General features: G+C 47.6%; 8 protein-coding genes and 1 long non-coding RNA gene across 26 annotated transcripts; 5 read left to right on the top strand and 4 right to left on the bottom strand.

Annotated features, from left to right (window-relative positions):
• Positions 1 to 25392: 25392 nt before the first annotated feature.
• RMI2 (RecQ mediated genome instability 2) lies at positions 25393 to 34723 on the bottom strand. Its single transcript, XM_023557278.2, has 2 exons — positions 34323 to 34723; positions 25393 to 27746 (listed from the first exon to the last, which is right to left on the bottom strand). Exons 1-2 carry the CDS (start codon positions 34609 to 34611, stop codon positions 27598 to 27600), a joined length of 438 nt encoding a protein of 145 aa, XP_023413046.2. The 5' UTR covers positions 34612 to 34723; the 3' UTR covers positions 25393 to 27597.
• Positions 34724 to 76548: 41825 nt separating this feature from the next.
• PRM2 (protamine 2) lies at positions 76549 to 77068 on the top strand. The gene is given in 3 exon segments (XM_010597480.1): positions 76549 to 76819; positions 77003 to 77040; positions 77042 to 77068. Coding segments are annotated over 3 exon segments (336 nt in total).
• Positions 77069 to 84374: 7306 nt separating this feature from the next.
• Positions 84375 to 84711, top strand: PRM3 (protamine 3). The gene has a single exon (XM_003417621.3). It carries the CDS (start codon positions 84375 to 84377, stop codon positions 84651 to 84653), a length of 279 nt encoding a protein of 92 aa, XP_003417669.1. The 3' UTR covers positions 84654 to 84711.
• A 3869-nt stretch (positions 84712 to 88580) lies between these two features.
• TNP2 (transition protein 2) lies at positions 88581 to 91523 on the top strand. The gene has a single exon (XM_023557269.2). The coding sequence runs from the start codon at positions 88581 to 88583 to the stop codon at positions 89133 to 89135; it is 555 nt and encodes a 184-aa protein (XP_023413037.1). The 3' UTR covers positions 89136 to 91523.
• A 12774-nt stretch (positions 91524 to 104297) lies between these two features.
• On the top strand, positions 104298 to 112284 carry SOCS1 (suppressor of cytokine signaling 1). Its single transcript, XM_064295582.1, has one exon. It carries the CDS (start codon positions 104933 to 104935, stop codon positions 105587 to 105589), a length of 657 nt encoding a protein of 218 aa, XP_064151652.1. The 5' UTR covers positions 104298 to 104932; the 3' UTR covers positions 105590 to 112284.
• A 33628-nt stretch (positions 112285 to 145912) lies between these two features.
• CLEC16A (C-type lectin domain containing 16A) lies at positions 145913 to 396310 on the bottom strand. Of its 7 annotated transcripts, none has more exons than XM_064295580.1 (23): positions 379995 to 380094; positions 379042 to 379133; positions 373971 to 374104; positions 369728 to 369876; positions 365502 to 365607; positions 363568 to 363691; positions 359868 to 360042; positions 357938 to 357991; positions 354388 to 354501; positions 318176 to 318407; positions 299738 to 299873; positions 295495 to 295595; positions 280763 to 280885; positions 277837 to 277946; positions 276783 to 276827; positions 274057 to 274107; positions 271054 to 271182; positions 262740 to 262860; positions 209103 to 209254; positions 203935 to 204139; positions 201875 to 202042; positions 166662 to 166826; positions 145913 to 157114 (listed from the first exon to the last, which is right to left on the bottom strand). In XM_064295580.1, exons 2-23 carry the CDS (start codon positions 379044 to 379046, stop codon positions 156777 to 156779), a joined length of 2937 nt encoding a protein of 978 aa, XP_064151650.1. In that variant the 5' UTR covers positions 379047 to 379133; positions 379995 to 380094; the 3' UTR covers positions 145913 to 156776. The 7 variants fall into 7 exon arrangements, with proteins under 7 accessions (XP_064151650.1, XP_064151649.1, XP_064151647.1 ...); XM_064295577.1 differs by lacking the exon at positions 379042 to 379133 and adding an exon at positions 396039 to 396310 and having other exon boundaries at positions 145915 to 157114; positions 379995 to 380123; XM_064295578.1 differs by lacking the exon at positions 379042 to 379133 and adding an exon at positions 396039 to 396309 and having other exon boundaries at positions 145915 to 157114; positions 318224 to 318407; positions 379995 to 380123.
• Positions 396311 to 398704: 2394 nt separating this feature from the next.
• DEXI (Dexi homolog) lies at positions 398705 to 410176 on the top strand. Of its 4 annotated transcripts, none has more exons than XM_064295576.1 (2): positions 398705 to 399524; positions 409490 to 410176. In XM_064295576.1, exon 1 carries the CDS (start codon positions 399086 to 399088, stop codon positions 399371 to 399373), a length of 288 nt encoding a protein of 95 aa, XP_064151646.1. In that variant the 5' UTR covers positions 398705 to 399085; the 3' UTR covers positions 399374 to 399524; positions 409490 to 410176. The 4 variants fall into 4 exon arrangements, 2 of the variants coding, with proteins under 2 accessions (XP_064151646.1, XP_010595613.2); XR_010323628.1 differs by having other exon boundaries at positions 399373 to 399546; XR_002787588.2 differs by having other exon boundaries at positions 399373 to 407112.
• Positions 410177 to 412484: 2308 nt separating this feature from the next.
• CIITA (class II major histocompatibility complex transactivator) lies at positions 412485 to 474980 on the bottom strand. 9 transcript variants are annotated; one of them, XM_023557373.2, is made up of 20 exons: positions 474214 to 474977; positions 444146 to 444292; positions 443817 to 443912; positions 438598 to 438660; positions 438356 to 438433; positions 436027 to 436071; positions 434632 to 434784; positions 434080 to 434223; positions 432959 to 433123; positions 431776 to 431844; positions 427779 to 429423; positions 426526 to 426684; positions 425347 to 425418; positions 421262 to 421342; positions 420623 to 420715; positions 418159 to 418245; positions 415099 to 415182; positions 414847 to 414930; positions 414009 to 414106; positions 412490 to 413480 (listed from the first exon to the last, which is right to left on the bottom strand). In XM_023557373.2, exons 1-19 carry the CDS (start codon positions 474494 to 474496, stop codon positions 414031 to 414033), a joined length of 3624 nt encoding a protein of 1207 aa, XP_023413141.2. In that variant the 5' UTR covers positions 474497 to 474977; the 3' UTR covers positions 412490 to 413480; positions 414009 to 414030. The 9 variants fall into 9 exon arrangements, with proteins under 9 accessions (XP_023413148.1, XP_023413143.2, XP_064151645.1 ...); XM_023557372.2 differs by having other exon boundaries at positions 438356 to 438436; positions 474214 to 474976; XM_023557379.2 differs by lacking the exon at positions 474214 to 474977 and adding an exon at positions 463589 to 464035 and having other exon boundaries at positions 438356 to 438436.
• A 3589-nt stretch (positions 474981 to 478569) lies between these two features.
• On the bottom strand, positions 478570 to 499235 carry LOC111752708 (uncharacterized). The gene is made up of 3 exons (XR_010323629.1): positions 489275 to 499235; positions 482765 to 482901; positions 478570 to 482187 (listed from the first exon to the last, which is right to left on the bottom strand). It is a non-coding gene; the product is annotated as an uncharacterized LOC111752708 (long non-coding RNA).
• Between the last annotated feature and the right edge of the window lie 21218 nt (positions 499236 to 520453).

Below are 520453 nucleotides of genomic sequence, written 5' to 3'. Positions count from 1 at the left end.
GGAAAATCCAAGAGAGGCAACCTAAAAATACAGCAAACAGAGATTTCACCAAGGGGTTGGCTGCAAAATTAACATCCCAAGACAAATAGTGTTTTAAGAAAAATCATCTACAGGAGACCAAATGGCCAAAAATTACTCTGAAGTGAAGATGAGACGGTAAAGGGGTGGGAACATTAGAGAAATAGAAATGGTACAACCAGAATGGAATGAATGTGAATAATGGCGCATTGGGAAAAATGTAACCAATATCAGTGAACAGTTTGTGTAGAAACTGTTACATGGGAACCTAATTTGCTGTGTAAACTTTTACCTTAAATGCAATATTAATTTCAAAAAAATTAATATCTTTCTACATGAATAAAATTTCCCTGAAAAAAAAAAAACACATAGCCTCCCTCTGAATAAACAGCAAGCAGTTAGAAAATTTATCAGAAGACAATATCCCATTGACAATAGCACTCAAGAATGCAACAAGAACAACAAAACGCCTCCCAGAAATAAATGCACTAAAACGTGTTTAAATTCTACACGAAGAAATGTTTAAAAGCTTCCACGAGATAGAAAACAGTTCAAATGCACAGAAAGCCATACTGCCCGTGTTCATAAGTATAAAGGTTCAACATAAAAAGATGCAATTACTAGTGCCAAGTGTCGGCGAGGATGTGGAACTGCGGCTCTCACACTTGCTCATGAGAATGTCATATGGTGTGGCTAGTTTAAACAGTTTGGCAGCTTCTTAAAAAGTTTAACATAACTAATGAACCACAATTACTACAGCCTCCATCAGGCTGAGGCCAGCCCAACTAGATGGTGCCCGGCTACCACCACCGACTGCACTGATAGGGATCGCAATAGAGAGTCCCAGACAGAGCTGGAGAAAAATGTAGAACAAAATTCTAACTCACAAAAGGAAAAGACCAGACTTACTGGTCTGACAGAGACTGGAGAAGCCTCAAGAGTATGGCCCCAAGACCCTTTTAACTCAACACTGAAGTCACTCCTGAGGTTCACCATTTAGCCAAAGATCAGACAGGCCCATAAAACAAAACAAGACTAAATGAGCACACCAGCTCAGGGGCAACGATAAGAAGACAGGAGGGGACAGGAAAGCTGGTAACGGGGAACCCAAGGTCGAGAAGGGGAGATTGATGACATGTTGTGGGGGTGGCAACCAATATCACAAAACCATATTGTGTTGTTTAATGAGAAACTAATTTGCTCTGTAAACCTTCAGCAAAAGCATACACACACAAAGTTTAAAATAATTTACCATAAACCCGATGACTTCGAGTTAATTCTGACTCATAACGACCCTACAGGACAAAGCGGAACTGCCCCATAGAGTTTCCAAGGCTGTAATATCTGTGGAAGCAGACTGCTACATCTTTCTCCCACGGAGCGGCTGGTGGGTTCGAACCACCAATCTTTCACTTAGCAGGCGAGCACTTAACCATTGTGCCACCAGGGCTCCTTAAATTTACCATATGATCTAACAATTCCACTCCTAGGTATCTACCCAAGAGAAATAAAAATACATGCTCACACAAAGACTTGTACACAAATGCCCCTGAACTGATGAATGAGTAAACAAATTGTGGTACGTCCACACTACGGCATACTACTTAGCAATAGGTAGGAATGATGTTCTGATACATATTACAACATGGCTGAATCTCAAAAATAGTGTGCAAAGTGAAAGAAGCAGTTGCAAAAGACTGCACATTGCATGATTCCATTTATATAAAATATCCAAAGCAGTTGCCATCGAGTCAATTCCAACTCATAGCCACTCTAGAGGACAGAGTAGAACTGCCCCATAGGGTTTCCAAGGAGTGACTGGTGGATTTGAACTGCCAATCTTTTGGTTAGCAGCCATAGCTCTTAGCCACTGTGCCAACAGGGCTCCATAAACTACCCAGAAAAGAAAAATCGATAGAAACAGAAAGTAGATTTGTGGTTGCCTGGGGTTGAGGGTAGGAACAGGAGTGACTGCAAATGGGCACCAGGAATCTTTTAGGGGGGCAGAAATATTGTAAGGCTGAATTGTAGTAATGGTGGCACAACTCTGTAAATTTACTAAAAAATTTTGAATTGTACACTTAAAATGGTTTAAGGTATGTAAATAAGGCCATTAAAAAAAGTAACTTCTTCTTAAACTTAACCTATAAATAAGGTGATCTTAATAAAAATATGAGTGCGTGTATGTGCATGCATAATGTTTAACTAGACACACTGATTCTAAAGTTCATAAACTTAAAACAAGAACCAACCAGGAAATTTTTTTTAAAAAGAATAACAAAAAGCAACTAATACAACTAGATACTATATTGTATTAAGCTACAATGCCACAAGAATTAGGACAATTTGGTACTGACGTATGTATGTATGTATGTATATGTACATAAAATGGATCAAGGACACAGAAGATAAGACCCGGAAATAGATATAACATATTCAAGAAGTTAGTATATAACTAAAAAAAGACTTCATTTCAAAACAGTGGAAAATACTCCCTAGTTATTGGTATTAGAACAACTGGGTAGCATCTAGGAAAAAAATTGTTAAATTCCTCTACTTTATTCCTTCCATCAAAATGAATTCTAGATTGGTCAAAGATTTAAGCATAAAAAAAGAAACTGTAAAAACACTAGCAGAACCCCCCCCCCAAAAAAATTTTAACCATCTCTTGCAGGAAAAGCCTTTCTAAGCATGACTCAAAATCCAGAAATTTAGAAGAAAATTTCAGTTTTTACAACATGTCATCGACAGTCCAATCCAAAATGAGTAGCTATATGAAACAGGAAAATACAGTTAATATAATGTGCGTGTGTGTGTGTGTATTTGTGTCCCTGGGTGGCACAAACAGCTAAATGCTCAACTACTAGCCGAAAGGTTGGCAGCTTGAACCCACCCAGAGGCACCTCAGAAGAAAGGGATGGTGATTTCCTTCCAAAAGGTGACAGCTTTGAAAACCCTATGGAGCAGTTCTACTCTTCACACATGGGGTTGTCATGAGCTGGAATCAACTTGACAGCAACTAACAACCATGTATATATTTATGTGTGTGTCCTAATAAAAAGTTTTAAAAGTCTGCATGGCCAGCCACAGTAAAGTAGCTATATTAAACTTACCCACCCCCATTATAAACAACTCTAGAACTAGACAAAATACATAAAGCAATTGTTTGCATGAGCTAAATAGTGCAGCACAGCGCTGCAATCCTTGAGAAAAGGGAAGTACATGAGCGAAGTCCACATTCTTCATGGCTTTCTGCTTAGGAACATTTTTCTTTCCTTTTTTAATTGTGCTTTAAGTGAAAGTTTACAATTCAAGTCAGTTTCTCATACAAAAACTTATACACACATTGTTATGTGACACTAGTTGCTCTCTCTGCTCAGCCCACTCCTCTCTCCACCCTGTATTTCCTGTGTCCATTCAACCAGCTCCTGTTCCCCCCTCTGCCTTCTCATCCGGCCTCCAGATAGGAGCTGCCCACATAGTCTCATGTGTTTACTTGAGTTAAGAAGCACACTCCTCATCAGTATCATTTTATGTCTTATAGTCCAGTCTAATCTTTGTTTGAAGAGCTGGCTTTGGGAATGGTTTTAGTTTTGGGCTAACAGAGAGTCCACAGGCCATGTCCTTTGGGTTCCCTACAGTCTCAGTCAGTCCATTAGGTCTGGTCTTTTTAGTAGAATTTGAGATCTACGTCCCACTTTTCTCTTGCTCCATCAGGGATTCTCTGTTGTGTTCCCTGTCAGGGCAGTCATTGGTGGTAGCCAGGCACCATCTAGTTCTTCTGGTCTCAGGCTGATGGAGTCTCTGGTTTATGTGGCCCTTTCTGTCTCTTAGGCTCATATTTTCCTTGTGTCTTTGGTGTTCTTCAACCTAGGAGCAGCTTTTTAAATGCTGAGCAGGGAAGTACAGCCCAAGCAGAGAGCAGCAGCAGTCTTGCTGGGTGGGGGAACAGGATTCAGAGCCCAAGGATGTTAGGATACCTGGAACTTGCAGGTCAGGGCACAGAAGAGGAAGGAGCCACAGAAAAGAAGAAATCTCGTAGCAGTTCCCCTCAGACCCTTGGTTAAATTCTAAACTCTGCATGTGCAGGGGGAGACTCTGAGACCTACTGGAAAACAGCTGCTGAACGCGTGGTTGAGAATGGAACAGAAATGTTAGAGGTAAACAGTTCCAACCCAGCTTAAGAGGAAAGACCCTGATGAACATCCTAGGCATTCAGTTGACAGCCCAAGAAGGTCAAGCCTTACTCGTATGGACCATGCCGTAGGAGGAAGGGCTACACCCTAGATCTGAGGGGAAAAATACTAAAATAGACCCACCCTAATAAAGCTGAAAAATCAAGCCTCAATATGTTCAAGGTGATCAGTCAATAATTTAACTGTCTGCCAGAACAAAACTCAACATTCTCTAAAGGAAGATAATGCAGCTTTTACAAGATATCATTGACAATACAATCCAAAATGACTAGTTACGTGAAACAGGAAAATACAGTTAATAAAAGCAGATCCACAGATGACCCAGGTGTTAGAATTAGCAAAGACTTTAAAATATGTTAAATTATTTAGAGTCAAAAAGGGACAAATGGATGAAGAGATGGAAAACTAACAGAAAAATAGAAACTCTAAAAAAAGAACCAAACGAGAATTTTAGAATTAAAAAGTACAATATCTGAAATTAAAAATCTGGACTTAACAGCTGACTGGACACAGCACAAGAAAGAATCGGTGAATCTGAAGACAGGTCAGTAGTAATTATGCAAATTGAAACACATGAAAAAACAAGAAGGAAGAGAAGAAGGACAAGCAGAAAGTCTAAGACCTGTGGGACAGTATCAAATCATCTAACATACATGTAATTGGAGTTATAGAAGGAGAAGAGAGAGGGAATAGGGCAGAAGAATATCTTAAAAGATAATAGCCTGTGGAAACAACCAAAATGTCCATCAACAGATGAATGGATAAACAAAACATGGTACATACATACAATGGAATATTATGCAGCCATGAATTCTGATGCATGCTACCACATGGATGAACCTTGAAAAAACTATGCTCAGTGAAAGAAGCCAGTCACAAAAGGACAAATATTTCAGGATCCCACTTATATGAAATAAATATATAGAAGCCAAACATCATTAATGGTTACCAGGGGTAGGAGGGAGGGGGAAGAGGGAGTTTTTATTTCGGAGCATTGAGTTTGTGTTAATGGTGGTAGAGTATTTTGGAAAAGGATAGCGAGAATGGTTGTACAACATGAAAAATATAATCAATGTCTTTGAATTGTTAGTGTGGAAGTTGTATTGGCAAATGTTTTGATGTGTATATTTTCACTATAATAAAAAGAGTGATAATAGGCAATAATTTATTGGAATTGATAAAAGGCATCAACCTACAGACCCAAGAAGATCAGCAAATCCCAAACAGGATTAATAACAAAGAAGACCACACTAAGGCATAGTCATAGTCAAACTAATAAAAACCAAAATGAAAAGCCCAAAAACAGCCAGAGAATAGAGAGACATTACATTCAGGGGAACAACAGTAATAATGATGGCTGAATTCTCATCAGAAACAGTGGAAGCCAGAAGAAAATGGAATGACAGGGGAAAAAAACCTATCTACCAGAATTCTATACCCAACAAAAACATCCTTCAAAAATGACAGCAAGATAAAAGTCATTTTCAGGCAAAGATGAGAGACTTTGTCACCAGCAGGCCAACAGTGCAAGAGATACTACAAGAAGTTCAAACGATCCTAAATAGAAGCCCAAGTCTGGAGGAAGGGACGAGGAACCCTCAAAATAGCAAAATATGTAGGCAAGTATAAGACCTCTTAATTTTTAAGAGGCTATTGATAATTTAAAGCAAACACCGTAACAACTCATGGTTGGGTTTATAGTGTGTTCAAATATATGACAGCAAGAGAACAATGATTCCAACCAAACCCATTGCCGTCGAGTGGATTCCAACTCACAGCAACCCCATAGGACTGAGTGGAACTGCCCCCATGGGTTTCCAAGGAGCCCCTGGTGGATTCGAACTGTTAACCTTTTGTTTAGCAGCCATAGCCCTAACCACTATGCCACCAGGGTTTCCAGAACAATGATTAGGAGGCAGTAAATGAAATTATACTGTTGGAAGTTTCTTACATTACATGTAAAGTAGTACAATATTTTTATTGACATATAATTCCCATACCATACAATTCACCCATTTAAAGTATACAATGCAATGGCTATTAGAGATTCACAGAGTTGGGCACCCATCACTATAATCAATTTTCATTACCCCAAATAAGAAAGCCACTACCCTTAGCCATTACCCGCACCCCTCTCTTCCACCCCACTAATCTACTTTCTGTCTCTACAGAGTTGCCTATTCTGCACATTTTGTATAAATGGAATCATACAATATGTGGTCCTTTGTGACTGGCTTCCTTCACTTAGCATAACATTTTCAAGGTTCATCCTTGTTGCAGCATGTATCGGTACTTAATTTCTTTTTATTGCCTTACTGCCAAAGCAGTACAATATTAACTCTAAGTATACTATGATAAATCCGGGATGTGTGTTGTAATCCCTAAAGCAACCAATAAAGAAAATGTAATAATTTTAATAAATATAAAAAATATAAAGAGGTACAAGCAGTCCCCGGATTACAAACAAGTTCTGTTCCTAAGTCTATCTTTAAGTTGAATTTGCACGTAAGTCACAACAGTTATGTATGGTTTATATCTATGTTTGTCCTAGTATATAGTGTACCTTTCTATACACAGAAAACATTAAAGAAACACTTCCAGATACACTAAAACATCTTTAACAGAATAATACTGTAATAATAATAATAATGTTTTCATTGGCTAAGTAGTGCCCATTTGTTATTACGAACCACTGTATGTACCTTGAATTTTTAATATAATAGGCTTTACGGGAATTGGTTCATAACTATGCGATGTACGTTCATAACCTGGGGACTGCCTGTATACCTAAAAACCAATTAAAAAAAAAAAATAGAGGAGATGAAATGAAATATTAAAAAAAAAAAAAATCACTCCATTAATCCAAAAGAAGGTAAGAAAGGAACAAATAGAAAACAAACAACAACCATGTTAGTAATTCCACTGACTGTAAGTGAACTAAACACTCCAATTGAAAAAGAGGGGCTATTGGACTAAATTAAAAAATCATGACCCAACTATATGCTGTGTAGAAGACATAAATTTTAAATGTAAAAACACAAGAGAGATGGTATAGAAAAAGATATACCATGTAAGCAGTAATTATAAGAATGTTATATTAACATCAAAGTAGATAAATAATATGTGGACTTAGTACTTTTTGATGCCACAACTAGAAACTGAGAAAATGGTTGTTTTCATGAGAAATGCTATATACTGCACTCCTTTTTCCTAACTTCCAGTTAAGTCTTTCCCAGACACAGGCCCAGCTCCAAGACTCCTGCAGTTCCACTAGGTGTCAAGAAGTCCCTTTTGCCACAAAGTAGAAGCAGCCCAAATGTCTATCTACTGGTAAGTGGATAAACAAAAGGTTGTATATCCATACAATGAAATATTTTTTCAGAATGGGTGAATCTTGAAAACATTATGCTAGGGGGAAAAAAAAAAAACAACCAACCCAACCAAAAGATGGGAAAAAGTCCTGAATAGACATTTATACAAATGGCCAATACTTGTCATTGAGTCGATTTCGACTCACAGCATCCCTATAAGTTAGAGTAGAACTGCCCCATAGGGTTTCCAAGCTGTAATCTTTAGGGAAGCAGATTGCCACATCTTTCTTCTGTGGAGCAGCTGGTGGGTTCAAACCACCAACCTTTCAATTAGCAGCCAAGCACTTAAGCACTGTACCACCAGGGCTCCTAAATGGTTGATAAACACATGAAAAGATATTCCTTGTCATTAGTTATTAAGGAAATGCAAATGAAAACCACAATGAGATGCCACTTCACACCCCTCTAGGATGGCTATTATCAAAAAATCAAAAAACAACAAGTGTTGGTGAGGATGTGAAGAAATTGGAACCATTGTTCACTGTTGATGGGGTGTAGCTGCTGTGGAAAACAGTTTGGCGGCTCCTGAAAAAGTTAAACATAGAATTATCATATGACACAGTCCAAAAAATTGAAAGCAAGGATTCAAAGATACTCGTATGCCAGTGTTCACAGCAGCATTAATCATAATAGCCAAAAAGTGGAAATAGCCTAAATGCTCACCATTAACACTTGAATACACAAAATGTGATACATACCTACAATACTATACCACTCCGCCATAACAAGAAATGAAGTCCTAAAATGACATGGATGAACCTCGAAAATATTATACTGAGTGAAATAAGCCAGACACAAAGGACAAATATTGTATGATCCCATTTATATGAAAAATCTAGAACAGCCAAATGCATAGAGACAGAAAGTAGATTAGAGGTTACCAGGGGCTGGACGGAGGGAGGAATGGAGAATTATTGCTCAAGGGGACTGAGTTTCTGTTTGGGGCCATTAAAAAGTTTTAGATGGTGGTGATGGTTGCACAACATGGTGGATATAATTAACACCACTGAACTGTACACTTAAAAATGGTTCAAATGACACATTTTATGCTTCATGTATTTTACCACAATACAATAAAGATTTGAAAAACAAAAACATTATGCTAAGTGAAAGACTCCAGACACAAAAAAAGCCCACATATTGTATGATGCCATTTATATGAAATGTCCAAATCCACGGAGACAGAAAGTAGATTAGTGGTTGCCAGAGGCTTGGGGGCAGGGGAAATGAGGAGTGAAGTAATGGGTATGGGTTTCTGTTTGGGGACATGAAAATGTTCTAGAATTAAACAGTGGTGACGGTTGCACAACCTTGTGAATATATTAAAGCCATTAAATTGCACATGTTAAAATGGTGAATTTTGTTATGCAATTTATATCGCAATTAAAAAAAAAAAGACTAATAGGCAAGAGAAAGCATTGCAAATGATGTTTTGATTTCAAAATTAAACAAGAGGCTTTTTTCCAAAAAAAAGAACAAATCTTTTTCAGTTTCTGCAGACTTCTTCCGTCAGTTCCCCACCCAGAGAATCTTCTGTCTCCTCCCATCCAGTTAGACCAAAGGCCTTTGTTTGCCTTTTACTTTTCACCCTCTCAGGTAAATTAGGAAGGGGCCCGAAGTCAAGAGGGAGAGGAGTCTCATAAGCCCCAGGCCAGCTGCGGCCGAGCGCGCCCATGACTCACTTTACCCAGCATTTACCCAGCAAAGGGCGTCCCTTCCTGTTTACCATCTGGGAGAAGGGATAAAATGGCACTTGTTTTTCTTATTCACCAATAACTTAAAAAAGCCAAACTTTGCAAATAATGGTTTCCTTGACAACCTCTAGCCTACCCTCTTCAGAGACAAATTGCTCCCTGTAACTGGGAACCACATCTTTTTCCAGCCAACACAGTTCGCTTTGAAATCTCACTTAAAACAGAAAAGTGAAGGTTTTCACTAAGGTTTCCCTGGGGAGAGTGTGTGAGGCATTTATGGAAACCTGGAACGCATGGGGCTGGAGGCCAAAGGCGGAGAAAACAAGGAACAAATCCTTTTGCAGTGTTTTGGGGTAGACTTCTACCCCCCGAGTTTAGTAAGGTTGCATGACAGTGACAGATCTGTGTTTGAAGTTCATCCATTTGGTCTGCTTTCTCAAATAGAATAATAAAAGATGCACAATCCAAAATCATGGATACAGCACATCTCCCTTCCCCCCCAGAAAACAAAGTTTTGGAGAACAGCTGACTTGTAGGGAGTTGCAATTTGAATGCACCGTTGCCTGATCTTCTGGGTTTAACTTTGGGCCCTGTGACAGATGGCCAGGTCAGGGGTCCAAGCTCAGGGGACCTCCTGATCCAGAGAAGAGACGCTGCCTGGAGAACCCCCCTCTGTCACTGTATCCCACACACTCAGCCTAGGCTACAGCAAGCTCTGCCGGTTTCGCTAGCCTCCCCAGACCGACAGCCTCCAAAAGATGCTAGTCCGTTCACCCAGAGGGTAGGGTGACCCACAGCTGCATGTGCAGATGACTGCCCACCTTGTTCTCTGTGTGGACCAGGGCCAGCCTCCCAGGCACATAACCTGTGCAGTTACACGTGCCCCGTACTCACAAGGGCCCCACGCTTGCTTGAATGTTCTGCTGTCACTCTTAGGAATTACTTAATTTTTGAACGAGGGGTTCCACATTTTCATTTTGCACTGGGCCCTGCAGATGACATAGCCAGACCTACTACAGAGCCACTTAAAGTAGCTTCTCAGGTGGCTGGAGCAGGTCAGGGTTCCCACAGAACGAGGAGCCGTCAGCCACAAGACTCTCAAAAGGGAAACCCATTCTGAGGTCTAGAATGACCATACTAGGGCCACTGCCTAGCCAAACCTTAGACAGCATGGTGCCATGTGCCTGGACCACTTTCTTGACTGGCAGGCAACCCACCTCCTCCAGACCCAGTCCATTTCACACAGCTGCACAATGACCATAAAACCTGGAAAAGCTGGAGCCTGTGTAAGGCGGGAACCTGTCAGAGACGGAAAACTCAGCGCTAAAATGTGGTAGGATTCTTAATAGTGACAGTAAGCACCCTGTTAAAGGCAGAAAATTTGTGAGACTCAGAAGAACGAGGTAGTCCCATAGAGTTCCGGCTGTCACAGGCTTTACTGTGATAGTAACGAGAGGGGCAGTGAGCGCCCAGGGGCTGGGGCCTGTATACGCATGTTGTGCTAAAGACCTCTGGAGGCCAGAGGACATCTGTCCCTACAGTGGAACTGTGTTGTTGTTGTTAGGTGCCATCCAGTCGGTCCACTGCCGTCTAGTAGCATAGCGACCCCATAAAACAGAGTAGAACTGCCCCGTAGGGTTTACGGGGTGGCTGGTGGATTTCAATTGTCGACTTTTTGGTTAGCAGCCGAGCTCTTAACCCCTACATCACCAGGGCTCCACAGTGTGGCTATAGGTCACTATAAGGTGGCCTGTCCTGAGCAGGATAAGACCTGAAAAGCCCTTTGGTCAATGCTGAAATGGCTTCTGAGGAGGAACAAAGATCAACGTCTGCAGAATGGCCAGCAGTGCTCAGGAGCTGGCCAGCTGTGCCTCAGTGGCCCTGGCCGTTCAAACTCATAGGCCAGCCCAGCCGCCCAAGCTCCAACCAGCTTGGCTAACTAACTGGGGACAGCCATTCCTGGCTGCGCTCTGGGATCTGAAAGGTCCTTCTTTTTCCCGCAAAGCCTCTTTTGGGGTTTCAGGAAGGAAGTGGAGACAGTGAGAGGAAACCACAAACCCATAGAACTCTTAATTGCAGTATCACCTCCCAGTCCCACCCTGACTGTGTCTCCCCCTTGAAGAGAGGCAGGGTGGGGGTGGGGAGCTCCACAGGCTGCATTCCATCTTGAAACCCCTGTGTATGGGGAGGGTGTTACTCTCCCATCTTGTAAACGATGCCACAGCAGCCCAACACTTGCCTGGCCACTTTGAAACAGAGGTCTTTATTGTTATTATTGTTAGCTGCTGTCAAGTTGATTCCAACTCATGGCGACCCCATGTGTGCCCAGTAGAACTGCTCCCGTGGTTTTCAAGGGTGTGACCTTTCAGAAGCAGATCACTAGGCCTGTCGCCTGAGGCGCCTCTGGGTGGGTTTGAACTGCCAGAATTTCAGCTAGTAGTTGAGCACTTAACCGTTTGCACCACCCAGGGACTCCTTACAAAGGTCTTAGGGCTGCTGTTTGTTTCTGCAGCGCTCGGACCAGGGCTGAGCTTCACTGTTGACGAGAGGTGACCCTCTTAAGGGCACAGGAGGGGCTGGAGCAAAGCCAGATGGTCTGTCTCAGACACGTTCTCTTATAGAGGGACCCAGTGAGGAAGAGAAACCTGGGACTATCAGCTTCTGAGTCTCTGAAAATAACTTTGCAGAAGGATGGAACTGGCCCAAGCCCTGTGCTTAAATCAAAGAGTGAGGGATTCCTCAGCCTCTGAGGACTCCAGAGCTGTTTCCTCTTCCTGTCTGGGCCCCAAACACTGCCTCCAGAAACGTTAGTTGCAAAACCTAAATGTTAAGCCAGAACTAATCCCTCTCTCTGCTGTCGCTGAAGTCGTCTCATTGCCCCAGCCAGGAAGGCTGGTGACAGAAAGGGACCTTGCTCTCCCGGTTGGAGCTGGCAGCAGCTGAAGGGCCCTCAGACGCAGACATGTGCTCTTGGCTCCATTTGTCACTGCGGTGGCCACCCTGGGAGCCAGTTACGCCTCCTCACACCTTCTGGGAGCATTTATGGCCCAGGCATTGCACAAAGCATTAAATCGGCGGAGAAGAGACACGTTTTTTCACTTAGTTATAAACCACCCATGTTGGAACGTTTGCAGAACTGGCTGGTTGCTTCATATTACCCAAGAGTCCTTGTTCTTTCTCTCTCCATAAATAATTTCAAAAGGTTTTCAAGCAAATTTGTTACTAAAGGCCCATAACCATGGAATAAACAGGATGTTCATGGCGAAATGCCTCCACAAGAATATCAAAGCCAGAAAGGTCGCCGTCCATAAGCCACGCAGGGAGGGAGTAGATGGAAATTAACTTCTACTGACAAACACCCCAAGCTCGGGCTCATCAACACTTGCCCACATGTGCAATGACGTTTGTGTTTGAATTGGATATACATTTTACTATGTACGTGTATTTTTTTTAAAGATTTTTCCCACTGATCTTTCTCTCCCATGTCATGTCTGGGCCAGCCCAGCCAGAGAGGTGAGGAATGTGGAAAGGCAGGGAAGGCTCCACTCTCACGCCTAGGAAAACAGAGCTGGGCTCGCAGTGAGCAGGGCCACTCTAGGAGCAAGCAACCAAGAATAGCAGGAACAAGCATCGTTATACCAGTTGTGTCAGACACAGGCCATACGACTCATTGAACAAGGCCATTCTTCTGCCCATTTTACAGATGAGGAAACAAGAGGTTCAGAGAGGATGTGTCCCAGGTCACACATTGAGTGCTGATGGTGCTGGAATTTCAAACCACGTTGCCTAGCTCGAAAATTCACTCGCTCTACTGTTTATGCTAAATTCCATCTGGCAACCCCTTGTGGTGGACAGAATTCTTTGAGATGCCGCCCAAGATTCCTAGCCCCGGTATACACACAAGGAGTCCTGGTAGCGCAGTGGTTAAATGCTTGGCTGCTAACTGAAAGATCAGAGGTTCAAACCCACCATCCGCTCCGCAGGAGAAAGATGTGGCAGTCTGCTTCCGTAAACATTAACAGCCTTGGAAACCCTATGGAGCGGTTGTACACCCATCTCCTTCCAGTTATTCAATCAACACTAACATAGGTGTTTCTGTAAAGGGATTTTGTAGGTTTAATTAAGGTCTCAAATCAGTTGACCCTGAGATAGGGAGACTCCCTGGGCGGGCCTGATCTGGTCACAGGAGCCCTTGAAGTCTAGGTCTAGAGGGCAGAAGAGGAAGTCAGAGATTCTAAGCACGATGTATTTGTTTCCTGTGGCTGTTTTAACCAAGTACCACAAACTCAACAGTTCTGGAGGCTACAGGTCCGAAATCAAGGTGTTGGCAGGGCCATGCTCCCTCTAAAGGCTCAGGGGGAGGATCCTTCCCTGCCTCCCCCTAGCTTCTGGCTCCTGGCAATCCTTAACTTGTGGCAGCATCATTCCAGTCTGTGCCTCCGTCTTCACCTGGGCTTCTTCTCTGTGCCTGTCTTCTCTCTGCCTGTGTGGCTCTCTCTGTCCTCTCCTCTTCTTATAAGGGTACCAGGCATTAGACTGCACTACACCTAGGATGTTTTCACCTTGAGATCCTTAATGACATCTTCAAAGACACTATTTCCAAATAAGTTCACATTCTGAGGCTCTAGGTGGATGTGAATTTCTGGGGGATGCTATTCAACCTCGTACACATGAGAATGATTCATTACATCATTGCTAGAACGAGCTCATCTGGATGAGCTTGGAAGTGGATTCTTCCCAGAGCCTCCTGAAAAGACCTCAGTAGCCAACACTTTGGTTTAGGCCTTATGAGACCTTGAGCAGCGAACCCAACCACACCGTGTCAGAATCCTGACTCACAGAAAAAAAAACGGTTGCTGTCAAGTCAACTCCGATTCGCGGTAACCCCATGAGTCTCAGAAAAGAACTGCGTTCATCGGGTTTTCAATGGCTGGTTTTTCACAAGTAGATCACCAGGCCTTTCTTCTGAGGTGCCTCTGGGTGGACTCAGATGTCCAGCTTTTGGTTTGCAGCCAAGTGCATTAACTGTTTGCACCTGCCAGAGTCTCAAAAAACTGTGAAATAATACACTTGTGTTGTTTTAAGCCCCTAATTTAGTTTGTGGTAATTTGTTACACAGTAGTGCAGTCAGTCCCTAACCAGTCCAGTCTGTCACACCTACCAAGGACTCCATGTCTTCCAGTTCTTCTCCAGGTCTCCAAGGGGCCCAACACTGCCACATGGGGCTCCTGCAGGCCCCTAGGGCACTGTTTCTACTCTATAGGGCCAAGGTCAAGTGCAGTGAGAAGATGACTGGCCTTGGAATGAGAATATTCCGAACAAGTCTCAACCTCTCAGGGCCTAAGCTATTTTACCTGTTTTCTTAACTGCTGACCTTGGGGCAAGCTGGATAGCTCTAAACCCATGCTGCCCAATATGGTAGCCACTAGCCACATCTGGCCATTTAAGTTTAAACTAATTAAAGCTAAATAAAATTAAAATTTAGTTCTATGAGCAGGGTTGCCAGATAAAATACAGGATGCCTAGTTAAATTTGAATTTCTGCTTAACAACTAATTATTTTTTAATATAACTAAGTTCCAAAGACTGCATGGGATATACTCATATAAAAAATTATTCGTTATTTACCCGAAATTCAAATTTAACTGGGTGGCCTGTATTTTTTTTAATTAATAAATCTAATTTTTGTTGGCAAATACAACTGGTATGTCTGGAGGGCATTATGCTGAGTGAAATAAGTCAATCACAAAAGGACAAATACTATATGAGACCACTATTATAAAAACTCACGAAAAGGTCTACAAACAGAAAGAAACAATCTTTGATGGTTACTAGGGAGGGGAGGGTTGGGGAGGGATAAGTGGTAGATAAGTGGTAACTTTGGTGAAGGGTAAGACAGTACACAATACTGGGGAAGTCAGTACAACTTGACCAAGGCAAATTCATGGAAGCTTCACAGACATATCCAACAACCCTGAAGGACCGAATTACTCGATTAAGGGATGGGGACCATGGTCTCAGGGGACATCTAGCTTAATTAATAAAACATAGTTCATAAAGAAAATGTTCTACATTCTACTTTGGTGAGTAGCATCTGGAATCTTAAAAGCTTGTAAGCGGCCATCTGAGATACTCCACTGGTTCCACCTCGTCTGGAACGAGGGAGAATGAATGAAGAAAACCAAAGACACAAGGGAAAGATTAGTCCAAAGGTCTAATGAACCACAACTACCACAGCCTCCACCAGACTGAGTCCAGCACAACTAGATGGTGCTTGGCTACCACCATTGACTGCTCTGACAGGAATCACAATAAAGGGTCCCTGACAGAGCTGAAGAAACATGTAGAACAAAATTCTAATTCACAAAAAAAGACCAGACTTACTGGTCTGACAGAGGCTGGAGAAACCCCAAGAGTATGGCCCCGGACACCCTTTTAACTCAGTGCTGAAGTCACTCCTGAGGTTCACCCTTCAGCCAAAGATTAGACAGGCCCATAAAATAAAATCAGATTAAATGAGCATATCAGCCCAGGGACAAGGACAAGAAGGCAGGAAGGGGCAGGAAAGCTGACAATGGGGAACCCAAAGTTGAGAAGGGGAGAGTGTGGACATGTTGTGGAGTTGGCAACCAATGTTACAAAACAATATGTGTGCTAATGTTTAATGAGAAACTAATTTGCTCTCTATAAACCTTCATCTAAAGTACAATAAAAAAAAAAAAAAAAGGAACCCTATGCTCACAACAGAATATTGTCTGATGTAGTGCTAGAAGATGAGCCCCCTAAGTTGGAAGCCACTCAAAACACACAGTGGCCACAACAATGGACTTAGGTATATCAGTGATCATGAAGATGGTGCAGGGTTGGGCAATATTTCATTCTGTTTTACACTGGGTCGCCATGACTCAAAGCCAACATATCTAAGAACATATCTAATCAACAAGAAAAGGAAAGCAACCAAATAGAAAACTGGGCAAAAGATATAAACAAGTTCATATCAGGAGAAATACAAATAGCTGAAGACACTGTAAAGAACTTTTAACCTCACCTAAAATCAAATAAATGTTTATTTTAAACTAAAAAAAGAAATACAACTGGTATGTCCTTCATGCTTTACAATGACAAAAGCATAGGAAAAAAAGAAAAATTATATCTATAATAAGATAAATTTAGATTACAAGGTAGCCAAGGTATAAAGCTATAATTAATGATAACAATATAAGTGGGGGGGAGGGATTGGCATACATACAGAGTTTTTTATATGTTACTGAAGTTAAGCTGGTATTAATACAAATTAGGTTGTTATAAATGTCAGATGTTAAATGTAATCCTCACGGTAACCACAAAGATAGTAAATAGTATGCACGAAAATAAAGAAGGGAAATAAAAAGATTCAGCAAAAAAAAAATGTGGAGGAGAAGAAGAAGAAGAGAAAATCTATACACAAAAGAAGTCAGAACAGGCGAAAAGCGGAATAAAGAAATTATTAACCAAAATCAAACCCATTGCCTTCAAGTCAATTCCCACTCATAACGACCCTATAGTACAGAGTAGAACTGCCTCATAGGATTTCCAAGGCTGTAATCTTTACAGAAGCAGACTGCCACAACTTTCTCCTGCAGAGCAGCTGGTGGTCAGTTAGTAGCCAAATGCTTAACCACTGAGCCACCAAGGCTCCTTAAAGAAGGTATAAGTCATACAGAAAATGAGTAACAAAATGGCAGAAGTAAGTCCCACTTTATTAGTAATTACTATAAACGTTAATGGATTAAACACTTCAGTTAAGAGGCAGATAGTGGGAGAAAGGATTAAAAACCACGATCCATCTATATGCTGTCTACCAGAGACACACACCTTAGGGACAAAGACACAAATGGGTTGAAAGTGAAAGGATGGAAAAAAAATTTTCATGCAAATAGCAATCAAAAGAGAGGAGGCATCGCAATTTTAACATCAGACAAAACAGATTTTACATCAAAATCTATTGCAAGAGACAAAGGACGCTATATAATGATAAAAGGGTCAATTTATAAAGAAGATATAAAAATTATAACTATTTATGCACCTAACCTAACAGCCCCAAAATTTATAAAGCAAACACTGACAATTGAAGGGAGAAATAGGTCTACAGTAAAAGTTGGAGACTTTAATAGTTCACTTTCAATACTCAATTGAACAACTAGAAAGAAGATCCGTAAAGTAAAAGACTTGAACAACACTGTTAACCAACTAGACCTAACAGGCGTCTATAGAACGCTCTACCCAACGACAGCACAATATACATTATTCTCCAGTGCACACAGATCATTCTCCAGGATAGACCATACTTGGGACATAAAGCAAGTCTCAAATTTAAAAAGTTTGAAATTATAGAAGGCATCTTTTCCAATCACAGTGGAATGAAACTAGAAATTCTAACAGAAAGAAAATGGGTAACTGCACAAACATGTGGAAACTAAATAACATGTTACTAAGCAACCAGTGGGTCAAAGAAGTCAAGAAAGAAAAAAAATACTGTGAGACCAACAAAAATGAAAACACAACATACCAAACCTATGGGATGCAGCGAAGGCAGTATTCAGAAGGCAATTTATAGCAACAAATACTTACATTTAAAAAAAAAAGAAAAATCCTGAATCACTTGCCCAACACTACAACTTGAGGCTTTAGAAAAAGAAGAGCAAACTAAGCCCAAAGCTACCAGAAGAAAGGAAATAATGAAGATCAGAGCAGAGATACAGAAATGGAGAAAAGAAAAACAATAGAATCAATTAAACCAGACACTGACTTTTTTTAAATGGTCAGTAAAATCGACAAACCTCTGGCCAGACTGAGAGAGAAGACACAAATATCTAAAACTAGAAACAAAGTGGGGCCATTACAACTAACCTCACAAAAATAAAAAGGATTATAAGAAAATACTATGAACAGTTGTATGCCAACAAATTTAATAGCTTAGAGGAAATGGACAAATTCCTTGAAACACATGAACTCCCTACGCTGACTCAAGAAGATACAGTGGATCTCAACAGACTCCCTCGGAAGTGGAGAGATTTAATCTATAATCAAAAACCTCTCCACAAAGAAAAGTCCTCAGCCAGATGCTGTCACTGGGGAGTTGAATCAAACATTTATAGAAGAAGTGACTCCAATCCTACTTTAACCTTTCCAAAAATAGAAGAGGAGAATACTGTATGACCCCATTTATATGAAATATGTAGAATAGCCAAGTGCATAGAAACCGAAGTTTATTAGTGGTTACGGGGGTGGGCTAGAGGGAGAGGAAATGGAGGACTTGATGCTTAGGGGGCACTGAGCTTCTGTTAAGGGTGATGGAAAAATCCAGAAACAATTAACTGTGGGTGATGGTTAAACAACCTGACAAACATAATTAATGTCACTGAATTGTACACATGATGAATGTTGAAACGGCAAATGTTTTGTTACATATATAGTTACCACAATAAAAAAAAATCCACAATGAGATACCATTTCACACCCACTAGGATGGCTATAGAAGCCCTAGTGGCACAGTGGTTAAAGTGCTTGGCTGCTAACCAGAAGGTCAGTGGTTTGAATCCACCAGCTGCCTTGTAGGAGAAAGATGAGGCAGTCTGCTTCTATAAAGATTACAGACTTGGAAATCCTATGGGGCAATTCTACCCTGTCCTGTAGGGTCACTCTGAGTCAGAAACAACTAGACAGCAATGGGTTTATGGGTAGGATGGCTATGATAAACAAACAAACAAACAAACAAACAAACAGAGAACAACAAGTGTTGGCAAGAATGTGGAGAAATTGGAACCTTCGTCTATTGATGGTAGAAATGCAAAATAGTACAGCTGCTGTGGAAAACAGTTTGACAGTTCCTCAAAAAAGTAAACACAGAACTACCATATATCCCAGCAATCCCAAACTTAAGTATATATCCAAGGGAACTGAAAGCAGGAAACCAAACACAAACACCCACGTTCATTACAGCCAAAAGGTAGAAATAACCTAAAGGTCCATCAACAGATGAACGGATAAACAAAATGTTATATACATACAATGGAATATTACTCAGCCAAAAAGAGAAATGAAGTCCTGACACATGCTATGACATAAACGAACCTTGAAAACACTTTACTGATTGAAATAAGTCAGTCACAGGAGAATAAATACTATATGACCCCACTTATATGAAGCATCTAGTGTAGGCAAATGCATAAAGATCAAAGCTTATTAGTGGTTACCAAGGCTGGGAGGGGGAAAGAGGAAGTCATTGGTTAGGGGGTGCAGAGTTTCTGTTAATGGTGATGGAATAATCTGGAAAAGGAAAATGGTGACGGTTACACAACATGAGGAATGTAATTAACGTCACTGAATTGTGCATGTAAAAAAAAATGTTGAATTGGCAGATGTTTTTGTTTTGTGTATTTTTACCACAATAAAATAAACAAAAAGCTGGCTCGTGACTGCGGATGTTAACGTTGATCACCTGGCTAGGGAGTACTCGTCAGGCTTCCCCTTTCCCCATACTGTGAGCTCTTTGCTCTTTGGACAGAAGCCCACACTGGGCAGGTGCCCTGTATTTCTGTTTGCTAAACCTGGCCACCTTGTCAGTCACACTAGCCACATTTCCAGTGCTCAGTAGCTGTGTGAGGATAGTGGCCCTCGTATCAGACAGAACAGTGCACTCCAGAACACCAAATAAAAGCCAACAGTCAGCAGAAGGGTTTCCCCAACGTTCGTTATTCACATACACCTGTGCTAGTGTTTACTTGAGATTTTCTTCAAGGAGTTTCAGTTTGGAGTCCGGCTTTCAGTTCCCGTGGATGTATACCTAGGATGGGGATTGCTGAGTTATGTCAGAAAGCCAACATCCTTACCTTGTGACGCCCTTAGCAGAAGTCCAGCACTGACATCTGCACGTCCAAGGGCAGCCCGTCAGTGGATGAGCCATGTCCTCTGCTGTGGGTTTGTCTACCCTGTTTCTTCTCCTCCTCAGAGAACCAAACGGGTGTGTGGCCCCTAGGTCCTGGTCTTATGGGCTCCGGAGTTCTTCATTCACCCTCTGGCTAAGGCCCAAGGTTCCCCAGAGGCCTCAGGCAGCACTAACCAGGCAGCTCTGCCCACCCTGCCCCCTTCTGCCAGGTCTCACCAGGCCAGGCAGCATAGATCTACGGCTGCCAAACCTTACGAGAATCAGCTGGAGAGCTTTTTGAAAACTTAGGTTTCCCTGAGCCATACCCACAAGATTCTAATTCTAATAATACATGTAGTGGATAACAGAGGTCAGAAGCAGCCCAGGTCGGGTGGATAATCAGCCCAAAAGGCATCCTGTGCCTTAGACAACCTCCACAGAAAGAGGCAGCCCAGGGCACAATCGCGACCCCAGAGCTGGGGCTGAGTCTGACTCACTTTCTAAAACAGGCACTACTGATTTGATGGAACGTTTTGGTTCTGCTTTTTCCTTATTTCACGGGACACAGAGTTAGGTGCTGACAGACCCTTTTGTAGGGCCGGATTACCCAATACACCAGAATACCCAATAAGGTATGCACAGGTTTACCTGTTTGAATTTACTAATCTGTAGTGAACAATTTCACCTATTTTTCGCCACAGACCCACATGAAATTGTTCACTACACATTAGTAAATAAACACAGGTAAGCCCGCACGTCCCTGGCTTACTGGTTATCAGCCCCTACGTTTGAAAAGCCCCTTTCCTTTCCCTATTTGAGCAGATGGGAAGGAGCTTAGGAGTCTGGGATTTCTGGGGCCAGTCTCACTGTTTCTTATCTTCCATGCCCATATCCCATTGCTGGTCCCTTGGATAGGAACTAGACTGCAACCCATCTAGGTGGCTGCCCATGGTATTTTGGGGAAAGATAACTTGTTTCTTGAGCCTTGAGTGATCGTGGAGAGGAAAGGGTGGATTATATCCAGAGCCTCCCCATACCAGATTCAGATGATGAGATTTAGTCGAGATCTGGGACTGGGAGTTGATGCTATAATGGGAAGGAGACCTTTGGGGACCTTGGGGTAGGGTGGATGTATTTTTGCATTTGGGAAGGACGTGCATCTCTAGGGGCCAGAGAGCAGGCTCGGCAGCAGAATGATGTTCAAAAATGTCCACGTCCTAATCCCAGAACTTGTGAATATGTTCTATAGCAAAAAGGACTTTGCAGATGTGACGAAAGTTAAGGACCTTGAGCTGGAAGAGCGTCCCAGATGACCCAGCTGAGTCCAATCGAAACACTTGTTAGTTGCTTGTGTAAAACAGAACGAAACATTGCCCGGTCCTGAGCCATCTTCAGGGTCGTTGGTATGTTTGAGTCCATTACAGAGAATTTTCTCTAGCTGTAGGCAGGAGAGGCTTGCGGCAGGAGACGCCCTGGAAGGCACGAGCTTTGTGTGTTTTGTTCACTGTGTGAGTTGCCAGAGCCTGGGACCCCTGGAGATGCTCAGTAAGTGGTTGGTAACAGAGAGACCAGGGGCATGAGCATTTTTGAGCACCTGCTAAGGCTGCCTGGATCCCAATTATAGCCATGTGGACAAGCTACTTAACCTCTCTGCCCTCTAATTATCCCTTTTCTACAGATGATGGCAATAATGCTCAGAAAGGGGAAGTCACTCCCCAAGGTCACCCGTTTAGTAGACAGCAGGGCTGGGATTCAAAAGCAGGCCCATTGGAACTCATCTGAAGATGGCTTGGCCAACGCAGGAAAACTTCTGAAAGGGGTGGCTGCAAAGTTTTCATGGCCCTGACTTGTTCCTTTGCCTCATCCTGCAGCTTTCCATTCTGGTCACTGGCTGTCATCCCATTTCGGAGGCCACAGGAAGCCCAGCTGCTCTGACAGACCAGCAGGGGGTGCTAGCACTCAACTGTGGAGACACTGAGCTTCCACAGAGGGGGTCTAAGGAGTGAACGCCCTGGCCACAAACTAAATCACATGCTGAGGAACGGTGTCCCTAACAATGTCTCTAACAACGTGGAACATCAACTGGTTTGCGACAGTCTTTGCCTTGGCCTGCTGGCCGGATGACCTTGGGCAAATGACCTCATCACTGGGGCTGCAGTTTTCACAACTGTAAAATGGGGGAGGGGTGCACCTCACAGGGAAAAGCTTCTATGGCCCGCAACTCTTAGTTGAATTTGTATTCTTTATCAAGAGACGTTTAATGATTTTTTTTAAATTTTTATTGCGCTTTAAGTGAAAGTTTACAAATCAAGTCAGTCTCTCACGCAAAAACTTATATACACCTTGCTACACACCCCCATTTGCTCTCCCCGCAATAAGACAGCCTGCTCCCTCCCTCCACTCTCTCTTTTCGTGTCCATTTTGCCAACTTCTAACCCCCTCTACCCTCTCATCTCCCCTCCAGGGAGGAGATGCCGACATAGAATAGACGTTTAATGATTCTCGAAGGACTGTAATTTCAAATTCTGCCCAAACCAGGTAAATCCTTTTTTTGGACTCAGCTGCCTTGCTTCTTTTCCTCCAGCCTTTTATGTCTTTATCAGGAGTCTCCCCTATCTGTACTCAGCATTCCTGATCCTTCGAGCAAGCACCCTCAGACCATTTATAAAGTACACTAGAGCTTGACAGGGGCCCTGGTGGCACAGTGGTTAAGAGCTCAACTGCCAACCAGAAGATAGGCAGTTCGAATCCACCACACTCCTTGGAAACCCCGTTGAGGCAGTTCTATTCTGTCCTATAAAGGTCACTATGAGTCGGAATCGATGGCAACTGGTTTTTGGAGCTTGACTAAACAGGCCCCTTCAGTCAGGCCTGTAAGGGGTCCTTTCATTTGGAAACTTGTGAGCCAAGTGTAAAGTCAAGAACATTGTGCATTTGCTATATATTTCCTGTCTTCTGACCTCAAAGGAGTCCCTGGGTGGTGCAAAGGTTAACACGCTTGGCTGTTAACTGAGAAGTTGAGGTTCTAGTCCACCCAGAGACACCTCCGAAGAAAGGCCTGGGATTCTAATTCCCTAAAAATCAGCCTTTGAAAACCCTATGGAGCAATTCTACTCTGACACACATAGGGCACCATGAATTGGGATCAACTCCATGGCAAATGGTACTTATTACTACTGGTCCAACCTCCCCATGCATGTCCAGCAAGGCCCTGTGCTAGGGTAAAAAAAAAACACAGATAAATAAGACAAATTGAAGCCCTGCAGGCCCCTCCAATGGGGACAGAGATACTGAGAGATGATTTCACAACAGTCTATGTGCATATGTACAGAGATCCAAAAAGGGTAGGGGAGGGGCACCTAATCAGCGTTCCAACAACCTACCAGGCACCAGGCTTTACAGGCAGTATCTCTACTCCTCAGAACCACCTTGCAAAGGAAGAATTATCTCCACTTTACAGAATGACCTCCAAGCCTGGGGTCGGACAGGAAAGGGCGGGACCAGGGCTGGAAGCAGGTGTGGCTAACAGAAGAAAACAGGGTCTATGACAAGCATTAAAATTACGTCCCTCTGGGGCGTAAGAGGCACCCACAGCCCATCTTTAAGTTGCACACCCCCCTCCCCAATTTTAAGATGAAGAGACGTGGGTGGCAGCATCAGCTGGAGCTCCTTCCCCCTTCTCGTCCGGCTGCCTCACTCAGGCGCCTTTCATATCTGTGGTACCTCGGAAAGTCATTTCACGCTTCATCTGGCGCCCCTCTGAACTTGTGCCCAGGGATAAGTGTACCCCTCTGCCCCGCCCCATGTCTCTATGTCTAACACGCTTGAGGAAGGACGTTCGGCTTTAGCAGGTTATTAGACACTGCTCAGTGGCACCCCCTTTGACTGAGCTGTTGTATCCACTACCCTAAGCAGGCAGTGCCCCCTAAAGATGTCCTTTTGCACAGGCTCCAAGACCACTGCTTAAAAGTAGGTTACTATGGCTGAAAACACGTTTTCCCCCTTATCCTTGCAAATAAGCAGCTGCTCGGGGAGTCTGGACCACAGCCTGATGTTTAACAACACCAGCCCGGGCCCACTTGGTGGCCCAACAGATGGGCTGAGACCATTGGGATTTGAAGGCACACACAACATCCCTTCCAAGTTCTTTTTCTCAACCGTTAAGTCGGACACAAAGCGACCAGAAGACAAAATTCTTTTATGTGGTCATTTCTTCCCCCTCCTCTTCACCTGATGGATAAGAAGTTTGCAGTAAACTCTAGCTTTACAAGAATATGCAACAGAAAGAATTAGGGAACTCAGTGATCAAAACCAGCTGAGGGTTTTTTTTTTTCTTCTTCTAATGTAAAGCAGTTCCAAGAAAAGTGAAGTCATGGCCTAGGTTGCTTATTTTCAGTTCTTAGAAAAGAGCCAATTTCAAAAGGGAAGCGACGCTGCCTAAGCACACAGCCTGCCGTTGTCTGCCATGGGTGCTTGCTGATAAACCAACTTTGATTTGGCACCAGAAAAACGAAACTTCGCCCCCCTCCCAAATGCGTTTTCACTGGGTGATGTCAAGGAAGAAACACTAGTCGAAGCAGTAAAAGTTATTAATATTCAGAGAAACCACAGCAGTCCAGCTAACAGACTGAGACGGCCCGCTTCCAGAACAGAGCTGCTGGCAGTCTGTGAGGACTTGGGAAAAACACACAGACCGCTTTTTCCAACCCCCATCTTCCTAAGACACTTTACTAGCCAGGCAGCAGTGTTACTCAATGAGCACTTTTCAGTCAGGTACTAGCCGCCAGACACTTAGGGGAGGACAAGCCGGGCAGGATATGGTCACCGAGGTTCTCGGTAGCCTGGGTCAGTGTGCGAACAGAAATGCCGGTTTCAGATAAGAGAGAGCTGCAGCTGGGCAAACTTCAGCTTAAGACCTTACAGCATCTGCCACAGACCCAGCTCAAGGGGCTACTACTGGGCACCCCACGGGAGTCTTTTTGGGGGTAATAAAGTTTTAACCTAAGAGTCCTATAAACAGAGATCCCATGGACCGTACCAAAAATTAAATTTCAATGTAAAATTCAAAGCAACCCAGAAAGTGTCCCAGCCAAGAGCCTAAGGAGACATGACAACTAAATGTAACATGGTGTCCTGGATGCAATCCTGAAGACAGAAAAAAGACATCAGGCGAAAACGAAGGGGGTCTGAATAAAGCATGGACTTCAGTTAATAGTAACACATCAATGTTGGTTTATTAGCTGTAACAAACGTACCAGGTTAATATAAGATGCTAATGATAGGGGAAACTGGGTGGGGGGTGTATGGGAACTCTCTGTATAATCTTTGCAACTCTTCTACAAATTTAAAACTGTTCTAAAACACACATTTTTTTTTAAGGCAACTGAAAAATCTAAGCAAGATGTTAACTCCTCCTCCCAGCAACAATGATTTGGTGCCTACCACGTGCCAGATACTATGTAAAAGTGACTTACACGAGTCTTCATTTTTCCCTCACACAAGTGCTATGAGCAGGGTATAATCTCAGAGAGGTTAGGTAACTTCGTTGTGGTCACAAAGCAAGTTTAGTGACAGATGAAAGGCTCAAATTCAGGTCTGTGGGGCTGCAAAGCTCCCCGTTAAAGCTCAGCAGTACGGCCTGAAAAACCCCAAACTGTAAATGCAAAACAACTTGGAACAAGCTCCAAACTTCCAACAAGCTCAGATCCATAATAAAAGCAATACATACTTCCCAATTTGCCCGCCTTTAAAAGAAAATTTCTATCGTTTAAAAATAAACAGTATCTAAAAATATTTATTACTGAGAACATGCAAAAATGTAAGACACAAAAAAAATACAAAAACTTTTATCATGACACCATAAAATATGAAATGCCACCAAACCCTACAGGAATGCTAGAACACGACTCCGTTCTAATGTCTGCATCTAAAGAAAAATGAGGCACGGGCAGCACGCAGACAGCAGAAACCCAACATCCAGTACAGGCACATCAAAAATCGTTCCACGAGAATCCAGACTTTCTGGAGTCATTGAGCCTGGATGAACCCCTGAAACTACTGCCCTGAGATCTTTAAACCTAAAAATATCCCCTGAATTTTCTTTAAACCAAATAATAGTTTAGCTTAATTAGTAAAGAATGCCTGCCTTGGGCATTATGCTCTTCTGAGGAACTATCTATATGAGATCAAAATGACAACAGCATACAAAGGTCAGATAGGAAGCTTAGGGGGCAGTGAGTTTATGTTAATGGTGGAGGAACAGTTCAGAAAAGGAGGGTAAGAATGGCTGCACAACTTGAAGAATGTGATTAATGTCACTGAACTGTACATGTAGAAATTGTCAAATCGGTGTATGTTCTACTATGTATACTTTCAACAATAAAAAAAGAATAATAGACAACAACAAAAAATACAAGCCAGAAAAAACAAACACATCTAGCTATATTAAAATTATTTACTTCTGTTTATCATGATACTATAAATTTGCGATGCTACCAAAGTCTACCGTTATGCTGGAACGTGACCCCTTTAATGTTTACAATATAAATAAAAACGAGGCATGGGCAGTAAGCAAAGAGCAGAAAACCAACATTCGGTACAAGCAAAACGAAAAGTCGTTCCAAGCAAAAAGATGTCAGAATCCGGGAGCAGGGGGCTGTGTGGTTTCTCACTAAAGGTGATGAGGCAGAAGTTTAGATAGGGCCTGAAAGCGGTTCACAATCGTGATCTTCATTCCACTCTAGATCCTCCTTCATGTTACAAATTTTGAGCACAGTTCAACCTCTCTAAGTGAAGGGGGCCAGGCAGGTATCCACATCTACGGGGAAATGGACATTAACTGGCTGAGTGGTGTCTATGGTGGAAGCGAGGTGGGCCGTGTGTCAGGGAGGGCCGCTGTGCCCTGCAGTTGGAAAATGCCATTTGACTTGCAGACAGGTATGGAGGCCGTGGATGGAGAAGACATGGGCATGATGTCAGTCCTTTCTGACGCAGGCTGTTTTCCTGCCTGGTACCATCACCTCGGGCAATGACCAAGATTCAAAATTTTGCATCGTAAAAACAGGGTGGCAGGAGTAATGGAAAAAGTATCATCGCTTGTTAAATCTGGAAAACATAACATGAGATTTCTGTGTGCTTTAGAGAAAGAATTAACACACACAAACCCCTCCCTCCCAAAATATAACACAACATCTGCTTTTCATCAGCAAACATATTCAAGGCAAGGGGCAGCGCAGGCTGAGTTAAGTATCCTCGCATAAAAAATTCCTACATCCAGACTCCTTGATCAACCAAAGCTCTCTGAGAAACTGTGGAGAAACAGACACTGAACGAGGTGGATGAAGTCCACATGGCATAAGAAGCTCAACAGCTCCAGGCTTTCCATGTCCGCTTTAACTACTGTTCCAGCATCGTCTAAGGAACGTTCCTGTGTAAGTCTTCTACTTCCAGTTCCCACATGCTTTCATGGATGGGGTTATCAGAAAGATCTGTCATCTTCACAGCCTGAAGGCACGGCTCAGGGCTGCACGACTGAACCACTCCCATAACCATCACGTACTTGCCTAGAAGAAGAAAAGCCCATCTTAATATTCACAGTAATAGAAGGAAAAAAAAAAAAAAAAAAGATGCAGCAAATGGACCCAGTCCAGAGAGCCCAACTTTATCAGAGAAGCAACAACAGAGAAAGAAGAAAACTCAGATGAGTTATTAAATGTCCAGGTAGTCAGTTTTATGTACACACAGACACAGACACACACACACACACAGAGTTGTTGCTGTCGAGTAGATTCCGACTCATAGTGACCCCATGTGACAGAAATCTGCCCCCACAGGGTTTTCTTGGCTGTGATCTTTATGGAAGCAGATTACCAGATCTTTCTCCCACAGAGGCACTAAAACCAAAAACCAAACCCAGTGCCATCCAGTCAATTCCAACTCATAGCGACCCTATAGGACAGAGTAGAACTGCCTCACAGAGTTTCCAAGGAGTGCCTGGCGGATTCGAACTGCTGACCCTTTGGTTAGCAGCCGTAGCACTTAACCACTACACCACCAGGGTTTCCACAGAGCCACTGGGCAGGTTCAAATCACTAGCCTTTTGGTTAGCAGCCAAGTGCTTAAGCAGTGTGCCACCAGGGCTCATATATATGTATTCACATAAACCAAAAAACCCAAACCCACTGCCGTCAAGTCAATTCCAGCTCATAGCAACCCCATAAGACACAGGAGGACTAACCCATAAGGAGTAGCTGGTGGATTTGAACTGCTGACCTTTTGGTTAGCAGCCAACCTTTAACCACTGTGCCACCAGAGTTTCCATATATTACATACATATACATATATACACACAATAAGTCAAACATTGAACTTGGAAGATGACATTTGTTATCTTTTCTGGTTTCTTGTTTTAAAATGTTCAACGAACTCGCAGCAAGCTACCGTCATGCACAAAACAATCACATCCTAGGAATGGGGAGACCCTCACATCAGAGCATGACATATAATCAGACAGGTTGCAGTAGGGCAGAGGCAGGAAATCCAGGCTTTTCTCTACTTGTCGCTTGTTCAACGCCAGTATATGTGACTGGTTTCTGTGCACACGATGGGCCCTCTTTGCAAAGATACTCTGTGACAGCCCCAAAGCAAATCCAATCTTCCCCAATGTTGCCAAGCCAGGCAGATGACAGCGTCTCTTCCCCCCCGCCCCCCCGCCCACTCCAACTGCACAGGACCCACACCTGCCACCACCTCTGTATCCTGACCACTGGCTGAGCACACACAGGCAAATCAACAAGAGGGCTGGCTGCCATAGGAATGATCTAATGACATATTAACCGTGACTCTCTTCCTATTCCCTCGGGGAAGTGGCTCTCCTTGAAAGCAAAACTTGGCCAGTCTTAACCACACAAAACTCAATTGTGTTAAAAACCCCAAAGAAAGCAGGAAGAACAGGTACCCTGCTAGTCCCCACCTTGTGCCCCGCGAGGCTGCTGTACTCACACCTCACGCTGCCTCTATCCAGCAGGGCTGGACTTGCACTTCCTGTGGGTGAAGGAAGCCAGGCAGGCTGATCCCTGAGCTCTATGGTTTTTAACCAGTGGCAGGGTATCTTTAGGCTACGCTGAACCTACCTCACGATTCTCCTTGAGTAAGTAATTAAGGTCAGATCTCTCACTGACTGACCTGTGAATGGCCCTAAAGTGCTGGTTGAGACAGAACCCTCAGAAAAAGAATGACCCCAACCAGAGAAAGTAAACAACTGTAGACCTGTACGAAACACAGATGAGCTCACTGGCTTCAGCTGGTGCCTCTTTCCTCGGAGATTAGACAACCTGGTTACTAAACCAGTTGACATCAGGTCCACTTCGGCTCAATGGCAACCCCATGTGTGTCAGAATAGAACTGTGCTCCATAGGGTTTTCAATAGCTGCCTTTTCGGAAGTAGATCGCCAAGGTGGGCTCGAGCCTCCAACATTTCAATTAGCAGCTGAGCATGTGAACCGTTTGCACCGCCCAGGGGCAACTGGTCATGCACACACAACCAGGAACTGGTAACTCCAAATCCAAACCTGTTGCTGTCAGGTGGATTTAGCAACCCTAAAGGACAGAGGACAACTGCCCCATAGGGTTTCCAAGAAGTAGCTGGTGGATGCCAACTGCCGATCTTTTGGTGAGCAACCTCTCTTAGATATGTAGTGCTGCTGTTAACAGAAACACCACAAGTGAATGGCTTTAACAGTCTCTCACAGTTTAGGAGGTTAGCAGTCCGAATTCAGGACACCAGCTTCAAGGGAAGGCTTTCTCTGTCGGTTCTAGGGGAAGGTCCCTGTCATCAGTCTTCCTTCCCCTGGTCTAGGAGCTTCTCAATGCACGGACCCTGGGTCCAAAGGACACACTCTACTCTCAGCACTACTTTCTTAGTGGTATGAGGTCCCCCTGTCTCTCTGCTCACTTCTCTTTTATATCTAAAAAGAGATTGATTTAAAACACAACCTAATCTTGTAGATTGAATCCTGCCTCATTAACATAACTGCAGCTAATCCCACCTCATTAACATCATAGAGGTAGGATTTACAACATATAGGAAAATCACATCAGATGACAAAATGGTGGACAATCACATTACTAGGAATCATGGACTAGCCAAGCTGATACATTTTTTGGGGCGACACAATTCAATTCATAACACACCCGTAGCTCTTAACCACTTCGCCACCAGGACTGCAACTGATTTTATTAATTCTACCTACCCTCCCACCCCCATCAAGCCTTCATCCTCTCTTGCCTTGACTACTTCAAAAGTCTTCTTCCCTCGTAAAAAGACCAGACTTAATGGTCTGACTGAGACTAGAAGGACCCCGGAGGTCATGGTCCCCAGACCTGTTAGCCCAAGACTGGAATCATTCCCAAAGCCAACTCTTCAGATAGGGATTGGACTAGATAGATAGTAGATAAATGATACTGGTGAGGAGTGAGCATCTTGGATCAAGCAGACACATGAGACTATGTGGGCAGCTCCTGTCTGGAGGGGAGATATGAAGGCCGAGGGGGTCAAAAGGTGGGTGAATGGACATGGAAATACAGGGTGGAAAGGAGTGCGCTGTCTCATTAAGGGGAGAGGAATAGGGAATACACAGCAGGGTGTATACAAATTTTTGTATGAGAGACTGACTTGATTTGTAACCTTTCACTTAAAGCACTATTAAAAAAAAAAAAAGGCTCCTTCCAGCTTCCAATCTCTCCCTCTTCACAGCCATGCCCCACTCTGCTTCTGCGGTGACCTTTCTCAGCAGTACGCCAACCTCCAGAACCACGCTGACCACAGCACATTCTAGGTGATTTGTCTCCTGTTTCTTCCTGCAGACTGGGAGCAACTCGAGGGCAGGGAGCACCTGACTCAGCTCTGCACCTTCAGCACCTGATGTTTATAGAGAAAAACTGCTGGATGCTCCAGAGACGGCACAGCAGAGGTTCAGCAGGTGCAGTGACATCAGCTAAAGGCCACCTTAAGGCTGGCAGTTTCCACAAACAGTATGGAGGCTGCCCCACATTCTGCTCCAGGCTCCCCAAAGACACTGAGCTTTCTGTCACCTCCAAGCCTTTCCACATGCTGCTCTTTGGACCTGGACAATCTCCTGCCACTGCACATGGACACAGGGTGATGGATTGTCCTACGTTCCAGGAACCCTTCAGTTCCAGGCCACCTAGGATGGTTGGTCAACCTACAAACTCCAGCACTGCTTCAGGCCTACCTCCTCCAGGAAGACTTCCCTGATCCTCAAGGCTGCCTCAGTTGAACCTGCTCTGTGCGCACAGTACATATATATATACACAAACCATTGCCATCGAGTCAATTCTGACTTATAGCAACCCTGTAGGACAGAGCAGAGCTGCCCCATGTGGTTTCCAAGGCTGAAATCTTTATACAAGCAGACAGTGGCTGGTGGGTTCAAACCACTGACCTTTCAGTTAGCAGCCAAGCACTTAATTACTGCGCCACCAGGGTTCCTTGCACCCACGGTACCCCATGCTCCCGCCTGTAATATCACTGCTGCACTTTAGATACCTGTTTACTCTCCTGGCTCCCACCTGAAGGAACTGAGTTGGCTGTCAGCTGAGACTTGGTAAAGCAATGCAGGGATTAATTCCTCAGAGGGAATAGCACTAGCCCTGCCCACAGGCACTCAAGCCAGTGGTAAGTCACACAGGTTCACCAGTGCTCATTCGGCAAACACTACCTACCTACCCAGGCCAGGCCTTATGCCAGAGCTGGGGCCCAGACACAGAGATGCCCCACTGCCTTCAAGGGGCTTTGCCTGGAAGCCACGACACAAGGCAGCCCGGATTAAGGATAGACCAAGGGTTAGCACACTTTCTCTGTGCGGAACCAGACAGTAAATACTTGAGCTTTGCAGGCCATGGTGGTATAGTGGTTAAGAGCTACAGCTGCTAACCAAAAGATCGGCAGTTGAATCCACCAGGTGCTCCTTGGAAACCAATGGGGCAGTTCTACTCTGTCCTATACAGTCACTATGAGTGGGAATCAACTTGCCGGTTTTGGGTTTTGGTTTGCAGGCCATATGGTCTCTGTCGTAACTACTCAACTCTGCTGCCGTAGCGAGAAAACAGCCCTAAACAATATGTAAGCAAATCTGTTCCAACAAAACTTCACTTATGGACACTGATATTTAAATTTCATAGACTTTTCACATGCCAGGAAATAGTATCTTTATTTTGTTTTTCGGCTATTTACAAACCCTAAAACCATTCCCGAAGCCAACTCTTCAGACGAAGACTAGACTGGACTATAAGATGATACTCATGAAGAGAGTGCTTCTTAGCTCAAGTAGATACATGAGACTAAATGGGCAGCTCCTGTCAGGAGGCAGGATGAGAAGGCAGAAAGGGATAGGAGCTGGTTGAATGGACATGGGAAATCCGGGGTGGAAAGGAAGAGTGTACTGACATAGAGATAGCAACTAGTGTCACATAACAATGTGTGTATAAATTTTTGTATGAGAAACTAACTTGAGCTGTAAACTTTCACTTAAAGCACTATATATATATACATGTGTGCCATTTTTAACTTGTGGACTGTAGGAAAAGAGGCTGCCAGTCAATCCCTGTGCCACAATAGCACTGGAGCGGAGGGCAGGAGAGAGGGAAGGTGGACAGACAGGGCAGGGAGTGGGGTGGGAATCAGTATATAACCACAGTCACACTTTTTGAACCTTCACTGTAAGCCAGGCACTGTGCTAAGGCCATTTTTAACTCATTTTTGCTTCATTACATTCCTACTTATTAATTCACACAACAGGCAAGACTTCCTACTCCCTTTTTACAGAGGGAATCCAGGTCCAGAAAGGTTAAGAAAGTGCTACAGGCAGCTCAGCTGCCTAGGGGCTGAGCCAGGAATTCAACCCAGGACTGTCTGAGTCTTAGGCAGCCCTGACCAGATCACTGACTCCAGTTCGAATCCACGACAATCTGGGAGGAAGGTCTCTCAGGGGACAAGGGGTCTACTCATCCTTCAGATTCCTCAGCTTATACCTCACACGCTCCAGGAAACTCTCCAACCAATCACTCCAACAACCAGCACCTCCTCCTGGCTCCACTGGGATCAGCGATTCTCTGGAAGATTTGTCCCTGTCCTGTGCCCACCGCCTGTCCTCAAAGCAGATTAGTCATGTCCATCTTGATTTCTGCTGCAGCCCAGTGCTTCCCTCACGAGGTCCTGGCACACAGCAGGTGCCACATAAACATCCCAGGGACTGAATGAGGTGAGTGTTCAATGCCTGTCACTCTGAGAAATGCTGTTTCCTCAGGGCGCCTATGGGTGAGGCGCTGGGGACACAGCGCAGACTCTGGAAGGGAGGTTCTCAAGGTGGTCCCTGGATCAGCAGCACCAGCAGCACTGGTTAGAAAGGCCAGGTATGGGCCTCCAGACCTGCAGACTCAGAAGAAAACCAAAAAAACCAAACTCATAGCGACCCTATAGGACAGAGTAGAACTGCCCCACAGAGTTTCCAAGGAGCACCTGGCAGATTCGAACTGCCGACCCTTTGGTTAGCAGCCAAAGCACTTAACCACTACGCCACCAAGGTTTCAGCAGCTCTAGGTTAAAGTCTAGCTATGTGGGTTTTAACAAGCTGGCAGGGTGGGTCCAAGCCCTCTGGGTAAGTCTGACCATGCTCAAGTTTGAGCACCACTACATTTACAGAGGAGGCAAACATTAGTCAACCAGCCTTAGGCAGTTCCATGCTGGAGGTACAGGAGGGTCACCATTCCTCGGGGTCTGGGAGGGGTTCCCTGAGGAATGTCACCTGGTTGAGACATTAGGAATAAACAGAATTTTCTTACAAATGCAGATGCCGAGGCCCCTTGGAGGCGTTCCAGGAACACGTATACCTTAAATAGGCTGCAGCTGAGGTTCATCATCGGATAAACTCAGATAACGGGGGCTGGGGGAGGGACAGCAAGAAGGGATACACAGGCGAAGGAACTGCAAGAGCAAGGGCCGGGAGATGGTATAGCCAGGCCCGGCCTCTGGCAGTACAGCCAGGGTCAGCCCCGGGTTCGGATCCGACCTCGGCCCAGGAGTGTGCCCCGCACCCGGACCCCGCCCGGTCGCCCGTTACCTGGCGCGAGGCAGGGCCGCCCGCGCGGTACCCGCTCCAGGCCGCGCACCTCGAAGGACCCGCTCGGGTCCCGCAGCCGCGCCTCGCCGCCGCCCGCCTCCACCACCGTGCCCTGCATCCACACAGCCGCCAGCTCCAGCGGCTCGCGGCCGGCCCGCAGCAGCCGCCAAGCGCCCGGCACGCCTTCCGCGTCCTGTCGCAGCTGCTCCGCCAGTACCTTAAGGGGCGGCGCACGCGGCAGCCTTACGGCCGCTGGGCCCCGGACGGACAACGAAGAGTCTGCCGCCATTCGACTCCGCTGCCGCCGCAGCTTTCCCGCCAACGTTGACGGGCTACGAGGCCCGGCCCGCGGCCACTATTGCGGAAAGAGCTGATGGAGCCGGCCAATGGCCGGCGGAAGGGGCGGGGCCTCCAGTCCGCGGTCCCGCCTCCCCGCCCCCGCGCAAGCCGCCAGGAGTGCGCATGCGTACGTCAGTAACTCCACGCCTCCAAGCTAGGAACGAACGGATGCGCTGCGTTAATAAAGGATAAATAAAGGGAGAGAGGTAAAGACTCCCTCTTGTCAAAGCTTCTCAAAATTTGGCGTGCATGCAAATCACTTGGGGATGTGATTACTCATCTTCATAACCTTGCCAGTATTTTGTACCCAGTAAATGCTCAGTAAATGGTAGTGGAGCTGAAATGAACAGTAGTGTCATAATTCAGTGTTTATTGAGAGTGATCAAGGACGTCCAATCCATTCAGGAGATAAGGGTGGAAGGAGACGGAGACAGCTACTAAAATTTCTCTTTATTTTATTATTTTATTTATATTTAATGAGTTTTATTTATTATATTTTAATGTACTTAATCATTTTGAGACGTGCCACATCAGCAAATGAAGGTCCCGAAAGCTTGACTCCATCCACATCATTAAGGTTGACTCTACTTTGAGGAGGTAGCTCTTCCCTAGTCATCTTTTGAATGCCTTCCAACCTGAGGGGCTCATCTTCCGGTACTGTATCATACAATGTTCTGCTGCTATTTATAAGGTTTTCACTGGCTAATTTTTGTTGAGAAGTAGACTGCCAGGTCCTTCTTCTAGTCTGTGTTAGTCCGGAAGCTCAGCTGAAACCTGTCCACCATTGCTGACCCTGCTGGTATTTGAATATCAGTGGCAAAGCTTCCAGCATCACAGCAACATGCAAGCCCCCACAGTACCACAAACTGACAGATATGTGGGGGAGGGAAAATGAGAAGAAACAGCTGCAAATATCCATTAATAATCAGAATGTGGAATGTACAAAGTATCAATCTAGGAAACTGGATATCGTAAAAAATGAAATGGAATGCATAAACATTGATATCCTAGGCATTAGTGAGCTGCAGTGGACTGGTATTGGTCATTCTGAATCAGACAATCATATAGTCTACTATGCCAGTAATGACAACTTGAAGAGGAATGGCATCGCATATATCGTCAAAAAGAACTTCTCAAGATCTACCCTGAAGTATAACACTGTCAGTGATAGGATAATATCCATACGCCTACAAAGAAGACCAGTTAATTCGACTATTATTCAAATTTACGCACTAACCACTAAGGCCAAAGATGAAGAAATTGAAGATTTTTACCAACTTCTGCAGTCTGAAATTGACCAAACATGCAATCAGGATGCATTGATAATTACTGATGATTGGAATGCGAAGGTTGGAAACAAAGGAGGATTAGTAGTTGGAAAATATGGCCTTGATGACAGAAATGATGCCAGAGATCACATGATAGAATTTTGCAAGACCAATAACTTCTTCATTGCAAATACTTTTTTTCAAGAACATAAACGGTGACTATATACATGGGCCTCGCCAGATGGGATACACAGGAATCAGATTGACTACATCTGTGGAAAGAGATGATGCAAAAGCTCAATATCATCAGTCAGAACAAGGCCAGGGGCCAACTGCGGAATAGATCATCAATTACTCATATGCAAGTTCAAAAAAAAAAAAAGTGGAAGCTGAAGAAAATAAGAACAAGTCCATGGGACTAAAGTACGACCTTGAGTATATTGTACCTGAATTTAGAGACAATCTCAAGAATAGACTTGGTGTGTCGAACAGTAATGACCAAAGACCAGATGAGTTGTGGAATGATATCAAGGACATCATACATGAAGAAAACAAGAAGTCATTTAAAAAGACAGGAAAAAAGGAAAAGACCAAAATGGATGTCAGAAGAGACTCTGAAACTTGTCCTTGAATGTCAAGTAGCTAAAGTGAATGGAAGAAATGATGAAGTAAAAGAGATAAACAGAAGATTTCAATGGCGGCTACAGAAGACAAAGTAAAGTATTATAATGAAATGTGCAAAGATCTGGAGTTAGAAAACCAAAAGGGAAGAACACACTTGGCATTTCTCAAACTGAAAGAACTGAAGAAAAAATTCAAGCCTCGAGTTGCAACAGTGAAGGATTCTATGGGCAAAATACTGAACGACACAGGAAGCATCAAAAGAAGATGGAAGGAATACACTGAGTCACTATACCAAAAAGAATTGATCGATATTCAATGATTTTAGGAGGTAGCATACAATCAAGAGCCGATGGTACTCAGGAAAGAAGTCCAAGCTGCACCAAAGGCACTGGTGAAAAACAAGTCTCTGGGGACTGACAGAATACCAACTGAGATGTTTCAACAAACAGATGCAGCATCGGACATGCTCACTAGTCTATGCCAAGAAATTTGGAAGATAGCTACTTGGCCAACCGACTAGAAGAGATCCATATTTATGCCCATTCCAAAGAAAAGTGATCCAACCAAATGCGGAAATTATCAAACAATGTTAATATCACGCTCAGGTAAAATTTTGCTTAAGATCATTCAAGAGTGGTTGTAGCAGTACATCAACAGGAAACTGCCAGAAATTGAAGCTGGATTCAGAAGATGTGGAACCAGGGATGTTTGTTGTTCTTAGGTGCCGTCGAGTCGGTTCCGACTCATAGCGACCCTATGCACAACAGAACGAAACACTGCCTGGTCCTGAGCCATCCTTACAATCGTTGCTATGCGTGAGCTCATTGTTGCAGCCACTGGGTCAATCCACCTCGTTGAGGGTCTTTCTCTTTTCCGCTGACCCTGTACTCTGCCAAGCATGATGTCCTTCTTCAGGGACTCATCCCTCCTGACAACATGTCCAAAGTATGTAAGACGCAGTCTCGCCATCCTTGCTTCTAAGGAGCATTCTGGCTGCACTTCTTCCAAGACAGATTTGTTTGTTCTTTTGGCAGTCCATGGTATATTCAATATTCCTCACCAACACCACAATTCAAAGGCATCAGTTCTCCTTCGGTCTTATTCATTGTCCAGCTTTCACATGCATATGATGTGATTGAAAATACCGTGGCTTGGGTCAGGCGCACCTTAGTCTTCAAGGTGACGTCTTTGCTCTTCAATACTTTAAAGAGGTCCTTTGCAGCAGATTTACCCAACGCAATGCATCTTTTGATTTCTTGACTGCTGCTTCCATGGCTGTTGATTGTGGATCCAAGTAAAATGAAATCCTTGACAACTTCAATCTTTTCTTCACTTATAATGTTGCTCAATTGGTCCAGTTGAGGATTTTTATTTTCTTTATGTTGAGATGCAATCCATACTGGAGGCTGTGGTCTTTGATCTTCATTAGTAAGTGCTTCAAGTCCTCTTCATTTTCAGCAAGCAAGGTTGTGTCATCTGCATAACGCAGGTTAATGAGTCTTCCTCCAATCCTGATGCCCTGTTGTTCTTCATATAGTCCAGCTTCTCGTATTACTTGCTCAGCATACAGATTGAGTACGTATGGCGAAAGAATACAACCCTGACACACACCCTTCCTGACTTTAAACCAATCAGTATCCCCTTGCTTTGTCTGAACAACTGCCTCTTGATCTACGTAAAGGTTCCTCACGAGCACAATTAAGTGTTCTGTAATTCCCATTCTTTGCAATGTTATCCATAATTTGTTATGATCCACACAGTTGAATGCCTTTGCATAGTCAATAAAACACAGGTAAACATCCTTCTGGTATTCTCTGCTTTCAGCCAGGGTCCATCTGACATCAGCAAGGATATCCCTGGTTCCACGTCCTCTTCTGAAACCGGCCTGAATTTCTGGCAGTTCCCTGTCAATATACTGCTGCAGCTGTTTTTGAATGATCTTCAGCAAAATTTTGCTTGCATGTGATATTAATGATATCATTCTATAATTTCCAAATTTGGTTGGATCACCTTTCTCGAATTGATGAAGTAAAAGAACTGAACAGAAGATTTCAAAGGATGTCTTGAGAAGGCAAAGTGTTATAATGACAAGTGCTAAGAGCTGGAGATAGAAAACCAAAAGGGAAGAACACGCTCGGCGTTTCTCAAGCTGAAAGAACTGAAGAAAAAATTCAAGCCTCGAGTTGCAATAGTAAGGATTCTATGGGGAAAATATTAAATGACGCAGGAAGCATCAAAAGAAGATGGAAGGACATCCCCGAAGACAAATCATCAGGAATGAAAAGGACTGGTCAGTGGCGGGGAGAGAGATGCTGATGAAGAGTGAGCTAATTAAATCAGGTGGACACGGGAGAGTGTGTAGGCAGCTCTTGACTGGAGGGGGGATGGGAAGATAGAGAGAGAGGGAAGATGGCAAAATTGGCACGAAATGAGAGACTGTAAGGGCTGACTCAATAGGGGGAGAGCAAGTGGGAGAAGGGAGTAAGATGTATGTAAACCTAGATGTGACAGACTGATTGGAATGGTAAATGTTCACTTGAAGCTTAATAAAAATTAAAAAAAAAAAAAAGAAGATGGAAGGAATACCCAGAGTCATCATACCAAAAAGAATTAGTCGATGTTCAACCATTTCAAGAGGTGGCATGTGATCAGGAACCAATGGTACTGAAGGAAGAAGTCCAAGCTGCTCTGAAGGCATTGGTGAAACACAAGGCTCCAGGAATTGATGGGATATCAATTGAGATATTTCAACAAACAGATGCAGCGCTGGAGGTGCTCACTTGTCTACACCAAGAAATATGGAAGACAGCTTCCTGGCCAACTGACTGGAAGAGATCCATATTTATGCCTATTCCCAAGAAGGGTGATCCAACCAAATGTGGAACCAGGGATATCATTGCTTATGTCAGATGGATCCTGGCTGAAAGCAGTTTACCAGAAAGATGTTTACCTGTGTTTTATTGACTATGCAAAGGCATTCGACTGTGTGGGTCATAACAAATAATGGATAATATTGCAAAGAATGGGAATTCCAGAACAGTTTATTGTTTTCATGAGGAACTTGTACACAGATTAAAAGGTAGTCAATCGAAAAGAACAAGCGGATACTGCATGATTTAAAGTCAGGAAAGGTATGCTTCAGGGTTGTATCCTCTCACCATACGTATTCAACCTGTAATGATGAGCACATAATCCAAGAAGCTGGACCGTATGAAGAAGAACACCGCATCAGGATTGGAGGAAGACTCATTGACAGTCTGCGTTATGCAGATGACACTACCTTGCTTGCTGAAAGCGAAGAGGACTTGAAGCACTTCCTGATGAAGATCAAAGACGACAACCTTCAGTATAGATTACCCCTCAACATAAAGAAAACAAAAATCCTCACAACCGGACCGATAAGCAATGTCACGATAAATGGAGAAAAGATTGAAATTGTCAAGGATTTCATTTTACTTGGATCCACAGTCAACACCCTTGGAAGCAGCACTCAAGAAATCAGACAATACATTGCATTGGGCAAATCTGCTGCAGAAGACGTTGTGAAAGTGTTAAAAAGCAAAGATGTCACTTTGAGGACTAAGGTGTACCTGACCCAAGCCATATTTTTAATCACCTCATATACATGGGAAAGCTGGACAATGAATAATGAAGACCAAAGAAGAATTGATGCCTTTCAGTTATGGTGCTGATGAAGAATATTGAATATACCACGGACTGCCAGAAGAATGAACAAATCGGTCTTGGAAGAAATACAGCCACAGTGTTCCTTGGAAGCAAGGATGATGAGACTTCGTCTCATGCACTTTGGACTTGTTATCAGGAGGGACCAGCCCCCTGGAGAAGGACATCATGCTTGGTAGAGTGTTAGAGAAAAAGAGGAAGACCCTTGATGAGATGGATTGACACAGCGGCTGCAACAATGGGCTCAAACATAGCAATGATTGTGAGAATGGCACAGGACTGGGCAGTGTTTCGTTCTGTTGTACACAGGGTCACTATAAGTTGGAGCGAGCTCAATGGCACCTAACAACAACAACATATTTTAATAACACTATAAGATGAAGTTAATATAATATATCACTATTTTCCACAAAGGAATCTGTTGCTGTCGAGTCGATTCCAACTCATAGCGACCCTATGGGACAGAGTAGAACTGCCCCATAGGGTTTCCTAGGCTTTAATCTTACAGACGCTGACTGCCTCGTCTTCCTCCTGCAGAGATGGCTGGTGGGTTCAAACTGACAACCTTCTGGTTAGCAGCCGAACGTGTAACCATTGTAGCACCAGGACTTCCTACAAAGAAATGCACAACAAAAATTCATTCTAGAAAATTTCAAAAAGAAAATTTTAGAATAAGAAAATGGAAGAAAATTTGTAAATATCACTCAGAGTTAACCACTCTTAATGTTTGAGAGTATTAGCTTCCAGGTCATGCAATGTATCTGGTTTTTACATGCAAATTACTGCTCTGTAATCTGTCTTTTTTCACTTAATAATGAACATCTTTCCATGTTAACAAGTATTCTCTGTTTCCTCTTGAATGACTACATAATACTGTATTTGTCCCATCAGATATTTAACCAATATCCTACAGTTGGACATTAAAGCTGTCTTCAATTTTTTCACTTTATAAGTATCACCACTGTGAACCTACTTGGAGCTAAATCTTTGTGCATATCTTTCAGGTAAATTCCTGGAAATGAAACTGCTGTCTAAAAATGGGATGTCCTCTATCAGTAAAATTCACAAATCCTAAACCAGGCATCCATTAAAGTCAGGGCTGGTTTTTAGGAAGTCTTTGTGTTCCCAGGGCCTCCTGCCATGCACAGAGGTATTCAGTAAGAGCTTGATTTTCATAAAGCAGTTAAGACACTGTGCTAAGAGCTTTGTAGGAGTATCCTATGGAGCACCATACCCTGTAAAGACCCTGTTCTACACAGGTGAGGAAACTGGGGCTTGCAGAATCTAGGTGGCTTGCCCATGGCCGCTCTGGAACTAGTCTCTGTGGCATCCAGGCCTCTACACTTCAACCCTGAGCTGAAGAGCAACCAGGCTACTGGGCTGATGTGGGAGCAGCGCATTCACCAAGAGAGGAGCCAACCCCTTTGTGCTGGTTGGCCCCCAGGAACCTTCCTCAAGGCACTTGAAGGTCTACAAGAGTGATGGGGGAGGGGAGTGGGGTGAAAGCAAAAGCTCCCAGGCCTCTTGTCCATCTTGGGAATTCCTTGCCTTCTCTTGGCCTCCAGATTTGCCCTCCACTCCTCTTAAGCCCCACGCCATGTTGCTGGCTAACTGATCTTTCCCAAACACAAGTCTGATGCCTCCCAGTTTACAACCTCTGGATGGTGTAATCCACCTGCCCTGGAATGTGAGCATTCCAGGCAGAGGGCACTGCACGTGCATGGGCCAGAGGGGAGAGAGGGCAGGAAGCCTGCAGCAAACTACCAGTATTTCAGGATGGCTGGGACACCGAGTACTAGTGGAGGAGGGGGGACAGAGTGGGTGGCTGTACCTTCATAACCTCATTTGTTATCCCCATTTTACAGGTGAGGAAAATGAGGTTTAGGCCAGTGATCAGCCTAAGACCATGTAGCTAGTGAGTGGTCTGGCCAGGACTCAAACCCAAGTCCATCTGACCCAAACTTCATGCCCCTTGAGCTATACATACCATCTCCCTGTCCACCTATTGCCTACCTCTCCCCATCAAAGATGCCTTCCCACCTTTGCTCAGGCTCTTCTCTTCCTGAGATGCCCCCCACGCCTCCAGTCTCTCCTAGCTGAAACCCTGCTCAATCATCAAGTCCTGCCTGCCACCAAGACCTCTTCTCTCCAGGGAGCCATTCTTCAGCTCTCCAAGTGCAATTAATCCTCCCTCCCACACCAGTCTGTGAGTCTCTGGGTAATGCAAACAGTTAACTCACTCAGCTGCTAACCAGAAGGTTGGAGGTACAAGTCTACCCAGAGGCACCACAGAAGAAAGGCCTGGCAATCAGTTTCCAAAAAACCAACCATCGAAAACCCCATGGAGTACAGTTCTACTCTGACATATATGAGGTCACCATATGTCAACTTGATGGCAACTGGTTTGGTTTTATTCGTTTCTCAACCTCAACACTGTTGACATTTGGGGGTGGATCCTTCTTTGTTGTGGGGGCCTGTCCTGTGCCCTGTAGGGTGTTTAGCAGCATCCTTGCACTCTATCCATAGATGCCTGTAGCACTCCTCTCCCAAGTCATGACAACCAAAAAAGTCTCCAGACACTGGCAAATGTCCCCTGCAGAGCAAGACGGCCCCAGGTGAGACTCACTGGACCACGTTGTTCATAGCAGTCCGTCTTGAACCATAAATACTCGAGTCTGTGTCCATCTCACCAGCTGAATCAGGGGTCTCAAACTCAGATGCCATCAGCCACCAGGCTCATAACACTGGTGTGACAGTGACAAACTGGACTTTGTCCATCCCAATTAAAGGGGCTGACGACACTCAGCCAACTGTCACCACGAGGTAATGCAGGCTCAGTACCACCAGATCTGACTTCCAACACACTTTAATGTAAAATTGTCAGATTTGTTTAAACAGGTTGAACAACACCCTGAAAGTGACAGAGGTACCTGGGAGCTCTGGCCAGCTGTTTCTCCTCTGCCATGGAGAACCTCAGATCAGTGAGGTGTGGCTTCACAGAGTCCAGTCAAGAATTCCGTTTCCCAGGAAAGGCGTGACTGTATTGAAAAGAAAATTCATCCAGGGGTGGACCAAGAAACCTGGGCTAATGTACTTGTAACAAAGTCCCTTTCTCGAAACGATCACAATTCTGTGAAAGTGGAACAGTGGTAGAAAATTGAAACTGAGCCTCACAGTGCATGGCTGCACAGAAAGGAGCCATTCCAGTGACACGGATATCTTATTTCATGAGAAAGAAGGGAAAGTGGGAGACCTGAGACATTGAAATGGCCCTCCGAGGGCAGCAAGGGGCATTTTTCTGAGTGGGTTTGGGATGAGTTTAGGGGGGAGGCAGGGGGGTGGGCAAGATCACCCCTGAAGCTTCAAAGCAGTTTCTCCAAACCAGAACGCCCCAACTGCCTACTAATAAGGAGTAGTTTCCCAATTGTCCTGGAGCTGAAGTTTTTGGGGGCCAACACTCTCATTATGGGTTCACAGAAGCCCTACCACATACAGCCCCCCTGCCCAAGCCCTCACCTCTGAAGAAACCAAACCTCAGCCTTGCAAACCAGAGGCACTCTTGAGTGAACCCAGCTGGGAACAAAGGAAGTGTGAGTCAGCCCGAAAAGTTTTTAAAAGGCTGTATTGAGGGTGCCGCAGCTGCTGGGTTGGGGGATAGAGTTTGCATGAGCCCTGGCTGGGCTCTGTGTGCCAAACACTGGGTGTCCTAAGGGACCTGTGGGCAGAGGCCAGCTGCAGGGGGGCTGGGCAGCGCGCCAGCCCCAGGAACTTGCAGGACAGCTCTCTGCTCAGGCACTTGCTGCCAGGGCAGGGGCTTAGGGGAGCTGGAGAGGGCAAGGGGCGAGGAGGGATGGCCAAGTGAGCCTTTGGACATCGGAGAGACAAAGTAGCCCTCCTGCATGCAAGTATTACCTCTGAGACACACCGCCACCCTGTGTGGGAGGTTTAGTTTGGCCCCATTTTACAGAGAGAAAGACAAAGCCTGATTTCTTTATCGTTCAATCACTGATAAGTATTCAAAGAATACTAGCTATGTGGGAGGCACTGGGAGGCAGTGATGAACACAAAAAACAGGGGCCTGATTTTAAGAAGCTTACAGTCTGGTGGAGGGAGGGGCGCTGGCAGAACGATAATAAACAGACCCAGATATTACCCATGATCGGTCCATGCATGTGAAGGAAAGGAGCCGGGAGGGGTGGAGAGAGGGTCTTTATCTGGGAAGGGCTCTGAACTGGCGACGCTTAGTCTGAGATCTGAATGACAGAGGAGCCTGTGATCTGGCGAAGGGCGTTATGGCAGAGGGACCGGCTGGTGCAAAGGTCCTGAGGCGTGTCTGAGGCACACAAAGGCTGGCGTGGGTGGGAGTCATGAGAGAAGGGGAGTAGTAGGCAGGGAGGTCGTGGGGTAGGGGGATCAGGCCAGGTCTCACGGACTATGTAAGAAATTTGGATTTTGTTCTCAATGCAACAGGGATTTCCCGGCAGATGGAGAGAGAGAGGTGTGATCCAGTTTTCATTTTTAGTAGAGCCCCTGGCTGCCGTGTGGAAAATGGACTGTGAGAGGCAGGGAAGTCAGGCAGGAGAGTACAGTAATCAGAGATGGAGGTGGTAGCGTAGAGATGGGGGAAGCAGCTGGTTTCAGGATTCCCTGATGGCCTGATAAAACCTGGTTCCAACTCATAGTGACTCTATACGACAAAGAAGAGCTGCCCCATAGAGCTTCCAAGGCTGTTAATCTTTTACGGAAGCAGACTGTCACATCTTTCTCCCACAGAGCGGCTGGTAGGTTCGAACCACTGACTTTTCAGTTAGCAGCCAATGGCCTGATGCGGGCAGAGTGACAAAGAGAGGAGTCAAAGGTGGTACCACAGTTTGGGGCTTAAGCGCTGGGTGGGTGCAGGTGCCCTTGACTGAGACAAGGACTAGCCCTCTGCCCCCCATTACTCACTGGAAACAGCTCCCAGCACCCCCTAAGGAGAGCCCAGGCTGTTCTACACTCCCACCTCTCCATCCCGACCTCATGCTGCCCCTCAGCCACAGAGCTCTTCCCACCCTGTACCAACATGCATGCTCAGTCCCACCTCCACACTGTGCATCTGCCAAGCAGAAGCCCCACCCCCACTAAGGAGGCCTCTGAAGGGCTGTATAGGCAGCAGCTCTAAGGCCAGTTGTTGTTGTTAGTTATCATCGAGTCAATTCCAACTCAAGGCAACCTTTTGTGTGTAGAGTAGAACTGCTCCATAGGGTTTTCAAGGCTGTGACCTTTTGGAAGCAGATAGCCAGGTCTTTCTTCTGAGGCACCTCAAACTGCCAACCATTTAGCTAGTATTGTGGCTAGCAGCCAAGCACTTAACCATTTGTGCCTCCCAGGGACTCCTCTACAGCCAGAACCTGTTGGGATCCGAATTCCAGCACGACTACTTCCTAGCATGCAACCCTGAGAACGTTCCTTAATGGGATCCAATTTCTTCATCTGTAAAATGGGATCGAAAATATGAGTACGGGCTTCATGGGGGAGTTGCAGTGTTAAAGAATGAGCACTCATTTAGCTCTTGGAACATAAGAAACATCAACGGTGAGCTGGTATTGTACCTGAATGGACCAGAAATGGCGTGGGGAAGCCACCACTCTGACATTTCCTCAGTTCAGCATAATGGCTTTATTGGACAGAACGTGCTGCTGGGAGGTCTGTCACATTCATGGCTGAGACCACTGGACGCAAGGGCAAATGCATGCTCCCTGCACCTCTCTGCAAGGGAGGACTACCTACCATACTTTTACAGGAGGGGAAACTGAGGCCCAGGACCTCATGACTGGACATTTGGGCTTCCTTCAAGTCTTTCTCTGTGACCAGGTACACCCTGGTGACCCCCGAGATGGGTCTCCAGGATGTACCCACATTCCCAGGCGGCTCTGCGCCATCTTGTCCTTACCAGCCCTGGCAGTGCCTGACTTCCCACAGGCTCCTGCCCTTGTCCTCACACCGCAGACACCACAGTTGGGGAGGCCTGAAGCTGACAGCAAGGCCAGATATCCTACCGTCATTTATATCCCCAGACTCTGCAGCCGGAGGGGAAGCCACAAGGCAGACCAAACCTGGGCCACAGCACCACCAGTGCTGTGTAATTAATCCCTGCTGGGAACTAGACCGTGGGGTTTATAGGAACCGGGGCCTCTGAGCAGCACTGAATGTGAAAGCAAAACTCACACAAATGTGCACTCAGGGACACACAGGCACACATGTCCACGTACACAGGCACACATGCATGTACACATACACATACACATACACACACAGGTGCACACACAGGCATACACACGGGCACACATGCACACATATATTCAGGCATATACACAGACACACACGTACACACAAGGCACCCAAGCCCATATAGGCACACATGTGTGGGCATACGTACACAGAGGCACAAAGGCTCCCAGGACCCCCGTCACACATGGTTACTCCCAGCCACAGGCTCCGTCTCTCTGGGCCTCAGGGCCCACTCACACTCCCAGCTCCACCCACACACACCCGCACACAGATGGATCCATTTGTTGTCAGTGGAAATACTTGCAAACCCACCCACAATCCCAGACCAATGACCCTGAAGTAGCCCTGAATGTGCAATGGAGCTGCCTTTGTGAGGGCACCATCTCACATGCCCCCAAGTCTCACACACACAGGTGGAGTTCACAGAGGCCAGCCTCAGAAACAAGACAACAGCTTGCCCATCCACTCCAACTCCAACCACAGCGGGACTTTCCTGGCCCCTGGCAGCCTCAGGCTCATTTGGCACCAAAGTTTATAGATGCGGGCTGGGCTCAAGCCGTGCCTCCACCTGAACACTTCTGCCTGCTCCTTTCCGCCCTGCAAAACTGCTCCCATCCAGAACGGCCAATTCTCTCTCCTCCATCTACTCAGAAGCTCCCCCAGCCCACCCCAGCTGTCCCAAAGGTGGAGGGGTCCCAGCTTTACCAATTGCTAGCTTGATGCCATTCAGTAAGGGACTTAACCCCTCTAGACCTCAATTTCGCTCATTATTGAAGTCAAGGTCATCGTAATCATAGTAACAACCCCACTCCCTGAAAGGGGTCACACGAGCAACCAGGCATGTAGTAGGTGCTCATTAAATGAATGAAACCAATGCCCACAATGGACTGAGGCCCTGCTATGCTTACAGGTGAAATCTAGTGAATCCTAGTATTAACGCAAGGAGGTAAGAGGGGGTCTCATTTTACAGAAGAGGAAACTGAGGCACAGAGGGTGACAGTGTCTTGTCTGAATGGAGCCCAGATCCAGGCACAAGCCCCACTGGCCCCACCCAAGGCTGTCCTAGGAGACTCCCAGCCACCCTACACTCCCCACAGGCCCTGAAAGGAGGTCCCTGGCCAACTGGTGTCAGGAGCCAGTGAGATGGGACTGGCAGCTGCACCCAAATCCCCTGCTCCTGGAGGCTGAACCCAGGACACAGTGGAGAGGGGGTTTTCTTGGCTGTAGTCTTTACAGAAGGAGATCATCAGGCCTTTCTTCCGCAGCGCCACTAGGTAGATTTGAACTGAACATTTTGGTCACTAGTTGAGTGAAATCTGTTTGCACTACCCAGCACTTTCCCCTGGTGAATAGTAGGTGCTGAATTAATCAAACTCACTGGCTCTGCCTCCTTCTGTAGACATTCGATGACAGCTCTCTTTCCCAATCTAGCTGTGGTCCCCACCCATGTCCTCCATCCTCCCCACCTGCCAAGGCTTCCTTTCTGCCAGAGGTGCAGAGCCAAAGGTGCCTCAGATTCACTGCCCACCGCAAGGTTGGGGGGCGTGTCCCCGGGGCTCCCCACCCCACCTGATGCCCAAGCAGGCTGTCCACCCAGCAAAGCAGTCCAGGACTCGTGACCCAGAGACTGAATGGCGGACTGACCTGAGTCTGTTACACAGCCTCACAGGCCTCAGCTTCTCCATCTGCAAAATGGCTCCAACATTCCTGGCCTGGGAATCTTGAAATTCTGTTGTTGTTGTTAGATGTGGTTGTGTCAGTTCCAACTCATAGAGACCCTATATACAACAGAATGAAACACTGCCTGGTCCTGCACCATCCTCACAGGTGTTGTTATGCTTGAGTCCATTGTTGCAGCCACTGTATCAATCCATCTCGTCCAGGGTCTTCTTTTTTTTTTTGCTGACCTTCTATTTTTCCAAGAATGATGTCCTTCTCCAGGGACTGGTCCCTCCTGATAACATGTCCAAAGATGTGAGATGCAGTCTCTCCATCCTCACTTCTAAGCAGCATTCTGGCTGCACTTCTTCCAAGACAGATTTGTTCCTTCTGTCGGCAGTCCATGGTATATTCAATATCCTTTGCCAATACCTTAATTCAAAGGCATCGTGTGGCAAGGACAAGAATTTTGGGGGCCAAAGGGTGGAATGTTATGGATTGAATTGTGTCCCCCAAAAATGTGTATCAACTTGGCTAGGCCATGATTCCCAGTATTGTGTTGCTGTCCACCATTTTGGAATTTTAGGAAGCGGCAAAGGCAGCAACACCCAGTTCCATTGTTGTCCTCGGCTCTGGCTAGTGTCCCAGGAAGTGCAGTGGAGGAATCAGAGGGTGTGAGTGGGCGGGAGGCTCCAGGGAATAGGAAATCCTTGTCCCACTTGCTGCTGGCCTCTGTGGCCTCAGTGGCCAGTGTCGGGAAGGTAGGAGTAGGGTGGCGGGGACAAGTCAGTCCCTGCGCAGAGGGGCATGTGGCCAGCCATGGGTGGTTAGTGAGCTCCACTATGCGTACAGGATCTGCCTGTGTGGGCACACTGCATCCTCACCAACAACCCTATGGGGCTGGTCTTGACAGTAAGGAGACCGAGGTACAGGGTCACAGAGCTGGCCAGCGTGGAGCCAAATTCTGACCTAACTCCCTGGCTCCAGAGCCCACATGGTGCCACTCAGTGTGTGGGCCAGAGAAGGGAAACAAAGGTAGGAGTGAGGGAGAGAAGGAGTCAGTGATGGACCAAGGACACAGGGGAGAGGGTGAGGCAGTGAGAGTGAGTAGGAGTTGAGGGGCAGCAGGCAGCAGGAGGGCTGGGCAAGGAAGGCAGAGGCCACTGGAAAAGGCCCCAGGGTCACCATCAGCTGGGGAGGGTGCAGAAACTGTGGAGAGGCGCTCCTGCTCCGCTGCAGAACCAGCCCTGTCTGGGCCATACTGAGCCTGGAGGGAGTTCCCCAGGGTTCCTTCCGGGAAGAAGACAGCGCAGCAGCTACCAGGCGCCTTACCGCCATGCACTGTCTTTGGAGTAGTAATCTCACTTCTTGGAAACTCTCCTAAGGGATTCTCCCTTTCCTCCTCCCAGGGGCTGAACAACAAAGCGGGTGGCTTTGTCTCCTAGCAGCGGGACCACACGCATTTCCTGAGAAAGGCGTGGCTGGCTGGGCTGAGTCTCCCATCCCTCCCAGCACCTGGTGGGAGCTGCATATGGGAGGGGCTATGTGGACAGCATGAGGTGGCGGGGGGTGAGGGGGTGGGGGGCGCGTCGTGGGTGGCCAGGCCCAGGGGATGGGTCCCCAGGGTGGTCCCAGTCTCAAAACAAAGGTTCATTAACCACCATTCTGAGTTCCTCTTGAGACCATTCTTGGGCCGGATTTTTTTTTAATGTTATTTGATGTGTTTAATCCCTATCCATGTGCCACCCCCAGTCATCTCTTGGTGTGTGTATGTGTGGTATGTGTGTGTATGTGTGTGTCGGTAATCTTTTTTATTGAGCTTTAACCTACATACAGTGAAGTGCACTAACCTGAACTCTCACAGATGTGTACACAGGAGTAGCCACCACTCCGATCAATTTGCAGACCCCGGTCACTCAAAGTGTGGTCCTAGCACCAGCAGCATCAGCCAGACCAGGAGCATGCTGGGAATGCAGAACCGTAGGCCCAACCGGTACTCACCAGTCGCCATCAGGTCCATTTCAACTCAAGGTGACCCCTGTGTGTCAGAATATATGCCACACACGGTTTTCAACAGCTCAGGTTTTGGAAGTAGACCGCCAGGCCTATCTTCCAAGGTGCCTCTGAGCGGATTCACAACTCCAACTTTTTGGTTAGCAGCTGGGCATGTGAACCATTTACACCACTTAGGGATGCCTCACCAGCACCTAATGGGTCAGGGTCTGTTTTTACTTAAGACACCCCCAGGGGATTGGTGAGCTGGGGAAAGCCAGGCTGGGGTGCACTGGTGCAGAACATGGCGGGTGCTCTGAAGCCTGTGAGCGGATGCCTCATCCCTGGGCCTGCGCCTCTACTTCACTCTGTCACCCCAGAGCATGTGCTGGGAGCCCCACATTCCATGACACCTCAGAGAGTCTTTCCAACCCCTTCATTTCCCTTACAAGGGGAACAGACCCTTCCACGGTCACATAGCAAGTGAATAACAGTCCAGGGCACCAGGTGCCCCAACCAGGCCTCTTGCCTTGGACTTTGCTACTTTGTGCCTCAACTTACCTTTCTGCAAATAGGCATAAAGATTTCTGCTGACCTGCCTCCCACAGCAGTGGGAAGTCTCATATGTATACAGGCGGCTTGACCATCACCGTCTCAAGCATGTCTGTCCTCTAACACAAACAGTAAGCCTCTAAGGCAGGACCTATTATTATCATAATCACACTGTGCCACTTTACAGGTCAGAAAACCAGGGCTCTGAGAGGTTATGGGACTTGACCAAGATGGCTAGAAATTGGGTCAGCCAGGATTTGGACCTACACCGTCTGACCCCGAAGTACTAAAGAGTTCTAACCTAAATCACTATGGAGTGAGCAACATAGGATGTTCCTCTGGCAAGCTAGTTGAAGAAAGAAACCTTTTTTCTGTTCTTCCTCCCTTGGAAAAAACAACAACAATAATAATATATATGTATGATTTGAACAAAAATTCAAACCTCCCAAAGGCTCCTCAGAGAAAAGTCAGCTTCCCCCTACCTGCTCGCCAGCCCCCAGCTGTCCTCCCTGGAGGCACCGGTAGAATCAATGTTTTGTGTGCCTTTTCAAAACGTGCTCTTCATAACCTGCACCCCAGTGTTCACGGCAGCACTATTCACAACAGCCAAAAGGTGGAAATAATCCAAGTCCCCATCCACAGACGAATAGATAAACACAACGTGGTACATACACACAATGGAATATTACTCAGCCATAAAGAGAAATGAAGTCCTGACACATTCAACAACATGGACGAACCTTGAAAACATTATCTGAAGGGACCCAGAGACAAAGGGGCAAATATTGCATAGTCTCACTGATACGAAAATCTAGAAAAGGCAAACGCATAGAGAGAAATGGTTATTAGTGGTTCCCAGGAGCTGGGGGAGGAGGGAAAGGGTGAGTCATTGCTTAAGGGACACTGAGCTTCTGTTAAGGGTGATGGAAAAATCTGGGAACTGATAGTGGCCATAGTTGCACAACATGATGATGTAATTAATGTCACTGAGTTGTACATGTAAAAAATGTTGAAATTTTTTGTTATATACATATTTACCCAAACCCAAACCAAGCCTGCTGCCACTGAGTCGATTCTGACTCATAACAACCCTATAGGACCGAGTAGAACTGTCCCAAAGGGTTTCAAAGGAGAGCCTGGTGGATTTGAACTGTCGGACCTTTTGGTTAGTAGGCTAGCTCTTAACCACTGTGCCATCAGGACTCCATATATTTACCAAAAAAAAAAATGCTCTGCATATAAAAGCATATGGTGCACATATTCTTCCCCATTTACACAAATGAGAGCATAGTCTACGTATAGATCTGCCCCTTGCTTATAAAAAAAAATTAGTGTTAAAATATAAGTATCATAAAATTTGCCATTTTAACCTTTTTTTGTCTTTTTTTTATTGTGCTCTAAGTGGAAGTTTACAATTTAAGTCACTTTCTCATACAAAAACTTATACACACATTATTATGTGACCGTAGTTGCTCTCCCTACAATGTGAGTCCATTCAACCAGCTCCTGTCCCTCTCTACCTTCTCATCTCTCCTCCAGACAGGAGCTGCCCACACAGTCTCATGTGTCTACTTGAGCTAAGAAGTGCACTCTTCACCAGTATCATTTATGTCTTATAGTCCAGTCTAATCTTGGCCTGAAGAGTTGGCTTCAGGAATGGTTTTAGTTCTGGGCTAACAGACAGTCCGGGGGCCATGACCTCTGGGTTCCCTACAGTCTCAGTCAGACAATAGTCTGCTCTTTTCACTAGAATTTGAGGTCTGCATCCTACTTTTCTCCTGCTCTATCAGGGATTCTCTGTTGTGTTCCCTGTCAGGGCTGTCATTGGTAGTAGCCGGGCACTCACCAAAAGTGGGATGCAGAACACATCTTAACCATTTTTAAGTGTACACTTAAATGTACACAAATAGTCACAAAGATCCTGTGAAGTAGATACCATTATTATTCCCATTTTAAGAGGAGAAAACTGAGGCCAGACAGGTCAAACACGGGGCCCCAGGTCACACAACTAGTGAAAGACAGAGGCGTTCTTTACCACTAAGTGATGGGCGGTCGTTGTCACATGTGGGCATGCCTTAGTATGCCCTGTAGGACTTATTAAAACTCCCAGTGCTGGGTCCCACCCCCAGAGCCTCTGGGGTGTCCTGGGATTCTGCATTTCTAACAAGCTCCAGGTAATGTTGGAGACCCAGTCGGGCACTAGCTGTGTGACCTTCGGCCAGGCACTTCCACTCTCTGAGCCTCCATGTCCTTATCTCTATCCTGTGAATGCTTTCAGTGCCCTCCTTATGGGATGCTGAGATGATGTATGGAGAGCACTTAGCATGGGGCCTGGCATAGAGTGGGGGTTCAATCATTATTAGCTAGTGTTATTCTTATCAATTCCTCTTCCCCACCACCCATCTGTTGTACTGTGGTGGCTTGTGTGTAGCTACCATGCTGGAAGCTATAACCCCAAAACACCAAACCCCCTGCTGTCGAGTCCATTATGATTTATAGTGACCCTATAGGATAGAGTAGAATTGCCCCAGAGGGTGACTGGTGGGTTCGAGCCACGGACCTTTCGGTTAGCAGCTGAGCACTTTACCACTGCACCACCGGGGCTCACTGCTGGAAGCTATACCACTGATATTTCAAACTCCAGCAGGATCATCCATGGTGGACAGGTTTCGGCAGAGCTTCCAGACTAAGACAGACTAGGAAGGAAGGCCTGGCAATCCACTTTTGGAAACCAGCCAACAAAAACCCTATGGATCACAACAGGCTATTGTATAATATAGGGCTGGAAGACGAGCCACCTAGGTGTGAAGGCACTCAAAATACACAGTGGCTACAACGATGGACTTGAGCATACCAATGATCATGAAGATGGTGCAGGACTGGGCAACTTTTCATTCTCTTGTACATGGGGTCCCCATGAGTTGGGGTAACTCAATCACAACCAACAGAGACCGTCTCCTCCACACAACCTGTGCACTCAGTTCCCTAGCCCCAGAGAGGTCCTAACCTCACTGGGGCAGTCCTTGTCACAGAGTGGGGCAGCGGCCATGAGGATCCCAAGAGTCCCAACAGGATTCTACAAGGCAAGGCTAGCACTATCTTTTCCAAAGGTGAATGCCACTCGATTCCATGATCTAACCATTTTTAAAGAGGGTGAAGGACCCTAACTAGGAACTGAGTTATTGAAGGCCATTGAATATGGGATAGCTTTAGCTTATTTAAGGAGCCATGGTGATGCAGGGCTGCTAACCAAAAGGTCACTGGCTCAAACCCACCAGCCACTCTTTGAGGGAAAGACGTGGCAGCCTGCTTCTGTGAAGATTTACAGCCTCGGAAACCCTACGGAACAGTTCTACTCTGTCCTACACGGTCACTATGAGTCCGAATCGACTTAGTGGCAACGCATTTGGTTTGGTTTTGTTTGTTTATTCCCCTTCAGTTCATTCTTGCCACCAAGCTGAGTTCTAACAGGGTGGGGAACCAGGAGGAAGCTGTGCCTCAGGCTTGACTCAGAGGCTTTGTTACATGCAAGCTGCTCATCCAGCGCGTCCCACATTCCCCCTGAAATCTCAGCAGAATGCAGCTTGCCATTTTCTGGGCAGAGGGTCCGCAGAACTCAGTAGTCTGTCCAGGAGGCTTGTTAACAATCCACATTCCCACCTCCCATTCTCCACAGCATCTGATTCAGCAGGGCAGAGTGGGCCCTGGGAATCTGCATTTTAACTTGACTGCGGGAGGGGCCCAGTCCACAACGAAACACCCTGGAGTGTCCACATTACCCCCAGCTTCCTCTGACGCTGGGGGCCTCCAGGTGCCAGGCACATATGTTCATCGGCTCCGCCCTGTGGTCCTCAGCTGGCAGGGTACACATGGGAATTAACCTGGGGAGCTTTTTTTTTGATAACAGCATTATGAAGACATAATTCACATACCATACACTTCACCCACTTAAAGTACATGTGTTAATGGTTTTTAGTATATTCACAAAGTTGTGCAACCATCACCACAATCAATTTCGGAACATTTCCATCACCCCAAAAAGACAGCCCATACATTAGCAGTTACTCCTCAATCCCCTACCCCCACCCCCAGCCCTATAACACGAAGCTCCTTTCAGCCTCTACGGGTTTGCTCGTTCTGAACGTTCCATATAAATGGAATCATACAGTATGTAGTCCTTTGTGACTGGCCTCCTTCACTCAGCATCATGTTTTTAGGTCCACCCATGTGGTAGCATGCATCAGTACTTCCTCTCTTTTTATTGCCAAACAATATTCCATTGTATACCTGGGGAACTTTTAAAATATACTGAACATTGGCACCCCACCCCAGAGAAGTTGATCCAATTAGTCTGAGGGTAGGGCAACACTGTTGGTAAAAGCTCCTCAGAGCTGATAAATTCTACCCTGCATTGAGAACTGAGGCTGTAACCTCTTCAAGATTCCAGGGCAGGTTTCGTAAGGCACCAGTTTTATAGACCAGGAAATGGAAGATCAGAGAGTGAAAGTTACCAGCCCAGACAGAGCAGCTGAAGTGGGACCTGACTTCCTTCCTCCATTTGGCCAGCATGAGGCACTAACCGTATGGCTGGCACCGTGAACCCCCAATGGACAAGACTCTTTATGCTGTTTGTGTCCTCCACTGATCGAGAGGCCCTGTCTCTGTTTAATAACAAACAGAATGAAATGGGAATCCCTAGGTGGTGCACATGGTTATGCACTCAGCTGCTAACCGAAAGGTTGGATATCTGAGTCCACCCAGACATCATGCTTGGTACAGGGTCGGCGAAAAGGAGGAAGACCTTCAACAAGATGTATTGATGCAGTGGCTGCAACAACGGGATCAAGCATAGCAAGGATTGTGAGGATGGCACAGGACCGGGCAGTGTTTTGCTATGAGTCAGAACCAACTCGACGGCACCTAACAACAACAAAGAGGCACCTTGGGAGAAAGTCTTGGTGATCTACCTGAAAATCAGCCACTGGAAACGCTATGGAGCACAGCTCTACTCTGACACACACAGGGTCACCCTGAGTAGGAATAACTCGATGGCAACTGGAAAAAAATGAAAAGAAAATGGAAAGGCAGAGTGACTGCAGGATTGGGTGGTATTTTATTATTATTTTTAAATAAAGCAATGGTTCTTAGTTTTTGGGAAGCACTGACCCCACTTAGACTCCGACGGACACAATGGGACCCTCCTCTCCAGCAAAGACTTTCACACGCACCGTACTATACCTCCAAGTTTAGGGGATTCTCCATCATGTGAAATCCCTCCATTTAACCATTGGTGAAAGCCTTTGTCTTAAAGAGAGAGAACCATGTATTTGTACTTTGGCAAAGTTTGAATACATTATTTTCTGAGCGCCTACCGCGTGCTAGGTGCTGGGGATGCAGCTGTAAGAAAGACAGTGTCCTTGCTCTCAAGGATATGGTCATCTGGGGGAGAGGGCAGATAAACAAAAAAAGGGGCAGAACCAGTGCAGACAGTGGTTGGTGTGGGCAGAGAATGTAATGACGGCTCAGGAAAGGCAGTGCCTGGGACATTTTGCAAGGATCTGGGTGATAAAAAGGAGCCAGCCTGGGGAAGCATTTCAGGCAGAGGGAACAGCTGGTCAGAAACACGCTTTAGTATATTCACAGGGGGCTGAAGCATAATGGGTGAGGAGGAGGTAGGAGGAGATGGAATCAGAGAGGTGGGCAGGGGCAGGATGAGAGGTCTCTAATTATTTTTCAACAAGTGTTTTTGCGTGGGCTCCACTTCTAGGCACCGGGACACTGCAACAAAGTGAACAGACTTGGGCCCAGTTCTCTTGGAGCTGGGGGTGGACAGGTTGAGGACATATTTTACAAAACACATCTGGACAGGTGAAAGGGCGAGGGCGTGAGGCACCCAGGCCAAGGGAGGCAGGAGGAGAGCCGGGAGGCTGGGAAAACAAAAAGCCCTGTTTGCAGGTAAAGCGTCACATGAAAGCAGGCTTGCACAGGCCTGAACCAGCCACAGGCACGTGGCTGTTTGCCAAACAGAAAACCAGACTAAAGGTTTTTCAACAACGATGGGGTGCCAGCTGTAGTCAGCCTTGCTGGTTGGCATTTGTTAAAACTTCTAAATGGAGCAAATCTGGAGCATCCAAACCTGCTCTCCCAGAAACGTTTGAGAATTTTGCATACATAAATGTACGTGTGGCTATTTTTTGAGCACCTACCATTTGCCAGGCTCTGGGCCCCATACTAAGATACTGCTGTTATTCATATTTTTGTTGCCAGTTCACAGATAAAGAAACTAAGGTTCAGAGAGCCTAAGTAACCTGCCTGAGTCTGCTTGGTAGACAGTGCCCAGGCTAGAATTGAACCCCAGGTGTGTCTGGCTGCCGTGTCCACATTGAAAACCTGTTGCACCTGCTGAATAGAAAAAAAAAAAAAAAAAAGCCACTGTAAAAACACATAAAATGGAAAAAGACACCAATGATACAGTGTTATTAAATTCTACCTAGTGGCTATACCTCCCCAGGCTCTAAGGCCTGGCCCTTTCTGTCTGGTACAGACAGAGCACAGGAAGTATCAGACCAGGGTCCCTCAGCCTCACACTAGTGACATGTGGCTCCAGACAATTTCTCTGTTGTAGCGGGCTGTCTTTTGCGTTGTAGGATGTTTAGTAGCATCCTGGCCTCAAGCTACTAGATACTAGTAGCACCCCCCACCCAAATTGTGACAACCAAAAATGACTCTGGGTATGGCTAAGTGTCCCTGGGGGGGCATGATCCGCCTGATTGAGAACCACTGGGATAGAGAGGTATTAAAGACAGGCCAGCTCTCTACTGAGACTTTCTCCTTGACACCTTGGGAAAAACTGAAGGAGAAACGAAACTGTCTCAGGGGCACTGAATGCCAAGCCTTGGGGACCACCTGGGGTACTCATCATGCACTTGGGAAAATGCTAACCTAAATCCACCCACCTCACTTCAAGGGTGGGAGAAATGAAGCTAAGCTAGGGGAAGCAACTTGGCACAGCGGAAGGCAAGTCACAACTGTTCTACAACCCCCCTGGCATAGCCATCCCTCTGAGCCTGAGGAGGGCTGTACCACTCATCAGGGAAAGGGCAGAACATTTCCAGGGTAAGGAGATCGAAGGAGAGAGGTAGAGAGGCCTGGGTGTGAATACTGGTTCAGATACTTTTAAGTGATGAGATGCTGGGTAGGTGATTTCATCACTCAAACCCCAGTATCCACATCCAAAACTGGGGACACTGGTATCTACCTTGTAGCATCATCACAAAGATTAGAAATAGCTCAACAGAGTGTCCTAGGCCCTGTGCGTGGCAAATGGGCATCGTTATTCTCCTAATACCTGACATACCCAGGTTGTTTGGCCTGTCGGCAAAACTCTAAGCCTCAGTTTCTCCATCAATTCCAGAGGTTTTCAACCAAGAACCAACAACAAATTTTTTGGTTGTCACAACCAGAGTGGTGATAGTGCTACTGGCATCTAGTGTGTAGAAACCAGGGATGCTGTTACACACCCAACAATGCACAGGCAGCTCCCCCACTCTGCCCCTGACAAAGAATTATGAAACCCAAATGTCCATGGTGCCAAGGGGGAGTGCTGGTAGTAGTTTGGCCTCCTCAAGGGTAAGCATGAGGATGCAGGGATATGAGAAGCACTCTGTCAACTCTGAGGTGACAGAGAAAGAGGAAGGGAGGAAATGCTGCTAGGGCATAAGAGCAGAGATCAACAAAGCCAGATGGGCTGGCCTCAGAGAAGGCGAGGTGGTCCCCTGGGGCCAGGTGACCGCATTAGAGCTTCCAGTTACAGGTATTTTCTTCTCATCCTTTCATTTTCCTATTTTGTTAGTATGGTGTTAGGTGCACATACAGATGTAGTGGGTTGGACGGTACCCTCCAAAAAGACATGTCCACATCCTAACCCTCAAAAACTGTGCATGGAACCTGATTTGGAAAAAGTCTTTGCAGATGTAATTACGTTCAGGGCCTTGAGATCCTGGATTAGGGTGAGGCCTAAATCCAATGACAAGAGTCCTTACAGGGGAAGAACGCCATGCAGAGATACACAGAGGAGAAGGCCATGGGAAGACGGAGGCAGAGGTTGGAGGGACATGTCTACAAGCCAAGGACTGCAGGCACCCACCAGAAGCTAGGAGAGGCAAGGAAAGATTCTCCCCTAGAGCCTTCAGAGGGGAGCATGGCCCTGCCGACACCCTGATTTCCAACTTCTGGATTCCAGAGTTGTGAAAGAACAAATGTCTGAGTGTGTTGTAATTTGTTACAGCAACCTTAGGAAAATCATACGATGTATATAAGTTATTCTTTAATTCACATACATTGGAGTTCTTTGTTATTTTATATTGATATGCAGAAGGTGGTCAAGAATTTTGGAGACCTCTGGCTTAGCCTGCTTGATTTTGCATCTACCACTCACTAGGTAGCCACAGATACGTTTGTTAACTTCTCTGGGCTTTGGTTTCCTCAGCTGTCCAACAAGAAGACAATCAGTTTATATGAAACGCCGAATGTGTCCAAGAGGGCACCCGCTGCTCCCTGCCCCCATCCCTATTCCCTCCTCCTCTCCCCTCTCCCCATGGGCCACCATTGATGCCAGCAGCTATGACTTCTATCGTCAGGGCTATGGCTTTGTGATTAGTCCAGTTGCTTCAGCAGGCCCGTGGGGCCTCCCATGTCCTCCCTTTAGGAAAGGAAGGAGCTTCAGGGCAATGGGGTAAAGGTTCAAGCGAGCTTCCCCAGAGGGAACATGGCTCTTTGGAAAATTCTGAGCCAGGTTTCCAGTCCAGCAATAGAGGCTTCCTGAGAAGAGCTAGAGTAATTTATGACCTGGAACAGCGAGACCAGGGCCAACTTCTCCATTAGGCAAGGCAGGCACAGTGCCTGGGGGCCCATAGGAATGCTTTAATTTAAAATCAGAAGAAAAAAATGAATGTGATAACAATGAATATATAATAATGAATCCAGCTAGGATTATATTAATCTTTATGCCACCACAATCATAAAGTATAATTTAAATTTTTTTCTTTTCCTTTTTTTTTTTTTTAATGGAGGAAGGTACCCACAAAAGCCATAATGTGGCCCTGGACAAACCACCCAAGAGAGGGACGGAAGCTGAGAACCAAGAGGGCCAGCCAGCCCGAGCAAAGAGTTTCAAAATTCAGACCAGCAAGGGACAGAGGCCCAACTTAGAAAGCAGCCCTGGCCAGGCCGGTGCGCCCTGCTCCACTTGTCACTGAGCCACCATTCTGCAACAGCAAACCGAGCGCCTGCTGTGTCGGCACTGTCTTGGGGCTTTGCAGGTAATAATGTATTGAATCCTCCCAACAACCCTACGAAGCAGGAACTGTTATTACTCCCATTTGACAGATGGGGAAACAGGCTGAGAGAGCCCCTGCACAGTGCTTGCCACACGGCAGGTGCTCAGTAAATACCTGCTGAGTGTGAACTGAATGAATAGAAGGGAGGTTAAAAAAAATTTAAAAAAAAAAAAAATTTTTTTTTTTTTTTTAAGTCCTGTGCCCAAGATCATGAGGTTTGTGCCCAAGTTGCCCCACTCCAGACTCTGGCTGAAACCCACCCTCTGCTGCCCTCAAGCACACAAGCCAGGCCCTCCACTGGTGGTGTTTCTAATTCAAACACAGCACCTATGAGGTCAATCTTACCAGCCCCATTTCAGGCGAGGAAACTGATGCTCTGAGAGATGAACGCACGTGTCCACCGTCCACCTGACTCCATGGCTGGCTTCCTCTCCCTCCCTCTGCAGAGTCCTTTGCTCCAAAACACGGGTTTGGGACTAGGGGGCCTGGAAGGAGCACATCAACAGTGCATGCTCAGGCAGCCCAGAACTTTGGTGCTAACTTGGCGCCCTGCCCTACCTGAGGTTAACCGGCCCCTTGACCATTATCCCTAGCCTGGAAACCAAGGGATGACCTCCCACAGGCCCAGCAGCTGAAAGGTCACCATCTGAGTTTCAGGCCTGGTCTTCCCAGGCTTCGGGTCTGAGAGAAATCAGAAAGCAGGTCTTATAGAAATCAGGCTGCGGGAAAAGACAGAGGGGTCTGGATGAGGCAATCAGGTCCCTCAGGGGGAATGGAAAAAATCTCAGACCCGAGTTTCTCCAGTTGGTCCTCACCTTGGACAAGTCATTCATCTTCCTCAGCCTCAGTTGACCCATCTGTAAAGCAGATCCCAAGGGTTTCTCACGGAGACCAGACGTGTAGGGGAGGGCAATAAGCTGTCTTTTCCCTCTCATTTCCTTTGTTTTTTTAATCGCAAAGTGACCCACAAGTGCTGCAACAAGTCACCCAGAACAAAGCTAGGCATGTTAAAGTGCTCATTCTCTCCCTCTTCCTTCCTTTAATCCAACCTCCTGAGAGAAACACTGTTAAAAATTCGGTGTGTAATTTTTCACATTTTTCTCTATTTTCAGACAAACATATTTGGACATATTTGGGTTTCCTTCTTCTAGTTTTATTTTTTATTCTAATTGCAAAATAGGGGTTTATGCCACCCATGTTTTCTGTATTCTTTTTTTGACAGCCCCCCCCACCCCCCCGCCATTCATTGAGGGCAAACACATGCTATAAATACCTCTGTCCCTACACTGGAAGTTGGGGTTTTAATCCCCTTTTATAGATGGGGAATCTGAGGCCCAAGCCTGGAGTGAGCCTGGGCACTGGGGCTACCACCGAGAAAGAGAACTGGACAGCTGGGCCAGTGATCGTTGGCTGCAGGGCTGTGCCCAGTATAAGGCACTGGTGCCTGCTGCCCTCGCTCCCCAGGGAGGACATGTGCAAGGGGTTGGCTGAGTGTCTGCCACCAGCCTCATGTGCCTGCTGCCCCTGCCCAGGCAACCGTGGCTTCAGGTCCCCCAGTCACATGACCAGATACACAGCCAAATCAACAGCAGGCTGGGCGGAGAAAGTGAAAACGAACCCCAGTTGGCTGCTGAGTTTCTCTTTCCCGTCAGACAAGGGCAAGGGTAGGGAGGAGGGAGGAGTGAGTGCTGGGCTGTTTTTATTTTACTGAGGCGTAATATTTACATAATGAAGTGTATGAAGTATGGCAACCTCAAGAGTCCAACTTGATGACTTTTTTATACACGTAATCACCACCTAGATCAAGATCAAGGGCATTCCCAGCCTTCCAGGAGGTTCCCTCACGCCCCTTCCTAGTCAATAACTTCTCTACTCTCCCTACCCTCCCACCCCATCCCCCACCCCCAGCAGAGGTAACCGTTGATTTGCCTTCTATAAATATCACTTATATTTGCCTGGTCTTGAACTTCCTATAAATGCAATCGGTCACACAGTACAACTCTTTCTTGTCTGGCTTCTTTTGCCCAAGATAACTTGTGTGAGATTCATGCATGATATTGTGTGTATCAAGAGTTTACTCCTTTTTACTGTTGGACAGTGTCCCATATGTACCTCAATTTGTTTATCTATTCTCCTGCTGATGGATATTTGGGGTATTTCCAGTTTGGCTACTGGGAACAAAGTTTCAATGAACATTTGTATACAAGTCTTCCTGTGGGCGTATGCTTAATTTCTCTTGGGTTATTACCTAGGAGTGAGATTGCTGGGTCATAGGGTAGGTGTCCGTTTATAAGAAGCTGCCTAATGGTTTTCCTCCGGGGTTGTACAGAGCTGTTTTGAGCCTGTGGAGGCCCTGACAGGATTGTCTGGGGAGGCCCCACTCCTCATCATAACAAACCTACCACATTAAACATATACTTTTCTGGTGTAAAAATACCTTTTTGAGAGCCTTTTTCTAACTTTTTGGAATTATTTGGTCCCGAGTAACTCATCTGCTCTGTGGCTCTGCTGGGGTTTCTCAGCAGTCACATTTGGGCAGAGAGAGAAAAGCAAACACACAAACTTTAATTTGCAGTGAAATTTTTATGAATAACACATTCAGCACCTTAATGGAGATCCTTCCCCACCTCACTGGCCTGGTGAACTCCTATTCACCCCTCAAGGCCCCACTCAAAAGCCCACACCTCCATGAAGCCCTTTTAGTCACAGGTAACTGCAGTTCTCCTCACCTCCCCGCCCCCATGCCAAGAGCCTGATACGTGACCCTGAGGTCACACTCCCTTGGAGGAGAGCACTGGGCACTGTCAGAGTGAGTGCATTTGAGGAGCCTGAGCCCTGGGAACAGGGCCTGCCTCACTCCAACTCTCCTTTCTGGCCAATTGCGCAGTTTATCTCCATCTCATAAGTGGGAAAATTGAGTCCCAGCAGCAGCCATTAGAGCCAACACAGAAAAGATCATATTTCCCTTTTCAATGTGGCTACCAGGAAGCTCAAATCAAAGTGTCCAATCGTTGTTAATTGGCTTAATATTCTGACACCTAATCTTCCCCACCTCTACCCCAGCATAAGGCTGAGCACTGAGGCTTACCTGGAATCATTCGCTGAATGATTGGCTGAATAAGTGAGTTGTCTACCTGGCAAACTCCTATTCAAACTTCAAAGTCCAGCTCAAATGGCCACTTGAGGGAGGGTTGCTTATTAGCGGAATAAGGGAAGGAGGGAAGGATGGCCCTCCCTCCTGCACAGGTGGTCCATACTAGATATTCAATATATGTTTGTTCATCTGATTTCTCCAGAATTCTTTGTATGTCAGGTGCCCTTACCCAGAATGGCAGAGCCAGACGCAGAGGAGCCGCTACTGCCCTAATGTGCACATGTGTCCTCAGAGTGCCATTCAAAGCTGCCCATGATGAGGTACCCCCCTACCTCTACAACCTCGTCTCCTACCAACCCCCAACTCCCCTTGTTCCACCCATACTGAAGATGTACCCCCACCTCAGGGCCTTTGCACTGGCCATTTCCTCTGCCCCCGATATATCCGCATGACTCACTCACTGCCTTCAGGACTTTGCTCAAATGTCACCATCTCAACAAGGCTGCCCTGACAACTCTGAATTGCCTCTTGCCCCAGCCACTCCAGCATACCCAGTTGTCCTTACCCCACCCTCCTTTTTCTGTTTCCCTTTCAACATACTGTATAATTTACTTATTTATCATGTGTATTGCCTTTTCTGTCTCCTTAATTAGAGCGTAAGCTCCAAGAGGGCAGTGGCCTTTGTTTTGGTTACTGTGCTTAGAACAGTGTGTAGCACACAGGGTATTCGATACATATTGACTGAATGAATGAATGAAAAGGTATCAAGAGTAAGGGTTAACAATTCAGAAACAACTACACATGGATATTGGAACTGAACGATTAAGTAAATGGGTGGCAGATGGTGGGAGCTAGGTTTCTCCCTGTTTCTCCCTCTCCCTGGTAGGCTACAGAGAAGGCGAGAAAAGGAGCCATGTGGTCATGGATTAGAGTTGGAGACATCAGTATGAATTCATATTTAGCTTAATATAGACACAGTTACCTATATAGAAATACATATGTTGTTGTTTGGTGCTGTCAAACCGGCTCCGACTCATAGCGACCCTATATACAACAGAGCAAAACACTGCCCGGTCCTGCACCACCCTCACAGTCGCTGCTCTGCTCAAGCCCACCATTGCAGCCACTGTGTCAATCTATCCAGATACGCGTATACAAGTGGGTAGGTACGCACACATATATTTCCTTGCTGTGTCAGCTGAGTGGCTGTAGAAGCAAGGAGCACACCTAGTGCCCAGATCTCAGTTTGTAATCCCATTCTCCAATAAAAGGAACCAGGTTCCTTGGAGAAGGAAGTATATAAGATGAGTCTGGGACATTCTGAAGAGCAAGAAACCAAGGAAGTGCTCCCCAAAGCCCACAGTGAAAGGGCCACAGGAGCCAAATGAAAAAGCTCCCAACGGCCAAAACTGGGACAATTTGAGCAACAAAATTAATCAAGCAGTATTGGATTATAACCCAAAGTAGAAAATAATATCTATGAGTCCATACTGACATAATAAATGAATGAATAAATAAATAAATGCGGGAGAAGAGATATATCTTACCTGCAGAATAACTCCAAATAACTATGTAGATAGTTTGCCTTCAAGGACGTGGAACATAGCTTGCACTTGTTGTGTGTGGGTGGCACATAGTGACTTCCTTCCAAAGACTACATTATGGAAAGGAGGCAAAAAACAGACAAACTCTGCAGTGGGGAAGCCTCTCAGACACTGCATCAGCCAGGTGATCAAGGTCGACATTAACAGGGAGAAGTCATCTAGACAGCATGTGCCCTTGATATAAAGTGATGATAATGGTATTTCACCTTTGTGGTCTTCCTCCCAAAAACATACAACCCCAGTCTAATCTTGAGAAAAACATCAGACAAATTCCAAAGGAGGAACATTCTACAAAACACCTGACCAGTACTCCTCAAAACTGTGAAGGTCATCAAAAATAAGGAAAGTCCGAGAAACTGTCCCAGCCAAAAGGAGCCTAAGAAGACATGACGAGTAAACGTAATGCGGTGTCCTGGATGGGAATGTGGAACAGAAAAAGGGCGTTACGTAAAAACTAAAGAAATCTGAATAAAACATAGACTTAATAACAATGCACCAATTTTGGTTCATTTATTGTAACAAACGTACCAGATTCCTGTAGGGGAAACTGGACATGGTCTCCTGGACTGGATCCTAGAATAGAAAATGGGCAAATTGATGAAATCCAAATCCAAATAAAGCCTAGAGTTTGGTTTACAGTAATTTACCAATGTTGGTTTCTGAGTTACGACGAATACATTCTGGTGATGTAATATAACAATGAGGGTAACTGGGTATCTTTACCTATCTAGTGCTGCCATACCAGAAATGCTATAAGTGGATGGCTTTAACAAACAAAAATTTATTCTCTCACGGTTTAGGAGGTTAGAAGTCCAAATTCAGGATGCCAGCTCCAGGAGAAGGCTTTCTCTCTCTGTTGGCTCTGGCGGAAGGTCCTTGTCATCAATCTTCCCTGGTCTAGGAGCTTCTCAGCACAGGGACCCCAGGTCCAAAGGGCACGTTCCACTCCTGGCTCTTCTTGCTAGCTTGATTCAAGATACAACCTAGTCCTGTAAATTTTGTCCTTCCTCATTAACATAACTGCCTCTAATACTGCTTTGTGACCATCACAATACTAGCCCAGTTGATACGCATTTTGGGGGGACACAAATCAGTCCATAACACCGGGTGAGGGGTACACAGGAACTATCTTTGCAACTCTTAGTAAAGAAGATGATCTCACAAACAGGATCATGACATACAGCAAGTGCTCAGTAGTGGGTATTATTTCCCACTACTTTTTTCTGATCACAGAAATAACTCATTCAACATTTGGTCTCTTGCAGTTAAAAAACTCATAAAAAAATGAATAGAAAGTGAAACTTTTTCATAATTCCACTCCCCAATGTTAAGTCAACACATTACATTCTGGACTTTTCCCTATCCACATATGTTTAATAATTAACCTTAAACTTTTTACAAAAATGGAATGGTACCACATCTTAGTTGGCTTGGTATCAATAGATTGTGGACTTCCTTCCACATCAGCTTATCACTCTAGTGTTGTTTTGTGAGTTATTCCACAACACGGATGCAACGATTGATTTACCATTTCCCATTTTCCCCACAAAAAAACACTGCAATGACCATCCTTATGCACACCTTTATGAACACGTACGAGAGTTTCTTTGGGACAAATTTCTAGCCATGGAATTGTGGGTGCACTGGCACACATAAAATGTTGTCATCTTTTTTCTTTTAATTTTTATTGTGCTTTAAGTGAAAGTTTACAAATCAAGTCAGCCTCTCATACAAAACCTTATGTACACCTTGCTATATATTCCTAGTTGCTCTCCCCCTAATGAGACAGTGCATTCCTTCTCTCTACCCTGTGTTTCCGTGTCCATTCAGCCAGCTTCTGTCCCCCTCCGCCTTCACATCTCCCCTGCAGACAGGAGCTGCCCAGATAGTCTCATCTGTCCACTTGATCCAAGAAGCCCACTCCTTATCAGTATCATTTTCTGTCTTATAGTCCAGTCCAATCCCTGTCTGAAGGAAACATTTTCATCTTGCTGCCAAATTGACCTCAATTATTCTGAGAATAAGCTGCCTGCCTTCAACCTTTCCAAAGGCAAGGGGAGCACATATCCTCTCACCCTACCTTCACGTCTTCGATGGCATCTCTCCTTGATCAAGCTGCAGTGGGTGACCATTGTGACATTACAGATGTGGGGGTGGGGGAGGGACAAGACTGTGAATGACCCACCAGGACCTCAGGGGACAGACCTGGACATCATTTTGAGATTCACAGTGTGTTTGAGATGGCAGGAGTCTTGGCGATTAGGGCTGTGTTTCTCAGTCTGAGGTCACACCCCACAGAATTGGGGCTGCGGTCAGGAAGAAGGTGTGTGACTTTTAAAAATCATAATCCAATACCATGATTGTATATTTGGGAAATGATGGTAAAAACTGTACTATACAAAGCACTCATTTGTTCATTCAACAAATATTTGAGTTCTTTCTCTGTATGCTATTATTCCCAGTACTTGGATTGTCACATGAAGAAAATAAAGTTCTTGATCGTCAAATTCCATTCTACTCGAGGGAGACAAGTAATAAACACAATAAATAGTATTAGGTAGTGGTAAGTGTTGTCCTGTTTTGGATAACAGCCAGCTGCTGTAACAACAAACCCCAACATTTCAAATAGTGACTGAACCGTTCAGGACCCCAGACTAGGTCAAATGCCCCAATCCGAGGGCCTCTTCTTCCCAGTACTTGAACTTATTTCTGTGATTATTTGATTAATGTGTGTCTCCTCCACTAACCTGCAAGGTCAAGACTTGTTTTGTCCTCTACAGCCATGGGGATCTTTAGGTCCAAGTTTTTCCTGTTCCCAGCCCTTGCACATGCTCCTTCCCTTCCCCCACCCCCAGCCTAGTCTTCAAACAATGTACCACTCTCACCATCCAGGTCTCAGCTCACATATCCCCTCCTCCGAAAGGCCTTCCCAGGCCACCTTGTAGGTGTCGGTCTCCTGCCAGGTATTCTGTCCATCACCGGTCTTGTGTTCCCCTCAGCACTATAGCAGAGCGTGAGATGTATACCAGAGATTCACAGTCCCCTCCACAGTGCACCACAGCCCACTAGAGACCTGATTTCCCAGCCTTCCTTGAGTCTTGTGGAGTCATGTAACTAGCTCACCAATGAGGTAGTAGCAGAACGGAGTGTCACTTCCAGGCCAAGGCAGTTGAGAAGTAGAGGGGCCTGCACTACTCTCTCTGCCTCCACCCAATGACTGCAGGAGGCTCTCTAGGACACAGGGGAAGCCAGGTGTCCAAGAAGGCAGAGCCGTGGTTGGCCTGGGTCCCTGAGCGACTGCTTGGAGCACAGCCGCTCGCTCCCTCCCCACTGGAACACCTACATTGGACACATCTTGGCACAGCTGGACCCTTATACCCAGCTCTCAGCTCAAATGTCACATCCTCAAAAAGGTCTCTCCCAAGCACCCTAAAGTAACCCACCAGTCATTCTGTCACATTAACCAATTTTATTTGTATTTGTAACAACCCTGAAACTATCTTGTTCATTTCTTTGCTCATTTGAATACTGCCTGCCTTAACTAGAACATAAACTTCTTTGGGGGCAGGTATCTCTCACCTGTCTTCTCACACTGGATTTCTAGTGCCAAGAATAGTGCCTGGCACATAGTAGGTGCTGAATAAAAACCTGAATGAATGATCCAGCTCATCTGTCTCAAATTCTTCGTTTACAAGATAGGGTGACTATCAATCTCTCCATCCCATGGAAGTCCTCTGAGACCATGTGGGTTATCTTTAAAAAGTACTAAGTGTTATATGCTTGGGAGTAAAGAGTTTAAGTCAATCTAGACGGGAGCCAATGAATGAAAATGTATTGCTAACCTACTATGTGCTAGGTGCAGTCTTTTTGGTGACTTAGTGGCCTTCAGCTTCAAATGTGTGCTTGCCCCACCTTGCTGTGAGTTGGGGGGCTGCTGGAAGCCTCTGGCTGTACCCCTTTGGTGCAGAGAGCTAGCTGCCTACCCAGTGCCCATTGTCCCCTCCCTCCTCCCTAAGGAGCCCCAGCTCTATCCCGTGGGTAGTGTGTTCTTGCTGTCTGGCAAGTGAGCAGAAGTAGGAATTGTTGATCGGGTGTCCGGAAGCTCTTTACAGGGCAATGACACTTTTGTCCTCCTCCTCTTCCTCCTTTCTGCTTGCTCAGTGGATATGCCTGAATTTCCAGCAGTCGAGGTTAGCCCTTAAGGGCTAATATTATGGACTGAAATGTGTTCTTCAAAAATATGTGTTAGAATCCTAAACCCTATACCAGGGGATGTGAGCCCATTTGGGAATAAGGTTTTCTTTGTTATGTTAATAAAGCCAAATCCGTGTAGGCTGTGTCTTAAACCTAATCACTTTTGAGATAAGAAAAGGAGCAGATTAGGCACAGAAGCAAGCAAGCAAGAATGGGGAAAGATACATGTCACATGGAAATCTCCAAGGAGCCCTGGTAGCACAGTGGTTAAGCGTTTGGCTGACAACCAAAAGGTTAGCAATCTGAACTCACCCAGCAGCTCCTCCAGACTGCACAAGTAAAGATTACAGCCTTAGAAACCCTATGGGGCAGTTCTACTCTGTCCAATAAGGTGACTATGAGTCGAAATCGACTTGACGGAAAGAGGTTTGGTTTGGTTTGGTTTGGTTTGGTTTGGAGATTGCCAAGGAACTGAGGAGCACTGGGGCTAGAGAAGCTGAGACAAGAATCTTCCATAGAGAGGCCAGGGAGAGAGCCTTCCACTAGAGCAGTGCCCTGAATCTGGAGTTTAGTCTCTCAAACTGTAAGAAAATTAATTTCTGTAAGAAAATAAATTTCTGTTCATTAAGGTCATCCACTTGTGGTATTTCTGTTACAGCAGCACTAAGAAACTAAGACATGTGCCTTTATTCAAGTTAGAAAAAGACCTCCGCTGTGGGGGATCGAAAAAAAAAAAGATGGCTCCCATAGGCAGAAGCATCGGTATGAGGGTTGGGGCTGGCTTGGCAAGCAGAGCACAAGCTGGATTTCAGTCCCTACTCAGGGCCTGGCCTGGGAACTTTGAGCAGTACACAACGTGTGCAACCATCCTGGGCGGCCTTGATCCTCAGGAGCCATCTTGGACTATGAGGCAACCTTGAGGATGGAAGCCATTTGCTGGACATGGCAGAGCCAAAAGATCAAAGCAGCTGGGGTCCTTCATAAATTTAGAGCCATCACAGCAGCCCTGAACAGCCTTCCTCACAATTTCTTTTTCTTTTCTTTATAATAATTTTATTTTGAAAAAACTTTAAACTTACAGAAAAGCCCAAGAACCTCACAAATAACTCCCTTTCACCCAGATTGGCCAATTGTTAACATTTTGCCACATTTGCTCCACTACCTCTCTCCTGTCTCACTTTCCCTCTTTCTCTATAGATACCAGTTTCCATGGAGTTGATTCCGGCTCACGGCGACCCCATGTGTGTCAGAGCAAAACTATGCTCCATGGGGTTTTTAATGGCTGATTTTCCAGAAGCAGATTGCCAGGCCTGTCTTCCGATGTGCCTCCAAGAGGACTTGAACATCCAACCTTTCAGTTAGCAACCAAGCACATTAATTGCTGGTACCAGCCAGGGGTTTCTCTATAGATATTGTTGTTGTGTGTCATCTAGTCAATTCCAATTCCTAGCAACACTATAGGACAGAGTAGAACTGCCCCATAGGGTTTCCTAGGCTGTAATCTTTATGGGAGCTGATCAACAGGTCTTTTCTACCAGAGCTGCTTGCTGGTGGCTTCGAAACACCAACCTCTTGGTTAGCAGCTGAGTGCTTAATTTTTGCACCACCAGGGCTCCTTTCTCTCTAGATATGTACTCACAATTACTGTGCTTTTTCTGAACTGTTTGAGAGCAACTGGCAAATATGAAGCCCCATAGCTCCTAAATGCTCCAGGGTGTATATCCCCAAAACAAGGATGCCCTTGCACCTTAAACAGGCATCTAAACCACCCTCTGACTTCTTAAGTGAAACATCAAACTTGTATCCTTAAATCATTCACATGGTTTTCTAAGCAGACAATCCTCACTCTAACTGCTAACCTCTTTATCCCTCCGATTCACGGGGGATGTCGGCAAGACCACACAAAGCTCAGTGTGGTCTTGTCCATCTGCCCACGCTCGCCGACGCTCATTGCTCCGACCACTGCGGTCTCCCTTCCCAGTCTCAGAACTGGTTTCTTATTAAGGGGAAATTCACCTAACATAACATTAAATCATCTTAAATACTTCAGTGGCATTTACTTCATTCACAGCATTGTGCAACCACCACCTGTATCTAGTTCCGAATGCTTCCATTGCCTCAAATAAAACCCTGAACCCATTAGCAGTCAGTCTTCCTTCCCCTCTCCCCAGCCCCTGGCACCCACCAGCCCAACCTATGTTTCCATGGGTTTATCTATTGTGGACATTGCATACAAACGGAACGAGACACTGCGTGCTGCCTCAGAACTTCTGCCCAGGCTGCTTCCTCTTCCTAGATGCTTGTCCCCACCTGCTCTGACTTTAGGAATTCATGTCACCATCACGTTCTTGGGGCTTTCCCTAAAGCCTCATAGGAGCTCAAGTACCTTCCACAAATACCCTAAAAGCCTGAGGTTTCCCCCAGCAGCATTTTCCATAGCTGTAACTGCTCTATGTGATTATCCCACTTGTGTCACCCATGTGAGATTATAAAGTCTATGAGGCGGGAATGCGTCTCTTATTTATCACTGCCTGCCAGGGCTTAGCCAGCATCTGGCACACAGTAGGTGCTCAACGATGGAATGAATGACTGAAGGAGTGAACGGCGCCCTACAGAGATGCCATCATATCTCCCCTTGGCCAGTGACACGGGAGGCCCCAGTGAAGCATGGCCCCCCCAAAGTGCTCCCACCTGCCCATATATGGACGTAATCCTGGAGAGCACTGACTGGGGTCTGTGAGGTCAGGCCCCCTGCCACCTCACAATGCCCAGGATGCCTCCGGTTTCTATAAGAGGGCGAGGAGCCAGCCCCTGGCTCACAGCCCACAAAGTTCCACCTGCTCACAGGTTGGCTGGCTCAACCAAAGTGGTGCCCCCTGCTCTGAGCGCCCAGGCCAAGTCCATCGGGCACCATGGCCAGATACAGATGCTGCCGCAGCCGCAGCCGAAGCAGATGCCGCAGTCGGAGACGACGCAGATCCCATAGACGAAGGAGGCGATGTGCTCGGAGGCGGAGGAGAACAAGAAGAGGTGAGGAGGGTGCATGGCTGGTTCGTGGGGGAGTAAAAGGCTCTGAGGACGCTGAGGCTCTTAACCCTTTTTTGTTCCTCCCAGGGTGCCGCCGCAGATACAGTCTGAGGCGTAGAAGATACTAAATGCACAAAATAGCAAAGTCCACCGAAACTCCTGCCTGAGAATTTTTCCAGACTTCAAGACCCTCTTGCCACATCTTGAAAGTGCCACCATTCCAATGAGATAAACAGGAGCCTGCTGACAAACAATGCCGCCTGTCAATAAATGTTGAAAACCATTCTAGTCTGATCTCTCTGCTCTGAGGTGGAGCTCAGGAGGGAGTGGGGGTTAGAAGCTGGGGGAGAAGACCTGGGGATCAGAAATCAGTTTGGATTAGAAGTTGAGAGTTGAGGACTAAAGTTGGGGAGTGGGCTGAGGACTAGAAGTTGGGGAGAGAGCTTGGGACTTAGTACTTGGAGAAGACTTGGGGATTAGATGTCTTAGGGCTGGGGACTAGAAGTTGGGGAGAGGGCTGGGGACTTGAAGGGGAAAAGGTGCTGTGAAGAGGGGCATGATGGCTGTTACACTGGATCTTGTCCCAAACCCTTAACAGCACACGTAGTCAGAGCCAGAATCCACCTCCCCAAACCATCCCTCTATGGATCCCAGCCCACGAGGGCGCTGGGGCCAGGCTGAGTGTGCACATCAACTCCCAATCTCGCATTCAGTGACTTCATGTTGGCAACTTGAAGTAGGCCACAGTGGGAGTATTAACACCACACTACAAATCAGGGCCACCCACCAGCCCCGAGAGCCAGTTAAAACATTTACCAGCTCATCACTCCTCCGCCTATATCACTGCTCTACCTATATCACTGCACAGCCTGTATCACACCTGTCCCTGAAGTTCCCATTTTAACTTTAATGGAAACCCACTCTTCAAAAGTTCCTTGTTATAAATCAAGTCAGTCACCATCAGGAAATTAAGTTTAATCCTAAGATGTTCACAGCATCCTATATCAGATTTACACCCCCCCCCCTTTTTTTTTCTTTTTTTGGGTACAAGGATGTTAGCTTGCCCAGGCAGCGGCCGAGGTAAGCTTTCACATTTCTCTCTAGCTCTAGCCCCTCTAACTCTAGTCTGCACTCCACCCATGACACACTGCCTACACCAAGTTTCCAAGGCAAAGGACCTTAACCACCCCTACTGAGATGTGGAGATGGTCCACCGGATAGTTGGAAACAGACGACAACCCAAACACAGGAAAGCCTGTTGGAGATTGGTCTTTGGCATAGTCTAGAAAAGTCTGATATTCACATCCTTTGACTTGGTGGCAGAGCAAAGCCTAGGGCACTTCGTCAGTGACTGTGAGCTTTGAGACCCAGTTCCTTAAAGTGACAGGGCCTCCCAAGTACCCCAGAAATGTCGATGCCATGACTTCTGCTTATCAAACACCCAAGAGTGCCACATACTTGGCCGACATCACCTCTAGTCCTCACACCAACCTTGCAAGGAGGTATCAATACCCTCCTCCCATTTTTTCAGGAGAAGACACTAAGGTTTCCACAGCCCCCACTCCTAGAGCAATAGCTTCCCATATCCAGACTGAGGATGACGCCGGGCCAGTTGAAAACAGACGTCCCAGCTTATGTGCAGGTTCAGTTACCCGAGCCAACTGCAGTCCAAAATACAGCACAGAAGATATTTTGAGACAGACCACATTCATATAACTTTTACTACTGTACACTGTTACAATTGTTCTATTTTATTATTAGTTGTTTATAAATTAGGCACAGTGAGAGATTAACATCTTTATAAGATTTATAAATTAAATTAAACTTTACCATAGGTATGTATATACAGGAAAAAACATAGTATATATAGGGTTTGATACTGTCTGCGGTTTCAGACATCCACTGGGCGGTATTAGAACATATGCCCGTGGATAAGGGGGAACTACTGTAGCATTAAAAATACATCTTCAAGCACTAGCCACAGAGGTTCTGATTTAGCAGGGCCTGGAATAAGGTCTGGGCATTGTATTTTTAGCACTAATAAAGTACCTTCTTACACAAAAAGCCACCACCTGTCTTTCAGTTTGTGTAGTGTACTGTGGTGTTTGCATGTTACTAAGACGCTGGCAGCTATGCCACCAGTATTTCAAATGCCATCAGGGTCACCCACAGCAGTCAGGTTTCAGCAGAGCTTCCAGACTAAGTCAGCCTAGGAAGAAAGGCCTGGTAATCTACCACATTTTTATACAAATAACACACACGTTAATATGTTTTTGCCAACCACAAAAGCCCATGCATTATTTTCACAGGCATGTTATTCACGTGGGCACATTATTTGGAAAAAACTATGGTACTTTTGAAAATTAGCCAATGAACACATTATGGATAAAAATAGAATACTCTCTGACTCTCTTGCTTTGGACATGCCATCAGGAGGGATCAATCGCTAGAGGAAGACATCATGTTTGGGGTAGAGGGTCAGCTAGGACAAGGGAGACCTCAGGGAGATGGATCGGAACAATAGCCACCATGATGGACTCGAACATGCCCATGACTGAGGATGACAGCAACATTTCTTTCTGTTGTACATAAGGTCACCATGAGTCAGAGTTGATTCGACAGCATCCATCCATCTATCCATCTGTACCCAAAACGAAGGCAGTATATGAACACCAGTGGAATGTGGCCCCTCGCTTCCTGGGATGGTTGGAAGATTAAACCCTCTGTATAAGGAGCCCTGATGATGCAGTGGTTAAGGGCTCAGCTGCTAACTGATAGGTTGGCGGTTTGAACCCACCAGCCGCTCCGAGGGAGAAAGGTGTGGCAGTCTGCTTTAGTAAAGATTATAGCCTTGGAAACCCTGTGGGGCAGTCCCCTGTCCTATAGGATCACTATGAGTCGGAACCAACACTACGGCAATGGGTTTGGTTTTTGGTTTATTAGGTTCTTAAGGATCCCTGGTGGTGCAATGGTTAAGTGCTCAGCTGCTAACTGAAAGGTTGGCAGGTGGAACTCGTCAGCAGCTCCCCAGGAGAAAAGACCTGGCCATCTGCTCCCACAAAGGTTGCAGCCTAGGAAACCCCATGAGACAGCTCTACTATGTCCTATAAAGTTGCTATGAGTTGGGACTGGCTTGATGGCACAAAACAACAATAATATTAGGTTCTTAACTGTGGCCGTAACAAATTAACATAAACAGTAGTTTAAAACAAGACACATTTATTATCTTATAGTCCTGGAAGTCAGAATTTCAACATGTGTCTCCCTGGACTAAAATCAAGGTGTCATCAGGGCTGCATTCCTTGTGAAATTTCTAGGGGAGAATCCATTTCTTGCCTTTCCCCGCTTCTAGAAGCCACCTGCATTCTTTGGCTCATGGTTCCTTCCTCCATTCTCAAAGCCAGCAGCAGGGCATCTTTGGATCTCTCTCTCTCTCTGGTTCTCCTGCCTACCTCTTCCACTTATAAGGACCCCTGTGGTAACATTGGGGCTACTTGGATACTCCAGGATCATCTCCCCATCTCAAAATCCTTATCTTAAATCACATTTGCAAAGTCTCTTTTGTCACGTAAGGTGACATATTCACAAGTTCTGGGGACTAGGACATGGACACTTATTTAGGGAGGGCATTACTCTGTCTACCACACCCTCCTTGCCCTCCATGAAAGAGATACTGGTTTTTCAGGTGCTATGGTTCTGATTCTGGACTTTAATGGGATCATCAAAGAATTATGAGTGTCTCAGGGGAAGGTCAGAGTTGGAGGGAAAAAGACACTATGCTGGAGGTGGGAAGAATCCCCCCGGGCTGGGAAGGGGTGGAGAGTTAAGGACATGGACTCTGAAGCCACATGGCCTTCATCTCAGTCTTGGCTCTGCCCCTTATTAGGTGGTGACCTTGAGCAAGTCACATACCGTCTTCTGGACCTCAGTTTCCACCACAGAAAATGGAGATAACAGTAAGTGAATGAATGTATGGAAAGTAAATGAGTAAATTCTGGCCCATAGTAACCACTGGCTATCCCTTTGCTATTACAGTTACTACTATTACCATTTCAACAGTCAATGTGTGGATAACCAGTAACAGCGGCCCCTCCCATACACGTTGCCGCTGTATTCAGCCCCAGATGATGGCACAGCCCCAGAGGAGAGAGGGAGGTGGGGAAACTTCAGGGAAGACTATGTGGGCCTTCCGGCAGCTGGACAGGATGAGGACTTGGGTTTGGAAAATAAAAAGCTGATATTCTTTCTTGTGGCCCAAGAGTCCCACCTGCTCAAAGGGACCAGAGACATGCCTTACAGGCAAGGTAAGGGAGCCGCCAGCCTGGGTCCCTGGGCCGCTGGCTGTCCCCCACCCTGCAATGCCCTCTGTTGCCATCACAGAGGGTGCTGGGCAGGGCGGGGACAGTGATGCAACAGGGCCGCCAGGTCATAATGGGGGGCCCTCTTTATATATGAGCCCCTGGGGAGCCCCAAGAACCAGACCAACATTAACACCAAGAGCAGGTGGGCAGGCCTCAGCCCTCCTCCTCCCCCAAGGCCAGCTGCAGCCTCTACCAACAAGTGGCCTAATCTCTGAACAAGATGGTCCGATACCGCGTGAGGAGCCCAAGCGAGCGTCGGTATCAGGTGTACAGGCAGCAGGGCCCCGGGCAGCAGCAAGGATGTGAGGACCAAGAGCCCGAGCAGGGGCTGAGCCCGGAGCGTGTCCAGGTCTACGGAACGACCCACAGAGGCCGCTATCACTACAGGCGCAGGCGCTGCTCCCGGAGGAGGCTATACCGCATCCACAGACGGCGGCGACGTTCCTGCCGCAGTCGCCGGAGACGGTGCTGCAGGCGCAGGCATCGCAGAGGTGGGTTCACCTGGGTCCCCCACCCCACCTGGCCCCTCTCCCGTTCCCTGTGGCACCATTGCACGCAGGGCAAGCGAGGGACCACAACCCTATGTGACAGCCGCCAAGAACCCAAGCTCCCTCACCACCCCGGCTCCCTAGATCACCCCTTAACCAGAACGTGTCTTTCCCAACAGGCTGCAGAAGGATGAGGAGGAGGAGAAGATGCAGAAGGTACTAAACCTTCCCGGGCCCATCACCCCTGGCTAGGAGTTAACGACAAGTCATCTGCCAAAGAACCACCACGCGAGGCTGTAGCCATCCCCCCACGCTGGATGCCCAAACCCTGAGTTGCCAAGGAGCCCACAAGATCTGAGTAAAATGCGCACAAGTCACCTGCCAAATAAAGCTTGACAAGAACTTGCTGGCCTGCCAGAGTCTCCTTTGCGCACCTGGGGCACCTGGCTTTCCAGAGGGGGCGAGATGCCTTGTGCTTACGGCGCCAGGGAGGGGGTGGCGAGATGGGGACACCACGCACACTGTCGGTGTGCTCAGTCACTATAAGCCAGGCCTTGATGCTGGGCCTTTAACGCCAAAGGCCACACTGTCCTCGATGACCTTCCCATTCCCTTGTCCCCTCTCCGGAGGTTTTTAGCCAAGGCCAGGCTCAACCTGAACCTTTCCCTGCTCCAAGAAAGAGGGGCAAACTTCTCACAGGTGTCCAAAAAAGTCCCCTTGTGGCCGTCTTGACAGAGCTCACTGTGTGCCAAGCACGGTTTTAAAGCACTGGAGAGCTAACGGCAATGAACAAGTCCCCGCCTTATGGGGCAACGAGGGCACAAAGCAGGATGGCAGTGCTTGGTGTTGGGTGGCTGGGAGACCATGTCAGGGAGGCATGTGGGCAGATATGAAGACCCTGGCTTGTGGGAGAATCTTGTGTCAGCAGAGGGAACAGCAAGAGCGAAGGCCTTGAGATGGGAAGCAGGTGGGGTGTGCTCCAGGAAGAGCAAGGAGGTCAGTGTGGTTGGAGCAGAAGCAAAAAGGACGAGGGGCAGGAGGAGTCGGAACATGAGGCCTTGTCGGCGGCTGGAATGGTCTGAGGTGGGATGCTGCATTAGTTTCCTATGACCATGAACTTGGCTTGAACTATGACACATGAACTTGGCTTAGATTTATTCTGACAGTTCTGGAGCCGCAAGTTTGAAATCAGTATCATGGGCCAAAAACCAGGTGTTGGCAGGGCCTTGCTCTGGAGGCTCTAGGGGAAAATCTATTTCTTGCCTCTTCCAGCTTCTGGTGGCTGCTGGCGTTCCTGGGCTGTGGCCACATCTTGTTCCCATCTCTGCCTCTGTGGTCACATTGCCTTCTCTGTCAAATCTCTCTGCGTCTCCCTTTCAAGGATAATTGTGATTGTATCGGGCCCAGCTGGGTAATCCAACTCAGGATCCTGAGTCACATCTGCAAAGTCTTTGCCTTACAAGGTTCCCAGGTTCCAAGGTTCCAGGCTCAGACCCAGGTTCCAGACATTGTTGTAGAGTCAGTCCCAACTCATATTGACCCCATGTACAACAGAATGAAACAGTGCCTGGTCCTGCCCCATCCTCATAATCTTTGCTATGCTTGAGCCCATTGTTGCAGCCACTGTGTCCATCTTGTTGAAGATCTTCCTCTTTTCACTGATCCTCCACTTTACCAAGCATGATGTCCTTCTCCAAGGACTGGAGTATGCGTCCAAAGTACGTGAGCCTAAGTCTCATCATCCTCACTTCCAAGGAGCATTCTGGTTGTATTTCTTCCAAGACATATTTGTTCGTTCTTCTGGCAGTCCACGGTACATTCAATATTCTTCGCAAACAATTCAAAGGCATCAATTCTTCAGTCTTCCTTATTCATTGCCCAGCTTTTGCATGCGTATGAGGTGATTGAACATACTATGGCTTGGGCTGGGTGCATCTTTGTCCTCAAAGCTTTTCAACACTTGAAAGAGATATTTTGCAGCCAATTTACCCAAAGCAATACATCATCTGATTTCTTGACTGTTGCTTCCCTGGGCATTGATTGCGGATCCAAGGAAAATGAAATCCTTGACAACTTCAGTTTTTTCTCCATTTATCATGGTGTTGCTTACTGGCTGTCTTAGTCATCTAGTGCTGCTGTAACAGAAATACCACAAGTGGATGGCTTTAACAAAGAGAAATTTTTCTCTATCTAGTAGGCTTTTTTAGTAGGCTACGAGTCCAAATTCAGGGTGTCAGCTCCAGGGGAAGGCCTTCTCTCTCTGTTGGCTCTGGAGGAAGGTCCTTGTCATCAGTGTTCCCTTGGTCTGGGAGCATCTCAGCACAGGAACCTCAGGTCCAAAGGGTGCACCTTGCTCCCGGCGCTGCTTTCTTGGTGGCATGAGGTTCCTTTGTCTCTCCACTTGCTTCTCTTATATCTCAAGAGAGATTGGCTTAAGATACTATCCAATCTTGTAGACCTCATCAATATAACTGCCACTAACCCATCTTATTATATCATAGTGATAGGATTCACAACACATAGGAAAATCACATCAGAAGATAAAACGGTAAACAATCACATAATCAATCAAGGGAATCATGACCTAGCCAAGTTGACAGATATTTTGGGGGGACACCATTTAATCCATGACACTGGTCCAGTTGTGAAGATTTCTGTTTTCTTTATGTTGAAGTGCAACCCATACTGAAGGCTGTGGTCTTTGATCTTTATCAGTGTAAATGCTTCAAGTCTTCTTCACTTTCAGCAAGCAAGGTGGTGTCATCTGCATAACGCAGGTTGTTAATGAGTCGTCCTCCAATCCTGATGCTGCATTCTTCTTCATACAGTTCAGCTTCTGGGATTATGTCCTCAGCATTACAGATTGAATAAGCATGGTAAAAGGGTACAACCCTGATGTACACCCTTCCTGACTAAACCATGGAGAATCCCCTTCTTCTGTCTGAATGACTGCCTCTCTCTCAGTCTATGTACAGGTTCCACGTGAGCACAATTAAGTGTTCTGGAATTCCCGTTCTTCGCAATGTTATCCATAATTTATTATGATCCACACAGTCAAATGTCTTTGCATAGTCAATAAAACACAGGTAAACATCTTTCTGGTATTCTCTGCTTTCAGCCAAGATCCATCTGACATCAGCAATAATGTCCTTCATTCCACATCCTCTTCTGAATCCGGCTTGAACTTCTGGCAGTTCCCTGTCCATGTACTGCTGCAACCGTTTCTGTTGGATCATCTTTCTTCGGAATGGGCACAAATATGGTCTTCCAGTTGGTTGGCCAGGAAGCTGTCTCCCAAATTTCTTGGCATAGATGAGTTAGGACTTCCAGTACTGCATCCGTTTGTTGAAACATCTCAATTGGTATTACATCAATTCCTGGAACTGTGTTTTTCATCACTCCTTTCAATGCAGCTTGGACTTCTTCCCTCAGGAGTATGCTAGCTCCTGAAATGGGTGAACATCGATCATTTCTTTTTGCTACAGTGACTCTGTATATTCACCATCTTATTTTTATATACAGCATTTTTTTTTATATATACAGCATTTTATTTTACAATTTTTTGTTATTTTCATAGAATACATTTCACATTAGAGATGCCCAACGTAAGAAAATGACAGTTGGTTACATCATAGTTTTCTATTTGTAGGCAGACTATTTAAGGACATTTGAAGGCTAAGTCTCAGTTTAGAATCTGTAATATTATAATACATCTACAAGGGGACCTCTTCTCTACATGGAACTTCTGTATATTAAAAAAATTCTCCAAGCTCTTCCTCCTATGACTTAGAAACTAGTAATGAGAGATATCAGCATTTTCTTATTTTAAAAGTATCCCTAGGACATGTAACTACCAGCAGCTGGCATCGACTGCACAGAGGCAGAAGTTTTCAAAAATTTTCTGCAAAATCTTTATTTAAAGAGTTAACAGTCTTTCCCCTTGTCCATCATTCCCAGAACAAATGTGCAGGAGGTTTGGTCATAATGTGCTGGTAGTAATAAACTGAATTCCTGTTAAGAGATTGGTAAATTAAAATGCTAAAGGTCCTACATGACGTTCAGTTACACTGTGAGTCTCGTAAGAAGTTAGGAGGCAATCCCAGTGTCTCACCAGAATACGGAACTCAGTCTCACTATTTTGTGAATATAATTCCTCTCAAACCTTTTCCTCAAAGATTAAATTCTGAATTTAACCATGTGACTAGGAGAAGAGGGTTTCTCACCAATGGACGTATCTGTTATTTCCTCCTTACGGTCAGCTGAATGGCATGACAGAGGAGAGGCAAACAGGTGGACAATCATTTTTTAAGGCATTAGGTCAAAAAAGTCAGAGCATCCGCAGCATGGCAACAGCTTTGGGGATGCCCACATCGTGATAGTTGAAATAACAAAGGCCAGCAGAGGTTAAAGCCGAGAGTGCCAGGGGGCCTGCCATGGCAGTTTTCTGTGATGCATCCCCAATGGGCACAGACAGACAGTAACAACTTGTCCCATACCCCAGCGACTATGGAGAGTGAGGGCTGCAGCCAGGGAGTAGTCCATCGCAGAGCAACGATTCAAACAAGCAGTTGGGAGCAAGCCCAGGAGCAAAACACTGAGAACCCTCTCACCAGTCCAGTGGAGAGATGCAGCCTTGGAACCAGAATGGTGGCTGGGGGACAGGCGAATGTGCTGCACTCCTGGGATTGGCTGGCCCTAGAGAAATTTTGAGACATGGGCAGGTCTGACGACTGGGGTTTGCAGGAACCGCAGAAGACACTCAGCCTCCAGAGCACCACCAACTTGGTCCTTATGGCTCTTCCTTCCGTCTTCTTTTGATGTTTCCTGTAATGTTTGATACGTTTCCCGTAGAATTCTTCAATATTGCAAATCGAGGCTTGAATTTTTTCTTCAGTTTTTCAGCTTGAGAAATGCCAAGCGTGTTCTTCCTTTATGGTTTTCTAACTTCAGGTCTTTGTGCATTTCATTTTAATATTTTAGTTCATCTTCTCGAGCCACCCTTTGAAATCTTCTGTTCAGCTCTTTTATTTCATCATTGCTTTCACTCACTTTAGCTACTTGACATTCAAGAGCAAGTTTCAGAGTCTCTTCTGACATCCATTTGGGTCTTTATTTTCTCCCCTGTCTTTTCAATGACCTCTTGCTTTCTTCATGTATGATGTCCTTGATGTCATTCCACAATTTGTCTGCTCTTCGGTCATTAGTGTTCAATGAGTCAAAGCTATTCCTGAGATGATCTCTCAATTCAGGTGGAATATACTCAAGGTTGTATTTTGGCTCTCGTGGACTTGCTCTAATTCTCTTCAGCTTCCACTTGAACCTGCATATGAGTAACTGATGGTCTGTTCTGCAGTTGGTCCCTGGCCTTGTTCTGACTTATCATACTGAGTTTCTCTGTCGTCTTTTTCCACAGATATATACAGTCAGTTTGATTCCTGTGCATTCCATCTGGCGAAGTCTATGTGTATAGTCGCCGTCTACGTTGTTGAAAGGAAACCCTGGTCGCCTAGTGGTTAAGCGTTACAGCTGCTAACCAAAGGGTCAGCAGTTTGAATCCGCCAGGCGCTCCTTGGAAACTCTAGGGGGCAGTTCTACTCTGTCCTATAGGGTCTCTATGAGTTGGAATCGACTCGACGGCACTGGGTTATGTTGTTGAAAAAGTATTTACAATTAAGAAGTTGTTGGTCTTGCAAAATTCTATTATGTGATGTACTGTGTTTTTTGTGTCACCAAGGCCATATCTTTCAACTACCAACCCTTCTTTGTTTCCAACTTCCGCATTCCAATCACCAATAATTATCAATACATCTTGATTGTATGTTTGATCAATTTCAGACTACAGAAGTTAGTAAAAATCTTCAATTTCTTCATCTTTGGCATTAGTGGTTGGTGCATAAATTTGAATAATGGTGGTATTAACCGGTCTTCCTTGTAGGCATATGGATATTATCCCATCACTGACAGCACTGTACTTCGGGACTGATCTTGACATGTTCTTTTTGACGATGAATGTGATGCCATTTCTCTTCAATTTGTCATTTCCGGGATAGTAGACCATAAGATTGTCCAATTCAAAATGGCTAATACCAGTCCATTTCAGCTCACTAATGCCTAGGCTATCAATCTTTATGCGGTCCATGTCATTTCTGACGGCTTCCAATTTTCCTAGACTCATACTTCACACATTCCAGGTTCCAACTATGAATGGATCTTTGATGCTTTTTCTTCTCAGTTTGAGCATACCTTCTCAGCAAATGAAGGTCTCGAAAGCTTTACTCCCTCCATGTCATTGAAGTCAACTCTACTTTGAGGAGGCAGCTTTTCACTAGTCATATTTTGAGTGCCCTCCAACCTGAGGGGCTCATCTTCCAGCAGTGTATCGGACAATGTGCCGTTGTTATTCATAAGGTTTTCACTGGCCAATTTTTTTAGAAGTAGGCTGCTAGGTCCTTCTTCCTAGTCTGTCTTAGTCTGGAAGCTCTGGTGAAACCTGGTCACCATGGGTGACCCTGCTGGTATTTGAAATACTGGTGGCATAGCTTCCAGCATCACAGCAACACATAAGCCACCACAGTATGACAAACTGATAGACATGTGGGGTTTAGAGATTAGGACGAGGATATTTTAGGGGGCCTGAGAATAGCCTACCACAGACACCACTGGGGATTTAGGACAGGAAATTGGCAAGATCTGACTCACATGTTAGAAAATGGATTCCTAGTGCTCAGAAATGGCCAAATCCCCTTAAAATCATAGCCCTTAACCACCCCCCCCATGCTGAAATTGTGTTGTATGAGCACACGTAGCCTTGCAAAGGGGCAGTGTCATCATGTCATCCGAGAGATCTGTGGCCCCCAAAACGCTTAGGAGCTGCTGCTTTCTGAAGGGTGATTTTAGAGGACCACATTTTTCAAGTCCCTGAAGGAGTTACAAGGGTTTTGTTTTTTTTGTCCTTTTCCAGTTTTATTATATAAGTGTGTAGCTGGATGTACTATTCCCTATGATGACACCCATGTAAGCATTGCTCAGATCAAGCAACAAAGCATTTCCAGCTCCTAGCAGGCTCCCTTGTGTCCCACCTGAAGATAACTTCCACTCTGACCCCATTGTCACAGATTGTTAACAGTTTCCCTCCTGTTTCCAACTCTCATCCCAGCTAAAAAGAGGATTTTGTATTTTTCATTTGGAATTTGAATTTTTTTTTTAAATCAAGGTGAAATTCATGTAACAAAATCAACCATTTTAAAGTGTACAATTTAGTGATGTTTAACACATTCACAATGTTGTGTGACCATCACAAAATTTGGACTTTCACCAGGGCAAAGGGAGACAGAGGGAGGAAGCACCCTGGTGGGCAAGGCATGGAGGGACCTGGCGTCGGCCTCCCTGCCCTGCTGGTGGCCAAGGTTTCAGTCAGGTGTCGGTCCAGGCTCAGGTGCTGGGGGGAGGGCTCCAGGAGCCCCTTTGTGATGTCAGCACTCTGTCTGCCACCCTCGTGGGCCCTGCATCCCCTCCCAGCTGCCTCCCCCACAGTCCAGAGAGGCAGCCAGCACAGGCAATGGGTTCACGCTGTGCCAAGCTCAGCACGGGCCAGAGCCGGGGCCATGAATCCTCCATGAAGAAGCTCGTGGCCTGCGTGAGTCAGGACAACTTCTCCCTGTCATCAGAGTGTGAGGAAGAGGAGGAGGAGGAGGAGGAGGAAGAGGAAGAGGAGGAGGAGGAAGAGATCCCGGTGCAGGGCAAGCTGCTGCTGATGGAGCCTGAGCAGCAGGAGGAGGGCACCCAGGAGAGGCCCATGGCCCAGCAGAGCCCCAAGCCCAAGACGGTGCACTCCTAACCTGCGAAGACGGACCAGGAAGGGGTGCCCATCACTGCTCCAGAGCCAAGAACTTTCAGAGAAGAGTCAATAAAGAATCTCCAAGGAATTCTCCTCTTCGTGTGTGTGTGTGTGCGTGTGTGTGTGTGTGTGTGTGTGTGTGTGGTGTGGGGGGGGGAGGTGTGTGTGTGTGATCTCACCAGCCGCTGGGGGTTAAAGATCAGTAGTCAGTGACCCTGCTCCTCATGTTCAGCCGGAGGTTCTCACTAAGGCCTCTCAAAAGGAGGTGACAAATATGGTGGCCAGGGCTGAAAAGACACTTCAGCCAGGCCTGCCCCAGGTGGAGGAACTTCTGAGTCTCTGCAGACTTGGGCTGAGAGTACCTGGGGGGACAGGTGATCTCCCCAGCAAGCCCCCTGGATAGTCTCTTCCTTAAGAGCTGGCTTGTGAGTTCAGCAGGCCTGGCTTCAAATTTCTTTTCTGCTAGTTGTATTTAAGGATGAGGCTAATCAATACCCCACGGGTCGGTGAGGGGAACAAACTGAAATGCTGGGTGGGACCAGGCCTGACATATTAAAAAAAAAAAAAAAAAAAAATTTTTTTTTTTTTTTATAGAGTCTAATTAAAAGTACCCTTTTTTTTTTTTTTTTTAAATTAAAAGGGTACTATTACTGGGATCATGGTGGAGGGTCTCTTTCCCTCGCTGGCCCTGGTTTTGGGGCCAGAGTGTGTGGAGGAATCTGGTTCCTTGTCAGCAACTGATTCTTCTGCCACCCTCCGAAAGGCACCCCCCACTCTGGGTGGCTACCTGTGCCCCCACCAGGAGCTCACTCCTGCCTTTATTAAGGGGTCTAGCTCCAGAGGCAGAGCCAATGCACCATGAGAGCGATGGGCCAAGGAAGCCCCAACAGGCTGCTGGAGGCAGATGGATGCAGGCCCCATGTCCTCTGACTCCCAGCTCGGTGCTCCTTCTGCAACAAGCTTCAAAGTGTCTGCCACCCATCTTGCTCCTGGCTCCCTGAGCCCTTTTCTTTCCAAAAGAAATGACAAATGTGACCTCTGCCCTGATCTGCTCTCTCAGCAGTCCCCCAAGCATCACCCATCTGGGGCCCAGAAGGATCTTGAGCAGGGCTTCTGGGGGTACCAGGACTCTGGGAAGCCTCCGTTTCCTTGGATGCTAAGTGCCTCGAGTCTGAGGGGTACCCAAGGGTGAGGCCACCTCAAAGCCTGCAGATGGCAGAGGGCAACGGGGAGGGAAAAAGAAGGTACCTGCTGTTCTGTGACTCCCACCCCCACCCCTGCAACAGTATCTTGGTCTCCAGCTTTGTCCTTGTATAAGCCTCATAGACCCAGCCACCCATCCATTCACTAAGCAAGCAGCCCCTGCTATATACCCAGGCCCCAGAATTAATAAAAGGTACTCTACCCTGAGGCCCAGCTCACAGTGACAGGGAGGGGCAGGTGAGGTGTTGGGAGGGTCTGTACAGGAAAGGTCAGGAGGGCTATATGGAGGAGAGGTTGGCCCCAACAGTGGACCCCAATCTCCATGCTACACCCACAAGTGTGGGGTTGTGGGAACCAGCAGTAATGGAGTGGGGGTGGAGAGAGGGTCCAGACCTGGAAAGCCTTCATACAGTGGCCCAGCACCCCTCCACAACCAGACCCACTGAGCCCCCTCACGAGGCCGGACCCTTAGAACTGAGCCGGCCATGTGGCCCTGTGATCCCCCACAGACCCGTGAATGATCGTAAGGCTGGACTAGAGAGGGCCAGGCCTGGGTTTGCATCCCAGCTCTGCACTATTAGCTGTGGACCTCTGGGCTGGTTACTCAACCTCTCTGAGCTGTTCTCCTCTTTCTAAAGTGTAATGATCGTACCAGCCTCACAGGGTATGTTAGTCTCCCATGGCTGCCATGACAAATTACCACAAACAGGGTGACTTAAAAACAACAGAAATTTATTCTCCTATAGTTCTTGAGGCCAGATGTCCAAAATCAAAGCATTGTCAGGGCTATACTCTCTCTGGAGCGAGACTCCTTCCTCGCCCTTCCAGCTTCTGGTGGCCCCGGGCATTCCTTGGCTTGTGGCTGCATTGCTCCAATCTCTGCCCCTGTCTTCATGTGGTCTTTTCCTCCTTCTCCTTGTGAGTCTTCTCTTCTGACTCTTATAAGACACTTGTCATTAGATTTAGGGTGCCCCGGATAATCCAGGATGGCCTCATCCTGAGATCCCTAAAAACATCTTCAAAGACCCATTTCCAAATAAGGTCACATTTACAGGTCCTAGGGGTTAGGATGTGGACATGTTTTGGGGGGCCGCCATTGTGAGGTCCAAGGGCAATGATGCCTGTGAAGGGTGGGGCCCAGAACTGGGCCCCTGGACATATTCAGTAAATGAGGGCCTTGTGTGCAATCTGACATGTTTATTAACAACCGCAATAAAAGTGGATAACGGCAACCGCTCACAAGAGGCAGAGTTGCATGTGGCAGTAGCAAATGAGATGTACACTTGGGCTGGGGCGTGCTGAGGGAGGAGAGAGACAGGGAGTTCCACAGGGAGAGCTGAGAAAGTACAGACCCCGAGTGCCAAGGGTTGAGCCCAACGGCACTGGCCAAGCTGTGGGCGGGTGGGGTGAGCATCAAGATACCCAAAGACCAGGTCAGGGATGTGGGGGGACTCAAACGAGAGACAGAGGTCTGGGCTTTCGTCTTGAGGTACCGGGGTATCTGAGAAGGGGACGGCGTCATTAGTACTGTGTAGTGTGGCACAGGACTGGGCCGCATTTCGTTCCATTCTGCATGTGGTCGTGGGTGGGGGGAGGCCAGCTCAACAGCAACAGTAACAGTGAGGCTTGGACACAGAGAGGGGAGGAGAGGCAGGAGGTGGGAACTGAAGGGAGGGACACCTTTTTCCAAAGGCCTCCCGTGGCTTAACAGGCATTTCCGGGTGGCAAGGAACGATGCCACTTTGTCAGATAAGGAAACTAAGCCTCGAAAACCAAAATGACCTACCCAAGATCACACATCTGTGCAAACTAGCATTTGAACCTGGTTCTCAAGGGGGAGGTAGGCTTGCCAGGCAGACCCCAGAGCCAACCATCAGTCCATTCAGTTAACCAATCAATTCATTCTCCACCAATCTCTCCATCCCCTCACCAATCATCTATCTGATCCAGCATCCACCTGCCTAAAAAAAAAACTTGCTGTCAAATCGACGCTGACTCATGGTCACCCCGTGCATATCAGAGTAGAACTATGCTCCATAGGGTTTTCAATGACTTTTCAGAAGTGGCTTGCCAGGCCTTTCTTCCGCCGTGCCTCTGGGTGGACTTGAACCTCCAACCTTTCGGTTAGCTGATGAGTGTGTTCATAGTTTGCACCATTCAGGAACTCCTTCAACCACCCAGCCAGACATTTACTGGGGTTGGAACTGTGCTCCTGGCATCCAAGCAGCCCAGGTAGAATAAAAAAAGAGTGCTGATACTGCTACTAGACAGCGTTTACTGAGCTCTTACTGTGTGCTGGCCCTGAGCTAACTGCTTGTCGTAGGTTCTCATTTAATTCTCTCCACATCCCTATAAGGTGGGTACTACTATTGTCCGCATTCTACGAAGACAGGGAAATTGGGACCTGGAGAGGTGAAGGCCCAGGTCTGACCATGAGGGAGGAGCAGATCTGGGTGGAGATCCAGCTCAATCTAGCCCAAGGGCCCCTACTCTTAACCAACAGATGGGACTACGCTGAGTGCCTCTGAGAGCTGCCCCGCCCTGGGGGTAGGGGTAAGGGGCAGGGGGCCTTGCCTGGTCAGGCCACATCTGTTGCACCCTCTGTGGCCTGTGCCATCACAATCAGCCCCGACTATAAAACCAGGGGCTGCAGCGTCGCTGTAAAGCTGGGCCTGCTGGCAGAGGAGGAGGAGGAGGCCTTTGCCCCTCCAAGTGTGGCCTCCCATGGACACCAAGACGCAGAGCCTTCCCATCACCCAACCCCAGCCCCATAGCAACTCTCGGTCCCAAAGTCACATCCGCAGCCAGGGCAGCTGCAGCCACCACTGTCAGGCCTGCAGCCAGGACTGCCGTCGGAGCCAGAGTTGCAGCCAGAGCTGGAGCTCCAGCCAGAGCCCGCCCAGCCACCGCAGCCTGGGCCACCAAAGCCAGAGCCCAAACCCTCGCCTGCCACCGAGGCACCCCAAAAAGACCATGTACTCCCACCACTCTCCCACGCGGTCCACTGTCCCTTGCAGCAGCTACTCCAAGAACAGAAAGACTCGGGGAGGAAAGGTGAACAAGAGGAAGGTCAAGAGGAACCGGCAGGCGTACAAAACGAAGAGGCGGAGCTCAGGCCTTCATGCAGGTGGGCAAGGGCCACAGGGCCCCACAGATGAGGGGAGCAGCCCAGTTGGGCCTTGGAGGGGCAGTGAAGTGAAGGCTCTGCCTCAAAGCCAGGTCACAGAGGAACCAGGCAAGGGCAAGGAGGGGGAAAAAGAACAGCAGTGGGCTAGTTGAATGTGTGATGTGTTGATGGACCGGTTCTTCAGATAAACTGGGTCCATGACTTGGGGGATGGTAGACTGGACAGACAGAAGGTGAGGTAGATGGAAGTATGGATGGGTGGGTGGTGGCTGGGGGATGACTGGGTAGAGAAATTTTTAGAAGATGGTTAGGTAGATGGATTATAGAAAGGTTAAGATGGTGTTCCAGGTGGGTGGATAACACATATTAGTTGGATGAGTAGAAAGTTGAATGGATATATGATTGGTTGGCTGGATGCATAAATGAATTGGATTTGATGTAAGCTGGCTAGAGGAATTGGTTGATTGGGTAAATCGTTGACTGGATGATTAATGGGATAGATACGGTTGGAAAGGATGTTGGTTGGTTGAATGGATGGTGAATTGGACATGCAACTGTACAGGTGGATGTAACTGTATGAGAAGAGATGCTTGTTTGGCCTGGAGTGGATGGGATAATAGTTGAATTGAATGCTGGATAAATGGATGGAATGAGTGAATTAATGGATGGCTGAATGATGAATGTGACAAATAGATGGATAAATGGATGGATTCACATAGGTCAAAAGGACCTTGAGGACTTACTCCCACGTCCCAAATTCGATTACAAATGAGCACTCCAAGACCCAAAAAACCGGGTTAAGTAACTTCATGAAGCACTCAGCTATAAAAGGACCCTTTTCCATTCCTCTTAGGGCGGAAATACAACTGATGAAATGGTACCCCAAGCCTGTTCCTGTGTCAGGTTCATCCAAATGAGAAATGCCACCACATGTGGAATGCTAGAAGTCAATCTTACTGCAGGAACATGTTACTATGGTGATTTCTATGCAACATGGATTAAAGCTTGTACACTGGAAGACTAACCTTCCTTTTGTGTCGGCATTTTGATTTCACTAATAAAGGTGTTACGTATTTAGGGGCCCAGTTTGGAAGCAAAGGAAGCAGAGTTTAAGGGGCAGGGACATGCCTAGTGACGAGACCTCATGAAAGTGTACGGAGCCAATGCCAGCACAGGGGCAGAAACGCACGGGGAGGGGTGGATGGAGATGACAAGAAGCCTTCAAAGCGGACAGGCAACACTGCTTGTGTGGGGTCCTCTTTGCCCAAATGCTCCCATCTGCATACACACACATACACACACACACACAGGATGCCCATATGCTATTTATGTGGTCCATATTCAACAGCAAGCCCAAGAGCATGGCAGCAGCTTCTATTCTCTAGATGGGCAGAAAGAAGGGTTAGAAATGTGCATTTTGCAGCCCAGGATCAGTTTCCTTGCTATGTGACCTTGGGGTGGTGATCAACCTCTCTGAGCCTCATTTGTTCCTTCTGTAAATTAGTAGTATTTTACATCAAAGCTGCTATTTCCACAAATCTTTAAGAGGCTAAGTGTGTTCTCAAAGTTGTGCAGGGCTCTGGGGACAGACATAAATAGGACATGCAGGACCCTGCCCTCACGGAGCTTGCAGTCCAGAGAAAAAACATGAGAAACTCCACAAACTCGTAAACACAAGGCTTTTGGCTCACACTGAGTCCCAGCAAGGGAGCAGGCGGGGCTGGGGAGGGAGATCAGAGAAGGCCCTGTGGAGAGCTAAGGGTAGAATGCTCCAGACAGAAGGATCAGCATGTGCAAAAGAGCCAAGGAGGGAAAAAGCTTGAGGTGCTCCAGGAGATGGCCAGAGTAGCCAGAACAGGGTAGGTGGGTGCAGCACACAGGGTGGAAGAGGCAGGTGCCAGATCACACATACGGGAGGAGCTTGGACATTAATCTGGGTGTGATGAGAAGCCACTTGGGAGTGAAATGATCTGGCATGTATTTTTAAAGACAGCACTGGCTGCTGTGTGGCGAGTGGGTTGTAGGGGATGGGAAGGGGCAGGAGGAACAGTTAGCAGGCCATGGCCACAAGAGAACAGTGGCCTAGACTGGGAGTGGGGTGGCACTGGAAAGCCTCTGAGACAGATGGGCCAGAGCGAGCGAATTCTTCCCAAGATTATGCCCAGAGCCCTGCCTTCCTCATTCCTCCTTCAGCAAACAATTACCAAGCATCACCTTGCACAGGCACTGGGCTCAGGCCCAGGAGGGAAGACAAAGGTGAGCTTCCCAGGGAGTTAGACAGATGCATACATAAATAACTCTGTGTTAAATTTAGTCAAAAACACACCTCAGCTTTCTCATCTGTGAAGTGGCGTGCTCACTGGCTGGCTGGGAGGGTACAATGGCATCATAATGTACACTGTCATCTAGTCCCGGTGCTATGCATATAGTAGGACAAGATGAACCTTTGCTGTTACAGATTGAATTATGCCCCCCAAAATGTGCTGTCTTAGTCATCTAGTGCTGCTGTAACAGAAATGCCCACAAGTGGATGGCTTCAACAAAAAGAAATTTATTTCCTCACAGTAAAGTATTCCAAATTCTAGGCATCAGCTCCAGGCGAAGGCTTTCTCTCTGTCAGCTCTGGAGGAAGGTCCTCATCCTCAGTCTTCCCCCGGCCGAGGAGCTTCTCAGGTGCAGGGACCCCAGGTTCAAAGGACGTGCCCTTCTCCCGGTGCTGCTTTCTTGGTGGTATGAGGTCCCCTTGTCTGCTTGCTTCTATCCTTTACATCTCAAGAGATTGCCTCAAGACAACAGTCCAATCCTGTAGGTTGAGTCCTCACTAACACAACTGCCGCCCATCCTCCCTCAGAAGCAGGATTTACAACATATTGGGAAATCACACAATACCAGGGGAATCATGGCCCAGTCCAATTGATACACACATTTTTGGGGGGACATAATTCAATCCATTACAGTGTTGTAAATTCTAATCCCTATATCTACGGTTATAATCCTATTTGGGAATGGATTTTCTTTGTTACGTTTAAAGAGGCGACGTTCAGTGTAGGCTGTGTTTTAAGCCAACCGCCTTTGAGATATAAAACGAGCAGATTAGCAGGGAGGAGCAAACAGATGGGAGAAGATAGCACCATTGTCACATGAAGATCAAAACCAAAAGCTAAACTGTTGCCATTGAGTCAATTCCGGCTCATCCACCAGGGCTCTATAAATCACCAAGGAGCAAAAGAATAAGCACCTTCCCCCAGAGCCAAAAGAGATGCCTTTCCCTAGAGCTAGCACCCTGATTTTGGACATCTAGCCTCCTAAACTGTAAGAGAATAAATTTCTGTGTGCTAAAGCCACCCATGTGTGATGCGGCTTTAGCACACATTAGGTAACTAAGACATTTGCTACAGGGAATGGTCAGAGTCCCATGTACATTAGCTTCTGACCTTCAAACCCCATCAGTGTGGGCTTTAAGGCCCAACTCAAGTTCACACTGGCTGCCATACTCCTTGGCTGGGGCACCTTGGACTAATCAGGTCTACTCACTTGCCTCATCCATCTCATGGGGTAATAAAGGGCTCGACAGCTGATGTGTGTGAAGGTGCCTAGCAGAGTCCTAGGCATGTGGTCACGGTTATTTCCTTTATTATTTCATCTGGGACTTGGGCTGAAGGATTGGGGTCCAGCTGGTGGAGATGGTAGATGGGGACCAAGTGGAGGGGAAAGGGACTGCTCAAGTGAGCCTTGGGAGAAGGCCTAGAAGAAATCTGAGTTTTGCAGGACTTTGGAGCCTACCCCAGGCAGTAGTGTGGAATGGAAAGTCCTCTTTCAGATCTCGGCTCTGTGGCCCTGAGGAAGTCACTTTCCTCTCTGTGTCCCACTCTCCTCCACTGTCAATTGGGAGGCTAAAAGTGCCTACCCTGAGGGGACACTGTGGGGGCTCGCTGAGATAAGCGTCCAGAAGAGGGCCTCAGTAAATGTCAGTTCCCTTTCCCTTGGTCCTTTTGCCCCCCGCCCCCCGCAGCCAGGAAATGCACACAGTTCAGGCTGTTACCATGTACCTCGTGAGAGGGCTGAGGAGGGGCCCAAGCAGGCCAGGAAATTACCATCCACACCTACTCCTCACTTATAGGCTATCTTGTTACCCCACACTTCGCATTTACAACAACAGTAAAAAATCTATTCTACTATTTTGCGCATTAACAACGTCTGGCTGGCAGTAATGAACGCCAGCTCTGCGGAGCCCTGGGTGGCAGGACAGCACTTGGGTCAGAGGTGCTGGCGGTGGGATCCCATGGTCCCTGCTGCCCGCTTGTGCCCGCCCCTCCCAGGGCCACAAGGCACTGCTGCTTCCTCCCTTGGCCTCCCACTCACTCATCGAGGTCATCCATGGTGTCACGCTCGCTGCCTGTCATAGGGCCGTTCCTCTCCACCTCACAACTTTTCTGTTGTGAGCCTCGGCCTGAAACGTGGTTATATACTGATACAGTCATCCTCCATTTTATGATCTGATGTGGTCATCCTCCATTTTTGCATAACACTGATTTTTGTGTAACAACCTGGTCTTTGGAACCTAACCATGTGGATAAGTGAGGAGTGGGTGTATTGAGCATATACAGTGTGCCAGATACTGGGATATTAACTGCTTTACTGCATTATTGCTCCCACTTTATTGCATCATTGCTCCCACTTTACAGATGAAGAAGCTGAGACTTAGGGGTGGAATGACTTGATCAAGGTCTTACAGTAGACAGGTCTGTGATGGATGGAGTCAGATTTTGCCCAGGACCTACTGGTCGCCTATTAAATATGAAAGACCACATTATGCCCTGATAGTCACTTACACTCAGCGGCATGAAAAGCACTTGGGAGGCCCTTCTGCGCAGCACATTTTGAGAGACAAGGTAGAGGCAGAAGGTCAGAGGATGAGGACAGGGACTCTGACTCACTGAAGGACCTCCCCACTCTTTTATTATAGAGATGCAGTCTGTGCTTTGTAGAGAACAGAAGTGAGCTGGGAAGCAGATGGACTGGGTAATGTGTGTGGTTTATGGACCTATCCTTAACTCCACGTTTCACTGAAGTCAAAACTCAGGAAGATGCACAAACACACACAGATACCCAGTCACGTAAAATACAAAGAAACGGCCATTCAAACCCACTCAGGCAGACTTGTGGACTCCAAATACATATGCCTCCCCCGCACACAGGTCCTTACAGGTCTCCCCTCCCACACACCCCACACAGAAACACGCACACAAGCAAGCACTTTCAGGCTTGCTTGACACAAGGTGACAAGAAGAAAAATAATCAAACCACAGGCTTGTTCTTTCACTTGCTTGGTTTAGGGCGGGGCGACAGTAGGCTGGGGGCAGGCCGGCTGGAAACCCAAGTTCAGGAAACAAAGAAACAGATGGTAAATTCAGCCACTGAGTGGGTAAGTGGATTCTACAGGCGACCTATCTTGCCTCTCCAGTAGAGAGATTTAATTGAAGCGGGACACGTAGGGTGAAGTGAGGGCTGGGAAATACTCAAACACAGCCTGGCCTGTGGTAGGGCTTCCCATCATCTGCCTAGGGCGCTTGTCACTGGGAGGGGCGGCAGCAGGAAGATGACACAGACTCTGGGTTGAGGCGTCCATTTGATTTACAATTCAGGAAGAAAAATGCCACAAACTAGGCAACCACACAGGCCCAGATTCAATTCCTTGCTGGGTGACCCTAGGCCTGTCTCTTAACTTCTCTAAGCCATATTTGCCAAATGGGAAGAAGACACCCACCTCTCCTTTGTGGAGAGGACCAAGGGGCTATGTTGTTCTGATTGCTGTAGCTCGGCTATAGTAGAAGCTCAATAAATGTGTTAATAAATTAAAGAATGAGCAGGCATTAAAGCAACAATGAGATACTGCACACATACCCATCAAATGAACAATCGGAAAAGGTTGGATAGTGAAGTATTGGCAAGGGCATGGGAATGGATATCATCAAATTCCACGGCCAAGTACATACACATGGTATGTTGCAGAAAACTGGGTGGTGTCATTAACATTAAATGGGCAAACTGTTTCTCACACATGTGCAGAGGATCTACATGGATTTCAGGGCCACACTGTTTGCAAGAGCAAAGAACCAGAAACAACCTACCTGTCTGTCAACAAGGGACGGCTAAATGAACGTAGAAGGTTCACCTGGAGGAACAGCATGCAGTTATTAAACAGAATGAGGTTTATCTACACGTGCTAATAACAAAGACAAACGGCCAGGGCAGGCTGTTGGGTGGAAAGGGCTAGATGCATTTAAACTTGTTATCATCCAGTGGATCCCAGATTCATGGCAACCCCATGAGTGTCAATGGCTGAGTTTTCTTCCTGGCAGCCAAGCATGTTTGCACTAATGTATTTTTTGTATTTTTGGAGAAAAAAACTCTACACAAAGCAACATATATATAGATATAAGTGAAAGTTTATAAATCAAGTCAGTCTCTCATTCAGAAGTTTATATACACCTTGCTATATACTCCTGGAAACCCTGGTGGTATAGTGGTTAAGTGCTACGGCTGCTAACCAAAGGGTCGGCAGTTCAAATCTCCAGGCGCTCCTTGGAAACTCTATGGGGCAGTTCTACTCTGTCCTATAGGGTCGCTATGAGTTGGAATCGACTCGATGGCACTGGGTTTGGTTTGGGTTGGTATATACTCCTAGTTGCTCTCCCCATAATGAGGCAGCATACTCGTTTTCTCCGCCCTGTATTTCCGTGTCCATTCAGCCAGCTTCTGTCCCCCTCTGCTTTCTCATCTCCCCTCCAGACAGGAGCTGCCCACATAGTCTCATGTGTCTACTTGATCCAAGAAGCTCACTCCTCACCAGTATCATTTTCTATTTTATAGTCCAGTCCAATCTCTGTCTGAAGAGCTGCCTTTGGGAATGGTTCCCGTCTTGGGCTAACAGAAGTTCCTTCTAGTCTCAGTCAGACCATTAAGTCTCATCTTTTTAAGAGAATCTGAGGTCTGCATCCCACTGCTCTCCTGCTCCTTCAGGGATTCTCTGTAGTGTTCCCTGTCTGGGCAGTCATCGGTTGTGGCCGGGCACCATCTAGTTCTTCCAGTCTCAGGCTGATGTAGTCTCTGATTTATGTGGCCCTTTCTGTTTCTTGGAAACCCTGGTGGCGTAGTGGTTAAGTGCTATGGCTGCTAACCAAAAGGTCAGCAGTTCATATCCACCAGGAACTCCTTGGAAATCCTATGGGGCAGTTCTACTCTGTCCTATAGGATCGCTATGAGTCAGAATTGACTCGACAGCAATGGGTTTGGTTTTTGGTTTCTGTTTCTTGGGCTCATAATTACCTGGTTCTTCATTCTGTTTTGCTCCATGTAGGTTGAGACCAATTGATACATCTTAGATGGCCACTAGCTAGCGTTTAAGACCCCAGACGCCACTCTCCAAAGTGGGATGCAGAATGTTTCCTTAATAAATTTTATTATGCCAGTTGACCTAGATGTCCCCTGAAACCATGGTCCCCAAACCCCTGCCCCTGCTACACTGGCCTTCGAAGCGTCCAGCTTATTCAGGAAACTTCTTTGCTTTTGGTTTTGTCCGGTGGTGCTGACCTCTCCTGTATTGTATATTGTCTTTCCCTTCACCTAAACTAGTTCTTGTCTACTATCTAATTAGTGAATACCCTTTTCCCTCCCTCCCTCCTTGCTCTCGTAACCATCAAAGAATATTTTCTTCTCTGTTTAAATTATTTCTCGAGTTCTTAAATATGGTCTCATACAATATTTGTCTTCTGCAACTAATTTCACTCAGCATAATGCCTTCCAGATTCCTCCAGCAACATATATTTTTCTGGGCAAAAATACATTGGTGCAAACATGCTTGGCTTCCAGGAAGAAAAATCAGCCATTGACACACATGGGGTTGCCATGAATATGGGATCCACTGGATGACAACAAGTTTAAATGCACAGATAAAAATCTGGAAGGACACAGACCAAACTGGTGACTGGGGGTACCCTTAATTATTTTATTAGGGACAATGAAAAATAATTAAAGAGAAAAGAGGAATGCGCATCAGTGAAGGTCTCTAGTAGGTACTCAGCAAAGCTCTGTTAAAGCTGAAAATAGATAGTGCAGGCACTTTGAATGTAAATTCTGTGATAGCAAAGTGTTGTTATCTTCTCTCTGGCACCAGTGACATCAGCCATTTTCAGGGCTTGCTGGTCTGGGCAAGGTGACCCAGAAGGCTCTCTGCTAGGGGCTCCTTGCCCCGGGGCAGGGAGAAGCCACACCAAGCTGCTGTCTTCCTTAGCAAGCCTCCTCCTACAGACCTTTAGGGGCATTTGGGGTCTATCTTGTGTACCTTCAGCATCCTCTCCAGTAACTCTTCCACTCGGCTCCCTAAGCCCCCGTTTCCAGCCTTTGTGTATGTCGTGATCTTTGTCAGGGGTCTCCCTTCTCTGCTCTTGGCTAAGTCCCACTTGTTCTTTGAAACTCAGGTCAAGGATCCCCTCCTCCCAGAGCCTGCACTGGGCCCTGCAGGCTTGGCTGGGTGCCTCTTCTTGCACCCACAAACATGGGCGTCCCACATCTTGACCACATGTGCCTGCCCTGGAGTAAGATGCCTCCTCACACAGAGAGAACTGGGCCAGGTGCAACCTTCTGTCACAGTCTAAGTCATTCTCAACAGCTTTACCACAGCGAGGGGCCACTGAGGCGAGACGTCGTCCTCCCCCAACTCTGAATGTCCCTTCCTGCTGTATGCCCTAGCGCTTAGTTGTTAACCGAAAGGTTGGTGGTTTGAGCCCACCAGCCACTCCATGGAAGAAAGATGTTGCCATCTGCTTTCATAAAGATGACAGCCTTGGAAACCCTATGGGGCAGTTCTACTCTGTCCTATAGGGTCGCTAGGGGTCAGAATTGATTCGATGGCAATAGTTTTTTTTTTGTTTTTTTTTTTGCTGTATGCTAGTTTTTGTGTCTATTCTCATAGCTTTTGGAAATTCTTTTCTCCTCTCTATGGCAGCTGCCAAAGGTAACTGCTGTTGTTTGTTACCAGCGGCTGCCACCTAGTTTGCTACTTAAGAGATAGGGGTAAAGTGGATGGGAACCAAATCAGCTTATTACAATAGCATGTAAATGCAGAATCAATAGGCTTTGAGATCCTGAAAGATCTGCTGATGGAAACAGCTGGGCCTGCCCTGCTTAGGCTTTGTGACAGTTCTTTGGGACACTCAGATTAAGTCAACTCCCTGAAGCCACACAGTTGGTGGGGGGTGGGCTGGGGAGCCGGGACTAGAATCTAGGCATGTCTGGACTCACACTGGTGCTCTCCTGAATCCACTGTCCTGCCTCACCTATTCTGAGGTTGTTAACATTAATACTAGTGACTGCTTTCTGAAGGCTGGTTAAGTGTGATTTCACACAGTCTCTGGTTTCATCTCTCCTTTGTTCTCCTGTCTCAGGGGAATAATGGAAAGAACAGGACTCCCGTCAAGTCTCCTGAGGACTGCTACACCACAGGCTCTGCCTGTCATTTCTTTGGAGTCCGAAAACACCGAAACACGCAAAGAATCTTTCCAGCTGACAAAATGGGTTGGGATCTGGTTTTATTTCACGCAAGAAAGCAACCTCTCTGGACAGAGGCCTCCAAGCCATGCTCAGCCAACCCCAAGGCTCCCCCAAAAGGCCCCTCTGCAAGTTCCACTAGCTCCCTGAGCTATGCTTCCATCATTGTCATCTAGTAAATGGCCACAGATAACTCCCTGCTCACAGACTCACGTGATCAATTAACAAGATAATAGACTAAAAACTGTCACTTGCCCCAGAGCAGGGGTTCATCAAATGTGTCCTTTCCTAGAGTCTCCCGGGGACTAAGGGTGACCCTAGACCTCAGGCCTTGGACTCCCCACACAGTGCTCTCTCCTACAAAGTAGGAACGTCCCAGCTCTCCTGAAAGAGCATCTTTGCACCCATTTCAAAGACTGGTGTGGTGACACCTGAGGGGGCCAGGGCAGTTAGTGAGTCATGAGGTGTGACTCAAGGCCTCTACCACAGCTCATCTTGGCTAAAGTACCAGCTGTTCAAAAGGTCAGCAGCCAGAGGCTCTTACAAACCCAATCACATCATGCCTCCTTGGTTTGTACTCAGGGTACAATCCAAATACCTCCCGCTGCCCAACAAGGCCCTGTCTGATCAGCCCCTACCAACCCCTTTGCCTCACCTTTAAATTCACCCCTTTGTGTTCTAAGTTAACTGCACCCACTCCTTCCTGATCCTCAAGCATGCTAATTGGGCCTTGCCACAGGGCCTTTGCACTGGCTGTTCTCTCTACCTGGGGTCCTCTTCATTCCCCTTTTGGAAATGCAAGCTCCTCTCATTCTTCGGGCCTCAACTCCATAGTGACCACCTCCAGGAGCCTTCCCTGACTATTTTATCTAAAGCACTCCCTCCACTCCTCTAGTTGCTCCCTTTCTTCCAGTTTACTTCCACGGCACTTGGCATGATCTGAAATAATCCTGTGAATTCATTGTCTGTCTCCCCTCTAACTGCCCCACAGTGCCTGGCATACAGCAGGCACTCAACAAACACCTACAGATTAAATGCTGAAAGAGTGAACTAGATATGTTATGACCCCATCTTATAGATGAAGAAACTGAAGCAGAAGAAAGCTAAAAAGCTTGCAGCTTGTTCCAGGACACACACTCATAAAGCCACAGAGACTTAAACCCAGGCCAGGTTAACACAGAATCTACCCTCTGAGCCCCACAGCGAGGGGCTCCCCAGGGCACTGCCGCCCATGGAACTTGGCCGTCCCATGTGCTGGAAGACAGGGAGGGCTGAGGCGCGCTGGGGCAGAGGACAGTTTCAGGATGATGAGCTCTGTCCCTGACTGGGGGTTGCTTTTCCCAGCAGGATACTACCAGAGCTAGAACGAGAAAGTGAAAAACTCAAACTCTGGGTCTGGATTCGTACTGCTGGCTAGGCCCCTCACTTCTAGGCTGCCAGGGTCTGCCAAGTGGGGGAGATGCCCTGTGGCCTGGGCAAGCTGTGGACACAAGGCTGTCCCATCTGCCGTGGGACCAGAAGTCATTCGGCTTTGCACTTGGCGTGCATCACTGCTCTGTGAGATACAAAACTCCCAGGGCCCATTTCGTTGATGGGGCAACTGAGGCCCAAAGAGGACAAGTTGCTTGTCCAAGGTCACACAGCTGGGAAGTTGCAGACCTGGAGTCCAGACCTGGCTCAGTCTCCCTGTGGAGTCTGTGCTCTTAAGGGCTCCCACGATGCCTGGCTTCCCGAAAGACCAGTGTCCAGCCCTCCAGGGAGAAGGACGTAGGAGCAGATGCCTGTCAATCAGCATATTTCTTTTTCCTTTTCAGCACCTGGATTTGGTTTCGTTTTGAACTCAGGACTACAGAAAATGAAACCAAAGCTGTATAACTAACTGTCACTGCTGGTGGTGAGGAAAACCATGTGTACCGTACCCAGTAACTGGGGCCTGACTCACCCTAGCCTTCACAACTAGGACCTGGTCAGGGTGGGAGAGGGGACCAGGCCCATCGTACAGGTGAGGCAACTGAGGCTCAGAAGGGCCCAAAGCCACCTGGAGGGAAGCCAGCAGACCTGTCTCCCTCCTCCCCAGGCCAGCTCAGGATACAGATGGAACTCTGTGATTTCTTGGGCATCTACTGTTTTTCCAGGAGACAGACCAAGGTGGCAGACCATGAGGAATGGGGAGAAAGGGGCATTACAGCACAGTGGACAAGGGTGAAGGCTTATTCTGGGTATGACTCCTGCCTTTGCTCCTTCTGAGCTACATGCCTCTTAGAGGGGGGGAAGCATCCTCAGTCTCCCCATCTGTAAAATGGGTAGATTGGATTGCTGTGCCAATCCAAAGTTCTAACAACCATAAAGCATCCAGCACACGGTCAGTTTAAGCCAATGCATCCCCCAAAAACAAATAAACCCTTTGCTGTCGAGTTGATTCTCATAGCCACCCTATACGACAGAGCAGAACCGTCCTATAGGATTTCCAAGGAACAGCTGGTAGATTTGAACTGCTAACCTTTTGGTTAGTAGTCTCAGCTCTTAACCACTGTGTCACCAGGGCTCCTATGCATCACAGGGGTCATTAAATGAAGAAAGGAAGAGGCTAGGAAGGAGTCTGGCAGCAAGGGGGAGGCCTAGAGAAGGAGGGCCCAGTGTGGGGGCAGGGGAATGGCTCTCCCAAGCAGCCCTGTAGGCCGCCAATGAGGGGTGGGGTGCGCAAGGGTCATCAGTTATTTATAGAACCTTCCTCTGCCCAGAGGCCTGTCAAGGAGACATGATGGCTGGAGGACAAGTTATGCAGGAGCCAACCAGCCTGGCTGCCCCCTCTGGGCCAGGACATCTGCCCCAGCTTGAGAGAGGAGGGGTGCTGCTCCCAGCCACCCTGCCAACACCTAGAGGCCTGGCTTATCCCCCAAGAAAGTCTCCTCCTTCTCCACTGCCCATGCCTTCTGTGGCCTGTGCTCCTTCTAAAATGGCCACAAGGGATGAAGCCATGTGTCCTGGGGGCAGCAGCCCGCTGCCACATCCACAGGTACTCCAAGATGAGAACAACAACAGCAACAGCAGCAGACACCTAAGGAACGCTCACTAGGCTCCAAGGACTAGTCTAACCACTGGACCCATAACCACTCATAACCATGACAACGCAAGGGGGAAGGTACTATCATTATCCCCATTTCACAGATGAAGATACCAAGGCAAGAGAGGCTAATTATATGCCCAAATCCACACGGCTAGGAAGTTACAGAGTTCTAATTAGAACCCAGGTAGTCTAACTCCATAGTCCAGCTCTCAACCACTACTTTATATTTTATACATCTTTCACACACGCACACACACACAGACTAACCCACAGCAACACCTGCACAGGCACACTCAGAAACCCCAGGCCCACCTTTAGAGGCCTACCTTGACACACCTGCACATAACCCTGGGCCTACCCTCTCTCCTGCTTTCAACACTTAACACATGCTGTCCCCCAGCAGGCCACACATTCCCCAGATGATGGCATCTCTCTTGTCCCTTCAGGGGTCCCCAGTAGATGCTCAATCAGCAACCTTGGAATGACCACCCCTGGCATGGTTCCACATCTTCTCTCCCCCTCCCCATGTATGCGCAGACACACATGACCTAGGACAGCCAACCCAGGACCACCACCAGCCCCTGCCACACAGGCATTCAGGTACCCAATGGGGCCCTAAGATAGGCTGGTTCTGGGCCACCCTCTTGTCTGGGGAAACTGAGGCACTATGGGGCCAGGAAGGGAAACCGACAGGCAGGAAACAGCCTGGTACCAAAAGGTTTCCCGGAAAAGCCGGCAGCTGCGGCCCAGAGCGGTCTGTAGAGGGCAGTGTGTGCCAGCGCCAGTCCAACCGCAAGCCCCAAGTCTGCTGCGACTTCTGTGACCCCATCGGACTCAGGGACTGCCCACCCGGCAAGCCCCAGCTCTCATTTTTCTTTCTTTCAAAAATACATCAACCAGGCGCCTACACCATGGCCCAAGACGCCGTGCGGGAGCCCCCGCCCCCTGCTCAACAGATAGGATCACACACAAACGTACATATGAGTCTTGCCGAGCGGCTTACAAACGGCGGGGGCGGGGCGCGGGACGACCACGTATCCCAGCGAGGCGAGGCTTCTGAGCTAGTGCTCCCACCGCCAAGCCCCCACCACCCCAAGACGGGGGCGGGGGGAGGAGCAGACGCTCAATTGAGGAGCAGCAGGGGAATCCAGAGGGTGGCCCGCGTGGCCTTGGACTCTAGGCTGTTTGCGGTGGGAAGAGGTAGGGTTCAGAGCAGCTAGAAAGCTCCAAGTCGGTTTATGGAATCATCACATCCGAACCATTTTTCAATATGCTCCAAAGTCTTGTAGCGTGTTTGGAGCTGCCCAGCTAATCCTCTACCACAAATAAAAAAGGGACCAGCGTCAGCCGGGTAGTGCCGGCCCGTCTCAGCCACAGCAATCATAGCTGCCGCGCAGTGGGAGCGCCGGGAACGCGAGCCGAGGCCGTGGTGGCCCCGGCCCCGCCTGGTTTCCGAGTAACTCGCGCCTGCAGCTGAAGCGTTCCTCCAAAGCCTGCGGTCTGGCCGCGGCTTCCTGGGAAGCCCAAACCAAGACTCGCCCGGGAGGGGTGCGGGGGCAGCCCGAGGCTCCGGGACTGCGGCGACGGCGGGGGCAGTCCCCAGGGGCCCGGGGCCGCGGCCCACGAGAGACTGAGGTGGGGGTCCTCCAGGTCGTACGGTCTTTGGAGGGGACAGATCCCAGGGTCGTGACGCTCCCGGGGCTTCCCGGAGGAGTCTGGATGGGGGAAAATAGAGGGCAGGAATCTGCCGGACGGGGACTGAGACACCTGGAGAGGCAGAGAGGAGACTCAGGGTCAGTCCAGAGCATCCTAGAGCACCTGGCTCTAGACGTCTGGGATGGGGTCGCAGTGGTTGTTAAATGCTGTGGGTTCCAACTCATAGCGACCTCCTGTACAAAAGGACAAAACGCTACCCGGTCCTGCCCCATTCGCACAATCGTTGTCACTATGTCAATCCATTTCACTGAGGGTCTTCCTCTATTTCGCTGACCCTCTACCAAGCGTGGTGTCCTCCTCCAGGGACCGGTCCCTCCGGATAACGCAGCCACAGGAAGTGAAACAAGTCTCACCATCATAGTTTCTAAGGAGCACTCTGGCTGTACTTCTTCCAAGACAGATTTGTTCGTTCTTCCGGCAGTAAATTCAAAGGCATCAATTCTTCTTCAGTCTTCCTTATTATCCAGCTTTCACATGAATCAGAGGCGACTGAAAATACCATGGCTTAGACCTGGTGCACCTTAGTCCCCAAGGGACATCTTTGCTTTTTAACACTTTAAAGGGGGCGTGGGGGGCAAAAGGCGCGCCAGGTCCCAAGGCGGCGGCCCAGAGGTGGCCGGAAGACTCAGGGACGGGCCACAGACACGCAGTGGAGGGGTCCTAGCCCAGGAGCAAGGCTAGGCCGGGTTGGGGGGGCGGCCCCGGCTGTGCGGAGAAGTCGGGACAGTGCGTTTCGGCCGGCGTCTGCTCGACCCGCGCCACCGCGGAAAGAGAAACTGAAACTGGCGCGGGGGGAGCGGGCCCCATGGGGGTGGAGCCAGGAGGGGCGGGACCTCCCACCGCCCCCCGCCCCGCCTCCGCGGCTCGGTTAAAAGCATGGGTGGCCCGGCGGGCGCGGAGCAGAGCGAGCTGCGGCCGTGGCAGCTGCACGGCTCCTCGCCCCGGAGCATGCGCGAGAGCCGCCCCGGAGCCCCCCCGCCGCCCCGCCCGCGGCGCCCAGCGCCCCGCCGCCAGGTGAGCCGGCCACTGGGCAGGAGGAGGGAGAGGGGAGGAAAGGAGCACAGCTGGTCGGCCAGCCAACTGGGCGGCCGCGGAGGCTACTAGCTGGGGTCGCGGCGACCACGCCCCCAGCCCCCGGGCCGCACCCAGGCCGACCTCCGCGTGCGGGGTACCCGCAGCGTGGTCTTTCTCCTGCCTTTGCCCAAATCCCCGGAACGAGGCGCTGGTCCCCGCCCTGGCCAGCAGGCGGCGAACCGAGGGCCGGGCGGCCAGAGTCGGGCAGGCTTCTCCCGGGCACTCTCTCCACGCCCCCTTCTGCGACCCAAACCCCGTGCGACCTGGAGCCTGGGCTCCGCCCTCGCTGAGCCACCACCCGCCTGGAACTGTTCCGCGGACGGGAAGCCCATTTTACTGAAGAGCCCACTGAGGCTCAAGAGAGCCGTGCGGACTTGGAACCTACTTCGGCCCCTTAGGGTCGATTCGGCCTGGAGCCCTACCCCTTCCCAGGTGCCTCGCGGCCCCTCACCTGCCCAGCCGCACCCGCTCACTGCCTCTGTCTCCCCCATCAGCGCACCCCCGGACGCTATGGCCCACCCCTTCGGCTGGCCCCGCGTGTAGGATGGTAGCACACAACCAGGTGGCAGCCGACAATGCAATCTCCACGGCAGCAGAACCCCGACGGTGGCCAGAGCCTTCCTCCTCCTCCTCCGCACCCGTGGCCCCGGCGCGCCCGCGGCCCTGCCCGGCGGCCCCGGCCCCGGCCCCGGCCCCGGCCCTGGCACCGGCCCCGGGCGACACACACTTCCGCACGTTCCGCTCGCACGCTGAGTACCGGCTCATCACGCGCGCCAGCGCCCTCCTCGACGCCTGCGGCTTCTACTGGGGACCCCTGAGCGTGCACGGGGCGCACGAGCGGCTGCGCTCGGAACCCGTGGGCACCTTTCTGGTGCGCGACAGCCGCCAACGGAACTGCTTCTTCGCCCTCAGCGTGAAGATGGCCTCGGGCCCCACTAGCATCCGCGTGCACTTCCAGGCCGGCCGCTTCCACCTGGACGGCAGCCGCGAGAGCTTCGACTGCCTCTTCGAGCTGCTGGAGCACTACGTGGCGGCGCCGCGCCGCTTGTTGGGGGCCCCGCTGCGCCAGCGCCGCGTGCGGCCACTGCAGGAGCTGTGCCGTCAGCGTATCGTGGCCACCGTGGGCCGTGAGAACCTGGCGCGCATCCCCCTCAACCCTGTCCTCCGGGACTACCTGAGCTCCTTCCCCTTCCAGATCTAACTGGCCGCGCCCGCCCAGCACGCAGCATTAACTGGGGCGCTTTGTCATTATTTTTCTATTATTAATTATTATTATTTGCCTGGAACTACATGGGTGCCCTCCCCGCCTGGGCTGGAGGGAGCGGGTGTGGGGGGCGAGGCACCACCCGCTCTCTGCTGGAGTTGAGGCCACAGCCCCCTCCCCACCTGTTGGGGGGCGCGCCCCTCCTGGTGCTCCCTCTGGGTCCCCCTGGTTGTTGTAGCAACTTAACTTAACTGTATATGGGGCCAGGACCTGAACTCGATCCTCCTACCTCTTCATGTTTACATATACCCAGTATCTTTGCACAAACCAGGGGTTGGGGAGGGTCTCTGGCTTGATTTTTCTGCTGTGCAGAATCCTATTTTATATTTTTTACAACCAGTAATAAACTTTATTATGAAAGTTTTTTTTTTTTAAGGAAAAAAGGTTTCTAGAGCGTGTGCTTTGGTCCCAGGTTTTCTTTGTTCTGGAAGGACTTGGGGGGCAAAGGGTCCTAAGACTGACCTGCTGAGCTGGAGGTGGAGGTGGCTCGTGTTTTGTGGCTCTGAGCCTTGCTGGGTTCCACACACAACCTGGGGGACAAGGCAGTGGTCTCCTTTTGGTGCCTTGGTGGTGTGTGTGTCTGGTGAAGTAGCAGCTCATGTTGGAGCACTTCGCATGCCAGGCCCTGTTCTGTGCTTTACATGCTTAAGATTACTTAACCCCGTTACAGAAGAGAAAACTGAGGCACGGGTAAATTTGCCTGTGGTCACCCTTGTGTCAAAGAAGGCACTTGGGCTTTTCTGGCTGTTCACCAAGAAATCTGTTTGAAATGGATGACAGAGAGGAAACTACTTTCTTTCTATGGCCCCAACAACTTCCAGGAAGAGGGTGGGGGTTTGATGAGTTTTTGGAAGGAGTCACACATTCTGAAGCTCCTGCATCAAGGGAGACATTTCAGATGGGATGGGGATGCAGGGTTGGGTCTGACTTCCTCCTTCCCACCCTGTTCTGTCTTGTGTACTTTTTGGTGAATGTAAAACTTGCAGTGAGAAAGAGGCTCTGTGGTCTGTGGTGGTAGGAGGGTGCTGCTGGTGGCTTTGGGCAATTCCCTTTGCCTTTCTGGGCCTCAGCTTCTACCTCAAAAATGGGCTGCCTGGAGGAGGTGGTGCATGGTGGAGGAGGTGACGTTCTCAGGAGTTGGGGAAGGCCGCTCCAAGATGCTGGTGGAGCTGGCCTAGAGCGCCAGAAAGTGCCCGGGACACAGGTTTTACAGCGGCCCGCCTGACAGATGGGCAGTGCTGGGAACTTGGAGGCTGCACTGCCTCACACGGTGAATTGAATCATTTTCAGGTTTGGGGTTAAGCAGCCTGGAGGACACTTCACGCTTCATTTTTAAAAGTTAAAATGGCTCTCTGCAGCCTTGGACACGCTTATAATTGAGTGTCCTAATACTTAATAACACCTTTCAGACTTGAAAGTGCAGCATAAAATTAATTTGATGCTGGAGAGCTGGAGCGCCAGGTTTTCCTTGGGGATTAAATAGGCTCCATTCCTCAAGGTTAAGGATTTAAGAGATTTAGGATCTCAGAGAGCTTCAGCCATTTCATCCTTGCATAAGGTAGGGCTGGAGGGAAGGAGGTTATGTCTTGTCTCTGTGGCTCCAAGGAGATGCTGTTTTTTTCTTTTCTTTTTTCAAATCGCCCCCCTGCCCTTTGTTCTGTGCTGTCCTGGTAAGAATTAAATCCTGTCCTTGTTCTGACTTTCCTGTCTCCTACGCCCTTGGGCAGTGCCCAGAGACATGGAGCAATCCCAGAAGGCAATGCTTGGGGATCTGGTTATAATGATAATTAACAGCCACACTGTGTGATTTTACAGATGGGAAAACAGAGGCTCAGAGAGGCTCAAAGCAAGTTTGGCTCAAAGCAAGTGGCAGAGTCAGATTTTTAAACCCAGACATTATCAATGCAGAGCCTGTGTGCCACTAGGCAACACAACCTCCCACGAGAGCCCAACAGTTGCAATAATACCAGCAGCAGCTAACATTTATGTAACACTTCCCAGTGCCCTAAACCCATTGCTGTTGAGTCGATTCCAACTCATAGCTACCCTACAGGACAGAGTAGAACTATCCCATAGGGTTTCCCAGGCTGTAAACCTTTACAGTGGCAGACCCACATTTTTCTCCCATGGAGTGGCCAGTGGATTCAAACCACCAACCGTTCAGTTTGCAGCCAGATGCTCAACCACTGTACCACCAGAGCTCTCTCCAAGTGCCCTAGTTACCTATCTTAACCACCCGAGCCCTATGGTTTAAGTCCTGTCAACATCCTCATTTTACAGATGAGGAAACATGGCCTCATCTAAAAAAGGATGAATTTGCCAAGGAAAAGGCACAGTAGGTAGTTTACAGTATACTAAAGGTTTTTTTTTTTCCTCCTTTTAAAAGTTATATTTTCGTTCCACAAGTGTTAGATACACAAGCCCATTCCCCTTATAAAACCCGGAGAAAGGCCCTTCCGACCACGTTTCCCAGAGTTGGCCCCTTCTCCCTCCATGTATTCTTTTTTAAAAGTCTATACTAACATTGGAAACCCTGGTGGTGTAGTGGTTAAGAGCTCCAGCTGCTAACCAAAAGGTTGGCAGTTCAGATCCACCAGGCACTCAGTTCTACTTTGTCCTATAGGGTCACTATGAGTTGGAATCGACCCTACGGCAGCGGGTCAGGTTTTTTATACTAACATACCTACGGTGACCTAAAAGTCCCCGAGTGCACTCCAGGTGCCTGGGGGGCTGAAGTCTTCTGTACGGCCCAGCGCAGGCACCATTGCAGAGGAAAAGGCTGGGCTGGGGGTGGCATGTGGCTTCCCGGGGTGTGCAGATTCTCTATCTCTCTCAAACCTCAGCTTCATGATTCAGCAGTGCTGACGTCAATTTACAAGAATGAAAAGTGAGAGGAGGGTTTGTGTGTGTGAGGGCTGGAGTGGGGGCCCAGGTGCAGCCGGGGCATCCCCCCTGTAGGAGCGGGGGAGCCGGGGCCGCGCAGGGTGTGCAGAATGAGGAGGAGGTCTGTGTGCCAGGTGTGGGGATAGGCTCTGACAGGATCACAGTGGCCCCTGAACTGGGGACTCTGATCCCCATTTCGCAGATGAGGAGATAGAAGCTCAGAGAAGTGCAGTCACTTGCTCAAGGTCACACAACCCAAAAGCGACGGCCAGGATTCCCACCAGGGCCATCTCACTCTATACGCCAGGCCAGGGTTCCTCCAAGTGGGGGAATCTTGTGAAAACGCATATTCCCAGGCCTCACACCTCCCTTGATTCTCCCAACCTTGTGGGTAGGTACTGTTATCCCACAGCCAGGGAGTGGAGAGCTGGAATTGGAACTTGCAACCTGGCCTTAGAGCCTCTTCTATGAGGTAATGAAGGTAAAATACCTGCAAGACCCTGGTCTGCAGCAGGTGCTCAATGCATGTCTGAATAATGAGGTGCTGAATAGATGACAGTGGGCTCACGTAAACATTGACTGAGTACCTACTATGTTCCAGGCACTATTTAAGGCCAAGAGATACAGGAATGAACCAAATAGAGGGAGTCCGGAGTTCACGTTCAGGGCCTCAGACAATTAAATAGTAAATTGAAGGAACACTACTGGCAGTGACAGAGCTCAGTGAAAATGCAATGGGGTGGTTCGACAGTGGGTGGGGCCATTTCAGAAGGAAAGGCGAGGAAGGCTCCCCTGAAGTGACACAGGCTGCTGTGCCTGGAGTGACAGGAAGGGGAAGAGGGAGGCGTTTATTACAGGCAGAGGGGACAGCAGGCACAAAAGCCCTCAGCTGGGAGCAAGTTCAGCCCATTCGCTGGGGAGTGAAGGTGGAGTGGCTGGAGATGAGATGGAAGGGTGGGCAGGGCCACAGCAGACCCTGTACGCCATGGTGAGGAGTGTGGATCTGAAGTGTGATGGGAGCCCTGGGGAGGGGAAACTGCACTGTGATGAGATCCCTCTGGCTGCTGGGTGGAGAAGAACTGAGGCAGGGAGAACTGGTGAGGTGGGCTTTGGTTTTCCTGCCTTATTACATGTTTATTTGAAGATGGGGGGCGTGAAGTGGTTCATTCCAGCCAATCAGGCCAATGGCAAGGGAGGGACAGGCACAGGACCTGCCTGGTGGAATGCAGGGACCGAGTGTGGTCCAGGCCTGGAATGGCCAGCCTTGGTGCAAGCATTTATCAGAAACCCCAAGTATGACTAGATGCAAGCTTGGGTTGAACGGGGTCCTAGGGTATGGCCCACAGGCCCCAGGGAGGAGCTTCCTGGGACAATGGTCACCTATACAGGGCAGAGAGAAGGTGAGGAAGAGCACACAGGATCTAAAAGGAGGTGGATGTAGTCAGTGACACCTGATGCCTGCTTTGCATCCTCCTGATCTGCCCCTCCTGCCCCCTACCTGCCCTCCCACTGCCATCACCCAGGGATCTCCAGGGGCTAGGCTTCCAGGGGGAATAACATGGTGGGCGTGGCTTGATTTTGGGAGTCTCAAGTTTCCTCAGAGAGGAGTGCGTTTTTTCACCAAAGCAAATTCCAGCGGGACCAATGGGTCCAAAGTTGGTCTTCAGACTGCTCCTCCTACCCTGGTCATGACCCTGGGACTTAATAGAGAACCATCAAGGAAAGCTGGGATTCCAGGTTCTCCAAGTGCCTGGTCCCAATACAAGCCCCCCCCCCCCACCCGGGTCGGGCATCGCGAAGCCCCAGCCTTTCAATGACACCCTACTTCTCTCAGAAGGCCCACCTCCCAACGGGTCCCACGAGGCCTTCAAGTGGCCTCTGCCCACGGGTCTGGCCTTAGAACTCACCACTCCCCTTCCAGCCACTGGGCCTTTGCGCGCGCTGTCCTCTCGCTTCATGCCTCCTCTTTGGTGATTCCCAGCCGGTTGCAGGGCAGTGTGCCAGTTCTAGTGGAGTCTGGGTCAGGGGCCCCACCGAGAGGCCGTCGCCCCCGCCCGAGAGTCCCCACCGCTCCGGTCCTCCAGCACCACGTGCCGCGCTCTGATGACGCCATGGCGCCACCCTCCCCAGCAGCCACCACCGACCCTCTGGAAGTGAGCTCAGTTCCTGGGTTTTTGTCGCCCCCGCAGGGTCCTAACACCGCCAAATGCGTGCTGCCCCTTGTCTTATCTGCGGACTCTCCGGGAGTCTTCAAAGTCTCCGAGGCCCAAGGAGGGCGTGTCGCGTGGGCATGCCAGTTGAAGACCATCACAGCGGATCTCCCTCCACCTGCTGAGTTCTCAGAGAGCAAAAAGCGTTCCCATCCCCTTCTAGTCCACCACACAGAGCCCTGCCTGACCCCCAACTCACAGCCCTTAGGTCCTGAGCCTCTTTTCTTCCTCTGGAAGTGGGGCACAAACCACATGGGCGAAGATCTCGTGGAAGAACGCCCATAAAATACTTAATACGGGATCCAAAAAAAAAAAAAAAAACCCAAACCCGTTGCTGTCCAGTCAATCCCGACTCATGGCAGCCCCATGTGTTACAGAGTACACTGAGCTCTATAGGGTTTTCTTGGCTATAATCTTTATGAAGGCAGATCTCCAGGCCTTTCTTCCTCGATGCTGCTGGGTGGTTCGAACTGCCAATCTTTCAGTTAGTAGCTGAGAGCAAACCACTTGCACCACCCAGGAACCTTAATATGGGATAGATGTCCAGTAATTGGCATTGCCCTCTCTGCTTCTTGATGACTCTGGCATTGCTGCTGTTTTAAAATAATGGTACTTATTGCACACCTAATGGGCACTAGATACTTTGCCTAGGTTACCTTGTGAGGAAACTAAGGCTCAGAAAGGTGAGGAATTGACTCCATTGCATTCTGTAAATAGCAGAAACAGAGTTTGACCCTGGGTACGACTGACAGCCAAGCTCACGCTCTTACACACTGCAGTGCCAGCTTAAGGGTTCACGGGTTTGTTTGTTTCTGACACCAAAGACCACCTAAAGGATGTGTGAAGCCACAGAATCAGCCAGGTCCTTTCTCCACAGGACAGCCTGGGAAGCTGAGAGAGGCCCTGGGCTTATCTGAAAGACTGTTTTAGAACGCAGTCTTGCAGAGCACCCAGGGCTGCTTGGTCAGAAGGGACCCTGGAGAAGTGGCTCTGGGGCAGCCAGGAGCCCTGGCAGCTGGTGGGGGGCTGTGAATGCAAATGAGGATGGGTAGGGACACGGATGGTATGAGCCAGAAAGCTGGATCCTGTGCAAGAGCAGGGCTGGGAGGGTGACATTCAGGGGTGGCCCCACCTGGGGACCTACAGGGACCTGTGCCTTGAGACAGACTCCCTCCTCTCACATGTGGATCCACCTGGGAGGGGCAGCCAGAGGCAGGATGAACAAGGGGAGGGGGACAAGACCTGGACAAATCAGCCTTGGAGGGCCCTTCCCTACCGACATTTCACTCTGGGTAGCAGCATGCAGGAGGAGAAAGAGCTGGAATCTGGTACGTGGGTTCAAGCCTCACTGCAACAATGCAGCCTTAGTGGTTTCATTCATAAAACAGGGATTATACTCAATTATAGAGCCCTGGTGGTGCAGTGGTTAACAGTTCAGCTGCTAACCAAAAAGTCAGCAGTTCGAATTCACCAGCCACTCCTTGGAAACCCTATGGGGCAGTTCTACTCTGTCCTACAGGGTTGCTAGGAGCCAGAATGGACTCCACAGCAACAGGTTTGGTTTTTGGTTTATACTCAATTATGCCTATTCTCCCCTGCTTCAGAGAGGTGTCTGGATGATCAAATGATTTAATGTAAGTGGAAAGAAACTGATCACCACCCAAATGAAAGAACTATAGTAATTATCATTATGCATCACACAGGCTGCCCAGATGTATTTAAATCAGCATAGCCATGAAGGCAGGTGGACTTAGTCCCATTCTCAGCTGGCCACTTGATAATAACAGTGGTGGCTACCAGCTTACCCATGTCAAATGCTCACCAGAAGCCAGAAACTGTTCTAAGTAATTCATGCATCCACCACCACAACCAGCTGCCATTGACTTATGGTGACCCCGTGTGTGTCCAAGCAGAACTGTGCTCCATAGGGATTTCAATGTCTGACTTTTCAGAAGTAGATCACTAAGCCTTTCTTCCAAAGTACCTTTGGGTGGACTCAAACCACCAATCTTTTGGTTAGCAGCCAAATGCTTTAATTGTTCGCACCACCCAGGGACTCCAATTCATGCATGCTATCTTGTTTAGGCCTCACAAGAACTATGTGAAATAGTGATAATTGTTATTATTCTCATTTTACGGATGAGAAAACTGGGGCAGAGAGAGATTGAACAGAATTTCCAGGGCCACACAGCAAGTTTAGGGCAGAAGGGGGCCAGGATTTGAACATGGGCAGCCTACCTGTTGTGTCACTCCTTTATTTTAAACTCTAGGTTGAAGCTGGCAAACTGTCAGTCACCTGAGCTCCACTTTTAAGGTTTTTGCCAGATCTATCCAAATTCCAGCTGTTCTGATCGTCAATATTTTCTTCAAATCAAGTTACTTGGTTTCCTTATGTAAGTTTCTTTTAAGGGGAAACTCACCATTACCATACATGGAAAGTCAGAATCGCCTGCCACAAAGAGGTAACTCTTAAAAAATGCAATGAAAGCCAAACAGTGGTATTAAGTTCTAGCTTAGATATTGGTGTCCTGCTGTGCTCTGAGCAGAAGTTTGTTCTGTGTTTGGTAGAGAGAGAGAGATTAGCAAGTGTTAGAGAGACGTTTAAGACACAATAGCACCAATAAGATTTTCTCCTTGACTTAAGCAGAAAGATGACAAAAAATAGAAATAGGAGATCACTGGGGTAGGTGGTAGGGGCTCCTGTTTTATAAAAATCCTGAGGCTGTGTCCCACCTAGAACTACCTGAAGACTCTCCAGGGCACCTATTCCACACTTGGGGAAGCACTACCCAGCTTGGCTGCCAGCTGTGTGGCTGTGGGCAAGTAGTCCCTTCCCTGACTCTGAGCCTCAGTGTCCTCATCTGCGAAATGGGGTAAGCATCCAGAGCTCACAGGGCATGGAAGATTAAAAGATGTGATTATACACTGTTAACGCACAGAGTAAGAGGTATGCACGGTGTCCTCAGGGTGGGCTGGGCCCCATGTCAGGGAGCCCCGCGCTGTCCCCCCACCTCCAGCTTGGACCACTGAAAATGAAACCGTGACACAGCTGATCTGGCTCCATTCGGGCTCCTCAGTGCCATTCATCTCACCTTTGGCCAAGTGCCCTCCACACAAGCCGAGTGACAGGAAGGGCCACAGTTCCCCGAAAGTGGGTCAAAGTGAAACTACCACAGGTTGGTCGGGGGGGGGTCTACGGGCTCCCCCGATGCAGGAGGGCAGGGTTTTGGGGGCAGGGGGAGAATGCACACTTGAGCCTGAATGTAGCACCCCCTCTCCTGGATTCCATATGGGTAACTTGAGGTCTGGAGATGGGGACTCCAACCCCCTTTGCAGACACTAGGAGAGAACTGGGTATGATCTCCCCAAATCACAACCTGATCACCTCACACCCCCTGGTCACACACACCCCTTAGCTCCCACTGCAAATGATCATTACCATCAGCTCTCAGCATTTCTAGGTAGGTACCATTATTGCCCCATTTTACAGTTGAGGAAACTAAGGCCAAGAAAGGTTAAGTTCCTTGTCCATGGTGTCACAGCTAGTAAAAGTAGGCGAAATAGGATTCGAACCAAGCAAGGTGGCTCCAGAGTGTTCCAGCAGCTCTCAACTGCTAGATGCTAAACTACGACCTCTTTTCCCTGGGATTTGAGGTGTTTCACCATCTGGCCCCAACAGCTACTTCCAGACCCACATCATCCCCTTCACATTCCCCTTCTGCTCTGGTCATCCCCAATTTCTTATCATTCCCTTGGCCTTTTAAGCTCCACCCCACCCTAGGGAAATCCTCTGATGCTTCCCTTGCTTCCTCTTCACTTGGCAAACTCCTACTCAATCATCAAAGCCCAGCTCAGCCCTTGCCTCCTCTAGGAAGCCATCCCTGACTTCGCTGCTGGGCCTTCCCTGTGTCTGTCTGAGGCTCTGTTAGAGCTGCCATCACAGAGTCCCAGAGCTTTGCTCTGTCTTCTAGACTGTGAGCACCAGGAGGGCAGAAACCATATTGTTAGCTGCATGATACAGGCAAGTCAAGTAGTTGCTCTGTGCCTCACTTTACCTGTTAAGTGTGACGTATTACTGTCACTATTTCCCAGGACTGTTGTTGTGCACCGTGAAGTTGATTCCGACTCCCGGCGACCCTACAGAACAGAGTAGAACTAACTGCCCCATAAGGTTTTCTAGGCTGTAATCTTTAGGGGAGCAGATTGCCAGGCCTTCTCCCCAGCAGAGCCAGTGGGTAGGTTCGAACTGCTGACCTTTCAGTTAGAAGCTGAGTGCTTAACCACTGTACCACCAGGGCTGTTAGAGGGACTAAATGTGTTAATACCAGCATAGTGCCTAGAAAGATGTCTGGTATAAAGAAAGCGCTCAAAAAATGGGATAACGATCCCCCAGCGAGTACTGATGAGGCTAAATGGAGGTGCAATTGGAGGAACATAAAAGGCTTTCCCCAGGGGCTTGAAAGGCCAAGAGAATGATGGTAAATGATGAAAAAGATGCACACACCGGGATTGCTGGTGAAGGAGACATTTCCCACTCAACCCTCCCACGTAGCCGGCCACCCCAGTGCCCGTGGCTATGTTAGCCATAAGCCCAGCAAACATTCTCTTAAAGGTTATGTATTTATTTTCATGTGTATTAGGGGGAAAATGATTATATCAAACCTGATTTGTTCTGGCATTATTGCCTGGAGCAAAACTGAAGTAGGTATTCAGAATTTTTAAGAAGTTTGGGGGGTAGTTGATTTAAAAAATTGGTAAAAATTGTCATAGATGAATGATGGAGTTTGAGGAATGGCAGATGAATGAAAGAAAAGAGAGTGAGAGAGAGATAGAAAGAGACTGAGAGATGGAGAGGGAGGAGAAAGCCAGAGATGGCGAGAGGAGGGAAGGGAAGGGTAGAGGAAACAGGAGAAGAAGGAAAGAGAAAACAGAGAACCTAAGAACAAAAGAAAGGACACATGAAGGGATGGGGGAATAAATGAATGAGTGAGTGAAGGAGTGGATGAACCAAGGCATGTATGAAAGAAAGGGCAAGTGAAGGAAGGGGAAGCAGTGGTGGCTGAGCCGGATCCCTGCCCAGGAAGCCCTCTGGCCTGGGAGCCCCCTGTATGGTTGTATGGTTGGGCCACATGGGGCAGCTCTGGGCTCAAGGCCTAGTCCATGCCTCAGGTGGTGGCTTCATCCTCGACCAAGGGAGCCTGTGCCTGCAACACCCTCGCCCCAACAGCCAAGAACCCAGGGTGCCTACTCTGTTCCAGCCCCAGAAAACTGAAAGCAAAAGCCATAAGCATCCCTTGGCCCAGCCTTCCTGTCCCTCAGCTGGTTTCTTAGAAATCAGCTGCCTGGGTTTGCACCTGCAGCCTGGACTTCCTCCCCAACCCAACGGCCACCTCCTCCAGGTGGGCACCAGGCTGCCAGCAGAGACACGGCCAGAGGTCCAGGTCCACGGGGGTGGTGGCCGAGGTCCTAGAGAAACCTGGAGAGGCATGGGCTAGAGTTGGGCGACCCCCAGAAAGCTTGGAGGTCGCACATTCATTCCACAAACATTTTTCCAGTGCCCCTTGTGTGCTGGGGCCTGGGGCAGTGGATGAATCTGAGCCATGCACAGTGTTAGGAGAAAAAGGACTTAGGCATGGTGACCCTATCAACTGTTCCAGCCTTGACAGGGGGCTGGCTGGAGCATTGGTGCGGGCCACAGAGGAAAGAATAACTAATTAGGGCTAGGGAGTTGTGGGTCGGAGGATGCTGGTGTGGAGGCAGGCTCCCTGGAGGAATGGTTGGTTATCTGAGTCTCGAAGTATGAGTAAGAAGGAAGGAAGAGCATCTCAGGCAGAGGGAACAGAATATGCTAAGGCCTAGAGGCATGAAATAACTGCAGCAGGAGCTCTGGAAATTGACCTGTGTTATCTCCCGTAATCCATGTAACTACGCCTTGAAGTAGGCATGTTTCTCTCTTTCTCCAAGGTGTAGAAAATGAGGCTTGGAGCAGTGTAGTGGTTTACATGCCCAAGAACTCACAGCTAGAGGGGAGATCCAAACACAGCCTGTGTGCCTAACCTCTCCCAAATGGGACACCAGCAACCAGATCTTCATCACTGCTGGCACAGCTGGAGAGCCTACCACCTGCACCAGGCCCGGAGCCCCACTCACCTGCAGTGTCCTGTTTAAATCCACTTCATTGGGAAGAGATGCTGTTGGGAAGAAAAATAGGGCTCAGAGAGGCATCGTGACTTGCCTAGGTCACACAGCCTGGCGGGGGCAGAGCTAGGATTCACACTCAGGTTTGTCGGACCCCAAAGTGCCCGCTTTTTTCTCTGCATGAGGTGTCCAGGCCCTGAAAACACAGACCTGAGCTGACTGAGTCTAAGGACATGGAGGGGAGAGCAAGTGCAAAGCCTCAGTGGCCAGAGAGCAGAACCCAGGTATGGTGCTGGGAAACTGGAGCTTTGCCTGCCTCATGTGCTTTCTCAGGTCCCTTCCGCAGGGCAAAGAGCCCTGGTGACCCAGGGGTTAAGTGCTCAGCTGCTAACCGAAAGGTCAGCGGTTCAAGCCCACCAGCGCTTCTTGGGAGAAAGATGTGGCAGTCTGCTTCTGTAAAGATTACAGCCTTGGAAACCCTATGGGGCAATTTGTTTTTATAGGGTCAGAATCGACTCGATGGCACTGGGTTTGGTTTTTTGGTTTTTATAGTATAAAAAAAAAAAAAAAAAATTTTTTTTATAGTGTCACCATGGGTCGGAATTGACTCAGTGGCAACAGGTTTGGGCTTAGGGCTGTGCAGGGCAACATCCTGCTTTGCTCTAGGGAACTGTCCCAACCCAGTTCTGTATGGCCCTGAAGCGGTTGTTAATCACAGTGCCCTGGCGGTAGGCGAGCATGGATCAGACCTGGCCAATCACAGTCCCCTACGTTACAGTTCAGGGCAGGTACATGGCCTATCCTGGACCCATCAGAGACCTTCCTGGGACTTTTCTACCCGAGCTAACAGAAGGCTGACTCCTTCCTCTAAGCTGGGACAGGCTGGCAGCCATTGTGCCCAGAGAGTTGTAGAAAGAAGCACAAGACAGCCCAGATGCACTGTGGGAGCCCCTGAATCCAGCCAAGCCTGGAATCCACCTCAGGTCTTCCCTGTTAACATGTACTACAGGTTTCCTTTTTTTTCCTTATGCCTGTCTGAGTTGTGTTTCTGTCACTTGCAACCCAAAGAGTCCTGGGCATTCAGCATTTGAAAAGCAGCAGGGCTCAGGTTGGGCTGGAATGAAGGGCAAGCCAAGTGAAATGGAACCGTGAGTCTTAAGAAGAGATGAAAAATCCCCTGGTCTGGAAGAGCCAAGGCCTAGTTTTGCTAGGAGCGGGGGCCCACTGTGATCTCCTCCCTTGGCAGGATGTGAAGGGGCCCCTAGACAGCCCCCATGAAGCCAGGGGCTCTGGGAGCCTTGTCCCTGAGGGACAGCCTTGCTTCACCCTTGCCTTGGCCAAATTGCTGCCCTTGGGGACACTCCACTGCCTAACTTTGCGAGATCCGTCTAGCGTGGGAAAGCCACAGGTCTACGGCATGAGCACATGCTAAGTGTTTACTGGGTATTGGGATTGCCAACAGCACTACATATATGGCCTTGGTTAATCCTTCCTATGAGTCCACGGGGCAGACCTGTTATTATCCCCATTTTTCAGATGAGGAAACTGAGGGTCAGAGAGATGATGATTTACCTGGGGTCACATAGCTAACTGTGGCAAAGCCAAAATTAGACCTCAGTGAGGTCTGAAGCCCAACAGAAGCATCAATACCCAGGCTCCAGTTTCTGACTTTGAAACTGTTAACTCTGTTCACGCCAACCAGCTGGGCGGTCCTGCATGGTGTGCCACAGGGCTCGGGCCTCAGTTCCGTCCTTCCTTCCATCTTCCCCGATTCTTTCATGAGAAGCCAGACAACCTGCTTATTGCAAGGGCAGTGAGCCGTCTGGGCAAGAGTCAGGATACCAAATGACTTCTGAGTTAGGACATTGAGCAGGTGCAGAGGCGAACTGTAACACATTAATGTAAAGTCCTACATTGGGGTTCAAATAATTGCCTCAGTGCAGGATTACTTCCAGCCTCAGTAGGATAGATGGGTATAAGCTCAAAATTATCCATGAGCATGGTGTGGCTTGAGCATGTTAAAGTAGCAACTGGACTTTCCCAACAAGAATGCTCAGAACAAGCCCAGACCCAAAATGAGACACGGTTGGCTTCTGTGCCTTGTGTACACAAATGTCTAGCACCTCCCCCCAGGCCTACACACGGCAGGTGCTCAGGAATCACAGCTGATGTTGGGTGTGGGTACTTGAATGCAGAATGCTTACACCTATCCAGAGCACACGGTAGTTGTTAGCTGCCGTCAAGTCAGCCCCCAAGTCATGGCGACCCCATACACAATGGAATGAAAAGCTGCCCAGTTCTGCACCATCCCCACAATCGGTTGCAGATTGGATGGTTGTGACCCATAGGGTTTTCACTGGCTGATTTTTGGAAGTAGATCACAGGCCTTTCTTCCAAGTCTGCTTAGTCTGGAAGCTCCACTGAAACCTGTTCAGCATCATAGCAACACGCAGGCCTCCACTGACGGGGGGTGATGGCTGCACATGAGGTGCACTGGCCGGGAATCCAACCCAGGTCTCCTGCATGGAAGGTGAGAATTCCCCCACTGAGCCACCACTGCTGCACACAGTACATGCTCAATAAAGGGAAGTTGCTCTGAGAACCATGAAAGAACTGGTAATACTTCATATGGTTATTATCACTGGTGTAAATTGTTAGATATGATATATAAAATATGTATTATTATAACATAAGGGCCATTCTGTATTGAGCACTTATTGTGCACAAGCACTGTGCTGGGCTAAGCACTTCACAGAATCCCACTGAATTCTTAGAACAATCTTATGAGTCGATCCTGTTAGCCTGAACCATATGAAATCGCCGTTCTTGACGGTCACAAACACTAAAGCATCGGCAATTTCATATAGTTCAGCCCATAGCATCTCCATTTTACAGATAACGAAACTGAGGCCCACAAAGGGTCACATGCCAGGTTTTTCCTTCCCAGACGCCGGTTAGGAAAACCCCATTGGCAAAGTCTTCTCAGAGGATTCGCATTTTGTGCTGGGTTCCTTTTCTTCGCCCACCCTCTTTTCTTAGCTGCCGTGGGCCCAGGCCCCACCCATTGTGGCGGGGTCTATATTTACGCCCCGGTTTCTGTGAACTGAGGAATCGAGGAAGTGACTTATTCCAGAGAGTCGTCACCAACGCTCAGAGATGATGGCATCCAAGAACCCTGAGTTTCTGGACGAACCCCTCACCAAAAAAAAAAAAAAAAAAGTGAAACAAACAAACAAAACCACCACCAACAAAACCCAAAAACAAATAAACAAAAATACGGGATTTTTTTCCCCCTCTATGGATTTCCAGGGTCCAGCCCAGCAAGAGAGAAATCCGTGCCCACCTGCCACGTGGCCCTGTCTGGTGGGCCAGATGTGACAGGGTGGAAGATATGTGTCCATTTTTCTGGGAGTAACACCGAGGAGATCTGTGCCAAGCTCAAGTCCACCACCGAGCATCCCAGAGGCAGGTGGAAGGGCCATGGCCTCAGTGCCAGCCTGTCTAGCGGTTCCTGGGGTTGCCGACAGCCGGCGGAAGGGGCCGGGGCCGGAGGGCGGAGCGTTTCCAGGTAGTCAGACTGAGCTAGACTGTGGCAGCTGCGGGGGGCGGCGGAGGAGGAGAGGGGCAGCCTGGTCCCCGCAGCGCACAGCCCGCCTGCCAGGCACAGCCGGTCTTCGGGGAAGTCGCCGAGTCGGAGTTCCAGGAAGCGATAACGCTTGTTGAAACCTCTTTCTTGTGGCCTGGTCTCATCACATGGCTCGGTGGGGACCAACGTCAGGCAGGGCCACAGGTCCGGGCCGACTTGCACCCGGCAGCTGCCGCCACCCCCTGCTTCCCCGCAAGAAGCTGAAGAGGGATGAGGGGGCTGGGACAGGAAGGTGGCCATTTGTGCCTTCCCCCTCCCAGATGCCTGACACAGGCCGAGGGCAGCCATGTCCCCTGTTTTCCTATCGTATCACCCCCTGCAGTTGGCACAGACTCTGACTCCCCATCCAGCAAATGGGGTGAGAATCCCTAGGAGCCCTGGTGGGGCAACGATTACGCTTTCTGTTGGTAACTGAAAGGTTGGCAGTTCGAACCAACCCAGCAGCTTCTTGGGAGAAAGACCCGGTGATCTGTTCCCATAAAGCTTACAGCCTAGACAGCCCTATGGGCCAATTCTACTTTATCACATGGAGTCGCTATGAATCAAAATCAAAAGGGAGATGAAGGCAAAGAGCTTAGTGCTCCCCCTGGTACCTAGTAGGTGCTGAGGAAACAGAAATTCTTTTCTCATTTCCCGTGAAGTCAGGAAAACATGTCTTCTAAAGCAGGGTTTCTCAGCCTCAGCACTGTTGACACCTGGGTTGGATTGTTCTCTGTTCTGGAGGCTGTCCTATGTGTTATAGGATGTTCAGCTGCATCCTTGGCCTCCACCCATTAGTTGCCAGTAGCACACGCCCCCCAGCCCCATTGAGACAACCAAAATTGTCTCCAGACATCACTAAACGCTGCCTCCCATGTGGGGGCAAAGTCACCCCTGGTTGAGAACCATTGATGTAGACTTAGCGCCTGGCACATAGTAGGTGCTCAGTAATTAGTAGGTCTTCAACCTTAATGGCAGAGCATGTCTGGTGCATCTTTATACCCCACCACCTAGCATTATGGTGGTGCCAGAGGATGATTTGGGGAACCTTTAGTCCTTCAAAGGAGCCCTGGTGGAGTTGTGGTTGAAGTGCTCCTCTGCTAACTGAAAAGTGGGTGGTTCGAGCCCACCAGCCACTCCATCAGAGAAAGATGTGGCAGTGTGCTTCTGTAAAGATTTACAGCCTTGGAAATCCCCTGAGGCTGTTCTACTCTGCCCTATGTGTCAGAGTCTTTATGTGTCAGAATTGACTTGATGGCAGTGGGTTGGGTTTTCAGTATGGAAGCTCATGGCCTTCAGGTTTAGGAATTTCTTTGGTTTTCATTTGAGGGTGTCCGTCAAATACCCTCCCCCAGCCACCAGTCATGAACATATGCTATAAATTAAAATAGTGCTTTGAGGCCTTGAACTTGAGGGTGGCAGGGTGAAATGAAGGAGAGGTCAGGCCTGAAAGAAGAGATGCCTGTCAGTAAGACGCCCCAGTCCATAGTCTCCCTGCGTAGCCCCAGAAGCTAGCAGCCCTGCTTTCCCCCCAGGCAGGAGGATGGGGGGGGCGTGGTCTACTCCTGCCCAGGAGTAGTAAGCACCTCAGACCTTGACCCTGGGATGCTGTAATGACAGCCAGATCCCCACATGGTTGCCAGAATGAGACTCACCTGTCTGCATGTCCTGCCTACAGGGTTGGAGCAACCACTCATCCTTTTTAGTTCCTTGCTCTTGGATATGAACTCACTGCCAAGAATCACTGGACACTTGAGGAAAGCTTGTAAACGGAAAGTCAGAGATCAAAACCAACAGACAAGAAGAACTCCAAGAAAACAGAGAGCAAGAAAAATCTTCAAAAGTGAAAGAATCCTCAGAAAAATAGGAGCTATTGCATCCATAAAACAAGAACAAGATGCTACAAAAAGGAACATTCAGACAATAAGAAAGAGCTAAAAAGATGACAGCAGAAATAAAGACTGATGCATGCACTGTATGAGAAGGTTGAGGAAACCTTCCAGAAAAACAAAAAGATAGAAACTAGGAGAGAAAAGATGAGAAAATTTGAGGATTAGCCCACAACACTCAACTCATAGGAGTTAAAGAGAGAATGGAGAAAATGGAGGGAAAACATGATCAAATACAGACTACAAAAAGAAATTCCTAAAACTGAAGGCCATGAGCTTCCACACTGGAAACTCAACCCACTGTCATCAAGCTAATTCCGACTCATAGCGACCCTATAGGACAGAGTAGAACTGCCCCATAAGGTTCCCAAGGCTGTAAATCATTACGGAAGCAGACTGCCACATCTTTCTCCCGCAGAGCAGCTGGTGGGCTTGAACCACCCACCTTTTGGTTAGTAGCCAAGTACTTTAACCACTGCACCACCAGGACTCCTGCCATATTGGGAAAGCTCACCAAATATCACATTAGTTATCCATTGCTGTGTAACAAATTACCTTAACGCTTAGTGGCTGTGGTAGGCAGAATTCTAAGACGGTCCCAAAGGTTCCCTGCCACCACACTTAATCCCTGGGATTGTGAATCTGATGCATTTTACTCCTGTCGTTAGGTTACATTCTGTGGCACAGTTGCCTTTAAAGAAAGGTAGATGAGCCATGTGGTCCAACCCTTATCACAAGAGCCCTTTAAAATCAGAGAATTTTCTCTGGCTAGTACCGGAACAGGAAGTCAAAGATTTGAAGCACGAGAAAGATGACGTACCATTGCTGGCTTGAAAATGGAGGGGACGCATGTCAAGGAATGTGAGTGGCCTCTAAAACTGACAGCGGCTCTTGGCTGACATTCAGCAAAGACATGGGGGACCTTAGTTCTACAAGTGCCGGAACTGAATTTTGTCATGATCAAGAATGAGCTTGGAAGTGGATTTTTTCCCCCAGAGCCTCCACATGAAAACTGTAGCCCCAGCCAACACCTGATGTTAGTCCAGGGATACCCTGAGCAGAGAGAGAGTCCAGACAAACTTCTGACCTGCAGAAACTGTGAGATAATAAATTTGTGTTGTTGCAAGCTGCTAACACAGCAATAAAAAACTAATACATCAGCTTAAAGCAGCAAATGTTTATTGTCTCACATAGCTTCTGTGGCTCAGGAATTTGGGAGTATCTTAGCTGGGTGGCTCTGGCTTGGTGTCTTACAGGAGGTTGCAGTCAAAATGTTGACTGGGGCTACAGTCACGTGTGACTGGGACTGCAAGATCCGTTTCCACAATGGCTTACTCATATGGCTGTTGGCAGTATGCATCGGTTTCTTGACACATGAACCTCTCCGTAGGGCTGCTTGAGTGTCCTCCCAACATGGCCGCTGGCTTCCCCCAGTGATCCAATAGAGAGCAAGGTGGAGGCTGCAGTTTCTTTTATGACCTAGCCTCAGAAGTCACATTATTATTATTATCATTGTCATCAACCCAGATAAATTCCTTCCTAGCTAAGTGACCTTGGGAAGGTCTCTTAACCTCTTGAAGCCTCAGTGCCTCAGTTTCCACATCTGTGAAATGAGGAGCCACTGCTTACTGGCAGGATCACAATAGGGCTGAAGTGAATAACAGCCCTTGAAGGAGTCAACACAGGTCTGTCAGGTCTGATTTTGTCCCCAACTCTGATTCTAATACCTGGGTCTGAAACATCCCCAGAATCCCAGTGACCAGCCAAGAGAGCTCAGGCAGGGTCTGTGGGCCTGCATTGAGCCATCAAGGAGACCCCCCTCTGACCCCTGAGCTGCAAGGTTTGCTGACCTCTAGGGCTGGCCCAGTCCCCTGGGGCTTGCTCCTATTACCTCCTTTCTCCTTGGAAAGACCTTTGTTCACTGTGGTGTTCCCTGGTCCTGCTCCAAGCCCTGTGGCTTTCACCGCCACATGCTGCCATCAGAAAACACATGAGACTCTGCAGAGGCCCTGACAGGGAGGGCAGGCTGGAGTCTAGCCCTGCACAAGGCCTCATCCTGCAGATTCAGGAGCAGAGCTGTGAAGGGAAAGGGGGGATCCGCAGCAGGTGCTGGGCTTTGAGGCTCTGCCCTGCAGTCTCGGGCCTGGAATCTGCCAGCTCCGAGTTAGAGTGCTATCATGATTCCTTCTGATGTGTGACCTGGGGCAAGTTCCCTTCCCTGAACTCATGCTTCCCAGCTAGAAAATGGGAACAATATTGCCATTTTCTTTACAGGGATATCTGTTCACTCATATACTCAACAAATATTTATTGAGCACCTACTATATGCTAGGCATTTTTCTTAGCACTGGCTTCCAGCAGTAAACAAAACTGACCAAGTCCCCTGCCCTCAAGGAGCTTATGAGGGAGAGAGACAGACCACAACCAGTAAACATAATAAATCGTATGTCAGATGGAAGTTGGTGCTATGGAGAAACATAAAGCAGGCAGGAGTGTCAGGGGTGCCAGGGGTGAGTTGCTATTTTACTTGGATGGACAGTGGAGGCCCCTCTGAGGATAAGAGGGCTAACTGGGGTAAATCAGCTAACATTTGCATCTGGAAAGAGCATTCTAGGCAGAGGAAATAGCAGCTGCAAAGACCCATTTGCTGACTACAGAGATACAAGAGCAAGCCTAGCCTAGGTTGGCCTAGCCCTGCCCAGAACAGAAGAACCACTCAGCTGACCCATAGACTCATGAGCAATAATAAATGCTTATTGTTTTAAACCACTCGTTCCAGAGTGATTTGTTACACAGCAACAGCTAACTGATACAGAGAGTCAACAACAATGATCACCTCATGCAGTCAGCCACTTGTTAGGGGCTAGGCCCTTTGGAGGGGCAGGAAGTACCATTCATTCATCCATCCATCCATCCACCATCCATCCATCATCCATCGAACCACCATCCATCCTCCATCCATCCATTGTTCATCCAACCACCATCCATCCTCCATCCATTCATTCTCCATCCACCCATCCTCCATCCATCCATCCACACATCCATCTATCCATCATCATCCACCCATCTACCAACCTTCCTCCATCCACCCACCCACCCATTCATCTCTCCATCCATCCATCCATCCATCCACCCATCCATCCTCTATCCATCCATCATCCATCTATCCATTGAATACATCCCCTTGCCCACTCTGTGCAGCTGTTGTGCTAGACATGGGAAACTAGAAGACTGATAAGAAAGCTCCCAGTCTGGATGGAAGCTTACAGCCCTCCGTGGCTTCCCCCTGCCCATGGAGCAGGATCTGACCCAGGTTTAGCAGGCCTGTGTGGTTGGCTCCTGCAGACCAGCCTCATTCCTTCCTCCTCCCAGTCCCTCTGCCCTTCACCAAGCCCCACACTCTCTACCTCCCAGCCTTTGCACCTGCTGATTTCTCCATCTAGGTGGCTCTGGCCCACCTCCCATGACTTAAGAACACTCTTTCTCCTTTGAGACTCACTCAGTTTTTCCCTCCCCCAAGGAAACGCCTCCAGGACCATCCCCCCGCCCCCGCCCAGGCTGGGTTAGGAGCCTCTTCTGGGCTCCCATGGCCCCCCGGGCTTCCTCTAGCCCAGCCTTCATCACTCTGTATTGTGACTGCTTATCTTTCAGTCCAGCTGCCTCACTTCACAGATGTGGAAACTGAGGCCCAGAGAGGGAAAGTGACTTGTCCAAGGTCACTCAGTGGCCTCGCCTGCACTCAACTGCCCCACCTACAGCGCCTCAGCACAGGGTGTGGCCATCCAATGGGGGAGAGAGGATACCTGTCCTCTTGCTATGTGCTGGGCCCTGTGCTTGGATGAGACTCCTGGGAGGGCCTCCTGGGAGCCTCCACTGGGACCACTCATCCTCCCAAAGGTCTTACAAGGTGGGCACAAGCAGCATCCCCCTTTCCAGCTGGGGACACTGAGACTCAGAGGGAAGAGCCTTGCCAAGTCACAAGGCCAGGAAGGGACAGAGGAGGATTAGAACCCAGACCTCACTATGCCCTGCATCTGGTCTCCATGAGCTTTTGGGCAAAGACAGGGCCAGCCATGGTGAGATAGGGGCAGAGAGAGAGAGTTCGGAAGGCAAAGGGGGCAGGGCACAGTCTTGGGGGTGGGTAGGGGATGTCGGGGAACCACCAAGGCAGGAAGAGGCAGGGCAGAAAGTGAAAGGGGCCAGAGGCTGAGAATAGCTGCGGGTGACAGAAGTCAGGGGCTAAAGATGCTGCCAGAAAGAGAAACTGGGCTGGGCCCCCTGCAGGGATGGGGTGGGATGGGGGGGTGGGGACAGGGTAGAGGAGGCCAGGGCCCACTCTGGGGGAGGAGAGTGGGAGTGGATGGCCCCTGAGCCTAGGGGAGCTGGCGAGACCTGCAGCCAGGGTCTTGCTAACCCAAGCAGCTCCTACCTGGCCTTGTTCCCATTTCTCCTTCTTGGCAGGTTCAGGTGGATGCCTCAAACTGTGGGAATGGATTTGGGGGCTGAAGGCAGTGTCTGGGGGCAGAAGGGTTTCACTACTGACTTTATACCAACTTCTGCATCACTTGAATCTATTATGCGAGATTACAGGATCTGGGGACTGGGAAAACCCATCAAGACAAAAAAGCCTGTGACACAGGAGCCTGTGTCATGAAGAGGAATCGATGTACCAGTGTCTCCAAAATTGGCTGTCGCTGTCTCTAGCAGCACTTCGGTGCAGCTGTTAAGCACACAGACTCTGCAGCTGGCGGCCCGGATTCCAATCCTGCCCTGTCACTTGCTGGCTGTGTGATCTTGGGCAGGTCACTTAATCTCTCTGGGCCTCTAGACCTGCTTTGTGGGAGTGTCACGGTGAGCTGAGCCGAGTGACTAAAGCATATGGGAGAGTGTCTGGCCCAGAGTAAGTACGTAGTAAACACCTTTGATGCTTTTATTATCAATCATCTACATACATGGTTACAAACACACATACAGGGAGGTCCCTCTGGAGTATAAATGGCACAGGAACAGGAATTTTGTTTTGTTTATGGCTATGTCCCTAGAGCCTAGGTCAGTACCTGGCACACAGCAGATGCTTAATGTTTGCAGAAGGAAGAAGGGAAGGAGGGAGGAAGGAAGAGAAGGAGAGAGGGAAGCAGGGAGGAGGATGGCAATCCATGCCCTTTCCAGGTGTGGGACATTCCTTCTGTCTCTGCATTTTAAGCCTTTGTCACATTGCCTTTGATGACTTACTTGGGTTAATAAGAAAAAAAAAAAAACAAAACTTGTTTTCAGAGAGGGTCCAGTGGGGAGATGGATTGTAAGCTGTCAGGGCCATTGAGGCCTGATGGCCCCAAGGGCCTCCCTCCCCGTGGGGAGCCCCAGAGACCAGCCTCTCCTGGGCCCGGGGCTGGTGGGACACTGTGCAGCCTGCGGGCAGCAAGGGGAGGCAACAGGAAACTCGAGGACAGGCTGTTTCAAGCCTACCAAGAACTGCCAGCAGAGAGGACGCAGTGTTCAGGGCTGCGGCCTCATGTCCCCAGCCCCGCCCGCCTACGGGGGCGGGAAGTGTTGCCTGCGTCCAGGGTGGGGACCTCAGCTCTGGCCTGGGGAATGTGGGGCTCCTCTGATCTCTACGAGGAACTCAGCTAGTCTGCTTTCCAGGAACACTTTCTGAACCCGCGGCAGATGTGCACTGCCCAGGCCCGGGGAGCCCACAATGCTGTGTGACCTTGGGTGCGTCATTCACCTCTCTGAGCCTCAGCTTCCTCACCTGCAAAACTGGGAAAACCGAGCAGCACACGTGGGGTTATTGTGAGGATTAAGAGCGAAGTTTGAGTTTTTGGTTTTACCGTCAATTACTTTTAAAAAAAAATTATAGTAAAATAATTTTAGTGAATCATATAAAGTTCACCACTTTAACCATCCCAAAATGTGCGCGACTCAGTGGCATTTAGTGCACTCACACTGGTGTTCAACCACTGCTTCTATCTAGATCCAGAACACTTTCATCAACCCCAAAAAGAAACCCTATACCCATCGGCAGTTGCTCCCCATCCTCCCACCTGACTGACCTCCAGCCCTGGGCAACCACTAATCTGCTTTCTAGTTACAGCCTTGGGAACCCTATGGGGGCAGTTCTACTCTGTCCTGTAGGGTTACTATGAGTTGGAATTGACTCAATGGCAACAGGTTTTTATGGTAAATATAAGGATCCCTGGTGATGCAATGGTTAAGCACTCAGCTGCTAACTGAAAAGGCGGTGGTTGGAACCCACTGACCACTCGGCAGGAGAAAAATGTGGCGGTCTGCTTCTGTAAAGATTATGGGGAAACTTATGGGGCAGTTCTATCCTGTCCTGTAGGGTCGCTATGAGTCTAAACCGACTTGATGGCAGTGGGAGTATACTAACAATGAGCCCTGGTGACGAAATGGTTAAGCGCTCAGCGGCTTGCCAAAAGGTCATGAATTTGATCCCACCAGGTGCTCTGTGGGAGAAAAATGTGGCAATCTGCTCCTGTAAAGATTACAGCCTAGGAAACCCTGTGGGGCAGTTCTACTCTGTTCTATAGGGTCGCTATGAGTTGAAATCAACTCAACAGGCCCACAACAACAATAATAGTATACTAACATTTGAGTGAATGCATTAAGTACCTCTGGAAGGAAATAGAAAAAACTGGTATCAAGGAGGAACTAGATGGCTGAGGGATAGAAAAGAGAGACAGGGAGCCCTTTTGCATTTTGAAACATCTTTTCAAAAAGATCGACCAAATGAAAATAAAAACGAATAAAGTGCTTGGCACAAATTAGCTGGACCTCAATGACTGCCATCAAGGTGGGTCCAACTCATAGCGATGCTATGTACAACAGAACAAAACGCGGCCAAGTCCTGTGCCATCCTCACAATCATTGCTATGTTTGAGCCCATTGTGTGGCCATTGTGTCAATCCTTCTCATTGAGGGTCTTTCTCTTTTTCACTGATTACTTTACCAAGCATGATGTTCTTCTCCAGGGACTGGTCCCTCCTGATAACATGTCCAAAGTATGTGAGACGAAGTCTCGTCCTCCTCGTTTCTAAGGAGCATTCTGGCTGTGCTTCCTCCAAGACAGATTGGTTTGTTCTTCTGACAGTCCATGGTATATTCAATGTTCTTCTCCAAATGCATCAATTCTCAAGTACCAGCCATGATTATTCATTCCACAAATACTTCACAAGCGTCCAGAAGCACCCCTTGAGGAGCATGGCTCCTTCCCCGCCTGCTGTGCTGGGAAGGGGTGTTGGGATGGCTAGCACCCACACGCCATGATGACCCTGTGTGTGACTACGTCTGCAACATGCATTTAGGAAAACTAGGGAGAGCTGGGGCTTGAGAATCACACAGGAGCTCCACCATGTACTAGCTGTGTGCCTGGGGGCAGGTTGCTGAGCCTCTCTGAGCCTCAGTTTCCTTACTGAAAAATGAGGATTATCAGTACAATGATGTGGGCCAAATGTCTAGCTGAAGACAAGGCATAGGGTAAACGCTTAATAAATTTGGCTGTTATTATTAATAAGATTAAAAGATCCTGCCCTGGGCAAGGAGAAGGGGGGAATCCCTTCTTGAGCCCCTGGTCTTGAGCCCTTGAGGCAGGCTGGGGGATGTGGCCTCAGGGGACCAGCAAGCCAACCTCCCAGGGTAGATGCTGGGTAAGGGGGTTATGAAGGCAGGGGGCCACCGGAGAGCAAGAAACCCACTCTAGGACAACCTGCTCCCCCAGGCCTCCATCCTTCCCTATACGGGGGGGAGGGGATCAGCCCTGACTGCTGACTGCTCCCCAACACAGGCCTGGGGGCAAGTCAAAGTAGGACATGGCTTGTGTTGCACACCCTCCCCCTGGGCCCTGGGATGGGCCAGGGGCTTTATGTCCCAGGGACATGCAGCCAGGAAGGGGCAGGGCAGGGGCCTCACTGCAGCTCTGATGGACCGAGTGCCCACCAACCACAAGGCATCACTTGGAGGTGTGGGAGGGGCTGAAGGGCCCCTGAGGTCAGGGTGCCAGGGCTCAGAGTGCCCAGAGCTCCTCTCACCCCTGGTGGGATGACTGGCACCCACACGCCTGATGACTCCGTGGGGTGCGGGGCGGGCACGGGACTTCCCTTGTGGGAAACCTGGCCATTGCCCTGGTGGGGCCAGAGGGTGTCAGGAAGGACGGGCTGAGGTTGTGTCAATGTGTGGCCTCGGCAAGTCACTTCTCTTTCTGGGCATGGCTTTCCCATCTGTTAAATGAGCACGTTGCCTGGCCCTGGGGGTTTACGGGCTATCGAGGAGCAAGGCAGATGCGGGGTGGGGCGGGGGGGTGCCCATCCCTGTCCTGACCCTGGGGATGCCAGGGGATGGTGCCCTTTGGGACAAGCCCAGGGGAGGCATGCCCGCCTGGCCTAGGGGAAAGGCTTGGTTAGGGTTGGTTTGCTCATGACTCACTGTTTCTGGGACCAGACTTGTCCCCTGGGAGCCACTTGCCAGGAAGGCCGGGGTCGGGCTCTCTCTGGCTCATGCAGACCTCAGGGAGGGGGCGCTTTTTACTGGATGGTCAATCGTGGCTGCACCGGTGCCCAGTCACTGCCCCATTGTGTTGACCTAACGCTGAAATCCCACATTCCCCCCTGCTTACCCCCGTAGGGGCTGCCCGCCCAGTGCACCCATCTCAGGACCCACCACCCTGGCACACACAAAATCTGGACTCTTGTCTCCCTCCTCCTCTCCTGTTAGCCCCCAAATCAGACCATTCACTGACGTCCAGGGGGCTGCCCAGAGTAGACCCCTGAGGCAATGATTCATGTGAACTGGATACCTGAGGCAGGGTCCCCCAGGAAGGAGCGGGGCGGTTGCTAAGCAAGGATATAAGACTAGGCAAGGTCCCAGGACAGCGAGGGCCACCTTTGAGGGTCCTTACCAAGGCAAGGAGCTGGAGTTTTTATGTCCCCATGCCCTGGTAGTGCAGTTGTTAAGTGCTTGGCTGCTAACCAAAAGTTTGGCAGTTCGAACCTACTGGCTGCTCTGTGGGAGAAAAGACCTGGCAATCTGCTCCCATAAAGATTACAGCCTTGGAAACCCTATAGGGCAGTTCTACTCTGTCCTTTAGGGTTGCTACAAGTTGGAATCTACTAGATGGCAATGGGTTTTGGGTTTTTTTGTCCATGGTGGGTAAGGGAAGCACCCTGGACATGGAGCTGGGGGCCTGGTTCTCCACAGGTGCAGGCACAGCTCATTGTTGCAGCCCAAAGACAGTGTACAGAAGGGTGTGTGCTGGTTTGAGAGCCCCTAGAGGAGGCAAAGGGATTGGGGTGACATAGGCTGGTCCCGGTAGTGCCTGCTGCAATCCCCAGATGCTCTCGATTTGACATCTAGTTATTTCTGGGAAACGTGTGCTTCTTCTGGTCCCCACAGTCTCTCACCAGTGCGCCCTGGAGCCAGAGGGAGAGTCCCAAGGACATGTCTGAGCCCGAGAGAACTTCCTGATCCTGTGGGGCGGGGGGTGGGGTGGGGGTGGGGTGGGGTGGGGTGGGGCTCAGCTGCCTCCAGGGCAGGAAAGGTGGTGCAATGCATGGTAAGGGTGGCCTGTAAGAGACCACAGCCCTCTCCAGGTGCGCCGTGGGATGGAGATGGGGTTGAGATGTGCTCACCTCTGAGAAGACAAGGCACTGGCCCTCTGCTCGGTGTGGATGGAACAGGCTGTGGGGGAGTGGAGGGCTCAGGTGGGGCCCAAACAGGGCAGGCCTTGCTAGGTACCAACTAACAGTTGTATAGGGCCAAGGGATGGCGTGCGCGAAGGTCCTGGAGCAGGACGTTTGGAAGGGAAAGGTGAGCTGGGGACCTGGGGTGAGCAGGAGGGGTTCAGGCCCTGGCCCATCTATGAGGGCAGATATGTCCCACACATGTTCTGGGACGCTGGGGGGAGGGGGAAGAGGTAAAAATCTGGAAAGCCCTCCAAGATCCAAGAAGGGACAAGGTCCCTAAAACAGCTCCTCTCCACATTCAGGAATAGGTTTTCGCCCTCCTGTCCTCCCCTGTAAGGTGGCCGGCCCAAGGTCACCCAGCTGGGAAAGGGGTGGAGCCAGGATTCCAATGCATGTGCGACCCCTCCCATCCCCCTGCTGCTCTTGTCAAGCTGCCACCAGATGTCACCTGTCCCAGAACCACTTCCCTTCTGGCTTCCACAAGCCCTGCCTGGAGCCAGGACCTGCCTTTCTGCGTGGTTCTTTTCCTTGTCTTTTTCTCCAGCAGGGCTTGGTTCTGATGGTCAAAATGCAATTGCTTGCTCCTTGGCGATCTGTTTTCCCCAGGGACGCTGGGTGCCCTCAGGGGCTCTCTGGCTGGGGTTGGGGGAGGGACTCTAGAGGGGCTTCCCATGGACTCACGGGTTGTCTGCTGAAGGCCCTATACATTCCATCTGGTTCAAGCAGGCCACTGTTACCATCCTCATCCTCCAGAGAAGGAAACTGAGGCACAGCAAGGCTAAGGGGCTGGCACAGAGGGAGAACCTACGAAGGTTCTAGGGCCCCCACTTGACCTTTAAATTGTGTTATTTGGGGAAAGAGAAAAAATAAAGTACCTTATACAACTCTGTGTCCCAGGTTTTCATGTGTAAAATAGGAAACCAAACCATCTGTTGTCAATGAGTCGATTCCAGCTCATAGTGACCCTACGGGACAGAGGAGAACTGCCCTATAGGGTTTCTGAGGACCAGCTGGTGGATTTGAATTGCTGACTTTCTGGTTAGCAGCTGAGCTCTTAAACAACTGTGCTACCAGGGCTCCAAAACAGGAGAAGAAGCCTCCAATGTTCTCCCCCACCCTGAGGCACCAGGCAGTACTATCTGGGGTTAAGGGGGGTGAAACTTCCAGGGCTACATGCTGACCCTGGGCTGGGTCTCCCTCTCGCTACTCTCTGACCCAGAGATTTCACCACCCTCATCCAGCTCCTGCCCTGCTGGCCCAGCCATGAACTCCTGGGCTGGCAGGGGCAGCTGGGTGCCCTGTATCCCTCCTGACCTCTTTGGCCTTTCCTCACATATCCCTGGACCCCAGCCGCCCCGTCTGAATCCCTCTTTCTGGACAGGGGTGGCCCTCTGGCTGTGTCCTTCCTTCCAGACCAGGGGGTAAGGGGCATGTGGCATGCAGTTCACAGACCTGTCTTCCGTTCCTAAATTGGGTGTGAAGGTCTGGCACCTGTTTGGCTAGGAGGCAGCCAGCTCAGAGTGATCCCCAGGTTCGGAGACTCTGAGAAGCAATGAGGGCTGACCGAGGGCGAGACTCTCAGAACCTGTGTCCAGGCAGCCACAGAGTTCAAACCCATCTTTCTTATGGTCATCAAATCACTCAGACCTTCAATGGCTCCCCATTGCCAGCCACACCAAATCCCAGCTCTGCCCTTGCCCATTCCCGCCACCTCCATCTTCTCTCTGGCCTCTAGGACTATCTGCTTGGGCTGGTGCAGCAGTCTCTTGCCTGGTCTCCTGCTCTTCCAGTCTTGCCCTATCTGATCTAGCTTCCCCCTGGCAGCAGAGGGTTAAAAAAGACAAACCTGATTGAGTCACACCTCCAGTTAAATCATGTCATTAGCTACCCACTGTCTGCCAGATAAAGTCCAACCTTGCCGTTGGCCTGCCATGAAGGGCTATCTGGGACCTGTCCCAGCCAACCTAGGACCCCATCTTCCACCCTAGCCCCACACTTTGACCCCGACGAGTTGTTGTCTCCAGCATTCCCTGCATTCTCTCTATAACCTGACCTTGACTTTGCTCAGTGACCCCTGTAACCCAAATGAGCTTCCTGTCCTTCCCATGGACACAGACTCTTTCTTTCACAGTTGGTCCTGGGGTGCCTGCTCAGGAGAGACTTCTGTATCCTCCAGGTCTCTTGGAGGCAAACGACAGAACCAACTGCTGCTGATTTAAAAACAGATATTGGGGTGCTTTCAGAAGTGCCAGGAGGGCAGGAGGCCCACGTGAAGAAGCAGGCAGAATGGGGCATGCAAGACTCCGACCCCAGTCCTGCTGCAGAGCCAGCCTGGTGACATCTCACTTCTCTGCAGCCGTCCCAGGAACTCGATGGTGCTAAGACTCCCTCCGGCAAGTTCTCCTTGAGCCTTTCTTTGCAGAACCAGCGCCTAATTCAAATTTCAGAGCAGGTGCCTCTGACTGGCTAAGCCCAGGTCACGTGGCCACACCCTGGCTGCAGGGGAGGCCAGGAAAGTGAGTGTGGGCTATTTGAGGCTCCTCCAGTGGGAGGTGGGCTACACCTGGCACCAAGGCTCATATGGTGGGAAATTCCCTAAATGTGGGAAGCAGGTTTGGATGGTGGGGGTCTTAAAATATTACCAAAGCTTCCTGACCCCAACATCCCCCATTGTGGGATAGGCACATGGAGCATCTGGTTACTCTGTCCTTCCCACCTCCCTCTGCCTCATTCCCATGTCTGGCCCTGCATCGACCTTTGTAGGCTGAACTCCTTAAACATGTCTTAGGTCCATTTGTGTTTCTGCAACCCCACCACCTTCTCTGTGCCAGCTCCTCAACAAGCCCCCAGTCCAGTGGAAGTGACAGATACACTGGACAATGACAGCCCAGCATGGTACTATTGTAGTGGAAGGGTGTGTAGGGAGCTGGGCGGGGGCCCAGAGGAGGCACCCAGTTCAGCTGGGAGCATCCAGGAAGCCTTCCTGGAGGTGGCAATTCTGAGTCTTGAAGGATGAATAGGTGTTGGAGAGACAAAGGTGAGAGGAAACAGCAGCATAAGCAAGGCCACGGAGTGTGAGTGGACGAGGTACAAGGGGAGCCTCTGAGGTAACATATGAGGCAGGGGTGCCAGGAGATGATGTTATCCAGGGTGCAAGGGGCCTGGGGTTGACTTGGGCTTGACATCAGGGCAATGCAATGACCGGGGCTGGTGACCAGCTGGGGCATGGCCTGAGGCCCGAGGGGTCAGGCTTGGGTTGAGACTGGGCCTGATGAAGCAGTAGAGACCAGATAAGGAATTCAGAGATTCCGATCTGGTCAGGTGGCAAGCAGGAGAGACCAGATGTACTTGTTTGGGCGACTGGGAGAAAGGCGAGCCCTGGGTGAGTCCCTGTCCCCCATGGTGTCCTCAGTTTCCTTGTTTGTGAGTGGAGGGGCCTGGGTGTAGTGATCTCTGGGATGATGAGCAAGAGCCTGTGGGCCACTTCTGCTTCCTGCTCCCGTTTCAGGATCTGGTGCTGAGAGATGCTCAGGAAAGAGAGGGATCTTGATCCATTTACATATACACTCACCCCAGAGGGGCCTGCTGGGGCCAGGTGTCTCAGGAATAAGGATGCCAGCATTCCAGGAAGCCTGCCCCAGGAGAGGCCCTGATTTCCTCCCATTTGCATAGCTTCGGTAACAGGAAACAGGAAGCATGGCTTCATCAGCATGGGCTGGGGCTCAGCTCCATGACCTTGCCCAGGTGCTATCAGGGAACCTGGCAGAGCCCCAGGTGGGCGACCTGTCTGCTGGCTGGGCAGGTGGCCAGATAGGCTGATGCTGTCCCTGGGCCCACAGGGATGTTAGACATGAAGACTCAAAGCAGGCTGGCTGTGCCCCCCGGGAAGGAAGGAGCTTGGTCAACAGTGACAGCTGGGCCCACCGCAAGGGTCAAAGCACGCTATCGCTGAGCTATCAGTTCCGGTTCCTAGAAATGACGGGACAGACCTTCCTCCTGCAGGAAGCTCACCGTCCGCTACCTAATCCCCTAGCCAGTTCTGGAAAGTGAGGGTTTGAGCAGGAAGCCTTTGCTCAGATGCCCCTCACCAGATGCTGGGTGGGGCTCAACCAGGAGTTCTGGAAGCAGGCCAGGGTTCCAGGTGGCCTTGGAGCCCTGGACCCTCCGGGCCTCAGTCTTCCTGTCTCTACGATGGGGACACACGTGCCTACCTCTCCAGGTTGACAGGAGGGGAAACTCTGCGAGCATAGAAATGCTAGTCACTACAAGTCTAGAGCCCAACTCTGCCTTAGTCCATGGCAGCTATTGAAAGAGAAAACTGATTTTAACTCTCTATAAAGATGCTGTATGGCCAGTGGAACATCAGTACCCTCTGAGACACCCTTGTAGATAGACAGGGCCTCACCCAGGTTTGGATCCTGGCTCTGCCACTTGCTGGCCTTATGACTTAGGGAAAGCTCCTTGACCTCTCTGAGCCTGTTTTTGCTTCTGTGAGATGGGAGTGAATAGTGAGTGTACCTTCTCCTTAGGCTTGTGTGAGGATTAAAAGTGATAATGCAGGAAAAAGGCTGGTGAGAGGAGAGATACGAGAGGTGACCAGGAGCCCCCCAAGTGGTAGTGAAGCTCAACTTTTCAGCAGCCCCTCATGGGAGGGGCTGGGGTTACAGAAATAAATCCCCCGTGCCTGTGCCCATGGACCTCAGAGAGGTCAGAGTTGAGGGGGAGAGTCTGAAAGCACTAAGTCCTGCACAAGGAGTCCAGAGAAGGGCTGAGAAAGGCACATGCCTGGCTAGGACATCTAGGGAGGCTTCCTGGAGAAGGGGGTGTCTGAGCTAGTGTCAAGGACCAACATGTATGGTAACAAGGGTGGAAGAGGAGGCATCCCAGGCAGAAGAGTCAGCACGGGCAAAGGCCATGGCCATCGCCATGGTATCCACTGTGCCTTCCCCAAGACCCTCTCACCCACCCCGCAGAGCCCCTGCACCTTACCACCTGGGGCCCCCCCATTCTCTCCCTCACTCAACGGTCTTTAGACCCCCATCAGCCGGCATGCTCCTTCCCCAGGACATGTGGGCCACCATCAAGGACAGGGCACTGGTGGAATCAAGCCTGGTGGGCGGGCCCATGGGACCCTGCTCCTCTCCTGCTGGGAAGTCAGAGCCGAGGGCAGTTCAACAAGGTTTTCTATACTTAAAAATAAAAATGAAACCCTAAATGAAAAACAAACAAAACAGCTTGCACCACACACATTACTTTAGGAAAAAAAAAAAATCCGAGTCCTGGGTCTGGGGAGTGGAGGGTTCATGTGTGACCACAGATGGAAGCAGAGGGGGAAGGTACTCTGAGGCCCCACCTCCTCTCCCCACCCCCTTTCTACAGGAAGCGTCAGAATCACTTCATGGTTCCTGGTCTCCCAATTCCCAGAACCAGGGTGCTCTGCCCCAGGAGTCACAGAATTCTAGAAAAGCAACCCCCTTTCTGGGGGGAGAAAGCCATACTTAGTTATGCCTGAGACACCATCTTCACAAACCTCTTCCTTTGGTTCAGCATCACTCCCTCCCTGGCTTACCCTTTTTATATGTAAATGACACCCCAGGAGGCTCTGCAGACTGCTCTGGTAAGGTTCCCCACTGGGGACAGAGGGACTCCCTGGACGGTCAGTCAGATGGATGGAAGCACAACTACCCACTCCAAAAGGGCCCCCTTCAAGAGGACAACAAAACCCCTACCTAGCCTTCAACTGCAGAAAATCCCCAAGGACCAAATTCCCCCAGCCCGGGGATCACCAGGGACACAGCCCTCCATCACCAATGTCATTGTCAGCATGTTATGTCTGCCCCACCTCCCTTCCACAGGTCAGGGACAGAGGAGCTCGGCCCTGGGGTGTTTACCTGCATCCCTGCCCCCACTCACTGGGGCAGGCAGAGCAAATGGGGAGAACCATACTCAGGCTGAACTCTTTGAGGCTGTCACTTCTGCAGGTCAAAATACTGGCAATTTCATCCTGCTCCATCTGACACCTACCCCCTGGGGCTGTTATTGGAGCTGAACGAGAAGCCCATGGCATCTTGCCAGGCTCAGTGAATGTTTATCGTTATTACTATTATTGTGGTGGGCAGAGCCAGGGTCAGATTAACCAGTAAGCAGAATATGCATGGGCTTACACGAAGCAAGGTATGCACGGGTTTACGTGCGTTTATTTACTAATCTGTAGTGTGCAATTTCACATGAGTTTCACTACATTTTTGATGTGGTGAAAAACAGGTGAAATTGTGCACTGGATTAGTAAGTAAGCACAAGCAAGAGTGTGCATACGTCACTCACTGGGTAATCCATTCTGGGCGGGCAGACGGGGCAGTGGGGCCACCCCCACCCCACCCCAGGGATCTCCCAGCCCTGTTCCATGGGCAGGGGTCCACTTGTCCCATGGCAAGTTCCCCTCTGTGAGCAGGGAAGTGCCAGGAGACCCTCCCCCAGCCTGGCTACAACCCCTGACGCACCATGCTGGACACTCCTTGCTGAGTCCTTCGATTCTCATTTCCCCTGAAAATCCCTGATTCATGGTGGCCAGGTCTGGGGAGGAAGTATGAGCAGCAGTGCCTGGGAGCTGGCCTGCAGGAAGGGTGACTCAGGGGAATCCTGCTGGGTCCCTGACACGACTTCGATGTCAGCGAGTGATTAAGAGGGGTGCAGTGGGGGAGCCATCACCTGACCTCTGACCTTTCCCTGAGCTGGGGCTGTCAGGAGCCAACTCGGGGCGACCCTCTCCTTCCCTCTCTTCCCCTCTCCGGTGCTGTGCCCCGTCTCTGCAGTGCTGGGAGGCAGGCAGCTAAACAGGCAGCTAAGCATTTCATTCATTGCTCCATTTCTGTTACTGGCTCAAGTAACATTTATCCATTCATCTCGCTGGATCAGTCACTGGTGGCTCACTCCTATGACTCATCAGCTGGTCCATCCTTTCATTCATTAGTAACGAGCTCAGCAACCATTAGCTGGACTCCTTGCCCCCTGCTGTGCCACCTGCATTTTCTCATTCAATCCTTTCAACACCCAGGAGGAAGGGATATAATTATCCCCATTCTACAGAGAAGGAAACTGAGGCACAGGAAAACAGGATTCGAATCAAGACCTGCTATTATCTCTAGAAAAAAATGCCAGCCTTCAACTCCCAGAAGCACCGTGTGTTTCAAGCTGTGCCCCCCTCCCCTGCTGGGTTGGACACCCCTCCTCTGACCTCCTGTAACAGCCCAGGGTACCCCACGACACCTTGACCACCAGGTGGTAAGGTATCTGTTACCTAGACGATCAATATTCATTAAAGCAGCAGTCAAGAAATCAAACCACACTGCATTGGACAAATCTGCTACAAAAAACCTCTTTAGTTTTGAAAGGAGCCCTGGTGGTGCAATAGGCTTACATTAGCTTGTTAGCTTGGCTGCTAACCGAAAGTTTGGTGGTTTGTAACCCACCCAGTGGCCCTGAGGGAGAAAGACCTGGCAATCTGCTCCTGTAAAGATTATAGCGTAGGAAACCCTCTGGGGCAGTTCTATTCTGTCACATAGGGTTGCTGTAGTCAAAATCATATCCATGGCACTTAACAACAAAGCATTAAAAAGCAAAGATGTTACTTCGATGACTAAGTGCATCTGACCCAAGCTCTGATCTTTTCAATTACTTCATACGCTGGCTAGCAGAAAAAGGAAGACTGAAGGACTGATGCATTTAAACTGTGGTGTTGGCGAAGATACTGAATATACCACGGACTACTAGAAGAATGAACAAATTAGGCCTACAAGAAATACAGCCACAATGACCCTTAGAAGTGAGAGTCATGCTAGAAAAGGACATCATGTTAGGTAGAGGGTCAGTGAAAACCAGCCAGAATGACCCTTAGAAGTGAGAGTCATGCTAGAAAAGGGCATCATGTTAGGTAGAGGGTCAGTGAAAACCAGGGAAACCCTCAGTGAGGTGGGTTGATACAATACCCACAACAATGGACTCAAAGATACCCATGATCATGCAGATGGCACAAGACTGGGTAATGTTTCACTCTGTTATACAGAAGGTCACCCTGAGTCAGAGCCAACACGATGCCAACTAACAACAGCAAACCTTGATCAATCTTGCCCCCTAACTTCGACTCATGAGGACAGGGACCTTGCCTGACCACCTGTGTCCCTGTGCCCAGCACAGTTAGCTCACCCTTGGCTCTTGGAGATTTGTCTCATGAGGGTCAACCATCTTACAGAGATGTGGGTTGAGGCCCCCAGCCCTCTGAGTCCATGTAAGATCCCCTAAGCCTCTATTATACCCGCTGTGAAAGACCAACGCTCTCCAATCAGACCTCAGAGAATTTCCAGGGACTCACAGCCTCTCCACCCAGGCTCTGGAATCCTCTGAACTAGACCAGTTTTTGGATATCTCTCTGTTCCTCATCTTGCAGGCCCAGGTGAAAAACTCTGCCCTTCCATGAATTCCTCAAAACAAAACCCATGCTCCCACAGGTACTTGTGAGAAGCTCAATCAAGTTTCTAAAGATTTGGCAGTGCAGACGAGGAGGGTATCTTAGGCTGGGTTCTCTAGAGAAGCAAAACCAGTAAAGTGTACAAATATATACAGAGATTTTTATCAAGGAAATAGCTCACATGATTGTAGAGGCTGGAACGTCCCAAGCCCATGGATCAGGATAGAGGCTTCTGTCGATTTATGTAGCCTCTGGGGCTGGTGAACCCAAGATCGGCAGGTCAGGGAGCAGGGCTCTTGCTCAGACTGTGAAGATAGACCAATTCCAAGATTGGCAGGCAAGACGGCAAGGCTTCTCCTGATTCATGTAGCTGCAGGGGCTGGCGAACCCAAGATTGGTAGGTTGGAGGGCAGGGCTCTTGTCCGTAGGCTGTGAAGATCGCTGAACCCCAAGCTCAGCAAATAAGCTGATAGAACTGGAGGTCAGACGAACAGGAGGCAGCTGCAGGACCCAGAGCAAGCAAAAAGCCAGAACATCTGCCTACATTCAGATGCAGGCCACATCCCCAAGGAAAATCCCCTTCAACTGACTGGCTACTCACAGCAGATTTCATCATGGGAGTGATCACATATAAACACTGAGAATCATGGCCCAGCCAAGCTGACACACAATCTTAACCAACACAGAGGGGTTCTGAAGCTGGAGTGCCAGCGATTTCAGGTTGACACCTGCAGTGCTGTTAAAAGCGCTGCTATAGACCACCCAGGCACACATGCTCCACCTGCCTCATGTAGTGTCTGCGGCCTCTCCCTCATATTGGCATTTCTCTGGTGGTTTGTAAGTTGTTACTGTGAGGTCATCTGCAGCAGGGAGATGTGGACTTAGGATGTCACAGTTGTGTTTGCTCTGGCTGATGTTCCAGGGGCTTCACCAGCTGGGGACCAGTTTTCATAGTGATATCTTGGCTTGAGATTCCAGCAACTCAGACCTCAGATGATTCCTCCAACCCTTTCCCCACACACAGAGGCAGGCTTGGGCTTTCAATGTCTCATGAGCAACTTCTTCCCCTACCTAGCTCTCTTGGCAGGGACAGGTGTTCATCCTGACCCTGGGTTGGTGGGTAGAGCTAAGTCCCCTTTCATGGAAGGTGCAGCCCTTTAGGGTCCCGCCTTCATAATGGGTTCTCGACTCCTGTTCCCCTCCATGCTCCAGTCCAAGGCCAGGTCTCCTGGCTACAGGTGAGCAGAAAGTTCCAGCCCCACCTCAGGGTCACATCCAGTCTGATAATATTCATGCCTCTTGGTCTGGGCCTCTCTCACTTACTGATCTGGATAAGTTAGTTCCGTTTTTATTGCTGGCCCCCAGGGATTTGATTTTCTTTTTTTTGAGCTTACCAAGATGTACTGCTAGAAATTTAGTTCTATTTATTATATCCTGTACCCCTAAAAACTCCACCAGGGCTTCCCACTGCTCTCAGGATAAAGTTCAGACTCTTTGGAAACAGGTCTGCAGGCCCTACATGTGATTTCATTTAATTTACACAACTCCAGCTTGCGCTTTGCTATGATGCTGAATATAGCAGCTTCTAGGCTAACACAAACTAGGAAGAAAGGCCTGGTGATCTACTTCCAAACATTAGCCAACGAAAACCATATGGATCACAACAATCTGATCTGAAACCAATCATGGGAATGGTGTGGGACTGGGCAGTGTTTTGTTCCTTTGTGCATAGGGTCGCCATGAGTTGGGGCCAACTCGGTGGCAGCTAACAACATTGTATTGTGGCCCTGATACAGATGGAGAAACTGAGGCTCCGAGTGGGGCTGTGTTGCTCAGGATAGGTGGAAGCAGCCCTGCCTGGTGTCGAGGTACGAGGGCGGGGCGGGGGGGCAGGCCTCTTTTTCGCTTACCCCCAGGGCCTGTCCCCGCACTGGAGTGCTGCAGCCAGGGAGGCTGGACCCACAAGAGCTCCAGCCTGAAGCTGCCTTACCACTCCCTCCTTCCCTGGAAGTGGACACGTGGCCACAGGTGCCATCTGGCCACTGGCACTGTGCCTGCAGGTAAACACCGGGTGTGGCGCTTCCTTCTAGGAACCAGGATACCTGTAGATTTCCTTCAAAGAATTGGGCAAGGCAACTTCCTGGCTCAGGTTGAGGACTTGTGCCCTTGGCACTGCACGATCACACACACACACACTCCATTATCGAGCCCTCATGTGCCAGGGCTGTGAGATGACATTGCTGAGACCCTGGTTCTTCAGCTGAGGTGGACGTGGCCATGCTCCGTGGATGATACCACTGTCCCCACACCTCAAGGCTGCTGCCCCTTGCCTGTCCTCTGTGGGGGCAGTGTGGGAAGAGTACTTGGGCCAGTCACTGGCTCTTCCCTGCCTTAGCTGCCCCCTCTGGGAAATGGGCCAAGGAGAAGAGCATCACGGCAGATGTGGATGGGGCCAGGTATCAGTCAAGGGCAGGGCCTGTGTGTGAAGCCCGCCTACCAGGCCCAGGCTGCCGCCAGGGCTTCCCTGCTGGGCTGGAGGCAAGGAAGGAGGGAGGCAAGCCCAGGAGGGATGGGGGCCAGGTCAGGTTGGCTCTCAGCCTCCACCCAGGGCTGCCTCTAGGGCTCCGGATGCAGGCTAGGGAGCCAGGCTGTCTGGGTGGCAATCAGTCCCACACCATTTCCTAGCTCTATGACCTTGGGCAAGTCACATAACCTTTCTGTGGCTCTGTTTCCTCATCTGGACAATGGAGGAAATAATAGTATCCACCTCACAGGGTTATTGAGAGGATAAAATGAGATTGTTGTTGTGGGTGCTGTCAAGTTGATTTTCAACTCATAGCGACTCCACGTGACAAAGTAGAACCGCTCCATAGAGTTTTCAAGGCTGTGATCTTTGGAAGCAGATCACCAGGCCTGTCTTCTAAGGCGCCAGTGGGTGGGCTAGTAGTCAAGCGCCTACTGTTTGCACCACCCAGGGACTCCTAGGAAAAAGACCTGTTGTTATTGTTAGGTGCTGTTGAGTTTATTCCAACTCATGGTAACCCCATGTGACAGGGTAGAACTGCCCCATAGGATCTTCTAGGCTGTAATCTTTATGGAAGCAGATCGCCAGGCCTTTCTCCTGCAGAGCTTGCCCCCCCACCCCCCAGCTTCCCTCCAGCCACACCAGCCTCTCACAGTTTCTCCAACAGACCCCAAGGCGTTTGTAGTGGCTGTTCCCTCTGCCTGGGATACTCTTCTCCACACATCTGCCAGGCTCCCTCCCTTGCCTCCTTCAGTCTCTGCTCAAATGTTCTTTCTCAGCGTGACCTTCCCTGACGTCCCTGTTTAAAACTGCAGTCCCTTTCTTCTCCTTGCAGACCCCTGTGCCTCCCTTTCCCAGCTCAAATTTTATTTTCTCTTGCCCTCAGCACTTTCTAACCCATTATACCAAAACCCAAACCCATTGCCCTTGACTCACAGCAACACTATAGGACAGAACAGAACTACCCCATAGGGTTTCCAAGGCTGTAATCTTTATAGGAGCAGACTGCCATGTCTTTTTCCCATGGAGCCACTGGTAGGTTCAAACTCCCAACCTTTTGGTTAGCAGCTGAGTGCTTAACCACTGTGCCACCAGCGCTGCCTTAACTCATTATAGAATTTACTTACGTATTTTGTTTAGTGTCTCCCTCCCCTTCTAGGACACCAGCTCCAGGAGGGCTGACTTGTTTCCTGCCAAACCTCCAGGGCTTGGAATAGTGCCGGGGATACACTAGGTGCTTGATAAGTGTTCGCTGAATAAATGCTTGAATCACTGGGGAAGCAAGACCCTCCCCATCCACTGAGGCATCCCAGGGAGGGGTAGGGGAGGCTCTGCGCCCAGGCAGGGATAAAGGTTTGGCTTCCAATGCTTTTTGGCAGTGGCTGCCCCACAAGGCCTGTTGGCTCCCAGGCAGATTGGCAGGAAAAGGCCAGAGTCGATAAAGTAGGGAGATAAGCAGGTTTAGGTGAAGACTGCGATAGGGTGAGCTCCAAGCAGTTCCTGAGAATTCTCTGGGAGGGTGTGCGGGGAGGGACCCTGCCAGGGCAGCTGGAGCCCAAGTTCAAGTGCCTCTGTTCTTTGCCGCCCTGGCCTTGCTCCCTGAGGGCAAAGGGCGTAAGGCCTGGAGCCCGGAATCAGGAGCCTCAGACTAGGCTAGAGGCCAGTCAGGCCTGGGACTTCAGAGTTCATGCCTTGGCTCTGCATTTCTGAGCTGGGTGTCCCTGGGTCACTGGTTGCTCAGCTATAAGGTGGGGATAATAGTACCCACCTGGAAGGGCTGCTGGGAGGAGGAACTGAGATCAGGCATGTCCATCACTTAGCACAGGGCCTGGCACATAGAAAGTGCTTGGCAAACGGTTCGTTTTTTTTTTTTTAATAATTTTTATTGTGCTTTAAGTGAAAGTTTACAAATTAAGTCAGTCTCTCACTCAAAAACTTACATACACCTTGCTACCTACTCCCATTTACTCTCCCCCCTAATGAGACAGCCCGCTCCCTCCTTCCACTCTCTCTTTTCGTATCCATTTCGCCACCTTCTAATCCCTTCTACCCTCTCATCTCCCTTCCAGACAGGAGATACCAACATAGTCTCAAGTGTCCACCTGATCCGAGGAGCTCACTCCTCACCAGCATCCCTCTCCAACCTGTTGTCCAGTCCAATCCACGTCTGAAGAGTTGGCTTCGGGAATGGTTCCTGTCCCGGGCTAACAGAAGGTCTGGGGGCCGTGACCACCGGGGTCCTTTCAGTCTCAGTCAGACCATTAAATCTCGTCTTATGAGAATTTGGGGTCTGTATCCTACTGCTTTCCTGCTCCCTCAGGGGTTCTCTGTTGTGTTCCCTGTCAGGGCAGTCATCGGTTGTAGCTGGGCACCATCTAATCCTTCTGGTCTCAGGATGATGTAGTCTCTGGTTCACATGGCCCTTTCTGTCTCTTGGGCTCGTAATTACCTTGTGTCCTTGGTGTTCTTCATTCTCCTTTGATCCAGGTGGGTTGAGACTCATTGAAACATCTGAGATGGCCGGTTGCTAGCGTTTAAGACCCCAGACACCACTCTTCAAAGTGGGATGCAGAATGTTTTCTTAAATAGATTTTATTATGTCAATTGACTTAGATGTTCCCTGAAACCACGGTCCCCAGACCCCTGCCCCTGCTATGCTGGCCTTCGAAGCATTCAGTTTATTCAGGAAACTGCTTTTGGTTTAGTCCCGTTGTGCTGACCTCTCCTGTATTGTGTGTTGTCTTTCCCTTCACCTAAAGTAGTTCTCATCTACTATCTAATTAGTGGCTACTCATCTCCCACCCTCCCTCCCTCCCCCGTCTCATAACCACAAAAGAGTGTTTTCTTCTCAGTTTAAACTATTTCTCTTGGTCTTATACAGTATTTGTCCTTTTGCAACTGACTAATTTCACTCAGCATAATGCCTTTCAGGTTCCTCCATGTTATGAAATATTTCACAGATTTCTCACTGTTCTTTGTCGACGCGTAGTATTCCATTGTGTGAATATACCATAATTTATTTACCCATTCATCCGTTGATGGGCACCTTGGTTGCTTCCATCTTTTTGCCATTGTAAACAGTGCTGCAATAAACATGGGTGTGCATATATCTGTTTGTGTAAAGACTCTTATTTCTCTAGGATATATTCCAAGTAGTGGGATGCTGGGTCGTATGGTAGTTCTATTTCTAGCTTTTTAAGGAAGCACCAAATCAATTACCAAAGTGGTTGTACCACTTTGCATTCCCACCAGCAGTGTAGAAGTGTTCCAATCTCTCCACAGCCTCTCCAACATTTATTGTGTTTTTTGGATTAATGCCAGCCTTGTTGGAGTGAGATGAAATCTCATTGTAGTTTTGATTTGCATTTCTCTAATGGCTGATGATTGTGAGCATTTCCTCATGTATCTGTTAGCTACCTGCATGTCTTCTTTAGTGAAATGTTTTATTCATATCGTTTGCCCATTTTTTAATAGAGTTATTTGTCTTTTTGTAGTTGAGTTTTTGCAGTATCATGTAGATTTACAGATTAGGCACTGATCGGAAATGTCATAGCTAAAAACTTTTTCCCAGTCTGTAGGCAGTCTTTTTACTCTTTTGATGAAGTCTTTGGATGAGCCTAGGTGTTTGATTTTTAGGAGCTCCCAGTTATCTAGTTTTTCTTCTGCATTCTTAATAGTGTTTCGTATACTGTTTATGCCATGTATTAGGGTTCCTAACGTTGTCCCTATTTTTTCTTCCATGATCTTTATCGTTTTAGATTTTAGTCTTTGATCCATTTTGAGCTTGTTTTTGTGCATGGAGTGAGGTATGGGTCCTGTTTCATTTTTTTGCAGATGGATATCCAGTTATGCCAGCACCATTTGTTAAAAAGACTGTCTTTTCCCCACTTAACTGTTTTGGGGCCTTTGTCAAATATCAACTGCTCATATGTGGATGGATTTATGTCTGGATTCTTAATTCTGTTCCATTGGTCTATGTATCTGTTGTTGTACAAGTACCAGGCTGTTTTGACTACTGTGGCGGTATAATAGGTTCTAAAATCAGGTAAAGTAAGGCCTCCCACTTTTTCTTTTTCAGTAATGCCTTACTTATCTGGGGCCTCTTTCCCTTCCATATGAAGTTGATGATTTGTTTCTCCATCTCATTAAAGAATGTCGTTGGAATTTGGATCGGAATTGCATTATATCTATAGATGGCTTTTGGTAGAATAGACGTTTTTATAATGTTAAGTCTTCCTATCCATGAGCAAGGTATGTTGTTCCACTTATGTAGGTCTCTTTTGGTTTCCTGCAGAAGTGTACTGTAGTTTTCTTTGTATAAGTCTTTTACATCTCTGGTAAGATTTATTCCTAAGTATTTTATCTTCTTGGGGCTACTGTAAATGGTATTGATTTGGTGAATTCCTCTTCGATGTTCTTTTTGTTGGTGTAGAGAAATCCAACTGATTTTTGTATGTTTATTTTGTATCCTGATACTCTGCTGAACTATTAGTTTCAGTAGTTTTCTGGAGGATTCCTTAGGGTTTTCTGTATATAAGATCATGTCATCAGCAAACAGAGATACTTTCACTTCTTCCTTCCCAATCTGGATGCCCTTTCTTTCTTTGTCTAGCCTAACTGCTCTGGCTAGGACCTCCAACAATGTCGAATAAGAGCGGTGATAAAGGGCATCCTTGTCTGGTTCCTGTTCTCAATGGGAATGCTTTCAGCTTCTCTCCATTTAGGATGATGTTGGCTGTTGGCTTTGTATAAATGTCCTTTATTATGTTGAGGAATTTTCCTTCTATTCCTATTTTGCTGAGAGTTTTTATCATGAATGGGTGTTGAACTTTGTCAAATGCCTTTTCCGCATCAATTGATAAAATCATGTGATTCTCGTCTTTTGTTTCATTTATGTGATGGATTATATTGTTTTTCTAATGTTGACGCATCCCTGCATACCTGGTATGAATCCCACTTGGTCCTGGTGAATTATTTTTTTCATAGTTGTTGAATTCTATTGGCTAGAATTCTGTTGAGGATTTTTGCATCTACATTCATGAGGGATATAGGTCTATAATTTTCTTTTCTTGTGGTGTCTCTACCTGGTTTTGGTATTAGGGATATGGTGGCTTCATAGAATGAGTTTGGAAGTATTCGTCCTTTTCTATGCTCTGAAATACCTTTAGTAGTAGTGGTGTTAACTCTTCTCTCAAAGTTTGGTAGAAGTCTGCAGTGAAGCCGTCTGGACCAGGACTTTTTGTTGGGAGTTTTTTGATTACCTTTTCAATCTCTTCTTTTGTTATGGGCCTATTTAGTTGTTCTACCTCTGTTTGTGTTAGCTTACGTAGTAGATAGTGTGTTAAACGGTTTATTCTTGTTCTAGCCTAGCTTCGCTGCTTAGCAGCAGCTGACTTCAGGCAAGTCACTTGACCTCTCTGAGCTGGGTCTCGGTTCCCAGTAGGCTCTGACTCATGGTGGCCCTGTGTACGACAGAATGAAACGTTGCCCGGTCCTGCACCACATTCACGGTTGTTGGTATGCTTGAGCTCACTGCTGCAGCCACTCTGTCAAGCCATCTCATTGGTGGTTTCCTTCACCTTTGCTGGTACTCCACTTTACCAAACATGATGTCCTTCTCCAGCAGTCGGTCCCTCCTGATGATGCATCCAAAGTAAGTCAAGTCTCGGGCAATACAGTTGTCCCTCGATATCCAAGGGGGATCGGTTCTATGACCTCCCGCGGATACCAAAATCTGAGGATACTCAAGTCCCTTACATAAAATGACATAGTATTTGCATATAACCTACACGCATTCTCCTGTATACTTTAAATCATCTCTAGATGACTTATAATACCTCATACGATGTAAGTGCTATGTAAATAGTTGTCTCCTCACAATCGAAGACTTGCTCTGGAAGGCAGCCTTTCTCTTCTAGGAGTTTTTGAAACTCTCCTGGGGACGCTGATGCTGCCTGGGCAGCAGCGATGCTGATTCACCTGTGATCTTGAAGCTCTTGAGGCTGTAGTGCTTTCCATAGTTAGCCAGCCATCTTTACTAGCCTGACACTCCTTCCTCTCGCTCTCCTCTGCCCCCTCACACTTAGCATTTGAGGGACTGCTCTGACCACCTCATTGCTTTTTAGGAGCCATTTTTTCAAAGAAACAAAGTGTGCACACAAGTAGTGAACGAACAAGATGGAGGGAGACTGAGGATCTGTGAAACGGCGGGAGGCTACAGCAGGGTATGCTACACATCATTTCACTTGCATGGTTTCAGTGATGTGGCATGCTTGGCTTGTGGCAAATTCATGTTTGCTTTTTGGAACCTTTTTTTTTCAAAGATTTTTGATTGGCAGTCGGTTGAATCTATGAATGCGGAACCTGGGGATACAGAGGGCCAACAGTATTCTATTGTGACCCATAGTGTTTTCATTGGTTAATTTTCAGATTACCAGGCCTTTCTTCCTAGTCTATCTTAGTCTGGAAGTTCTGCTGAAACCTGTCCCTCATGGGTGACCCTGCTGGTATTTGAAATACTGGTAGCAAAGCTTCCAGCATCACAACAATATGCAAGCCAACACAGTATGACAAACTGAGAGTGACAATAACATGGGAAACGCTCAGACAGGATGTCAAGTGTCAAAAGCAGGACATGAAATGACATCCACTGTATATTTCAATTGCTAAAATGCATAGAAAAATGACTGGAAAGAAATCCGCCAGTATGTCAATAGGGGTGGTCCCTTGATAGTGGGATTGTGGGAAATACTTTTTTCTATTCTTTGCCAAAGCCCTACCAGAACTATGCAATATTTCAGCAACCAGTGGAAAAAACTAGAATAAGAGATAAATTAAATGCATCAAAGAAGACAGGGATGGGGAGAGGAGTGGATGGGCCACTTGGATGAATGGTGGGTGCAGGCTCTCTGTCAGGCGCTTGTTCAAAAACTAGAGGAGCTAGTGGGAACGCAAAATAGCGCAGCTGCTGTGCCAACCAGTTTGACTGCTCCTCATGAACATACACATAGAATTACCATGCTGTTGGCAGGTGCCGTGGAGTTGATTCCGACTCATAGCCACCCTATGTTGTCGTTGTTCTTAGGGGCTGTCGAGTCGGCTCCCACTCAGAGTGACCCTATGTACAACAGGACAAAACGCTGCCCGGTCCTGCACCATCCTCACAATCAGTGCTATGTTTGAGCCCACTGTAGCAGCCACTGTTTCAATCCATCTCACTAAGGGTCTTCCTCTTTTTCGCCAACCCTCTACTTTAGAATGCTCCCTAGAAGTGAGGATGGTGAGACTTCAACCCACTTACTCTGGACATATTATTGGGAGGGATCGATCCCTGGAGAAGGGCATCAGGCTTGGTAAAGTACAGCAGTAAAATAGAATTACCAAAAACAAAACAAAGCAAAACCAAAACAACAACAAAAAATCCAAACCCATTATTGTTGACTCATAGCATATATACCCCAAAAGAACTGCAAACAAGTGTTCAAACAAAAATTTGCATGCTGTGCTTACTAGGTGGATCACAGTAAGCAAGGTATACACGGGTTTGTGTTTACTTACTAATCTGTAGTGCACAACATGTGAAATTGTGCACCACAGATTAGAAAGTAAACACAATTAAGCCTCTTTGTACCTTGCTTATCGGGTAATCCATTCCTATAAACACACGTTCACTACAGCACTGTTCCCAATAACCAGAAGGTAGAAACAGCCCAAATGCTCACCACCAGATGAATGGATAAACAAAATATGGTCTATCCATACACTGGAATATCACTTAGCCATAAAAGGGAATGAAGTAATGATACATGCTATGACGTGGATGAACCCTGAAAACATTATGCTGAGTGAAAGAAGCCAGACACAAAAGGGTCCATATTGTATGATCCCACTTATATGACATGCCCAGAACAGGAAAATCCATAGAGAGAGAACACAGATTGGTGGTTGCCAGAGACTTGAAGAGGGGGTTGGGGGCTGGTTGCTAACGGGTGCAGGCTTTTACTTTGCAGTGAAGGAAATGTTTTGGAAGCAGAGGCGGCGGTTGCGCAACCCGTAAATGCACTAAAGCCACGGAATTGCGTACTTTAAAATCATAACTTTTTGCTAAGTGAATGTCACCTCAATAAAGTATGTTTAACAACCACCAATAGCTAAAGGAAGGACCACGGTTCCTGAAGCTCCTTCCGTGATCCAGGCTGTGCTGTGGGCACCCTGCTGGATGCCCCTGCCTGCTCCTTTCAAGATGTCTCGGTTTACAGGGCTACACAGGGGTTAAGGGCTGAGTAGCGGGGAAGCAGGCATGCCAGGGCTGCACTGGCCTGCCCCCTGTCCGGCCCTGAAAGCTGGTGCCTGCCTCTGGGCGAAAGGGGATTCTTCGCACACAGCCCAGTGACCGTTCCTTGATACATGTTCACATTTTTGATGTCACTTTACTTTTTTTGGTGTCAGCCCTGGGGGAAGGGAGTCCCCGAGTAGTGCAAACAGTTAACACAATCAGCTGCTAACTGAAAGGTTGGAGGTTTGAGTCCACCCAGAGGTGCCTTGGAAGAAAGGCCTGGTGATCTACTTCCATAAAATCAGCCACTGAAATGGGACCTGGTTAGAATTTAATTATATGGATTTACCTTTATTGTATTTCTTTTAATGGTACCTTTAATTTAGGGCAAGTGTACTGGTTTTCCATTTCACTGTCGGCAGAGTTCCTCTTTTAAATAAATAGAATTTAAAAGGTAAAAGAGTCAAGTAAGTAATTCAGCGTTGAACAGCGTGAGTTGGGGTGGTTGCTGATTGGGTACTGCCATTCCAGAAGGAAACCAAACTGGGCTGGGTGTCTGGAGCAAATGGGAGAGGATGGGCATCGGCCAGCCTAGCCAGGTTTTAGGAGGAGGTAGGGGCACCGTTGCACCCTTCGAAGCGGATTCCTGGGAAGCCCCGCATGTTCCCGGCTTGGTGATTCAGAACCGATTTTGCTTTGGAGAAAAGCACTTCAGATGTGGCGGGTTTTTTCCCACTGCCCTGAAGAGCCACGAGGAGGCAGGGCAGGAGGGAAGGGAGTTTCCAGCAGTTGGTTGGGGAAGCAGTTCCCCTTGAGTGCAGCAACTTGAGGCCAGTCCACAGCAGGACTGCTGCCTTCTGCGAGCCAGCAGGGGACACACAGACAGGCCTGCCAGACACACCCACCAGGGCAGACACTGGGCAGCATCAGCAGCAGCTGTGGCCCACAACGAGCTGGGCAGGGCTCACACATGCTCTGGTTGAAGCCTCAAACCCCGCGAGGCCAGCTCCCAGCCCTAGTCTCCAGACGAGGAACCAGAGATCTGAAGAGGCTGCCAAACAAGCAAATGGCGAGTTCCAGGTCTGAATCTGGCTGGGACAGCAGGTGGGGTTGCTGTCGCCGAGTGGGTAGTGCTATCCAGGGCCTGGCTCTTGCAGCCCCTGTCCTGGGCTGAGCACTTTGCATGAGGGCAGGGCCCTGAACCCTAACTACAGTGGGGTGGGCCTACTGCCTTCTTCGTGTTGCTGAGGATGAATCCCAGCACAGAGGGGTAACTTGTCACACAGCTGGAGCTTGGCAGAGCAGAACTTTGGTGCCTGGCTCTGGCTAAGGGCTCTCAGCCTGTTGTCATCTCGGGGGCCTAAATCTGAGGGGGGCATGGTTCTGGATTTTGGACTAGTGTTCCAGATGATTCCAACACCCATTCCAGGCTGGAGACCACTGCTTTACCTCCTTTTTCCTGTCAATGACTCTAGGGCGTGTGAACAGCAATCTGGAGTTCCAGCTGGCACAGGCCTGGGTTCCTGTTTGGGGGTCCTTGGGAAAGTTGCTGAACCCTACTGAGCCTCAGTTTCCTTACCTGGGCTGCGCTGTAGGAGACCTCTTGCAGGTGTCTGCCCTGTGTTCCCTCACTGGAGGGGAGGCCCCTGACCCTGGGTTGTCTGATTTTCTTGAGACAATCTGTGGACTCATGGGTAGAGCTGCTGCCCTGCTTCTGTCCTCCCTGAGGCCCGAGTTCCACCTTCTCCCTGGACATCCTCCCAGCAAGTCCCTTGTTTGAGACTCAAGTCAGAGAGGGATGGGTGGGGGATGCAGGTGAGCCCTGGACCAGAGCCAGGGTATCCGGTGACATGCCCTAGGTGACCAGGCCACAGTGCAGAGCAGGATTCCAACCCCCCACTCAAGGGATCCGGGCTCCTTCCAGGGCTGGGCCTCGAGTTATGCTGGCAGGTAGCTGGTCAGAGCTTGGGTGCCCAAGGCGGAGTGAGCATGCAGAAGTGGCCATCCGCCTTCAGTCAGCATCCCCTTGATCCTGGTGTGAGGGGATTCCAGTTTTATCATTTGGGCCAAACTTGGGCTCTACTTCGACGGCCCAGGTGTGGCAGAGCTCCTCATCTGGTGTGGCTCTGGGCCATCCGGTACTTGGCTATTTCAGGGCCAGACTTAAGCCAGAGTGTCACGAGTTTCCAAAGAACCTCTGCCCCAGTGTCCAGGGATTTCCAGGACTCAGGTGGGTGCATGTTTGTGTGCTCTGGAACTGGGCCCGATGAGCACTGACGTCACCCCACCTCTGTCTCTGGGGAAGCCCTTCATTTTTCCGAGCCCCTCTCTCTGGACACCACACTCCCTAGACCCCTACCCAGCAGCAGTAACACTGCTGCCCCTGGGGCCCTTGGTGTGCTGGGCTCTGTAGCCACCTCCACAGATGCAGAGCCTGAGGCTCAGGTAGGGGAACCACCCACCCAAAAAGTGACTGATGCAAAACATGGACCTAGCACACTGAACTGGACGGGGTGCGGCACTTCCGGAATGGAGCCACCGGCACCTGGTAGTTTATTCCTAGCCTGGGAAGTAGGCTTGCTCCGTAGCCCTCTTAGGAAACGAAGACAAGACCTGGCTCGGCGGGCCGGGGAAAGGCTGTGGCAGGCTGAGGGGTTGGCAGCTGAGCACCTAACCTGCTGGACAGAGGCGCCACCACCTCTACAAGGAATGGCACACCACATTCTTGGGAACTTTCTTCTCTTTTATTGCCAGTTCAAATTTACAAGGAAGTTCCAGTTTTCATTTCCACCCTTGTTCAGTACCCAGGAAGCATGAGTCATGCTGGCAAAAGCAGGTACTTCCCTAGAATGGTCCCTCAGCTCAGCATGAGGTTTCCCAGTGCCCCACCCACCCTCCCTGGGACAAGGATTATTTACACACTTTCAGCTCAAAGAACATAAGGAACTCTTGCAGTTTGTGCCAAATTCCGATAGGACTACATTAAGTATCTCACATTTATTGCATCATGAAAAGATCAGAACTCAGTTTGCCCGGCTCAGGACCTCAGAGAAATGTGGCGCGCGTCAGATTTAAAGGGTGTGTTTCTTCACTTATCCCCTTGGTTGCTTTAGACTTAGGTCATAGGCTTCAGCAAGTGTGGTGGAGAGAGGCTGCCTTCTACGTGGAGAAGCCAACAAGCAGGACAGGCTAAGCAGAGGTTACGGGCACAGGGACGGGGCCTGCACATGGCAGGGAGGACCCTTCACCCGGAGGCCACGCCTGCCCCCTGGCTCCTCCTTCCCTCCCACTCCAGGCTCATCTGACCTGCCCTCACCAGCATGCTGTGGTGTGGTGGGCTCCCAACCAGGATGAGACATTCACTTCTCCACAGCGACTTTCAAAGCTGATCTTTGGGGATTCATGTGGCTGCCCTGCTCCCGGGCTTTGGAGCACCCAACGGTGGACTTGCGGGGAGTGGACCAGGGCACCGAGTGCTTGGGATTCAGCTCCAGCATGACTCTACAGAGATGTAGCAATGGTGGGTTGGTGAGTTTCTGCGGCTGACCCCAGGTCAGAGGCACCAGGCCCCCAGCTCTGGGCTCTCCCAAAGGTTCCCCCTCCACCCCACACTGCCAGCTGTTACATTTGCTGGCTGCTCCCGAAGACCCTCAGTTGCACCTCGGGCTGCCAAAATGGCCCAGACCTGGGTAACTGGGGCCCCATATTAGAGCCAAGGCCGCTGCCTGCCTCCTCTGGCCCCCAGACAAGGACATGCGCTCCCCTCCTCACCAGCAAGGGTGCTTGGGGGTTGTGGCGAAGCTCCTGGGCCAGCCCTGGCTAAATGGCTTCCTTTCCAGGCTGGGTCTTTAAGCAAAGGCCCAGGTGCCTGTGGCCATGGTATGAGTGGACACACCTTCTCGGGAAGGCCTCTGACAACTGGGGAGGCTGCACCCACAGGCACTGACCCCTCTCCCATGAAGATGAAATTCTGTGTCCTCTATCAAACAGGTCACAAGCTCTCAGCCATGTCCTGAGACCCGTCCCACCGCCAGGCCCACACTGACACTGACCCTGGGGTGTGCATCCACTTCCCAGGGACACATTTGTGGCCTGGAGGGCGGTCGTATAAGGTTTCACCACTGATCAGAGAGGAGTAGTCATTCTGTGTCTGGCCACCGAGCCAGCTGAGTAGAAAGCAACGTCTTGGGGGCGGTATTTGATACCTCCCCGAATAGACTCAATCCAAATAGAGAAGGGAGCCATGGGGCTTTCCTTTTACAAACAAGCTTGCATCTTTGCAGCAGCAGTAGCAGCAACAGCAGCAGCAGCAGGGAGGAGGAATGGCACCCTCAGGATGACTACAAATGTCCGGACGTCATGGACTTGCAGCTGGGGTGGGATCTGGCTCTTGGTCTCTGCACACGGACATGCACATGCCATCAGTGCACAGGAGGATGTTGACCATCGCTTCCCTTCCTTGTAGTTCCACTACAGCCTCTGGGTCCAAGGCATCCAAAGTTCCAGGTGTTTCTTTCTTAGACAAAGATGGCAATGACGGAAAATGAGGCTTGAAAACTATCCTGGGTTGGTTATTGTGAGAGAGAGCTGAGAAACGCAGCCCGAGGTGGGGAGCAGACGGCACCCTCCCCTGGCCATGACATCTCATTTGGGTCATGCAAGGCCTCTTGGCTACAGCAGAGAAGCTTCCGGCCCTCTTAGCTCTCTGTGTACCTGAGAAAACGTGTATCTCCCTTATTTTTCTTTGAAAAATAATCCAAACTTTCCAGAAAGGGACTTTATCATTCCACAGGCTGGCAGAGTTAGTGACTAATAGGGAAATAAGAATCATTTAAGAAAATGGAGAAAACCATACCACGAACTCAAAAATAAAACACTGGGAAGTTCAAGGGAAAACAAAAATGAAATCTTAACAGTAATATTACACTTTTAACATGACTTCAAACCTCAGGGTGGAGGATTTTTTGGACTTTTTAAATAGAAGCTTTTTAAATAAGTACTTTCATCTGCTGCCCAAAGAGGAAATAAATATCAGAAGCGGATGTCTATCTAAATTTGCTCTTCTACATGTTTCTTCCCAAAGTGGCCCTGCCCATTTCTTCTGGGCACACCGTGGATGGTGACAGAGGACCGAGGAGGCCACAGTGGGGCGTGGCAGGAGCCCACTCTGGGTTGTCGGCCTCAGAGACAAGAAGCTGACATCTTCCCTGATGGGCACACCTGCCCTGTCATCTGTGGTTGCAGAATGTCTCTGCTGGTCCAGCCTGCCGGTAACGAGGTGCAAAGAGTGCTCGTCTTCCATTTCAAGGGAGCACAGGAGTGGCTGCGATGGATTGCTGGGGGCCACTGCGGTGCCTCCCCACGTGTCCTTTGAGTCACCTCCACTGGGTCCCCTCCAGCAGGGCCCTCAGTGCTGGCTCAGTGCTCGCTGGGGCCTGCTGGCTCTGGGGGGGCAGCTTCCTGTTCTGGGGTGGCTGTGGGAGGTGGGGGGATGGTGGCGAGGGTGCGGAGGTGGTGGGGGTCCACGGGAGGGACGAGGGTCAGTGACTCCACACTCAGCGTGTCGGCAGTGTCCTCATAGAGCAGGGAGATGGTAGGCTGCGGGGCTGGGATGAGGCTAGGGGACAGGGTGGCTGTTTCTGTGTCCGCATTCCTCCCCAGGCTCTTGCTAGGCTTGGGGTCTGCTTCCGTTTTGTGGACGATCACCACCTGGTCGGGAAGGTGAGGCTGGGGCTGTTCGGGAGTCATGGGGTCATCTGGGTGGGAGGAGAGAAAACACAGGTGTGCTTAGCTCTTTGCGCTCTGCCCACACTGGCACCTGTCCTGAATGGAGTCCTCGACGGTGTACGTCCCGGGGGATCCGGGTGGGAAGTGGCTAGCGTTGGGGGCCCAGCTTGTCTCCTCTGAGTCCTTCTAGGGAAGCAGATGCTGGTAGATCCAGTCTTACCAAGTGGCCCGGGGAACCTGCCAGGGCCCAGGGTCACCCTGACTTGTGATGAGGGAAGAATCAGGGGCTCATGCAAGATCAGTGACTGGGTTATGAAAGCAGAGGAAAGCCTGGGAAGGCTTTCTGGAGGGTGAGTCTTGTTCCACCAGCATGCTGATAAACACAGGCTCAGGGAGGATCATAACTTCAGGCCATTTCCAGAGTCTAAATTTGGTGACATTTACCCAAGAGGGAACCCACTGCAATTGAAAAAAAAAAAAACAGAAACAAGGAATTCTGGAGAACTTTTCAGCTTGCAAACCAAAACAAAACCTAGGACTGTGGTTTGCCTCGCCCTTCCCTAAGCGCTGACTTGGCATCCAGAAAGGGGCTGGAATCGCCCAGGGCCACCGCTCTCCTAAACTTCCCCACAGGGCTAGGCAGGGGGAAGGCGGGCCAGGCTCCACCTGAGGCAGTTATTTTTGGAGAAGCGGTTTCTTTTTTCAGTGCTTTTCAGAGTTCTTGATTAGATTACACACAAACTGCCGATTCGCTTTCCAGTGATGAGTCTGCCTGGGCAGGAACGCCAGATGAGACTGGAGTTCATTGAGAAAAACATCTTCTGGAATTCAGATGTGGTAATTTAAGAACATGGATAAGAGGGCTGTGGGCAACCCGCTTGGAAAGCAAAGTCTTACTTGTACAGATCGTGGGCTGAAAGGCTACCGGTGGAAGGCGCTGACTACATTCCGTTTGGCGCTAAGTTTGAAAATACCTGGGGCCTTGGGAATGGCGGCATTTTTTGTTGTTGTTGTTCAATGTGATTCCAGTTAGGTTTTTTTTTTTTTTAAAGCGTTAAGCTAAAACAAAACATAACTGCAAAATGAACATAGAGCAAAATAATGGAAAAACCAGGAGCAAAATAAAACCAAATGCCACAGAAATGGATGAAGGAGAGGAAGAGAATCTCCACTGTGGAGAGAAGGCACAGCAACAGGGTGAGCCTCCTCAAGCACACATCAGAGTTTCTTCCAATAAGACTCCAGTAAGACAAGTTCTAGAAGGTTCCAATTCTTCATAAAGAATTTTTTTCCCCCAGAGAGAAAGAAGGTCTAGAGAAAACTGGTGTACTGGGCCTGGGTCTGTCCTCATGCAGGAAGGGGGCAGTGGACGCTGTGGGCAGTACTGGACAAAGTGACTTGAGCTCTGGGCCCAGGAACGCTGAGTCAACACTACTCGGGAGTTCAGGTTTCTCTAAATCTCAGCTCTTTTGCTCCATTCAGAGGTAGGCTTTGTGGTGGGAGGCTGGTTTGCTCAGGGTCACATTCTGACCCAGCGTAACCCACCAGTTGTTCGACAGAATGTGGGCTCCTCCATGCTCGCATCAGGTAAGTGTGAGCAGATCTACAAATGTAAATAGGTACGTGTATGCACGGAGGGTCAGCTGCTGACAAGGCAGTTTAGAAATGACTGACTCTCCAAATGGCCCTGTCGTACCATCTGGGGACTGGGTACAAAGCATTTCCTTCATGTTTTCTCTCTCTGCTCAAATCTGTATTTGCATAGGGATATTCAAAAAAGCTGGCAAATCTCTCCCTGATCCCTGGTGGGGTTTTTGGTGATGAAAAAAATCAAGGATGTGGGAGAGCTGCAGTCAAATACGTTAAAAAACAGACAAATATACAATACCACATATAATTTTTTTTTTTTTTTTGGAAAACCAAGTTTTTATAAAAAAGGGTCAATTCTTTCCCTTAAAAACTGTTTCTTTTTTTATAATAGGAAAAAATAGTCTCTTATCTATCACCCACAATATTGTCCCTATTTTTTTTAAAACTAATAACCGCTTCCTGAAAGTAATTTATAAATTTATTCAGCCAAGTGGGACGGGGAGGAGAACTGTGTCAGGGTTTCACCAGGCAGGTGAGGGTGGGGAATGACGCCCTGAGACCATTTTCTGGCCAAGTGTTAAGCTGCAGTGGTCACTGCTGAAAGGCCTCTGTCACTTGCTGGGGTTTGGAGCTTGAAGGCTGCACGTTGGGGCCTGGCTTAGGAAACAAGTGATTTGGAGACAATTCTGACTTTCTGGCCATGGGTTGAGGGAGTGAGTGAGCTGCAGCGGGCAGTCCAGGAGTCCAGATTTCCACGCGAGGGGACAGGCCTCGCCATAGCTCCAGCCTGGGCTGACACTGAGGCAGTGGGTCCCCTACATCCCTGGGGTGTCCAGCCCCTTCAGAAGCTGATCAGTAGCTTTGGGGCTGGGACTCAACTGGTTCTTCTTGACTGAGTGACAGTTTCCAGTGAAAACTGGACTGCATGTGCTCGGGCTGGGAAAAGGCAGGGAGCAGGGGAAAGAGGAAGGAGGGGGTGAGCTGCACAGTTAGCTGGAGAGCAAAGCGCAGAAGGAAACAGCTTTCAAACTCAAAGGAAGGCAAAAGGATCCCAGCTGACAAGCACAACTGCTGTGGGAGAGGACGCGTCGGAAGCCACGAGGGAAACGTCCCAGGAAGAGGCAGTGGTGATGGCCCTGGCAGAGGGGCTGGGCGGTGGCCCAGCAGCCCACAGGCCAGTCTTGGCCAGTTATTGGAAGCGCTGGATGTAAAAAGGGGAGATGATGAAGTCACATTCATCAACACATTTTTACGTGAGATTACTCTTGGCCGCTGGCTGGAATGTGAGTAAACGTACCCCTTAACTTTGAAGGCGACCAGGAAATAAAAAAGAAACTATTTGACTTCTTGGTTGTTTTTTACAAAGTCCCAATTCTCTTGCAACTACTACCCAATCCTCGTTGCCTATACTGGGGGGCCCTGCAGGGCTGGCTGGGGGACCCTGTGCCAAGCCTGATGCTGGTGGGTATTTCATGGGGATGGACAGTGTGTCAGGAAGAACTGGTGGAAAAGGAACTCAGTGGGGACTTGGTCCTCCGAGGAGACATGCCAGAAAGGGGCTGGAGCTCAGGAAGCGCTGACTCTGGCGAACGGCTCTCCAGTCAGCAGCCTGGGCAGATGCCCTCCTGGGCCCAGCTCGGCCCACCTTGCTGGTCCAGACCACAGGCTGGTAGGCGTGGGGTGCAGGGTGGAGGGGCTCGCCGAGGCTAGCGGAGGAGACCTGCCTGAGGTGACTGTGCGTGAGGCGCCGTGACAGCTGCTGCTCGAAGCACTAAACCCAGTGGCCGCCGTGACTGTCGGCCTCCGACAGGCTGAACACACGCCGGCGTCCTTTCCTGCCACTCCTGACTAGAGGAAACACAGCGACAGATCATAGAAAGCCTTTAACAATGGAACAGTGAGAGGCGACACAGAGGGAGGGGACACAGAGCAGCAATGGATGCCAAGCATCAACGAGAGCACAGGGGAAAGGCTGAGGGGTCCACATGTGTGTTCATGATGACAACTGAGGGGGACGGACAGGGAAGAGCCAGCCCCCACCTGGCCCCCAGGACGAGGCAGCGTCAGGACATCTAAGAACCAAACTGGCCCGCATGTGCAGCCTCATCAAGGGACAGACAGCGAGGGCTCAGTCCTGTTGGAAAGGTGAGATTTGGGATCACCAGCACCATCTGTTCTCAGTCAGAAACCTCAGGTGACAGAAGAACAAAACTGGCTGTCAGTTTTTGATGGGACTCAGGAAGAAGTGAAAACCTTGCATCTTCAGGACTGCTGGAAAAGGGCAGGGTGTATGGCTGGTGGGGTGTGGCCCCGTCAGCAGAAACAAGCAGATCTCTGACCCCAACTGATGAGGTGACAGTTCCCAGTATCCCACGGCAGGAAGGCTGTCCATAGAAGGGCAGAGTTCTGGGAAAGCCTGATGTGCAAGGCGGTCCACACATTTTCCCCTGGCCCCCTGCCCCACCTAGCTCTGATCTGAAGACCTCTGAAAACCAAGACTGAACCACAAGGGCAAGGCCTGACCCTGGGCGAGCAGGCCAAGAGGGGTTCTAATCATGACTTCGAACTGGTTCGAACCAGTTCAGTCACAGCCCATGAAGCAAAACCGGAACAGACCTGAATTTTTCAAATTTGAGTACAGCAAAAGGAGCAGCAGAACAGGAAAAATTATGGACTGAAGCCCTGGAACGGGATATTTGGAAGAGGCATAGTGAGCTCTTTTAGGAGCCTGATGTGTGAGACTGGATTATTGCCAGGACTGTGGAGAGCAACACACATTCAAAGGGGCACAGTCGGCAGCCGTCTTTGAGTGGGGCACTGCTGTTTCCAACTCTGCTAGTCAAGGGATTTGGCTGGTATGCAACGTGCATGCTGCCCTTTTTTTTAAAGAGGGAAATTAAGTTTCTAGCAGGGCTTCAACCCATCATTTTTCCGGTTCCACTCATCATTCTGCTTCACCCACATTGTTAAAAAAATTCGGGTCTGTTCAGATTTCACTTCACTGGCCATGACTGAATCGGGCAGACCTGCTTCAAAGCCCTGGTTCTAACTGGCTGGAGCAAAAATGTCAGGAATATCTCACTGGGAAGGAAAGAACCATAATTTCTGAGTCAAATGAGTGAAGTCTAGAATTAATGCACGGAGAAGACTAGGGAGGAAACAAAATGCATCTCACTCAAGGCTCTGTCCCTGAGAGTCCCGGCTGTCTGTGACATGCACATTTGGAGACACGTGGAACACTCTTGGCTGTCTCAATTTCAGCCCTGCTCGAGTGTGACTCTGTGCTGGGTGGAATATGAATTCTGTTCAAACAAATGGTCCCGTGAGCAGGTAGGATGGGCCGAGATGACGGCAGAGAACAACCTGTCATGGTCAGCCCCCCAACACCAGGCACAACCAGGAACCAAGCTCTTCTTCCTTTCTTTCCACTTCAGTTTTTCCCATGGAACCTTGGGGTAAGTGTCAGAGGTCACCACAGCTCATAATTTAATGTGCCTTAAACATGGACACTGGAAAGAGATATGTGGGGCTGCTTGAGGAACTCTGTGTGGGTCACAGAGCTCTCATATAAGGAAACGGTTTCCTTACCAGAATCCCTCAAAGAGTGTGTGTGTGCACACGGGTGTGATGTGTATGCGTGTGAGTGTGCATGACAGTGTGCATGTGTCACTGTGTGTGTGCACAGGGGTAACCCAGAAAATATTTGAAAATATTCCCGCTGGTCCTGCATTTGGCTCTAAAATTTGGTCCATTTTTTCTTTCCTGCCGTATGTTCTTTGCAATCTCAGCTTCTCAAAACCATGAAATGTTTAAGAGGGGGAAAAAAAAAAGCTGACTCTAACTCTGTAATTTTCTCCCCAGGGATCAAGCAGGGGCCACCCAGGCTCCTTATCCTGGATGTGTGGGTACAGGATGCTGGCTCCTGGACACTCCCGCAGCACAGGGTGCCTAGCCCTCCTCAGAAAGCACTTGTGCAACCCACTGCCCTCTGAGGACCCCAAAGTGCTTTCTCTAAAGGGCAACGGGCAACAGATGGGCTCAGGCATTGGGTGCTAAAACCAGACAGTGAAGTCCCCTGGGGCACTGCATTAGGAGGTTAAGAACTGTCCCCAGCTCTTTCTGGTTGGTTCCTTCTGTTATTCGTTGGAGAATTCAGATTTGACCCTTCCTTTCATTCGCAGTCTCTTGGGCCCCTAGTTTAAGTGCCAGTGCTTGCTGTTGCAGATCCTCTCAAGAGGCTCCGTGAAGGTCTCTGAGAAAGACACGCACAAGCAGGTGACTACTGCCTGGGGGCACCTGTGGGTGACAGGCACATGATGACCTCTGGGCAGGGCCCCTTCCCCAGCTGAGAGGCCCTCCGCCTGCACTGGGCCTGCAGGTAAGGCTGCTGTCTCCCAGAGACAGGCCCTGCAGTCTGTACCCAGAAGGGTAGAATTTATAGGGACACCCCAGAGAGATGGGGAAGGGAATCAGCTTGTCTCTGGGCTCTGGCCTTGTGGACTCCAGTGAGACTCAAAGGTGTCTTCTTCATGGACCCTGAGCCTAGCTAACTCCCTCCTCCTCTGCTTTCATCATCAGTGACACCACCTCAGAAAGCCTTCCCAGCTCCTCAGGCAGCGGTTCTGTGCTGTCAGAGTCCCTGAGCACCTCCTCTGACTGACATCAGCCTCCCCTGCCAGACTGTGAGCTCCGTGCTGTCCTACCTGCACCCTAGGGCCTACATATAGGAGATACTTGACAAAAACCTGGTGGAAAGGTGGGGCGACCCAAACCCAAGGTAGGTAAGATCCAGGGTGACGTTGATGAAGAGGACTTAGAGGGTGGGTGTGGAAGGGGCAGTGGGGAGGACCACTCTAGGGAGACCATGCACATTGGCAGGGGAGAGGCCCTTCATGGGCTGCCTTACCCAAAGCTGGGTCTCTGGGAGACCCTGGGGAGGTGTCTGAGCAGGACTGAGGAAACGAATCGGAGATTTCACAGGGCTGTCTCAGAAAGTGGAACATGGGCTTGGAGTTGCCAAGATGAAGGTTCAGCCCTTAGACCAGCTGCTTGGCCTTTTCTGAGTTCCTGGGGGGTGGCAGTATGGCAGGACTCACTGACAGTATCTACCATATGCTGACGACCATGATGCCTGGCACATGGTGGGTGCCCAGTTTTAGGAGGAGCCGAGAAGGCCATGTAGGGGCTAACGGGTGGGAGTCCATGCCATGTCAACTGTTATGACAGTTAATGATATCCTTGTACAATTCAAGCTTCAAAACCGCAGAGCAGAGCTATGGACACTGTGCCTGGCACCGTCACCTTGTGGGTTGTGTCTTTCCTGGAATAGCCCACTAAACACCTGCCCGTGCAAAGTGGGCCTTCCAGAGGGAAGAAACAACTGGAGTTTGCTAATTCAGGGTTTGAAAGGGCCCAGCAGCAGCTGTAGCCAAATGAGGAGCTTCCTGGACTCTAGGTATGTTTTTGACTCAGGACTGTGCCCTCAAAACCCTCTGTGATGACAAATGGCCCCTTGGCTGGCCTGCAGCTGTTTTTTCTGGTCCAGGCTGATGGCTGCAGGCAGAAGCCTTGGCCCAGCTGCAGCTCAGCTGGCCATCTGAGGATGTTGCCCTGGCAGACTGTGGCCAGGGCCCTGGTAAGAGGACAGCTTGGTGAGCAGGTAGTCCAAGGTGGCCTCCCCTGATCGGGAACCTGAGCACTGGGCCACCACTCTGGGCAAGTGGTGGGAGGGCAGCTGGCCTACCAGAGACAACCCCTTCTTCTGTCCTTGGCTCCCCAGCATGGCTCGGCAGGACACCAGGCAGATGTGGGAACTATCTGGCTGGTCCCACTCCCACAGGGAACACGGAAGCCCAGATGCTGCTAGCTGGATGGACAGAGAAGCCAAAGGCTGCCCAGAAGTCTGGCATCCCTGAGAGGTGTGCGATAGGTGGGCCTTCTGGACCCGCCATGCTGGCTCCACATTCCTTCCAGGGATCAATAGCTGGCTCCCCTCGGCGCCTGCTTCCCGTTTGGAGTGCAGTACAACCTGCCTACAGGCCGCCCTTCAGCAGCAGTGAGTTATTCTGGTGTCTGCAGAGTCAGGCAGGCAGGCTGGGCCCGGGGCTTTTACTGTCACATGGCATAAAAAACGGGGATGGCACAGTGGCCTCTGCAGGGCAGATGTGGCGGGGTCCCTGACATGACTCATGGCCCTGCGGCTGCCTGGATCCTTGGCAGCCAGGCAATACCCCAATTTCTGAGATGAGAAAACACATACAGGATATGGTGGGGGTGTACGCAGAGGTGCAAAGGGAGGCCAAGAGAAATGCTCACTGAGGCTCCAGGGAAGGCCGGGTCAGAGCCCCGTGCCCTGCTCAGTGAGAGCCTTCTGTATACAGGGGCGTGGCTTTGATAACGGGGGTCTTTGCAGTTTCAGTTTCAGGCAAAGAAGTGTGTGGCCCGTTCATGTAGCTCCTGGCTACGCCTCTTTAAAAATGGAAAAAAAAAAAAAAAAAAGTGTCCTTGGCTACATTAGGAAGGGACTTTTCACCCAAAATGCAAGTGTGTGTGTGTGTGTGTTTGGGTGCACAAGCACAGACACAGAAATGGACATGTGCAGGCAGAATGTGGTTACACATGACACATGAACATGGAGCCTTGCACATCCCTCAGGGCGAGCAAAGACCAGGCTTGGGTCGGGGAGACAGATCTGTTCTTGACTTCTGGAGAAACCTGTCTGCATTTTCCAAGTACCAGCCAGGGCACAACAGGCTCAGAGGTGGCCCAATCTGGGGCAAGAAGAGGAGCCGGGGTAGGCTGGAGAGGGTCTAAATGCAGTGGCTCGAGGGTGACCCTGCTGCCTGTCCTGTCTCCTCATGCACGTCAATAGCAGATGGAGGGAAGAGATGCTCAGGGGACGACAGGGCCAAGGGAGGAGGCGGGCAGATGAACCAGGGGCCTATGCCATAGGCAGACCAGGCTGGGTTAGCCCTTTGGGGAGAATGCAAAAGCTGAGAGCACCCAGAGAGGGAGGTGCAGGTACCCAGGGAGATGTCAGCTTCCTGACACAGGGGCCCACCATGATCCATGCCCGGCCACGCCTGGTTGTCACAACCCACCACTCAGAACTGAACGTGGGCTCAGTAAGGTTCCCTGGAAAAGGCTGATCCCTGCGGAACAGTGAAGGACACTGAGGGCTCCCACTTGAGGGTGCAGGCTGGAGCCTCCCGGGCTGTAGGATTAGTGAGCTTGGCCTCTGCAGACCACAGGATGCCTCACATCTCTCAGAACCATGGCGCCTGGGTCTGCTAGGGCCCTGCCTCTCTGGCTGCATTTTGGGGGCAGTGCCGTTCAAGAAACAAGTCTGGTGTCTTCGCTCCCTGGTCCTGTACAGGTGGCAGCTGAGAGTTAAGGAGGGACCACTCACGCCACTCATCCTAGGCTGACTCCGGGCCCCCCACGCTCTGCTCTGGTGTGCATGATGAAGACACGTTCTCTCGTCTGCTGGGTTTGCAGTTTGTATAAAGTTAATGGAGGGAATGATGGTGCCTCCACCGTATCTGGATAAAGCTCTCACAGGACGACCAGGTGTGCCTCTAGTTACGGGGACTTGGACCGCACCAAGCATTTAAAGAAGAAGCTGGCATGTTATGGAGGAAGAAGGAATAGCAAGGACATTAATTCTATCCCCAAGGTTCACACAATTATACCTGGGAAAGCCCCTTCTCATCGTGACCCGAGACCACGAGAGGTGGTACTGGGGTGGATTCAGTGTGCCGCTGGCCATCCACCCACTCAGCTCCGAGGGTGGTGGGGCCTGTCAGTAGGCCAGTCTAAAGCAGGAGCTGAGCCATTGGCCCTGGGTATGATCTGAGAGTGAGAAACACCCCCACGGGAGAGCCCTCTCCACCTCCCATCAGTGGTCGCAGAGTAAGTGGTCACAGGGTACCCCCCACACTACACTGAAACCCGATTTTTTCCTACTCTGGAAGACGTGGCCAGTACCTGATGGGCTCTGGGCTGCGGAAGGTGTGGATGACAAGCTGGCGCCTGCTGAGTCGCAATGGCTGGTGGTACCACTGCCGCTGGGGCTCCCGCTGGTGGACGGCGGCGATGGGGAGGACAGGGGCGGTGAGCTGTGCTGGTTTATGCACTGGGCCACAGCAAAGCCTACAAGACAAGGTGCAACATGACCAGGGAGAAAGCTCGCGGGCTGGGCAGGGGAAAGGGGGAGCCGCACTTCCCACCTCTGTGTACCTCAAAAGCAGGACTAGGGGCCGCTGGAAACCATGCCAGCCTACTCCCTGAAACCCTGGCTCTGCACCATGAAATGAGCCAGCTGTAGCAGGACTTAGGCTTCCTAGCAAAGTCCAGACAGGGGTGCTAACCTCCTCGTGGCAGAACCCAGGGCCTTTGCTAACATGCCAGCACTCCGCCAAAGAAGGCTCCAGATCCAAGCTCTGAAGCCCCTCTTGGGTGGAAGGGGAGAGCCCCAGAGACCTCGAGTCTGCTGAAGTCAGGTGCAGCAGGAACAAGCACTCTGGTAGAAAGTTCCCAAGCAGAGAGCTGTGAATGGCCTCAGGATGCTGCGGAGCAGGAACCCTGTGGTCCCCATGGCCCTTCAGCACAGGGGAGCGGTCAGGCCCCATGTTGCAGAGCCAGTCAGACCCAGGCCAAGTCTGGCTTCATTGAGGAAGCTCCGGAACAAGTGACTAGTTACCATGTTTCTCTGAGTCTCAGTTTCCCTAATGAGGAGCTGGGGGCATCAGCGACACTCAGAACTGTTGTGAGGATTGACTGAGAGTGCCTGGGCTTTGGCACGTGGTGAGGGTACAGATAATGTGCTGTCCTTTACAGTAAAATGCAGCCAGTTTCCCAGCCCGGGAGCCCCTTCTCCAGTGGACGGTGTTTTCTACTACCAAAAGTCTGCCCTTCTATCACCCACTTTTCTAAAAGGGCCATGAAAACCATATGTGGAAGAAATTCTTGTTGAGAATTCCAGGAGCCTGTGCAGACCATGGCAGTCTCTGCTACAGCCACTGGAGACTGGGCAGGAACTAAGGTTGCAATGCTTAGAGAACTGAGCTGCTTCTGGGCCGGGTCAGCACAGCACCAGGATAGGGCGGGGTGAGGGTGGGGCAGTAAGACCTTCTCCTAGCTGGGAGAGGAGACCACAACCCTCCTGGCCATTCACACCAAGACTTGCCACTCCTTACACCACACTTACCCCAAACCTCACTCACACCACCATGCACTACCTGAATCCCACACGGTTCAGCTCCCTGTTGGCACTTCTTCCAGAAGGTTCTCCCCAGGCTCTGACCTCGTCTTTCTCAGAACCCAGGAAGGCAGTGGGGTATAGAGCAGGGGTATGCAAACTACAGTCCACTGCCTGTTTTGATAAAGTTTTATTGGAACACAGTCCAGAGGCTTCATATACGTACCATCTACGGCAGCCTTTGCGCTACAGTAAGAGTTGAGCAGTTGCCACAGAGACTACCTGGCCCTCGACAGAAACAGTGTGCCGAGCCTGGTGTAGATGGTGGAGCACGGGCTCTGGTGCCAGCAAGCCTGGGTTCTGACCCCGATGTGTACACTCACCAGCTGTGGGACCCTGGGCAAGGGTCTGCGCCTCCCTCTATCCACAGACGGGCAGGCAAAGTGCTTGGCAGGGTGGGGCAAAGGAGCCTGTGCTCTGTGGCCCTCCCACTCCTGGCCCCGCTGAGATGCTATCTTGTACTGGTGCTGGTGTGAGATTATTTTCGTCTAGGGATTAGCTCCTTAAAAGTTTGTTTTTGTTGTTAGTTGTCACTGAATCAATTCCAGCTCATGTGTGCAGAGTAGAACTAAGACTTAAGGTTGTGACCTTCTGGAAGCAGACTGCCAGGCCTGTCTTCCAAGGTGTCTCTTGGGTGGATTTGAACTGCCAACCTTTCAGCTAGTGGTGGAGCACTTAACCACCTTTTGCCACCCGGGGACTCCTTTTCCTTAAAAGTTAGGGACTCTATTTATAACCCTAGCCAGGTCCTCCTGGTTTTAGGGACTTTGTAACATGTGCTGACACCAGTGTGTCGCTGGAGGCCAGATGGGCGCAGCGTGAGGCTCCGAGCTTCCCTCCCGCTGAGGTCTGCCTGCTGGAAGATGGCAGACTAACGTACTTGGAGTTCTCAGGAAGAGGCATTGTGTGATATATTATGTGTGTGGGTATGTGTGGAGGGGGTGGCCCTGAGATTAACAACGGCAAACATCTTCAGCCAATCCAAACAACAGGGAGGAAGATTCCCAGGGGGCAATCAGCCACAGCCCCACAGAGCCAGTTTTATAGTTGCTGACTTCTGAATCACTTCAAGTGGTAAACCCTCAAGTTCACAAGCTGTTTACTTGCCTCGAAAATGAATTACCCCTTCACAAATCAAAATGTCAAGATGGCTTTTCCCGAGCTGTTTATTTACCATGAACAGAGGGGCCGGGAGAGGTCGGAACAAAGTCCACAGGAAGCTTTTTCCGCTCCCGGCAAGGACTCCAACCCCAGTGAACAAAGGGCATGCTGTCACCAAAGTGGTCGTGAGTCCCTTTCTCTGGAGACACGTCTCCTCTTGCTCTCAAGCCCTGGTTTATTACCGTAAGACAGCTGAGACAGGGTGTGTGGTAACCAATGAGATGCTGAAACTGCAGTCCTGAAATTCCCAGGGTACTACAGTTCCTTCATTTGGCGAGTGGATCGGGTCAAGCCATAAACTGGCTAATAAATACCATGAGTCTTTCACGGGCTCTGAGAGTTGAATAGAAAAGAAATTGCCAACCTCGATTCTACTGGCTTGCAGGGCCTAGTTGGGCTATCAGAACAATCCTTCCCTTGCTTCCTGCTGTCAAAGCCCTCCCTCCCCCCAACTTCCCCCTCTCCCCGTCCTCAAGGTCATTGGTGACGCTCTTTTGCTGGGTGCCCAAGAAACTCCGCAATTTCAAGGCTGGGGTGGTGGTGACCTCTTCGAAAGTTCATCTGATGGGTCGACGGGTTGGGGTGGTGCTGGGAGAAGTTAAATCCATGGCAGGAGCACCCTTCCTCCTGCTCTGGCTTCACCCCAGCAAGGCAGTTCCTGATGGACTAGCTTTGGTGGAGTTACCAGGGGCTTCCTGGAAGCGAGTGAAACACACATGGGCTGCCAAGTACTTGGAAACACACGGGTGGGGTCTAGATTATGGGGACAAGAGTGCAGGTAGACAGGTTTCCTGAGGATCTTCTCCAGCAGATAAAATTCTGGGCTCTTCCTTGGTAAGTCTCAAGAATGGCCTGTGGTATATGTGTCAAAAGCCATCGGATTTCCCTGCCATCTAACCAGCTCCGCCTCTAGGAATTTATGTGACAGGACGGAGGTATTGAACTAAAGCATTGGTGTGTATAATAGAGCACTGGAGATGGCCTACATGCCCAACAACTAGGAAAGGCCGAATACACGTCCAAGCGAAATTCTCTGCTGCCGTTAAAAATGCTGGTATCGGAGTTGGTCTCCCTGAGCAGAGCACAAGAAACCTGACTGCAAAGATGCTTAGCTATTTTGTGCAAAAACGATCATTTCTTTCACAGCTGCACCTGGAATCCTCCAGAGTTAAGAGTTTGGGACTCCCAATATTGCTAGCTGTCTCCCAGTACCCCTTCTCTCTTCACCTACAGTTATAGAATCTAGCAAGCTAGGCATGGCCATGTGACTACGACCTGGCCAATGAGACAGAAATGGTGGTAACACATGGGACTTTCAGGAAGGCTCCTTAAAAGGAATGGGGTGCACCTTCCTCTACTCTGCTTCCTGGAGCATGGATATGATCACTGGAGCTCCAGTAGCTATCTTGGACCATGAGGATGAACCACACATTAGGGATGGCAGAGCACTGAGCAGGAAGGAGCTTCGGTCCTTGATGTCTGTGATTGTGTCCCCCTCAAAATATCTGTCAACATGGCTAGGTCATGATTCCCAGTCTTGTATGACTGTCTACCATTTTATCATCTGATGTGATTTCCCTATGTGCTGTAAATCCTATCACTATAATGTAATGAGATGGATTAGTGACAGTTATATTGATGAGATCTACAGGATTAAAAAAATTAGATAGGGTTTAAACCAATCTCTTTTGAGATATAAAAGAGAAGCAAGCAGAGAGACAAGGGGACCTCATACCAAGAAAGCAGTGTTGGGAGCAGAGTGCATCCTTTGGACCTGAAGTTCCCGCGCTGAGATGCTCCCAGACCAAGGGAAGGCTGATGTATCACGAGGACCTTCCTCCAGAGCCAACACAGAGAGAAAGCCTTCCCTTGGTGTGAGCGCCCTGAATTCGGACTTCTAGCCTACTGGACTGCGAGAGAATAAACGTCTCTTTGTAAAAGCCATCCACTTGTAGTGTTTCTGTTATAGCAGCACTGGATGACCAAGACAATCCCTTTGTGGAGCCCTTGACTACCTGGGTCTAGGCTTCCATTACTAGAGGGGAAAATAACTTCTCTTCTGGGTTTTCTTTAGTATGCAATTGAACCTAATCTTAACTGATACAGTTGGGGAAAGCTTTGCTAATGCAGGCATGTGAGCTGAGCCCAATAGGGACAAGGGACTGGCTGGCCTCCAGAGCTTCTGGCACAGGGAAAGTGGCCCTGCATCTCCCGTGGGCAATCTGGGAGCCGTGGGGTGACTAGAAAGAAGAGAAGAAATAAGTGAGATGAGGAAGGAGAGCCCTCATGACTGCCAAATTGTCAGGAAACACTCCCTCAACTCTTTCCATGCTTGGTGCACTTTTTTGGTGGAAATAGTGAAGGGGCCGAGTTTCTGTGTGGCTCATACCAGGCCACACAGAGATGACACATGAGGCCAAGATCCAGAAACAGTGGGGTCCACAAGAGCCTAAGAGTGGGAAGGGCTTGGCTGTACGCGGGGGTAAAACTGGGGGGTTTTGGCCAATTGCTTCCTAAATCTCCTGGGAGCAGGGGGCCATGCTGACCTCTGTGATCTGCCTGGAATGCATGCTGCCTCGCACACTGTAATTGCCCTGAGGATATTAGCTCCAGGGTCAAAGTGTGACCAGTGCAGGTTAAAAAAAAACAACAAAACAACAACCTACCCTCTGGAAGGCGTGGAGTCACTTGAGTATATGGGGGAATTCCACGGCGCCCTTCCAGGGAGCTGAAGTGGAAGGAACCCAGCTGGCTTCACTTCAGGGATTCTGTGTTCTCCTGGACAGCACTAACCTCACCCCTCAGCCCGTCCCCTACAGATGCGCCCACATATTACCTACTTCCAGAAAGGACTGGAGGTGGCTGTATTTTAAAACCCAAACTTAAATGCCACAAATACTAAATACTGAGAGCCACTAAAACAAAAACGAAACAACGAATCCAACAATAAAAGGCGGATGGGAGGGAAAAGTTACACTGAAGAGGCTTCCGGCCGGGGAATGCTAACGAAGTTTCTCCCACCTTTTGGCTCTAGGTTTCCTGGGAGCCCAGACCTAAAGGAGAACTGTCCCAGGCGACCGCGCTCTCACGACACACCAATTCACCCTAAGTTTCTGTGCCATTAACCCTCCTGAGGTAATGTCTTTGAAGGCAGCTGCGAGGAAGATACAGCTGCCTGGCTGGCGATGGAGTCTCATTCTGGAATGATGATGCCATATGACAGGGCTTTTTCAAATCCCATTTTCTAAATGGTGGAACTCCAATTTACATAGCAGAACCTGTGAAAGCTAGAACCTGTGTAAGGTGGAAACCTGTTAGCGAAGGAAAACTCAAATATTCTCACTAATAGAAAGTGACAGAAAAGTGGTAAGACTGCACCCTGTCAAAGGTGGAAAACTTGCGAGACCTGGAAAAACAAGGTGGTCCCGTAGAGCTCCAGCTCTCACAGGTTTCCTTACATATGAGATGAAAACGGAGCAGCTCTGGGGGCCTGGGGCTGGAAGAGCACAGCACCGTGCCAAGGGTGGTCTCCCTCTTGCTTTTCAGACACCTCTCTGGATCTGACCTCTGAAAACCACAGATGTGGCAAGTGGGCACCTGAAAGATGAGCCTGTGGTGTGCAAACTCGAGTGCCTACAAGGGCCATATAGGTGACATATGTGAATAAGGGGGCCACAGGTAAAAAGCTGACAGTCCTCTCCACTTGTCCCGTTTTCCCTTGCTTGATAGAGACATGGGCACCGAGGAACGGCTCTCTTCTATCAGGAAAACAACAGTGCGAGCATGAGAAAATGTGATTCGTGGGACACTCGGCCTTCATGTCAGGGGGACGACAGGGACTGGTGGAGGCTGGGGAAAACTGGCAAGTGCAGCCCCCAGTTTCTCCCTGACTGCTGTTGCATGAGCCATAGGCCTTCATGTGGCCAGGGTTTCGGGTTCTTTAAGAGAAGCTGGATATCTGGATTTTTATGTAAAACTTTTTTTTTTTTTAAGTGTTGGCACCTGAATTCATGTTTTCAAAAAATAATAAAGAGGCCACCCCAGGCAAGCCAAGCCAAGCACGTCTCCTGGCCAAGTGGCCGGCAGTGCACGACCTCTGCTCTGGGCTGAGACAAGGTCCTCCAGCCTCTATTTTGGGCCCTGGGGTATCACGTGTCGATGCCCGAACTCCTGAGACAGGAGGCTTCTTAGCCTGAGGGACCTGACCCTAAGGCAGTTAAGTCTCAGACAGGTGTGCTGCAAAGAGATGCAGTTGTCCACAGACCTTCTTTAAGAAAAAGCTCTAATATTTGGAAGGCAAAGCTGCCTGTTGTAACAAAACCCCAGCATTTATTTCTGCTTGTTCCAGACTGAAAAGCATAAAATAAACCAGGGTCTGAGGGCAACCGATTCAGGAGTGGCAGCCCGTGCATTTGGACAGTCTGGGATGTGAATGAGGCTGGTGGGGTGCAGAGCCCTGAGCCCGTCATTAGCAAATTCATTCTGCAGCTGCAGCTCAGGTTTCTGACGACGACGCAGTGTTCATATTTTCTCACCAGCCCTCACGATGCTGGGAAACAGTAAGAAATCAATTGGCCTGTGACCCTGCGCACAAAACCGAAGACAGCCAGTACGACCGTGGCCTCACTTCTCCCCATGCTGGCTCCTTCCTCGGCTCTGCCCTTTCACCTCCCCATGCTGTCTGCCAATCCCGTGGGCGAGAGAGGGGGGCTGGGATGAGATGAGTTTGGAATTACAGCTGCTGGTGGCTCTGCAAAGATGGCAGCTTGCAAGATCTGCAGGCGCACACACTGGTTCCTTGTTCTGGGCATGACTCAGGAGGCCGGCTCTGGAGCCCACCATCAGCAAGATGACAGCAGAGCTGAGGGTGGGTGCCACCAAACAGAGCGCTATGACTGGGAAAGCCACTTTGGAAAGCCGGGTGTAGGGGCCCATATTACCCACAACTCTTCAAAGAGCATGTGGTGAGTGGTGCTGAGGAAGCAGGGTTCAAATTCAAACTCAACAACGGCTCACCCAGAACAGAACAGGCAAGGCCTGGGTGCAGGCCCAGGACTCCTCTTACGGATCCTCTCAGAGACAGGAACCCATTGACATGTGGGAGGAGTTCCAAGTAGTCATGACCCTGCAGGCTAGCAGGACCCATGGGGGTCCCTCAGCAGTCACCTCCCTCACTGCTAGGACTCTGAGGTTCTGGTAAAGACAGGAGGCTCACACATCTGCATGGAGACTCTTCTTCCTACCCCTTTTGGTGCGTCTCACACACCAGCTTGCATATAATTTGCTGCTCAGCTCTTTGTGCTCAAACTCTAGATTCTATGGGCGTGTTAAGGGCTTCCCTCCCTGGTAACTCTGATTCTGATTTTTCTCTGTCTGCACTGGCCACTTGACCGCCAGCCGGGAAGGCAATGGAGACAGGTCAGCAAATGAGGCCCCTGGGGGAAGGGGCTTCTCTGGCCTCAGCTGGAACCACCAGGCTGGTTTCTGGGACCTCACCACCGGCAACCCCCTAGGTCACTGACTGGCTGCACTTCCAAATGTGTAAAGACTTTTATTTCTGGTTGCTTTCAAAGAGATAGCACGTCCAACATACAAAAATAGCTGGGAACTTGTAGAATCGTTTAGCCTACAGCTCTTTATCCGTGGGCAAATCCGCTTGGATTTTTAAAGACTATACTTGCAAACCTGCAGAAAAGAAAAAATTGTCTTCAGTATCTTACTTTCCCTTTGGCCATCCTCTCCCTACTGTGCCCTGGGAAGTGGCTCTTGGGTGAAGACCTGCCTGAGTGGGCTGCCAGCCATGGGAGAGATCCAAGGTCTGAAGGTCCCCATTGCTGCTGGGGGTGTCTGGGTTCTGTGAACATCAAGAATTCTACAACAGGGCTGCATCTTGACATGCTCGCTGCCTTGGACACAAACACGTATCCAGGACAGCTGCGTGCGGGATCCCGTATGGGCTACATGGCTGAGACTCTCTTATGGTGACACAGCCCTGCTGTGGGTTTTTAAAAGCAAAGGTTGCCAGGCCTTGGGCTTGACTCCTAAGGGCCGGGTTCCCTGCCTCGCCCAGCCCCTTCCCTCTTCCGATGGCATTACCGTCTGTACACTAGTGAGAAAAGAGTTCCAAAACAGTCTCTCAGCAAAGGGACTAGAAAGCCTGCCAGCGACCACCTCGCCTGCCTCTCTACTGAGGCAGCAGACAGGGCTGAAAAGCAGCAAGAGGGAGTCGGGTTAGACAGTGATCAGGGAGCACGTTAAGACACAGGAGGTCATCAGCCCCCTACTCTTCTGCCAAGGGCCAATGGGAGCCAGGCTAGGGACTGGTGGCCCGGGGAAGGGTGGGTCAGCTATGGCCCTGCTTACACAGGATGACCTCCTGAGGGTCTTGCTAGCCCAGGATCGCCCGATTCTTCCTACAAGTCTGTCTTCTCATCAGCCCTGCTCTATCCCTTTACGGTAGAACGGCGTGAGACCACAGGGTATGTATCCCACATAAGAGGTACACCCTGCCGCGGCTTCTTGTGTGTTGGCAAGGTGTGAGTGTATCAGTGGGGTAGTGCAACTGACACTACTTAATGTGCCCCTGAAGCAGTGTCCTTACTGGTTAAGTGAGTAACGTGGGGGGAAGACCACCACACCTCATGAAACAAGTTAATATGTTCTAAGTGTTTGGCTAGCACTAGGTGTTTTGATTACTTAACTGGCACTTATAATGTTTAGAACCTGGGCCCAGTTGGGCTTTCCCTTTTTATAAGTGTCTTCAGACATATGGGCGCATACAGACACTAAATGGGGTGGTTGGCTGCTGCCAGGGCTCTGATTTCCCAGAATGGGGTGGTGGGCTGCTGCCTCCAGCTGCGTCACCAGAGCCTCTTACATCGTGTGCTCTTACAGATTGGGGCTAGGCCAGCCTGAAAGACAATGATGTTCTCTTACACACCAGCTACAAAAGGAGCTGGAGATCCTATCTGGAACTACGTGGGTCAGATAGAATCAGGAAGTGTGTGCAGAGCCACACGAACACCGCAACAGATATCAGCCAGAACAGGCTTTTAACAGCCCATGACTGAGGTCGTTAAGCAGATAGGACTGTAAACTTCTGTCCTGGCAGACCTGCGAGCACAGCGAGTCGGGTGGTTACACACAGGGCTCTGAAAACGCTTCTGATCCCTACAAGGGGAGGCCTTGGCATGGGGTAGACACTCAACTCCGGGCCTGAAGGAAGGGGCTGCTGTTTCCCCTCCAGGCACAAGGCATGCCTGGTGGACCACCTTGCCAGGGTGTGGGGCCCCGAGGGAGCCTGTGACCCTACAGGCCAACGGTGTCCTCACTGGTTAAGTGAGTAAAGTCGGGGAACACCACCACACTGCATGACACCAATTAATATGTTTTAAGTGTCTGGCTAGCGCTAGGTGTTTTGATTACTTTACTGGCACAATGTGCAGAACCTGGGCCCGAATGGGCTTTTCCTTTTTATAAGTGTCTTTAGACATACGGGCACGTGGCAGAAGAAATGGCTCAGCTCTTTTAGAGAAAACAACAAAAATATCTTCATCATTTTAGCTAGTGTGACTAAATGTTTTGGGGGTTAAACAAGAGAGGCACGAGAGAGCTTTTCTAAAGTAACTTTAAATACCTAAGCTTAAAGAATCTATATAAAATCAGTGATGAGAAAATAGATTTATTATATTTTCACAAAAATTCTTAGAATTATCTGTTATGTTTGAGTTCAAGACCCACATGATGTCCCTTCCCTCACTACTAGGGCTCTGAGGTTGTGGTAGAGGCAGGAGGCTCCCTATCTGCAGAGATTCTCCTTCCCATCCCCTTTGGTGCTTCTCATACACCAGTGTGCATACGTTACACATTGCACAAACAGAACTGTGTTCTATTTGCTAATATTTCTTTGCAAGAGAGTTGAATATGTTAGGTTGAACTGTATGAACCTGCCACCATTCAACCAAGGTGACTACAACAAGGGCAGCTGCGTGTGGCTCAGCCTAGTTTGAATATGGCCCTCACAGATCTTCACTGGAACAATCTGCAGAAGATGAGGACCAAGGAAAACAGCTGGCTGTGTGTCCAAAGAAGTGGCTTTCCCTAGCTCTCCCTTTCTCTTTGCCTCAGGACCTGGCCCCCTGCTGTCAGTGTGGATGCACACGTGTGCACATGCAAGTGCTTGAACGTGTGGGTGTGTGCACGTGTGCGAGCCTATGCGTGTCTGGACATGCATGTTTGCTCCTCTCCAGCTTAGGCTCATCTTTTCATTTCCGTAAGTCAGCATCTTCAACAAAATGCTTGGAAACACATCCGGGCATTTAGGGAGAGGTGTGTGTATTCATGGAAAACCCATGAAAAAAGGGGCTTATGAAGGGTTGAGGGCCTTCTCAGCTGGGCTACAGTTTGATCTGCCTTCCTTTTGTGTTTCCTTGCAAATGCTAAGCTAACGCATTCAATGTGAAAATCACCCAGGCTATTCTGCATTTGTAGTTTTGACTTTTTTTTTTAGTATTATTAATATTTCATCATAAAAGTATTGATTTCCTTTAACTACAAGACTTAAAGTTTGCTGCATCCTTAGGCATGATTTTATTACGTCTTGGGGCCAAATGCTTTTTCCTCCCCTCAAAGGAATGCTTTTCCTTTTATATAACGTGTGTCAAGAAGAAAAAAGGAATTGATTCACAGAATTCAGCATTATAGGCCAACTTTTAAGGAACCTATCTAGTATGTATACTTGGATAGACATTTCCTAAACGTGGCCAGGGCGTCTCATTGTTAAGGCTCTTTTTCTGTTACAGGTAAGAAGCAGAGCACAAAATTTATAGTAAAATACAAGAAAGCTCTAGGAGAAGCCAACACGGGAAATGAAGACAACTGTAGACATGACCCCAAAGCTTAGAAACTCCTTTCGAGTGCTCCAAGATTCATAAAGACTTTAGTTTCCACATTGTTGCTCTTCCTTCCTTTAAGAAAGGTAACAGAAACAAGAAGAAACCCTGCCAGTTTGGGGCTGCCTAGAAAAGGAACCGTTTCCCCTTTGTGAAAATTACTGACGTCAGATGCCAGCGGCAGTGTTAGGGAGAAAAGGCTCAGGTTTATAGAATCCATCCGGGAAGCAGGCAGAGGGCAGTAACTGGCAAAACAAACTCAGCGCTCTGAAATGTTTAAATATTGAACATCCTCTCTCCTTCCTCCACATTTATTATTAACTTGGACCCGTACCACCGTGTGTGTTGACTTCATTTCTTCCCAAGAACCCAAGACACAATGGACAGTGCTCAGGGCTGGAGCATGGGGTGGGGTTGAGGTTTGGGCTTCTTTCTTTCACATCCTTTCTGGAACTTCTTTATGGTCAGCCCCACATTTTAGAGACAAGAATTCCTGGAAATGTCTCGGCCTTCCTGTGACCCCTGATATCTGAATGCAGGTAATTAGTACCCCAAATATTGACAGGCTGGACTTTCTTCCCCTCCCAGACAAGACAGCAGTGTCAGAGGGAGGCCACAGGAAAGATACTGTTGCCACAGACAAGTGAGGCTGCTGCAGTGTCACAGGCCAGAAGGCTATTGTGAGGGACTGTGTGTGGGTCCCTTGGCTTTGGGCAGGGGAAACAACGCCCGAGAGGCTGTGTGCACGCATGCTGGAAGTGCCTGGTTCAAAAAACTGTCCACAGCCACCAGATGCCTTGTGCTCAGCTACCAACAACTGGGAGAGGGACTGGTGGTGCCTCTGCTCGGGACACATGGAACACATCAGATGACAGAAACCGGCCAACAGCCAAGCAAACACCGAGGCCTGGACTGGGTGTCGCTCCTGTGAAGATGAACATTTGCGACTGGAAACATAAATCTCCAATCTTTCCAGAAAACAGGGCAGCACCTTTTCTTGGGAACAAACAAGGAAGGGGGAATGGACCATCCATCATGCCCATGCAGAAACCAATAACCCTCCTGCCAAAACGAAGATTCTCTAGATTTCTAGCAGGACAAGCGGGTTACAATCATTCATTTTTCCTGGGCTTTTATCTGTTCAAGTGAAATTGTCCCAAATGACTGGCCTACAGCTTCCACTTTCCTTTAAAAGACAGCACTACATTTGAGATCGATGTTTTCCCCTGAAACGTGGGCTAAATTTAGCCTTCCCTGCATCCTGCTCTCTGGTCGTTGCACTAAGCTGGCGGGCAGCGCTGGCCCACTCCTTGCTGAGTTAGGCGTCTGCCTTCCAATGCTGGATTACTCAAGCACCCAGCCCTGTCCCTTTGTTCATCATGCATACAAAGCCTCCAGTTCTCTGAAGTTCCCATAGTTAAGCTCCAGCTTCCCGGGGTATTTATCTGCCCCTAGCTCTCACAATTTCCCCCCAAAAGCCATCAGGTCAGCTGGCATTGAGCTGCCCTTGAGGACCCCTCCCTGGAGCAGCTGAGTGCTCATTATTTGATTGCCTCCCGAAGCAGGGGGATGATGGAGGCTACCGTGGGCTTTACGGACTCCACTGAATCAGAGAACTTACTTCTCTCTCGGTCTCACTTGGCAAGCTGCCCTGAGAGTGAAATTTCACTGATTGATTTAATGCCTCATGTCCAGAGAGCCCGTATTTCTGAAATCTTTATCCTTATATGCGGTTGCAAGGGAACATGCCCTAAACAGACATTGTAAGCTATGGTTTCTACTGTGCTGTTAACTTGTGTACTCTCTGTCTTTGGCAAGAATATGATATAAAATAGAAATAAGACAGAAAAGATGCATGTGCCCATGTGAACAGCATACGGGCGCACACGCACGGAAAGATGGCTTTGCCCTGAAGCACCATGCTAGCTTGCATCTCTGAAGGGAGACCCTTTTGGGTGAAATGCTGGGTCTGGGCATGGCCAGGTGGGCGTTCCCGCTCTGCTTTCCGGAAAGCAACTTGGCAAGATGCTATCAAGAGCCTTAAATAGGGACGCTACCTTTGACCCTAAAGGAATCCAATCTAAAGGAATAATTGGAAACACCAAGATTTCTGTATAAAAGTGTTCAGCACTGGGCTATTCATGATGTCACAGAAACCATCTAAATGGCCAATGTGAGATACCGCCTAGGTAAATTTTGGCTAATCCAGACAGTGGACTATTAGGTAGCCCTCAACAATGGAGTTTATGAAGAGGCACGCTGTAGCACAAGGAGAAGCGTATGACGCGATGACAACGTTGTTAAAAACAAACCCCGTGGCCCTGCTGTTCTGCTCCTGGAACTTCCAGGAGAAAGGGCTGCACGAAGCCCAGGGTGGCACATTTGAGGATGCCCTCTGCATCTCCGCCCATGACAGTGAAGCCTGGAATCCACCGAAATGCTCAGCCAAAGAAATGTCAGTATGCCTACCGGGGAGTAGATGCAGCCCCGAAAAGGAATGTGCAAAATCTGCAATGCTAACACACGGAGAGCTCTGGTCCCCATGGGTGACTGGAAAAAATCAAGCTGCAGAATGCTACACAGAATTATGATTCTGTTTAGATTAAAAAAGATAAAGACGGCCCGATCCACAAAACAAGACAGATTCATATTCCTTATCCTAAACCCTTGGGGGCAGATGTGTTCTGGAATTTGAATCTTCAGGCATTAAAAAGGTTCTGTGGAATGTATACATTGTCACATCCTCCGCTAGGTCCTGAGCAGCTAAAACCAAACACGGGAAGTTTCTGCAGGAAAGGTGCTTGCATATTCGCTGCAAGTGGCACTGACAACCCCTCTCAACAGCCCACAAATAGTTCAAGGGCAGATTCTGCCACCAAATGAGTTTGGAAGAAATCTTTTGGTTTCCAGAGCTGTCTGGGTTTCAGAATTGAAGATTAGGGGCTGTGGACCTGTCCATGGGTACACATGGAATACAACTGTACAGAAAAGGGTCTGGAGAGAGATAAGCCCCCTGATAACTGTGGTTACCTCTGGCAAGGGGCTGGAGGGGAGTGGTCAAAGGGGACTTTGGCCTCATTTATAATTTTTTTTAAAGGAAGAAGAAACTCACATATTTCTTTGGTACCTAAAAATTAAGCAAAATAATAAAAAGGAGAGGAAAAGGAGGAGGTAAAGAGGAGGAGGGTGGTGGGAGGAGAGAGGTGGGAAGCGCAGGGGAGGGGAGAGAGATACATACACAGATGGGAAGTAAACTGAAATATTAACGATGCTTGTTTCTGGGGTGGTAGGACCGTCATTGTGGGCATTCTTCTTCCTGTAGCTTTACAGTTTTCATTTATAATTTTTTACCTCCATGTATTAATGCATATAAAATTAATACAATGGGTTTGCAGTAATAGCAATAGAGTCAGCTGGTTCCATCTATTCCTGTCATTGTCAGCTCATCCCCAGGCCTGGGGCCTTGGAGATCTCCTGGGGCCGAGTCCCCCGAGTCCCCACCATCACCGCCACCCTGACTCGCTGCTGCCGCCGCCGGTGTGATGGCGCTGATGGCTCAGCAGAGCCGGTCCTCACCTCCATAGCAATGAAATACAGCCCCTCCTGTGGCCTCTGCTAACACACTTGCCACTTTGATTCATCATCTCTCTTACTCTCTCTGTCCTTTATTTTTCTGCCCTCTTTGGCCTTTGATTGCTTTTCGGGAGTTTATCATATTGAACTTTTATCCCTTTCCAGGAAACCCTATTATTATTTTTTTCCCTTCCCTTTCACAATTAATAAATAATCATGACAGCACTTCTTTGGACAGAGGTACATCCTGCCTCCCACACAGAAGTGCCGGAGCTTCTCTGTGGTGCCACTCTGGGCTGTGCTGAAGGTGCATCACCCACCACAAAAGGGAAGGCATTTTGGAACATTGTCGCGCGCAGGGAAAGGTGCCGAAAGTGTCCTCATTCTCTGAGCGGTTCCCAGTCCTCTGAGGACGTTGTGCTTGCACTGCCATCCTCCAGGTGGGAGACAGGGAGCACTGAGCACTGGTCAGGGAGTCTCAACGCTGGGGATAAGTAAGTAGTAGTGGTACAACAAAGAGTTCAGGGCACTACTGACTGTTCTGATCAGGGCCATGTTAGATGCATCCTTACAGAACAGGAGAAAAATGTGGAACAGAGCTCAGATTCTTAAAAAGCCCAGGCTTACTGGACAGGTTGAGACTAGAGGACTTCCTGAGACTATCGTCCTAAGTTACTCTTTAAACCCTAAACGGAAATTATCCTTTGAGGTCACCTTTTAGCTAGACAACAGATTGGCTCATAAAATAGACTATCACCCATGAGTAATGAGCTTCTTTAAAGAAAATCATCTATGGTAAAAAATTACTCTAAAGCAAAGATGAGAAGGTAAGGGGCAGGAGCACTAGAGAACTGGAAATGGTACAACCAGAATGGGAGGAATGAAAACGGTGACACACTGGGAAAAATGTAACCAATATCACTGAATAATTTGTGTGGGAACCTAATTTGCTCTGTAAATTCTCACCTTAAACACACATACACACACACGCGCACACACACACACACAAGTTACAGGCATGGGCTTTGTCGGCAAACAGACATGGGTTTGAATCATAGTCCTGTGCTTACTGGCTGTGTAATGGGGACAGTAGCTCTAAGCTTTGGTTTCCCTGGGTGATGCAAATAGTTAACACATTGGCTGCTAACCAAAAAGTTGAAGGTTCAAGTCCACCCAGAGGTGCCTTGGAAGAAAAGCCTGGTGATCTACTTCCAAAAAATCTGCCATTGAAAACTCTATGGAGAACAGTTCTACTTGGACACACATGGGGTTGCTACGAGCTGGAGTCAATTCGATGGCAAATGGTACTGGTAATATGAGGAAAATAATCCCTACCTCATTCATTGTTGTGAAAATTAAGTGAGAAGAATATATGCAACTGTTCTTAGCACAGTGGCTGGTATGTAGTATGCGGTATGTGGTAGTATGCAGTAACTGCTCAATAAATGGAGGCTGGTATTATCAGAAGGTCTCTGGGTGGCACAAGTGGTTTGTACTTGTCTGCTAACATAAAGGTTGGCAGTGTGAACCTACCTAGTGTGCCACGGAAGACAGGTCTGCAAATCTGCTTCCATAAAAATTACAGCCAAGAAAATTCTATGGAGCACAGTTCTATTCTGTATTAATTTGTAGTTCAAGCTCATGTAGGGTTGCTATTAGTTGGAAGTGACTTGATGGCAACGGTGGTGTTTTTTGGTTTTTTAGTACAAGCGAGGTGCCTGAGCATTTGTTCCCGAAGCACTTCACCAGTTTCTGCCACATGAAAACAGGAGCACAACTAGCCCTAATTATCTCCAAGAAATAACATGGAACATTTGGGACCATAGTTTTTAAAAAGTCACTGGAGTGAGCTGGACAAAGCTTCTAGCATAGCATCTACCAGAACCAGGAGGTAACTTCCGGAGCAACAAGTAGGTGCTGCTCACCTGTCTTCTGTCTCAAATCCACAGCACAGGCTGCTCACTGCACTTCAGGGGTTTGCAGCAAAAGCTCACAGCAGTGATTCTAATATCTCTGTTCTTTCCCACAAGTCTTGACGCTGAGGTCAGACCACAATTAACAGAGACTTCTGGAAAGGTACAAAATGCAAACTTATCTCATAATTTACAGGAAAGAAAAGGGAACAGGAGCCTATTTTACCCGTAAGAACAGACTTTTGTTTTTCAAAGTCAAAAAGAAATGGAAAAAAGATAAGTTCTGGGGATGAGGAAGAGCGCCAGGTGAGTCTGGATCGCATCGAGGTTTCCAAATTAACCCGGAATGTGCTGCTGGTTCCAATTTTTCCTTTTCCTATTTGGACCGCTTTAAGGAAAACGTTGCATAAATCTGGCTATTTTATAATCAAAAATGGGACACAAATCAGATAATCTGGTCTTCAGAAAGAGATGACAGCTTTGTGAGCCTGACTAGTTTAGAACTAGTTTTTAAAAAATACAATAGCTTTATTGAGATAGACTTCACATACTGTACAATTCACCCACTTAAAGTGCAACGATTCATGGGTTTATAGTACTTTCACGGACTTGTGCAACCATCACAATTAACTTTAGAACATTATCTTTGCTCTTATGCCTAGTTTTGATTATAACTCCTAACAAGGAATTGCAAACCCATTTACCCCTAACTATGCCAAATGCCAGATGAGCCTACAACCTGGCTGTTATGGATTGAATTATGTCTCCCCAAAATACCTAGTGTAAATCCTAACTTCTATACCTGTGTTTATAATCCCATTTGGGAATGGGTTCTTCGTTATGTTAATGAGGCAGGATTAATGTAGGGTGTATTTTCAGTCAATCACTATTGAGATATAAAAGAGATTAAACAAGCTAGCAGGGATGGGGAAAGAGATGCCCCAAGCCACATGAGGCTTGACTAGGAGCAGAAGCTCAGAAGAGACAAGGACCTTCCTCCAGAGCTGAGAGGGAGAAGGGCTTCCCCTAGAGTCAGCACACTGAATTCGGACTTCTAGCCTCCTAATGGAAACCCTGGTGGCATAGTGGTTAAGTGCTACAGCTGCTAACCAAAGGGTCGGCAGTTTGAATCTGCCAGGCACTCCTTGGAAACTCTATGGGGCAATTCCACCCCGTCCTATAGGGTCGCTATGAGTCGGAATCGACTCGATGGCACTGGGTTTCTGGGTAGCCTCCTAAACAGTGAGAAAATAAACTTGTTTGTTAAAGCCATTCACTTGTGATATTGTTATAGCAGCACTAGATAACTACGACAGAATTTGCAACCGTAAAAGCGGGGTGCTGCTCTAACAAATAGATACCTAAAATATAGAAGTGGTTTTGGAATTGGGTAATGGGTAGAAGCTGGAAGAGTTTTAAGGTGTCTAATAGTAAAAGCCTGAAAACCCTGATGGTGTAGTGGTTAAGTGCTACGGCTGCTAACCAAAAGGTCGGCAGTTCAAATCCACCATGCGGTCCTTGGAAACTCTATGGTGCGGTTCTACTCTGTCCTATAAGGGGTCGCAATGAGTTGCAATCAACTTGACGGCAATGGTTTTTTTTAACAGTAAAAGCCTAGATTGCCTTGAAGAGACTGTTGGTAGAATTATGGATGTCAAAGGCAATTCTGATGAGGGCTCAGAAGGAAGTGAGGAGAGCTATGGAGAAAGTATCCATCGTTTTTGAGAATACATATGACACCAGCCAACAGAATGTCGCTAGAAATGTGGATGTTAAAGGTGCTTCTGGTGACTTTTAAAAGGAAATGATGAACATGTGACTGGACAATGGAGGAAAGGTGATGCTTTTCATGTAGTGGCAAAGAACTTGCCAATTACGTTCAAATGTTTGATGGAAGGTAGAACTCGTAAGTGATGAACTTGGGTAACTGGCTGGTAAGATTTCTAAGCAAGATCCTAAAGGGGCTGGATGATTTCCCCTTGCTGCTTATAGTAAAATGTGAGAGGAAAGAGATGGACTGAAAAATGAAAACAGAACTTAAAGATTTGGAAAATTCTGTTGCACAAACTAAGGACACGTGTCCTAGAATGTTCACCAAGGACAGGGCTTCGCAACCTTTTGTTAAAGAGATTAAGCCTGTGATGGATCTAACCAACTACCACAGCAGAAAATCCATCAGCTTACACTGAAGGGGAAAGAAAGAATGAAAGGAAAGAATGCTGTCTGCCTCTTGGAATTCTACAGGCAGAAAACAGGCTGAAGGAGCTACATCTGTTATCCATCTGTTGTCCTCCAAGAAAAGAAAAGGCCCATCCCTGGAGAAGCTCAGAGATCAGCAGAATTGTTAGAAGGAGCATGGGAAGCAGGGCCTTCTCAGTTTCAAAGGGTGGGGCCATGCTCTCCTGGATCTCAAAGGGCAGAGTCATAGCCTCCTAGGTTTCAAAGTGCTGCTGGCCAAGCACGAGCATCTGGGACCTGATTTATCAGTACTTCTTATAGGCATGGAAACCCTGGTGGCGTAGTGGTTAAGTGCTACGGCTGTGAACCAAAGAGTCGGCAGTTCAAATTCACCAAGCGCTCCTTGGAAACTCTATGGGGCAGTTCTACTCTGTCCTATAGGGTCACTATGAGTCGGAATCGACTCAAAGGCACTGGGTTTAGTTTTTGGTTTGGTTCTGACAGGCATGCACAGAAAACCCTCTCTGGTCTGCCGGTGAAGGCAGGGGCTCAGGAACCACATGTGGAGGTGTGTGTGTGTGGTTGAGATCATGGTGTCTCAGCTCTCCCGAGGGTGAGGCCAAGAATTTCTTCAGGTCCTAGCCCCGAGGAGGATCTCTGAACACCGGGCTGAGTAGACTGTGGTGTCAGACTATGGGTTTCAGCTGCACTGCTTACCACTGTGTGACGTAGGGCAAGTTACTTAACCTCTCTGGGCCTCGGGCCTTCTCCCTGATAAGTGCAGATAGCAAGAGTGTCTCCTTCTTCGGGTTTGGGTGGGAAGACACTCAACATGGTACTGGCAGTACAGTGAACATCCACACACACTCCCCTTTGGAGGAACCCTAGCTGTTGAGACATTTCGACCTGAGGAATGCTCAGTGGGCAAAGAGCAAAGCACACTGTCTCTTCCTTCTGTGACCTGACCCTGTCACCTCAACTCTCCAGCCTTGGTTTCCCTCTGTCAGAGGGGGGTGAGCACACTCCCTTCATGGGGTGACTGAAACCATGAATGGGGAAGTGCCGTGGAATGTATGGAGTCAGTGCCATCCTTAGAGCAGATCTGCCAATGCCAGGCAGGATCAGACTCAAGCCCATCGCTGACCATGTCACCATCCCTACTCTGTCCAGCTGCCCTCGGCTTTTGGGGGGCCCAAATGGCCCTGTGTGGCTGTCTCCAATCCAGTCCTCTCTCATTATTCAGTGAACTCAGCTCAAGCCATGCCCCCTGCTTAAAGTCCGTCAGAGCCCTTAGGATGAAAGCCACAACCCTGTGGCCTTCCTGGCCCCCTTGGTCTGGCCTTGCCCATCTCAGTGGCCTTCTCTCCTGCCCTGTGCCCCTCCCTCCCTCTGTTCTGGCTACATGGACCCTCTGCGAAATGCACCCTGCCAGGGACCCCCGGCCCCATTATCTCCTGCATAGCAGCTGTCCTGTTTACATGCCTGCCTCCTCCATGTAGGCTGATAGCTGCACTAGGGCCTACATGGGGATGCCCCCAAGAAGTGCTCAGTATGCACTGGCTGAACACATGATGAAGCTCCAGAGGGCACCTTCTCTGGTGACAACTTCAGTTGAACAGGTGCCTAGAAGTCCTCTTGCCTGGTGCCAGTCACATGGTGGCAGAGCCCGAGAACACCTGCTAGAATATTTGTGAGCACAGCACCTGACGAGTGGCCTGGAGGAGCCGGGCGAGCTGTCCTACTAGGCAGGCTGCTTTGCCCCTTGAGCATTGGTAATGGTGCTCATTGCTAATGGTAATATGGCATTATGATGGCTGGTATACACCAACAGAGTGCTGGCTTGGCTCTAAGAGGCTTTCCAGGTGTTCAGCCCTCACCACAACACATGGGGTGGGCCCCATCACTAGCCCCATTTTATAGAAGAGGAAACTGAGGCTCAGGGGCTTTAAAGAACTTCTCAACATCACACAGCTCCATGGTCAAGTGGGGACTTGAACCCTGATGGTCTGGCTCCGGGGTCTGTGTCCCCATCTCTTTATTGCATGTCACTGGCAGAGTTGTGGCATGGTTGAAATAGCACTATGACATATACCTGGCACACAGTAGGTGCTAAAATGACAGTAGCTTTTAAAACGGCTCAGGTCTGGCAGCTTCCTGTGAGCGTCTTGTGCTGGGACGCCATGAAGGGTCCCTCTGCTAGACTCAGTGGTGAGAGAAGTTGCTACTGGATGGGCTTGGGGTGAAGAGGTCAGGGAGATAGGACGGTGTGTGGGTCATGGGCCCCCAGGCCTGGGTACTGTTTCAAGACCCCAGAATGCTGCTCTGAGCTGGTGCGCATTTCCCTCTGGCATCAGCCTGGAAATCTGGCAAAAAACACATTTTTCCAAAACTCTTAAGATTTTATAAATGTCAACTGTTTCAGAGCACTCTCTAGGTTACTAAGGGCTGGGGTGGCAGTTTTTGGGGAAGGCTCCTTTTATTAACATCAACTCTTCCTGACCCCTGGCTGCCCTGCAGCTTACAAGGACGTGTTTGGTCCTGGAGGCCAAGTGTGCACGGAAACCAAGCGTGCTGAGAGGCCTGACTGTGGGCCTGTCAAGAAAGCAAGGCTCGGGAAGCCACAACAAAGGGTGGCTTCCCACCAGAAGCTCCACAGAGCCTTCAGATGAATTTAGCAGGAAAGGGAAGGTCTGTGGGCAGGAGGTAACGTTTTTCCCAAGAACCATTAGAGGAAGGCAGGCCTGTGCAGTTGGTAGAGCAGAGTCTGAAGGCAGGCTCTCTCCCTGGTTACCAGTTCTGGGACTCCAGGCAAGTAGCTGTGCTTTTCGAGTCTTGCTTGCCTCAGATGCAAAAATCGTTAACCCTACAGTTTTCACAAATTTATTTCCTTATTTTATGCAAAGCAACTAACTAGCTTAGTATTTAGCACATAGCTGGGATTCAGTAAATGGGACTTAACCTTATGCTTAGATCCCTGGGTGACACAAATGGTTTGTTCTCAACTACTAACCCAAAGGTTGGTGGTTTCAATCCACCCAGCGGTGCCACAAAAGAAAGGCCTGGCAATCTGCTTCTGCAAAGATTACAGCCAAGAAAACCCTATGGAGCTCAGATCTACTCTGTCACACATGGGGTTGCCATAAATCTGAATCAACTTGATGGCAATGGGTTTGGTTTTTTGGTTTGGAACCTTATGCTGGGTGCTTACAAAAACCCTGCAATGCTAGAAATGCATCACGTATACCGAGCTTTCGGCAAGTAACAAATGTCGTGGAGGAATGACTGCAAAGAAGCATCGACTCCCAGAGTCATGCTATGAATTTCTCATGTTCAACATGGAAACCAAGGGAGGCGGCTTTCAACCACTTGTGCCCACAGCAGGGAGCAGTGGAGACAGAGTAAACAACTGATCACCCCCAATCCAGGTGCTCTGGAAGATGTTTTTGTGATGACTTGGGGCTTAAGGAAGTCAGCTTTTGAAGTCTGAATAGATGCCACAAAACAGCCAGTCCTGTCACACTCAGATATTGACTCTCACGCCTTCGGGGATTTGAGATGTTAAAAGAAAAAAAAAAAAAGAGGTATGTATTATTAGAGAGAAGCACGTTTATACAAAATGTCATGGTGGGACAGCCACAAATCCAGGAAGCTGTACCGTATTTCTAGTATGCTGGTACAGAGAGAAAGGGATCTCCAAAAGCAGAGGTGCCAGGAGGCAGGAGCAGAATCGAGTGGCGGCTCTGACATAGTGGCTCTGACACTGGGATGACAAGTCAGACCATGGGTGGGCCAGCCCCCAGCTCCTGGGGATCTTTCTTGTCATCACAGCCTCCTGGACCAGAAGGATATCAGTAAGCTGCAAGGATTTTTCTGGGTCAGAAGTCAGGATCATCAAAATGCCCTCGCTAGCTAAATGCACAGAGACCATTCAGAGAGAAACTGAGGCTCACTGATATCTTGCCTAGTCTTGTGCTTTCCTACTGCCTCTTCCTACATACTTCACTGGTCACCAGATCCTCTTAGGATTCATGTCATGGTTACTTACCCTATGGAAACCCTTGCATAAAGGCTCGGAGGTGCTTGCTATTTATTAAGGACAAAGAATTGGCCACACACAGAACATCCGTCAGTAGGGGCCTGGCTAAATAAACAGTGGTTGGCCCAGATGATGGATTACTCTGCTTATGAACTCAAATGACAAAAATCTCCGAGAGACTGTTGAGTGAAAGTAGTAGTCAGTTAATTAAAAAAAAAAAAAAAAAGGTTGCATAATACTATAGTACAAATACAACAAGTAACTGATCAGAGAAAGGCATAGAAGGGTACATGCCAAGGTAAAGAGGGGGCTGCCTCTACAGAGGGGCCTTTTAAGTACGGCGTGAACCGTCCATCGGGAAAGCCTTCCACCCCAGCTGGCATCTTGGTCCTTATTGCCTCTCCGGGAACCTATGGGTGGCCCATGAGGTGACGGTGCAGAGCAGAGACCGACTTCAGAGCCAGACCCCACCCCACCATGATGGGATGGCACATCTCTAGCCTCCCCCACTTATTCATTAGATGGCGCCTCGTCCTGTGCTGTCCAGGTGGTGAGGGCACAGTGAGGGCCGAGTATGCCTGCGTCTGTCCTGTGCGCTCCCCCCTCCCCTGACCTCTGCTCTGCCGGCCCTTCCCGATTCTAGCCTATCCATCCTGCCACCCATGTCCCTTGAGTCCTCATTCCTTGCTTTAGGACCTTCCATGGCTTCCTGGTACTTTGGGATTATTTGTGAATTGAGAAGAGGCCACCTTTGTTTGATTTTTGCCTTAGAATATCTCTGACTCAAGGAGCCCAGGATTCACTCTGGAACAGGGTTTGAGAACCACTTTATCATTTTCCAAGACCTAATTATAGTGCCTACTTTGGGCTGCCTCCTCCAGGAGGCCTACGTGGCTCTTCACATCTGAACCCGCCTGGCTCTCCAGCCTGTCTCTCCTCACTCCCCTCCCCTCAGCCCTGCTCCCTCATGCCTTCACACCGCTGTGCCCTCTGGATGGGATGCCAAAGCCCCCTGAATTGCTCCCTGTGCCTGCCTCCTGGTTATCTTGGCCTGTCCCCATCCAGTCCACCTCTGCATGCCCAGCACGTGGCACTGCATTCATATGATTCACAAAAGCTTTAGTAAGTACTTCCTGAATAAACCTCCCTTTTCTGACCCTGGTTAGTACATCTGTCATATAACTTTCTCGGAATTTTTAAAGTTCCTTTTAAAAACGCCAGCCACCCTCTGCCCCTTCCTTCTAGACCATCTCACACAGCGGTCCTCTATCCCAGCCTCCACAGCTGACATGCCTGGAAGGGCCAGCTCAAGGCATAAAGGAAAGGGTTGTGCGGAGGACCCTACGGCTTATGCCTCTCTGTGAAGAGTCAGCACAATTATTTTGTCCCATCGTATCTTCTGATTTGGTTCTTCTCATTCCTAGTGGCCCTCATGAATCAACTAACTCTCCTTTCAGGCCGTATACATCCTCAGCAATGCCACTTTACTTGGCCATCTCGATCTCTTGGAGTCCAAGGCGGGCACTATGACTAGCTCTTGGAAAGCTCCTGGAAAGTGGTTCTCAAATCCTGTCCCAGGGGGAACCCTGGGTTCCTTGAGCTAGTCAGAGATATTCTAAGGCAAAAATAAAATCAAGGTGGTCTTTTCTCAATTCACAGATAAATTAACGGCTAGAATGTTGTCAGTTTCTTGGTTTTCTCCTGTAAATGAGCCTTTGATCCATGGCATTTGCTATCACTTGTCTGCTACTGAGGACTTAAGAGTTGATAAAACAATGACTCAGAAACAAAAAAAGCATCAACAGGGAAACAGCTCACAAAGCTTCTTGAAATGATCTGATGGGCTCTCTCTTAGATGCAGAGACTTGTACCCACAGAGGACAGTCATGTTGTTGGCTGGTTTCCACGCTCTGGGCTCACATAACGGAAGGACCCTACTGCAATGGGGCATGGGACTCCCAAGGCACAACCAACTCCACCAGGTACCCTACCACTGGGTAATCTTCAGACCTGAAGACACTGTGGTTCCTTGATGGGAAGGAGACAACGTGGTTCGAGCGCAGCCTGGACTTGGAACAGTGTGATGCGGGGAGGATGTGGCTGTCCTTGGAGCTAGGGCGTCCTGATTTGTAGACTGAGCAGGGGCACCTGCTTCCCAGAGCTGCCCTGAGGTTCTGTGGGAGTGGCCTGGCTCAAGCAGTGCCACAACTACTATCACCAGGAGGAGATGTGTGCTGGGTTGGGGGCTGCAGGAGACGAATTTTAGTTCTTCCCTGGCCCTAGCTCTGGCTCTACGAACTGGGGGGCCTCAGACAAACCACACAACCTGATTGCTCATGGCTGCTTCTGCAGAAGGAGGAAATGTCTGCCTAGCCTACCACACCAGGGTTGTATTGGTAGCTAATGGAAGCACTTCTGAAAAGAGCAAATTTATACAACTGCAAATGTCTTTGGTATCTGCAGCAGAAGGGACTATTGGATTATCAGTTTTTTGGTGCGAACTGATTGAATGTATATAAAAGTGAACCTGTTATTTTGAGGCCCCAAGGGTTAGCTCCTAACTAATAACAAAAATAATAATGCTGGGAGCAGCTGACCTTTATTGAATACTTTATATGTACCAGGCATTGTTGTAGGCATTTCACATGAGTGAACTCATTTTATACTCAAATATGGATCAACATTATGAAGAATGGGAGTTCTAGAACATTTACTTGTGTTCATGTGGAACCTGAACATGGATCAAGAGGCACTTGCTCGAATAGAACAAGAGGGATTCTGTGTGGTTTAAAATTGGAAAAGGTATGCGGCAGGGTTGTATCCTCTCATCTTACTTATTCAATATGTATGCTGAACAAATAATCCATGAAGCTGTACTATATGAAGAAGGACACGGCATCAGGATTGGAGGAAGACTCATTAACAACCGGCGATATGCGGATGAAAGAACTTTGTTTGCCGAAAATGAAGATGACTTGAAGCACTTACTGAAGAAAATCAAAGACTACAGCCTTCAGTCTGGATTATGCCTGAACACGAAGAAAACAAAAATCCTCACAACTGGACCGATAAACATCATGATGATAAATGGAGGAAAAATTCAATTTGTCAACAGTTTCACTCTATTTGGATCAATAATTAATGTCCATGGAAGCAGCAGTCAAGAAATCAAATTATGTATTGTACTGGGCAAATCTGCTACAAAAGACCTCTTTAAAGTTATAAAAAGATGTCACTTTAATGACTAAGATATGCCTGACCCAAGCCATAGTCTTTTCAATCACTTCATGTACACACAGAAAGTAGACTCTGAGAAAGGAAAACAGAAGAATCGAGGCATTCAAATTGTGATCCTGATGAACAATAATGAATGTACTGTGGACTGCCAGAAGAACAAACAAATTAGTCTTAGAAGAAATACAACTAAAATGTTCCTTAGAAGCAAGGATGGCAAGGTTTTGGTTCACTTACTTTGGACATGACATCAGGAAAGACCAATCACTAGAAAAGGACACCATGTTTGGTTAAGCAGAGGGTCAGCAACAATGAGGGAAACCCTCGATAAGAAGGACTGACAAAATGCCACAACAATGGACTCAAACACACCAACGATTGTGAAAACGGCACAGGACCAGGCAATATTTCATTCTGTTATATGTAAGATCACCACGAATTAAAGGCAATTCCACAACAACAAATGCTCACAGTAACCTGATGAGGCAGGTGACATTATCATTCCTGTTTTTAATACGGATAAATTGAGGCCCAGAGAGGAAAGCAGCTGGCACAAGGCAGTACACCAGAACAAGGTGAGGTTGGGACCGGAACCCAGACGCCTGGCTCCAGGGATTATGCTCAGCCACCTCACTCTGCTGACTTGCTCCTGGGCAGGCTCTACTACTGGGAAAAGAAGCCCTATAAGAGGTGAACACAAAGAACCATGGGAAAGATGGACAGCAGATTTTACTTCATGAATACCTCAGGGTGGCGAGATTTAGTGACTGCACCCTTCTGGGTGCTTTTCCATCCTTTCCAATTGTTTTACGATAAATGTGCTTGGCCTGCACTAAGAAGTCAGGAAATGAGAAACAGCAGGAGTTGCTTCCGCAGCTGTGCCATTTGCCCGGCACTGTGATGCTGGTGCAGGCCCACCCATCCTTCGCTGCCTCTGAGGCTGCCTCACAATGGGCCCACTAGAGCCTCCAGAACATGCTAGGCATAGCCAAGACCAAACGGTAGGGTTTTGGTGTCTTCTTACACATCCCTGCAGGGCTCCACAAGCTCTTTCCTGAAGTGGCCAGGTACGTGCTCCCCACTCTGGTACATTCTGACCACAAGGCGCGTGCTCCCCGCTCTGATACACTCTGACCAGAGGCTCAGGGCCCATGGTCACTTCAGTGCTCTGAGAGGGGTAGTCTGTTGTGAGGTGCCACTGAGTCAGCTCCAACTCAAAGCAATCCTATGTACAACAGAACAAAACACCGCCCAGTCCTGCAACATCCTCACCACTGTTGCTATGCTTGAGTCCACTGTTGCAGCTACTGTGTCTACCCACCTTGTTGAGGGTCTTCCTCTTTTCTGCTGACCTCCTACGTTACCAAGTATGATGTCCTTCTCCAGGGACTGGTTCTTCTAGATAACATGTCCAAAGTATGTGGACATGACGGGGGTAATGACCCCCAAAAGTGAAGCAATTCTCAATTCTTTGGAACTATTTTTCCTTCCCGCCTCCACCTCCCAGGAAAATCTCAACTGAGGCATGACAGCTGGCTCTGCCTGTTATGTGTCCGTATTTCGCAAGAGGAGGGCTCCTCAGACAACAAGTGCTATTGTGTCTATTGGTAAAGCGTCTTTTTGGGGCGTGTTCCAAGCGAGAAAACCTTGTCGACCCTGATCCGTGAATGTGGGTACCTCTGGGGCTGTGTGTGAGGCTTTCTTCACAGCTGCTTTGAGAGCCCCAAAAGTGGCCTGGCAAGCAGGGGACCCCTTAGACTCAGCTGAGGGCTGACTTCTGAATGGGAGCCTGGTCCCCACACTTCCTACCCTATTGATCAGTAAAGGTCAGTCTCTTGGACGAAGAGCTTTGAAATGAGCTCACATCCTGCTATATGGCTAGCCTTTCTGGAGAGTGATGTGCAAGGGAGAAGGTTGTTGTTGATCCATTAGGAGGTGAGGTCTCGGAGCACAGGGAGTGTGCCAGTGTGGATACAGAAGAAGGGTTTGGGGAACACTGAGGCTAGGCCAGGTGTGCTCCCTCCAACGAGGGTCCATCCCGCCAACCTCTGACACTCAGAGAGCGGACATGTAAAGCAGCTCAGTGACTACCAGAGCCAGCCTTGAAGCAAATGGACTCAAAGGTGGGAAGGTGGAGTGCGGATCTCGGTCCCTCTCGTGTGAGCTGTGTGGCCTTGGCCAGGGCCTCCAGTTTCCTTTCTGTAAAGCAGGATGAGTGACACCAGCTTCCAGAGCTGTTGAGAGGGTAAAATTAGTGCACATAAAGTGCCTGGCACAGTTAAGTCTTCAGGTCAAACCATAGCCCCTGCTTCCAAAAACAGAACTGACTTTCTGCCTGAAACATGCATAGAGTTGGAACCCGCAGTGTGGTTTTGCCCAGTACCAGTGAGGCCCTGGGAGGTCGTGGTTTAGGCCTTTACTTCCAGAGTCTTTATTTCTAAACTCTTCAAAAGAAAAGTTCACTTTGGATGTGTCAGAGCTCAGTCGGGAAGTCAGAGGTGGTTGGTTCAACCTGGTGGTGGGGCTTAGGGTCTGGCCCCGGGGCAGACAGAGTTCAAAGCCTCAGTGGGGACCTGCAGTGACCCTGGGCTTGCTGACTCCTTTCAACCTTCGTTTCCTCACATCGGAAAGGGAGAATGATGAACTGTTCCTCTGGAGGTTGTTGAGAAGGTCTAATGAGAAGAATACATAAAGTGCTTAGCTGCTCAATAAATTTTGCTTAAAAAAAAATAAAGGCCTCAGAATCAGAATCCAGTTTCCGTAACTCACTGGCTCCAGACCCCAGGCCCCAGTCTCTCACCAGGTAGCTACAGGCTGGGAAAGGGTTAACCCCGGCAGACTCGGCTCTCCTTTCTGTGCGACTCCAGAAAGGGCATTTTTTGCCTTGGAGAGCTGGAAGGAAAGAATTGGCTGGAGTTTTGTAATGGGAAACAAGAAAAATAACAGGCCTAAAAAATTAGTGTCTGGGAAACACCACCATGAGATGACATTAGCACCTAGTGCTTCCCCACCCCCAGGGGATGAACAGTCAAAACCATTGTCTGTGAATCAAACATCGACTTCTTTTCCTTTTCTCTTTTGGATGTTGCTCAGAGGCTTCACGGTCAGCTCTGACTCAGAGCACCCTAGTAATCTTTGTGTTCTTCCTCGGTTACTCAGCTGTCAAAAAGCCAGCTTTGGAACTGCTCTGCCTTTCCACAGAACCATTAAGTGTTCTGGGTTAGGTGACTGATACAGCCGGTTTCCTTGCTTTTGATAAAACTAATACCTGAGAAAAACACGGCACTCCCCGATTTTCAGGGGATTGAAACATTTGCCCAAAGCTGAGACAAGAGCTCAGCTCTGATGGGATGAAGTCGGCCTCTCCCTTGGTGCCCTGTACTGCCCTCACCTCAGGCCAGGGCCAGGCCCAGGCCCAGCAGCAGCAAGACAGCCACTGCCCTACCAGGAGGGATTTACAGTCTGCAGGAAATAGGACAGTGAGCCGTTCGCCTCTTGACCCCCAGCCTCCCAATCGCCAACCCGCCTCCCACCAGCCATCAATATTTGCTGAGCACCTGCTGACTCAGCACCGGGTACTGTCGAGGACAAGACAAAGCCCCCCTCCCGAGGGCCTGCCACTCTAGTGGAGGACAGTGACGGTAAACAATAAAGGAGGTCATTCCAGCTAGTGGTAAGGGCTGTGCAGGAAATACAGCAGCTGCCACGAGGGTGGAGGGAGGGTGCTCGAGGACGAGTGGCCTGAGGTGGGTGAATGTGGCCCTCGCAGGGCAGACAGAAAGCCAGTGCAGCAGAGACAGGCATCTGAAGAGAAGTGAGGCAGAGAGAGGATGACACTGATATGGGAAGGAGGTGGGGCCCCATCCCTCAGGGCTCTGGGTCGGAGAAAGGAGCTGGTGTTCCAGAAGGTACTGGGGGGTGTTTATCAGGGTAGAGAGCTGTGAAAGGCAGACCCAGTCCCTGCCCCAGAACTGACAGGCTGGCGGGGCAGCTGATGACAGGCGAGGTGGAGAGGAGTGACTTTATTTTTTGTCATATCACTAAATCCCCATCGGTGAGGGCTGGGGGCATCAACCTTCCCGGCTGTCCTGTTCAAATCCCTGTAGCACATGCTGGGAGTAGAGCCCTGTTGGGTATGAGTTAGGAAGGGCACAGGGAGATACTGAGCCAGAGGACTGGTATTCTGCCAACCCTCCCCTCCCCACCTGACCCCAGCCTCCATCCAGGTGAACCTGAGGGTGCTCTGCTACTATGTCACCATCTGAGCAGACTCTTGACTGGGAGGCACCCCAGGAATGAGGGATGAGACTGCGCTGGGGAGCCAACCAGAACTCTAGCCCTTGGAATAGAGACTGCTGTCCCAAAGCTCCAGGGTCACTGCCAGGGAACAGCTTCTGTTCTGGGGTCCACAGGCTCACTGAGTATTTATGTAAAGATTGTCCTCATGGGCTAGATTTGGACTCCTCCTCTACCAATGGCATAGTCTATAAATTTGTTGTCACTGTGGGTCCGTGGGACAGAGCTTATCTCTGGCACTAGCCATGTGAATGCTGCATGTCAAAGTCACCAAGAGCTCAGGCCAGCCTCTAGACCCGGCAGCACCTGCCCACTGCCACCCTGGCTGTCACTGACTCCCTCCCTCCCTGGGCCAGGGGTGCCCACAAGCCTCTGCCCTCATGGAGCTGAACACTCTGTGGGGGAGAGCACCACCAACATAAAACCGGCCAATGAACAGAATTTGTGATTTCTTTCTACGCCAAATGGAAGAAGAAAAAAACACACCAAAGTGGCTAGTCATCTGTTAGCCCTGATTTATATTCTACTTTAATATCTCCTCAAAGGAAATGAAAGGTATATTTTCACCAAATATAATTGTTTATAGCTTCTAAAGGGGAGCCGGACTGCTGCATGACAATTACCTGAGCCTGCAGATAAAATCCAAAGACTTGTCATAATAAAGTAAGCTCCTCTGTAAGGCACCTTGAGGCACGTGGCCAGGAGCTGTTTTCTTCCTGGTGTATTATTCCCTAGGAAGAACAAGGATCCCACTCAGCCTGGGATTCTGCAATGGTGTGGCCTATGGCGAGGGACAAGGAGCAACGCCATTACAGAAGGCGGGAAAGGGTCTCACTGAAGCCCTGCAGCCAGAGGCAAACATGGCCACTTCAGGGGACCAGCACCCGCCGGCTTCCCTTAGGTCCTACTCTGTGGCTACTGCAATCCTCTGAATAAGGAGAGGGTAGTGAAATTTAGTTTGTGTGTGACCAACTCAAAGCTATCACGGGGGCACCTGGCCTCCAGACACACATCTCACTCACTTTGCTACAGAAATCAAGCAGCAGAATGCACCTCAGTTCCCTTGTCAAAGTGCCGAGGCCTAAACCAACAGACGTCCAGGGAATTTCCTTGTCTTCATGGTGTCCAGAGAGGGAGAAGGCAGGAGGTGGGATCTGCTCCAAGGCTGTGCAGGGAACATGTATGAGCTCGTTCGCCATTTGATGAAGATTTGTTAAGCACCTACTATGTGCCAGGCATGGTGCTAGGCACAGCGGTGAACAGGACAGACTAGGCCCCACGGAGGTGACATTCTCCACGCAGGAGAAACCACGGTCAGGTACACAAACATGTCAGCCAGGCAAGGAACTGCAGAGGGCAAGATAGAAGCAGGCTAATGTGACGGGAGGGGAGGGGGAAACCTTAGCCTCTCCAAGGAGGAGGCAGCGTGCGGACTGAGGCTTGAGCAATTAGTATGAGGTAGCCATATGAAGAACTAGAGTAGTATACCTAATGAAAAGTCTCAAGGCGGGAAAGAGCTGTGACTTAGAGCACTGGTTCTCAAAGGTTGGTCCAGGGAACCCTCAGAGGGTTCCTAGGATCAAAGCTATTTTTATTAAAAATAATAAGACCTTAGTGGCCTTTTACACACATTGGCTCGTGAGTGTACAGAGTCTTCCAGAGGCCGCACTATGTATGACATCTCAATAGATAGAGTGCAGAAGCTGATATGAGAACCCAGTTGTCTTCTATTACTAAGCCAGGTATTAAAGAGATTTGCAAAAATTTAAAACATTATTTTTTGTTTTGGAAAGCAGAAGTATTTTTCACAAAACCTCTGATATTTACATAACATGTGATGAGTGTACTACTGCTATTTTTAAATACATACATACATATGTAAATATTCCTCGGGTTTAATTTCTAATACCATAAATATTGATAGATATAATTCACATAAACTAGAGTTCTTTGGGGTCCTCAGTCATTCTGAAAAGTATACAGGGATCCTGAGGTGAGCTGGAGAAGTGCTGATTTAGGGGCGCAGCAGCAGGCTGCTGCTCAGTGTGTGGGGCGAGGTGGGTGTGTGTGTGGGAGCTGCTTGTGTCTGACCGGTTGGCTGGGGCCAATCACACGGCGCCTGGCAGTCAGAGTGACAGACGTGGATTCTGTATGTGGCAGGAAGCTAGCGGAGGGCTGTAGGCAGGGGGAGGACGTCACCTATGTTTTAGGAGATCTCTCTGACCGAATGGAAGGGAGGAGGATGGGACTGGAGGCCAGCGAATCCTGTGGCTGCCATGATCTTGGGGAGAGATGTTGCTGGCAGGGAGGGGGAAAGAAAGGGGGTGTGTTTTGCAGGTGGCACTGGCCAATCTGGTAGGTGGGGGCAGAGAGGCAGTAAGGTAAACGCTTGCTTGAGCACTGAGTTGCTGTGGGGCTGACAGTGAGGTGCAGGTTCGCAGGAGGAGAAGGTGAGGCCAGCTCCTGCCCCTCCCCCACAGCTCCCTCCCTCTGACTCAGACAGAGCTCAGCGATTTCAACTTGCTCTTTGGGTCATTTCACTAGTCCCAAGGGCCAAGAGAATATAAGTATTACTGCCCCCCTATCCTCTGGACCTGAGTGGCACTTCCCAGGGGCTGTCAGGGGAGAGACACAGCCAAGGGTTGGATGGCTGCCTCCAGCCGCTGGCTGCCTTTGACTTGATGCAGTCCTGACCGGCACAGCCTCAAATGCCCTGAGCCTGGGACCACACCCCCAACAGTTGGTGACCTCACACCTCCCCTGGAAGACCAGGCCTGGTGGAAGAAGTCAGTAACAAGTCATACATTCTGCAAACAGAAAAGGGATGCAGCAGATGCCAAATGACTCGACACTTGGCTCCATTTCTTTATTCATACCCCGCCTTGTTCCAAAAAGGACTGGAGCAGATATAAGGCCTGGGCTTTTCTCGTTAACCAGTAAGTTCCCAAGCTGAAATAAGCCCCAGTGACCCTAAAGCAAAGATTTTTTACCAAGCCAATCTGTATTTAGACTCACAGTCAGAATTTATATTTACTTAGCAACCATCTGTACAGAACATGGAGCAACCTGGAGAATTTTTTTTAATGAAGAATCCGCCAGGCCTTGGGGCAAGCAGAATCATATCCATTCTCACAGCTGAAGCCAGAGGTGGAGAGATAATCAATCTTGAAGCCCAAGATTGGTTTTAAGAATGAAAACAGTCACAAACTTCGAGTGGCAGAGTGAGCAACTGGTATACTTTGTTCTAGAGAGCAGGTTGGGGCTACACCAAGATTACAAAACATGTCCCCTTTGGTCTGGCAGATCCACTGCTGGGAATTACCCCTGACAAGTAAGGCTTACATGATCACACTGAGATACCCCAGAGATGTTCACTGTGATGCTGTAACGGCAAACGGCAAACGCTGGAACTGACCCAAACGTCCACCAATAGGAAATGGCTGTAAAAGGTTTTTTGGTCCACCCATTGGGTACGATACCATACAACTGCTAATGGCAGTGAAGGTAAGTTACAGACGTTGAGGTGTAATGGCTTGTCACTAAGTGAAAAAAGGCAAAGTGCAGCAACATCCCATGTACAGTATAACCCATGTGCAAAAGCAAATGAGCAAAAGCACAGACCCGGCATCCAAACACGCATTTCTGGAAGGGTATGTAAGAGCTCGGTGACAGTGCGTAGCTGGGAAAAACTGATTTTTCATTTTACCACATCCTTGCTTGGATTTTTAAAAATCATATGCCTGGAGTGTATATATTTTTTAAGCCAAAGACTGAAAATAAAATGAATCATGTGGGGGAAAACAAAGACCCTAATTTTGGACAGGTTCTTTTGGCTGCATTTTGTTTGTAAATTAATAGTTGCTTTTGAAAATATTTCACAACACTTGCAACTTAAGTTCTGAACCCTAACAGTGGTGGTGGGTGGGTGGTGGTGGGGAGGTTATGTTGCAGAGGAGAGCTTGGCTGGTTGTCTGAAGTTTTGTAATCCAGAGAAACATTCTCTTTCGAGGGATCAGGATGCATGTGGAGCTACTTGAAGCTGCTGTGTCAGCACAGGAAGGCCGAGCCCACTCCTCTGTAGAGGAAGTGCTCTGCCAAGTTGACCTTGAGCTTTCGATTTATGCTTGTCTTTTGGAGGGTTGGAGGGAGGGAGAAAGGGGCTGGAGATGACTTTAGTGAACGTGGGAAGAGACGCCCCCTGATGGGATAAACAAGGAGCCATCCTGGGCAGTGCTGCTTCCTATGAAGTCTCACTTCTTCAGAGGTTTGGAGCAGGAACCACACTCTATCTCTTTCTAGTCATCTTACGCGGAGAAGGAAATCGCTCTCCCACAACCTCATTACTAATAATTTAAGTATTTCCAAGAAATTTCCAAGAAACTTCTTAGTCTTAATTCTAAGAAGTTCTTCCACATACCCAACAAATCTCTGGAAAACTAAACCAAGGCAGCAAAACACCAAAAACAAAGACAAGATTTTTTTCCCGGGCTTGTGTTTAATCTTGTGATGTGCTTATATCAGTTCTAAGAAACTGGAGCTTCGAGCTGCCTGGATTGCTGGGAGGGACAGACAGCTCATACAGGCATCACAGAGAGCAAGCCTTGCGGGGCCCCATCAAGGGGGGGACAGGGCGTACTGCAGGATAGGGGCTGGCTTACCTGGCACCTTGTCCACGGATGCGAACACAGAGCGCTGCACTGTTGGGTCACTGCTGCCCCGGCGGCACTGGTCGTAGAAGCGGAAAGGCAGGTGCTGGGTGGGAGTGGTGGAACCAAGCCCAAACCCCAGGACTTCGGTTGCCGGCTGGATTGGGAGGTCCAGGAGGGCTACATTTAAACAATACCATGGTTCATTCTTAGCACCAAGGGGGTAGGGGTACAGACGAGGCTTTGTGTGGGGGGATCATAACCAGAGTGGCTGTGGCCCTGCCAGGTGTGTCACTTGGGAGGTGCTAGGCAGGCAGCCTTGAGATGCAGAGACAATTTAACACCAAAGATACTGCCTGATATTCGAAACACAGCCGATGCCCGGGGGGTATTCAGGCCACGAAGGAGAGCAAGGGGAGCCAGGCCTGCTCCTCAAATGTTACTGATGCCAGGCCAGTCTCCACCTCAGATTCTCAGCTTCCAACACGAATGACCCTCGCCAAGGCTTAGCTTCTGGTGCTGTTTCAGGCCCCAAAGTAAATGGGATCAATTCTGCCCAGAAAATTCACTCATTCATACACACACACACACACACACACACAATCTATATCTACACACACACACATACACACGTGTGTGTGTGGGGAGAAGTGTGTGGGAAACAATACCTATGACTATGTAGGTGTGTTTCTGTCACAGTTGCTAGCCTCCCTTCCATAAACAAATCTCATGATATATCAATTTGGTAGGGCTTTTTAAAATCAATTTAAGAAATACCCAAAGCGTTAGTTCTAACAGCCACTGTACAGCATAATTCTCAATTTTCAAATGAAATATTTAGCCTCCATGCCAGCTGTGGGAAATTGCTTTACACTAAAAAAAAAAAAAAAAAAGTCCTCTGAAAATAAATCTGAAAAGAAAGGCCTGAGTGATTTCAGTCACTTTGCACATTACAAAATGCTTCTGTAATGATTCTGCAGGCCAAGCTTCAGCTGAATGAAAAACGAGGTCAGGAGAGCCACGGGACACAGGCCCGTCCGTCCAGATCAACCAGGACCTTGGCGGGCATGACAGGAATGGAATCTGCCATCTCCAGAAACCCAGCCCTCTAGGGTTTATTTTAAGGCAATCCCTTGAGAAAGCCCCCTCTTGCCCCACAATGTGCTGGAAATCCTTCCAGCAACCGCCTGAGAAGGATCAGTGATTGGTGCCTGAGCCGAAAGGTGCTGCGTATCCCGAGAAAGACTGTATATAATCTTAGGAGGCAACAGATACCTTTTCCCCAGGGGCTGCCAGGCCATTCACCATAATGAGCAAATGCCCTCATTCAGTGGCCTTGACTTCTAAGAAAGCTTGGGCCTTCCTGCCCTTGGAAGGCACTGGGCTTCCTCACAAATTCACCACCTCTACGGGGCAGTTCTACTCCGGCCTATAGGGTCGCTATGAGTCGGAATCGACTCGACGGCATTGGGTTTTTTTGGGATAGGGAAGGTAAATTGACTTGTGAATGCAGGCATGCTGGTCTCAAAACCCTCACCAAGGAGGGCTGCCTCTTGTGAGCACTGGGAGGGGAGAGGAGGAAGGGACTGCGATTCAGAGTAGGAATTTCTGCCAACTTGCTGCCTGTGTGACTTTGGATGTCACTTAGCTCAGTTTCCTCATCTGCAGAATGGGTGAAACAGGTCCCACTGATCTCAAAGGTTGTCTTAAGGAAGGATCAGAGGTAGTAGAGAAAAGGTAAGTCAGAGAGTTTCAGTGTGGGGCAATGAGAACATTCACTCCTTGCTAAACGCCCACATTGATGCCTGCCTCTTCATGGCCTCCTGCCTGCTGGGGAGGGCTCTCTGTCTCTTCACGCAGCCCCAGAGACTCTCTAGAAGTCAAACACCTAAGAAGTGGGAAATTCTGAGTGGTCTCTCCTCACTAAAGCACAGTTAATTCCTGAGCCGTACCCATCCTCTTCCAGATGAGCTATGGGGGTGCTAAGGTCAGTGTGAAGACCACATTCGTACCTGTGGCTGCTTCTGCCCTCTAAGGGCCCAGAGGACCCTCTGCCAGGGCTCACTACTCACCAGCTATTCTCTGCATCTTCATGCGCCTGGCCTGGATGCGGCCCTTGGCCAGGCGCTGCTTGGCAATGATGCAGCGGATATGGTCTGAGAAGACAAACGTGGCCTGGAGGATGGGGAAGGGCTTGGAATGGGGGCTGGACGCAGGCTTGTGGATGGTGATGTTCAGGGCACGACTGTCATCCTCGACGCCAGTCACCTGCATGTCCTGTAGTGGAAGGAGAAGGACGGGTCTTTCTTAGGCTCAGGGGGAGGGTAGCTGCTCAGAAGCTGGGGGACCCATGCATCATCTAGAAAGAGGGCCTCCAACCCAGCGGCTCCGCGGGAGAAAGACCTGACGATTTGCTCCAGTAAAGACTATAGGCAAGAATACCCTATGGAGCACAGTTCCACTCTGTCACATGGGCTAGCCATGAGTCAGAATTGACTGAATGGCACCTAATAATAACAAGGTAAGTAGGCAGAGTCCAGAAAGAGGTCCCTCAAATCCAACTTTCCCTTTGTTCTGAAGAAGACCATCAATCTCCCAAGTCTAACAGAGCAAGACCATGAGCACCAGGCACCCTCACCCTGTGGGAGGGAGGGCATAAGGGAGCAGCCACTCTGGAGGGCAGCGTAGCACCCTTGACTGAGATATAAAAAATGCTCCGGCCCTATGGCCCAGCAAGTCCACTTCTTTGTATCTGGCCTAGAGAAATACTCACGTATGTGCTCAGGCAGGCTTTATTTGTAAGAACAGCCAATGAGGTTATAAAACAGTGAGAAATGGCTGCAGCCTCAACACCCAGCAATAGGTAGAAGGCTAAGCCAGCAGCAGTGGGTTAGACCATGCAGAATTGGAAAGGATGAGGTAGATTTCCACATGCATTAATACTGTAAGACCTCCAAGACAAACTGCTGACAGAAAAAGCAAGTTGCAGAACAATACCCATTACCATTGAGTCAATTCTGACTCATAGACACCCTGTAGGACAGAGTAGAACTGCCCCATAATGTTTCCAAGGCTGTAATCTTTACAGGAGCAGATTGCTAGGTCTTTTCTCTCATTGAGCCACTGGTGGGTTCGAACCATCGATCTTTTGGTTAGCTGCCCGAGCACTTAATCACTGCGCCACCAGAGCTCCTCTGAGAACAATAGGCATGGTTTTATATGATTAATCTAAAACACACGCAATCAACTTTCCCCCAAAAGTACTATATACTTCCCATGAGAACACATGCAGGAAAAGGTGTGGAAGGACATATGCCAAACAGAGGACCCTGGTCAATCTAGGCAAGGGGCTGGGATTAGAAGTCGTGGCCCGTAAGAATTCTGCCTTCTCTAAGTATTCCCATTCATCGCTAAGGAGAATGTTGTCATGTATTACTTGTATAATTGAAAATTATTTTTTTTAAAAAGTTACATGGGCCCTAAAAGCACAGTCACGGGGGCAGTGGCAGTTCAGTGGTAGAATTCTTGCCTTCCATGTGGGAGACCTGGGTTTGATTTCCAGCCAATACATCTCATGCGTAGCCGCTACCCATCTCTCGGCGGAGGCTTGCACGTTGCTATGATGCTGAATAGGTTTCAGTGAAGCTTTCAGACTAGGAAGAAAGGCCTGGCGATCTATTTTGAAAATCAGCCAGTGAAAACCACATGGATCACAGCAGTCTGATTCTTGTTGTGTGTGGCGTCACCATGAGCCAGAGGATGACTCGATGGCAGCTAACAACAACAAGAAGCAGAGTCACCTGTGATAAAAACATGCTCCACAGACTCCGCCCACGTGTAACTCAACAGTTGAGCTCCAACAATTCTTAATATAAAGAAACCAGTGGTAAAAACCAAAATTCCTATTGCCATCTGGCATGCCACTAGATGTACTCACTTATCTACCAACCGATTTCTTCCTTGTTTCTCTTAAGAAGGGGCACTGTTGGCAGCCATCAGTGTATTTTTGAAGAATTTCTGGTCTCTAAAGAATTTGGGAAGAAAGCTAACCCTGGGAAAGGAACAGGGATGGCCATTTAACAGCGATTTGAAGAAAGCTACATTTGAAACGTAGAAAAGAAACTAGCACAAAGCAAGTGTAATAAGGACGAATCCGATCTGAAATCTCAGACTGGATTCTGCATAAGGATTTTGCTTTCCACCAGCATTTGAGGTGATTTAAGATAAAGGCATGAGACAGGAGAGGTAGACATAAAGTCAGACACGCACATACTACCCTTAGGCATTGAACCTGGCACGGGCTCCTTGGAAATAACACCTGCACCGAGAGGCTGCAGTGAGAAATAGGTGAGATATTACACACTTAAAGCAGAGAGCTTGGCACGTAGTAACGACCTGACGAATAGTAGCTATTGGAAGATGACCAAAAGAAAAAAGGTTGACCTGGCTTTCATTGTCTGATGGAGGACACATATTAATCCTTCAGGGGAGAAAAACCCTTTCCTGACACTAAATTTTAAAGAAAATTGATCCCTAAATTTTAAAGAAAATTGATCATAAGCCTGGATAAATAAGAAGCACTAAGTCACCTAATGGACAGTGCCTTACGTGAAAATAAGATTTGTCATATAGTTGTTTCTCACATTACCCTCTGTAAAAGACATTTTTTAAATGGAAAGAGAGACTCTGAGAAACAGTAGGTTGGTGGAAAGGCTGCCATGTTGTTGGGTGCCTTGAGTTGATTCTGACTTAAAGTAACTCCATATGACCCAGCGGAACTGCCCCATGCGGTTTTCTAGGCTAATTTTTACGGGAGCAGATCGCCAGATCTTTCTCCAGGACAGCTGCTGGGTGGGTTTGAACTGCCAATCTTTCAGTTAACAGCTGAGCGCTTAACCACTGTGTCACCAGGGCTCCTTAAAGGTTGCAATAGCATCCTTGAAGATGTGGGTTGTTCTCACAGAGAGGATGGACACTGCCAGCAGGTCATATTACAAGGAAGTGGCTGGGGGTTGGCTGAGTGAGGCCTTTCTAACAACTAGAACTGCCCAACAAGAAAATGGACTGTCTCAAAATACGGCAGGGCCCAGGCTGCAAGTGTCTGCTAGACCTTTAGGGCCTGAGGGGATGATGGGGATGTCAGCTGGCAGGCCACTTGCATCCCTTCTGGTTCTTTACTTCACTCCATGAGCTAGCACTGGTCACTCATCACAGTGACCAAAAAACCAAACCAAACCTATTACTATCGAGTCAGTTCTGACTCACAGCGACCCTACAGGACAGAGAGGAACTGCCCCACAGAGTTTCCAAGGAGTGCCTAGTGGATTCAAACTACCGACCTTTTGATTAGCAGCTGTAGCTTTTAACCACTACGCCAGTGACAGGCATTAAAAAACCCCAAACCCTCAACTTTAGAGCCTAGCTCGGCTGGAGAATGGGTGAGCAAAAGGGAACTCTCCAAAACCGTGCTGGTGGTGACAATCCTTTGAGAGAGGAATCTGGCAGTACCTATTAACATTTAAAACATGCACACCCCAACATCCTGGTTTCCGCCCTAGGGAAGCCCTTGTACTAGCACAGAAGAACAGGAACAGCTCTGTTCACAGCAGCACCGCTTGTAAAGGTAAAAAACTGCAAACAACCAGCAGGGCACTGGCTACATATGCTCTGACACAGTCACACAGCAGTTAAAAGAAAACCAGTAGGTCTCTATATACCAACACGGTTAGCTCTCCAAGTCATACTATTGAGTGAAAAAAAGCCAAGTTTAGAATATGTTCAATGTGGCACCATTTAAGTAAATCACTCAAACTCAAGTACACGCATAAAACCCAAACAAAACCCACTGATGTCTAGTCGATTTCGACTCGCAGCGACGCTATAAGACAGAGTAGAACTGCCCCATAGGGTTTCCAAGGCTGTAATTTTTATGGGTGCAGACTGCCCAATCTTTCTCCCACGGAGTGGCTGGTAGGTTTGAACTGCTGACCTCTGGGTTAGCAGCCGAACGCTTTAACCACTGTGCCACCAGGGCTCCTTAAGAATATGCACTGATTTTTAAAAACAGGTACATGTAGTTACATTCACATATGCATTTGGCAGAGAAAAAGATCTGGAATCTGGGCGTCTCTTGGGGAGAAGGGGAGGTGCAAGGATTGAGGACTTTAGTCAAAGAGGATGGAAAAATGGCATGGGGGCAGCATCTGACCTCCTCTAATTTCACAAGGGGGAAACGGAATCAAGGTCAACAGCCCACGGCTAATTTCTGTGAGGCGAAGGTCAGACATGCCTTCTCTCTCCACCATCTTTTGCCAATTCTGACACCGACTGTCCCGTCCACAGCACTTTCTACTTCTCTGCTGGGTTAGGTAGTTCATTGCAACGGACACACAGAACTCAGAGATAATACTCACAATTATGGGGCTTAATAGGGTTCAGGTTCAAGAATGCTCAGGATACAGTTCTTCCATCAGGACAGCCTCTTCCCCGCTGTACTTACAGGTAAGCCTCTCTCTGACCCTTGGCCTCTGCCTTGCTCAGGTAAGTGTTACTACGCTTTTAGCTCTGCCGATGAGTGCCTCAAGGCACTCCACTCCCCTAGTGGGCCTCTGCCCAAAGGCACTCAGCTTTAGCTCTGTGGTCAGCAAACTAGCTCCATCAAGTGCCCAGCAGCACCCTACTCCATCAGCAAGTCTCCTACCCAAAGGCACTCAGCTTTCTTGCTCTGCGGGCTGGGCTGTCTCCTGGTTCTGCTGCCGTTACTTCTTGCCATCTTTGGTGTTACAGCTCTCTCTCTCTCTTAGTCTCTTGGTTCCAGGAGCTTTCAGTGCAGAAATCCTGGGTCCAAGACACGCTCCACTCCAGGCTCTTCTTCCTTGGTGGTAGTGAGATCCTCTCCTCACATCTCTGGGATGGCTCATTTTAAGTCTAGTGGGATGGCAAAACTGACCAATCCCTTTGTTAGGGTTCTAAATACCTTATTAGCATAGTCCCACTCAATCACTGCATATGAGTCACAAACACTAAGGCTAGAAGGGCCACATTAAGTAGTTCATGGCAGTGTAGAGGACTTGGACTAATCTGTGTATCAGTAAGATGTTTTAACTTTTCTCAAGGAGAACTGGTTCATGTATTCCCTTGTGTCATTAAAATCAATTGTCAAAAACAGTAACTGTGTGTGTGTGTGTACGTATTTGTACAGACAACCAAGACGGGCTTTTGGAGTTCTTGGCCACCTTACCTGCAGAAGACCTGCAAACTTGACCACTCCCCAGCCAAGCCTGGACACGTCGGGCTCCACCAAACTCATCTGGTAAATATCCACAGCCAGGAATCGCTGGACCATGCTGCCATCCTTGGTGATGACTGTGCACGCTATCAGGTCACTGTTATCTAGGAGGAGGGAGATGGAAAGTAGAATAAGGCGTGATCTGACTGCCTAGCCAGGGGTACAGAGCCTGAGCAGACTCTGGTTCTGGTGGGCAGCGGAGCTCAGTGGTCAGAGCCCAGCTTGGAGTTACACAGACCAGGTCCCAGCCCCTGCTCAGCCAGTTACACTTGCACTTCTTTACCTCTCTGGGCCTCAAACCGCTCATAAGAAAAATGGGGATAATGCCCACCCCTCTCAAAGCGCTGTCTGTGAGGATTAACTGATATAACGCATATAAAGCACTAGGAGGATATTTTTGAGCACCTCATATTAGGTGCTCAAAAATAGGTGCTAAAAAATCAGCAATAAACCATGATCCCACTAATGCAGAGAGCTTCCTGGTACACAGATGGCATTTCCAGTTGTGATGGTGCTGGCCTACATTAAGTAAAGACAGGAAAACAAGCATTTCCTGCTCGGGTAGAGAATCACCAGGCCCCCAACTTGGTGGCTGGCAACTTGAAGCCGAGCTGTGCACTAAGTGAATATGTGATACTAAGCAAGGCACTTGGTCCCTCTGAATCACAGTTTTCCTGCCTGTCAAATGGAACAATGCCCCCTAGCTTGAGACATTCGGTGAATTAAACCAGAGCAGAGAGTATAAAGCATGCAGCATGGGGCCCCGCATTTAGTGCGTCCCCAGCAAATGTTAGGTCCTGTCTTAATCATCTAGTGCTGCTGTAACAGAAATACCACAGTTAGATGGCTTTAACGAAGAGAAATTTCTTTCTTCACAGTAAAAAGTAGGCTAAAAGTCCAAATTCAGGGTACCAGCTCCAGCGGAACACTTTTTCTCTCTGTTGACCTTCTCACCCATCTTCCCCTGGACTAGGAGCTTCTCCACGCAGGGGCCCTGGGTCTATAGGACTGCTCTGCTCCCGGCACTGCTTTCTTGGTGGTATGAGGTTCCCCCCCACCCCACCCCCCTCCGCCTCCTTGCTTTTCTCTTTTATATCTCAAGAGATTGTCTCAAGACACAATCCAATCTTGTAGACTGAGTCCTGCCTCACTAACACAACTGCCACCCATCCTCCCTCATTAACATCATAGAGGCAGGATTTACAACATATAGGAAAATCATACAATACCAGGAATCATGGCCCAGCCAACTGATATGCACATTTTTGGGGGGACATAATTCAATCCACGACAGGTCCCATCTCTTACTTGGATGTTCTCCTCAAATCCGATGTCTAATTTAGTGCCTGTCCTAGGCTTTGAAATGATGAGAAGAACACAGGACCATTAAATCTATGGTCTATTTTGAGTTTCCTCCAATGGAATCCTTTGCCACATATGTTTCAAAAGAAACAGCCGAACCAGGAAACAACCTAAATGCCCCGAAAGAGGGGAACAGTTTGAGTACGATTTTTTTCCATCAGGTGGGAAAATTATATACCTATTTAAAAATTATGTGTTTAACCAAACCGCTAACAGTGGTTACCTATGGGGAGGGAAGTGAGAACTGAATTGGGTGGTTGAGGGGGGGAGGTATCAATGGGAGAACTTTCATTTTTGCTCTATGTACCACTACACTGCTTGAAATTATTTTAAAATGAGAAAGTATTCATGACGTGCTTTTGAAACTAAAAAACCAACAACAAAACCTGTTGCCATCAAGTCAATTCTAACCAATAGCGACCCTATGGGACAGAGCAGACTGTCCCACAAGGTTTCCAAGGAGTGGCTGGTGGATTCAAACTGCCAACCTTTTAGTTAGCAGACAAACTTTTAACTACTGCGCCACCAGCGGTCCACTTCTAAAATACATATACAAATTCAAAAATCATCTTTACAAAAATAATTGCAATGATATTGGAAAACACATTAAAATTTTAAGTGAAAAAGAAGATAAAAACTACGATCCTGATGTGTTACAAAGATAAGTATCCCTACAAAGAAACAGGAGCCCTGGTAGGGCAATGGTTAAATGCTCGGCTGCTAACTGAAACACTGGCAGTCCGAACCCAACCAGTGGCTCCGTGAGAGAAAGACTGGACTATCAGCTCCTGTGAAGATTACAGCCTAGAAATCGTCGGGGCCGTTCTACTATTTCACATAGGATTGCTATAAGTCATAAATCAACTCGACAGCACCTCACAACAACACAAAGAAATACAAGTGCAGGAAAATATACCAAAACATTAACAGAAATCTCAGATTAGATAAATGGTGAGAGAGACCAGTTGCTGCCAAGTCAACTCAGACTCACGGTGACCCCATGTGTCAGAGTAGAACTGTGCTCCATAGTGTTTTCGCTGGCTGATTTTTTGGAAGTAGATCACCAGGCCTTTCTTCTGAGGTGCCTCTGAGTGGACTTGAACTGCCAACCTTTCAGTTAGCAGCTCAGTGTATTATCTGTTACCACCACCCTGGGGTAGATAAATGTTAGGTGGGTTTTATTTTCTTAACTCATACACAATGAGAATCTTTTACATTTTTAAACAAACAATAAATAAAAAGCAACTTTCTCTTTCCTTCCTCTCCCCTCTTCTCCCATCTTTTCTCCCTCTTCCCCAGTCTCCAGAAAGACTCAGCTTTCTTCTGTTTCCACATTCACAAAAGAAGCCTACTGGAGGGTTTGACCTGGGAGACCAGGCACAGTCATACAGTGTTTGTTGACATGCAAGCTGACTCCTTCATAAAACACAGCAGCCTTGGGGGCTTCAGAGAGAAAGAGAAAAAAAAAAAAAAAAGACACACCACACCTCCACCACAAAGAAGAAAAAAAAAAAAAAGGAAGGAAAAAACCCAAAGCGGAACAATGTTCAGAAATTAACTGAGACATCAAAGCCCTGTGAGAACATAGTGAGAGAGTTCATAAGAAAACGAAAAAGCAACCGTCCCCGGGTGAGACACAGCAATGTGGAGCCACTCGCCTTTCAGAAGCTGTGGGGGCAGTTCAGGTGAAACGAAGCAAGCTCCTACCGATGAAAAGAGAACGACATCCTGAAGGGGATCAAGGAAACGCTGGTTATGTGTGACTCGTTTGCCGCCTGTTCGGTATCATGTTGGCGAACTCCTTCACCCACTTCAGCCTGCGGCTGCCCTGAGCACTGGCTGCAGGCTTTCTCCCAGGTGGCACCTGGCGGGGCATGGCTGTCTGCTCCCCTTTGGGTCACCAAGTGTCTTGGACAAGGAGGTACCTGAGTTATGGAGTGGAACTCAATGTTGCCCCCACTCTACGTCCTTTACCTGTTGCTTCCATGCACACGTGCCTGCACGCACATGCTCTCTGGAAACTTCCACAAGCCCATTAAGGAGCAGACACGCAGCTAGGTTCTATCGTGGGCCAGACAGACCCAGCCCCTGCCCTCAGGAAGCTTACTTTCTAGGGAGGCAAATGTGCAAAACACCCAGCCAAGATGGGTACGGCAGAAGAGGCTTCCTGAGGAGGATATTTAACCTCAGCCCTGAGCTGGGCCAGGAGCAACACGAGCATGAGGAACAGCAAGTGCAAAGGTAGAAAGGTGCTTGGTGTGCTCCGCCCAGCTGCAGGACAGGGCGCCAAGACACAGATGGTGGTGGTGGCAGCCAGAGCAGCCAGCCCTGCAGTAGCCCTAAGGAGAGATGTGGATTTTGAACTGAGTCCCGGGGAGCCACGCCGGGTGCTGAGGCCTGGTGAGGGGCTCAGTGGTTCTACTGTGTGGTGGCCTCGTGAGCCTCCCTGCCTCTCAGGAGTGACCTGTGGCCAGGTGAGGCCAGTGCAGGTGACGGTGAAACGAGACTTCCCAGTCACCCACACACTGGTGCTTCCCAAATCCCACAGCCCATCTGAATCTCCTGGGTCCAGTAAGCCACCAACTTCACTTCAAATAGGGTGGGGGCTAGCTCTCTACATTTAAAAAGGATCACAGAAAAGTATCAAAAGACAATATAGGAAAATATCCGTATGACCTCAGGGGCAGGGTAGGATTTCTTTAGAAAGAGGCAGAATCAACACACACAAATAAATACAAGATTGGCAAACTGACTACATCAAAATTAAAACTTAACTCATATGTAACAAATGACTTTATAAACAAACAGCCTAGGGGAAACATTTATATCTGCCCAAGATGGATAAATCAGTCTGTGTGAGGGACCAGTCAGAGGCCTGGGGATGGGGATGCCGGTAAATACACACAAAGGCGCTCACCTCAAGAGAAACGAGATAGCATCTTCTACGCACTGAGCTGGCAAAAAATAAAAACATCTGATAATATCAGGTGCTGATGAACATGAAGAGAAACTGGCAATCTAGCTGGAGAATAACTTTTCACAGCTATCATGAAGGACAAATTAGCATTATTTATTAAAACTGAAAGTTTCACATCCTATAGCCTCACAAGTGATTTGTTCCCAAGAAAAACACTCATACACTTGGGCCCAGAGACTTATATGCAGATGGAGACAGCAGCGTTTGGGTCTGTAACGACCCAAATGTCTGGCAAGGAAAGCCTAAATAAAGCATGTACATTCCTTCAATGCAAAGCTTTATGGTAGTGAAAAGGAATGAACTGGATCTCTAGATATTTCAACTGGGTTCAGTCTATAAGAACATATTGTTGAGTGGAAAAACCAAGTGGCACCACAATATACAACACAATTTGTGTAAAATCAAGCCATACAAAACAACACTGTGCCTTTTCTACAGGCTTAAGCACGTGTATGTATAGCAACCACAAAAACAACATGAAAGCCTGGTAGGATGCACAATGACTACCTCTTTTGAGCGGAAGAGGCAAGGAGCCTGGGGGTATTTTAGTTTATATTCAACATGCTGATTTTCCAAAGAGGAAAGAGGTACGTTATTTATTAAATAAAGAAAAAAGTAATCTCTTTCCACACCCTTATAAGAAGGGCCTTAGGGCATTCTGGGGCCTGGCCAGGGCTGGGGAGCAGCACCAGGCCAAGCTTGGACTGATCATGTCTCTCCCAAAAGAAAGACATGTACAGCTTTCCAAGCCACCCCGCACCCAGCTCAGCACCCTGAGTGGGCAGTCCAGGTGCCCACTCAGGCTTGCCCCCTGTGAGGCACTAGGAAGCCATCTGGAGACCAATGAGGCCCAGGACTGCACAAAGAGCTCAGGGCAGGGAGCGGGGGAGGCAGGGGGATTGTTGGGGGGAGGAAGAAGACCCCACGGGTGGAGCAGGTGGAATGGCAGCCGTCTCCATCACACCCCAGAACCCTGAAAGCACAATGTGCCTCACGTGGAAACCTCACTCCAGGGTACGATGACATTTCCCTCCTACTCCCAGGCACTACCTCTTGTTTTATTTATTTGAGGAGGCAGAAGATCTGCAAATTTACTTTTCTTGAAAATATTAAGCTTATTAATCTCTTTGAATAGAGAACACATTAACATGTTTCCATTTTAAAAGGTACGAAACTGTTTACAGTGGATATAAGCCTACCCTACCCCCACCCCCCGCCCCAGAGGCAACCACTGTGTGTATTTCTTGTTACCCAGCCACTATGCAAGGAGCCCTGGTGGCGCAATGGTTAAGCGCTGGGCTGCTAGCTGAAAGGTTGGCAATTTGAACCCGTGTGGTGGCTCCTCGGGAAAAAGGGTAGCGATCTGCTCCTGTAAAGGTTACGGCCTAGGAAACCCTATGAGGCGGTTCTACTCTGTCACATGGGATTGCTATGTGTCAGAATCAACTGGCCAGCACCCACCACCAACAATATCCACTATGCATTTACATCTGCAGTGTGCTGCGCCCACCTAACCCGTATCTTGGTGACTCGCCCGCATGTGGGTGCTCCTTGCTCTTCCCAGCTTCGCTCCAACCCACTGTATGGCTGGTGGATATTCAGGTTGTTTCTAAACTTTTGCCACCACTGACCAGGGGCATACATATTCATGTGAACATATGAGAGTAAATCAACAGTGGAAAACTAGAGCTCGTACTTATTTTTTTTCTTTAAAGCACTATATTTTATGAAAATAAAATTTAAAAAGGAAACTTTGTATCACTATCATGAACGGAAAAAACAGAAATACTTACAATAAAAAGATGGTAACCATGAAAAGAGATGAAAGAAAAAAGACCACTTGATTAAATTAATAGCCTGAAGCCTGCTCTTTTTGTTAAAAAGGGAGCTCCGTGAGTTAGAGAGGGTCTAAGACAAACTTGTACAATCTGAGACTCTCTTTCCTTGATGTAACAGAAAGGACTAGGGGAACTAAAATAAATTTTTGTATGGTCTGAATTTTCCAAAGATGGCCAAAACAGTATCTCCACCCTAGAGATTCTTCTTACAATGTGATCTTGGCACTCTCCCCTCCCATCAAGTGAGTGGGTCTATGTCCTTCTTCCTTGAACCTGGGTGGGACTCTGTGATTGCCTTGACTAACAGTACGGTGGAAGTGATGCTATGTGATTCCTGAGACAAGGTCATAAAAACGCTCTCGGAACCCAGCTGCCATGCTGTGAGGAAGCCAAAGCAGCCGATGGGCAGGCCCATGTGGAGAGAAACCAAGGCTCCAGGCCCACATTTGTCTGCCCCATTTGATCCTCTAGTCTCTAGTCCCCAGTTGAGCCACTTCGGCTGATGCCATGTGGCGCAGAGATGTGCTGTTCCTACTGAGCCCTGGCCCAATTACCAAACCGTGAGCAAAATGAAACCATTGTAGGTTTTGAGGTGGTTTGTTATGCAGCAACATATTGCAACAGTGATTTACTGTCACTTAGTGCTGTCTCTAGGCATGCTTACTATTCTCAAGTTCTTTCAGCACCACCAAGGGTCTGCATACCATACCTCAGAAGACTGGCCCAGAAAAGCTGGTTTGAGGCTAGATATTCTGGAAGCTCAGAAGGTCCTGCAGTGTTCAGCAGAATGAAGGGAAACTGGTGTAGCCATTTCCCTTTTATGATGTTGGGAGAGAGGAAGAGAAGAGGAAAACGCCCCTGAATGAAGGGGCTACCTTGCCATGGAGTGCAAAATCAGGTTAATTTTGCCTGGTAAAAGAGCTGGGGCTTTGGAGCTGTGGAAACGTGGGTTTAAATCCCAGCTCTGCCATTAATAACTGTGACCTTGGATAAATCACCTCCTTTCTCTGAGTCTCAAGTTCCTCACTTAGAAAAATCAGACCTAAGTCCTTGCAGGGCTGTGGCAGGATATGAGAGGCACAGGAGCCCTGCCCAGCCCTATCATAAATGCAAGCTGCTGTGGTCTTCCCAGTGGCTGGAAGTCCTCCCAGGTGGAAGCTGGATTGTTTGGAAGAGCTCTGACCTTCTGGAGCCCTGATTCTCTTGAATCAGAACTCTACTGCTTAAGGTAAAGTCATGCTTTCTGCATATAGGCTCCTGACTAAGCGAGTCACTTCCGAAGAAGAAAATGAATCATGGTTTTCAGCTGTTTCTCAGAATGCCTGTGGAGTCAGAGTAAGAGCCCCTTCTCTGACCCCCTTATCCTTCCCTTCCCTTCCCTTCCCCACTAAAATGTTGGCACAAAAAATTTTTTTTTTGAATGGGAATAGGAATCATGATTTTAAGTCCCTTATCCTGTTTCCCTTATTTGAGTAAGTCTCAGGCTTATCCTTAGCAGTAACTTGGTACCCTACCCATTGGAACTAGGTATAATATGCCCACAAAACAGTGGATATCTGGATCCCCAGTATCCCCACCAATATCTGCACGCACCTATCATTCTGGAATTATCCTTCCTTGTTGAGGTCTGCCTCCCTCTCTAAACTGTTAAGCCCCAAGAGGGCAGGGCCCTGGCCTGTCTCATTCACTACTATACCCCCAGGAGGGGCCTGAGCCCCAGCAACTGCTCAGGAGGCACTTGTTGACTGGATGGAAGAATGCTAATGTCCTCTGGCTCCCATTCTGAGGAAAGGACTTCTTGACCAGCCATCCTTTTTAGTCCCTGGGCTGAAGGCTCCCTCCACAGCCTGTTCTGACAGGCTTGTAGCTCATTATTGAGCAATAAACGGGGCTGATTGACTTTTGCTGTATTTAAATGATGCCTTCATAATAAAATATGGATGCCAATACTGTAATTTAATTCTTGGCGTTGGTGGCTTCAAATACATTTAGAAGGGAAGTCTTCATCCTTACAACGGGTTCTCTAGGCCAGCTCAATTTTAGAGCTTTGAAATCCAACACAGCTCAATTTTAGAGCTTTGAAATCCAACACTGCAGGCTTTCAGGCCAATTCTTAGAACACAGCTGGAGTTTAGATGTACAGCTCTGTAAACACTCTTGAGGTCTTTGAGGCACATGTTGGTAATCAAAGGGCAGGAAGGGGCTGTGGAACAGGGCACACTGATGGCTCACCCTAGGATTCCGAGACACTGGGGCGCACGCTGAGACTTCACAGGCTTCCTCTGTGAGCAGAAAGGCACGTGGCTCCACGTGTAAGGGTCCTGCCCACCCTGTACATCTGAGAGTCAAATCCGGTTTCTATTCCAAGGTCTGCATGTGTCCCCAGCATTAGTGATGGTGAAACTGCAGGTGGCTAGGGAGCCCACGCAGGGAGCTTCTGTAACAGGCTGGCTGTCACTGGAGGTGATGCCACCTTCCTATAAGATGTGGGGGCCATGCTGGCTTTGGCTCTCTGAAGGCATATCCTTAAAGATGGTCAGGGCTGAGTGTATGAATAGGGCAGCACCCCCTGCAGTTTTATCCACAGCGGTTGCTCAGCCACAATGACCAATCTTATCAAGTGCTTCTATCAGCTGGGCACTGAGCCTTCCATGGTCACAAGATCCTACGAGGTATGTTCACTGATTCTAGAGGACACACAGGGGGGAGGTCAAGCAACCTCCCAAGAACACACAACTGATGGATGATCTGGCTGAGTGATGATGCCAGAGTGGGGACATGTAATCTTTACACTGCCCTCAACAGGCTGCGTTCCAGTACTCTGGGTACCTCCCACCCAGGCTAGCCCTCAAGGGGAGGGGGTGCTGGGTGATTCTGGTAGGGAGACAGGAAGGCCCCCTGAGCTCTCAGGGGTCAGTCTCTGGGGGCTTTGTTCCCATGATGGTCTAGGGCCTGGAGCCACCCACACCCCTGGACTGCCCTTGGTGTGGTTCCTACCCTTCAGTGGGCACTCGGTGGGCCCATTCCAGCCACCAACCTAGGTCCCTTAGCCCAGAAGTGCTGCCTTTCTTCCTGGCACGCAGGTTAGATTCACACTGGGTGTTGCTGCCTCTTACGGCTCCATTCAGGTGCTGGGATAAGACAGTGGGCAAGACAGGCTGAGCTCTGCCCTTGTGGAGCCTGCAGGCCAGTGCACAGATATAGCCCTTTGGAGCTTGTGTGGGATGGGAGAAAGGACTTGGTGGCCCTGAATAAAGTGGTAACGGTGACTCCTGGGAAGGTCAGCATCGCAGTGCTCCCTGAGAACAGAACCCTGCTGTGGGGAGAGGTCTTAACTGACCAATAATGTTGGCTGGGAAGTGACTGATGAACCATCGGCTCCAGGTAACTCAGAGAGGGATAGCGGCAGGCACAGGCAGTGCAAGGCTGTGAATCAGAAGCCCAGTAGGAAAGTACAATCCATCTCCTACACGTCACCACTCTAACAATTTCCACTACACAAATGAGGATGATAGCTGCTCTAGGGCATAAGAAAGGGACACCACGTTGGTGTGGGAACTACCTTGAGAGCGTTGAAAAGGAAGGGCTATGCTGATTCCAGTGCAACCAGGCAGAGCTGGGATAGGAGGAACCTGGCCCCACAGAGGAGGGAGAAGAGTCCAGCACAAATGGCACCCAGACCTTCTCTGGGCCTTGGTTAGCAACAGGGGGAGCCTCCATGCATGGCCCATGGCACTCAATGCCAAAGAAGAACAAGCCCTGCTGGTTCTCACTCAGGGTGTAAAGTGGCATACTGAATCAGGCTGCTTTCTCTGACAGTCAAATCAATCCTTTGAAGAAAATTAAGTAACCATTTCTCCATCAACCCAGCAACAGCCTATGGGTTTATTTGCTGCAAGTAGCAATCAATTACTCAGTCTTCCTTGAAGATCCCTAAAGCATTCCTTCCCAGCATGGCCAGGAGGCAGCTGTAAAACACGGCATTTCCTGGATGGAGTGTGGGGTTTGGTGCATTTCTGCTGCCAGGCAGAAGAGCTGGGCCCCTTGTGGAATAAAGGGAAAAACATACCGGTCGTGGACCTTGGATGTGCAAAGGAGAGCAGCCACTAGGAATGCAGACATAAGGACATTTGTTGAAACCCAGTCACTCAGGGAAATTCTGACTCAAAGCTCAGTTCCAAGATTTCAACCACCATCAAAGGGGCTAGGGCAACAGCTTCGAAATGGATGTCCAGGCCTTCAGCCTTTTACACACACCCTGCCCTGGCTGAGGCCAAGAGGCAACTGCCAGAAGCATGGTGGTGCGGGCTCTGGTGCCCTCTTAACATTCCAGCTCCGCTTTCCCTCCAATAACTCCAAAACCACAGCTCTAGCTGAAGGGAGGCCCAGGGTGGGGGGCAGTCCTGGGTCAGGCCCAAAGGCCAGCTGCTTGGGGTAGAGTCCTAGCGGTAAATATGATGACCCTGGCCATGTGACTTTCCTTCAGTTGCCTTGTCTGTAAACTAGGGGCGATAAAATAACTTTATAACTCAGGTCCACAAAATGCATGCTGGAGTATTTAGAGGGGAGGGTACTGATGTCTGCAATTTACTTGGAAATGCATGCAAAAAAAAAATTAAAAAAAAGGATGGAGAGTATATATGTGATAAAACAATGTACTAAAAAGCTAATGGTAGGCTCTAGGTGGTGGATATAAGGGTGTTCACTGTACAATTCTTTCCATTTGGTTGTATGCTTGAAATTTTTCAAAGTATTGTACATATTCGGGAAACCACTGACCTCCCAGGGTTGTTGTGAAGTTCAAATCAGCATGTGGTGGCCAGCGAACAAATGGTACCTGCAATATGATCGTTACTAGTTTCTGACCTCCCTCATATCACACTGCTGAATGATTACTACCTGATTGATCGCCCTCGCTATGGAAATTTACTTGGTTCCCCAATTTGAATAGCAAGCATTTGAATAGGAAGAGTTTGGGTGTGAAGGGTACTTGTGCCCTTCCCAGCATCTGGTAACTGTAGAATCTTCATGTTACCCAGTGGGTCTCAAGGGCCACCAAGGACATTATAGCAATGTTCACTTTGCTGAAATGGATGGGTAAGTCTATCACTATTTGTTCACTGAACAAATATTTGGGCAGTTATCATCTGATGGGCTGCCTGCCTTAGTGTCTAGTAAATGGCCCAGGGACAACAATTAAATAGAAGGAGGGACACTAGTGCCAATTTCGGACTTGGGGCGGGGGGGAGGCGCCTTGTCCCAGGTGCCTACAGGCTGGGAGCAGCAGTACTGGGTGGGGCCTCAGTTCCGCCTGATTCCCGAGGTGGAGTTTTTTCCATGGTGCCTGGCTACTTCCTTTCTCTTAGCTTGGAATGCTCATGCCCCAAACATCTAGTAAAATAATGTGACTGGTTTCCACAAGCAGCCAAGAGAACCAGTCTCATTTCTTTACCTTTACCTCTTGGAAAATTGCCAGAGCCTCCTTCTTGGGAGAACAAGGACATGTCTTATTCCACATGTCCGGGATGTGCACAGGGCAGCTCCCTCGGACAGCTCAAGTCTACACGGGAACGGGCAATTTGCTAAAGCTTTACTCCTGTTCCCCTTCTTAGCACTAAATGAAGTTCAAAGAGAGACAACTCGCTGAAAATGGAATTACCAGAAACCGAATCCTAATGAGCAGCAATTCCAAGTAGAGCATGGCATGTCTCCTTATCAAGTGACACACAGCCTGTCTGCCACCCAGGGGCACAGTGGTCAGATCTTCATACTGCATCAGCAACCACACTTACCTCTGCTCGCTCTCTGGAATGCCACATTTGCACAGTACATTGCATAATTTCCTCTGTGAAAATGGCCCTGTCTAGCATGAGTAAATAAAGTTACCTAACTCAGCACAGCAGCCGAATGGAATACTCGAGATTTCCAAGAAAAGATCTGAATAGCTAAACTCCTCACTGCACGAGGTGAGATAGACTACCACAGAACTGACTTTCAGTACAGCTTCCTCCTTCCTGCCACTCAGCAGCCTCACAGCTGATGAACAAGGATATCCTGGCCTTCAGGAGCCCAGGGACCCTGTCATCCACTGCCCTGTGATTCCTCTGCCCTGGGCCCCTTCACAGGGTGTGGTCAGGCAGACCTCAGCCTGAATCCAGGCTTTGCCTGTTCCTTCCTTCCTTCATCCTTCCATCTGTCTCTCTGCCTGGTGGGCTACAAGAATGAGGGAGGCAGATACACCCCTGCTCTGGGTGATCTCTCAGCCTCAGTTTCCCTATCTGAAAAATGGGAGACGCCACTCACTTCACAGAGATGCTCTCAGGAGCGAATGAGGTAAGGTACAGAAAGGGCTTCACCCAATGCTTTCAATTTTTCACTATGTGCTATATGGATACACATCTCCTTTTCCCCTCTGCATTGAAGGTTCTCGAAGATAGGGCCAAACCTTCTGTTGCCCTTGGGTTTCATCTTACTTCATGTAAGAAAAGTGCTCAAGGGTATTCTAGGGAGCAGGTCCTGGCCCAGGGAATCCTCCCTTCCAACCTCTCCTCTCCGCCCTCGAGAGGGAGCCCCTCCTATTGGAGAACATAGCCCTGAGAGTATTTTCCACAAGCGTTAAGCTCTTTGGACTTATATTTTTAACCCCACTAGAGAAGGCATGTGTGGGAGTCACATATCCATCTGTGGGGAGGGGGCCCTTGTACCCACAGAAGATGGGAATTCTTCAGGGAGCACTCCCGGTCAAATGGCTCTCAGCTTGGCATTCAAGGCCTTCGTTACATTAGAGAATGTTCCCTCTTGCTAATATCCAACATGGACCCTCCTCTCAAAATACGCCAGTTGGTGGAAGAAAATGGCTTTACAGATGGAACCACTAACAACCACTTTTCCCCTCATTATCAGGCTTTTCATTCAAACATTTCTGGGGTGTTTTCCTCCATGCTGGGCCCTGTGCTTGGCAAAGAGGGCCACTGAGATGTGGAAGACGAACAGGACCAAGTGACCAATTACATCATGGTGTGACAAGGGCCACAACAGGAGAAGACCAGGGGGCTCTCAAAGGCCAGAGGAAGGGCATGGACCCAGCCTGCAGTGATCAGGGAAGGCTTCCTCAGGAGGGGATGTTCTAACTGAATTCTTAAAGCAAAGGAAGAGAGAGGTGCTTCAGGGGGAATCATGCTGGCTCCCCTCTGCTACGTTCTTACATCTGCCTTTCCTTCCTGTCCAGTGCTAGCCTCCCATTTCCCACAAATCCTTCAGGCTTCTGGGCTCTTTGCCTCATTTCTGCACACATTCGCTTGCCCATTACCTGGATCCTCCCTGACACCTGTTACTTCTCTGGCTCTGGGCCTCCTGGGGCAGCTCAGAGCGTGGTGGCTGAAGCCAGACTGCCTGGGTGTTTAAACCCCAGCCCTGCCATTTCCCAGTGTGTAACCTTGGCTGGCAAATGGGGGTGATAATAACTGTTCTTTCCCTATACAGTTGCTATGAGGATTAAATGACATCTGTGAAGTGCAAGAACAGTGTCAGGCACTTAGAAATAATAGAAGCTCTTTGAATTCAACTCAAGGAGAGCAAGCAGGGTTTGGTGAGAAGAAGGGTGAACTGGATTCAAGAAGAGGTCTGGGTTTGAATCCCTCTGATGAGGCTGCCTGGCCTTGGTCAAGACAGTGGCCTATCTGGGTGGGCCTCAGTTTCCTGGTCTTGCAAATGAAGCCGTTGGGACTAAACCACACGCCTCTTTTCTGATGGGAAAGAACGTCTAAATTTCGTACCGGGGGACACATTTACAGCTGTTTGGCAGAAATTGGTTCACAGAGTGAATGCTTACCGGCAAGCAGTATGATTTTTAATTAGCTTGTGGGAATTCAGTACACTTCAAGCATTAACGGTAAAATATGGGAGACCTCTGGTGGAGACACGCCATACCTTTGGACTTAAACAAAAGCTGTGTACTTCACAAACGAAATTCTCTGCTTTGTGTTTTTAATCTCTAGTGTTAAAACAGATTATCAATAAGCTTTTGGCACTAGAGCATTTTCAAAGCTTATGACTTAAAGTAACATAGTTGATATGAAGCTAAATCTTACCTGCATAACTCTGCACAGTTCTGCACACCCAATCAGATAGCCCTCTTTAAGTTATTAAACTATGTTTCAAACACATAAAAACTGAGAATCTCAACTATTTTCCCTCTGAATTTTTCTTCTTTCTACTTTTAAAAAATACTTCTGTGTGACATAGTCTATGAAGTTAATGAAGGACAAAACGAGGAAAGGACACTGTACTCATTCATTCTACTTTCGTCATTCCAGAAGCCTTTACAGAGTATCCTGGAGAAGGCTGGCTCCAAAGGGTGAGCATTTTTCTCAGTTTTGCTCACAGACTGGCATGGCAGGTGTTCACCACATGTTTGTCAACAGAAGTAATGCTGGCTCTGAGGAAGGTGTTGTTGAAGCTGCAGTTAGAAGGCTCTGTCCCTACTCTCAAAAGAGCTCACAGGGCAGTGGGGGTAAAACAGAGTGAAAGACAGCAGACAGTGATGGTATGACTGGCAAGGACACCGGGGGCTGAGGCTCCTACACCAGAGTATGGGGGCAGGGTGGGTCCTCACACAGACTTTTGAAGGATGTGATGAAGTCAGACGAGGGAAGGGCATGTTTCACAGGCCAGAGGCATATGAGACCATACTGTGTTTGGGAAACTTCTGTTCTTTGGTGGGGCTGGAGTACATGAATAAGGCAGTGAACACTGGTCGGGGGTGAGGCCGAAAAGGGTGGGGCTGCTCCGTAAGGGTGGTTTCTTAAAGTCACACCAAGGGCTATGAACAGATGCCCAGGAACTGTAGGAAAAGTCCTCATGGCAACTAAACGTTTTTGTTGATGGTTGCTTACTAAGACTTAATTGGAAGTGTATAATTAAGACCCCCAGTGGAACTTATACATGATAAAGAGTTTACTATGGATATGAAAAAAATGAACAAGATTTACCATTCATTTTTTTATTTATTAATTCAGCCAATATTTACTGTGTGTCTGCTTCATGCCAAGCATGGACCCAGGTATTAGGGATGGCGGGGGGGGGGGGGGGGGAGAAGGCCCCACCCTCAGGCAGCTCACAGTCTGCTGGGTGCAGACAGGCCATAACCGAGTAACTTAAATAAATCTAGGAGCATAAACTGCGATAAGTTCTAACACAATGGGAAGGCAGTGCTTAATCTGCTTATAAAGAGACTGGCTTCGAATGTTCCATTTGCAAATGTACACCCGTGCTCCTTTCCGATAGTGACAGTTACATTTATTGAGCATTTAATCACCCCTGGCCCTGTGCTCAGTGCTTTACAAGTAGTAAGTCATTTAATCCTCAAAATAGTGTAGCAAGGGAGGTGCTGTGACCAGCACTATAGGGATGAGAAACCCTTGTTGTCCCTCTGCTGTTACCTCCATTGCTCCCATGAGGATATTCGAGGCGCTGCCAGGGTGAAACACGCCCTCACACTCACACACCAGAAAGTGGTGGAGCTGGGGTTCTGGAAGACTCCAAGACCTGAGCCTTCCCCATCTCCGGACTTTACCCTCACAGGCTAGACAGTTGATGGAAATGCTCTCAATCTGTGTTGTCCAGTATGGTAGCTACTGGCCACATATGACTTTAAACTTAAATTAAAATGAAATAGAATTGGTATGCATCTGGAAGAAGGAAAAAAAAAAATGTATCCGTACCTTACCCTTACGTAAAAATGATAGTTTAACAAAAATTAAAAAAAAAAAAAAAAAAAATTTCATTCCTCTGTCAAACTAGCCAAATGTGGCTAATGAGCAATTCAGATGTGGCTGCTGTGACTGAGGAACAGCATTCTTAATTTTATTTCAGTTTTATTACATAGTCACATGTGGGCTACCAAGTAGCTGCTGTACTGGACAGTGCCAGGCTGGAGGAAACCAAACAGGAGAAACACCGACCACCCACTGGGCCTGTGGGAAACAGGTGCACTTGACTTCTGGCTAGCACTCCATGTGAGAACGACTGTTTAGGAGACCCTGGTGAAACAGAGGCAGTGTGACCCACTGCTCAGAGCTCCCTGACCTGGAAGGGATGAAGTGCTCTGGCCACACGTGATCTTGGCTCTCGGCTCACTCAACACGGAGCCAAATGTGTCAACATGCCCCTCACAGATCTCACAGAAGGACACATTCCTGCACAGTTCTCCATGCAAGGAGGGCCAAATGGCACAATAAATAGACCTGGGGAAGGAAGACTGGGGTACTAGGACTGACGAGACCCAAGCGCACGACACCGTTCATGTCTCCGCCCTGGTGGGAACTCCTCATGGGTGCCTGTTTCTCTCTGTTGAGGCCTCTGAGGGGCAGCAGGGCCTGGCATGTTTACCACATGAGTGTCTGGCTGCTATGTGGGGCTGGGCACACAGTGGGGCAGGAAGTGCTCACTGAACACATGCGTGGGAGAGTTGTTCCCACATATCTATCCCTTGAAATGGGAACATGCAGAGAACTGAAAAAGTCGAGGCTCAGCCACATGGACTTGGAAGGGATCAGGATTTCTCCAAAGGAGGGCCACGACAGCTGGGGCACTGGTGGGAAGTGCAGACTTCAGGTCTCCAGACCCTGACTCCTAAGAGGAGGGGCCTGGGAGAGCCTACAGACACTTGTCTGAGAGCCCCTGTTAGTTCCCCAATATGATTACAGATGGTTACGTGAGGTCCGGCGCTCATGGCTCTTCATGGAGAAGCCATGGCTGGAGCCTAACAATTCTTCAAGGAGGGGGCTCAGCAGAGACACTGTACGGACCAGGATATAGAGAGAGCTGGTGGCCATTTAGAACAAGAGCTGATGGGCCGCTCAGTTCTCTCGTCCCCTCCTGTCCCCAACACACAGAAGCTTACACAGACAGAAGGCTGAGCAGAACCTGATTGTTTTCTTCCCATCTTCCCCCGAAACTGGCTTAGTTTTTTTGCGGGGTGGGCCCTGAGCACCCAGTCTGCCAGGCACTCTGCTGGGGGCTTGCTGCTCCTGGCCTCAGTTAATGCAGCAGTGGTTCCAAACTTCGCTGCACATGGACTCACCTGGGGAGCTTTAAAGGAGTCCTGGTGGTGCAGTGATTAAAGTGCTCGGCTGCTAGCCAAAAGGTCAGTGGTTCGAACCCAACAACTGCTTTGCAGGACAGAGATGTGGCAGTCTGCTTCTGTAAAGGTTTACAGCCTTGGAAACGCTATGGGGTGGTTCTACTCTGTCCTACAGGGTCACTATGAGTCAGAATCAACTTGATGGCAATGGGTTGGGTTGGGCTGGGTTTGGGGAGCTTTATAAAAAACACTAATGCCTGCTCCCATCTCAGAGGTCTGAGTTAACTACCCTTGGGAGTTTGAAAAGCTCTGCAGGTGATCTTACTTACCATGCAGCAAGGCTTGCAAACCACTGCCTAGAGCATCACCTGAGGAGGCCAACCTCACAGCCCCCACTTCATGGCTGAGGACACAGACTGGGCCAGGTCACACTGCTGAGCCAATGGTGAACTCGACTATGCCTGACAGAGACTTGTGCTCCTGCTATTATAGTGAAACCCTGTGAAAGCCAGCTAGACGGGACTGCCTTGCTTTCCCGAGCCTCGAAAGTTTTCCACCTTTGACAGGGTGCAGTCTTAGCACTTTTCTGTTGCTCATTTTTTAGTGAAAAATATTTGAGTTGTCCTCCTCTGATAGGTTTCTGTCTTACACAGACTCTGACTTTCACAGGTTTTACCGTATAATGCACAGAGCTTACAGCCCAGGGCTAATTCAAAACAAAACACAAAATCCTTTTCCTCCTCTTACTCTGAGGCGGGCGGGGGGGGGGGTGCGGGGGGAAAGATGTTTCCAGCCAATCATAAAACAGATGTCCAATAGGGCCAAGAAGCAGGTGCAGTTCAGATGCACAGGGAGGGCCGGGAAAAACATGCTGGTTAAACACAGGAGGCTGTAATGCAAGCCTGAGGCTGTTGGATTGTGAACCATGTCCTCAGGAGTTAATTAGAACGGCACTCAACGCAGCCCTACATGTCAGCACTCTTTGCCATTAATGATTCAGGTAAAGAAAGACATAATAGGACAGAGAATAAAATTAATTGAGCTGAGCCTTTTAAAAATATTTCTGATACATCAAATTCTAATTAAAGATTAACACACACAATGAAAATATTAAAAGGCACTTACAGAGGTCCCCAGAACACAGGGAGAGCATGAAATCTGTCAAGGGTGAAGGAACGGATTAAATCTTTCAGATAAGGGAATTCATAAGTGATGGGAGGTATTTACTTACGGCTGTGAATATAAATCAGGAAAAGAGCCCTCCTTACTCATCCAGCCACCTGCTCGCTGGGGTACAGCGTTTCTGGAGGGCAACTTGGGAACAGACACAGAAAACCTGTCAACCGGGCTTGCCCTTGAACCCGTAAGTCCACTTCTAGAATTTTATGCTACGGTCACTGTCATGGATAGGTAGGGAGAATCAGCTACAACGAAGTTCAAACCCAGGATGGGGGATGCAAGGGAGGGCTAAAATAGGGAAAAACTGCCAGATAACGGGAAAATAAACCCCTGCCGAGCTTCATGACGGAATACTATATAGTCAGTTTAGAAAATGCTGTTAACATAGTGTTTCCTAACCTTCATCATTTCTTTACCACCTCAAGCTTTTATGATAGTTGGGAACCACTGGCACCATTTATTTGCTATTTTCTTTAAATCTTATCTCTCCTTTTTAGCTTGAATTTGTTTTACGAGAAAACTTTATCTAATTTCTATAAATGCAAAATGGTGGTGTAAATGCTTAATGTGCTCAGCTGCTAACTGAAAGGCTGGAGGTTCAAGTCCAACCAGAGGTGCCTCAGAAGAAACGCCTGGAGATCTGCTTCAGAAAAATCAATTGTAAACCTATGGAGCACAGTTCTACTCTGACATACGTGACATGAGCGACATACGTGAGGCCGCCATGAATTGGAATCAACTTGATGGCAACTGGATTTTTTTTTTTTTTTGTCAAAAGAAACACAATCATTTACATTGAAAAAAATTCCCATGTGCACCACCAAAACCCATCTCAGGCAACCATGGCGGATGGTGTGGAAAGGTGCACCCTTAGGGCCTGGCTGGAAAATGAAGATTACCAAACAGCAAGCACAGGACGATCTCAGTTTTGTCAAACTCATGTGGCTGTCTTTGGCTTGTAAGTGATTTTGAAAATGCTACTCTCTTATTTACTAAATTTTCTACAATGAACTGATAAAACCTTTATAATCCAAAAATAGAAAAATGAAAAGCATGTCAGTGATCCTATCTTTTTCCTATGGGTCCTCATGCGCTTCCTCGGAGACAGATCTGGAAGGAAACACATCCAGCTATAACCATGGTTCTCTCTGGGGAAGCGGGAGGGATGGGCAGGAATTACTGCATTTCGTTTTCTTATGAGCACAATGTATTTACACAGTATTTGAGTAATTAAGAGTTAATGGAAAACATTAACTGCCAAAGGGGAGGCCCCGTTTGGTGCTGATCTCATGCCATTGCCACACTTCTAGCTACGATCTTGCTCAGCTATGCAGAGGGTATGTGGCACACTCTCAGTCCTGTGGATGGTCTGGAATATTCCCCCCAGAACAGAGCAGACTGGAGAGAAGGCCAGGGCTGATGGAGGTACAGGTGGGGAGACGGGGAGAGCCGAGGACCACGGTCGGAAAGTGATGTAGCTGGGCTGCGATTCCGACCCACACAGCGCAATCCCTATGTGGGTTTTTTCCTGCTTTATTCTCCACTCTCCCCTACCCCCCGCCTACCCTTTTTTATTATTTTTTAAACTTATTGCCCTTACTGCCGTTCTTCTTTCTCGTTCACTTTTAAAGGAGGGCCTAGAAAAAGCAGGCTTTCCACCTTCCCTAGCATTACCGCCCACTTTTTCCTGCTATTTACATCAAAGATCCCAAGTTCACACATTTAAGACAGAATGCCATTTAAAAGATTACCAATTTAAAAAAAAAAAAAAAGATTAGCAACTGTTCAAAGAAAAAACAAGTCATGGAAAATGTGACTTTCAAGCTGGTTCTGTTTGATCACACCTCCCAGGAAGCAAGTACACACTTCAAAGGCAGTTCGGGTGCCTAGGGAGCCCAGGACCGCGAGAAGATCCACCAGTGGACAACTTTTTCCTCCACTTATGGGGGGCGGGGGGAGGGGATGTGTTTAAAGGTACACAGCACCTTTAAGTAGCCTCCCTTCCTCATAAGTATAAATTGATTCATTCTATGGCCTTCATTTAATTAAATATGATTCATGTGAAATTCATTGCAACCATGCAAAGCTAATTTTTCACATTTGAGTTATATTATGAACTACACGGCAGAGGCAGTAGGGAAATGAGAAAAGGCATATTTGGGCAGCAGGGCCAAGGCAGGCATACAGGGCCCCAAAGAAAAAAAAGGAGATTCTTTCTGAAGAACTCAGATGCAGAAGGGATACACGAGGTCAGGTTCTCCAGAAGGGAAATGACTGGTGTGGTCTGCAGCAGTATGCACGGTCAGCTGTGGCAACCAAGGCTGGGATGGGGGTGGCGCCTGCAAAAGCCTCAAACTTCAGAGGGCACAGGCTGCCCTCCTTCTGAGCAGCTGGAGCCAAGAGGGTCCGTTAAGCCACAAGAGCACGCCTGCCTCCTCCCACAGACTTGCACCTGTACGTGAAGCTGGCCTTGGCCTTCGAGATCAAGCCTGTTTACTGTAATCACACATTTGGGTTGGAAATTGCTCCAGCACGGCCTGACTGGGGCGGCGAGGAGCTTCTGGGTCGAGGCCTCTGGAAGACCTGACTCATCCCACCTTTTAGTTTCCCTTTGAGTACTCGGAGCCTGCATCTCTGTTACCCAAAGGTGATACAGCAGGTCCTGTTAAACATGACTCATTAGGACAAGCTGGGAAGGGACCCTGGAGAGCCAGCAAGTGCCAGTAGAAAAGTTTGAGAGTGGGCACCATTTCGAAGAATGGGGTCTATCCTGCAATGCCGCCGCTATAAAAGATTTAGAAATAAGTTGCCATGGCCACTTGTGTGGGCATGAGGGGGCTGTCCATCATCCACAGGCTGTTACCTCCTCTGCCTGGGGCTCTCTCTCTGCATCTGCACTGAGGCAGGCCCCACTGCCCCCTTCCTGTGACCCATGTGGGTTCAGGCCATCATCCTCCCCTTCTAGGTCCAATGAGAAAGGGTTTCCCACCAGCCGTCTGCCTCTAATCTTGCTTCCTTGCCATCACCCATACCTGTGGCCGGGCAAGTACCTGTTCTGGAACACACATCTCAGCACCTACTCCTCTGCTCAAGGCAAAACTTTTCTTTCTTTGGAAGGTTGCCATATTTGACAGTGCCTCGCCCTTTGTGCCTTGCTGTCTCTTCCACTCTACAGTCTACCCAACCTACCCACGCTCAGTCCCTGCACACACCTGGCCCTGCCCTGTGCCCTCTGCCTGGTGTTCTTCCACCCATCCTTCAAAAACAACTTTGAAAACAAGTTCACTTTGATCCCAAGATATTTATTTGGCAGCCACTCTGCCAGACAGCAGACTGGTTATTGCCCTCCTTCAGCAACAGGGCAGGGCAGACAGAGACCTGAGAGAAAACTCAGTTGGGGTAACGTCACTCTGCTGTCTACCAAGCGCAGGCCGTGCAGCTTCCCTCAGAATGGGGAGACTGCCATTTCTTTGGCTAAGCACCAGAGCATGTGCTGGCTGGTGTTTAAGGGGCCATGATGCACACGAAAGGAGCCCTGGCAGTGCAGTGGTTAAGTGCTCAGCTACCAACCCAAAGCTCAGCAGTTAGAACCAACCAGCTGCTCCATGGGTGAAAGATGTGGCAATCTGCTCCCGTAAAGATAACAGTCTTGGAAACCCTATAGGGCAGTTCTACTCTGTCCTATAGGGTCGCTGAATTGGAATCAACTCAACAGCAATAGGCTTAGTTTGGGTGTACACAATACACATCTTTGAGCCCTAGACTCATACTCCCTGGGGGAAAGTGGCTCGGTCACCCAGGCTCTCTTGGTCAGGACCAGGAACACTGAGAGAGGATGGCAGGATGGCCACGGCACCTAACCGGACTCTCCTCTCTCTCTCTCTCTACATTGCTGAACAGGTCTAGCTGAATTCACATGAGATAAAGTTGCATTCCATGCTGCGTCCCCGAAGGTTGCTGAGAGGCGGGGCAAGGAATATAGATGGTCAGGAGGAGGTGGCTCCTGGGATGGGTCTGGAGGGATGGTCCAGGTGAAAATGTCCCAGCTCCTGTCTGCTCCCCGGGAGACCTCAAAACTCCGTGGGGGACTGCCTTCCTCCTGCCTGTCTCCCACCAGACCAGAGTCCATCGTGAAGACAAGGGCCGTAACAACAGCTCACAAGGACTGGACATTCTGCTATGGGCCACACGCCCACAGCAGATATCCTATGTGGTATATTTGTGGTATATTATGTAATTGAATTCTGACAGCAACCCTGTTTCACAGATAAGGAAACTGAAGCCCATCTGTTACCCTAACCCTGATACATTCTAACTCCAGAGGCCCAATGCTTACCACAGTGCCAAGAATGAAAGAAAGAAAGAAGGAAAGAAAAAAAAAAAAGGGTTTGGAGTGAGAACTGAATCAATTAGGCTCAAATTAGTGTTTACAAAAACAACTTTCCAAGGAATCTCTGGAAAGCCTTCAAGGCAGAAAAAAAAAAAAAGAGAGTGCTTTAAATACGTCAATTTTTAAAATGCATTTAAAATGCTTATTTTCAACCAAGGGTGGAGGGCTCATGCATATTGAGCACAAATAGATCCTCCTGTGAGAGAAGGCTGGATGGTGGTGGTGGGGCTTCCCATCGAGCCACCCATAGCAGCTGGGGGTGTGACAATGTTCAAAATTACCCCACGGTGTCAGAGCACCCCTTTCCTACAAAGAGTGGGGTTAATGTTCTATATCCTAACTTGGTGAGCAGTGTCTGGGGTCTTAAAAGCTTGTAAGCTGCCATCTATGATAAACTATTAGTCTTTTCCTGTCTGGAGCAAAGGAGAGCGAAGGAAACCAAAGATTCAAGGAAGCAATTAGTCCACAGGACTAATGGCCCACACAAACCACAGCCTCCTCTACCCTGAGACCAGAAGAACTAGATGGTGCCCCACTACCACTACCTATCGCTTTGACCAGGGACACAATAGAAGGTCTTGGTTAGAATGGGAGAAAACTGTAGAAGAAAATTCAAATTCATAAAAAAGATCAGACTTACTGGACTCAGAGACTAGAGGAATCCCTGAGACTATCACCCCAAGCCACCCTTTTAACCTGGAACTGAAGCCACTCCCAGGAGTCACCTTTCAGCCAAGTAATAGATTGGCCTATGCAATAAACAATAACATCTGTGAGGAATGTGCTCCTTAGAACAATCAACAACCAAACGGTCAACATCTGCTCAAAAGCAAAGATGAGAAGGCAAGGAGGGGTAGGAAAGCTGGAGGGACAGAAACAGGGAAGGCAGGGTGGAAATGGAAAGAGTAATGACACATTGCGGGGATAGTAACCAATCTCATGGAATAAAGTTGTGTATAAATTGTTGAATGGGAAACTAATTGCTGTGTTAACTTTTACCTAAAACAGAATAAAATGTTCAATATAAAGAAAAGTGGGTTGACTCAGAAAGAAGAGGTGAGGCTTCAGATGGGCTGCAGCTCGGTTACCAGAAAGCCTAGCAGGGTACTTTGCAGCCTCAGTCATAAAACTAGCTGACACTTGTTAAGAGGGCCTACTACTGTGTTTCAGGCTCTGGGCTCAGGCACTACCAACAATTCTCAGTTTTCTGATGAAGGACACCTCAGGCTTGGGTTAAGTGACTTGCTCAAGGTTACACAGATGGCAAGTGGTGGAGCTGGGCTTTAGTGCAGGCGGTAGGACTCTGGAGCACGCCCACTCACCCTCAATCAGGTACTGCCTCCGTGCTGGCGCCCTCACCTATGCAGTGGGGGGCAGGAGGCCCCAAGACTCAGCAGGGCAGAAAGCTGTGCAGGGCACATGGCTCCACCCATTCAGAAGCCACAGGGCCAGAATTCCCATCTCCTTTTTTTTTTTTTCTTTAGTCTGCACTCCTTAGAAGGCAGTTCTACACTGTCCTATAGGGTCACTATGAGTTGGAACTGACTTGATGGCAATGGGTTTGGTTTTTGGTTTTAAGCCTGCTCTCCTCATCCTCATGGGGCAGTTCTACTCTGTCCTACTGAGCTGCTATGAGTTGAAATTGACCCAACAGCAACGGTTTGGTTTTTTGGTTTAAGCCTGCTCTAAGGAGCCCTGGTAGAGCAAACAGTTAAGTGCTTGGCTGATAACTGAAAGGTTGGCGGTTGGAACTCACCCAGCAGCTTCGTGGGAGAAAGGCCTGGTGATCTGTCCTGTAAAGATTACAGCCTAGTTCCACTCGGTCGCATGGGATCCCTATGAGTCAAAATTAACTTGACAGCACCCAACAACAACAACAAAGCCTGTTCTTGCCTCTCCACTCTGCTGCCTCTCAAAAGCCATTAGGAACTGGGCACTGGAGCATCCACCATGAAGTATGGCTTCTTTATCAAGTGGCTGGCATTGAGCAGGCCAGTGAGCTTTCACTGAAAGCCACACATAACTTCCCTTTAACTCTCTGAAATAAGTGATATCTTTCTCAAGACCAGTTATCAATCTTCTGCTTCTTTTAATAGAAGCAGTTCATGGTGTGAGTTGGGGCAGATATAAACATAGGAGACAAAACTGTTTATCTCAGAACTTTACTGAGAAAGGAGGCTGGGAGCTTTCATAACCAAATTCTTGGGAGCCTCGTAAGACATGACTGTAGGCTCTATGGGCGTAAGGTGGGGTGGGGTGGGTGGGGGTGGAGTGTTACTGGAAGAAATTCAGTCTAAAATGGCCCACCAGAGAGACACGGTGAGATTTCAGGTGTCCGTTGGCATCACATTCTGCTCCTTGAGACATTCATCATGCGAGAATTCCAATTTGGTCTCCCCATGGTCCCTTTTCTGACAGCCCCCAAGAATCATTCAATTAATCCACCAACACAGGAAAAGATGAACTTTTTTTAAAGTTCTGCTTCAAGCAAAGAATTTCCAAGTGAACTGGCTGCTGGGTCACTTGCACAACTGATGAGGTTTCAGTCTCATGGGGCAGGTCCCCTTTACACAGTTCTTCTGATGAACCCGGATCCACGCAGAGGTAGTATTTCATGTGATGGAGCGTTTGGCTGAGAAATAAATTGTGAAGCATGCGTATTTCTGTTACTGTCTTAAAATAAACAACGACCCAGCAGAGGGCCGGGACATCTAAACAGATACTTGGAGAGTGAAGGATGGTGGAGGTTTGAGAGAATGCAGCTGCGTGTTCTCTAAACACACATGAAGGAGGCAGGCATCCCAACCGCAGGCAGGCAGTCTTTTCTGGCACCTCTCTGATGAGCAAAGACAGGATGGAAAAAGCGGGGCAGAACACAGGGTTGGTTGGTTTGGATGGCACCTCATGACGGATGGGTGGGCTGAGGCCAGGGATCGAGCTGTGCCGGATGTTCCACAGCAAGCTGCCTTGGCATTCTTTCCAGTGCCTTCCCAGAGCTGCCCCGCACCCCACCCCAGCACCCCGGGTGGGTATGGAAGGGGGAATTCCTGCAATCTAACCCTGCTTTGACCAGTTTAGCCGGGCTGATGATGCTTAGTGGGCATGTGTGCTTTTGCCCACTACACTGGCACCAGTTACAAAGGTTGACAGTGGTCAGTGCGGGGGAGGAGCGAGGACATGGGCACTCCCCTACACTGGTGATAGGAGGTGTGATGGGAATAGCTTCTTTTGTGAAGGGTACCACTGCCGCCAGTGATGACAACTACCATAAATACTAAGATACCTAACTCTCTAAAAAAAACATTTTTTTTTTTTTGGTGAAAATATACACAGCAAAACCCCCTCCCTTTCCATAGTCTCTAGACATAATGATTAGTGACAGTGGTTACATCCCTCATACTGCGTCAACATTCTTGTTGTTTCTGTTCCAGTTGTTTCACTTCCATTGACTTAAACTCCCTGCCCCCCAGCCTTCTCGTCTATGCTTTAGAGTAGCTGGTGACCTTTGGTCTTATACAGATACAAGTTATGCAATACTCAAGGGTGACACTCTTTACTCTTTGGACTAAACTGTTACTTAGTTTAAAGGTGAATTTGGGAGTAAATTCAAGGTCTGAAGCACAACTCAGGGCCACAGTCTTGGGGACTCTCCAGCTTCGACCAAAGTACTGCACTCGTGAACAGCTACTCATAGGCTGTCCACTCCTGGGTCCTTTGTAATAGTCAGCAACTAGAAATGCTCTAAATGCCATCAACATCAACCATGTGCCATGGCTGCCCAAGGGATGGCACTTAAGGGCACTTCAGTGGAATGCAATAATATGCAGATAAGTTCTGCTCATGTGCCCTGATATGATATGTGTGTGTATGTGTGTACAGGACCTTCCATTTCCCTAGAAGCTCCTTGAGGGCTGGGTCTCTCTTCCTGGGTAGTGCACATGGTAAACACATTCGGCTGCTAACTGAAAGGCTGGAGGTTCAAGTCCACCCACAGGCACCTCAGAAGAACGAACTAGTGATCTACTTCTAAAAATTCAACCATTGAAAACCCTATGGGGAAGTTCTACTCCGACACACATGGGGTCGCCATGAGTCAGAGTCAACTCGCCAGCAACTGGTAATGAGCCCTGTGCCAGACCCCATGGAATATTCCAAAGAAGGAATGGGAAATCCTATTTTTAAATGCAAAAACCAAGTTGCAGAATAAGACGTTCATGGTTTCATTTGTTCAAAAACTTCAGGTATGTCATTCACTGAATAAATACTTACTGAGTGCTTACTAATTGCCAGGCCCCGTGCCAGGGCTGGGGTGGCAGTGGTGAACAAGTGAAAGTCTATGTGTATGAACAGGAACACATATGTGTGCAAGTGCAGAGTACATGGTCTGCAAGGACACACACCAAGCTGAAGCTGGGAGCTATGCTGGAGAGGCTGGAGGGGTCTAACAAGATCACACAGATCTCGCACAGGTTTCACTGTGGTGGGGCAAGAAACCAGCATTTTCAATACCTACCCCCGGTGATTGTGAAAAATAATTTGTTTTTAATATGATTCCTTGCCTCCCTGGAAGAAGCGTTGATGAGGCAGGTGTAGAACTTTCGTGACTGGAGCCAAAAGAAGCTGTGGTTGAATTCTACTATTACTCAAACACAGGGCTAAACCCAGGCCTTCAAAGTCGTGTTCTACCAAGCTCAATCTGCCCACATTTAATACCTATACCAAAAATCAAACTCATTGCTATCGAGGCAATTCTGACTCATAGTGACCCCATAGGGCAGAGTAGAGCTGACCCATGGTGTTTCCAAGGGTGTAATCTTTACAGAAGCAGGCTGCCACATCTTTCTCCTTCAGAGTGGCTGGTAGGTTTGAACTGCCCACCTTTTGGTTAGCAGCCGAGAGCTTAACCACTGCACTAGCAGGGCTCCTTAATATCTACAACCAAAAACCAAACCCACTGCGTTGATTCCAACTCATAACAACCCTATAGGGCAACGCAGAACTGTCCGTAGGGTTTCCAAGCCTGTAATTTTCACGGGAGCAGATTGCCACATCCTTCTCTTGAAGCGCAGCTCGTGGGTTTGAACTACCAACCTTTCAGTTAGCAGCCGAGAGCTTAACCACTGTGCACAACAGGGCTCCTTAATACTTATTAAAAAAAAAACCCAAACCAAAACCTGTTGCCATCGAGTCAATTCCAACTCATAGCGACCCTACAGGACAGAATAGAACTGCCCCGTAGAGTTTCCAAGGAGCGCCTGGTGGATTCGAACTGCCGACCTTTTGGTCAGCAGCCACTACGCCACCAAGGTTTCCTTAATACTAATAAAAAATAGGTGGCCTTAAAAAAGCAAGAAGCAGTTTAGGTTCATTTCATCAATTAAAAATGACAGTTGTTGTTACTGTTAGGTACCATAGAGTCAATTCTGACTCATAGCAACCCTATGTACAACACAGCAAAACACTGCCCAGTCCTTCGCCATTCTCACAATCACTGCTATGTTTGAGCCCACTGTTGCAGCCACTGTGTCAATCCATCTCGTTAAGGGTCTTCCTCTTTTCTGCCAACCCTCTACCAAGCATGATGTCCCTTCTCCAGGGACTGGTCCTTTCTGATAATATGTCCAAAGTACACGAGACAAAGTCTTGCCATCTTCGCTTCTAAGGAGCACTCTGGCTGTGCTTCTTCCAAGACAGATCTGTTCCTTCTTTTGGCAGTTCATGGTATATTCAATATTCTTCACCAACACCATAATTCAAAGGCATCAATTCTTCTTCGGTCTTCTTTATTCATTGTCCAGCTTTCGCATGCATATGAGATGACTGAAAATACCATGGCTTGGGTTAGGTTCACCTGGTCATCAAAGTGACATCTATGCTTTTTTTTTTTTTGAAACACTTTTTAAGGAGGTCTTTTGCAGCAGAGGAGCCCTGGTGGTGCGGTGGTTAGGAACTTGGCTGCTAATCAAAAGGTTGGCAGTTTGAGTCCACCAGCTGTTCCTTAGAAATCCTATGGGGCAGTTATACTCTGTCCTATAGGGTCGCTATGAGTTGGAATTGACTCGATGGCAATGGGTTTTTTTTTTTTTTTTTGCAGCAGATCTGCCCAATGCAATACATCGTCTGATATCTTGACTGCTGCTTCCATGAGTATTGATTGCGGATCCAGCTAAAATGAAGTCCCTGACAACCTCAACCTTTTCTCTGTTTATCATGATGTTGCTTATTAGTCCAGGTGTGAGGATTTTTGTTTTTATGCTGAGGTGTAATCCATACGGAGGGCTGCAGTCTCTAAGCTTCATCAGTAAGTGCTTCAAGTCCTCTTCACTTTCAGCAAGTAAGGTTGTGTCACCTGCATGACCTTGAGTCTTCCTCCAATTCTGATGTGTTCGTCTTCATATAGTCCAGCTTCTCGGATTATTTGCTCAGCATACAGATTGTGGTGAAAGGCCACAACCCTGACGCACACTTTCCCTGATTTTAAACCACACAGCATCCTTCTGTTCTGTTCAAACGACTGCCTCTTGGTCTACGTACAGGTTCCTCATGAGCACAATTAAGTGTTCTGGAATTCCCATTCTTTGCAATGTTATCCATAATATGTTATGATCCACAGAGTCAAATGCCTTTGCATAGTCAATAAAACACAGGCAAACATCTTTCTGGCATTCTCTGCTTTCAGTCAAGATTCATCTGACATCAGCAATGATATCCCTGGTTCCACATCCTCTTCTGAATCTGGCTTGAATTTCTGGCAGTTGCCTGTCGATATGCTGCTGCAACCATTTTTCAATTATCTTCAGTAAAATTTTTGTTTGTGATATTAATGATACTTTGTTACATAATTTCCACAGTCTGTTGGGTCACCTTTTTTTTTAGAATGGGCACAAACATGGATCTCATCCAGTCGGTTGGCCAGGTAGCTGTCTTCAAATTTCTTGGCATAGATGACAATATCAAATGTTAAATATGGGCTTTAAAACTGTCTTGCCCTCCCACTGGTGTTGGGTGAAAATCTCATCCTAACTCCAAGAGAAAGGAAGGCTTCTTGGTGGACCCTAGAGGGACTAGTCAAGGGCTTTGTGGGCAGGCAGGGTTCCAGAAAGTGGTGCACAGGCCACAGGGACTATGAGATGGTTCATGTGTGAATGATTTTAAATTTTAATTGTTATATATTTATCTTCATATACAATGGAAAAACATATGTTGACTATATCGATCCCACCATTTCATGGGTATAGTTTAGGACTAGCTTAACCTATCCTACCTTGCTCTGAGAGAGATAAATTGTGAATAGAATAAAAGAAAAATATTAAACAGAATAATAACATTTGGTTTCTGGACATAGCAAGCATCTTAAAGGCGGGGAAGACTGGTTCTGATAACCAGCCACAGAGCTGCCTCTGCCGAGCAGAGGTCAACCGGAAGTTAGTGGAGGCAGGTGGGGCAGCAAGATGGGAAAGATGAGGACAGGTTCTGAACGGCATGCCTGGCCGCTCCCAGGCACTCGGTGGTCACAGCGGTCTCCTGTGAGCAGTGATATACAATGGCTCTGCTCCCACCACCATCTGAATGTCACAAATCTTGGCTATGTCTTTAACAGGGTAATAATCTATCTGTAAATTAATAGTAATAATCAACATTTCCACAGGTACTTGTGGTGTACGAAAACCAAAAACAAACCAAACCTGTTGCTGTCAAGTTAATTCCGGCTCATAGCGACCCTGTAGGACAGAGGAGAACTGCCCCGTTGGGTTTGCAAAGAGCAGCTGTTGGACTCGAACTGTGCTGACCTTTTGGTTAGCAGCCAAGCTCTTAACCACTGTGCCACAGGGCTCCTAACAACCCCACAGTAAGTGGAAAATGGGCCATATCTCCATTTTACAGATGAGGTTAAATCACTTGCCCATGGTCTCAGAGACAGCAAGTGGGAACTTGAGTCAGGTGGGGCTGGGCCCCAGAGTTCCCGGTTACCACACAACTGGGCCTCTCCCAGCGACGCAAGCCCAGGGATCCCTATTTGGGCTTTATCCTTAGCTTTGGTGGTCTTGCCCACACCCCAGAAACCAAGGAAGCCAAAGTTCCCAGGCTGGGTCTTCATCAAAAAACAAGCACAACAACAACAATGGCAGTAACAGTAATAGCGCACTCTCAACAAACCGTAGCTCTGTGCTCTTACACACATTATTTCATCCTCACAACACCCCTGTTGAGTAAGCTGTTATTATTACCATGCCTATTTCACAAAGGAGGCAACTGGGGACCTAAGAGGTGAAGTACTTCCCAGGTGGCAGAGTTGGGCTGGACCCAGGCTGGGTAAGACCCCGAAGCTCATGTTCATACCTGCCACACTCTCCCGCTTCCTCTACACGAAGGCTTCCGGAATCCTACAAAAGCTCCTGAAGTGAGCTCTCTCAGTCTACACCAGCTCTGGGCCACTGCTGGGGCACATCCACGCTCCCACTAGCATCCCTCTATCTGAAGCGGTAGACGCAAGGGGGACATTAATGCTTATAACCCAGAGTAGTTCTGGAGCTTCCTCTGGGGCCTGACGGTAAGCCAGCAACAGTGAGGGTGTGAGGACATGATCATTTGCAAATCAAACCTCTGCCCCGCTCTAACGGCCTGGTATTTGCCTACCCTCTTGAAGTTGAGCAAGGCCTTAGCTCACTGAGTACTTCGCTTTCCCTTTTGGTTTCATTCTTTGCTCCTCCCTCATTTTTAGTTCCTCAGATTTCTCCCTGGCTTGTGTGTTCCTGGTCCCCCAAACACCCACATCCCAGTTGCTGATGTAAGGTTCCCAGGGGTAGTAGGCAGAGGAGGTGCCCTCACCAGTATGGCTGAGACATTGACTGCTCACCATAGGCATGCCCCGCCCCCCCAATAGGGCAGTGAGCAAAAAGTGTGTTCCTTTGGGCTGCAGCACTAAAGGGATAGGGCAGGCCCTCCAGCTCTTTCATGGTGTCTTAAGCTGGGTTCCCTAGAGAAGAAAAACCAGTAAAGCGTATAAATATCTATATAAAGAGATTTCTATCAAGGAAATGGCTCACATGTTGTAGAGGCTGAAATGTCCCAAGTCTGTGGGTAAGGTTGGAGGCTTCCTCTGATTCACGCAGCCGCAGTGGCTGGTGAACCCAAGATCGGCAGATCAGAGTGCAAGGCTCTTGCTCACAGGCTGCGAAGACCAACAATTTCCAAGATCAATAGGCAAGATGGCACGTAAGCTGCTAGCTCAAGTCCGAAGAACCAGAGGTCAGACAAACATGACATCCAGATCCAAGATCCAGAGCATGCAAAAGCCTTGCCAAAGAGTCCACCTATATTGCGTGCAGGCCACACCCCCAATGAAACTCCCTTTAAGCTGACTGGTCACTCACAGCAGATCCCATCATGGAGGTGATTACATTATATCAAATCTCATCATGGGAGTAATCACAACATCATATGACTACCAAACTACATCATAACTGCCAAACCACTGAGAATCATGGCCCAGTTGAGTCGACACACATGCTTAACCATCACACGAGGCAATAGAGGACATGGTGGGTGCCCAACAGTGCAGCTACAAGATAGTTGTGCCTCCATTAGCCTGGTCTCCCATGGCGAACGGCACTCCCCTCCCCCCAACCTATGTGGGACATGTAGTGTGAACAAGAAATAGTCGTGTTACGCCACGGAGACAGCAAAGTTCCTTTATACTGCACCATAGCCTGTCCTGATGTGTACAGTCAGGTACATGGCATCTGGGACCAGGAGCCCACAGACAGTGAGGTGGAACCACTTGAGAGAAAATTAAAATGAGGAGAGAGAAGGTGCGTGCCAGGTCTCGGCCTGTACCCTCGTCTACACCAGGCGACAGAGACCAAGGAAACAATGATGATGGCGGCAGTGGGGGCTTATAGCCCACAGGCACTGGGATAAATAGTTCAAAAGCTTTTTCTCACAAATTCTCTGTACAACCCTGTGTTGTAAGCCTAATTATCCCTATTTTACAGATGACGAAGCAGAGACTTGGAAAGATAGAGAGCTCAAACAAGGCCTCATGACAGTCAACAAGATTGGAACTCCATCCCCCTGTGCCTGTTGTCACCCCGCAGCACTGCTCCCAGCCTCCCTCTCCCTGGAGATGCAATCAGAGGCAAGTTTTCTTCCTCCTTCACTAAAACCATAGTGGCTTTTGTTTTTTATAATCCACAGATGTGCCCTTTGACCACCCAATTAAGGCTTGCAGAATGAAAATGGGTCAGCTGCTCCACACTGACAGGCAGGTGGGAAGCCGTTCACATGGTCCTCCAGGAAGCAGGGATGTGGTTCCACAGCACGGTCCACACATGAACCCTGAGCTTGAGTCGGCTGAGAAGGGGTCTCAGGGAGGTGGCTTTAAACCTCTCACATGGTGACAGATGTCTGGCGGAGAGGGGCTCTGGAGCTGGCTCCCTTCCCCCACCCCCATAAGGGCCCACTCACTCTTTGTAAAAGAGCGGCTGATTTATACTCAGGGCCAAGGAGAGGCATCTCCAAACCTGGGGCCAGCGGAGGAACAACGTGCGTTATTCCAGCCAGTGTGCAGCCATCTGGCTGTGGGCCTTTTATGCCTTCAGGATTGATGGCACGCATTAATTTTCCTCGAGGTAATCACCGTCCTGGCCTGGGTGGCTCCTTCCCAAGCAGCTTCTTCAAGGGGAGCTGAACAAGGGCAGACTTTTCAAGGGAACAGAGGGAGAGCCAGGTAAAATGCAACATGATTTACTAGATATTCTGAGGTATTGGTTGACCTTTAGAGTTTAAAAAGTGCCTGCCTCCATGGTGAAGATGACTCATACAGCTCGGGCGAATTCAGGAAACTAATGCTGGGCCCTCGAGTAAAGTCTTGATCTCATTCCAACATCCCAGTGAGAAAAGCGCTCAAGCAAAAGCGGGGAGGAAGGTCAGATGTTTGTCAAGTACACCAGTGGGCCCTGGACCATGGTCCATTTGCTAAAATGAAGGCCGGTGTCCTGATGTACGGGCTCTGCTCCTAATCCCCTCTCATTTCCGTTCGTTCATATCCGGCAAATCTCAGTGAGCACCTAAAATGTTGTCAGCCCTGGGATTCAACCGCGAATAGAACAGTCAGAGTTTTTGCCCCAAGCACCTTGGTGCTTATGTCAACCAAATAACCACACAAAACAGAACAGTACAAATGCTGTGCAAAGACAGCAAGCTGGGGTCCGAAAGTGTTTTGCTGGGAAGTGACCTGGACCCAGGGACCCGAAGGATGTAAAGGAGGTGGCCAAGCAAAGGGGACTGTAGTGGCACGAAAGAGCATTCCAGGCAGTGGGCCAGCCCTGGCTGAGGTCCAGAGCAGACACGAGCATGCTCAGCGTGGTCAAGGACCTGAAGAGGGTCAGGGTGGCGGGTCCCCGAGTTGGGTGGTGTGGATGGAGAGGAGGCTGTGTGTCAGGCCTTGCAGGGTCTGTGGGCCCTGGCAGGGATCCAGCCTCGAGCCTGCTGGTGAACAGAGAAAAACCGAAGTGGGTGAAAGAGGGGAGGCCTGAGTTGGACGTGGCTGCCTTCCAGAGAGGCAAGGAGCTGTGACCCCAGCCCCCATGTCCTGGACAAGGTGTCAAAGCCCACCACAGGTTCCCACCCCTCGTAGAGCGATTAAACACAGACTCAGGAGATCCAAGCTGCCATTCTCCCTTCACACAGTGAATTCATGACGCATCCCCCTTAGGCGGGCTTCCCCACCCTCCCAGCAGAGAGAGGGGCTGGGAAAAGAGGGCTCACCATGATTCAGGAGGGTGGACTGTGGCTAAGGACTAGGGCAATATGTTTATTCTGGGCCCTTGCCCACTTTTAGCCCAAACCAGTGTTGGGGCAACTGTTTAGGAGAGGGTGCTCAGCTGCTAACCAAAAAGTCTGCAGTTTGAACTCATATGCTGCTCCATGGGAGAAAGATGTGGCAGTCTGATTCTGTAAAGATTTATAGCCTTGGAAACCCTATGGGGCAGTTCTACTCTGTCCTTTATGCTTGGCAGTGGGTTTGGTTTTTTTGGTATTACCTGCACTGAGGAAGCACAAGCCTCCAGAGTTGAAAGTGCTTGAGCGATGCTGGGATGGAATGAGAGGGGCAGGGTGTGCGGGCGAGAACACAGGCTCTGGAGCTAGGTATGCCTGGGGTCAGAGACAGCTTGGCCCTTCTGAGTGGGACCCTCCACACGTGACCCTCAGATGTCACATGGCACACGATAAGCTCTCGCTGAAGGTGGCTCCTACTGTGTGGCCAGCTTTGTGGCTGCAGGACTTCTCAGAGCCTTTGACTGGGGCCTCCAGGGGCCGTTGCTATGGTGGGGGACTGGGGCCAGGAGGGTAAATCCAAAGATCTGCCAGAGAAGAAGCCACAGCTCAGGCCTGGCAGGGAGCTCCCATGTCCTCCCTAACTAGGCAGGGAAGTCATCAAAGTGCAGCCACCTCTCCATCTCCAACGGCGTCCAGTCCTAAATACAATCTCCCATAGCCACTTGCACCCACCCAAACAACAAAAGTAGGATACAGACTCACAAGCAAATATGGAAGTCTGAAAAAATGTTCCATCTGGAGTAGGAGGGCCCTGCTAGCCTGGTCCCAGCTGTGAGTGGGTATGACCTTGGGAAGGACCACCTCTTTCTTTTCAGCAAAGACAGAAGGCTCTGGAGAGGCAATGAAGAGACCAAATCAAGAAATCAGTTGCCTTCAGATTGATTCTGACTCACAGTGATCCACGTGGGTCAGAGTAAAACAGCTCCATAGGGTTTTCAATGCCTGTTATCTTCTGGAAGTAGAGTACCAAGCCTTTCTTCCATGGCATTGTGGGGTGTATTCGAACCCTCAGTCTTTCAGTTAGTGAAGAAACAGGGCCTGCCTATTTCTCAGGCCCTGGGGACAAACAGTAGGGCCTCAGTGAATAGCTGCTGGACAAATGAGGAGACTCTTCAGCCTCCTTCACACACCACTCAGTCCCTGCTCACTGGCTGAGTCCGTTGGGATCTAAGCCTCCTCGAGTTTTACTTCTAACCCCCAATTTTCCACCCAAGTGAGCTCCTAACTTTGGTGCCACCCAACATCATTTAGGCAGTGGGTGTGAAGGTGTCACCTATTTTCAAGAGAAACACTTTTTGCATAGCAGGGAAAGAAGTGAAAGCATAAACCTGGGACTTCTGGAGGAGGGGCCAACTCAAAGGGGAAGCAGCAGCCACCATGAGTTCCACGGTCCCTGGCCCCAGAGAGCTGAATACTAGTAAACAGGCAGACCTGGATTTCTATAAAGCAAGTTACTGTGATTTCCTGTTACATACATGCCCGTGGGTATGCAGGCACCCACATACATACACACAGTATCTCCCACACACACACATGCAGTATCTCTCTCTCTCTCACACACGCACAGTATCTCACACACACAGTATCTCAAACACAGGTAAGTATCTCTCTCACATACACACAGTGTCTCTCTCTCTCTCTCTCTCACACACACACACACACACACACACAGTATCGAAGGGTATTGTGGGTTTGTTTTTTAACAAAGCCATCACAATCGAGGGAGGGATTTGCAGAACTTCGCAGAACCTCAATTCTCATACATATACTTAAGGCCTAAATCAGGAATGTTTTTCCATCATGGTCAACAATGTTCTCATTCCTTGGGGGAAAAACAAATATTTTATTTTATTTTATTTTGAAATCCCACCACTTCTGTCAAGGACTAACAGTCTGCAGCAGACCAGTTAAAGACTGGAAGGAATTCCTCAATTCTTCCCTGGATAAAAAGCCCCTGCAAAACTTCATTTAGGCTTTTGATTAAAACCCCTCCTGGCCAGAACTGGCTGCAGAAAAGCCCCATTCTCTTCCGGGCTCAAGGGGGCCACAACGTAAGGGAAGTACTATCATCCTGGACAAACGAAACGTGAGAAGAAAGAACGATGGCTCCTGGTTTGGGGGCCTGCGTGAGTGGGTGCCTTGGGTGTGTGTAAGGGGTGGTCTAGGATTAGGGGGTCAGATGGCCATGGAGAGTGACACTTGAGCCTTCTGACTGGAGAGAGGTGAGCCTGAGCTGTGGGGGGGAAGTGCCTAGGATAGTGAGAACCTCCTGGGGTGGTGGTGGGGGGTGGAGGATGGAGTACACAGCAAGGAAGGTAGGAAGTGGCTGGGTCCTGGCACTGGGAGAGGCCACTGGGGAATGTCAGTGGGCAGACCAGGGATGCCCTGAGACAGAGGAGGGAGCTGCTGAGGGAAGAGTTTCAACCAAAGTATGCCTTAGGTCCAGACAGAAAAGGAGCTCGCGGTTTCTGAGACCAGGGGCCTGCTGGACAGGCCTCAGCCCTGCACTGGGGCTGGGAGGTCAGAGGCCCGGGTCATATAACTGAACAACGTCCGAGGGGTAACCAACTGTTCCTTGCCTATTCGTCTGTCACTGGTACTCAGGGAATCCTCAGGGTATCATGGATTGCCTTCGCCTACCCTCCAGCATCATCTGCTGTCAGCTTTCACTGCCCCTCTGTGGGAAACAGAATAACGGCCTCCAAACATGTCTACCTCCTAATCCCTGGAACCTGTGAATATGTCACCTTACATGGTGAAAGGTACTTAGCCGACGTGACTGAGTTAAGGACCTTGAGATGGGGAGACGATCCTGGATTATCCAAGTGGGCTCAACGTTGTCACAAGAGTCCTCAAAAGTAAGAGGTCAGAGTGATGTGGTACGAAAAGGACGCAGCCTGCCAGCACTAGGAAGGGCCATGAACCAAGGCACGTGGGCAGCCTCTAGGAGCTGGAAAAGGCAAGAAAATGGATTCTCCCCTAGAGCCTCCAGAAATGACCACAGCTCTGCCAACACTTTGATTTCAGCCCAGGAAGACCCACAACAGACTTCTGACCTACAGGCATGTAAGATAACCAGAGCATGCTGTTTTAAGTCCCTAAGTTTGTAGGAATCTGTTACAGCAGCAAGAGAAAAGTAAATACACCATCCCATGTTCCAGGCATGGAGTATCAACCAGGGTTGCCAAACACACTTTATGTCTTCACTCCGAATGCCCCCTCTGCCTGGAATATTCTTCCCCAACCTGTAAGCCTGCTGAACACCAGCTGAAAACAAGACTCAGCTCAAAGATAGCCGAGGCTCTCAGAAGCATTTCCTGCGCCCATTTATCCCCAACTCTCTCCGTTCTCCCTGCTGCACTCTGCAGGCCCCATCAAAACACCTGCCAGGATGCTACCAGCTGCTTGAAGAGAGGCCTGGGTCTTATCCTCGTGTTTCTGGCAACCAGCATAGTGTCTACCACTCAATAAATGATGGCTGGATGGAAAGATGGGTGGGTGGGTGGACAGATGGATCTATGAGTGAGTGAGTTCCTACCTAGAGTCCAGTGTACAAGTTCTAGAGTCAGAATCTTGTATTTGTGTCCTGGCTCCCCCACTTTGTGGCAGGGATGACCTTCGACAAGTTACTTAACCTCACTGTGCTTCAGCTTCCTTGTCTGTAAAATGGGCATAACAACAGAATCTACTTTGCCAAGTTGTGAGTTAACATGAGTTAACTGGTGTAAAATACTTAGAACCGTGCCTTGCCCAAAGAAACGGATTGACAGATGGTATCTGTTACCATCACTACCTTCTTCAGCAGTGGATGCAGTAACAGGAAGGGAAGCAGCAGAAGCTCGGGGCCGTAGGAGACCTCAGGGAGTGGCAACAAGGGCTGCATTAGCCTAGCCTGGAACCTTCCGCTAGACATGGCTTGGGACTCACGTTTCCACCTCCAGCTTCCCCTACGAGAGTCTGGTACCGGGGGCAGTGGAGTGGAGACAACAGAGGGAGGGGCCCAGCAGGCAACAAAGAAAGCTGTAGGTCTTCATCAATTTTGTTGCTCTGGAGAATGCAAACTATCACTGTGAGAGAGGCGAGCTTTATGAGCAACCAGTAAAAGGCTAAAGGTTAACCAGAGTCATTTAAATGACATGCATATTTCCTGGCTTTGCACAGCTCTGGAAAACCCCGATTGCATTTAGAGAAATGCAAAGCACAGTATAAAACTCGAAGGCCTGGGTGGGTGATAACAACAGATGAATGAAAAAGATAATGTGGATATACCAGGTTGAAAAATCAGGAAGTTGCAAGGGGCTTTTCTACACAAGGGCTGGGCAGGGAGAGGAAAGAAAGGTCTAGCTCACCTTGAACCTGGTATAAAAAATGGTGCCCTGACCAGACCCAGGGCTGGAGGGGAAGATGTGATGGGAACTTTTAGCTTTTAATTGTAAATAAATGACTTCACAGAGTCATGAGGACTGAGAACACCTGCTCAGCCCTGCTGACTTCTCTGCCTCTGGGTCTGGCTCTCTGACTCCAGCCTGGAGCGACTCTGTCTACTCTCAAAGCATTTTTACAACTCTGCCTGAAACAGAACAAGCCGTTTTTGGACTGGCGCTGGCTGACTCAGGATGGCCACGAGAGTTAAGGACTGACAACTGGGGTTTTAGTGCGGTAGAGAGTATGACTCTGTGTGGGTCTCTCCAGCCCTGCCTGTGTCGATTATACACAGGACAGTTCAGTGATTGAGCACACACATGCAGCTGGAGGGACCCGTGTCAGGGGGCGTATCTATCACCCAGGGCCTTCCTATCTCCAACACGGTGCCCAAGGCTTCAGAGTCTCAGTGAGTTGTCTTCAACTAAGGAAGAGGCAAGGAGTCCTCCGGGTGGTGCAAATGGTTACTGCTCTCAGCTGCTAACTGAAAAGTTGGATTCCACCCAGAGGTACCTCTGAAGAAAGGCCTGGCGATTTACTTCTGAAAAAACAACCATTAAAAACTCTGTGGAACACAGTTCTACTGTGATACACACAGGGTTGCCATGAATCAGAGTTGACTCAACGGCAACTGGTTTGGATTTTGTTTTTTTCAGGTAGAGGCACATCCTACGAACGGTTAACTTACACAACGTCAACTCCGTGCATTCAGGAGAAGGGAAAAGGAGAGAGGGGAGAGACATGTTAACAGTGAGCCTGCAGGGCAGACGGGGATCTGTGCTTTGCTCTATGGGCCTGGCTGCTCCTGCCTCTCCCCTGAGTACCCTTGCAGTGCCCAGATTTTCCTGGCTAAAGAGACCCAGTTCCCACACAGGTGGGCCTAACTTTAGTCCAACCACTGTCATCACTGGTGCTCAAGGTCCTAGGTCTATTTCAGCCCTGGGGGGAAGTCCGGCTGTGTCGGGTCTTTTAAGAATTGTCACTCTCCAAAGTGTCACCTTCTGAGGGTGGCTTTGATGGCATAAGGTTTCTACTTCAGAAAGCATCTTCAGAACCTGCAGAGATGTGACTGCCACATCGTGCCACCAAAGCCAGCCTCCCTGGCATCTGGTTGATTAGGAGGTGGGCAGGAGAGCTGCAGGAGGGAACTAGGATTCCCGGAGAGTGGCAAAGCAGAGACTAAGTGTTGGTTCCAGAATAGCCCTCATTCTGCCAAGCCCAGTGGTTCTCAACACTGGCTGCGCAGTGGAGTACTCTGAAGGAGCATTTAAAAATGCAGATTCCAGGCCCTACTCTGGAACTACAGAATCAGAATCTCGTGGGACAGGCCCTGGGCAGTTTCTGAAGCTCTTACGGTGAGTTTAAGGTACAAGTTGGCTTGAGGACCTCTGCTGTGGTCCTTTTCTTACACAGAGAGCCCTCGGCCAGAAACAACCAGCTCTCCTACCACTGGCTCACTGCCATGGCCCTGCCCTGGCCTAGAGTTAGGGGCAAATTAGAATATCGAGAGCCGTTCCTCCGATGTGCAGTCACATGCGAGGGCAGAGCGGCAAACTGATTTCGCTTCTATTTTCCAGCAGGTCAAAGTGGAAATGACAATTTAAGCTTTTGAATGTTCGAAGTTCAGTATCCTATACATTCCTTAACGGCTCAGCAGAGCAAACTGCCCTTAACGTTCATCTGGAAAATCATTCCGGGCCTCCTACTTCAAGGTGCATTACGTGGGCACCAGGACACAGCACGTGGACCACCCTCATCCAGGAGTCCCCTTCCAGCTCTAAATCGGTCCAGGCCGCCTACTGCGCTGTGCATTAGGCGGGCACCAGGACGCTGTGCCCAGACCACCCTCATCTGGGAGTCCTCCAGTTCTAAATTGGTCTAGGCTGCCTACCGTGCTATGCTTTACACAGGCACCGGGACACTGTACGCATTGCCACCCTCATCCAGGAGTCCCCCTCCAGTTCTAAATTGGTCCAGGCCGCCTACTGTGCTGTGCATTAGGTTGGCACTGGGACACTGCACTTGGACCACTTTCATCTGGGAGTCCTCAAGTTCTAAATCAAGATACTTGCTTTCGGTTTTTGAATAAAGAGACCCTGACGGTCACGCCACACTAATCCAGGTGCTTCCTATGCTTTGATTTTGACCCTTATCTGGGATTCTGGGTGGCAATGCTTCCTAGGAATTCATCCTAATCTCTACATGGAATATTTTTCCCCCTACAAAAGGGTAGGAAGGAGCTGCTGGTCGGTTTTCCCCATCCCCATTCTTCCCGGTGGGCACAGGGTGGGTGGAAAGGCCTGGTGGAGGCGGAGTGGAGTCAAGAGGAAAGGTGGTGGGGAAAGTGCCCGCCCACTTCCTGGGGAGAGAGGCGTTCTCCTGACTGAGACCTTCTGTAAAGGTCACGCTGTCTGTCACTGGTTCAGTCTCCCCAGAGATTTGTTTTGGGTGATCCGTGGTTGATCAGCTATCAGGGCCAGAAGCCAAGCCTCCTCCCGCGGAAGCCTGAGCCATCCCTGGAATCCCATGCCACCTCACTCGTGTCTGATCTGGGGTGAGGCCAGGAGGTGGAGGTGGGCATGTGGTGGGTGGGAAACTGGTGGAGCCCTGCTACCAACAGCCCTGTGTGGGCAGAGCCCCAGACGGCCTCACCGAGTGGGCCGGGGCCTGGGACATCTTGAAAGTCGACATTAACCCTCAACCCACTCCCCCCATGAACTTCAGTTTCCTGAGGTGCTTTCAATGCCTCCCCCATCAGCCAGATGTGGCAGAAGAGGCTGGTTTTAGAGTAAGGCAAGGCAATGGGGGACTGGGGAGCCATTCTGAAGGGAGCTGCTCTAGAGGCAGTCTCCCATGCTCCTTATGTATGACTGGAGTAGCAGAGTGAGGGAGAGAAGGGTGGTGTGTGCTGTGCGTGTGGATGTGGAACACACATCAAGTAGGGCCACTGGAGGGTTCTGGTGTATACTTCAAAAGGATGCCACTAGCTGTGGGTACAGAAAGGAGAGTAGAAGAAGCTGGCACCCCAGCCAGAGAGCTGCTTTTGGAGTCTGGGTCCAGGCTAGAATGGAGGCACTTAAGGTGGTAAGAGGAGACAAGGTTCTGGATCTACTCTGAAGCTTGAGTGGGTAGGATTTGCTGATACCTTGGTTGTATGTATGAGAGAAAGAGAGGAGACAAAGACATAGCAATGTTCGTGGGCTGAGCAGCAGGAAGGAGGGAATGGCCATCTACGAGCTGGGGAAGATTGTGGGAGAAGTAGGAAGGATGGAATGGCTATCTCTTAGCTGGGGAAGATGGTGGGAGAAGTAGGAAGGATGGAATGGCCATCTCTGAGCTGGGGATGACTGTGGGAGGAGTGGGAAGGATGGAATGGCTATCTATGAACTGGGGAAGATAGTGGGAGGAATGGGAAGGATGAAATGGCCATCTATGAGCTGGGGAAGATAGTGGGAGGAGTGGGAAGAATAGAATGGCCATCTATGAGCTGGGGAAGACTGAGAGGAGTGGGAAGGACAAAATGACCATCTATGAGCTGGGGAAGACGGTGCGAGGAGCAGGGTGTGGATAAAAACCCCAAAGCTCAGTTTTTAGCATGCCCAGTTTTAGATGCTTCTTTGTCAGCCAATGCTGACTAGAATCATGCCAATGCTGACTAGGGTCCTGCCAGGCACTGTGCTCAGCCCTACAGGATCCTCCAAACAGCACTGTGAATCTCTGTTTTACAGACTAGGAGATCTGCAGTTAGCAAAGTTAAGAAACAAACCAAGCTCCCAGAGCTAGAGTGCTGGGGCCGGGACTCGACTGGGCCCAGTGTCTGCACTCCAACTGCCCTGAGATACAGCCACATCCAGAACTCGTCCACCACCCGGGGGCTGGGACAGGCCTCAGAAGATGTAGCTTCTTGAACACATCTAAGCCACCAGGTCCCCTCCAATCTAAGTTAAAACCCCAGATCCACTTTCAAATGCATGGGAAGGACTGGGGTTTGGAAAAAAACATTTGAATTGTAGACCATGTTCAGCAGAAATACTAAATTTAATATGCAAAGAAGCAAAAAGCGCTACTGCTCAAATGCCTCATTTCCCAATGCACAGGACGGAATCTAGAAATCCTGCTCTGCAGAGGAAGAGAAGTACTTTTTGTCTTTTCAGAAGAACTGCTCTAGGAGTACTTCAGCCCATAAACCACCAAACGAGGGCACCGCCATTAGGCGACCTTGTGATTTCAGCAGATCGTGCCTCTCTAATGTAGCTCAATTATGACTGTAAGTTTATAAAACAGGGAAAGATTACAGGAATATACATTAAACCACATCAATGAATGCTGAGGAAAAAACAAAGGTCCAGCAGACAGGTACCAATCCAATAATCAATACCCAGGAAACAGCTACACCACCCTACTTTGAAAGAACCAAATACCACCGCAATTGGATTTCTTTAAAAATCGTCCGCTTGAACAAAACTGACAGCTGTATTATAATCACATTTCCAGTCAGTTTATGAGACCCAAATTTCATTTCTCCGTATTTCTACTTCATTTCTGGAAAGGGGCCAGCAATGTCATTCATCAAGCGCGGGGAGGAGAAGTCTAATTCATAGAGAGAGAGGAAATGCTGTGAATTCCATGTTTTCTGTTCCCTCAGAGAATCTGCAGTTTAATTCAAACATGCTCTTTCCTGATTGGTCTAGCTCAGGGTCCTAGTTTCAAAGGGGACCAAAAACAGAAAAAAGGCAACAGCAGCATTTTCACCTTTAAAGAGGTGCAATGATTCGGGGTAGCTCACTGTTGAAATTAAGATAATCTAGATTTTTAAAAAACACCAAGGTGAGTTTACGATTCTTGGTGTATTTCAGTAGAAAAAAGTCTTTATCAGGATCCTGACTATCAAATATATGGTGATGATGAAGAAAAGACATTCTCTTAACTCACATTCCCACTGCCTGAAATTACTCCAGACAGCATTTGGAAATGCCACTTTCATCTTAATGAAAGTGCCTTAAAGCTACTGCTAAAGCCTCAGGGTTCAGCTGACAAGCCCTTGTTGAGCGCCTACTGTGTGCCAGGCAGGCACTGCACCAAGCACGAGGGATATGAAGATGAAGTGAGCTAGGCAGGTTTGTAAGGTGCATGAGGAGAGTGGAGGCTGTCACCTGATCAGTAGTGAGGGGGCTTGGGAGGGCATGTCAGGCAGAGGGACAGCCTGGGCAGAGGCCCCGAGAAGAGAAGCACAGGTTGGGCGCTGGTGGGCTCAGGCGCAGCAAGACATCAGGCAAAAGAGATGCGCGGAGGAGCTCGGAGAGTGTTGTAAGCAAGGACATGACAACGTGTTGTTGTTGTTGCTGGTTGCTGCAGATTCGATTACGACTCATGGCCACCCCATGTGTACAGAGTAGAAGTGCTCTGTAGAGTTTTCCAGGCTGTGACCTTTCAGAAGCAGATTGCCAGGCCTTTCTTCCAAGGTCTCTGGATGGGTCCAAACCCCACCAACTTTAGGCTAGTAGTTGAGTGCTTAACTGTATGAGCTGCCCAGGGACTATGAGGACAGATTAGATGTGTCTTTTAGACATGGAGCAGCAGGTGGCACAGGCTGGTGTGGGGAAGGCTGTGGGCTGGGATACCACATGGAAGATACCTAGCAGGCCAGAGGTGTGAAGAGCCTTGACTGGGGAGGGCAGGCTGCAGAGGTGAGACAGCTGGTGACCTCTGATGGTGGCGGAAAGAAGGGGCTTCAGGAATCAGTCCAAATAGGCAGCGTGGGTGACAGGCACGGGGGAATGGCCACCATACACTTACCACACATCTCCATGGAAAGAGACCCAGTGCGGACTCTACTCCCTTTAAAGACAGAACATGGGGAGGAGGAGTTGTCTGCAGGCTGAAGAGCCACAAAATCACACTTGCCATGCCCTCCTATGTTTCAAGTGCCATGTACGTACTTGCCTCTTGGATTTCACATTAACAGCACTAGTCCACTTCAGTGGCAGAGCGTAACATACTTCCCTGGGTCTGCACGGTCAACATCTGAATAAACTGCCCCCAAGGAGCCATCTGGACCTGAATCAACCTCCCCTGCAGGTTTCAGTGCTTCTCCAATCAGCTGGCACCCACTTTCCTGAAAGTCATGTTTCCAAGAAACTTATTTAATTAGCAAGCCTGTGTGACCTCAGCCAATTCTCAGTGTGTCGTGTGAACAGGCATAGTCGTGAGGCTGAACTTCATCAAAACACCTGCAGAGAACCTTCTAATGGGAAGACAGATACTTCTACGACCAACGTGCAGCCAAGACGATAAATGCTAATGACTTTTTATTATGAAAGCCTCCACACACCGAGTATGATGCTATGCACTTTTGATAAATTCTCTTTCAATCTACAGAATCATCTTGGAGCAGCCACTGCTGCCCCCGCTTTACAGACAAGAAAGAAAGGTTCAGAGAGGCTAACACATTTACCCAAGGTCACACAACCAGGATTCCAACTCAGACTTTTCTGAATCCAGGGCTTTGGGTCCTAAACGTTACACCCCCCACCCCCAATTAATTAACTTTTGGATTTTCAAGGACTCAATCTATTGTCTCCTTCCCCTTCCTTAAGCTTTTGCTTTGAAAAATGTCAAACTTCCGGAAAAGTTTTAAAAATAGTATAATAGGCAAACATATACCCTTTACCTAGATTCATCATAAACCAAAACCAAACCCACTGCTGTCCAGTTGGTTCCAACTCATATTGACCCTATAGGACAGAGTGGAATGCCCCCATAGAGTTTCCAAGAAGCGCCTGGTAGATTTGAACTGCCAACCTCTTGGTTAGCAGCTGTAGCACTTAACCACTATACCACCGGGGCTTCCACAGATTCATCATAGGTTATTAATATTTACCCACATTTGCTTTCTTTCTCGTACACACACACACACACACACACTCATACACACATTTTTTATTTTCTAAATTATTCCAAAGTTACAGGCATCATGGCCCTTTACCCCTGAACACGTCAGCCTGCACTTCCTAAGGACAAGTAAATCCTCCCACAGATCCACAACGCCATTATCACACCCAAGAAATATAATATTGACCTCAACAATATTATCCAATTATAATCCATATACAAATTTTCCCAATTGTCCCAAAACATGCCCTTTAAAGCTATTTTTTCCCCTCAATCTGAGGTCTAATCCAGGTTCACAGCTGTCATGTTTCTTTCATTACAATAATCTAAAGCAGCTCCTCTATCTTTTTTTCTCTTTTGGTCTTTCATAATATTCACATTTTTCAAAAGTCCAGGTCACCTGCCTTGCAGAACGTTCTACATTCTGGATTTGTCTTTCACAGAATTTATTATTTATGTTGTTTTCTCGTTTTTCATCAGGATGAAGCATATGACTGAGAATTTTCCAGAACTGACAGACAGGACCACAAAGCTATCACTGGCCATTGAAGAGAAACAGATCAGTGAGCTTACATTCTTGCGGACCTATAATCAAACCAAGTAACTTGCTTCAGGAACTTCATGATACTTTTGCTGGAAATGGATCTCTGGGCTCAGGGACCTCCACTTTGCCTAAAGAGAGTGGGATGAGTGCCGAATGTTAGGAACTGGGAACCCCCCGTGGAGCACCACAACAAAGGAATGGGTAATAAAGATGGGAACTTGGCCCAGAACTCAAGCGCGGAGGGAGACTCTGTAGTATGGTTGTTGCCCATCTGTTAGGTACTCACAAGGCAGGGGCCACAGTGGGTGGGACAACTCCTGATGGCTCCTCCCTCTGGGCTGAGGTGTCTTTGTTCAGAAAGCATGGACTCTGTCAAGCCCCTTACCTGGAATGCAGGGCCAGGCAGGGACGTTACACAACAGGGTCCCAAAGACCCACGTGCTGTTTCCCAGGCTGGGCCCCACAGGGCCTCACTGTTCTATACAGGTGCTGCCTGGAGGCAAGGTGGCTGCAGAAAGAGACAGGACTCCAGCGTGCCACCCTGACCCAGTCAACAAACAAACTCTGCTTCTCTGTTTTATACTCTGGGATTCTGTCTGTCATTTCTTTTCAGAAATCTGAGTCCTTTGTGGGCCGCAGGACCCCATGGTTCTCCACCTTAGGTGTGTGGAAACAGCGAGCGCAGCTTAGGATGTTCAGGGTGGGTACAGGGAACTACATTTTTAACCAGTATCCCAGGTGACTGATGGTGGCGGTCTATGAGACTAAGACTTTCATAAACCTCAACTTGAGTTCCTGCTGTTCCAGGCTACGTGCCCTTGTGTAGCCTCCATTTGAGCGCCTGTGTGTGTGTGTAGACAGGCAATAAATGACGGTAAAATTTATCGCAAGTACTGTGATGAATAGAGGCAAAAAAAAAAATTTTTTTTTTTTTTTTTTTTTTGAGAGGCACAAAATACGGGGGGCGTGGCAGGGAAAGAGTGATTGCCATGTTTAACAGGGAGGCCAGGAGTGATCTCAGTGGATAAGTGATGAATGTGCAAAGACCTGAAGGAAGCAAGCCATGAGGACACGTAGGGAACAAACGGTTTGCGGGGCGGGGGGGGGGGGGGCGGGGGGCAGAGCCAAAACAAAGCCCCTGAGGTGGGAACATGGCTGCTTTAATACTATCCCCATAAAGCTGTTCTTCACACCGAGGCCAGAGAGGGCCTTTTGATCCAAAAATCTGGTCACATTACCCAGTTAGTAACTCTTCTACTGTTTTTTAGGATAAAACCTCAAATCCTTGCTCTACCTACAAGGCCCAAAAGGTTGGCCCAGGCCATCCTCCTCAGCTTCACCTCACCACCCCTTTCACCACTTGCCCTGCCCTGCCCTCCACCCACAGTGCCATCTCACATCTTCCTGAACTCCCCATCTGCCACAGGGCCTTTGCTTTGGCTGTGCCCCTTCCTGGCACCCACATTCCCATGCAGCCCTCAGATCAGTCTTTGCTCCCACAGAAGCCTTCCCTGGCCTCCTGATAGGTCCACTCTCCTGTTATCTGCTCTTGGGCTTGTTAGCATGGGGCCACCTGACACTGATATGTGCAATGCTATAGTCAGTGTTTGCCCATGAGACCATGAGCTCTAAAGACAGACACCGGTTTCCCTCTTGCAACTAACTGGTTGGCACTTCAGTTTTTTTTTAAACATACTTCATTAAAACACAGTATGCAGGCATACAGTTGCCACTGCTTTTTCTTTGGAAAGACTGTCCCTCATTCTGAAATGATGCCCTTCCTACTTATCTGGTTATCAACAATGTCCTTTCTTTTATGAAATGCTAGTTAGTAAATTAACTACTAACTAGCTGAATTAATTGCAGAGCACATAATTCGAGAAGCTGGACTATATGAAGAACAATGGGGCAACAGGATTGGAGGAAGACTCATTAACAGCCTGGATTATGCAGATGACACAACTTGCTTGGTGAAAGTGAAGAGGACTTGAAGCATTTACTGGTGAACATCAAAGACCACAGCTTTCAGTATGGATTACACCTCAACAAAAAGAAAACAAAAATCCTCACAACTGGGCCAACAGGCGACATCATGATAAACGGAGAGGTGACTGAGGCTGTCAAGGATTTCATTTTGTTTGGATTCACAATCAACACCCATGGAAGCAGTAGTCAAGAAATCAAAAGAAGCATTGTATTGGGCAAATCAGCTGCAGAAGATCTCTTTAAAGTATTGAAAAGCAAGGATGTCACCTTAAGGACTAAGGTGCGCCTGACTCGAGCCATGGTGTTTTCAGTCGCCTCATATGCACACGAAACCTGGGCAATGAATAAGAAGATCGAAAAAGAATTGATGCCTTTGAATTGGGATGCTGGAGAAGAATATTGAACATACCATGGACTGCCAAAAGGGCAAACAAATCTGCCTTGGAAGAACTACAACCAGAATGCTTCTTAGAAGCAAGGATGGCAAGACTATATCCACATACTCTGGACATGTTATCAGGAGGGATCAGTCCCTGGAGAAGGACATCGTGCCTGGTAAAGTGGAGGGTCAGTGAAAAAGAGAACAACCCTTAACAAGATGTACTGACACAATGGCTGCAACAATGAGTTCAAGCATAGAAACAATAGTGAGGATGGCGCAGGACTGGGCAGTGTTTCGTTCTGTTGTGCACAGGGTTGCCATGAGTCGGAGCTGACTCGACAGCACTTAACAACAACAACAACAGATAGTAAACACTTTTTGAAAAAACATGACTACTTGGTAAAATGAAAAGTTAGCAATCCTATTCCCAGAGGTTTTTGGTTTTGATGTCTTACTGGGCTGTGCGTTCCCCAAACCAAAAACCAAACCCAGTGTCGTTGAGTCAATTCTGACTCATAGCGACCCTATGAGTGTGCGTTCCCAAGGTCTGAAAATGGCTGCTCTCTACCATGAAAGACATTTCCCAGGCCCCTGGAAAGTATGTCCAAGCCTGGGAGAGAAATCAGACTTCACCCTTCATTGGGGTGAAGGGGGTGCCACTGCCTGGGAGGGGTACAGCACCCTTCATCTGGGCCAAAGCAGTCAGAGTTGTTTTTCTTACTCCCAAAACGACGCCATACGAATGACAAACTGGTTTAAGTATTTTAGGACACGTTCTCAGAATGTTGTTCCAGCAGAAAATACCAGCCCCTTGGAGCCCAGCAGTGAGCCATATGTCACTAACTTGGCAGTGAGGGCAGAGACGAAGCCAGCTCTCACTCACTGAGCACCTGCTATGCGCTACAGTGCCGTATGAGCTTGGTGACCACCCAGCGTCCTTAGAGGCTATTTTAGAGCCGTGTTAAAGGTGAGGTCACTGAGTGTCACAAACATGAAGACCCTGAGCAAGGTCACCACTCTGGTTACCTGGTCAAATGTCAATGGTTCAGGCTGGCAGCACACAGAAGAGCACAGGCCCCATCCACAGGGACTGTCCTGTCCTGACTTCAGCCCAGAGCCGGGCTGGGGAAGCTCACAATTTTCAAACGGTGGCAACCAACTCAATTAGGAAGAGTGACCCAGAGTCCTTATCTGTTAGAGGTAAGTGTTTATAGGTGAAACAATATGTTTTCCATTTGCTTTAAAATACTCTGGGCTAGAGGGGGTGGTAGTGGTAATATTTTAAAAAGAGAGACAGTGGGGTAGATGAAATAAAACTTAGCCAAATGGTAATAAATGTTGAAGCTGAGGGCTGGGTATATGGAGATTCATTACACTGCTCTCTAGAAATCTAATCTATTTTATTTAATCCTCCCTGCCTCCTGCCCTCCACCTGCACAGCTGCCTGTCCGTGACCTCCACCCCATGATACTCTCCTCTCCAGTGAAAAACAAAGCAGGTCTCTGCTTTCATACACAGTCCAGTTGCTTCTTTCCTGAGTGGTGACTGCATCTTCCATGCTCCTTGTCAGAAGCTTTCCTGCCAAGGTGCATCTGTCATACCTGGCCCGAGATAGTCACCATTTGCTGCTTTCATCACCCTGGTGAGATGGCCTCTGGGAAGTACTCCTTATGTGGTAGTTTCTTATCAGTGTGTGACAAGTTCAGTAAATACACTTATGTCACCTCCTTCCTGCTGCCTGCCGGTGGCATTCCTTTAAGTCTGTCCAACCATATAAAATTAGATAAAGGTTTACCAACGCCAACATGTTTCTCAAACTCCAGCAGGGAGAGAAAATATGCAAGCCCAGCTGCTGTCATTCAGCAAATAGGAATGCCCTCCCTTGGGATGCTTCCTACATTTTTTTTTATACACTGAAGGCATTTTGTGAAATGCAAAGTAGGTTGATTTCTTTTTTCCCCCAATGGGAGGTGGGAAGTTCCAGCATTTAAAAACAACCACTTAAAAAAAAAAAAAAATCAAAACTAACCAACATGGATACAGGCACAACTTATTCTAGTACCATGTACTTCTAAAGTCCATAATTCCTAGTGTTTTTCTGGTGTCGCCTTCTTTAGCAAAAGACATAGTTTTTAATCAGGCTGGGTAAAGACAGACAGCCATTACTTTCTTAATGGCCAACTACACAAAAAGGCTCAGTTAAGTGATCTCAACTAGCAATCTAATCAATTAAAATTGATAAGTGAAACACTTTTAACCTTTATTCCAGTAGGCCATTCCTAGGTGGAGGAGGGCAGGAATGTGAATTCCCAGCATGAAATTCAATTCCATTTCACGGATGCAAACATTGTTGACGTCCTGATGGAGTGGCTTCCCTTAAAGCAAGCTGTTTCCCTGTCTTTCTCTGAAAGACAGCTTTATGGTTCTCCCCAACCAACTCGGGCCATTTAAACCTTTGCAGAAATCCCATCTCTCAAGGGTGAAAGGGCCAAAGCAGACGGGCATAGAGCACAGAGAGGAAATAGCTGCTTGTTCTCCCAAGAAAGGGAAAGGAGAGGAAGAAGGCAACAAAAGGAAGCTAGACAACCAGGTACCGCTCATGATAATCATTGACTGAGGATCTTCTACAAGTCAGGCAGGGTGCTATGCTCTTTATACGCATCACCTTATTTAATTAGCAGGTGAGTCCCTGGGTGGTGCAACAAATGGTGAACACGTTCAGCTGCTAACCAAAAGGTTGGAGGAGTGAGTCTATCTAGAGGCACCTTGAAAGAAAGGCCCTGGTGATCTACTTCAGAAAGATCACAGCCATTGAAAACCCTGCAGAGCACAGTTCTACTCTGACATACATTGGGTCACCATGAGTTAGTCGACTCAGTGGCAACTTTTTTTTTTTAAAAATATTTACTACAGTGTGCTGAGGAGTTACATGCTTGGTCATGGAGCCTGGGTCGCGCAGGCAGCTCGTGATCTGCTGCTAACCTAAAGGCTAACAGTTCAAACCACCTAGTGGCTCCACTGAAGAAAGGCCTAGAGAACTGCTCCCGTAAATACTGCAGCCAAGAAAACTTCATGGAGCAGCTTTATTCATCATGAGTCAGAATCAACTTGACATCAATGTTTTTTTTTTTTTTTTTTTACCAGTTGGTCATATATTTCACTCAATCCTCAAAACAACCTCGTAATATGAGAAAAATCACTCCCATTTCACAGGTGAGGACAGGATGGCTGGGGAGGTTTAAGTCATTTGCTCAAGGTAATACAGAGCAGGTAATACAGAGCAGGGCAGGGATGACTGGCTTGAGAGCTGATCCTCAATGTTTTCTATCACGATTGTTGGTTAGGCAACTGAGCTGTTTTGTCAAAATTCGTTGAACTGTACATTAAAACTTGGTGAATTTTACTGTATGTAAATTGTACCACAAAAAATCTGATTAATACAACAACAATGATGACGACAATGACCCTGTCCTCATCTTATACAAAGAGTGTCTATCTGTTGTCTCTGTCTCCCCAGCGTGCAATCCTTCTCTAGGATTTTCCTCTGAGGGCCTCCTCCTTCCTCACTCTTGGGTGATGTGGTTCAGAAATAACTGGCCCCACCTCCCAGCTCCAGGACTGGACATGTGACCCCAGCCTAGCCAATCAGTGAATCACATTCCTTTTGACCACTTCCTGCTTCAGGGATTCTCCAGTGTCAAGCGAGTCCAATGAGAGTCCTACCCTGGACTTTTACATAAGTTACAAGGAAAGAGAAGCTCTCTTTCTGTCAGGGCTATTTAGTGGGCCTAGCAAATCTTGGAGCTGCTGATGGGAGAATCCTTGTTGCTACTTGGGAGAGCCCTCCTGAGGATGAAGTTGGGACAGAGGAATGCAGAGCTGAGAGGTGGAATATGGCAGCTTCCTGGTGACACTGCTTGAGGACCCAGATCCAGCTACGCCTGAAGGTGGACTACTTCCAGAGTTTCCAGTGGCATCACCCAATTCCCCTTTCTTTTTCCTTAAGCCAGCCTAAGTTGCATTTTCTATCTCTTAGGACCAATGAGTCTGAATATACCATGCGCCTTTGAGAGACAGAAAACCATTTTGCTCATGAGTGCGCACACAGCCCATAGCAAACGGAGGAAAGAGAAACTAGACAGATACAAAAGAGGTGACAGGCACCAGGGACTAGGCTTTACATCTGTTGCCTCCTTTAAATTCCATCCCATGCTACAGATGAGAACACTGAGGCATGAGTGGTTGAATAAGTAGCTGAGCACATGGGACTCCAAAGCCCTCATAGTTATCTAAACATCAGTGATTTGCTTCATAAGCTTTTCTTTTTATCAGCAGAATCCTTTTATCATTGGAACCATACAGAAAATCTCCAATACACCAAACCAATAAAACTGGTGCTATTATGGGTATGTGGAGGGCAGGGATCCTGGCACTGGCACTGTGCCTACCTGTACTTGAGACCCCACTCACCCTCCACAGACTTCTGAACAAACCACCAGCACAGCTGCAGAAAGCAGTGCCCCAGATGTGCCTCAGGCACCCAGAATCTGGGGTCCTTTCTTCAAAAGTTTCACAGACGGTCACAGATGGGCCACAGAACAAAACGTATGTCATATGCTGACCCCCACAGTGGCACGTAAGTCAGTGGGTTGGTGTTCCCAGCCCCCTGCCTCAGCGTGGGACAGTCCACTCACTCAGATCCAGGACATCATCGGTTTTGATCAGGTCCTCCTCCCTCGTGAGTGGCAACTGGGTCTCGGGCTCACCTCGCAGCTGCAGTGACAGGGCACGGAGCATGAAGAACACCCGGATGGCCTGGACAAACAGGTCAGAGAGCAGAGAAGAATGAAACTGCACAGCTGCATCAGGGAGATGCCCCCCCAGCAAGAAATCACACAGTGACTCTTGATTTAAAAGAGAGAGAAGCAAAACCAAAAAAGCCCACCTTTCCCAGTAGCATGGTACTGGCGTTCTCAGAGCCAGGCCAAAGATCAGAGGGCAGCAGCCTGTTCTCAGCTACCACGGGCTCAGGTTTGGGTCATCTGTCGTCTGTCAGCCCTTTCCAAGTGTCCTGCGACCTTCATTACACCCCTGTCCTGGAAGCCTCAGCCACATTTCATAGACAAGGCAGCCAAGACTACAGACGTGAAGTGCTTCTAGTGAGGATGGAAACCAGGCCTTTTCAAACTAACCCAGCATGGAATCTGGAGGGGGTCAACGTGTGCGTGCGTGCGTGCGTGCGTGCATGTGTGTTGCTTTGGAGCCAGCAAGACCAGAAGGACACGTCCCTTCCCCTCTTGGAGCTTCCACACCTCGGCCTTACAGTGAGTGTGCCGTGGATGACAGAGGCTGAGGGTCTGGCTCCTGGCAGGTGTAACCCAGGCTTCCCTGCATCTCCCGGCCACAGAAGAGGTATCTGCTCAGGGTCCAGGGTGGCCACGAGGCATTCCCAGAGAGCAGAAAGCAGCAGCACCCCAGACCCCAACGCCAGCAGTTTGTGCAAAAGCAGCCTTCACCTCCAGGGTGGGGAGGTGGGTGGCAGCTTGATCTGAGGGCACCCTCCCCTGAATCCTGGTTGGGGCTGGCTGGCACACCAATGAGAAGACAGTAAGCAGGGGGGCAGTCACCATGAACGGTCACCTCCAGGTCCTTTCCTGGCTTCTAGCTGACGGGCCTGTCTGAGGACAAAGTGCTGAGGGAGACAGTGTGGAGCTAGACAGATAGGTCTGTATCCGATGACCAGCCCCATGATGCTGGGCAGGTCAGTTGCCCTCCATGGGCTTCATTTCCTCATCTGTGAAATGAGGATGGTCATCCCTACCTTGCAGGGCTGCTGGGAGGTTCTGTGATATCGCTGGAGGGGCAGCGGACAAACCACTGTTGTCACTGGCGAGCCACACAAGGGCGGTTGCCAGCACTTTCACACCTTCTCGTTCACAGCACCGAGGCCTACAGCCTGTCCCACTGCAAGGGGACGCTGGCTTAACACAGCAAGGTTCCTCCCGAAATAGGACGGGGGACAAATCAGTGCCTGCACAGAGCTGGGCTGGCACTGCTCCTGATGGCTCAGGCAACACAGAGGCTGACTGGCAGATCTAGCCCTAACCCACCTCAGCCCAGGACCAGCAGGAGACCTGGGACCAATTACTTCATCTCCTTATATGGAAGACTGGAAGAGCAATCCTACCGCCTGGACCTATTCTGAGGTCATGTATTTCCCTCTGTAAACTACAAAGCACCACAGAAAGGTCAGCTTTTATATGATGATGGTGGCACTAGTCCGTTCAAACCCACCAGCCGCTCCTCAGGAAAAAGATGTGGCAGCCTGCTTCTATAAAGATCACAGCCTTCGAAACTCTGTGGGGCTGTTCTACTCCGTCCTACAGGATCACCATGAGCTGGAATTGACTCGATGACAGTGGTTTTTGCTTTTGTTTAAAAACTAACCTAAAGGTCGGGGGTGTTAACCCACACAGTGGCACTGTGCAAGAAAGTCCTAGTGATCTGCTTCCATAAAGACTGCAGACAAGAAAACCCTATGGAGCACAGTTCTACTCTGCAACACATGGGGGTGCCATGAGTCAGGATTGACTTTATGGCAACAGATTGTGGTTTTTGGCAAAGAAAAGAAAAGCACTCGATATAACCCTGGGATCTAAGCCTTACATTTTCCAAGGCAAAGGAGTGGGATTGGAAGAACTCAGAGTTTGGAATCCAGTTAGTAACTGAGTGACTGTGGGCAGATTGCCTGACACCTCGGGCTTGAGTTTTCCTCCTGTACAATGGAAACTCCATAGGCTTAAAACAGATGACGCCTGCATAGCCCCTGGCACGGTACCTGGCATGCAGAGGGTAATCAGAGGGTATGGTTATGGTTTTAGAGGGTGCTGGATGACTTTTATAACCCTCACGCTTGTTTTTTGGCTTTCTCTTGTGAGTCCTGAGAGAAGGGATTTGCAGAGTTGCATGGCTAGTCAATGTGCCTTCCAGGGCATGAGAGATCCCCGTGGAAGCCCAGCCTTTTCCCAGTGGGGTCTGCCCACCTCACAGTCCCAGGCATGGGGTTCTGTGCCCCAGCCTTCTCTGAGGGGTGGAGGCAGGAACCAGGAACAATATTGAGGATTGGATTTGACGGATTTTATATTCTATTTTAGGAGCCCTGATGGTGTGGTGGTTAAGTGCTCAACTATTAACCAAAAGGTTGTTTTAACCACCGTGTCACCAGGGCTCCTCTTTTAGGTTAGCAGTCAAGTGCAAACCATTTGTGCCACCCAGGGACCTTTCTTTGCTAAAAGAAGATGCAAATTTAAAAGTATTACTAAAAAAAAAAAAAAAAACAGATGATTATTCTTCCATAGAATACCAAGGAGACTGACCTGGAAGAATTAACAGATTAGATTGTGAAAGAGGTGATGGTGCCAATCTCAAACATGAAGAAGAGACTCCCGCAGTTTCTTTGTGTCCAGGTGTCTGAGAGCAAACACTGGCAAGGACAGTCCCCAGGGAAACAGCCCAGTGAGTTGGGCAGGAGAAGAGCTTCAGCATCAGACAGACCTTAGCTCAGTCAAATTCCCCAAGTCCAGGCCCTACGGACTGGATGTGGGGTACCCACCACCCCTGCTCACGGAGGCACCATGAAGGTGCACCAAGATGACACAGATAATGTACAAAGCCCTGGGGCTCGCCTGGGACAAATGCTCCATTCTCGCCCTTGTTCCCACTTCCCTTGCTGCATTTATTTTGCAAGCTGCTTAGTTTGGGTGACAGCCACGTAGGTTAGAAGCCCACCAAGCCCATGGAAATGGCTGTGAAAGTCAGTCATTCTTAAAAGGGTGCTGAAGCAGTTTAAAATGAGCACAACCCATTGGGAAAGCAATGTGGCGATATGCAGAGAGTCACAAGAAAACATTCGTACCCTTTGAACAAGAAATTCCGCTTCTGGGAACTTATTCTAAAGAAATAATCCAAAAGAAAGAAAACGCTGAATTCACAAAGCTCTTCATTATAGTTTAGTTGAAAATCATGTAATATTGGAAGTAACTGAAATGTCTACAAGCAGGAAAATGGTTACATAAATTATGGCAAAAGTCACAAATAAACTTTTACTCAGAAAAAAAAAAATCAGTTATTAAAACTACCACAACATGGGAAAATTCTTACTCTACAATGAAAAGAGAGAAAAGTGGGGGTGGCGCTGGAGGAGGACAGGACCACGGGACACTCTGAAACCAGGAGGTGTGTTTACAAAGATTGAGAGAGACACCAAAAATGCCTAGGTGTTTGTATAAGGTGATGAAATCACAGGGAATAAGTCTTCCTTTACTTTCAAAACTTTATGAGGTACAATTTTATTTTCTCTTATGCATAATACACATCCAAAGAGTAAAGCAAAATATCCTATTTCCTCCAGGTCAATAGAGATAAACACAAAAGCTAATTACGGTTTTACAAGGGAACCAGGCAACAGAATGCAGGGACAAATAAAACCAAATGCAAATACAGCGATTTCATAATGGCTTCCAAGGTCACTAGATAAAGGTGGCTGGTTTGAGATTTGACATTCACCAAAAAACCCCTGTCCCTAAATCTCTACAGCATTAAACGTGGGTGGATTTAGCTCACTTACGATCCCACTTATTTCCCACCTAAGATGCTAGAATGTTCCACCACTGCGCTGCCAGCGTTTCCTGAGTGCTCGCTCGCTGCCAGGCGGTGGGCTCGTCACTTTGCAGCCACCCTCCTCATCTGCTCGGGGTAACAGCTGTGAGGTGGCACACGGGGAACCAGAGGCTCAGGAGGCGGGCACCTTGCTTGTACAGCTAGCTGGGACTTGACCTGAGGTTGGTCTGACTCATGAGCCAGCGTTCTTTTGTAACCGATTTTCTCAACTGCCCTGACATATGGATGGGTCCAGCCGAAGTCTGCAGTTCTGCTGGAATATTATCGGACCCCAACAGCTCCCTGTTAACCCGCTGCCGTCAAGTCGATTTCAACTCATAGAGACCCTGTAGGACAGAGCAGAACTGTCCCACAGGGTTTCCAAGGCTGTAAATCTTCACCAAAGCAGACTGTCACATCTTTCTCCCTCGAAGTGGCTTGTGGGTTTGCACCGTCAACCTTTTGGTTAGTAGCTGAGCAGTTAACCACTGCACCACCAGGCCTTCTTCCCACAGCTCCAGGGCCCTTCATTTCAATGTGAGTTTCCCTTCTCAGCTGGTATAGCTGGGAGCCAGTCTTGCTATTTTGGTCTTACTCACTCCTCTATCCTTGCACTGTGCCCCTAGAAACTGCTTGACAAGTATGTCCATTGAAAGAATAAACAGTGTAACTCACAAAACGCAAGGCCAAAAGCACTCACTACTTCACTGTCCCAGCCTCCCTCTGGCTGCAATGCCCAGCCACCCGCCTCTCTGGCTTCTTCCCCGCCAGCTTTCCTCCCCGCTCCCTCGCTCCACTCCAGGCGCCCTGCTCCTTGAATAGCCAGACTCTTTCTCACCTCGGTCTTTGCACTTCTGTCTGTCTGGAAAGCATCTGTTCTCTCTGTCTAGAAAGCTCCTCCTTCAACTCCTCATTCTTCAGGCGTCAGCATGAATGTCACCTTCACACACTAGCTTTTCCTGACCACTCCATCTAAAGCACAGGTCCCTGGGTAGTGCAAAGAGTTTGCTCTTGATTACTAACCTAAAAATTGGTGGTTCAAACACAACCAATGGTGCCATGGAAGAAAGGCCTGGCAATCTGATTCCATAAAGATTACAGCCAAGAAAACCCTATGGGGCAGTTCTACTCTGTAACTCGGGGGTTGCCATGAGTCAGGATCAACTCGATGGCAATGTGTTTGGTATGGCTGTCTAAAGCACTGCCACCTCCTTGTCCCCCTGCCCTTTCTTTCCTTTGTAGCTTCTACTACAGTCTGGTATCAAACCTGCTGTATGTTCACTTATTTTTTGTCTCCCCCAATGTCATCTTAGGTGTGCAGAAGGCAGGAACTTTCTGCCTGCTTCTATTCTACGCTCCTGGGCATAGCACAGTGCCTGGCAGATTACAGGAATCGGGCAGCTCTTTGATGAATATATGAATGAATATCCAAGTTAGGAGTGATTTACTAGTAAGGGTTGTTTGAACTCCTTTGACAAGTCCTTAAGGAATATAAAGCATGGGGTTTTTGAAAAGAGTCAGCCTCCTAAAAGTTATATCTACTTGGCAGGGGTGGAAAAAAACAACCCCAAAGAAAAAAGCAATGACCTCCGAATCCAAAAGGATGAAGTGGAATGTTCTTTGGATACAAGCAAAACTCTTGAAACAAACCACACAAGCCCTCAATTGCTTGCTAAACCATATACTTCCTTTAGCTCAAATTCAAAGCACACTGCTATGTTCTGATTTCTGGAATGGGCTTGAGGAGCTAAGCTCCTGGATGATTCCTGCCTTGCCACAAGAACTAGACTGAGGTGAACGGCCAAAATTCCCATTCAGAAATTGATTCTTAAAGTCACAAAAGCAAGCATTTCTAAGGTGGATGACTCTGCTTTGAGGGTGCCTTTGCTATTTGACACCATTTGATTGTCTTCTCCCTTGCTCCAAAACCCACGGGTCCTGTGATTTGAGAGTTGCTTTCGTGAACTTGTAAGGCAGACAAAAGCCTAACAAGAGACCCCAGGGGAGTCCTGGTGTTCTCAGGGGCTGTGTCGGTGCTTCGGTCAGCAACATGGGCCAAGCATCCCACATGGGACAAGGGGTAGGGTGGGCTGCTACCCCAGGAAACTGGCATCCAGGGGGCTCACAATGCGCAAGGGGCAGAAGGAAGACGAGCACACCTGTCATTAGGGACCTGCCAGTGGCCTTTTGCAGTTAAGCTTTCCATTGAGTCCCCACAGTCAACTCTGGAAAAGCGTCACATGCTGCTTTATGATGAAGAGATAGCGGCTCAGAGGGGAGTCAGAATCCCAAAGCCCAGGCCAGCTTCCTCTGCCATGAACCTGACAGCCTCTGCCCTGGATTTCTCCATTTCTCTCCTGTGGGTCAGGACTACCTTCCCCCCACAGCCCCAAGCAGGGCATGATGTCATTAGGTGAGCTCACAGGCAACAGCCAAGGTCCTCCCTGGGCTCCAAGACCCCCAGGACCCTGCACTGCCAGCTCTCTGGCCTTATCACTTCCTACTCAGCCTCCCTCACTCGGCTCCAGTGGCCATCAATCCTGGAAGGTGGCAAAATACGCTGCGTCTCTCTGGGCCTTTGCCTCCCACAGCTGTCCAGCCCACCCCCATCTTCCGCCTTAAGAATCATCCCTTCTGACGCCTCCCCAGGCAGGATTTGTAATGTCCCGACCACACAGACCTCGCCCTCCACACGGTGGTTCCTTGAGGACTGGGCTGTGCTTTCTGAATCCCTGCTGTCCAGCCAGAGGGGTTTAAAGTTTAGTCTCTGGAGGCATACAGTCTGGATTGAATCCTGGCTTTGCTCCTTACTAGCTGGGTGACCTTAAGCAAATCACTTGACCTCTCTGTGCCTCAGTTTCTTCCTCTGTAAAATGGGGATAACTGTGCCAATCTTCTATGGTGGTTGTAAGGATTAAATGAAGAAATCCAGGTAAAAAACTGATAATGAATGAAACACTCTGTCACAAAAGACATAAGCATATGTAAATGTTAGGAAAACCCAAGGAGCCACGAACCAAAAAGAAGGCAGAATGTAGCCCAGAGCAGCAGCTCTTGATGCTCACAGCCTCTGGACCTTTTGGCTCAGGGGCCGAGGCGGGCCTCCAAGGCTGGGCCTCTCCGGTGTGGGGATGCTACCGCCTGGCAGGCATGTGACCTCTCCATAACTGAGGAGAACCCTTACGCAGCAGCATCTCTTGAGCCAGCCAAGGTGCAGGGTGAGCATGCAACATCAAGACAGAGTTGCTGACATGATACACAGTTGTCAGAACCAGTCCTCCGTGGGCACCGATGCCAGGGACAACCAGGGCAAACATTGCCACCCACAAACGACACCGTGCGTCCAGCTAGCGGGGGCTGCAGAGCTGGCTGGGCACATGGAAGGAAGGCGTCAGTGGCTTAGACAGGGTGCGTCCTGTGGTGAGGTTTGTGGTTTTGCTCAGACAGCAGGGAATGTGGACTGACATAAGATGCATGGGTCTGACTTCCTCGGCACCCGCCAGGCCCCCGAGGCAGAGTCACCGGCCAGGTAGGGTGGAGGAAGGCCACAGAATCCTTTTGTCTGAGGCCGGCACAGCATGCCAGTCCTGCTTTTCAAAAACCAAAAGTATAACACCTCTCCTGCTCTGATCACAGTTGGCTTAACTCGGAGGAACACACAAGCTGATGACGGGAGCTGAGTGCAATGAACTCCTTTAAATTATCCATTAATATTCAGTCTCCAGGGAAGGATTTTCTAGGAAAAGGTTCTGGTGCTTTCTAACAAAGAAACTGTGATCTCACAAGGGTGATAAAATACCATGAACAGCCTTACTGAGCTGCCTCCTAGAGCGCCTGCTTCAGAAAAAAAGTGTGCTGGTAACAGTAGCCAACGCTCCAGCAGAGTTCTGAGAACCACACTATGCTCCTCATACACGTCCGTTAGCAGGCGCCAGAACCACCGGCGCATCTGCGTGGGCCTCACCCGAGATCAGCCAGATACCTTAACATTGCATCTCCCGGGGTCCCGGCACATTGAACTGAGCTCACCTGTGGTGTATTCAGTGGGCTCCCGCCCCCCGGCCCCCTCCACACATACATGTTACAGAAACCCAGCCTCCTGGTTTCCTCTCAGGGCTCAGGGGTGGGTGCTGCTGTGCTCTGTACCCAGAGGCAGCCTGCCTGCAGCTGATGTCCAGTGCCAAAGAAAATAGAATTCCAAGCCCCATGTTGCAAAGGCAACATTCTTCGGGAAGTTATCTAAACTTGTGCTGGAAGGTGGCTCCTGACTTGGTCAGGGACCCTTTCCTCCTGCCCTGGGAATGACTGTGGGGACAGCTTCCTGGGAAAGGACAGGCAGAGCTCACTCACCCGCCGGGTCTTCTCCACATCGCCGCAGGGCAGGCGCTTTACAAAGTCAATGCCTGTCAGCGGCGTGCCTGTTGGGGGTAGCAGGATAGAGGCGTCCATCATGAGGTACTCCACATTCATGGGCTTCATCTAGGAACAAGACAGCAAGAAAAACTTTAAAGAAGGGCACTCACCTGAGGAGGATGGGGTGGGGAAGGGCACACAGGCCTCTCACCTTCCCCAGCACACAGTAAACCTAGCTGTGTGAGTCCTGGATTTACACTGAAGGGACGCCTTGAGGCAGCCAGGTCTGTGAGCCACGTGCCCTGTTTGTTTTTCTAAGTTGCGGATTTTTCCTTTAACTGAAGCAACAGCTTAGACACTCTGGAGAATTATCTTCCTTGCAGTGAACAGCTTTACCTTCTCACCCTCTCATCCCCCCTGCACCCCAGCAGGGATGGGGGGGAGTCACTAAGGAGGCCGGTCCCTCCAGGATGGCTTACCCCTAGGAGGGTGAGCCTGCCTTGTGCCTGCCTCGATGGTAACAGGTGTAGTAACGGCGCCTCCTGTTTAATGAGCAGCCCCTTCTGGCCTGCTGCTGTCGGGCTCATCATACTTTGTGCATTAAACGGGAGACCATCAGTGCAAAAGTCAAGGCCTGGGTTTAGTGCAGCTACCCAAGGGCCTGTACCTACTTCATTTCACTCAGCAGTGCGTTTCCTCAAGACTGTGCTGAGGACTGACTTTCAGATACAGACCTGTAGGTATTGCCTTTGCATTTCTCTAGAGTGCAGAGCATTGTACAGGACACACAATAAGCATTTGACTCAAACAGACAAACAAATAGAACCTGGATGCTCCCTAGGCAGGAGAGGGGAGAGAAGAGGATCATTTGTGGGGCACAAGCTCTACAGCAGGCTCCTCCCTGGGTATGTGATACCCTGCCTGGGCAGCCACATGTAATGGTCTGCATTTCACAGATGAAAAAAACAAGGCTCAGAATTGAAGCAGCCTACCCAAGATCGCACAGTTAATAAGCAGCAAAAGCAGAGACTGAGCAGGGGTTTAAGAGCTCAAGCTTTTCTGCACTGTCAAGCAACAGATAAGCTCTACGATTCCCAACAGGAAACCAAACTGTGGAGGGGATGCTACCAAGGGAGATAAAACGGTGACTAAGCACCCAGTCCACTTCACTCTGACCAATGGTCTCAAGAAAGAGACGCTATTGTCAGGGGCCAGAGGATACAAAAGGATGATGCCGTACGAGAGGCAAGTGGTGGACTCATGCAGCCCCACGTCACCATGAGGAGGCCTGGGCACGGGCTGCTGGGGGCTCCTTGGGCATTCCTGGAGATGAATTATGCCAATTTATGTTTGCCCCCTGCAAAGGCTCCACAGAGGCCTCACACATGCTGTGAGCAAGGATGCCGTGAGGCCCAGGTGTCCACAGACCCCCAGTGAAGAGTCTGGGAAGCCAAGGAGCCGCTTAGCACTCCCTGCCTGCCTTTTTCTTTCTGACACTTTACACACTTAGGTTTATTATAAACTTCCCTTGTCACTTCACTCTTGGGTGAGTAATATCCACGAGAAGGACCATTCATCATCTACTGATTGAGTGCCTCCTTAGCGGCAGGTGTTGGGGATGCAGAGATGAACAAAACAGAGAAAGCTGCCGACTTCTAAACCTATTGTTTCCCATGACTTGGCCTGCTGGACGGTGGAAGGAAGACCCTCTGTTGGTGCTGCAGATTCATGGAAAAGCCACACACTGGAACATTCCAGTGAAGCGGAAAAGAGAGGGGGCAGCACGACATATAGAGAGGGGCAAGGGATTGGGAAGAGAACAGCTTGGCTTTGGAATCCCGGCTCTGCCACTCACCAGACAGATCTGGGCACTCTCTGACTCAGTTTTCTGATGGGCAAAAGAGGTAAAACAACAGCAGCTATACCCTTTGGGTTGACGTGAGGATTAAGAGATTTAATACATACAATGTACTTCACACAGTTGGCACAGAATAAGTCCTCAGTAAAAAGAACCTCCCTGAATGTCTGCTAAGAGTGATGGAAAAAAAACCAACTCTTCAGACAGGGACTGGACTGGACTATGGGACAGAAAATGATACTGGTGAGGAGTGAGCTTCTTGGATCAAACAGACACATCAGACTATGTGGGCAGCTCCTGTATGGAGAGGAGATGAGAGGGCAGAGGGGGCCAGAAGCTGGCTGAATGGATAGGAAAATAGAGAGTGGAGGGAAAGAGTGCACTGCCTCATTAGAGGGAGAGCAACTAGAGTATATAGCAAAGTGTATATAAGTTTTCGTATGAGAGACTGACTCGGTTTGTAACCTTTCACTTAAAGCCCAATAAAAAAAAAGTGATGGAAAAAAGCAGAAACAGGCAGTGTTGATAGCTGGACAACATGAGGAACATGGATAATGTCACTAAAATGGTACATGTCAAAAACGCTGAAATGGCAAATATTTTGTGACATGTGTACTTACCACAATTTTTTAAAAAAAGACAGTACTGGGACAAAGAGCAAAATTAAATATGCACTGTGTATTAGAGAAGAGCATTGTACCAATGACGTTTCCTGGATTTGATAATTGTCCTAAGGATATGTAAGAGAATGTCCTTGGTCTTAAGAGAAACATGCTGACATATTTAGGAATGAAGAGTCATGAGCTTATCATCAACTGCTTCAGGAAAAAGAAAAAAAAAAAAAAAAACCCTAATTACAAAAAAAAAAAAAAAAAATCCTGTAAAAACATGATTCATATCAAAGTGAATCTTTCTGACCCATCTTATGTCACAGGCCAGCCTGGGTGGGGTGGTTTAACCTGCAGTCTCCACAGTGGTGGAGATGGAAAGGCATCACATCACGTGCACTTGCCGATCAGTCTTTGCCACTCAGTCAGAAAGCCCAAAGTCAGACAGAGTCTCTAAATCTAGGCGGAGTGGACTCAGCAGGCCACAGGCCAGAGACACACCCCAACCCATGGACATTCTGGCCAGTCTCTTACCGTCATGCTCCTGTACTCATCTTCAAACATGTCCAGAAAAATTTCTTCTCCCTAAAAAGAAAGGAGGAAAAAGATTATTCCTTTCCCCTCCGACAAACAACAAAGTATTATAAGCTCCAGTTTGAGGCTTTTGGGGCCATCTGTTTCTCATTAGCGAGTTCTCGTAAATCACCAGGAAGTAAGACACACACGTGAACACAAACACACACGCTCAAATGAAAGACGAAATATCAAATTGCACCACTGGATGTTTTTCTCCATTTTTTCTTTAAACATGTAATTTCTTTGGTCAAAGAAATTAATTAAAAATAACACCATATATAATTAAAACATAGACCAAGTTAATATTTCAAGCGTTAACAACATCAATTTGTCCAGAATGGTTGGAGAAATGGGGAAACCCAGTTAAGTTGCCATAATAAAATAGAAGGCTCCACACCTCTGCAAGGTTTCCTTCTGTTGTACACAGGGTCACTATGAGTCAGAAGCAACTTGACAGCACCTAACAGGTGCTCCCTTCAGGATTGTGTAGTTCCTCAGGGCCATGACTCTGTCCAGGAGGTCCCCTCAGAACAGGGTCGGGGATAAGAACTTGGCTCCGAGACATGTAAAACCAAAAACCAAGAAAAGTTGCCATCAAGTAGATTCTAACTCATGGCAACTCCAGATGTGTCAGAGCAGAACTGTGCTCCATAGAGTTTTCAATGGCAGTGATTTTTCAGAAGTAGATTGCCAGGCCTTTCGCTGAGGTGCCTCTGGTGGATTTGAACCACCAACCTTTATGGTTAGTAGCTGAGTGCTTTATCATTTGTGCCACCTGGGGACTCCTTGGACATGTACACCAGGGTCCAAAGCCAAGCTCTACCTCTTGGAGCCTCTCTTTGTTCCACTGCAAGATGGGCCCATGTCTGTCTGGGTCATTGTGAAGAAGACGAGAAATGTTAACATGCCTGAAGTATGGAGCATGGAGCCCGCCACTCAGTCGGGGTTGGATGAACATTAACACTCACTGCCTTTATGATCACTACCGCACGGGAACAGAGCTATGAACAGGAGGGGAGATTCAGCTGAATGGTGATGCTCTGTTAGAACTGTCCTTGTCTCTCCGTAAGTTCTGAATGAGCCAAAAAAGAAGGGAAGAGGTTCTTTTTATACTTTTCCAGTTGTCAGAACTATGGGTAAACTTGAATATTCTTGCATGGTATGGGTACCATCAACGGCAATGACAACCCCTGAAAGCATCCAACAGTTTTTGAGACATTCCACTTGGAGTATAAACCTTATAGAAAAAAAAAATCCGAGTTAGGTGAAAGCCCAAACTCAAATGTAACACTCCATTTGTTAATAAAAAAGAAAAACCTTCTGGGAGAATGCTTGTCTATACATCTTTATATTTTTTTGCAATCCAAGAGCTTTCTGTTGTTCTTGTTAGGTGCTGCCAAGTCAGTTTTGACTCATAGTGACGCCGTGTACAACAGAATGAAACACTGCCCGGTCCTGTGCCAACCTCACAATCATTGCTATGTTTGAGTTCATTGTTGCAGCCACTGTGAGCTTTCTAGTGGGGAAATAAACTTAAAGCTATACTAGAAAGAGGCCCAAAGATGGCAAAGGCAACCATGAGGGTTTTGCTTCCTTCTCAGCTTTGCTGAAGGAGGTCTGTCCTCACTAGAGGCCACGGAGGGGGGTCGGGGGGGGCGGTGGGAAGCTGGGATTTCCAGTCTAAGGGGAGACTGGGCTTTCCTCCCAGTGCATGGGGCCAGCAGTGGTGCCACCCTTGTCTGGGCACGTCCATTGTGCTGCAGCTGGATGGGGCCATCGGAGCCTGGCAGGTGGATTTCCAGATTATATGACCTGGTTTTATCTCAAGGAACCCTGACAAAAATGGACAAGTGGCTTAAAAAGACTCCAACAAAGAAACGGCAATTTGAACAGAGTACAGATAACGAAAGCACAGGCAAACAACAAAAGGGCAGAGCTGACATGCTTCCTCCTCCTCTCAGGGCCCCTTTGCCAGCCACATTTGGAGGGGAAACCACCACCAATGGTATCTGATACATAGGCCAAGAGATGTAAAAATTAATACATCTACTTAGAATATGGATTAATCCACTATTGCTAAAAAATGACGAGCCTTGCTTAAGAATATATTATGCCTTAAGATATGAGCCAAAGAAAACCACCATGATTAGATATTTCAAAACTTATCATCTGGAACCTGAAGACAAATGTCTATGAATTTTGCAGATATTGAATATCATGCTGGTGCTTTATAAAATCTCAGTAAGCTTAATGACAAATACTTTAGAAGCCTATATTTCTTATGCATATAATATACATGATATAACTCATAATTTATACATATACATATATAATTCACAAATAAGTCACATGTATAGAACATACAGACTTCATATATTCACATATAAGTTCATCATCCACAATTTATCCACACATGTATATATGTCTACAATTCATAACTTATATACAAATTCATAAACAAGTGCATATATAATTCATAAACAAACCATCATATACAAGAGATGTGTACTCAAAATATTTTACAGATGGGCAGCAAAGTTCAGAGACCACTGCTCTGGAGATTATGAAACTGAGCATTTTTATTCAATTAAAAAAATAACCCAAGACCCATGACCTTGACGTATACAAGCCTAGACACCACTACCCTGTTTACGTAAGACACACAATGATGCTCTGCCATTTACCTTATAAAAATGGCGCACCAGGTGAACGCTTTCTTCTCTTGCGCCCTGTTAAAAAGAGGACAAAGGCGTGAAGGAGGTTGTGAAAGCCAATGAGTGGGGTAAATTGCTAAGTCTAAAGTCTGAGTGGATATAAAATAGACGCTGGGCTAGTATCCTTAATATGTAAAATGGTTCTTAGCAGAGAGAAAAAGTGGGGAAATAACAAGCTATTCAATTTAATGGCATGGAGAGTTGTTAATATACAGTTAAATGCGGAAAAAATAGGTTACAAAATATAATCATTATCACTCCATTTTTATAAAAAGTTCATTTGTATGTATACATGTATATATGTGTACATGGATATACATATGTACATATACATGCATGCACACATATACACACACAGTATAAAGACTCACACAAAAGTGGTAACTACAGTCAACACTTTTTGCCTCTGTATTTTCTAAATTTTCTAAAATAAATATGGAAAATAAAAGGGAAAACAAGAAAAGCTACTGAAAACTTCACAAACTGTGTGTGTATACTTATATTACTTTTGTAATACAAAAAGAAAAATCCTGGAGTCAAACGCAGAAGCCAAATAACTGTAATAGAAAAATCACTAAAATTCAATAGTTAAGCGGCCTCTTCAAGTACATCTTGGAGCCCTGGTGGCGCAGTGGTTAAGTGATATGGCTGCTAACCAAAAGGTCAGCAGTTTGAATCTACCAGCAGCTACTTGGAAACCCTATGGGGCAGTTCGACTTTGTCCTACAGGGTCACTATGGGTCAGAATCAACTCGACAGCAATGGTTTTTTTTGGTTTATAGGGTTGCTATGAGTCAGAATCAACTCGATGGCAACAGGTTTGGTTTTGGGTCAAGCAAATCTCAGCTGCAGGAAGTTCCCAGTTGAACAAGGGGGTTGGAGTGGACATCAGGCCCAGCTGCTGCTGGCTGCTGCTGTGGATGCCACAGACAGGGGCCTATGATCTGGACACCAGCAGTAGCCCTTCTGGCCTACTGCACCTCTCCGGGCCAGTGCACACGGAAGCGGGAAGGAGAGGCCTCACCTCCAGGCAGGCCAGATGCACATCCTTGATGATGCAGCCGCTGCTGGTCAGAACTTGCTGCTTTAGGAGCAGGCAACTCAGCTCCAGTGTCGCCAACCGGATCTTCCCATCTGCAGAGCACACTGTGGTCAGCCTCAGGCCTGCCCCCTGCTGTGCACCCTTCAACAGTCTCCTGGCTTACCACTGCTCACGCCCCCAACATCCAGGGGAGACACAGAAGGAGCCCCCACATGCCCCTCCTCCCCAATCAATTACAATTCATAGCCCCCAACAAAACTGCCTATACCAAATAGTTCCCTGAAGTCCTCCTATCACGGGGAGAGGAGACAAGAAAAAGACAATAACTGATTATAATTGAGACCCTGGGTGGTGCAAACAGTTAACGAGCTCAGCTGCTAACCAAAAGACTGGGAGTTTGAGTCCACCCAGAGGTGCCTCAGAAGAAAGGCCTAGCGACCAATTTCTGAAAATCAGCCATTGCAAGCCCTGTGGAGCTGAGATCTACTCTGACACACACGGAGTCACCATGAGTCAGGACTGACTCGACGGCAACTGATAATTAGAACTGAAGGCCTAGAAAGTCGCTATCTGTGGTTTTATCACTTGTCTAGCATTCTTTCCTCTTTTCAGGGAAAGTACCCCCACTTTCCTTCGGAGAACCACTGGCCCCATTTGGTCATGTGATCTGGTTGGAGCTGAACCCTTCCACCCATCCAGGCCAGTCAGGGTGTCCCAATCCCCTGGTTGCACTAACTGTGTAGGGGACGGGCAAGGGAGCGAGGCAGGGCCAGTCAGGCTTGTTCCACAATTTGCTGGAATCACTGGGCAAAAGAATCTATCCTTGTGCTGGGCTGGCGAGGACATGTCTAGAGGTGAACCCCGAGGAGCACAAGCATCCACACCAGCTACCTCCCCTCCCTTGCCAGTGGCTTTAATCTTTCCTAAAGTGCTCTGCAGCTAGAGCTGCAAGTCCTGCCTTCCAGCCAGACTGCCCAAGCCTAAGTGGCTCCTGTATAGTGAGTTTAGAAGCTGGACAGAGAAGACGGATGGCTGGAGCTGCTGGCAGTTATCCTGCTCATCTGGAAGGCTGCAGAGACCAAAGAGGCCCTGGATACAGCTGTGCCTGAAGCCAGAAACAACAGACTTTTCAGTTGCCCAAGTCAACAAGTATGTCTGTGTATTTCTGTTGTACTGTTTAAGCCAGTCAGAGTTGGGTTGCTGTCAACTGCAACCAAGTTTTGACCAACACAGCCTGCTATCCTACTATGAGTCAGGTGCTTTATCTCTATGTTCCCTCAAGGACTGCGATTTAGACAAGTGAAATGACTTGCCCAAGGTCTTTCACATGGGCTGGGTGGACTGCAGGGGTTCTGAACACCAAGACCCCCCATATCTGGTACCTCTCACAAAAGCATCTGTGACTGCCTGATGGAAGTGCAATCACTTCCCATGCAAGCCCCTCCATGGGTCTCTACCGTTTACTTCTGGGGCATGTCCTGATGCCAAATGAGGGCAGGGATACACTCCCCACACCCTCCTGCACCTCTCAGCAGAAATGGGACTCACTGAGTCCCCATTTGTCCTGTGCCCCACTCTCCCGCCACTACTATTCCTAGTGGGTCTTGCCTCTGACTCCTTTTCTGGGAGCTCCTCAAGGCCACCTTGAGATATACAGTGCCTGGGCTCAGTCCTGGACTCCCCTCTCTCTTCTTCCATGCTCATGCCACCCACTGTCAGCTCCAGCCCTGACCTCCTCTGAGCTCTCGACCTCGATTTCTGCATGGAAGTTGACGACTCTGGGACTTCACAGACTATCGGCTAAGGCTCCTTGAGGGCAGGAACCACACCTGTCCCACATTTCCCTGTCCCTTCATCACTCACACGCAGTGCCTGGCATGCAGGAGGCACTCAATAAATGTGTGACAAATGAGTAAATACTCAAATGTCTGTTGATGCCCTTAAGACCACTGACCCAATGCACTGTCGTCATCTCCAGGCCCTTCCACTCGGGCCCCAGCACAGTCATCCTCCGCTCTGGCCACCACTTGGAACCCACACCCTAGCCTTCTGACATTTTCTCTAGCCATGGCCTTGTAAAACCCACCCCTGCACTCATCCTGAGCCCAACCTGGGCCCACATCCTGGATGCTCCTGATGGCACAGCTTGGTAGTCCTTCTCTCTGCCAGGCCAGTGCCGTGGTTGGGACTGATTGTGCCCTCACTGCAAAGAATTCACCTTGAGATCAGGATTTCTCAACCTCAGCACCGTTGACGTTTAGGGCCAGAACATTCTCTGTTGGGGGCACCTGTCGTGTGTACTGCAGGATGTTTAGCAGCATCCCTGGCCTCTGCCCACTACATGCCAGGAGCACCCCTCTCCTAGCGATGGCCAAAAATGTCCTCTGACATTGCAAGATCACCCCTTGTTGAGAAACACGTGCTAGATCATTCTGCCTGCTCTTTCTAGCCCTTCCCCCTGGCTGCAGAGAGGTGTTGGCCAAAGCCTCAGAACTTCCTCCCGAAGGGCACAGAGCAGTAACACTGGGGGCTGGCTTGTATTATCAGGAGCACCCAATCCAAACCCCTGCCTTCCCTCCAATTCTCAGCCTGGTTCATCCTCATATGGCCTTGGGCCACCTAGAGAAGAGGGTGGTAGATGTCAGCAAAAATGGCAAAAGAAGGGTTGGTATGGAGGGAGAAAAGAACCAAGAAGAGAAGGGGAGACACAGGCTGCAGCAAGCAGGAAGGTATTGGTAACAAACGGCATGGTGTCTCGTGGCAGTGGCTGAGATGGAGAGAAGTGAGTGAAATCGGCCTGGATTCCCAGGGGGCCCAGGTCCAGAGCCCAGTGTCCTGGTGGCCAGTCTGTGGGCCTGGTCCCTCTGACCCCATCACCCCAGCCAATGGCTTTCACACCCCCAGGCACCTGGCTGGGCAGCGTTATTCATTATCCTAATGAGTCTTTCGGCCAGGAGATGGTTATAAGTGGTCTTCTCAGCTGCATTTGGCACCGGGAGCTGGATTCGTTCTAATTTTTCCGGATCCATGCCTGAAACAAAGAAAGGGTCAAGATGTCAGCAGAGCTGCCTCATTGAGAGCTTCCTCACCTTTCGCCCCGAGTTGTTATCATGATTCCTGCCATAACTGGGTGCTGCCTGTACTATAACTTACCTCACTTTTCTGTAAAGCAAATTTAAGTACATTTTCTATCATTACTTGTAAACAGGAAATCAGCATTGCTGCAATAATTGACAGTCATTATATAAAGAAAATGAAAATCAAACAGTGTTTTTACATTCCAGCCAAAAATTGCTGAGTGCCTGTGTACTCACTATGGCCTGAGGCCTGGTCTGTCTTGGGTAAAGGGGGACACTGCCAGATACAAGGCATTGAGGACAGGCTGACCCCAAACTGACATTCTCCTGGACGCAACCAGAAGGGATGGAAAGAGAACGGAGGAGGAAGTAAAGTGCATGAGGTGGTTATTTCCCTGCCATTTTGTGCCAGGTCTGTGTGCCACCTGAGGCCACCCCTGTAACAGACGCATGCCACACTTAGAGAAACAGAGACCAAAGAAAGAGAAACCAGATATAAAGAAAAGTACAGCCAGACTCAACAATCACATCCTCGAACAATGGCAGGCTGGCCATCCAACAAACACGCAGGGAGACAGACTCCGTCCTGCCTCTGAGAGTGTGGCCTTAGCAGAACTAGACAAAGCCCAACCTTCATTACGGGAGAGTGGGGGAAAGATGGGAACACAGTGAAACCAAGAAAGCAGATCATCACTAGGTGGCAAAAAAAAAATCATGTTTTTCTCCAATGAAAGCTCAACTAACAACATTTTAAAGACAAAAGACAAGATGGGGGACAGGTGGGTGGGAGAAAAAAGAGGGAATGGGCACTGTAAACACTGCTGGGAGCTGGGGAGACCAGAGACCTGGTAGGGCTACTAAAGTGGCCCAGGCCTCATGATTTGGATTGAATTGTGTCCCCCAAAAAATATGTGTTGTAAATCCTAACCTATGAGATGGAATTGGCAACGGGTTTTTGGTTTTATGCCTGTGGTTATAATTCCTTTTGGGAATGGGTTGTCTTTGTAATATTAATGAGAAAGGATTAGAGTAGGGTTACTATATATAATATTTTATTTTATCTTCAATCTCTTTCGAGATACAAAAGAGATTTAAAAAAGCAAGCAAAGAAGAGATGGGCTGAGATAGATGCCAAAACACATGGAGATCTCCAAGAAACCAGGAAACAGAAGCTGAAGAGGCAAGGACCTTCCCCCAGGGCTGACAGACAGAGAAAGCCTTCCCCTAGAGCCGGCACTCTAAATTCTAACCTCCTAAGCTGGAAAAAAAAAAAAAAATTTTTTTTTTTTTTTTTTTTAAGCTGTGCTGTTAAAGCCAATCCACTTGTGGTATTTCTGTTATAGCAGCACTAGATACCTAAGATACCTCACGAACGATGAGTTCCAAATGCTTCTAACATGGCTCTTGAAAAATACACTTGTAGAAACAAACATTCTGCTTGATTCAAGCTTTGAGAACCGAAGGGATTGTTTGTGCTTGAAGCACGTCTCTTCCTGTTATTCTCCAAAAGAGGGGGAAGGTGGCACTTCTGGGAACTCCTGAAATACGGCCCTTTGAGTACCAGATGACGCTTCATTTAGAACCTTGACAAAATAGCGGAGGATAGCATTGAAGAGCTGATTGTCTGGATTCTCAGTAACTCCCACATACACGTTGACGTAATAAACCATAACAATATATCTTGCTTTACTGAATTCCTTCCAGCTTCGACTGAGAGGCGAAGCCATGCCAAAGAGATGACACCGGTGAGGGACGGCCTGAGGGCCGCACTGGGCAGTGCTTTCTCTCTCACAAACCACAAACGCAGCTTCCTCAAAAAATCTGATTGCAGTGAAAATTTATTTTGTGGATTTGCTATTCCATTTTGATGCTAAATGTCTAACTCTGAAGTGTTATGGTTTATTAAATGGTAAGTAGAAAAAAAAAATTTTTTTTTTTTTTTAGAACCTCAACTAGGTTTTTTTGGCATTTGCTTTTCCAGAGATGGCAATGTCCTCCTAACATCTATCTGTCTTCTTCTTCCTGGCCCTTTGTGAACTCTCAGTCAGTGGTTCTAGGGAAGGAAAGGCTCCTCTGCTTCCCTGAGGCATCACCCAACTCCATGATCTGACCACCAATCACTCTCCTTCCAAAAAGATGGCAGAGAGAGTTCAATGTTGCTTCCTCCAGAATGTGGGGTGGCCCACAAAACCCAGGGACAGGAGCAAACTCGACCAGTTCTTTAATTTTCATGGGAAGGTCCATTTTGTCTCTTTCATATTATTGCCCTCCCTCCTTAGGATAGGCCTGGTGGCAAAGTATTCAAGAGTTTGGCTGCTAACCAAAAGGTGAGCGGTTTGAATCTGCCAGCCGCTCCTTGCAAACCCTGTAGGGCAGTTCTACAAATCACAATCTCTGCAGAAATCAGCCCTCAAATGGCCAGGACTTGGTTGATAACTGCCAGCTTCCCTAATTTTGAAACCCTGGTGGCATAGTGGTTAAGAGCTATGGCTGTTAACCAAAAGGTCGGCAGTTCGAATTCACTAGGTGCTCCTTGGAAACTCTGTGGGGTGTTCTACTCTGTCCTATAGGGTCTATGAGTCAGAATCAACATGATGGCAACGAGTTTTTGGTTTTCTCCTTAGCACCTGACAAAAATGAGGAATCTGTAGCAAAGTCTTCTCGGGATGGGAAGAGAAAACACTGCAAGGTGATCTTGATCTTCCTCGACTGAGGCTCTGCTTCCTGTGAAGGGAGGGGCCCACAAGGCTGAGACACTTCAAGAGCTTGGCAGAACCATATTCCCAAGTCCAACTCCCTCCTGAAGGGAGGAAATGGAGGCCCAGAAATGGTAAGTCCTTTCCCCAAGAGCACAGAGCAGTGAGAGGCACAGCTAGGGCCAGGATGATTCCAAAGGTGGGTGGAATGCAAGTGGGGAGGGTGGCAGGAGGAGAGGGGAGCACCATTCACATAGCGAGCACACAGCGAGGAAGCCAACAAAGTCGAGCAGTGTGCCAAGTGCCTGACCTCTCACGCTGACCACAGCCATTGCCTCCAAGGCCTCCTCTGTGCCCTCCAACAGGCTTGTTCCCTTCCATATACCTTCTAGTCTGCGGCTGGGACGAAGGGGCAGAGTGCCAGGGTGCAGGGTGCAGGAGTATTGAGAGGCTCAGGGGTGGGACAGGGGAGAATTTTATTTTGAACCTAAGAATCTTTACCTGTAAAGTGGGAAGGATTACGGATTAGGGTGGTCAGAATCGAGTGAGAAGAAGCATGTAGTCATGGTTCAAATACTGTTAGGTGCCTTTATTGTGCCCTGACGGCAATTTTGGAGCCCTGGTGGCGCAGTGGTTAAGAGTTAGGCTAACCAAAAGGTCGGCAGTTTGAATCCACCAGCTACTCCTTGGAAACCCTATGGGGCAGTTCTACTCTGCCCTATAGGGTCGCTATGAGTAGGAATTGACTTGGCAGCAACAGGTTTTGATGGCAGTTTTTAATCTGAGCATGGTTTATGTATTTCTGAATCATGTGTGTTAGAAAAAGAAAAAAATCACCTAATAAAAGCCAAAATCAAGCTACAAGAGGGCCTAAGGGGGCCGGCAAGAAGCCCTGTTGGCACAATGGTTAAGCTCTTGGCTGCTAATTGAAAGGTTAGTGGTTTGAACCCACCAGTGGCTTCACAGGAGAAAACATGGAGTTCTGCTTCTGTAAAGATCTCAGCCTAGGAAACCCTGCGGGGCAGCTCTACTCTGTTGCATGGGATCGCTATGAGTCGGAATCGACTGGACAACACCCAACAAGAATGACAACAGGGCTGGTAGAGCTGATGCTTGGGCCCCTTCTCAGGGACGAGCAACTCAGGATGGATTCTGAAGGACAGGCAGGATCTCTCTTGAGCTGGACAGGAAGGGCTAGAGGCAGATTGTAGGGCATCTGGCAAAGCTTGGAGACGGCTGGGAAAGGGACTGAGGAAGATACGAGGAGGCAAAAAGGTCAGGGGAGGGAGCAGGCAAGGCTTGGATGCCAGGACCTGTGGCAGGTGGCAGGAACCCACTCCAAGGCAGCTGCAGAGTTGATGTGCTCTGGCTGTACTCTGGCCTGACTTGGGTGGCCTCCATCCCCTCATGCCCACTCAAGGTGATCCCACTCTTCCAGCATTTCCCCCAAAACAGACCTGATGCTGCAACGCATTCATGCAAGGCGGACTCTACCACGGGCCATGGGAAGACAGAGAACACACTAGATTCCACACAACACATGGCAAACCATGGAAAAAACCCCTCCGTTCTTTCCCCAAAGTTCCTCCTGGGCCAGGTGCCTCAACTCCTCTCCCCTGTCTCTCTCTCTCCCACCACAGCCTCTAAAATCCCCTCTGCTATTCTGAATTGCCCCAGCCCTTGGCTTACAAGGCCTGGACAGCAATTTAAAAGCTCCAGACAACCCCGAGTCCCACAGCCTTAAAAAACAGTTGCGTGACTATCAAGTAATTCTCAAGCAGACCTCATCATTTAGCATAGTACTCACTCAAAAACAAACAACACAACAAATCAAGCCTCTCTGGACAGAGTGCCCCTATAGGACAAGGTAAACTGCCTCATAGGGTTTCCAAGGCTATAATTTTTACAGGAACAGACTGCCAGGTCTTTTCTCTCACAGAGCCACTGGTAGCTTAGTAGCTGAGTGCTTAATCATTGTACCATCAGGGCTCCTTTTCCTTCACATAGTAAGCACAGAATAAATGGTAACCATTAGGCAGGCAGGTTACATTTAACTCTTACACTCAGTGAAGTAGGTATTATTATTTCCATTTCATAGATGAAGAAACTGAGGTGTAAATAAGTTATGAAGCCCGCCTGAGGTAACGCAGAGAGTGGAGAAGCCCAGAGCGGAATGCAGACCCAGACTCCCGAGCCCATCAGAGTCTGGAGCTCTCTAGGCCGCATCACTTTCTTCTTGCTTGCTAGTTCTTCTCTTCCACCTGCGCAAACTCTGTGAACCACATGATCTAGCAGTTCTCTGGCACAAAGACGGAGCTCTATAAATGTCTGTTTAATTAACTAAATAATTTGTAAAGGAGTTAACTAGTTTTGATCAAATTAAGCCCACTACAAAAGAAAGAGGGGGAGAAGAATCAGGCATATCTCAAAATTGGGGGCACATATCTCATAAGTGGGGACACACACACACACACAGAACAGAAGCTCCAATATGACGGCTATGCAGAACAACCCAACTATCACCCCACCCAAACAAGGCTGGGAAGAAATATCACAAAATTGTTAGCAGCTGATTGTCTTAAGGTGGTATAATCATAGGCAAGTGAAAAAAAAAATTTACTCTATTTTCTACAACAAGCATTATATCATCATCACCACGATTATCAGGAAGGCCCTGACTTTGTGGAGAAGCATTTGATTTGGGTTTAAACCACCTATTGAAACAAAATGATGGCTGACAGACCTGTCACAGTATGACAGGATTATGCACAGGAAAGAAAATCGGCACACACACACACTGAGGTCCTTAGTCAAGAAAGGCAGCTATAGTTGCAAACCCAAAAGTTTCTTTGCTAGACATTTTCCTTCTGGCTGAAATAAACACTGTGGATAATACATTGTCCTGTTTGCTTCCACCCTTAAGTGCCTGGCAATGGACAAATTCCACAGAAACCCTGATGCACTTCACATGGCCTGTGAAGACACACCAGCACTCTTAGACTTCTGGCAGACCACATGCTTCCTTGCTCCCTTCCCACTGGGGTCAGGTCCTGCTCTGCCCAAGTGAGTCAGAACGGGTCTCCCCACTCCACCGCTTCACCCAACAGCCACAGGGGTGGGGGTGGGGACCAAACTCCCAACCAACTAATTCAAAGAATCCAAAAGCAGGAGGGAAGAGTGTGGCTCCACGATGTCAGTAACTAGTTACTAAGCTTCTTTTCTAAGTTCTAGATTCTTCCCCCATAGCAGCAGCACCCATTCAGGGTAGGGATGAAAAAGATTCAGACCAAAGCTACATAAAAAGAATTAGAGAGACAAACCTAAATAGAGAGACTATGATAGCACCAGGTAAATAATATTCAATTGTATTTTCTTTTGACCACACAAGGTCTCGTTGGCTGCAGTCACGCAAGCCTTGCCAGGTATGGAAAACTATAGACCAACAATTTCAAAAGCTAACCAGATGTTGGGCTGATTTCCAACGTACTTCCAGTTCTGATCATGTGTCAGCCAAGATCCAAGATGTTTTGCCAGCTCCTGGCATGGCTAAAGCTTCTCTTTATCCCATTACCTTTCGACCTTTCCCATACCTGTCATCCATGTTCCAGTAACTTCTCAGCAAAACAGAAAAGGCCAAGATTCCTCTTGGGGAAACAATGAGAAGTGGAGGGACAGGAGTAGGAGTGCCGGGGGTGGAGTGGAGGCCTTTAAAAACACAAAAGCTATAAACCCCCACCCCCTACACACACGCTGGACCAGGGCTAGGCAGACTTGACAAAGGAGAGAGGCTGCATTTTCTATTACAGATATGAACTCGAATTCATTACGTGGCCCAACTGAATCACAGCAAGCACGTTCTCTCCAACCATCCAACCCTCTCCATTGTGGGATATTCATTTATGTGCAGCATCTAATCTATTATGATTTACTGGAAGGCCTGAGCTAACATTTGGTTTTTATTAACATTGCTTTTATGTTAAAACTGTCTTATGATGAAAAACCTATCAGAAAGATACCATCACGTTAGGGGGCCTACTTGGGGGTAAGGGTCTGGAAAAGAGAGGCTGAGTGTTAAGTACAGCAAACCACCTGCTACCTAGCAAAAAAAACACACAAACCAAAAAACTACCAAATGCAGACCTTGTGCCCACAGGCCAGGACTGGAACATAAACCAGGTGACAGCTCCCCCACTAGGCGGCTTCCCCTGGGGTCCTCTGGCACCTGGAATGAGGGTTCCAAACCTGAACTCTCCTGCTTCCTCTCCACACCCATGCTTGTTGGTTCTGGAGACAGCACGACTACTCACACACTGGCAGGAGCCAGGAACCTGGGCTTCACCCCATCTTCCCTCAGTGCTCCTTCCCATCCAAATCAAGCAGAACCCCCCAGCCCTGCTCCTCTCCTAGACTCCCCATCCCAGCAGATGGTACCACAGCCACTCAAGCCAAAATGCAGGAGTCTCCCTTGACTCTTCCCTTTCACTCAACTCCCCCATCCAATCCATCAGCACATCCTGGCTCTAGCTCCACAATGTACGTTAAATCCTTCCAGCTTTCCCCATCACTAGAGCCAACAGCCCAATCCAATCCACATCATCTCTTGACTGGACTACTGCAACAGCTTCCTAACAAGTCTTCCAGCTTCCCTTCTTGTAGCTCACCCCCAGCCCCCAGTAATCCACTCTGTACCCAGCAGCCAGAGTATTCTTTAAAAACTTCCATCTGATCATGTCACTCTCCTACTTAAAAAGCCATCAGTGGTTCCCCACTGCGTTTGGAGTAAAATCTAAATTCCTTTTCATGGCCTTCAAAGCCTTTCACCATCTAGTCCCTGCTCGCCTGGCCAGGCTAACCTTGGACTGCTTTCTGCTCCTTGACCTGTAAGCTCTTTACCAACTCAGGGCCTTTGCACATGCCGTTCCCTTTGCCTGGAGTACTGTGGCTCCAGCTCTTTACAGAGCAGGCTCCTTCTTACTCTGTGAGCCTTGGCTCTCACGCACCTTCCTTGGAGAAGCCTTAACCACCCTGTTGGTTGCCACCACACCACCACCACCGGCTACTCCTTACCAAACCTCACCCTGCTTATCACCTTCTGTCATTTCTCACAATCACATGTTATCACTTGAATGAGGCTCATCAGATTTGTTCCAGTGCTCAGAACAGTGCTTCACATATCAGTAAATATCTACTGAATGCTGAGAGACTTTTCTAGTTTCACCCCCTAAACACTGCCCACACATCCCTCTATCCCTCCTGTCTTCTGGTTGAATGACTACAAACTCATTCTGGGGGCTCTATGGGGGTCAGATCATTTCCTGGCTAACGTTCCTCAGCAGCCCCACGCGGCGCTCAGGATGCAGATTGTTCATAGTCGTGGCCCACCCACCCCCTGCAGCCTGGCTCCAGCCCACCACTCTCAGAGCACCTGCCCACTATGGGCACATTGCCTGCCTGCCTGACAGCCCAAGCTAACATGGTGCCCTCTGTCCTCAGCCCTCCCAGTTTTATTTTCACCACTGCACTTTTCACTACATGGAATTATTGTTCTCATCTGTTTACTGGTTCATTGCTTCCTCTAACAGGATGCAGACTCCATGAAAACAGGGGCCCTATTTGTTTGGTTTACCACTGTATTCCCAATACTAACCACATGCCTGGCATCTTGGAGGGGCTTCAAAATATTTGTTGGAAGGGTGAAAGAATCAATCAAATGAGTAAATGAACATATGCTACCTCCTGAAACGGTTGAAAGTCAACCAATTCTTTTTGGTATAGTGACTCTGTGTATTCCTTCCATCTTCTTTTGATGATTCCTGCATTGTTTAATATTTTCCCCGTAGAATCCGTCAGTATTGCAACTTGAGGCTTGAATTTTTTCTTCAGTTCTTTCAGCTTGAGAAATGCTGAGCATGTTCTTCCTTTTCTATCTCTAGGTCTCTGCACGTCATCATAATTCTTTACTTTGTCTTCTCGATCCGCCTTTGAAATCTTCTGTTTAGCTCTTTTACTTCATCATTTTTTCCTTTTGCTTTAGCTACTTGACATTCAAGAGCAAGTTTCAGAGTTTCTTCTCACATCCATTTAGGTCTTCTCTTTTTCTCCTGTCTTTTTAATGACCTCTTACATTCTTCATGTATGATGTCCTTGCACAACTTGCCTGGTCTTCGGTCATTAGTGTTCAAGGCATCAAATCTATTCTTGAGATGGTCTCTAAATTCAGGTGGGATACACTCAAGGTTGTACTATGGCTCTCGTGGACTTGTTCTAATTTTCTTCAGTTTCAACTTGAACTTGCATATGCGTAACTGATAGCCTGATCTGCTGTCTGCCCCTGGCCTTGTTCTGACTGATGATATTTGAGCTTTTCCATCATCTCTTTCCACAGATGTAGTTGATTTGATCCCTGTGTATTCCACCTGGCAAGGCCCATGTGTATAGTCGCCGTTTATGTTGGTGAAAAAAGGTATCTGCAACGAAGAAGTCGTTGGTCTTGCAAAATTCAATCATGCCGTCTCCGGCATTGTTTCTATCACCAAGGCCATATTTTCCAACTACTGATCCTACTTCTTTGTTTCTAACTTTCGCATTCCAATCACCAGTAATTATCAGTACATCCTGAATGCATATTCGATCAATTTCAGATTCCAAAAGTTGGTAAATATCTTCAATTTTTTCATCTTTGGCCTTAGTGGTTGATGCACGAATTTGAATAATATTCATATTAACTGGATTTCCTTGTAGATGCATGGATATTATCCTATCACTGACAGTGCTGTACTTCAGGATAGATCTCGAAAAGTTCTTTTTGACAACGAATGCAACTCCATTCTTCTTCAAATTGTCATTCCCAGCATAGGAGACCATATGATTGCTCGATTCAAAATGGCCAAAACCAGTTAATTCTGGCTCACTAATCTCTACGATATTGATCTTCAAGCATTCTATTTCATTTTTGACAACTTCCAATTTTCCTTGATTCATACATTCCACATTCCAATTATTCACAGATGTTTGCAGCTGTTTCTTCTCATTTTGAGTTGTGCCACATCAGCAAATGAAGGTCCCAAAAGCTTGACTCTATTCACGTCATTAAGGTTGCCTCTACTTTGAGGAAGCAGTTCTTCCCCAGTTGTATTTTGAGTGCTTCCAACCTGAGGGGATCATCTTGCAGCAGTGTATCAGACAATGTTTCACTGCTATTCATATGGTTTTCGCTGGCCAATTTTTTCATAAGTAGATCACCAGGTCCTTCTACCTAGTCTGTCTTAGTCTGGAAGCTCTGCTGAAACCTATCTACTATGAGTGACCTTGTTGGTATTTGAAATACCTATGGCATAACTTTCAGCATCACAGCCACACACAAGCCACCACAGTACGACAAACTGACAGATGAGTGGTGGCATTAGATGGTGCTAACACAGTATGAACACCACTTGAAGGGATCAGAGAGCTCTTCCTAGAGAAGGTGACTTCTGAGTGGAACCCTGACAGACAAGAAGAATTTCAATAGGGTCAAAGGGGAAGAGGAAATGGCAGGAAAAAAAAAAAAAAAAAAACCTCAAATGAATACAAGAAGATGGCAGAACTATTTGGTGACAGGTAAGTGTGTTAGGCACTGCCGCCAAGCTTCCAAAGAAGCTTCTTCCTATAGGAACAGTCCCAGACACAGGCTGATCCCCTTGGGGCCAAGTCTGCGCTACAGGACCCTGCCCCCAGCCATGACTGATGGTTCCAGAGTTAGACACCAACAAGCTGGAACAATCAGATCACTTGCCCAAGAATTTGAAACTTGGCTGAGACACACTCCCAGCCTGGGATTTGCTGGGGCCAAATCAGAACCCTTGAGGAAAGGTCTATGATCTCTTGTTGCCAAAGCTCCTAAAACTGGGTGTGCTTCTGTCCTTCCCTAGGCCTTTCAGCAACTTCTTGGATCCTGTGAGCTTCCCCAGTGGCCTTTCTATAGACTTTCCATTTTAGCCTCAGCTAATGAGAAGGGTTTTTGTTGCCTGCAACCAAGTGAATACTAATAGTTCAGGGAATACTATGACAGCAGTCATAAATTAATCTCCATGAAAGAGTTCTGTCACTAAATAAAAATTTGAAAACCCCTGGGACACAGCCAAGGGTCTATGAAGGAAGTCGTGGGCATCAGATCAAGTTGGAAAAATGGGTGGCATCTGGTTACCCCAGATGACAGGCTTAGTAGGATGGAGTTTAAGGGACAGGGGAAGACACTGAAGTTTCTGAACAGGGGAGGGACATGATCAAAATGACCTTATTAAGAAGATACCTGGCAGTGCTATGAAGAGTGGATGATAAAATGGCAATACATTTGACCCTTCAGGGAGGCTGAGATAAAGGCCATTGGGATGGCACGCCCAGATCCCTCTTGCTCCCATGCCTTTGGTGCCCTCCTCTAGCCCCTAACTTAGGGCCAGGCACCAAAGCAGGCACTCAGTTAAAGTCTGCTCATCAGAGAGACTGAAGAGGAAGAACTGACAAGGCTTGATGACTAAATCCTGGGAATAAAGGAGGGAAAGAGGTAAACGTCATGGCACTTTCAGCCTTGGGTGACAATTTCAACTAAACCAGAATGCCAGGAAGTGTGACAGGGCTGGGGGATACTTATAGAGCAGATGAGTATAATGTTAGACAGGCGTTTTTGTAGTGTTGCTGAAATATCTTGGTAGGAGTTTCCAGCATGCAACAAGCAGGAGTTAAGACTGCAGGACTAGATAGGGGGCATAGGGGGCGGGGGCCGGGGGTGTGGTGGTCAATCCATGGGTGGGAGCTGGTCAGTCTCGTGGAGTTCTGTTCACTCTATAGTAGCTGAGGACCCCTGTGTGTCTGCTTCATGGAGTTCTGTTCACTCCACAGTAGCTGAGGACCCGTGTGCCTGGCAGAGAGCCTTGAGCTCGAGGGGATTTCAGAAGTCACAGGAGTGAACGAGACTGTAGAGAGGAATGTCTGCAGGATTTGGAGTCTGCTGTGCTTCTTTTAAAAACCTCAGACTATTAGGTAAAGAAAAAGAACAATGATGAATCCACAAAACACCTCACGACATGGATGAATCTGGAGAGTATTGTGCTGAGTGAAATGAGTCAATCACAAAGGACAAATGTTGTATGAGACACACAATTATAAAAACTCAAGAAAAGGTTTACACACCGAAAAAAACAATCTTTGATAGTTACACAGGGAGGGGAGGGAAAATCAATAACCAGATAGTAGACAAGTGTTAACTTTGGTTAAGGGCAAGACAACACACAATATAGAGGAAGCTAGCATAACTTGACCAAGGCAAAGTCATAGAAGCTTCCTAGATAAATCCAAATACCTTGAGGGACCGAGTTACTAGGACTGAGGGCTGGAGACCATAGCCTTGAGGAACATCTAGGCCAACTGGCATAACATAGTTCATAAAGAAAATGTTCTACATCCAACTTTGGTGAGTAATGTCTGGGGTCTTAAAAGCTTATGAGCAGCCATCTAAGATATCTCTATTGGTCCCATCCCATCTGAAGCAAAGAAGAATGAAGAAATCCAAAGACACAAGAAAAATATGAGTCCAAAGCACTAACTGACCATATGAACCACAGCCTCCACCAACCTGAGCCCCGAATACCTAGATGGTATCCGGCTACCACCATCGACCGCTCCAACAGGGATCACACCAGAGGGTCCCAGACAGGGCGGGAGAAAAACGTAGAACAAAATTCAAAAGCACAAAAAAAGACCAGACTTACTGGTCTGACAGTGACTAAAGGAACTCTCCAAGACTATAGTTCCCCAGACACCCTGCTAACTCAGCTGAAGCCACTCCCAAAGTCAACCTTTTGGCCAAGGATTAGACAGGCCTAAAAAACAAACAGTAACACACTAGAGGAACATGCTTCTTTGTTCAATCAAAGAGACCGAATGGGCAACACCCACCCAAAGCAAAGACAAGAAGGCAGGAAGACAGGAAAATTAGACAAACGGACAAGGGAAACCCGGGATGGAAAGGAAGGGAGTACTGACACATTGCAGGAATTGCAACCAATGTCACAAAACAATTTGTGTGTAAATTTTTGAATGACAAACTAATAATAATTAAAAAAATCTTGGGCTCTATCCGCAGACTTGCATGGGAACACAATGAATTACATATGAGAAGAGCCGCTGCGGTCCTGTCTGTAATAGGAAAAGCCTGGTAAGAGTCTAAACGTCACTCAGTAAGGGGATGGCAGAATAAGCCAGGCTTAGACATACGATTAAAAAGAACAAGGCAGTTCTACACATTGTACACAGATGCAGAATGACGTGCTGATATAGGATATACAGGAAAAGGTTTAGAACAGACAACATGGGATAACTCATTTTCTGTTTAAGGGGGGCAGTAGTAGAAGCAAAATCATACGTGCTTATATTTGGATTTGCAGTGATGTTTTTTAAAAAGACACCCAAGGAACTGGGAACATAAACTGCCTTTGAAGTGGAAAGCTGGGGGACAACAGGGGAGGGGGACCTTTTTCACAGCATGTTTTTTCCTCAACAATTGACTTATTTATATATGTGCATGTATTAACGATTTAAGAATAAACACTTAGTTGTTAAAGCAATTTGCCACAATTTTGGTGGCTTAAAATAATAGACATTTATTCTCTCGCAGTTCTGGAGGCCAGAAGTTCTAATCAGTATCACCGGGCTGAAAAGGTGCCGGCAGTGCCGCGCTACCCGGAGGCTCTATGGCAGGATCCATTCTCTGCCTCTCTCAGCTTCTGATGGCTCCCAGCATGCCTTCTCGGTGGCTGTACCCCTCCACAGTATCTTCAGACCTCCTCTCTGCTCTGTCTTCACACTACCTTCTCCTCTGTGAGTCTGTGTCCAATCTCCCTCTGCCTCACCCTGATAAAGACACTTGTGATGGCTTTCAGGGCCTACCCAAAGCATCCAGAATAATCCCCTCGTCTCGAAATCTTAATTTAATCACATCTGCAAATAAGGTAACACTTACCAGTTTTGGGGATTACGACCTGATATCTTTGGGGGTGACCAATTAGCCTACTACAGTTATGCTGAGTGTTTCTTAAATGTCTCTAGTGATAGGCTATCTTAGTAAAAACTACCTCCACAAGCTCCCCAATAAGCTTACAAAAAACCTACTAAAATATCACTCGATGTAATCAATGTCTCATCTACAGCAAGCCCCACTTGCCGCAGGAGACAGATGGAATATTCTTGACTTCTTCTAAGAGATTCTGAGGTGGAGGTTCAGAGCTTGGCCACGCTAAGGCAGGTGGTGCTGCTCCTAGCAGTCAGCAGTGGGCGAGTGAGTGAATGAATTCTAATCAAACCCACTAATTCCACAAGAGCTGATCCTGATCACACAGGCTCAACAATGGAAGCCAGAGAGCCACACCTTTCTTCAGAAAGGAAACCTATGCTTCCACAGCTCCACCAAGGGTCTGTTTTAGCTCTGAACCCTGAGCAATAACACCAGCTATTATAAATAGCAAAACCAAGGTTACAATTTGACCAATTTCAGTTCTGATGTTAGGAAAGAGGTCTGATACTAAGTCAGTTCATCAAGCAAGGGGCTGAAAGAAAACCACAGTGTGAAAACAGTCATATTGGGTTTTGCACAGTCAACATTTTAACCCTTTTCCCCCATACTACCTGAGTAACTAATTCCTGTGACTTCAGTCTGCAGAGAAACACCTGAGACATTCTAACAAGGTTGCAGAGAAGTTTTGTGGGAGTCTGCTGAAGTCAGGAAAGAAATTCCTCAAAGAAAGCAGTTTTCCTTCCACCTCATACAGCAGAGGAGAGGGATGATAATAGGCACTCAAGCCACAGGTAGGAAGGCAGGCGAGGGACGTGCTTACCTTTGTTATGTGACATGGCATAGAGGAGGCAAAGCACGAAGAGGGCGTGGTAGTCATCCTCCGGGCTGTCCAGGGCATGGTACACCATATCCAGGAAGGGTCTAGAAAAGAGGGAGGGATGCGCCTGAGCCTCGTGAACACCCCTCTCCTCCCACCTGCACATGGGGGGTGGGCTGCCCTTCTCTCCTACAGCTCTGCACTCATGAGCCCACCAACGTTCATCGCACTCCCGGTATCCCATCCAGCACCAGGCACTGAGGCCGCAAGGACAAATCAGAGCGTGGTTATGCCCAAAAAGAGGTGCTGTTTAGAGGGGGAAACTGACCAAGGAACAGACCACTGAGTGGTTCAACAATCGTTCACTAGGTGCCCCAGACACTGGGGGAAAATGAGAGTCCCTGCTCCTGTAGAGGTCGCATGCCAGACGAGGGGGCAGAGACTGAGAATCAATAGACACACATCCTCATTTCAAAGAGTGACAAGAGAATGGGGAAAGAAAACAAGGTAATGTGGTAGACAAACAGTACCAGACGAAATCCACACAGGTCCAAACGATTTAAAAAATGTGGGCCCTAGAGCCAGACTTGCCGAGTTCCAATTCTGGTTCTTTCATTTGCTAGCTGTACGCCACTGGGCGAGTTACCTAAAACCTCTCTATTTCCCCATCTGTGAAAATGAGGATTGCAGCTTTGCGGGGTTATTGCGAGAACTCACATGAAACGATGGTTTACAGGCATTCTGCTCAGGGCCAGGCACACACTGGAAAGGGCTCAGGACATGGAAGCTGCTACTTGGTTTCTATTTTTAATACCCAAGGAGCCCTGGTGGCACAATGGTTAAGCTGCTAACTCAGTGGCTCCATGGGAGAAAGCCCTGGCGATTTGCTGCCATAAAGATTACCGCCTAGGAAATCCTATGGGGCAGTTCTACTCCATCCTTATAGGGTCAGTATGAACTGGAATCAACTTGATGGCACATGACAACAACAATTTTTATATTCCAAGGGTACTTTCTCTTGATCGCAGCAATTTCTTGGACCAACCTTCCCCGACTGGTAAGAATCCATAACGAGGTCTCCTGCCTCTGATGCTTTGTGGGTGAGATCTGGACAGCAGCTACAAACATCAGAAACAGCACGCCCCAGATGTTGCCCTTCCAGACAAAGGGCTCAGTTCAGAAAGATTCTTCAACCCAATGATAATAGTGTATGAACAGACAGGGCCTGCTGGCAGGAAGCTCTGACCCTGTGGCCCTCTGCAGCTGTCTTCTCTGGATGCAATTCTAAGGCCAAGACAGCAGAGCACCTCAATGAGTGACTAAGAGCACGCTTAACCCCAGAAGGACACAAGGGTCACTATCTATAAGAGTTGCCTAAAGGGAGTAAAACTGGGTGGAGCTGAGGAACAGGGAGACTTTTCACCACGTAACCTTTTATACTTTTTGAATTTTGAACCCTGTAAATGTACCACTGAATCAAAATATTAAATTCAAAGAGGCAAAAGAAAAAACAGTGAAAATGTACTTGTCATAACATTTCAAAAAAATACATGAGACACTAAAATTAAAAAAGAAACCTCAGGGGAGGGGGCACTTATGTCCAGTCTCCATTTCTCCTGAGCCCACCGTACCTTCCTCGCCCCGGACTGGGCATCAATCACGTCCTGGCTGTGTTGATGGTTTTATCACATGTGAGTCTGGGCTTCTCTAAGCCACCCATGATAACACTTCCAAACTTGGGAGCAGGATAAAGTATAAAATATTTTCTGGTAAATCAGCTACTTGGAAATCAGGCTGTAGTTTCATTTGGGAATAATACTGAATAACTAAATGCCCCATCGTAAGGGAAGCGCTGAGTGGACATCCCATCTTTCACAAGATGAGGTATCATATAGCCATAACACATTTTGTTTACTAAGCGCACAACAAAATGAAAAAAGACACTTGAAGTTTGATACAGATGAAGAAAAAAAGAATAAAAAATGATGAACATGGTATGGTCCAAGCTATTGGTGGGAAAGAGGGTAGAATTCCCAAAACATTGGTGGGAAAGAGGGCAGAATTCCCAAAACATTGGCAAAAAAAAAAAAAAAGACCAGTAGGAAATAATCAAAATGTTAATAGCAGTCGCCTATGAATGCTGGGCTCATGGAGACTTTTTTTCTTCTTTACACATTTTAAGGTTTTTAATATTTTATTAATGTGAATTATTTTTGCAATTAAAAACAATTTTTTAAAATAGTTTTTCCTTAGCTATGTCTATATTAAACTCCAAATGGAGATACAGCCCAGAATGTATGAGGGCTATAAGAACAGTTCTGCCTTTTCTAGGCTGTTTCTTTGGGCTGTGGCTCAATGTCAAGATCCAATTTGCATTGTGGAAAGCAAATTTCCACCCTCCCTCACCTCAGCACCCTCCCTGCTTGGGTGCTGGGAGCTGGGGTAACAGAGGGCAAGACGGTGTTTCTGATCACCAACAACTGGACACCTGCAGAGGAGAAGGCAGCTGTCGCCCTGGGCCAGTCTCTTCCTAGCATTCGGGCTCAGTGAGGTGCAGAGATCTGGCCCAGGGGCTCCTGGGCTGTGTGCTCACAAGGCCAGGCGTGGCCCAACTCCAGGCACCCGCATCAGTTTTCATCATAAGCCAAGTGGTGGAAGATGTCAGTTAAAGCCATGCAACGTTAAGAAACCACCTCAATCAACCCTAAGAAAACCTCTCCCTTTACTAAGATTTAGAAACAAAGAAGCTACCAACTCTATATTCAAGCATAATGTTTTGGTCAGTTTCTTTCCCCCCCCCCAACTTTTTTTTTGGTTTGGCAATACCCAGGTGTTTTGCTTCCTGTAGCAAAGCTACAGTATTACCATACTATGTAAAATATGTGCCGTATTTCCGTTTATTAGCTCCTAAAAAATTGGATACATCATGACACTATTCATCTAAAGGCAGTTCATATTCTATTAAGCAAATATACCTTAATTTGCTTAAGCATTCTCCAAGGCTAGTCATTCCTGGTTTTACCAATTATGCATATTCTAAATAACTCTGTGCTGAGCATCTAAAGGTCTCTTTCCCTTCCTTTCTATGTCTAGAATGATTTCCCTAATTTTCAGAGCTTCATGTGTTACATTTTTTGCTGTCAAACAAAATCAAAGAGGTCTTTATAAGGTACAGCAATTGATAGCCTGCACCACCCTCCAATATGTTTTTTATTTAACAAAAACTAAAAACGGCTCCCTGTGCATCTGATAAAAATTAATTCCATCTGTTAGGTAACTGAGACATTTGCCAAGCAGAGATAAACAAGATGTGGAGGAAAAAATGAGTGTGCTTCAACTTTTCACTCTGCTTTGGATTAATACAAAGGATGGGAGCTGTGTGTTTCAGAAGTGAGTGCCGAGTAGGCTGACTGAGGAACTGAAAGGCTTTTTGTGCATTTACTAACACAAGGTAGGACCAGATGGACTCTGTGGTCTGGGCTGTGGGGCCACTTTATGAGGCCATCACCCTGAAATGAGGAAGTTCCTGACAGACAGCTCACTGCATAGACTGGGAGCAGCTTCCACCCAACCCCATTCTTGAGGGGTGGTGTCCCAGAGGTTTGAGAGAGTTTAGGTTCAGCAGGCGATCACTGAAATGAACAATCAGGCAAAGAGTCGAAGATGGACAGCAACATTAGATCATGCCGGCTCAGTCAGTGGGGGCAGGCTCCCTGGACGGTGGTGTGCACAGTAGTGAATGAATGGGAACAGGGGGATCCAAGGTTGACCCCAAGGGGTAGCCTTCTTAGGAACAGCCAATGTAAGGCAAGGCCACACCCTTTAGAACAGGGCCCAGCACCAAAGTACTCTGGGTGTGGTGGTGATATAGCCCTGTCAGTCTCTTCCCAAGGGGTGAGCACTACAATGTCACATGGGCTCTGTCCCCCTGGCCTCTCAAGAGAGACCATATCTCTGGTGATTAGAGGCTGGAGGAAGGGCAGAGAAAGGAAAGGAAGCAGGAGGGTTGGGCTAAGAGACAGAAGAGGCCATTTGGTGTGGTGGGAAGAGATTCTGGGTTACTCTTTGTATCACCCTGGGCTGGGCGACACTGGCCAAGACACTTAACCTTAGTGCTGAACCCATTTCCTCATCGTAAGACAGCAACAATCCCCACGGACAGACAGATGGCTGGCTGCTGGGCACCCCCACCCGCGGCACACAGCACACTCAGCAGCAGGGCGGTCCCCCTCTGCTGGCCAGCTACCTGCTCCACTGCACGCTTTCGCTGCAGCCCGTGGCAGCGGCACTCTTCTCCTCGTCCGTGGTGTTCTGCTCCTGCATGGAGGTGCTGGCGGTCACTTCTGAGAGCTTGCTACGTTCCATGATCACCATCTCTATCTCTGGAAACAAACACGGAAACTGGGATGAGGTCGGACAGCTTACAGACCTGTATTAACAGACATACTCATGTTCGAAAAGTAGGACACGTAAAAACTGCTCCTCATGTGTCCAGCAAGTGTTCCACAGCGGCGCCACGAACATCAACAACACACTGGAGGACAAGTAAGACAGAGGCTAGGACCTCTCTTTCCATTCATCTCAGAAAGACCAAGAGATGTGTGCCTGATTTTGACAAGAAAACGTGAATTGCAATCATTTATTTCAGGATCAAAACAGAGACCCTTTATCAATAACACGCTTTCTCCCCAAAGGATTTGAGGTAGCTTAGAAGAAATGATTTGTGGTCAGTAAAATACAACCAAATTCACTAAAAATATTCTAAAGCTATATATACTTCAGAAAAGTCTTTGACATAACTCCAAAAGCCTGTGTTTTTCCCTTTCCACTCACAACTTCCAGAAGGAAGGGAGAGTTTACGTGCCTTATTTTATTTTTTCCCAACTAAATAAAGGCAACTTATGGTGACTGACTGAAGCACGGGTAAGCATTTCACTTTTCAGAAAAATGTACGAACCACTAAAGAAAGAGCATCTTGAATTAAAGATGGAGGGTCACTGCACTTTAAGGTCTCTCAAAAAAATGGGGTTCTTTGCTGTGCACATGTGGGCCCTCTAATACCATTTCCCCCATCTTGAGGAGACATGATGAAAAAAATAAAGATGATGAAATGTGAACCTGCATTCCTACTTCTGAAAGGATGACAACGTATACCGTGGACCCAGATGCTGCCTGCGCTGGTACCACTCTAGTCTAGCACCCCCCCATCTTCTCCTGTCCTCCTGCAGGGCCTCCTAACTGGCCTCCTCTTCCTTTCCTGCACCCCAGTCTGTTCTCCACACAGACATGAAATTATTATAAATGGAAATTCGCACATGTCACCCTTCTGTTCAAAACTCTCCAACACCCTCCTGTCACACTTAGGATGAAATCCAAATGCCTTACATGGGCTGGCCCCTGTCCACCTCTGAGCTCACCTCCCCGCCCCCTCCACCCGGCTCAAGTCACACCAGCTGTGCTGGAGTTCTCCCTAGTTCCTGAATGCCCCAAGCCTGTTTCTACCTCAGGATCTTTAAACAGCCGTATCCTCTGCCTAAACCAAACCCAACCCACTGCCATCGAGTTAATTCTGACTCACAGCGACCCTATAGGACAGAGCAGAACTGCCCCAAAGAGTTTCCAAGGAGTGCCTGGTGGATCTGAACTGCCAGCCTAGAACACTCTAACCCAGGTCTTCTCTTCCCATGGCTCAATCACATCATTCAAGACTCAGCGCAAATGTCGCTTCCTGGGAGACATGTTCTCAGACGCCCTCCCCTACCACTTTTCCCTTTACTTCTTTTTGAATTATTATTAACTAAACTCCATATCCACCACCTGTCTGTCAGTGTGTCATACTGGAAACTATGCCACTGGTGTTTCAAATACCAGCAGAATCACCCATGGTGGAAGGTTTCAGCATTTCAGCAGAGCTTCCAGACTGAGATAGACTAGAAAGAAAGCCCTGCGATCTACTTCTGAAAATTAGCCAATGAAAGTCCTATGGATCACAACAAAATGTTGTCCAATATAGTGCTGGAAGACGGTGAAAGACCAGGCAACATTTTGTTCTATTATATACTGGTTCGCCATGAATCAGAGCCAACTTGATGGCAACTAACAACAACAACAAACTCCCTATCTTATCCAAATTATACTAATTACCTGTAAGGTCCCTTTTCTTTTCCAGTGTATCACATTGCATTTAGTTGCATGTCTCCTTAGGCTCCTTTGGGCTGACAGCTTCTGAGACTTTCCTTGGTTTTGAATACCTTCAGAGTTTGTGAATACTGGTTGGGTATTTTGTAGAATGTCTCTAAATCTAGGTTCGTCTGATGTTTTTTTCCGGGTTAGGCTGAAGTTACACTTTTTGGGGAGGAAGACCACAGAGGGAAAGTACCTGTCATGGACTGAATTATTTCCCCCCCAAAAAACGTGTGTATTAACTTGGCTAGGCCATGATTCCCAGTATTCTGTGATTGTCCTCCATTTTGTGATTGTAATTTTATGTTAAAGAGGATTAGGGTGTGATTGTAACACTACCCTTACCCAAGTCACCTCCCTGATCCAAGGTAAGGGGATAAAAGGAAAGGGGAAGCAGGCAGAGAGTTGGGGAACTCATACTACCAAGAAAGCAGCACCAGGAACAGAGCACATCCTTTGGATGCAGGGTCCCTGCGCCTGAGAAGCTCTTCGACCAGGGGAAGGTTGAGGACAACGACCTTCCTCAAGAGCCAACAGAGAGAGCCTTCCCGTGGAGCCAACGCCCTGAATTTGGACTTGTAATCTACTAGACTGTGAGAAAATAAATTTCTCTTTGTTAAAGCCATCCACTTGTGGTATTTCTGTTACTGCAGCACTGGATGACTAAGAGAGTACCCTTCTTATTCCATCCCATCATCAAAACTTCTCCCTGTTGATGCTGACCTTCATCACGTGGCCAAGCCATTGTTCATGAGGTTTCCCCATCATACAGCTACTGTCCCCCTCTCTCCACACTGCACTCTTTGGCAGGAAGTCACTAAGCGCAGCGCAAGTTTAAGGAGTGGGGAGTAATATTCCACCTCCTTGAGGGGTGAGTATCTACATAAATTATTTGAATTCTTCTGTCCTGGAGATTTGTCTCCCGCTCCCTTGTCCCACCCTTTACCCTGTTTTTACTTTATAGCATTTATGACTACCTGGATTTTATATTCTCTATTTACTGTCAGTTTGTCATATTGTGGGGGCTTGCGTGTTGCTCTGATGCTGGAAGCTATGCCACCAGTATTCAGATACCAACAGGGTCACCCATGGAGGAAAGGTTTCAGGTGAGCTTCCAGGCTCAGACAGACAAGGAAGAAGGACCCAGCAGTCTACTTCTGAAAAGCATTAGCCAGTGAAAACCTTACGAGTAGCAGCGGAACACTGTGTGATATAGTGCTGGAAGATGAGCCCCCCAGGTTCGAAGGCACTCAAAAGACAACTGGGGAAGAGCTCCTCCTCAAAGCAGAGTCGACCTTAATGACATGGATGGAGTAAGGCTTTCGGAACCTTCATCTGCTAATGTGGCACGACTCAAAATGAGAAGAAACAGCTGCAAACATCCATTAATAATCGGAACCTGGAATGTACGAAGTATGAATCTAGGAAAATTGTCAAAAATGAAATGGAATGCATAAACATCGATATTCTAGGCATTAGTGAGCGGAAATGGACTGGTATTGGCCATTCTGAATCAGAGAATCATATAGTCTACTATGCTAGGAATGACAACTTGAAGAGGAATGGTGTTGCATTCACGGTCAAAAAGAACATTTCAAGATCTATACTGAAGTACGACACTGTCAGTGATAGGATAATATCCATAAGCCTACAAGGAAGACCAGTTAATATGACTATTATTCAAATTTACGCACCAACCACTAAGGCCAAAGATGAATAGAAGATTTTTATCAGCTGCTGCAGTCTAAAATTGATTGAACATACAATCAGGATGCACTGATAATCACTGGTGATTGGAATGAGAAAGTTGGGAACAAAGAAGAAGGATCAGTAGTTGGAAACAAAGAAGGATCAGTAGTTGGAAAATATGGCCTTGGTGATAGAAACAACGCCGGAGATCGAATGATAGAATTTGCAAGACCAACGACTTTTCCGTTACAAATACCTTCTTTCACCAACATAAACGTGACTATACAGATGGACCTCATGAGAAGGAACAGACAGGAATCAAATTGACTATATTTGTGGAAAGAGACAATGGAAAAGCTCAATATCATCAGTCAGAACAAGGCCAGGGGCTGACTGTGGAACAGGCCATCAATTGTTCATATGCAGGTTCAAGCTGAAACTGAAGAAAATTAGAACAAGTCCACGAGAGCCAAAATATGACCTCGAGTATATCCCACCTGAATTTAGAGACCATCTCAAGAACAGATTTGATGCATTGAACACTAGTGATCAAAGACCAGACGAGTTGTGGAATGACATAAGGGACATCATCCATGAAGAAAGCAAGAAGTCACTGAAAAGACAGGAAAGAAAGAAAAGACCAAGATGGATGTCAGAGGAGACTCTGAAACTTGCTCATGAATGTCGAGCAGCTATAGCAAAAAGAAGAAACGATGAAGTAAAGGAACTGAACAGAAGATTTCAAAGGGCGGCTTGAGAAGGCAAAGTAAAGTATTATAATGACACATGCAAAGAGCTGGAGATGGAAGGCCAAAAGGGAAGAACATGCTCGGCATTTCTCAAGCTGAAAGAACTGAAGAAAAAATTCAAGCCTCGAGTGGCAATACTGAAGGATTCTATGGGGAAAAAAACGACACAGGAAGCATCAAAAGAAGATGGAAGGAATACAGAGTCATTATACCAAAAAGAATTAGTCGATGTTCAACCATTTCAAGAGGTAGCATATGATCAGGAACTGATGGTAGTGAAGGAAGAAGTCCAAGCTGCTCTGAAGGCACTGGCGAAAAACAAGGCTCCAGGAATTGATGGAATATCAACTGAGATTTTCAACAAATGGATGCAGTACTAGAGGTGCTCACTCGTCTATGCCAAGAAATATGGAAGACAGCTTCCTGGCCAACTGACTGGAAGAGATCCATATTTATGCCTATTCCCAAGAAAGGTGATCCAACTGAATGCAGAAATTAATACAACAATATCATTAATACCACCCGCAAGCAAAATTTTGCTGAAGAGCATTCAAAAACAGCTGCAGCAGTTTATCGACAGGGAACTGCTAGGAATTCAGGCCGGTTTCAGAAGAGGACGTGGAACCAGGGATATCATTGCTGATGTCAGATGGATCCTGGCTGAAAGCAGAGAATACTAGAAGGATGTTTAAAATAAAAAGGAAGGATGTTTACCTGTGTTTTATTGACTATGCAAAGGCATTCAACTGTGTGGGTCATAACAAATTATGGGTAACATTGCGAAGAATGGGAATTCCAGAACACTTAATTGTGCTCATGAAGAACATTTACGTATGTCAAGAGGCAGTTGTTCGGACAGAAAAAGGGGATGCTGTTTGGTTTAGAGTCAGGAAAGGTGTGCGCCAGGGTTGTATCCTTTCACCATACCTTATTCAACCTGTTTGCAGAGGAAATGACCCAAGAAACTGGACTATATGAAGAAGAACGGGGCATCAGGATTGGAGAAGACTCATTAACAACCTGAGTTATGCAGATGACACAACCTTGCTTGCTGAAAATGAAGACGACTTGAAGCACTTACTAATGAAGATCAAAGACCACAGCCTTCAGTATGGATTGTGCGCCTCAACATAAAACAAAAATTCTCACAACTGGACCAAGGAGCAACATCATGATAAACGGAGAAAAGATTGAAGCTGTCGAGGATTTCATTTTACTTGCATCCACAATCAACAGCCGTGGAAGCAGCAGCCAAGAAATCAAAAGACGCATTGCATTGGGTAAATCTGCTGCAAAGGAACTCTTTAAAGTGTTGAAAAGCAAAGGTGTCACCTTGAAGACTAAGATGCGCCTGACCCAAGCCATGGTATTTTCAATCGCATCATATGCATGTGAAAGCTGGACAATGAATAAGGAAGACTGAAGAAGAATTGACGCCTCTGAATTGTGGTGTTAGCGAAGAATATTGAATATACCATGGACTGCCAAAAGAATGAACAAATCTGTCTTGGAAGAAGTGCAGCCAGAGTGCTCCTTAGAAGCAAGGATGATGAGACTGTGTCTTATATACTTTGGACATGTTGTCAGGAGGTATCAGTCCCTGGAGAAGGACATCAGGCTTGGCAAAGTACAAGGTCAGCAGAAAAGAAGAAGACCCTCAACGGGGGGGACTGACACAGTGGCTGCAACAATGAGCTCAAGCGTAACAACGATTGTAAGGATGGTGCAGGACCTGGAAGTGTTTTGCTCTGTGGTGGATAGGGTCGCTATGAGTCGGAACCAACTCGAAGGCACCTAACAACAACATTTACTGCTTGTCTGGAGTCTGCCATGAGAATGTGGGCTTCACATGAGTAGCGGCCTTGTGTGTTTAGGCCAGGGCCTGTAGTACAGGCAGGGCACGAGTATGGCCAAGAGCAGCCACCTAGCTGCTTGGGGGGTCTCATCTTCTCTATCTCCTTGCATTTTCACCTCTAGTAACCTGTGTCGGGCAACCCTTCCCCTCCCCAAAGTTGAGGACATACTCTGCAGTGAGCATGCAGGGTGAATCATTGGGCAGTGAGTCTTTTAGTTATTTTCATCTTTTTAAAATCTGTTTTGTCCACTGTAACGTACATAACAGTAGCACAGTAATACAAATATGTATTTATAATAAATAAATACTCATACATTTTGGGGGGTGCATATTTGAATTTACTTGTTTGTTTTTACTGATGGGGCATGCTGGCAAAGACACCTGAAGTCTACCAAGCGAGACTATGCTGATAGCCCTGTCTCAGGCCTCTGGCTACAGCCCTGGCCTGTGTAGCCACTGCCCACACTGTAGGTCCCTGCTCCCCAGGCATAGCCCTAACCCCTGTGGGGCTGATATGGTGGGAACTCAGCTCCATGGGCTCCCCAGCCTTACAGGGCCAAGCCCTCATGTCTCAGCCTACAGACCAAGCTTGCTGTGATATGGCTGTTCCTTTTCTGGCTTTTCACTCTCCCTGGATACCATGAGAATTCTGGAGGAGGGGAGAGGCTAAAGCTAATTCAGTCCAGTGCTTCCTGGTCTTCTTTTTGAGCAGTTGGGGCCTGTGGATGGCGTTTTCCATGTGCAGAAAGCAGATGAAAGCAGAGCTACTGCTTGGGTGAAGGATGGGTGACTGCCCAAACCCCTCCCATTCACCAGTTCCCTCAGCCACTCCACAGAGGCCCCTAAGTTCCCTTTCCGGAACTCTGGGGCTTCCCACAAAAGTGCCTGAAAACCACTGGTTTGGTCCAGCCCTGGATGTTGTATACAGGAAATAAGAATCCGGACAAGAGCAACTTTTCTGAGGCCACACAACTGGAGATGTGGCAAAGGAAGCCAGGAGGGTCCCTGCCAAGAGCACCCCCACCAGCACCATGCAGAGTGAGGTCCCCAAACTGGCTGCACCCTGGTCCTTACAGCTGTACCATACCTCCCCCAACCCTGCATGTGTCATCCAGCCAGGAGAGCTGTGGAATGAGCTATTACAAAGATTAATTTTCTAGATGAATGCAGATTAGTTTTTTCAATGCCCAGGCTTTTTCCTTCTTCTTCTTTTTTTAAGGACTTCAGCAGATCTTTTTTTTTTTTTTTTAATTTTTATTGTGCTTTAAGTGAAAGTTTACAAATCAAGTCAGTCTCTCATACAAAAATTTATATACACCTTGCTATATACTCCTAGTGGCTCTCCCCCTGAGACAGCACACTCCTTCTCTCCACTCTCTATTTTCATGTCCATTCAGCCAGCTTCTGACCCCCTCTGCCCTCTCATCTCCCCTCCAGACAGGAGTTTCCCACATAGTCTCATGCGTCTACTTGATCCAAGAAGCTCACTCCTCACCAGTATCATTTTCTATCCCATAGTCCAGTCCAATCCCTGTCTGAAGAGTTGGTTCCTGTCTTGGGCTAACAGAAGGTCTGGGGACCATGATCTCTGAGGTCCTTCTAGTCTCAGTCAGACCATGAAGTTTGGTCTTTTTACATGAATTTGGGGTCTACATCCCACTGCTCTCCTGCTCCCTCAGGAGTTCTCTGTTGTGTTCCCTGTCAGGGCGGTCATTGGTTGTAGCTGGGCACCATCTAGTTCTTCTGGTCTCCGGCTGATGGAGTCTCTGGTTTATGTGGCCCTTTCTGTCTCTTGGGCTCATAGTTACCCTGTGTCTTTGGTGTTCTTCATTCTCCTTTGCCCCAGGTGGGTTGAAACCAATTCATGCATCTTAGATGGCCACTTGCTAGTGTTTAAGACCCCAGACGCCACTCTCCAAAGTGGAATGCAGAATGTTTTCTTAATAGATTTTATTATGCCAATTGACCGAGATGTCCCCTGAAACCATGGTCCCTAAAATCCCACCCCTGCTGTGCTGGCCTTCGAAGCGTTCATTTTATTCAGGAAACTTCTTTGCTTTCGGTTTAGTCCAGTGGTGCTGACCTCTCCCGTATTGTGTGTTGTCTTTCCCTTCACCTAAAATAGTTCTTGTCTACTAATTAGTGAATACCCCTCTCCCTCCCTCCCTCCCCACTCTCGTAACCATCAAAGAATATTTTCTTCTCTGTTTAAACTATTTCTTGAGTTCTTATAATAGTTTTTTTCTTCTTTTTAATGGTTTTATAAAAAAAAAAAAAACCTTAAAAATAACACTGGTCTAGAGTCTAACTCACTCGATCTGTAGGCGGAATTTTACATGGGTGTGGGGGTGGTAGGTGATGTTTTTGGGGAGAGGGTCTTGCCAGGTTCTCAACCACCACTCTCTAAAATGGATTCCACGGCCACCTTTTAAAGATGATGCGGGAGAAGGGTGGCCGTGCGTGGAGACTCAGGGTCACAGTGAGCCCATCTTTATCCCACACAGGAGAGTCAGACCTGGCTCTGTGCAGCCACTCCCCCTCCTCCCTGGGGACACGCACCCACCTTCCCACCCTGCACACCGCCATGCTGCCACCACCAAGGAAGCAGCTCAGTGGGCTCACGTGGACACGGACTTCACCTGATGGCCCAAGGCTGGGACTCAGGCTCTAAGGATGCATCTCTGGGGGCTCTGTCCGAACCTCACTTATTAGACCTTGAGCCCATCACCTCCCCACCAGGTACTATTTTGGAGTCTGCTTAAACCTCAGTCACCCCACCTGGGGCAAAGGAGAATGAAGGACACAAGGTAACTACGAGCCCAAGAGACAGAAAGGGCCACATAAACCAGAGACAATCTAGTCCAGTTTTGCTTAAATCTCAGTCATTTGCCTGTCTTTAAGATTTCTGCCATGTCTGTGTGCCACCTGTACTATTTGTTATTTATTTAATCATTTTATTTGAACTGTCTTGCCCTTTTTATTTTTAATGAACACAATTTAAAAGGAAACTTTAAATCACTATTATACCCCTCAAAGGAGCCCTGGTAGAGTAGTAGTTAAGAGCTTGGCTGCTAACCAAAGGGTCGGCAGTTCAAATCCACTAGGCACTCCTTGGAAACCCTATAAGGCAGTTCTACTCTGTCCTATACGGTCGCTATGAGACGGAATCCACCCGACGGCACCAGGTTTTTGTTTGTTTTTTAATACCTTTCAACTGAGTAAGCCCACTTGTAGGAATTTATCCAGAAGACACACCTCCAACAACGTGAAAATGTACACACACAGCATTATTTGCAATCGCACAACACTGGAAACTACCTAAATGCCCAGGCAGAGGGGCTGTGTGTATATGGTGTACACACACAGTGCAGCTGCAAAAAAGAATGAGGAATGTCTCTGGGAGCTGATACGGAGCGGTTTCCAGAGATGCTGCTAAGTGAAAAGAGCAAAGTGCAAAGGACAGGCACAGTATACCAGCCTGTGTGTCAAAAAGAAGGGAAGGCAGGAAAACAGGCATGTATCTGCTTATCTCTACAAAAACGTAAGCGGCAAGGATATGGCAGAAAGCAATCTAGTTAGCTATCTACAAGAGGTGGGGGGCATGGGATGGGAGGGATGTAAGAGGGAAGGACACTTCTTTCAACATATGTATAGTTTTGGAAGTATATTAATATTTACATATTCAAAAAAAGAAATTAAATCAATCACAATTGGAAGGAGGGAACCCTAAAACTGAAAGCAAACTGGGAAAATATATAAGCCTAAATTTACTTCAAATGAAGACCACCCTGAAGGGGGAAAGAAAGGAAGGACAGCTTCATCCAAGTAGTTTATGAACACAATGATTGATTATTACCCTCAGCTTTGGGATAGGCAAGGTATTGGGGGTAGGGGAGAGAACTGTAAACAAATCCTGAACTCTCTTTAGTCCTTTGTTTATTATAGTGGCATAGGTGAAACAATTCTGAAATGTTTTTAAATGTATTATAGGATTGAGCAGATAAATGTACAATGTTGCTGGGAGCCGGGGAAGAAGAGACACATAATGTAGAATGGGGGAAGGCAAGAAAGAACCCTGTGGGAATCAGTTAGAATCGGAGGTATTGGTATGAACTTATGGCTGCTAAAGTACGTATATGTAGGAGCCCTGGTGGCACAAAGGTTAAGCTCTTGGCTGCTCACTGAAAGATTGGAAGTTCGAACCCACGTAGCGGCTCTGTGGGACAAAGACCTGGAGATCTGCTCCCATAAAAATTACAGCCTAGGGAACCCTATGAGGGAGCTCTACTTTGTCATACAGAGTTGCTATGAGTTGGAATCGATTCGACAGCACCCCATAACATATACATGCTTGCATGTATGTAGACAGATATGTGTATAAATGTGTATCTTGTGTATATACATGTACGTATTTCCTAGCTCTGTCCACTACAGGGCCAAGAGGAAGAGACAGCTCAACAGCAATGCGCACATGAAGTACCCAGATCTTAGTCTCTAAAACCACTCCCATGCAGAGAAACCAGGACTTTTCTGGGGATGGGCAAGGGAGATGCCAGATGAACCTGGAGCACCTTGTTATGCCAGAAAGGAAGGGGATGCTCAAAAACACAATGGGACTTATCACAGGGACATAGCAGCCTACTTGCAAGAGTTCGCACTGGCCAAATGTGGGACAATTTGAGCACCAAAATAATAAAATACAGTAACCCGACCCAGTGCCATCGAGTCGATTCCGACTCATAATGAATTATAAACACTAAAAAAAATTGGAATTCACAAGTCCATACCAATAACAAATAAATAAATAAATGGGGGGAAAAGGAGGGATGTTGAATGCAGTAGAATGCCAAGGACTGACTGCTTAAAGGCAGAGGGAGCGCTGAAGTTGGAAGATTGTCATTTCGTAACCACAATGATACAGACTGGATCAGGCAAGAATCATCAACAGATGCCAAATCTAGGGGCAAATTTTCTTGAGAAGCAGGAGATTCACACTGTCCCAAAGTGTGTCCCCTCAGACTGCTTATTAGTTGCAAAGGAAAAAAAGTAATTATACAGTGAAGAAACAAGGCAACATCTTAACCAAATAACCAAAATTAACATCACCAGCAAGGGATGGAGAGACACCATGTGCCTCCATCTGTAATACCCAGAGAATGACACCACCTCATCTGTGTCGCATTCCAGCCAAGAACACATAGCTTCCATTTAATCATGAGGACACATCAGACAATGAGGAACAACAAAATCAGGAATGTTCTAGTAACATAAAAGGGAGGAGGGTTCCATAATCTTCAAAAAGGTCAGTGTCATGAAAGTCAGAAGAAGGTTGTGGAAATGTTCCAGATTAAAGAGCCTAAAGAAATGTGATAAGTGAGGGTACTAGCTGACCCCAGATTGGATTTGGTGCTGGAGGGTGGGAAATTGCTTTAAAGGACATTACTAGGTCAACGGACAAAACTGGAACATGGACAGTGGACAGTGCGGTGACATTGATAATGGTACTGTTGCTACGAAAGAGACTATCCTATGCACAGGAAATGCACGCTGAAGTATTTAGGGGTGAAGGGACATGATGCACGTTAACTTACCCAGAAAAAAGAGGTGTGTGTGTGTGTGTGTGTGTGTGTGTACATGTGAGAGAGAGTGGGGGATGCAAATGAGAAAGCAAATGGGGTAAAATGTTAAAAGGTGAAACTGGGTAAATGGCAAACAGGTGTTCTTTATACTATTTTTATTTTAGCAGCTCTTTGCAAATTTGAAATTATTTTCTAAAAAAAAGTTTTAAAAGTTACTAATATAAATACAAAACTGGTATAAATAGAAAGCAGCCATAAAAATACACATGATGAATAAATAAAGAGGTGCTGGGCCTGCTGTGTGTGTTTAAAGCGGAAATTCAAACTGTTAGGTGTTAAAGACCCCTCACACCAAACAGGAAGGCTTCGGAGTCCCTCGGAGTAAGATTCTCTCACTACGTTATTCAACGGCCTTTCTGCACCACCTAACATCATCTCTGTAACCAACACTTGGGTGATGGTAATCTAGCTAATCTCTGCATTCTGGAGAAGGGGAAATTGAGGCACAGAGAGATTTAGGTGGTGTGCCCCTGCCCCAGGCTGCTCTCCTCTACACTGCAATGACCATCAGCTGCTTTGTAGAAATGGCCTGTTTGGTATCCCGTGCCAGGCACCTTGGCCCGTAATCTCACATGCTCCAATACCCTAGCCTGGGCGGTATAGTGCGACCCCACTACATAGCTCAAGCCCCTCTTCTCACGAGTCTGAATAACTGCTCCTGGTTTCACAGCTGGCTGGGCTGCAATGCAGAGATCAGGAACCCACATCTCCAACCCTTCTCACTCTGGCTGGCCCCCACCCAGACCCTCTGCAGCCTGCATCATTTCCACAAAATCCTCAAAAGCAGGAAAGACTATGTGTACCCACCCACTGTCCAGGCAGTGGCTTTGCTGGGAAGAGCCAGGGCAGGCTAGGTGAGACCTTCAGACCCTTGGGACCCAAAGATATCAAGTTCTGCCTCTCAAGATGACAACTCTGGCCAAACCCTTGAGCTTCCCCAATGCCTGTGACACTCTGGTTTTTAGAAATAACAGCAACAATTCGTCAGCCTGCTGCGGATGATGTACATTCTAATCTGATGAATATTCGGTAAATGAAGTGCTTTTCAGGGAAATGGTAGGCATGACCTCTTAATCCTCTTTGACTCCACAAATTCAGGAATTTTATCAACTGTCCTCTGTGTTCTGTATTCCAGCAAACACAGCAAGGACAGGCCATAAAAACGGGGTTAGGGAAGAAAAAGAACGCCTTCAAAGAAGGTGAAACGAGCAAGGGGAAAGATGCCGCCGCTGATTGCCAAGGAAACAACAGAAGAACGGCATGTTGCTGGCTGGCTTTGGAGGAGACTTTCAGAGGGCAAACAGCATCTGCAGTGACAGGGTGAGTGTGTTGTACATTTGGGGGCAACTCTTCCTTTTTTTTTTTTTTCAGTCATCTTCTACTGAATAACAGGAGACTGAGTAGAACCCTGGTGGCACAGTGGTTTAAGAGATGGGCTGCTAACCAAAAGGTCAGCAATTTGAATCCACCAGCCACCCCTTGGAAACCCTATGGGACAGTTCTACTCTCTCCTATGGGGTCGCTATGAGTCAGAATCAACTCGACAGCAACAGGTTTGGTTTGGTTTGGAGTGCAGAACGGTTTCTGGAGTTTCCTTTCAGAGGGTGTGCCTTCAACCCTCCTCCTTAGATGAATTAGCCTCAGTGAGAAGCTGGCACTCCCAGCCCTCCACGCCAGCAGCCCGGTCCTAACCGGTCCTTCTCCTCCCCCCTCCCACTCTCTTTCACACTGATGCACACATGTGCACACACACTCGCCAGGATGCCCAAGCACAGAGTCCACCCAACCAAACTCAATGTCCCTTCCAAGACCCCTGCTCCACCCTCCCTCTTGGCCAGGATCCACTCTATTCAGTGCTCAGGTGTCACGTGCCAAATGTTGCAGCGCTCACATTCTCATGCATGACGACGGGGGTAGGCACAATGGAAGTCCCCTCTTCAGAGACAGAGACGGCCTCCCCAAAGTCACAGAGCTGCTCAGGGGCAGGGCTGGGATTCAGAGCCCAGCCTTACAGCTCCTGCACCTGGCTCGCCCCAATCAGAAAACTCCGCCAGGCCTAGGGTTGGCTCTGGCTTTGTCATAGGAGCCAGGAATGAGGCCAGGTTCCATTTCATTTCAGAGAAAAAAAAAAAGCAAAGCCGGCACTCCAAACGTCAGGTATCCCTCAGTCCCACCTGCATGGACCGATTCAAAGCCTGCCCTGCTGCCTTCACTCCATGCCCTGGCTAGAATTCCAAGGAAAGAGCAGCTTTGAAGGTAAGGCCGTGAAATCAATGCCTACTTTTTCCATAAGCAAAATACAAAAGACAAATATCCATTTTTCAAATGAGAAGCTGTAAAACAATTCATTTTCTCCCTTGGGTCTGCTTATTAGCTTACTGCTCTCAGTGAATCCGAAGGAGAGGGTGGCCATCCTCCCAAAAAGAGCAGGCTAAGAGAACACTGTGCATCCTGGGACATCTGACTTCCTGGGCAGGGCTACAAGGATGATGACATACCTCCTCTTCCTTTCAGTATTCTATTTCTGCAAATTTAGGGGCCCTGTGATTTTCTGGGTTTCAGAATGAGTGACCCATCACTTGGGACCCAAGGGAGAGCAAATTTCTTTGCAAACTGGGGGTGGAAGTGGATGGGTTAGGGACACACATTCATTTCACACAGCTTCCTTGTCTGGGCTTAACTGTGGAGGAGGTGCGAATTCTGGGTGCTGCATCTGTAGAAAAAAATACATTGATGCCACGCTCAATTCAGGTCATGGCAAAATCGTGACTTATGACCACATGCCCTTTTTACTCATATGCTCTAGCCCATCTTTTTAAGTAAAGATGTCATTACTCAGTGGGGGTGGCAGGGGGTTGGGGAGTTGGTGCTAGCAGCTCTGTACTCAAGAGTTACTTGCTGTAGAAATCGTTGAATTGGTGTATGTTCTACTGTGTATATTTTCAACAATAACAAAAAAGATAAATTTATTTAAAAAAAAAAAAAAAAAGAGTCATTTGTGTCTGTTTCTCGGCTACAACCAGGCTGTCATCAACCCCAGATCCAGGGACAATGAAAGAAGATTATTGTTGTTAGGTGCCATCGAGCCAATTCTGACTCATAGGGATCCCAGAGCAGAACTGCCCCACAGGGTTTTCTAGGCCTTTCTCTCATAAAGCCACTGGGTGGGTTCAAACCATCTTTTTTTTTAAATTGAGCTTTAGGTGAAATTTACAGCTCAAGTTAGTTTCTCATACAAAAATTTATACACACATTGTTGTGTGACCCTAGTTGCCATCGCTATCATGTGACAGTACATTCCTCCTTTCCACGCCAGGTTTCCTGTGTCCATTCAATGAGCTCCTGTCCCTTTCTGCCTTCTCATCTCACCTCTGGACAGGAGCTGCCCATTTAGTCTCGTGTACCTACTTGAACTAAGAAGCACACTCTTCATGAGTGTCATCAGTCTAATCTTTGTCTGAAGAGTTGGCTTCAGGGATGGACAAACCATCAATCTTTCAGTTGGCAGCCAAGCACTTAATTGTTGTGCCACCAGGGCTCCTGACAGAAGGTTGCCGGGGAAGAAATTGTGTGGAGGAGAAAATGGCCACATATCATCTCAACATGACAGAGGAAAGATGGCCCTGAGAGAGATGAGCAACAGGGACACGGTGACTCTCTAACTGGCTGGTTAGGGGAGCCCTCCCTAGGCCACATCTGTGTTTCTGCCGGTCCAGCACCGATGCCCCCTTCTTCTGATGAAGGCACCTCATTTTTCATTTGGGAAGCTACCTCCCCCCACTCTGTCCATGTCATCTGAGTGGGGCAACATCTCTCTGCAGCTCAAGGGGTAGACACATGACCCAGGCCTGCACAATCATCCCACATAGAGGTGGGCACAGGACCCTAGTGAGGGTCAGCAGCTCCACAGAGCATCAGCCCCCAAATCTCAGCCAGTGCCACTAGAACGTGGCAAAGTTGGCGGCATGCAAGCCTGGAGTGGCCTATTGTCATCTTTGCGCCTGGATCCAGCCCTGCCCAAGCCTCCCAGTTACGTGAACAATAATCACCCTATCTGTTTAAGCCAATCTGAGTTGGATTTCTGCATCTTACAATCACAAAAGTCCTAACGCATCCTCATTAATAGAAAGCAGCATGGCAATTATATTTTCTATATTCACAATTTCCAGATAGGAAAACATCAGGTTAATGACACTGTCCAAAGCACACAGGAAATCTAGATACTGAGACAGGCCTAGGGGTCAGCTCTCCCACCTTCAGACACACCCCACCCAATGCTACACTTCGGCTCGAGATGTGAATGAAAAAATGTGCCTGACACCTTCCCAAGTCATAGGAATTAACAGCTGTGCGGCTTCACTCAAGCAGACACAGTCTAAGGAGAGAAACATACTAACTGCATCTTCAGATATGAGACTAGCTAGGAGAACAAGCATACGATTCAGAAAGTTCAGGAACACAACTGCTGCTGTCAAGTTGGGTGTCTCATTGCAGGATGGGCCTGAGAGAGTTGTATTTATTTACGGCAAGTTGGGTGAGGAGATGGCAGGCCCATCACACTCTGGGATAGCTAGTACGTTCAAGAAAACAGGAGTGACAAAACTGCTGAGGGGGCAGCTGAGAGCCACGATTGAGCGGCTCCAGACTCAGCATCGACTGTCCAGGCAAAGTCTCTGGGGGCATTCCTGGGCCTTGCTTGGCATGCCCTGGCAGAGGAGCTGCCTGGAAAACACTTCTGGAGACATGAAAAAAATCCCTCCCCTGGTGCCCTGCACATGGCAGGTGGGCTCAGCACCCAGGAAGTCTGCACACCAAAGAAAAAATGAGGTCTCTTTATCAGCAGAAGGGGGATGGGTGCTGGGCCAGCAGGAACAGTGGATGTGCCTGGCTGCTCGGCTGACTAGTTGGATTGTACTGCTGAGGCCAAGCTTGCCACGTCCCATCCACACCACTGTTAGTCATGGCTGGGGCCTGGTGAGAGAGCATCCCTTAAAAGGACTGGAACAAAACAAAACAAAAACCCAAAAAACAAAACATCTTTCCAAAATAAAACTGACAAGGACACAGTGTATGAAAATGGGTTGAGGACATCCATTCTTCCCCCAACATGGCTATAGGATAGCTAGACACTGGGGTTAGCAGGCAATGTGCCTCCAAGTTAAAAAAAAAAAAAAAAAATCGAAAGGACCCAAATAGGCAAGTTTAAGTGTGACTTACCTTGAGTTTGCCCCTCACTTCCCCACCAAAGTGATATTTGTTGGCAAAGGTTTCTCAAACCAAAAATAAAAAATAAAGCATTCTTAAACCAAAATGCTCACTGCACGCTTTGAACAGCAAAAAAAGCATGCTGGTGACCTCAGGGATTAAACAGAGGCCTGGTGACATCAGAGAGATGTTTTAGTTACATTTATCAAAATGAGATCATGGCATTCACTGACAACTGCCAAGAAAACCATCATGGGGCTGGCGGGATGGGATGGGGGCGCAATTTGACTGTAGAATCCCGGTAAACTTCTAAAAGCAAACAAGCTCTCAGTTACTGATTCAGAGAGCTGCTCTGTTTTACAACTTCAGATGCCCTTGACTAGGGGCCTCCTACCACCAGGCTGGTGCAGCCACCTCAAACCCAGGTCCCACGTGGATGGCTCACATGCAGTGTTACCCACACCCCAGCAGACCCCAGCCAGGCTGGTGAGGAGAGGCCAGATTCATCCCAGGAGGTGTGGTGCGACGTTGGCCAGAGACCCCATCTGCATGGCTGTGAGCCTGGCCCATGACACAAGGGACTGGACAGTTCAGTCTTGCGTGTAATCCCACAGCAGACAATGCTCTCCAGTCTGGGAAGGTTTTAGCATCTAAATGAGAGCGAGGTGAAAAATCAACCAGAATCATCCTTGACAAGGGAAAAAAGAGGAATGAATGATTCTGCTCACTGAGCACACAGGCACCTAACACAGTGTACCTCACTCTAAGCAGCCAGGGCTTTTTAAAAATCTAAATGTATGAACTTAGGAGATTATTTTGATTTCAAAAAACAAAATCATCATGTTAGAAGCATATAATTTCATTAAACATGGAGCCCCTTCCTTCCTACAGTGCCCTGGAAATAATGACTTCTCTCAAAAATCATAATCCTGGGCCGTGGGGAAAACTACAACAGCAATGATGATAACGGTGATAAGTAGCAGTGGCGGTAGTAGCTAACTGTCCAGCATTTACCATGGGGCTAGGCACTGTTCTAATCATGTTACATACATAAAGTCATTTCATTCTTACAACAACCCTACAAAGTACGCACTCTGTTAGCCTCTTTTCACAGACGAGGAAATCGAGGCACATGGAAGTAAAGAACCCTGCTCCAGGTCCTCCATTCAGCGAGGGCTGGGACTTGTGTGGGTTGTGTGTGTGACACACAGCCACACAGTCTCGATGGCTGGGTTGTACAGAATGAGGTACACAGTGCCAGGAATGAACACACAGGAGGGGACCAGCAGTTAGGATGGAGAAGGCAGGAAAGGCAGCCTGGCTCCCCATGGGGTGGCATGGACGACGTTCACGGGCGCACTCACCTTCACTCTCCCCACTCGTCTTGGTGCCTTTTGAACCACCCTCTGTACCTTTAGGCTTCTCGGCGTCTTCTTGACCATCCTCGGCAGCCCCTTTCTCCTCGTCTTCTTCCTCCCCAACATTTTTGTAGTTGGGTCTCTTTTGCACCCGTCTCTTGCCCTTGTGCTTGTTCATCTCAAGGGACCTCTCTAGCGACTCGGTGGGTTTAATGAAACACCGAATGCTGGGCTGGGCCTACAAAAGTCCAACAGAGACAAGAGACAGGTGTGAACGCTAGAAACTCACCTGATGCTACCTTGCTGCCTGACAGCTCCTGTGACCAAGAAATTAAGCGCCAACATGACGTGTATTAATATACTGTGTTATTATTGAACAATAAAAGTAGCCTCAGCTACCATTAATTGCTCTCTGTTGCCAAGTGGAAATTCTGCTAAGCAATTCAACACCACCAGCTCAATGTTCCCCGAATGTCAGTTAGTCACATAGAAAAATACTTCTGGTTAACATGCCTATAGTCCTGCATATTTGCCAGATGCTGTTCTAAAGGCTCTGGGTAAAGTATCTCATTTAAACTCTACAACCCCACAAGGTAGTACTGTCGCTATCCTGATTTTACAGATGAGGAAACCGAGGCTCAGAGGTCTGCCCAAGGTTATAGCCGAGGAGTAGCACACCTGGGATTCAAACCCACACTCCACCCACACAATTTGCAACTTAGCTCCAGCACACCAAAGTCATTACCTTCTTAACTTATGTGAGCGTATTTTTTAAAGAAACTGTGTATCACTGTAGCAAATAAAACAATGGCGTACCTGCCATCATAAAAATAAAAAAAATAAAAAGCAAGGTATACAAGGTATACTGTTGTTGTTAGCTGTCCTCAAGTTGGTTCCGACTCACAGCGACCCTATGCAGAACAGAACAAAACACTGCAAGAAGTCCCACGCCATCCTCACAATTGTTGCTGTGTTTGAGCCTAATGTTGCAGCCACTGTGTCAATCCATCTTGCTGAGGGCCTTCCTCTTTTTCACTGACTCTCTACTTTACCAAGCTTGATGTCTTTCTCCAGGGACTGGTCTCTCCTGATACCATGTCCAAAGCCCATGAAACAAAGTCTCACCATCCTCGCTTCTAAGGAGCATTCTGGCTGTACTTCCAAGGCAGGTCAAATGTGGGCTCTCTTTAGAAAGGGAGCATGGTGAGAATGGTTGCACAGAATATAATCAATGTCACTGAATTCTACACAGAGAAACTTGAATTGGTGTATGTTCTGCTGTGTATACTCTCAACAACAACAAAAACAAAATAAATTATTTAAAAAGAAAAAAAGGAGCCTAACAAGTATCAGGAAGGAGGTTAAAGGTCAGCTTGCTCCAAAGGAAGAAGTTTTTCCCTAAAAAACCAGAAGACTTGAAAGACAATTTAAAAAGGCCCAAGTGTCACCAGTGGTCCCACATGGTGGAAAACATGACTCGATCTCAGTCCTTTTAACAATCAGGATATAAGGATTATTAGTCCCATTTTAGAGATGAGAAAATAGAGGCTCAGAAGGGTTAGGTAACTTGCTCAATGTCACACAGCTATTGAGCTAGAAAGTCAGAATTTGAATCTAAGTTTCTCTGACTCTGAAGCCCAAGCTCTTCCTAAAATAATAAAGAGTTTTATCAGGCTCAAACTTGCCTCCAGATTTAGTGCTCTTTAAAAAGTGTACCTATATGCCAAGTGGATCAGGTCTAGAAAGGGGCAAAGACAAAAGAAAACTATCTGGCCATTTGCGGGCAGGTTTCTAATTGAGGTGTTTTTCTCTTTTTAGAGTCTGGATGATGTTGGCCATGATTTTGTCACTTAAAAAAAGGACAAAGCAAAGAGTTTAAAAGGCGACTCCTCCATTATCTTGATATGTATTACCCACCTTATGAATTTACCCCAAACAACTATCAATTTTATTCCAGGGCCCAGATCTTGCCAATAAGTGGACTGAGCTCAAGGAGCTCAGATTAATTTTAATAATGCTCAAAACAAAACCTAATTGAAAGCCGAATTTACGTCCAAACCTAAACATTAATTTTTATTATTCACCCACTTTGGATTAATCATCCTCAAAATGACAGATGAATCGAGACAGAAGCTACTATCCAGGAAACCCAGACAGCATATCACAGATGCCAGCAAGCCAGAGTGCAGAGAGGGTGAGTCCCTGCATGCATTGCCCGATGGAGAGGATCCACCGGAGCTCACTTAGGACGCTGTGTGACGGAACACAGTCCTGGGTGCCCTACTCTCCTTCTGAAGGACAGGGACCCACAAACTAGGCCCCAAGGTTAAGTGACTGGCTTCCTCTGTTCACTACCTACTCCCAGTGAATTTTATAGCATGTCACACAGCAGTCAAAATCTTTCCAAAACAGAAAAGTGAGACCGAACACAGAGCAAAACACTATCGAGTTAGAAGTTACAGAGAAGTTCTCTGTAATGGATTGATGCAGAAACTTCTCCCTAAGCTTTATACGGAGTCCCTGGAGGGTGCAGAACAGTTAACGTGGACAGATTGGTGTTTCAAGCTCACCCAGAGGAGCCTCGGAATAAAGGTCTAGTGATCTACCTCCAAAAATTCAGCCACTGAAAAATCTACAGAGCACAGTTCTACTCGGACACACATGGGGTCACCATGAGTCAGAAGTGACCTGACAGCAAGTGGTTTTTTAAACCGTACATGAACTCAGATGCACAGAACAATGGGCAGAATGGAAGGGCTGTAACAAAGCCCATGGGTTCTGGGCTGTAGGGCCTCTCTGAACCACAGGTCCCTCATCTAAAACAAGGGACAAATAATTCCGGCCTTTTTAGTTCTGAACATAATCATGGATATAAAGGTCTTCAGAGCTTGGCGATACAGTAAGCATCCAACAAAAAGCAGCTAACTTCCTTTCCCTGCCTGCATTGGGAAAAAAAAAAGTCAACTGTAAAAATAAGAAAACCTTCAAAAGGGATCTGCTTCTCTTGAAGATAAAGTGTCTGGGGGAAACAAAAAGGCGTGCTTACCAGGGAAATTTCAAACCTTTAAAATGCAACTATCCAGTAAACAGTTGGAAATAACCTAAATGTCCATCAATAGGGGAGTGGTTAAGTCATTATGGCCTGGCAATGAAGTGGGAACGCATGTATTTGGCAAAAAGACTGACGCATATCTAGATGTACTGCTGCAGAAACAGCTGCAGAATGAAAAAACAAAAGTAGTGAGCAGACATTTAAAGCTGTTCAAAGGCTAGACATGATGGTGTACGCCCAGCTTTTCCTGGGAAGATACTTAAAAATGCACTAGCATTTCATCTGTGGGGAGAGAAAGCAAGCCGATGCACTGTGTGTGCACATCCACACGTGTGCTGTTACTGTTTCATTTTTATACATTTCCATTTGGTTTGAAATGTAATCATGTACACATATTAACTTCTTAAAAACGTGATAAGGGTCCTTTGGACACTGGAATTATGGATGAGTTTTGTTTCCTTTTTATTCTTCTATATGTGAAAAACCTGGGTAGATTGGTTGGTATATTGGTTTTAATATCAACGATGTCAAAATACCACAATTATCACAGAGAAGTTGAGAAGAACATGGCTGGGTAATGTAGGCTGAGATTTGTGATCATTCCTGCTGCTCCCATCAAGATTCCTCCAGGATTGATGGTTATGAGGGAAGGGAGGGTATAATAGATTGAATTGTGTCCCCCCAAAATATGTGTTAACTTAGTTAGGCCATGTGTAGTTGTCCTGCATTTGGTGATTTTCCTATGTGTTATAAATCATAATCTCTGCCTGTGGTTAAAAGGATTATTCAGGTCACCTCCCTGATCCAAGGTAAAGGGATTTTCCCTGGGGTGTGGCCTGCACCACCTTTCATCTCTCAAGAGGTAAAAGGAAAGGGAAGCAGGCAGAGAGCTGGGGACCTCATGCTACCAAGAAAGCAGCACCAGAAGCAGAGCATGCCTTTGGACATGGGGTCCCTGCACCTGAGAAGCTTCTCAACCAGGGGAAGATTGAGGACAGGGACCTTCCTCCAGAGCTGACAGAGAGAGAAAGCCTTCTCCTGGAGCTGAAGCCCTGGCTTTGGACTTGTAACCTACTAGACTGTGGGAAAATAAATTCCTCTTTGTTAAAGCCATCCACTTCTGGTATTTCTGTTATGGCAGCGCTAGATGACTAAGACAGAGGGCTAGGGAGGGGGAATCACTAACTAGATAGTAGACAAGTGTTAACTTTGGTAAAGGGAAGACAACACACAATATAGGGGAAGTCAGCACAACTTGACTAAGGCAAAGTCACAGAAGCTCCCTAGACATATCCAAACACCTTGAGGGACTGCATAACTGGCTCTGAGAGCTGGGGACGATGGTCTTGGGGGGCATCTAGGTCAACTGGCATAACACAGTTCATAAAGAACTGTTGGACATCCTACTTTGGTGAGTAGTGTCTAAAGTCCTAAAAGCTTGCGAGCAGTCATCTAAGATACATCTATTGGTCCATCCCACTGGAAGCAAAGGAGAATGAAGAAAACTGAAGACAAGGAAAATATTAGTCCAGAGGACGAATGGACCACATGGACCATAGCCTCCACCAGCCTGAGCCCAGAAGAAATAGACAGTGCCCAGCTACCACCACAAAAAAAGACCAGACTTACTGGTTTGAGTGTGACTAGAGGAACCCCCGAGACTATGGCCCCCAGACACCTTGCTAACTCAGAGCTGAAGCCACTCCCAAAGTCCACCTTTTAGCCAAAGATTAGACAGGCCTACAAAACAAACAATAACACACGTGAGGAATGTGCCTTAGTTCAATCAAGTATACAAGACCAAATGGGCAACACCTGTCCAAAAGCAAAGATGAGAAGGGAGAAATGGACAGGAAAACTGGATGAATGAACACTGAGAACCCAGGGTGGAAAAGGAAATGGGGGGAGTGGACATATTGTGGGGATTGCAACTAATGTCATAAAATAATTTGTGTATAAAATTTCTTAACAACAACAACAGATTCCTCCAGGAGTCTGTCATGTGCCAGTCCAAATGTCCCAGACTAGAAACCCACCAGGAGAAGGGCCCACCCTGTTTTCTACACTAGAGGGCAGTGCAGAGGCTTCCCATGTTGCTGCTGAGTGAATGCAGGAATGAACGCTTGCACCATACTGATCCCAGAGTGAAAGAGCCAGCAACAGAGAAAGAAGAAAATGGAAGGAAGGAAGGGGGGGAGAAAAGAAAAGAGCCTAACACCCTCAGAAGCCAAACTCAGTACAATAAAAAAGCTCAATGAAACCAACACAAAGAAGTGGGAAAAAAGCCCACTTGAGAGTCAAAATTTAGAAGGCCTTTGGGTTTATCATCTCGTAAAGTACACAACACACGTGCCCCAGAAAGTAGGATTTTGCAAACAAGGTCAGTGTTTCCCAAATGCTATACCTACAGTCAGGTTCAAGATTTGCCACTGGCTCACCTCCCAGTAACTGCAGCCTGAGCTTTAAGAGGAACATGGAGATGGGGCCTTTCTTGCTGACTGCAGTGAATCGACCAGGCCCCCTCTGTGGCTGGACCCTCAGGCTGGCTTCAGGGTCAAGGCCAGCTGAAGGCCGGCAGTGTGACTTCAGGGGTGCCCTGAGGGCTTAACTACTCCCTAAAGTATCTGCACCTGCCGGTTACTGCCACCTTCCACCAGCTTTGCATCCCTCAAACCTACGGTTGGGTCCTTGCTTAAATGTCAGATCTTCCAGGGAAGGTGAATTCCCACAGACCGGCAATTAAAAAAATTTTTTTTTTTTTTAATGGAGGATCTGAGAGCAAGGCCTGGGTCCCCCAGTGAAGGAGTGAGGCAGACATGGCCAATGGCACAGATGTGAAACAGATATGATCTCCACCAGGTCTGGAAGACCCGAGACAGACTGTAAGATTGTAAGTGAAAAAGAAAGTTGTAAAAGGAATGAATAAACAAGTAATTCCATTTATGGTTAGAAAACAAAACCAAAGATCTGAAACATGCGTATACGTATATATCATGTATTGCTGGGTATGGATATTTATATGAAAGTACACAGAGAAAGGCCTGGAAAGACACACAAACTGAAGACAGTGATTCCCTCTGGGGAAGATCCTGAGGCTGGGGAACTTTCACTTTCTACTCTACACGCTTCTATACCAGCAAGTAGTTATACCCCCAGAAAACTTTGCCAGCACCATTTAAATGCCAAAAAGACCTTTTAAAAAGGCACCTTTAGAAGTCAGAATGGCGATTACCCTGGGGGTGGGAGGTGTGAGTTACAGACTGAGAAGGAACCATGTGGGGTGCCAGAAAGGCTTTCTGTCCTGATCTGAATGGCACACAAACCTAATCACATTACACAATCATCAAGCAGTACACCTAAGACGAGTGCACTTTATGCACTTTACTGCATTTATGGTAACCCTCAATGAAAAAATTAAAAGGTTACCAGAGGTTAGGCCCCAAAGACAAGCTAGGAGCAAATTAAATGACTTGGGAGCTGAATTTGCTGGGGTCACCAGAGATCTGAACTCTTCATTCACAGAGCACAGACTGAGTGGCGAGTACTGGGGTAAGAGGGGAAGTCCAGAGTCCCTGACAGAGCAGGAAAAAAGTGGGGTGCAGAACTCAAATTCCAGTAAAAAGACCAGGCTTAATGATCTGACTGAGACTGAAGGAACCTCCGAAGACATGGCCCCGGACTCTCTGCTAACCCAGAACTAAAACCATTCCTGAAGCAGCTCTTCAAAGATTAGACTGGGCTGTAAGACATAAAATGATGCTTGTGAAGAATGTGCTTCCTAGTTCAAGTAGATACCTGAGACTAAGTGGGCAGCTTCTGTCCAGAGGCAGGATGAGAAAGCAGAAAGGGATAGGAGTTGGTTGAATGGACAAGGGAAATCTGGGGTGGAAAGGAGTGTGCTGACATATTATAAGAATAGCAACTAGGATCACATAACAATGTGTGTACAAATTTTCGTATGAGAAACTAACTTGAGCTGTAAACTTTCACTTAAAGCACATACACACAGACACACACAAAAAAAAAAGAACAGGGGAAGTCCAGCTCTGGGGACAGCAAGCATCCCGCAATGTACTGTAGAGTAGCATGTGGCCATGCGTCAAATACCAAAGCAGGTTTGCACAAGGAGCGATGAGGGGAGAGGAAGCAGTGGGGAGACTTGCCAGAACTGGCGCCGGGGAAAGCACAGGAGGTCTTCATAGAGAAGGAAATGCCTGATCCAAGTTTTGACTGTTAACAGGAATTCACCAGAAACCCAGGAAGAAGAGAATGGTGGGAAGGCCAGCTCAGAGCTCCAGCAGGAGCTGTTTGGAACGTACACCCGGAAGAGGCCGCAGGTACCTGTTGCATTTTATTTTGTATTTTAATTTTAGTAACCAGCTGCCATTGAGTTGACTCTGACTCATGGTGACTCCACATGTGTCAGAGTAGAACTGCACTCCATAGGGTTTTCAATGGCTGATTTTTCAGCAGTAGGTTGCCAGGCCTTTCTTCTGAGGCACCTCTGGGTAGACTTGAACCTCCAACCTTTTGGTTGGCAGCTGAGGATGTTTAACTATTTGCACCACCCAGAGACTTAATTTTAGTCGTTACTCTTGCTGTTAGGTGCTATCAAGCTGGTTTCAACTCATAGCAACCCTTCCTGATAACACGTCCAAAGTAAGTGAGCCAAAGTTTCACCATCCTTGCTTCTAAGGAGCATTCTGGCTATACTTCTTCCAAGACAGATTGTTTGTTCTTTTGGCACTTGGTGGTGTACTCAATAACCTTCACCAGCACCACGATCCAAAGGCATCAATTCTTCTTCGGTCTTCCTTATTCATCGCCCAGCTTTTGCATGTGTATGAGGCGACTGAAAATATCATGGCTTGTGTCAGGCGCACCTTAGTCCTCAAAGTGACACCTTTGCTTTTTAACACTTTAATGAGGTCTTTTGCAGCAGATTTGCCCAATGCAATGTGTTGTTTATTGCTTGGCTGCTGCTTCCATGGGCACTGATTGTGAATCCGAGTAAAATGAAATCCTTGACAACTTCAATCTTTTCTCCATTTATCATGATATTGCTCACTTGTCCAGTTGTGAGGGTTTTTGTTTTATGTTGAGGTGTAATCCACACTGAAGGCAGTGGTCTCTGATCTTCCATCAGGAAGTGCTTCAAGTCCTCTTCACTTTCAGCCAGCAAGGTTGTGTCATCTGCATAAAGCAGGTTGTTAATGAGTCTTCCTTCAATCCCGATCACTAGGATGGAAGAAATGGGGGGGGGGGGAGGCTATTTTTTTTTTTTTAATCACATTCTTCATTTTAAACTTGACTCCCTAGCTCCTAGCAACTTACTATTCCCTCCTTCTGGTTTGTTACTGGGCTAGGCTCAGCCTCCTGGAGGCACTCCTGGGCCCCTGGCCGACCTTCCCAATCTCTGGGACGAGGGGGGCACAGACATAAAGTCAGCATGGGATCCAGGGGCTGAACGCTGGGACAGCTGAAGCTCAGGTTCAAGTCCCACCCTCCACGGTTTGAGTCCTGACTCCACTGCCTGTGTGACTTAGACAAGTCCCGTCTCCTCTCTGGGCCTGTTTCCACGTCCATCAAACGGGCAGTATATGAACACCTCCCTCACAGGACCGCTGTGAGGTGTCAAGAGGTAGCACACTTTATTGTATAACCCAGCTAAGAACAACCACCATGAATACTCAGTGAGCAGTTCAAATGTGCCCAGCACTGTTCTGAGCACTTTACATACCCTGACTCATTTTATCCCCCGACGACTGAATGAGAAAGGGAGCTACAAGAGCAATGGACTTGACAAAGGTCACCCGCTGGTGAGAAGCAGCACTGGGATCTGAGTCCAGGAAGCCTAGCTCTGGTGCCCACATGAATAACCACCATACTACACTGCTCAAACATTAAATTCTTTCAGTAAACGCCTGCTGAGGCTCCCAACATAAAAACTAAGCCATGTTCCTGGCATGCTAATGGGACAAAAGGTCAGAAAGTTTACATGTCCCTCATTAAGTGGCCCTCTGACAATGATTTTGGTTGTCCTCAACATGTAATTATTTTGCATTTTTGTCTCATATACACAGAGCACCATGTTACCCAAAAGACACAGGGGATGACCATGGCCCAGGTTTGTACCAAATGTAACTAACGGCGCCACAGCACATGGCCTTGTAACTGGCTGCAAAGTGAAGCTGGGCCAATAATTGGCGTAGGGCGAGCCTATTCTCATTCCAGAACGAGGTGATCAGCAAGCAAACACCTGATGGAATACGCCCTTGGGTGATGTATGGGTGCATGTGCTACGTGCCAGACTGTGAGTAATGCGGGGCTGCTGAACCAAAGCCCAAACACGCACCCAGAACGCGTAATCACAACCACTTCATTGAGGAGATTTGATAACGCTGCCAAATTTAATGGGGAAAATAAAACCTATTGAGTGGGGAAACATGAAGAGGTAACAGGCCACTTCCATTAACAAGAGGCATACGGGATTCTTCTCCACGGATTGGCTGATTATCAGGGAGTATCGCAGCTGCAGAGGCATCAACCAAAGAAGTGCCCATTTAGGCAGAACTGCACCAGGCTCACAGGACTCACATGTGCACACGTGCTCAGCACTCCAGCTTTGAGACAAATAGCAGGTGCTATCAAGAGGTCACTGTGATTTATTCTTAGAAAGCAACCTCTGGGGTGCTGTTCGGTCTGCAGAAGACCAGCCTCAGCCCCCTTACCTTTCCCATTTCAGGCCACCTTCTCTGTGCTCTGTAACACCCATCCATACCTGGCACTCGACCATCACCAATAATAAATGATTGTGGGATGAACTGATTGCATAATACTTACGAGCATCTAAATTGCCTCTTTGATCACAAAAAATCAAATCAAACATCGTATACTCACTAAGCCAAGCACGTATTTGGTGCTTCTTTATAAAGAGTAAGTACCCTGCTACATTCTGCTCTCTAAGAAAGGTAATGAACCATAAAGTATTGCTGACTCTCAGCTACCCAAAACGTTCAGTCCAGAGCCCTCGACCCCACATGGCAAGCTTCACTGAACTGGCGATCATGCAGAGGGTGACAAAAGGGCATGGCACAGAAACAGCATGGGGTTTGGAGCTCGTGACGACAGGCCACCACGTAACCTCCTGCAGCCTCGGTTTCTGTAGGGCAAAGTGTGGATGGTAGCGGCACTGTGCTCTCTGGGTTATCATGAGCATTAAAGGAGGCACCGGCAAAAGCATGTTCTCACTCTATAAAGTGAAGCAGCATCCCCTGCTCCCGCTGGCCTAGGCATCTCCTGCATGCCAGCCTCGTTTTTAATCCCAACAAGCCCAGCTCACTCCCACCGTAGGCCTCTGATTTGACGTTCTGGAGGCCTTGACCATCTCAGCACCCACCCCTACCCCACCCCCTTTCCTTAGCAGGACTTACTTCTTATCCTTTGGTTCTCAAGTACAATGTCACTCATTGGGGCACGTCCCTCACTGTCACCACTCAAAGTTTCAACTCCTTTCACAGACCCAGATAAGCAATCTGGGATGCCCTGGTCATGTGTTTATGGTCTGTCTCCCCCTGGAATGTCCAGACAGGGCCTTGTCTGTATAGTTCATCCTGTGTCCCTGTGGCCAGCAGAGTGCCTCCCTGGAAGGTGGGGGAACCCAATAGGCGGTCACAGGAAGGCATAAAGAAGGGTGAGCAGGCAAGCCAGCCTGGCACACAGAGAGCACTCAACAGATAACGCTACTCCAAACAGGGAGAGACTCGGCCACAGTCGAACAATCACCCAGAAGAATGTTGCTGAGTAAACACAGCCTTTAAATGTGATTATTTCTTCTCTTTGCCCATGAAGCTTTCGAATCTGTCTGAGTGCCTGGCTGGGGACTACCACAAGGATCTCCCGCGGTGATGTTATCAGCATCCCAGCAAGTGACCAGTGGCCAATTATGCTCAGGCCAGCATCCTCTAGGTAAGCCCCACTGATCATCTCCTGGGATGGCAGTTACATACCTGCCGTGTTTACTGCCCTCAATCATGAAATGAGTGATCTCCTTCTCCCTGATCCCCTGCTGTTGTTATTTCTGCTGAGGTACCTGGAGAGGGCAGGGGTTGACCCATGTGCAGCCCCCCAGCCGGCAAGCAGAACTAGACTTCCTGGCTTGAGGACTGGCACTGACCAAGACTGGATGTCCTAGTCTCATTAGAGTGAAATCAGTGCTTGGTTCTCTCATTGAGGAAGAGAAAGAGGCTAGTTATTTCAAGACAACCAATGTTTACTGCACTTTCTATCAATCAAGAACCATGCTGGACACTGGGGACGCAAAGACGAGGACGTGCCCATCTCCCTCCGTGAAAATTTTCAAGCTCTTGGACCCTCACTCCCTCCCTGACCTCTTCTCCTACCATGCTCCCCTTCACCACGCTGCTCACTGTTCCTCCAACACACCAGGCATGCTCCCACCTCAGGGCCTTTGCACTGGCTGATCTCTCCGCCCCAAATGTTCTTTCCCCAGTATGGATATGGCTCACTGCCTTGCTTCCTTCAAGTCTATGTGCATACATCACCTTCCCAATGAGGCCTATCCTGGCCGCGCTATTGAGAGCAACACCACCCACTTTCCTAGCAACCCCCTCTTGCTTCTCTGCTTTACCTCTACTTTTGCAGAGCACTTTTCACATTCTAACATGCTGCCATGGTTACTAGTCATTTCATTGCTCCTCCTACTAGAATGGAGGCTCCTAGAGCTCAAGGCTCTTTGCTTTGTGCACTGTTGTAGCTCTACTGCCTAGAACAGTGCCTGGCATGTCCAGTAATTATTTGATGAATATATACTGACCCAGGTTCGAGAGACTCAGATTCTCGTTAAAAAACTCCAATGCCCTCCTGGTGAAGTGAATACCGTCTGGGGTCTTAAAGGCTTGTGAGCAGCCATCTAAGCCACAACTATAGGTTTCTACTTGCCAGGAGCAAAACAATAAGACGGTAACCAAAACTGCAGAGAAGAAACGAGTCTACAAGAGCCACAACCTCATCTAACCTGAGACTAGAAGAACTAGATGGTACCTAGCTACCACCACTGACCATTCTGATAGGGGTCACAATAGTTGGTCCCAGATAGAATGGGATAAAAAGTATGGAGCACATATCAAATTCTTATATAAAAAAACAAAAAAGGCCAGACAACTGAAACAGTAGAAAGCAGAGGCCTTCCTGAGACTACTGCCCTGAGACACTCTTTAAACCTAGAACCAAGCCTATCCTGACATCACTTTTTAGCAAAATAGCAGAGTGGCACCCAAAATAAAGGATATTACCCATAAGCGCAATGTCCTACTTAAGAAAACCATCAGGAGGAGACCAAAAGGTCAACAATTTCTCAAAAGCAAAGATGAGAAGGGGGCAGGGAATCTAGAGTACTGGAAAGGGAACAAACATACTTCAAGAGACTGTTGATACGTTATGATAAATATAACTAATGTCACTTAACAATTTGTGTGGAAATTGTTAAGTGGGAATCTAACTTGCCATGTAAACTTTCACCAAAAACTCAATAAAATATTATTAAAAGAAAGAAAACTTCAATGCCCAAAGGGAGCCATCCTGGTAATGAAAACTAACAAAGCCCCAGGATGGACAGACAGACAAGAAGTGTGAGCATCTTTTTTCTGCTTCCTACCCTCAATTGTCCTGACTTTTGCCAAAACCTGGAAGAAGTCACAAATGGCCCAGTGCAGACTAGGGAAGGGCACCAATCAGCGTGTACATGTGATACGCCCCCCGCCAGGGAGCAGTCTCCAGCCTTGGGGCCGCCCCAGCCTGATCTGTGACATACTGCAGGACAGACTCAGGAAAGTCAGCCAGCGTCTGAGTCAGAGGGCCTTCCTCTCTCACCTACACCCACCCACTCTCGTCCACTGTTCTTCCCCGCTGGTTCCTCCATGGCAATCCGTAGGGTCCCTGGTCTTCTCTGGCCAACTGGACCAGGTGCCACCACTGGCCCTTCTGTTCCAAAGCATCCCAGCCGCCCTGCCTGAAGGCTGCTCCCTCCTGGAGCCACAACCCCACAGGACTCACATCAGTTGGCAAGCCCCACCTTCTGCTCTGGGAGAAAGGGAGGGGAAATTGTTTCCAATGGTTATCTCATGTACAATAATGCCCCCTTCATATCTGGAACATGTCTGCACTCTGAATTTTCTTTGATTCCATCAACTCCTCATATGTGAACCAGAGCTACCACACTCAACACCTCTGTGGGCGATAATGGTACCCTGGAGCTCTCATCCCGTGGAGGTAATAAGGGATAGACCACAATAGCCACACACAAAAGGGGAAGTACACAGTGAGTTCTATTCTTTTGTGGGAATGTTGGCTACCACACCAATTAAGGGCCTTGATTTACAGAAGTCTATTTTTTTCCTTCTGTGTTCACAACCAGCTCTCTCCCAGAAGTCTACTACCACTTTCAAGGAAAGAAGAATGTGTGCACTTGAGAAGCAGCATTGATTAACTGGGGGTTCACAAGTGAGGTCAGGGTCACTGAACAACATGGGGGGCTCTATAATCCTGGCTAAAGGGGGACTATTCTGCCTGACACACTCAGTGCATGGGAGGGAGCCTTGGCTCACATCTGGTTAAAGCCCGGGTGGGAAAGACAACCCTCCAGCAGCAACGAGGAGACCCTAGCCAATGATGAATGCTCTGAGTCTGCAAACACAGAAGCCCAGAAGCAGGGCTGCTACTTCCCCAGCAACTGACTCTACATGCCATAGCCTGGTGCTGTATGCTGCTCTGCAGAGGGTCTGGCTACTTGGAATGACAGGTGACTTGCAGAGAAGGGGTGGCTGACATTTTAGGGGAGTGCTCACTCTTTTGGATCCCCAGAGAATCATTTGGAGCTCAACCCAACCGACCAGATTAGAGTCTGGAGCCTACGGAGACAAAGTCAATGTCATTATTTTGGGACAAGCAGGCCTACTCTGATCCAGAAACCCCAGTCCCTATTCTCAATTCATAGCCAGCCACCCACATGAACACATGTTAGCTGGTTAAGTATTCGCAATTCCCAGAGATGAAAGCTGGAGCCAGCTGAGTCAAAGGACACAGGATACACACAGAGCCTTAGCCCACGGCCAATAAACAGTAACATTTAATATTAGAGCTGCTGTTATCACTGTTGCTATACTCCGCCCCTTTATGCTTTCTGTAATCCCTGGGTGACACAAATGGTTAAGTGCTCACCTACTAACCAAAAGGTTGGCAGTTTGAATTCACCCAGAAGCTCCTTAGAAGAAAGGCCTAGCAATCTACTTCTGAAAGATCACAGCCACTGAAAACCTATGGAGTGCAGTTCTGCTCTGGCACACATGGGATCGCCATGAGTCGGAATGACTGGACAGCAGCTGGTAGTACGCCTTCCGGACCCGGTGTAAAGCCCCTCCCAGAGGGAAAGTCTGTGTACGTCCACAGTAGTCAGGTATCGGGTCTGCTCACCAGCCCCAGAAGGCAGGGCCCAAGTAGGGGGTGTAGGACTGTTTTACAGCTCAGAAATGAAGATTCTTATAATCAGAGCATCTACTATTGATGCCCCTGATGTGTGTTAGGCTCTGGAATGATCAACTTAACTGCATTTAATCCTCACCACAAACCCACGAGGAAGCTGCTGTTACTCTCATCTTCAAGATGGATAACATGTCCTAGTCAAACACCCAGGAAGATCAGGAGCCAAGATTTGAGCCTCCTCGGTCTGGATCCAGAGCCCACCCTCTTAACCCTCCCCAAGCCGGCATCATGGGTGGGATGTGGAATGGCACCAACAGTAACCCATTCAGCACTCCTTTCCCCCAACCCTGCCTCTGAGCCAAAGGGAAGGTAGCACATGAAGGAGAACCATCAAGAACATCACGAGAGGCCTTTTGACCCCGCCACATGCTCATCCCCAGTGAGTCTTTCATCCCTGAAGCGAACACTCCTGCATGTACCCCCTGTGGCCAGCCCACGAAGGCTCTGGTGTGCAGAGATCTCCAACACACAGCCCCATCCTCATGGGGCATGAGGAGCCTGGGAGGGCAGGGATGGTGTCTTTCTTGGGCACGGCAGTACCCCTAATCTTCTAGCACAGGCACACCACAGATGTATGCTGAAGGAACTGGCCAAAGAATTAACAACTAAGAAGACTATTTATATAAACCCGGGATGAAAAAAATCCCTTTAAAAAAAAAGTACCTACAGGTAATGATGCAGGTCCCATAGGCTTTTCGCTACATACATTCTGCAAAAGTAATGAGATGTTAGCAGTTTCAGAATTAGTATTCTCTTACTCTACATCCCCAGGCAAGAAACTCTATCTGCTAAGCATTAGAGTTACAGCAGGAATTATCCCTCAGCAAGAACCATATGATTTTAATGCAGAGACGAATTTCAATTACACATTTATCTAACCATGCTGATGTGTTTTAAATTTAACCCTAAATTACAGCCCTTTCAACTGACTGTGCTCTCCCATCGGCTTCTCTCTCTTCAATTTTGGTTTGGTTTTGTGAAAGATCTGCTGGTAAAAATGAAGCAATACCAGTAACTTATCTACAAATTACGGGAAGGAGAAAGTAGGTTAAAAAAGACCAAGAAACTTAAAACAAGTCTGATCAGACCACATCCGAGTTAGACAGGAAACAATAGGAGACTGTTCTCGCTCATAGGGAAGGAAGATGGGTCTTACCATGACTATTGTCAAACAAGTCACATATGAGAGTCACCTTGCACTCTTCCTGAATTTCAATTGTGGTCACCAGAATACAACAAGCTTCTATTCTGCACATGAGGAACGGCAATAATCGGAAGTTGAAAGCCGGCACTTTCATCTGGCTGGCCATTCCTTTCCCCATCGCATTTTCCATTTAAGCATCCACCACAATGAGTTGTTGTGTCCCGCAGGCAGCTTGTGCGTCTATCACCATGGAAATGGGAACTGCATCCCAGAGCAAGCCTTCTGGAGCCAGAGAGATCTCCTCTGCGCTCCCTCTGCTTAGAGGGCTCAACAAAAGTGGCTGTCCTCAGTGAGAGGCCAATATGTTGTGCTGTCATTAGGTGCCATCGAGTCAATTCCGACTCATAGCCACTCCACGTAACAGAGTAGAACTGACCCATACGGTTTTCTAAGCTGTAATCTTTGCAGGAACAGATCGCCAGGTTGTTCTCCCATGGAGCCACCAGGAGAGTTCAAACCACCAACCTTTCGATTAGCAGTCAGGCGCTTAACTGTTGTGCTACCAGGGCTCCTTCGGAGGCCAGTGTAACATTTTGCAATTTGCTTTTACTAAAATTGTGAATCCCACTTATCCATGTGAATATCCTGATTGTAATGCTGTACTGCAGTTTTGCAAGATGTTGCCATTGGGGGAAACTGGGTAAAGGGTACAGAGGATCTCTTTGCATTGCTTCTAACGACCACATGCAAATCTACAATAATCTCAGTAAAAAGATTCACTTAAAAAATTGCACTAAAGAGGCGGAGCCAATATGGGGAATAGACAGACACTTCCAGCGAGCCCTCTTTACAACAAAGACCCAAAAAAACCAAGTGAAACAAGTATATTTATGACAAGTTAGGAGGCCTGAGCATCAAAGGCAACCTTAGAAAACAAACTGAAGGGCAAGGGGAGGAAGAGACAGTTCAGAAGTGGAGAGGAGTTACCGGACCTGAATTGCGGGGAGCCCTCAGGCACCATTCCTGGAGCGGCAGCGGGCTGGTACTAACATTCGGCCGCAGTTTCCTCAGGGAGAAGGAGCCAGCCACACAGCCTACTCACACCTCCGGAACCTGAGAAGAACGGTGCTCTCGGCATATATGTTACCGTGCCCCCCCACCCCCAAGCCAGCTTCAGGGGCTGACTTCCCTGGGCCTGTGATGGGCCCTGCTCAGTGCCTAGAGCCATCCTTTCAGCCTTGGAGAAGGAATAAATTTGCAATTAGGGGGCAAGATAATTTGCCAGCTCCACTAACCGGGGGAGCTCAGGACAGAAGTGGCTCCTGTCAAGGCATAAACGGTCCGTGGACTTTGAGTACATTTCCCCTCCGTGTGGACCTGTGTGGGCCTATTTCAGGAGAACAGGCCCCTGTTGGCAGGCTCCAACCGTTTCAGCTGTGCGGCGGAGAGATGGGTGTTTGATGTTTGACATTGCTTTGCCTATTAAACAGGGTTGTCACCTATCCACATCAGGGGCCTAAGGACTGGTAGCTCCACTCAGCTTACCCAGCCACCCACAACAGGGGTCCAGGGATAACTGGTACCTCCCAGTCCTTACAACCAAAAACACTGGATGCCCATGGTCCGTCTTCAGAACCCACCTATGTGTACACTCTAGGGAACAGGGACACACTTTCCTCAGAGACACGCAGGGGACGATTCTCAGCTCCCTGCCTTGTTCAGAGTGTGACCCTCTGAGGCAACCAGATACCAGTACCAACACCAATCACCCCCGCCCCCTAAGACTGTAGGGCAGAGCCTGTACCACACACTTGATGATCAGCTACCTGGACACCTGAGCTGAACTCATACAAGAAAAGTGAATGGACTCCTAGACTGATATACCTGAGAACAACTCCAGCTAGCTGGGGACAGGATGTCAGAGCTCCAAAGGTGAAAATAATCAAGCTTGCTCACTCAAGCAACTCATTTGGACATATCAAAACAAAACAAAGCAAGAAGCTATGACACAGTAAGCAAAAATTAAAAAAACTAACATAATAACTTACAGATGGCTCAGAGACAACAGTCAGTATCAAGTCACATAAAGAAACAGACCATGATCACTTCAACAAGCTCTCGAAACAAACAATCCAGGGATCTTCTAGATGAAAGTGCATTCCTGGAATTACCACAGGCAGAATACAAAAGGTTAATATACAGAACCCTTCAAGACATCAGGAAGGAAATGAAGCAATACATATAACAAGCCAAGGAACACACAGATAAAGCAAGTGAAGAAATTAAAAAGATTATTCAGGAACATAATGAAAAATTTAATAAGCTGGAAAAATCCATAGACACCAATCACAAATATAGATGATTAACAATAAAAGTACAGAAGCAGACAACTCAAGAGAAAGTCAGAGGAGCAGAACTGAGGAAGTGTAAGGCAGAATTTCTGAACTTCAAGGTAAAGCACTTGGCAGTAATATATTTGAAGAAAAATCAGATAAAAGAATTTAAAAAAATGAAGAAACCCTAAGAGTCACGTGGGGCTCTGTCAAAAGAAACAGCCTACGAGTGATTGGAATACCAGAACAGGGAGGGATAACAGAAAATACAGAGAGAATTGTTGAAGATTTGTTGGCAGAAAACTTCCCTGCTGTCGTGAAGAATGAGAAGCTATCTATCCAAGATGCTCATCGAACTCCAGGTAAGGTAGATCTTAAAAGAAAGTCACCAAGACATATTATAATCAAACTTGCCAAAACCAAAGATAAAGAGAATTTTAAGAGCAGCTAGGGATAAACAAAAAGTCACCTACAAAAGACAGCCAATAAGAATAAGCTCGGACTACTCAGCAGAAACCACGCAGGCAAGAAGGCAATGGGATGACTTCTATAAAAAATAGAAGGAAAAAAATTGTCAGCCAAGAATCATATGTCCAGCAAAACTGTCCCTCAAATATGAAGGTGAAATTAGGACAGTCCCAGATAAACAGAAGTTTAGGGAATTCGTAAAAACCAAACCAAAGCTATAAGAAAAACTAAAGGGAGCTCTTCGGTTAGAAAATCAATAATATCAGGTATCAACTCAAGACAAGAACACTGGGTAGATCAATCAGAACTCAACCCAGAGAGGGAAATCAAAAAAATAATTCAAGATAAAAAAAATGCTCAAAACAGGGTTAACAGCAATGTTATTATGTTAAAGGAGACAACGTTAAAACAATAAAGAGGGACTAAGAAATATCATAGATCTTCCATACAGAGAGGAAGACAAAGCAACAAAAAGAAATAAAAGTTAGGTTTAAGTTTAGAAAAATAGGGGTAAATAATAAGGTAACCACAAAATACAAGAAAAAAATAGAGACAAAATCAACAAGAACGAATATGAAGAAAGGACAATATATAATCTACTCAGCACATAAAATTAAATGGGAAAAAGAAACGGTTAACAACACACAAAAAAAAGACACCAAAATGATAGCATTAAATTCATACCTATCCATAATTACCCTGAATGTAAATGGACTAAAGGCACCAATAAAGAGACAGAGAGTGGCAGAATGGATTAAAAAACAAGATCCATCTATATGCTGCCTACAAGAGACACACCTTAGACTTAGAGACACAAACTAAAACTCAAAGGACGGAAAGAATATACCAAGTAAACAACAATAAAAAAAGCAGCAGTGGCAATATTAATTTCTGACAAGATAGACTTTAAAGTTAAATCCATCATAAAGGATAAGGAAGGACAGTATATAATGATTAAAGGGACAATATACCAAGAAGATATAACCATATTAAATACTTACACACCCAATGACAGGGCTTCAAGATACATAAAACAAACTCTATCAGCATTGAAAAGTGAGATAGACAGCTCCACAATAATAGTAGGAGACTTCAACACACCACTTTCGGTGAAGGACAGGACATCCAGAAAGAAGCTCAATAAAGACACAGAAGATCTAAATGCCACAATCAACCAACTTGACCTCGTAGACATATACACAACACTCCACCCAAAAGCAACCAAGTATACTTTCTTGTCTAGTGCACATGGAACATTCTCTAGAATAGACCACATATTAGGGCATAAAGCAAGCCTTAGCAGAATCCAAAACACTGAAATATTACAAAGCATCTTCTCTGACCATAAGGTCATAAAAGCGGAAATCAATAACATAAAAAGCAGGGAAAAGAAATCAAATACTTGGAAAATGAACAATACTCTGCTCAAAGAAGACTGGATTATAGAAGACATTAAGGATGGAATAAAGAAATCACAGAATCCAATGAGAATGAGAAAACTTCCTATCAGAACCTTTGGGACAGAGCGAAAGCAGTGCTCAGAGGTCAATTTTTATCAATAAATGCACACATACAAAAAGAAGAAAGGGCCAAAATCAAAGAATTATCCCCACAACTTGAACAAATAGAAAGACAGCAACAAAAGAAACCCTCAGGCACTAGAAGAAAACAAATAATAAATATTAGAGCTGAACTAAATGAAATAGAAAACAGAAAACCTGAAAGAACTAACAAGACCAAAAGCTGGTTCTTTGAAAAAAATTAACAAAATTGATAAAACATTGGCCAAACTGACAAAAGAAAAACAGGAGAGGAAGCAAATAGCCCAAACAAGAAATGAGATAAGCGATATTATAACAGACCCAACTGAAATTAAAAGAATCATATCAGATTACTATGAAAAATTATACTCTAACAAATTTGAAAACCTAGAAGAAATGGATGAATTCCTAGAAATGCACTACCTACCTAAACTAACACAAACAGAAATAGAGCAGCTAAATAGACCCATGACAAAAGAAGAGACTGAAAAGGTAATCGAAAAACTCCCAACAAAAAAAAAGCCCTGGTCCAGACAGCTTCACTGCAGCGCTCTACCAAGCTTTCAGAGGAGAGTTCACACCACTACTACTAAAGGTATTTCAGGGCATAGAAAAGGACAGAATGCTCCCAAACTCATTCTATGAAGCCACCACATCCCTGATACCAAAACCAAGTAACGACACCACAAAAAAAGAAAATTACAGACCTATTATATCTCTCATGAACTTAGATGGAAAAATCCTCAACAAAATTCTAGCCAATGGAATTCAACAACATATCAAAAAAATAATTCACCATGACAAAGTGGGATTCATACCAGGTATGAAGGGATGTGTCAACACTGGAAAAACAATTAATGTAAACTATCACATGAACAAAAGAACCACATGATTTTATCAACTGATGCTGAAAAGGCATTTGACAAAGTTCAACACCCATTCATGATAAAAACTCTCAGCAAAATAGGAATAGAAGGAAAATTCCTCAACGTAATAAAGGGCATTTATACAAAGCCAATAGCCAACATCATCCTAAATGGAGAGAGTCTGAAAGCATTCCCCTTGAGATCAGGAAACAGACAAGGATGCCTTTTATCTCCACTCTTATTCAACACTGTGCTAGACGTCCTAGCCAGGGCATTTAGGCTATATAAAGAAAGAAAGGGCATCCAGATTGGTAAGGAAGAAGTAAAATTATCTCTATTTGCAGATAACATGATCTTATACACAGAAAACCCTAAGGAATCCTCCAGAAAACTACTGAAACTGATAGAAGAATTCAGCAGAGTATCAGGACACAAGATAAACATACAAAAATCAGTTGGATTCTTCTACACCAACAAAAAGAACATTGGAGAGGAAATCACCAAATCAATACCATTTACAGTAGCCCAAAGAAGATAAAATACTTAGGAATAACTCTTACCAGAGATGTAAAAGACTTGTACAAAGAAAACTACAAAATATTTCTGCAAGAAACCAAGAGACCTACATAAGTGGGAAAATATATCTTGCTCACGGATAGGAAGACTTAACATTATGAAAACGTCTATTCTACCAAAAGCCATCTATACGTATAATGCAATTCCGATCCAAATTCCAACGACATTCTTTAATGAGACGGAGAAACAAATCACCAACTTCATATGGAAGGGAAAGAGGCCACGGATAAGTAAAGCATTACTGAAAAAGAAGAACAAGGTGGGAGGCCTTACTCAACCTGATTTTAGAGCCTATTATACTGCCACAGCAATCAAAACAGCCTGGTACTGGTACAACAACAGATACATAGACCAATGGAACAGAATTGAGAAACCAGACATAAATCCATCCACATATGAGCAGTTGATATTTGACGAAGGCCCCAAAACAGTTAAATGTGGAAAAGACAGTCTCTTTAACAAATGGTGCTGGCATAACTGGATACTCACCTGTAAAAAAATGAAACAAGACCCATACCTCACTCCATGTACAAAAATGAACTCAAAATGGATCAAAGTCCTAAATATCAAATCTAAAATGATAAAAATCATGGAAGAAAAAATAGGGACAACGTTAGGAGCCCTAATACATGGCATAAACAGTATGTAAAACATTACTAACAATACAGAAGAAAAACTAGGTAACTGGGAGTTCCTAAAAACCAAACACCTATGCTCATCCAAAGACTTCACCAAAAGAGTAAAAAGACTACCTACAGACTGGGAAAAAGTTTTTAGCTATGACATTTCCGATCAGTGCGTGATCTGTAAATCTACATGATACTGCAAAAACTCAACTACAAAAAGACAAATAACCCAATCCAAAAATGGGCAAAAGATATGAACAGACACTTCACTAAAGAAGACATTCAGATAGCTAACAGACACATGAGGAAATGCTCACGATTGCTAGCCATTAGAGAAATGCAAATCAAAACTACAATGAGATTTCATCTCACTCCAAGAAGGCTGCGGAAATCCAAAAAACACAAAACAATAAATGTTGGAGAGGCTGTGGAGAGACTGGAACACTTATACACTGCTGGTGGGAATGTCAAATGGTACAACCACCTTGGAAATTGATCTGGCGCTTCATTAAAAAGCTAGAAATAGAACTACCATACGATCCAGCAATCCCACTCCTTGGAATATATCCTAGAGAAATAAGAGTCTTTACGCGAACAGATACATGCACAGTCATGTTCACCAGGGCACTATTTACAATAGCAAAAAGATGGAGGCAACCAAGGTGCCCATCAACAGATGAATGGATAAATTATGGTATATGCACACAATGGAATACTACGCATCGATAAAGAGCAGTGATGAGTCTGTGAAACATTTCATAACATGAAGGGATCTGGAAGGCATTATGCTGAGTGAAATCAGTCAGTTGCTAAAGGAATAATATTGCGTAAGACCACTATCATAAGAACTCGAGAAACAGTTTAAACAGAGAAGAAACTATTCTTTGATGGTTACAAGAGGGGGGAAGGAGGGAGGGTGGGAGACGGGTACTCACTAATTAGATAGTAGATAAGAACTACTTTAGGTGAAGGGAAGGAAAACACACAATACAGGAGAGGTCAGCACAACTGGACTAAACCAAAAGCAAAGAAGTAAACTGAATGTTTCGAAGGCCAGTGTAGCAGGGGCAGGGCTTTGGGGACCATGGTTTCAGGGGACATCTAAGTCAACCGGCATAATAAAATCTATTAAGAAAACATTCTCCATCTCATTTTGGAGAGTGGTGTCTGGGGTCTTAAACACTAGCAAGCGGCCATCTAAGATGCATCAATTGGTCTTAACCTACATGGATCAAAGGAGAATGAACACCAAGGACACAAGGTAATTATGAGCCCGAGAGACAGAAAGGGCCACATAAACCAAAGACTACATCAGTCTGAGACCAGAAGAACTAGATGGTGCCTGGCTACAACTGATGCCTGCCCTGACAGGGAACACAACAGAGAACCCCTAAGGGAACAGGAGAGCAGTGGGATGCACGCCCCAAATTCTCGCAAAAGTCCAGACTAAATGGTCTGACTGCCACCGAAGGACCCTGGTCATCATGGCTTCCAGACCTTCTGTTGGCCCAGGACAGGAACCATTCCCAAAGCCAACTCTTCAGACAGGGATTGGACTGGACAATGGGTTAGAGAGGGATGCTGGTGAGGAGTGAGCTTCTTGGATCAGGTGGATACTTGAGACTATGTTAGCATCTCCTGCCTGGAGCAGAGATGAGAGATTTTAGGGAGTTAGAAGCTGGTGAAATGGACAGAAAAGGAGAGAGTGGAGGGAGGGAGCGGGCTGTCTCATTAGGGGGGAGTGCAACTGGGAGTATGTAGCAAGGTGTATATAAGTTTTTGTGTGAGAGGCTGACTTGATTTGTAAACTTTCACTTAAAGCACAATAAACATTAAAAAAAAAAATTGCACTAAAAATAGAACTCCCATGTGACCCAGCAATTCCACTGCTAGGTATATACTCAAAAGGCTTGAAAGAAGATACCAAAAAAAGAGACTTGTATATCAATCTTCATTGTAGCACTATTTACAACAGCCAAAAGTTGGAAACAACCTACATGCTCATCAACGGATGAATGGATAAACAAAATGTGGCACATACAAAGGAATACTACTCAGCCAGTAGGAGAAATGAAGTCTTGATACATGCTACAGAATGGATGGAGCTTGAAGACATTATGCTGAGTGAAATAAGACAATCACAAAAGGGCAAATATTGTATGACCTCATTTATATAAAAAGACAAGAAAAGGCAAATGTATAGAGACCAGAGTTTATTAGTAGTTGCCAGGGCCAGGAATGAGGAGGAAAAGGGGGATTAATGGTGATGGAAAAATTGCATTAAGAGTTGCAGAGCCAATTATTGTACTGCTGTCAATAAGCTGTACACCTTTAAAAAGTTGAATTGGCAAAAGTTGTGTGAAAGATATATTTACAACAATGACCAAAATGAAAAAAAAAAAAAAGCAGCTGCTGAGGCTGCTTATGTACAGCCAAATGCCTCACAGGATCTGGTTCTTTGGTTTGGAGGTTTAGGGTTGTGGTTTCATAGGACATCCCAGTTAATTGTCCTAATAATGTGTTTAGTGCTTCTGTTCTGCCTCCTAGTTTGTTGCATAGTGCCCAGGGTCTTAAAAGCTTGCAAGTGGCCATCAAAGGCACAACACTTGGTCTCTATTCACCTGAAGCAACATAGAAAGGAGAGTCAGGATTAGGAGGAGGATATGGAATGTGTGGCTGATTGTCTCCACGAACAACTGCCTCCTTTGCCATGAGTCCAGAACTGAATGATGCCCAGCTACCATTATTGAACATTTTGATCAAAGATTCCATAGAAAAATTCTGATCATGAGGGGGGAAATACAGAGCAGAATGTCAAATTCTCACCGACTCTAGACTTTCTGGAGCCATGGAGGTGGATAAATTCCTGTAACTATTGCCCTGACCTTAAACCAAAAATATCCCCTGAAGTCTTCTTAAAACCGGACAATAGTTTAGCTTAACTAGTGAAAAAGGTCTGCCTTCAAGGAACACAACAGAGAACCCCTGAGGGAGCAGGAGAGCAGTGGGATGCAGACCCCAAATTCTCATAAGACCAGACTTAATGATCTGACAGACACTAGAAGGACCCCAGTGGTCATGGCCCCCAGACCTTCTGTTGGCCCAGGACAGCAACCACTCCTGAAGCCAACTCTTCAGACGTGGATTGGACTGGACAATGGATTGGAGAGGGGTGCTGGTGAGGAGTGAGCTTCTTGGATCAGGTGGACACTTGAGACTATGTTGGCATCTCCTGCCTGGAGGGGAGATGAGAGGGTGGAGGGGGTTAGAAGCTGGTGCAATGGACATGAAAAGAGAGAGTGGAGGGAGAGAGCGCGCTGTCTCATTAGGGGGAGAGTAATACGGAGTGTGTAGCAAGGTGTATATGGGTTTTTGTGTGAGAGACTGACTTGGTTTGTAAACTTTGACTTAAAGCACAATAAAAATTATTTAAAAAAAAAAAAAAAGGTCTGCCTTGAGCATTATGCTCTTTTAAGAACTATCTATATGGGATCAAATCAACAACAGCAGTTTGAAAAATTAGATAGGAACCTTAGGGCCCAGTGAGTTTATATAAATGAGGGAGGAAAAACTGAGCAAAGTAGGGTGAGAATGGTTGCACAACCCGAAGAATGTACCGTAGTTTTACACAAATAATGCATGCCTCTTACATTTGTTTGCCAATCACCCCCTGCGAGGTATTTTCATAAATGCTGCTATGCCAATTTTTTTACATGTTGCTGTAAAAAAAAATTTAGCATAGTATGCTTATGAAAACACCTCGGTGGGGGGGAGAGTGTGGTTGGCAAACAAATGTAGAAGACATGCGTCATTTGTGTAAAAATACAGTAATCAATGTCACTAAGTTGTGCATGTAGAAACTATTGAATTGGTGCATGTTTTGCCATTCGTATTCTCAACAACAAAATAAATAAAATTTAGAGAAAAGAAATGACCAGGGTGGAGAGCTGGTAGAAATTGCAAAACCTAGAGCCCCAATAACATCTAGATTTACTGCTTGGAACACCAAGGCTAGCTTCAGCGCTGAAGTGAGTGTCACATAGGAAGACATTCTTTGACATTCTTAGGTGCTATCTTGAGCTCCTGAGAAATCACGCCACAGAAGAAAGTCAAAAGGGACCCAGTACATCACAAATTGTTACTGATGTAAATACAGTGTAAGGAACCCTGGTGGTACAACAGTTAAGCACTTGGCTGCTAACTGAAAGGTTAGTAGTTCAAACCCACCCAGAGGCTTTGTGGAGAAAGACCCGGCAATCTGCAGTTCTACTCGGAAACATGGGGTCACCATGAATCGAAGCGACTCAAAGGCGCCGAACAACAAGAACATTGTAAATCAGTGGTCTGGGGAGATGGAGTAAATTTAATGATGAGCACATGTCTTGGCTGAAGGAGGCTGCCTCTGCAGAATCCTGCAGAAACCTTTGCACAATGAGGACCAGAACTTCCAGTTGTTCTAAAGAATTCGGAAATCCAGGCTTTTATGTTAAACTTCCTAAATTTTAAACGTTGACAATTCAAACAATTTACTTATATGCACCATGAGGATTCAACCTAATGGGTCTGATGGTCAGGCCGCCACCTGTCAGGCCCTTGCTAGACACTTTAAATATATTTTCAACAGCCCTCTGAGTAGGACTTATTCTTTATGTTATAAAAGGGTGAAATAACATGCCCAAGGTTGCCCAGGAGGTCAAGTGCTTGGCGGCTGTGACTGGGAAGCCCTGACGATTCTGCTCAGTTGACATTCCATCCAGCATGACCATTCAGCAAAATCTAGTTTAAGTTGCAGAGAAATAGTTCAAAAAAAAAAAAAAAATTTTTTTTTTTCCTCTACATGAACACTGAACCAACTCCACATTTTCAGACCAAGCCTTGTCATGGGATGGACCACTAAGGGAAGTCTTTCCTGGTCAGCACTTGCCACTGCCCACTGGCCACTACACCTTCCCTTTATGCGTATCATTTGTATATCTGATCAATGACTATCTCTTCTACTGGAAAGCTCCCTTGCAGCAAGGAGACTTTTTATATTTTTGTAGATCCCCAGAACAGCATGATACCTGGCCCAAAGGAAGAGCTTAAGAAACACTTGTTGAATTAATCAATAAAGGGCTAGGCCAGACAAGGGCCATGAAAAGGCCCCATTCAATTCAGCTGAATCAACGCCACCACCAACAAGGACAGAAAGTCTCTGGGAACCTTTTCAGGGACTCTAATGCTCCCTTGAATGGCAAAACAGCTCACCCAGACTATAATACACTGATAAACCACAAGGGCAAGGGTGTCCGGTAATTATACTCCATGCAGTCCAGGCCTCTCAGGCAGCAGGATCACATTCCACCTGCTTCTTCAGACAGGCAGAGCTGACTGCCCCAGGCAAGCCCAGCCCTTTTATCTGTATGGGTACTGCCAGAGAACCTGGCTGCAGAAATAGAACACTTATGAAACAGCCTTTGTGTAAATGCGCTATGCTCATCGTAAACATGTATGTCAAGCCCTGTCTGCAACAGATACATGACAGACAAGATGTCCGACAGAGACATGAGAGGAGGGGCCAAGATGGCAGCATAGTCAGATGCTTCCAGTGATCCCTCTACAACAAAGACCCCAAAAAACAAGAGAAGCAATTATATATATGACAAGTCAGGAGCCCTGAACACAAAGGCAAAGTTAGGAAATCGGATTAAGCGGAAGGGGAAGGGAGAGACGGTTCAGAAGCGGTGAGGAGTTGCCAGATCTGACTCAGCAGGAACTGGAGCCCCTCAGGCATGATCCCCTGTCATGACCACAGTGGGGCTGGTAGCATTCGGGACTTGGTTTCTTCAGGGAGAGACAGTGAGCCGCATAGTCTACTCACGACTCTGGCATCAAAGGAGAACAGTGCTCTTGGCAAAAGCTAAGTACTTGAGCCTAATTTACTACACCGAAGCCTTTTTTTTTTTTTTTTTAAGCCAGGTTCCCTGAGCCTGAGATAGGTGCTGCTGCGTGTCCTGAGCCATTCTCCCAGCCTTGGAAAAAGAATAACAATTGGGGAAAAGATAATCTGCCAGCTCCCCTAAGCTAGGAACTCAGGCAGAAGTAGCTCCTGTCCAGCCACAAATGGTCCACAAACTCTGAATGTCTTTCACCTCTGCATGGACCTGTGGGGGCCCATTTCAGGAGCTTAGGCCCTTGCTCGCAGCCTACAATAGTGTATATGCCTGAGATCTGACTTCGGTTGTTTCAGCTGTGTGCTGAAAAGGTGGGTTTTTGATGTTTGACACCGCTCTGCCTATTAAACAGGGTTCTCGCCTACCCACATCAGGGCCCTGAGGACTTGTAGCTCCACCCATGCCACCTAGCCACCCACGACAGGGGTCCAAGGATAAGTGGTGCCTCCCAATCCTTACAACCAAAAGCACTGGGTCCCCATGGTCCAGCTGCAGAACACATTCACCTCTGCCCTCTAGGGAACAGGGATGCGCTTTCCTCACAGACACTCAGGAGACAATTGCCAGCCCCTGCCTTGCTCAGGGCATGACCCCCTGCTGCAACCAGATACCTGTGCCTACACCAATCACCCGTGCCCCTCTAAGACTATAGATGAGAGCCTGCACCACACACTTGGTGACCGACTACCTGGACACCTAAGTTGCATCCATACAAGAAAAGTGAATGGACTCCTAGGCTCATATACCTGGTAACAGCTCTAGCCATCTGGTGACAGGACATCGGAGCTTCAAAGGTGCAAATAATCAAGCCAACTCTCTCAAGCAGCCTATTTAGGCATATCAAAACAAAACAAACAGGCTAGGATACAGTAAGCAAACATAAAATAAATTACTACAATAACTTACAGATGGCTCGGTAACAAGAGTCAATAACAAAATCACATAAAGAAGCAGACCATTATCACTTCAAAAAGCTCTCAAAACAAGGTATCAAGGAATTTTTCGGACATAGAGGTCTTCTTGGAATTACCAGAGGCAGAATACAAGATTAATTTACAGAAATCAGGAAGGAGATCAAGCAAAACACAGAATAAGCCGAGGAACACACAGATAAAGCAGCGGGGGAAATTAAGAAGGTTATTCAAGAGCATAATGAAAAACTTGATAGGCTGCAAGATTCCATAGAGAGACAGCAATCAGAAATACAGGAGATTAACAATAAAATTACAAAATTAGACAACTCAAAAGAAAGTCAGAGGAGCAGAATTAAGGAACTAGAAGTCAGAATTAGTGAGACTGAAGATAAAACACTTGGCACCAATATATTCGAAAAAAAATCAGATAAAAGAATTATAAAAAAAAAAAAAAGAAGAAGAAGAAACCCTAAGAATCACGTGGGACCATATCAAGAAAAATAACCTACAAGTGATAGGAGTATGAGAAAAGGGAGGGAAAACAGAAAATAGAGAATTGTTGAAAATTTGTTGGCAGAACACTTCCCTGATATGGTGAGAGGTGAGAAGATATCCATCCAAGATACTCATCGAACCCCACATAAGGTAGATCCCAAAAGAAAGTCACCAAGACGTATTATAATTAAACTGCCAAAACGAAAGGATGAAGAGAGAATTTTAAGAGCAGCTAGGGATAAGTGAAAAGTCATCTACAAAGGACAGTCAGTAAGAATAAGCTCAAAGTACTTAGCAGAAACCATGCAGGCAAGAAGACAAATGGGATGACATATAAAAAGCATTGAAGGAAAAAAACTGCTAGCCAAGAATCATATATCCAGAAAAGCTATGTCTCAAATAAGAAGGTGAAATTAGGCCATTTCCAGATAAACAGAAGTTTAGGGAATCTGCAAAAACCAAACTAAAACTACAACAAATACTAAAGGGAGTTCTCTGGTTAGAAAACCAATAACATCAGATACCAACCCGACACTAGAACACAGGACAGATCAACCAGATATCAACTCAGATAGGGAAATCACAAAAATAAAGATTAAAAAAAAAAAAAAGGGAAACAGCAATGTCATAATGTAAAAGATAACAACATTAAATCAATAAAGAGGAACTAAAAAATGCAGTCACAGATTTTTCATATGGAGAGGAAGTTAAGTCAACATAAATAAAATTTGTTTTAAACTTAGAAAAACAGGGGTAAATATTAAGGTAACTGCAAATGAAACTAACAATCCTACACATGAAAATAAAACACAAGAAAAGCATAAAGACTCAGCAAAAACAGAATCAACAAAAATGAAAAAGAAGAAAAGACAACATATAAACTACCCAGCACAAAAAATTAAGTGGAAAAAAGGACCTGTCAACAACACACAAAAAAGACATCAAAATCACAGTACTAAACTCATAAAAAAAAAAAAAACTCATACCTATTCCTGATTACGCTGAATGTAAATGGACTACACACACCAATAAGAGACAGAAAGTAAGCAGAATGGATTTAAAAAAAAAAAAAGATCTGTCTATGTGCTGCCTACAAGAGACACACCTTAGACTTAAAAACACAAACTAAAACTCAAAGGGTGGAAAAAATACATCAAGCAAACAGCAATCAAAAAAGGGCAGGAGTGGCAATAATAATTTCTGACAAAATGGTCTTAAAAGTTAAATCCACCACAAAGGATAAGGAAGGACACTAAATGATTAAAGGGACAATATACCAGGAGGATATAAACATATTAAATATTTACACAGCCCATGTCAGGGCTTCAAGATACACAAAACAAACTCTAACAGCACTGAAAAGTGAGATAGACAGCTCCACAATAATAGCAGGAGGCTTCAACACACCACTTTTGGTGAAGGACAGAATATCCAGGAAGAATATCAATAAAGACACAATCAACCAACTTAACCTCACAGACATGTACAGAACACTCCACCCAACAGCAGCCGATAATACTTTCTTTTCCAATGCACATGGAACATTCTCTAGAATAGATCGCATATGAGGTCATAAAACAAGCCTTAACAGAATCCAAAACATCGAAATATGGCAAAGCATCTCCTCTGACCATAAAGCCATAAGAGCAGAAGGCAATAACAGAAAAGCAGGGAAAAGGAATCAAACACTTGGAAACTGAACAACACCTCACTCAAAAACAACTGGGTTATACAAGAAATTAAAGACAGAAAAAAGAAATTCATAGAACCCAATGAGAATGAAAATACTTCCTATCAGAACCTTTGGGACACATCTAAAGCAGTGCTCAGAGGTCAATTTATATCAATAAATGCACACATACAAAGAGAAAGCCAAAATCAAAGAATTATCCCTAAAACTTGAACAAATAGAGAGCAACAAAAGAAGCCCTCAGGCACCAGAAGAAAGCAAATAATAAAAATTGGAACAGAATTAAATGAAATAGAGAATAGAAAAACAATTGAAAGAGTAAACAAGACCAAAAGCTGGTTCTTTGAGAAAACATTCACGAAATCGATAAACCATTGGCCAAACTGACAAAAGGTAAAAAGGAGTGGAAGAAAAATAACCTGAATAAGAAATGAGATAGGTGATATCACGACATACCCAACTGAAATTAAAAGACTCACATCAGATTACTATGAAAAATTATACTCTAACAAATTTGAAAACCTAGAAGAAATGGACCAATTTCTAGAAGCACATTACCTAGCTAAACTAACACAGAGGTAGAACAACTAAATAAACCCAAAACAAAAGAAGAGATTGAAAAGGTAATTAAAAAACTCCCAACAACAACAACAAAAAAGCCCTGACCCTGACAGCTTCACTGGAAAGTCTACCATACTTTCAGAGAAGAGTTAACACCACTACTACTAAAGGTATTTCAGAGCATAGAAAAGGAAGGAATACTCCCAAACTGATTCTATGAAGCTACCATATCCCTGATGCCAAAACCAGGTAAAGACACCACAAAAAAAGAAAATTACAGACCTATCTATATCCTTCATGAACTTAGATGCAAAAATCCTCAACAAAATTCTAGCAAATAGAATTCAACGACACATCAAAAAAAAATTCACCATGACCAAGTGGGAGTCATACCAGGTATGCAGGGATGGTTCAACACTAGGAAAACAATCAGTGTAACCCACCATATAAATAAAACAAAAGGCAAGAACCACATGATCTTATCAATTGATGCAGATAATGCATCTGACAAAGTCCAAAACCTATTCATGATAAAAACTCTCAGAGAAAAAGGAATAGAAGGAAAATTCCTCAATGTAATAAAGGGCATTTAAACAAAGCCAACAGCCAACATCATCCTAAATGGAGAGTCTGAAAGCATTCTCCTTGAGATCGGGAACCAGACAAGGATGCCTTTTATCACCACTCTTATTCAACATTGTACTGGAGGTCTAAGCCAGAGCAATTAGGCTAGATAAAGAAACAAAGCATCTCCAGATTGGTAAGGAAGAAGTAAAAGTATCTCTATGTGCAGATGACACAACCTTATATACAGAAAACCCTTAAGAATCCTCAAGAAAACTACTGAAACTGAGAGTTCAGCAGAGTATCGGAATACAAGATAAACACACAAAAATCAGTTGGATTCCTCTACACCAACAAAAAGGAAGTCAAAGAGGAAATCGCCAAATCAATACCATTTACAACAGCCTCCAAGAAGATAAAATGCTTAGGAATAAATTTAACCAGAGATGCAAAAGACCTATACAAAGAAAACTACAACACACAACTGCAAGAATCCAAAAGAGACCTACGTAAGTGGAAAAAAACACCTTGCTCGTGGATAGGAAGACTTAACATTGTAAAAATGTCTATTCTGCCAAAAGCCATCTATAGATATAATGCAATTCTGAGCCAAATTCCAATGGCATTTTTTAATGAGATGGAGAGACAAATCACTAACTTCATATGGAAAGTAAAGAGCACCTGGATAAGTAAAGCATTACTGAAAAAGAAGAACAAAGTGGGAGGCCTTACTCTACCTGATTTTAGAACCTATTATACCGCCACAGTAGTCAAAACAGCCTAGTACTGGTACAACAAGATACACAGACCAATGGAACAGAATTGAGAATCCAGACATAAATTCATCCACATATGAGTGGCTGATATTTGACAAAGGCCCAAGTCAGTTAACTGGGTAAAAGACAGTCTCTTTAAGAAATGGTGCTGGCATAACTGCATATCCATCTGCAAAAACGTGAACCAAAACCCATACCTCACATCATGCACAAAAACGAACTCAAAATGGATCAAAGTCCTAAATATCAAATCTAAAACGATAAAGATCATGGAAGAAAAAATAGGGACAATGTTAGGAGCCCTAATACACAGCATAAACAGTATACAAAACATTACTAACAATGCAGAAGAGAAACTAGATAACTGGGAGCTCCTAAAAATCAAACACCTATGCACAGCCAAAGACTTCACCAAAAGAGTAAAAAGATTACCTACAGACTGAGAAAAAATTTTTAGCTACAATTCGGATCAGCATCTGATCTCTAAAATCTACATGATACTGCAAAAACTCAACTACAAAAAGACAAATAACCCAATTCAAAAATGGGCAAAGGATATGAACAGGCACTTCACCAAAGAAGACATTCAGGCAGCTAACAGATACATGAGGAAATGCTCACGATCATTAGCCATTAGAGAAATGCAAATCAAAACTACAACGAGATTCCATCTCACTCCAACAAAGCTGGTATTAATCCAAAAAACACAAAATAATACATGTTGGAGAAGTTATGGAGAGACTGGAACACTTATACACTGCTGGTGGGAATGTAAAATGGTACAACCACTTTGGAAATCGATTTGGTGCTTCCTTAAAAAGCTAGAACGACCACACAATCCAGCAATCCCACTCCTTGGAATATATCCTAGAGAAATAAGAGCCTTCACACAAACAGATATATGCACACTCATGTTCACTGCAGCGCTGTTTACAATAGCAAGAAGATGGAAGCAACCAAGGTGCCCATCAATAGATGAATGGATAAATTATGGTATATTCACACAATGGAATACTATGCAACGAAAAAAACAACGAATCCGTGAAATATAACATGGAGGTATCTGGAAGGCATTATGCTGAGTGAAATTAGTCAGTTGCCAAAGGACAAATATTATATGAAACCACTATTATAAGAACTCAAGAAATAGTTTAAACTCAGAAGAAAATATTCTTTGATGGTTACGAGGGTGGGGAGGGAGGGAGGGAGAGGGTTATTCATTAATTAGATAGTAGACAAGAACTATTTTAGATGAAGGGAAAGACAACACACAGTACAGGAGAGGTCAGCACAACTGGACTAAACCAAAAGCAAAGAAGTTTCCTGAATACAACCAAATACTTTGAAGGTCAGAGTAGCAGGGGCTGGGGTCTGTGAACCATGGTTTCAGAGGACATCCAGGTCAACTGGCATAATAAATTTATTAAGAAAACATTCTGCATCCCACTTTGGTAAGTGGCATCTGGGGTCTCAAAGGCTAGCAAGCGGTCATCTAAGATGCATGAATTGGTCTCAACTCACCGACAAAGGAGAATGAAGAACACCAATGACACAAGGAAAACATGAGCCCAAGAGAAAGAAAGGGCCACATAAACCAGAGACTACATCAGCCTGAGGCCAGAAGAACTAGATGGTACCTGGCTACAACTGATGATTGCCCTGACAGGGAACACAACAGAGAATCCCTAATGGAGCAGGAGAACAGCTGGATGCAGACCTCAAGTTCTCATAAAAAGACCAGACTTAATGGTCTAACTGAGATTAGAAAGACCCCGGAGGTCATGGTCCCCAGACCTTCTGTTAGCCCAAGAATGGAACCATTCCCAAAGCCAGCTCTTCAGGCAGGGATTGGACTGGACTAAAAGACAGAAAATGATACTGGTGAGAAGTGAGTTTCTTGGCTCAAGTAGACACATAAGACTATGTGCGCAGCTCCCGTCTGGAGGGAAGATGAGAAGGCACAGGAGGACAGGACCTGGCTGAATGGACATGGGAATGCGGGGTGGAAAGGAGGAGTGTGCTGTCTCATTGGGGGAGAGCAACTAGGAGAGTATATAGAAAGGTGTATATAAGGTTTTCAATAAGAGTCTGACTTCATTTGTAAACTTTCACCTAAAACACAATAAAAAATAAACCACACACGCGCACACACACACACACACAAAAGATGTCCGACAGACAAGATACCTGCCATTCTGGGCTCAGAGTGAGGAAGATCCTGGACAAGAGAAAACCAGGAGGTGGGTGTAGTAAGGGCCCAGGTGCAGAGACAGAAAACACAGGAAGCTGGATCAGTACTAAGGTGGCCTGTAGCTCAGGACAACATGTGGGATGGTAGGAGGGAAACAGAGGAGATATGCAGGGGTCAAAGTGGGCCAGCCTCTGGAGAAGTCATCATATTGGTCTTCAAGTGTTTTCCTTTAGTGATGTACAAAGTGCAACCTGTAGGCTTCTGCAGACCACAGTTTAGACCACAGTTCTGTGAAAATTTAGAAACTAGGAGATTTTACATAAAAATGCTCATTTCTATCTTCTCAGGCAACATGAGAAGACTTGGCAATACTGCATCCATATTCCTACAGAGCAAGTACAGGCCAGGGTTGAACGGCTCAATGAGGAGGTATGTGAGTCCAATTTGCCACAGTCCCCACCGCTCCCTACTGTCTCACAAGAGCTTGCTTCATTCATAGATGTTCCCTGCCCAGCCTCTGTTGATATTTGTGCCATAGAATTTATAAATTATTTTCCCACATACTCTCTCAATCTATCCCAATATCAGTGTCTCAGAGACATGCAATCTGAAGCCCAGAGCAGTACAATTCCATGTCCAATAACAATGATCATTCGAATTCATTATTAGTACGTAATCTGAGATATTCCTGGGTACAAATTTCAAGGCTCTGATTAAAAACCAGTCGAGCTGATTCTCAATCCTGGTGACTCCACGTGTGTCAGAGTAGAACTGTGCTCCATAAGGTTTTCACTGGCTGACCAGCTGATGTACCATCATTGTGTATGCGCATAATGATAATTTCTACTTTTAGAGAAACACACGCATTAACAAAGTGAGCAAGGGCTTCTTTTCAAGGTCGAGAAACAGTGCCAAAGCTAATGACTTACAGAGCTTCTCTGAACATCCTGCTCAGTCTTAGCGTGCATCTCAGACGGATCACCATTCAGAATGACTTCAGCTAAGGAGTTTACCAGGGGTGCATGATGTATAATTAAGAAAACCTGGTGAAAAAGAAGAAATGGGACTTGCATTAAAGTGTGCAGTTTTTCAACCTCTCCCTTCCTTAATCTGAAACAACAGAGCTGGGCTACGTACATCCTGTATTAAGCAGCAATCACTGTAATACAAAATTCAAAGAATGTGCCACATTTAGAAGAAATAGTTGCTGCTTTCCCCTTCTGAGGTCCCTCCCTCTCTCAGACTTACTTGGCTGGCTGCTCTGCACCAGAAGGAAGCACATTAAAACAAGACTATCCTTCATGGCTGGTTGAAGCCAAATCCGGCTGGAATGGCGCAATGTGGGAGAGGAACAGCCAAACCAGCACGCTCCTTCCTTTCCACAGGCATTTTCATGTCAAATTCAATCATGGTAAGGCTAGAAGGCACTATCCCAAACTTTAGTTATAGGGGAACAGGGGTGGGCAGCCTTGTTCCAGTCATGGACTTGGCAGAGGGTGGGTTACATGGTTGCCATCAGTGGAATGGGCTCCGGTCTCTGTGGTAGGTTCAGCACACTGGGTCTCATTGCAGCTGTGAAGGGTGTGGAAACTGGGGGGCAGAAAAGCCACATGCACAAGAGACAGACCCAGTCATGGCAGGACGCACAATCAGAAGGCACTGGGCTGTGTGGGATGACCCTGCTCTGCTTCCCTATTGCACAATATCCAGAGGCTCAGGGAATTCAAAGCCGCCAGCAAAGGCAGCTCGGACACACCTGCTACTTGGTTTTAAAATGTAAAAGCGACAAGGTATAGAACTGCAAGTGATGTACCTACCATTTGTTTAGGAAAAGGGTGTGTATGTGTGTGGACACTTTGTATTTGCTTATATACACACAGGACAGGGTTCCTCAACCTTGGCGCTACTGACATGCTGGGCCAGATCATACCCTGTTGTGGGGGGCTGTCCTGTGCACTGTAGGATGTTTAGCAGCATCCCTGGCCTCCATCCCCTAGATGCCAATAACTCTCCCTCCCCGATTTGTGTCAACCAAAAACATCTCCATACATTGCCCAATGTCCTCTGCCGGGTGAAATCACCCGTTTGAGAAGCCCTGGCACAGAACATCTCTGGAAAGACACAAAAGAGACCTACAGCTGTAGCTGTCTCAGGGGACAGAAACCAGCAGACTGACCAAAAGTGAAAAGAAAACTTGATTTTCACTTCTTTGAATTCTAGGCTTCAAAATTTTTTTTCTTTTTCTTTTTTTTTTGTTAATAAAAAGTAAAGGCAGAAACTGGTAACACTAGTTGCCTCTACGTATGTAGGACCAGGTGCCTGGGGACAGGGGCAAGAGAGAGACCCTCCCCTATACATCGTTCTGCACTGTGCAAATAGGGTGAATGCATGTTCATAAAACAAACATAATTCCAATTAAATAAAAAGGTTCAGGCAGAATACCCAAATGTGGCACCTAACTGAACAAAGCACGTCTGTTTTTAAAATCCAAGGGAGACTCTATCATGAGATCAAAAGAGTGGCCAGTGTTCGAGGCTGCGGCAGGCACTCAGATGTTAGCTACTGCGAGGATGGTGATTCCTCTTACCTTCCTCGTGTCGAAATAACCACCACATTCCACCCGACCATAAAACAAAACCCCAAATCACGGAGTCCACTCATTCCACAAATATTTACTGTGCACCTTGGAGGGATGTTACCTTGGCTGATCACTTACTCATCTCTTTTATTCAGTCCACAGCATTCAGTGAGCACCTATTAAGGTCCAGTGGACAAAGATGATTCATGCCTGTGGACCCCAGTCTCTGAGCGGCGACAGCGGTGAGAGGGAAAGTGACTGTGTGGCCATGGATACGTGTTCAGGCCACGCTGCCCGCCCCGTTCCTGTGGTTGCAGCAGTCCAGTTTTAGTGTTTATTAATGTTGTTAACATGATTTTTCTTGATTTTGTAGCTGTGCTTGTAACATAATTTGTATGCATGTTTCATTTTATAGTGATGTCAAGGCCTATCGGGGCTTTCCGGACAAGGGATTTACAACTGATTTTTGATTTTCATGCATTTAGGCAACATTATTTATTTCTGGATAATAAAACTAAATGAAAATGCAGGGTGTGTGTGTGCAAATTTTTTACGTTTAAACAGGGTCTATTACTCAAGTTTGAAAAATACCAAATTACAAGCTATGTTTTTGGGCAGACAATGAAACAATTAGGTGCCTAAGCTACTGTTCTTTCACGAAGAAAACAAGAGAAAGGCTTCTCAAACAACGGTCTGGCCCTCTCCCTCAAGTGTCAGCATGGGGGTTTGAGGGAGCCCCTGCCCCTGCAACGTTCAACAGCTGAAAGGGTCCTAAGAATGCTCCCACGGGATTCCTATGGCTGGTGCAGCTGACCTGCTCAGTCCTGCCAGACTCCCAGAATCCCAAGCAGAGGATGCTGGTAGATTCATGAGGAGGTGGCAGACAAAGCTGCCAGAAGAATCTGGGGTTTGTGCTGAGTCCCGCCACACAAAGGAGCATTCAGCAGGGGAAGAGGCCTGAGCAAACAGTGCTTCCAGGGCAAGGCAAGGCTCAGGATGCGAACAGTGACCAGGCTGCACTGGGTCCCCATCAGTCTGCCTCCTGGGAGGAGCTGCATTGGAATCTCTCTCTTCAGGCCAACCGGAAACTCAAAACAGCCAAGGAGATCACGTTAGAAGGGCCTGCTCTGATCAAAGCAAATAAATCCCCGTGCCATTGCAGAAGTAGAGACAGGGCTCTGCTCAAACGTTCAACTACTTGACAGTCTAACGAGATGGCTCAAGAGGCTGGACTGCCCGTAAAAAAAATATTTTTACAGTTATGTAACTGGATCACCATGGAGTTTTTCCCTTCTTGTAAATATTACGTAATTACGAGAAGGGAGCACACTTGTTTAAGGGGGGAGGAGGATAAAATTGGCTCAAGATGCAGATCTGGGAGCTGCGGTTCCTACAAGGTACCTTCCAGAAGGTAATGGGGGAGCTAGAAAAACAACAAAAGCCTTAAAAAACAGCCTTATTGGAGGATGTGTGTTAAACCGAGCTGCTGTGTGTTTGATCACTCTGCACACACAAGGTCCTGCAGTTTGGGGCTGATTTCAAAATGCTGTGAATAAGACTAATACAGCCCACATCTCCAAGATACTTCCTTGGTGCACTCCCTCGTCATTCTGGAAAACTCCATCTCACTGTAAAAATCAACTGCCTACATGCCAGGTTTGATATCTTTTTAATTTCGCTTCTCTTTAAACTTCCACCCACTACCACAATGAGGATACATACCACCTGTATTTGATGTCTACAAACTAGAACTCCCCTTTCTGTTTATTGTTATTTCTTTCAAGTTGGGGACACAGGGAGAGAAGGTGGAACAATGTGGTCTGGGAGGTTTCTGAGAGGCAGCAGCAGTGTTCTAAGGACCCTCCACGTGTGGCAGGGACACAGGTGAGCGGTCAGCATACCTGGGAGAGAAGATAGAGAGAAACCGGCAGGCTGATTTTCGGGCGTTCTCCTCCCTAGAGAAAGTTGGAGGGAGAGAGAGAGAGGTTCACATCACGCAAGTGAGCGACACAAAATATATGAAGCCAAAAGCGCTGTACGAACAAGGGAGCTCCCTGTCCCCAACTTCCTCTGCGACCCTGGGGCTGCCCTTTCCCTCGTGCAAAAGTCCACTTTGCAAACTGAACTTGCAGCCTAATCCCATATAACACCATCTCTAAGGCAGCTGCTTTTCCATTTGAGAAAGCTCCTGTTATTAATCACGGGTTAAAGGCTGGGTCCCCGAGAAGAACCTGCTTCTTAAATTACCAAGTATGTCGATGTCCCCCATCTGGGGGGCACGGAGCCCCCAGGGAGCCTGTTCTCAGGAAGGGGCTTTCAAAACAGGAGGACGGGGAAAGGTTTGGGTCTCTCTGGCCTTATTTGTACTGAGCTTCAATGTGCCTCAGTTCACACCAACCCCGTGAGGTATCTGTAGGACCAGCATTTTGCAGCTTCTTTTGAAACCAGGACTTCTAACCAGTTCATTCAGGTTCAAACCCCTGCTGAGAATTTGCGTTTCTAACAAGTTCCCAGCCGATGCTAATGCTGTTGGTTAGGGACCAATTTTGAGAACAGCTAACAGAGCAGCTGGCTCTCAAAATTTATTATACATAAGAATCTCCTGGGGATCTTGTTAAAATGTAGATTCTGGCTTGGTTTATCTGGGGGTGGAAATGCAAATTCTCAGTAGGGCTCGAACCAGAATGAACTGGTTCGAAGCCCTGTTTGAAAGAGGCTCAGAGAGGTTAACTGCCTTGTCCAAGGTTAGCAAAAGGAGGGCGCAATTTGAACCCAGGTCTGAGAACTCCAATTCTGCTTTTTCCACACCCCTCAGAGCTGCCTTTGGTAGATCTAATTAGGGCTGCAGTTGGCTTATTTTTAGCAAGAATCACAGGTTCCATCTCCAAAAGGAAAACTACATTCCCTTGGGACACAGATGAAAAGGACCAAACCCCTGCAGAGGAAGCTACTGGCTCTGCCCTGCCCTCTTCTCTCTCTCACATATACACACACACTCTCTCTCACACACACACATTAACCTGAGAGACACTGGGCATGGGGCTCCCCTTCCTGAACCGGTATTTCTCATGGGGTATCCAGAACCACCAACTCAGAATCACGTGTGGGGCAGGTGAAATATGCAGCTTCCCGGCCCCACCCTAGACCTACTGAACTAGATCCCTCAGGGGAGGAGGTGGCCTGAGGGTCTGCGCAGCACCCCCAAAGGATTCGAGGCTGGCTGAAGGTGGACAATCACTGTCTTGCATGTGTTTCTAAGTTTTACATGGCCATCCCTTCCCATCCCACTGAGCAAGTCTGGTCGCTGTCTGGATCTTCTCCAAGTCAATTAGCACTGACAGCCATGAGGAAAAGTTACTGGGGATGGAAACACCTCAAGAGAAAGATGCACAGAAACAAAAAACCTAAATTTGTAGAGGTTTCCTGTTTCCTTCTAATGTCAGAAATCATCTTCTCTCATTCACTTACACAGTCTACACACATACACACACACACACACACACACTCTCTCTCATACACACACACCCGCATACACACACCCACCTACATTCACACATATACTGTCATACACACATACATACACACACTCACACATACACATACTGTCTCACACACACTGTCTCACACACACACACTCACTGACACAAGAAATAAGAGGAAAGGAAATTCAGTGTGCTTTGCAAGGAATCTCTCAGGCTCCAAGCCTTGGTTCCTTGCAAAGCTCAGTCTTTTTCACGGTGATGTTTCTTTTCCCCCAGCCCACACTTTACCCCTTTTGAAGCTGCTTGAACCAACAGGAGTAGGAGGCCCAGCCCTACCCCGCAGACCCACCTTGTCCTGATTCTCCAGCGAGTACACATAGAGGGGCAGGAAAAGCCTGTTGAGCAGGTGGTCTGTGAGCACATCGTTGAGGAACTCACAGTTGATGATGAGGATGTCATTGAGATAGTGCAGGTGGTCCAGGTGCTCAGCCACCAGGTCACTCAGTTTCCCCCGATTCCGGTGCCTGCAGAGAAAAACAACCTCAGCTAAAAGCCAAAGCCCAGAGCACTCAGGCCAAAAATCAATGGCCTGGAACTTGGGTCACTGGGGGTGCATTCATTCAAGCAACCAAAATTTAAGCCAGTCTCAAGACACCTACCCTGGCCCTTCTGGGGGGAAACACAAAGAGAAAATGGGCGGGTCTGCCACAACTGATTTCAGGGGACTCCTGGGGGGCCCTCACCCTAGGGAGACCTCAGTACAACTCACCCCAGCACCAACACCACCACAGCTCAAAACAAATGGGGTAAACAATGCAAAAAGCAGCAAAACGGCAAGCCATTTCACAAGAGTAGTCACTAGCCAATGTGGCAAGATTCCCTGGCTCCCAGGATAAGCAATATTAATGGAGCAATAAATCCTCGATAATTAAAAGGCTCCAGAGGCATCCTGAAGAGAAGAGCAGGCCTTAGCAGCTGCGTCCTTCCCACTGGCCCCAGCCACACATAGGGCACAGGGAAGGACAAGATAGCCCCCTGTCCGGTCCCTGCCCCAGAGGTTTCTGTCTCCTTGCAGCTCAGCAACAGCGTGCTGGGTGGGCCCCTCAGGTGGAATCTGTCTCACACCCTAAAAGCACAGAGCTGCCAAATGGCCAGTGGTCACACTTGCACCACCCTCAACACCATACCTCTTGCAAAGAACAATCTAGCAAAGGTGAGACTGTTTGTTTGTATTATTACTCTTACTAAAGTAAGAGATGGTCATTTTAGAAAATAGAAAATTAAAGAATAAAAAAGCAAGAAGAAAGAAGTCTTCTATACTCCCACAACTAACAGATACTCACTAAGAACATTTTGGGATCTAGGACCTTACAGTTTGTTTTTATATATTTATATTCCCTCCCTATAAACCAAACCAAATCCATTGCCATCAAGTCGATTCCAACTCATAGCAACCTTACAGTACAGAGTAGAACTGCCCCATAGAGTTTCCAAGCAGCACCCGGTGGATATCAACTGCCAGCTCTTTGGTTAGCAGCCATAGCACTTAACCACTACGCAACCAGGGTTTCCTCCCTCCCTATAGTCACATATAAAATGCACGTTATCCACTTAACTATATACTTTTTTAAAAAAAAGAAGTAAAAACAGGATTAATTTTACTTCTTTCACATAATTTTAATTACTCCTCTACTATATTTTTAAAATGTTTAGTAAGGATCCATAGCAAATACAGGTTAAACCTGTTCCCGTCGAGTCGATTCCGACTCATAGTGACTCTATAGGATAAAGTAGAACTACCCCATGCAGTTTCCAAAGAGCACCCGACAGATTCGAAGTGCCGACCTTTTGGTTAGCAACCATTGCTCTTAACCACTACACCACCAGGGTTTCCAGGTTATAAAGCCTAATAACACAATGAATATCTACGAACTCTCCATCCTACCCAAGACCTAGAACATGCATCATGTTTCACAACTTTTTCCACACTTAATAAGATATTGTGAGCACTTCTCTATATCAGGATATTTAATGCACCCCCCCTTTTTTTACACCGTTACTTTAAAAATTATCAAAGCAACATATGTAGACAGATTTAAAAATCCATGAGTACTAACTCCCTGATACTGAAAACTAGCAGCTCCTGGCCCAGCCTCCCGACCCAATGCTTAGAGGAGGCGATTTTTAACTCTGACAGTTGTCTCTGCAGGTGCTTCCTTCCATTATTTCTCTAAAATCTGCATGGACGTCTATTTTGCGACTGATACACTTGCTACATGACCTACTGACTTCCTGCCATGACAGAATTCCTTGTGTGCCCTCCGCACTCTTTCCCCCAGCGTTGTTGTTGTTGTTGGGTGCCGTCGAGTCGATTTTCGACTTACAGGGACCTCGTGTTACAGAGCAGAACTGCCCCATAGGCTTTCCTAAGCTGTCATTTTTACGGAGGCTGATTGCCAGGTCTTTCTGCCGCAGAGTGGCTGGATGGGTTTGAATCACTGACCTTTCAGTTAGCAGGCGAGTGCTTTAACCACTGCACCACCAGGGCTCCCCCAACAGTTATTGATAACTGGTGTTGACACAGCCAAATAGAGAACGAGGGTTTCGTTTTCTTCCTTGTACGGCTTTTCATTCTTTCTGGAGCTAAGTGCCTCAGAATGTTTCATAGCAGTGATTTTCTGTATCCTCACATGTCCTTAGTTTTGCCAAATGCCCCATTAGATCTTCCATCTACCGATCTTTGCTTCTCTCCCAATATCAGATCTAATCCTCTACCTAGCCCCCACTACCACCTCCAGGGGACCTCCTTCCTGGATCCCCTTACCATTCTGACCCATGCAGGCATGCTCTCACCAGGCCTATGCAAAGCTCTCACACTGGGGCAAGAGTTCTTAACGGGGCCAGTTTGCCTCCCAGGGAACATCTGGCACAAATGAGCTATCTGTGGTTTTCACAACTGGGGGTGGGGGTTTGCTACTGGCACCTAGCAGGTAGAGGCTAGGGATGCTGCTAAACATCCCACAATGCACAAGACATCTCCCCACAACACAGAATCAAACCCCAAACCTGTTGCCATCGAGTTGATTCCTAATAGTGCCGAGGTTTAGAAATCTTGCTCTGGGGTTTCTATTCATCACTAGTGACAAATCACCACTGTAATCTTTTTTTTTTTTTAACAGATAAAATTTACTGCAATATGATTCACACACAATAAAATTCACCTATTTAGTGTGTACACTTCACTGACTTTCAGTATCTTCACAGAGCTGGGCAACATTACCACAATCCATTTTAGAACATTTGCCTCATGCCTCACTCTCATTAGCAGTTGCTCCCCATTTCCCCCTGACAATTTCCCCCGAGCTCTGGGCAACCACTAATCTTCTGTCTCTATAGATTTTCCTATTCTGGGCATTTCCTGTAAATGGAATCATATGATGTGGAGCCCTTTGTGTCTGACTTCCTTCGCTCAGGGTGTTTGCAAGGTCCTTCCACACTGTAGCAGGTATCAGTACTCCAGTCCTTTTCATTGATGAATAATATTCCACGTATGGACAGTCCACTTTTTTTTTTTTTTAAATCCTTTCCCCAGTTGATGGATCACCTTAATCATTTTACCAACTGCCTAGTAATGGGTCAGTTTGAACCCACCAGCCACTTCGCAGGGGAAAGATGTGGGCATCTGCTTCTGTAAAGTTTACAGCCTTGGAAACCCTATGGGGGCAGTTCTACTCTGTCCTACAGGGTGGCTATGAGTCAGAATCAACTTGCCAGCAATCAGTTTGGTACGGTTTGGTTTTGGTAATGGGTACACCATCTATGAGTGTGCCACACTTAATTGACCCCAGTCCCTTCTGCGAGGCACCTGAGTTGTTTCCCACTTTCCACTGTTATAAACCAGCAGGTAGAGCCTTTTAGCGTATGAAGTCCATACTCTGACTACACACAGGTTGATAAGTTTTGTTCTAGTGCCTGTGTTTCCTTACTGAAAACCAAATTCTCCCCTAACCACTCTGTCTACCTACTAAGCACCAGGGAAGGTCACTTACTCCTCGTCCGTCTGCACACAGTTATCAAGTTCGATCACATGGCTCCCAATGAACCAAACCAAATTGGAGAAGTAAGGAACAGCAGTTTTGTCTCTGATATAGTGCAGCATGGCCTGGTTATCCACTGAGAAAATTCACAAAGGGAAAAACAAAAAAGTTAAGCTACCAAAAATAACTCGGGGGAGTTTAAAAAACACACACACGCAAAGAAAATGCCCTCTACTATCAGCCTGAATCTTTTCTGTCTTTCCTGAAAATGCTTGAAAATGTTTATCTTATTCATAAACCTGTACTTATCAAGGCAGTTCTGATGCTGTTTTTAAATTTATAAAATACGTTAATTATGCTAACCATTAATAGTGCACTAAAGAGTCTACGATAAAAACTAGACCATTCTCAAGCAAGCTTCCTGTATTTATATGTAAGGATAAGTTAAGAAAGCAGAAAACCAGAGGTTAATAACTTACATGACACTGGAATAAGGAACACAGGAATCGTCATTGAAGGAGAGGCAAAAACAGACAACAGTTAACAGGGTTAGGAACTGGGGTGATGAGACACCTCTCAGGGATAGGAGCTAGGGCAGGGGCATCTAAACAGAAAGACCCAAGTTAGGAGACAGCAAGAGAAAACAGAGAGCAGAAGGCAGCAGAACCTCACTGTGGACCAGGGTCACAATCTCAGAAGCCTGTGGGATTGATTCAGTGCACAAAGCTGGTAGGCCCAGCATGTGAACTGGGGAGCTGGGGCCTGGACCCCAGAGGGGGCAGCGCTCAGCACCAGCTGACCACTGCTCTGAAGGGCTGTGAGGTCAGGGCTGCCAAATCCACACATTTTCAAGTCGGAAATCCAGATTCTTATGCAAGAATTCCCAATTTAAGAATATTGGCAACCACACTTCCCCCCACCCCCAAAAAAAACCATCTAAGCCAAATTAAAGCATGTCTGAAGCCCATATTTGGCCATCAGGCCCTGAGTTTGCGACCTCTGGGTGGGTTCTGAGACAGACTTTTAAACTTAAGGCAATTCCAGAACTCAGCTGGCATGAACCCCCACCCCTAATGGGGGTCCTCAAGTGGTAACACCCCAACATAGGATGGTCAAAGGCCTCTGATCCCTGTGAATATAGAAACCCAGCTCCAGAGTGGTGACTACAGGGAAAATAGCCCCAGAATCAGGGAGAGAACTTTCAAGGTGATGCCTTGGATGGCTTCTCCCGTTTGGGAAACTTGTATCCAGCCAGCCTTTGTGCTAAGCACAGGCAGGGAGCCACAAAAGGGTTTTCTCCTGGAGCCAATGTTTTGGGGATTAAGTACCTCTCACAGGAGGAATTTGTTACTGCTTGAGCTTTGCAGCTACTTGAGAATGCAACATTGCCCCCTGCTGTTTGTAACATGAACTGCCTTTATATATTACTCAAAGATAAATACCCCCTAGCTGTATTGTTTTTTAGCTGTATTGAAGTGTATTTTACAAGCCGAAGCACAAAGTCAAAATCTAATATTTAAAAGGCAACTTTATCAACTTGACGGTAACAGGTTTTTTTTTTTTTTGCTGTATCAAACTACAGTTTTCCTCCATTCACAGGGTGCAGTCTTACCACTTTCCTATCATTCATTTTAGTGACAGGTTTCCGCCTTACCCAGGTTCCGGCTTTCACAGGTTTTACTGTACAACATGGTTGCTCTGAATCCCATGTGTGCCTCTCAGGACACCAGTACTCCTTTTAGCACTTCTGTCACCATGTGTACACATGAAGTCAGAGGGAGAAAAATTTACAGAAGGCCAGCTAAATGCTCGGCGGTTACCAGCTTTTTACAAGACAAGCAATCACAGCTTCTAATAAATTAGCTCCATAGTTCTCTCCAGAGAAGTGTATGCACAGACACACAAGCACGAGCACAGACGAGGCACGACCTTGTGAGGAAACTTACCTTTGTAAACGTTCAGGGTTATGGTTCTTACAGCAATTCTAACCATGCTTTCAGGATGATTAAAAAATTTGATGGCTTCTGTGTACAGGGCAAAGTCGTTAGTGTGCTAGAACATAAAAAGTATCAGGAACAAGTTATAAGCCCGTAAGAGGGACCTGCCCCCCATCCCAACTTTCTGAATTCTATCAGAGGTCAAAAAAATGCCACCAACATGAACCTTAAGCCAGTGGTTCATTCCCCATGGGGGACGAGGGAAGAGGGACTGCAGATCCTAGCATGCAGGCGGGACCATGGAGAAAACAGAAAGGGATTCACAACATAAATTAAGAGGACTGAGTTCATAATCTGCTCTTCCACTTCTTAGCTGTGTGATGTCGTATTGCCAAGCTTCAGTTTACTCATCTATAAATAATACCTACTTCGTGGTGCTTAGAATTAAATAATATCATTTCAGGAACAGGGCTTAGTCTAGTGCCTGACCCTAATAAGCACTCAGTAATAAAGCTGCTATCATTAGCTGCTATTCAACTAATAAAGGCAAATGGTATAAGGTTTTACTAAATTTAGTCTCTTTTGGCTAAAATGTATTTCTCTACTTGGAAATACTAAAAATGTAAATTAACATTTTCAGGGAGGAAGAGGGTCCCAGGAATCTTATGACATTAAAAAGAGATAATCAAAACCATTCAGAACCAGAGAAAACCACGGTCTGAGCCTCAGGGAAAAGTCCATCAGCATCGGGGCCCAGAACCACAGAGAGGCATACTCTGCTGCCCTCTTGTGGCCAATGTTTCGGCAGCACTTGGGATTTGGGGAAGAGGAGAGCCATGAGCTTTGAGGGCATCCAGTGTGGTGTAAGAGAGGCGACCATCACCCTCTACACCAATCCTTCCTAACTGGCTGTTATGGGTTAAATTGTGTCCCCCCAAAATATATATTGGAGTCCTGGCCCCTATACCTGTTTGGGAATAGGGGTTTCCTTTTGTCATGTTGATGAGGTCATACCAGTATAGGGTGGGTTCTAAACCTAATCAGTTCTGAGTTACAAAACAAGCAGAACAGACACAGAGACACACACACAGGGAAAGCATACGCCATGTGTTATGGACTGAATTGTGTCCCTGAAAAAATGTGTGCCACAACTTGGCTAGGCTCCCAGTACTGTGGGACAATTCACCATTTTGTCATCTGATGTGATTTTCCTATGCGTTGTAAATCCCACCTCTACGCTGTTAATGAGGCGGGATTAGAGGCAGTTATGTTAATGAGGCAGGACTCAATCTACAAGATTAGATTGTATCTTGAGTTAATCTCTTGAGATATTAAAAAAAAAGAAAGAAGCAGGCAGAGAGACAGTGGGACCTCATACTACCAAGTAACAAAAGCTAGAAGACTAGTGTAATCCTTTGGACCCAGGGGCCCTGTGCTGAGAAGCTCCTCAACCAGGGAAGATTGATGACAAGGACCTTCCTCCAGAGTTGGCAGAGAAAGAAAGCCTTCTCCTGAAGCTGGCACCCTGAATTCAGACTTCTAGCCTCCTAGACTGTGACAGAATAAATTTATCTTTGTTAAAGCCATCCACTTGTGGTATTTCTGTTATAGCAGCACTAGATGACTAATATGCCATGTGAGTGCCCATCTACAAACAAAGGAGCGCCAAAGACTACAGGCAGACACCAGAAAACTTAGGAGAGAGGCCACAGAAGTAATCTACAGGGCCAAGGCCCAGATTTGGACTTTTAGCCTCCAGAACTGTGAAGGAATAAACCTCTGTCCTTTAAAGCCACCCACTTGTGATATTTCTGTTTAGGGCAACACTAGGTGACTAAGATATTGACTGTGGGAAAGTAGGGACAATGCCACCTTGACTACTAAAAGTCCAGCATGCACTTAACAAGTGGTAGCTTCTGTATTGGCCCACATAAAAGAGGAAACCAAGCCCACCTCAAAAAGGAGGAGCCCAGCATTCCTCTGATGACAGCAGGGTGTTCTTCCAGAAGCATCGCCCTGGCCCCAGAACCCCAGTAACTGCCCTCCATCAGCTGCACAGAACCCCGGCGCCTGCACTCTGCTGGGTGCACACAAGCCTGGCCACACTCGAATGGAGGGAGAACCCGGCCATCTCCCTGATCTCACCCTCACAGGTGCATTTTCTTGCACCTGGGATAGCCTTGGGAACAAACCACTCATTTGTTTCCTGGACATATTTACTGAGCACCTATGATGTGCCAGAAACCCCGGTGGCATAGTGGTTAAGTGCTACAGCTGCTAACCCAAGGGTCAGCAGTTCAAATCCCCCAGGCGCTCCTTGGAAACTCTACAGGGCAGTTCTACTCTGTCCTCTAGGGTCGCCATGAGTTGGAATCGACTCAACAGCACTGGGTTTGGTTTTTTTGGTTTTTATGATGTGCCAGGTGCTAGGCTAAGTGATGTTTTAAAAACTGTCACACATTTTGTGGCTAATATTTCTATTTGAGGACCAAATAAAAACAAAGTCCAGGATATTACTGCCACATTCTATCAGGACAGCTGGATGGACTGGGCCCAAACTTAGAGAACATGCATGGGAATATGGTCTGACTGCAAATATCGGCTGTCCAGACTACATGACCCGCTAACCTGAAGACGACACTTGCCCAAAAATACCACGTGGCTGCATGCTAAGTGGCCTCCAAGAGGGCCCCAATGAGCCTCACCTCCTATATTCACACACAGTGTCGTCCTCTCCCGCACTGAATCAGGGCTGGCCTATGTGACCAAAAGAATATGGTGGAAGTGATGGTGCGTGACTTCTGAGGCTAGATTATGAAAGACATTGCAGCCTGCTGAGGTCTCCTGGACCACCCGCTTAGGGGGATGGCTGCACTGTGCTGTGAATCCCTAGTCGCTCGAGCAGCCCCGCAGAGACACCCATGGTGAAAGGAACTAAGGCCTCCCTCTAGCTAGCCAGCCATGTGAGGAAGCAGATCCTTCAACCCTGGCCCAGCCTTCAGATGACTGCAGCCTCATGAAAGACCAAGCTAGGTCTTCTCTGCCAGGCCACCCAAGTTCCTGACACACTGACAGAGAAAGGTGAGGGGATTCAGACCAGGGAGACATGAGAGGAAGTCTGCTGGGAGGCTTCTGGGAAAGTTGTTTGGAAGTTAAAAAGGGATAAAGGAAGGCAAATGATCTCCTCAGGCTTTTCAGTGGTGGCATGTGAGTATGTGGTGTTCGGAGCTGCTGCAGCCATCTTGAGACCATGAGGTGTTGAGCCTGAGGAAGATGCCAACTGTACGGCAAGGAGAACAGGACGATGGGAAAGCCCGGGTCCTTGACGGTGTGGGTTGAGCCACTGGATGAACCAGCCCAGGGTAGCTGGTGTCGGTACTTTAGGGTGTGTGAAATAAACTGGTCTCATTGTTCAAGCTCCTTTGAACTGTCTAGTGCAATCCAGGGTGAGAGCTGCAGCTATTCATTTAAGTGGTTAATAATTCTCCCAAGGAACAGCAGTGACATAAGCATGCAAAGGATGGCAACGGCTACATTTTAGGGAGCCAGGTACACATAAGGTGCTTTGAGGACATCGTCTCATTTCATCTAATTACTGAAAAACCCTGCCAGGTATACACAGTGAAACCTGTGAGGGCAGGAACTCTGCAGGGCCATCTTGCTTTTCTGGGTCTCACAACTGTTCCACTTTGACCGGGTACAGTCCTACCACTTACCTGTTGCTCATTTTAATGGAAAATATTTGAGTTGTCCTTCTCTGACAGGTTTCCGCCTTACAGGGGTTTGGGCTTTTACAGGTTTTACTGTATTAGTAACCCCCGTTTTCCAGATGAGGAAGCTGAGGCTCAGCGAGGAACCAGGACTTCCCTAAGGTCACACAGCAGAGAAGTGGCAAAGCTGGGTCTGACTCAAGTTCCTGTTTTTCCCACAGAGAAGGAAAGTTCCTATTCTTCCCACTGTTTTTCCAACACTATTCCAGGTCAAAACGTCCTGGCATTTCTCCGCCCTGCTCTCAGGTGGCACAAACTGAACGTGACATTAAAAATGGACAGTTAATTTGTCAAATTAAAAAAAAAAAAAAAACTTCAGCATGCCAAACAGTGTCGCTAGGAAAATCATGAAATAGCAGACACATAATTGCTTCATCAACAGACACAAGGCCACCTAGGCCCAACGAGGTGCTGCTATGGCTGGATGGCTTCACCCCCAAATGTGCCCCTTTGGCAGTTACTTACCTCGTTGTAAAAGAAATGGACAGTGTGGTTGTTGAGTTTTAACGAAAGCGTTTTCAGGAATGATATATAATATGCCATAATCTCCTCGTCAGAAAAGTCAAACTTATGGACAATGATAGAATTTACATAGTTATTAGAGAGTAAGTAATCTAGAAGAAAAAAAAAAACAAAGCAAAACAGACAGGTTAACTCATGGTGGCCATAAAGACAGGAAAAAAAAATGTCACTAACAAGTAGATGACCACATTAATGATTCTGAACCAACTGCGCTCCTGGGTTGCTGGGATTAGACAAACTAACAGAGAGCAGCTTCCTCTTGACCCAGAAGTCATCTATACATAGTCACTAGGAAGTTCAAAGGCAATACCAGAGAAAGGCCCCCAGCCCCCACCAAATAGAAAAAACACTTGACCGTTTTGGTTTCACTGTTGACAACGTTCAACAAGAGACGGGTGGGGAGGTTAACTGGTGCGTAGGCATGATCACAAACCACCCACAGATGAGGGTAAAAAGCACTGTGTTCTATAAAAAGCTTCCCCATTTTGCCACAAAAAAAAAATTACATAATCATCCCTGAATACCAAAAAAGCTACACGTGTTTTCTTCCCTCCCTATATAGCAACACAATTTCACACAGGCCCCCTACGCTGAGCCCTACTCTATGGCGGCGTGGCGCTGGAGTTGAGGGCTTCCCAGTGTAATTCATCGTCATGACAATACTACAGTACCGCAGCGTAGTTCGCATTCTTTCCATTTTGCAGGTGAGTAAAAAGAGCTCACAGTGGTTGATTAACTTGCCCAAGGACACAGAGAAAGTAAGTGGCAGAGACAGGATTCGAACCGAGGCCTGATGTCACCAGTAGGGGCCAACAATAAAAACTGGGTGATAAGGGCCTGGGTCATTGAGGCCGGCTAGAGAGCAGCCCAGAGGAAATGCAAGACCAGTGGGTCAAGAGCTCTGACTGGGCAAGGGAAGCTGGAGAAGAGAGTTTAGTGCTACATCTGCTGATTCTGAAACACTGGCTGCTAGATGAACACTGGGCAAATCCGCTGCAAAAGTCCTCTTTACAGTGTTAAAAAGCAAAGATGTCACCTTGAGGACTAAGATGCGCCTGACCCAAGCCATATTTTCAAACGGCTCACATCCATGCAAAAGCTGGACAATGAATGAGGAAGACCGAGGAGCTGACGCCTTTGAACTGTGGTGTTGGTGAAGAATATCGACTATACCGTGGACTGCCAGAAGAACGAACAAATCTGCCTTGGGAGAAGTACAGCCAGAATGCTCCTTAGAAGCGAGGATGGCAAGACTTCTTAAATACTTTGGACATGTTATCAGGAGGGACCAGTCCCTGGAGAAGAACATCATGCTTGGTAGAGGGTCAGCTTGATATGTGTGAAACTAGACGTATCTTAAGTACACACATGCACACATATACATACACATCTCTCTCATGAATCTTAAGTGTCCGGCGTGGTAGATTTTTGCGTCCACACACTGTGTAGGCCCACCCCCGCCCAGATCAGACACAGTGCGTATCCAGCTCCCCAGAAGGCTCCTTCGTGCCTCTACCCAGTCAATGCCCCCACTCCAAAGGCAGCTCAATCCTAACTCTGTCACCTCGATTCGTTGTGCCTGTTCTGGAAGTTCACATAAATGCAGTCGTACGATACGCTTGCTTCCCGTCTGGCTTCTGCCACTCATCACCATGCCTGAGAGTTATCCACATTGCTGTGTTTGGTGGTAGTAGTTCATTCCTTTTTTTTTTTTTTTTTTGGCTATGTAGTATTGTATTCTTTGAATTGTTCACAATTTATTTACCCACCTAGAGTCTTAACTGGTAACAAGCAGCCCAGGTGACTCTGGTGCCTACAGCACCTCTTCTCCCCATTCTGTGCCATTCTGGCTGTGGTTGGGGACAAGTGGCTTGGCAGAAGTGACCAGATGGATGTTTTGTTGAGCCCAGCTGTGACTGGCAAGTGGCTTCTGTGCCATCAGAGACACATGTGCCTATGCTGACTGCTGTAGCTGTGTGCCTGCGAATATGAGCCCCCAGCTGCACTGTGGAGCTGGAGCGACCCCAGGCTCCATCCACTCCCCAGCGGGGACTTCTCCAGGGCCTCCAAGAAAGGACTCTGTGGGTGGCAGAAGCACCCTGGGAGCCGCAGAGGTACCTCTATTATTTGGCTGGGATTTTTCTATTACACCCTCATTGTGTGGCTGACTTCCTGTGGTATCCTTTTATAATAAACCCAGGAGTCTGTAAGTAACCTCAGTCTCTTGGGCCTTCTATCACTTAGGTCACCAAACCCAACAGACACCAGGTGCATTTGTGAAAGGGTGGCTTGTAATAATGAAAAACTGGAAACCACCTAAATGCCCATCGGTCAGGCAAAAAAAAAATGATGGGACAGCCAGATGCAACTCTTAAACCAAACCAGGCAGAGACAGGTAATAGACAATGAAAAGACTTAGGATACAGGTTGGGAAAAAATAAAATAAAGCAAACTGCACAAATGCACATGAACACTGAACTGCTAAGTGAGAACATAAGGAACTTTTACTTTCTGTATTTTAGCGGTTTGATTTTTCTGTTTTGTTTTTTACAATGAGGACGTTTTCTTTGATTAGAAAATAAAAATAAAAAAACAAAGGTTCCCTATCCTTCTCACCCCCTGCACATCCAAGTTTTGTGAAGAGTCAGTGGTTGCTGCTGCCTTTGCAGAGCTTAAAAGAGCACTCTGGTGAAGCCTCCATGAAGCCAGTGGCGTCTGCCTGTGTTTCTCATGGCAGGGCACGGTTTTCAGTCCCAGGACAAGAAAAGTCATGTGATCCAGAAATATCCTCCAAAAGCCATTTTTTACTACTCCAGCCCCCATCTTTAATCCAGCAGCCCTGAGCCTTGGTGAGCTCAGAAAAGGTTACCACGGAGCAAACCTTCGGGGAATGCCGGATGTTAATTTGAAGTAATTAACGCTACTGACCATTCCCATCTGCCAGGCCACGTGCTAAGCTCTGTACACATGCTATCACACGGACCCTCATACAACTCTATCCCACACTACTAGTATGTTCTCCACTTTATGGATGCAGAAGCTGCAGCCTGGAGAGCTAACACCCCGGAGAGCTAACACCCCGGAGCACATATGAGGAGCACGAGGCAGAACCGGCTGTGGACCCAGTCTGGTTTGAGTTTTCAGAAACTGCACTCATTTCTGATCCAGCGTAACAGACGCTGATAACAAGGGAAACCACTTTGGGTGACATGTGTCAACCCCCATTCATCGGACATTGTGAGAGAAGGCTGCTGAGACAGCAGCACCACCTAGTGGCTGCTTCCAAGAGCCACAATTCAGCAGCTCTTGCCTCTTCCCCTCCTTTGCCCGGGAGGAACGCCACCACCTCTCCCACTACCCACCAGAATCTTCTATTCGTACCTGCCTTTGATGCTGACCTTTCAGCCATGTGTCTTCTCTTCCTTCCTTCTCATAGGTAGGGCCTGGGGCTTGCTTTAATCATCTTGGAATAAAGCTAGTGGGAGCTAAACCAGAGTTTCTCAACCTTGGGACTATTCAAACATTTTAGCTTAGAAAATTCTTTGGTGTGGGGGCTATCTTGTGCATTGTAGGATATTTAGCAACATCTTTGGCCCCTACCCACCAGATGTCAGTAGTACCCGCTTCATCCAACTGTGACATGTTTCCACATGTTGCCCTCGGGTTGAGAATCACTGAGCTAAACTCACTTAAGCTGAAACCCTTCCTCTATTCTGGTCTTGCTTGTAACCATGGGCCAGTGACTCAGACTCAGTGTTAAAATAAGGGTCCAACAGCACCTGCCTCTCAGGGTAGTTGTTACTGATGAAACTGGGGCTCAGCGCGGGCCAGCAGTAAGCTCAAGTCACACCCTCGTGAGTCAGGGAGCTGGGTCTGAACCAGGGGTGTCAGGTGCCAAAGCTCATGCCCTTGTACGCTTTTTGGCCGAGTTCTTCTCCCTCCTGCTTCTTCCAATGCTTATTCCATTGGCTGATTTTGAGGGACCCCAATTCTTTATTAAGCTAAAAAGAGAAATACAAACACCCCAGAAGCGCTCAGAAGAGAGGAGCCCTCTCTTAGCCCTCATAGCGCTGCAGACATGACTGCAGTAAACACAACGTTCAAAAACCAACACGAAAGCGATGCAGAGCTACATGCTGCCGACGCACAGGGACTCAGAGTCAAAGGTCAAGGAATGTGTCCTTACAGAGCGAGGTCTCGTGGCTGATATTCTCAAAAAGGATGTTCAAGGTTTGCAGCAGCTGAACACACACGTAGCGACCCGATTTCTGCCGCAGGATGTTCAAGAAGAAAACAAACATGTTCTTCTCCAGGAAGAAGCTGGGGAAAGAACAGGAGAGTCAGTGGTTTACTTTCTACATGTGACAGCTCATCCTGTGGTTACATACAGGGCACATGCATGTCAGCCTCCCAACCATCACACCACCTGCATGCCCTTGGCTTCCACACTAGCCAGTTCTCACAATGCCATCTTCCATCCTGGCTAAAATGCATCCTCCCAAGCTCTCTTCCCAGGACACGAGAACAGTGTTGACTCTGGGAAGCAGTGAACTAGATTTCTGACAGAACGGTAAAGACTTTTACCTACTAAATGATCACACACTCACCTATGTAATCTTGACAAGCGGCATTTTTCCATGAAAGACTTTATTTCCTTAGTTTCCCCTACTGTTACGGGTTGAACTGTGTCCCCCCAAAAGATATGTTAAAAGTCCTAACCCCCCAGTACCTGTGTCTGTGACCTTGTATGGAAATAGGGACTCTGGAGACATAATCAAGTAAAGATGAGGTCAAACCAGATTAGGGCAGGCCCCAATCCGACTGGTGTCCTCCTAAGAAGAGACACTGAGATACACACCAGGGAGAAGTCCGTGTGAAAACAGAGGCAGGGATTGCAGTGATGCATCTACAAGCCAAGGATCACCAAAGAATGCCGGTGACACCAGAAGCTAAGGGAAAGGCATGGAACAGATTCTTCCCTAGAGCCTTCCATAAGAGCATGACCCTGCCCACGCCTTGACTTCAGGCTGCTGGCCTCTGGAGCTGGGAGAGGATACATTTCTGCTGTAATACGCCAGCTAGTCTGTAATGGAAGCTGCAGGAAATGAATGTACTTACTAGCCTCTTCCCTTTGTTCTTCTCATCTTTGAAGGTTTAAAAACAAACAAACTGGAATTCTCTGCAGAGGAGTGAGATAATGCTAAATTTAAAGAGTTTTCGTTTCCAAATCGTAAAGCTTATAGTTTCCACAGATAGGGAAAAAGAACTAGGAGGAAAGACGAAGATGCTGATGTGTGGTGGCACCTAGCCAGTCTCCCGGTGCGTCTCTACCTTTCTCACTCTGGACAGAGCACTTGTCTGCCTGCAGCCTGGGCAGCACTAGCTCTCTGAGATACATGTTGCTTCTTTTAATCTTGAAAAAGAAGCAAAGCCCCTAACGCCCTTCTTTAAAGGAGAACAATGTTTCTGGTTAGGCATTCTCCGTATTCAAGCTAAGACCATAAACCTCTTTTTTGGGAGACTCAGAAGGAATCCCCATAGTTACTTGTGTCTGCTGGTCAACGTTGTCTTGGGCATCTCTCTCCCCTCGCCTGTCAGCTCCACAGTGGCAGGATCCTGGGTATGGCACTTGCTCAGTGCTGTGGAACTTCTGTTTGAATCCATACAAGGGTGAATGAACGAATAAATATGACCTAGAAAAGATCCCTGAAATATTTTCCAGCTCTGATTCTGGAAGCTGGTTTGTCTACAATGCTGTTCACATTAATCCCCAGCTTATCTTTATCATTTGGCCCATTTTGGCCTCCTTCGCTTCATGAAAGGAACTCTGGTGGCACAGTGGTTAAGTGCTCGGCTGCTAACTGAGAGGTCAGTGATTCGAATCCACTAGCTGCTCCGTGGGAGAAACATGTGGCAGTCCACTTCTGCCTTAGTTATCTAGTGCTGCTATAACAGAAACACCACAAGTGAATGGCTCTAACAAACAGAAATTTATTCGCTCAGTCTAGGAGGCTAGAAGTCCTAATTCAGGTTGCCAGCTCTAGGGGAAGACTTTGTCTCTCTGTCGGCTCTGGGGGAAGGTCCTTGTCATCAGTCTTCCTCAGTCAAGGAGCTTCTCAGCACAAGGATCCGGAGCCCAAAAGATGTGCTCCCCTCCTGGTTCTTCACTCTTGGTGGCAGGAGGTCCCCATGTCTCTCTGCTCACTTGTCTTTCTTATATCTCAAAAGAGGCTGACTTAAGACACAACCTAATTCTGTAGATTGAGACCTGCCTCATTAACATAACTGCCTCTAATCCTGTCTCATTAACATAAGAGTTAGGATTTACATCACTTAGGAAAATCACATCAAATGACAAAATGGTGGACAATCACACAATACTGGAAATCATGGCCTAGCCAAGTTGACACATTTTGGTGGGGGGAGGGGGATACAGTTCAATCCACGACAGCTTCCATAAAGATTATAGCCTTGGAAACCCTACGGGGCAGTTCTACTCTGTCCTATAGGGTCGCTATTGAGTTGGAATCGACCCAATGGCCATCAGTTTGCTTGGTTTTCACTTCAGGATGTATAAGTCAGTGGCTCCCAAGAATTACCCAACAAACTCACTGCAGCACAGCAGCCAGAGGGAACTTGTGAAAATGCTAGTACCTAGGCCTTGCCCCAAAGATTGATTCAGTAGGTCTAGCGTCAAATCTAGGAACCTGGATTTTTAAAAACTCCCTACGGAAGTGGGGGATTCCTTAGAGAAATGGCTGATTCTGGGGCCGGGGGAGGGAAAACACAAGACGAGCCTAGAGCATCTTGTAGTGCCAGAAAGTGCTCAAAAAAACAAAAGGATGGGGCATGTTAAAGGGATGCAAGAGCCACCTAAAGAGTTTACAATGCCAAAGCTGGAACAATCTGGGCAACAAAATATACAACTTAGAATTGGATAATAACCCAGAGAATAATATCCATGAGCTCACACTGATATGAATAAATGACTGAATACATAAATAAGTGTGGGAGACTAATCTTCCATGCACAATTCCAAGCAACAGATGGAGATACTCCTCCCTCCAGGAAGTGGAGCTTAATTCCCACCTGCACCCTACTCCCCTGAAGATGGGCTATAGTTGAGTGACTCACTTTCAAAGTATAGCATAGATAAAGAGAAAAGAGCAACTTTCCAGTGGAGAAACGTGGCAAACACTTTAACCAAGTGGTTAGGTCAACATCTACTGATATCACATATATCCTGACAAGATGTGCTAAGAAGGCACTTCACCTCTGTGGTCTTCTTTCCCAAAACTCATAACCCCAGAGTAACCATGAGAAAAACACCAGACAAACCCAGACTATGGGACTTTCTACAGGACACCTGGCCAGTACTCCTCAAAGCTGTCAAGGTCACAGAAAATGGAAACCATCACAGACCAGAGCAGACCGGAGACGCGTGACAACAAAAAGCAATGAGGTACCCTGGATGGGGTCCTGGAACAGATGGAGGACAATAATGGAAAAACTGGTAAAATCCAATTAATGTCTGGAGTTTGGTTAATAGTACTGTGCCCATGTTTCTGGGCTGTGACAGATGCACGTGGTGAAGGAAGATGTTAACATGGGGGGAACCAGGTGAGGGGTACACAGGAACTCTCTGTACTACCCTTGTAACTTTTCTGTAAATCTAAAATTATTGCAAAATAGGAAGTTTATTAAAAACCAACTCTTTTGGGGATTCTGTTGGGTGGCCATTTAGAAACCACTGAACTGTAAGCGTCTCAGTAGTTTCTCTTAGATTACAGAGAGACTAAGAAAGTCCACGCTAGTAAAGGGAGGACACAGTTTTGGATCATTTTCCCAAGGGTCTTTCTCATTTCCAAAAACAAGATACAAAAAAAGATTTTTTTCTTCTCATTCCCCATGGTTCCTTAAAGAAAGTTAGTCCCATCTATAAGCAACACCTCACTTCATTACTCATATGCTTTCCTTTGGTGATCATGGCCAGAGTTATAGAAGGTTCGCATTTTAAGAAGTTCACGTTTTCCACAAGTAACTTTATCTCAGACCACCTTACTGATGAAGAGAGCGAGCTACCCCCTAATTTTTTTTTTTTTGTAAGTAATATGAGAAGCTGGACTATATGAAGAAGAATAGGGCATCAGAATTGGGGGAAGACTCATTAACAACCTGCGTTATGCAGATGTCACAACCTTGCTTGCTGAAAGTGAAGAGGACTTGAGGCACTTACTAATGAAGATCAAAGACCACAGCCTTCAGTATGGATTACACCTCAACATAAAGAAAACAAAAATCCTCACAATGAGCAACATCATGATAAACAGAGAAAAGACTGAAGTTGTCAAGGATTTCATTTTACTTGGATCCACAATCAACAACCATGGAAGCAGCAGTCAAGAAATCAAAAGAGGCATTGCATTGGGCCAATCTGCTGCAAAGGACCTCTTCAAAGTGTTGAAAAGCAAAGATGTCACCGTGAAGATCAAAGTGCGCCTGACCCAAGCCATGGTATTTTCAATCACATCATATGCATGTGAAAGCTGGACAATGAATAAGGAAGACCGAAGAAGAGTTGATGGCTTTGAATTGTGGTGCTGGCAAAGAATATTGAATATACCATGGACTGCCAAAAGGACAAACAAATCTGCCTTGGAAGAAGTGCGGCCAGGATGCTCCTTAGAGGCAAGGATGGCGAGACTGCGTCTTACATACTTTGGACATGTTTTCAGGAGGGATGAGTCCCTGGAGAAGGACATCATGCTTGGCAGAGTACAGGGTCAGCGGAAAAGAGGAAGGCCCTCAACAAGGTGGATTGACACAGTGGCTGCAACAATGAGCTCAAGCATAACAACGATTGTAAGGATGGCGCAGGACCGGGCAGGGTTTCGTTCTGTTGTGCAAAGTGTCGCTGAGTTGGAACCGACTTGATGGCACCCAACAACAACAACATAAGTGGCCAAGCTGGAAAATGGAACCCCTTTTTGTTTTTTAATGAGTTTTAAAAGTGGTCTCAGTGTTTATAATTGAGATTATAATATTTGTAATCTGTGTTTGGTGGGCTGTCATACCCAATTCCAAATCCTTCTGCACTCAGATATTGAGACAGGTCTGCTGGCAGGGTAGTACATGGCTTACAGCCTTTGGTTTTAACAGTCTAGCAGAGATACCATTAGAAGGACATTGGTGGTTCAGTAATAGAATTCTCCCCCCTTCCATGCAGGAGACCCAGGTTCAATTCTCGGCCAATGTACCTCATGTGCAGCCACTACGCATCTGTCATTGAAGGCTTGTGTGTGGCTCTGATGCTGAACGGGTTTCAGTGGCGCTTCCAGACTAAGACAGGCTGTGAAGAAAGGCCTGGTGATCTACTTCCGAAAATGAGCCAGTAAAAACCCCACGAATCACAACAGTCTGATCCATATTTGATCATGCAGATGGTGCAGGACTGGTCAACATTTTTTTCCCTCATGCGTGAATCTGCCGTGAACAGGGGTCAACCAGTAGCTAACAATGACAAAGGGGCACCTTTGTTATTATCATGTGTTTTCATTTGCTAGGGCCTACTCTGTACCAAACACTAGTCAAGGAACTTTCTACTTGCGCCTTTAAAGATGAGGAAGCTGCAGCTCGGGGAGGTAGAGAGCCTGGCCTAAAGCTGCTCATCTAGGAAGTGCAAGGATGAGGAGAAAAGAACTCCATGGCCCTGAGTGTGAGCCACTGCTCCACCAATGACCAGCTAGTGACCCTGAGCAAGTGACACCATCTCTTCCAGCTCCAGTGTCCTCCTCTAGGACATGGAGATAGCGACAGGGGCTCCACCCTGTGGTTGCTTGGAAACTTAAGTGAAAAGGATTATGGTATCAAGAGTTCAGTGACTCCCCCAGGACAAGGTTCTACAGTTCACTTAGAACCTAACTGCCCAGGACCTTTTCTCCTCCCCAAGGAGATAATCAGACACTACTTGGAAAATTATCCACGATATTTTCAGATTTTCTAGAGACACTCATTTCCACAACTTGCCCATTTTTGACTTGCATTTCCACCATGTTTCAGGACGTTTATACAGATAGATAGATAAATGTACACGACCAAACTAGCATCAAATCCTGACATCATCAGAACTTACGGGATACTTCCGGAAAAAACAGTCAAAGGGAGAAGAAGAATTAAAAAAAAAAAAACAAGAAACATCAGAAACCCGTACTCAAAGACAGAGCTGTCATTTTGATCTCCCCAAATCAGGATCTCAGTGATGGAACGGATGGTCTCCACTAGCAGGTTCCGGTTCTGTTCTGTGACCGTGGTGTTTTTGGTCAAAACATGGTACAGATACCTAAGAGAAAGGGAAAAAACAAAATTAAAAATTACCAACTGAAATAAAAGCCATGCTCGATGACCATCCGCAGTATTTTGGGGACAAAATGCTGTGCTTTTTCAGATTCAGTTAGCACAATTTCCCATTCAGATTAGACATAACACATCATCCAAGAAAAATGGCAAACAATGCTTTGAAGTGTTAAATAACCAAGGACACACAAATGCAACTAAGGCAGACAGCCATTCTCAAACTCCAGCGTATAAGGGAATCGCCAAGACAGCGGATGAAGTGGGACCTTCCAGAGCCCACTCAGGGAGGTGACTCAGCAGGGCTGAGGGGAGGCCCAGGAATCAGCCTTTTTCACTTGCTCCCCAGGCAATTCTGATGCTGGTGGGGCAAGTGGAGCAACACGGCTCAGTGCCAAATGCCGAGCATGAAACCTGCAGCCAGGCTGCGTGCAGAGATTTAGAAAGGTGGTGTCACAGCTCAGGGATGCTGGGTTCCAAAGCTGGTGGCTGGGGCAAAAATCACGTGCAATTAAGATTACTCTTGAAATGCTTGGTAAAACAGTCACTGTCATGTCGATTCCGACTCATGGTGACCCCATGTGTGTCAGAGCTCTGCTCCACAGGGTTTCCCAAAGGCTGATTTTCTGGAAGTAAACTGCCAAGCCTTTCTACCAAGGCACTCCTGGGTGGACTCAATCCACCAACCTTTTGGTTAGCAGTCGAGCATGTTAACCATCTGCACGATTCAGGGACTCCCATAAAGTGCAGCATGCCTGTTGCAAACGATGACTCAAGTGTTTGGCAATGATCTTATTTGATGAGTATCAACTGTTAAATTCACAAAGCTAAGGGACTATGTCACTGTACTTCATCCATCAAACAGGCATGGAAGGCTTTGGCTGCCTCAACCTGTGCCAGATGCTGGGCAGAGACAGCTGGACACAGTCCTATCCTTGTGGCCCTCTCTGCCTGTAGTGACAGAGACCAAAAGGACTGCCGAGGCCAGGCCTGATCAGCATGGGGGCCAGGAGTCTGACCAGTTACTCTGGGAGCATTGCCTGATGTGGCTTTTGAGAGATGGCTTCTCCAGGGCCCACAGATGGAGGTGACTTCACCCGTCACTGGGGCCTCGGCCCGGAAAGGAAAAGGGGATGCCAAGAAGGAAGTGACTCAGGAAGTCACCTCCTAATTTCTTTTACCGCCACCTTCAGTTGTAGGGATGGGGGGGGTGAGGATGGGGACAGAGACTGGGGAGAGCAAATCAGAGAAGGATTAGGTAGAGTATCAACCCAACCCACCGCCATCGAGTCAATTCTGACTCATAGTGACCCTACAGGATAGAGGAGAGCTGCCCCATAGGATTTCCAAGGCTATAATCGTTACAGAAGCAGACTGCCACATCTTTCTCCCGCAAAGCAAATAGTAGGTTCAAACCACCAACCATTCGGTTAGCAGCCAAGCACTTAACCACCGTTCACCAGGTCTCCTTTAGGTAAGCTGGTTCCATCTAAATTTCTAGAATTGGGTAAGGTATAAGAGGCAGAACATTGAAAATGAAACAATAAAAAGGAATATACAGCTTAAGGGGAGCTGAGTTTCATTTATTAACATTGTTGCCATTTGTCATATTTTAAATATATAGTATAATCATTTAATTAAGCAATTAATTTACTTAATTAAAACCGCAAGCAATAACTAGGATAATTCTCCAAAAACAGACATCCTCCGCCACCAGTGCCCAATACACCAACAAGGCTGCAGGTGGGGGCGCAAGGTCTGTTTCCCTCTGTGATAAGGTAGCTCTGCAGCAGCTGAAGACGCTGGGATGTTTCGCAGGGGATCTACTCCTAAATCTATACACCTCCATCTCCCTCAGTGCATCCTCCCCACAAGTTTTTCCAAGAGGCTCAAAGAGCACAGTTTTTCAAACTGTGGTTCACAGACTGCCGGCATCAAAACTGCTCGTGTAAGTTGCAGGCTCTATCTAGCTGCCCACCCCAGACCCACTGAATCCAACTCGTGGGTGTAGAAGCCCAAACGTGCGTTTTTGAACAAGCTCGCACTGAAGTTTCAGAGCCACTGCACCGCTCACACTATGGCTATGCGTGACACCCTCGATGCAGTCACAACATGCCTAACCTCCTGCCACGGTCAGGGATTACTGGGGGAGGGAGGCCATGGAGATTCTCCCCCACTCTGGCATTTCCTCCCGTGTATAGAATACCATCCACAGGCATCACTCTCCTGGCCCAATGGGAGGCAGCAGCCTCAGAGAGAGGATCAGCTCTGCAGACTGAAACTTTCCTTTGGGTGGGCTGACCTCAAGGTCTTGCTTAAAGGGAGGGATTTGTAAGCCTATTGCACTCATCCCACAAACTGGTGTTTATCAGCAATAATGACGGCATTCTGATTCTCCATCTGCTGGCTCTCTCGACTTATTTCCCAAATGGTTTGGAATTCAGATAGGGAAGATGCTCAACAGGGATACCAAAAAGAAAAGCCAAGTCATTGCCATCGAGTCGATTCTGACTCATGGTGATCCTACAGGACAGAGTAGAGCTGCCCCACAGGGTTTAAAAGGCTGTAATCTTTATGGATGTGCAGACTGCCATATCTTTCTCCCGAGGAGCAGCTGGTGGGTTCAAACAACATACCTTTCAGTCAGCAGCCAAGCACTTTAACCACTGTACCACTAGGTCTCCTTTAACAGGGATAGAAGAGTTTAATATCTTTAAGATCAGGCATGACTTCTACTGATGGGGCCCTCTGCCTAGACCTTGCTGCCCTGACCAACCAGCAAACTCATATTTCAAAACCCAGCTTAGGCATCCCTTTGAGAATCTTCGTAAATGAAGCTCCTGCCTCCTCCATCCCACTCCTCAGGGGATTTGACCGCTCTCTTTTTTCTGACACCTCTGTACCCATGATACATTTACTACTGCACAGACCACCCAGGTGTGCAATGATCTGCCTCCCTTACTAGATCCGAATTCCTCCAGGTAGGAAACGTCATCTAATTAATCTTATACTCCAAAATGTCTGGTACACAATAGGTGCTCAATAAATGCTGAAGGGGAGGGCTGCATAAACTAAGTTAGATCAGAGCACATGAGGCTGAACATAGCCACGTACGCAAATACCAGAGGCAGCCATCGCAACACCGAGCAGTGAAGAGTTCAGGCTCTGGATCTGAAAGACTTGGGCTTGATCCTGGCTCTGCCACTGGTAACTGTGGCCTTGGCATCTGACCTCTCTGAACCTTAGTTTCTATAAAACAGTGGTAACAGTCGAGGCCTCTCACTGGGTTGTTCTAGGGATTCAATGTGATAACACACAGTAAGAGCCAAGCACGGTGCCTGGGACACAGTAAGCACTCAAAAGAACATCAGCTGCTACTATTGCTACTGTGTCATGGTTCTTATGGTAGGGGCTGTTCTAAACTATACAAAGGATATTCCAGAACTTACGAAAGACAGATCAGGCTGGAAGGAGTCAGGAAAAAGTGAATTCAAGGGGGGACTTGTAATGGGAAGTTCCAGAAAAACCAGAGCAGGAAGTGGAATGTTTGGGTCATTTCTTGACAGATGGTAGAACATAGAGATGAATACAGACACTGACTCAAGAATGCCTGGTTGAGCACGGCTCCATCACTTCTTAGCTAGGTGACCTTCAACAAGTTACTTAACCTCTGTGCACCTCAGTTATCTCATCTGTAAAATGGGAGCAACAATAGTATCTAAATAATTAAGTACCTACCTCTATGGTATTGTTGGGAGGAATAAATAAGTTAATAGATAACTAACTAACAGTGCCTGGCAGTTAGTATGTACTATACAAGTACTGGAAACCCTGGTGGTGTAGTGGTTCAGAGCTACAGCTGCTAACCAAAAGGCTGGCAGTTCAAATCCACCAGCCACTCCTTGGAAACCGTACGGGGCAGTTCTACTCTGTCCTATAGGGTCACTATGAGTCAGAATCAACTCGGTGGCAACAGGTTTGGTTTTGGTTTATACAAGTACTAGCTATCGCTGTTGTTGTCATCATCACAGCTTTCATTAAAGATCTCTGAAAGAAATTCTAGTAACTACTAGGGGTGCTTACAGACAAACCCAGTGGTAGGCGACTGCGTGTCTGGCTCTGTGCAAGGGGCTGCACATGACTCTCATACTCACAGCACACTGTTACCACTACTGCACAGGCCAATACATCAGCTGAGCCTTGGGGACACCCAGTCGCTTGTCCACAGCTGGGAGTTCCAGTGGTTCCATTGCCTCCCCAATGTTGGTGTTCTTTGCTCTCCTCAGTTGAGCCATTTTGCTGGATGTATAGTGATACTACATTGGGATTTTATGCTTCCACAATGACTAAAGAAATCCAGTGCCTTCTCATACGTTCATGGGCCACATGGTTATCTTCTTTTGTGAGATGCCTGTGTGAGTCTTTTGCCCATATTTTATTAGGTACCTTTTTCTTACTTATTTGATAGAGTTCTTTATTAATTTTGCATCTAGATCCTTTACTGGACATACAGAAAAAAACAAAAACAAAAACAAAACCTGTTACCATCAAGCCAATTCTGGCTCACAGCAACCCTACAGGACAGAGTAGAACTACCCCATAGGGTTTTCAAGGCTGTAAATCTTTATATAAGCAGACTGTGACATCCTTCCCGTGCGGAGTGACTGTTGGACCACCAACGTTTTGGTTAGCAGTCTAGCACTTTGACCACTGCGCAACCAGGGCTCCTCAGTGGACATACATATTGTCAACACACTGCCAATATTTTCTCTAACTATGGCTTGCCTTCTCACTCTCACTATAGTGGCCTGTTGATGAATGGAAGTTGTTAATTTTAACACAGTCCAATGTATCAGTCTTTCCTGTGACAGAGAGTGTTTTTTGTATGAAGCTTAAGAAATTCTTACCTACCCCCAGGTCAGGAAGAAATGCTACAATTTCCATTACAAATGTTACAGTTTTACCCTTCACATTTTGACTTAAGAGTACACCTAGAACAGATTTTGTACATGGTACGAGGCATTGGCCAAAATGCTTTTTTTCCCCCTATATTTTACTCAAAAGGCCCTCATTTCTCCACTGCACTCGAGTGTCACCTTTGTCATTCATCAGGTGACTGTATATATGAGGATCTCTTTCTGGACTCTCTAATTTCATTGATCTATTTGCCTACCTTACATAATACCAGATTGCCTGATTACTGTAGCTTCAAAATAAATCTTGTTATATGGTAATGTAAACCTGGTTTGCACATTTGGCTGCACCCAGAGGTGCCTTGGAAGAAAGGCCTGTTGATCTACTTCCGAAAAATCAGCTAACAAAAACCCTATGGAGCACAGTTGTATTCTGACACACATAGGGTTGCCGAAAGTCGGAAATGACACCTCGGCAACTGTTCTTTTTTTTTAAAGTCCTCCAACTTCTTTCCTTCTGCTTTTTCAGTATTATATTAGCTACTCTTGGCCCTTTGCATTTCCATATAAATTTAAAAATCATCCTGTCAATTTCCACAAAAATACCTGCTGATATTTCCTTTGCGATTACTCTAAATCTATAGCTACATTTGGAAAGAACAGACGTCTTTACAATATTTACATTTCTTTCAGTGCTTGCTGGGTAGAGGTCATGCACATCTTTGGCTGGATTTATTCCTAGGTATTTGATGTTTCTGATGTTATTGTAAATGGTATTGTGTGGAATACTTACTTTCTAAATGGTTGTTGCTAATACACAGAAATACACACTGGAGCCCGGCTACCACCACTGACTGTTCTGACCAGGGACACAATAGAAGGTCCTGGTTAGAATGAGAGAAAAAATGTAGAACAAAACTCATAATCATAAAAAAACCCAGACTTACTGGACTGGCAGAGACTAGTGTAACCCCCGAGACTACTGCCCTAAAGTACCTTTTTAACTTGGAACTGAAGCCACTCCCAGAGGTCACCTTTCAGCTAAATAAGAGATTGGCCAATAAAATAAACAACTCCTGTGAAGAATACGCTCCTTTAAACAATTACAGTATAGGAAACGAAACAGCCAACATTTACCCCAAGCAAAGATGAGAAGGCAAGGAGGGGCAGGGAAACTGGATGGATGGAAACAGGGCAGGCGGGGTGGAAATGGTGAGAGTGTTGACATATTGCAGGAATGTAACCAGTGTCACTGAACAGTCTGTGTATAAATTGTTGAACGGAAATCTTAATTTGCTGTGTAAACTTCCACCTAAAACACAATATTTAAAAAAAGGAAAGAAATACACTCTGGATTTCAAGCTCTAAGATGATGATACCTGAGTCTTGTTCATCTTTTTGTCCACACAATGCCTAGCATACTATATTAAGGTAATATTTTAGGGCGAGACCATCAATGTATGTTTGCTTACATGTATTTAAAAAAAAACAGCTGAATGGATTAAGATTTAATCTTTTGATGCGGCATCTAATTCCAGAGCTTTGAAAGACCAAGTGATTCAACCACCTCAGAGACACAAACATAACTCAATAACTGTATGATGAAAGTAACACTCATTTTATAAAGGTTGGAAACTTTCAAAAAATAAAGAAAATGGCAATTGTCAATCAGGCCACTGCCCAGAGATGACCACTTTTGGAGTTGTGATGTGTTTCCCTGGTCTTTTTCCTTCCTGTTTTTACATACCCATTGCTAAGCAGCGACTCTAAAGGACAGAGAACGGCTCCATAGCATTTCCAAGGCTGTAATCTCTACGGAAGCAGATTGTCACAGCTTCCCCCCATGGGGCAGCTCGTGGGTTTAAATCGCCAACCTTTTGGTTAGCAGCCAAGTGCTTAGCCACTGCACCACCAGGCTCCTGCTTTTATGTAGTGGAGCTCATGCTGAAACACCTGTAACTGCATATAGTAAGCCACTGAAGAGAAGCTCAGCAGCTACGTACTCTCCTGCTGGCATTAAGGTCCCTGATTGTTTACGATGGTCAACAATGCCACCATGACTATCTTTGCGTACAAAGCTGTGTCTCCGTCTCAGGTATGGTAAGTTCCCGAGGACAGAGTGATTACCTTGGGCATACAGTCAACTACAGAAATTAAGATTTTGATTACATTTTCCCTTACAACGATAACAACTGTTAAATTAATAACGTTTTCTTCCAAAGTCTGTGTGTGTATATTTTTATCATCATCATCATAAAAGCAAGTTGTCAGGCTCTGTTGTGAGTGCTTCTAGTGGAGTCGCTCATTTCACCCTCGACAACCCTGTGGGCTGGTACTCTGGGAGGCTAGCTGGCCTGCCCAAGGTCCCAGCATAGCGGGGGTGGAGCCAGCATTAGAACCCAGGCAGTCCAACTCCGGACCTTTCAACCACTATACTAGAGAAAACGCAAACAACGACAGAAGTAGCACTTTTATTACTAAGCATTTACACGAAGTTATGAATGCCAAACATACAAGAAAACCAAATCGATAAATATACTAAAACCCAACCCCACCCCAAAAGCATGATAATATTTATCAGATCTCAAGTCCTTATACCTCATCCATACTCCATTTCTTTAAAGAGCCAGCATTAGGTTCACTATGAGTTGGAATTCACTTGAGGGCAATGGGTCAATGGGTAACATAAGTGCTGCAGGAGAGTCCCAGTTGAGACCCTTGCACATTGGTAAACTTCACACTGACAATGATCTTAAGAGTTTGAAATGCCTAGAGACTGACAAACCGCAACCTATTGCCAACCTACAGCCAACACCCGAGGGACTCACCACCAAGGTCTCCGGACTGTAAACAAACCTGGCCTCGACAGACCCTGCTTTCTCAAGAGAGCGCTTATTTCACAAGTGAAAACTTTAGTCATCAACCCTCACACCCTGCAGAAATCAGCAATCACGTCCATTTCAGGAACAGACATACTAAGTTCATCTTAATGACTGCATTTTCAGAAAACAGCTCCAACTTTTATGACGTGTATAATAATACGCCTCTTGTTGTTGTTAGGTGCCCTCGAGTCGGTTCCAGCTCACAGCGACCCCAGGTACCACAGAACAAAACATGCCTCTTAGGGTGCTTCTCCTGGAAGATCCTGAAGCTTATCTGCAAGCCAGAACTCGAGAAAGAATAACTACAGTGATGGAGGCAGGACTAGAAATCCGTCCCACCACACACACACCTCCAAGTAACACTGTCCCAGGTGTGGGGGTAGGGAGAGGTGGGGACACGGAGCCTGTCTGCTGGGCCTGCTCAGCACCAGGTGTCCCCAAAGAGCCCCACCCTGGGCCTTGAAAATCTCCCTCTGGTCAGCATCCAGCCAGCAGAACAAGCCCCACCCAGGGTAGAATCAGGCTGGGAGATTAGGGAAAGGTGTTCATAGGTGTTGCTTCTGCTGATGAATTACCCCCCAAAAATGTCAAACTGGGCCAGCGAGTGAGATGAGGACTGGGAGGACTGGGAGCCAGCAATCACCATGAGGGTGTAGGCTGAACCTCCAGCAGGGCTTTCCACTCTAGAAGTCATGGCTCTGGCACAGGCGCTGTGACCAAACTGGCCACAAGAGCAAGCAGCTGTGGAGCAAAGGGCTGCCCAGAACTAGCCTCTCTCAGTCACTGCCTCATTGATCACTTGCTATGTATTCAAACTGAGGGAGACAGACAGACAGACACATAACAAAATAAGATGATCTCTGATGGCAAAAACTGCACTGAATAAAATCAATCAGGGTAACAGGGCAAGGTCTACTTCAAAGACGGTGGTCAGGGAAGGTTCTGGGGAGGTGTCACTTGAGCTGGGCCCTGCTCAGAATGGTGGCGGTGTTTCCCAATGTGCTGAGAGCAGACTCCCTGGGCCACCCCAGTCCCACTGAGCCAGAGGACGGCCTGGGTTTGCATTTTAACAGGCTACCCAGACTGCCCTGGCACACACTACAGTTGGAGAACCACTCATCTAGGGGAAGCATGTGCTAAACCAAAACTCTAACTCACTGTTACAACCATTCCAACTCTTGGCGACCCCATGTGTTACATGGTAGAACTGCTCCACAGGGTTTTCTTGGCTGTAATCTTTACAGAAGCAGATTGCCAGGTCTTCCTTCCACAGTGCTGCTGGGCAGGTTCAAACCACCAACCTTTAGGTTAATAGTCAAGTACAAACCATTTGTGCCACCCAGGGCCCTTTCATTGATCTAGGAGAAGTGTGTTCTAGGCAGAGGCAGTTGTTAGTGCAAAGACCCTAGCTAATAGTTTGCCACAAAATTGCCAGTGTGCTCGAATACCGTGAACAGAGAGAGAGGGTGGACGTAGGGGCCAGGCCATGCAGGGCCTTGTTGGCCAGAGAAAGTTGGTTGGATATTATTCCCAGTGCACGGGAAGCCAATGGAGACCTGAGGAGAGCTGATTTAAAATTTAAAAGAGCATTCTGGCTTCTGAATGGAGAATGGACGGAAGGGAGCAAAGGAAGAGGCAGGGAGGCCAGTTAGGAGGCTGCTCTCACCTGGCTCAGCTGTTTAAGTCACAAACAATAAGCGGTCTGTCCCTGCACTTGACTCAGACAGAGCTAGGCACAGGTCCACGTCTCACAAGAGCTTCCAACAGTGGGGAGCAAGCAACTGGTGAGCAGGGGAGTAGGAAGGATGTCCTTCTCATCAGGGTCCCCAGGCTCTTTAAGGTTTCTTGAGAAGGTTTACTGTGGTAGACATGGCTGGCTTCCTCCCCAGCATCCATCCCACCCTACCCGCACTGAGTGGAATTTGGATAGGGCTGACTCCACTCCCGGCTTCTAAGACAACCAAGTGGACAGTGTGGTGGGCTACGGATATTTTGTTGTTGTTAGCTACCGTCCAGTTGGCCCCAACTCACGGCAATCCCATGGATGACCCCATGTTGACAGAGTAGAACTGTTCCATAAGGTTTTCTTGGCTTTTCTCCCATGGAGCTGCTGGGTGGGTTTAACTGTCAACCTTCAGGTTGGCAGGGGATTGTGGACCGCTTATGCCACCTGCGCTTTTAGGCGTATATTTTATAGCCACAAAAAAGCCAACCTGAGGGCAAAGGACTCACACAGAGGAGGGCAGAGCAAAAGAACACGAGAACTGGAGCTGGTGCCCCAATCAACCCCTACTTGAACCCTGCAAACTTATAGGCTTTTCTGTAACATGAAGCAGGAAATTCCCTTAACCAAGCCAGTGCCAACTGTTTGAGTCAGTCTATTATTTGAACTAAAAACATCTTGACGCTTACACTAAACAGAAGCCAAAAGTCTAGATAGAAAACTCTTAAAGCAGAAAAAGTCAAATGATAAGGAAGAAGAGGCCAAAGAGAACAATTATTCCAGAAAACCTAAGATAATGAAAACTCCCACAATTGAGGAAAACACTCAGTTTTGAGCTTCCTCACAGCCAACACAGAGGACTCTGTAATGGCTACACAGCTCCCCTGCTGCCTAATAAGAGGAAGGAGACCCGCCGGTCAGGAGGCAGGGGCTTCTTCCTCGTTCTGAGAAAGGGTTGGAGTGGGGTGGGATAAGGATGTCACATACTTAGGTCTTTATTTGAAAGATATAATGGCCAAAGTCCATAAAAGGTCTTCCAGCAAACCTAGATAAAAGCCCAAAACAGGACAGTTAGGCTGAAATTATATAAGGGCATTCGTGAGGAACCCTGACCAGCTTCCTGGGAACCTGACTTAATGTTGGGATAAAGCATGAAAAACCTACAGGACTCAAAGCTAGGCCACTCTTTGGCAATGAGAAGATAATATAATAATATGTTAATTGTATGCATGGAACTTAGAGTACAAGAGAAGTTAGAGAAGCAAGCTTGGACTATGGCTGGCTATACCAGAACTCACCACCAGGCAGCAGCAGCCTCCTGAGTGGGTGCCCCACCTCCAGTCTGGCCTCCTCCAAACTTTAGCCGACCACAGCACTCCTCTGGTTAAAAACCTTCCATAGCTCCGTGTCATTCTCAGCCTAAGTCCAAATTCCTTAACATGATTTGCAAGGCCCAGCGGGCCCTGGCCTCTGGAGGCCTCTCCTGCCTCCTCACTCCACTCCCTATCCTATACCCCCTCACCCTGTGCACACGCCCTTACTCCATGACCCAGTCTTCCCGAGGACCCTGTTCTCTGCACACCACCCCCCACCCCAGGCTTTCTCAGATGTTCTCTCCTCTGCCTGAAATATCTTCCCTCCTGCCCTGTCCCCTTATGGCCAGATAACAACTACTCATCCTTTAGGTCTCCAACTACATGGCTGCCTACCTACCAAGGACGTTCCTGACCCCCTAGCCTGGGTTAAAGGACCCACCTAGGTACTCCCTAACCAGATGGGTAAGAACAGAGTCTGGAGCTTTTTGAAGTAATATAAGAACTTGGACATGGCATAGTTGCTGCCTGGGACCATTATAAGTGGTGCTGGGAGTGTGATACGGTGAATATTATAGTTTAAGAAAACGTATCTGACAATATTGTACCCCAAGTTCTAAAGATACCAGTGCTACCTTAGCCAAAAGTTGACTATACCAAGAGTAGTGAGCATCTGAAGTCCCTAGGTGGTACAAACAGTCAAGCACCCTGCTATTAACCAAAAGGTTGGTGATTCAAATTCACCCAGAGGTGCCTCGGAAGAAAGGCCTGGTGATCTACGTCCAAAAGATCACAGCCACTGAAAACCCTTCGGAGTGTACACCACACTCTACAGCACATGGGGTCACCATGAGTCGGAATCATGGATCCACGGTTTTGGTTTTGGTGAGCATCTGCCTGCTAGGTATATATCCTCTACCTTTTTTGGGTAATAACCCCGGATTTTCCTATGGGAACCACTCCCCTTTCCCATTCTCTTTCCACTAGCTTGTGTGAGGTTCATCCCACCCCCATGGCTCCAGGGAAGGGAGTATAAATCTGGCTTGGCCAGTCAGGGTACCCCAGCCTCTGGCCACAGTGATTAGCTCAGGGATGGGCATAAGACCCCAGACTGGTCCTCAATTCTGGCCTTCTGTTAGCAGTATTTTAAAAAGCTCTCTTTCTCCCAGGGATTGCTAAACTGATTGTGATGTAAGCCTGGAGCCTGCCTTAGAATGACACCAATAAGAAGCAGAGCTGAAAGATGAAAAGAGGAAGTGTCCTGACAACTGACATCTGGATCCGGCCATGGCTTGGCCATGATAGACCATTCAGTGACAGGAGTAAATAAATTCCATTTGGGTTAAGGCAATTTGAGTTGGGTTTCTGCCAAATGCAACCAAGAATCTTGACCCCCACACAAAGGTGACCAGAACAAAGGCAACAACATAACAAGAGAAAAGTTCTATCAGTTTGTGGACTGGCAGTTCCTGGTAAAGGTGATGTTCTAGTAGCATTCAGATGACTCCATTGGTAAAGGTTCTGCTCAATGGTTGGCATGCATCAGGAAATGTCATACCCTCGCCATTCACTAACCTGGACAATAAACTACCTGTGATACATGGCAAATTACCGCTTGACTATTTCAATCCTTCTCAGCTAAATCACTACCTCAATTCAGCAGACAAAGAACACAGGTACAGATTTCCATCGTTCAGCAAAAGTGAAACCCTGTCTAACAGGAAGATTCCTTCATTGTTCTTTCCAGTTTGCAAGCTGGGAATGTGATGAAGAATGCTGTGGTTAAAAAACATTTCCAACTCTATACTATCATCTCAATTCTCCTGCAAATATCAAACTGTTCTAAAAAATAAAGTCTACTTTTAAAAAAAGGTTCCCAGGTGTTCTAACACCATGCAAAAAATATATATATATATGTGTGTGTATATATATATATATAAATAATTGCCATTTCTAAATTATTTTAAATATCCTGACTTCTCCTCCCTACCCACACTGCCCTATGTCAAGGCCTGTCACTTGCCACCTGTATGCTGTCGAGTCAATTCCAACTCAGGGCAATCCTATATGACAGAGTAGAACTGCCCTATAGGGTTTCTCAGGCTGTAAGCTTTATGGGAACAGATTGCCAGATCTTTCTCCTGTGGAGCGGCTGGTGGGTTCTAACCACAAATCTTCTAGCTAGCAGCCGAGTGCTTAGCCAATGCACCACCAGGGCTCCTCTGTCATTGGTAGGGTCACCAATTTGTCCCGGCTTGCCCAGGGCTCTCTCAGTTTTAGCCCTGAAAACTGAGAAACCCCTCAGGCCCAGGTAAACCGGGAGTGTTGGTCACTCCACATGTCAGATAACGCCCAAGGCAGGTTCAACCTCCAGCCTTGTTTCCCACAACTGCCTGCCTCCACCTTGACACTCCTACAAAACCAAGGGTCCAGGTTACAGTATTTCACCCCAGCGCCACATGGTAACTCCTAGGGCTCTTGAAGACTCCCGCTCTGGTTTTGGCTCCTCCGGAAATTTCCAAGAACCTTGGGACTCCGGCAATGCCAGCACTTGTCACACTGCACGGCCCTTGTCTCTATGGCTGTCTCCCCCACCAGCCTCATGTGAGCTCCCTGCGGAATGAGCTGTTCTGTACTCACGGCCCAAGATGCTTACTATCAGAGTCACACAAAGAGTACCACAAGCCTTGGGGTAGAAACTCAGCTGGCATGGCACTCTTTTCCAAATCACCCTGTGGCCTTCTAAGCCCCGCTCCAATACGCAAATGGCCATATTCTTTAGGTTGTAACATGGATTAAGCGAATCTGCCTGATCCATGCCAAGCAGTTCCGGTTTCCAAAAAAGCACCCGACAGACTCATGACCTAAACAATTAACCTGAGCAGTTCCCAAGATACTTCAAAGGAACCTGAAAACCTTTACCATTCCTTGGCTGGCTGGCAAGGATGCCAACTGGTAGGGAGACTCAGCCAAGTCAGAAGTCTCCCCAAATTGATTTATGGGGAAATTTTATTCAGAAACACAGTGTAATGAGTGCAAGCTCTGGAGTCAGACTACCTTGGTTCAAATCCTGTTTCTGTCGCTTTTCAGTTGTTGCCACCTTGAGGCAAGTGACTTAAACTCTTTGAGCCTTAGTTTCTGTATCTATAAAGTGGAAATAAAAATAATTCCTATAACTCACAGTGTTGTAAGGACTAAAGGAGATAACACACAAGAAGTCCTCACCAAGTACCTGGCAGAGAACAGACCATTAAATAAATACTAAAATAATTAAGAGGGCTAAAGTCTGGCAGAGCTAGGTGAGAGCCTGAAGGTTCCTGGGTGCTGGCAGGAGGCTGTGCCTTCTCTAGATTACCACCCTTCCCTTCTCAGCCACATCCACCCACCCTGTAAATTCCTCAAATCCTTCAGCCTCTCCCTGAAATCCTCCAGCCTCCCCCTTCACCATCCAGCTGCCCTCACATTTAAGATTCCTGATTCCCTGCCCACTCCCTTTCCCTCACTACCCACAAAACTATCCCTCACCACACAATGAGCCCCCCTGCCCCACTGTTTGAGACTCACAGACATGTATTAATGTCTGTTCCATGCTAGAAAGGGCACAGCTGAGAATCTCAGTCTCTCCCCTCAATGAGAAGTCTCTCACCCAATTCCCCTCCTACCAGTCCCTTTCCACGGCCTCCTGTCTTCCTCCTATTGTTGCCCCTCCAACCCTCTTCCTTTTCCATTAGTAACTCTGGGAGCTCCCTTTGGACACCTGACTATTTCGTACCACCCAGGGTTTGCCTACTCCCAGTCAACCCCTTACTTCTCCCCCGCCACACACACATTTTCCTCCCCAGAGTCACTCCCTCCTCAAAGGTCTCTATGTTCCATCACACCCCTCCTCCAAATCCTGGGTCTCTGCCTGCCTGCTCTGTGCTTCTTCCCAACTCAATCATTTGTTTGTTCACTCATTTTTTCATTTTTTAGGTATTCATTAAGTTCCTACTATGTGCCAGGCATACCGTGCTGGATGCTGGGAATACAGCTGTGAACCAAACAAGCAGGAGACAGAAAAGAAGTAAAAATAAACAGGGTAATTGCAAATAGTAGAAGTACAATGAAAAGAATCCAGAGAAAGATCTGATGGAAACGGACTGGGTCGGGGGTGAATTTTAGGTAGGGTGATCTGGGAAGGGCTTGCCAAGCTAATGAACACAGCTACCACTATTGGTCACCTACTATGTGACAGTTCACTGCATGACATTACTGAGTCCTTGTATGAGGATCACGGTCACCATTTGTAGGTAGCGAATCTGAAGCTCAGAGAAGTGAAGTAATTTGCACAAGGTCACACAGCTATCAAGTGGTGGAGTCAGGACTGGAACAGAAATCTGACTGCAAAGCCAGTGTCTTCATACCTTGGCACTGCTGAATCCAAGAACCCTTTTGCCACCTGTCCTCTCCCAGAGCATTATTTCTGACGGTTCTCTTACCCTCCGCCCCCCAAAAATTGTTCTGTTTGCATTTAAACTACTGTCATTTATTGCACCCTTATAAGTTCTCCGAGGTTTACCTGCATTCTCTTATTCAAACCTCAAAACAACCCTAGGAAGAAGTGCTGTCACTATATCCATTTTACAATTGAGGGAACTAAGGCCTAGAGTCACACATGGAAAGTCGAACCCAGGTCTGTCCCACTCCAAGACTCTAGGCCTTTGACTCCTACACTATCCAGCCAAAGTACAACCCGAAGGAAGCTTGGTGCCCACTGTCTGTCCCGTCAAGAAAGAAGTCCGTGCCCATAAACTGAAAGCTCATCCCCTTACTTTACACGTGAGGAAACTGAGACCCTGAAATGCTAAGCAACTTGCCCAAGGTCACAAACAGGAACGACGGGGTCAGGGTTCGAACCCAGGCGCTCCGACTCCAAAGTGCTCGTTCGTAACCACCATACAGCCTTCCCCAGGCGCCCCTCTCCGCCCCACCTCCGCTCTTACACCTCACAGGGTCCCCGCCCCAGGACCATGCGCCTCCACCCCCGTACCCAGCCCCGCGGCCTCCCCCCTGTCCGCTCCCCAACACACTCACTTGAGGTGGTCCAAGGAATGGATGTTGCGGGAAGACTTGCCATGGCCCCCGCCCACCCAGCTCCGCGAGCGGCCAAACATGTCCGCGGCCCAGCCCCGACGTTTGCTTCACGGTCTCATGCCCGAGCGGCGGAGCAGCCTGGCGCCCGCGGGGCAGCTCAAGACGAGGAGGCAGAGGCGGGGGTGGTGGAGATACCGCCAACCACCTTCCTCCCCAGCCCACAACCCCGTACTGACATTCAGCCGGAACCGGCCGTTCGGCCGCTGCGCTTTACGGCTGCCGCCGCAAAGAACACTGGGAAATGCAGTACTCCCGCGAGGCCTCCGACGACGGGACTCTGTGAACGGACTACAAGGACCGGCGCGCATCATGGATCAGCAGGCCCGCGACCCTCGTAAAGGGGCGGGGCGACAGGAGGCGAAGCCGCGGTATCGTCAGAGTGGGTGGGAATAAGAGGCCTATGGGCGGAGCCTTGAGAAGGGCACTGGTGGGGATAGTGGCGATGTTGATGATAAAAAAAAAAAAAAAAATTTTTTTTTTTTTGGGGATCGGGGCGGGAGCGGGGATGCTGCTGGGCTGCCAGAAGCTGTCGGGTGCGAGAAACGCGCCTGAAACCCGGCACAAAGTAGGCGTCTAATAGCTAGTGTTGAGGTAGCTCGCCGGCCGCCGCTTCTCAATGCCATCGTCTCTTGTGTTTTGCAGATAACGGGGAACGGAGACCAACTGCCGCAAACTAGTGTCGGCGTGTGTGCAATTATAAAAGCAACCACCCACCCAAACCCAGTGCCGTCGAGTCGATTCCGACTCATAGCAACCCACTATGAACAATTATCAGCTTTATGATAAGAATAAGAATAGCTATTGCAGGAAGTATACTAGGCACCCCTGTACTAAACTCTTTACATATGTTTAGTTACTTAGCTTTCACAACAACCCTATGAAAAAAATTATTAATCTCATTTCACTGTCGAAGAAACTGAGTTACAGAGAGGTTTCCTTGCTCAAGGTCACGCAGTTAATAAGAGGCAGAACCAGAGTTCAAACTCAGGCATCCTTACTTTTACTGCCCAATAACCAAAACTGCACCAAATCTGTAATGGACTTATCTGTCCTCGTGGGCTTTTTCTTTTTCTACTTCAATTTTTTTTAATGTTTATTGAAAGGATTTCAAGCAACAGTGTACAAAATTGAACATCTTGTCCTTTCAGTGGATTTCTTTGGTCTGCACCCAAAATCCATGCCATTTCCCAAACTATCACATTAAAAAAAAAAAAAGAGCCAAGAATATGTATCTGAATTTCTCTTCTAGATTAGTAGTGGTAAGCTCCATGGAAGCAAAACTGCCCTGCTCACCATTCATTCATTCATTTTTACACCTCATAGTCAACAATAGTCAACAAAGGCCTACTCTCTTATTACCTGTACTAAGGAAATAACTGGGCCACGGGCCAATGTTTTCCCCAATGCCCAGTACGAGAGTTAGCACATAGTAGGTGTTCAACAAATACTGGCAGAATGATGAGTGAATGAATGAAGGTTTGTCCCACCTTTGGCAGTTACAGAAAAAGAGACCAATGGAGGGTTAATGGTTTGCCCCGTACTTCATTCAGAGGGGCGATGGGTGGGGGAAAGGGATGTTGAAGAAAGAGAAAGAAGGACAAGTTGTCCTGCAAACAGGCACAAGCCCAGCAGCTTTCAGGGTCTCTCCATTTCTCTGGGCTTCGGTTTCTCCATCTGTAAAAAAGAGTAACACACTACACCACCTTGCCTGGCCCAAATTAAACAATGCATGTAAAGCACTCAGCTCAGTGATGGCTGATATTTAAAGGGTTGTTGAACTGCTTTCGGAAGCGCTTTAGGTAAAATGCGCAACCGGCCCATGAGAAGGTGGAGGGGAGATTTACTTTTCTCTGTGTAATTCTTGGTTGTTTGCATGTTTAACCACGTGTATTACTACTGTTTTTAAACACGGTTTACAAAACAAAAAGCAACTCTTCTGGCTGGCCTGGCCTGCCTGGAAGTCTGTTTACCTAGGTGTTGAGACGTGCGGCCCCTCTGACGCAGAACCCCCAAACCTGCAGGCCTTCAATAGCCAGAATTTGGAGAGGGGAGGGAGGCACTGATAGATCTTCCCCACCATGAAAAATCGGCGCTTTGGGATATACCCAAATTTTCACTGGAAATGTCTGTCGCTCCCATTGGCCCACCTCACCTCCTTTTTCACCTGGAGAAACTGAGTTCCAAAGAGGCGTAGCGCTATACCCCAGTTCAGCAAGGTGCAGAGAAAGCCTGTGGCTTCTTTTAGATTTTGTAGCCTTAGGGTACGTCTAGGTTTGAATTGTGTTCAGTACCTTCTTCCTCTCTCTACTCCGTGGACTCAGAGAATTGAATTTGTGGTCGGGTTAGGGACCCGAAACAAGCAATCAACCCGGACACGAGCGACCGGAGGGGCGGAGCGAAGAAGTACCCGCCCCTAGACGGCTTGGGCCAATGAGCGCGGGCGTTGAGCGGACCAATGAGTGTGGGCAGGGGGAGGATAGGGGGCGGGCGGGCCAATGAGCTCCGGGCCGCGCTGGAGGCGGTGCTGGGAACGCGACCAGGAGGGCGACGCGGCGGCTGCAGCCATGGGCGCTGGGCCTGCGGGGGCGCGGAGGGGGCGCGCGGAAGAGCCGGGCGGGTCGCGAGAGGCGGCACCGGGGACTGGCCCTCGACGCTGAGCCGCGGTGGGTCCCCGCCGCCGCTGAGAGGGCCTGTGAGCGTGAGCGGGGCGCATCGGCGAAGCCGGGCAGCTGCCGGCCACTTCGGGGTCCGCCAGGCAGTCGGGAGAGTCGTGTGGCGTCTGTGGGGGCACCGCCCGGCACGTCTCGGGGCCGGTCCGCAGCGGCCGCCGCGCAGCCCCAGGGGACATAGCCGGGGCCCAGCGCTGCGTCCGTCGAGCCCCGGGACGCCCCTGGATGGCTGAGCTGCCCCCTCGCCAGCCGCTCGGGCGCCGCAGCGGCTGAGCTTGCGGGGATCGCCGGGCCGCCGCCGCCCTCGCCGCCCACTGCATGCCCGGCGCCCGGGTCGCGGCCCACCTGGACGCACTGGGCCCCCTGGCCCCCTACGTGCCGCCGCCGCTGCTGCCCTCTATGTTCTACGTGGGCTTGTTCTTCGTCAACGTGCTGATCCTGTACTACGCCTTCCTCATGGAGTACATCGTTCTCAACGTGGGCCTCGTCTTCCTCCCCGAGGACATGGACCAGGCGCTCGTGGACCTCGGCGTGCTCTCGGACCCCGGCTCGGGCCTCTACGACGCAGACTCGGAGTTCGACGTCTTGGATGGGTACTTGGAGTAGGGCCCTGGCTGCCGTTTCCCCCGCCCACCACGACCCATCACCCTCGACCCCGCACCAGCCGCCCAGATCATGCCGCCGCCACCGTTGGGGGGCACCGTCTGGCTGGGGATGGGATCCCCCAAGGCGAGGTCCTTCCGGGCCTCCGAGGCCTGTAAGTGCCCTGGCTGCTCGAGGTGAGGGCGGTTTGGGACGTTGGTGGCAGAGAGGGAGGCATGGCCAGGCCGGACACACACCCTTCCCCCAGACTTCTGACACCTCCGCCCACTTCCTCCAGATCTGCCGACGCCAGGAATGGTGGGACCCCTGTTAGACCCTTAATTGGGGCTCAAAATTCTCCCTTAGCAAAGGTGACAGCTGTTGAGTGGGGGAGGGGGAGGCAGGGCCTAAATGGTGTTGCGGGAACCCATGGGACCTACCACCACAGCAGTGTGGAAAAAGCCTTGCACCCAAATCCATTTGAGGCAGAGCTGTCAGCTCCTCCCCCCATCCTTAGCCTGGCTTGATGGTGACCTTGGCCTTCTGGGGATTCTCACTAGTCCTGGGAGGATAAAGATTTGGGGTGTCAGAAATAGGGAGCCAGCCTTTGTAGTGTGACCCCTCGGGGGACTGGGTCAGGACTCGGTGCAGGGGCCCCAGGCGGAAGCTGGGAGAGGAGCAACCTCATTCAGCAAAGAACCCGCACTTCCTTTTGGCTTTGCTCTGCTGCAGTTTTTGGAGTCGGGTTTCAGGGTGCCCCAGCTCTGCAGCTCTGGTCTGCAGGGGCTGCCAGGTTTGCAGGCTGCCTTCATGGAGCAGACACGCTGGGGGTGGGGCTGGCGCTGACGTTGCCTGCAGTGTTTACAAGGCCTCAGGAGCTCTTGGGTCACCAGGAGAAGGGACTACAGGACTGCTGCACTGAGGTCCTGCCTCTGGGGTAAGACCAGCCCTACCTTGTGTGTTAGAAATGGGGAAATAAAGGTCCAGGGAGGAGAAAGAGTTGGCCAACGTCAACAGCAAGGCAGAAAGGAAGCTGCCCTGGGAGAGAGAGAGACAGGCAGGCAGGCGGGTGGCTACCAGGTTCGGTTAGGGTTTGCCGGGCAGGCATAGCTCCTTGGCCAAACCCGTTGGTTGGAGGGTGCTTGTGTATCACTGGGCACATGTCACTGGGCACAGGGCCTTGAATGGCAATGGAGGGTGAGGATGAGGTGGCATTCAGGGACCCCTTTTAGGAAACAGACAGTAATGCCACTCACCCAGAGCAGGCCGAGTTTACCCTTCTCCTCTGTCACCCATCTTTGCCAAAATGACCATAGTCAAAGGGTGATGCAGGGGAGGGCAGGACCTGCTGGAGCAGTGCTGGGGGCCAGGGATGTCCCTGAGCTAGACCTTAGGGAGAACCAGGTGCCAGGTAGAGTTTGTGCCAGGTGCTCTGTATACCTCTCTGCCTGCTTGCCTGCCTTCTGTCTGTCCGTCTAACCATCATCTGTGCATCCACCCACCAACCAATCTGCTCTTTATTGAACACATGTTCAGTGAGTGCCTGCTGTGCCTGGTGAGTGAATACAGTGAACAGGACAGACTCAGCCCCAGCCCCCTGGTGCTTGGTGAGGAAGACAAGCAGGTACTCAAAAAGAGATACTCAGAGATTTAAGAGCTGTGAAAGCATGTAAGAAGAATGCGAGCTCCAGCAAGGCAAGATCCCGCCCTCCATTATGTTCCCTGCTATTTCCTCAGCATTTAGGACAGCGCTTGGCATCTAGTAGATGCTCGATAAATATTTGCAAGTGCCTGAAACAGAAGACTAGCAATGGGGTGCTTTAGATAGAGGGTCAGGGAGGCTTTCTGAGGAGATGGCACATTTGAGCTGAGCCCTAAATTCGCAGAAGGAGCCAGACATGAAGATGCAGAAAAGGGTGACCCAGGCGGTCAGCAGGAACCGTGAGGGCCAAGACCCTGGGGTAGGAGAGGGTTGGCTGCTCCAGTGACTGAAAGGCTGCCAGCATGACTGGAGATGGTACCAGGGGACGCCAGCAGGGCCTGGGAGGCCATGGCTGAGAGCAATGGGAAGACATCAGGAGGCTTCAGGCAGGACATAACGTCATCTGGTTCACGTTTTTAAAGATGACAGTGGCTATGGGCAGACTGGCTGTAGGGGTAAGTGCAGAAGCAGAGAGGCCTGTTAAGAGACTGTTCATTTGTCCCAGCAGGAGGTGGCAGGCTTGGGTGAGGGCAAGGTCAGTAAAGATGGAGAAACATGGACAGGCCAAGAACACCTTTTGTAGATAGAACCTACAGGGTTGCTTACCACACTGGGTATTGATCGTATAACATCCCTGGTCCTGGGCCCTTTGCATATTACTCATTCAGTCATTGAACAAACGGTGTGCCTGCCTGCTCTTTCACCAGGCCCTGTGCTAGGTGCTGGAGATCCCAAGATGAATCCCTGCCCCAAAGCCAAGCGCTTGACTTTCATAGAGTATAACTTGGTGAAGAATGTCTTATTTTTATCTCTTTGTCACATCAACAGAAGCACTTCCCCTTCCAAATGAAAACATTGGCATATTCTGGACCAAAAACTGAAGCCCAAATGCTTTCACATACTTTGCAGCAAACACTGTTCACACAGAAACACCACAGAGTGTGTCTCAGGGACACCCTTGCAAAGCTCTCAAAGTGACAGGGCCTGACCTTGGGAAGTCAGGTGGCCTGTGGCTGCGGGAAAGACATGGAGCCTGGAGACCTGGTGGAGCCACACATAGCATTCCCTCTTCCCCACCCCCAAGTCCTGGAGGTGAGGGAGGGGTGGCTAGGAGCCAGGAGAAGCATGGGAGAAAGATCTGGAGATGATCTGAGGTACCTCCACACTTTCCGTCACTTTCCATAAGCCAGGGGACACCGGTGGTCAGTTCTCACTCATTCTCATGTGCTCCATAGGTTTCAATGGCTGATTTTTTGGAAGTGGATTGCCAGGCCTTTCTTCTGAGGTGCCTCTGGGTAGACTTGAACTTCCAACCTTCCAGTTAGCAGCTGAACACATTAACCGTTTGTACCAGCTAGGAACTCCCGATCAGATTACGTGGGCTCAAATCCCAGTGCTATCCGTGGCCTTGGGCGTACCACTTAACCTCCCTGTATTTCTGTTTACCTCTCTATAGAATCGAGCTCACTGAGTAACTGTGAGCATAAAACGAGAAATGCGTAAAGTGCTTTGACTTTCCTGTGGAGAGTAAGTGATACGTTGATATTAACCACTGGCATTAGCAATCAGACCTAGGGAAAGTGTACACTCAGGCTCTGTGAACGTGTATGCGTATGAATATATGTATATCATGCTGAGCAAAAGAGGCCCCACTGCCTGAGAGCCGCATAGATCCTGGTCTGGCTTCTCACTGGGCCTTCCCTGCCTGGGGACCCTCGAGAGGCCATTTCCACTGGCCTGTGGTCTCCAAAGGGCACCAGATGGGAAGCCTTGAAAAGCTGTGTGCTGCAGTTTTCTTAGAGTGTTAATTATCACCCAGGCACAGAGACTGGGGACTCAGGGCTTCTTCCCAGGAGATAGGGCTGGCCTGGGAGCGGAGGAGAGTCCTCCTGTACCAGCAGCTCCAATGCAGAGACAGCTCCCTGGATCGATTTGTCCCAGATACTAATGAGAGCAGCTGGTGCCTGCCAGCCCCCTTGGCACAGAGGGCGGCCCATGGGTCATTTCCATACAGCATGTTGGATGGGGCCGGAACAGAGAGAGGAGACTGTTATTGCCAGAGTCAGATAACCTGGCATAGCTCCAATAGGAACTAGGGGTAACCAAACTCTCGGTGTGTCCTGTTACAGGGTCTCCCAGGCTTGAGTCCTGTCCTGGCTGGGTTCCTGCCCTGGTCCCTCACCATGCCAATCTGCAGCCATGCTACCAGCACAACACCCAGGTTGGGCTTGTGCTGCCCTGCTCAGAAACCCAAACCTTCCGCGGGGATAATCAGAGGCATGGGAGATCCCATGGTCAGGGCAGCCTGTGGGGATGGATTGGGTCGGAGGTGAGGAAACAAGGCAGGAGGCTGTGGCTGTCATCCAGGCAAGAGACAGATGAAGGTGGCATGGGGAGGCAAGTACACCTAGAGGCCTGGCTGGACTCACCCGAAGGGCCTGGCCACAGGGTACTTCGGTACTGGCTGCCCCTTTGGAGAGGAGACCCTAGTACAGATCTCAAGACAGCCAGGGTGCCAGGGCCCCTCTTCGTTGGCCTTGAGTTATGAGGATGCAAACTGGAGGTTTCAGACAAGGGCAGGCAGGGCCTACACTGATCCCACATCACTCGTGGCATTCTGTTGTCATAGCTGAGGGCAGGGAAGAGAGAGTGCTGTGCGTGGCTCCGCCCCATCTCCAGCCCAGCGTCTTCAATCTGAAGCATCCCTGATCTGTCTTTATCATTCATGTCACATTTTGGGAGAGTATTTTGAAGAACATCTCAATTTGGGTTTGTCTGATGTTCACTCTTGAGATGAGATTCAGGAGGTGCATTCTTGGCAGGAGTGAGTATGTCCTCAGTATGTCACACTGAAAGGCACGTGGTGTCCGTCTGTCCCAGTGCTGGTGATACCCACTTTGACCACTTGGCTAAGGTGGTGTCTGCCAGGTCTCTCCACTATCAGGTTACTATCTTTCTTTATAGTTTATCCTTTAAGATTGAGTCCACTGGTTTTAGTGCCTCATTTTTTAAAAATCTTTTTTCTATGTGAATTTATTTTAAAAAGAATGTTTACATCACTGTAAAGGGCAAACCAGCATCACTTGGCATGAATACAAATAATTAGTACCAGAGTCGTTCACTTCTGGCCAAATACTAATGTTAGCTCGATACACAGGGCCTTCTACCCGCTCTGTCTTTGCTAAAAAGGGAGATTAGCAACTGCTAGGTGGCAGGACACACCAGCACCAAACTGGGACTTGCTACTGAAAGTAATCACGAGGCTTAAACAAGCAAGAGAATCACTGATGCTCCAGTGGTATTTAAGGCCATCTCCATGTGCCCCTAAGATTGTTTTTAGAGGCTTTGGAGTAAGATTTGGTTTAAATCCAGCTCCACCAAGATCTTGGGCAAGTGACTTCGTTCCCCAAGCCTCAGTTTCTTTCTCTGGAAAATGACGATAAGAGCTTATGCAAATTAGATGAGAGGGTGAAGGACTTCTAGTCAGTGGTGAGCAAATGACACTGGCTGCGTTAATGGTGTGTCAGCCCTAGAGGTGGCAGGAGCCCAGGAAGCCAGCAGCCTTTCCTTGGGCGCCCTGACTCTTCTCAGCCAATTATCAGGGAGGGTGTGTCTGTGTGGGTAGCCTTTGAAACAGCCCAAGGGCACGTGACCGTTGGTACCCTCACCCTGAAGTGCTGGACACCAGAGGGGTAAGGCATCATTTCTGGCATTCCTTCCTGGCAGGGAAGATTCCTGTGAGCAGCACCCTGGGAAGAGGCAGGGTGGAGCTCATTAGCTCCATTATATGGGGAGGGAAACAGGCTTGGGGAGGGTCAGTGACTTTCTCCAGATACCCAGCTATGAGGTGGCTGAGTAAGGCTACCCAGCCCCTGTCTTAGCGCTTCCCCCAGTGAGGTACCCCGTCGCAGGGGTTCCCGGAGGCTAGACATATAGCCACACTGAGTGCCACCGGCTCTTGACCCCTCTCAGAGGGAGAAACCAGCCCTGGGTATTTGGCTGGGAATAGTGGTTTTGTTTCCACTGTATTTTTAGGGTTGCCTTCTATTTATGACAAATAATACAGTTTTGTATGCATTATAGTGACATAAAGGTTTCTTTAAAAATTTTGGAATTTAAAAAAGGGCATTGATTTAAAATATTAAGTAAATGATAGTCCGGATGGCTCTTGGCCGTGGTAAGACTGATGGCTGGAGGCTAAGGCTGCCCTTCCTGAAGGCCTCTGGAGCCTTGGGCACTGGCCAGCTGGAGGTCCGTCCTAGACTGAGCATTTCCAAAAAACCAACACTGAGGAGCTTCAGCAGCGAACATATAAATCAGAATCCAGAGTTGAGAAATCGATCCTTGTTTTGCTATGACACTAGCTTCTACCAGGGACACACACTCCTGTAGAGACGGGCAGCTTCTCCGTCCTCATCCCCTGTCAGCTGCTGGGAGATGGCCAGACTACAGCTGTGCACTCAGCAGCTAGACCAGGCGGGGCACCAAGATCGTTGGAGACGAGCTGTCAGACACAGGGTGAAGCATGTCTGGGCAATGTTTTCCCGAAGCCACCTTACTTGGTTGTTAGGTACGTGGAGAAAGGTTTCTAGAAGGCAAGGTCTTGTGGGGAAGAAAAGTGCTGTTCTCCTCAGAAAGCCTGAGCGTGGAGAAGGGCTCTCTGCCTGGCCCTGGCCTCTGGCTTTGAGTAGAGGTGGAGGAGGAGGGGCGAGGCACTGGGGCAGGGTATTGCCAGGCACTCGACTGGCGCCAGTTCGTCCAACCCTCACCACAGCCCAATGAGGTAGGCCTTGTCCCCACTTTCAGATGAGGAGACTGAGGCCCAGAGAGATGAAGTGATCTGCCTGGGGTGGGGGGGCAGCTGAACGGCAGAATAGAATCCATCTCCAGCGTGTCCAGAGCAGCACCCCACCAGCCCCCGAGCTAGGCAACTGGTCCACAGAACTATCGAGCTGGGGCATGCTTCTTAAAATGAACCAAGTACCCAACTGTCATCCTGATGAGACAAACTGGAGACAGTCGGCTGCACCCTCTGTCCAGCTGGGGCGAGTGGCCTGGAACGGCCTGTAGAGAAACAGTTACAGTTTCAAAAAAAAAAAAAAAAAGGATGGCTAATAAATTAACTCTCAGCTCTAATGACATTAGGAAGCTCTGTGAAGCTGGTGCCTCCGAGTGGATAAGCTGTGCCTCCAAAGGCTTTTCCATGTGGGGCTTTTGATGCCTTGGAGGAAAGGGATGAACCTAAGGTGCAGAGAGGAGTTAAGGCTTCAGGGGCAGACTGCTGAGATTCAGATCTCAGCCCCGCCATGTGCCAGCTCTGTTTCCTTGCACAGCTTAACCTCTCTGAGCCTCCCCTGAAATGCAGGGATGATGGTCATGATGGCCTCACCTCTTAGGGCTGTTTTGGGTAGTACATGAGCTAAGATGTGAGTTAAAGCAGTTAGTACGATGTCGAGCATAAAGCAAGTGCTTGATAAATGTCAGCTGTCATCATGATTGTCATTTGGGGGTTTGCTGAGGCTGGATTTGCAAGCTGAGGAAATACGGAGGTTGACCTTTAACAGCCAAACAGGGTGGCAGAGATGAGAGGCGGAACTGTGTACCCTGACATCCTCAAGCCACAGATACAGAGACCTGGGGTCATGTCTGTCTTCAGCTTGCTGTGTGACTTCAGGCAGGTCGGTGCCCTCTCTGGGCCTCTTCATTGTCCATTGTGGAGTGAGTGGACGCACTTAGATCAGGGTTTCCCAAACCTCATACGACAACGTTTTACTGTATCTGCCTGTCACTCGAACTATTGTTTACATAGTTGTTTTCTTTAAATCAGCTCTCTTTTTAAAGTGAAATGGTTTGAAAAGAGGAAGTTTTGTATTACTACCAGAAATGGAAAGCTGGTATCACATGCCACGAATAAGAGGTGACCCTACAAATAAACACAGTGAACGGAAGTGCACTGTGAATCCCAGCCAGAGAAGTGCCTGCGGGCTCTGAGCCTGAGGCCAGCTCTCGCTCTGTCCACACAGGGATCAGAGGCCAGCGTGGGGAGACGTGCTCCAGCCAGGTGAGCGCCCATCTAAAGGGTTGATGCTGCTCATTTCCAAGGGCTGGGAAAGGGACGAGTCCCCACTGGGGGCTCTGTTCTCTAACACCGTCCATACACGTCTGAAATGGGCTCAGGTCCAATCCCCTGGCCCTGGGATCGCTGCAGTCAACGCCCATGAGGGTCCCTCAATTTTTGTGAATCTGAATAAATAATACTTCTCCAGGTTCCTGGACAGAGGTGTCTCAAGGGCACCCCTGCTGGCTCCCCATGGGAAATGCCAGGGGCTCCGTGGGGAGGGAGGCCTGCAGGAAGCAGCAGGATGGGAGGGAGCCTGCGATCACATAGGGGGTCAACTCTCTGATGCTCTGGCTACCACCCCCTCCTCCCCCTAACACCTGCCAGCCTCCAAGGGTGGATATTCTTGCCTGTGTTGTCAGTGGGAACCAAGAAGGTCTCTGAGCAGTGGAAGGATGCGTTGAATCTGTGGAGGACATGAGAAATGCAGCTGATGGGGCCCCTGCCTCCTACCCCCCACACCAAACCACAGAGGTTCCCCGAACCTGCCGTGCTACCCCCTCCCCAGAGAGCCCTGCATGTGCAGCGTTCACTGACTAGGCTCCATTGACAAATCATCCCGTGTTCCCTCCTGTTGTTGGATGCGTTACCTCCTGTCGAAGTTGCTCACTAGGTGGTGTGTCTCAAAGGCAGGGACTGCACTGTGCTCATCACCATGTGCCCTGTGCCCAGCTCAGAACCAGACACGAAGGAGATACAAGATTATGTAGTGTTTTAAAATCTTGACAAAGCCCGAATCAGAGCCTGGCTCTGTGTCATCTTCTGAGCTGAGCATCCTTAGACAAGTTACCCTGTCTGAACCTTAGCTTCTTCATCTGTGTAATGGCATCATAATTAACTCCTCGGGTTGCTGGGAGGATTATATGAAATAATCCGTGTGCTGCTCCGTCTTAGTCCAGAGCAGACGCTGAGACAAGGATTTGCATCCAAGTCATTTACTTGGGAGGTGACCCCAGGAAGCACTGTGAGGGGGACAGGGAAGTAACACAGAAAGGAAGGAGGCCAGTAAAGGGCGTGTTTTCTGAGTAGGTTACCACTGTAGCCCCTGGCGCTCAGTCCTGCTGGGGAACTCCGGGTGTAGATGTAGAATTATACCAGCTTGGGGAAGGGGCTGGGCTGTTGATCCACCACCTTCTTTCTGTCCATTGCCGAGGGCTGAGGGCTGCTGTGAGGCCACAGCTCCCCACATGCACCTGCACTTGCAGCCTGCCTTCCCTGCAGTGCCAGGCAGGCTAGAGAGGGCGAGGGAAGGGTGTGGGGCTAGGCGCTGTAGCCTTGGCTGCAGGCTAGTGGCACAGAGGAGGGCTCAGCAAGCGGTGGCTGCTCTGATGATGGCCATTCCCAGCACCAATTTTACCGGTCCAGTGCCATTTCTGCCACCTGCCCCTTGTGAAATGCCAGGCTAGTCACGTGACTTTGTGAGACTCAGCTTCTTGGCCTATAAAATGGGGGAGATGCGTGGTTCCTGATAGAAGCAGTTCTCTCCCCTGAGGTGGCCCTTGGTAATAGGGGCTTGGGCCAGGGACACTGCTAAACATCATGTAGTAGCCAGGACAGCCCCCTCACAACAAAGAGTTGTCCTATCCAGAATGTCGATAGCACCCCTGTCAAGCAACAATACCTGTGGTGGGTTTAACATAAAAGTTTCTATTCGATGCTTGAAGAAGTTTGCAGAAGGAATGGTCTGAGCCAACAAAGATGAAGCCCAGGGCCAGAGCAGGACTTGTAGGGGCCGTGAGGAGGGTAGGTTTGGGAACCTGAGAAGCTGCATACATGCAGGCATCCGCTGGACTCAGGGAAAGAAGGGAACAGAAATGAGGACCTGCCTAAGGGCCAGGCCCTGAGGAGGACGAGCCAACTGGGGCTGCTGAGCGGCTTGGTTCCGGCCAGAGCCTTCCAGTAGGCTTGGGAAGCATTTTCTGGGCAAGGTGGGAGGTGCTGCCAAGCCCCACCCACTACCCAGAGCTTGCAGAGCTGCCCGGAGCCTCAGGTCAGCCTCCTGCTCCAGCCCCAGCATTCTCCCTGTTCCTCCTTGGTAAATGGGACAGTCCTTCCCCTTCCCCTTCCCCGTGAAGCTAGCACCGGTTCTTCAGCCCAGAGCCTTTAGAAATGAGGCAAAGTCATTAAAAAGAGTTTTTAATAAATGTGGTTGGAAAACGCCCCCAGCTGGCATCCAGGGGAGCTGACAGTTCCCCAAATATGAGGGAGGAAGACTTCCCACCGTGCCCCTCCTAAAACTGCAGGACTGTTCGGATTGCCCCCAAAATGGTGGCAGAGCGAGGCCTCCGTGTCGGTAACTCCCCTTTCTCCTTCTCACTAGGCCTGCTCCCCTCAAAAGCTTCGTGCCAACAGAAAAGTTCCTGTGCAGACTCAGGAGAGCGGGAAGGAGACCCTGGGACTGAGGGCCGAGGGTACGAAGGCAAGGGCACTGACAGAAGGAGGCGGGCAGGGCCGTCCAAAGACCTCGCCAGCCTGCAGCATCACCCTCATAGCCTGGCCTTGGTATCCAACCTGTCACCGCTGCGATGGAGGTTACAGGAGCCTGACCAGAGTTTGCCTCCCTGCTCTCCACCCCCCAGCTGTACCTGCTTCCCCCACTTAACCTTCGAGAGGACACTGCAGAATGCAGACACGCGCACAAAGCGACTCACAGCGTCGTTTGATGCCCTTTGAGCCTTAAGCCTGGCTGGTTATGGTCCGAGGCTAGTCTTATTTTAGGTGTGGTAGCTGTTTCAGGAAGTGACTCAGAGCAAGAGGAGCATGCTGGCAGCTGAGGGTAGGGTCTTGATGTACTCATTTCAAGTTGCTTCTTCATCAGTCTGGCAGAGGTCTTTGGTCAGACTTTGGGACAGAATTGACACATCATGCCAGGGAGTGCTAAGATGCTTCTCTGGCCAGAGATATTTTTTCGAAATTGTGGGTGGCGTGAATACTCGACCTCGATAAGCCTGTAAAAGCAATACTTAGGAGGCTGACTTCTTTCAATTAAAACTGTATGCAACTCTGACTCCTGGGGCGCCTGCCTTTTTTTTCTTTGAAGTTTAGGAAAGGGGTCCTGAAACAGAACCTCATAGTTGACAAAGGGCAGGAGAGTCAGGGCCTCCCAGTATGGAAATCTGGCAGGGTTTGGAGAATTAGCTAAGTTGGGCTGGTGCGGGAATCCCAGACCACCTGCTTCCCTCCTGGCCTCTGCGAGCCTGACCAGCACCAGTGCAGTGCTGGGTGTGGTGGGAAAGGCCTGGACATCTGGTTGGAAACCAAGCAGAATCCCACAGAAGTGGAAAGTGTGGGATCCCCGCATGCTGGACACACAGCAGACCCCCTCATTAAATATGGTAGGCATATGTGAACAAGGGATGAAATGAACAAATGAGTGGAAATAGGTCAACTTGCCGTTTTCATGAAAAAATAATATTTCCCTCCAGTTTGCAAACAACACAACAAACAAGGCTGAAAAAAATGAAATCGTGATGGGGCTGGCAAGTGGGGCATGGGGTGGTGTCCTGTGTTTAATAGGGCAAACCTTCCTGAGGAGCTGTCCTTTCAGCTGAGTCCTGAAGGATGAGAGAAGTTGGCCATGTGGAGAGCTGCGAAGAACATCCAGGCAGAGGCAAGAATAAAACACAGATGTGATAATGACTGCTAACGCATACCGAGCTGTGTGCCAGGCTCTGTTCTCAATGTATTAGCTCACTGAATCTTCACATACCCCATGAAGAAGGTGCTGTGAGTATGCCCGTTTTACATATGGGAGACTGAGGCACAGAGAAGTAATTTGCACGAAGAAGTGGTAGAGCTAGGCACTGAGCCATCTGGCTCCAGAGTCTGGGCAGCTGACCTCTAGACTATGTTTTTTCTTGAGTATGAGGGGCTTAGCCCAGTGCCTGGCACATAGTAATAATAATCACTAATATTTATTAACTTCCTATATCCCTTGCACTATGATAAGTGCGTTACTCATTTAATAAATGGTAGTTTGTTGTACCATGGTGGCTTGCGTGTTGCTATGATGCTCGATGCTATGCCCACCAGTATTCCAAATAGCAGCAGGATCACCCATGGTGGACAAGTTTCAGCAGAGCTTCCAGATTAAGACAAGACTAGGAAGAAAGTGAAGTGGCAATCCCATCAAAAAATTAGCCAATGAAAACCCTGTGGATCACAACAGAATATCATCTGATACACTGCGGGGAGATGAGCACTCGAAATGTGTGTCTGTGGCTGCGACAATGGGCTCGAGTATACCACAGATCGTGAAGATGGTGCAGGACTGGTCGATGCTTTGTTCTATAGCACATGAAGCCCTCACAAGTCAGAGCCAACTCTACAGCAACTCACAACGACGACATCATTGAAAAAGTATTGCCGTTAATAATCGTAGCCTCTGGCCTCAGCTTAGTCCTCTCTGATAGACCCAAAGTAACGGGTACGGGAGCGCCTGCTCTCCTGGCTAGTGGCACGGGAGACTCGAGTCACAGCAAGCACAGCCTCAGAGAGTGCCTGGGTGCCCACGCAGATGTGGAGTCCAGGAGTACAGGGACACTGAGGAGTGACACCTGGGCTATTAAATCCAAGCCTGGGCTGTAACTCCTGATGCTCTTTGCAGCTGTGCCAAGGCAGAAGCACCCACCTATGCCAAGATTGCCAATGGGCAGGCAGGCCTAAACCCTTCTAATCCACCAGACCCCGACTGCCACTTCCTGGCACAGGAAGGGAGTTTGGGAAGCAGGCTGATCAAGCTGTAGGGCTTCACACCGGGATCGGATAGACAGCTCCCATTGTCACCCAGAGAGCCACGCTCTCCCGAGTCGGGCTTCCGACAGCAGGCCGTGCCTGAGTGAGGACAGCAGCTGAGCAGGCAGCTCTGGGTGGAGAGCGGAGCTACCAAGTCCTTTCCAGGCCCACTGCAGCCAAGGCAGCAGTCCAACTTGGCTCAGAACCGGCTCCCAGGATAGAGTGGTATGTCAAGGCAGAGGAAAACATTCCCTTTGTGAACGGCTTGCGGCACTTGAACCTCTCTGATCCCCAAATAATAAATTTTCCACCAAATCTTGGAAAGGAAGCCACAAAGAAAATACTTTCAGAAAACATAGGACTTAAGCCAAGGTGTACTCTGGGGTGCACGTGTGTGCTTGTGGATAGGTGTGTGCTGGGAGGAGGGGGTGGCCCCTGGCAAACTGGCCAATAGAGTATGATCCAAGTGATGCTGGGTGACTGGAGGCTACGTTATAAAAAGGATACACCCTTCCCCTCATCTTGTCTCCCTTCCCTTCTCTGTCTCTCTCCCTCTCCCTCCTTTCCCCTTTCCCTTCTCCCCACACCTTCAACTCAACCACAATGCCATGAGGAAGCCTAAGCTACCACGCATGGAGAGACCACATGGAGAGGACCCCAGGTGGCAGCTCCTTAGGGGAACTAAGGCCCCAGCCAACAGCCAGCACTGAGTGCCAGACATGATGCCAGGGACCAAGCCTTCGGGTGACCCCAGCTCTAGCCTTCCAGCTGCCCCAGCTGCCTCTAGGGGGGACAGAGATGAGCTATCCCCACCAAGCCCTGCCCAGATTTCAGATGTGTGAGAAGTGGTTTTAAGCCACTGTATTCTGTGGTGGTTTTTTATACATTAGACAACTGGAATGGTGGGCCCCAAAATGCTGATCATGGAATAAACTCAAACATGGACCTGCCTGTGGGATTAAATGAAACTTTTATAATGTAGTGAAAAAAGACGGGATACAAAGGCAAAAAGGCAGATATGGTACCAGTCTCCTCCTCGCCCCCATTAGTGTATCATTAGCTGTTTCCTGCCAAGGCCAAGTGCGGCTGGCCAGGCCTGGCTTTGGCCTCTGGCAAACAAAGTGCAAAACTGAGTCCCACCGACAGAAACCAGCTGCCGTGGATCCCGGCGCATCATGTCAGGGCTCAGGGAACTGGCAGGCTAGGCTGCCCTCTGCTGCTTCCAGAGCTCCAGGCACACCCTGTCAGGGTGTCTGCTTGGAGAGATGCTTCCTCCCCAGCGGGCACCGGCCTGGGGAGGCAAGAGTTTGTTGCCTTGGGCCCTCTCTCTGGCCTGGCCGCACAGCTGCTGAGCAGGCAGCCTCAGTGGTAAGCCTGGCATCAGTCTAGGCCCAAAAGGAGCCTGGAGCCGGCTAGGGCCTGTCAGCAGAGCAGGACATGGCTCACTCAGCAGTGGGGCTGGGGTCAGCCCTGAGCCTGGACGCCAGGACACCAAGGCGTGTGGGAGATGCCGGAGGAGAGCTGTGTCCACAGCCAATCAGTCCAAGGTGCAGAGTGGTCAGTGACCTCGGAACATGCTGTGGGAAGTCAAGAGAGGGAGGTGAGCCAGGAAGCAGGGAGCATGTTGTTCAAGGTCAGGGTGGAGAAAACAGTGGGCATGCAGGGCGGGGCCATCCGGCATGTCGGGGGAGGACTGGGGGGAGCATGGCAAGGGTGGGCAGTCATTGCACAGGGAGAGGCAGGAAACTTAGAGAGCATGTTGCTATGAGGATGAACCCGGGGACATCAGGGCCAGCCAGCACAGGCTCAGAAGGCAGCAAGAATGCCTCGGAAGTCCCCGAAGGAAGAGTTTCCCAATACTAAGAGCTGTGGGACATGGACGGCCTGATTCATCCTGTCCTCCCTCCAGTCTCCAAGCCTGACCACAGGGAGGATTCCCAGGACCCAAGTCCTCAAAGTCGTTATGCCATTCCTCCAAGCCCAGCATGAAGACGGGGGAGGTCCCTGATGGTATCACCCAGCACCCACCTGATGCCCTGCCTTCCCAGAGACACTGACCTGAGGTGGGGGGCAGCCTTTCTCCCTCCTGGGCCCAACCCAGTTACCTTGTCCGAGGCTCAGCTGAGGTCACCGAAGGCTGATCCGTGAGTCCAGCTGCTGCAGGTGCTCCTGGACACCAAATGGGATGGTGGGTGTCCACATCCTGCAAGGGCAGATGGGGGATGCGAGGCAGAGGCCAGGGTGCAACCTGCCCCAAGTCCCTCCTCCCACCCAGCCTAGGACCCCGGGAACGTTCCACCTATCAGGAAGCAGACTGGGGCGGGGTTGTGGGAAAAGTGGAAACCTCAGCCTGGAAACCCCTTTCTCTAGATCTGTTTCCACTGCTGGTTTGCTGTGTGGCCTCAACAGAGTTAGTTAACATATCTGTGTCTTATTCTTCCATCTGTAAAATGGGTCTTATATGACCCTCCTTATTATCTTAGAAGATGCAAGTTATTATGAAGATGAACATGCTTTGAAAGAGTGTATAGTACCATTAGACCATGAGACTTCATGGAGGCTTAATAGTAATAATAGTAAAAATAACAACAACAATAAACTAGTTTGAACTATACAAAACTGCCAATTTTGTAGGTCAAAATGATTGGATACAGGCAATTTCATATGGTTCAACCTAATATAGCATTTACTGAACATTTTCATGTGCCAGACACTGTTAGGTGTCCTGACTAATTTAAACGTCACAAAACTGCTTGGGGGTAGATGTTATATTCACCCCCATTTTACAGATGAAGATCCAGGGGTCAGTGAGGTGAAGTATCTGCATGCCCAGGGTCACACGTAGGTGAGGGGTGGAGCAGGATTAGAACTCAGGGGCAGCACAATGACCTGAACGCCTGGAGAGAGGGTAGCTCTCCATGTGCCAGAGCTGCCAAGACTTACGCCAACGTCTCCACATGAGGGCACTTCTTCAGGCTGGCAGTGAGCTGCTGGGCCCCAGCAGCCGTGAACTTGTTGTACTGGACACTGGAGAGAGAAATCCATCCTGGGCCTGGGCTGGCCCTGGAGACCATCCAGCCCCAGACCAAGGCCAACATGCCCAGGCATGACAACTTGACCCCAGCCCAGTGGGGAACCCCTGGCCTCCCCAAACCCTGGGCCCCTGCCACCCACTGCCCAGGCTGCCATACTCACTCCAGCACCCGGAGGGACACCATGTCAGGAAGCACGTGGGCCAGGCTCTTGGCTCCCACATCGCAGATGCAGTTATTGTACAGGCTGCCGGAAACAGAGATTAGCAGAGGGACTAGGGATCCACGCCCAACCGGGATTACTGCCCCCATTTTACAGAAGGGGCAGCCAAGGCTTCACCATGGTCATGCAGTGAGTCCAGGGAAGTAGCAGGACTGAGAGGAACGGCTGAGAGTATGGAAGCTCTTGGGAGGACAACTTCCCAGGTTCACATCCCTGTTCTGCTACTTCCTGCCTATGTCACCTTGGGCAAGTCACTTAACTCCTCTGTGTCTCAGTTTGCTCATCCATAAAATGGGGATAATAGAGTAATTGTGGGAAGGAGCCTTGGTGGTGCAACAGCTGAGTGCTTAGCTGCTAATCAAAATGTTGGCAGTTAGAACATACCCAGTGGCTCCTTGGGAGAAAGACCTGGTGATCTGCTTCCATAAAGATTCCCCATTGCTGTCCAGCCAATTCCAACTCATAGCGACCCTATAGGACAGAGCAGAACTGCCCTGTAAGGTTTCCAAAGCTATAATCTTTACTGGATCACTCCACCGTATCTTTCTACTGGGGAGCAGCTGCTGGATTTGAGTCGCTGTCCTTTTGGTCAGCAGTCAAGTGCTTAACCACTGTGCCACCAGGGCCTAGGAAACCCTATGGGATAGTTCTACTGGGTCACGTAAGGTGGCTATAAGTCAGAATTGGCTCGACAACACCTAACAACAACCATAGAGTAAATTGTGGGTTGGAGTAAACAAGTTCATGCTGGTAAAGCACCTGGAACAGGGCCCAGCACGTGGAATGAGTTAAACGTGCTTAGATAATGACCACCACACAGGGCTATTTGTGAGACTCTGCCCTAAGACGTGACCAGCATTTGCGGTAGGGAAGTAAGGATCTTGAGTCACTGGGCCAGCTCGGGCTTCTGCAATGTACACACAGCCATCATTAGCAGCATCAAAAATAGCATGAGGGCGTTGTTGGTGCCGAGCAGGCTGAATGCTCACGACCAGCATTCTGTTAACAGGCCAGGTGCTGGGCCTGCCACCACTGTTCTGATCTGGTGTGTGACAGCCTCAGGGCCACTGGGCTCCATGGCCTGCCAGGGTGCTTGTAAAAGTAGCAGGTCTGCACTGCAGCAAAGTGGATCCAGGATAAACCCGGGCAGGAACCAGGCAGGGGATTCGCTGTCTCTTCCTGGGGTGGGTCTTAGAATGCAGGAGGCTCTACCTCCACCTCACAGGGAGAGTAATCTTAGCCTATTCCGCTGATGCCCAGAAGCACATTATTCACACTTTAGTATCAGCAGGACCAGGATGTGTCTTGTAACCAGTGGAGTGTCATAGTTTAATTAGCAGCTTTTTGTTCTCTTGATGGCATGCAAAATAAAGGTGTCTTACAACGGATGATGGCGTCTTAGGTTGCATGAAATGTTTTCGTAAGTGTAAATTGCCCCACCTGCTTCTCCACGCACGCTAAAAAAACAACCTCCAAAAGCTCCCCCTGCCCTACGAGGATCCCCTGCATGATTTGGCCTCTACTGGCCTCTCCCACCTCCCCTCCTGTCTTCTGTCCCTCACTCACTACATGCCAGCCACCACAGCCCTTCTGGCCCTCAAAGAACCAAACTCTTTTCTACCTCAGGGTCTTTGCACCTGCTGTTCCCTCTCCCTAGAATGCTTTTCCTGGAGAGCTTCCCACAGCCAGCTCCTCTTCACTTTCTGGGTCTCACAAAAGAATCGCCTCCTCAGAGGTGCCCAAGCTCCCTAGTGAATGTGATACTTCCCACCGTACTCCCCTGGGCCCTCTTTGGTTTCCTTCCCAGCATGAATCACTACAGTAAAATCTTCTACTTATGCATATGTTTACTTGCTTATATACGAGAAACTCGAAAGCAGGAACCACCTCTGTCTTACTCATAGCTGTATCGTAGTTCCCAGCATAGATTCCGGGCCGTGGTGAGTGTTAAATATTGGATGTCCTGCACAACTCTCAGGATGCCAATCACATAAATTACGAGCTGTGCAGTACACAACCTGTACAGCTGCATGTCCTGGCCCTGGTTGGAAGGATAAATGATGGGTGACTCAATAACTAGATGGACTAGATGCCTTCTCCCTGAGACTCCAGCTATCCTAGGCCATTGGTGAGGGTTGGAGGGAGGGGAGGAATGTTTCCCCCAGTTTGGGGAGGGAGGAGAGCTGGCAAGCTGAGTTGAACAACTTGGGCTCTGGACCAAGCTTGGCCCCTCATTAGCCATGAGGCATTGGGCAAGTCCTGAGTCTTGGTACCACCAGGGGCTGAGCTAGAAGTAAAATACCCAAAAGCAAGAGGTGCTACCCCAGGGCCCACCAGAAGGTGGCAGTGTAAGGACTTACTCAAGCGTGAGTGACTAGAGTCAGCTTTTCAGAAGCCAGCTATGGACTCCAGAAAAAATTTGAAAAAAAATTATTATTATTATTATTTTTAAAGAAACCAAAAAAAACCCATTGTCATCAAGTCCATTCCAACTCAAAGCGACCTTATTGGAAGGAGTAGAACTGCCCCATTGGGTTTCCAAGGAGCAGCTGGGGGATTTGAACTGCCCACCTTTGAGTTAGCAGCCGAACATCTAACCCACTGTTCCACCAGGGCTCCCCTGGGGGAAGAGGGCTGATATTTATTGTACACCAGGGCTAGGGCTAGGCCAAGCGTTTTACACGGGAGCCTGATTTAACTCTCTGAGGAGGGTATTGGGATGGTTTCCATTTTCCAGATGAGAAAACAGAGGCATGGAAAGAGGAAGCAACTTGCCCAGGACTTGTCAAATGCTGTTTTCCCCAAGGTCATGTTCAGAACATTGTGTTGTGCAACCCCAGGTGAGTGGTATTCACAATGGATTCTTGGTAGATGGCTCCCTGTAAGGAATGGAGCAATGCCGTGGTACCACCTGTAGTGTTGCTTCTAGGCTCCCAGTGTCGGACTTTGCACCCCTAGCCCACCAGCTCAGCACCTGACCCCATGACCAGACCCACTCACCTCAGCCTGAGGAGGGATGCAGCCAGTGAGGGCAGGGCTTCAGCAAGCTTGCAGGCACCCACGTCAGTGATGTTGTTCTGGGAAAGGCTGCCAGGACACAGCAGGAAAGGGGTCAGGACCCAACTTGGATCCTCTCCGCCTCAGGCATCCATCCAACCTGGGCTTGAATGAGGCCTGCTGTGGGCACTCCTTTCCACACAGGGTGACCCATTGCACCAAGTACTACATTACAATCGGCCTCAGTGAGAGCCATGGGTAAGGAAACAGGAATGGTGCCGTGGACTAACTCCTGCGGCAGAGTGGGATGCCAGGGCAAGGGTGCAGAGAGGGGACTGGCTCTCCCCTCTCCACCCTTTTTATGATTTCATAGCACTCCCTCTCTTCCCTGTGGACCACTTTCCACACTGTAATTAAACAAGTGCTTGTGGTGTTTTAGAAGGCCTCTCTCCCTGCTCAGACTGTGGGCTCCATGAGGAGAGGAGTCGGTCTGTTTTGTTCATTGCTGTACCCCGTGCCTATAGCAGTGCCAAACACATAGTAGGTGCTCAATAAATACTTTGTTGTTGTTAGGTGCTATCAAGTCAGCTCAGACTCATAGCAATTTATGTATGTTGTTGTTGTTGTTAGGTTCCATGGAGTTGATTTTTACCCATAGCAACCCCGTGTGACAGAGTAGAACTGCCCCCATAGGGTTTTCTAGGCTGTAAATCTTTACGGAAGTAGATAGCCAGGTCTTTCTCCCATGCAGCTGCCAACCTTTTTGTTAGCAGCCAACTGCTTAGCCATTGCACCACCAGGGCTCCTTAAACCTTATGTGTACAGGATGAAATGTTGCCTAATCCTGGGGGAAAAGAGAGAGAGAAAGGAAGGAAGGAGGAGGGAGAAAGGGAGGAAGGTAAGGAGGAAGGAAGGAAGGAAAGAAGGAGTGAGGGAGGGAAGTCCAGTTTGTTCACAGTGTTACCTGGAACAGTATAAAACACTAGAGATGTCTCAGTGTCCTACAATCAAGGAAATTGCTCAGTGAATTCTGGTGAATTCTGGGGCCTCCTTACCACGGTTATGAAAGGAAATGTGGTCAGATTTTGATGGTACTCTCTAGGTTCAATAAAATATCCTGTTGATCCTCCTTTATCTTATTCATCTTCAACTTGCCAAAGCCCAGGACATTTAAAAAAAATTCAAATGTACTGCTTTGACAAGAGTGTTTTACTTCCACATCCCAATCTACCTCTCCTGTTTCACCCACACATGTAATTTTCTGCCAGTAAACATTGTTTAACTTTATTACCGTATACTTTATAATTACAGATTCATTCGTTTGCTTGTTGATTGTCTCTCCTCACTAAAATTTAAGATCTCTGAAGTCAGGGGCTTTGTTTTGTTCAAAGCTGGGTCTCCAGGGCCTAGAACGGTGCCTGTTGTTTATTAAATGATTGAACATGAGTCACTGGATGACTAAATCATTGAATCATTAAACAAATGAAGTGACTGAATGAGTAACCACTCACTGGTTGGATGAATGAATGAGCAAAATGATTAAATGAGTGAATATGGCTGAATTAAGTAAGAACTACATTTCAAGGCCCTGTGTGCTCAACCAGCTAAAATTAAATCTAACCCTAAGTGCAGACCATCATATAGCTTTTGCTGCTGGCACCTGAGAACTACTTGCAATTAACAAACTAGGGGCTTAGACAAGATAAGGGGCTACATTTCAAGGCCCTGTGTGCTTGACCAGCTATAAATTACTGATAACCTTCCTGAGTTGTTTTTCAAGGCCTTGCCAGGTGCAGAGCGTGCGCAGTAAAGGTCAACGTGGCCTATGAATGATCTTCCACATGAGACAAACACGAGCAGGGACCCCTCGCTGGGGCTCGGACCAAGACCCAGAGGCATCACGCATATATAGCATCCCAGAATAATTTCTGTTCAACTTCCCAGCAGCCTTTGTGACAGACTCCATCTTGGTTCCAGCAACCTCTGCGAGGAAGTCCATCTTGAATTCTAACTACATGCGTGTTTGATTTTCATAATCCCTCCCCTTCTCCTAGAAATCTCCACCCATCTAATGAATAAAGATAATACCTTTTTCCCATCTAAAAACTTTTATAAGCCCTAGGGAATCCTTTGTCCAGTGAGAGACTGGAGGCTAGCGTAGGTGAAACCCCTCTCCCTCTCTCCCTTGCGAGGCTTTTACTTCCTTTCTGTCCCTAATAAACCTTTGTTCACGTAGAACCACTGAGCCTCTCCTGGTCACTCTTAGTCAGAAGAAAGTAAGAACCTAAGCGGAGCTTAGTCCCGAGCTGGGAAGCCCTGCCCTGTAACAAATAGATGAGTGACTAAATGAGTGAATGATTGATTGAGTGGATGAATGACTGAATAGATAAGTGAATGAAAAAATAAAAAAAGCCAGCTGGGCTTTGGGGTTCAGATGCAGCAGGAAGGGCAGGCCTGGTCCACTTACTTGAGCGTTTCCAGAGCCTTGAGCTGAGGGAAGGTGGTGGAGAGCTGTGCCACACCTTTGTCCCCAATCTTGTTCTCACTCAGTGAGTCCAGGCTGCAGATGGAATCAGATGGGGGCCATCAGCCAGTGTCCAGGAGGTCACCTGACCCCTCCTCCCCTGACACCGGACCCCTCTGTCCCTCCAGCCCCGTTTACACTGTAGGCTAACAGCTGGCTCCAGGGCACCAGTCAGAGAGCTGGGGGACGAGGTTCTGCTCCTGGTGGGGTTGACCCCCTGATTTGTCCTTAGGAGCCCTGTGAATTTGGGCAACTTCCTGGACCCCTTTGAGCCTCAATTTCCTCACTTGTAAAGGGGGGCACGCCCCCTACCCCACCTCCCTGATGGGGTTGCTGGGAGCAGCAAGGGAGGCCACAGAGGGCAAGGGTCCAAATGTTTTTATTACTGGTGGTTCCCATCTACTGTCCCTTCCCTGCAGTGGGGTCATGGGGTGACTCGTGCCACACTGGGGAAGCAGCAGAGGAAAGAGAAAGGGACAGAGAGAAGGGCTTTCTCTCTGCATGTGCCTTGGGAGCAGGGTTGGGGATGTCAAAGCCCAAGGTCAGGGCAAGGAGGAACACCAGTCCAGGGTCTATACTCACTCCAGGTGCTGGAGGGAAGAAAAGGCTGTGAGGATCATCACCAGTTTGGGGAAAGCCTGAGGGCCTGAGACAGGGCCCAGCCTAGGAAACAAAGAGCAGGGGTGAAACCCTGAAACAGTCATGGCCCCTCAATTCTGCCCCAGCGTGGATGGAGACCAGGACACAAAAGCCAGGCCTGGTCCGAGGTTCCTCCCCTTACCTATCTTCCCAGCCCTTATCCCCCACCACCTCCATCTGGTGGGGCCACTGTCCCTTCCCTTCAGGGCAGGTTTCACAAAGCCCCTCAAGCAGCCAGCTGAGCTCCCAGCTGGAGGCTCCCCGGTTTTCATATCTGAGAGGGGACCCAATTCTCTCTCCTCCCAGCACACGTAAGCATTTGAATCCTGGCTCTGCCTTGGACTTCCTCTGGGGCTGAGGGCAAATCCCTTCACCTGAGTCTCTGCCTCCTCGAATATTTAGCCCAAACTTATGAGGTTGTTGGAAGCGTTAAGAAATTCATTCATCAAATAGGTATTGCTTCCCTATTAGGTGCCAGGCCCTGTGGAGACAGCTGTGAGCAAAACGGACAAAAATGCCCTCATGGAGCTGACATTCCAGTGGGGAAGACAGGTCATCAGAGAAATGGTAAACTAGCTGGTGTGTCAGACAGCAAGAGGGCAACGTGGAGAAAAGAGAGGGAGTACAGTCTGCACTTTCCGAACAGGCCTCACCAAGATGACGTTAGAGTAAAGACCCAAAGGAGGTGAGGGCATGGGCTGTGTACATGTCTGGGGAAAAAACGTTCCAGGCAAAGCCACAGCCAGCACAAAGGCCCTGCAGCAGGATCAAGCCTGGTGAGGGTGCAAAGCAGCAAGGAGGCCCCTGTGGCTGGGGTGGGGTGGGCCTCATGGAGTACAATGGATAAGGCTGAGGAGGTAAATGGGGGCTATTGCAGGAGGAGTCCTGCATACAAGGGGATCCACTGCAAGGCCTCTGAGCAGCTGAGTGGCCCAATCTGCTGGGTGGGATGAGGCCTATGAGGTGCCCTGCACAGTGACTGCCAGAGGAGACACCAAAATAGCATTTCCTTCCTTCCTTCCTCGGAATCTTTGCAGGGCTTCCTGCCCACAAGTGGCTGGTTTCCTGCTTCTAGGCTGTTCCACTCACAGCTGCTGTTCCCCAGAGCATAGTTCCGGCCCTGAACTAGGGGCTTTTTATGCTGAAAATAATTCATAGCCAGGAGGGGCCTTCGGTGATGGTTTTCACACATTTCCTCTTTCAGCAATATTTTTACCTCTGCACAAATAAGGCACCTTATCTCTGTTCAAAACAAGAGACGCCTGGCCTTTTCTGAGGCTTCTGGGGGACGGGGCAGCAGTGATCAGCTCCCCTGGTGGCCTTGGACCAATCACTTAACCTCACTGGGCCTCAGCTTTTCCATTCGTAACATGGGTAAGATAATGACTGTCTCCCAGAGCAGCTCTTGAGATTAATGTGATTATACATAAATATTTGTATATGAATACATATACACATATATACATAAAAAACCAAAACCACCCCTGTTGCTGTTGCATTGATTTGGACTCACAGCAACCCTACAGGACACAGTAGAACTGCCCCAGATGGTTTCCAAGGAGCGGCTGGTGGATTCGAACTGCTGACCTTTTTGGTTAGCAGCCGAGCTCTTAACCACTGTGCCACCAGGGTTCTATACATATATATATATCAAACAAAACACACTGCCATTGCCTTATAGGGTTTCCAAGGCTATAAATCTTTATGGAAGCAGACTGCCACATCTTTCTCCCCTGGAGTGGTTGGTGGATTTCGAACTGCCAACATTTTGGTTAGCAGCCAAGCACTTGGACTGCACCACTAGGGCTCTCTCTCTCTCTCTCTATATGCACGTATATATATGTGTGTGTGTATGTGTGTGTGTGTGTGTGTATATATATATATACACACACACAGGGTGGAACTGCCCCATATGGTTTCCAAGGAGTGCCTGGTGGATTTGAACTGCCAACCTTTAGTTAACAGCCATAGCTCTTAACCACTATGCCACCAGGGTTCCTACATATATATGTGCATATATGTATGTACATATACAAAAAAAACCCAAACTCGTTGCTGTTAAGTCGACTCCAACTCATAGTGACCCTATAGTTCAGAGCAGAACTGTCCCATAAGGTTTCCAGGGAGCAGCTGGTAGATTTAACTGCCAACCTTTTGGTCAGCAGCCATAGCTCTTAACCACTATGCACACATACACATACATACACACATACGGCGAAACCTGTAAGAGCTGGAACTCAATGAGACTGCCTTGTTTTTCCGGATCTCAAAAGATTTCCACCTTTGACAGAGTGTAGTCTTACCACTTTTCTATTGCTTGTTTTAGTGGAAAATAAAATTTGAGTTGTCCTTCTCTGACAGGTTTCTACTTTACACAGGTTCCAGCTTTAGCATGTATGTATATTTGTATACATGTATGTATTTGTGTTTTAAATGTATGTATACGTATATATACACACATACATCTAAAATGTGTGTGTGTGTGTGTGTGTGTGTGTAAATGCACTCATCATTAGAAAACTTTATACCTCAACACTAATTTAGGACCAAACATTAATTTAGCATTTTCCTTTGTTGGGGCTCAGTTGATCTGACTTCTCTGACTTTGGACAAATGACTCAAAGTCTCCAGTCCTCAGTGTCTGCATCTGTACAATGGAGAGATAACAATGCCCCCAGAAAGGATCATGAGAGACAATAGAGGTGAAAGTGCTTTGCAAGTGGAAAGGCTTTGTTCGGACAGACAGACCTAAGTATAATGATAATTAGTGCTGCTCCCTCACAGACCCTGTGCCCATGGACTACCCCTTGGCAGTGGCCTAGGTGCAGCTGGGCTACCAAGTGCTCACTGAATCTCCATTTCTGTCACCCTGGCAGCACTGCCAAGGATGGCAACACCCAGCCCTGGTTGCACTAGGGTGGCTAACCATCCTGGTTTGCCTGGGACTGAGGGGCTTTCTGGGCTGTGAGACTTTCAGTGCTAAAATCAGGACAGTCCTGGACAAGCCAAAATGGTTGGTTACCCTAGCCGTACATCAAAATTTCAAATGGGTTCTCCAAACTGGGGGAGATTCCTTGGTCTGGGCCCCTGGGTAGAGAGTGAGATCTGAGAGTTTGCATGTTCAAAGCATCAATAAATCTGATGTGCAACCAGGGTTGAGAACCAAGGCCTGGGGTGGGCCAGACATCTGGGGTTTAGAAGGTGGTATTGACCAGGGCTGTTATGCTCCTCTGGGGAGTTCAACCCTTGGCCTTTCTTGACCACTCCAGCCCCTGTTTGTTCCTCCTGTCTCTCAGCTCTCAGTGGTTTGTTTCCCTTTTTGCTTTGGCTACCAGAAAACTCAGTGCTAAATTCTTGGTTGCACTGTTACAATCAGGTAGGACCTTAGCTCAGATAAAGTATGTCTGGAAATGAGCAAGCTCAGGCAGAGTGGGTATTGTGCAGTCTGTGAGCAGACCAGGGAAAAGGACTCAAATGGTGGTCACGGCTACATCCTCCTAAGGGAGGTCGTGGGCAGGAGCCACACTGGGCCCTCTCCTACCCCTGGAAGATGACAATTCCTGGAAAATCTTTTCCCCTCTTCCCCTGATGGCCTCCCCACCTGGCTCACTCAGACTTGTTTGCCAAAGTTCAATGCAGATACCACCTCCTCCAGGAAGCTCCCCTAGCCTCCCTCAAGTCTGAGCTCTACAACCCTCATGCATCCTGCCACTCATCACAGTAGCTGGTAACTGTCTATTTACGCTAGACTGTAAGCTCCTTGAGGACAGGGGCCTTGGTCATTCTGGAGCTTCGCACAGAGTACGTGCTCAATAAGTACCCGCAATGAGTGAATGAATAAGCAAATGTGCATGTTAACCAGCAAATAAGCCAGGTAGTGTCCACCCAAAAAACTCCACCAGTAGTTCGGACCAGCCATCCCCAGCTGCTGGAAGCTGGCTAGAGGGTACGAATGATTCTAAGGACCCATCTCCCTTCTGGCAGCTCAAGCTGAGTTAGCACTGAAGAAAAACCACCCCTTTGCTTACGCAAACTCCAGCTTCTTTAGGTCCCGGACAGCAGGAAGTTCCCCAGCAGCATCTTCTGTGGGACTCCTTGTCCTAGAGAGAAGAGGAGATGTTAGGGGGAGCAGGCTCTTTACCTGTGCTGAGCCTCTACCTATCTCTCCATGATACCTGCCCCTGGGGCCAGAATTACCCGAAAGGAGTACTGTCCTAGGGGCTGTTGCTGCCCTGTTGAAAAGAAATATCTCAGGACAAAGACATTATTCAGGGATGACTATGTGTTTTGTGGAAAAGAGTCTCAGAGCAGGCACCAGCACCTATCCCAGAGGGCACATAGTAGGTGCTCAAATGTGTGGTGAAGTAATGAGCGAGACAGCCTGTTCTGTGCTCAAGTTTCTTCTGCGCCCTGGACCTTATCTCTACCATCTGTAAAATGGGGCAGAACTGGTCCTTGCTTCCTCAAAGGCTGGCTAGAGGTGCGGCTTCTGTCACTAGATGCAGAAGGCAGCCTTATTAACTCCTAGCAGGGCACAGCTTCAGTTTTGGTTGAATTGTGTCTCCCAAAAAGATATGTTTAAGCCCTAACCTCTGGTGTCCATGAACGTGACCTTGTTTGGAAATAGGGTCTCTGAAGATGTTATCAGTTAACATAAGGTCACACTAGAGTAGGGTAGGCTTCAAACCCAGTGACTGGTGTGTCCTCATAAGAAGAGAGAACACACAGATATGCATACAGGAAAGAAGGCCATGTGAAGACAGAGGCAGACATGGGCCAAGGAACACCAGGGACTGCCAGGAACCACCAGAAGCTAGGAAGAGGCAAGGAAGGATCTCCCTCTAGAGCCTTCTGAGGGAACGTGGCCCTGCCGACTCCTTGAATTCAGCCTGCTGACCTCCAGAACTGAGAGACAAAAATTTCTGTTGTTTTAAGCCACCCACTTTGTGGTGTTTGTTATGGCAGTCCTAAGAAACTAAGACAGTTTCTCCTTGGCTGTAGGACAAAGCTTTAAGTCCTGGGGTCTCTGCTTGGGTGGCCCACTGCAGTGAGAGGTTCTGAGTCACCGTTGCCCAGGGGGAGGGCACAGGGTGTCACCAACGGGAGGAGGCGCTGAAAGTGCTGAGGACAAACTTGACTTTTGGTCCTGCACTCCTTCAACCTGCAAGGCCGGGAGGAGCAATACCCCTCATCCATCTCCCCCTCACCTCTGGATCCGCACGAGGTTGCCCAGGTCTTCCACGTCCTTCAGGGACATAGCCTTGAAAGGCTCGATGGTGAACTTCTCCTCTGCTGCCTGGAGTAGCTTGGCCTCCCCACGCTGCTGCAGGGACTCCCACAGCCCCACCGTGTCACTCAGGCCAGCCCTGTGGAGGGAGGGTCTCAGACCCAGGCACCACGACTGGGCAAAACCACTTCATGAAGGGACCTCCCTACCTAGTCAAATGCTTTCCTTCCTCAGCCCAACCCCTACCTTCTCCAGAAAGCCTTCTATGATCACTCTAGCCCTTACTGATTCCTCCTTTTGCTCAACTCTTGCAGTAGCTGTTTCCCTTTTTACTTTGACCATCAGGAAGCTCAGAGCTAAATTCTTGTTGGAACCACGACAATTGTGTAGAACCTTACAGCTTGAGTAAAGTATGTCTGGGAGGAAGACAGGAGGGATTCTTTGGAGTTTAGGGTTTAGTGATTATGCAGATTACTGAAGGACTTAAAAGAGCCAAATTCAGGAATTAAGTAACTTCATCCTGAGTGTGGTAGAGTGACCTGAAGGGTTGTAAGCAGAGGAGGGATCTGATCAGATCTGAGTCCAGGGAAGACTGCTCTGGTGGCTGACTGGAAAGTGAAGTGAAGGAGAGAATGGAGGCAGGGAGGCCAAACGGAGGCTGTGACTTTAATGCAAGCATGAGAAATGGTGGCTTGCTCACAGGACAGAGAGAAGAAAATGCATTTGAATCCAGATCAGTCTTAGAGTCTAGACATGGCCTAGTGCCTGGCATGTAAACAAAAAAACCCATTGTCATCAACATGATTCTAACTCATGGCGACTCCTGTGTTACAAAGTAGAACTGCTCGGTAGGGTTTTCTTGGCTGCAGTCTCTATGGAAGCAGATCACCAGGCCTCTCTTCTTTGGAGCTGCTGGGTGAGTTTCAGCCTCCACCTTTAGGTTAGTAGTCAAGCGCAAACCATTTGTGCCACCTGAGGCATTCCTGGCACATAGCAGGACTTCCAAGATTGGTTGAGTAAATCATGCTGCCTCTTCTGGCTGTTTGGCCTTGGGCAAACTACTGACCCTTTCTGAGCCTCAGCTTCCACCTTTTAAAAACGGGAGAAATCAGTTCTGCCCCTCCTCCTGCTCCTGCTACATATACTAAGCGAAACCCCGTAGAGCAAACACTACGTACAGCATCAAGACCACAGTAAGTGCTTGACCCAAAGGAGCCCCTCTCCTGCCCCCACCTGAAACGGGAGACACAGCTGAGTCCCACGAGGCTCTGCAGTCCAGGGGGGTCAATGCCAGTACTGCGGAGGTCCAGGGAGAAGTCATGGCCAGCCGCCTCCAAGGCCCTGCCCAGCATGTGGGTGTCAGAGGGTGTGAGCCGGGTGCCCAGGAAGGAGAGGTGGGCTGGGAGCCCACACACCACGTGCTGCCAGAGCCCAGCATCCCTTGCCTCGTGGACGCAGTGCAGCAGCTCCAGCAGCCGCCCGGCCGGCAATGTCCCAGGCTGTAGCCGCTTCAGGTACCTCATGAGCACCTTCTGCTTCCTGTCTACCTGCGTGGCTGCTGCCGGCCCAGCCAGGGCTCCCAGGCAGTGGGAGTACGGCTGGAAGATCAGCCCAGCCAGGAAGCATGGCACGCCCTCCAGCCAGTTGTCATAAGGCCGTTTCTTGCGTGGGGTCAATGCCAAATACTGTGGCAGCTCCTTGTCCTTGATTTCGCTGCTCAGCGCCAGCCACACGGCTCCCAGGAAGCACTGCAGCAGGAAGCTGGAGAAGGCCAGCTCGGCCCCCGGAGCCCCCGGGCAGGCTTGAACCAGGCCTTTCACCATGGCCCAGGCCTTGACCTCTGCCGACGGGAGCTGGGCCTCCTCCAGGGTGCTGCGGTGCCCTCGGCCCAGCTCCCAGGCTAGCTTGGCCAGCTTCATCAGGGCCCCTGGGGGTCCATCCCGGGCAGCCGGGCTTAGCAGACTAACAAAGACCTCTGTGAGCGTGGAGGGCAGCTGGGCCCTCTCGTCCAGCCCCACCAGGGCCTCACAGAGCCGGCACACTGCCTGGCACAGTGTGGGGCTGTGGCTGTGGCTGAAGAGGAACGACTGGCCACGGATGAGCTTCAGGGCCCTTTCTTGGTGCTCAGCTGAACGTTCAAAGTAGCCCATCACGTAGGCCTCAGCCTGTTCAGCGGAGAAGCCGGCCATCTCAAACAGGCTGTCGGCCTTGGCCAGGCTCTGGGCAAGGCGGCCCCGGGGCCGGGCGGTGAGCAGCAGCGTGCAGCCCCGGAGCAGCTTGCGCTGGAAGAGGCCGGCCAGCAGCCCCCGAAGGGAGCGGGGTTCTGTGGGCGGGGGGCCACATGCACTGTGCAGGAAGCTGTCTTGGGCTTCAAGTTCCTCAAAGGCATCCAGGATGAGCAGCACACGGTCGGGCCACCTCAAAATGTGACGGAAGACCTCCTCGTCCGTAGGTGATGGCTGTGGGCCCAGGGAGAAGAGCAGATCCTGCAGGCGGTAGGTGTCCCCCGGATGGTCCAAACAGGGGCAGGGCAGGTAGAAGACGAAGTCGTACTGTGGCAGTTGGCCACGGGCCCAGGCCCGGCTCACAGCCCGGGCCCAGCAGCTCTTACCCTGCCCTGCCTTCCCCAGCACGGCAATCACCTGTGTCTCACGCCGCCGTCGGTGGTCACCAGCAGCCAATAGCACCTCCGCCAGACCCTCGCGGGCCCGCTGCCGCTCTGACCAGTCCTGGGTGGCCAGCTCCCTCTCTTGGCCCTTGTTGCTGCTCCTCTCTAGCCGCGCCCGCACCAGCTCCACCTCCACCAGGATGCCATCCAGGCCTGCGGGCTCAGACAGGTACCGGTCCCGCAGCAAGTGGCAGAAGCGCTCCACCGCCTCTGCAATGGCCAGGGGGTAGGGGGGTGCTGAGTGATGGGATGCCCACCATGAGGGCAACCCTGCCACTGTTACTTCTTCATCCATTCCCCATGCAGTCTTCCTCTACTGCCTTCTTCCTTGACTGCCTCATTCAGTCATCTACACAATTGCTCATGCATTCATTCATTCCCACAGCCATTCATTCACCCATCTTCTTCCTCATTTAAGGAGCCCTGGTGGTACAATGGTTAAGTGCTCAGCTATTAACCAAAAAGTCAGTAGTTCAAACCTACCAGCTGCTCCATGGGAGAAAGATGTGGCAGTCTGCTTCCGTAAATATTACAGCCTTGGGAACTCTGTGGGCCAGTTCTACTCTGTCCTACAGGGTCACTATGAGTTGGAGTTTGACTTGATGGCAATGGGTTTTGTTCTTCTTCATTTATCTATGCGCTTCTTTTACTCCTTTACTTATTCCTTTATTTATTCAGTAACATAGCAGTAGTGTAATCTTGAGCAAGCTATGTACCCCACTATGCCTCAGTTTCTTCATCTGTAAAATGGGGATAGTAATAGTGCCTTCTTCATAGGGTCATTAGTAACTTCAATGATTCAATACATCTAAAGTGCTTGAGGCATCCCTGGGTGATACAAATGGTTAAGCACTCGGTGTGAACTAAAAGGTTGGAGATTTGAGTCAACCCAGAGACATCTCAGAAAAAAGGTCTGGCAATTTATGTCCAAAAAGTTAGCCACTGAAAACCCTGCAAAGCACAGTTTTATTCTAACACACATGGGCCACCATGTGTCAGAATCAACTCAATAGCAACTGCTTTTTTTTTTTTTTAAGTGCTCAGAGTAGTACCAGAGCCCCTAAGCGGCACAAATGTTTAAGCATCCAACTATTAGCCAAAAGGATGGTGGTTCAAACCACTCAGAGGAGTCTCAGAAGAGAGGCCCGGTGATTTGCTTCCAAAAGTTCACAGCCTTGAAAACTCTATGGAACACAGCTGTACTCTGCACATATGGGGTTACCGTGAGCTGGCGTCAACTTGACAGTGACTAACGATAATAACAAGAGTAGTACCTTGCACAGAGTAAGCACTTAGTAATTCAGCCTTTCTCTTATATACTCTTTTATTTCTACCCTTCTCCCGTACCCATCAACTTCATTCACCTACTCACTCAGTCGCCCACTCTTCCCTCATTCAGTCTCTCAGCCTCACAAACTACATGTCAACACCTAGATGGGCTTGATTACTTCCATGAGTGATGGACTATGTGAGATATATTTACAACGACAAAAAAAAAAAAAAAAGAGTAGCTGCTAAGGCTGCTATGTAAAACCAAAAACCTCATGGAATTTGGTTTCTTGTTTTGGAGGTTTAGAGTTATGGTTTCATGGGGGATTCCAGTTAATTGGCCTAACAGAATGTTTAGTGCCTCTGTCCTACCTCCTACTTCAATGTGTAGTGCCTGGGGTCTTAAAAGCTTGCAAGCGGTCATTCAAGACACAACAATTGGTCTCATTTGCCTCTGTTGTTACAGAGATAGAAGGAGAATCAAGAATAGAAGGAGGATGTGGAATATGTGGCTAATTGCTTCCATGAACAACTGTCTCCTTTGCCATGAGACCAGAAGACCTGGGTGATACCCAGCTACCATCATTGAACATTTTGGTCAAAGGCTCTATAGAAGAATCCTGATCAAAAGGGGGAAAATGTAGAACAGAATTTCAAATTCTCATGGACTCCAGGCTTCCTGAAACCATGAAGTTTGAGTGAACTCCTGAAACTATTGCCCTGAGATCATCTTTAAACCTTAAGTCAAAAATATCCCAGAAGTCTTCTTAAAACCAAGTAATAGTTTAGCTGAACTAGTAAAAAAAAATGTCTGCCTTGAGCATTATGCTCTTTTAAGAACTATCTGTATGGGATCAAACTGACAACAGCAACTGGAAAGATTAGATAGAAACTGTAGGGGGCAGTGAATTTATGTTAATGGGAGGAACAACTCAGAAAAGGAGGGTGAGAATAGTTATACAACTCAAAGTTAATGTCACTAAGTAGTATGTGTAGAAACTGCTGAATTGATGTATGTTTTGTTGTGTATATTCTCACCCACAACAACAAAATAAAATTATATTAAAATTTTTGAAAAATAAATAGAAATAAGAACAATTAAAAAAGTGAGTGATGGAATAAATGCTTAAGTGGTGGAGTAAACAAATGAGTTAGTGAATGAATGGATGAGTGAGCCAACAAATAAGGGACTGAGTAAATGTCGAGTTAATGAAGGGGTGAAGCACAGCCAGACTTGGGCTTCTGCCTCCAGGCTCCCACCCAGTGGAGCAGAGGGATCACGTCACCACTCACCGGACCGTTTTGGAATCTTGCCGGAGACCTCAAGATCTGCTGGGCATTGGGTGGGGAACAGTTTGTCCTCTGGATATAAAGAAGCTGGTGTCAAAGTCGGAGTGAGGGTGCCCCTGGAGACACCCTCCCTCTGGGGCACCCCCAGGGACTCCCTCCTTCTGTGGCGTTCAGACTTCCGAGCTTCGGTAAATCAGCCAGCCCAGGGCAGAACCCACACGAACTGAGCCTCCCCACAACAGAGGTTGTAAGATGGTGGCCCAAGGCAGGATCTGGCTCAAAGACATCTTTCTTGGCCAACAGTACTTTTTTTTTTAAAGTTATAGTTTTATATCTATGTACATATATATATATGTACACACCTACATATACATGTATCTATGTGTGTGTGTATATATATACAGTACAATTTTCCATTTTAACCATTAAGTATGCATTTCAGTGGCATTAATTACATTCACCATGCCATGTGATCATCAGCACCATCCATTTCCAAATGCTTTTCATCTCCCCAAACAGAAGCTCTGTATCCCTTCAGCAATAACTCCCTTTCTCCCCTCCCCCAGTCCCTGGTAACCACTAACAAACTCTGCTCTCTATGCGTTACCCTATTCTAGATATTTCCCATAAGTGCAATCATACAGTATTTGGCCTTCTGTGTCTGGCTTCTTTCACTCGGCATGATGTTTTCAAGGTTCATCCATGTCACAGCATGTATCAGGACTTCATTTCTCTTTGTGGCTGAGTAATACTCCATTATACGTCTAGACCACATTTTGTTTTTCCATTCATCTATTGATTGGCACTTCAGTTGTTTCCACTTTTTGGCCAGCTGTACTTTTAAGGATTTCACTAATGTTTAAAAAATTGCAATATCTGTTGAAAAATTCTGATATCCAGATTCTCCTGACAAATTGGATCTGGCCAAGCTGGGCCCACCTTCTGGCAGGGCATCAAACAGCTGAGGCTGGTGACCCTACTTGGGCCGGGCACGGATTCTCCAAGTCTTCTCCTGGTCCCCCTCCATGTCCTCCACTCTCTAGAGACTCCCCCTGCCTGGTTTTACCCATGAACATGGCCTGACTGTCCCTGCAGGCAGCTCTGTTTGTGGGCCTTGTCTGAGGCAATTCCTCCCCTCAGAGCCTCAGTTCTGCTTCTAGTAATTCTCACGGGCTGAAGTTCCTACCTGTCCTGTTTGTGCGGGAGGTCAGGGCTGGTTCGGGCATGCCAGGCAGGTCGGCGGCAGATGGGGCAAAGGGGCTGGTGGAGCCAGGCCGATCGGGGGACTTCGGGAGGCTGTGGACAGCTGGGTTGCTGGAAGGGGGCGCTTGGCTGGCCTGGGGCAACTCGCCTATGTTGGGAGGGAGAAGAGTATAAGAACAACCAGGTGTCCGTCTAGGAACCCACTTGGGTCACACCCACCCCAAAGCAGGCCACGCAGTTTGGAAAGCCTGGGTAAAGGTGAGGGGAGCTTCCAAAGGAAGACATTTCAGCATGCAGCCAAGGAAACAGCTCTGGAGTTACATCTAGCTCCCAGAGCCTCAGTTTCCACATCTGAGAAATGGACATAATAGCAGTGCCTAGCTCATAGGGGAGCTTAGGGCTGCTGTTACTGCAGCATCCTTCCTGCTGTGTGGTCAGCACTCATTTTCTTCAAAGTCAGGAACTGCTCTCTTGCCTCTGGGACCCCAATGCATTATACAGAAACTAGCACGCCACCTTCAAAACATGCTCCTGGAGTTGAGTGGATACACACCTGACCTCATCCCCTCCCATCCCTGAGAGCCCAAACTAGCCTTTCCCCATACAATTCACAACCCCTTGGTGTGGCAGGTCAGCAGGGACCACTTAATCTCATTTTACAGACCAGGGAACAGGTCAGTTCAGAGAAAGCTGTGCAAAGATGCACACCAGACTATTCACACCAGCTGCTAAAGGCATGAGGTGGACACTCAGTTAACTCGTATGCATCTCTTAGTGCTTGGCTTGTTAATGAGCATTGTTAATTTCCTAACTTAAAAATACAATAAGATTTAAAAGAGAGACAGAGAGAAAAATAAAGAAAAACTAAAGGTCACAGGGGAAAGTGACTCATGGAAGGCCACAGAGCTACTCGGTGGGCCACTCACCCACACCATCGGGGGGAACTCTCTTCCTCTGCTTTGATTTTTGGGAAACGGGGAAAAGAGAGGGGTGTGCTGAGGGGGGTGGGGTATGACAAGGCCCTAGGATATGACTGCCAAATGCGGGGGTGGGGGGAGGACGGAGATAGCGAGTGATGCAGGGAGACGGGCCTCGCACACTCACCGTGGTAGATGAGTATGCTGGAGACCCCAGCCCCAGCCCCTGAGATCTGACAGAGCCCCTGGGGCAGAGTCGGGATGGTGGGGATGATCTGGATGGGTCCAGCAGGGAGATTCAGGCAGCTGAACAAGGGCCTGGAAGGGGGCACTGCAAGAGACAAAGGCTGTGAGCTGGGGGCTTCCGTAGCACCTATGTTTATAATTGCGTTTTGTGATGATCATTCATGTTCGGCTCCCCGTGGGGCTCTAACTTCCCCCATAGCAGCTGCTGTGTCTGTCTTGCCCGTGGTGGGGTGCCTAACACCTAGCAGAGTATCTGGTACAGAGTAGGTTACTCAATTAATAGTTGACCGATGAACAGGGCTGGTGGGTAGCCCCTAAGTGGTGGGGGTTCCCTGCTATGTCTCTGGCATGGGCTGAGCTGATGTGGGCCCTGAATATGACACCTGCTGGGACAGAGGTGGGCTTGCTGATGGAGGCAGGATGGTCCTGTCTCAGCTCCAGCTCCTCAGTGACCTCTGGCAGGAAGCCCACCTCTTGAAGCCCCGTAACATACCAGGCATCTGGACAGTCTCTTCCAGCCAGGTCGGGTCGGGTGCTGGCTCCTGGTTGAGCATAAGAGGCAACCGCAGGCAGGACAAGGCCGAGGAGTCGCTCCCCAGCCCCACCAGGAAGCTGCCAATCACTGTGGGTCTAGAGGTGGACTCAGCTGTGGAGGAAGGAGCCGAGTTGGAGGCTGGGTAAGATCCTAGGAGCTGTGTGGCTAACCCCTGGTGGTGGAGGGAAACTTCTGTCTCCTCAGCTGAAGCTGCTTTGATCAGCAGCTGCTCTGTGCCAGGCAGCCACCAGCCTTCTTCTGCAATGGGGCCTGAGGACTCACCTGGGGTCCCTCATCAGGACTCACCTGTCTCCCTCATCAGATTGGAGACCTTACAGAGTAGGGCTCCTGTCTCCCTCATCAGATAAGCAGGATGGGTAGGTCCTGGAAGCCCCAGGTGGAGAGCTGGAGCTGGGCCAGAGCCTGAGAGTGGACTGTGGGCTCCAGGTCCTACTACCTTCCCCAGCCAGTCACTGACCCCTCCAAGCAGCCAGGCTCTGCCGAAAGAAGGGCAGGGGACACATTGTGTCCCCATTAGACTTGGGCAGGGGCTTATCTCCCCCATCTGATGGGGAGATATAAGAGGGTAAGGCACATTCCATCTAAGAGGGCAACTGGAGCACATGGCACCCATCTCCCCCACCTGACTGGGGACCTTGGAGAGTAGGGCTCCTGTCTTCCCCTTCAGATTGGGAGCTTCCTGAGCACAAGGACCCCTTCTCCATCATCCTGGAGTCTTCATGGGCAGGGACCCTGTCTCCCCCATCAGTTGGGAACTTCCAGAAGGCAAGGACTAGGCCTCCTCCATCAGACTCTGAGCCTCTCACTCCTCAGTCTGCTCCATACATGGGGTAGTCTCTCCACCTTTACAATAACAACTGGGTGGGAGGAGAGGAGGGGGAAGAAGCATCTGGTGTGGGGAAATGGTCAGCTTCAGGGAAGAGGCTTGCTCTGGACAGCTTGGGGAAGAGGCTTGCTCAGGCATGGGGATCTGAGGAAGGTAGGAGGGGCTGGTGGCCAGCTGACCCCAGGTGGCTGCAGCCTCTGAAAGGAGAAGTATGCCATGGGATGGGAGGGGGGAGGGCCGAGAGGTGTCTCAGCTGACTCCAAATTAGGAAGAAGGGTTTTAGGAGAGAGGCTAGACCTCCCAGCAGCCCTCAAGCTGCAGAGCACTCACTATGGAATCCTGAAGATCTGGGTTCAAATCCCAGCTCCACCTCTCACTTGCTGTGTGATCTTGAGTAAATGAATTTATCTCTCTGAGCCTTGGCTTTCAAATGCTAGTTTGTAATTGTCTGAGAAGGCCCCATGTTTTCTGGCTCAGAATCTCCCTGGGCTGCCCTCCCTGCTCACCTATCTTCCTGTGCTTCGGGTCCACAGGCAGCTCCTCTGGGAAAGCTGCAGAGAGAACACACTGGTCAGCACCCCAGGGAGGGGTGGTCCAAGGATCCAGGTGGCCCACACACTGCAGCAGGCTGCATGGACTTCACTAAAAGGGCTGGGATGTGGCCTTGGGGGTCTTATTTCCTCCCCTTCTTCTGACCATCTCCAGCCCCTGCTTGTCTGCTTGAGCCCAAACCCACCTCGAAGTACCCAGCACAGTAAGGACCCAAAAGAGGCAGAGCCACAAAGGGGACAAAACACAGTTAGAGTTTAAAAAAAAAAAAAAATCTGCTTTTGAATCCCTTCCTAGCTATGTGACTTTGCAACCTAGCATCTCTGAGAGTCATCTGCGATGTTCCCTCAGCTGTGAAATGGACATGGTGATTCCTACTTCACAGGAACACATTGGGAATCAGCAAGTGAGTATCAACACTTAGCATATCAACAGGAAACATCTCTGTGTCCCTCAGCAAGGGGCTGGTTATGGGAATAATGGTTCATTCACTCAATGAAATACCAAATCCCACACAGGCCTCAAAAAGAGCAAATATGCTGAGTAACAACGGGAAAGTGTATGGTGTCTGCAATTTACTTTGAAATGTACCAAAAATAAAGTGGGTGGGTGGGTGAGTAGGTGGGTAGGTGGGTGGGCAGGTGGGTGGATGGACGGATGGACGGACGGATGGACGGACGGGTGGGTGAGTGGACAGGTGGACGGGTGGATGGATAGATGGATAGAAGGTTGGACAAATGGACAGATAAGTGATAAAGCAAGTGGAACTAAACATTAGTTGCAGTGGTGGGTGTACAGGCGTTCATAGTGCAATTCTTCCACCTTTTCTGTATGTTGGAAGATTTTCATAATGAAAGGTTGGGGAAGATATCAAATAAAAAAAAAAAGAGAGAGAGGAAGTCTCTGGATCCTATATTCCCCACCAGTGATAGGGGAATGACTTCCCAAGCATGTTACACGAAGAGAGCAAAGCGCCAGAAGAGTGTAAGAGTAAAATGTGGCCATTCGTGAGGGGGCCAAAAAGAGCTGGCTTGTAGATGAACGGGCTATTTCTGACAAGGCACAGAGGAAATTGGTAACAGTGTTTGTCTCCAGAGAGGGAAGATGTGGGAAAGAGATTTTTTTTTTCACTGAATATTGTTTGTACCTTTTGATTTTTTTATACTGTGCACCTATACTACCAGTTTAGAAATAAGTAAAATAAACAAATAAATAACTACAGGGCTTACAGAAGGCCGGCACATAGTAAGCATTTGATTAACTGCTATCCCCATTTTACAGATGCTTTCATTCAACAAATATTGATTGAGGCGCTACTACTTGCCAGGCACTATGCTGGGAGCTGGGGATACAGTGATGAGTAAGAAAGATAAGGTCTCTGTTCTCACAGCAGGGGAACTGAGTAAAAAGTAAGAAATAAGTCCAGATTGAGACAAGTGCTGAGGTCTAGGACAGGCACAAACAATGTGAGAATGAGGGAGGTAAGGTATGTGGAAAGGGTGGACAGGGAAGGCCTCCAGGAATAGGTGACATTTTAGTGAAGACCTAAAAGATGAGAAAGAGCCAGCCATGGGAAGATCTGGAGGAAGGACATTCCAGGCAAAGTAAACAGCAAGTGCAAAGGCCCTGAGGCTGGAAAAGGGATATAGACTGCAGGAATGGAAAGAAGCCAGTGTGGCTGGAGTGTGATGAGCAGGCAGGGGCATAACACCTGGTGAGTTTGGAGAGGTGGGCAGGGCCAGGTCCTGCAGGCCCTTGTGGGATGTGGTTTTCAGGGCAGTGAAATGACCTGATTTGCATTTTGAAAGCTCATGTTGGTTGCCAGGAGAGGACAGACTAAGAAGGTAAGGGAGACTGCATAGGAGGCTCAGAAACTTGCCCAAGGCCACACAGACAGACCATACACAACACATCCAGGATTCAAACCCAGTTCTTACTGCCTCCAGAACCAGTGCTTGAAGAGAACATTCCCAAATACGGGGGTGATGACTAAGCATGAAGGAGAAGCCAGAACCCAGAGGTCCTTTCGGAAATGGCAATCTAAACAGCCAGGGAGAGAAACCCACCGGAGAGTGGCCATTTGCACCTGGGCCATCTGCTTCCTTTCTGGTAACTTTCACTGCACACGGGGGCAGCAGTACAAGGAGGGGTAGCAGGAGCACCCAAACCCAGACTTAATGAGGGAGGCAACTGGGAGCCAAGGAAGGACCAGGTCCCAAGCAGGGCGAAGGCTGGATCATGGAGGGGGCAGCAGGCTGCCCCTGCCCTTGGTGGCTGCTCACTCACGTCTTTTGTGACTTTTCTGCCCTGCTTCCGCCGGTGCTTCCACGCTGTCACTGCCCACTTCTTCTGATCCCATGTGCTCTACTTTGGAGAAAAGCCAGAAAGACAAACACCCACCATCAACAGAAGTCCAAGGTCGGGGAGAAGGGGTCTGATCACCCATGGTGGGGTGGCAATTGGTATTATGGAACTTCCCAAGGAAGAAGGAAGGAAATGCAGGCTGAGCCAAGAAAATCCCAACTTACTGAAAATGTCTTTGGTTGGGCCCTCCAGCTGGGAGTCCTGAAACACGTACTGGTCCAGTTCCGCTGCCCAGACAAGGCAAAGCACAGTCAATCACTGAGATCTTACTAAAGTCCTGTTGTGTGCCAGGCTTGGACTAGGCACCAGGGGGCTGTGGACCTCCAGGCCTGGCACACAGTGGGGGCTCATTAAGTGTTTATGGAATGAATGGATGATCAAATAATGCATGAATGTTGACTTTTTTTTTTTTTTAATATTTTATTGTGGTTAGGGTGAATGGTTACAGAATTAGTTTCCCATTCAACAATGTATACACATTTTGTTTCGTGACATTAGTTGCAATTTCCTCAATGTGACAGCACTCTACCCCCTTCCTCTGGGTTCCCGATTTCCATTTGCCGATCTTTCCTACCCTTTTCTGCCTTCTGAGCTTTGTATTTGGGCAAATGCTGCCCTTCTGGTCTCATATGGTTGGCTCTTCTGAGGTACACCTTCCTCACAGGTGCTATTGCTCACTTTATAGGCCTGTTTCTTGTTTGGCTGAAAGGTGACCTCTGGGAGTAGGTTCAGTTCCAGGTTCAAGGGTGTCTAAGGGCCATCGTTTCGGGGGTTTCACCAGTCACTATCAGACCAGTAAGTCTGGTCTTGATTATGAATTTGAATTTTGTTCTACACTTTTCTCCTGCTCTGTCCAGGACCTTCTATTGTGATCCTGATCAGAGTGGTTGGTACTGGTAGCTGGGCACCATCTAGTTCTTCTGGTCTGAGGCTAGTGGAAGCTGTGGTTCATGTGGTCCATTAGTCCTTTGGACTGTTTCCTTGAGACTCTGATTTTCTTCACTCTTCTTTGCTCCAGATGGGAAGAGTTCAATAGTTCTATCTTAGATGGTGACTTGCAAACTTTTAAGACCCCAATTGTTACTCACGAAAGGAGGACATAGAACATTGTCTGTATGGAATATGTTATGCCAATTGACCTAGATGTCCCCTGAGACTATGGTCCTAAGCCCTCAAGCCCAGCGACTCATTTGCTTGAGGTGTTTGCTTATGGCTAAGAAGTTTTCATAACTGCGCCCCCTGCGTGCTCTACTGTATACATGGATATCTTTGCAGCACATATAAATGCTTATGTAGAAATATGCTCTGCCAAACTTATATATGCTCATGGGTGTGCATACACCATCCCACATCTGTTCACCTTCGAAATCTACCTATGTATCCACTCGTAAATTATTGTTTGTTATTACCGTTACTGCAAGATTGCGTATATAATAGTATTTACCATTGTTGCCTTACACTCACGCGTACCTCTTAGTGTCCTCCTTTGTCTTGGTCATGTTGTGCTGACTTCCCCATATTGCGTGTTGTCTTTCCCTTCACCTGAGTTAATACGTGTCTACTACCTAGTTAGTGATTTTCCCTCCCTTCCCTGGTAACTATCAAAGAATGTTTCTTTCTGTGTGTAAACCTTTTCTTGACTTTTTATAACAGTGGTCTCATACAGTATTTGTCCTTTTGTGACTGACTTATTTTGCCCAGCATAATGTCCTCCAGGTTCATTCATGTTGTGAGATGTTTTGCAGATTCATCGTTATTCTTTAACGTTGCATAGTATTCCACGTGTGTATGTACCACACTTTGTTTATCCATTCATCTGTTGATGGACACTTATGTTGTTACCATCTTTTGCTATTGTGAATAATGCTGCAGTGAACATGGGTGTGCATGTTATCTATTTGTGTCACAGCTCTTATTTCTCTAAGATATATTCCTAGTAGTGGGATTGCTGAATCATATGGTATTTCTATTTCTAACTTTTTGAGGAAGTGCCATACCATTTTCCACAGTGGTTGTAGCATTTTACAATCCCACCAGCAGTGTATGAGAGTTCCAATCTCCCCATATCCTCGCCAACGTTTATTGTTTTCTGTTTTTTTAATCATTGCCAATATTGCCAGGGTGAAATGGTATCTCATTGTAGTTTTAATGATCACCAGCATCTCTTCATGTATTTCTTGGCCACTGGAATGTCTTTGGTGAAACGTCTACTCATGTGTTTTGATCATTTTTTAATTGAATTGTTTTTCTTTTTGCGGTTAAAGCTTTCTATAAATTTTAGAGATTAGTCCCTTGTCAGATATGTCGCTGCCAATTTTTTTTTCCCAGTCTGTAGGTTCTCTTTTTACTCTTTTGGAGAAGTCTTTTGATGTGTATAAGTGTTTAATATCTTTTAGGAGGTCCCAGTTGTCTAGTTTATCTTCTGCTGTTTCTGCATTTTTAGTCGTGTTTGATAGTCTATTTACGCCATAAATTAGGGCCCCTTGGTTTGCCCCTATTTTTTTCTTCTATGATCTTTACAGTTTTAGGTTTTATATCTAGGTCTTTGATCCATCTTGAGTTAGTTTTTACTCATGGTGTGAGGTACGGATCCTGTTTCATTTTTTCTGCAGATGGATACCCAGTTTTGCCAGCATCATTTGTTAAAGAGACTATCTCTTCCCCCATTTAATGGATTTTGGCCCTTTGTCAAAGATTAGCTATCCATAGGTGGATGGCTTTCATGGATTTAATCTGACTGAAGGAATGGGGTATGTACCCATGAGAACTTATCTATTACTATAAAATATCAAGAGGCAGAGTCGTAGAGTCAGCATGGGGTTTGAATTCAAATTCCAGCTCTACCCCCCCCCACTAGCCCTATTAGCTGTGCAATGTTGGGTTAGTTACTTAACCTCTCTGGGCCCCCGTTTCCTCATCTGTGAAATGAAGATAAATAATACCTTCTGCCCAAGGATGGATGATGGTTAGAGGCCCTGCATACAAAGCATCCAAAACAGTAGGTACTCAATACATTGTTGTTGTTGTGTGCCATTGAGTCAATTCTGACTCATGGCAATCCTATGTGACAGAGTAGAACTGCTGCATAGGGTTTCCTAAGGCTATAATCTTTATGGAAGCAGACTGCCAGGTCTTTTCTCCTGCGGAGCCACTAGGTGGGTTCAAACCACTGACCTTTCAGTTAGCAGCCGAGTGCTTAACTGTTGCACCACCAGGGCTCCTTACTCAGTAAATAGTGGCTAATTATATGAAGTGGTACAGGGCTAGGAGCCAGTGGGAAGACAGTTATCATGGCAAGAGGTCAGAGCAGAGAGTTATGGCCAATCAGGGAGGGCTTCCCAGGGAAAAGGGCCCTGGAGCGAGGCCTTGAAAGGTGGGGCAGAAAGTGAGAGGTAGAGAGCAGAGGGCTTTCTGGGTAATGAGGACAGAACAAGGAAAGGTGTTTTCACAGTGTCTTTGGAAAACTCTGAGGGATAGGAGACTACTACAGTAGAAGTTTCATGCTAGAAAAATTTAGGACTTGATCTTATAGGCAATGGGGAGCCATGGATGGCTTCTGAGCTGAGAAATGGAGTGATGACAGTGATGATGATGATGGTAATGATGGTAAAGATTATACCCAACACTTATTGAATGCTTACTCTGTGCAAATTCCTGTTTTAAATGCTTCACACAGTATCTTTCTCAATTCTCACAACCATCCCAGAGGCAGGTGTGATTATTATTCCCGTTTTACACTTATGGAAGCCAAGGTAATAAATAGTTCAGGACACTGCAAAAGACTGCATGCCCAGGCCAGTGCTTGGCCTTCCAGGAGCACAGAGAAAACCCACAGATTTTGATGAAGGGCCTCCCTCCACTTGCTTATGCAGCTTCTACTCTCTATGGAGATGACCTTAAGGAAAAAAAAATAAAAAGCCCCCAAATCCCAAGCAATGCCTAAATCCTTAATTACTGCCTCCAGGTGCAAGGAAATGTGAATGCCTTAGGTTCCAAAACACTTCTGCTTCCCCCAAGTAAATTCCCATAAGGGAAGGAAGCAGGCTGGCTCTCGGTTCCACAATTTCTGAGACACACAGTAGCTGTTGTTCTCCCTTCCGTGCCGTTGTGTGATGCTGGAATAGATGTGGGCTGGGGAAAGACTGGCCACATTCGCACACAGCACAGGCCTCCTGAATGATGTGGTTCCTGGGTTGCCAGGGAATGGGCCACAAAGAACAGCTGCATAGGTTGTTCACTGCACAAGGATGCCCAACTAACAGAGCAAGTAGGGGCAGAAAAATCCAGCCTGTACTTTGCTGGCCAACTTGTACATCCTGTTGGGACCTGTATCCCCCACAAGAAGGGGGCACCTTTTCTAATCCAACAATGGCTCTGTATGAGGTAGTAGTAACCATCCCCCCCCAAAAAATGACCTCTCCTCAAGGGGTTCTGCCCTTGTCTAAAAGCTGTAGCTATCTTTTAAAACTGAAAACCAGCTGGTCAGCTTAAGCCTTAGCAAACCTCCCCATTCCCCAGATACTTTCCTTTTTGTGGTTGTAAACAAGAGCTCTGAGTTGAGAAAGACCTAGGCTAGACTTTCAGACCTGCCACTTGCTATGTGTAATGTAAACTTGGGTGAGTGGATTTTCTTTGCTGAACCTTAACTTCCTCATCTGTAAAATGAGGCTGCTGCTAGCATCTGCTTCCTCTGTTGTTGTTAAGAGTCAATGAGATAATGCATGTATAGTGATCAGCACACTGTAACCACAGGGCAACCATGAATTGAAATGGACTTGATACAGGTTTTTCTTAAATGCCCAGTAAATGGTCGTTATTACAAATCCTGTAGTAGTTTGGCTTAGGAGCTGGGGAGAAAGACAGGGGTGTTTATTTGGGGCTTTGTGGGAAGGAAGGAAAGGAGAGCAAGAAACAGAAAACGGTATAGAAATAGGCAGAGGATAGTAAAATGATATGTTGTTTGCCTGGGGTCATTAGTGAAGGGGCCTATTTCTTTCACTATGCTCAATCTAAGGAGCCCTGGAGGCACAGTGGTTAAGTGCTCACCGGCTAACCAAAAGGTCTGTGGTTAGAATCCACCAGCTGCTCCCCGGGAGAAAGATGTGGCAGTCTGCTTGCATAAAGATTACAGCCTTGGAAACCCTATGGGGCAGTTTTACTCTGTCTTGTCTTATGGGGTTGCTATGAGCTGGAATTGACTGGTTTGGTTTTGGTTTATGCTCAAGCTCCCTTCTCCCCTGGAGTCTCTGTTCTTCTAGCTCTTGCTCAACATCCCCTTGCCCTGATTTCTGAAGGAGGGGCCTACTTTGGCTCAGTGAATGAAGATTAACAAAAAAGAAAAGAACCCCCTTCCCTCAACTGCCCTGGGCAGATGTTTCCTCACCAATATTGGCATAAGCCTCCCTGGTCTCTTCATCACCTTCCATCTCCCGCAACAGCCTGCTGAACTGGTCACAGTTGATGGTATCCGTGTCGGGCTCTGGGAGGAAAAGGTCTTTGGATGAAGCAAGAAGGATCTGGAAAGAAGGCTGGTGGGAACGGAGGGAGAGGCAGGATGGGGGCTGGGAGGGGTCCCTATTGAGAAAGAGCCATGCGCAGTCAGGAGCTGTCTGTGGTGCTGACAGAACTCTGTACTTCCCCTGGAGCTGACCGTCTCTAAGGCCACTGAGGGGTGGGAATGAAGCCGGGAGGGGCCAAAGGGAGGGGGCCCACCTGAACAGAGATCAATCTCTTCTTCTCCAGCCAGATCCTTCTGGTCATAGATGTGGTAGAGCTGCAAGGGGTCAGCGTTGCTGTTGAGAAGCTCCAGGTACCCACCTTGGAGAGGTCCCAACTCCATGGCGGCACACTGCCCACTGCCTGGAGGGGAAAACATGCTCAGCCATCTCATGAGGTTGGAAAGATGCAGAAAAACAACACCTAACAACAGTTCCCAGCCACGCTGGTGAGAGCCAGGGGCGAGAGCAAAGAAGGGGAACAAAGGTGTTTGTTCAGCTCATACACGCTCAGGGCAGCGAGGAGAAGAAGCCTCATTTCTCTCCTCCAAGGAACTTACAATCACATTGGAAGGATGCCCATGATACAGAGAAGGAAGTCAGGGAGTACAGATTCAAGAGATCTCACACCTGGGAATCAGGAGACCTGGGTTCCTCTTCTGGCTCTACCACGTAACAGCTAAAGTTTATTATGCACCTACTGTGTGCCAGGCACAATGGCTGGCACCTTTAATCTTCACATAAACGAGATGAAAAGCAGGTACTATTACTATCCTCATATTACAGTCAAGAAGGCTGAGGTTCAGAGAGGTGAGGTGATTTACACAAGGTAACCCAGGTCCAAGTGGAACTAGGATCTGAATCTGGGCAGTCCGTCTGAAAGACCTGCATTTATGTTATGTTCTGTTACCTTGGGTGACCCTGAGCAAGTCTGTGCCCCTCTCTCTCTCTCTGTGCCTCAGTTTCCTAATCTGTAAATTGAAGGGGTTAGTGAAGATTCTAAGATCCCCCCCACACACATTGCCTTTGAGTCAATTCCAACTCATAACAACCCTATAGGACAGAGTAGAATTGCCCCATAGAATTTCCAAGGAGTGCTTGGTGGATTCGAACTGTCGACTTTTTGGTTAGCAGCTGTAGATCTTAACCACTACAGCACCAGGGTTTCCAAGATCCCCCCAGCCATCTGATAATCATCATTACCTTTGTTGAATGGCATATCAAATACTTTAGATGCTACCTCAGTTAATGTTCAAAATAACCCCAGATATGTTCACACAAAAACTTGTACACAAATGTTCATAGAAGCATTATTCATAATAGTCAAAATGTGGAAACAACCTAAATGTCCATCAATGGATGAATCGATAAACAAAATGTAGTCTATCCATGCAATGGCATATTATTCAGCCATAAAAGGGTATAAAGTACTAACACATGCTCCTTTGAAAACATTATGCCTAATGAAATAAGCCAGTCACAAAGGACCACATCTTGGATGATTCCATTTACATACAATGTTCATAATAGTCAAATCCATAAAGACAGAAAGTAGATTAGTGTTTGCCTAGGGCCAGGGTAGGGTGTTGTGAGAGAGAATGGGGAGTGACTGCTACTGGGTAAAGGGATTTTTTGTAGGGGGTGATGCAAATTTGCAAAACTGATTGTGGGGGAAGTTGCACAATTCTCTGAAAATACTGAAAACCACAGAACTGTGTACTTTAAAAGAAAAAAAAATTTTTTTTTTGGTGTACTTTAAGTGGGTAAATTTATGGTATGTGAGTTATATCTCAATAAAGCTGTTATAAAACAAAAATCTGACCCCAAAAGGTAGGCATACTTGTGTCCATTTTGCAGATGAGGAACCTGAGGCTCAGAAAAGCTAAGCAGCCTTCTCAAATACCATGAGGCGGATGCTGGGTAGATTTGAAGTCTCATCTGTGTGGCTCCCATGCCCTTTCCTGTTCCCTGGGTCAGGTACTCTGATTCCATGGTATATTCTGGGGCTACTGGAACAAAGTACTACAAACTGGGTGGCTTCAGACAACATAAATCTATTCTCTCAGAGTTCTGGAGGCCGGAAATCAGAAATCAAGATGTTGGCAGGGCTGCACTCCCTCTAGAGGCTCTAGGGGGGAATCTTTCCTTGCCTGTTCCAGCTTATGATGGCTCCTTGGTGTTCCCCGGTTTGTGGTCACGTCACTCCAGTCTTTGCCTCCCTGATCACATCACCTTCCCTTCTCTGGGTCTCAGATATCCCTCTGTCTTTCTCTTATAAAAACACTTGTCATTTGACTTAGGGCCTACCCATATAGTCCAGGATGATCACATCTCAAGTCCTTAAGTTTATTACATCTGCAAAGACTTTTTCCAAGTAAGTTCACACTCAGAGGTCCTCAGGATTTATGTGAATGTTTTGGGGGTCACCATTTAACTCATCCCAGAGAAACACTGAAAGAGATCAGAGAAAGATTTTTGGAGGAAGTGAGAGGAGAGCTGGCCTTGAAGGACAGAGGACCTGAGGCAGCTTCTGAGTGCCCTGACCTGGGCCCAGAAGTGAAAGGAGCTGAAGTGGGCAAGGGCAGAGGGGGAGCATGACCGTGGGAGACCATCACACAGCTCCCCACCCTTTCCAGCTGCTCGTTTTCATTTCATGCACCGACACCTTTCACCACCTACGAAGGGTCTCAACACAGACCCAGACATCACTGAGAAAGAACCTCCCAATGCCATGCGGGGCCCTGGTTGGGGCTGCCTCTTCATGACAGGTTGGGGTGAGGGCCGAAGGCGCTCAAACATAACAGGCTTGCAGCATGGGCCCAGCCACCCATGACTGGAGGAAGCAGAACTAAAAGATGTGGCCATCGTCCTTTTCTTGGAGTGTGGCCAAGGCTGGAGTGGGGAAGGGGACTCCACTTTTCCCAATACCTTGTCTCACCACCTACTGCTCTCTCCAGGGTGGTGAGAAAACATCGCCTATCCAGCCTACAGTGTTTATTGAAAGCCTACATTGTAGCTGTTGTTGTTAGCTGCTGTCAAGTCGATTCCAACCCATGGTGACCCTAGTCTGCCTCTTTTCCCAGGCAGTGAGATCTGCTGACAACAGCTCAGGACTGACTCTAGCTCTTCTATGAATGGGTTCTGTGACCTTGGACAAGTTACCAAAACTCTCAGTTTTCTCATGGGTCATCAGACGTGCAAGGGACCTTCATGTTTATCAGACCCAACATCCTGCATTTTACAGATGAGAAGACTGGGGCCCTGATTGGGGATGTGACTTGTACAAGACTCTACAGCCTATTGGTGGCTAAGCCTGCACCAAATCCCTCAGCCCAAGCCTCCCAGTCCAGTGCTGTTGCCTTCCAAGAAAAATGTTTCCATTCAAATGAAGAACTGTCCTTCCTGCCCAGGCCCAGAAACAGGGACCTGGTTCTATCACAGATGAGGCATTGTGCGAGGTGCAGTGGGGAGAGGCCCAAGGAAGTTTAGCTATAGCCTCACTTATTGCAGGCTGAGCTTTGAACTTTGGACAACATTGCAAATGTAGTTAATCATGGAGTCAGGGAAATATACAGACAGAAGGGAAAGAAGGCAACTCTTGTGACCTTTGGAATCACATTGCCTGACTCTGAAACCGTCCCTACCTACTAACTCACCACAATCTGGGGCAAGATCTTTTCTTTTTTTCTACCTCTCTGAGCCTCAGTTTTCTCATCTGTAAAATGGGAATGACAATAATTGATAACTTGTAAGGATTGCCAAGGAGCCCTGGTGGCTCGGTGGTTAAGGGATCGGCTGTTAATCAAAAGGTTGGCAGTTCAGATATACCAGCCACTGTTTGGAAACCCTAGGTGGCAGTTCTATTCTGTCCTTTAGGGTCACTATGAGTCAGAATTGACTCAACGGCAAGAGGTTTTGGTTTGTTTTAAGGAATACAAAAACAAAAACAAAAACAAAAACCCATTATTGTCGAGTCAATTCCAACTCATAGAGACCCTAAACAACAGAGTAGAACTGCCCCATAGGGTTTCCAAGCAGCAGGTGGTGGATTTGAACAGCCAACCTTTTAGTCAGCAGCTGAATGTTTAACCACTGCGCCACCAGGGCTCCTTGTAAGGAGTAGGTGAACTAATTCATGTAGACCTCTTAGAAGAGGGGAAGGGTACTTAATAAGCACCTAATGGATGGTAGCTTAGAACAGCACCCAACACATGGCAAACACAATATGGGTGGTAGCCATATTGCTATTATTATTAATTTGCCTCTTACCTCTGTGAGGCTGACAAACGGATCTTTTCTCTTCCATTCTCTCCTGAGTCATCACATTATGAAGCCAAGATTTCTGTTCTTTTGTGTAAGGAGGCCCCACAGACCTTGTAAGAACAAGAAAGCCCCTGATGCCAGTGAGGAGACTTGGATGGTCTGGGTACCCCATTACCACCACTGAGAAGGGTCTGAGGGTCTGAGGTCTGTGTCATTGGCTCAACCTGGACCAGGAGAAATCACCTCTCAGCACCTCCCTTCCTGCTTCCGTGGGGCTGAAGCCAGTGCCTCACGCACTTCCTCTCAGGTAGACAGGAATTTGCAGCTCACAATGGGCTTCTGCCCCCATCCCCCCACCTGAGCCCACAGTGAGCCCGAGGAAGAAGGCAGGATGGAGTATTATGCCCATTTCCCTTACCTGCTGATTTATATTTGGGGCGTTTCTTATGTTTGGTCCTTATGGATAAAGTCATTATGAAATTTGCATACAAGTTTTTTTTTTTATTGTGGTAAAATATATAGAGCATAAAATGTGCCATTTTAACCCTTTTTAGTGTACAATTCAATGGCATGGACCACTTTCACCCTGCTGTGTAACCATCACTACCATTTATTTCCAAAAGCTTCACCTCGCCCCGAACAGAAACTCTGTGCCCATTAAGCAAAGGTTCCCCCAGCCTCTGGTAACCACAATCTACTTTCTGTCTCTGTGCAATCAGACGATATTATTATGCCCATTTGGTAGTGCCTCAGTGAGATGGCTCATCCGAGGGCACCTAATTTGGGAGCTTGAGTTTGAATCCTGGCTGTGAGGATTCACAGCCTTAACATCTCTGAGAATTGGTTTTCCCATCGTTAGATCAGGATAATGAAGCCTACCTCGTAGGACCATCAAAAGGCGAGGAGGGCGTACGCGTGATGCACCAGGTGAAAGGGAGGCCCACAGTCAATGGGAGCCCCTTACGTTAGGGTGCATCAGAGGTGGGACTCAGGCCTGAGATGACACTCCCAATCTAGATCTTCCCACAATGGCGCAGCTGCCCCCATGTGTGTGATCTAGGTGGATCTTGGCCTGGGATCTCCCAGGGTTCCTAGCATTGTGTTTTCTGTGTCTACAGATGCTTAGGAGATAAGTCCAAATCTGTTGTCTGTGAGCCGGTTCCGACTGATGGCGACTCAATGTGTTACAGAGTAGAACTGCTCCATAGGGTTTTCTTGGCTGTCATGTTTACAGAAGCAGGTTGCCAGGCCTTTCTTCCCCAGCACCATTGGGTGGGTTCAAACTGCCAGCCTTTCAATTAGCAGTCAAGTGCGAACTGTTTGCGCCACCCAGGGACCCCTAGGAGATACTTCAAAGGCCCCTTAATTGGACTCTTTCCCCCACCTCCAATTCCAGAGGGGCCTGGAAGCAAAGATGACCCTGATCACTCAACTGCAGAGGATAGAGTCCCCTTCGGCTGCCCCAACACGGGGCAGATCATAACAGGCCAGCCACTCTGTTATAAGGGCAGGGACTGTCCATCTAGCTCAATGTCCCTAGCCTTCAGCATGGGCCTGCATGTGGTGGCTGTCTCCCTCAAATCAATGAAGACATAACTAGAATTCTAGGTGCTCACTTTGTATCCGAAGCCCAGTGACATCATTTATAGACATCATCCCTTTTAGTCTAATGTTGTTGTTAGGTGCCGTTGAGTCCGCTCAGGTTCACAGCAACCCTATGTGCAACAGAACAAAACACTACCCCACTTGCGCCATCCTCACAATCCTTGTTATGTTTGAGCCCATTGTTGCAGCCACTGTGTCAATCTATCTCTTGAAGGTCTTCCTCTTTTTTGCTGACTCTCTAACAAGCATGGTGTCCTTCTTAAGAGATGGGTCTCTCCTGGTAACATGTCCAAAGTACTTAAGACAAAGTCTCACCATCCTTGCTTCTACGGAGTACTCTGTAAGAGCTCAACTGCTAATCAAGAGATCGGCAGTTGGAATCTACCAGCCGCTCCTTGGAAATCCTGTGAAGCGGTTCTACTCTGTCCTATAGGGTTGCTATGAGTTGGAATCAACTTGACAGCAGCAGGTCAGTCTAACGTAGCTGTTAGCTATTTATATTCCCATTTTCCAGTCGGAGAAACAGGCTCAGAGAGGTGAGGAAGGAGCTGGGATTTGACCCAACTGCCTGACACCAAAGCTCTTGGCTGCCAGGCACCCAGCAGTCCATCTGTGGAGGTGCCTGCGCCCAGAAAGGGAAGGCGTGGGCAACAAGACGATGTCTCCTTTTGAGGAGATGTATGGGGAACACAGAAGAATGGTGTGTGTCCTTTTGATAGAAGGGCAGTATTTTTAGAAGGTCCTCTTTGAATTTGCCCTTCCCCCTGGGCCACCACCTTCCACATCCAACTTGAGAAAAAAGTTCCTAATTTTTTTTTTGTCACCAAAAGTCCCTTTTGGGGTTTGTTTCCATTCCTACTTCACACTACCCTGTGGGTTTTAAAAAGAACACACATACCAAACTGGTTTCTGAAGAAAAATTCATTTCTCTCTCCCCTGAGAGAAATCGAGTGCTGCTGGATTGTTCTAGCTCAGAGCTCTTCTGTGAGCCAACATAAGACTCTACCTCTTCTGTGGAGGTTATTTCCTGGCTGGCACTGTGCTGATGCCCTGTATTTATTACCTTGTTTCAATCTTCACAGCAACTCTGAGATTGGTACAATCATACCCATTTTACAGATGATGACACTGAGGGTAGGGTGTTTTTCCAGTGCTTTTCTCCCAGAAAAGGGGAGTGATATCCCTGAGGGTCTGAGGAGGTGCTGAGAGGGAGGAAGGAGTTCCTGTCCTATTCCGCACTGTGGAAGAGAGCAGAAGGAATATCTCCCTACTTGTTGACTATGAACTTCTCCTCCTCCTGAGGATATACTGGAAAATCACTGAACCGTGTGTATAGAGACATGGGTTTGAGTTCCAGCTCTGCCTTTGACTTTGAGTAAATCTCTTTACCCTTCTGAGCCTCAGTTTCACCAGCTGGGTGCGAGAGACCATTGAGGTTGAGGCATTTTGGGATTCTGGATTCCTCATTGCCTACCAACCTCTCCCCCGTCCCTTTCCCCCAAACCTCCCCAATGCCAACCTGCTCTCCAACCTCATGACAAGCTGCTTCTGGTGGCCAGATGACGGCAGGAAGCCAGGGGCCCAGGAACACTTATCTGCCATGACCAGCCCCCATCACATCCTTTGGGGACAACGCAGCAAGCAGGTTCCCCTTTTTCTCTTGCACCCTGAAGTCTCCCAGATAAACTCTAAAAGACCTCTTCCACTTTTTTCCTCCACATCTTTAAAACAATGATTTACCAAGCACTTCCTACAAGAAAGACACTGGGCTCAGTTCTCCAGGGGACTCAGAGAGGTTTAAAAAGCACTCACTGCCCAAGGAGCTTGTAATCTAGACCCAGATGGTGTTTTAGGAGACAGACAAAACATGATAATCATGTAGTGGTTAAGAGTGGGGGCTCTGGGTTCAAATCCCAGTCCTACACAAAACCTGTGACCTCATGTGAATTACTCAACCTCTCTGAGCTGTAGTACCTACCACCTTTGGTTGGTATAGCACATGCCTCATTGAATTACTGTGACTTGCCTAAAGTTATCCACCCCAGAAAAAGTATGTCCCCAAATTAAAACAGCAAGGTATCACTTTACAACTTGTGAAAATTAGAAAGCTGGGAAATGCCAAGTGTGGGTGGGGATATGGGGATTCAGGAGCCCTTATGCATGGTTGGTGGGAGTGTAGACTGATGCAAGCACTCTCAAGAGCATCCTGGGACCAACTAGAATACCTGACGATGTATAGATCCTATAACTCAGCCATTCAGTTCCTGGATATTCACAACCCAAAGAAATGCTCCCACATCTTCCACCTGAAGATGCTCACTGTTATTTGTGCTGACAGGCAGCTGGAGACCACCGGGGTGCCCATCGCTGGGTGGGGGGAGTGTGGGTGGACAGGTAAAAAAGGAGCAGCAGCACTCCGTGGAGAACAAGGCAGTGATTAGACGCAACTGACCAAGGGCATACCTCGCAGCGTGGGTGGGTCTTAATAACAGTGCACAGCGAAAAGGTAAGAAACAGAATGAGCTCTTTCAGCACAATTCTGGATGTGCACAGTGACATTCATGCACATGAAAAATCAAGATGTGTTTTACAAGAACACATACAAACAAAAGGATCCACCCTAAATGCCTTAGAGCACAAGTACCAGCACCAGCTGCCATTGAGTTAACTCTAACTCATGGTGACCCCGCACGTGCCAGAGTAGAACTGTACTCCATAGGGTTTTCAGTGGCTCATTTCTTGGGAAGTAGAATCTCCGGCCTTTCTTCTAAGGCACCTCTGGGTGGACTCAAACCTCCAACCTTTCCATTAGCAACTGAGTGTGTTAACCGTTTGCACCATGCAGGGACTCCATGCACTAGAACAGGTGCCCAGGAGGGGGAACAAAGAAAGGGGAGAGGAAAATTAAGAGAGATGCCTCTATGTATTCAGATATAGAACAAAGCACATAGGGGGCACAGTTATGGATATTTCCTAGACATAATCAAACACCTCACAGGATTGGTTTACTGGGATTAGGGGCTAGGACCATAGTCTCATGGGGCAAATTTGTCAATTGGCACAGTATAGTCCATAAAGACAACGTTCTACATCCTAGTTTTATAAATAGCGTCCGAGGTCTTAAAAGCTTGAGAGTGGCCATCTAAGATACAACTATTGGTCTCTACTCATCCAGAACAAAAGAGAAACACGGAAGCTATAGTGCAATTGACTAATTTTGTGTGTGGCCTTTCTAGCCATGGTCTTGTAACTCCCACCCAGGTGACTGGGTGGGACTGTGTGATAGGGTAATTGTGCCCTACCAAGGGAGATGGTCACTTAGTTGTGCCTTAAAAAAGAGCCAATTCCAGAGCAAAGAGGAAGATCCTACCACCACCAAGCAAGAACAGCCAGGAGCAGAGAGTATATCCTTTAGACCTGGGATCCCTATGCTGAGACGCTCCTGGAAACAGGAAACTAGGGAGAGACAAGCACCAAGCTGTAACCCTGAAGATGGTGAGAAATGGCGGCAGGAGAGACCTGGCAGCAGAAGACAGCACAGTGGGCTTTCCGGCCCATGGAGAGAGAAAGCTAAGTGCCTTGGGGAAGAGTCCTAGGGCCAGGGAGAAGCATGCCTGCGAGCACGGTTGGGAAGAGGCTGTCATGATGAAAGAACTGTATCCCGAGTGTTCTGGAGCCTGAATTGTAGCTGTTACTTCCCTTATAATAAACCCTATAATTGTTAGTACAGTCTTTGAGTTCTGTGTGGCCATTGAAACGAATTATTGAACGCAGTAGTGCTGTGTGAGGGATAGTTGGTGTCAGAATTAGTAAAGATGGCAGAGTGGGAGCCAGCCTTGTGCTGTTGATCATGGTTCTTCTTCCCCCTTGTGGGGTTGGAGGAGGTCAGACACTGCACCCACACCATTGTTACAGAAACCAAAGACTCAGAGAAGAAACTAGACTACCGAACTAACAATCTATACAAACAATGGCCTCACCAACCTTGAGACCAGGAGAACTAGATGGTGCCCAGGTACCACTACTGACCATTCTGACCAGGGATTAACAGATGGTCCCAGATAGAATGGGAGAAAAATGTAGAACAAAACTCAAATTACAAAAAAAAAAAAAAAAAAGGCTAGATTTACTGGACTGGTAGAGACCAGATGAATGCCTGAGATTATCGCCCTAGGATACCCTTTAAACTTGGAACTGAAACTACACCCAGAGATCACCTTTCAGCCAAACGACAGTTTGGCCCATAAAATAAGTAATATCACCCGTGAGTACTGTGCTACTCTAAATAATCACCTAAATGAAACCAAACAGTAAACATTTACCCTAGACCAAAGATGAGAAGGTCAGGAGGGACATGGAAGCTAGATTCACGGAAACGGAACAACCAGAATGGAAACAATGAGAATGTTAATATATTATGAAGAATGTAACCAATGTCACTGAACTGTATGTATAGAAATTGTTAAACGAGGACCAAATTTGCTGTGTAAACTTTCACTAAAAATACAATAAAATAAAAAAAAAGAGAGAGAGAGGGAGAGGGAGAGGTGCCTCATGTGGAACAAAGATCATAGTATACTAAGAACCAAAGTATGAAGTTAACCCACTTCTCTGCTCCAGAGGTTTAAAAGAAAACAAGACAGGAGGCTTCGTGGGGTGGAGTGCCTCACAGAGCCTGGTACCCAGAGATGCTCAAATGGGAACTGTCGGTGGAATGCCTTCCACACCTGTGTTCTTGCCACCCTCTAGGCTGTCTGGAGACAAGCTCATCTGTGCCTGAGAGCCCAGGGTCCTGGAGGCGGAGATGAGAAGGTGCGGGACTTAGAGAAGTCCTTGGGGAAGGTACCATCTGCAAAGGAGGAGGCCCCTTGCTCTCCTGCCATCTGCCTGCCCAGCGTTGGTGTCCCAGGAAAATGAGACAGAGGACTTGCGAAAACTACTGGTTCCACTCAAGACTTTCACCTCCTGAAGGGGCTTGATTAGGTCCCGAGACAGAGGGAAAACTGAAGAACATGGCAACACTGAACAGCTCGTGGAGCTGAAAGGCAGTTGAGCCTCTGGTCACTTCTCAAAGCAGGGAGGTTGGAAGGTGTGTGTGCGTGTAAATTAAATTCACAAGGTATCTACATAGAGTAGATAATTGATAGCTGCCAGGGGCCCCACCCCTCCCATTTGCCTTCTCCCTGGCTTCATCTTACATACTTATGGCCCCTTAGGCATTTGGGTTTGGAGGCCCTCTAAGGTCTCTTTACACTCTGGCCAGCGAGAAAGATGATGGTTTGGGATGGATGGTTAAGTGGGGGCCCTGCGATGGAAAACTGAAACCCAGAGGAGGGTCTTTTCCTAAAGAAGGACTTGGAGGGGAGTAGCCTGAAAACCCGAACTGGCCAGTTCCACATGGGAAGGAGCAGAAGGCTCTGGAGTTGCAGCATCTGTGGTGTTGGGCGTGCCCTCCCAGCTCTGGGGCCAGCGCAGGCCGAAAGGTCAAAGAGAAGAGCTGTCTGGAGCTATAGGACACAGAGAGTTGATCTCTACTGTGACCAGCCTGTTGCCCAGCCTCGCCCTCCACAGTTCCAGCACCCTCAAGAATCTTAGGATCTACATAAACCAGAGACTACATCAGCCTGAGGCCAGAAGAACTAGATGGTGCCCGGCTACAACCGATGACTGCCCTGACAGGGAACACAACACAGAACCCCTGAGGGAGCAGGTGAGCAGTGGGATGCAGACCTCAAATTCTTGTAAAAAGACCAGACTTAATGGTCTGACTGAGACTAGAAGGACCCCGGAGGTCATGGTCTCCAGACCTTCTGTTAGTCTAAGACAGGAACCATTCCCAAAGCCCCAGAGAGGGATTGGACTGGACTATGGGATAGAAAGTGATACTGGTGAAGGGTGAGCTTCTTGGGTCAAGTAGACACATTAGACTATGTGGGCAGCTCCTGTCTGGAGGGAAGATGAGAGAGCGGAGGGAGTCAGAAGCTGGCTGAATGGACACGAAAACAGAAAGTGGAGGGAAGAAGTGTGCTGTCTCATTAGGGGGAGAGCAACTAGGAGTATATAGCAAGGTGTATATAAATTTTTGTATGAGAGACTGACTTGATTTGTAAACTTTCGCTTAAAGCACAATAAAAATTAAAAAAAAAAAAAAGAACTTTGGCATCTCCTTCACAGTTCCCTAGCCCCCACGGGCTTGCAGCAACCAGCATGTGACAGGAAAAAGGAGCCTCAGAGTAGGGAAGCTGGAAATGGAAGCAAGATTGGTTCCAATCCACAGAGATTCTCAGAGAAATGGCTGAATTCACAACAGTCCAGTGGGACGAAAGAAACACAGGGCTGGGAGTCAAGACCTGAGATCTGGGCCCTGCTCTGTGTGGGACAGGCTATGTGACCCTGGGCAAGCCCTTTTCCCTTTCTGGTACCCAGTGTCCTCATCTGTTAAACAAAAGGGTCATATTGGGGCAGTGGCTTCCAAATGAAATTTTACAAGGACCCCAAATCCCAAGACAGGTATAGACAGAGCTGTCACTTGAAGGGGATTTGAGACTCAGAACCTCTCCTCCCCAAAAGGGGCTGCACAGAGTCCAGTTTAAAAACACAGGTGCAGATGACAGCTTAGGTCCATGGCCTCAGATGCTCTCTCTGATTTGAGCATTTCAACTTGCGTAGTGGATACTGTGGCTTGCCGCCTAAGTTAGCCCCTCATCCTCCACCTGCTGGCAGCTTACTGCTCAACATCTCTATGAATTGCCCTCAGCAAAGTCAGCCACCTAAAGAAGCCCTGACAGTGCAATGGTCAAGTGCTCTGCTACTAATTGAAAGATTGGCAGTTAGAACCCACCCAGCAGCTCCACGGGAGAAAGACCTGGTGATGTGTTTCCATAAAGATTATATAAAAAACAAAAAACAAAAACCTATGGGGCAGTTCTACTCTGTCACATAGGAATCAACTTGATAGCATCTAACAACAACAATAAAAGCCAGCCACCTTATCCAAGGTCCCACTCTTTCTCTAGGCGTGGCCCAAGTGAATACCTGGGGTACAAAGGTACAAAGATGTGCTCTCCTTATCTCAACTTAGGACAGCCCTGCAGTCCATCCCAGCTAGCTGCTGAGCTCCCATGGGATTCATTGAAGCCTTTTTTGTTGTGACTTCAAGAGCCCAACTCCCCACTCTGCCCAGTCCTGCCTTTGTTCCGCCCCCACGTCCCCCACGTGGTATTGATCCTATGAATCTCCTCAGTGACCTTTCCGTGTGCAAACCTCCATCTCAGAGCCTGCTTCCCAGGAAATCCAACCTGAGACAACTTGGTTTTGATTTTCTCCAAGTGGAGCCTGAGAGTCATACCGAACATCACAAAAGGACCACAGAGACCCCCTCTGAGACCTTGGGCAAGCCACCTATACTCTCTGGACCCCAATGAAGGATGCCCACCTCATAGCAACTTGGAAAGTCTTGAAATCAAATGAGACAGCCCAGGCTTGCAAGTATACCTATAAATGGCAAAGTCAATGGGAGTTGGGGTCTGGTGGCCAGGGAAGAAGGGTGACTTCAGCCCTGATCTAGAATGCAAGGTTGGGATGAGAGCCCCTTCCCAGCTTGCCTGCTTCTCCCAGTTCCAGGTGGCCTTCCCTCTGCATGCCCCAACATTCTCATCTACAGTTAATGGCTTAGAAAGGAATCCAAGTTTCTCTTTCCTGGAAGGGAACCTGAGCCAAAAGCTGGGGTAGGGTGGGGGGGAATGAGGAGCCTGCAGCTGCAGTTAGCGAAGCCAGGCCCCTGAGCCCCAGTCCTGACCCCCCAGCATGAACTAACACAGCACTAGGCCCTCTGCCCAGATGAAGGACACGCAGACCCTGCCTGCTGGGTTTGGACAGTGGGCCCTGGACAACGCACCTGTGGCTGGCAGGCTTGGCCATGATCAGAACAACCTGGGGAGGGTGTTAAACCCGAAGCATCCTGGGCCTCCTCACCCTCATTGGTTCTGATTCAGTAAGTCTGGGGCTGGCCCCAGAAATCTGCAGAGGTGTATCAAAGGTATGGCAGGTGTCCTGGGTGCCACTTAAGGGGGTGTGTGCATGCCACTGAGCAGTTTCTATTAACCCGGTACAGCCCAGCATCCTTCCTCAAGCACAGCAGACATCCAGAGGTGGGGGGGGGGGCGGTGGCGAGGGGGGCACTTGCCCCAAGCACAAGCCCAAGGGGGTGCCAGACGAGGCGCCACAAATATGAAAGGCCCCTGACTGAGGCAGCTGGACAAAAGGGGGGAAGGTGTTTCTGTTCACGTTTTGCTGCTATATTCATCTTGAAATGGGGGGGAGGTCAAATTTAGAGATCACCCCTGGGTGCTCCTTACCCTCACTATGCCCCCTGGGAATCTGTAGTTTTAAATGAGTTGCTCCCTCCCATGTTCCCCCCCGCCATGCACACACTTGCCCCACAGTGATTCTGAGAAATAACATAGGTTTAACTCCCAAGTTGCATGAGGTTCCACTTGCCAAGAGGACATTGGCCTTAGCTTGCGCGGCGTCTCTTCAACACTGAGAGGTCTACAACCCAAGTTCCCTGCTTCCCCTCCACTGAACTTTCCAGACCCCCCAGTTCTACCAGCCTTCCACTTCTCAGCTGGAAACCCCAGAATCAAACTGGACACTTCCTCTCCTCTTTATTTTTTCCGTCCCAAAGTCTCTCAGCTGCTCCTGCTGCCCTCCCTTGATCTACTCACCCCCAGCACTCCATCTAGATTTTTACAGTAGTGCCTACATCCTTTCTCTAACCTGGAGTCTCCCACGCTCCAGGCAGTCATCTGCCAGCTTTACACTTTTCTGTCATTCTATACTTAGTGTTTTCTCTAAACTAAATTGTTAAAGAAATATATTTATTTTAAAGGAAAACTTTCTATCACTACCTGGAATGGAAGAAAAAAAACAAAACAAAACTTGTCATTGAAAACAAAACAATGTTATCCAAATAGCATCAACTGCCCCATCATTTTGTTAAAAAGTGGCATTGGCAAGTATTTAAAAAAGAAACAATCCCGTTGCCATGGAGTCGATCCTGAATCAAGGCAATTGCATGTGTATCAGAGATGCACTCAGAAAGGTTTTCAATGGCTGTAATCTTACGGAAGCAGATCTCCAGGCTTTGTTCTGAGAAGCCTCTGGGTGGAGATTTGAACTACCAACCTTTCAATCAGTAGCTGTGAGCAAACCATTCAAGTATTAGAGAGCTGTTAAAGATACTTATACACAAAACTGGAGACTTTTTCTCCTTGAGCTAAGAAAACCCATTGCCATTGAGTCGATTCTGACTCAGAGTGGCCCTATAAGACAGATTAGAGCTGCCCCCTAGGGTTTCCAAGGAGTGGCTGGTGGATTTGAACTGCCAATCTTTTGATTAGCAGTTGAGCTTTTAGCCACTATGCTACTGGGGTACCTCTTGAGCTAAGAAGTAACGTCAGTGTCAACTGATGCCTCTTTGATAACTGTCTTTGGAAACCACTTTGGACACCTCCCTTCCGCCCATGCTTCCTCTCAGATGTTTCTAAACAATCACATCAGATAGAGTCTACAATTGTTATTCCTCACACATGTGTATTTCCCTGGTGGTTTTCCAAAATGTGCCCGTGTGTGTTAGGTGATCCTTAAAAAGGGCGCTCACATATTACCTGTTTTATAGATGAGCCTCACAGTGGTGAAATGGCTTGTCCAGGGTGACTGAAGGCCAGTCTGAGAGCCAAGTTCAGAAGCTTCCCCCTCCTTTGGGTCACTTCTTTGACTGCCAGGGACTGTCCCAGGGCCTTGGCTTGGTGTACCGAGGGGAGGTTCTTGCATTACTTTTCTGATTCTGCCCTTCACAAGTTAGCAGGTGTTGGGATCTCACAAAGCCAGTGCCAGCAACTGAGCAGGGGTCCAGCTGGCACTGGGCCCCTGCCATCTGACCAACTTTGCTGCCTCGGCAGGTCCTCTCTAACCACCCTGGATCTGCTGTGTGGAAGCTCACACCTCCTCCCCCCAGGCACTGGCCTGGGCTCTCAGGAAAACTGGGTTCAAATTCTGACTTTGCCAACAGCTCATTATGTGGCTTCTGGCAAAAAAAAAAAAAAAAAAAAAAAAAAAAACTCCCTGAGACTCAGTTTCCCCATTTGGAATATGGAGAAAAGAAAGGGATCGGACCATATTAGTGCCTCTCAGTGACATCAGTATCACCTGGAGAGCAGTTTGACCTGTGATTGAGCCTCACCTGGCCTAGCCAATGCGGTCTGGGGGTGGGGCCTGGGAATCTGCACACTAAACAGCCTCCCCAAGTGATTCTCACCAATGGGAAGCCGGGGACCCCGGGCTCATCTTCTCAGAGGACATTTTCTACCGCACATTGTGGGATTCTTTGTGCTCAGGTCCTTGCCCAGGGGAGCCTGAGGTCTGGAAGGTGGTAATTTACTGGGGTGTCCTGCCCTCTCCCTTCAGCCCCACCAGGCCCAAGTACAGGAACCACCGATTTCCTAACCCTTCTGATTGGCAAGGAGTGTTTTTTTCAATTTGGGGAAGGGGATAAGGGGAAGACTTCCTGCCAAAGTTAGGAACTCCTGGCCCCATTGGGGATGGAGGGGCTCCTGGGCTTCTGTCCCCTCCCTTGTGTCACTTGAGATAGAAATAGGGGTTGTGGGACTCAGAGGAGGACTGTGGGCTTTAAGGGAACTTTTAGGGTCCCAAACAAGGCTAGCTTAGGTGACTCCAATTCTGGCATTCTGGGACCCCACAGAGACCAGCCCCCCTTTCTGGGCCCCTTATTTTCTCTCCTTAAAGGGTTAGACGCAGGACCCCAAAGTGAGGTAGAGACGCAGGTGGTCAAAGACTGTCCAGGGAAGGCCCCCACCCCTCTAGATAGCCAAAGAGAGGGGAGAATTCTCCAACCTGCAGGCTAAAGGTTGGCTACACCCTCCTCCTCTCACTGGACTCTCTACGGGGTGCCTAGCACCCAGGCTCCAGCGTCAGAGCGCGAAGACTTGTGAGCACAGGAGCCAACTGGAAAACAGGCTCAGAGAAGGGCCGCCCTGCTCCAGGGTACCCCATAGAGGGTGGGCCAGTATCCCCGCTCCGCGGGCCTGTGCAGGATCTAGGGCGCGCGTTCTACGGAGGGCTTGTCCGGGCGTTGTCTTTGCTCGGCGAACTGCGTCCGCGTCCTAAGCCCTCTGCAGACGCTCCCGCCGGACTCGCCCGCCTCTCCCTCGCCACCTCCCCTCAGCCCCCGCATTCTGGGCACTCGAGCACAGCTCCCGTTTCCTGCGTGGAGTGTTCCAGGGATAATGAAAACGAGGAGTTTCCTGGGTCTACACTGCTACATACTCCCTCCCCTCTACACTCAGCCTTGCTGTGTGACCTCGGGCAAGTCGCTGCCAGTCTCTGAGCCTCGATTTCCAGCTCGGTTTTAGGGGCTGCAGAGGGAACCTTAGTCACCTACCGCTGTTCCCGGGCTCCCGCGTGCTGCTGGTGGCCTCTCCCTCCCGCCGGCTCTGGGATCTCAGGGAACCTGGGCCGGCCAGCCTTCTGATCTTTCCACCTCCACCCTCCTGTGACCGTCGTTCTTTCCCTTTCACTTTCTTTGACTTCTGCGGAGCCTGGGCCAAGCTGGGGAGCAAGCAAGCGCCTGCAGCGCCCTCTTGCCACTGTGCCCACCACGTGCTTTCTCAGAAGTGTTTCCGCTGGACCCCAACACCCCCGGGCTCTCCCAGATGCCCCTGCGTCCAGGAGAGGGTTCGAGGTTCAGAGTCAGGACTCCCGCGAGTAGGCGGGTACAAGCCCTGGCTTGCAGGGAAGCTGGGTCCCACTGCTGGGTGGTTCTCGGTTTCTTTCTGCCCAACCATGAAGGTGGCAAACCACTCCTGCAGGCACAGGATCTGAGACTCGATGCCTGAGCCATGGTCTCCTCCAAAGAAAACATTGCGGGGTGGAGAAAATTCCCCGGAGACCTTGGCAGGAAGGAAACCCAGCCGTGCTCCCAGCACCACATGCCCTGCAGGCAGTGCCTATCCTCCTCCAGAGGTCCAGGACACCTGGTGTGCTCAGGGAGACCTAGGGAGGTCATTTTGCTTTCCCAGGTTTGGATTTCCTCATCCGGAATTGAGGGGGTGGGTCAAGGTGACCTCTGACCTCTCCCCCTCACACCACCCCCCAGCCACAGCCCACTGCATCCAATGGCAGAAAGCAAACTTGTGGTCCATCTGTGGATTCAAAGTAAGCAGCACGTTTTGGGGGAGTCTGAGAAAAGGGGTCTCACCCCTCTCAATCTTGCAAAATGGCAATACCAGTAATATTGGCTACTTTGGTGACATTCAACTCCTATAATACTCACAATTGGATTAATAAGCAACACCATGATTAAAGGAGAAAATATTGAAGTTGTCAAGGATTTCCTTTTCCTTGGATCCACAATCAACACCCATGGAAGCATAGTCAAGAAATCAAACACTGAGTAAATATGCTGCAAAAGACTTCTTTAAAGTGATAAAAAGCAAAGATGTCACTTTGAAGTCTCCTGTGCGGCTAACCCAAGCCATGGTATTTTCAACTGCCTCATATGCATGTGAAAGCTGGACGATGAATAAGGAAGACCAAAGAAGAACTGACGCCTTTGAATTGTGGTGTTGACAAACAATATGGAACATGCCATGGACTGCGGGAAGAATGAACAAATCTGTCTGGGAAGAAGTACAGCCAGAATGCTCCTTAGAATCGAGGATGATGATACTTCATCTCATGTAGTTTGGACATGTCATCAGGAAGGACCAGTCCCTGGAGAAGGACATTATGCTTGGTGAAGTAGAGGGTCAGTGAAAAAGAGGAAGACCCTCAATGAGATGGATGGACACAGTCGCTACAACAATTGGCTCAAGCATAACAGCGATTGTCAGGATGGCGCAGGACCAGGCAATCTTTCATTCTTGTTGTGCCAGGGTTGCTATGAGTTGGAACCGACTCGATGGCACCTAACAACAACATAATGTACCAGGCACTGTGGTATATCACAGTGATGCCTCACCATTATCCCATCATATAGGGTTTCCCCTTATCCCATTTTACAGAGGAGGAAAACAGACTCAGAGTTCTGGTCACAGGGCAGCTGGGATTCAAACCTGCCTCGCTGCCTTCAGAGCCAGTGCCAGACATTTGTGCTAAGCTGCACTCTCACCCTCTTCCTCTCTTGATCTCCCCATTTCTTCTCAAAGGATACCATTTGGAAACTGGGGAGGGGGCAGCATTTGCCCAGGCAACCTGCTGTCCCCAGCCAGCTTGGTTTCCCTGCTTCCCGGGAATGGAGTGGGATCTGGTAGAGGGCCCTCCTGCTGGAACACCCCTCATTGTTTACCCAAAGGCAGAACCTGGCAGAGAGACCGACCTTGTGGTTGGCCAAGCCAGGCCATGGAGGCTGAGAGCTAACAACACGCCCTCTGAAGGGCTGGCTTCTAGAACCCTTCAGTGCTGATAAAGCCCTCTCACACTCCAGGTGCCTCAAGTGGAAGGAAATAGCCAACTACCACACTTCTCCCTCCCTGCCCTGCACCCCAACTCAGAGTGGTGTCTCTGTTTATCTGGGGTGGCAGGGCTATCGAGACCCCACTCTAAATTAAGAAGCATTTGCAGTCCCAACTTCCTCCATCCAGCCTTCTTACCTTGGGGCTGGGACAGGTAGGACCCCCCTGCAGGGCAAGGAGCCAGGCAACGCATGGTGTGGGAACTGCAGCCAGGCAGCGGCTCAGGAGTCTGGCAGCCCCTCCTGGTGCCCTCAGCCTACCTGGCGGTGCTGTCTGCCCTCGGATCAGATTCCCAGTTCAGAAGCAGGCAGCCTCATCTCTAGCCTCAGTTCTTACAACGCCAGGAGCCCGCCGAGGGTAAGTCAGCATGCAAATGAAGCCAGCTAGGGAGCAGCACAAAACTCTCCCCCTACAAGGGGACGTGGGGCTGTTAGATTTCTTGTGTCTAGACGTGCTCTAATTTGCCTCTGCTCCCTGAAACCATGCTTCTGATGTTAATTTCAGTTCCTTTTATAGACCAAATTGGGTGAACACAGAAGATAGTGAGTTATCTGTTAGGGGTCCTTCAACATTCTGCCTTCTTGAAATGACAGAGACCAGGATGGAGCCAAACTGACACTAGCTGCCACTATTTGCCACCTTCTGCAGGATGGGGCCAGGACCACAGCCCCACAATGCCTCAAGATGAGCACAGAGCCTCTGTTTGGGACCAGCAGACTTCTTAGAGTCCATTCCCCTCCACCACCCCCACCCCAAAGTGCCCTGAATTTCCCTGGATATCGTGAGTGAATCACCCATCATTTTATTCCAAGACATTGGACTGAAATATAAACTACACATAAAAGAGTATTACCCCAGATATGGAATACTCACAGCCAGATGCTTTGGGGTAACACACACACGTGGCATTAAATAACACTGACAGGCAGAGGAACAAAGTGAGTGCCTTCTTAAGTCTGGCCATCCTCCTAGTGGCATCAAGGAGAAAGTGTCAGTTTGGTGCTACTGTGTCTTGACCGCCTCTCTAATGCAGGCTCTGTCCATTTAACAGAGAGCAGCCCCTGAGCCTCAGAGCCTTCAGTGGGAACATCGTCCGGCTACAATTTAATAACACTGTTTGCCTTCCTGCTTCATAGTTACCTTCTGTTTGTGGCATTCCTGTTCATTTACGGTGGGACGTAAATTTCCTTTGAGTAAAGAATGTGAGTGACTTGAAAAAATCTGTCAAGTCAATGACGGTATAGGTGGTGTGCAGGAAAGGCCAAGGTTGTGAAGGTGCTACCGAAAGGAATGAAGTGGGGGGAGCAACGGGTGCGCGCATTTCCCACTGAAAGAGCACTGGCATAGCCCCTGCTGTTGCTAACAGATGTGCGACCTTGGACCCCTCATTTCCCTTGCATGGGCCTCAGATTCCCATGTGTGAAATGAGGCGAATGCTGCCCATCTTTTTATGGTGGTATCTTTTTATGGTGATTATTTTGAAACAGTCACTATTTTCAGATGTCCGGAGTGGGGGTGGTGGTGGGAGGGAATAGGCAGACAAATAAGAGTGCCAATAGTCAATGTGAAACCAAGCTTTGCCTTGTTAGGCTAACGAAATAGAAAAATAGACATGATGAATATTAGAAATCCCAAGAAGCCTCATTCTCCCATGACTTGGTGTCAAGAGAGAGGGCTCCTTGGTTGCTCAGCTGTCCCTGGGCTGGGCCTCATGGGGTCCCTTCCCGACCTCAGGGACAGCCAGCTCAGATGCCTCCCCTCCTCTGCCTGCCACCGGTAGCCAGGACAGTTCTGGGTCAGCTTCTTGTCAGGACAGCGCTTGGAGCCAGAGTCGGCCAGGCCTGTGTGCACCTGCCTAGGCACTGCCATCATCTCTCACCTGGTGGCAGCAGCAGCCCTCTACCTGGGCTCTCCATGTCCACTCTGACTTCCTCTGGCCCTCCCCCCACAAGCCCTGAACCTGACCATGCCTGTGTCAGGGCAGAAGATTTCTGAGCTGAGCAATGACATGCACCAGCCTGTGTGTGCCTGATGGCACCCAGCCAGGAGCTGAGGAGGGTCTCCACTTCAGCAGAGGCAGTGGGATGGGGAGAGGGGTGCAGGATGGCACAGAAGAAGCTTCAGGGTCTCAGTGAATGGGGGCCAAGGCAGGCAGGAGTCGTCCCTATTAGTGCTTCCCAGATTTCTGCTCACCTTCCTCTTAGGAACCCCCCAAGAGGTGATGGCCATTCTCCTGAGATGAGGTCTGCTTTCGATAAAGTCACTTCTCTCCTGAGGAAGCCAGCCTTGCCCTGGGATCTGAATTCTTTGTCTCAAGTCAGGGTCTAGTATGACAAAGGCCTCTCACAACCATGGGACATGGGACATGGAAGCTCCATAGACACACCCAAACTCCCTGAGAGACCAAATTACTGGGCTGGGGGCTGTGGGTACCATGGTCTTGGGGAACAGCTAGCTCTATTGCCATAACATAGTTTATAAAGAGTATGTTCTACATTCTACTTTGATGGTTAGTATCTGGGGTCTTAAAAGCCTGCGGGTGGCCATCTAAGATACTCCATTGATCCCACCCCGTCTGGAGCAAGGGAGAATGAAGAAAAACAAAGACACAAAGGAAAGATTAGTCCGAAGGACTAATGGGCCACAACTACCACAGCCTCCATCAGACTGAGTCCAACACAACTAGATGCTGCCCAGCTACTGCTACTACTGCTCTGACAGGGACCACAATAGAGGGTCCTTGACAGAACTGGAGAGAAATGTAGAAAAAAATTCTAACTCACACACACAAAAAAAGACCAGACTTACTGGTCTGAGAGACTGGAGAAACTCTAAGAGTATGGCCCCCAGACACCCTTTTAACAGTGATGAGGTCACTCATGAGCTTCACCCTTTAGCCAAAGATTAGACAGACCTATAAAACAAAGCAAGACTAAATGGGCACACCAGCTCAGAGGCAAGGATGAGAAGGCAGGAGGGGACAGAAAAGCTGGTAATAGGGAACCCAAGGTCGAGAAGGGGAGAGTGTTGACTTGTCCTGGGATTGGCAACCAATGTCACAAAACAATGTGTGTATTAATTGTCTAATGAGAAACTGGTTTGCTCTGTAAACCTTCATCTAAAGTTCAATTAAAAAAGAAAAACTTGCTCTTTCTGGGGTACCCTGCCAAGTCCCAGAGAGGGGAGATGGGAAGGAATTTGATCTTCCAAGTAAAGATGAGCATTCTAGAAAACTTGCCGTTCCTTGGGGCAGTCTCTCCCAGAACAGACCTTGCTCAGTCCTACCTTTGAACCTTTGCTCAGCTGGGCCTCTCCCACTACTGCTCTCTGCCTTCTCCTTATCAAGCCCATATTTTAGCCATCCTGAGGACCTAAGTTCTCACCCTTATCACCCTTCCAGCTAACAATAATCTTCTGCTTTATTCATTTTTATATAACTACTTGCCACATATTTGGCAATAATTCACAAACTTCTTATTTCATAAGTATAGCTCCTGTTGCCTTCAACTAGATCACGAAGTTGTTAATGTCTGGGACCAGGTCTTTGTCTTCTTATACATCCCCTTCCCAATGCCTTTCAAAGCTAAGCTGAGCCTTTCAAAGACGGGATGAATGAATGGATGGAGTTTGATCAAAGCATCCTCAAATTCCAAATGGATGGACAGCCCTCCCTTAAAAAACCAAACCTAACCTGTTGCCGTCGAGTCAATTCTGACTCATAGTGACCCTATAGGACAGAGTAGAACTGCCCCACAGGGTTTCCAAAGAGTGCCTGGTGGATTTGAACTGCCGACCTTTTGGTTAGCAGCCATAGCTCTTAACCACTACACAACCAGGGTTTCCAGTCCTCCCTTATTAGGTTGTAAATGTTTGTCTTATGTTTATGTGTGACCACCATAATCCCTGTTGTTGTTGTTAGCTGCCCTCAAGTTGACCCTTGACTCATGGTGACTCAACACACAAGAGAACAAAATGCTGCCCAGTCCTGTGCCATCCCATGATCAGCTGTGGATTCATAGAGTTTTCATTGGCTGATTTCCAGAAGTAGATTGCCAGGTCTTTCTTCCTAGTCTGTCTTAGTCTGGAAGCTCCACTGAAGCCTGTTCAGCATCATAGCAATGTGCAAGCCTCCACTGAGTGCTGGGTGGTGGCTGTGCATGCGCTGGATTGGCTAGGAATCAAACCTAGTCGCCCACATGGAAGGCAGGAATTCTACCACTTAACCATCAATGTCCCCCACCATAATCCCTAAGCCTGTTGCTGTCGAGTCAATTTCAACCATAGTGACCCTATGGGACAGGGTAGAACTGCCCCATAGGGTTTCCAAGGCTGTAATCTTTATAGAAGGAGCCCTGGTGGTACAGTGGTTAAAGCCATTGACTGCTAACCAAAAGGTCAGCAGTTCGAAACCACCAGTGGCTCCGTGGGAGAAAGATGTGGTAGTATCCTTCCATAGAGATTTACAGCCTTGGAAACTCTATGGGGTCACCATGAGTCAGAATCAACTCAACAGCAGTGAGTTTAGCTTTTTTTTTTTTTTTGGAATCTTTACTGAAGCAGATTGCCACATCTTTCTCCCAAAGGGCGGCTAGTGAGTTTGAATCGCTGACCTTTCAGTTAGCAGCCAAGCGTTTAATCACTGCACCACCAGGTCTCCTTCCATAATCTCTAAAACCAAAAAGACCAAACCCGTTGCTGTTGAGTTGATTCCGACTCACAGTGACCCTGTAAGACAAAGTAGAACTGCCCCACAGGGTTTCCAAGGAGCAGCTGGTGAATTCAAACTGCCAACCTTTTGGTTAGCAACCGTAGCTCTTAACCATGGCACCACAAGGGTTTCCCCATAATCCCTGCCCCAGTGCTGTCGAGTCGATTCCAACTCATAGCGACCCTATAGGACAGAGTAGAACTGCGGCATAGAGTTTTCAAGGAGCGCCTGGAGGATTTGAATTGCAACCCTTTGGTAAGCAGCCATAGCACTTAACCACTACGCCACCACGGTTTCCGCATAATCCCTAAAAAATAAATAAATAAATAAATGATTAAGGAGGAGGTATTTTTTTTTTTTTTTAAGAAAGGAAGGAAAAGGGGTCGGTAAATAGAGAAGTAGGTGAGTAGATAAAATCGGTACGTATCCAAACTAGGTAGGCAGGCAGAAGAGTGTGTGAGAACTAGGCCAACTGGTAGGTAGACATACAAGCAGGTTAGTTGGTAGAAAGGCAGATAAACAGATACATACATACATAGGTAGGTAGATAAGTAGAAAAGTTGATAAACTGATGTTGTTGTTGTCAGGTGCCATTGAGTCAACGTCAACTCAGAGTGGCCCCATGTGACAGAGGAGACCTGCACCACAGGGTTTTCTAGGCTTTTTTTTTTTTTTTTTAATCTTTACAGAAGCATCACCAGGTCTTTTCCCGAGAAGCCACTGGGTGGGTTCGAACCACCAACCTTTCAGTTAGCAGCTGAGCACTTACCCATTACACCACCAGGGCTCCTTGATAAATTGATAAGTAGATGTAATTAGATTGGTAGGTGTGTAGGAGGATGGGTAGATCAGGTAGGTTTGAAGGCAGGCAGGTAGGTGGATGGGCTGGTGGCTGGATAGACAAGTAGACCATAGGTAAGGAGCCAGGTAAACTCCTCAAGGTAACATAAACACAAAACAGAGACTGCCCCTGGTTGTACCAGGTATCAGGTTTGGTGCCCGACTAAGTGTGGTCAGCCAGGGGAAACCCATGGAGAAGTGCCAACTTCCGGGTGCAGGTACTTCTTCTGTGGCTCCCAGGGGTGAAGGTGACATGGGTCTGAGCTGGCTGAGAAGCAGCCTAAGGTAAAGGGACAATGGCCCTCCTTGCCAACATCTCTCCTTCCAAGAGGCAAAGGAAGCTCCCCAGATACCAACAGGAAGTGGTTTTTGGGAAAGGAAGCCTAGAGGGAGGGAGCCTCTACCAACAGGCCTCCTCCTCCTCAGTCTCAGTCTGGTTTCCCTCATCCTAAGGGCCAAAGGGGAAGGAAGCTGGAGGCAGAGGGCTGGGGAGCCTGTGGCATGTCCCCTCCTTTCCAAGAAGTCAGGTGACGTTCTATATGGAGCCTTTGTTCTGTGGTTCCAAGAACTGAGTCCTCTCAGGCAAAATCATCACATAGCAAAACAGAAACAAGAAGTGAAGTAGAGCAAAGACAACAATAAGAGACTAAGACAACATGGCTCCTGCTCCTCCGGCTTGCAAGGAGCCCGTCTTTCCCAAAGATGCCCCCAAAATGCCTCCTCCTCCTCTGGGATGTGGCAGGGGACCCCAGAAAGGGCAACTCTAATGAAGCCCCCACAGTTGTGAGAGGACTCTGTCAGGCTAGATCCTGACCTGAGACAAAGAGTTCAGATCCTAGGGTAAGGCTGGCTTCATCAACTATAAAACCGGAGCAGGGATGTCCCTCAGCCTCTGAGAAAGCATCCAAAAAGGCCTGGCCAGGCCCCACGTTCCATTCACAGACCCAAGGCAGCTGCTGCTCCACCCTCGGCCCTGCCCTCCTCCCCTTCACCATGGGCCTCTGGTGGTCTCAAATGCCAGCCGAATGGCTGCTGAGCTAGGACCAGCTCACTTGCCCCGAATACATGTGCCTTACATGGGATGATGTCACTGAATCCTCACCATAGTGACTCTGGGTATTATTATCGCCTCCACTTTACAGATGGGGAAGCTAGGGCCCAGGCTGCTCCAATGACATGCTCAGAGTCATACCCCTTGGAATGGAGGAGCCAGGATTGTCACTCAGGCACTGCCCATTTCTTGGGTGTGCACGGCACCTGAGAGCCCATCACCATGTTTTGCATAGAGTCAGTGTACAGGTATTATTTGGGGCCCCCAATGGGGCTGCAGACATGATTGTTTTCTCAGCACCCCAGACCTATGATTTATGTTCCCTTGTCTGATTCTTCCTGCTGTGTCCCCCACACACTGATCGCTGTCTGATGGTTATTCGGTACCTACCCCACACCTGCCACTGCCCTGGAGTTTCCCAACTGCCATCTCATTTAACCCTATAGCCCGGGGAGATTTATATCATTGCCCCCATGGCAGAGATGAAGAAACTGAGGTTCAGAGTGGCTGAGTCATGTGCCCAGGGTCACACGGTTTGTAAGTAGCAGGGCATGGCCTCAAACCAACAGGAAAGGTAAGCACCATGCTTTCCAAATTTCATATTTTTTCACCACACCAAAGACCTGTTTCTAGGTGTGGCTGGCATCTGTCTCTCTCCCAACCCCATGGCATATTGCTATGAATCAATGCCGCTTTTCAAATTTATAGCCCCTGACAGGGCTGGATTACCCATTAAGCAAGGTAAGCACAGACTTACTTGTACTTACTTACTAATCTGCAGTGCACAATTTCACCTGTTTTCCCTGTATCAAAGTTGTGGTGAAACCCACGTGAAATTGTGCACTACGGATTAGTGAAAAAGCACAAGAAAGCCCATGCTTACTTTGCTTACTGGATAGTCCACCCCTGCTGTCTAGCTTCCAGCCTGGTTCCCCTCCCATCACTGCCCATCCTAACTCTCCCTTCTCTGGCCTTTACTGTCCTTGAAGGCATTGTCACCCACTGTCCACTGAAGACTGCCCAAATGTTTGTTCTGGCTCCCAGTGAGGCTGCTGAGCTCTTTCAGGACAATGACCTTGACTCTCAGGCTTCCCCCAAGCTTGCCTGGGCTGGGTGCACATGTGCTGTCTGGGTGGCACAGAGTCAAACCCCCAAGGTCACATCCCCAGAGATAGGTTTTCTGCATAGTTGGGCCCGAGGCACTGCCATATGTGAAGGTGCCTTCTGACTCATCAAGGTAGTTTCGTTTTGAAGAGTGTCAACTTGTTTTTGGCAGGTTTACGGTATCCCCTTGGCTTGTTTAGAAAAGGCAGCCAGGCAGAAAGTACTGCAGTGGATCCGAACTCATGAGGCCCATAGCCTTTACCATGTAACCAGAGGCAAGCCACTTAGCCTCTCTGTGCCTCAGTTTCCTCAGTTTTAAAGTACCTGAATGGTAGTATCTTAATCCTTTTACTCATGCACCTATCCATCCATCCTCCCTCCCACTATCCCTCTCATTCGCCCCTCATTTATCCATTCATCCATCAATCTATCCTCCCACCCCACTTTCATCTATTCATCCATGTACCCTCCCGCCCTTCTACTCATCCCTTTATTCGTCCATCCTCTTCTCCTCCTTCTCATCCATCCCTCTCATCCACCCATCCATCTATCCATTCATCCATCCAACATTGAACAAATACGTATTGCACACCTGCCATGTACAGGAACTGTGCTAGGCATTTGGGATGTATCCATGATCAGAACATAAATCCCTGCCCTCATGGAGGCTATTTTCCAGTGGGAGAGTTAGACGTGAAACAATAAACATAATACAAAAGTAAAATATGCAGAAGGTAGGAAAAAAAAAAAGCCGGTATGAGCAAGGGGAGTCAGAGTATGGAGGCGGAGTTGCAATTCAAAATGGGATGGTCAGGGTGGGCCTAGTTGGGAAGGTGGCACTTGAGCAAGAGCTGAAGGAGGTAAGGCGTTGGGCTGGGGAAGAGCGCTCTAGGAGGTGGGAACAGCATGTGCAGAGCCCCTGAGGCAAAGGAGCATTCAGATGTCTGAGGAGCAGGGAGGAGGCAGCATGGGGGGAGTATGGAGAGCCAGGCAGAGAGAAGAAAGAGGTCGGGCAGAGTGGTGATGAGGCCAGATCATGAAGTGCCTCGTGGGCCGTGGTCCAGAGTTAGCTCTTCCTCTGGGTGAAATGGGAGCTGGTGCACCGTTTTGAATAGCGAGGGCCAAGATCACTGGAGGATTGTTGGGAGGGTTACAAACCTCCACGAGGATGATTTCCCAGCCTGAACCCCCCACTGAAGTGAAAGCTGGGGCCCTTTATTTACAAGCCACACAATTCTCTTTCCCTTTTCTCTTTCTCACCCTCTGGAGCCTCATTGACTGAGGTTGCTCCTTCCCTTTGGCCCCGCAGAAGCCTGACCAGCTGTCCTCAGTCCAGCCGTGCAGTGTCTTCCACTGGAAGGGGGCCAGGAGAAGAAGCCGTAGTCCCAGCTCCCTGAGGACTATGCTACATGGGCACAGTTCCACTTTCTGGAGTCATATGGGATGGGAAATAAAAACATTACAACCCCAGGGAGGAAATGGAGTTAAATAATAGGAACTACCACTTACAGAGAGAGGAAGGGGGGAGGGGCTGAGATCCTGAAAAAAAGTATGAATATGGAGGGGCTCAGGAAGAGAGGTGGGCTCTGATCCCCCTTCCCAGGTAGGCATCTGCACCCCCATTGTGCCCACACCCACTGCTTGCACTTCCATTGACAAGCTGGGAAAGATCATTCCAGGTAGTAAAGATGACTCTTCCCCCTCCCCCAGGGGTCTTTTAGGAGTGAGAGAGTGGAAGGTATGTTCCAGAGACCAATGGCAACCACCTGGGTGAGAATTCAACCACAGGAAGAACCAGCCCAATATAAACTTATAAACTTGGCAGAAGAGTTGGACAAGTACCTACAACACTCCGGTGCCAAAGTCAAGGCCACCAAAAGGCTTTTTTAGCACCTCAAGGACAGGTTGAGGATAAGAGCTTGTCCACTTCAAAATCCAGTCTCTACCACTTCCCTCCGGGATGACCTGTCTCTGTTTTCTTCTTTAGGTGTTAAATGAGGATGGAGACCATAAAAGGTCTTGCCTTACAGGGTCCATGCGAGGACTAAATAAGACAGACTGGACTATGCTTAACTCTGTGCCTGACAAATACCAAATTATCAATAAAAGTTAACCATTGTTATTGTCTCAATCTTCAAGTAATTCTGAAACCATAAGGGGACCAAGAAGGCCTAGAATTTATAATCCTAAGTCATATTATAGGAAAGGCATAGAAGATTTGCAAAGAGAATAAGACAGAACAAAGTGGTGTCTTTAGGAAGCCCATGGTTTGTGACAAAGTGAGAACCTCTCTGTAACTGGAAGGACCTCAGATGGGTGAGCAGCTAAGAAGACAAGTGGCAACGCAGGGCCCTGTGCAGGTTTACTTTTCTGATTTAAGAGACATACAGTATCATCAATATTCTTTAAAAATAAGATACTCTTTTCCTCTGAGCTGGTTCCTAATCTTTTTCTCTCTTCTTCTCTTTCCCTCCCTCCCTTCTCCCCTTTCTCCCCTTTGTCTCTTTGTCTCTTTCTATGTCTGTTTCCCTCTTCCTCTTTCACTCCCTCTGTCTCTCCATTTTCATCTTGTGGTGACAAAAACACACATGCACACATATGTGTGCACACACAAGCGCGTACATGCATACACATGCGCCCACGTGAGCACAAACACATACACATGCACACACATGCGTGTGTGTGCATGTGCACTCGCGCGTGGTGCCCTCTGCTCTCCGGCTCTGTCTGCTCCTCCTCTCCAAGCCCCCATTCCTCCCCTTTGACCTACACTGATTGTGTCTGCATCCATCTCCCTGCTCGACTATGGGCCTCTTGAAGGCAGGGGCCCACCTGCCCATCTCTGCACACTCTGAACTTAGCACGGTGCCTGGCAAATTGAGAGGCCTCAGAAAGTAAACTGAGCAGGCACTGAGCCTTAAGCTCACAGAATGTTACCCCTTTAAGCAGTGTGGGAAGCATGCTGGCTACCTCCAGCACACCCAGCATCAGAGACAGGGTTCTCCAAGCGCTCTCTTCTCCTGCCAGCTCAACCAGAGGTTCCTGTCCTGATTCCTGTCCAGGCCTCTCTTCCCATCTTGGGACAGGGACGATCACACTGACTCCCCTTTCAGAGAGGAGGGATATTCTCAGATCGCCTCGAGCCAGCCGTTGTCCCCTGAGCAAAGGGGATACTGACTTACCGCCATGGCCCCTGTGGCTGGGGACCCTCTCGGCCGCTGGAGCCTGCAGCCCACGCCAGGTCCACTCTAGGAAGGCCAAGTCCGGGTCACCTTTCTCCAGCAGGGTCAAGGAGATCTTCCTGGCCAGAGCCTCACCATCTGGCTCGTGGAGCAGGGCGTGGTGGTACTCCCTGGAGAGGAGCTCTGCTTCCAGCAGGTTGTCCAGGAGGGCGTGTACCTGGCTGGGCAGCTGGCAGGAGAGCAGGGTCCTGACCCAAGTCAGGATGGTCTGGAAGCGGATCATGGCAGCACTTGGAGGCAGGACAGCTGCCCTGGGCCAGAGCCTGGGATCTCTGCTCACCCGGCCAGCAGCATCCAAAACATGAAGTGAAAAACAGGACAAGGGAACCTCTGCTGTTTATTCCTGCTTAGGAAGATTTCCTCATTTGCGTTACAGGCTGGGGAGCCTGTTGAACGGATGGAAATGGGTTCTCTGGTGAATCAGACCCCGTGGTTCTTCCCTGGGTACCACCCGTGTGTCTACCCTGGAGGAGTCCATGAGAAACCCGCAGTCTGTCCATTCCATTCCAGCCAATCCAGAGTTCACTAAGAGGAAGGGGCCTTGCCTCTGTTGAGGACCCATGATGCGCTGGGCCTGTGTAGATGTTTCACCATACGACAAGAAGGCAGTAGGGCACAGAGGTTAAGCAAGTGGGCTTGGGTTCAAATCTGTGATCCACCACTTGCAAGTTATGAGATCTTGAGCAAGTTACTTAACCTTATTTAGCCTTCATTTCTCTATCTGCAAAAGCGGAATGATAATAACAGTACTTACCTCATAGGGCTGTTGTAAGGATTAAATGAGATAACATTTATGAACATGATAAATGTTCAATAAATAGGAGACACTGTTATCATTTTATTGATTAATCACCCAACAGCTCGGTATGACCTTGGGCTTAACCTCATTAATCCTCAATCTCCTCTTCTCCAATACAAAAGCAGCCCCCCAACACAAAAGCAGCCCCCCAACACAAAAGCAGCCCCCCAATACAAAAGCAATCTCACTGCGTTGTCTTGAGGATCAAACGAGATAAAGCATGTAAACGGCTTAGCAGTAGACCTGGTAAGCACTTAATGAACATTTGCTTTATTAAAATTACCCCCAATTTACTAATGAAGAAAACAGAGGCTTTGACTAGAAGCCAGTCTGTTTTAGGATTCTACCCTAAAAACTCCCAAACCTATTTTATCTACCATAACTGATTGCTCTACCTACCCCTTCTAGAACACACCGTGACCTTGTTTATTCTCCTGGCCTCTGCTTTGCCATCTCTCAGATGGGACCATTTGCGTTGTTCATTTAAATGAGACAAAGAAGGATGTCTACTTCCAGTATGGCTGAGTAGCTTATTGGACCAACCCTCCCACAGAAGACAACTATAAACTCTAGGGAAAATATAGAAAACAACTACCTGAAAGCACTGGAGAGTGATCAGAACAGGCGGATCCTGGAGGGGAGTCAACACGTGGAAGACGAGAATGTCACTGGTGAATTTCTCAGTTCATGAGTTTAGCCTGAGGACTGGCTCACTGTCCTGAGTAATCAGAGGACAGAGTTTGGGGCAACAACAGCCACTGGAATGTGGGAGTATAAGCTCCATAAAGGAGAGAGGTAGGGAGTTGTTGTTGTTAGTTGCCACCAAGCTGATTCTGACTCATGGTGACTCCGTGTGTACAGAGTAGAACTGCTCCATACGGTTTTCAACACTGTGACCTTTAGGAAGCAGATTACCAGGCCTGTCTTCCAAGGTGCCTCTGGGTGTGTTCAAACCACCAACCTTTCATCTAGTAGTCAACCATTTGCACTACCGACCAGCTTCTTGAGGTAGGGAAGGGTAGCCCCAAATTCTGTGCAAAAATTGCCCAAATATCTGGCTGACCTCTGACCCATGCATTCAATGCATGGGGCATACTCCAGGCAGTTCAGCTAAGGCTAAAAGAACTGAACTGACATTTGGGCTGCTAGCTATTATGGGGAGGAAGGGGAACTTTGAAGTTTGATTCCAGCAAAGTTAAGTGTCTCAATAAAATAAAAAAAAAAATGAACACTGTGTTTGAGGATTATAATAGAATCCAGAGTATCTACAACACATCATTCATAGTATCCCGTATACAATCCAAAATTACCTGAATATGAAGACACAGGAAAAAGGGATCCAGTCTCAAAAGAAAAAGGTAATCAATAGAAACTGATCCCAAGATAATTCCGTGGCTGAGGACCAGGCCTTGAGAATCAATAACCAAGCATCCCAAGGTGGGGGTGATTGAGGATGAAACACCAGACATTAGATATGCAGAATCAGGAATGAGGGAAGTTTTCTTAGACACTTGTAAGACTGTCTTACAGTAAGACTTGTAAGACCTGACACCACCCCATCACCTGTTAAGTCAGAAATTAAAAACTAAGATTTTTAAAGCAGTGATTATAACCATTAATGAAAAAAGCATAACGATATACTCATAAAAATGAAAAGATAGGAAATTGCAGCAGGAAAATGTTGTCGTTGTAGTTGCTAGGTACCATTGAGTCAGCTCTGACTCATAGCAACCCTATGTACAACAGAAAGAAACACTGCCTGGTCCTTCGCCATCCTTGCTACTGTTATGCTTAAGCCCATTGTTGCAGCCACTGCGTCAATCCATCTTGTTGGGGGTCTTCCTCTTTTTCCCCGACTCTCTACTTTACCAAGCCTGATGTCCTTCTCCAGGGTCTGATCCCGCCTGAAAACACGTCCAAAGTATGTGAGATGTAGTCTCACCACCCTTGCTTCTAAAGAGCATGCTCTCTGTACTTCTTCCAAGACAGATTTGTTCATTTTTTTGGCAGTCCATGGTATATTCAATATTCTTCTCCAACACCACAATTCAAAGGTGTCAATTCTTCATTGGTCTTCCTTATTCATCACTCACATTTCATATGCATAGGAGGCGATTGAAAACACCCTGGCTTGGGTCAGATGCACCTTAGCCTTCAAGGTGACTTCTTTGCTTTTCAACACTTTAAAGAGGTCTTTTGCAGCAGATTTGCCCAATGCAATGCATCTTTTGATTTCTTGACTGCTGCTTCCGTGGCTGTTGATTGTGGATCCATGTAAAATAAAATCCTTGACAACTTCAACCTTTTCTCTGTTCATCATGACATTGCTTATTCGTCCAGTTGTGAGGATTTTTGTCTTCTTTATGTTGAGGTGTAATCCATACTGAAGGCTGTGGTATTTAGTCTTCATCAGAAAGTGCTTCAAGTCCTCTTCACTTTAAGCAAGCAAGGTTGTGTCATCTGCATAACGCAGGTTGTTAATGAGTCTTCCTCCAATCCTGATACCACCTTCTTCTTCATATAGTCCAGCTTCTCGGATTATTTGCTCAGTATGCGGATTGAACAAGTATGGTGAAAGAGATGTATATAGGTACTTTTATGAATGGTCTAAACTTTATCAGAACTAACTTTGTGATGCAGAACAGTGACTGCTTTGCTGCAGTCAGAGAGGAAGAGGGAACCTTTTCTGCTTTTTCTGTCCTTTATTTCTGAGATTTCTTTCCCTAGAAGACTCTGTAGTTTCTTGGACAAGATGGTAATGCCATCAATTAGTCGTGAGAGCAAAAGGGAAGGTTTGAAGAGCTTAAAACTTAAAAGGTAGAAAAGAGGCTAGTAGAGAATTGTAACAGATGGACTACACGGCAGACAATCTTCAGCTATGGCTGTGGAGAGCTGGTGGGAGTGGGTTGGGAGGAGGGATAAGGAAACTGGGTTCTTAAGTACCTCACATCAAAAGTACTTTAGAGGTCCTTTGCAGCAGATTTGCCCAATACAATGCATCTTTTGAGAGGGGACCAGACCAAGAGAATCAACATAAGAATAGATGTAATAAAAATCAACACAAGAATAGAGAAAGGCTTTTTATAAATACTCTGAAGTATGTATGACTTTAACGAATTAAACTTAATGAGCTCAATCAAAGAGATTTAATGTTTGTTAAGATGAAGTCAGTCAAATAAACTACACATTGGGATATTGCCCAAGCTGCTGAAGGTTTAATTACTGAGTCTTTATACTTTTCTCCTTGCATCATTGAGCATCCCAAGCTGGGGGAGATTGACGATGAAACACCAAACACACAGAATCAGGGATGAGGGGAGGTTTTCTTTGTCACTTGTATGAGTGATTTCCCTTTCCTATCATCCCGCCACCACCTCCTCATCACATGTTAAGTCAGAAGAACCTGGGCGCCAGCCTCCCCTTTCCCCACTGACTCACCGTACCACCACAGGCAAGAACACTTCCTCTCTCTGGGCCACAATTTCGTCACCTGTGAAACAAGTAAGTCAGACGACACAACCCCCAGGATTTCTTTCAATTCCGAAATGCTGCAGCTCTTGGGGAGGTTTTTCCCAGCTGCAGAACCTACTAGTCTCAGAGCTCGACGATATTTCGCCTGTAATGAATCAGGAGGGCAGCCTTCCCTGCTTCAATCATTCAGGTCCCCTGCATGGTTTTTCTCATCATCACATGAATTGGTACTATTAGTCACCTAATATTTTCCTTTAACCTGACCTTTTAACCTTTATTTATTATAAAAGAAAATTCCATCTCTCTACCAAAATTGAAAAGTCAGTATCACCTGTGCAAGAATAATAGGCAACCACAGGAAAACAAACACAAAATTAGATGATAATATGAAAGCTTAGATCCTACTGCTTGCTGAAGTTTCTGACCCCAAGGCCCAATCTCTGAGAGAAAGGTAGGTTGGCAAGTGGTAGTGAAGCATCAAAGACAAACTAGCACCAAACAGAAACTCTCCTGCATTAGCAGATTAATAAAAATGCATCAGTAAGGATGTAGAAAAACGGGAAGTCATCTATTCTGGTGGAAAAAGTGTAGAATGGTGCAATCATTTAGGTTAACTATTTGGCAACATCTCTTAAGCTGGAAGAAGTACGCACCCAGCGTTTCTACACCTCAGTAGGTACACCAGGGAAAGACATACCTGCATCATGGCACGTGAAGCAGTGTTATTTGTGATAGCAAAAAAATCAAAAACTAAAATCAACACAAGAGTAGACATAAATGTCTTTTATAAACCTTGTGGAGTATGTATGACCTTAATGAATTAAACTTAATGGGCCCAATCGAAGAGAAGAGATTTAATGTTTGTTAAAATGAAGTTATTCAATTAAATTACACTTTGGGATATAGTCCAAGTTGCTAAATGTTTAATAATTGAGTCTTTATACTTCTATTTTCTCCTTCCATTCCCTAATAGTACAGTGTTACCCGTAAAGTAAATCCATAAACTGTGGCTTGAGGTTGTTATCGTCCTCAGAAGAGAACCTTAAAACGGGTTGTTAAGAGTTCTGAATTCAGATATAGACATTCTAGAATTTTCTGCGCGTGAGTGAAACTGCTAGTACAATCTCCACAGCTTTAATGGCATTGGCCGTTCATGATTCCTGAGCGACCTATGATTCCTACCAGAATCATCAGATGTTAACGGATAAATAGGACCTGCTTTGACTGCATTCCCATGAAAAACTGATAATTTTTAAGAAAAGTGTTAGTTTTCATGTGTACTGAAGAATACTGTCTTTAAATTGTTTGACAATCCCCACAATGGTAAAAATTACCAAATTAAACCTGCTTTATGGATGGCATCTATTTGGAGCATAGCAAAAAGTTTGTTAGGTAGGTAGGCTGGTCGGTAGATAGATAGACAGCTGCCATCGAGTCAGGGCTTGGAACTGGTTCATTCTGATTCTACCCCCTGCTAAGAATTTACATTTTCAACCCAGATATACTGAATCAGAATCCATGTTTTAACAAAATTCTGGAAATCACCTGGGGATCTTGTTAAAATATCGATTCTGATTCAGCATATCTGGGATGGAAATGCATATTCTCAGCAGGGGGGTCCAACTAGAACAACCCAGTTCAAAGCCCTGCACTGAGTCAACTCTGACCCATGGAGACTCCACGTACAGCAGAACAATGAAATGCTGCCCAGTCCTACGTCATCCTCACAGTTGCCAACATGTTAGGGTCCCTCATTGTGGCTACTGTACCAATCCACCTCACTGAGGCCCTCCTCGCTGGCCCTCTACTTCACCAAACATGATGTCCTCTTCCAGCGATTGATCCTTTCTGATAACATGTCCAAAGCAAGCAAATTGGACAATATTCAGTTGTGATCCGTAAGGTTTTTACTGGCTAATTTTTGGAAGTCCAGGCCTTTCTTCCTAGTCTTAGTCTGGAAATTCCACTGAAACCTGTCCATCATGGGTGATAGTGTTGGTATTTGAAATAATGGTGGCATAGTTTCCAGCAACATGCAAGCCACCACAGTATGACAAACTGACAGGTGGTGGGGAAGAAAAGTAGAGGGTTTGAATTCCATTTCTAATGCTGGCTGTGTTCTATATTTCTTAAAATTCTTTAATTACTATTACAAAGTTACATGGTTTTGGTGCTAGCAGTAAATTATTATATTTTATGTCTAAGGCTTAAGAATACTTCTCTCTCAGAGGAAGGCATTATACTATTTATAAACAGTGCCAAATGCACTGTGCACATCTACAGTTTAATCTTTGGACATATGTTACTTGATTACTTCCTCCTCCTTCTGTGTGATATTATTATGCATGAAGTTAATTAAACCTCTGTGATGTTTTGCATGGCTGTCAGCTTTGGCAACATGAAAAATAATGTGTAAAGCAAGGTTTTATGATTAAGGAATCAAATTTATTGAACTTTATCATTGAAAGTTGAAACTTAACACTTATGAAGAAAAATCAATAGAAGAATATAATCATTTCATGGGTTATAAAAAACAACCCAAGAACTTAAATGTCCATCAACAGTAGAATGGGTACACAAATTGCAATCTATTCCTATAATTGAATCCTACACAAAAGTTAAAATCCATGTACTAGAGTTACATCTATTGATATGCAAAGCTCAAAAACTCACTGAGTGAAAAACCAACTGCAGTCTGCGAAGTATTATTTAGGAATGGGTATATACACTGGTGCAAATGTTTAATGTACTCAGCTGCTAACTGAAAGTTTGGTGGTTCCAGTCTGCCCAGAGGTGCCTTGGAAGAAAGGCCTGGTGATCTGTTTCTGTAAATATTATAGCCAAGAAACCCCTATGGTGCAGTTCTACCTGTCGCCATGAGTCAGAATTGACAAAAAGGCAATGCGTTTGGTTTGGGGTTTTGGTCATGGTTCTGTCACAAATCAAGACATGGGGTCTTGATTCTCAGGCAGTAAGGGACCTAGGAATGAGAAACTTGTGGTCTGGGACTAGAAGCAGGGGAAAAGGAGTGCCCAGGGATCTGCTGAAATGAGGCAATGCAGCTGGGTTAGATGCAAAGCACTCATGCTTAGGACCCCCCATCAAGGCTTAGGGCTCAGGCCACCCTTGAGGTCACCAGCCTCCTGAGCAAGGGGCAATCGCCTTCTCTCTATCTCCTGCTCCTCTGGCTTGAAGATCAGTGATGAAGATAATAATATATTTAAAAAAATTAGATACCATGTCCGGAGTGAGGAGAGTGGAGCACCAGGTACGTTCTGTGTATAGTCTCATCCTCACCAAGCATACTGCAAGGCAGGCATTATTGGTCTCACTTTACAGGTGAGGCCCAGAGACAGAAAGTCACAGAACCTGGGCAGGAATCTGGGCAGAAGCCTGGGGAGGGATGTCGGGCTGAGGGTGTGAAAAAGAAGAGGGTGGGGAGCACAGTGTGCAGGGCCGGCTGCTTCCGCCTGAGAGGCTTAGGAGACCAGCTCCTGTCCACAGGCCCTGTAAGCATGGCAGGTCTGATCCCTGTGGCCGCTGCATGTCAGCCCACAGACCTGAGTCACCCTTGCCACTGCTGGGGATGTGGACCGTTGCCTTTTCTTCTTGGGTTTCCCCAAGGCATGTGGAGTTCCCAGGACCTGTGAAGGTGGAGTGAGACAGAGTGGGTGGGGGCTGGCACGCAGTCTAAAGATGACGACATGGTCTGTGGAGGCTTGCGTGGGCCAGAAGTGGGAGTCGGAAGAGTGGCCCAGGGAGGGGGTGGACATGGGGGTCACTGTATCTTTTGCCCTATAATACCCTGGCAAGAACTACTTGATCTTTGAGAATCATTAGTATAAACAAAGCCAACTGAAAGCGAATCCAGTTAAAATGGGGCTAAAATTTTATAGTAAATATGGGGGCGAGGGGTGCAGCTGACTGAGCCTCTACTTTAAAAAAATGAAACTAAAATGAATGGAATTATTTTATCATTAGCTAACAAAATTAAATTGCAGCGATGCACTAATTCTTTGAATGAACAGAGGGTGAAGTCCGGGTTGATTCTTCTCCCCTGACAAATTTGTTTGAAAGCATGATGTGACATCTTTTTCTACAAGTTTCATATCATGATCTAACAGAGAGTCATTTTTGCAAAAATTTTAGGGGATACCGTCAATTTTCCAACAGACCTTTTTGGTATTTTCAGAATCAATTTTTTCTCTTCTAAGCACCTACCCAGCTTTCTTGTCAATTTTCTCTTCTTCAGCTGTTTCTTCGTTTAAGTTTGCCAGATCCTCATTTGCTAGTCTCTTTGCAGGTGCATGGAATAGCTCTCCAGCATCACTTACATCAACTTCAGGAAATCCTGTAACCTGTGCAAAGATGGCAATTTCACTTTGCGAATGATTGCGAATACTTAGAGACTGATCAACCCAAAAAGGATGTTGTTGATACGATGCACGGTACCTGATGCTACTGTTCAGCAGTTTGCATGAGAATAAAACGTATAAATTAAACTTATAAATCCTTAATTAAAATCTTCTTGTAATGATGACTTTTGCTTTCCTAGGTGTCTTAGTCATCTAGTACTGCTATAACAGAAATACCACGAGTGGATGGCTTTAACAAACAGAAATTTATTCTCTCACAGTCTAGGAGGCTAGGAGTTTGAATTCGGGGTGCCAGCTCCAGGGGAAGGCTTTCATTCTCTGTCAGCTCTAGGAGAAGGTCCTTGTCATCAATATTCCCCTGATCCAGGAGATTCTCAGGCTCAGGGATCCTGGGCCCAAAGGATGCATTGTGCTCCTGGAGCTGCTTTCTTGGTGGTATGAGGTCCTCATATCTCTTTGCTCGTTTCTCTCTTTTATATCTCAAAAGAGATTGACTTGAAACACAACCTAATCTTGTAGATTGAGTCCTGCCTCATTAACATAACTGCAGCTAATCCCACCAATTACATCATAGAAGTAGGATTTACAACACATGGGAAAATCATATCAGATGACAAAATGGTGGACAATCACACAACACTGGAAATCATGGACCAGCCAAGTTGAGACACGTTTTGTGGGGACACAATACAATCCACAGCACTAGGCAATCTCTTCATGGGATGGGGTGTAGGAGGCAGATAATGAATACTTGAGTTTTCACTAAATCTTTCCGTGGAATTATAGTTATTTATTTAAATACCTACCTTTCCCCTTAGACTTTGAGTTCCTTAAAGGCCAGCAATGGGTCTTATTAGTCACCCTGTTTCCAATACCCAGCATAGGACCTGACATAGATTATGTACCTGGTAAAGACTTAATGAACAAATAAATGAGTGAATGAATAAAGAAATGAACAAAGGGACCTTTGTTCTAATTTGGTCCCAGCATAACTGATGCCTGGGAAGAATGGCCCCCATGGTGTCTCCTCTGGAGGTGGCCTTGTTTGAGTTTCAGTTGCAATAACAGTTGCCCCAGGTGATGGGAAGCCAACCCAAAGGATCTAATTTCCAGGAGATGTTTTGTCTTAGCAAGTGCAGTCATATGACAGTTGCCTACATACCCTTTCCTGGCCTCCTTAATCAGTATGGTGAGCTTGGGGGATTTCAGGGGTGGTATGTTATGTTTGGTAGTACCCTCAGAAGCAGGGGTGGCAAGACTTGATCTCACTTACTTTGGACATGTTATTAGGAGGGACCAGTCTCTGGAAAAGGACATCATGTTTGGTAAAGTAGAGGGTCAGTGCAAAAAAGGAAGACCTTCAATGAGATGGACTGACACAGTGGCTGCAACAATGGGCTCAAACATAGCAACAATTGTGAGGATGGCATAGGACTGAGCAACGTTTAGGTCTGTTATACATAAGGTTGCTATGAGTTGGAACCGACTCGATGGCACCTAACAACAAGAACAACATGTTTGGGGAACAAGGAGCGTTGGTGGCACAGTGATTAAGGGCTTGGCTCCCAATTGAAAGGCTGCTGGTTCAAACCCACCCAGTGACACCATGGGAGAAAGACCTGGCAATCTGCTCCTGTAAAGATTACAGCCTAGGAAACTCTATGGGACTCTGTCGTGTGGGGCCACCCAACAACAACAATGTTTGGGGAAACACAGTGTTGGGTGAAGCCATCTCCATGGGCCCCTGGAAGTTTCCCTGAAACCAAAATCAGCCCTTCCCCATGTGGCTCAGGCTCGGTGAGGGGATTTAGGAGTTGACTTTGTCCCCCTAGGAACTAACAGCTCCAGATGGAGTGGCAACATTGATTCCTTACGCTTCCCTGGCCTCCCTTCCTCTCCCTCAGACCCACTGGTGCAAGACAGGCAGAGTGGTATAGTCACCATCATCACGGAAATATCCAAGAGTCTAAATGCTCTGTGGAAGCACATTCTTCCAGTGCTTGTGTTACTCTGCCAGAGGCTGTGAGGCCACATATTTATTTAAATTAGTAACTGGCTTTAAAAAATATTTTTAAAAAGATGAGTGGTAGAATTTTCATCTTCCATGTAGGAGACCCAGGTTTGGTTCCCAGCCAACGCATCTCACGTGCAGCCACCAACCAGGGGTAGATTAACCAGTAAGAAAGGCATGCATGGAGTTACATTAAGCAAGATACACACAGGCCTACTTGTAGTGCACAATTTCACATGGGTGAAAGATGTGGTGAAAAACAGGTGAAACTGTGCACTACAGGTTAGTAAGTAAGTACAAGTAAGCCTGTGTGTACCTTGCTTATTGGGTAATCCATCCCTGCCACCACCATCATTCAGCAGAGGACTGCATGTTGCTATGATGCCGACCAGGTTTCATTGGAGCTTCCAGACTGAAACAGACTAGGAAGAAAGGCCTGGCAATCCACTTCCAAATTTCAGACAAGGAAAACCCTATGGATCACAACAGTTCAATCTGCAACCAGTTATGGGGATGGTGCAGGACTGGACAGTGTTTCATTCCATTGTTCATGGGGTGGCTGTGAGGCAGGGATGACTCAACGGAAGCCAACAACAGTGAAAACACTGGTGAAATCCAAGAACGAACTGTCATCTCGTTAGTTTCATTGGGCCAAGTCGACCTCCTGGTCTGAGACTGCACTGTAGTTACACGACATGTTACCTTGGGGGGAACGGGACAAACAGCACACTACATGGCTAGATCCTATCTTTACAACTTCTCAAGAGGCTATAATTACTTCAAAATAAAAAAGTTTAGGAAAGTATAAAAAGTAATTTACAGCTAAGAGGAACCTACGGAGACCTGATGACCTCCTGGCTGGCACCCTGGGAAAAGAAAAAAGGACATGTGGTAAAAACTAGGGAAATGTGAATACAGTATGTGCTTTAGGTAATAATAATGTATCAGTATTGGTTTACTAATCATGACAAATGTGCCACACCGGGTATGGGGTACTTGGGGACTCCTTGTACTATCTTATTTTTCTATAAATCTAAAATTATTTTAAATTAAAAGTTTATTTAAAGAAAACAAGAAGGTGAAGAAACACTGATTCATAATGATAAATGAAGTAATAATAAAAATAAAGCCTCCCCAAATAAAGATAAAGCAGTTAACATTTCTGGGTAAAAATTTCAAACTGTACAGAAGAGCATTAAACTGATAAAAAATAAAGCCTGCTTGCCACCTCTCTCCTACTCTTAGTGCTTCTCCCTGGAGGCAACGGAGGGAATGCTCTAGCATCGTTCTCTAGATACTATCCTGCAACCTGATTTTCACATTTGTCGTCTAGTGCATTTACCTCTCCCTCATTTTTTTAAATAGCTGTATAATAATGCACATAATAGATAATGGCTGTTTGTTTAACAAGTTTCCCTTAATGACGGGCTTTCATGTGGATCCAGTTGTGTTACAGCAACGCTGCAATGATCCTACACATTATGCTGAGAGTATAAGCGTCAACTAAATTCCTAGATGTTGGTGCCCAAAGCCGGTAGCTGTTGGCAATTCGCCTTCCCAAAAGGTTGCATCCATTTTTATACTCCCAACTACAGCGCCGGGCCGTGAAGCTGAGTCTTTTGAAAGAAAAATGCAACTATATTACCAACGAACATGATGCAGACTTTACAAGGGAAGACTGAGTCTTACTTTACAAAGAACTTCCTTATCTACTTTTGTTGTACTTTCAGCCTCCTTAACAACCTTTGGAAACATTTGAGCTGGTGATGTGTTGCTGTAATAATCATTATTTATTTTACAACTGAAGCTCTGATAGCACAGTGGTTAAGCGCTCAGCTGCTAACCAAAAAGTTGGCAGTTCAAGCCCACCAGCTTCTCCTCGGGAGAAAGATGTGGCAGACTGCGTCCGTAAAGATTTATAGGCTTGCACCTCAAACCCTATGGGACAGTTCTACTCTGTCCTACAGGGTCGCTATGAGTTGGAATCGACTCAACAGCATTGGGTTTAGCTTTGGGTCTTTTTTTATTTATTTAATTTTATTTATTGTGCTTTAACTAGAAGTTTACAAATCAAGTCAGTCTCTCATACAAAAACGTATACGCGCCTTGCTATGTACTCCTAGCTGCTCTCCCCCTAATGAGACAGCATACTCCTCCTCTCCACCCTGAATTCCCTGTGTCCATCCAACCAACTCCTGTCCCCCTGTGCTTTCTTATCTGGCCTCCAGATAAGAGTTGCCCACATAGTCTCATGTGTCTACTTAAGCCAAGAAGCTCCCTCCTCACCAATATCATTTTCTGTCTTATAATCCAGTCCAATCCCTGTTTAAAGAGTTGGCTTTGGGAATGGTTCCAGTCTTGGGCTAGCACAGGGTCCAGGAACCATGACCTCCAGGGTCCCTCTAGTCTCAGTCAGACCATTAAATCTAGTCTTTTTATGAGAATTTGAGGTCTGCGTCCCACTGTTCTCCTGCTCCATCAGGGATTCTCTGTTGTGTTCCCTGTCAGGGCAGTCTTTGGTTGTAGAGTTCTTCTGGTCTCAGGCTGATGTAGTCTCTGATTTATGTGGCCCTTTCTAGTTTTGGTTTTATTTTATAAACATTTAGTGCTAAACCTATGCTGGATACCAACTGAGGGTGGAGTAGGGAGCTAAAAAGGGCCATGATCAGAACCCCATCCTCCGAGATGCTTCTGTCTGCGCTCCCTCTGGGTCCAACCCCACTTTTCGGCTCCCTCTAAAGTCAAGCTCCTTGAAGGCTTTGACTATATTTCCTGTCTCCAATTCTGTGCCTCCCTTCTTTCTTAAACCTACTCCAATCAAGCAAGCTTTCACTCCTACCACTCCACCCAGTTGCACTTGTTAAGTTTGCCATTGTCTCCACGCTGTTAAAATCAAGGTCACATCTAACTTGGCCAACCAACAGTGCGTGGCCCAATCGCTCACTCTCTGCTGGAAACACTTGGCTAACTTGGGTTTGCTCCTCCTCCTCTATCTTCTCTTCCTTACCTACACCTCTAAAAGTTAGAGTACCCCACAGCTCTGTCCTTCAACATCTTCTCTTCTCTAGGCACACTCACTTTCTGGGTGATCTCATTCAGTCCTATGGCTTCAAATACCATCTTTATGCCCTTGGGGGTCCCTGGGTAGTGCAAACAGTTAACACCCTCGGCTGCTAACTAAAGGTTTGCAGGAAAGGCCTGGCAATCTACTTCTGAAAAATCAGCCATTGAAAACCCTATGGTGCACAGTTCTACTCTGACACACATGGGGTTGCAATGAGTCGGAGTGAATTTGACGGCAACTTTTTTTTTTAATGCCCTTAACTCCCAAATTTGTGTCTCTATCCCAGAACTCCACCATGAACTCCAGACTTGCATGCCCAATAGCCTATACATCACCTCCATCTGGGCATCTAGTAGATGCATCAAATATATCAAACTCACACATGAAAAGATGCTCAACATCAACATTGTTAGTCACCAGGGGAATGCAAATCAAAACCACACTGACCTACCACTTCACACCTTCTAAAAAACCAAACCAAACCTGTTCCTGTGGAGTCAATTCCAACCCATAGCGACCCCATAGGACAGAGTAGAACTGGCCCATAGGGTTTCCGAGGAGTGGCTGGTGGATGTGAACTACCACCTTTTGGTTAGTAGCCAAATGCTTAACCACCGCGTCACCAGGGCCCCACTAGGATGGCTATAACAAAAAAGACGAACAGTAACGAGTGTCAGGGAAGGTGTGGAGAAACTGTAACCCTTGGGCATTGTCGATGGGAACGTAAAATGGTGCAGCCACTTTGGAAAACAGTTTCGCAGGTCCTCGAACTATTAAATGTTCACTCCTAGATATATTCCCAAGAGAAACAGAAACAGATGTTCAAACAAAATTTGTGTACGTATGTTCACAAAAGTTGTGTATGTATGTTCAGAGCAGCACTATTCTCATTAGCCAGAAAGCGGCAACAAGCCAAACGTCCACCAACAGATGACGGATAAACTCAACGGTAGCTAACGACGACATACTGTCGAGTCCTCAGAATAGCCCTGTGAGATAAGTGGTAATTTTCTCTGTTCTCAGATAAGAAAGCTCACGTTTAGAGAGGATAAGTACCTTGAAGCTAAGCACTTGGCAAAGTCCCCTGCACCAGGGAAGCCTTCAATAGATGTTAACACTATTGTGGTTGCTTTCATAATTTCTTTCCACTCAACATTTTAACACTACCTCAACTCACCACCAGCTCCCCCTCCTCCAGGACCTTCTAGTAGGAGACAAGCTACTTCCAGGACCATGCACAAAGCTTGCCAGTCCCCCCTTCCTCCTGTCATTCCTCCTACCTGGAATCCTCCCACTCTTCACTTGTCAGTGGCCCTTATCCAGCTTCAGGCTCTGACTTCATGCCTCCAGGAAGTCCTCCGGGATTGGCCCGCCCCATCGCTCAGCACTTCCTTATTCTGCTGGGGTGGCGGTAGCACTTGTGATTGCTGACAACACTGGAGCTTTGCTCAGGGCCTGACATAAACATTTTCACAGAATGGTACACAATATGCAAGCTGTGTGACTTTAGACAAATTAGCCAACTTCTCTGAGCCTTATCTGTGAAATAGAAGTGGAAATTCCTACCTCTTCGGGTTGCTGCAGGGCTTAAATGAGAGATGGTATGTAAAACATGTAGTATATGCCCAAATATATATTATGATTATGGTTGTTTTGAAATGACCCTGCAAGGTGGATATCTTGACCTCATCTATGGGTGAGGAAGCCAAGAAGCAATTCAGGTCACAGTAGCAGAGCCGACCTCGAACCAAATTTCTAGCCTCTCTGCTATGCTTCGCTGCCTCTCTTTGGGATTCTGTTTCCGGTGTTTTACTTTATGCGTGCCGATGTTCATCTTGCACGTGAATTTTGAATCAGTCTCAGATTTCAGATTTCACCCAACAGTGATGACAATACCCTGTGCTTCCCAGGCCTTGGTGACTCTTGAAAGCATACTCATACAGGTTTTCACATGTACCTCCCAGCAGCCCTAAAGATAGGTAAGGCACAAAGAAGGAAACTGAGGCTCAGAGAGGCCAAGTCACTTGTTCACAATCTCACAGAAAAAGACTGCAAAGCCACCATTAGAACACAAGTCCCCTGACCTCTAGCCCAGCATTTGACCAACGCAAACTCACACGCCTCCTCTTTTCCCCTACCACCAAAAGTTTCTGCATTCAGCAGGCACTCAATGCTTGCTTATTTGCAGTTGCCACCTCCAGAGTGGGTAATAATAAGTGCTCATGGTGACCATCTACAGAGACTCAGAAGATGCCCTGAGACGGGGTTAGAAGATGGCTGACTCAGCCCTTTGTGAGTCTCCGGTCCCCAACCTCAGCTCTGCCGGGCTCCTTCGCACACCATCTGGGGAGTAAGTATTGAAAATACTTTGGGAGAAAGTGTTTCAAAACAACAGATTTTTTTTTTTTTTCCCACAGAACTTCCTCCCAAGATGGAGAAACCACAGGGGTGAGTTCTCCTTTCCAAATAAATGCATTAATCTGCTTCTCCAAATTGGAACTGTACAAGAGACAAAAATTCACCCAAACTGCAGCAAAGCTTGCTTCCGTACCTAGGAAAAAGTCTCATCTATCACCCACCATTCTTTAATCAATGAAGGGGCTGCAGCAGGGGCTGCAAACTGGCATTCTGAGGGGCGAATTCAACCCCCTGATGTGGCTGGCATGCAAAAGGAATTTTTTTTAATGTCAAAGGGAAAGTCCTCATGGTGGGTATATTCTCTACAACCAAACACAATCTCTACCAATCCCTATTGCCTTACACATCCAGCCTCACTCATCTGCATCACCTCTCTGCCCCTGACGGTGTTCGAGTTTATTATAGCTACTAAAAAGTTTCTTATGGAGAGGCTAAGAGTTGCTTTTGGCTGCCAAACCCACCATCTACAGGCAACCTTTCCACCTCATTCGTCAGAGTGAGATATTTTAAAAACCACCATTCATCTGCTGCTCTATATCCTTCAGTTCCAGGAAAGTTTCTTGTATTATCTCATGGATAAGTTCCTCCCTTCTGTTTTCTCAGTTCTCTTTCTGCTACCTTGTCTAGTCAGACATCAGGCATTCGGGATGGATCCTCTATTTCTTACCTTTCCTCTCCTGTTTCTGCATCTCTGTCCTTTCACTCTGCTTTCTGGGATGTGAGATACAACCCAGCTGATGCCCTTTTTGTTCTCAGGCTTCCTCTTTCTCTGCTGTTAGTTGGAGGCAGAGGTGGTTCAGTGGTAGAATTCTCACCTTCCACGTGGGGACCTGGGTTCAATTCTTGGCCAATGGACCTCATGCACAGCCACCACTCGTCTGTCAGTGGTCTGATCCCCAGCCATCGTAGGGGTGGTGAAGGACTGGGCAATGTTTCATTCCATTGTGCATGAGGTTGTCATGAGTGGAGGGCCAGCTCAATGTCAGCTAAGAACAACAACAACAACTCTGTTAGTCTATCCCCATCTATTAGCTTATATCTTCCTAAAATATGCTGATTTCTCATGTCCGCCTTTATCTCCTCTCCCATTTTTTTTTCTCCCTTCCCTTTCCCTCATTGTTTGGTCATTTCTTTATAAATCATGCTGATGAAGTGATTAAGCCTGGAGACCCATAAACGCAGCCCCCCCCCCACCCCAGGAGAGGGGATGGAGGAGCCACCTGGCTTGTGTACCTGCCCAGGTTTTCAGCCCTAGCTGCTCTCTTGCCTTATAAGCAGAATTATGGAAAGAAAGGGAGACAGGTAGAGTTAGGTTAACATTCCTGTAACCTTAAGTGATTTACTCCTCTCCTCTAACCCCAGCTCTCACCTCTATTAAATGGAGATGAGAATATCTGTCCCACGGGGTTGTTGTACATTAGCATACAACAGAATTCCCTGGAGAGATTGCTGGGCCCCAATCCCAGAGCTTCTGATTCAATAGGTCTGGTGGGGCCTGAGAATCTGAGAATTTCTAACACATTTCCAGGTGATACGGGCAGACACTGCTGGTCCTGGGAACAGACTTTGAGAGCCACTGCAGTAGAGAATCCAAGAGCTGTACCAATTACAGGAAAGAGAAAATTTAGCTACCAGACAAAGGAGAGAGGGAAAAAGCAGAAAAGCCACTGGGTTGTGTGAGAGGAGGGGATTTGGTATAAAATTTACAACAGTGGTTCTCAGTGGGGCAGGGTCGGGGTGGAGGGGGTGGGCTGATGTTACTTTTCTAAGAGACATTGGGCAATGCCTGGAGACATGCCTGGTTAAAACAACTGACATCTAGTGGATAGAGGCCCTGGATGCTGCTAAACATCCTACAATGTATAAGACCGCACCCTGCCCCCTGCCGCCACACACACACAACAAAGAATTGTTGTTGTTAGGTGCCCTCGAGTTGATTTCAACTCACAGCAACCCTCTGTACAACAGAATGAAACACTGCCTGGTCCTGAGCCATTTTCATGATTGTTGTTATACTTGAGCCCATTGTGGCAGCCACTGTGTCAATCCATCTCATTGAGGGCCTTCCTCTTTTTTGCCGACCCTCTACTTTACCAAGTATGTGAGATGTAGTCTCACCATTCTTGCTTCCAAGGAGCAGTCTGGCTATACTTCTTCCAAGACTGGTTCGTTCTTTTGGTAGTTCACGATATCAACATTCTTCGCCAACACCATAATTCAAAGGCGTCAGTTCTTCTTTGGTCTTCCTTATTCATTGTCCAGCTTTTGCATGCATATGAGATGATTGAAAACACCTTGGCTTGGTTCAGGCACACCTTAGACTTCAAGGTGAGTATGTCTTTTGCAGCAAATTTACGCAAAGCAATGCATCGTTTGATTTCTTTGCTGCCTCCGTGGGCACTGATTGTGGATTCAGGTACAATGAAATCCTCGACAACTTCAATATTTTCTTTGCTTATCATGACGTTGCTTATTGGTCCAGTTGTGAGGATTTTTGTTTTCTTTATGTTGAGGTGTAATCCATACTGAAGACTGTGGACTTTGATCTTCATCAGTAAGTGCTTCGAGTCCTCTTCACTTTCAGCAAGCAAGGTTGTGTCATCTGCATAATGTAGGTTGTTAATGAGTCTTCCTCCAATCCTGATGCCACCTTCTTCTGCATACAGTCCAGCTTCTCAGATTATTTGCTCAGCATATGGATTGAATAGGTATGGTGAAAGGATACAACCCTGATGCACACCTTTCCTGACTTTAAACCATGCAGTATCCCCTTATTCTGTTCGAACAGCTGCCTATTGATCTACGTACAGGCTCCTCATGAGCACAATTAAACCAAACCAAAACCAAACCCAGTGCCGTCGAGTCGATTCCGACTCATAGCGACCCTATAGGACAGAGTAGAACTGCCCCATAGAGTTTCCAAGGAACGCCTGGTGGATTCAAACTACTGACCCTTTGGTTAGCAGCACTTAACCACTATGCCACCAGGGTTTCCTGAGCACAATTAAGTGTTCTGGAATCCCCATTCTTTGCGATGTTATCCATAGTTTGTTATGACACACAGTTGAATGGCTTTGCATAGTCAATAAAGCACAGGGGAACATCTTTCTGGTATCCTCTGCTTTCAGCCAGGATTCATCTGATGTCAGTAATAACGCCCCTTGTTCTACGTCATCTCCTGAATCTGGCTTGACTTTCTGGCAGTTCCCTGTCGATGTGCTTTTGTCACTGCTCTTGAATGATCTTCAACAAAATTTCACTTGTGTGTGATATTAATGATATTGTTCAATAATTTCCACATTTTGTTTCATCACTTTTCTTTGAAAGAGGCATAAATATGGATCTCTTCCAGTCAGTTAGCCAGGTAACTGTCTTCCAAATTTCTTGGCATAGATGAGTGAGTACTTTCAGCTCTCCATTCTTTGCTGCAACATCTCAACTGGTATTCTGTCAATTCCTGGAGCCTTGTTTTACACCAATGCCTTCAGTGTAGCGTTGACCTCTTCCTTCAGTACCATCGGTTCCTGATCATATGCTACCTCCTGAAATGGCTGAACATCGACCAATTCTTTTTGGTATAGTGACTGTGTATTCCTTCCCTCTTCTTTTGATGCTTCCTGCATCATTTAATATTTTCTCAGTAAAAAAAAAAAAAAAATTTCTCAGTAGAATCCTTCAATATTGCAACTCGAGGCTTGAATTTTTTCTTCAGTTCTTTCAGCTTGAGAAATGCTGAGCATGTTTTTCCCTTTTGGTTTTCTAACTCCAGGTCTTTACACATGTCATTATAATACTTTACTCTGTCTTCCCAAGCCACCCTTTGAAATCTTCTGTTCAGCTCTTTTATTTCATCATTTCTTCCATTTGCTTTAGCTACTCAACATTCGAAAGCAAGTTTCAGAGTCTCTTTTGACATCCATTTTGGTCTTTTCTTTCTTTCTTGTCTTTTTAATGACCTCTTGCTTTCTTTATGTATGATGTCCTTGATGTCATTCCACAACTCACCTGGTCTTCGGTTATTGGTGTTCAACACATTAAAATCTATTCTTGAGATGGTCTCTAAATTCAGGTGGGATATACTCAAGGTCATACTTTGGCTCTCATGGACTTGTTCAAATTTTATTCAGCATATGAGCAATTGATGGTCTGTTCTGCAGTCGGCCCCTGGCCTTATTCTAACTGATGATATTGAGCTTTTCCGTTGTCTCTTTTCACAGATGTAGTTGATTTGATTCCTATGTATTCCATCTGGTGAGGTCCACATGTATAGACAACATTTATGTTGGTGAAAAAAGGTATTTGCAATGAGGAAGCTGTTGGTCTTGCAAAATTCTGTCATGCGATCTCCAGCATCATTTCTATCACCAACGTCATGTTTTTCAACTACCGATCTTTCTTCCAACTTCTGCATTCCAATCATCAGTGCTTATCAATGCACTCTAATTGGACGTTCAATCAATTCCAGACTGCAGAAGTTGGTAAAAATCTTCTATTTCTTCATCTTTGGCCTTAGTGGTTGGTGTGTAAATTTGAGTAATAGCCGTATTAAGTGGTCTTCCTTTGTAGGTGTATAGATATTATCCTATCACTGACAGTGTTGTACTTCAGGATAGATCTAGATTTTTTTTTTTTTTTGACAACGAATGGAATCCCAAGTTGTTATTCTTGGCATAGTAGACCATGTTATTGTCTGATTCAAAATGGCCAGTATCAGCCCATTTCAGCTCACTAATACCTAGGATATCAATATTTATGCATTCCATTTCTTTTTTGACAATTTTCCTAGATTCATACTTTGTACATTCCAAGTTCCAATTATTAACGGATGTTTGCAGCTGTTTCTTCTCATTTCGAGTCATACCACATCAGCAAATGAAGGTCTCGAAAGCTCGACTCCATCCATGTCATTAAGGTTGACTCTACTTTGAGGAGGCCCAACATATCAGTAGTCCAGGCTGAGAAAGATGAACTTAGACCTGTGGTTTTCACCTATGACTGCACATTAGAATCAACTGGGGAGGGTTTAAAAGGTCTGATGCCCAGGTCACATGCCAAGCAATTACATCTGACTGTCTGGGGGTGGGACCCAGGCATCTGGGTGATTTTACTGTGCAGTCAAGTTTGAGCCTATGATTTAAAGAGCAGTATCTGTCAGTACACATATCACTGGGAATTGTTAAAATAAAGATTATAATTCAGTGGGTCTGGGCTGGGGCCTGAGATTCTGCATTTATGACGAGCTCCCAGGTGATGGTCTGAGGACTACACTCGGAGAAGCACCTTGTAGAGGGAGAGGCTTGGAGGCTTGTGCATTGGGGATCAGTGTTAAGAGCAGGTGATGTCGAGTTAACTGGATCTCCTCGAATGCCCTTGGACAGATGCAAGGAGAGATTGGAATTACTTTCTCTCAACCGTGCTTCTATTACCATAGCATTTTGGTGCTGGGCCACGGGGAACTCCCTTTTTATTTGAGAAGACGCTATGAGTCAAGTCACTGTAACCTTCCTGACTCAGGTGTGCTTAGGCCCTCATCAGAGGCTGGACAGGCATCTGCTTCAATTCGTGGTCCTCCACCCTGACTGCACATTTAACTTACCTGGGACTGGGGTTGCCAGATAAAATATAAGATGCCCAGTTATATTTGAATTTCAGGTACACAAGGAAAAATTTTAATATAAGTATGTCACATGCAAAAGTACATCCTGTATTTTTATTTGCTAAATCTAGCAGCTCTAGCTGGGATATTGAAAAATTTCTTATGCTTAGGCTCCACCCCAGACCAATTAAATCACAGTCATGGGGGCAGAGAAGGTACCCATGTTTGGTTTTTAAAACTCTCATAATGGTGAGGGTTGCACAGCATGACAAATATGATTAATGTCACTAAATTACACTTTTAAAATTGGTTGAAACAGCAATTTTTTGTGATATATATTTTATCACTATAAAAACACTTTCTTTACAGCTCTCTAAGTAATTTCCCTGTGTGGCCAGGGCTAGAGCCACTGGCCCCAATGGAGTGACTTTTAAGCAGAAAAAGCTCGTGTTAAAAGTTCTTTTCCTTGTCTCCACCATTAGAACCTAACCTGTAGAAACAACAAGTTGCTCTTCAGAAGGGTTAACGTATCAACCTTTTAGCAGAGGGCACTAGTTTCTGAGAGATTAGGGTGGGGATATGGAACAGACAAAGACTTGGAGATAGAAACCAAAAGGAAAGAATACACTCAGCATTTCTCAAGCTGAAAGAACTGAAGAAAAAAATTCAAGCCTTGAGTTGCAAGACTGAAGGATTCTACTGGGAAAATATTGAAGGACGCAAGAGGCATCCAAAGGAGATGGAATGAATACACAGAGTTACCGTACCAAAAAGAATTGGTCGATGTTCAGCCATTTCAGGAGGTAGCTAATGATCAAGAACTGATGGTACTGAAGGCAGAAGTCTAAGCTGCACTGAACGTACTGGTGAAAAACAAGACTCCAGGAATTGACAGAATACCGATTGAGATGTTTCAACAAACAGATGCAGCACTGGAATTGCTCACTCGTCTATGCTAAGAAATTTGGAAGATAGCTTCCTGGCTAACCAACTGGAAAAGATCTATATTTGTGCCCATTCCAAAGAAAAGTGATCCAACAGAATGCAGAAATTATCAAACAACATCACTAATATCACACACAAGTAAAGTTTCGTTGAAGATCATTCAAAAGCGATGACAGCAGTACCTCAACAGGGAACTGCCGGAAATTCAAGCTGGATTCAGGAGAGGACATGGAATGACAGGCATTATTGCTGATGTCAGATGGATCCTGGCTGAAAGCAGAGAATACTAGAAAGATGTTTCCCTGTGTTTTATTGACTATTCAAAGGCATCCGACTGCGTGGATCAGAACAAATTATGGATAACACTGAAAAGAATGGGAATTCCAGAACACTTAATTGTGCCCTGAGGAACCTGTACCTAGGCCAGGAAGCAGTTCTTTGAAGAGAACAAGGGGATACTGTGAGGTTTAAAGTCAGCAAAGGTGTGCATCAGGGTTGTACCTTTTCACTGTATTTATTCAATCTGTATACTGAGCAAACAATCCAAGAAACTGGACTATATAAAGAAGAAGGAGGCATCAGGATTGGAGGAAGACCAGTTAACAACCTGCATTATGCAGATAACACAACCTTGCTTGCTGAAAGTGAAGAGGACTTGAAGCACACACTGATGAAGATCAAAGACCACTGTCTTCAGTATGCATTGCACCTCGCATAAAGAACACAAATATCCTCACAACTGGACCGGTAAGCAACAGCATTATAAACAGAGAAAATATTGAAGTTGTCAAGGATTTCATTGTACTTGGATCCACAAACAACATCCATGGAAGCAGCAGCCAGGAAATCAAATGACTTATTGCATTGGGCAGATCTGCTGCAAAAGATTTCTTTAAAGTGTTAAAAAGCAAAGATGTCACTTTGAAGACTAAGGTGAGACTGACCCAAGCCATAGTATTTTCAATTGCCTCATATGCATGTGAAAGTTGGACAATGAATAAGGATGATCAAGGAAGAAGAATTGACACCTTTGAATTACGGCGTTGGTGAAGAATATTGAATATACCATGGACTACCAGAAAAACAAACAAATCTGTCTTGGAAGAAGTATAGCCAGAATTCTTCTTAGAAACAAGGTTGGCAAGACTTGGTCTCACATACTTTGGACATGTTATCAGGAGGGATCAGTTCCTGGAGAAGAACATCATGCTTGGTAAAGTAGAGGGTCAGCAAAAAAGAGGAAGACCCTCAAAGAGCTAGACTGATACAGTGGCTACAACAATGGGCTCGAGCATAACAACGATTGTGAGAATGGTGCAGGACCGGGCAGTGTTTCGTTCTGTTGTACACAGGGTTGCTATGAGTGGGAACTGACTTGATGGCACCTAACAACAACAACAGGGATGAGAGGAAAAGATTCTGGAAAGTTATGTTCCATAGTAAGTACCACTGCCATCTGGGTTTGTAGGATGAGGATAGAATTATACCATTGAACCTTAGAGGCTGCCCAATTCAACCTCGCATGAGTGACAAATCAACTCCTGCTACACTGAGCCACTGAGATCTTGGGGATCGTTTGTTGCAGCAGCTGGTGTTACTTACCCTAACTAAATCATGTGGTGTCACTGACTTTCAGAAGGCCTGTGTGGACTATTTCTGCAATGTGTGTGTGTACTGAGGCCTTCTAGGTTCCAACACAGGCCTCCTCTGCCTGTTGATGTAGTCTCCATGCAGGAGATCCAGGTTCAATTCTGGGCCAACGGATCTCATGGGCAGCCACCACCCATCTGTCAGAGGAGGCTTGTGTGTTGCTGTGATGCTCAACAGGTTTCAGTGGAGCTTCCTGACTAAGACACACTGGGAAGGAAGGCCTGGCACTCTACTTCGGAAGATCAGCCAGTGAAAACCCTATGGATCACTACAGAATATTCTCCCATCTGCAAATGATCATGGGGATGGTCCGGGACCGGGTAGCATTTTATTCATGAAGTTGCCATGAGTTGGGGCCAACTCCACAATAGCAAATAACAACAAAGCATTGATTCAGGGACCCAAGCTCCCTCCCTCTTTTGGTTCTACCACCCAGGGGCTCAGTTTCTTCCCCTTCTAACTGCAGAGCTGAGGAATGGAGAAGAGTCTACCCGGAGGTGCAACAGAAACTACCAGCACTCTGCTTCCTCTGGGACTTCTCATTTTAATCTTAACAACAGTGATGCCATTGCTTTCTCTTAAAACATTCTTTAAGGTGGGGCCAAGATGGCAGAGTAGTCAGATGCTTCCAGTTATCTCTCTTACAGTAAAAAAAAAAAAAAATTTTTTTTTTTTTTTTTTTACAGTAGAGACCCCCAAAAGACAAGTGAAACGATTATATTTATGACAAGCTAGGAGCCCTGAACATCAAAGACAAAGTTAGAAAATGGACTGAGCATCAGGGGGAGGGAGAGATGGTTCAGAAGCAGAGAGGAGTTGCTGGACCTGAATTGCTAGGAACCCTCAGGTACCACTCAAGGGAGCCACTGTGGTGGACCGGTGGTAGTGTTCGGCCGCACTTTCCTCAGGGAGAAACAGCCAGCTGCACAGCTTACTCACACCTCCAGAAACGGAGAATAACGGCACTTTCAGCAAAAGCTAAGTACTTGTATATATTTTACCGCATTCCCCACCCCCAAGCTGGCTTCAGTGGCTTTCGAATTTCCCTGGGCCTGAGATAGGCCCTGCTGAGCACCCTGAGCGCCCTGACATTCTCCCGGACTTGGAGAAGGAATAAATTCACAACTGGGGGAAAAGATAATCTGCCAGCTCCACTAACCTTGGGAGCTCAGGACAGAAGTGGCTCCTGTCCAGTCATAAATGGTCCATGGACTTTGAATACCTTTCCCCTCTGCACGGACCTGTGTGGGCCTATTTCAGGAGAATAGGCCCTTGGCAGACTGAAACTGTTTCAGTGGTGCAGTGGAGAGGTGGGTATTTGACGTTTGACACCACTTTGCCTATTACACAGGGTCCTCACCTACCCACATCAGGGGCCTAAAGACTGGAGGCTACACTCATATTACCCAGCCACCTGCGACTGGGGTCCAGGGATAACTGGTACCTCCCAGTCCTTACAACCAAAAGCACTGGGTGCTCATGGACAGTCTGAAGAACCCACCCACCTGTGCGGTCTAGGGAACAGGGATGCACTTTCCTCACAGACGCTCAGGGGACGGTTATCAGACCTTGTTCAGAGCATGATCCCCTGTTGCAACCAGATACCTGCACCTACACCAATCACTCCGACCCTCTAAGCTGTAGGACAGAGCCTGTACCACACAGTTGATGACCAACTACCTGGACACCTGAGCTGAATCCATACAAGAAAAGCGAATGGACCCTTAGGCTCATATACCTGATAACAGGTCTAACCATTTGGTGACAGGATGCTAGAGCTTCAAAGGTAAAAATAATCAAGCTGTCTCACTTAAGCAACCTATTTGGGCTTAACAAAACAAAACAAAGCAAGAAGCTAGAATACAGTAAGCAAACATAAAATAAACTAATAACTTATAGATGGCTCGGAGACAATAGTCAATATAAAATCACATAAAGAAGCAGATCATGATTGCCTCAACAAGCTCTCAGAACAAAGAATCAAGGAATCTTCTGGATGAAGGTACATTCCTGGAATTACCAGATGCAGAATACAAAAGATTAATATATAGAACCTTTGAAAACGTCAGGAAAGAGATCAGGCAAAACGCACAACAAGCCAAGGAACACAGAGATAAAGCAGCTGAAGAAATTAAAAAGGCTATTCAAGAACATAACAGAAAATTTAACGAACTGCAAGAATCCATACAGAGACAGCAATCAGAAATTCAGAAGATTAACAATAAAATTACAGGATTAAATAACTCAATAGAAAACCAGAGAAGCAGAATTGTGGAAGTGGAAGCTAGAATTGGTGAGATTGAAGATAAAATATTGGCACCAATAAATTTGAAGAAAAATCAGATAAAAAGCTTAAAAAAAAATGAAGAAACCCTAAGAATCATGTGGGACTCTATCAAGAGAAATAACCTATGAGATTGGAGTATCAGAGCAGGGAGGGATAACAGAAAATACAGAGAGAATTGCTGAGGATTTGTTGGCAGAAAACTTCCCTGGTATCATGAAAGCTGAGAAGATAACTATCCAAGATGCTTATCAAGCTCCACATAAGGTAGATGTTAAAAGAAAGTCACCAAGACATTTTCTAATCAAACTTGCCAAAACCAAAGATAAGGAGAGAATTTTAAGAGTGGCTAGGGATAAACGAAAAGTCGCCTACAAAGGAGAGTCAATAAGAATAAGCTCGGACTACTTCGCAGAAACTGTGTAGGCAAGAAGGCAATGGGATAACTTATATAAAGCACTGAAGGAAAAAATTGCCAGCCAATAGTCATACGTCCAGCAAAACTGTCTCTCAAATACGAAGGTGAAATTAGGACATTTTCAGATAAACAGAAGTTTAGGGAATTCATAAAAACCAAACCAAAACTACAAGAAATACTGAAGGGAGATCTCTGGTGAGAAAATCAATAATATCAGATATCAACCCAAGACTAGAACACAGGACAGAGCAACCAAATGTCAACCCAGACAGGGAAATCACAAAAACAAATCAAGATAAAAAAAATGTGCAAAACAGGGAAACGGCTATGTCATTATATAAAAGAAGACAACATTAAAACAATAAAGAGGGAGGGACTAAGAAATGTAGTCCAAGATCTTCCATATGGAGAGGAAGACAAGTAAATAAGAGTAACGTGTAAACTTAAAAAAATTGGGGTAAATATTAAGGTAACCACAAAGGAGACTAACAATCCTACTCATCAAAATAAAATATAAGAAAAAAATAAAGACTCAGCAGAAACAAAATCAAAACAATGAATAAGACGAAAAGACAATATATAAAGATAAACTACTCAGCACAAAAAATTAAGTGGGAAAAAGAAACTGTCAACAATACACAAAAAAAGACATTAAAATGACAGCACTAAACTCATACCTATCCATAATTACGTTGAATGTAAATGGTCTAAATGCACCAGTAAAGAGACAGAGAGTGGGAGAATGGATAAAAAAAACACGATCCATCTACATGCTGCCTACAAGAGACACACCTTAGACTTAGAAACTCAAAGGAACGAAAAAAAATGTATCAAGCAAACAACAATTTAAAAAGAGCAGAAGTGGCAATATTAATGGCCAACAAAATAGACTTTAAAGTTAAATCCACCACAAAGGATAAGGAAGGCACTATATTATGATTAAAGGGACAATATCCCAGGTGGATATAACCATACTAAATATCTATGCATTCAATGACAGGGCTACAAGATACGTAAAACAAACTCTAACAGCATTGAAAAGTGAGATAGACAGCTCCACAATTATAATAGGAGACTTCAACACACCACTTTTGGTGAAGGACAGAACATCCAGAAAGAAGCTCAAAAAAGACACGGAAGATCTAAATGCCACAATCAACCAACTTGACCTCGTAGACATATACAGAACACTCCACTCAAGAGCAACCAAGTATACTTTCTTTTCTAGCACACATGGAACATTCGCTAGAATAGACCACTTATTAGGTCATAAAGCAAGCCTTAGCAGAATCTAAAACATCAAAATATTACAAAGCATCTTCTCTGACCATAAGGCCATAAAAGTAGAAATCAATAACAGAAAAAGCAATGAAACACTTGGAAATTGAACAATAATGTGCTCAAAAACGTCTGGCTTATAGAAGAAATTAAAGATGGAATAAAGAAAGTCACAGAGTCCAATGAGAATGAAAACACTTCCTATCAGAACCTTTGGGACACAGCTAAAGCAGTGCTCAGAGGTCAATTTATATCAATAAATGCACACATACAAAAAGAAAGGGCCAAAATCAAAGAATTATCCCCACAACTTAAATAAATAGAGAGAGCAACAAAAGAAACCTTCAGGCACCAGAAGAAAGCAATTAATAAAAATTAGGGCAGAATTAAATGAAATAGAGAACAGAAAAACAATTGAAAGAGTTAACAAGACCAAAACCTGGTTCTTTGAAAAAATTAACAACATTGATAAACCATTGGCCAAACTGACAAAAGAAAAACAGAACAGGAAGCAAACAACCTGAATAAAAAATGAGATGGGTGATATCACAACAGACCCAATTGAAATTAAAAGAATTGTATCAGATTACTATGAAAAATTGAACTGTAACAAATTTGAAAACCTAGAAGAAATGGATGAATTTCTAGAAACACACTACCTACCTAAACTAATACAGAGGTAGAACAACTAAATAAACCCATAACAAAAGAAGAGATTGAAAACGTAATTTAAAAACTGCCCCCCCCCCCCAAAAAAAAGCTCTGGCCTGGATCGCTTCACTGCAGAGTTCTACCAAACTTTCAGAGAAGAGTTAACACCACTAATACTACAGGTATTTCAGAGCACAGAAAAGGACAGAATATTCCCAAACACATTCTACAAACCCAGCGTATCCCTGATACCGAAACCAGGTAAAGACACCACAAGAAAAGAAAATTACAAACCTATATCCCTCATGAACTTAGATGCAAAAATCCTCAACAAAATTCTAGCCAATAGAATTCAACAACATATCAAAAAAAAAAAAAAAATTCACCATGACCAAGTGGGATTCATACCAGGTATGCAGGGATGGTTCAACATTAGAAAAACAATTAATGTAATCCATCATATAAATAAAATAAAGGACAAGAACCACATGATCTTATCAACTGATCCAGAAAAGGCATTTGTCAAAGTTCAACACCCATTCATGATAAAAGCTTGGCAAAATAGGAATTGAAGGAAAATTCCTCAGCGTAATAAAGGGCATTTATACAAAGCCAACAGCCAACATTATCCTAAATGGAGAGAATCTGAAAGCATTCCCCTTGAGATGGGGAACCAGACAAGGATGCCCTTTATCACCACTCTTACTCAACATTGTGCTGGAGGACCTAGCCAGAGCAATTAGGCTAGATAAAGAAATAAAGGGCATCCAGATCGGGAAGGAAGAAGTAAAAGTATCTCTATTTGCAGATAACATGGTCTTATACACAGAAAACGCTAAGGAATCCTCCAGAAAACTACTGAAACTAATAGAAGAGTTCAGCAGAGTGTCGGAATACAAGACAAACATACAAAAATCGGTTGGATTCCTCTACGCCAACAAAAAGAACATCGAAGAGGGATCACCAAATCAATACCATTTATAGTAGCCCCCAAGAAGATAAAACGCTTAGGAATAAATCTTACCAGAGACATAAAAAGACCTATACAAAGACAACTACAAGACACTACTGCAAGAAACCAAAAGAGACCTACATAAATGGAAATACATACCTCGCTCGTGGATTGGAAGACTTAACATTGTAAAAATGTCTATTCTACCAAAAGTGACCTATAGATACAATGCAATTCTGATCGAAATTCCAACAGTATTTTTTAATGAGATAGAGAAACAAATCACCAACTTCATATGAAAGTGAAAGAGGCCCTGGATAAGTAAAGCATTACTGAAAAAGAACAAAGTGGGAGACCTCACCCTACCTGATTTTAAAACCTATTATACTGCCACAGTAGTCAAAACAGCCTGGTATTGGTACAACAACAGATACATAGACCAATGGAACAGAATTGAGAATCCAGACATAAATCCATCCACATATGAGCGGGTGATATTTGATGAAGGCCCAAAGTCAGTTAAATGGGGAAGACAGTCTCTTTAACGAATGGTGCTGGCATAACTGGATATCCATCTGCAAAAAAATGAAACAAGACCCATACCTCACACCACGCACAAAAACGAACTCAAAATGGATAAAAACCTAAATATAAAATCTAAAATGATAAAGATTGTGGAAGGAGAAATAAGGACAACACTAGGAGCCCTAATACATGGCAAAAAGAGTATACAAAACATTACTAGCAATGCACAAACACTAGAAGAGAAACTAGGTAACTGGGAGCTCCTAAAAATCAAACGCTTATGCTCATCCAAAGACTTCATCAAGAAAGTAAAAGGATTACCTACAGACTGGGAAAAATTTTTAGCTATGACGTTTCCAATCAGCGTCTGATCTCTAAAATCTAGGTGATACTGCAAAAGCTCAACTACAAAAAGACAAATAATCCAATTATTGGTCTCAACCCACTTGGAGCAAAGGAGAATGAAGAACACCAAAGATACAAGGTAAATATGAGCCGAAGAGACAGGGCCACATAAACCAGAGACTACATTAGCCTGAGACCAGAAGAACTAGATAGTGCCCAGCTACAACTGATAACTGCCCTGCCAGGGAATGCAACAGAGAACCCCTGAGGGAACAGAAGAACAGTGGGTCGCAGACCTCAAATTCTTGTAAAAAGACCAGACTTAATGGTCTGACTGAGACTGGAAGTACCCCCAAGGTCATGGTCCACACACCTTCTGTTAGCCCAAGACAGGGAACCATTCCCAAAGCCAATTCTTCAGACAGGGCTTGGACTGAACTGTGGGATAGAAAATGATACTGGTGAGGAGTGAGCTTCTTGAATCAAGTAGGCACATGAGATTGTGTGGGCGGCTCCTGTCTGGATGGGAGATGAGTGGGCAGAGGGGCTCAGAAGCTGGCCGAATGGACACGAAAATAGAGAGTGGAAAGGAGTGTGCTGTCTCATTAGGGGGAGAGCAGCTGGGAGTGTATAGCAAGGTGTATATAAATTTTTGTATGAGAGGCTGACTTGATTTGTAAACTTTCACTTAAAGAACAATAAAAATTAAAAAAAAAAAAAGAATTCCTGAAAAGGCCCACTTATGGAGAATGTGCTCAGGAGGACCCGATCCCTAGTCTAATTTGCACCTAAGACATCCCCTCTCCAGGTGAGTGCTGACTTCAAACAAGTGGAGACACACACGTGCATCCTGATCAGGACGCACAGCCTAAATGACAGCTGTGAAGGTTGGTCTGTCTGGCCCATGCTCCAATCCTGGCTGGCACATGTCTGAGCTTTCAGTTTCAGGCTGAGTGTGGGAGCTGGAGAGCTGAAACCAAGGACTCTAGAAAACGTCTCCCTGGTTCTGCAATGTCTGGAAATCCCCTAAGACTCCCAGCAGGAAGGAAAGTGCAGACGCTGCAAGGAGGAGGACTCCCTGCTGGAGTGCTGCCCTGTTGTAGGACTTAGGGTATGATTTCCTTCCTGGTGGGTCCCCAGCTCAGGCTGCCCAGCCTCCCTGGCCTTCCTGCCTCCTCCTGCAGGGCAGGGAAACAGCGAAAGTTTTCTGGGAGATGAGACAAGGCCGGCTTCCTTCTTGGAGCTTGCCTACCTTTTTCCACTGTGACAAATGGAGAGAAACTGAGAAGCAAGGTGAAGGCACTGTTAGAACTAGGGTAGGGAAGAGTGTTTTATTCTCTTCCTAGGCCTGGCAAAACAAAATACTACAAAGTGGGTGGCTTGAAACAACATATTTATTGTTTCACAGTTCTGGAGGCTAGAAGTTCAAATTTAGGGTGTCAGCTGAGCCATGCTCTCTGTGAAGACTCTGTGGGAAGATTTTTGCTTGTCTCTCTGGTAGTCCCAGGCCTTCTTTGGCTTACAGCTGCAGCATCACTCCCTTGTCACGTGGCTGGTTTCTCTCTGCCTCTGTGTTTCTTCTCTTTTTGTAAGGATATCGCTCAGATTGGATTAGGCCCCACCCTTACTCCAGTATGATCTCTTGTTAACTAATTACATATGCAAAGATCCTCTTTCCAAACAGGGTCACGTGCACAGGCACGGGGGTTAGTATTTCAACATATATTTTTGGGAGACAATTCAATCGTAAAGGGTGACCTCTGATTGTTGAGGGCTGAAGGCTGCTGTGTGGGAGGGGTGTGGAGTCACCCTTATGAACAATGGGCTGCCCAGCCTCCTGATGGGCGGTGGTAGAAGTTAGAACAATGGTTTCCCTTGAGGAGGAGTGACTGGGAGGGGGCCTGCTGGGGACTTCTGGAGGACTGCAAAGGTCCTGTTTCTTGGTCTGGGTGCTGGCTACATGGGACGGCTCAGTTTGTGAAAATGTATTAAGGCGCACATTTATAACTTTGTACTTTTCTGCATGTATGTTATACTTCCATTAAAAAGTTGTTTGAGTGTAAACTGAGAAGAACACATACTTTTGTGGTTACATGGGGGGGAGGGAGGGAGGGAGGGAGAGGGTTTTTTACTGATTAATTAGCAGATAAGAACTGCTTTAGGTGAAGGGAAAGACAACACTCAATACATGGAAGGTCAGCTCAATTGGACTGGACCAAAAGCAAAGAAGTTTCCGGGATAAAATGAATGCTTCAAAGGTCAGCAGAGCAAGGGCAGGGGTTTGGGGACCATGGTTTAAGGGGACTTCTAAGTCAATTGGCAAAATAATTCTATTCTGAAAACATTCTGCATCCCACTTTGAAATGTGGCCTCTGGGGTCTTAAATGCTAACAAGCGGCCATCTAAGATGCATCAATTGGTCTCAACCCACCTGGAGCAAAGGAGAATGAAGAACACCAAGGTCACAGGACAACTAAGAGCCCAAGAGACAGAAAGGGCCACATGAACCAGAGACCTACATCATCCTGAGACCAGAAGAACTAGTTGGAGCCCGGCCACAATCGATGACTGCCCTGACAGTGAGCGCAATAAAGAACCCCTGAGGGAGCAGGAGATCAGTGGGATACAGACCCCAAATTCTCATAAAAAGACCAGACTTAATGGTCTGACTGAGACTAGAGGAATCCCGGCGGTCATGGTCCCCAAACCTTCTGTTGGCCCAGGACAGGAACCATCCCCAAAGACACCTCATCAGACATGAAAGGGACTGGACAGAGGGTAGGAGAGAGATGCTGATGAAGAGTGAGCTAATTATATCAGGTGGACACTTGAGACTGTGTTGGCATCTCCTGTCTGGAGGGGGGATGGGAGGATAGAGAGAGTTGGAAGCTGGCAAAATTGTCAGGAAAGGAGAGACTGGAAGAGCTGACTCACTAGGGGGAGAGCAAGTGGGAGTAGGGAGTAAGATGTATATAAACTTGTATGTGACAGACTGACTTGATTTGTAAACGTTCACTTGAAGCTCAATAAAAGTTAATGAAAAAAAAAAAGTTGTTTGAAAAACTCAGTATGGCTTTGGAAAACAGTCTGGCAGTTCCTCAAAAGGTTAAATGTACAATTACCATATGACCCAGCAACTTTACTCCTAGGTGTATACCCAAGATAATTGAAAACATGTGTCCATACAAAAAAGTCTGCCCTTGTGGCTTTCAGATCTCGACTCATATGGAAACTGCTCTTTTTATGGTTCCAGCATCTTAATTCTGATGGCCCCTTTCCCAGCTCAGCAGTCCCGAGAGCCTCTAGCTGTTGCCAGCTATGCCTCTCTGGAGGCTAGATGACTGCTTATCTCATTAAGGTGCTTCCTCAAACATAGGTCCAGAGCCTGCAGCTTCAGTCAAGCCATCCCAAACACAACCTTCACAGTGATGAATATCCATCTAACCATTTGTACATGATGTAGCACATGAGATAAGATATAGATAGGTTGTTGTTGTTAGGTGTTGTCCAGTTGGCTCCGACTCATAGCGACCCTATCCGCAACAGAACGAAACACTGCCAGGTCCTAAGCCATCCTCACAATCGTTGTTATGCTTGAGCTCATTGTTGCAGCCATTGTGTCAATCCACCTCATTGAGGGTCTTCCTCTTTTCCGCTGACCCTGTACTCTGCCAAGCATGATGTCCTTCTCCAGAGACTGATCCCCCCTGAAAACATGTCCGAAGTATATAAGATGCAGTCTCGCCATCCTTGCTTCTAAGGAGCATTCTGGTTGTACTTCGTCCAAGACAGATTTGTTCCTTCTTCTGGCAGTCCATGGTATATTCAATATTTTTTGCCAACACCACAATTCAAAGGTGTCAATTCTCCTTCGGTCTTCCTCATTCATTGCCCGGTTTTGACATGCATATGATATGACTGAAAATTCCATAGCTTGGGTCAGGTGCACCTTAGTCTTCAAGGTGACATCTTTTTTTTTCAACACTTTAAAGAAGTCCTTCGTAGCAGACTTACCCAGTGCAATGCGTCTCTTGATTTCTTGACTGCTGCTTCCATGGCTGTTGATTGTGGATCCAAGTAAAATGAAATCCTTGACAACTTCAATCTTTTCTCCATTTATCATGATGTTGCTCATTGGTCCAGTTGTGAGGATTTTTGTTTTCTTTATGTTGAGGTGCAATCCATACTGAAGGTTGTGGTCTTTGGTCTTCATTAGTAAGTGCTTCAAGTCCTTTTCACTTTCAGCAAGCATAATTTGTATGTATAGGTATGTTATAACAGAGACCAATGTACAAGTGTCTTTCTCTTCTCATGAAAGACTGCAAGTGTAAGCTATCCAGAACAGAAAAGGGGGCTCCACAATGTGGGAACCCAGGCTCCCTCTCTTTTGTGGCTTACCCATCTCCACTCATGACACTCCCCCTCAGGATCCAAAATAGCTGCTCAAGTTCCTGCCATCACAACTGCATTCCACCATAGGAAAAGTATAACCCCAATGTGGCACAATTCATTTCCACTACCTTGGCCACATGACCACGCTAACTGCAGGGAAGCCAGGACAGGTAGTCTTTAGCTGAGGGGGGCCATGAGCCAGGTAAAACTTCTCTTTCCGTGGAAGAAGGTATTGGAGTCAGCTAGTTATCTTTGCCACATACAGCAGAACAGGAAATGAAATTAATTTTATTTGTTTAACTAGATGAAACTTAAGCCCAGGGGTATAAAGAGAAGCCCCTCTAGAAGGGTAATGGGCAGAGATGGAGTGAGGGAGGGGCCCCTTTGGAAAGGCTGCCAATGTTTTCCTTTTGTTCAGCCAACAAACGTGTATCGAGCATCTACCTTCTGCTCTTAAAGTCACCTGCTGGTATTTCCATTAAAGCAGCACTAGGAAGCTAAAACATGAGGTCCAAGTTGCCCAGAACCGAAGAGTTTATGGGGATGCAGGACCTTCGGTGCTAAAATTTGGTCACCGTAAGTGTTTCCCAAGCCCCCTAGATGACATTCCAGCCAACCAGCCAGCCACACCCCACCTGGGCCACCTTTCCTGGCCCAAATCCCTTGTGATGAGGGGGCCATCAGGGGCTGCTGCAAGCCTGGGATGTCTGAAAAGAGGGACTAGGCCTCAGGTGGGAAGCATAGGGGCAGGGCAGGGGTCCATGCTCAGGCCCCTGGTGCTGACGATAGATCAGCACGGGCCCTCTCCCCTAAGGTAGGCACGACTCTAACGGAGGGACATGGATTTTCCCATGTGGCTTGTGGGCACTGCTTACTCATTGTAAGAGTCTTTTGGGGTCAGGCTGGGTTTGTTGCCACCTCAGTATCCCATACCTAGCACCTGGCACACAGTAAACCCAAGCCCATTGGCATCCAGTCGATTCCAACTCATAGTGACCCTCTGGGACAAAGTAGAACTGCCCCATAGGGTTTTCAAGGTTGTAATGTTAGCAGCCAAGCATTTAACCTCTGTGCCACTAGGGCTCCTTTGGCAGATAATAGGTGCTCAGTAAACAGAAGTTGAAAGAAGAAAGGCAGGTAAGAAATGGATAATGTGTCAGCTGGGAGCACGGGGCTTTATGCCCCACTTTCTCCTGATATCACATGGCTGTGTGGCTCCTGCCCTTGTAGCCCAACTCCCCAATCCCTCTCTAGGGGCCTAATACATCATATACACCCAAATCCTTTTTGCAAGGTCTGTTTCTGGGGACCCCCCCTAAGACAGTGGATTTTCAGCAGTGATGGCAAAATTACCAGGTGCAGACAGAGTGTAAACGGGCGAAGTGGTTACGGGATGCAGGGAACTGGAACCAGCCACCGCTCAGCTCCCGCCACGGCGGGTACTGGCTCAGTGTCACCTGGACTTCCAGTTTCTCAAAAGAAACCAGAAATGTAGACTTAAAAAGAAGAAAGGGACATCTGATTTTTAAACATTGGCAATTAACTCCACTACCTTTTTTTTTTTTAACTGTGCAGGCCCAACTCACACATGTCTTGAGATCAGATTTGGCCTTGGGCGAGCACTCTGCAACCCTGGGTTAAGAGGCTGGCAGGAACTGCCTACTCCAGCTCTGTGTAGTGGGAAGAATTATATACAGGAGGCAAAAGACCTGAGATCTACCGGCGGTTCTGCCCCTTTTAGCTGTGTACACTTGCCTAAAAACCTCTCTGAGCCTCAGTTTCCTTATCTATAAAATGGGTAGCATCTCGTGCACCTCGCTTTCTGCCTGATGGGTCGATATAATTTATTTAGCAAACACTATATGTACTCAATGCCCTGAGCACATGATAATATATTAACTCATTTATTCCTCCCAGCAACTGTCTGAAGTAGGTATCATTATTATCCCCATTTCACAGAGAGAACTGAGGCTCAGAGAGGTTTAGCAATTGGCCCAAGGCCTCCCAGCTGATAAAGGTTGGAGCTGTGCATCAAACGCAGGCAAGCTGCCTCTGGAGTCTCTGTTTTGGCCACCACACTTGGCTGCATTTCAGGCCACTGGGTAAAGTACTTTACAGACTGCAAACCTCAAACTGTTTTATTTGTAAATATGGAGGAGAAGCAGATGGATGCCTGTTCTCACAGACCTCTGGTCAGACTACTCCTGGGAGGAACCAAGCATCTGACTGACAAAGTGACATAAGGCTTCCTGACCAGGCCTGGACCAGGGCCAGTCCCCAGCCAAAAAACCCGCCACACTTTCTTCTAAACCAAGCATTTCCCGTAAGTGGTGGCTCCCCGCCTGCTGACCTATGGACCTTCCTGGGCCGGCAGCCAGGAAACGGCTTGGCTTTCCTTCACAAAGCCAGGGCGGGCCCAGGCCCCTTGAGGCCAGGGCTTCTGAACTGGAGCCTGGGCAACGTGGTCCCCACTGCCCACTTGCAGCTTGGCCTCCAGGGAGAAGGCGGGTCATGTTACAGCAGCTTCTCTGGAGTCCATGCCCAGGGCAGAAGGGTGGGGCCAAGGGAAGCAGATCTGCCTGTGGGGGGCGGGGGAAGGGGGCCTGGACTCAGACCAGACACTCCCCATGGGAAATCCAGGCTCTGTTTGCCCTGACCCCTAACATCCTTGTCTGTGAAATGGGCAGAGACTCGCTGCGGTCACATTTCCCAAAGTTGTTCATCACTCACTCACTCTCTCACCAGATCTCATCAGATGCCCACAGGGTGCCCAGCACTGAGCTAGGTCTCAGAGGGCAACAGGACAGAGGAGGCACCTGCCCTCATGAGGCGAATACCCTAGTGCAGGGATGGAGAGGAGAAAGACTGCCAAACCAAAAGAAAAACAAGATGATTCGAGGTCATGGAAAGTTCCAGAAAGAGAACAAAATACATCAAGCTGTGGTCTTAATCCCAGTCCCTGGAGAGGGACTGAGTGATTGGGTGGGATGTGAGCTGGGTTCAAGAAAGGCCTCTGGGAGGGTATCTTAGTCTCCTAGTGCTGCTGTCACAGAAATAACCACAAATGGGTGGCTTTAAAGAACAGGTATTTATTTTCTCACAGTTCTGGAGGCTGAAAGTCCAAATCCGGGTCTCAGTTGTGTTGATTCCTTCTAGGGCCTCTCTCCTAGTTTTTGGTGTCTGCCTGCAATCCTTAGTGTCCCTTGGCTTGTAGACGATCCTCATGTAGAATCTGTCTTCCTTCCCTGGTGTGTGTCCGTGTCTACTCTGCTCTTTTTATAACTCAGACATGATTAGGTTTAAACTCACTCTATTTAGGTACAGCCTGATGGACATAACTAAGAACCACCTATTTCCAAACAGGTGCATATTTACAGGTACAGGGGCCAGGATTTCAGTACATATTTTTTTTGTTTGTTTGTTTTTTAGTTTTTAATTTTTTTTTAGTTGTAGTAAATATGTCTGTAACAAAACATATGCTATTTCAACATTTTTTTACGTGTACAATTCCGTGACATCGATTACATTCATCTTGTTATGCGACCATTACCACTATCCATTTCCAAATTTTTCCGTCACCTTTAACAGAAGCTCAGTGCCCACTAAGCAGATTCCCCCTTTCCCCTCCCTCCCGTTGCTGGTAACCACTCTCTGTACACTTGCCTATTCTAGATATTTTATATAAGTGGGATTACAAAATACTTGTCCTTTTCCGAATGACTTCCTCACTGTCATATTTTCAAGGTTCATCCGTGTGGTGGCACGCATCAGAACTTCATTTCTCTTTAGGGCTGAGTAATATTCCATTGTATGGACGGACCACATTGTGTTTATCCATTCATCTGTTAATGGACACTTGCGTTGTCTCCACCTTTGGCTGTTGTGGGTGTGCTGCTGTGAATATTGGTGTGTATTTATCTGTTAAGCCTCTGCTTTCAGACTCTTGGGGACATACCTAGGGTTGGGATTGCTGCGTCACATGGTAATTCTATGTTTAACTTTTTTTTTTAATTAACTTTTATTGAGCTTCAAGTGAACGTTTATAAATCAAGTCAGACTGTCACATATAAGTTTATATACACCTTACTCCATAATCCCACTTGCTCTCCCCCTAATGAGTCAGCCCTTCCAGTCTCTCCTTTCCTGACAATTTTGCCAGCTTCCAACTCTCTCTACCCTCCCATCCCCCCTCCAGACAGGAGATGCCAACACAGTCTCAAGTGTCCACCTGATACAAGTAGCTCGCTCTTCATCAGCATCTCTCTCCAACCCATTGTCCAGTCCCTTCCATGTCTGATGAGTTGTCTTCGGGGATGGTTCCTGTCCTGGGCCAACAGAAGGTTTGGGGACCATGACCGCCGGGATTCCTCTAGTCTCAGTCAGACCATTAAGTCTGGTCTTTTTATGAGAATTTGGGGTCTGCATCCCACTGATCTCCTGCTCCCTCAGGGGTTCTCTGTTGTGCTCCCTGTCAGGGCAGTCATCGGTTGTGGCCGGGCACCAACTAGTTCTTCTGGTCTCAGGATGATGTAGGTCTCTGGTTCATGTGGCCCTTTCTGTCTCTTGGGCTCTTAGTTGTCCTGTGACCTTGGTGTTCTTCATTCTCCTTTGCTCCAGGTGGGTTGAGACCAATTGATGCATCTTAGATGGCTGCTTGTTAGCATTTAAGACCCCAGAGGCCACATTTCAAAGTGGGATGCAGAATGTTTTCAGAATAGAATTATTTTGCCAATTGACTTAGAAGTCCCCTTAAACCATGGTCCCCAAACCCCTGCCCTTGCTCTGCTGACCTTTGAAGCATTCATTTTATCCCGGAAACTTCTTTGCTTTTGGTCCAGTCCAGTTGAGCTGACCTTCCATGTATTGAGTATTGTCCTTCCCTTCAACTAAAGCAGTTCTTATCTACTAATTAATCAGTAAAAAACCCTCTCCCACCCTCCCTCCCTCCCCGCCTCGTAACCACAAAAGTGTGTGTTCTTCTCAGTTTATACTATTTCTCAAGATCTTATAATAGTGGTCTTATACAATATTTGTCCTTTTGTCTCTGACTAATTTCGCTCAGCATAATGCCTTCCAGGTTCCTCCATGTTATGAAATGTTTCACAGATTTGTCACTGTTCTTTATCGATGCGTAGTATTCCATTGTGTGTCAGTACATATTTTGGGAAGGACACAATTCAATCCATAACAGAGGAAGACCTCATCATATTTTCAGCCCTGAGAAAATCAGGAGGGGAATGGCACTCCTGGCAGGGAAACAGCAGAGGCAAAGACCCTGAGGTAGAAAGGTGTTTGGGGTTTCTGGGTCACTTAGAGTCTGACCTGGAAACCCTGATGGCGTAGTGGTTAAGTGCTATGGCTGCTAACCAAAAGGCTGGCAGTTCAGATCCACCAGATACTCCTTGGAAACTCTATGGGGCAGTTCTACTCTGTCTTACAGGGTTGCTATGAGTCGGAATCAACTTGGCGGCAATGGGTTTGGTTTTTTGGTTTTAGAGTCTGACCAACGTTGCCAGAGCACAATGAGTGTCAGAAGGTGAGGTGAGAAGAACCCCAAGTCCTGACCAAGCAGGACCTCCTAGAATGTGGATGGGAGGTTGCTGACCCCCTGGTGGAGGCATGGCAATGGAGAGACCAGCCATATGCTCTTCTCTGTCTGGGCAGCACCTGCACTGGACCCAGGAAGGGGCATAGTCCCAAGAAGCATCTTGCCCATTGAGTGATAACCATCAGCTTCCTGTGAAGAAGGCCCAGCCCTGCTGTTTACCCAGTGTTTCTGCCCTTGTCCTGGCCCTTGAACTGACAGACTTTCTCTGGCCAGTTTGCTGGCTCCCCAGTGGCCCTGGCCAAGGGCGGATTGCTCAGGCAGCGAGGCGGGTGGAATCAAAGTTTGGCAGTCCTATTTGCCTCCTGTCTGGAATTTCCCCTCTTAGAGGAGTGCCCAGGAGCCCTGGTGGTTAAGTGCTTGGCTGTTAATCAATAGGCTGGCGGTTCAAACCTAACAGCTGCAGTCAGCTCCCAGAAAGATAACAGCCTTGGGAACCCTATGGTGCAGTTCTACTCTGTTCTCTAGGGTTGCTATGAGTCAGAATGGACTCAAAGACAATGGGTTTGGGTTTTTTTGTTTGTTTGTTTGTATAGAGGAGTGTCTGCTGGCCCAGCGAAGACCTTCCCCCCGAGGCCAGGGCCAACCAAAGCAGGGAGCAAGCATCCAGCACAGATGACAGCTCGGAGCTCAGAGGCCAGGCAGCAGGGAGAGGACAGCAGAGGGACAGCAGCAGAGGTGACAGTAGTTGTAAAACCCACTCTGTTCCAAGGATGCTGCTAAGCCCTTTACAGAAAAAAAACCAACCAAACGGAAGCCCTGGTGGTGTAGTGGTTAAGTGCTATGGCTGCTAACCAAGAGTTTGGCACTTCGAATCCACCAGACGCTCCTTGGAAACTCTATGGGGTAGTTCTACTCACTCCTATAGGGCATGTCCCCCTCTGTAAAATGGGAAAAGTGGCTGTGTTGCTCACCCTGGCTTCTTCCTTCACTCACTCACTCCCTACTCTGAGGGCTACATTCCGGTAGGCACAGGGGAGAAAGTGTTTAGCCAGATGCCGGGGGTGTTTATTCTCTTTGGGCCAAGGTTCTAATTGCAGACAGATAAATACAGCCAAGTAAAAAAAGAAGAAACGAGAGCATGACCGGTCTGCACCACCCAGGGACCTGAGTTGAGATACGTGTAATAGCTCATGTATCTTAAGGGGCTTCAAAGACTTAGTATGAAAAACAGAATGAAAAATACCTTTTTAATAATTTTTATATTGATTGCATGTTGAAATGGTAATCTTTTGAGCAGGCTGGGTTAAAGAAAATAACTATTAAAATTAATTTCACCTTTTTTTTTTTAGCTACGGCTACTAGGAAATTTAAAATTACATATGTGGCTCTCATGATGTGAGAGAGGGTCTGGGTGAGAGTTACAAAGGGGACAGGGAAGGCTTCACTGAACTGGGCCTCAACATTTAAAAAAGACTTTTTAACGAAAAATTTAAACATATATAAAAGTAAACCACATAATAACCCCCCATGTACCCATCACCCAGATTCAAAATTCTCAACATAGGCAGCCCCTCATTACATCGCCATCTTTCCTACTCCCTTCTCTCAGCTAATGTTGAAACAAACCCCCAACATCTTATCATTTCATCTTAATATTGCAATGCATATCTCTATTAAAGGACTCTTTTTTTTAAGCGAATTTACTGTTTATTCAAAGAACAATTATCCAGATTGTAAATATATATATATATAGAGAGAGAGAGAGAGAGGATGTTCTTCTTTGTCTCTTATAACAATGTTTTGACTTAAAGGCTATTTTGTCTGATATTAAAATCACCATGCCAGCTTTCTTTTGGTTACTATTTGCCAGGAGTGTTTTTTTTCCCCCATCCTTCCACTTTCAACTTATTTATGTCCTTTGTTTAAAATGTGTCTCTTGTAAACAAGAGCCTTCATATGAATAGACATGCACACCTGGGTTCATTGCAGCATTGTTCACAATAGCAAAAAGATAGCAACAACCTAGATGCCCATCAACAGGTGAACGGATAAACAAACTGTGGTACATACACCCAATGGAGTATTACATAATGATAAAGAACAGAGAAGAATCTATGAGGCATTTCATAACATGGATGAATTTGGAGGGCATTATGCTGAGTGAAATAAGTCAATCACAAAAGACAAATATTGTATGAGACCACTACTGTATTAAAAAGTTTTATACACAAAAAGAAACAATCTTTGATGGTTCCGAGGGAGAGGAAGGGTGAGGATGGAAAAACACTAAATAGACAAGTGGTAACTTTGGTGAAGGGGAAGCCAGCACAACTTGTTCAAGGTAAGGTCATGGAAGCTCCATAGACACATCCAAACTCGATAAGGGACCGAATTACTCAGCTAAGGGCTGTGGGGACCATGGTCTTGGGGAACATCTAGCTCAATTGGCATAACATAGTTTTTTTTTTAAAAATGTTCTACATTCTACTTTGGTGAGTAGCGTTTGGGGTCTTAAAAGCCTGTGAGCGGCCATCTAAGATACCCCACCTCTTCGGGAGCAAGGGAGAATGAAGAAAACTAAAGACAAAAGGGAAAGATTAGTACAAAGGACTAACGGACCACAACTACCACCACCTCTACCAGACTGGGTCCAGTACAACTAGATAGTGCCCAGCTACCACCACTGACTGCTCTGACAGGGATCACAATAGAAGGTCCTGGAAAGAGCTGGAGAAAAATGTGGAACAAAATTCTAACTCACAAAAAGACTTACTGGCCTGACAGGGATTGGAGAAACCCCAAGAGTAAGGCCCCCAGACACCTTTTAGCTCAGTAAGGAAGTCACTCCTGAGGTTTACCCTTCAGCCAAAGATTAGACAGGCCCATAAAACAAAATGAGACTAAAGGAATACGCCAGCCCCGGGGCAAGGACAAGAAGGCAGGAGGGGACAGGAAAGCCAGTAATCGGGAACCCAAGGTCAAGAAGGGAGAGTGCTGACATGTTTAGTGTTGTTAACCAATGTCATAAAACAATATGTGTACTAACTGTTTAATGAGAAGCTAACCTGTTCTGCAAACCTTCATCTAAACTACAACAAAAATAAATAAATTAAAAAGAAAAGAAAAGAAAAAAATGTGTCTCTTGTAGACAGCATATAGTTGAGTCTTTGGATTTTTATTCATTATGCCACTCTCTGCTTTTTGCTCAGAGCATTTAGTCCATTTACATTCACAGTAATTACCACTGAGGAAGGACTTCTGACATTTTATTCATTTATTTGTGTGTGTGTGCATCTTATGTCTTCTTTGTCCAATATTTCCTCCAATGCTGCCAACATTAAAAAAATTTTTTTTTTTTAAATTTTGTTGTAGTTGTTAATAAAGGACTCTTAAAAAATAAAGCTACAGACAATGGGTTGGAGAGGGATGCTGGTGAGGAGTGAGCTTCTTGGATCAGGTGGACACTTGAGACTATGTTGGCATCTCCTGCCTGGAGGGGAGATGAGAGGGTAGAGGGGGTTAGAGGCTGGTGAAATGGACACGAAAAGAGAGAGTGGAGGGAGAGAGCTGGCTGTCTCATTAGGGGGAGAGTAATTGGGAGTATGTAGCAAGGTGTATATAAGTTTTTATGTGAGAGACTGACTTGATTTGTAAACTTTCGCTTAAAGCACAATAAAAACTATTAAAAAAAAAAAAGCTACTAGCAATTCCACTCCTAGATATATACCCAAGAAAACTGAAAACATGTTCACACGAAGATTGTACACGAATGCTCATATCAGCATTATTCACAATAGCCAAAAAGTGGAAACGACCCCAATGTCCATCAACTGACGACTGCATAAACAAAACGTGGTACATCCACACAGTGGAATGTTATTCAGCCCTAAAAAGGAATGCAGTACTGATGCATCCTACAGCGTAGCTGAATCTCAAGAACATTACACCAAGTGAGAGGCCAGATACAAAAAGACAAATATTATATGATTCCATTTCTATGCAACGTTCAGAGCAGCCAAAGCCATAAAGACAGGCAGTAGATTAGTGGTTGTCAGGGGCTTGGGGGAGGGGAAATTGGGAGTGACTGACTGGTAGTGGGTATGCGGTTTCTATTTAGGGTGACGAAAATGTTTTGGAAAATGGTTAATGTGGTTGGCTGCTAACCAAAAGGTTAGAAGTTCAAGTCCACCCAGAAACACCTCAGAAGAAAGGCCCAGTGACCTACTTCTGAAAAATCAGCCATTGAAACCCTATGGAGCATACTTTTTCTCTGACACACATAGTGGTGTCGCCATGAGTCAGAACTGACCCGAGAGCAACTGGTTCTGGTTTGATGACTGTATAATCCTATGAACATACTGATATTAACAATCACCGAGTCGTACACTTTAACAAGATGAATTGCATGGCATGTGAACTATATTTCAATTCTTAAAAGCTGTGATATCATCACGATAACTAAAAAACAATGACAATCCTTAATACCAGGAATCTTATCTACCATCTCCTCGGGGCACGTTCCCTGATTGTCTCATCGGTGCTTTTGTGCCCACAGTTTGTTCAAAACAGCATCCTGACAAGGTTCACAAGAAGCAGATGCATGTCACCCAGACATGAAAGAATTTCTTTAAACCCGAGCTCCCCTCCCCCACGCCTTTCTCTATTTGTTGCTGGATTGGGCCGTTGTCCTTTTCATCTTCCAGAGGTTGGGGTCTGATGATTGGAGCCCTGAGATGGGAGACTCCACATTTCCAGCCTGCCTGAAATGGATGTGTCTCATCTGATATCCCGATTATGACCACTCTCCACCCCCCAAACAGCACCAAACCCAAACCCATTGCTGTTGGGTCACTTCCAACTCATGGCGTCCCCATGTGACAGAGCAGAACCGCCCCATCGGGTTTTCTAGGCTGTAATCTTTACATGAGCAGATCGCCAGGTCTTTCTCTTAGAGAGCCGCTGTGGGTTTGAACTGCTGATCTTTCAGTTAGCAGCTGAGCACTTAACCATTGCGCCACCAGTACTCCTTCTCCAAACAGCGCAAGGCTTGTCCAAAAAAAAAAAAATGCCTGGGATGGCGACAGAGTTAGGAGCCAGGTAAACAGGGACGGCTGGGCCTCATCTGCAGACTGTTTGCTGAATGAAAGGTGGTGGTTGTCAGAGACCAGGAGGTTTCCGAAAAGCAAGCCCCTTCTTTCCCCCGGGCTCTCTTCTCTGTCTAATCAGCACTGATTTGGAGGGCTCTCCCTGCCTGTGGCTGGAGCTGTGCTGACCCTGTGCAGAAGTGGGAGGGGGACACCTCCTCTGGCCTCAGCCAGGTGGCTTCCACCTTCATCCGTCCATCGTGGATGCCAAACTCCCATCACAGCCATTAGGCTGGGTGGCAGGCCTGGCTGACCGCTGCAGTCCTGACACTCTCTCTGCTACCTGCACACTGACCAGACCTGTGTGTCCTCA

The sequence above is a fragment of the Loxodonta africana genome, chromosome 12 (genome assembly GCF_030014295.1).
Source record: "Loxodonta africana isolate mLoxAfr1 chromosome 12, mLoxAfr1.hap2, whole genome shotgun sequence".
Classification (NCBI taxonomy): domain Eukaryota; kingdom Metazoa; phylum Chordata; class Mammalia; order Proboscidea; family Elephantidae; genus Loxodonta; species Loxodonta africana.
This window is presented reverse-complemented; position numbering and strand designations above follow the sequence as displayed.

Excerpts from the sequence above, each read along its gene's own strand:
- RMI2 (XM_023557278.2), bottom strand. The coding sequence starts at position 34,611 with ATGGCGGCAGACTCTTCGTTGTCCGTCCGGGGCCCAGCGGCCGTAAGG. Across the intron at positions 27,747-34,322 it reads GCGGCCCTGCCTCGCGCCAG|GCAAGTACGTGATGGTTATG; the intron begins GTAACGGGCGAC and ends TTCTTCTTCTAG.
- PRM3 (XM_003417621.3), top strand. The coding sequence starts at position 84,375 with ATGGGTTCACGCTGTGCCAAGCTCAGCACGGGCCAGAGCCGGGGCCAT.
- TNP2 (XM_023557269.2), top strand. The coding sequence starts at position 88,581 with ATGGACACCAAGACGCAGAGCCTTCCCATCACCCAACCCCAGCCCCAT.
- SOCS1 (XM_064295582.1), top strand. The coding sequence starts at position 104,933 with ATGGTAGCACACAACCAGGTGGCAGCCGACAATGCAATCTCCACGGCA.
- CLEC16A (XM_064295577.1), bottom strand. The coding sequence starts at position 396,118 with ATGTTTGGCCGCTCGCGGAGCTGGGTGGGCGGGGGCCATGGCAAGTCT. Across the intron at positions 204,140-209,102 it reads AGTTTGCAGGTCTTCTGCAG|GACATGCAGGTGACTGGCGT; the intron begins GTAAGGTGGCCA and ends CTTCCACTACAG. Across the intron at positions 166,827-201,874 it reads ATCCGTGGACAAGGTGCCAG|GCTTTGCTGTGGCCCAGTGC; the intron begins GTAAGCCAGCCC and ends CTTGTCTTGTAG.
- DEXI (XM_010597311.3), top strand. The coding sequence starts at position 399,443 with ATGCCGCCGCCACCGTTGGGGGGCACCGTCTGGCTGGGGATGGGATCC. Across the intron at positions 399,525-409,489 it reads CTTCCGGGCCTCCGAGGCCT|GCCTGCTCCCCTCAAAAGCT; the intron begins GTAAGTGCCCTG and ends CCTTCTCACTAG.
- CIITA (XM_023557372.2), bottom strand. The coding sequence starts at position 474,496 with ATGATCCGCTTCCAGACCATCCTGACTTGGGTCAGGACCCTGCTCTCC. Across the intron at positions 433,124-434,079 it reads CAGCATACTCATCTACCACG|GCGAGTTGCCCCAGGCCAGC; the intron begins GTGAGTGTGCGA and ends CTCCCAACATAG. Across the intron at positions 429,424-431,775 it reads CAAGATTCCAAAACGGTCCG|AGGCGGTGGAGCGCTTCTGC; the intron begins GTGAGTGGTGAC and ends TGGCCATTGCAG.